The sequence below is a fragment of the Manacus candei genome, unplaced genomic scaffold (assembly GCF_025592945.1).
Source record: "Manacus candei isolate 608988 ecotype Guabito, Panama unplaced genomic scaffold, ASM2559294v1 h1tg000060l, whole genome shotgun sequence".
In the NCBI taxonomy this organism is placed as follows: domain Eukaryota; kingdom Metazoa; phylum Chordata; class Aves; order Passeriformes; family Pipridae; genus Manacus; species Manacus candei.
The window spans coordinates 6,177,753-6,727,831 of record NW_026138108.1 but is presented as its reverse complement, the minus strand read 5'-3'; the positions used below and the strand labels follow the sequence as shown (position 1 = coordinate 6,727,831).

The 550,079-nt window shown below is 40.7% G+C and overlaps 12 protein-coding genes and 2 long non-coding RNA genes across 57 annotated transcripts; 5 read left to right on the top strand and 9 right to left on the bottom strand.

The window, feature by feature from the left end:
• Positions 1–75,537: 75,537 nt before the first annotated feature.
• LOC127478514 (uncharacterized) lies at positions 75,538–99,865 on the bottom strand. Of its 10 annotated transcripts, none has more exons than XR_007907254.1 (8): positions 99,564–99,856; positions 97,208–97,301; positions 96,903–97,092; positions 92,695–92,899; positions 90,996–91,087; positions 80,752–80,842; positions 78,490–78,581; positions 75,538–76,671 (listed from the first exon to the last, which is right to left on the bottom strand). It is a non-coding gene; the product is annotated as an uncharacterized LOC127478514 (long non-coding RNA). The 10 variants fall into 10 exon arrangements; XR_007907250.1 differs by having other exon boundaries at positions 92,695–92,883; positions 99,564–99,855; XR_007907251.1 differs by lacking the exons at positions 90,996–91,087; positions 92,695–92,899 and adding an exon at positions 79,941–80,407 and having other exon boundaries at positions 99,564–99,865.
• On the top strand, positions 89,887–226,329 carry LOC127478513 (ferritin light chain-like). 2 transcript variants are annotated; one of them, XR_007907248.1, is made up of 4 exons: positions 89,887–90,124; positions 92,818–92,964; positions 94,256–95,895; positions 226,320–226,329. XR_007907248.1 is itself a non-coding variant. In XM_051804342.1 (3 exons), the coding sequence occupies exons 1-3, from the start codon at positions 89,942–89,944 to the stop codon at positions 94,757–94,759; spliced, it is 834 nt and encodes a 277-aa protein (XP_051660302.1). In that variant the 5' UTR covers positions 89,887–89,941; the 3' UTR covers positions 94,760–96,060. The 2 variants fall into 2 exon arrangements, 1 of the variants encoding a protein (XP_051660302.1); XM_051804342.1 differs by lacking the exon at positions 226,320–226,329 and having other exon boundaries at positions 94,256–96,060.
• MYOD1 (myogenic differentiation 1) lies at positions 100,012–103,671 on the top strand. The gene is made up of 3 exons (XM_051804341.1): positions 100,012–100,749; positions 102,170–102,248; positions 102,803–103,671. The coding sequence occupies exons 1-3, from the start codon at positions 100,195–100,197 to the stop codon at positions 103,051–103,053; spliced, it is 885 nt and encodes a 294-aa protein (XP_051660301.1). The 5' UTR covers positions 100,012–100,194; the 3' UTR covers positions 103,054–103,671.
• Positions 104,663–120,391, bottom strand: LOC127478515 (uncharacterized). The gene is made up of 3 exons (XR_007907259.1): positions 119,983–120,391; positions 111,499–111,629; positions 104,663–106,293 (listed from the first exon to the last, which is right to left on the bottom strand). It is a non-coding gene; the product is annotated as an uncharacterized LOC127478515 (long non-coding RNA).
• KCNC1 (potassium voltage-gated channel subfamily C member 1) lies at positions 120,989–248,391 on the top strand. 4 transcript variants are annotated; one of them, XM_051804326.1, is made up of 4 exons: positions 120,989–121,906; positions 209,176–210,109; positions 226,421–226,609; positions 246,295–248,391. In XM_051804326.1, exons 1-4 carry the CDS (start codon positions 121,337–121,339, stop codon positions 246,474–246,476), a joined length of 1,875 nt encoding a protein of 624 aa, XP_051660286.1. In that variant the 5' UTR covers positions 120,989–121,336; the 3' UTR covers positions 246,477–248,391. The 4 variants fall into 4 exon arrangements, with proteins under 4 accessions (XP_051660286.1, XP_051660288.1, XP_051660287.1 ...); XM_051804328.1 differs by lacking the exon at positions 246,295–248,391 and adding an exon at positions 229,397–230,553; XM_051804327.1 differs by lacking the exon at positions 246,295–248,391 and adding an exon at positions 228,579–230,553.
• Positions 237,863–387,166, bottom strand: SERGEF (secretion regulating guanine nucleotide exchange factor). Of its 9 annotated transcripts, none has more exons than XR_007907246.1 (12): positions 387,107–387,166; positions 385,341–385,479; positions 384,464–384,619; positions 383,313–383,407; positions 381,307–381,367; positions 379,872–379,985; positions 379,527–379,589; positions 375,999–376,157; positions 355,029–355,189; positions 313,488–313,759; positions 301,726–301,762; positions 239,883–239,954 (listed from the first exon to the last, which is right to left on the bottom strand). XR_007907246.1 is itself a non-coding variant. In XM_051804339.1 (12 exons), coding segments are annotated over exons 1-11 (1,083 nt in total). In that variant the 5' UTR covers positions 387,131–387,166; the 3' UTR covers positions 239,939–239,954; positions 301,726–301,761. The 9 variants fall into 9 exon arrangements, 6 of the variants coding, with proteins under 6 accessions (XP_051660294.1, XP_051660298.1, XP_051660295.1 ...); XR_007907245.1 differs by lacking the exon at positions 313,488–313,759 and adding an exon at positions 291,636–291,743 and having other exon boundaries at positions 239,885–239,954; XR_007907247.1 differs by lacking the exon at positions 313,488–313,759 and adding an exon at positions 330,659–330,950 and having other exon boundaries at positions 239,935–239,954.
• A 128-nt stretch (positions 387,167–387,294) lies between these two features.
• TPH1 (tryptophan hydroxylase 1) lies at positions 387,295–414,474 on the bottom strand. 4 transcript variants are annotated; one of them, XM_051804332.1, is made up of 11 exons: positions 414,411–414,474; positions 397,950–398,087; positions 396,805–396,988; positions 395,322–395,422; positions 394,560–394,627; positions 392,967–393,163; positions 392,370–392,505; positions 391,741–391,867; positions 390,557–390,652; positions 389,869–390,002; positions 387,295–389,590 (listed from the first exon to the last, which is right to left on the bottom strand). In XM_051804332.1, exons 2-11 carry the CDS (start codon positions 398,067–398,069, stop codon positions 389,416–389,418), a joined length of 1,338 nt encoding a protein of 445 aa, XP_051660292.1. In that variant the 5' UTR covers positions 398,070–398,087; positions 414,411–414,474; the 3' UTR covers positions 387,295–389,415. The 4 variants fall into 4 exon arrangements, with proteins under 4 accessions (XP_051660292.1, XP_051660291.1, XP_051660290.1 ...); XM_051804331.1 differs by lacking the exon at positions 414,411–414,474 and adding an exon at positions 405,594–405,748; XM_051804330.1 differs by lacking the exon at positions 414,411–414,474 and adding an exon at positions 402,326–402,411.
• A 2,739-nt stretch (positions 414,475–417,213) lies between these two features.
• Positions 417,214–426,664, bottom strand: SAAL1 (serum amyloid A like 1). The gene is made up of 12 exons (XM_051804389.1): positions 426,486–426,664; positions 426,151–426,264; positions 425,282–425,365; positions 423,764–423,843; positions 423,315–423,374; positions 422,935–423,050; positions 421,670–421,853; positions 421,321–421,403; positions 420,988–421,176; positions 419,991–420,187; positions 419,405–419,497; positions 417,214–418,838 (listed from the first exon to the last, which is right to left on the bottom strand). Exons 1-12 carry the CDS (start codon positions 426,600–426,602, stop codon positions 418,746–418,748), a joined length of 1,410 nt encoding a protein of 469 aa, XP_051660349.1. The 5' UTR covers positions 426,603–426,664; the 3' UTR covers positions 417,214–418,745.
• A 273-nt stretch (positions 426,665–426,937) lies between these two features.
• On the bottom strand, positions 426,938–428,737 carry LOC127478525 (serum amyloid A protein-like). The gene is made up of 4 exons (XM_051804390.1): positions 428,603–428,737; positions 428,159–428,291; positions 427,707–427,845; positions 426,938–427,264 (listed from the first exon to the last, which is right to left on the bottom strand). Exons 1-4 carry the CDS (start codon positions 428,720–428,722, stop codon positions 427,123–427,125), a joined length of 534 nt encoding a protein of 177 aa, XP_051660350.1. The 5' UTR covers positions 428,723–428,737; the 3' UTR covers positions 426,938–427,122.
• Positions 428,738–431,569: 2,832 nt separating this feature from the next.
• Positions 431,570–455,901, bottom strand: HPS5 (HPS5 biogenesis of lysosomal organelles complex 2 subunit 2). 11 transcript variants are annotated; one of them, XM_051804378.1, is made up of 23 exons: positions 455,794–455,901; positions 454,402–454,571; positions 453,873–453,983; positions 452,992–453,056; positions 452,172–452,364; positions 450,547–450,684; positions 449,257–449,468; positions 448,842–448,913; positions 448,520–448,608; positions 447,372–447,550; positions 446,976–447,134; positions 445,689–445,848; positions 443,584–443,701; positions 441,724–441,870; positions 441,103–441,177; positions 439,988–440,595; positions 438,501–438,624; positions 438,149–438,304; positions 437,553–437,672; positions 437,114–437,227; positions 436,682–436,788; positions 435,734–436,019; positions 431,570–435,280 (listed from the first exon to the last, which is right to left on the bottom strand). In XM_051804378.1, the coding sequence occupies exons 2-23, from the start codon at positions 454,507–454,509 to the stop codon at positions 435,220–435,222; spliced, it is 3,402 nt and encodes a 1,133-aa protein (XP_051660338.1). In that variant the 5' UTR covers positions 454,510–454,571; positions 455,794–455,901; the 3' UTR covers positions 431,570–435,219. The 11 variants fall into 11 exon arrangements, 9 of the variants coding, with proteins under 9 accessions (XP_051660338.1, XP_051660335.1, XP_051660336.1 ...); XM_051804375.1 differs by lacking the exon at positions 455,794–455,901 and adding an exon at positions 455,307–455,783; XM_051804376.1 differs by lacking the exon at positions 455,794–455,901 and adding an exon at positions 455,317–455,783.
• A 137-nt stretch (positions 455,902–456,038) lies between these two features.
• Positions 456,039–480,546, top strand: GTF2H1 (general transcription factor IIH subunit 1). 5 transcript variants are annotated; one of them, XM_051804388.1, is made up of 16 exons: positions 456,043–456,539; positions 460,373–460,541; positions 462,357–462,549; positions 464,969–465,131; positions 466,795–466,888; positions 467,344–467,493; positions 468,512–468,591; positions 469,917–470,047; positions 471,215–471,302; positions 472,649–472,737; positions 473,663–473,780; positions 474,616–474,706; positions 476,143–476,258; positions 477,155–477,247; positions 477,818–477,921; positions 479,495–480,546. In XM_051804388.1, exons 2-15 carry the CDS (start codon positions 460,388–460,390, stop codon positions 477,902–477,904), a joined length of 1,647 nt encoding a protein of 548 aa, XP_051660348.1. In that variant the 5' UTR covers positions 456,043–456,539; positions 460,373–460,387; the 3' UTR covers positions 477,905–477,921; positions 479,495–480,546. The 5 variants fall into 5 exon arrangements, 4 of the variants coding, with proteins under 4 accessions (XP_051660348.1, XP_051660347.1, XP_051660344.1 ...); XM_051804387.1 differs by adding an exon at positions 457,400–457,490 and having other exon boundaries at positions 456,044–456,539; positions 477,818–480,546; XR_007907263.1 differs by lacking the exons at positions 477,818–477,921; positions 479,495–480,546 and adding an exon at positions 474,805–474,919 and having other exon boundaries at positions 456,039–456,539.
• A 21,469-nt stretch (positions 480,547–502,015) lies between these two features.
• LOC127478540 (L-lactate dehydrogenase A chain) lies at positions 502,016–508,783 on the top strand. 2 transcript variants are annotated; one of them, XM_051804411.1, is made up of 8 exons: positions 502,016–502,148; positions 503,545–503,679; positions 504,437–504,554; positions 505,248–505,421; positions 506,144–506,317; positions 507,097–507,214; positions 507,644–507,767; positions 507,953–508,783. In XM_051804411.1, exons 2-8 carry the CDS (start codon positions 503,554–503,556, stop codon positions 508,115–508,117), a joined length of 999 nt encoding a protein of 332 aa, XP_051660371.1. In that variant the 5' UTR covers positions 502,016–502,148; positions 503,545–503,553; the 3' UTR covers positions 508,118–508,783. The 2 variants fall into 2 exon arrangements, with proteins under 2 accessions (XP_051660371.1, XP_051660372.1); XM_051804412.1 differs by having other exon boundaries at positions 502,030–502,148; positions 503,548–503,679.
• TSG101 (tumor susceptibility 101) lies at positions 508,608–531,076 on the bottom strand. The gene is made up of 10 exons (XM_051804410.1): positions 530,937–531,076; positions 528,110–528,194; positions 526,186–526,251; positions 525,431–525,594; positions 523,942–524,068; positions 520,994–521,060; positions 519,159–519,253; positions 513,538–513,740; positions 511,862–512,101; positions 508,608–510,729 (listed from the first exon to the last, which is right to left on the bottom strand). The coding sequence occupies exons 1-10, from the start codon at positions 530,976–530,978 to the stop codon at positions 510,640–510,642; spliced, it is 1,179 nt and encodes a 392-aa protein (XP_051660370.1). The 5' UTR covers positions 530,979–531,076; the 3' UTR covers positions 508,608–510,639.
• A 334-nt stretch (positions 531,077–531,410) lies between these two features.
• On the bottom strand, positions 531,411–545,389 carry UEVLD (UEV and lactate/malate dehyrogenase domains). 5 transcript variants are annotated; one of them, XM_051804406.1, is made up of 12 exons: positions 545,295–545,389; positions 543,563–543,647; positions 542,912–542,974; positions 542,025–542,188; positions 540,886–541,021; positions 539,411–539,532; positions 538,815–538,920; positions 536,802–536,972; positions 535,675–535,848; positions 534,994–535,078; positions 534,246–534,369; positions 531,411–532,953 (listed from the first exon to the last, which is right to left on the bottom strand). In XM_051804406.1, exons 1-12 carry the CDS (start codon positions 545,334–545,336, stop codon positions 532,789–532,791), a joined length of 1,437 nt encoding a protein of 478 aa, XP_051660366.1. In that variant the 5' UTR covers positions 545,337–545,389; the 3' UTR covers positions 531,411–532,788. The 5 variants fall into 5 exon arrangements, 4 of the variants coding, with proteins under 4 accessions (XP_051660366.1, XP_051660367.1, XP_051660368.1 ...); XM_051804407.1 differs by lacking the exon at positions 545,295–545,389 and adding an exon at positions 544,990–545,237; XM_051804408.1 differs by lacking the exon at positions 545,295–545,389 and adding an exon at positions 544,052–544,072.
• Positions 545,390–550,079: the final 4,690 nt, after the last annotated feature.

Sequence of the window (550,079 nt, the reverse complement as noted above, 5' to 3'; positions counted from 1 at the left end):
TCAGTAGCACACATTGCAAACTAATGGAGGATTGTGTCCATTACAGAAGACTTCTATCCAAATTATTTGCTTGTCTAAACTGTAAACTTCCAAATTAAATATTTTTACAAGAGAGGGTTATGGGTAAATTGTTCAGGGGGTGGGGTGCTTCCACCATCTCTAGCAAACAATAATGTATGGAGAATTAATGTATGTGCAGCTGAAATGTGTTACTTGCTCTCCAAGGAGGTAAGTTGTAGTGGGAGGGAGGAACAGAAGTAAGTGCCAGCATCTGTGGTCAAGTTAGCCTTGTACTTCCAAGAAACAGGTAACTGAAAACAGGAAAACTGAAAAATAAATTTCAATTATTTGATGTTCTGGTTGTACTTGAAATGTATATACACTATGTATAATCTATGTGTGTATATCATATACATGCATGCAATGATAATGTGGTATTGGTGGCCAATAAACAGCACCCAGTGGTCATGGATGTTTTTTCTCTATACCTGTTGAAGATTCCATTAAAACACCATTCATTTTATGTATGTGTGCTTGTCCAAGTAGGTAAAATCAGATATTACCATCTAATATGTGTAGTAATAGGGTTTTTTATTCAAAACATTGGTTACTAATTGGATTTTCAGTTCACTGACTTGTCACATTGCTGCTGAGTTCAAGATGTTAAGAATATTTTCCAAATGGCCAAATCTCATATTTAAAATTCTAATGTATTTTACATAACATAAGAGGTTTTTAGTACCAGAAAAATTCCATTTTCCTCAGTCCAGTTTCAGGTTCCTAACCTGATTTTCTGGGCTTAATCCTCTTCCTGTTGAAATCAGTAAGTACATTGTAATATAATGATTCACGTTCAAGGTTCAACCATAGAAAATTAAGACTACATGCTGATTTTACTGCCATTGTTGAAAGATGATCTCCTAAAATGTGTAAAAGCACAATAAACTGTTTAACTCTTTCAGTCCTATTTTTCTTTCTTAAGAGAATCTAAACACTTAAAAAATGGATCTTTGGTTTAGACCTAATGAAGACAAAGAGATAAAAGCAGAGAGATGCTATTTAGATAGGAATACCTTTTGTAGTTTCAAATGTGGGTCAGTCACTGGACAATATGGAGCTTGACATAAGATGCCAGGAAAACTGTAGTTTACTTTGTCCACCTTTCTTGATGCTTGGCTGTCATTTTTTATTTGCCATGTGAAAAATGAGGATGCTTTAGAAAACACCAACACTTGCTCTAATATCTGTTGGTGAAAAGACATCCAAGTTGAGATGGTTTTGTTCCTTATTTGCACACAAACTGCAGTCAGTTTAGTAGCACTTATCTTTCCTTAACTAATGAAGGTTAAGACTGAAAGGACGTACAAGTGGAACATATTTTATTGTTTCCAGTCTCATTCAGGCACAGTGATTTCCCCTCAGCTGCTGAAGTCTCATCTCCCTTTCTGGTTTGGATGGAGGAAATGCTACCTTCTTTTCCTTTTTCTTGAAGGAGTGTGAGGGCATTCCATCCCTCTCGTTGCTTTTGAGACCCTGTATGGAAACACAGTTTTCTGGAAATGGGAGTCTGTGCCAACTGTTTGGGGAGCCCTTTCTTGTACAGGAGGACAGGGAGACTGAGGCTGTGACAGAATGAGAGATGTGTTTGCTTCCTCGCACAAAGGCTTGTGGAAAACTGTGGACTGATCAATGAATGTTTCTAGCATGAGCGTAAACGGGAGTGCAGTATCCAGAAAAACTTAGTCTGAAAATATATGGTAAAAAGTAGATTTTTTAGGTGTCCCTATTGATTCCAGTTCAATGTACCCATTATAAGATAAGATACTAGTTTTCTTTTTTTGTGAATTGTCTGATCCACCAGGAAAGGACTCCTGGATTGCAGATCTCTCCTCCCCATACCCAGATGGTGGTTTGTATTAAATCAGTAAGGATTGGACTTTTTTTTTTTTTTTTGGTGGAAAAGCAATGGCTGATCCATGTTAGACCAATGAAACTTCACTGAGGAGAAAAGGGCTTAAAAAGGTAAAAGGCAGAATAGATTCAGCTTGGTCTCCTTGTAGATGTGCTCTGCTGGTAGAAGAATGGAGCTGGCAGTTTTGGCAAAGGTGGTGGGTGTGTGTGCTCCAGGTCAGGAGATACCAGTGTTCCATACTTCCCAGTAAAATGGAAACTTTTACAAAAGAAATGCTAACAGGGCTGGCAGCTCCCAGTGTCTTGGACTTCTCTAAATGCTGAAGTGGAAGCAGTGATGAGAAAAGTTGCAAAATTTTTCTCTAGCTCATATGGATACAAAGGAGTACTTGTACAAATGTGGCTTGGTTTGGTGTTGGTTGTTTTTTGGGGTTTGGTTTGGTTTGGAGTTTTTTTGAGAGACAAAGAAATGATCTGACCTTGTTTTTGGATTAGTTTTTGTAATCTCTCAAGGATTTGTATGTAGCCTACAGACACTGCAGACAACCGCAGATGCTGAGAGGGAGGACTTTGTGGTGAAATGAAAACAGGCTGACAAATCTAATGTCAGAGGCACCACTGACATTTTATTTTCAAATATGCCTTCCAGTTCATAAGTAACTAACCAAAGAGCAGTGGTTTGTGCTTCCTTCTTTAACAGATAGTGATTCTGACTTGTTTGGTAACAGTGGAAGGAAGATTGTTTCAAAGAGATAGTGTTGATACTTTGCTTTCTGGACCAGAGCAAACTGACTTATTTTTAGACTGGTCTTGATGTGGTGTGAGCTGCCAGTATACTTCAGGAATTTGTGTTGCATAGTTTTCCCAGCAATATCTAACCTTTGACTTCTAGAAGTGTAATACAATATACATCCTAGATAAAAGCATCACAGTGATAATGCCACTTGGAATCAGAGTGCAAGTTTTGGAACAAATGGAAACACTTCTTAGAAAGATGCTACAGCTTGTACTTGCAAAAGCTTTGATGAATTATTATGTAGTGATATCCTTACTTTTATTAGATAAGATCTTGAAACTATGAGTTGTATGTAAATAAATCAAAGTTATTCCTACTGAGATTTACGAATGGAGGAGTGGCCTAAAAATTAAATACAAGATTATCTGGCTGTACAAAGTGTTTGGCTCTGCACAGAACAGTCAACATATTGCCAAATCACATTGTGCCATTGAACATGGAGGGTCATGAGTATTTTTATCAGGGCAGCTTATGATTAAGAATGGTGAAATCCACTTCGGATAGCTTTTTTCCATTTGTAAGAAGCTAAGTAGGTTTGGTTCTGTTGGTTTGGGTTTGATTTTGGGTTTTTTTGGGTTTTTTGTGTTTAACAGAATCTGCTATTAAGTTTTACATTGACAGCTGAAATCTGATTTCTGAGTTTGATGAGGATATTGCCAATGTGCCTTCTGCATGTAAAGAATGTCTTCCTAAACATATCCTGTATTTGCCTCTCTGTTGGTATCTATTTACGAGATTCAAGATGTCTTGAAAAAAAAATCTGACTGATTAATATGCATGCTAAGAGGGATGCCTCAGATATGAACTTATGTTCAATTTTGCAGCTTGTAGAAATTTTGGACGACAATTTTGGATCAACCTGGGTGAAAGCTCTAAAAGGTTTTTAGAATTGCCATCAAGCCAGCACTGCCATATGAGGTCAGGGCCTTGGTTTCATGGTGCCTTCTGCCATTTTGGCAGGTCCCCTGCCTGATGCAAATTGATTTAGTACCTTGGAACTGCAGTGAAAGGTAACTGCACCTTGTTGAGTGCTCAGCTATGTGCTGAAGCCTTGAGGTAGCTGGTTAACTGCCAGTGACTAGAGAATGCTTCCATCAGGCCTATTAAACTTGATGAATGGTGTGTTTGGTGGAGCATTGCTGCAGCTGGACAGCAGAGCTTAATGAAACAGTAGTTCTTAAAAATGATTTTGAGGAAGCAGTTACATTTCACATTGGTTTTTACTTGTGTTTTTTTCTTTTATTTGGACACTATGGTCCTTATGGTCCAGGTTTTTGATTCACATGTATTTCCAAACTACTTAATTGGCACCCAGTTGATAAGTTGGAGAATGCATGAGATTTCCAGTTAAGTCCTGTTTGAAGTTAGACTGAAGATACATTTTTTAGTTGCACAAATGTATGCATCATTGATGCTAGAACTCTCGGGGGGGGGGGGGTGTCGCACTAAGTTCCATTTCTATTCTTTTAATTCTTGGTTTATCTTCATTACTTTCAGATAGATGTTTTGTAAAATGAGTGTGTTTGTGCATGTGTTAAATATGTCAGCTTCTCATCTACTGTGGTGCTTTAAATAGAGAAGAACTGTGAGGGGAGTGAGCCAGGACCTTTGCTGTTGAAAATGACCAGGGTTGTTTGCAGTAGCAGAGAATTTGCTGCAGTGTCAAAGTGCAGGAACTGGGTTTAGAGAAGGAGTGAAAAGGTAGTAAATGGATTTCAGACAGAGGGAGGCTGAATGGTTTTACATGAAGCAAATGTAAAAAGCCTCTTTACGTTGAAAATTTTTGTATTAATGGAAAATATAAAATAAAAGTAGAAGACTAAAGATACTGATTTTAAATAACCAGAATGCTGTTATGTCTTGAAGGTCCATATAGCAATGTTTTCATTATTACTTAGATTTGTGAAAAGTTGGTAGTCTCATTGGACCTGTATCAACATCTTTGTCTTTTCCTTTCTGTTGACTGGTTCTTCACCTGATGCTGAACAGCAAGTAGTCAACTAATGATGGTGCTCACTGCCTGCATTTAGATTTATTTCTGTGGCTGTAGTGTTTCTGGAGTGATGCTTACAAATTGAGAGATGGAAATGTTTCTTTAGATTGTCTTTGGTTTTAATGATGCTCCTTCAGTTCTTGTAAATGCCAAGATAATTATACTGAGAGCCAAGACTGATGCTTGGCATAATTACTGTGGAGATTGCTCAATAAGGGTGGTGGAAGGCCTCAGAGAGCTTACTGTAGCAGGATCCAAAAAGGGGAGTGTGGGAAAGGGGGGCTGGAGTCCTCAGTCTCACGTACCTATAGTCCCAAGAGGTGTATGTTGTCCCCTAAGGGCAGGTAACTAGTAGAAGATGTAATTCATGGGGGAAAACTATAAAAGAAGTATTCAAGGAAAAAACCACCTTGTGAGTCCAAATGGATGAACCCTCCAAAAAAATTATTACCAGAAAGAAGTGACTAGTGATATCAAAATTGTCTCCATTACTGAATTTATAAACACTTCTGGTAAATAAGAGGTTAATAACTCTGTTTATAGTAAGAAAAGACCCCTGCCCTAGGATACACACACTTCACTGTACCCAGATAATCCCTGGAGCAAGGAGGTTTAAGGTAATTTGTGGTGCAGCTGTCCTTTTCTGGAACATGAGCAAATTCTCCTGCACATGGTCAGCTGCAAGAACAAATGTCTATAGCAAATGAAAAAACAAGATGTTCAACCACAGCCTTCTGCACTTCCAAGAGGGGCACGTGAGCTGGGCTGTTCCTCCTGCCTGAATCAAACTCCACAGCACGAAAGGGTTTAGTGTGCGGCTTATGGCCAAGTGGAAGCAACGTGTCAGCGGTGAGGGAGGAATGCTGGTGATGGAAACCCAAGTGATTGACATACAGTGGCCATAAAGTCATAGTAAATCTATTGTTTTGCCAGAAGGAAGCAGGATTAGAAAATGTATAATCATTACAATCCCTGCACTATACAGCATCAAGTGACGGTTACTCTCCTAGTGCTGGTGTGGCTCATACTTGGCTTAATCCCAACAAAGTCTGTACTTGGGTGAAATTTTCATATGCTCCATGTGGTTCAAGCCATAGTAATTAGTATATTTTAGCCAAGAAATACTTCTATGGCACTGCAGAATTTAGCTCAGTAGTTTTAAAGAGATACTTTCTCTGTTGAGTTGCTGCAGACACCCACCAGTGGCTAGTTTAAAAATTGTGATCTGGGAACTGATTCTCAATTAAACTATATACAAAAATCTAGCTAATCAAGAGAAGAAGGATCCACATCTCTGGAACAAATATCTTTTATCTACAAAGAAGTAAAAGTAAAAATAGAAAAGAATGTCCTTAACAACTAGAGGCCAAACTTGCTCCTGATCTAACAGAGCTGAAGGAAGAAGTTGCATTTCACAGAAGTCTGAGTGGCCTGAAGATGGTTGAGGGGTAAATAGTATATGCCATCACACCTTCAGTTCCTTACTGACAAACAAAACAGTGGAGATACCCAAGCCTGTTGCATTTTTTAAAAACACCTCTTCAAAAATGCAAAACATCTTCTGTATTTGCATTACGTGTTGCCCTAAGCGTGTTATTTTAGATTTCTGCCATTTCACTTGCCTTGCAGGATAAACTGAGTCTGTTGTACTCTCTTTGCATAGGATGCCCAAACGTCATGCAGAGGTGTTCATCAGCACAAATCACTCTTCTTCCTCCCAAGCAAACACAATGGAGAGAAACCCTCAAAGATTTTCCTATCCAGTCTCTAAATCAGTTTTCCCATGAAATAAATGAAAATATTTGGTGAAATATTAGAGTAGATACATGCTGGATATAATAGAAATTAATGCTTCTCACAGTAGTTCACACTCGCTACGTTGTCATACAGCGTTTGACCTGACCAGTGCCATCCCACCATGACTTCTTGCTGCTGTATCTACTGAAGTTGTCTTGATGATGGGTTTATATTGTAACACAGTGTCTTTTGTGATTAAACTGTGGCCCATTTTCTTTCTGAATGCTGGTAATATTAAGAGGATAGAATATGCCCCTGCACACAGTATTGCTGAGGTGGGAGACTATCTGCGTTATCTGTGTCAGAGAATGGAAATGGAAAGTCCATACTGGCCAAAGTTTGGGTTTTACTTTTGATGCTCAAGAACAGCAAGTGGTCTTTGTTCCTAGGGAGATACAGACTTTATGAAACGATATGACGTGCTTCATCTATTAGTGTTTACAGTAGAGGAGAAAGGAACTTCCTAATTCCTTTCCGGTTTACATTATATTCAGAGCTGAGATAACTGTGAAATGGCATTGGCTACCTAAGGAGTGCACCTACTAGTGTAATAGCTGATGTAGGACTGGCAACTTGCTACTGGAATACAGCCTGCAGCTGCTCAGAGAATGCCTGACAATTATGATTCAATCTTCTTTGCTAAAAAAGGTGGAGAAGTTTGATAAACCACAGGCTTTAGACAAAAAAACCTGGCATATTATATATATGTGGTGAAATTACTTCATAGCTACTTCTTCCTTTTTTTATTTAACAGGAACATTTTTAGCTAGAAGATCAAATCCATAAGTCTCTGGTGTGTGTTTATGGCTACCCTGAGCTGTACATAGGAGGGCTTTCTGTTGAATGTGACCAGTACTTACCCTCTGCATAAGCAAGTTAGGGCTGTCACAGATCCTGTGAAGACTGAAAATACTGTGGTTTTGCATAGGATTTTAAGAGTTTGGAAAATCACACTCAGTTTACAGTGACAAAAAAATTAATTAAACTTTCTGTTAAGGAAAACTTCAAGTTATTAAACCCTTCTGTTTTAGCAAAAAACCTCCAAAATGTTTATATTTGAGTTTACCTTTTTCTATTCATACTGTCTGGATCAGTAACACTGGAAGTTCCCATATACTTCCGAAGTAAAATTAGATATTCCTCCATCTTAGGAAGGTGAAACAAGATATTTTGATGTGAATTAAGTTTAGGCATCTTAACACCATTCTGTGTTGTCAGATTTACTTTTTTTCCCAAAAGCCTTGACTTTAAAATATCCATGAGTTAAAATGGGAGATAGACAAGATGGAGTTTTTTGAATGAATTTTAGCAACAGTTGGGCTTTTTTACTGGAGTGAAAAGCTGATAACATGAACAGTGCATGACGTGGACCTCATGAAGTGATGTATGTGTTGCTTTGGTTTTTTATGGGGTGGGAATACATGTCTTGAAGATAAAGTTGCAATATCTCAGTCACTTGATTTAGGATAGAGCTTGATTTTGCATTAAATGGTTGTGATCACGTATCTTACTTTTTAAGTTTATCTTTCAGTTTTTCTTTGTTTTTCAGTCTGTCATTCACAGTTTGGGATAAGGAACTTCCTTAATATTTACTTCAAGGACACATAGAGCAAATCCTTTGTTTAAACTTGGTTATATTGGATGTATACCAGCATAAATCTGGACATGGGCTTTTGGAGAAGTCACTTGACTTCTCTCCTCCCCTTTGACCTCTCTTTAAAATGGAGTCAGTGTTACCTGCTCCACTAAGAAATTCCAAAATGGCAGGGGCTATTGAGTTCCTTGACTGGGAGGTGGAAGGGAAGAATCAGGCTTTAAATTAATTATTCTGATAGGCACAAAAGCCCTGAACGAGTGAAATGGCAGAAAAGCAGAGAGGGGGAACTGGAAGTAACCATAATTCATCCCTGGGTTTTTCAGGCAGCTAAGCACTGCTGAGGTGACGCCGGGAAGGGTTAACTCAGCAGCAGCTGGCCACCAGCGCTTGGTCCTTATCTCACTCTTATCCTCTGCTATTAACTGGCCACAATTACAGACCATATCGGTTACTGCCATCTGTTTTTTCATGAGGCGTTGGTCGGATTGCAGCCAACAAAGGGGATTAGGGGGAGAAAGGCAGAAATGACAAAACGCCTCTGCGGCGCTGGGGCGCTGCGCTGGGGTCCCGCGTGCGGCTGGTGCCTGCCACCATCCCCGACAGCTGCGCAGAATTAAGCGTAAAGATAAACTGTGAAGGCAGTTTCAAAGCTGCTGCAAAGGAAATGCATTTCTGCCTGCAGTTGTAATGCAGAGGTTGTGCAGGGAGAATTAAAGTGTGAAGCGAAGGTGGTCAGCGGTGGGGTGTGTTTTGGGTGACTTTTAGCTTCTGGTGTGGGTTGATACCGGTGGGGTCAAAGTCCTTCAGCCACAGGCAAACAGCAACTAAAAGATGGATATTGGGTATGTTGAATAAGAGGGGAAAACAGCCTCAGACTGTTGATTGAAATACCTCTTCAACGCTTATTTCTGCAGTAGAAATCACCATCTGGGCTCTCGCTAAAAGCAAAGGCGTGCAAATCGGGGAGTGCTTCAGTTGCCAAAGAGTGTGACCGGGGAAGGCAGCATAATTCAGTCCTGATTACCAATCCTTTTAGAAGAAACAAGACTTATGACAAATATTAATTGACTGCAATGCTATTTTTCTAAACTTCCCAAATGTTAGACCATCCTGCAGTAATGCGAGAAAGGAAAAGTTTTCAGAGTGATACCAGGGATTCAAGAATCATTACAGCTCAACAGCTGTACTTTGATTCCAAATTTTACTAAGACCAGATTAATTAAATTATTCCAAAGTATGATATACTGCCAAAATAAGGCTCTTTGGTTTTTATTATTTTGGGTAAATTAAATTAAGGATAATACAGATTTTAATGTTGGAAAATTAATTCTTAACTAATATTTAATATCCTTTCTTAATTTTTGATTAATACATGATAGTCAATATTCTAAGGATTAACATCAATATAGGAACAAATCTAATTATTTATAACAGACAAGTTAAAGAAATAACTAGAGGTGCCTTGTACTTGGAAAGCTACTCCTTTCCCTCTTTCTGTTCCTGATAAACTTGAGTAACAAATGGAAGAGGGCAAAATCACATTGTTATGCCTTTTGGCTTTTTCATTATTTCAGGTCAGTTGATGCTTTTTGGATCAGTGACTGATGAGGCACTGATGCCCTTAATGTGATCTGTGCTCTAGATTTGGGTGGAGTGGGATAAGTTTTGGTTGTGGGGTTTATTTTCCACTGTAAATGCCTGCAGTTTTATTTACTGTTGGGAATAAGATGCTCATGTATGAAAAGTAAATTTAACCTGATGTTGCAAGTCAGTGGTGTTGAGATGTAACTACCTTCGTGTTCTGTATTTAAGTAAGGATAGATCCCTATTATAATACTATGTATTAGCAAATACTGAGACTTGCCTGCCTGCAATATTTTAAACTGAAGGATGTAATAATCTTCTAGGCCTTCACATCAACTTTCCTTCTTGCTGCTATACTACTCTAGGTAATTGCTGAAATAATGTGTTTATTTTTATGTTGTTGAATTATATTATTACTATATGACCAAATAGGATGTAAAGTAGCTCAACATTCATATAAAAATGTTCAGGTAGGCTGAGAGTAACCTTTTACACCTACGTGCATAAGTGAAAGCCAGTGTTGTTGAACTCTCTGGTCCCTTGAGACTCAAGGTTAATCTGTCAACAGAAGTCATAATGTAATGATAATATTTTCCACCTGTTCAAATCAACTTATTAATTTTAAAACTTTGTACCTTCATTTCTTGACTGTTTATTGAGAAATACTAGTGTGCCCTTCACTTACTAAAAAGCACACAGAGGAATATTGGCACCATATCCCTCTAGCTCCTGGAATACATATGTCTCTATCAGAATTTCTTTCAGCATGATTAAAAGATGTGAAAAAATTTTGCACAGAAAGTTATACTATGTACACAAGCACATGTCTCAGTCTTCTATTGTATCCAAGACTGAAATTCAGACTCTTCAAACATTTTTTTTTTATATTCACCTATTTGATGGTTGCTCTCTTTATATGCCTCCAGCTATGCAAGACCTTGCATTCCAGACCTTTGTTGTACACTGGAAATCTCAAATTCATGAATGCAAGAAAGAACATGACTATGTGATGGTTCATGGTCTGCCTGACAGTAATAAAAAATAAAAGCTGTCTGCTCCTTCAGTTCTTTACTAGAACTTTCACTTGGAAAAGGCAGAAATTAAGAAAAAAATAGTTTGTGGAAAGAGACATGGATATACACTTAGTTGACTCAGTATAAAAAATAAAGTTGAAAAAATTACGTTGAATAATTTTAAGTCCCTTCTTATTTGTGTTTGTATGTCCCGTTAAGTAACCTCTACATAGATTTGGGTAAAGGGTTTAGTACCATTGCAGGTAGTCAGTGAAGACAGCACTTGAAAACTTTTACCTCTTGGAGCTATGTTAGGCACTCTTGGGCCTAAGTTGGCTACCTATGTCACCCAACTTGTCCCCTGTGATCTCCAGGGCTGTGTTTTAATCTTTGTGCCAAATTAAATTTTTTCAGAAACTTAGGGATGAAAAAATATCAATGACTTTTGCCTGAAGCTTGTAATTCTCTCTGTTCATGTTTGCTAAATGCCATGGATTTTGCACCTGTTTAATTTTTTCTTCCCTATGAAAAATAGCACTAGTTTTAACTTCTATGTTATCTTCCAAGTTATGCAAAGAGCTCATACCCAAAACGTTTATATACCCACACCATGGCAAATATCAATTCTATAGATATTTCTTGGCCTTCACTTCGGTCCAGCAAAAATGACAACTCACAGAGAAAATCACAGAATATGCCAGTAATTGGTTTCAGTGCAGCTTGACAGATAGACCTGCTTGGTTTGGGTTTTTGGAAGATGTTTGCTGTTGGAAGGACTTGGTCGTGTTTGTGGTACATTTCTGGAGGGTCAGAGGTGACTGCCTTGGCTGCAGCACAGCTGTCTTTTTGGGGTGTAGGAGTGGACTTCCTTGGCAGATGATGCCCCAGAGTCTTTAGGGTTTACACTGGGGGACACCTGTGGAGCGGGAGAATGGAGGTCGAGTCATGGCAGAGTTGTTTTGGCTGTCAGGATGGCAGGTTTTGCCCTCCCCCCAAGGCAGAGCAGGGTGAATATGAAGATCCAGCATTGTCCAGCGAACTCTTGATGAGCAGGGAATAAAAAGCAGCTGGTGGTCCCTGTCACAGGGAGCCAGGCTGAGCCATCGGTGCTCACTGGGCAGGGGGCAGAACTAATTAATGCCTGCGCTGCTCCGTGGGTGGCAGCATCTCACAGCCGAGAGCTTACAGTTGGCATGGCAGGGTGGAAATGATTTGTGAGTGACTAGAGAGTTCACGGGTGGAAGTGATTTGTGAGTGACTAGAGAGTTCATGGCTATCACTGCTCTCCCTAAAGAGATGTTTTGTAACTTAATGTTGTGTACAGGGGGCTGCAGCTCCTCCAGTGACTCTGCCCAGGGCGAATGATGGCAATGTGTGGAGGAAGTCAATAGTGGTGAATTTGTAGTATGACCTCATTCATTTATTATTTATCTGTTGTGTTCCCCCGGTCCCGTAGCAAGAGAGGAGTAAATTTTCTTGTAGTGAAATCAAACCACGGAACGTGCTATGGACCTGAACACAGTCTGTACTACCATAGCTCATATGAGTGGTGGGGAGAGGTATATTTGGGGGAGGAAAAGGGGAGCTGAAATAATGTTCTTTTTTTACTCTTCCTGGGAAGGCACACAGGGCAACACTGGTCACAGGTGAAACTGTTCTTGCCATCAGCCTTGCGTGGGAGCTGCGACCTTGGAGCGGACAGAGAGTTGGGCAACTGCTGCAGGTCCATGTGGGCCAGAGAGAAGACATCCATGTTTAATAAGGCATTCAGTGTTAGCCAGCCTCCTTTAGGTGTAAGGAGAGGAGTACTTTCACAAGTCATGGACCATGAAATATGATCTCTCCTCACCTCAGTGAAGATACCTGGTTACTCCTCCAGAAGATGACATGGACTGGTGTTGTACTTTGCAATATAGATGGGGCTGAGCATGACTCCCCCTCCCCACCTTCATGAATGTTTAATGCCTCTTGACTAGGGGGAGTCACTTCTCAAATGCAGAAGATGTGTGGTTTTAGGCTGAAACCAATGGATTTATTTCCATTTTATCCTGTAGGCATGGAGGCACTCCAGACTGTGTTTCCTGGTGGTAGGCAAAAGAAACCTCATTTATTTTCTTATCTTTCAAAACACTTTTTCATGATCCTTTTGATATTTAAAGAAATCTTTGATTTAAGAAATACATTTAGTTTGTTTATAAATATTACTACATTGCTAAGGACATCAGACTGCAACATATCTAAAATCTCTCAGTACTGGAAAAATGAATGTACACTTGTGAAACCTAATGGTAAAAATATAGTATAATAGATTAACTTCACCTTAAGTTTTTCTTTTAAAAGTCTTCTCAAATGTTTATAAATGATCTTAAACAACAGAAGCAGCAGTTTGAACTGAATATGAAAGCTGAAACTGGGTTTCAAACTGAGTCTCACTTGGATTCCTTTTTAATCTTCTCTCATAATTGACTTTCCACTTGAGGAAGAAAGTGAATGTTTCTTTATCTCCATTTTTGATTTTTTTCTGAAATACTAATACCAACTAAAATTATGAATATATTTCATAAAACTGACCTCAGCTTGAGACCTGGAAATTATGTGGCTTTTAGGAAATCCCTGCAAAGGTTAAGCAATTTCTTTGGTTAGAAGCTAGTTTTTCTGTTTTGTGATGTGATTTGGTTTGGAGTTCTTTTTTGCTATCATAGTGAACAATAGTGATATGTTAATCACATTGCAATACTAGGCAGTTCCTTCAGATTCAGAGTCAAATGCAGAGATTGTGGAGGGGGACTAATTGGAGGCAGTGTGGAGTCTGCCCTGGACGCTGTATTTGCATGAGTCTGGTTGGGCACGTGAGTGTAAGAATGGACCAGATGCACAAGTAATTCAAGCATTTTATTAATCCCATTTTACAGCTATTTAGATGGTCAAGTTGCTATATAGAAAGAAGAGTAAATCCTTGATGAAATAAAAATAACTCTTAACAGTGAAACCTGAAAAAGAAAGTGTTTTCAATGAGTGTTTACAGCTTCAAGACTTTGAAGTATAAGTTCATCCTCACCCATAACAGAGAAGAGAGTATAAATTAGACTAATCAAATCTGGTGCCCCTTGTTCTGTGGAAAAATTAGCAACTGAAGGCTTTCAATCCAAAAGGATTTAGGTAAATCAAAGCTTAACTCAAAATAAATAAATATTTATATAAAAGAAAAATGCTGTTAGAACCATTGACTTCCAACAGGGCAAAAGGCTTCACCTGTATATCCCTAGTAAATATTGCCAATCAAATAAAAGTAGGCTATGGTTTCTATTCTAGTTGTCAGCAGGGCCTTGCATTATCTTTTGTGGTAAGAGTATCTAAAATTTTGTGACTTCTCCAATTTTCTCATGTTTGTTTTCTGCCTTGTGCTGTATGACTGCAGCATAGGCAACCAGTGGTTTCTGGCACTGATCCTGATCACATAGACTGTATTCAACACTGTTTTTGAGACTACCTGCCTCTGATAATGTAGCACATGGCATTTCTATGTGGTTTATGGGAAATTATATTTGTTAACATGGTGGTGTTTTTTTCACGAACTGACTCATTGCATGCTCTTGGCTTGATGTGCTGGGATGAAGTGATAAAGTTAAGGAGAAGGACAAGGGGTAGTGGTCTTAAACTGAGAGTGATTTCAGACTAGATTTAAAGAAATCTTTTTTTTTACCACAAGAGTGATGAAACACTGGAACTGGTTGCCAGAGAGGTGCTAGATGCCCCATCCCTGGAAACATTCAAGGTCGGGTTGAATGGGGCTCTGAGCAAGCTGATCTAATTGAAAATGTCCCTGCTTATTGCAGTGGTGTTGGGCTAGATGACCTTTAATAGTCCCTTCCAAACAAAATGACTGTATGAGGTAGCAGGTCCAGCATGTGGATGAGAAGAATTCCCTTCACATACTTCATCATATCTTCAAACACTTCTAGGTATTAACAAGAAAACAGACAATGATATGAACCCTGAAACAGTTCCTAACAACTGCCATATTTGTTAAATCCTTGAGAATCCCCTCTGCACTTGCATATTGCATGCTCCATGAATGGTACAGACCAAGGCATTTCGGAAGGTCTGAGCAAAATGAATGTGGCAGTGGTGCTGCATGAGGAGCTGATGACTGACAGGGTGAAGTCTTTGCTCTGGAGCAAGGCTTCACAGTGGAACCTCATGTGTAAGTATGGGGCGAAAAACAATTCATGGCAACCTTCACCCCTTGAAGGAAAGATATCAAACAAGAATGAGAAGCTGCTATTTTTTTTTCTTGAATTAATTAAAACTTCAGATGGTAAAGCTTTCATTACATGTATAAGCCCCCCTGAACAGATCCAAAAAGCTATTGTTCCAGATTTAGCAATTCAAGGAGCAGTTAACACACAACATGTTGAAAACTTTATGTTGTGTATTTTGTTGGAGTTTTTAGCTAAAGTGGTGGTTTATCTCATTCAGCTGCTTGGCATGGATACAGATAAAATAAAATAAAATACAGACTTAAAAGGCACCAAAGATCCTGGTTTTATTGGGCCTATACTACATGTTTGGTTAGAAAAAAAACCTTTGCAGGACCAGAGGAGAAACTGTATAAAACCCATTTGGCTGTAGAGTGCCCTTCTGGTTCATGACAATGCAGCTTCACCCAAGGATTGCTGTAGTGTGCCATTAAGGTGAGTTTTATCCAACTGTGTGTGCTATCAATGTTACTAGGTGCTCCACAGGTGTGTTCTGTGCTTCAGGGCAGTACAGTGATGCCCTAAGGGCCCATAAAGCCTTCACTGAACAAATCTTCCCAGATGGAGAAGATGTGGCTCTTAGCAAAAACATTGTCAAGTTAATATTGCAAATAGTTAAAATGTTATTTATTTCAATTTAGATAATTTCTTAGTTAGACATGCAGCCAAATTGAATATAAGCTAAGCAGGACTCCTTTAAAAGCTTTATCTTCTTCCCATTACCACAGAACTAGTGAACAACAGAGATAGATTCTAAAAGGGTTTTTCACCATTTCCTGGGTTTTTACATCTTGACCTGGTTGTGCTTACAGTGACAAGACTCTAGAGGTTTTCTTATTGGAGTTGGCATAGTAAATTATTTTTATGATCCATTTGCAAGCATGTTATGAAACAAAACACAAGTGGAAAGCTGGGGCATAGCCTTCAGAAGGACAAGGAAATGGTTAAAGAAATCCTACCTCTTAAAGGAGATTGTGCTTCCCTATGTATTCTTGAAAAGCAGAAACTATTTTAAATAAATAAATAAATAAATAAATAAAAAACCCTAGACCAAACAGAATCCAAAATTATGAGCATAAGATTTAGTGGGGCCAGCAGTTGCTCTTTTAAAAGATGTGTGGAGTTGAAGCATTTGCTTGCCCAGACAAGTAAAGTGCTGGGGATCTGCTAGCATTAGATAAGTTGCCACTAATACCATTATTTATAGTGTGGTACAAGCAAAGTGACTTACTCCAACAGACACTGCATAGGTGGGTAATATTTTTACACTCTGATGTTTCAGTGGCAAGTAACCAAAGAGGACTCACATTAGTCATGGTGTGAGCAGCTAAAAAAAAAATCCTTCATCTCTTCCCTCTATTTCATCACTTATATAAGCAACACATTTCTGTGGATAAAGTTATAGTTTTTTCCTTCTAAAGATGTCACATAACTTTCAAAGAACCCAGTGTTCAGCTTAACAGCTGCTCTTGCTTTTTTAAAACAGGGCTTCTTCATTTGTACAAAATGTAAGGGAAATATGTCTATAGCATCTGGCAAAGTAGTCCCCTGACCTCTTGCTGGATAGGTAGGTGCCACCAGTATTTAGGTATACTTTGGAGCTTGTTTTACGCTTTGAAGAAGGGCTTTCTCCTTTGTGATCATTTTGAAGAACACTTATTCATTGTTCCTCCATTAAGTGCTGGAAGTTTGAAAGTCCCAAAAATACGGCACATAGCATCTAGACAGAAAAATGACCAGTTACCCTTGCACCAAACCTTTGCCTTTGGAGCTGTGCACTTGGCTTTTCTGCTGGCAGGATTTTTGCATTTGCCTTTGACACCTGAGCATGGTGTGGAGGGTAAATGCTGGGCATTAGAGGAACGAGGTGCTTGCAGGTTCAGGCTTTGATCACTTACAAGAGGGAAATGGGAGGAAATGGCAAACAAGCCAAAAAGATTTTAAAAGCTCAGCATGATGTGCCACTGCCCTAAACCTGGCTTTAAGTTATGCCTCGGGTGTTATCAGTAAACAGTGACACATGTTGCTATTTTCATGAGTGGGATAGCAAAATACCTCAACTCATTACAGTAATATTTAGAAAAATCCTTTGTCACTGTTTATTGCTTGCATTTCTGCCTTTCTGGATTATGTCCAAGAAGAATACAAGTTTCAAACTGAGATATTTTGAATTTGAACAAGACAGGCCATGTAACATGTGTGTAACAACTTTTTTCACATCTTCATCTTAGCGTGCAAGTATTTTAGCAATGTGTAGTTACAACAGTGCTTTTGTCCTCTGCCACTGACTTTCTGAACAGGTCTTCTGACTCTCTTCAGAGTGTTAGACTAAGCTTTTCAAATGAGAAATAGGCACCCCAGAAAGTGACGTTCCTCATATAATTTTCAGATCTGTTCTTCCACTAGTTCGTAACTCAGGTTCTAAATGGGAGTGAAAGTCTTCTCTGTACAAATATATGGGAGTAGTTTTCCCTCTTATTCTGAATTGTACTTGAACATCTTTGCCAAATACCTGTTGAACCATGGCAATGTCACTGTTTCTTGATGATGTGCCAAAATTTGTCTGGTACACCTTTTTTTTACATATATATATTCATATTTTTAAGATGGGGAATGTTATCATGCAAAGATACAGTTCAGCAAAGTGATCTTTGCATCTTATGGCTGAGGCTGTGCTTGAGAGCAAATGCTCAGCTGGTGTCTTGCTACAGTTTTGCATTTTTCAGTGGATTTCTGACAACTTACCCCAGTGAAGGGCCTGCCCTTTCCTCCACAACTATCGAGTTACATTGACCAAGCATTCCACTCGCAACAGAAAAGTGCAGCAAATTATGATTGGTAACATCAGCTGAATACCAGCTCTGAAAAAAGCCTCAATTATATTTTTATATTACTTATTTACAGTGAATTAGAAATGCTTTTAATCAGGTATTTTACTATACTCATTAAGAAAATTAGTAGGCTAGTGTAAAGCTTGCTTACACTATTAAGCAAGGGCTGAGTGTACCAATAACTCATGACACGGGGAGCTAAAATTATGTATTAAATCAGGAAGAATGATCCAAGAAACTGGAGAAAAGGATCAAGTGTAAAAAATTCCCCCAAACCCAAAATCAGCCAAACAATCAAAATCCAACAAACACACCCAACCTGAATTTTTTGCCTTACTTGAGATAGTGTCTTCCTAAAGCTTGTGGCATAGGCAAAGCATCCAGGAGCTTAGGGCAGAGGTGCCTCTGGCTTTGCACCAGGGAAAAGGGGTCCTTTGGGTGTCTGGACCTTAGTCACCTCCTTTTTGGCTAGCTGTCTCTGCTCTCCAGCCTCTGTGGAAACGTTATTGATGAGGGGGTTAAAAGTCTGTTGTTTTGGGGCACTTGGGTGCTGGGTTTGTCATGATTAAGCAAATAACTTTTTTCTTCTTGGTCCTGGTATGCCTAACCTGGGCTGCTCTTGATTGCACTGTCTGTGGCTTTCTTGGGGAGGGGAAAATTATTAGTGGAGAACTCAACAGATAAAAGCTTTAAGCATTTCATGGTACAGGGTTTTTTCACTGCTTAAGTGGGGTGATGAACATAGCATGAAGAACAATTGTGGATCATATTCTTCCTTTCTCTATGTTTTTAGTGGAGTTTAACTTCTTTAGATGAAATCCTGTATGTTTCAACTTTTGACTAAAGCCAAATCAATGGGAATCCTTGGTCCTAGTTTTTGTACTAGGAAGGGAAGGCCCGTTCTCCTGCAGGTATTTGTGACAGTGCATTTTCTCCTCAGTGTCTCCTCTGCCTTTTATAAACTGGCAGTGCTGTTGACTACCTTCGAGCAAAGATAAAACTGTGTGTGACTGTTGCTGTGTATTTTGTATTTTGTTTCATTTTTTTAATAGGAAGTTGTAAGATACAGAATTTTTACTGACTTACAACGTGAGAACAATTTCCAGAGCTCAGTTTATAAGCCCCTGGGAGGGTTTTGCAATAGCTTTTTTTTTTTCTTAGGGAGGTTTAGGTATTTCAGCTATGATAGGACTGAATTTCATGCTCCTCTAGTATCAGACATTATTACTTAAAATAGTTCCACCCCACTGTGGGCTGAGCCAGCTTCCCGTACCCTGCAGTGGACAGCAGCTCACCGGGAGAAGGGCAGTGCAGAGACATGCCAGAGCTGCTCAGGAAAAATCCACTCGAACAGCCATCTGCAGATGAAAGTTAGGGATTACTCACCGGAAAGATCAGTTGTTTAACCCTTAATAGCAGCTCTGGTGGGGTCTTTGACAGAGAAAGCCCTTTGCTTTCTACCAACCTGTCCTGACTGCTTATTTCTGGCCAAAGCAGCCTCTGATAAGAATTTGCGTTATTCCTTTTAAGTTTTTCCTTAAATACTTCACATTCATCATAGAATGGCTTGGGTTGGAAGGGACCTTAATGATCATCTAGTTCCAGCCCCCCTGCCATGGGCAGGGGCACCTTTTGCCAGACCAAGGTTGCTCAGAGATTCATCCAGCCTGGCCTTGAACACTGCCATGGATGGGGCATCCACAACTTCTCTGGGCAACCTGTTCCAGTGCCTCATAATAACTGAATTGTTTACCTTCGTAGTAAAGGATTTCTTCCCAACATCTAATCTAAACCTACTGTCTTTCAGTTCGAAGCCATTCCCCGCCTTGTCCTGTCACTACATGCTCTTGTAAAAAGTCCCCCTCCATCTTTCCTTACTGGAATTATTTACAAATGGCAGACCTAAGGCTTTACAAGCAGATACAAAACCTGCTCTCTCCCTTCTCTAGAATTATCGGGGAAGGCTTAAGGAGCACGTCCACATTTATGAACTGAGGAAAACTCCATTGCTCTGCCTCTTGAGATAAACATAATGTATAAACAATGTTTGTTAGATTTTTGCAAGACAGTCATGCATTGTGGGAGAAGGTATATCAAACACCTTTGGTATTTCTATACCTTTTAGTATCAAAAAGAAAATAAATAGTCCCAGTCCAAGATCACTTTCAGGCATGGGAACTGAAGTCTCTCAGGAAGTTTTGGAACATTAAAACGTATGAATATAAAAATCCTTCTGAAGAAGGATTATCATAAAAAGCTCACTTTCTGTGGAAGTTGGATAAAGGCAGAGGTTTGCATTTGGCAAAAGTTATCCAGGCTCAGAGCAGTGAATGTGGCAAGCAGTTAAAGGGAATCAACCTGTTTCTACTGATTTCAAGATGACCACTTGCCCAGTGTTGCACATGATGCATCATCCCTTTCTGGGTGGATATATCCTCCTCTTCAGTGGGTATTTTTCCACTAAAACAGACACAGCCCCATCTTATTGTCAAATGAAGACTGAAAAGGATGATGCGTGCTGCCCCAAAGCTAATGCACTCAAGGCAGGAATACAGGCTGGAGCTGGGATAACACCCAGGCTTGTAGCTGGATATGGCCAGGGGTGTGTGGGAAGCTCACTCCTGGCAGTGGCAGCCAGTGATGGGGAGCACCTTGTGATGCCAATGTATACCCAAGCAGTGCACATAGAAAGATAAGACCATTAAAAGAAAATGCAATGTAGCTATAAACCTGCACTGTGAAGAAATCATTGTAGAAAGATTGTATCTGATTTAATTATATATACTTGGTTGGATGAAAATGTCTTAAATATGTAAATCTCCATATAGTTGAGAGTCAAGCTGCAAATACGAATACACTCATTACTGTAAACAGCTACATCTATTTTTTTTTTTTTTTTCACTTTAATGACTCAACTAAAGTTCCAGGTCTGAATTTGCTACAATTTTTTTTCTGCAGAAATGCATAAAAGGATTTAACTTGTTCTTAAATAGAACTTATCTAGTTTTCAGTCTAATATATATGCCTTTTGCTGCTGTAGTCTCTATCAAAGATCATTCCTGTAAATGCTAAAGAGGCAACCTCTTACAGAGGCCTTACCGTGTCAAGGTGGTTGTTGCAAATGAAAGACAGCACACTGTTTCCTCCTTCCCACCAAAACCCCATCCAAGACAATGTACTATTGACAGGTAACTTCAGAGGAGTAAACAAATTGGCTGTTTCACCTGTGCCAGTGCTGATGTCTTAACTGCTGTGAAATGGAGGGGAAGAATAATTTATTTAATTTCAGATATGCCTTTGGTGTTGACTTCAAGTCCCTGCTCCATGATGGAGTATCAGAGGTTTCACACTGACTCTCCATAGCATGCTTTCTGTATTGTGTACTCCTACTTTTGTTAAATGAATCTGCCTCTTGTCTTTGAGAGTCTTGCTTGAGTTTTTAATTTGGTACAAGGGCTGTGAGTTCTATGTTGCTGTTAAAGGAGTTGTTTTTGGAGTATTTAGCCAACCTCAAGTAGAATTAAAATAAGTATTCCAGTGATAGAGTTGGTCTCTTAAGCACAGTGTGCCTGGAACCAAGAATATCAGCTGTGACACTGCTTCTGTCTAATTCTTCATACTGCCCTTTTGACATGTAACTTTTTCTGTACCAGTCTTTGAGGATGGAAAAACAAAGCTTTGTTGTGAAGGTGACTGCACGACCACATAGAGTGGTGGTTTCAGCATGCTCAGCGGCTGGCTGAGCGAAGGGAGAAAACCTTCAAGTAATGTTTGCTGCTGTGGTTGGTGACATTATCAAATTTCCCAGTGCAAATACCTTTGAGAGGAGCAAGCCTTCAGTTTTTCTTCTTAAGATCATTTAATGAGTCATTATTTACTTTTGTCACATAGCAATGTGGGACTTGGTTTCTGGGAAAAAAAGTGTAACTCTGCCAAGATTGTTGGCGAACAGAAGCAGCATATTTACCATAACAAAGTTTCATCTCATCACATGGGAAGTTTCCAGATATAACTTTCATTGTGATTTCATATTTTCCACTACGTTCCTGAGGGACAGCAGCTCCTTTCAGATAAGGTCTGCTCAGTAATGAGCTTGAAAGCTGTTTCTGCTTGGAAAAGGGAAATCCATTAAGAACACAGGAGAAGTACCATAAAAAGTCAAGATGTAAAGCTGGGAGCAATTCGGTTTGGGTTATGACAGCTGGATTTTAGGATGGTCAGATGTACAGTCTGTGCATTGGTGCCCTCCTGCCACAGGGTGGGACACGGTGTGGTCCCAGATTGTGGCTTTGGGTTTTAGTTTCACTACAACCCTTTAAGCCAAGTAGTTTCAAAGGTCTGTGTTGCTGCTGTCCTGATGGGGTTTGGAGAGTAGTGGGGGAAGAAACTTGCTTTTGCGTGCTTTAATCTTCACTGGTCTGTTTCCACACAGGGTGGGTTTTGTTTTGGGGTTTTGGTTTTCGTTTTTTTAAGCTGAATGACAAAGCACATGAGCTAAGCAAGTTTATAAGGTGTTTTCCAGCTTAATGAAAGTAGGGTGGATCATATTGTGCCCAGTCAAGCCCTGGAGTGATAGGGGTCAAATGTTCCTGTTGTCGTAGTCACACCATGCATCAGATCAAAAGGAGACCCATCTATCTTCCCTGGCAAGAGTAATTTCTAACCTTCAGAAGGTGTCCTTGCAAACCTGCACTGCCAGAGCTGTAGGAGAAATAGGCAAAGGAAGAAGCAATAAGTTTTGTCCAGATTAGCCTGGACAGTTTACTACAGTGCTTTAGGAAGAAGTAGGGAACAATTTTTGACACAGGGCTAGTACGTGAGGTTTGCCTCTGCACCCTGCTTGGCCATGAACTTAGTAGGAACTGCATACATCCAAAACAGCTATTTTGCATGACTGCAGTGCCAGGTCCCCATCTGTCATAAATACAGGCAGCTTCAGCAAACCCACTGTGATTTATGCCAGTCAGGGACTTGGCCAAGGTGTCAGGCTAAAGCACTGATAGGAGGAAGTCTCTCTGACTTTTATTTTCAAAGACTCTAATTTCAGCAGCACCACATCCATGTTAGGGCTGCCTCTTTCTTTTTGCCCCTCCCTCCTCTCCTGCTGGCCTTGTACATTTTCGTTTGTGCTTTGCAATTGCATCAAAGTGGATCAAAGCAGAGGTGTTGGGTTTTAGTTTGCTTTGGTTTGGTGGGTTTGCTTAACGTTTGTTTGGTTGGTCAGGGTTTGTTGTTGTTGTTGTTGTTGGTCAGGGGTTTTTTTGTCCCTGACTTTCTTTTCCTTTTGAATGTCAACTGCAGTGGAAATATAAGAAGTTTGGGCTTGACTCCTGAGGTGTGAAGTGGCAAGTAGCCTATTCTTAGGATGTCTTTCTCTTAATCTAAATATATTATAGACACCTTGCAGCACAAGACTACGAGAAACTTGCAGCACCTTTATTTAAAATAGATCTTGTCAAGCAGTCAGCAATCTTGTATGTGCGTCTCCTCAGTTCTCAAACTGCTTGGTTACAAGTTGTGGGTGACCCATGGCATCAGCTCTATTAGCCATTACCATTAGGTCTGTACAAAGCCTTACACTGTCAATATGAATCACTTTTCATGAAGTGAGACTGCTAAAATTTGCAAACAGGAAAGCAAAGAAGGAACTTTGATTCTTGCTATGCTTTAAGAGATGCTTCTCAGGCAAAGACTACCATTCACAGGTGTCATCATAAAATCTTGACTATTTGCCCAAATCCAATTTTCATTCAGGAAGTTTGTGATGAGTAGAGTTAAGCTCTAATCATGCAAAGCATAGGAAAGTATGTGAGAATACCCACCTTTTATGGCATGGCATTTGTTGGCACTATCAGCTTGGTTGTAGCAGACAAGATTAAAGGATTAGTAAGTAAGCCAGATACTGAACTGCTGCTGCTAAAGTCGTAATTTGCCAGTATATTGATTACAGAGGATTTTTAAAGCCTTCAGAACAATGTCCCGTATCCTTATTTCTATGTTAGCTTGTAACTGTATATCTTTAATAAAGTGGAGAGCTTATTTCATAAGAGATGTGAGGTGTCCTATTGCCAAGATGTAATCAGTTTGGTTCATTTCTTTAGCTGTCTATTTGGATTTGGTTATTTTTCTTTTTTTCCTATGAAGTTCGCTGTGAAAGTGAACCAGACTTTTTACAATGTTGATATGAGTAGGGTAGTCCACGCTGAAGTCTGATCTTATACTGGAACAAGAACAAACTTCAGTCTCCTTTGGAGGATGCTGGCCATATAATACTGTATGCCAGCCATCCAATTTCTTTTCTGGAAGACATTTCAGAACAAAACCCTAAGGCTTGTTTTCTAAATCCCTGCTTAATGTATTTCCCCCCCTATGTCAGAATATATTGTAATTACTTCCACAACAGAAGAATTGAGCATTTTTTAAAAATTAGCAATATAAACGTAAGGAATTGAATGTTAAGCTCCTGACTTTGCTTTTTGTGCAAGGCTGCACTCAGAAGGATGCTTTTCCACAAGGCTCTCAGTCTGGGCTGGTTTCGTCATAGCATCAAACTGGTAGGAAATGCTTCTGATTGAGGTAGCATGAAGGTAGACTGGAGTGGGACCCAGGCAAAAAGGAAATCCAGGGAAACTGCTCCATCAAGTGTTGAAAGGTAAAACTGGCACTGCAATACGCTAAAAGGTCTTCCTTGGGCCAGAAGAAAGTTGCTCTACGTGTGTCTTACACAGGTGAAATGTGCAAAATCCCTACTGATCTTCATAGGGACAGATTCCACTTCGGGCTGCATAACATTTTATGGGATGGCCTTCATTTTAACTTGATGTTTACACCCTTAAATATATCCACTGCAGTGACCAGTTGAAGGCTGATCTTTCTTTCTTCCCCAACAGTTCTAATAAAAGCAAATGTTTTGAATATATGAAAATCACATTCAAATGCATGCTTTAAAAGTAAAGCTTTACTTGCTTTCCTTCAAAATGCAACAATAAGACCTGTAAGATTTGTAGGGAGATAAAAGTAAATATTCATTTAATCTTGAATTTTAAGAGTTTATTTAATTATTCTCTTAACTGTTGAAAGATATAAAGGCTGGTCTGCATGTACAAACACCACTGAAATATTTTTTAGGCTTAGATATTGCAGGATTTCTTGCTTTCATCATGGAAATTTGAACCTTCCTGACCCAAACCTATAAATTACTTATTCATTTAGGATATCTGCATTGCTCACTGCTTAGAAGAAGTTTACCATCTACATGTAGACATTGATTCTTATGTTATTTTTTTCCCAAAATGGATCCATTCTTACATAGGTACTTGAATCAAAGGTAGATTTTACCTAAAGTTCTTGGTTTCCAGGGCTTTCTATTGAGAAACTACACTGAAAAGTTATTGAAATCTTGTAAGAGAATAAAAAATTTTTAAAAATCCTCGTTGGAAAAGCCAACTAGGAAGTGCACAGGAATAATGTAATATGACCTGATTTTCATGCAAATGCAGTGCTATGAATAATTGCATTTTTAAAAAAGGAGATAAGAGCTTTTAAATGTCAGGTCTTCAAAATGTCATCACTGTTTAAATTTAAAAGCCATTGCTGACAGAGTTGTTTTTTGTTTTTTTTTCAGATGGGTGACAGAAAATACATAAATGGTTTCTTCTAGTATTTTTACTTAAGACCATTGAGCTTTCACCTGCTCCTGCCCCTTTTCCAGGGCCTGTTCTGGGACTTGTTTCATCAAGTCGTCACTGGTACCTTCAGGAACCCAAAAACTTCATACAATCATGGAGTCATTTAGATTGGAAAAGACCTTAAAGATCAAAGAGTACAACCGTAACTGTACGGATTTATTGCCTCCACCCCCAAACACTGAAGGAGGCTGGGGGAGTGTACAAAAGCTAAAAATTTTCTTGAAAGCCTCAGAAACAGGTGCTTAATATTCACATTGCTGACTGCCCAGCAAAGGATTGGAGCTGAACAGCCCTCTGGCCACGTCCAGTAGCTGCTGCTCATCATTGCTTTGGCTTTTTGGCTAACGACAGAGCTCAGAAAAATGTGCAGTTAGGAAAGAAATATCTTTAATTCTGAATTTAGCTTGGATTATTTAATTAAAAAATGGTGGGTTCTTAAGCTTTGTAATTGACTTAGATGACAGTATGACATTTATCTTGCCTAATGCTAGATACCTACAAACTGCATCTAAGCAAGCTTGTGGTCGGTGGAGAGAAAAAGCATTTTTAGGTGCAGTTCAGGTGGCACATGTTAGTCGCCTGCCTTAGATATTGCTGGGGGCCTGATCTGTGCTGAATAAAAAGCAGGTGCAGACATCTCCCCCTCATGTATATATGTTTATTTTGTAAATGTACAACTCCAGTACAGGCACATCCAGCCCTTCCATGCAAGTCGCTGAGGGGAGTAGGTACAAATCAGAGTGTGCTCCCTCCTCACTCTTGAAACCTATTTGCAAATAATTATGAACAATATATTTTATAAATAATTTTCATGAAAATATTGCCAAATCCAAGCTTTTCTCATAAATATGAGTTAAAACCACTGTATGAAAACAACCCAATCTGAGAAGCACTGTGCATTTCTGTACGTGTTTAAAAAAACCTGTACATGTTTACCAACACCTAAAGTCTTCTCTGAATTTTGAGTTGGCAGGAGAATAATTATTTTATAGAGAAATAAATCACAACCAACCCTACCTTGTTTCAGAAAAGGCTTGGAGGATGAGTTTCCAGTTTAGGACCTACTGCCTTCAGTGAAGTGCAAAAAATGTACACTGGATGGCTTCAGGTGCCTCCCTGAACTGTTTGGGTTTTTGTGGAATTTGCAAACATGACTGAAAAACAGCCTGAAAGAGAGAGTGGTAATTGCTAGAAGACCTGTCAGCAGAGAGTAAAGAAAAGGAGGATGAGTCAGTGCACAGTGATACTGTTTTTCTTCTAAAATCCCGAAAACCCCCTCCACTACTGTGCAGAGGAACAGGTGTAACCACAAGCTTTCCCGGCTCCCTTCCCTAGCCCAAGCTAATTTAGGTTTCTAAGCCTATGGAATGAGTTCAACATGATGGAGCCAAAATTTATGAAAAAATATCCATGTTAATATAGGCTGTAAAATAAATGCAAACGAAAGTTGAAGTAAAACAGCTTTTATTCACATGAAAAAATAAACCTCTTAGCTCTGATAATCAATTAAAATATTATAGAATCAAGCAATCACAGATGTAGAAGCTTATCCTTCTTAAAGTCATTATAAATCACATCCTTTCCTAAATCTCTCTATTCCCTCTTATTGCTTACATTATAATCCCTGTCCGGGTATCATTTTCATTGCTAAACATACTGTTTGCCAGTCAGTTTATTAAGGTTTGTCTTGATAGTGCCAAAACAAATGCTCTTTTTCAAAGATAAAAGGAAGGCTAATATTAAAATAATAACTTCACCTCTTGGCTTGCAGAGCATAATTATTGAAGAAATTGGCACGTGAAATCTCTGAGGTGACAGGGAATTAGTGTGTCAATAGGAACCTGCTTTGAAGTTGACCTACACTGTTCTTGGTGGTGTTGGGTATACCCTGTCTCTTTCAATATGATGTGGGGAAAGAACACTATTTGGGGTGGGAAACAGCTAACAATAAAACTTTTCTTCACTGTTTTTAATTAATTAAAAGCTGTGATAAAAAAAGATGGGACACGTAGGAGATATGACAAGAAAAAGCCGAGAGAAAAGTTGTAGACTTGAGACTGTAGTGACAGGACCAGGGGTAATGGCTTTAAACTGAAAGAGAGTAGGTTAGATAAGATATTAGAAAGAAGTTCTCTACTGTGAGGGTGGTGAGGCACTGGAACAGCTTGCCCAGTGAACCTGTGGATGCCCCATCCCTGGCAGAGTTCAAGGCCAGGTTGGATGGGTCTCTGAGCAACCCGATCTAGTGGAAGGTGTCCCTGCCCATGGCAAAGGTCTTGCAATAAAATGATCTTAAAGGTCCCTTCCAACCCACACCATTCTGTGGTTCTCTGATGACTGATAAGAAGAGCAAAGAAGCTTTAAAGAGCCTGGGACAATTAAAGAAAATTGTAACTATTAGTTTTTTACAGGAGGGGTTGTTCGGTGACATCAGGCAATGATGTCAGTAAAGTGCTCTGAGTACTGAGAGTGCAATAGGGCTGGAAAGCATTGTTTAATACAGCAAGGAGTGCTGTAAGCTACTGCTAAAAAAGCAAACACTTGTATTACGCCCGAAACTGTTTTCAGTTGACTTTAAGCCTGGGGGAAGCATAAACCTAACAGGTTAACAACCCTAAAGATTTGTATGCAAAAGCTACTAAGGGCGACTAAAACATGACCTAAAACAAGTCTGAGAACAGAGGAGATGGAAAGGAAACGTATTTTGTTTTTTTATAGTTTAGTTGGTGGCAGGCAAACCCAGAGCCAAGGAAAGCTGACAAGGATGTAGTCAGCTTCCTGAGTCAGGAGAAAAAACCTTCTATTAAGTGGGAAGGCTTTCAAATCCTGAGCACTCCATACCATTTCAGTTTGAAATTCTCAAGTTTCAAGAGGGTCTGATGAAATAAAATATAACTAACATGTCATCCAAATATGTACTTGATATACATAAGTATACAAAATCTTATTGCAACAAGAACAAGAGAAGCAATGTCCCCTCTTAGAATGGGTAAGACTATTTAAAATAAAAAATAGAAATGAGTCCAGTTCACAGCAAGCAGTTGATGGACCACTATGGCTGGACATGCATGGGTATCAGAAAAAAATGGAAGTCTAGTCTCTAGCAGACCAAAAGATTAAGAATAACAGTGCTTGAGATAAAGAAATAGGTTAAGATGAGGTAGCGTAGGGGAAACGTAAAAAATAAGAAAAATATCTGTGAGTTAAGAGCAGTCACAGAATCACACAGAATCACAGACTATGCTGAGTTGGAAGGGACCCAAAAAGATGATCGAGTCCAACTCTTATCCCTGCACAGGACTATCCCCAAGAGTCACACCATGTGCCTGAGAGTATCATCCAAAAGCTTCTTGAACTCTGTCAGCCTTAGTGCTGTGACCACTTCCCTGGGGAGCCTGTTCCAGTGTCCAGCCACCCTGGGTGAAGAACTCCTTTCTAATATCCAGCCTAAACTGCCCCTGACACAACTTCAGGCCATTCCCTTGGGTTCATCTGATCACTATAGAGAAGAGATCAGTGCCTACCTCCCTCTTCCCCTCACAAGGAAGTTGTAACCACAGTGAGGACTCCCCTCAGTCTCCTGAACAGACCAAGTGACCTCAACCGCTCCTCATACAGCTTCCCCTCAAGGCCCTTCACCATCTTTGTTGTCCTCCTTTGGACACTCTCTAATAGCTTAATATCTTTCTTATATTGCAGTGCCCAAAACTGCACACAATATTCAAGGTGAGGCTGCCACAGTGCAGAGCAGAGCAGGACAATCCGCTCCCTCGACTGGCTGGCGATGTTGTGCCTGATGCCCCCCAGGACATGGTTGGCAGGCAAGTGTCTTCCTATGGAGTTGCATTTCACTTTTCATTATATATGTTCTTTGATGTTCACAACTTCCTTTAAAGATATAGTCAGAAGAAGCAATTGATGGTTCGTAGGTTTGGTCCTGGAATTGTAAAGGTGACCTCAGTGGTGTTATTTCAATTTATAAAAGCTGGTTGTCTGGATATGGAGATAGGTGTCTCCATAACTCTATAAAAATTTACAATAGCTCAGAGAAAGAGCAATATTAAAGTAGAGTGAAAAGGTTGAGCTTATTGTTTGGTGTCATTCTTTCAAATTTGTCTCTAAGAATAAGCTGTCTGTTGGGGTTTATCAGTGGGGAACTATTGATTTTGCTGAGGGAAAGGATTCTTTAATTTAGAAAAATTTATTTTCTTTCCTATGACTGAAAATTGAATTTAAGAGTTATCATCAGATTTGAAAACTTGGGTTTACATTATGGAACTTGGAGAATAATGCAAGATCCTGGATATCAGGAGGAATTTCTTCACTGAAAGGTTGTCTGGCATTGGAATGGGCTGCCCAGGGAGATAGTGGGGTCACCATCCCTGGAGGTATTCAAGAAATGACTGGTGTGGCACTTAGTGCCATGGTCTAGTTGACAAAGTGGTGATCAGCCTAAGATTGGACTTAATGATCTCAGAGGTATTTTCCAAACTGAATGTATCTGTGATTCTGTGATCCCTGTAGTGCTCATCACAGTGTCCCAAGGCTCTCTTTTCCTTTGTAAATGTCACCCAGAAGTGATTGGACACTCTAAACTCAGTGCAGAGGGCTGAGGTTCCTTTTTTTGAGTACTTATCACATTAGTTACATTAAAATCTAATTTTTAAAGAAAAATTAGAGAAGATTTGTTTTCAGATTAATCATCAGATAATTGGTGCAGAGTTATATTTTGTGACTGCTGCTGACGAGTTAACGGCAAGACCAGAGTTTCCCTGACATACTGGTTTGAGTGTTTCTGGCAGTCCTCTTAATAAAACTTGCTTTTTATTAAATTCCTGGTCTCTGAATGTGACAAATTCCTGTGTCAAAGTTGATGGGACTCCAACAACTCCTAACTACAACCCTGTCTTGAGGCAGGAAGTGAGCTATAAATCTTCAGCTACTTCAGGACCAGGATGAATTGGCTCTAAAGTTTTGTATAAAAAGATACCTTAAGTTAGTCCATTTGGTAGTCACAATTCTTCCTGCCTACATGAAGCCACGAGCATCTTGGTGTCCCACGCATTTAATGGAGTCATTGGACAGTGATACTTAAAGCTGTTTCCAAGCTACTTCAGTGTTAAAGTCACAGAATCACAGAATATTCTGGGTTGGAAGGGACCCATAAGGATCATAGAATCTAACTTTTAAGCGAATGGCCCATACAGGGATCAAATCCATGATGCAATAAATCTTTCACAGTACATGTGTAGACCACTATAAAGAGATAAGTGAGCTACTGGTTCTTTTCTTGAAAATATTGACAATGTACTTGCTTACTTGAATTTCTGGAGAAATTAGAAATTAAATTTTTAACATTCTCTTGATCAGAGAAGATTGTGTTCAGATGGATCTAAATTTTGCCTTAAATTTTTAATGTACCTTGATTCAAATGAAATGGTACTCTTGTGTGTGTGTGTATACATAAATATACACCCACTGTCTGGTTTTAAAATCATCCCTCTGCTGTAGAGGGAAGGATATCTGAATTGATAACTCAGTTTGAGATGCTCATGGCAGGGAGGAGTTGGTCTAATGATGAGCACCACGTGCTCAAGATTGAAAATGCTGCTCTGACCTTTTCCTGGAATGCACACTCTGGACAGAAAGATATTTTGACATTTTTAATGTAATATGAAAGGATATGGATATCCTCTTGTGAAATATAATGAACCTATGTGTTTTATGTCACTCTGCTTTGAGACAGCTGGAGCTGAAAATGGACTGTAACTGTAAACACCATTAGTCCTTTTTCTTCCGTCTGTGTGGAGCACAGCCATCCCTCCTCCTGTGCTTTCCGACCCATAAGGACACCAGTCTACTTGCCCCACCTGCACTCAATAGGGACATTGAAAGGTGCCAGGTAAACTGAGACACTGGTGGCTAGTCTTTTGTTGTGCTAATATTTCTTGACCGTGCAAAGAAAATGAGTGTAATTCCTGCTTACACCCTAAGATTTTTATGAAAAGGTAATAAGAGCTCCTTCAGGTTATTTGGAAAAAAAAAAAAAAGGCAAGAAAAGAGTAGGACGTGCTTGCTCTCTCTATTGAGATGTTTTGGATCTAACAGAAACTGTTTCATGAAAGCTCTGAGAAAAGCCTGTGGTTGGCGCTGTCTGGTTCTAACAGGAGCTTAACCTCTAGTGATTAATCTCTGTTGAGCAAAGATGAACTTCAGTTTCTAGTAAGAGTGGTGCAGTGAAGTGTCTTTGCCTTTTAAAATGTGGTGTAACATGAGCTGACATGTAAAGGAACAAGGAGCACCTCCAGGGCAGTGAGGAGAAGATGTGTCCTCAAGAGCCTGTTTGCAGAGGCTGGGATGTCCCTGAGCATCAGGTGCAGTTGGGGGCATGGGAACCATGTTGTGGCCAGGGCTGTGGGACGGGGGATGACCAGTGGGGTGAGGGGTCCATGGTGGTGGAACAGTTTCCTGGGCTTTCATCACATCAGCAGTGAAGGCTGCTGCCTTAATTCAACCACAGTCTGCAAAGCCAGCATTGGAGAACAAGTATGCCAACATTGCTGGCGACCAGCAGGAGGGTGCTGCAACCCATCCAGCTGGATTTTGAGAGCTGCTGGGAGAACTGATGGCTGGTGAAGGGTGTTCAACACAAGTGCACTGTATCCAAATGAGCCCCCAGCACAACAGCCACTTAAAGCTCTCCCCAAACTCCCCCAAAGGAAGGGCAGGGCTCGCCCAAAGGCAGCATCTAAAAGCCTTTTGCAGTCATTAGTGCTGTCCCCTGTGCTGCAAGCTGCCTGCAGTGAGCATGTCGACGTCTCTGCGACGTGCTCAGATTTCAAAGGCGGTCCTCCTAACCAGCTGCATCTCAAGAAATCGAGCAATTTTTTTAATTTTTTTTTTTTTTGAAGATACCATGCCAAGTCTTTTGAAATGAAAGCTGGGGCAAGCCTAGTGGAGATTAATGTAGGAAAAATGCTGCTGGCTTGATAAGCCACAGATGTCTGTGAGATTTGTGGAGACTGTTGACAGCTCGTGATGGCTTGCAGCTTGCGGGGTCCCCCAGCCCCAGGACCAATGTGCTGGATACATGGCTCCTGGTGCAGGGCAGGATTTGGCCCAGTGTGGTGGTTGTGTGAAGGCTTTGAGGAGACCTGGAGGAAAATCTGATCTGGATCCACACTGTAATTGCAGAGTTTCCTTATGTGCTGCACCTTTTTATGCAAAAGAGTGACCTTTTATTTTAATAATGTTGCTACTGGCAACTGTTTTTATAATCCTGTAATGGGGAGATATAAGATGGTGTAATTCTGTGAAAGCATAAGATTGTGGTGGAAGCTCAGTTTATTGCAACAATCTTGGGAGATTGAAAAGGTGACTTATGTTGATGGAATCATTCCTAGTGGGTATATAGGAACTGTGCTTCTGTTAACTCTACATACTTAATAAAAACTATGTAACTTTTTTTAGATAACATTTTCATTGAGTCCTGTTAGGTAGCACCAGTAACAATGAATTGACAGAAACTTGTTGTTCACTTTTTTTAAATTTAAGAATATCTTCTCATCAAACACTGTCACAGAAGCAGTGCAGAGTGGGGCAAAAGGTCCCCCCTCTGCAGCCTGTTAGGAAACAGGCTTTGTTTTTAGGAAGTTAGAGATGATTGCTTACATAAGAATACAAATAAAAATTATAATTTCTTGACATTGTCCACATACATGGACTTCGTTGTTTACAAGATGCTGCCAGTTAGACTGTGAATCAAGCTCTGTTGTCTTCATGATATCAAGGCCAAATACTTCACTGACCTGTGGAGACAATGTACACATGAAGTTATCCTTCTCACACTGTCAGTGACTCTTCATGCAGAAATCCTCTGCATGTATTAAGGTTCTTCTGAAGCTGCATTCTTGCATGCCCTGATATTGTATGGTCAGATTTATTTTAGAAAGAAAATTAAATTAAATATGTTGTTAGTTTTAATTTTGAACTGATGCTTTTTTTCATCAACTTAAAATACTTTTACACACACTGGTGTTTGTATGCAACTTCTTGGTACCAATACTTTCCACATCTGGATAACAGACTTGAATTGATACAACCCCAGTGCCCAACAAGTCTCAGGCAAATGCAGAAAATTGCTTTGCCAAAATATTTTGAAAATAATTTGAACCAAAATAGCCTTTGATTTATTTTTTTTTCCTCAGAAGAACAGGAAGATTTTTTATAAAACCATCATAAATGCTAGGTAAGAAAGTAAATCACTAAGTAGTGACTTAAATGCAAATTTATCCATAATATGAATCTATGCATGTGCTTGTAAATGAATTAGCAAACATTCAGACCTCTCTTGTCATCTTTGTAATACCATCCCTTTTTCCTAGTGGAGTCTCTGTTGCTTACACAGGCTTGTACCATTTGCCTTGTGTGTAATCAACACCTCTTGGTACAATTCATAGGAAATTGATGTTTAGCATATATGCTTTTATTGAAAAAACTTGTATATTAGTAGCTCACACAAGTTGATAGAGGTACAGCACCTTGCACTTTGCCTTGTTGAACTTCACCAGGTTCTTGTGGGCTCACTTCTCAAGTTTGTCCAGGTCCTCCGGGTGGCATCCCTTCCTTCTGCTGTGACACTGCACTGCCCAGCTTCAGGTTATTTTTGAACTTGCTGAGGGTGCACTTGATCTCACTGTCTGTGTCACTGATGAAGATATTGAAGAATAATGGTCCCAAGACAGAGACGTGAGGGACACCACTTTTCACCGTCCTCCACCTGGACATAGAGCCACTGATCACAACTCTCCAGCTGCTTCCATCCAGACAATTCCTTATCCACTGAATAGTCTATCCATGAAATCCATCTGTCTCCAGTTTGGAGATAAGGATGTCATGTTGGGACTCTATAAAAGACATTACAGAAATCTAGGTAGATGTCATCAGTCTGTCTTCCTTTGTCAGCTCCATCACAGAAAGCCACCAGATTGTCAGGCACAATTTGCCCTTAGTGTAGCCATGCTATCTGTCTCAGATCATCTCCTTGCCTTGCATGTGTCTTAGCATTGCTTCCACGAGGATCTGTTCCATGATCTTCCCAGGTCAGAGGTGAGGCTCACTGGTCTGTATTTCACTGGGTCTTCCTTTCTCCCCTTTTTAGAAATAGGAGTGATATTTCCCTTTTTTCGGTCACTGGGTAAGTCTGACCACCATGACTTTTCAAATACGATGGAGAGTGGCTTGGCAACAACATCAGCCAATCCCTCAGGACCCCAGGATGCATCTCATCTGGTCCCATAGACTTGAGGTTATTCTGTTTCATCAGGTCATCTCAAACCCGCTCTTTGTTTACAGAGGGAGAGACTCTGCTCCCCCAACCCCACCTGGAGGTTGAGGGACTTGAGGGATATGGGAAGCCTGACTGCCAGTGAAGACTGAAGCATGGAACTCGTTGAGTACCTCAGCCTTCTCCATGTCTCTTCTCATATTCATCCTGTACACTCTCCTTGACCTTCATTTTTGGACCTATGTACTTATAAAATCCCTTTTTATTATTCTTCACATCCCCTGGCAAGTCCTGTTTGATCTCTGCCTTAGCTTTTCTGATTCCTACACATTCAAACAATGCCTTCAGTTACCCAAAATATTTGGGTATTTGAGGAAGAAAATTGAAATTTTTTTCATTTCAATTCCTCTATAAAATAAAGAGTTTCAAACATTTTCTTTGGAGTAGGTGACAGGGGTGGAGACTGGCTATGTTATATAGCATATTATATATAAAATCAGCTTTAGCCCCTAGATCTTTACAATATTCCATGTTCACAATTTGGAGGTGGGAGGAGAGTGTGGATAAAAAGTGCTGTAGATCAGGCTCATCTGATTCTTTTTGCTCATGAGCACCCAAGAGTCGTATAGCAATAGTAAATATCTGATGCCATCTAGTAGCATCATGATATTAATAAAGGAAACTCTGATATCTACATTTGCAACTGGTGAACAGAGACAATGTTCAAGTGAGCCCTAGAGAATTTTTTTTTTGTCAGCTCTCCTCTTTGTGGCATGTCAGTGCAAAGACATCTTCTGCTCTTGTTCAGTTTGCAGCTCTTCTGGGGCTCTTGGCAAAGCTCCCCCACACTACCATCTAAAGTCCTGTACCTTTGGGTGTCATTTAGACCTTCACTACTCAGAACAATAGTTTTCTTTACCCAGAAGAATAAATGATTAGTTCATCAGCTGTAAATTCATGTGCACCTTTGCAGGAAAATCCAACAGTAATAATGTAAATTCAGCGCTAGGAATTTTGTGATGGGAGCAGGGTAAAAATGTCCCCCCATTTGGGATGGCAATGTGCCTCCCTTCTTCCAGACAGGGTTTCTTTTAGGTAGCTCATCTATTGTGCCAAGCCAGCCGACAGTGGGGATGATTTCAGCATTGTTCATGGCTTTATTGTGTGAGTCTGTAGGGTAAGACATAAGTGCAGTTTAACAAGGCACTAAAAAAAGGAGGTTTGAGTAACCTTGTGTTCACTGAGTTTTCAACAGATTGCTGTGCTATAGCTGAGCTATGACTTCTTAATGCCTTGTTTTCATGCTCTTAATGGTTATGTTATTTAAATTCGTTATTGGGTGGAATGGGTCTGTAATCTGAAAATATCTTAAAGCAGCAGCTATCTGAATAAAATTGGTAGCGAATTTTTTTTGTGGAAATAAGAATATGGAATTTACTATATAAAAATGGCAGTGATACATAAACCCCCTGCAGGACTGGGTGTGTGTCTTTGGGTTTGTTTTGGTTTTTTTTTTTAAGAATAAATAGTAATTTATGCCTGGATAATTAGTGGTGTTTTACCACTGAAATGTACACCACTTGAAGGAATAGTCACTGGAGGCTTTCACACCTGCACAGAGTATGAAATTCCAAACAATTAAAACAATTAATATTTCCTAATGAAAAGAAGTCTATTGTGCCTTAGCAAAAAGCATTTGCAGGAGTGAAAACAAAGGTAGTAAAGCAGAATGTCTGATAAATGGCAAATCTACTAATTAAGATTTTCTGACACATCTTTTCATTTCCCAAAATTAAATACAGAATACCTTTATGAGCAAGTGATACTTGCAAAGATGAATTTATCATATTATTCCTTGTGAAAGGCTTTTGCTTTTCAAGAATGGTAGCAGGGAATTGTGTGGTTTTGCTTGGGTTTTTTTAAACTAAAAAAAAAGTACAGTGCCATTTGGTCTTTTGGCTGAGAATTGAAAACAAGTAGTATAGAGTTAAAAGTCATCTTAAAAGGGAACAACTTTTCTGTATTCCTACTTATCTTCTATCTGAAAGGAACTCTAGAAGAGGGGATATCACACAAGTTTTTATATTAAATATTAGGTCATTTTGTCCTGGCCTTGCTGTGTAGATGCTTACTCTCTCTTTCTTCAAAGGGGAGAGAAGACTGCAGTGTATCAGTCACTTCATTTTTACAACTGTGTGTTCCATGAATGTCATTAAAATTTTACTTGTGACATTGAAAAATATTTATGTGCACCTTAAAAAGTGAATACCTAAAAAGAAGACTCTTAGCTGATAGTTTCAAATGTCACTCCTGAGTGTTTTTGGAATATAATAAAATTATTTCTTTAGAAGAGAAAAGGACTTGAATTGTTTAACAGAAAAAAAATAAAAAGCATTTGACTTTCATTAGTTCGTGTTTTCATGGTCATCTTTGTAGAGAAACACTGGAAAAGCATTTAAGAATATGAAAGCATCTCTGATGCAAAGCAGGAAGAGCCGTCAGCACTCCATGGGCTCTTGGTGCCATCCCTCTCCTGGTTCCTTATTTTTGGAAGGCTCTGTAGAAGGTCAGTGGGAAACATAACTCCTGGCTCCTAAGGCAAAAGCAGCCTGGATTATCATTCATGTGAAACTAAAGACGGGGTGCTAGTAGAGAGCAAATAGTTACTCCTGTTAGTATTTCCTAGATGAATGCAAGCAGCTTAAATTTCAGTTGTTCTAAATTAGTTCCTGAATTAAAAAAAAATATTTAACTCTATTTTGTTTCCCCTTCGTCAATCATTCATTATTTCCATCTAATGCTTGAAATCTAATCACTGTTGCTGAGAAAATATTTCAGGAAACTATCTTGACAAAGAATTTTAACATAAATACTAAGAGAACAGCTTTTTGTCAATTTGATAAGAATAAATCAAATATCATACATTCATAATCAAATACGTGGTTCACTTTTAATGTACAATTTCTGTATTTATATTTGGAAGCAATAAATACTAATATTGATACTTTGTGTTTTATTAGAAATATCAATTGAAGGAAAAAGTTATAGCAAACCACAAGAGAGTTGTTTGGAATAATTCATTTCCCTGATGGTAGTCTTGTATTGAGGCTTTTTGTCTCTGGTAAAAAAAAAAAAGTAGGGAATTGGTATACAGGGGATTGTCAGGGTGAGACACATGGAGACTTTGACTTGGGATTTTGGTCCAGTATACCTGTGGCCAACCTACTCTTTAGCTCCAGCTCTCCAACAAGGATGTTTTCAAGAGTGCAACAGCAGCAGGGAAGGGTTTTGGCTGTCATGGCCAAGTGTGTCCCTCATTGGGATCCGTGGCTTTGTCCCTCTTGTGCCAACCAGTAGCTGTGACTTTCTTGAGGAAACATCAGTACATGCCTTCTCCAAGAAAAGCCGGATTTGCATTGTCTCTTAAAAAAATCTTTTAAATACTACCCAAAATAATTTAATCTTAAAGTATATTTAGAAGCTGCGTTTGAAATTCTAGTCCTTCTGAAGGAAAGAAAGCACCAATTTCTCCATTTCATGAATACCATAAACTGATTTATGCCTTCTTTTGACACTTGGTTATGTGGCAGAGGCAAAGGAGCAGCTGGTAATGCAACCCCTAAAAGTTAAAGAGGAGGAAATGCTATATAACAGGAGCAGAGGGATATTATTAGCTTCTGCACTCTGCTAGAGATGATGCATGGGATGAGAGAATGAGAGATGCTCTTTAGGAGGCCATAGAAATTTCCCTGAGGCTTTCAGCGCTGGTATTTCCCAGTGGGAGCTGGTCTGGACCAGACTGTGCCACACAGATGAAGGGCCAGAGATGCAGAGAAGTGCTGGATAATCACATAACTGAGTCCAACGCTTGCAATGTATTCTTTCTAAGAGGGATTTCTTCAGTGTAACTAAGTGTGCTGGATAAGAGATAAAAACCTCATGAGCTGAGGCAGCTTGGGGAATTAAAATTGAAATTTTTTGTGTGGGTTGCGTTATCAAATTGGGCAGGACCAAGTTGACCCTTCATTTTGCAGATGCCAGGCAGACATTGACAACAGCACATGGATTGCAATGCTTAGAGGATGCCATGTCAGTAACACATGGAAAATCATGGTTCCTGTCCCATAAAAATCTCTGTCATAGGAAACATAGGACAGTCCTCCTAACTTTACCAAGCTCAACCTTAGAGCCTTGAGTCTTGCTCATACATCTCTCCACGAGAAACTGCTCCAGACATTGATTGCTCTGACAGTGCAACCTCCTCCTCCTATTTTACCACCCATGTCCTAAGATAAGCCATCAACCTCTGAGCTCAGTAGGCTGGCAAAGTGTGAAATGCTGTAATGTGTATGAATTTAAATTTTTACAAGAAGTGAAAAGGGAAGAAAAATTAACATTAGTAATATCTAACTTAAAAAAAAAAAAAAAAAAAAAAAAGAAAACCCCACAACCTGCCATCCCAAATTTCTTTAAACGGAAGGACTCTCTTCATGTAGGAAACTACAGAAGGAGCATTTAGAAGAGCAAAGACAGAAGAATTCAAACCCTGGAAAATGTACATGTGATACCAAATGAGGCCAGGTCTGGCTCAAGATGGTTTTCTGTGACCTCTCCCTGCACATATTTCAAAATGAAATTCTCCTTTCCTTAATACTGAGTTGAAACATAGCAACTGAAGGAGGTACTGTTGACACTTGTGTAGTGACATGAATACTCCTCCATGTCTTCTGAGGACTCCTCTAGTGATAGAGTGTAAGAAAGATCACACTGTTTTCGAGTTGGTGCATATTATACACTTGCCTTCTCCTTTGTCTAATCAAGCTCCTCTCTCCTTTCCCTTAAGATTTCTTCAAAAACACTAAATACTTAAATCTAATTCTTTTGAGTAATTTCTCTGAGCTCTACTTTTCAATATTGGCACTGCATTTCTTTTTTTTATCAGCTGGAAGCATCTGCAACCTGAAAAACTTATAATTAATAATTTATGTAGCTTTTTCTGCCTTTCATTTCTGTGTCTGCCAGCCTGGATATATTAAATTTCTTGAGCCTTGCTTCCATCTTAGTTTGCAAGATGGATCAAAGTGATATAAATAATAGCAGTGGGGATATGAGATGATCAAAACTGAGGTCAAGTTCTCATTTAAAGCTGTATCTAGATCATCCTTGATCTGTCTTATCTCTGTGATATAACACTTTTTTCTTTGTTTCCTTGCTCTTCTCCTCTTATTTGTACACAACAGTCTTGTTGCTGTTTGTTCTGAATTACAACTCTTCAGATTTGCAAAAAGTCATTTGTTCAAATTCTGTTCAAAAACAGAATATTTTTTTAATAAATAGGGAGTGGAATATGTTTTCATATATCCTAAACTCTTCTAAATCCACTTTGTACATTTATAAATCAGGTGTTTGTTTGTGTCGTCTTAGAAAATGGGGCATGTTTTATTTCTTAAAAAACTCAAGTGAAACAAAACAAAAAAACAACCAGACAAAAAATCAACTCCCAAACTGCAGATTGAAAATTAGCTTGTCCTTAGCAAGTGAGATGGTTTTGGCAGCAATCACACTAAACAGGGATTTTCCAATCTTGGCTGCTAACATGAGATTCCTTGTTTAGGATCACATTGCTTGTAGATTACAGAATTGGCCACAGAATAGACACACTACTCAAATGACAGATTTGTCCAACCTGTGCTGTGTTACAGGAAACAGGGCCATGTTTTGTAAACCAGAGCTAATATTTTCCATCTGTAACCAAGTACAAGACTGATGAAGGACATAAAGAATATTCTATAATGGAGAACGATTGGAAGAAGGAATCACTAGTCTTAAAAAAAAAATGTATTTTTGTTTGTTTCTCTTTCTTACGATCTTGCAGCCTGTAAGCGTAATATCGGAATATCCATCCCAAGGGAAGAGCCCTGTGTTACAGACTGGGAGCTGAGCTGTGGGGAGATAGATGGACTTGCTCATCAGTGCTCCCAGACTTTGCCTCATGGGGCCCTAATGCCCTTGGTCCCTGTATGATGTGTTACAGAGTCTGTAGTGGATTAGTGGCAGATGACCTTCTGTCTTTGGATAGCTGTTGGGTTGTGGGCCATCTAGTGTTCCTTGTTTCCTTTGAACAAAAGGGGAACAGTGACAATTTGAGATGTTTTAATGATTTGTCCTTGCTTGGCAGGTGCTGTAGCATTTTCAAAATTGGTTTAGAGATGAGAGGAGGCTCTGATTTGGAGGCAGGGTGGTCCTCTGCCAAGAGCTCCCACTGAATTCACCATGTGTGGACCAAGTGTGTATGGACAGGAATTTCCATTTTCTAAGACATATTTTAGAAGATGGGGCCAGAAGGGCCAATGTGAAAGTGAGAGCTGTGTAAGGTTGAAAGAAAAAAATATCATAATGGCTCTCAGTGGATGATAACAGGGTGCAAGAGGGGAGATGCTCACCAGGCTGGGATTTCCAGGTTGCTGAGGTGGAGTACTCAGCAAACGATGCTGGGTTTGTGCAGAACAGATGGCCACAAAAGTTTCACAGTTGTGGAAGGGGATTTCTAAAAGGACAGAATTTGGCTCAAAGTATTTTTCTGAGGTTGTGGTGCCTGCAGCAGTCGTGGGGCTGTGTCTTAACCACAGTGTGAAAAATGCTGCATGTGTAAAGCAAATATTCCTCTGCCCAGTTGTACTCAATAGCAATGACTGCACAAAGCCCATGAGTGGTTAATTTTGGTGTGAGTTGTTTTTTTGGTTTTTTTTCCATAAAGACTGTCACTCCTGTAAACCACATGCTTCCACCCTAATTTCCATCTGCTCAGAGTAGCACATGGCTAAATCTAGGACTGTGGTAGACGTGTACAAATATTTTAAGTGCTCCTAGAAAGTAGGCTTTATGTATAAAGAATAGCAGACTATGAGTGGGAAAAGCAACTCAGTTATGTATTTCAAGACAAATCAAGTAGCAGAGATGGCTTTTTTATTTTTTTACCAGACAATGGACCCAGCTGTAATTTTTTTTATTATATATAGAGATATGATATATAGAGAGACAACTTATTTAACTTCTCAGTGCTTATAAAATACAAATATGCTTTAATTGAAAGTTTAGTATTAAACAAAATGGTTTTCTCACACTGAGTAACAAACTTTTCCAGGAGAAAACAGATTGCAGTGATGTTACAGCCGCAAGTTTCAGTAAGCTATATAAGAGAAATATTTGTACCTTCTCAAATGGAAACAGTATTAGGGTCTGTTACCCAAATGCTTCTTGAACTCAGACAGGCTTGGTGCTGTGACCACTTCTCTGGGGAGCTTGTTCCAGTGCCCAACCATCCTCTAAGTGAAGAACCTTTTCCTGATATCCAATCTAAACCTCCCCTGACTCAGCTTCATGCCATTTCTAGAGGAAACTCTAGTCCTATCACTGGTAATGAGAGTGAAGAGATCAGTACCTTCCCCTCCATTTCCCCTTGAAGACCACAGTGAGGTCTCCCCTCAGTCTCCTCTTCTCCGGGCTGACAAAACTGAGTGTCCTCAGCTGCTCCTCATAAGGCCTCTTCTCCAGACCCTTCACCATCCTTATGGCCCTTCTCTGGACACTCTCTAAAAGCTTAGTGCCTTTTTTATATTGTGATGCCCAAAACTGCACACAGCACTCAAGGTGAGGTCACATCAGTGCAGAGAGTGATTCAAGGAGTTACCAAAGGCTTGATCCACTGGCAGCTAAGAATGGGGGTTAGTGGTGGGACTGCAGACTTGCTTCTGCTCTTTGCCAGGTGTGAGGTTGTCTCGGGACTCATTGTGCAGCAGTGCTTGCTGGTGGTATTAATACCAGATTAAGTAAAGATATGGAACCAGAAGGAATTAAATATCTTATTTCTTCAGTTCTTCCCATTCTGGGAAATTTACTTTTCAGCCTGTGTCCAACTTGCTCCTTTTGTGGATGATATGTGAATCTCTGAGCATAGCTCTGACCCTTTACATTTCTTTTCAATGGTAAATTGTTATTTATAGAAAGGAGTTTGAGAGAGGCTGTGGAATTACTGGCTGTATGTTTTATAAAGCAAGCCAAAAGAGGAACTAAAATAATTTGGATTCAAATTCCTCTAAGTCCAAGCTCTGAATTAGCTCTGCTGCTATTCATGGGATCCATAAAAAAAACAAACAACCCTGCATTAAAGCCTTTCAGATTTGTTCAGTTCTACTTTTATCTGGCAAAAATTTAGACCTTTAACTTAATCAAACCCTGGAAAAATAAAAATTTGATATAGCTGGAAATTTGACAGAAGATGTGGAAGAAGTTGGTGCATAAACTGTTAAATTGCTGCCATGTGAGGACACACACAGGAGGAATATATGTAGCAAAGGGGGACTGTGGTGTCACTGTTTGTTAAAAGCTGTTGTGTTTTGCAAAATGTTTCTCCAGCTTGGGGCATAACCTGGGATGACCTGGAGACATACCTGGGCACCAAGTCAGAGTCATGCACAAACACATGGTGAGGGACTGACTTGCGCTTGGCCCTGACTGTTTGCTTTTCCATTTGCACAGCAAGATACGTCAGCCCCACATATGCAAAGGAAGAGGCTGCCATCTCCCTGTGGCACAACTATGAGCTCCTGAGGCTAGGGAAGTCATTAAGAGGGCAGTAAGATAACCTGTAGCCAGATGGGATTGCAAGCTTTTGGGAAAACACCAGGAAAGTATGGGGGGAAAATTTGTAATATTTGTAAATATTATTATCTGTATCAAACTCTACGTCCCTTGGTGTTGTGAAAAGTTTTGGCAGTGCTTTGCGACGAATTACGTCTGCAGTGAAATGTGAGGAGATGAAAACTGGAAGCAATCATGCTGAACATTCGCGAGGCTGTACCCTTCCAAATGTTTCTGTTTATGTGGTCCCTGTTTTGATCACCTGCTTGCTGCTGAGTATTTTCCCTTTCCTCCCTGGACTTTAAGGGAGCAGCGGACTAATAAAGGACTAGATTTCTCTTCCTCTTCTGTTCTGCTAATACCCTGTTAGGAAGACGAGTTAAATGTCCTGCCAAGCAGATCCAAAACATGTCCTGAGCTTTTGGGAGACCTGATGAGGGTCACTCTGTTGTGTATCCAGCACTCGCAGGAGGCCTGTCAGACTAGAAATGGGAGTTTTGATGTTGCTAAAATGTGAGAAAAATCAGTATTTATTTCCTTTCTTCATAAACACCAAACTTGCTCAGCCCTGCATGATATGCTGGCCTGTGCTCAGGTCCTTGGTGAGCCTGGGTTTTCCCAGTCCATCCCCTATCCCCTAACATATTCACTGTGCAGTTAGAGAGCCTGGGGCTGCACATGTTGAACCAGAAGGTGCTGGGGTGCCATTCTCCCCACCCGCCTGCCCCCCCCTCCCCATGCACATCATTCACACTTTCCTCACCACAGGGGACAGGCTGATATTTTATATCACCACGTTGCCATGACCCTCTATGACAAGGAGAAAATTTTAGTCACTTGCCTCGTTGGGTTGCAAACCTTTATGAATACCGCAACTAATAGCCCGGGTAAGTGGAAGATTAATTTCTATACCACCTGGCGGCAAGCTGTGGATTAGGCTGCTGTCCCTCGTGTGGGTTTAATGTTGGAGGAATGGGGCACTTGAGTACCCAGACAATCAGCCTCTTGTTTAAACAATGAGCTTCTCGGTCTTGTTAGCCAGCGCTCTTAAATTTTCATTTTATTCTGGTATGCAGGCTTGTGTGATGTGGAGAATTGCTTCAGCACAGAGAGACTGCAAACCTGTTCAATTAAAGGAAATGCTCAGATCCAGCTGTTGGAGCCCCATGAATGCCAGTACTCCTCACAGAGTAAGTAAGACCAACGCACTCTGCCCTTGGAACAGATATGACGATTTGTGCCTTAATTCTCCTGAAAAAAGAGCCTTTGTTGGGGAAGGATGGTTGGGGAAAAGAGGAGGAATGCAAAGCGTGGTGCAGAAAATGCCCAGTGAGACCAAGTTTTCTGCAGATAACAGTGAGGTCTCTATAGCATGAGCCCAGTAACGAGGCGCCATAAGAAGCATGTACAGTACAAGCTCCTATTACAGCTATAGAACTGTCTTGTAAATTTTATAAATGCTTTCCTCTCATGAAAAAAGCATATGTTGTGGGGTAACTTACCCTATACTTTCACTTCTAAGAAACAGGCTCACAAGCATAGCCACGGTGTGCATACACTCACTGTGGGTGCGTGACCATACACTGACTGTTGGTGCCTGGTTTTCCAGTTGCCTTGGTTTGGGTGATATGTTTCTGCACCCATTTGTGGGTGACACAGGTGTTGGGGCAGTATTGGATGGTCAGCCAGATGTCTTTTTACAGATCTTTTATAAAAGATCTTTTATATCTTTTATGTATATTTGGTATATCTACACATACCAATATATATAATATATTATCATTTCTCTAGAAATATTATATCTATTTTATGTATGAAAGGCTGTAGCAGTTTCAGTAGGCGCTGAATGCACTGCAACAACAAATGAAGTAGCTGACCTAATGCTTGTGTCTCAAACAGGACCTGAGTACCGAGGACTGGGCATGGGGAAGGAAAACATTGGAATAGGCCAAACCACAGGAAGAAATGATGAGCCATTGACCCAGGATTCAGCTGAGTGGCAAAAGCCATCTCCTCAAAGGTAACGGAGCTGGAATCCTCACCCCAGAGCAGGGGCTGGTAACCTCTTGTTTGACACCAGGAACCACCATATCTCCGAAAAAGCAGCTTTCCCCATTCTTGCTGTCTCTTCCCTCTCAACCCCATTTTGTTCCCCACAATGGGGGCTTTAAAAAGATACTAGGTACAGTTTCAGCTGCTGAGATGGAAATGGGTCACTGGTCCTCAGTAGCAGGTTAGCTGCTGCTGGTCCTTAGGCTGCACACTCATGCCATTTGTCACACAGGCTACAAGAGAAGAGGTTGCATTTTAATTTACTAGCTGGGCCTGTGAGGTGCACAGGATTTCAGTCCAGTGCTGAACTAGAAAATGAAGTGCTTGGTTGTTAATTGGCCACTCCAAGTGTCTTTTTTAGTCAAGTATATGTCCATCTTCATCTGTCTATCTACTCATATACATACAAACATGTAAATATATACGTACTCACATGAGGCTCTGTGTGTGTATACATAAATACCTCTCTTTATATATATCATTTGTGTACATGTTAAAAAAATAAATGCCTGACTTTCCTGACAGGTTACAAAAGGTTACAAAAGGGCTCCAGTGCTTTAAATCCCTGCAGAAGATGCAGCAGCTGTTGGGTCAAATCTTTGCAGCTTTTCTAATGTGTGATGCTTGTTTCAGGCAGCATCTGAGCCCGCAGGCCCTCTGCAAGAAATTTTTCTGTAGAAATCCTCTCTGCACGTGCCTAGGAGCCAAAATCAGCCTTTTCTGGTGGTTGGTGAAACAGTGTAAGACCTTTGAAGGAAATTGTTACCATGTCCTTTGTCTTGCTGTGAGGTATGTAAAGCATCCCTTGCCCCTGTTCCATTTCTTTGTTATTAAAGTGTATTTTAAATACACATTGCTAATAACAAATTGAAAGAGATACTTTTTAAACAAAAAAAATAAATACTTCTAACACTCAGCATGATATGAGGTATATATGGTTTTCTTTCAGGTGAGTTAAAATGCAAAACCAGAGAAAAACTGTGGTCCAGTTTGATGCAGTGGCATAAATCAAGATTTGGAAATATAAAGTGAGTGGGCTGAAAACAAGACCTTAATGCCTCCCTGCACTGTTCCTCTAAGGTTGGGGCAACTGAACACAAGGTAAACAGTCAAAAGCAGATCCAGAGCCCAAGTCCCATTGAATTTTTGGCTCACTGACTAGTGTAGATGCTTGCAAGACTTCTCCCCCAGCTGGTTAAGCAGAGTTACAAAGCCAGATTGTTCCAGTGACAAATGTCTCTAACAATTAACATTGCTTTGGATTTAAGTTTTTGCAGATATGCTTCCTTTAGGATGAAGAGCAGAAGACTTGGCTCCAAGAGCTTCAGTTCTGCCCCACCTCAACTGGACATGTTCCAGCACCCTCAGCATCATTCCTGCTGCAGTGGAGGTGCTTGCATGAGAGCCATCTGCTGTGCCTGCACCTTCACCTTCAGGACTGTGTCTGTTAGGGTGGATCTTGCAGTCACAGAAACCTGCTTCTGTGCACAGAGGTAGTGTTAGACCACCACCTCCCTTGACAGGGCTTCAGCTCACACAGAGCCAGGGCTGTGCTGTGAGGGGAAGTGGGACACACAAAACCCTTCCAGTATTAAACATCATCAGGGCTGCCGGCAGAATCCTGTTGCACAGCAGCCAGACTGGCTGGCACCCCAACAGGGCACTCCATCCCCAGACAGCTGCAGCTGGCCGTGACAACACCCATGCTGGGCAGGAGGGGGATACAACATGTTGGAGCAGGCTGGAGGGCAGCTGTGGGGCAACCTCAGTGGCACCCAGGGGTGCTGCTTCTTGCGCTGCACAAGCCGCTCACGCTGGAGCTGTGAGACACTAACCACTGTGCATGTCCCACAAAACACATCCTCCCCACACATCCTAAAATACATAACACTCACTGGAGACAAACCCACTGCTGCACAGCACTTACACACTGCACACAGGAAAAGCAGAGTAAGTGTATGCTGCAGACATGGGATACAAACCACACTAGCGACACTTGGTGGAGACATGACTTGGATGCTACTTGTGCATTCCCAGTTCAGATTTCCCAGCTACTTTCTTTCTTACACTGGTGGGACTGATAGAAAGCAAAAGCAAAGCACAGCACGTCCCCCTTTGGTATTAGAGCAGAGAAGATAGTATTCATCATCTCCACCCAGATGTATTTCTTCCTCTGCCCATCATCTTTAACTAAACAGCAAATAACCATGTTAATATTTGTCTTAGACCATTTCAGCCTCTACCTTTCCTAAGGCATTCATCCCTGTGACCCTCAGCAATACCAGGATGCGTTCAAGCCTTGCTCAAGGCAATGCTGTAGTTGGTGGTACGCCTGTAAGCCATGTACAGTTGGATAGCATAGGAACAGAAGGCTGCTAGAAGCTGGAGAATGACACTCATTTCCCCCCAACTATTTAATAACAGTGGTTAATTTCAATGTCCATAGCCTACCTGAATCACTCATCTGAAGCCAAATAACCAACACCAATAACAACAAAAAAAAAGGTTTTATACCTTAGCATTGTGGTACAGCAACCATCCCTCTGCAGTGTGGACTTCAAGTTGGTTGATTTAATTCACAACTCTCTGGTGAAAGCTTCATTTTATTTGCCAAGTATATGTACACTATCCCAAGCATTTCATCTAAGCAAGATGGTTATCAACACACCCTCTCTCTCCTTTCAGGAGAATTAGATGCACACTCCAACACCCTCAGCAAACTTTACCTCCACAGAAGCAAGCCAAAGGTAGCCCCCAGGCAACTCTGTCCTTGCTTGTGCTGTGCTATGCTCAGCAGATGCTCAGCTACAAAAGAGTCAGCTTGCTTCCCTGTGTAACCCAACTCCCCAGTGCCACAGCTTGGGTGTTTCAGCTGTGAGTGTGCCTTAGCAGGAATGCTGCAGGACAGTGCTCCTGGCTGCTAAGCATAGTTTTGATGGTCACACAACATCTTCCTGCTCCCTGTGGTGGCACGTGTGCCTAGCAGGCACATACCTGGCTTTCTCACATAACCTCTCCTAGTGCTGTTAACAAATCGAGCATGGTGCAAGAGCTGTATTTTTACTGTGATGGAAGCCTGCACCTTAAAAAATAACAACAATAAAAAGGTGCCGTTAAGCACTATAAGGTGCTGCATATTCTACGTTAGGGTGCAGGTCTAAATTCTGCCGAGCTGGGGAGAACAGGACCCACTCTGCCTTTGCAACGCAGTGCTGTACGTTGCCAGGCACCCTCTGAGCTGCCTATTAGTCAGGCTGGACTCCTGGACTCATCTCTGGACTCCTCTGAGTTTAAGAGCAGTAGACCTGAATGCTTCTCTCCCTTTGTGCACAGCCAGTTTCTGCCTCCAGCATTCCTTTTTGACACCCACATTATAAAAGATTCATGAAACCATTACATTTTCTTATCTAGAATGAGTTTCAGTTACAATACTTTTCCTAAAGTTTGAAGATAATGTACCCATTTGCCAGTCTTGACAGTTAATGTCTGTGCAACACCAGGGAGCACTACCATAAGATACTAGTCAGGTCCATCACAGCCATTCTGGTCCATAAAGTTAAGACAAGCCATTTCCAAATAAGCTGCCACACTAGTTATGATACTAGGATCATTCATCTGGTTACTCATTGTCCCGCACAGGTCCCTTGGTTTGGATTGTTTCTAATTGTTTATTCATTGAGTTAGAAACAGGTAAGTGCGCTCTCCTCCCCTCTGGAGTCCTTCAGCATCTGAGTGCCACTCACTCTGTTCCCCAACAGCCATCCATCAAAAGTCATTCACTCCCAGTTTGAGGCCACCAGCAGCACATGTCCATCAGAGCTCACTGGGGAAGACAACAACTTTACCTGCAGAGTTTATGACATCTGGATGCATTGAACACCTCAGAATTGCCATATAAGGAGTGCTTCTTCCCACTGTTTTTCTGTAGTTCAAATCTGTCTACAAAAGGCCCCCTAGATTTATGTGCATCCATACTTGATCCGTGCTTGTCAGCTACATGATGCACTCTATAAAGTCCTTTGTGAAGTCTGCAGATAAAGCAGTTACAGACAGTCTTAGTTCTAGGGACATCTGCTGTAGTCTTTAAACTTACTCCTTTACTTTGGCAGTTGTATTGCATCTTTTCTTTTCCTCTGATTGAGGCCAAACAGATAATTTCCTTTATTGACCACCCCCTCAGCTTTGGGTGTTATGTTTGCTAGACCCTGTTGTGGATTTAAGTCCAGTGATCCAGAGGAAGGAGCAGCCTCCCCCTTCTCGGTTTAGTGGTCAGAGGAGTCAAGCACCAAACCCCCTGTGGAGTCAGTAATTTTTATCCTGTGACCTAGGAGACATCATTCATGTTGCAACTTGGATGATATTTCTGGAGCAAGACATGAATTAATTACTGGAAGCTGGGCCCGTGGAAAGTATTCCTGTTTGTCACCGAATCCCACGAAGAGCAATGGGGGCTTTATGCGAATGTCTTGGACACAGCCACGTTAGACTGATCAAGTCCAAAGTGACAAATGCACAGAGCATTAGACTTGCCTTTGTGCATCCTGCAGGAAGATGATGGGCATCATCCAATAAAGCCTAACGTGCATGCAGTACACAAGTGTGCCTTTGCATACTTCACAGGTTAAATATTAAGTTGTAGGTTTTTAGGAAACTAGATGGTTTTCCTGCTGCTTAACATGTTTCTGTGACATTTTAATTAGCTGCTTATCTGTCATAATGCAGTCTGGCTGTATTGCTCTAGCACAGGTTTATTCTCTTTCTATCTGGCATAGAGTCATTTTTCCCCAACCTCAAAAACAGTGAGGGCAAAAAGAAAACTGACCTATTGGCCCCATTACCATGTCAGTCATCCTCAAACCATGAGGCTTGTATGCCAATTACAGCACACATCTAAAACCTGCCATCAGTGTTTAATGCCCAACTTCGTTTTCCAGGGGTTTAAAGAAGTTTTGTCAGTCACATTATAGAAGTACCATTTGCTTGGGCCCACTGCCTGAGACCATCTTTAGTCCAGTACTCCACACAGGATGGTTACAGTTAATAAAGGTACTTTTTCTAACCTAGAAATAGTTTTGGACCAACTGCCTTCACTAAAAGAAAGGCCAGAAAGACTTACTTTGCCCTCTTCGTCCCCAGCATGTAGCTATGTAACATGTTCTGGAGACTGAATATTTGAAACAAGAGATAGTCATTTGTCTTTATGGGCTGCATCAAATGGTGGATTTAAAACAGTTGGAAGTATACGGAGCAAGGGTAGGAATGAGGAAACTTGGTTTGCTTCCTTGGCAACAAAATCTACAGCACAGCAGGAGAACAGAGCATGATAATTAGGGAATTACAGCTATTAGTCACAGAAAATATGCTGCAGTTGCAGGTCAGGGACCTGAGGTTGTGGCACAGGAAGGAAAACTGTAATTTAGAGTCTGCAAGGAACTCACTGCATGCATTGGACTTCTTGCTACTTATAGCATCTCTACACCTGTTTTGCAGGGCGGAAGTCAAACAGACAAGAACAGAGATCAGCAACAAGCCACCAAGGAAATAGAGTTTCTCTACAAGTCAGGACAAAAACTATTTTTGTAAGAACTATTTTTAATAAGAAATGGATATTCCACCAACTCTTGTTCACTCCCCCTCCTTCTCAGTTGGCAACCCTCTTTCTAAACAGGACAATCAGAAGTGTAAGCTTTAAGATGAGGGAGATGACAAAACTTGATCCACGTAGTTATTCTGGGAGCAAGCTTAAGAAGCACCAGTTGTTACAAGGGATGTATAATGCGAGTCTCACTGAAACAGGGCTTGGTTTGGAGACTTCTGTGAATTAGCCCAGAGCCTGTATTAGTTTCCTGCAAGGGTAGCTGTTACTGAAGGGAACTGAAGGATACAAAGGGAAATACAAGCCTCGAACTGAAGACGATACCACTTTATTTTCCTAGCCTTCACCTTAAAAATGCCAAACTCTAATCATATGCACAAGAACAAGCCCAACAGTCACTCACAATAACATCATTAAAGCCACTCTGATCATAGTTTGCCCACAAGCCATAAAAAAGAGGACCTATTGGTATAGTTTATGACCAAGACACTCGCCAACCACCTTGTGTGAAATGCTATGCCACCTCCTCTTTTTCCAGTGGAAGCTGGTCCCATCTCTGAGGACTAGGGTGTGCTATAGCTACTGCACACCAAAAACCTTCACTTGACTTCAGCTGTCCCCAAAACTGGGTGAGAGGCTGTCATGACCACACACTTTCAGAGGTGGATTTTTATCTGGACAGAGACCTCATGGCATTTTCCTCCAAGTGAAGTTGTATACAAAGCGACCTGGAAACTGGACTCCCATTTCAGTTGAAAAGAGTGGTTTTCCCAGACCTTGAAGGGTGTAAGTTTCAATATTCTTTCAGCCAGTAAAGCAAATTCATAGAATACAGACACATTCACACTGCACTGACATGCCTGACTCATGGAAAAGCTAATCTATTACTCATGTGCTTTACTGTAACCTTTGATCCAGCTAAATCCCTGTAAGAAGTTCCTCATTGCCATTCCACTCAAGAGGAGAATTTTTATTTACTTCACCAAATCTCCTCCACCTTTTGTTCCACACTCATCATGTCTGGGTTTAGTTTTTAAATAATCTTCCTTTCCAAAAAATTTAGTGTGTGGAAAAGCTTCTTTCTCACTTCTCTGTCCTTAAATTAAGTTGCTTCAGAAACAGAGAGGTGATTATTACAGGTGAGAACTGAAGCATGAGGGAACTTGAGGGAACCTAAACTTGCTGAGGAACAGAAGAAACACCCACCACACCCTGAGGCTGACCAAGAGCTGACAGCCTCATTTCTTCAGACTTGCACTTGTTTTGCCTGACCACACAGCTCAGATTCAGAGGCCAATACCAGGAGACCTCAGGCCATGAGGCTCAAAGTTCTCCATAAGGCATAACAAGCTCATTCAAGTGTTAATAAACAAGACTTCCAGCGTTTGCTTGCTGCACCAGCTAGCAGCTTTGCATCACATCTAAGCCAAACTAATTCTTTCCATGGAAGAGCAGCTATTAATAACTTCCTACTGCCCAGTCCAGCCTGCTGACCAGTAGCCAGGCCTCCCCAGTTCTCCTTGAAGGCTGACAACATGCCATGCAGATCAACCAATTCAAACTATTTCAGACAGGAAGCTATTTCAGTCTAGACCCTCAAACTGTCCTAAGCTAGCCCTCTGTTTCAAGGTGATATCACATGAATTCACTCACTGCTCTCCCTTGAGTGAGGTGTCACAGCAAGAGCTCAGAGGCGAGCAAAGCTCCTTGGCTCTGGGCTAAAACCCTTCCCTCAGTCATCTCCCAGCTGTCTGGATGAGAGTAAGCGCTCTGAGAACCAGTGGGAAACACTTACTCTCAACCAATGGGATAAAATACTTTTATTCTTCTTGGTGAGCTGCCAAACCTAGAACCTGTGCCTCACTCAGAGTTATCTGTCAGCCAGATGGTTTACGCAGTTGGAGGCTGGGGAAGTCATGCCAAATGCTTGATGGAGCCTTCCTTCTTGCCCTGTTTCTGGTTATTAGCAGACTGGCAAAGGCAAGTTGGTTCCCAATCCCTACTCAGAAGACAACCTGTATTCTCCACCTTACTGAAATACAACACATCAAACGAGAAACGTTGATGCCACTTGGGACAGAATCTCTTTAGCTTAAGAAGAAGTGGTAGCTGAAATGCACCTCAGTCCTGTAGCCTTTCCACCAGAACCACTTAACCATAATAATGTAAAATTTGGTTTTAAAACCTTCCAGAGGAAGACTGTAATTTGCATTTTAGAGCCCCATGCACTGACTTGCCCGAAATGTACCTCCACCCACTTGCTGGTATTTGTGCCTTCGTTTCTACAGGGGAGACAAAGATTCACCAGGTCTTGGTGCAATGCACCCAATTCATCTCAGCAAAGTTTTAAGTCCAATTCTAATAGTGCCAAGTGCTTGATGCCATTTTTAGAAAGCAGAATAACTAAGTATTTAAGGACAGATCCTTCCCCAAATAGACAAGAAGAGCCAATCAGCAGCTGTTTCTCTGGAAAGTTTTTGCCAGCACTACAAATGCTCCATATAGAAGCAGAAAGACACTACTTCTGATCATAAATGCATGTTAGATGACACCGCCACTAAATATATCAGGTGACTGCTAGCACAATTGGTTTTATTCCAGTCTGGTTCCCTTCTGGTGTGGGCAGCAAGGGCATCTTAATTGAAACAGCCCCAAGATGAATTTAGTTTAATCACTGAATGTGAAGTAGGGGGCAGGGAAGAAGGAAAGAGAAGCAATATTAAGTGTGGAAACTAATACAAAAAGCTTCTGGGATATTAATAGTGTGCTGAACTAATAAGATGCAGTCAAAGCTATGAAGTTTCTGGAACACCGCAGCAGCTGCTACTGTGAAGTAAGAGACTGGAGTGGATCTGTGTATTTACAGCAGTTATCTGAAAGCTTGAGCATGTAATTCCACTCAGAATCCCCACCAACACAAATACATTAAAAGGAGACTGAAAAAGCTCCTGTAAACCCACTAAGCACAATAGCTAAAGTTTCCAGAAGAAATAATTCATAGCATTAGAGTTATGCTCACAGAGATGGCTAAGACCCTCTCTGGACTGAACATAGAGCAGAAGCTCTTGCTGAGAGGCAGGCTATACTGTAGAAGCCCAAAAACCTTCCAGCCCTCTTGGTTATTTAAAAAGCCTTCTGGGACAGGAACCCGTTACATAAAGAAATCTGTCCCACAGAAGTTGGGCTAGACAGTGATTGTTTAAAAACCTTAGATTCACATTAGAGTTTGTTTGTTTGTTTGGTGTTTGGTTTTCTTTGGTTTTTGGGGGGTTTTTTGCATGCACCTACAGAAAAAGTTGATTTGTCCATGAAGAGATAAGATGAGGCATCCATTTCCTTCAAGAGCTGGAGAACAGGCCCAGTCAAAGACAAATCCCCATCGAGCAAGGGCAAAGCTCACAGCATCCACCACACCAGGAGGGAACTCCCTACGTGAGCTGGTAGATGGCAGCAACTTACAGTTCACTAACAGCTCTGTGGTGCCTTCTGAGCATATTGCCACAGCCTTGCCAAAGGCTGAAGAAGGCTATGTGACTGAGAACCCTCACAAAGCACAGGAAAGGTGGTATTCAGTTAACCCTACAGAAGAAGGAGGGGGAACAACTCAACATACTGTCTGTGTGGCACCAGCCAGGCTAGGGACACACTAGGAAAAGCTGCAACCACAATAGCAGAACAAGTGCTGCTATTGCCCAGAAACACTACAGCTCTGGGTATGGACCAGAATCTTGATATGGAATGAGAAGGTAAGCACATAACATTAATGTACTATGGAACTGAGAGTAGATGAACATGGCATCTACACAAGAAGACACTGCAGTCAAACAAACAGCATCACCACAACCCCCTCGGACTCTTCAAGATAAGCACTAGTCCTAGAGTATCTAAAGCCCTTGCCATGGTTAACTATTCCAGTCAGAGGTCTCTGAAGGCTGAACAGCAGCCTAATGTTAGATATTAAGAGAGGAAAAGCCATTTTGTTAAGGAAGCTTTAGAGAAGAGTTACAGATTTGAAGACTCATTTTAAGCTTTTGTCACTGGCCTGGAATGGGAGAAGTCGGGTTACTTAACTGCTATTATGACAATTATCAAATAGAAGAGACCAGTGACTTGAAGAGAACATTGCAGCTCATAGCAAAATTCCACTATGCTTTTCATTAGGTGTGTCCAATTACTTCCAGTATAAATTAGCTAGACCGTTGAAAGCAGGTTTGCAGAAAATAGGTTTAATGCTGTTAAATGAGTTTAATGTGGAAAAAAAAGAAAAAGAAAACAAGGAAAGATTTGTTTCCCATGAAACAATCAAAAAGTCTGAAGCTACTTTGGAGATCTCTCAGACCCTGCAAAATCTTTCAGACTTCCTATCTGCTTCACTGACAAGATTCAGGACTTCAAGACAGCACTTAATGCTAACTTTGTGCAACAGTTCTAAGAATGAAAAGCAAGAACTTACTAGGGTCAGGTCTAGTAGAGCTGACTTCAAAGGCTGCTGAGCAACTGCAGATGCAGGCAGATGGCCCATAACTATTTTACCAACTTACTCATACATATTGTTGCTAATAGAGTCATGGAAGCAATATTACAAACCCTGTTCCCAGTCATGCTGGGCTCAGTGACCATTCATGCTGCAATCTAACAAGTCAGCTTCAGCATCTTCAATTAAGCCAGAAGACAAGTAGGGAAAAGAAAACAGGAGTGATACCATGCAACTCTACCATTGGTAGTGTGGGTTGCAGTTCACTCTGAAAGTCTGGGCAATCCTGCTGACTCTGACAAGTTTCTTGTAGAAAAACTCATGGTTTTCTATTGTACCGATATGCAGAAAGAGAGCCTCATCCTATTTGTGATACCCAGCTCTGGCAAAAGCAGAGGTACATCTCCCTATCTGCAATAGGGCACTTTAAAAGCAGAACACAGCAAAACCTTGTTGAAAAGATGCTTTAACCACTTCACATATGTCAAAACTACAAAGGCAGTTTATCTGCACTTAAAAACAGAGATAGAGAAGGAGTGCAAGCACAAACCTGAAGACAGAAAGCTTTGAAAAGCCTGGTAACCCTAGGACAGCTCCTCCACAGCAACCCTAAGGCTGAAAAGCACTCCCACCTGAGCCCAGTGCCTGATCACCCCAGCCTTTCCTCCCCTCATCGACCATAAAGGGCCAGCCCCGACAAAGGGAGCTCTTGGGAGTGTTTAACAGGATTACTACACAAGGCAACAAGAGCAGCAGCTCTGTGTTGTAAGGAGACAGGCACACCACCGGCTCCAAGGCACACTGCTCTCCAGTGAGCTGCAAGTTTCCCAGTGACAGTTTATCCACTACGAGTTGCCTGTGCTCCAAATTTGACCACTAACTGCCTGAGCACCACACAAACAATTTAGGACTACTTCCTAGAAGCAGAGCAACTGGGACCTGTTCTTTCACCGTCAGAAAGAGAAGGGGAGGGATTTACACGGAGGGCAAATGAGAGCCCAAAGCTCACCTATCCCTAGTTCCTCTATTGCCTGCATCTTCTCCTTTCCAAGGGGGATTAAGTCTGGAAAAAGTTTGATTATTTGGAACAGTGCTGTGATCCTACACTTTGCCTTTTGGCAGTTGGGTGGAACCAGACTGGGTGCACAGCAGTGCAGGGTGAGCCATGCACACATGACTGAGATAGGAAGAGACATTAATGAAACCTTCAGGGTTTTCTCAGACCATCCTGTCATTCGGTATAAGAATCACAGAGGAAACAACTCCTCCTTACCTGAGCTGGGCATTGAAAATAGTCAGGCTCCAACCTTCAATGAGCACACACTTGCTCAAGCACAAGTTAGTAGTACAGAAGTGGGCTATGTGGCTTTTATGTTAGCACCTGGTTTCAACTAGAAAACAGACAATCAAGAAGAGCCAGTCATGTTTTACAGTGACCAAGATAGAGTTTAAGGATAATTTCACTATGGTACTCCTTTGTTCAAAGCAGAGTTTCAACTGAGAGGCAACAAAGACAAGTTTTTCATGGCAGAAAGTTTGTTCTCCAAAGCAACATCTGTTGCCAGTTACAAAAGCCACATGAATATCCTGAGCATTTACTACAACATACTCATAATACAGAGCTAAAGGTTACTCTCAGGTCTCAGCTACAGCTTGTTATTGCCCCCTATAATTTTTCTCAAAATGCTTTGATGTTTCACTGTTTCCTTGGTGCTGATTATGACTACCTACCCACTGTAGAGCCTCAAGTCTGTGATGGAAGGAGATTAGTTAGCTAGAAGAAGAAGATGGTTTGCACATGAGCTCAGTACCCGCACGCAGAATTTGGCAATTGATTGTCCACTGGCAGTGAAGGCAGCAAACGTGCTTGTTGCAGAAGCAGGTGACCACAGAGTGATAGTCTGCCCCTTTCCTCAAGTTCACAGCTCCTCCCAGCTCCAAAGGGCTCACCCATCAAGACTTTACCACTTGCTCCTTCTACACATTTTTGCCAATGAGGGAGAAGTGAAGAGACAGAAGGGCTGCTTGTTTGGTATTTTTGCTAGCTGATTCCATGGTGCAGTGATATCCCAAACAATACCAACCAAGCTCTACCAGATTTTTGGAAATCTTAATGCAAGAGACCTTGCAACACCCCCGTGCAGTTAAAAAAAGGATATTGGCTCATGCCACCCACCACTGAAACAGACACCCCTAGGCTGGGATGAAGCAGCTGTATGACACCATGCAGCAACACTTCACAGCATTTTAGGGTAGAAAGCAATTAACCTTTGGCTGAATCCCCTTAGCTCCAAGCTACAAAAAGAGTGTTTGTTCTGTTTTCTTCTCTACCCCCCACCTCCCCCAAGTCTGCACAGCTCTGGTGTTCTCATTAGCTCACTGCCTAGGCTGCTCTCTGGACCCTGAAATGGAGAACAACAGTTGTCATCAAATTAATGGGCTGTTTATCCAAATATTAATTTTGTTTTTTCTTGCTTCTGCTCCGGGGTAGTGGCAGCTGATTCCAATAAAATTCAGGTAAGGCTGTAGTGCACTGTCTCTGTTCGGACAATAAATACACTGGAGCTGACACCTACTTGAGATCTCTGATGTACTTTAAAGCAAGTTCAGAGAGTTTGGGCAAGATCCTCTTTACGGGTCTGAAGAGAGTAACTGCTCCAGCTGAGGGAAGACATCTTTCTGCCCTCTACTGTTTCTTTCTAGGTCTGATTGAAATTTAATACTACTTTCTGTACTTACACAGAACCTTCATCTTCAGGTCCTGCCCTAAGACAGAGCTTCCTAGGATCCAAGTCTGCCAGTGACATCACGAAAGCTTAGAAATCCCAGCAAAGTCAGATGTCCCTTAGATTTTTAACTTCTGAATTAAAATCCTGTATAGCATAGGCAAAGAGTGAAAGATTTTAAAAGTCTGAAGGCAGTTAAATGAAGGCTTGAGAATACAATCTGTGTCAGATCCTTCAAGTAGGATTCCTCCAGTTCACCCCAAGCACATATTTCCAACTTCATCTGCCTCATAGGCAGAGAATGGGTTCATCTCAAAGGTTACCATCAATTTAAGACAGGTCTGGTGAATCCTGTCCTTGCAGAACCCTTATTTCCATCATCTAGGCTCACTCTAGTCAACTCCCATACCACAGTAGCATGCATATGCACCTTTATGCATTCAGCACAGCCCTCTGTTTCTGCTGAAGCAAATATCAGGTATGGGTTGTCTCAAAAAACGTATCAAACTCTCCATAGCTGCATGCCAGCTCTGCATTTAAGTCAGAGTAGTTCCCAGTCACATCAAGGAGATGCATTAAATGACCTTGGGGTGACACTACATAGAGAAAAACAGTATGTTAGCAACTTTATCTTTCCAGGTGCTGCTTATCAGCTTCATCCCAATAGTCTTCCACCCTCTTCCATAAAAAAGTATGTTCCTAAACAGACATAATTTGTAACTGTACCACTTCAAGCAGTTAAAGAGACTACTCTGGCACCTTCATGTTGGTGCATGCTTCTAACATGAAGCTTTCCCAGAAATGCTCAGCTCTGAGCCATCAGAAATGGGAAGCTAGAGCAGAGGCTGTGGTCACCTGCAGGAGCTCTGGGCAAGCACAGACAGACCAACAACAGCCTGTAAACAACAGGAGGAGGGTGTAAAGTCAGCCTGAACTGAGGGCAACATACTTGGTGTTCTGGAAAGCACCCTTGGGAGGGGTCTTTCCAGCAAACTTCAGGCACCACTAAGACCAGTTTGGTCATAGGACTTGCAAAGGCACAACTCCTCTAAGTTGGTGGAAGGAACAAGCCCACTGTAATTCCTCAGCCCCAAGCCAAAACCTATTCTGCTACCTTTTGTTTCCATCACCTAAATGACATGAAACCTGTCAACAGCCCTTCCCAGACAAGGAGTGAGCCAGATTTGAGACACATAAAGCTACCTGGGTTTAACTCTCTCTTATTTTGGCTTCAGGTGGTTCCTCATGTAAGCTTGTCAGTCCTAAAATCCAGTTACAGGCAGTGGGGGTCCCTGGGCCATGCTGTGCCTGGCCACCACACCCCCCTTGGACTGCAGAACACCATGGGCTGTACCTGCACCACAGCAGGTTTGGTGCCCAGCCAAGGCAGCAGCAAGAGCACCACTGAACTACCAACGAGCAGATACCACCTTTCCCAGGGGCTATAACAGTAAGTTTGAGAATAACCCGACACCTTCCCACTCCTATTGTAGGTCTGGTGTCATATTCAAACATGAGTGTTACATTCATCTTTTCCAATGTCTGAAGTCTCTTTTGCTTTGGTTATCTACAGCAAAGGCTGCTGTAGGAGCTCCTTCTCCAGGCAAAGAAGAAGTCAGAAAATAAAATCAGGAGTCAAAGCAAAGCAAAGTGCTTTCCCTTAAGTCAGCCTCACTGGAGTGATGCAGGCAGGAAAAGAGCGCCTGCATTAGCAGATACCCTGCTAGTGGGCTTAAAGGGGAAGGAATCCATAAAACCTTCAGGCATTCCAGCAGGCTGGGTACCCAGGATCACTTTCACAGTTTAGGAAACAGTTTCATCTCAACCCCCACAAACTGACCTTGGCAGAACATCGAAGTTTGCACATAACAGCCATGTCTGTGCTATGAGTAATCCAGTCCTCTAAGCTAATGCTCCATTTCGTTGGTGGAACAAAATATCTCATTATCATGTGAATGAGACATGAGAGGAAAAAAGACCTAAATCACATCAAAATGATATTTACGAGAATTTCCTAAATCCATTTAACAAGATCCTTCTACCCATGGAATTTCCCCGTTTTGTGCATCTTCATGTCTTTCCCACATACTTTTCAGTTTTACGCATAATGCATTTTCTCCAATACACCAGAATCAAAGCACACATGCTCAGGCTGAAACAACAAGGTGTTCTGGGCATTAAATGGGGGAGTATCTTCTTCAGAAATAACCCAATGTTAATCTTTTGATTACACGTAGCTCAGTGAAAGAAGAGAAGGTGACTGACTACATTTACAGACAACATCTATAGCCCTATAGTAATATCTTCCTTTTGTTTTTCCATTTGTCAAGCTTATTGCACATGCTCAGAGCTAATCCCATTGATTAGCTCTTCAGGTTAGAGACGCACTGTGCACCTGAACATAACAGGACACTATTGCCTGCTGCTGGCCAGCAAGGGAAGGAACAGCACACTGGGACAGCCAGAAGTGGGAAAGTATTGTTTACACACCTGCTGTCTTACCCAGTCAGCTAGGTCAAAAAATGAGAGTACTGCATTTAGAGGTTTGTAGCTAAAATGCATTTCTGTTTTTCATTCATTTTGTGCTCCAACTTAACTAGTTACAGCAACTCTTCAAAAGAGCCTAAGCTTACACAGAGTTAAGCACGCAAAGAGAAAATTCAGGAGTCTCATCTGTGTCCTATAAATGCTCCAAGATGGCTCATCAATGCTCTGCAAGGCTTACTTTAGTCTCTTAGACAAGAAAGCATCTTCAGTAAGTAATCTATGCCAATTACATGAAAATTAGGTCGGGTACCTTACCTATATTATTCACCTTGTAATCATTTCAGAAGCACTCTGAGATACAGCAGTTTCTGGAAATAAGACCTAATGAATTTGGCCAAATAAGCTGTAACTTGGGGGGTGGGAGCAGTGTGAAATATTTCAAAGCCAGTGAGGACTTTGGTCCAGTGGAAGAGAGATGCCTGCTTTTCTAGTGAGACAAGGTGTCTCCTTCTAGCTCAGCTGGGCTAGGTAACATGAACTGTTATAATTTGCTTATATTTAAAAGTCTGAATCTAGAGCCAGTGACAAGCTGGATTGCCACAGCAAAATGTTGACGGAACCAAAAGCATGAAGGACAGATTTAAGTAGCGGTATGTCTTTGAAGTTCTTGAGCCATTTGGCATTAGAAGGATCTACAGACAAAAGGAGAAATAATGCATTAAGGAGTGTATGACAGCCAAGTTCATATAGCTTCTGGCTTTGCAGGTTCTCACAGAATTAAGCACATTCACATGCATTAAAGGGTGGGTGTATAAATAGACCATACCTTTGGCTGCATTAATACCATGCTGATTTGTACTGGTAATATTTAGGTAACCCATTTCCTCTGCCTCTTCCATACAGACACTGTAACATACTGAACTATATTAAGTAGCTCATAGGTAAAGAGCTGAAGCTTTGCTTTCCAAAACCTCATCCACTCTGCTATGAATTCAGAACTGCAGGACCACCTTGCAAGAGGTGAGTGCTCAGCCTGACAAGGAATTTGGGAGCAATGGACACAAAGACAGGAGCTGATGTGGTGATGAGGAAGCTAAAGGTGACTGATGTTTTCCCAACATCTGAAAGATATCAGCTAAGGACAAGGTCAGCAGTCCTTAGGCAGTGGATACAGCCTAAAACCGTAGCACTGTTTACGTCTGACCAATGCAGACAGAAGAGCAGGTTGTGGTCAGAGGGCTGAGCAGATGAACACAGCACTCTTGCCACCATCTGAAGTTCTGCAGCTTTTAGGTTGACATCATGGAACTGCAGCTTTTCAGTATGGAAGCAGGATGACTCCCTATGGTTACTTATACCTCCATAGTCCAAGTCAACACAAGTAAAAGGGAAAACATCCTCTATTCTAGCTGGCCCTGTCCAAAAAGTGAGTGTAGGCATGGATATATTGCTGAAAGCCGGGGGCTGAATAGCAGCCCATCAAGACTTCCTTCACACCAACTAAAATAATTAGCACAGAGTGAAGATGAGCCACTCCACAGGAAGGGATGTAGAGGCAATAAACTCCTCTGGAGCAGAAAGAAAAGGCACAACTCTGAGGTGTCTGCACAGAGGTTCTCCACAGACTATTCCCAAAACAGTGCAGCAGATGCTATGCACTGCGTTAGCTCCCTGTACACACACACACACACACATAGAGGAGCTTTGAAGCAGTATTCTGCAAGATGGAGGTGAAAGTTTATTCCCAGCTCCCATGCTTACGCTCACAGATCTTTCCAGCCAGTGACTCCCACTATGTCAGTCACACATGCAGCACACAGGCTTCCCCAGCTCTCCCATCCCATGTACATACAGGCTTTTTGCTGTTGCAAAGAGAAAGAGGGAAACAAATTCAGAAGAAATGCACTCAGCTCAGTGTTATCTGACAATGCTGAGTGAGAGAACAAGTATTAAGCAGCTAGTGCAAACCACTGTGCAATAACGAACTGACAAGCTCCTGGAAGCTCTATAAAGTGTCCTTTCATTGTTGCCTGCCCTCAGATAAGCAGGTGCAGGCAGTAAGGCAGGAGTGTAGAAAGAAACCCTTAGCCTTCCAGACAGTATAGTCTCCAAAGCTGATATTATGGTCAAACAGCACAAACAATAAGCCAGCCCTTCCCTGTCTGTCATCGTTCTTGCCGTATTGTCCTGGGCTTTGCTTTGTGTGCTGGGAGCAGGCATGCTCCAGTTCTCAGCCACATGCCAGCAAGCGTGCTGGCGTGCTGCCCACCCTAAGTACCGTGTAGGCAGGATGGCGCCTCCGATATTTAAAACAATATTTAATGTTTTACATCATTGTGGGCCTGTCGATTATTTTCTAAATCCATGAAGCAACAGTGGATCAGCATGTGGTGTGCTAATGCTGCACAAGGAAATAATGCATGAGGGGAAGAGATTAGTGGGGAGCACTTGAAATTACAGTTGCATTAGCTATAGGATTACACGTAACTTGGAATGACCTACTCTTCCCAGTGCATTTAAGGGTGGACTCCAAGAAAGGCACATATGGAAGGAAGCCCTAGCAGCAGACAGTTTCACTTTTCAAGTTCTACCAATGCAAACCTTTGAAGAAAAGCTTCTTTAGGAACTGCTTAGGCAATAGAAATGCTAAATATTGATAGGAACATTGTTTCCAGAAAAGAGGACACAGGTCTAAAGTAAAGACCTCAAATACAAGCCTCCTTCTCATGTACAAGGAAAAAATCAACATGACAGGCATGGAATGACACACTCTGGTTGATGACATACACCACAGACCTCAAAATTATACTTAAAAAGCACCAATGGATCATTCTTTCTGCCACTACTGTTAAAAGTCACATTAAGGACCCAAGCAAACACCATAGCATTGAAGTGTTTAAGATAGTGGTATAAAATGCAAGAGTTCAAGAATGGTACCATAAAGAAAATATTTGACACTTGTTAGTAGGAGAAAGTTGGCTCAAACCACATAAGGATATCTTAACGCTGTCTTCTCAGCTATATTTTTTTGTTCAGTGATCAACTTTGTTATGAAATTAATTTTGCAGGATTAGTGATAAGTCATTTATGGTTGCCTTACATTTGTCACTCATGAGGAGACAGCAAGGAGTATAACTTCATTTCCAGAACAGAAGCCTGAAAATATAAAAAGAATTTGTCCAAGATGAATGGTGAGGTCCACTGACATCAAAGTCAGGAGACACTTAAGGTTCAGATACTGCAGTTCAAAAAGCCACCATTGGCATACTAACTCCCTAGTAGGTATTTAGAGCTGAGACTAAAACACAAAGATGAGGAGCTGAAAAAAGAGGGGTAGCCACTTTGGCACATAAGCAGCCATCTCCAAAATCCAAATGTCTCAGTCCCATTCAAACTCTAATACAAGTACAAGCTGTTCTTGTCATGATGACTACCCCTCTGCTTTTAAGTAGAGTTGCTTCAACAAGATGCTGCAGGTTTAGTGCTGGCTATCAGGTTGCAGTCATTGACCAGAAGTGACCGAGCGCGCCATGGACACGAAGATCCAGCAAAGCATAGCACACAGTCCTTCCCTGGAAGGGAACACTGACAGCAGAGCAGCTCATCTTTATTTTGGTACCAAAAATCTTTAGGACCAGTCTTCAAAGAAAGTGTATGCAAACTTAAATGCATTTCAATTCAACTTAATTACTTAATTACTTATTTAATTTACTCAGCATTTAATTACTTATCTGATCTGACCCTAAACTCAAGTAGTGTTGAGCAAGGTTTAACTAGGAGAGCCTTCTCAGCGTATTTAGGGATTTCCATCCTGCCTCAACCCTATTCCTCCTCCTCAGTGTAAGAAAACAGAAATATTTTTAAGTTACATGTACAGGTAGTGTTCACTATGGTCATTCTTGCTGGATTTTCCACTTCATATCCTCATTCAGCAGTCAGAACTATTTTCGGATACAGAAACTTGAATTCAGACCCTCCTTCTGCTCTGCCTGGCTCACAGGAGAGAGGAGAGCATCAACAGCTTTGTAACTTTATTGCTAACCCTACTGGCCATATGTAAAGAGGTAGAGATGCCCACACTCCCTCCCACCGGTATCTTGGAGCTGTACATGACTTCTGAATTCTACCCTGTTAATTAAAAAATAAAAAAACCCCAACCAACCAACCAAAAGCAAACAAACAAACAAGATTTGAACTCCTCAGATTTCTTACTGTTATTTGGGGGAGGGGGGAAGTTTAAAAATACATGCAATTGAAGTAGTGTCTTGTTCTTGGAACACAATAATGCTTTCTTCATTCTCTGAAAAGTTTGTCTGAACCCAAATAAATTTTCCTTGCCTATACAACCATCAAACTGAAGAAAAATAACCAGTTATTCTCACACCTCAGATTTTCAGCAGGAGTCTGCTGAAAGGAAGCTTCCCCACATATACTTCTCAGCACCGTTCCTCTTCAAAGAGTATTACAGTCGCCTTCTCTGCTTATTTACAGTACTGCAGCAAAACGCATTTATAATGTTACCTCTATCTTAGTAAGTGTCATTACCTCACATGCAGTGCAACTGTTATTCCTTTTACACTGAACTATTCTATTTTACTTAACGGTATTTTCCTATTATTTCTCTTTGGGACTTCCAGTGGTTGCTGGATACAAAAATGCACCTAAACCCGCTGTGTTCCAGAGACGTACACCTCCCCTATGACTCCAAGATTATTTCCTCTAAAATCTGATAGGGAGATGTGAAATACTTTGTAGTATGATCCATTGCAACTGTGTTCCAGCAAGGTAGGTAATCCTACACGGTCCCAGTTTTATAAGAATCCAGGCAATTTGAATTAATAGCATAGAAGTATAGCACTTGCCATAAACATGGAACAGTTGCTTTATTGCACTTGTCAAATGCATTCCTCTCTTTGGTCACAGTTATGGTCAAAGAATTTAACAAAAAAATTAACAAGCCATTCACAATAAAAAAGAACTCAAAAAAAGTCAAAGCTGGAGAAAGCATCACATACCCTACATATTTGAACTCTTATGGTTTTTCCAGCCTGGTTCTCACTCTTAGTTCCACAAATTTGTTATAAGTGCCTTCCCTTGTTCAACACAAACGTGAGTGGAAAGGACACCAGAGAAGTGTCAACTCTGAGAAAAGTGAGCGGATGCTGCACACCGGATGAAGATCTGCCCTATTTGCAAAATAGAAACAGAAACAGTAGCTATGCACAGAAAGGCTGACAGCATTGCCCAGGTCATTAACCCAGATGGCTCATCCTGTGCACAGCCATCTGCCCACAGCTTAGCTCTACATCCCAGGTATCTGAGGGGAGCCTGCAGGCTGCCGTGCCCACACACAGCATGGCTGGAGCAGACAAATCCTGCAGCACTGCTGACCCCACACCCTCACCCTGCTGCCAAGCCCTCAAAGCCTGACCACCAAGCAAACACTTTAAAGTCTAAAAGCTTCTATTTTATAGCAGCAGTCAAAGAACAACAGATCACAGAAAGAAATCTCTAACGTGATATTTAGAAAGCAAACCCCTTCATTTTTAAAGGGCTACAACTGATCTGAAAAATTCATATCTGCTATAGTAGAGGTAAATAGCTTGAGAGACCCACTATAAAACAAACAATTTACCATTTTGATGTGGCACGGTGGCGGTAGAAAGCATAATTTTATCTACTTTTACTGTGCTGACCTCTGAACCTTTGCATTATAATTTGAGAAGCAGCTGTGTATTTAGATTTACAACACCCTGCTCCGTTCCTGTCTGCCAGGCACGGCAAGTGTCACTCTTGGTGATTAGCACAGCCACCGAGGAGGCTGCCACAGGGGAAGACCCAGTGCCCCCTGCCCGAGACAGGTGCACACCCCTGTCACATCCCAAACATGTATCCTTTGGGCTCGTTACCACTGCTGTCATCAAAGCAGACTATCATCGGCAAGTGCAACATCACACAAGAGACTCCCAGTAGTTTGAATTCAAAATCATAGTGATGCTCCTCAAAGGCTTATTTTCTTTCAGAAATATAGCAGGAAGAGTTTAAAGATAAGGGAGTGGGGTCAGAGCAAAAGGTGCTGGAGGAATCTATTTTTGTTGTCAAACAGAAAAATAAAATATTGTCTTAAACAAAACTAATTTGAAGTCAGCAAACAGGGTTTCTTTTCAAGTCTGCCACAGGCCTAGTCAAGAACTATTCTTTGTATGCAAAGTCATAATATAGCAACATCTCGTGAATTTTTTGCTGAAAATGAAAAGTTTAGGAACGTAAGTGTCCAATATTTGCCAGTCACGGGTGTATTTCAGTAATCCTGTAGACCTAGGGGTCCATATGAAGGTCCTGAACACTGCAGTTACTTGAGAAAGGGGACCTCCATCACATTAGCATTTTGGCCCTGACCCAAGAAAGCACTTAAGCATGTGCTTAACTTTAAGCACATGAGTGCTCCCACCCACATAAAAAGACCACTTATTCACTGAAAATTAAGCATCTGCAGAAATACTTTACTGTATCAGCTTCTTCACTGAGTATCTTACAGGATTACACCCTATCAAGTGACTCTCTGGAAAAAAACAAAACAAAACAAAACACTAGAAGTTGACTTCAGGGAGGATTGCCAGTTGCCAGGGGCTGCCTAAGCACATGTGGCACTGAGCTATGGAGGCCCATGTCCTCCCTGGCTCTCGGAACAGCTGCACAGCAGCGAGAAGCCTCTCCCAAGAGCAGTGCATGTTCAGAGCTGCTGTCTCAGCCTTTGCCTTCTGGTTCTAAAAAAAGTCATGTAGAAGCTATCCCCTCTGACCAAAAGCCTGCCTGCTTCACTCAAGGCTGTGATGTAAAAGCACAGACCTGCCACAAGGCATTATATTGCCTAGATAGGCTAAGAGTTGCTGCCAGTTAACATCAACAGGTGTTGGGATGAAAACAGCAATCTACGACAGACTGGTGGCTTTGGATCAGGCGCTAAAGACCTTAAGCTGTAATACAGAAGAAGGTGGTGAGGGGATAAGAGCAGCACAGGAACTAATGTATACCTGCAGAGGGCAAGGCAGTAAAATGCTAAGCAGGTAGTGGAAAAATATTGTGTCCTGTCTCAGACATGCATTTTTGGAAGGTCATTACAATCACAAATGCTAACTATGGTTCATGCTCCCATCACAGAGTAATACTCATCAGTCATCATCATCAGTTACATTTAGAAAAGAGAAATTACTCCCTTAAGAAAAGTCCATGCCCAAACACCCTCAAATCCTTCTGGGATGAAGCTACTTATGTCTCCCTCCTAGGGAAAGAAACATGGGTGTTGAAGACTCAGCCCCAGTAGGAGCAATTGGGGAACTGCAGGCTCAGTTTTGTGTTTCACAAAAACCTCTTGCCTTAACACTACAACTTAAAGGTATCATGACTGTTACAAAGTGTAGAATTGAACCCACCCTCAAGTCAGAGCATAAGCAGTAGTCAGCTCACTTTAATGAAAAGCAAATGTTTCTAATTCTGCACCAAGCTGTACAACAGGCTTCCCCTGAGCAGAGAATTTGAGTCATTTGCACTGCAGTCACAGGCTGGCCACCCACCACGCAGGTTTCCTACCTGCTGCTCCACACCAAGGCACACCCTGCTGCAGGACACCAGCACAGGCACCTGTCAGCCCCGTGATTTGTGACCCATCTGACAAGGGCGGCTGCAGCCACTGTTTACAGCCCGGTGTCACTTTTGGCTGTGTGTGTTCCAGCTGCTGTTGTTGGGAGCATTTTCCTTACTGATTCAGATCAAAGGCTGCACTGACACAAACACATGAGTTTTACAAGTCAGTCAGCTGTGCATTGTAATGAAGGTGTGCCTGGGATGCTCCTTAACATTTGTTTTACTGTGCCCAAAATTGGTATCAGCTTGTGTGAGGATTAAGATCGGGTAGACAGGAACTATCAGCCACAATGTTGGTACCAGGTGATGAGGTGACTTTAAACAAGACTTAGTAAGTGGTTTTGAATGTACATACAAAATTGAGCCATAGTTCTTACTCAGCTTTCTATAGAGGAGCAAATGCAATCCAAATTTTCTTTTACTACTTAATCAGATACACAGACTACTGTATACTACTGTATATACTCAAAGTATCCTCCATCCTTATTTTCTTGTGGCTCCTGGCTTCCAAGTTCTACAGGAAACAAGACAACCATTTCCACATCTGACTATTTAAATTTGAAAGAAATGTATGCTAGGCTTAGCTATTTTCTTTCCATATGTGTCTGGTAGATATATTTATCATCGTGAGATTTTTGTCCTCCTCTTCCCCCCACTTAACAGCTCTTGACTTGTGTGGCCCCTCTATACCAGCATATTGTTTGTGCTTTTTGCAAGACCCTACTTTAAAGTATGACATGTTTATGTAAGAGGCATTGATGGCTAACACAGGCTTCAGCTCAGTAGGGCATTTGGGATGGTGTCAGCGAGGAATGCTCTCCCCTGATTTATGAGCATGTTATAGTTATTCAGGTGGAGTGGCAGGACCTGGCAGTAAGCACCATCATACAGATCAAATGTGTTTTAAGTTCATAGATCAGGCTGAAGCGCTGCCAATCGCCACAGGGTTATGGCAGTGGAAACTAAGCCCTCTGTTTTTCAAAAGAAAGCAGTCTCTGAAGACAGGGAGTTGTGCTCCTCCCTAAGCTTATGAACCAAAATCTTGCACTGTTCTTACAAACCCTGCTCTGCAATTTGATGATGGCATATGTGCAGATTCAGAGACAGATGCTTGGGTTAGCCTACAAGTCTGAGTTACTACACCATTCTTTTTGTAAGGCAAGTCTGATTCACTTGTCTGTTTCCAAATACTTCTTCAACTTCTTGAAAAAAGCTCTTCAATCTTTCCCTTTTAATCTGTTTTATTTATAAAAGGTACAGGTTGAAGTTCTTTTGAGGCATGTGACTGAAGTGCTCATGTTTATAAGCCTACTCACTCTACACTGTGCCACTCTACAAAAACCTGGCTTTGGAGCATCACGTGCTTTCCCAGCAGCCAAACCCCATCCCCAGTGTTTGCCTGCATCCTTTCTACACAGGGTGTTTATTTAATACCATCAGCTCTCTATGAAATAAGTTCCCCTCATTTCCTTCAGCATGAATAGCTTTGCAGTTTGCACTCTTAATTAAGAGGTGTTCAACTTCATTTTTCCCTTGTGCTGTTACACCTTCCTCTGATATTATCAATTTGGCAACACAACTCTGTAAACTTGTTTTTATATGAAAGCCTATGCTGGATTAATAAATCTCCCATGAAGTAACAGGAGTGAAAGTCCTTCAGTTTTGTAAGGAAGAGGGGAAGAAAAGCAGGAAAACACGTTCTCCTCAGCATTTCTCATACTAAATCAATTTGACAGGCTGAGAGAGTTGGGGCTGTTCAGCCTGGAGAAGAGTAGGCTCCAAGAAGACCTTACAGCATCTTTCAGTACCTAAAGGGGTCTTACAGGAGAGTTGGAGAGGCATTTTCACAAGGGCATGTAATGACAGGACCAGGAGGAATGGCTTTAAACTGAAAAAGGGAAGGTTTAGATTAGATATTAAGAAGAAATTCTTCACTGTGAGGGTGGTGAGGCACTGGAACAGGTTGTCCCCAGAAGCTGTGCATGCACCACCCCTTGAAGTGTTAAGGCCAGGTTGGATGGGGCTCTGAGCAACCTTGGTCTAGTGGAAGGTGTCCCTGCCCGTGGCAGGGGGGTTGAAATGAGCTGATCTTTAAGGTCTCTTCCAACCCAGGCCATTCTGTGATACTAGAACTCCTGGAGTTGCTTAAGTGAAGCCATTTAGGATACTACTTTTTTTCTAGGAGAAAGGTATGTATAAAGACTTTACTCCTAAAAGTCAGTTTAATAATTATGTGAGCTTTTTGCTGCTGCTCTCCCAACACTAGTGAAGGTAACTTGGCACACATTATTTCAAGTTGGGGAGTTACTTGTCTCTACAGTGAGAATCCAAGTGATATAACACATCACGAGGACATCTTTGATACTTTTTGCTGTCTTGACCAATTCAAAAGTCCTCTTCTCTTTCAAAGAAGGAAGAACACACACACACATTAAGGTCAATAAACAGGCTCAGAATTCAGCTCAAAAAAATCCAAAAGACCCAGCCAGAAATAGCTTCATGTAGACTTCTGTACACAGCAGTCACATACACTGATAACCAGCCCATGGCTTTAACCATTCCATCCAGGTTGCCAAACAAGCAGTTCATGTTTACACAAATACAGGATGATTAACTTCCAGACAGACATTAGTCTGGCAACAGAGGGAAATACCAACATAGTCAAAACCTGACAGGAGTGAACTATTTTAAACAGACTCATAAAGCGAGACCCAGGAGAAGACCCAAATCTCAGTGCATTGGAACATACCTGACTGCTTTTCTTTCTGCAAGATCTTCATCTGTTATAGATCAGGTTTTGGAAATTACTTTTAACTTCCTTTTCACCAGCTACAAATCCAGAACAATAAGTCAAGCTTCAAGAGTCAGTTACATGCATTATAGGCACAATGAAAGGTACCAGAATCTGTTACCATATTTCCTTACAATCAAAGAACCTCAAACCCACAACCCTCCAAAATAACCGTCCCAGCCATACTGTGATTCTGTCCTTCAGAAATGACCTTGTACTCATTGCTGATTATTTTAGGATGAAAGCACCTTTTAGAGGCTCATTGCTGCTCTGTGAAAAACTCAACATCAGTGGAGATCACCTCAATCAGCACACTTTCTATGAACCTCAGCCTCCCCTACTGCACTTACCAGAAGCCTGCTGTGCCTCTCCCTTTCCCCCACTGCTGTTTACCTTGGCTGCAGCAAACTTGCCCAAGTGTCCCCACCCAGCTTGGCCAGGGCTGCACTCAGGTGCAGTGCTCTTCTACTGCAAAAAACACAACTTAGAGAGCAGCTGTCACCTCTTTGCAAAGAGCACTCAGCCAAATTTCTGTCCCCTCATCTGTCCATTCTCTTTTACAATTATAGTCCCAGACTCACAACTGACTGAGATATGAAACACCCAGTCAGGGACTACCTGGTTTCCAGGTGGAGAAGGTTCAGGTGAACCTAATGTGGAAGAGGAGAATAAAGGGGTCATTTGCAGCTGGGTTAATTGTAAGTAACAACCCCTGCTATGGAACAGGACTGGACTAATTGACTGTTTCTGCTTTCTTTGCTCAGTGCACAATGACCATAGACAATGGAAAAGCCAACAACATAGATTGCTGGATTTGAGGTTTTGTTTAGTCTGCCTAGGACTCTGCACATTAGCTCAGAAAATACAAATCTACATAAAGTTGCTCCTCATTTTTTGAGGCAGTAAGCTCAGAAGTAACAATTTATCAGTTTTGCTACTACTATCGTCCGGCATTGCTATTTTTTGTGCCAGTACTCTCTGTGGTACAACAGTTATTTGAATTAGGAACAACTAATGGTTATTTAAATATAAATAACAACAGTTATTTGACTAGGAAATGGTAAATGTGCAAAATACAAGTTTGCCAAATATCTTAAAATATTCTAGTGGGAATGAGAGATTAACTCTTAATGGCAAATTTTCCTCTTTCTCCCCACCCCCAAAAGAAAAATGTCAAGAGAGGCAAAGCCTAGAAATATATTGGGTTGCAGGGGCTATCCTGCACTGATTGTGCTGGAATGAGTGGAGGCTTCCCTAACTTCATTCTGCTTTTGTTTGATTTGCTAAGATTTGAAATGCAAATGAAAAGCCAAGCTTCAGTCCCTGCAATTGAAGTCTTCTAAGTATTATTTACCAACAAAATGAAAGAGTAATCAAAGATTAGAAAGTAATGAGAGTCTATTTTCTTGAATTCCACTCTTACTTTCATTCTGAGTTTCTTCAAAATAATCATGTTTGGTTACACATTTTTTTCCTTGCAAATTTTTTGTAGTAATTGTAGAAGTCTGAGCTACTGAAAAGAACAACATGAACTGTTTTTGTTAACTACCATTAAAGAGAATCCTTAAAACCAGACAAACAATTTAACTGCAGTTATGATGACATTGAAAAATTAATATGGATTATGCTTGTAGCTGAAATAGGCTTAAAAAATGAAAGTACTGTTAAATACACGTATTTACATTATTGGCACTGCAATTTTTTTTTCATGCCAGTGCATGCCCAAAACTACTCTATGCCAGGTCAACTGCTTACAAAGTAAGCTCCATTAGAAAATTCTCTATTCTCATGGAGTTCAAGGCACTAAAAATTACACTGGGAAAAAATGCCCTCTGCAAATAGTTCCATTTATCTTTTTAATTGAGAACTATTACTGCAGTAATAGTTAGTCAATCAATAGTACAAATTCTGAGCATCTCCGAGGACAGAGAAGCCACCTCCTCTCTAGGTCCCTGTTCCGAAGCCTAGCATGTTCTTTCGGAATATTTTTTCTACCACTTCCTTTGAATTGCCCTTGGGCCTTTTGCCCAAGGTATTTGCTGTCCAACGCAAATGGGACTCTACCTTCCATACACTCTCCAAGCAGACGGCTGTGGACAGAGAGAGCACCTTTCCAGGCTGAACAAGCCCGGTTCCCTACTGGCGTATCACAGGCTACAGCCCCTCACCTTGGTGGCCCATTCCAGTATGACAATGTCTTTGTTGTACAAGGGAGACCAAAGCTGGATACAATGCTTCCGATGCCATCCCATCTCTCAGGCTGCTGTGCAGAGGGGAACAACCACACCCGGTGACCTGCTGCTCCCGCTGGGCATGCTCAGGATGTCACACTGAAGGGAACTGACCGGAAACTATTTGTATGAGCAGTTCTATTTGTAAAAGGGACCTGAGAAAATAGAGTCCACACAAATCATTGTGCTTGAATATTAGGCGATATAATTGGAGAGTACATGTACAATATTACATGGATTACATTTATTTCTAATAATTAATAAGTGTGCAAAATTAATGGGCTTTTTCATGAAATTGTGTCCCCAAACCTGATGTTCATGGAATCGAACAACTCATCTTCCCTTTTAGAAAACATAAGTAGTGATATTCTATTTTTTTCTTACCATTATAATGGTAAGAATATGACACATGCCTGCTGTCTGTGTGGCACATTAGACAGCATCCATTATCAAAATGGCCACCAGGCATTTCTTGGCTAAACGTTGTCAGTGTATTATTCAGGTTACATTACACCAGCATTTAAAGAGATCTAGAAGCTGAATGATTTGGAAAGGCCTGGTGAGCCGGTTCCTCCTGCAGGATTTACAACTCATCTCCACATGTTCCACTCACTTTCACCAGTGGGTGATCGTGTGGTACACAGCCAGGGCATGTAAGCCTGTCTGGCAATCCCATTTTGGGTCCAGGCTGTGGGAAAGGAAATCAAAGTTTCCTTTTTTGATCTACTGAAATGCTTTTAGCTCCTTTCAGATTTGTCATAACAACAATACACTTAAGGAATAATCTAATGCAGGCTTAAACCTGCATTCAGCACAGACTGTTAAAAATGCCTTTCTCAATTTGATATGCTACACTGATGTATTGCACTTTTCTGTATCTGTTTCATTCCCTTATGATGTATGAAATTCAAAGGTATTTTGCAAAGTAACAGCTAGCCCCAAGTGAGGCAGCTAAACCCCCAAATCTGGATGTGCAACGAATATGATGTAGTCAAAGCTAATTAATTGTTCCATATCCATCATCATTCTGCCATTACAAAGTTCCTTTCCCTTTCTCTCAAGGGCTTTTCTCCTTCTCTCTATACCATTTCTGACGTCTTTCCACTGATGTATAAAGCTCTAACGCTCTCTTACAGGAATTTAGGCTTCTTCCCCAGGCCTACTGGCATCATTTCCATGCACGTTTGTCTCAATTTCTTGCAGGTTTTTTCCAAAGGATATTTGAGTTTAGTCCTGAAGATCTGAATTGAACCAAAGTTCTCAGTATCTCCTGGGTGCAGCTCTGTAGATATCTGCTGCTCCTGCTTCACCCTCTGAGTCCTATTCTGAAGTCAGCATACACAGCAGCAGGAGCTGCAACTACCTTCTCTCAGTATCTCCTCTCCTCCTGTTTCAGTGGAGGGAGTAAACTTGAACCTTCCTCAGGCCCCTCTCCTTTCTAAGCAGAGGCCCAGGCACACCCTCAGAGGCACCACACTAACTGGCAGCTGGCACTGTCTGTCTCCCAGCAGCAGGGCATTAATAACCATTAACAAAATGCTATACAGTTCCAACATGATGTCAGTGGTATTAACCTCTGTCATTCCTGTATCAGCACTCATGAATGAATGTTTTTCCTTTTTTTTCCTTTAAAACTTATCTTTTAAATACCCCATAGCGTTACAACCAACAGTGACTACTTAGAATAGCTCTTATTTTCCAATTTTGAAAATGAATTCTCAGTAGTGATTGCACTGAGCAACAGATGAATTTCTCTCATTCGTGTTTTTTTACCAAGCTTTATAAAAAATAAACCAAAGCAAAGCCTTCATACCCTATACACTTTTGAATATTTTTGAGAAGTACTAAGGATTTGCCACCTATCAGAGAAAATAGGTGCAAGAGGTTTGGGAGTTTTCTGGAATGGAAAGTTTATGAGCAGATTACTCCGAACTGGTGTATTACAGCAAATCTGCTATCACTTTCAGGAGCATGAAATATAAGTATCTTTTCTCAATTCAAACTAGTAACCAGAGCAGGAGCAAGTCTTTTTAAATGGTATATTCATAAAAGCCTCTTACAAACTTACACTCTGCATTGTTTCTCAGCTCAAAACAAAATAAAATGCCAACACTATGAACAGAAAAGATAAAGTCTGTAGGAAGAGAGAGTTGGTATCATTTATTACAGTAATAAATACAACTGAACAAGATACAGTTTTCCATGTATCCAACCACATCTAAATTCCTAGATCACTAATAGAAACATCCCTGCTGAATTTTCCTGTGATGATTCAGGATCAATATGCCTTAAGATGATTTGAAACACTGAGAGATCATTAAGACTGTCCTTTTCTTTTTACAGATTAAGAAGGACATATTTCCATTGCTTATATAAATTTCTATTTCCTGGAATACTCCAAGATATGAGAATGCCTAATACCAGCTTAGTTTAAGTGAACCTACATCCTCCTGTCTCCAACAATGACTTAAGATGTCCACTTTATCACAGTGAAATCTCTGGTTCTAGCAAATAGGATGGGGCCACCAGATAAATGTTCACATGGCAAAACTAGTCCTGCCCATCTCCATGTCTACACTCATGCCTAACAGCTATTAATAGGCACAATGAGTGGATGTGCAAGACCAGAGTGGGAATGCTTTGTACTCCCATGCCCTGTATCAGTCACACGATGCAGCTGTTTCTCCAACTTGAGTTCAATGTGTGGGGTTTGATTTTTTTTTTTTTTTGTAGGTTTTGGTTTTGTTGGTTTTAGGTTGGTTTCTGGATTGTGGTTTTGGTTTTTTGGGTTTTTTTTGTTTGTTTGTTTGTTTGTAAAAAATAAAAAAGCTTTACCTCTCAAAAAACCCCAAGAAGTTCATGTGATGTAGACCTTCAATAGCAAATTGAAAGAGGTTATAGGTATTTGCCACTTTTTGTTCCTGCGTGTAGAGCAGCTGGTCCCAGTGGAATAAAGGCAAGGATGAAGTCATCTCTTCTATAAATGATGCAGCAACAAGGGATACTGCCACCAAAAGCAAAGTCTGCTCTGCAGCAGCTCAGTACAAAACATTGCAAGGAGCGTTTTAGGGTCAGTGAGCTGAGAGCACAGCACAGGCACTGCAGTCATGTGGAAGCAGATGACAGGAGTGAAAGGATGAATGTTTGCAGTTCTCCAGCCCAGCTGTAGACTTCCTAAGAAAGCACATGCTTCAGGTTACATCAGGTCTAAGAGACACCCTCTACCAGGCAGTGACCCAGCCAGCAGCACCTCCGTGACAGGCAAATCCGTATCCCTGTGGAAATGGCAGAAGACTGATTAATTTAATCCCACGCCCTTCCTAAGAAAAGATAGTAAGAGATAGCGAGGAGCAAAATTTGTACAAATGTACCAGTGTCTTCCTCCTTCTTTAGCAGAGAAAAGGAGGAGCAGATTCCATATGTCCACCCCTCCCCTAATCACAGCAGTTAGTAGAAGGGGGGGAGAAGGAGTTTTCTGCAAAGCCTGTGCCTTTGAGGCAGCAGAAGGGCAAGAGTTCAGTTTTACGACTCTTGGCCCCAACACAATTTACCATTTACAAACTAATCCTCCTCCGATCGAGAGCACAAGGCCTGCTAAAGCTCTCGTGTCCACTTCTCTGATTCTCCATTGTCCACACTGACAGGGAGAAGCCGAAGACCTAATCGGTGTGTAATTCAATCGCTGTCCAGGCTGTGTCACAGCACAATGCTGTGCTTGTAGTGCCATGGGGTAAGTCAGCCAGCTACTGTTATCCACCACAGCAGGTGTGAAGAATGTCACTTGGTCTGACTGTGTGTTGCCCCTCTGTCAAGGTCTGTTTCTGATACTACGTTCACTCACCACTTCAAGACTAGTTTTCCCTCTGGCAGCAAGCTAATTGTCAGCTCCATGGTAAAAGGGCACTTCCAGTATTTTTGACCCTGAACTGGGAATCCCTGCACAGCATAATATGGGCCTCATACAAAGTAAGCCCCTCTGCTCTCCAGATACTCAAAACATGGAGGCCTGCTAACAGGCTCTTTATTTCCTTAGTCTTAATCCAGCAATTAGTACATTATGACTTACTACACCCAAACTGCTTCACTCTGTTGTTCCTCACCAGACATAACACTGGACATTGCCACACATCTCTTGGGAATGGTTTAAATCCTAAAGCTCCTTGGTACCTAATTACATTTTAATCAGCAAAAGACAGATGCTTCAAAAAATTCTTAGTCACATGTAGGTGGTTAAAAGTACCTGGAAAACCAAATTAAATGTGCTGCCACACTAAAACACTGATCTTGGGCCACTCTGAGAATGGCATTTGGTTTGGTTTTTTAGCAAAAATTTACTACTCCCCAAAGAATAGAAAATTGCATTTTCATTATTCTTGAGTCATACCACAGTGCAAGGAGTCTGAGGAAGAGGAGGACAGAGGCAGGAGGCAGGGCAAACACCTGCCACTTCATCACCAGTGAAGCAGAGTGGGTGCGGGCATCACCCAGCCACACTACCGGGCAGATAAGGAGGCAGCAGGGAACTATTGCTGATACACCCACAGCAGCACCAGGGAGCTGTAATTTACTCACAGGGGCAAACACGTATGGATAGTAACAAGGAGCACATCAGGGGATGTCTTCCCCTCACACAGAGATACATCACACGCTCCTATGTTTCTCTCCATGTTTCTCTCCACGCGTAACAGTGACTTGACAGGGATGTGAGAACAAAATGAGCACAGAAACACCCTATTTCTAATATATCTAATATATCTATTTCCTAAACAGCCTTGAGAATTTCATTCATGTAGAGTTTTGGTGCTATTTCTCCAATTCCTTAATTTTCATGCAGAAGCAAAACAAATAAGAGGAATACCCGATGGAAGAGCTATACTGAGACAGAAATTGTACAGGCCTGTACTGGCAGTAGCTTTTTGTCCAAAAGAACAAACAACTGAAGTCAGCTGGATTACCTGACCAGCCCAAGAAGTGGATAAACCAAAATGGAAACAATTTCCCTGCCACCACATAGATGATCTTAAATCAATATATTTGGCTGTCCAGAGTATTTCTATGTAATTCTATACAAGAGTTATGGTTACCAATCTTACCTAATCCTGTAAAGGGATGAAATACTTCGTCACACTTTCAAATTCTGTGAAGGCAGTGAGCAGATGAAGAAAGATGATCCAGCTTCTTACCACTTGTTACAGAAAAGTTCATAATATTCATTATTCAAAATATGAATTGGACATCTGTATTTACAATGTTTAACAAGTCTTGCTTAGTGCTGAAGCCAAGCTGCTCATTTCACCCATACTCGTCTACTGTCATCATCGACGGCTGATTTCCAAACATGGCCAGACAGCAGTTTTCATGGCAGGGGTCATGAAACATTCTTGCATCCTGAATCAGGATTCAACAATGCCATGTGCCAAGCCTTAGAAGCATGCAGAGCATTTGCAACTGAGCACCTGCGGAAATCCCATTTCCTGACAAAGAGAGGCCTCCAATATTCATGTTTTTCTCCTGCTCTTAGGCCATGCTGTAATGAAATATGGCCTGAATGATCCTTTTATAGCTATACAGGAAAATGTCCTTGCTTAGCATTTACCCCTCCTTATGCAGGGTCAGTGGAGACTTGGTTGAGCAATCAACAAAGACACATAGAGTGAAAAGTCTGGCTGATGGGATATGACCAAAACCACACACAGAGCAGGGATACAAAGTGGACATGCAGGTTATCAGAGAAACTGGATGGACTCTGGTAACTTTATGGAATATAGGTAAGAGGACAGAACCCTGAGGAGTCACATTAAATTAGGCGTAAATGCTGACAGTGACATATGCAGGCACAGCCAGAGTGTGTGCTCATGGAAAGGGAGACCAGGAGTGCTGTTGCCAGCAGCATGTGGATAATCAGAGAGTACAGGACTGCACAGGAACTGCTGCTGGGTCAGTGACAACAGTCAACGGGGAGTAAGTTGAAGGCATGCTGGAAGGGACATGGAAGGGGCTGATTGTGACACTAGTGATGGAAATGACTTTGAACAGGTTCTACTCTGAGTCTCCCTGCTCTGCAAGGCACCCTCCCATTACCTCCTGCTGCAGTTCTGGGTTGCCCTTACTCTAAGGTGCTTTTGTCCCTTTAAAGGCAGTATTCCCTTACTCCAAGAAACCTGCATCCTTGTCCTGCCCCCTTCACTCTAATCCTGGGTTGCTGCTGCTTTACTTCTGACATGGAGCTATCTGTGTCTCCTCCTCAAACTCTGGCTGCTACCTCCCCACCATCACATATCTATATGCCCCCAGGTCGTCCTCTCATCCTCCATCCCCCTGGCACTCCATACCCCAGATTATCTCTGCTTTTGTTTTTTTCCCTCTAGCAGTGTGAGTGTGAATCCCAAGCTGTCACATGTAGCAGACCATTAGCCTGAACACTGTTCATGCCCAATCTCACTTTTTCTGGGCCACTCACTGAAGCTTTAAACCAGTGACTACAGAGACTGAGCAACTGTGAAACACTGCCAGCCCTTAAAATGTCTCACACACCATCACATACCTATTTCATAGCTTCAAGGGACAACACAGGTTTGGCAGTTTGGTGATCAATCATTTGTCATGGCTCTGCTGGTCTTTACTGGTCCGTCAGCCTCATTTTGGGAACCATAATCCATCATGGCACCAGGCAGGCTCAGTGGATGCAGAGTGACAGTGACTATTCCCTATTTCCACAAGGAAATGCTAGAGCAACTTTTGTCTGATGGGTATAAAAATCAGGTCTCCATGGCACGCTCCCTTTTCCTTCCTTCCTGCTGATGAGTCTTTCCTCTGGGTACTTCAGGGGACCTACCCCCTCCTCTTGGCCATGACAGCCTACATTCAAACAGCTGCTAGGGCTGGATGAAGCACCTGCTCTGGGCAACAGCAGCTGGAGTTCATTTTGGGTCCAAAGGGCCGAGGCCAAGCAGGCTGACTGCATGTGCACTAATCCAGTATCATCAACAACTCCACCAGCAACAGGTGCCTCTTTGAAGAGGGAGGGAAAAACTATTTGGGGAGGAATCAGAGCTTTATAAAGGACATTATAGGCCAAGTCCTCAGCTGGTACATGCACAGTTAAAGCATGTACTCTCTTGAAGTTATATGAGTAATGCTCACATATATGAGTAAAATATTTGGCCCACTCTCAGTGCTGCTTCTCTTTTTATTTTCCTAAGGATTTTTCACCTCCTCTCTTTGCTCTGCATTGATCTTACATCAATAAAGAAAAGAAACTTTTCTGTCCCTTGCTTCAGACCAAACAGCTGAAAGTCAGAAGCTACATATACCAGATTTCAACATCCTCCTCTGCATAGGTAACACAATCTTACCGTTGCCTGACAAGATTTGTCCCTCAGTCTTGCTTGAGCTGTGGGGTCCAGATCAGGAGTATGCATCAACTGGAACAAGGGTGATCCCATTCTGGAACAAATCAAACCAAAACCCATCAAGGTCCATTAAGAGAAAACTTTCAGCACAGGCATCATAAGAATTGCCTTGTACTTGCTCAGGCCAGTGGTCCATATAGGCTACTGCGTAATTTCAATATATGACCACTACACGATGACATGGGAAGAGTGCAAAAAAACCCTGACAGAAGCAGCTATTGGCCAAACTGGATCCAAGGAAAGTTTTATTCTTATCTCATTTTGCGGAAAAATTGTTTACCACCCAATACATACTAATCTCTTTTTAAAGTCCCTTTTAATACATTTCTGATAAAGGCCTGTATTAATGAAAGCCTCCATACTTTCTTCTTTTCTGAGTCCTGCCATTCTGAGCTCCAAAGGTCACTTCTGTAAATCTGGTCTTGCTCCTTGCAGTTACTCTTGTGCCTGTTCCTAGAGAACCTGGAAGCATTCTGGAGCCTGAGAATGGAGCTGGATTCACAAAAGTGGCACCACAGAGCACTGCCAAAAGCAACATGAGTAAAAGCAGCCTTTCCAGTGTTGATGCACTATTAGAGGAAAATGTGACCTAACTGCAAGTTGGTCATGTGAACCAGTCACAGCCTTTATAGCTTTGTATTCCAAAAATTATTTTCCTGAACTGTGTATCTTTTAATTCACGACTTTCCAAGATTCAGATTTAAGTCACTTTCCCCTTGAGACTATGTCTCAGCTCGGTTAAATTACAAAAAGAAGCCAAGTGGAGACAGTTGGATGAACAGACCTGGTGGTGAGAAGAGCACAGGCAGAAAAAACAGTCTCCAGTCCATAACAGTTTCTGGCATCTCATCCACAAGCACACACAAGTATAAACTGTACTGTGTTGACTTGACTGTTTAAATAAGACTCCAAGAATTTCCCTTGACAAACACTGCAGTGCAGGCCAGGCAATGCCATTTCCTCACCAGTGATGGGACAGACACACAACCACACAGGAACATCCACTGCTAGAAATTCTAGCGGTATTCTCAGCTGCTGCAGACTCACGGATTCCCTTTGAGGCTTTAACCACAGTTCCAAAGTCAGAAAACACCACAGCATGTACAAACATACACAGAAGGCAATTTTGCACACTTGTGCATCAGGTTTGCCCGCATACATGCCTGAGGGAACCACAGGGCAATCACTCTGCATGCTTAATACTGAGCAGTCAGGATACCTACACATTACTGCCCTTCCCAGCCAAAGCAATAAAACACTGCAAGCATGTGACAGCACAGAGCTCTCCCTAACCCTCTGAATCCTCGCTGCGGTTGCTGTCACTGGGCACATTTCACGCAGGCCAGCTGCACGGGATTTATTCAACCAGTTTTGGAGTATCAAAGCTAACTTTTTTTTTTTTTTTGTCTTTGCCCCAGGCAGGCACTTGGTATGCAGGATTTAAAACAGAGAACAAAATGTGCTGTGAAATTTGTAAATACTCGGCACAGTAATTTCTAAATTCTAAAAAAAGATAGCAACTGCAGTGGTTAAAAAATCAAAAAGTGAAGCATTTCACTATATCACTGTGAGTAATGCCACTGTGACCTAAAGACCAGCCTAAATAACTTCCCAAGATTACTAATTAATGGTGCTGACTGCCTTGATAGGAGCCAAACATATTCCAAGTTTTATCCCATGATTTCAGTGAAATGAGGATAATGTCCAATTCAGCAAGTGCTCTGCATAAAGATACTGAAATTGAAAAAAAAAATTGTTCGAGCCCTGCAAGTTGGCATAAAAGACTTTGCCTGGGACATAGTGCCACAAACAGACTACAATCTAACACGTATCATTACAAGGTTTTTTTAATACATTTAAAGCTATTAAAATGGAATTAGGCAGAAAACTATAGGAAAAGAGACACCCTAGGGAATCACAACACTTACACAATTTAGATGGCCTAGTAGAGGTGCTTTGAGCAGAAAGCAGCAATAAAGGGTCATTTTTGACTGGAACTAGAAGAGGAATTACTTCATTGGAATTTAGCATTGCCTTTAAGGTCTATGACGTTTCAGTGAAATTATCCACTTCTGCTTTGCCTGATTCACCATCATTGACTCCATAGTAATAAAAAATTTAAAACAAACATTTAGCTGATGAATGTTCACATTAAAGTTGCAAATAAAGAACCTTTTGACATTTTTTTTTTCTCAAGCAGTTTCCCTTAAACTTTGAAAGGATTCTTTTTCACAAAAATTGTGGAAAGGGTTCATTTGGGCTTTTTTGGTGACTGCAAAAGCCAAAATATTTAGAGTCATTTCCTCTTCACCTGCAAACATTTCACACTCCTCTTACCACATCTATGGCTTTAATTTCTTTTCCCTCAAGCCAAGTAGCAAGTGGCATTAGTCAAACCAGTTAACTCCCAGGAGTACCTGAACTTCAGAAGCAGGTGCTCTTGGTACTAGCAGGGACTCTATGAACATTGATTATCAGCAGCATAGAGGAGCAATAAATGGTTTCTGCATCTTCATCCCTTACCCACAGTTTATTTCACAGAATTATTTCACAGAATATTCTGAGCTGGAAGGGACCCGAGTCCAGCTCTTCAGTGAATGGCCCATACAGGGCTTGGACCCACAGCCTTGGTTTTATTAGCACCATGCTCTTACCAGCTGAACTAATCTTTTTACTTCTGCTAGCCCAGATATTCCGAGTATGTACAAAGTGCACGCCTTATGCTTACCTCAAAGAGGTAGGTCTAATGCTCCCTCAAGGGCCACCTGGAGCACTTACTGAAGTTTACATTGCCTGGAAGGCATTACCTGCATCACTGATTTCAGATGGCATAGGTTGTGCAAAAAAAAAAAAAAAGCCACTGCCTTTTTCAACATGTCAAGTCTTATTTTCTCATTTGTCCAAGAGTAAGTGCAGATTCTTACCTGAAGCTGTGGAAAGGAAGGTAGAGTAGAAAGGCAAGGTATATAAATTATGACAGACTTTAGGCAGTTTGGCATTGCACAACTCCCTTATGCAACTCATTGCCTAGGGTGAGCCACATGTTTTCAGAAATTCCACAGAACTCCCTTAAATATGCTCTAGTGCTGAGGCTTAGTGGCTTCAACCTGCAATTAGTGACTGGACTTATGATACACCATGGACAGATTGCATGGATGAGCCTTAAGTTTGCTGGCCTATGCTTTTTGAAATGTGACTTGAAATAACAATTGCAGGATCTCAGAGGCAGATGAACCCTGACAATTTATTCAAACTTACACCCAAGCACTGCCTTTTTATAAAAATCAAATGGGTAGTATCAGCCACTACCACTTCAAATGAATAGTCCACTTACAGCTTAAGTATATTTATAAGAGAAAATGGTGACTGAAGGGCCAACACTGCTGGCCAGGCTGGGAGCACAGACAGCCCTCAGGCTCCAGCTCTCCCTGCTGCCTCTGCCCAAGACAAACCATGGGCTTCCTGAGTGGTGGCAGAGGCTGGGCTCCTAAAGACACAGGTGAGCTGAGAAGCTGAGTCTGCACACCCAATGATTTTGTAAATACAAGCAGAAAAGACATGGAGAGAGCAACTCAGTGTAAGTGATTCGTCAACATTGAAAGTTGCACTGGAGAGAGTGATACGTGCTTAAGAGAAAATAGTGACATACAGCTTCTAGACACGAATTAAATAATGGCAACAGCTTAGTTTGACCTGCAGCCCCATCACTAAGAAGCCTACACACATGTAGGCAGTCACACAAACATGGCCACGTGCAATTGGACTTGAGATGGAAAGTGAAAGCTGAAGGTGTCAAATGCAAACCAGGTCAGAGCAGGACAACAGTCACAGCCAGGAGTCTGGCAACGCAGTTTGCTGAAATGCACTTACCTCTTCTAGGCTTGACTGACCACACACACAGACCCCAAACCTGCTTTTGGCATGAAGCTTTCTCAGTGGTCCAGAGAAAGAAGAGTGAAAGCAAAGGGAGAGGACAAGTCTGACTGACCACTGTTGTGACACAAGGTTAAAGATAAGCTTTTCTTGTATTTTAGAAATTCTTACAAGCTAGTCTCCTGTGTTAGCTTTGGACACAGCATAGATATGCCTGTGGGCTATGGGCATATTCTGTTTGAAGGGCAGATTTCAATCAGTACAGTTTCAAAGAATTCTATATATATTCCCTATTTATTTTATATATATATATATGTATATATTACCATGGTTTATATTATACAGCATTTGTAAAGTTCCTTAAGGAAGAACTTCATTGCAAAAGAAGAAAGGCAATGAGCTTCTCAATATATGTGCTATGGAAGCCTATGGAAAGGAACTGCCCGAGATAAAAGCCATATCAGAGGTACAAAGGGTTGCAACTTTATCAGGCTACTGATGCAAAGTGGGAAAACTCAATAAAGACAAAAAGACATGGTGCTTTCCAGTCATAAGAACATCCTTAAGCATCTCATCTGGCTTCAAACACTGCAGTAATCGATATTTTGCAAACACAAAAATATCAATGCGAGGAAAATCTTTGACTATAGAAAAGGAAAGCAATTGAAAACTAAGGTTTGGAGTATTTGAGGTGAGTGCCAAAAGAAGACTTCCAAATTTAAATTTTACTTCCAAAATTACAGTTAATCCAAGTATTTTTCAAATAGTATTTTATTACAGTATTTCATTTTATTAAACTGAATATATACAAAATATGTGTAGATCTGACACTGCATAGTAATTTTCAGTACTATAACCCCAAAAAAATAAGCTTCTATCTGCTCTGTTTGATACCAAGACAGCTCTGACTTCAAAAGGTCTAGGCTTTTACTTTTGGGAAACCCATTTTTTTTATCACTAAAACATGCTGGTTTTAGAGCACTACAACAAACTGGACCTTTCCATTTGCTCATTGACATAGAGACAAAAAGCATTTTCCAGAATGTCCACCTCACAGCCTTGTCATAATACTGTTGCCTCCCAGGGCCATCTCATGTTTTGCTGATGACTACCTTAACCGAGAGACAGTTAAAAGAAGTTATATTGCTATGCCTACTTAAGTAGTAACCTCCCAAATTTCAGGCTTCTTTTTTAACTTTATGAGTCACATGGTGCAAAAAGGCAACAAAACAATTTTTGCCAGAAAAGCCAGAATTCTTGCTGGCTTTTCCTCTGTGGAAAAAGGAAGTAAAAAAGAGTGAGATTGGATAAAATAGTAAGGTGAAGCACCTGTTGAGAACAGAAAAGCATAAGAAAAATGAGTTAAGTGACTTCAAGTCCAATAAAAGCAATTGCAAATTCATGGGTGTTTGTATGAATCATTTTTAATTTCCTGCCAGAGAGCTTTGGTTTCACTTAATTACAAAACAAAGTGATGAATGAAGAAGGCTAATTCACAGGCACACATATCATACATTTATTTGTTTCTTACTTTTTCCCTCTGTTTCCATCATAGCTATTGATGGGCACTGAATGATCACATGAGAGAAAGTCTGGCAACATTACATGGACTATTTGCAAAGCACATGAAAAATCCATCACAGCTAGAAAGAAGCTAACAGATGGTAGCTGGACAAAAGCAACAGCCCCAACTCTTACTACCTGTGGTGAAAGAATAAACAATATCAACTGCAGATTACAAAGTGCAGCCTAAAGAGCCTAACTTTAAATGAGAGATTCAAGGTACAAAAAGGCCAGACACAACTAAATGTTTGCAAGTAGGCTCACGAGAAAGGATATTTTGAGAGGATTGCTAAATCTCACTGACATTAACAGTCCTCTCTGCTGCACACTGCCAAAGAATAAAAAGGAGAGGGGTGGGGAAGGTGTGGGTGTGCATGTAGGAGAGGTTTTTTGCTGGAATTTTAATTGCAGTTTTGTATACCACACTGTGGTGGTTTGGCTTTCCACTCTGCCATGCACTTTCAACACACTTTAAAATGTGTTCTACCAGAATCATGCCAAATCCTAAAAATTAAAATATATCTTTCATCAAGGCATGTGCCAGTCACCAACTCTATTTACAGATGTCATCAACCCTTTCTGCAATGACCTGCACATAACTATCTGTTCTCGCTTTCCCCCAGTCCAGATCACTCAGTGTCCAACCATCTTCACCCCAACATCAGTTCACCAAAGAAATCCATAAAGTACCTTCATATTTCAGGACTTAGAGGGAATAAGACTCTAATACAGATTCACTTGTATCACAGTCACATGTAGACATTGTCACCCCAAGCAGGTAATAACTTCTCTGCAGCACACAGTCTGGGAGAGAGTCACCACCAGGAGAGGTGAGAAAAAAAGCAAACTATCTTAAAAGCAGCCTCACCTGATAGCAGGCAGCTATGCTGTGCTGAAATGTTGTAACTAAGAAACTAAACAAAGTACTTGTTCCCCGGGATACAGCATTTCTTGAAAACTGAGACTTGAGATCACAAGTTTTTTGAAACGGATGATACTTTCCTCAGTCCAGATACAATCAGCATGTGACATCACCTCATCCTACATAGCAAGAATGCCTATATTACTTTGTAATAGAATTTTTCCATAATACATTTGATAACAGCACAAATTATGTGTATTTCCTTTAGTTCTATGAAGCACAAAGCAAAATAAATTGAATGGTGTTCTCATAGAAAGAGGGATTAAGGGATGTATGGAGATTAAGGAATTTTAGTCAGTCTTCAAATCAGCTCCACATATAATAAATGGCCTTAAGCAATGCTTTTGTGTCTTAGCTCTCCATCACTGAAATGGGATAATTTATTACTGTTTTGCAGAGGACTGAAGTCCACTAATATAGACACAAACCTCTATGAGCTGATATGCTCAGAAATTATTGTCATGAACACCCACTTAGCAAAGCACAACTACAAACTTTTCCACAGGGACACGAGCTAACTTGCTTTCTGTTGCAATTTCACACTTCACATTATTCGGACTGGCCAAAGAAAGGAGCTTATCAAGCATTTATTTCCATTGGGATGTCAATGCATACACACACAGGCACCACACTTGCTCTTCCTCTTCTGAGGCAGTCAAAGGATTATTCTGGAATAATAAAACACTAACAACTATTTTAATGGCTAAAACAAGGACAGTTGGAATGGAAAGAGCTAAAAGGTAACTGTTAGAAGTACATCGTCCGTAGGAGTTCCAGTGAAAAAGAGGACCCTTATTGAAAACAAGTGTCTTGTCAATGAATTTGTTGAAAGTAAATGAAACAATTAATTTAGGCACTTACTTTAGCCTTGCAAACATTGCAACATTACGCTCATGCAATTTTATTCAAATGCCTAAAGTAAGCAAATGCTTAAACATGGTTAGGTTTTTTTAAGGGAAACTTCTAATTTAAATACAGCATGAAGAGTGAGAATGAAAAAATGGATAATTACAGTAAACAAAGAGGGCTGAATAGCATATGAGATGGAAGCGCTGAACTGGAATTACTTAAGTTTCTCATGAGCAATGTTCTCACATCTTTACATGACTACTCTCAGATGATGCGTGCTCTGCTCTAGGTAGTCAGATCCAATAACAATTAAAACACGCAATGGAATAACGATTCTGCCCTTAGCATCCTGGGTTTGTGGGGTAATCTGTTAGAAAAATATTCCACAGAACGGCATATAACATTAAGCTTACTAAACAAAGTCACTGAACAGAATGTTAGCAATTTTGAAAGGTGTTGAGATTACTCATATTTCCGCTCCACTATTTTGAATCTATTAAAGGTAAATAAACGCTCAAGCAACAACATGCTGAGCAGCATGCATACGGTAAAGCAGTTGAAGAAGTCAGAAACCTGTATTTTGAAGTTACTGTACAAACCAAGGATTATCAGTTACTAAAATACTGAAGATGGTTTACACTGCCTAGGTAGGACCACATTTTTAGTGCTAAATCAAAAAAGCTACAGAATTTACCCTGTAGTCAAGACAGACATACCACTAATTTCCCAGGATTTTTCAGAGCTTGGTCCCTCCCCAGGACTGCCTCTGCCTGTGTGCTCCCCTCAGCCGCTCCAGCCTCGGCCTGGCCTTGCCGCACTCTCACACGCAGCAGCTGGTACTGGAGGTGCTGAATGCTACCACCCGCAAATGGGCTCAGCTCTTACACTGGAAGAGTTTTATCCATGGCATTGCCGTCCCATAAACAGAATGTATTAGAGACAGGGAGCAAAGGAGAGCCACCACCAGCTTACACTGTTTCGAACACTGGCTCAGGACAGCTCTGATGGTGAGGAGAACAAGAGGCAGCAGCTGTGACTATGCCAAGAACCAAACTGAGGGAGCCACAGCATCTTCATCTGCTGGTTCCCTAAATATGTATGTGCAACACAGCACAGTTTTTGCCTCTTGGATATAACTCTGCATTGGAATACCTGTAACTGTGTATCAAGCAGGCTTGAAGCCTGCCTAAGAGAGGTAAGGAACGAGGATGTGCATTTCTTAAGTTCTGCTTCTGATTGCCTTCCCTGCTTTCATCTATTACCCTGCTTAAATACGAAATAAATTCATTTCACTTATGTTGCTCTGTTTAGGGGGAAAAAAATGAAGAAACGTTAAACACACAAGTTTATGTTTTTCTCTTATATTTTTATGGTATCTTGAAACACTACAAACCTGTGACACATACACGTGCAACCATAAACCATTCAAGAGAAAGTACACGCTGGAATGTTTTATTAAGAACATTCATCACAGGATCTGCATAATCCTTGCTTCCTGAAGTCACTCACTGATGTTTCTGATGACAGGATAGTCAAGATTCAGTGTTTTATAATCAGTTTCTCAGTGCCAGTGTGCGGCATGACTTCAAACAGAGCACAAGTTAATACATCTATTTTGCAGTTAAAGTAAGTATTTTATGTCGATCATTAACTATGTAGGATGTTCACAAATGGGCAGTGGAGCGAGTGGCCCGGCCGGCACCTGCCCGCTCCCGCTCCGCGCCGCATTCGCCGTGAGGGACAGAGCCCCCGCACCGCCTGCCCACGGGCACGCAGGAAATGGCAGCACCCGCCCGGCCCCCCACATCCGCATCCTCCTTCTCCTCCTCCCCCGGCGAGGGCGGGCGGGCTCCGGGGAGCGCGGCGAGGTGTGTCCCAGGTGCCCGGGCTATATGAGGCGGCGCGGCGGGGCGGCGCGGCGGCCCCATGGCGGCGCCGGCCATGGCTGAGCCGCGCTCCAAGCGGCCCCGCGTCACCCTGCCCGCCTGCCCCGCGCACCGCCCGCTGCCCGCCAGCCGCGTCCGCCACGGCTTCCCCGCCGCCGTGGAGGAGGCGCTCTGCGGCGTCACCGGCGCCCAGCTGGAGCTCCACTACTGCCTGCAGGCGCTGGTAAGGGCGGCGGGGCGCGGACGGGCACGGGAGGCGGCCGGGGCCGCGGCGTGGGACCCCCCTCTCGCCCTGGCCGGGCAGCCACCGGCGGCGGGGTGAGAGGGTCTCGGAGTCGGGAAGGGACGGCGGAGCGGTGTCTGTTCCCAGACCCAGGGCATCGGGGGGCTCTCCTGCCAGAGCCGCTGCTGCCCCTGCGCCGACACGGCCACAAAAACAACGACGAAGGTCTGGAACACGCGGGCGACGAAACGAGCGCTCGTGTGTTTTTGGGTAATTCACAGAGAGAGTTTTGCCTGTGGAAAGAGGGACAGGAACAGAGAATGCTAACAGCTCTGGAGTATGACTCTTGAGTGGCTTTTTCCCCCCCAAACTTCGTGTGTAAAATAGTTGTGCGAGGTTAACTGTAGTTTGTGAACGTCGCTGCCGGCTTAGGGTTTTCTGCTCCACAGCATGAACTTTAGACGTGAAATTAAAAAAGTTATCTCTGATACCATGTAACATGCATGCCAAAATTACTTCCGGCTACCTATCAAATGTTAGGGCAACATATATTTTAACACAGCCATTAAAATATAAAAATCAGAATTATCGATGCTATACCTCCTGATGCCAAGCATCCACTGGGAAACAGCACAAACTATACTGAATGTATCCCCAAGAGCCTTCAATTGAGTTTGGTGTCAAATATTAGTTCAATAAAAATTTAAGTAGGCAGTAAAACCTGTACCTGCTAAGCCTGTAGATTAAAAAAAATTCTAGTGATTGACAGTGGGATGGGATGGAGAAAGCTCAGTTAACTATTTAGGATGTTTACATTTCTAGATTTGATTTATCCACAGTCAATTTCTAATTATTGACATAAAAGATTTACCTTAACAGTTAAGCAGACGTGTTGACTTGTGCTCCACTTGAAGTCATGCCTCACACTGAGAAACTGATTATAAAACACTAATCTTGACTATCCTGTCAACAGAAACATCAATGAGTGACTTCAGGAAACAAGGATTATGCAAACTATGGCAGTGAATGTTCTTAATAAAACATTCCAGTGTGTACTTTCTCTTGAAGGGTTTGTGGTCACACATGTGTACATGTGTCACAGGTTTTGGTTGTCTCAAATGGCCATACAAATAGAAGAAATAAACATAAACTTGTGTGTTTAACATTTCTTTTTTTTTTCTAAACAGAGCAACATAACTGAAATAAATATATTTCATATTTAAGCAGGGTAATAGATGAAAGCAGGGAAGGCAATCAGAAGCAGAACTTAAGAAAAGCATGTCCTTGTTCCTTACCCCTCTTAGGCAGGCTTCAAGCCTGCTTGATACACAGTTACAGGTATTCATTCCAGTGCAGACTTATATCCAAGAGGCAAAAGCTGTGCTGTGTTGCACATGCATATTCAGGGAACCAGCAGATGAAGATGCTGTGGCTCCCTCAGTTTGGTTCTTGGCATAGTCACAGCTGCTTGCTCTTGTTCTCCTCACCATCAGAGCCAGTGTTCAAAACAGTGTAAGCTGGTGGCTCTGCTTTGCTCCCTGTCTCTAATACACTCTGTTTATGGGACAGCAATGCCATGGATAAAACTCTTCTAATGTAAGAGCTGATATGTCTGTTAGCACAGTTAAATATGGCAGTGGTTAAAGTTGTTGTTTTCCCATACAGAACAGAACAAGGCCTGCAGTGGGGTTAGGGTTGTAATACTTCTGAAATCATAGAATTGCCTGAGCTGGAAAGGACCTCAAAGATCATCTAGTGCCATGCCAGGGACACCTTCCACTAGACCAGCTTGCTCAGAGCTCCAATCTGACCTTGGACAGATGGGGATGGGGCATCCATAGCTTTCCTGGGCAGTTTGTTCCAGTGCCTCACTACCTTCACAGTAAAGAATTTCTTACTAATATGTAATCTAAAGCTCTCCTTTTTTCAGTTTGAAGCCATTCCTCCTTGTCCTGTCACTACCTGCTCTCTCCATCTTTCTTGTAGGCTATTGGAAGGCAACAGTTAGGTAACCCTGAAGCTTTCTCTTTTCCAGGCTGAACAATCCCAATTCTCTGAGCCTTTTCTCATAGGAAAAATTTTAATCAACTTGGGGGCCCTCCTCTGGACTTGCTCCAACAGGTCAATGTCCTTCCTGACATGCCTTCCTAGGCATGAGCTATGTATAATGAAGGTGTATACAGAACAGTTAAGTAGCAGTATTCATCATTTTGGAATAATATCTATAATGAAGCTGATAAATAGATATGAAGTTATGCTTGTTCTCTTTTTGGTATTTACATCATCTTTCTCATACCTTTGAAAGCTAACTTTTGACTGGAATGCTGACCTGCAGGGATAAATTTTATGTTCCCTGTGCTGCCAGTATGTTTAAAAAACAAATCAAAAACCCTAGACAAAACACAATTACAAAACACACACATGCTAACCATTCATAAATAAAACATTTTGAGGATCTCTGACTGCTACTGAGAGAGTAGCATCAGTACTACAGTTGCCTACCCAGTATTACAGGGCAGGAGTTCTAGTAGAAGTACAGAGATTTTTCATTTCAGGCCATAACTACTTACTTCATTTATTGTAGAAATTTGTAACCTTTGGATTAAGGTTTCCAAAGTTCTAATAAAGCCACGTTCTTCTGCAAGTGAGTCCCATCTCCAGCAAATCTTAACGCTCTTGTTTTGTGTGCTTAGGGTGAATATTTTGATCAGTCACATGTGGCTCTACCAAATATTTCAAAGTTCTTCTTGCATCAAGCTCTGGAAGAGAGAAAAGCTGCAGAGGCATTGATGAAGTATCAGCAAGAAAGAGGAGGCCACTACTGTTCTAAAACCATCCAGGTGGGTAGTAGACAGCAAGCTTTCAAGCAGCTGCAGTCCATTTACCTTATCGAATTACATTGTTGGTACTTCAGATCTCTGCGTTCATCCATTATGAGATTTCCAGATATAATTTACCTGACATATTAGTGTACACGGTTTTGTTCTTGATTGCCATGCTTAGAAACTGTCAGACATACAGTCCTAACACTATGTGGTTGCATTCTAGCCCAAAAGAATATGAACAGTATTCTCCTTTCCTTTTACTCAGCTGGACACTGATGTTTCCAGTGTGCTGTGACGGATTAAGAGACTCCTTAAACTGTACTAAAACAGCCCACTTGTCTCCTTCACACTAAGTAGAAGCCTAGACATGATTAGCACGTAAGAAAGGTGGTAAGGAAGGAGGTAGAAGAAACATCCAGCTTGAGGCAGTAGTTGATTTGCTAAAGCACAGCTCAGGACAGAATGTGAACTACAGATTTAACTTGGGCTTGCACAGGTGCACACTTGCAAAAGAATAACTCAAAGTTTTCAGGGGAAAAAATAACCCACCTCATTTATTTAAGACCAAGGGGCTGATTCTCCTCTACCAAATTAGTTTTCTTTAAATAGTTAATACAGAATGCTCTTTTTTGGTCCATCATAGCAGTTGTTAATCTGTAGAAAGTAAAGGCCATTGTGAAAATCTTTCTAAATTGTCAGTTTGAAATGGGGAAGACCTTAGGGTGGCCTTTCAGTACTTAAAGGACACCTACAGGAAATAGAGGGAGGGACTCTTTCTCAAGGAGTGCAGTGATAGGATTAGGGATAAGAATTTTTAATTGAAAGAGGGTGGATTTAGATTAGGAAGAACCTGTTTACTATGAGGGTGGTGAGACACTGGAACAAGTTGCCCGGAGTAGTGGTGAATGGCCCATCCCTGAGAGTGTTCAAGACCAGGCTGGATGGGGCTTTGAGCAGCCTGGTCAAGTGAAAGGTGTTCCTGCCTACAGCAGGGGATTGGAATGAGATGATTTTTTAAGGTCCCTTCCAACCCCAGCCATTCTGTGATTGGGTTTCCTGGTGTAAGAATGCTCCTCAGACATAGCTGCTGCTATCTAAATCCATTCCTTGAAAAAGTGCTTGGCCCCTGCTACCTGTATGTGTTCACAGCCATGGCACTCTGTAAAAAACAGATGCTCTAAACTAGGGGTTGTTGCAAAATCCTAATACAACTTGTTTGGAGCACCAGATTAAGTTGCAGGAAACCACTGATGAATACAGTAAGATCAACTGTTCTGAATAAATACAATTCTGTCTTTGTTTTTAGAAACCAAACTGTGATTATGCAGTCGGTCTGATGAAAGCCCTGGAATTAGCAATGGTACAGTGGAAAACTATGCTACGATATTTTGAAGAGCTTTATGCCCTGAGTGTTGAAAATGCAGACCCTCATAGTGCAAGCACTATGAAGAAGCAATTTATTGCGCCCAAAATCCGGAAGATCAAGCTAATGGGAGATCTACTCACCAATGCTCGCAGGCTCGACTGTTCCCAAGATGGCAGAAACAGTCTCGGGGATTACTTCATGGACCGGTTGCAGAAAGAGTTCAGAACAAGCATAGAGCCAGAGTCTAGTGATCACTGCAGCCCCTGCCCACCTCTGCAGCAGTGCACAGGAGCTGCAGAAGGTCTGAAGCGACCCCAGAGAGAATCTTCCCAGCACAGAAATGGCATAGGGCCAATATATGCAACTATACACTGCACTACGATGCTGCCACAGTGTAACAATGGGACAGGAGCAAAAGTGAAGCAGGGCAGGGAGGGCCTGTAATGCTGTGGCTGCTACGTGGCAGCTCCTAAGGCAAACCTTTACAGAGGGTGGAGTTGGGACCAGAACTCAGGAGACATGATCCTGTATCACTCCTGCTTTACACCCTGCCCCCTCATCCTCTATTGAGTCAGAATCTAGCCCATACCATTATTTTGTTTAAATGATAGCAAGGTTGCCAGCTACCTAGATTGTCAGCACTAGTCACACTTAATCTATGCAATTCTTCCTAGAAACCAAAAGCTTTTAAGCTTCTTTTCTGTTTTAAATGATTAATAGAATTATTTAGTGCAATTTTTAAACAGTATATATAATTTTTATTAAAAAAAAAAAGAAACCACTGCAGCTTTAGTACAAGGAAACTTTTATGTGGCAGGAAATCCAAATATTTAGTTTTATATTCCTGAATATTTTATATTCCTGAATATATATATATTAGATATTTTACATTACTAACAAGTATACTAGCATAATGAACTTGTTTTTAAAAAGACTTGGTTTAAAACAAAATTTTCTTATTTCTATCATAGTAGCAATTCAAATAAGTAGTCAAAATAATTCGTATCAGGATGAATAATTTACTTCTTCAGGATGAAGGATGCAAACATTTCCTCAACACTGGGAATCAGAAAACATGCTGGAATAAGAAAACAGTTATGTGCCTAGTTGGCATTTCAGATGAGAAATAAATTGGGAGTTTTCATTAGCTGAGATCTTTACAGGTTCTACTGGATATTTTGCAAGTGTCACAAGACACTAGCTCTAGGGCTCTATCCAGACTTAACCTAGGATGGTTGCTTTAGTTTTCATACAGACCTCTATTTCAGCTAGCTCAATTACGGTATTACTATGCTACTCCTGCTATTTCTTGTATTCCCTATTTGGTCCCAAGTAGAGGCATAAGATCCTAGTGAAAAAGCAGCACACTTAACTAGTATTGCATCAGAGAGAGTGACCACTCATTAGTTTTGCCTTTCAGTTGGGGCAGTATTAGCCAGTTTGGTTAAAGTTCAGAGGTGTCCAAATTCTTTTCCTTCGTCTCCTGCAGGAGTGCCTTGCTTTTTGTACCCTGGCTCCCAAGGTCACTTCAGAAGAGCAACTGGCTAGATCAGCTGCCTGCAGCTAGGTTTTTTTTTTTTGTCGCTATACACAATATCTTTTATGCAATTGGGGTTTGATTCATTGAAAGATTGTCTCACACTTTCATGTAAGACTGTAAGTGATACTCCTATTCTTGAAAATAAATTCAGTTCAATGTTACAAATGGTTCTTTGCCTCTCCATTTTATTCCTCAATTCACCAGCCAAGTATGCTGGTATTATTCTCAAAGAGATTTTGCATATGTATACAAAACTTCACCAGTACTTTTCTTCATGCAAGAAAGTTTGATGGAAGAGTATGCCACAGAGTAAAAATAGATGCCGGAAAACTTCATTACTACAAAACCACTGCACAATGAAACATTTTCTGTAAACTCTGCTGTTTATACACAGCTGCAGTTGAATAGCAATTTCTGCAAAGCCCACCTACTTTCTGTTGGTGGTGTAACACGGGACAGACAATTACAATGTAGATGCTTTCCCAATCTTTTTGTTAATGGGATTCAACATTAGTGGAGGGGGGACACACAACCACTTTAAAACAACCCCTGTATTCATCTATAAGAGTACTGCAATGTGCCAGAAGAATGGCTCAAAGCTCTTTTACCAACATGCTGGATTTGCCGATGTTGAGATGGCTGCTCTCTAAAACAGCAGTGGTTTAAAAGCTATTTCCATCTGGGCTAGATTCCATCACCCATTCTCATGCTGAGCATACCTTATTCAACAATTAGTTCCACTGACTGCAACTCAACATGAATAAGAGCAATGGAATCCGTCCCTCTCAGTATTAAAATACAGCTTGCTAAGTGTGAACAGAGCAAAGCTACTAACTGAAGTATAAAACTAGTGCTATATAAAACCCCTTCAAACACTACTGGTAATGTTTGACCTACTCCTACAACAACCTTCTCCTTTAAGAGTTGGTACCTTCTGAAATGTAGGTACAGCCTTCTCGATGGTTTCCTGCACTTAAGACTGTCTTTTACCTTAAGCAAATTCCAACATAACAACCTAACATCGAAATTTTTCAAAGCAAGACTTACCTCTTATTTTTCTGTGAAATACTACCGTGTCCATTTCTCAGGCTTCTCATACTCATCTTCTAGCCAAATGTATTCAGAGATTCTCAGAATTTAGGGCTTTCTCTCTCCCTTTTCCAAAATTCACTTTCTGGGCCCTCTGCCTGAAAAGACAGATAGCCTCACAATCAGCTGTTTTCCCAGTCTCTATCTTCTGAAAAAGAAAAGAGAAATCAGTTACTGTAGATAATAAGCTCTTCTTGTCCACATGCTGCTTCTGCTGAGGGCACATATGCTTGTGAATATGGTCTCAGATTTGTTAATAATACCTGTCTGTTGTGTATAGATAGGGTGAGTCTGTCCACGCTTCTCAGCATAAGTACAATCTGCCTCTGACTTCCCATTTTCCTTTTCAATCACCTCCTGAAAAAAGGAGACGAAGGATGAAATGTGGAACAGGTGTAAGGGGAACAGTGCTTATAGAAACTTTACAAATTCTCCTTCTCTGCTGAATGCTTGTTCATATACACTCTAAATATCTGTACTTCCAAAGCGATGCCCAAACCATCCAAACACACAATCTGGGGAAGCTCTGAATAGCTAGTTCCCTAAAGAGATTCCAAACTGGAATCTCTGGAGAGACCTAATCTTTACTGAAATTAAGAGTTAGAGCCACAGAGGCTTCCAAAGAGGTTTAACAATAGAATATTTGTAATACTTGCCATAAGCACTAGCTATGGTTTCTGACTCTCAGTGAGAAATGCACTTAAAGTCTCCAAGTGGAGATCATGCCGTCCTTCGTCCTCTTCACTATGGCCACATAAAATTAAGAAAAGCATCTCAGGATCTGTTCTTTGCAAGGACTTTTTTTCAGGCCCCATTGTACAAGGCAACATCTTTCTGGACAAACCTGGAAATACTGGAAAGCGGATGTTAGTTCTGGTGGCAGCAGCAGGGAATCACAGAATTGTTAGGGTTGAAGGGACCTCTGGAGGTCATCTGGTCCAACACCAGAGGAAGGTGTCCTCAAGGGCACCTTCACTGGAAGATCACTGCACGGAATTCACCATCTGGTCATGGCCTTCTCCTGACCTTTGCACTTGGGTGAGTTCATGCGCTTAAGTGCATTCATGGGCAAATACTGGCAAACTCCTCAGAGTGCTTGTCAAAGTCTCACCATTTGTTACCACATTGCCCAAGGTAACCGCTATGTGCTCAAGTCCCAGAGTATCTTTTCCTGGGGTTACATACAAGCTAGAATTGAGCAGTGGCAGAATAGGCCACAATACTGACTAAATGTTAGATAAAATTACCTTTTCCATAGATTAAAACAATGGTCTGGAAAGATTTTAAGTGTCTAGAGTGGGTCAGACTGCCAGCACCAAGCCTTGATATCCAAATTTACATGATTAGTTGTTAGAATATGTTACGGCATACAACTATTTCTCATTTATACTTACTTTGCATTATTGTATGCCTTGCACTACTTTGAATACAAATTATTTTTACTTTATTAACTGTTCAATAAAGATTTTAAAATAAATCTGTGTATTCCTTCTGGATCAAAGAACCTGTGTAATAACAGTGAAGTGTTTCCAAAAGTTTGCTACTCTGCCTCTCAGAGACAGCTGGGAGATATATTTCTAAATGTGTAAGGGTGGTCAATAGCCGATCTCCTTGGGACATATCGCTTTTCAGCAGTGGATACAGTGAAAGAGCGGACTTGTACAGAGTCCAAAACATATAGTTTTATCTTTAAATAAAACTTTTATCTTTTGGGGATAATGATAGAAGGTGACTTACAGTTCTTATTGTTGTCTGTACTTGAAAACATTTAAGTAAATAGAAAATGGGGACTGCAGATTAGGAATTTTTGCAAAAAACCAGATCATATAACAACAAAAGAAACCACCATCACGACAGCCCCTACGAGAAGTCATAGGCACAGGGATTGGGGGTTGATCATTGATGGATGTCTTTTACCTTTTCAGATTCTGTGAGTCCTTGGTCCACTGAAGACAGAGCTTTGCCATTGATTTTGAAAGAGTTAAAATTTCAGCAGTATTTATAACTGCAGAACAGAGATTAATTGTAGCTCTTGGTACATTAAAAATATGCGTAACTATTTCAACCATGAAGTCAACGAAATCATATAGTTGAATTACTGAAGTGCCTCTGAAAAGAACCTAATTTCTCATCTCAAACGATATTCCAAAAACAGAGTAAAAACTCTTAGCACCCTTGAGAGGCGTTACCAAAACCCATCCTATTTTTCCAAGCTCCAAACTGCCGCTGCTATCCAACTGCAGTGTGAAACGCCTCTGCACGGGGCGGACTCCACCTCTGCAAAGGTTCCAGAGTAAAGGTAAACAGAGGCTCGAGCTGAAAGAGGAACCTGAAATGCGAATTTACACAAGGACACCTGAATTCCGAGGGAAAGGCCGGCGCACTCCACGGCCCTCGGGCACAGCGGCTTTTCCCGAGGGGAAAAGCCGACACCGCCCCCCACAGGCGGCCCGGCCGCCGTGCGGGACCCGCGGCCACGACCCGCCCGTCGCGCTGCTCCCGCACGGTCCCGGCTCTCCGCGGTGCCTCGGGGCCGTGCGGGGTGGCTCGGTCCCGGCTCTCCGCGGTGTCCCCGGCCCTGGCACCGCCCGCTCTCACGAATGTCTCGGCAGTAGTTACCCTCGTGGCCGCAGAGCCTCGGCCGGCGCGGAGAGACCTGTCCCGGCGCCGGGGGCTTCTTCCCTGGGAGAAGCCAGCGGAGCCGCCGGCAGTGTGCGGTGCCGTGCGGGAGCAGCGGGGCGCGCCGCTGTCCCCCCGGGCGGGCGGGCGGCGGTCCCGGCACCTCCGGGCATCGGGGCACCTCGCTCCCCCTGGCGCGCCGGCGGCGCGGGCTGCTCAGAGCTAAAAGCAGGGGGGAAAAGAGCGCTCTGCGCAGCCGAGCGCCCGGGGCGGCTGGGCTCGGGGCTGCCGCGCTCGGGGCTGCCCCAGCGCCCGCGGAACACCGCGCCCCCCCCCCGCCGCCCCGGTCCCCGACCCGCCCGGCCGCGCCCCCCGACCCGCCCCGTCCCGTCCCGACCCGCCGCGCTGGGGGGCTCGGCCATAAATACGGCCTCGAGTGGCGCTCCAGGACCGGCGCGGCTGGGGAGGGGGCCGGGGCAGCAGGCAGCGCTGGTGGCCTCGCCCGGGAGAGGCTGCGAGGGTCTCTGCTCCGCGCACCCGCCCGGCCACGGAACCGCCCGGTGGAAGCCCCCTCCTTTCTGATCCCCTCGCTCTCCCCTCTGGCCCAGCCGCTGACCCGTCTGCCGCCCCCATGGACTTACTGGGCCCCATGGAGATGACGGAGGGCTCCCTCTGCTCCTTCACGACTGCTGATGACTTCTATGATGACCCGTGCTTCAACACATCGGACATGCACTTCTTTGAGGACCTGGACCCCCGGCTGGTGCACGTGGGGGGTCTTCTGAAGCCCGAGGAGCACCCACACCACCATGGACATCACCATGGGCACGAGGAGGAGCATGTCCGGGCACCCAGTGGGCACCACCAGGCCGGCCGCTGCCTGCTGTGGGCGTGCAAGGCTTGCAAGAGGAAGACCACCAACGCCGACCGCCGCAAGGCCGCCACCATGAGGGAGCGGCGGCGGCTCAGCAAGGTCAACGAGGCCTTCGAGACCCTCAAGCGCTGCACCTCCACCAACCCCAACCAGCGCCTGCCCAAGGTGGAGATCCTGCGCAATGCCATCCGCTACATCGAGAGCCTGCAGGCCCTGCTGCGGGAGCAGGAGGATGCTTATTACCCCGTGCTGGAGCACTACAGCGGGGAATCGGATGCCTCCAGCCCCCGCTCCAACTGCTCTGACGGCATGGTGAGTGCCCCAGGGAGGACTCCCTGCCACCAAGGTGTGCTGGACATTGTCGGTCCAAACCTGAGCAGGGCAAGTCTCCTCTTCCTGCCTTTCCTATAGCAGCTGCCTTCTGTACCTCTCCAGGCAGAAGACAAAGTCCTCTCTCATGCCTTGAACTCCCACGGCAAAGGGAGGTGGGGTTCCCACATCCCACGATCTCAGGGAAAGAAGAAAAATCTCTTACACACTTTTTTCCAGGGATGAGAAGTTAAGCAGGTCCCCCTGTGTCCTGGGGACTTTGGGAAGCTGCCTGGGATGGGTACCTGGGGGCATGGTGAGGTCTGAGCCCTACCTGTGCTCCTGTAGCTCCTGAGGCATCTCTTGTTTCCATCTTCTGCTGTATCATTATCTTTGAATCCTCTACAGATTCAAAGCAGAGAGGAAGGGCCCTCTTGGACATAGTAGTTACATGGGAATCTTGTTTTCTACCATTCATCAGGATAGCAGGAGGAGGGTCTAAGCAACAGGAGTTGTTTTTCTTGATCCGTAAGAAAATTGCTCTCTATTTCTCTTCTCACTCACTTCATCCCCTCCATAGACATTTACCAGCAATAGGAAGGAGAATCCAGGCTTTCAGTGCTGTTTGTACATTATGGGGATGGGAGAAGAAGGGTGGGGGCCAGAGGGGGTGTCTCATCATCACATCTTTAGACTGGGACTATAGGTGCAGACTCTGGTCTGATTCTAGGGTGTGGGACACAGTGACTGGAGTGCAGGACAGATATCTGGATGGGATATCAACAGCATTTTAAAATTGGAGTTTGTTTTCTGTGCTCTGGTGGAAATAATCATTACTGAGTTGAATATCTGTGATTATAAGATAGTTGACAGACTGGAAAAAAGATTTACCCAAATGATCCCTCTTCAAAATACAGCCTCTTTTAACACAAAGAGTAATTTCATTAGGGATTAAAGTAATGGAAACAAACATATTGGTCAATGTTTTCGAGATTTTTCTGAACAAAATGGAAATGGGAAAAGAAACTAAAGGAAATACAAAGGGATGAGGGTAGACAGAAGCTTTTTAAGAGGAACTCATGTTTTGAAAAATCTTCAGAAACTAACTAAAAGATCTCATTGCCCTTTCAGTTTCCATGTTGTAAGCTGAAAATACATGTAGGGCTGTATCTGATCAGAATGCTGGAAAGCCTCATATCATCTGTAAAGCTTCAGCATTTGATGCAATAGTGGTAACTTTCCTGTGGAACAGCTGTGCCACATAAAATATTCTGGGGTGGATCCACTTATCTTTTTCCTCATTCGAAGAAACTACAACTTGACGGCATTTCAGCCAGGACTGGAATGATGGCCTAGACTAAAGATTGAAATACTGGGATTTCTCTAAGTGCAGTGACCTCACTCAGATTTCTCTCCTTTCCAGATGGAGTACAGTGGGCCTCCGTGCAGCTCTCGCCGAAGAAACAGCTATGACAGCAGCTACTACACGGAATCACCAAATGGTGAGTACGTGCCGTAAGGGCAGTGTGGAACATGGAGACAGAGGCAGGCAGTGCAGCAAACTGCCCTGTGCCCGCTCTGTCTCCAGCTGGGCTGAAAGAGGAACCTGCCTTTCCAGCCAGCAAGCTGTTGCTGCCGGGAGAGGCATTGAATTTCCTCTAGATGTATTTGCAAATATGAGGATATCTTATAGCCGCGTTTCCTATTTTGCAAATACAACATTTGGATAAATGTATTTTCCTCTCTGCAACTAAGTTTCTGTGTTTAACCATGTTTTGCATGAAGATTCTTCCTACTCTATGTGTCATTGATCCAAACTGGAGAAATTTCGGATTGATTTCAAATCTTCACTTTCTATGGACTAAGTGAAGCCATGGCCTCAGAGCAGCACATTGTGGTTGGGCCTCTCTTCCATTTTGCAATTACAATCTCTGTTTTCCAATAATTGGCATCCTTCACTAATATTAATTTCCTCTGAATCTTCACATACTCACAAGTGCCTACTAATGTTAAGTACCCACTGGATAATCTGAGCACCTTTTTGTGTGTTTTTTAGATCCAAAGCATGGGAAGAGTTCTGTTGTGTCCAGTCTCGATTGCCTCTCAAGCATTGTAGAGAGGATTTCTACAGATAATTCCACATGTCCTATACTGCCTCCAGTGGAAACTGTTGCTGAAGGGAGTCCCTGTTCCCCCCCAGAAGGAGTGAGTCTGAATGATAGTGGAGCCCAAATTCCTTCCCCCACCAACTGCACCCCACTTCCCCAGGATAACAGCAGCAGCAACCCCATCTACCAAGTGCTGTAAGGGCCAGTCCAGCTGGACTGCACTGAAAACAATTTGCTCCATCTGGCCCTGCTTGAGACCTGCCTTCTAAGATTGAAAAGACTTCTTAAGACTTGTTCCAGTTTTAAAATATCACTCAAAATTCCTTCAAATATATAACTTTTCAAACCTGTATCACTTCAAAATACACATAGTTATTTATTGGTTGTTAAAGTTATTTAATATGACTAGAGATAAAATTGTATACCACGAAATGGCCAATGTTTAATCTGGGCTGTGGGGAATAGGAACCTGGTTGTTGAATGTGGAGGAAAATAGAAATCTAGAACAGCAGTGGCATGAGAGATCCTTCCTATTACTCCTGTTCTGGCCAAAATAAGGTTGTGGACCATTTTTTTTTTAATTTTTTTGTATAATTGTAAATAAGAGTTGCTTTGCAAAAAAAAAAAAAAAAAGGAAAAAAAGGATAAGAAAGAAAAAAAGAAATGAAATCAAAAATTAAAACAAAAAGGGGGAAAATTTAAAAATATTTAATATTGCTTGGTTTGTTGTGTCAAACTTTAACTTTATATATTTATACGATGTGATTGCCAAGAATGTTTTCAACAGTATTCTAAATAAAGACCCTTATTTATAAAATCCGTGGTGTTATCTTGACTTTCATTAGGACTTCTAGAATTACTAGTGCCTTTAGGAGTGGTATTAGATTGCTGCCTTGGCAGGAAGAAGATACAGGCTCTGATTCAGCAAAGAAATCAAGAACATGCTTCAGTTGCACTACTTTCACCTACTTTGCATAAATATGTTGCTGAAAAGGGATCTACTTTCCCCATGTTCTATCTTGGTGATTCCTAAACCAAGACCCGAGCATCATAGGTCATTATTAAAGGTATCAGTAAATAAGCATGTTTCTCCTCCTGCCCCCAGAATTTACAATTATATTATAGGACTTGATCTAGTATTAAAACTAGGGATCACAAAAAATTAGACTCTCCAAATTCCAGTGCAGCTACTGAAACTTAAAGTCATACAACAGTATATCGCAAGACCAAGTACTACCTTTTTGGACAAATGTTCCCATTTTTCATTCAACTTCTAATTTTCAAGTGTTTGTACCACACTCATGTATTCTCAGGTACTAGAAACTAATTGCAAAGGATTTTTTGTCATAAAGTTCAAGTTATAGATCACAGTTTTCCTCAAGTTCAGATTGGAATTTAGGCCAAAGATAGGCAGTTTTAATTTGGATTTGAACTTTATGCATCTCTGGCAGCACTGCTCCAGGGATTTACTTCTTGTTTAGAGCTCTCTAAAAATAACCAGTGGGCTGTGTTTCATTCAGTATATATGTGTAACCTTGAAAGCTTTCCATGCAACTGAAAAATGTTAAGCCCTGAGCAGGTTGTCATTGGAAAGTAACAATCAGAGCACTTCTGTGCATCTGGATAAGAACATCCAGCAGCTACAACCAGTGTGAAACAACCTATGATTTATGGCTTTTGTATAAACATAAGAGTAAAATAAAATGAAAAACACACCGAAAACCAATTTAGATATCGTCATCAGCTCTAAATACTCTGATGACAGATTATCATTGTATTCTCTGTTAAGTCACTATTAAAAAGGGAATTTGTACAATTCTTACCTTTCAAGCAGGAAAAGTAAAGAGGGAACAGCTATTTCCAGGGAATATCTCTGACTCCTTTAATCATGTATGGTCTTGAAGATCAATGTTCTGTGGAGAGGGGCAAGCTGCCCTGTGTTGAGCAGAGCAGCGCAGTTGCTTCTCCTTCCTGAGGCAGAGTCGTGCTTCAAGCTTGCTGTTTCCCTGTCCCAGAGGCACAGAAAAGGTAGCAGCCATGGGGATTTCCTCTACAGCCAGATGCTTGTGCTCATGATTGATGATAAATCAATGTTGAGGTTCAGGACCATTCGGTGGAGCAGGCCAGACTCCCACGGATCGGAGGGGACTCCAAGGCAGGACTGTCCCCTTGGTATCTTCAAAGTCCAACCTCGTAAAGGTCTCCTATTGATTTCACTATGGGCAGGAAACACTCCAGCCCACAAAGATTGAGCTTATCCCTTTCATTTTTCCAGTAAAAATAAAAATCAAATGAATTTGAGAATGTGCTAATTCATACTAGCATGATACAGGAGGGTGTCTACTAAGGTCAGAAAAATGGCCCAGGTTAAGTTGGATGCCTGTATCACTAACTTACAAACACTAAAGAGAGACAGTTGCCTCACAAATCAGGGCCTCACACATCACTAATAACATTTTCATTGCCTTCAGCAAACACCTGATCAGGCCCACAATACAAAAAATGCTTTTGTGAAATATTAAAGATCTTATCGTCCCCATATAATTTGAGGTTGGTAAAAGTATCAATTTTACTGTCATTAAATGGCAACCAAAAAACATTTTGCCAGCTCAGGAACTACAGAGGCTCTGTATATACTGGCAGCACACAGTTTATGCCTGCTTTGCCACAGCACCCCATTATGTGGGACACAACAGGGCGTACCTGGCTGTAAAGCTGGCACGGCAGAGCGGGCACAGGGCGCTTGTGCTCAACAATGTACACGTAGTTCCATGTGAAGTCATGTATATTGCATTTCACTGATTTATTTTAGCACCCAAGTTTCCACATACTGATGTTAATGTTACAACAGAGAACAGGCATTTAGCACATCCCAAAATAGATGGATGGATGATGAAGAAAAAATATTCATAGATTTCCTATGCAGAGCCCACCTTTCTTCCATTGATGTCATTGAGAAAAGTCCACTGGAGTAGGGCCAAAGGCTATCAGTGCTAATAAATACATTTTTGGGTTAAAAATATATTTATTTTGGGACTTCAATAAGGAAAATTGTTCCCTGTATTATTTCTTCCTGTTTCTTTCTGAGGTAATATATTTAAAACAAATGCCTATGGCTTCTCTACTCCCCCTGTGCATCAAGAGGACAGCATGTTACTGACAGAAATATATCCCAGTCTATGACTAGATATTTTGCAGAGCTTGAGTTTAGTTCTGACAGACCTAGGATCAAATGTAAGACTGATTCAACATTTACAAACTTTGTCTTGTAGGATCAGCCCTGAATGCTTATATACATCTTCAGGAGCCCAGTTTAACAATCAAAGTCCAGCCTGTCTTGGTCTACAGAAACACTCCAGCATGGGCTACAAACAAATAGTCTGAAATCTTCAGTTTATGCCACACAGGTTCCAGTCCAATATTCTGCAGGATGCAGAACCTAAAGAAAGACCATCTGAGTTTAAAAAATCTGAATCCCGCAGATTGCACCAACACGCAAAGCCTGGGTGAAACTGGGGGTGACAGCAAACCAGATCATTCCTTACCTCAAGCTGCCTCAACAGGACAGTAAAGAGCCTACCAGAAAGGGGGTTTGGAGCTATTCACTAAAGATATTACAATTATCTGGTGTTTCATATGGAACACTACTTCCCAAGGGAAAGTCATCCAGATACAGTTAAAGGAAAGTAACTGTCTTTGAACATAACAATAAGTGTGTATTTTAGCAATGTTTGATTTAATTTGGTAACTTAGGAAAGCACGGCATGACAAACCTAATATTACTGGTTTGTCTTATTCAAACTATTGCTATGGAAAAAGTGAAGAGGAATAAATTTATACTTCACTTATATATGCTAAATGCTCTGATTTTAGATTTTATCAGGTAATTTGCATAAATGAAAATGAAGATGATCCTTTTTCTACTTTGAATATTTCACAACAAAGTGCAGTAAAGTTGCTGGGTTTTCAAATAGCAATGTTAAACGCCATTTCCTATATTACCATTGAAACTGCTACAGAAATTTTTCACATTCACCTGAAGATGCAATTTTAGGTAAAAGATATATGAACTATTTGTGATACCATTTTTTCCTTTAAAAATATTTTGTCATCTGTATCCAAAAATATTAAAGAAATATTAAGTTGACGGTTGCTTTGCACCAGATGCTGCCCTTCTAAAATGACTTGTCATTTTCAACTCAAGATAAAGACCTTACAAACCCCCATGAATGTAGAAGCAAAAACAGTTTTCATTTTACATTTGATATTCTGCAGATATATTCGAAAGGTTCAAATTATGCAAAGGGTAAAACCTGCTCATTTTACTCATAAAAATAGTATTATCATCTTCAGAAGAACTACATCTCAGAAGACAAGGAAACATTTGTACCTCATACCCCATAAATTTTCATGAGAATAAATTAATATTTCCTATTTCTTTAAAAAATTTTAATTATTTCCTTGAAATCAGTGGCAAAACTTCCAACTTTAGTAGGAATAGTTTCAAACTATTGCACAGAATACTATGCAATACTGTCTGAGATAGTGTTCAGATAGCAGTGCAAAGCCATGACAAACCCATTGTTGTGTCCCTTTGCTCGTGCTCTGGTCACTGACCCGCCTGTATCACAAGGCCTTCAGATCCGCAGATCCCCCGAGCACAACCCTCTGAACAAGATGCCAGACTTTAGTGCTCACCTGATCTTGAAAATACAAACCAGAAACTATCCCCGTAATAGCACTGAAAGCCTACAACAGTTCCAAAATGTGTGGCTGACACGGAGCCTGTGATAGCAGGAGATGGTATGAAGGTCATCGCGCATAACTCGCATGTGGCAATCTTGGCTTCGCAAGCAGTAGGTGGTAAAATGGTCTTTGTACAGTCAGAGTGCAAATCTCTGACAACACGTCCTAGAGATCGTCTTGTGAGGCATATCCAAGTACCTCATTAAGCACTATTTACTAATGCTTATCAGCTCGCCCTCCCCCAGCCTTTCAAATCACTTGTTTTCCAGTAAAACTGTTGAACAGTCTAGACTTCCCCTCATGATCAATGCAGCGTGCTCCCCTCTCAACAGGTTTGTTGCACAACTGGGAATGTCATTAAGTGGAGACCTTTCAATATTTGAGATTTCAGGGCTATTGAGGGAGAGAATGGTCTGTAGCATAATACAGAAAAGCTCCCAGATAGTCCTTTCCCTCTCAGATCCCACCAGGAATTAGGAAAATGTCTGGCATAGAGCCACTTGGATCAGTAAAAGGAGCGCAGAAGTTTCCCTATGGACCCAGAAATCTACCTATTGGATGCACAGACACTTCTGAATACAGACCTTAACATTGTAACTTAATGATGAAAACTGACCTATTCTGTAATCACTGGGTGATAGGAAACCTCAGGGTTTTCCCAACAATACAGTCAGCGTGGCACTGAACTCCAATTTTCTTTCTAAAACATCAGTAACTTTATCTTCTACAAGCATATTAACATCAACAAGTGTGCTATTTTATGTAATAATTAATAACCTCATATTTATCAATAGGGAGGCAAACACTGTAAGTATTTATATAAAAAAGTACTAAAAACTCTGGCAGACAATAACCTAGAAGAGTGAGGGAGATTAATCAGAAGACTGAGGGAGGTTGTAATTTTGGTTGGGGGGGTAGTGGTTTTTTTTTTTGTTTGGAGTCAGATTCACTCCGAGGTCTGTGTCTCAGCACACTTACCTAGTGCTGCATGTCTACGGCAGTAAAAGGGGGTCTCCCAATCTCCACAGTCCTCCCTAACACATCTGAACTCACCTTGAGCCTTTTTTGGTCCAACAGCCACATCTGCTGGGCAAGATGTAAACTGCATTTCTCCCTGAAATTGTCACTTGGTGAATTCCATGTTCTATCATCTTTCTAGAATGGAAAATTTGTTGGTGCAGAAACAGCAAAAATATTTACAGTCTTCAGTCAGCACCTGGAGCCCCCTACACTACGAACAGCAGGAAAAATATATTGGGAAAGCCAAACTCTTCCCTACCACGCACCTTCTACAAAAACACAGAGGAAAAATATGTAGGAATAGTATAATTTGAATTTTTTTTAATAGTGTGCAAATTTGGGGGTATTTTATTTTGTTTTAAGTAAAAAAGAAAGACGAAAGGGAGAGAGAAAATGAAAGGTCTTTGAAGGCGTTGTAAGGCCTGAGCAATTGTCCCGGGGGAGACAATTTGCTTACCAGAAGGCAGGTGGAGCAGATGCACAGGAAGAGGAGATGACAGCAAGACCACACTGCAATCCTCTGGTGACCAAGTCCCTCAGTAGGGCACAAATCATGGCCAGCAGATCGAGGGAGGTGATTCTCCCCCTCTGCTCTGCTCTGCATCCAACTCTGGGCCTCCCAGCACTGGAAGAACATCAACCTGTTCGAATGAGTCCAGGGGAGGGTCACCAAGATGATTAGAGGGATGGAGCACCTCTCCTACGAGGAAAGGCTGAGAGAATTGAGATTGTTCATACTGGAAAAGAGAAGGCTCCAGGGAGATCTAATTGCAGCCTTCCCATACCTGAAGGGAGCCTCCAAGACAGATAGAAAGGGACTATTTTCAAGAGAATGTAGAGACAGGACAAGGTGGAATGGCTTCAAACTGAGAGTAGGTTTGGATTAGATATTAGGAAACAATTCTCCACTTGAGGGTGGTGAGGGACTGGAACAGGCTGCCCAGAGAATCTCTGGATGCTCCATCCCTGAAAGTGTTCAAGGCCAGGTTGGATGGAGCTCTGATCTAGTGGAAGGTGTCCCTCTCCACATCAGAGGGGCTAGAACTAGATGGTCTTTAATGTCCCTTCCAACACCAACCATTCTGTGACTCATTTTATGATTCTGTGAAGTCACATTGGTGTGCACAGTAACCCCCACCCAGCACATAGGTATAGAATAGCACAAGCTGAGAAACAATCCTACCCATTCGGAAAGACCATTTGAAGCCATATAAGGGAAAGGTAAGCAAGTGTAGAGGGGACTACCTAAAGATAACCTACATACTGAAGTATTAACCCAGCATGTTAATTTATTTCTTCCAGAGTTGCCCTGACTGTTGCATTTAACATCTCTCTTGGAAGTGCTTCAAACTAAATTCCTTTCTTTTACATTGATACTTTACTTCTGAATCCTAAACCAAATAAAGCAATACCTTTCTGTTATGAATGTCTTTGCTTCTTTTATGCCACCTGTGGGTTTCCTGAGGCTGGAGCCTACATTGTCCATGTGCCTGTGGTACTAAGAGGTACTTTTGATTGCTGCTGCTTGCTCTAGTGTAAAAGGAAAGTACATTATTACTAACAAGTAGTGTGTAAGCTTTTCTCCAGACCACCGGAGGGCAGCATTTCCATGAAAAAGAGGACTTGGACATCTTTTCTTTAGTGCATACATTTTTATTTTTCCTAAACTTTCATATCTAACTCTTCCTCAGCTCAAGTAGAGAGTATCATTTCACAGCAAGACAACTGAAATTAATGAGCCAAATCTCTACCTAGTGTAAATTCATCAGTCTTATTGGCAGTTGACACATAAGGTTACCCTTATCTGTTGGAATTATCACAGCAAGTACAAACTCATGTTTTGAGTTTGGATGCTCAAAGTTGCATTTTTATGTGAAAAACCATAGGCTTGTTGGAATGAAGACCATCATAAAGCAAAGCTGTTATACAACAGCTTGTAAAGGGAGACCTTCAAACAGGGCATGTAATGCTCTCAATTGCAGACTAATACCATAGAAATACAAATGTATGCAGGGAGGTACACGTGTCACACATGTTCCTCTGCATGGAAAAGGTCATACTTACATACCTTTGTTCCTTTTGGAAAGGAAGCATGGTTATGTGCTAGGCACACATGCTCTACGCTCTCAAAAGCTTCTCTCTACAGAATTACACACTTGAAACAGCTTGCACTTGAAAGCCAGCTGCACAAAATGTAGTCCCAAACATGCTTTTCAAAAGCTTCACAAATCCCAATTACATTAAGCGATATGAAAATAAGCAACAAAGTAATGTGCCTAATTAACAAAGCTAGAGATGGAGCCAGCCATTTAGTTTGAAGTACTTCCAAGAGAGATGTTAAATGCAACGGTCAGGGCAACTCTGGAAGAAATAAATTAACATGCTGGGTTAATACTTCAAGCTCTGTGGGAGTAAAAAGTGTGTGTAGTGAAAGGAAACAAAGGTAAAAATATCACAGGGTGCTAGTTTGTTTGTTTGTTTGCCAAGGACACTTTAGCTTTGGCCATTTATTGTTCTTCATGGTATGCTAGAAATTATGCAAGAAGGCGTGAAAGTATCAGCATTGTGTCACTGGATTTCCTAAATTTATCTTTTCCCTATCTGTTAAGTCTTAGCTCAAGGTCAGGAGAAACAACCATTTTGAGTGAAGGAACTATGAGATAAGACACATTCACGAAAAATACTTTAATGGTGTTCTTTTACCTTTAATACTATCTGCAACCACAGCCTAAAAGATTCCTCTCACCACAGGACTTCTGTGAGCAATTATCTCTGGTGGCTTGTTCAGAGAATACCCTGTACATGTCTTTTGTTCCACAATAGTAGTTGTTTTCTGGTCCCCATAGCTAAGAACTGACTGATTCTAAATCTTAGATACCTGTCATTGGGTAAGCTCAGGCCATCACAAACTCTCAAGTTCCAGCAAGCAGTGTGGCTTGAATCTGTTCCAGTACTCATCTGTTGGCAGCTGTTTCCATCTGCTCCTTCTTGAACCGTTCTGCTCAGTCCCTGGGGAAGTGCAGAAAGATTGTCACGCAATGAACTTGCTTGTTGTGAGGTGGCTGCTCATGTTTTACCCGAATCTGTCATTTCACCTCGTCTGCTCTCTGGCCTTTTTTTGCCATAAGAATTCTGAGTTCTGTTGCGCATCAAAGGGAAAAAAAAAACCCCAACACCTATTCCTAGATGTGGATGACAAAATGTTATTCCTTCTTTAAAGTACAAATAATTATTTTTAAAAAGAGATACAGAAAAGATTGATCAGATCACTTAATCCTCACAGCTGCTAGGTACGTAGTGATTCCTGCATGTATGTTTTGTAGCTAAACATGTCTGACAAATCTTTGCTTTGTAATGAGGGAAGACATATGCCCTTCAAGCACTCCATGACCATTAACTGTGGCCTTGTTTGGTTTTGTGGTTAAACACAAAGTGTAGGAAAAAAAAACAAACCAAAAATGACATTTTCTGTTTTAGACACCAGTGGTTAGGTTTCCAGACTTGCAGCTCAGCCTTTAGGAACTTTGTTTGACTGAGCAAATGTCTATGTGCATAAGGCTCCTCTATTAATTTATCCTATTGCTATTTATGTACTAGTTAACTTGATAGCTACAGACTAATATTAACTGACCAGAGTGAAGCAAAAGGTTTTACTTTTTCTTAACAAAGATAATTAGTTTTATATTTTCATCTCTGAAAGTTTTAATTCATATTTTCATATACCATCTCTAGCCTGATTTCCTACTGGACCAAATTGTCCTCAAATCTCTTGGGCCTCCAAACAGGTATGCCTGAAAACTCAAACTTTAGTGTGCCAAAACATCCTTTTTTATTTTTTTCTTGCAAAGCACATCCCTAAATATAAGCAGCATTCTAAAGATCCTACTCAGTCTTAGACTGGGAGGTGAGAAATACTCCATAAGACAAGCAATACAACACAACATGGAAACAAAGCTGAAGAAAATTCCATTAGTAACCCAAATGCAATCATCTGGATTTTGACCTAACCAGAATTATACATATTTGTGGATACATAGGCGAAAACACCTCCTAAGGACTGTATGAAGCAGACACTCAGGAAAATTGACAGCAATTTCATTGACTTCCCACATCACCTCTTCTGTGGTGCACTGTCCTTTGGAGCATACATCTCTCTGCTTGGACTATGCAGTAGCCAAAATGGGCCACAGAAGTACCACTGTAGTACTTCTACCTTTCCATATAATGAAGGGTTCTTAAGGGGTTTGGCATGATAAAGCAAACAAAAAGCGTCTTTGCCCACATCCTGAATTACTACTGCATGGGCAATCTTTTTCTCCACTTTTTAACAGGCAGGATGACTATAAGCTGGAGAACAATTTTAAAAGAACCTGTAGAAATCTATTTTATTTTTTATTACAGTCTGACTAATTACAAAGAAAAAAAAAGGCCTTTCCTTTGGATTTGAGAACTGGACACCACTTTTCTCTTATTCCTTCATAGGAAAGCCAGTAAACATGTTATTGCAGGCTGTCTTATAGGATGAGAATCCATCCTAGAAAAACAGAAAGGTCCAATTTTGCATGAGAATGGAGCATAACTGAAGGAAGACCCACTTTGATTTCTTGTTGCCAGCTCTGAATATCTTGTCCCATTGTGATCTTCCTCTGCTTTCTTGTTATTCCCCAGTCCCTTCTACTGTCTACCTAGAGGCAAAGACTACAACTGCAGAACGTGGCAGAATCCACAGATGAATCAGACTGAGTCAGTAAACAATGACTAAAATGCAGTCTCATGGGAACAAACATATCACTATGCTTCTTAACCTAAACCATTTAAATACAAGCCTGCTGCAAATCTAATACATTACCAGGAATCCAAGCCACAATCTGGAGGGATGGGACAACTCTTTTGCACTGAGGCTCCTATAGAATGCTTTCCCAGGTCCTGAAAACTCTGGGTAGAGCATCTTCCTGCTTTCTGGAGAACAGAGACCATTCATTATAGTTTATGCCAGCAACAGAAGGCTGAGGACAAGCTGATAGAGGTGCTATCCCTTCACTCTTTCCTTTAATCTAGCTCTCAACACCTCATTTAACTGGAACAAAAGGCTGCTGTTAATGCTGAGCCACAGGCCTAGGCATGAGACAGGATCAGGAAATCTGCATTCCCAGCAGCTGGCCCAAGATTTGTGACAGAAGGTGGATTCTGCTTTCCATTCACTCACACTTATATTGTATAAATCCTGGTTATTGACAAAAGAAATGCAGCAGATTTCATCTCCAGTGCCAATTATTTAACTAGCATCACTGGAACTATTATACTTTATTTCTCTTCATATGCAGCATACAAATAATTACTTCAACAGGATTAAATGTCACATTTCACGGGACTGGCTGTGTAAATATTTACAAAGCTAAAGAACAGCAAAGACATCTCAGAGTTATTGATTTATGTCAAATATTGAGAAGCTGGGTTAATCAAGGGATTTAAGCAATGCTTTAAACTTTGAGTCAGCATTGTTGAGATTTATTTAAACTACTCTTGCCTTTCAACATCTAAAGTTTTACAAATCGTTTATAACAATAAAGATTTACAGGCCATTTTCCCATCTGCTTTTCTGAGAACATTTCAGTTACTATTGTGAACTCAGAGTAGGCTGAAGAAGTAATAACAGCTGTGAAAAGTGAATCATTACACAAAAACAAAGTTCTAATTTCAATTTAAAAAGTGAAGAAAGAAATTTTCTAATTGTTAGAGAAATAGTCAGCTGATGGGCAAGCACATACATTGTATAAAATAGAGAATGTTCCATACTGCTCGGTCAGAAACAGACATTAATATTTATTTTTTTCCTGGTTAAATGAAAAAGATACACTTGCAGCACTGAGAAGTGCATGCTTTTTTCAAGAAAAGACTAGCACCTCCTGTTCTGTATTCTGTATATAGTAGATGTGAAATACATATGTCTGTATCTATGTGTTTGTGTCTGTTGCTATGTTCATGCACCTGCAAATTGGCTGAGCTTTTAAAAACATAATGACAGCATTAGTAGAGTTTTGTTTTCAGAAAAAGCTGCCTAGGTCAGTCTAAAAAACTCAAGGACCTTTTAGGCCTGCCCAAAACAAATAATCTAATAAAATAAAGCCAAATCTCTAGCCCTTTCTGAAACTCTAGCCACAGTACATGTTAGGAGTTAAATAGCTCACACCTATGTGTGCTCTTTCAGAAATGAAGACCCAAGCCCTCAGGATGGCTGCTCTCAGCTCATAGTGACACAACTTTACCAGCTTCCATAAGCATGTTTTGTTATGCGCTGCCACAAAAATTCCAACTGTGTAAGCTGAATTTTCCTGATCACCAGCTGCCTTTTTTTTGCTGGATCACACCTAGATCAGCAGGAAGAAGACAAGAGACAAATCTATACCCTTCCTTTAAGTCCACATTGTAACAAAGTGGTGCATTAGCCAAGCTGTGTGCCTAATTTCAGATACTTAAAATAGACTTTGCAGTGATTTAGCCCCATGATTTCTTGATAAACAATTATTTCTATTTTGGGGAATGCCTCATCAAACACAAATCCTGACAATTTTACTACAGCCCTGACTAGAGGATGTGCTCCAAGAGAAGCACAGTGTCTGACCCATTCCAGCTACATGCTGGATTCAAGCACGTGTTGGGGGTGAGACAGAAAACTCAACAGTTGTTTACAGTGTTCACTGCCCTTTTTGCCAGGAAGAAGCAATCTTCTCTTTCCCTACAGGAAAGACAGTTTGGAAACACCTCTAGTCCTTTAGCAAGCAGCAGAACACTCCTTCCACCACCTTGTCTTGCTCGTGTGCACCATTCCCATCATTTTATCTGCTTGGTTCCGTCTCCCATAAATTTTCAGCAAAACCAAATGAATTCAGGTGGGAGTTTCTCTCAGTTAATGGAGTGAGTAAAGACCAATGATGATCTCTATCATGTCACAATATTACTTCCATTTTTTTCCAGAGCAACTTCCATTTATCTCACAATTTGATATGCACTTTCTGAAGGATCCCAAAGGAATTTGCAGATCAAGAAGAACCTTCACTCGGAAATGTCAGCCCAGTACAAATGGATGAAAAACAAATGCAACTCAGCAGGCAGAGCACAGTAAATACTTCTCAGCTCAAAGCAAAGCCATGCAACAGTTGAAGAACATGGATGAACATGAAGTACATATTCAAGCAAAAGTGAAGTAATTAAGAATGAAAAATCTAGATATAAAAATTCAGGAACTAGCATTTAGCCATCACTTCTGCTGCTCTGGTTACTCTCATTAAAAGCATCAAGACTTCTTTGCATCAGGCTTTGGGCTACACAGCTCTTCAGACATGCAGCACCTCTATGACTCCTGCAGTCAACATTAAGCACCAACCCACAGTTTTCTCCTCCATTCTCATTCTTTCTGTGGAAGGCTTTCATTCAATTAATGACAACTCAAAGGGGCAAATCTAACCTTTCAGGAAAGTAATATCATCTATGCAATTGCAGTTCCTTGATTTTCAAGGACAAAATGACTACATTGCATGCTGAAATGCATCCCAGCTTTCCATTTGAAGACCTCAAACCAAATGATTTACAATGATCAGTGTTAACAGATAGAGCAATTCACAGTATGATGTAATCTAAAACTGATAAAGAACTGCACTGAAATACTGTTGTCATGAATTTAACGCAAGAGAGCACAGGCTGAATTATAGCATTCATATATTGCACAACTGGTGTTCCAGCCCTGGTTGTCTTTTGTTTTGAGTTTATAATTCTTACAAATAACTCTCTCCCTCTCAGCTTCCTCTAGCTTTAAAAGCATTTTGAATGTGCTCTCCAGTTGCATTCATAGTTGTGCACAAAGTCACAGGTTCTCTCAACATCCTTTTTCCCCTCTTCAAATTGTTACAATTGGTACACATTTTTCTCTGAAGATAAAGTGACTGATGAACTCAGAGCTAGGCTTAAATTTTAAGAGTGAGAGCTTCGTTAGCTGTCACTATTGCTGGTATCCTCACCAGGAATATTTATGAAGGAAGAGGCTAAAGAGGTGTTTAGAATCAGGTACTCTTGATACACTAATAAAGCACCAAAGCATACAGCTCCTTACGTGCAACTTTGTGCCTATGCAGTTCTGTCAATCCAGCATCTTCTGTAAGTGGTAAAATGTCTTCATGAAAAATAAAACCAATTTTTAAAAAATTAAAATTTCACTTCAAATATATGAGTTACTAAGTTTAGGAATGCTAGGGAATATATGCTCAGTCATCTCACACATTGAGAAAAAAGCTCCTTTGGAGTTAGAGAGAAATCACTGCAGTTGTCAGCTAAAGCAGTGAGTAGAGAATAGGAGGATTAACAACAGTGAACCCACACTAGCTATTTTTTAGTTTGTAGACATAATTTAGACTTCCGTTTAAAAGACAACCTGCCTTTCATTGTATATGATTACCTGGGGATGCTGAAGTATAGGGCAGCAAAGGTGAACCCAGTACACCAGATACAGAGGTGAAAGAAGGACTCAGTCTTCCTGTGTCATCAGAACACAGGAGAGGTCACAGTGAGGTGACCTAATACGAGTGATAAAATTAGTAAGGGGACTCGCTCTCTTTTTCTGCTACACAGTAGTTTAAAAACTAAATAATATCTATGGCTTGAAGTTATTCTTCCACCGTCACCACTAAATATGTTGATTTAGAAGAACAGCTAAGGTTATAAGTAGACCAAATGACTAAGGACTGCTCAAAATGCATATATACTCTCCTGGGTAGTAGTTGAGCAACTCTGGCCTCTCAGAAGGCTCCCACAAGGAAGGCCTTCAGAGAGACCTTTCTAAACTCTACAGCTTATTTTCTCCACTTATGCCAGGTTTTAGTCAGCCCCAGCTCAGTGTAGATGATCATCAAAATCTCTCACCAGTTATTAAAATGAACTCAGGAAACAAAATGTATTTCCAAGGCTAATAGCTTTTAATACATTTTAAAAAATTCTGATAACACCACCTGCTGCTATACCAGAATCCTTTTCCAAACTGACTGTCAACTATTTGCATAACCTACTAACTCTGTGCCTACAGAGGGCTCCCAGCACTATTAAGTTGGTTTAGTTCTTTTTAACATGCAAAACTTAGTAAGGTTAATTACTAAGTTAACTTAAAATGACAAGTGGTATCACAGAAAAACTAGATAATTCCTGGACTTACACATCCACCTTCACATTAAGTCCTCCTTAAAGATGCTGAACATAAACCAGATGTTTAAACATTTAAAGGTGTCAAACATAAACCAGAACAAAATACAGTTATAATACTGTTATTTTTCAGTGGGACTAGAAGGACAGAAGTGCCACTGTATTGTTTGGGATTAACCAAACTTCCATGGAAGTTTTCTGTCTGCAAATTAGATCTTGGAAAATTAGTTGATTTGTTTTGCCTGTCATAGTCCAAACATTTCTAATTATAGAAAGTTATTTTTTTAAATTAAGCTAGAATTTTATATCATTATATGGCAAGCTTAAAGCAAGACTTTGCTCACAGTACCTGCTAGACTGTCTTAAAACTTTCATTTCATGCAAACCAGCAACCACCTACCTGGTGGTATCAGCTATCACTAATCAAACAAATGCCAATCATGCTATAGTCTACCATGCAAAGCAAAGTCTTTGTGTCTTAATATGCAGTTATTTTGTGCCCCAATCCTTGTTAAATAAAGATATTATTTTCTAATACTTTCCCTCTCAAGCTTCAATATAAGCTTCAAACATGATATCTTTCATCTTCTGCAACAAAGTAATGTATAAACTTCACGTTCCAATTTATATTTCTAAAAGACCTTCCATTTCAGTAGCTATCTTGCTCCAGATCTCACAAGCTCCTGTTCGCCCACCAATCTCTGATTTGGGGTCCTCTCATATGTCTTTTGAAATATCCAACTCTTTTGTCTCTACTAACACTCCTTTTTCAATTACAGCTTTAGTATCTTCAAAGAAACCTTGCAGGTCACTTAAGCGTGGCCTCCTCACCTGAGTCCAGGAAAACTATCTTTAAACAAGCTTTTTAGCTTTTAATATATACTTTCAGATGACTTCTGAGGTTCTGTACCACTCTCTTTCAGTTCCCCAGACAAGAAGGAAAATCCAAGCAACAGAAGCTGCATGATATCCCTTTCATCCCCACAGTCACCTTAGTTTCCAACACTGAAATTCTTAAAGAGAATTCAGGGGGGTAAGGTAACATGGAAGGCAGGAACTAATGAGCTGGGAAAGAGCCTCTGGAGTTGTGGATGTGACCAGAAGGACCCACTAGACTAGGATTTAGAGGCCCTTAACTTCTTTCCTGGATTACCTGCCTTCCTCAGCATTCATAACTCTCAAAATCTACTCTACGGTGCTTTCCCATTGATCCCCAGATCTATTATTATCAAAAGGAGTGCCTTACTATGATTAAAAAATAATTTCCGTGTGTATGATTTCTATCAGTGAGTGAACGTCCTCCTCTCCTTTCTTAAGGCCAGGCTTGGGTTCACAGACATACCCTCTTCTCCCTCTGTGGGCTCAGGCTGGCAATTCTCAAGGACTTTAGAAAGTATTTCTGTACTTGTGATTCTCATATTCTCCCTCTGTCATCAACCTTTCTGCCTCTGTTCAGTCCCAGTGCTCAAGTGGCTGTCTGGCATCTCTTCGTGGAAATTTTGTCATCAGTTTTTGCTAGCTAAAATGCAGAGTTGCCTTGACTTAGCCTCACTTTCCCTTTTCTCTTTCACTGCTGCTGACAACAGTAACATACTCCCATTGCTAGTGTCCCCTCTCCCCTTTCCCAAGAGTCACAAACCAGGTCCCAGGCCTTCCTTCTACCCCATCAGCTTCAAGACCAATCTGTTACCATTTTCACTGATAAACTGCTGGTTAGACCCCTTTGGAATATCCTACCACAACTACTGCAAAGTTTTTCTTCTCTGCATCCCAAACATGCAATGCTCTTTTGCAACCCAAAGAAGTGGTGGGTGGTCAAACACCTCTTCTCACAAACCTGACCACACCGCTAGCTCTTTGACAGCCCTCCACTTGTTCCTCACCTACTGTTCCCACACATCTGAATCTCTGTCCTTCTTCAAAGCTCAACCTAACTGCATTCCTCTAGTCTACACTCTACTGTTAAGCATGGTATTGTCCCTACCACTTCTGCACTCCAGCAGTATTCCTTAACCATGTACCCTTCAACTGTATGTTTCTCCACTCTATCCATTCATCATGACATGACCTCCCATGATCAATCCACAATGGCTCAGCTCTTCAGGCTCTCCCATAAGTCCATTCCTCCTGAGATGCTGGCAGCAAATAAACCAAAACACAGGGGGTGTCTACATACCTCTGTCACTTCCCTTCCACACAACCATCTTCCTGCTGTTCTTCAAGCTCCTCACAAACCAGGAACCGGATTTTTCTTTTAAACGTCCCTTGGCATTCATTGTGAATGAAAGAGAACAAAAAAAGAATAAACAACACAAACCCAAATTGCAACTTCCTACCAACAACAGTGTCAGGAAAGAAACAAGCGAACAGTAGGAAAAGCAGGAGAAAAGATGGAGAAGTGGAGCAGATATGTAGGACCATGTAAAAGCGTGATAAGAAATGACAACCCCTGGGCACCCCCGCTCGTGATATGAGAAATCTATGCCTGGGTTGATCTTGAGTTTTGCCCTTCAGCGAGTCCAGTTCCGGCAGGACGAGCACAACCGTGACTCACTTCAGTGGTGCTTGAGAGGGTCACTCAGAGCGCAGCGCGGGGCAGCACCGCACACGCGAAGGAGACCCCCCAATGGGGACTTCCCGCTGCGGGAAGGAGGCCGGCGACTCGGGAGGTGAGCTGTGGGGGGAGGAGGGCGCTCTCCTTCCAGCCGCGGGCACCGGAGCAGACATCTCGTCCCAGCGGCACGGGTGGGGGAAGCGCGGGACGCGGCGGCCGAGGGGCGGCGGGGCCGGGGGGGCGCGGCCGGCGCTAGGACCGGGCGGGAGCGGCGCCTGCGCGGCGGTGCCCGGCGGGCGGGCGGGCTGCACCGAGCGCTCGGCAGCGGCGGCGGCAGCGGGAGGAGCAGCGGCAGCGCCGCGGGTCCCGCCGCCCGCACCGGCAGCGCTCAACCCGGGCCGGAGGGGCGGAGGCGGGAGCGCGGCGCTGTCCCTTCAGCACCGGCGGCGCCCCCTGCCCCGCACCGCCGGGAGGGGCGCGGGCACAGCCCCGCCGTACCCCCGCGGCGGCTGCAGCCAGCACCGGCCCCCCGCAGCAGCCCCGCGCACCTGTGGGCAGCGCCGGCGCCGCGATTTTCCTCCTTTTTTTTTTCTTTTTTTTTTTTTTTTTCTTTTTTTTTTTTTTTTAGCCTGTGCTTTTGGCCACGTCCAACCAGGGGAGGGCCCTCCCCCTCCGGCACCGCAGCGCCCGCGCTCCCGGAGCATGGCCCCCCCTGCCCCTGCCCCTCCGCCGCGGCTGCAGCTGCCGCGGACCCCGAGCGTCTGACTCCAGACGGAGGCGGCGCATCTCCGGGAGCCTCCGCCACCGGCATCGCCTCGGAGCGGCCCCGGGGGAGCGGGGCTGGCCGGGGCCCCTCGCCCCCGCGGGCCCGGAGCGGGGCTCGGCTTAGGCACCGACTGCCGCCGAGCAGCCTTACGGGCTTGCTGCCTGCCGTGCTTGCTTGGATGAGTCTGCGACATGCCTAATAAGAGACGAGATGGGCCAGGGCGACGAGAGCGACCGCATTGTGATCAACGTGGGAGGGACTAGGCACCAGACTTACCGCAGCACCCTGCGCACCCTGCCCGGCACGCGGCTGGCCTGGATCGCTGAGCCCGATGCCCACAGCCACTTCGACTATGACCCCCGCACGGATGAGTTTTTCTTCGACCGGCACCCGGGCGTCTTCGCCCACATCCTGAATTACTACCGCACTGGCAAGCTGCACTGCCCCGCGGACGTGTGCGGGCCCCTGTATGAGGAGGAGCTGGCCTTCTGGGGCATCGATGAGACTGATGTGGAGCCCTGCTGTTGGATGACCTACCGGCAGCACCGCGACGCCGAAGAGGCTCTGGACAGCTTTGGTGGGGCGCCCCTGGATAGCAGTGCTGAGGACGGAGACATAGATGGCACCGGAGACTCTGGTGATGGTGAAGATGAGCTGGAGATGACAAAACGCCTAGCACTTAGTGACTCCCCAGATGGCAGGTCTGGGGGCTTCTGGAGACGGTGGCAGCCCCGCATCTGGGCGCTCTTTGAGGATCCCTACTCCTCCAGATATGCAAGGGTAAGCTATGCAATCAGCACCCTCATCAAAACACTCGAACCTCCCTGCAGTCCCACTTTCTCCCAGCATCATCAGGGTTATCTCCACTGTCAGAGCAGAGCAGCCATCCATGTGTGTGGCCATACAAAAATCATGCAGGGGCTACGGGGATGTAACCCACGCTCTCAAGCAGGCCTCATGCATGGGGCATGAGTGGACACCAAGGCATGAGCTTGCGTACTCATATGTGGGCTTCCAGAGACCCTTATTTTCTAACAGGCTCCTAAAACTCCACAGCTTGGGGCAGGGTCCCATTCATGGGCCAGGGAGATCTCCATTATACCAGGTAATTTCCCTCTATGCACAGATTTTTACAGTCAGTCATCCCTCAGTAAAGAGAGATACCTTGTCAAGCCCTCTTATGAGCTAATGGCTAATCCCTAATCCCTTTATGAGATGGAGAAATGATCACAGGAGCAGGCAGTCCCTGGGGGCCGGGGGATTTGGAGAGTTTCTCAGCTTGGACTGGAAAGGAAGTCTGTCCCTTTCTCTTATACATACCAAGTTAAATATTTATGATCATGCTTCTCTGCGAATGGGTAATTCAGTTGCCCACTTACCTTCTCACTCTGTCATTTTCCCTTGTGGGAAATGCAAAGTATTAATCAGAGGAGAGGGTTTCATTGATGTTGAAGGGACACTGACAGCTTTCTTGCTTGGTACTGAAGGACAACTCCTCCCCTCGTGGTGCCTGCGGTTGTTTTGGAAAGGGAATGCACACTGGTGCGGTTCACAGCATAGCCGTGGATAAAGATGGTCTGTAACAGCCCGACTCCTTTAAGTAGACACCTTTCACTCTATGACATATGAAGATAATTACATTAATTAGGGCCCGATTCTGCACCTGAAATCAAAAGTAATGAAAACATTTACTTCAGGAGCAGCAGCAGGATTAACCCCCACGATACCCATATTGATTAAGCAGGAAAACAGATGAAGGATAGTGCCTTCACAAAGAAATTGGCTTGCATAGGTTTTATTCCTCCCTTAAATGTACCTTTGTTGCAGCTTAATTGTTGCTAGCCCTCGGTAGGGATGAGTGGTGCTTTGGTGGGGGAGGATGATCAGTGTTCCTGAGGAGGATCAAAGAAGTGAGATCAGATTAGGGAGAAAATTGGATGGATGGAGGAAAGAGAACTGGAAATGCAGGGAGAGGGGAGCTGGTCATGTATGAATGGGTGGTGGAATAGCAGCTGCTGGAGACTTTCCGTCTGAGCAGAGATCTCCAGCAGGGAGACACCAGGTCTGCAAACTGAATGAATGGGGAAATCTGGAGCAGAGCCTGGAGTTACATCTTGCTGCATTTCTAAAGATTCTTGTTTGCATATCCTTTGGAGACTTCTTCCCTGAACAAAGGAGTTCATATTTTAAATTAATTTCTTTAAACAGAGTGGGGGATAAAGCAATAATAAAATATTTACCATAAGAGGAAAAGATGTTGCTGTTGTATTGCAGCTTTCAAAGCCCCGATTTCTGCCAAAGGAACATGGAAACAGAAAGGGAAGGCTGGCGGGTATCCTTCAAAATGCTTGATTTCCATTATTCAAGCCTAGTGTTAGCAGGCGTTGATTTGAATAGCAGATTTCTCTGGTACCCAGGAATCTGTTGGTAAAACACATTTCAAGTCAAAGCTGTGTGCTTGTCCAAGATTTTGTGGAGTGGTTCAAAAGTCAAAGGGATAATGTTGTCCCAAGGAAAAGGATACAGAGGCTAAAACACCCTCTAGCTCGGAGGCATTATGATATCTTAGGTGGAAAGACAAAAATCTATAACCAATATTAGGAGTCTTTGTGATGCACAAACTGGAATTCTAGGAGGATATAGATTCCATTTTCTAATTCTCTAAGGGTATTTTCATTTAGCAGTAGGTGTTTTACAAAATGATTTGGGTTTATTTGTTTGGGGGGGTTTTTTGCAGTGGATTATATACCATTTATTCACAATCACATGTGCATACCTGTTAGAATTTTCAGCTCCTCATTGATCTCTAACTTGTTATTTCCTTAAAGGATTGTTAAACTAGATAAATATTTATTCTGGGTAAAGTGTATACTGAATATTTTGTGAGTTAAATATTATTCTTTAACTTGTATCTATGGAGACGTAGGCCATATGCATTAATATTTTGCATGAAAGAAGATGGCTTTCATCATCAACACATGCACACACTGTCCATTAAGACGACATTATAAGACACTTAACATTTTCTAATAAAAGCCATATGTTATGGTTATGGATGTAAAAAGAGATGGGAGTTTGATTTATTGTCCTGTAACCTAACACAGACATTGCAAAAAGACCTCAAACTCACAAAAGCTAATTTACAGTAAAATAATTGATAGCAGCATTAACAAGTGAATGGTATATTAAAGCAATCATTATTAGAGTCAGGCAACAAATCCACTGTTACCACACTTTTAATGGTGTACGCTACTTTCAATTACAAACTGTATTTCAGTTATGCAAAAATCTAAATTCACATGGTCATTTTGACCACAAAAAAAAAAAAAAAAAATCACAAAAAATTCCCTTCTTAAATGGAATTGATACCTGTACTAAGGATGGTTATTATATACGTTTGGTGTTTACATATGGCACCAAAATGCATGTCAAAATAACATCTTAGTGTAAGCATTAGTTTACATAACCATTATACTGTTACACTTGGGCAAGTAAAAGGAATACAGTCTATGAATATAAAGACTAAATGAAAACCTGCATATCTGTATAAAGCAAGATTTCTCTGTGCTCTGTCTGGTAAGCTAATTCAGTGAATGTTTAGGAACTGTCTATGAAAAGCTCAGCATTTACTCAAATCCAGCCATTCTTGGAGGATTTTGATGGACACTGCTTGCAAATACAAGTACATTTGACTGTTTTGCTTCACCCGGACCTGACTCATACTAAATTACATCTCATCTCATTGTAGACAGCCAGGGAAGACTGGAAGTGCACTTGTGTATGTCAGGCAAAATCAGCTAACTCTGCAAATTTTGTTTATTTCTAAGCTTACTTTGATAAAGCAAAGCTCTCGGTCACTAATCTTTTGTCTTTTGGTGCAACATAGCCAACAGTTTCTTGTTAAAACAATAGGGGCTGATTTTAATTAAATTCTAGTTTTCTACACACTAATTTCTTAAAAAATGTAGTTATTTCGAAAAAAATTGAACACTTCCAAAAAATTGCATCATATTCTATATCTGTAATAAGGAAAGGTAGCTTGTTTCAAATCACAGATTTCCTTAGACACCTACCTTAGTAAGATAAAGGTGTTATACTTCTTGTAAACTTAAAGAATCCACATTTGGGTACCAGAGGCAAAGTCGGGTTCCTGGAGGTCTGAACAGAGTAACAGACAAGGTGATGGAAAAGATCTGAGTGTGTATGTAGATAGGCAGGCATCCAGGAGTATTGTCAAAAGCATCTGATCAGGCAGCTGAATATCACTGCATGTCAGTGGATATTGTGCACCTAAATTGGCGAGACGTTTCTTTAAAGCTCATTAGAACTGTCTTTTTTGCATCATCAGACAACTTTGCAAATTTATTTTTCATAAGTGGCTGCAAAGGGGGAAATAGAGTCCCACAGAAAGCTACGGAAGTACACTAAAGCAGCATATCTGAGAGTTTCATTGTAGTAGAGTTCCTGCCCTCTGCACTTACTAGGCTTCATTGGTCCTAAGTACACAAATGTGTGAAAAATACTTTCTTGTCATCCTCTCTCCTTTATGTCTGTTATGTCTGGTCATGCTATTCTTCCACTAGTGAAGCTCCCACTGACTTCCTGGGGAGTTTGGCAGGCAGGTATCTAACATATTTGTCCCCCTTCCTCCTCCTCCTCCCCAGCAGGATAAGGTTGTGTTTGTGTTAATTCACATTCCTTGGGTTACTCAGTGTTTGGGAATGAGGAGCTTTCAGCTGAGATTCTGCGCTAGTGCTCACATACAAATTGGACAGTTAAACTTCATTAATGAACCCTCAGGAAAGCTTTTGTAGTCCTTCCAAATAAAAATTTTTACTGTTTTTAAATAAAAGCTCGTAGGGGTCCTATGGAAAGTCCTCAACAGCTTGACTTGCTATCCTGGCATATGCTATACCGCTTTGATCTGTAAGAGGAAAAGCAAAACTCTCACTCACCCTTTCCTCATGTTTTCCCTTCACATCCTGCAGAAGAATTTGCTTTCCTCAGTGGGTGATTTTTGAAGGACAAGTTTCTGACACTGAGAAGGAGACAGGCAAAAGTGGTAAAGAGATGAGGAAAAGGTATTTCCCAGGGATTTCTTACTGCTTTCTTTTGTACATTCAAGAGCATTTCAACCATGCTATATTCATTTAAACTGATTTTTCTCTCTATAAACTACAACCCATAGGCATGAGAAAGTTTATGGGATCCTAGTTCCTGAATAACCATACTGTCTTGAGGATTAGAGGCTGGGGTGATTCTGCTCATTCTTTACTCCTGCCCAGGACAGCTAAGCTTAGGAATTGAGGCAAGTATCAGGGAGAGGGAATAGATACTCATCATCCTTCACAAGGGTAGCTTATTCCACAGCCATCTGATGCAGGACACATTTCGCACAGGAGCGTTCCACAGACAGTGGTCTGAGGTCTCCCACCAAAGGTGAGCAGAGAGGGAAAGGACGAGACTTGCCCCACACACTTTCCTCTACCCACAGGACCCCTTCTTCCTCAAGGACAGATCGCATCAAAGGCGCCCTGATGGAGCTGCTCTCCCACCCTGGGCCTTTCTGGAAGGTCTCTCCTGCAGAGGCATATCTAATCCTGCACTGAAGCTGGCTGCAGGAATTCTCACCATATACTTTGACAATTAACGAGACAGCCTAATTTTAACTGCACGCTGCATTACAGCTCTGGAAAAATGAGAATCTTTCAACGTTAAATGAGGTTTCCCTTGCACTTCTAGTATAATGGAATTATAGACATCTATTAACTACCATTCCATCACTCATTATTAATATAGTTCCTAAAATTCCATTTTATTCCTATTTTCTCCCATCAAGGAACATGCTACTGCAAATCCTTACATAACCCATTAGTGAGCATGGTAGTCTTCTCTGCGTCCTGACCAAAGAAGTCTTTGCGATGCCAGTTAGAAAGTGTTCACTGCTCACGCCAGCTCTCACATTCAGTCTCTATCAAATTGGTCAAGGTGGGGGCAGGCACACAATAACTCCTGGGAATTGTCCCTCAGACTTCAGAAGTAATACCTTTTTAAACCAACACACACACAAAATTAAAAAAATATCACAGCAGCCATGCAGAATCATGACTTCAACAGTATGAGTTGATCAGAAACACATAGGAAGATAGGATGTTTGCCCAGAATATCTTACAATCTCTTTGAAGTCACAGTCTCACAGGGAGATGAGAGGGATGATGTGATCCACCTGACAAATCCATGGCTGCCTAGTACAGACTTAACAGTTTTAATTCAAGGACTTTTTTTAATCCATTCGCCTATTTCCAATTTTATTTCTATTATTCTAAAACCTTAAAAAAGAACAGCATCTGTTGCCATTTTAATTTATTTTTTTTAATCTTACTTAATTTTAATGTTTCTAGGTTACAAAATTTACTTGATTTAGCCAAGGCTGTGATTGTATGGATCATACCATCATATGCATACACATATATATGCCTTCCTATCGCTGCCACCTCCCACGATGCTGAGTGGGATTTCCATATGAGGAAGGACTTCAAAATTAAACCATCCCAAAATATTTCTGCAAATGTAACCGTGGTGCCACTGAAATCGATATGAATTTAGTGACTGGGTTCAGAATGATATTTGGTCCCTTCTATCTTTAATCCATCCCTATGTGCCTTCAGTTATTTTCTTTGCCCTTCTCCTGACATTTGCTATTTTGGTTTTGGTTAGGGCAGGAAAAGGCAACAAAATACTGGTATTCTCAGTTGGTATATAACAAAAAAAAGATAAAAAGATTGGTGGATCATTTATAATATTTCTATTGTAGAACTGCTTAAGAAAATGTGATATATTAGACTATACCTAGAAAAACTATTTTTCCATCTTGTTTTTCCCTTCTGTTGTGCACTCTAGTATTTAACAGTATTCATCTTTTTTATTTGTAAAAATATGTGACTGATCTGTGTGTATTTATAGTAGTACTTTAGTAGAGTCTATACATATTGCCTTTCTTAACATAAGGAGAGATGTTAGCAAATCAGCAACAGAGGGCCCAGCCTTACTGTTACTGAAACTCAGTGCCAAAATTATCACCAGCTTCAAGGATAGAATTGAATTTTCCTGCAGTGTGGTTCAGGATAACAAATTAATTGCAGTGTACTGCTTTTTTAATAGATGCATTGCATATTTCCATTCCAAAGCACTGAAGTGCAATAGATCTTAGCAATTTATTAGGAATATGCATATTCAAATATGTATTTTCATAACCTTTTAAAGGCATGAGCATCTTTAGCACACTGCATCAAAACATAGAACTCTGATACTGACAAAGCTCATCACGATCTTACTGGCATTTTTTACTGCACAGGGCTATAGAATACATCCCATCAAACCACATGACTTCAATTAATGTTCAACTAAATCATATCCAAGTTCTGTGTTACATAATAAAAAGGGCAAGCAGGGCTATTTAAATTGAAAAATTGGGCCCTAATTGATAATCAAGTTCATAATTCTTTCTGTACGAATACAGATGGCAAAACTGAGTTTCCATTTTCTATAGGCTTGATTTTGTGAAATTTCAGTGCATTCTTGGGAGGTAAGACTAATAAAACAGCCATTTTGAGATCTTTGCAATTGTCTTACAATTAGCTTCTCAGTTACTATATGCTGAATTTGATCTGAGGAAAGAACAGTTTAGAAGGCTGACTTGGCTTTCTCTACTGAATATTGCATTACATAAATATGTGATTCACTCCAAATGGTACACAGAAGTGTTAGCATCGGATGAAATCAGAGAAATCTATGAATCTATGGAGAACCACCCCCTCCCCCTGGAATATAAACCAAATGCTGTCATTTCTGGAATAATTTTTACATTTCTCTCCTGTGCTCTCTAAGTACCCAGATTTTGCTATATTCACTCCTACTCCTGTAGTGATAGCTTACTCCAGGAATATCCTCGTTTCCTGCAGGCTGAGAACAAGGTACCACCCAACACGGGTAAAGGTGAAAGGACAAGGCCCCAATTGATTTTCATTTCTTTTAGATAAGATTTATAAGATATAACAGGGGTGCTAATAAATCATGCTGTAAAAATTATGAATAAATCTCAGTCCAAGGCTTTTTGCAGTGATTGCTTATGATGTAAGACCTTTAATGACAGTAAGTTAAAATTGCATTGTAATGGCCTTTTGTAAATGCAATAAATCTCAGGTTTCAGTGCACTGCAGACAGCCAGCAATGTGTGTGCTGCACATGAGCTTCCAACACAGGCACACGCTGCTGGCACACACTTACATAATTATGTTGATACTTCAGGAGCGGCAGTAAATCTCAGCACTGCTAGATTTGAGAAAACCTTGGGTCAAGACCACTGTGGTGTTGTGACTACATGAAATGGCTTAAAATATCATACTGACTTTTTACTTGAAAACCTGGGAAAGAATGTCCCTTTTAAAAAGCAGTGAGATGGTTTTAAATAAGAACGGCAAAACCTACTGCTACCGAGTCTTATAATTTTCAGAGACAAATACAAGTTAAAACATACATTTTTGTCTGCACAATCAAACCTAATCCATCTTCTTTTAAAAAATTAAAAATGCACATGGAAATACACTGATAGCATAATAGCTACTTGTTTCCATTGAAGCAGAATTCCTATTCCTGCCCACCTTTGCCCTCAAAAAACACATTCTCAAATACAGAAAGATCCGGTCAGTTCAGGTTGCTTATCACTTGAAACATAACAGAAATTTAGCTGCAGATTTCACTTTGAAAATTCATTCAAATAACCCTGTTCTATTTTTTCAGTTTAGATTCTTGCAGTCTTTATTACACTGGATCAATTGACAGGTATAGATGGTGGAGGCCAGTTTTTTTTAATTTATCCAGTTATTAATTAAATGAAAATGCTTCAAATTTGATAACAGACTTCAAAATTAATAGGGAGATATCTCTAAAATGCTGAGCACCTACAACCTCCAGTGGAGGGGAGGTCATGTCTTATAACAGAAAAGGACACGGGCAAGAAGTTAAGAGACCATCAGTAAAATCCCACCTCACCTTGTGGGGCCACTGCCCTAGCGATCACTGATTTTAGGTGTATCCAGCCAGAGAACCAGGCAGACCTATTTCAGGTAAAATTTTTCAGGACAAGGACAATTGTGTAATTGCCACAACACACAATGCAAAAGGGCTTGCCTTCACAGCAGCCTTTGATCCCTACTCTAAAAACATGACAACATGATATCAGCCACATTGTGCTATTCCCGTTTCTTTTTTTAGCATGGATCTCCCCATCACTTCTAGTGTGGAGTTCTGCAAGAAATCTAGTGACAGTACGTCTTAGCACTTCTTAGGAACGTGTCCCGCATAATGCAGAACTGATTTTAACTCAGGGGTTTTCAGTAAAGCCCTTGTAAGGACAAACCAGGAACAGCCCAACCATGTCGTGATAGCTCAACCAATACCTGAAGCAATCGCTGTGGGGTGGTGCTTGGTTTTCTGGTTTTGGGGCAGTAGCAGATCAACTTAGATCTGAATTTTGCTTAAGCAATATTGAAATTTAGTGTTCTGTTGTTTAGTGTTCAGTTGGTAGGAGTTCGCTGTCTATGGTACCAAGAAGTCCCTAAGGCGCTAGTGATTTTATTAAAAGACCTAATGTAAATTTCAAAACCGTATAGATTACTTGAAATGTTAGTTATGTCTAAGCAGCAGGAAATCAATAGTGCAAAAGTGTATTCACTGTTCTAAAGAAAGCATCTTTTGGAGAACCTGCTTCACTAAGCAAAGAAGCTCAGTTTTCATCGTGTCGGTGGCATGGACTAAAGGCAAATAAAAAGTTTGAAATTCAGTAACAATTCTATAGCATCTTCCACTCCAAACCACAATTTCATCTTTGTATATGTACTACCATCATCTATAGCAACTCCTAAAAATGCACATTTACTGTTCTCAAAGGATTTCTTGGCTAGGGCAGCAGGGTACACCTTTGTTCTTACTAGGTGATTTTTAACATTCATTCAGAACAGTCCACATGTCATCAGGCATATACACAGACCTACATGGTGGGAATTTATTAGAAAGGAAAAAACAAACCCTTAAAAAAGTTCCCACACCTCAGATTTGGACAAAAGATTGCAAGTAATTGAATTATTGCAGTTTATCAAGTGAGCATTTGTTAGTCGATCTCACAAATACCATTATTTGTGCATTCTACTTGCATGCCTATCTTACCTTTGAAGAATCCTCTCGGGGAGCATCTACAGCATGCCAGGAGTATGAAGGCAGGCTGTATACATGTAGCTCAGCAAATGAACATTTGCAATGGCACAAGCACACAAACACCACGTTATATTAGCTCAGTATGCCACATCATCTGGGGATGCTTCAGGCCTTCGAATTTTACTGTGTGTGAAATCATACAAGACATTTAATCTTAGCATGTCATTTTCAAAAGGAAAACAACATTTCTCAGGTTACTTGCTTTGTATTTTTCCCTCTCTCCCTTACTATATGTGTATTACAGTCACTAGCACAATAGGGTTATAATTTCTGTGACACCTCTAATTGCTATTGCTATAAGAACAGTAAGTTGACAGCATCTAAAGGAAGACTTTACACTATACTCAGACGTAATGTTTTCCAAACCAACCTGGACTGAAGCAGAAGGTCATCCAAAGCTATGAGTTTTCAAAAGGTGCAGTATTCTTAGGGGCTGCGACACCCAGTGCACAGGCAGCAGGGCTTCTCCATCACCTTCTTCTCCATCACTCCTGCATCATGGACATCGAGCGGTCACTTCCTACATCTTCACTTCTGAGGGTAGACTCACAAAAGGATGTCGCTATGAGAATTCAGACTTAAAATTCCCAAGACGCTAACCCCGCAGATGTAATTTTTTTAAATGCATACTGGAATTTCCCAGTGCCTACAGTATTGTTTCTGCCTGTGCCCAGAACTGCCTTTCGTACTGTTGGCAACTACCTTGCATCAAAGCCGTGTTAATGCCCATAATTTTTCTTCACTAACAAGAAAAGTCCTTTAAATATATTTGCTGAACACACACGGAATCTAAGCTGTTTTCAAAAACATGCTCAAATGAAAATAGGATATATTTGTAGCGTGAAACAGTCCCCTGGATGCAATAATCCAGTGACTACAGTTTTTTGCTTAGAATGGGAAATTTCAAGTTTAATGTTTTCCTCCAACTGCAGGATTTCAAATTTTCATCTGTCCCTGTTCAAGAGACCTCCCACTTCAGCTGCATAATCCAGGCAGTTAGTGAAACTCATCTAGTTTGCACAGCAGGAGGAATTCACAAACCAGTATATTGGGTACACGGCAAAGCAGAATTTCCCAATAATGTGGAAGTAAGAAGCTGTTCCTGTGTGGTAATTCTGGGCTACTGAATTCAGCAAGATTAGTAGCAGAAAACATATATACATACTGACATTATCAGAGACAGTGTAATGTTAGTGTGTGACAACTGGTCTTTTATTTTCAATCACTCACAATTTGGAAGCCAGTCCCTACTTAGGAAATAACCATGTGTCATCCTCATGCAGCTGAGTCCAGGGTGAGCCGTGTACAATGATTTAGGGATCTCTGTGCAGCCCCTATGGAGAAGGAATGGACAAAATACACGGAAAAGTATGAGCTAACATGCAAAAGTAGATGATATGCAGAATTAGAACTTTTTCACCCCAGAGTCTGAGCAGTTCTGTCATCCTGCAAAGTGAGCTCCCAAGTCAGTGTGAGGACACATCACATAATTTGTTTTGAAAAGACCTATGTTTCCCAGGGCTATCAATCTGTCACCTCTCAGTTGTGCCATGTAAACACAAGCATTCTTAAAATCTCTGAAGGCTGCCTTTTCATCAATATTTTAACATAAATATTCTTTTAATTTAAATGGAAATTGATCACTTACATTTTATTACTTTTTAATAAAAATGCATTATCACCATTAAAGGAAAGCAATCTCAGTTAAACTATTGCCAGCATAAATTTAACTTGGAAAAGCACTAGAACAAGTATTTGCTAAATTAGAGCCTTTTACAGCATGTATGCTTTAGTTCTGGTATTAAAACCAACACAGAAGTGATCAATAGACGTTCTAGCTATTACATTCACTGCCTTCATGATACACATAAAACTAGTTCAAAATCTTACTGGAAACTGTGAAGGGTATATTCTTAAATATCCCTCTCTGCTGTAATTTACCTTATAAAGGAGACTTGCCAGGGGCTCTAATGAAGCAGAGACAGTTTTGCAGTTTTACCATCTGTTATCAAATCTACTCCTGCTATAACAGAAACACAATTGTATCAGAATTTAGGAGTGACAAACATTGAAAAAAAATATTTTCTTTCATTGTTTAAATAGCTTTTCTGGGTAGTCCAAAGAACAAAACGTTTGGACAATAAAAAAAAAAAAACATTTCAAGACTGATTTAATCAAAAACAAGATATAGCAAAAGAATAGTGGTAGAATTGATCTATATAACCACAACACAAGTATAAATAAGAAATCACATTATTTCACAACCTACATATTTAGACCCTAATTCAGGATAGCACGTCCTATTTTCATATAGAAGAAAAAAAAAAATCAACAAATCCCACACATCTGAAATGTGAATGTCATTGAAAATTTTAGAAATGCTACATCTATGCTATCTAATATATTACGACAGGACCAAATTGTAGAGAACTTAGAAACTGAATCCTCCTAACCCTCTTTCCATCCTAAGGAAGGACCTTCAGGGTAAAAACTCCAAAGAACAGTACAGTTTAGCTTCACTTGTGTGCAATGGACTAAAAATGAATACTTAATATTTATGCGAATCATTGTCAGTGTCAAGTAAGATGAAACTTATAAAAATAGATCCAAATCAGGGAATGAGTTTTAAGACTCAGTGGGTAAATGCCTCTTTACGTACGGTATTATTTATAGATATTTTTTAATCTGTTCTGTCATCTTGTCTCTTAAATTATTAGAAAGGAAGAAAGAAGGAACTACGGCAAATGTAGATAAAAGAAAAATCTTACTGGGAACTGTGGCAAGAATATGAGCAAAAGCCAGAAAGTTTAAAGCTTGTGTTCCCAGGCCCCTTGCTTCCTGTATGTTGTGCATGAAAACCGTTCCAGCCTATTTTGCAATTATGTACTTTTTTTTTTTTTACTAACTATGCTGTTACAATAGGAGGAATGCTGTTTTCAAGATTCTGTGTTTGACATCCAAAAGACCTGGTACCACATCTGAAAACAATCTAATCACATGCCAGTTTCAGGTGTTGGGCTGAGTCTTGTCTCCGTGGTCCTGTGAAGCGTTGGACATCCTGCAGTAGCCAAAGTCTCCTTTAGATATAAATGTTGAGCTCACAAAGAAGGCCACAACAGAAATTTCAGCATCAAATCTCAATTTTCATAGCTCCCTTAGAAGTCAATGGCAGCTGCAGATGGTCTCTTCAAATTGATCCCCAAAGATTCTAAGTATTAAAAACCTAAAATGTCAGTTGTGGTAGCTTTGTGCATCTATTTATCATCATCCAATAAGGAAATTGCCAGTACTAATATCTCTCGGCATCAACAAGGTTCTGTGAGTCTGGATCATTTATGGAAATACTTTAACAAACTTCTACAAAAAGGACAAGATATAACCGAAATATGACTAGAATTTGAAACAAGTAATCAATATTGAAGGGCAAAATAATAAAGACAATTGGATGAAGGTCACCTTGTAAGAAAATTCAAAGGAAGGGGGCATATTCATAGAACTTCTGCTGGGTTCTTTGTAAACAAGGGAAAGTTGTTTCACATGTAGGAATCTGGGAAGGTCATCGTTATTTTCCTTCTGCTAGCAGGTGGAGAACTCTCCTTTGAAGCAATTAAAGCTTTTTCTTCCTTTAAACAGAGACTTGCACAATATCTATCAGACAGGAATTAAAACAGGATAAAGCAGGCAGCTACTCTGTTCCCTGTATCTACCTGGTTGTGGAATACATGGGCTTTTGCTTTAACCATTCAATTACCATCTTCATAAGTATCTTTAATACTCTCTTCCTCCAGGTAGGATTTCAAAGTAGCTGTATGTCTGCTGAGAACACCACACAGAGCTGCTCTTTGATTTGAAGGCATTTCTTGCAAATATAAAGTTTTCCTGCTCTTGACTTCAGCAGCAAGGTCTAACTCAGACCAGTGAGAAATTACATCTAATATTTTTGTCCTAATTGTCCTAACTGTATTTTAGAAGTGAAATGTACATGTTTACAGGTGCAAGAATTGTGGTAAATTTAAACAGAGATCCTAGACGTAAATGTTAGAAACAATAGCTTTTCTTTTTTTTTTTTTTTTGTCACAAGGATAGCTGAGCATATTGTTCATCCCAGTAGTTAACCAGGTTTTATTTAACAATGTCAGTCTAACAGATGCAATTTCCACTTACGATAACTGTGGGCACATCAATAATTTTAGCAACTGCAAAACTCATAGTGGAAGTACTTTCCTGTGATATTCCGTGCTCCTCACTTTCACAACTGCAGGGGAAAAGAAAAAAAAAAATTCTACTATGAGCTTGTATATGATTGCCCAGATGAAGCAAGAGTTTGGTCTAAAGACCTTCTTACAAGAGCAGTAATGTAAACGGATGGCAAAGGACTCAGAAATACATCCAGAAATTATGTGTTGGAACTACATTCACGAGTCTCGCACCATGTGTATTGAGAGACTAGAAGCTGTATTTTGAGAGGAATATCAATAAAGACTTAGATACAAATGAAAAAAAATACCTTCTCATTTACTACCTGCACTGCATATGGTGCTACCTGTAATCAAGAAAAATTTCAGGATAACACGAAGCTCTCAAGCTGCATAATTCCTGCTAGCATTCACTGCAGTACTGCTATTAAAATGCCCACAGGCCACAAAAACACTGTTAAGCCAACTCACTAGCCCAAACTGTAACTTCTAGTTAACAAAACTCACCACAGGCTCGGCAGCTTAGGGTAGAATATTTATTTTTTTTTTAAATACACCTACCTTCTTCAAAATGCTAAGTGGTCACTCGTTTTTCAGTCTCCACTGTGCTGAGGCAATGATTTTATTTATTTAAACACACACACACACACACAGAAAGACATGAGCCAAAAGTAAAGTCACCCTGCATGGCACCAGCCCCTCTAACATTTATCACATGGGCTTACTTGTCTTTCAAATCCAGATACTCATAAGGGTTGCAAGGAAGGGAAAAGATTGCTGCATCGATCTTTGTGGGGTTTTGTGTTTTTGAAAGTTTTGCAGATGATGTTTGGGAAGCCTTCTCACAATACACAGACTTTTTGGCTAAGAAACCAGTTTTGAAGTATCAACAGTATTGTATGTATTCCACAGTTTCAGATCCAGAGCTGGAAAAATAAATGTAGATACATTTTGCCAAGAAAAGATGGGTTTTTTCCTCCCATTTCTCTCCTTCCTCTCAAGTAACATTTATTCCAAGTTTTTCCTTTTTCCTCATGAGAAAAAACCCAATGTTTTCTCCCCATCCAGCATTAGTTTCTTTTTCTCTCCTCACACTGACTTAATAAAAAAGAGAAAATGAAAATGGTAGTCAGAAGGAAAGAACAAACCAGCAAAGTTTAAGAGGGAATGACTAGGAGATTAAAAGGAAAGAACTTTCTGCACAATATTTTGCTCAAACCTTTGGATAAGGAAAAAGCCTTGCCAGTTTGAAGTCTGAAGGACAAATATAACAAACTTTATAGAATGTTTTCAAGGAAAAAAAGGATTTTTTTTTTCCAAATTGCTTTTATAATTTCCATTGAGTTATTTAAAAATACACATCACCCACTTGCAGTCCTTTTGCTTGTATGAGGTGAGGGGGGTTGTTTGTTTTTAAATTAGTTGAGAATAAAAACAGGTTTCCACATAGATTAGAAAAAAATTTCTTCTAATGATTCTCAACTTGGCACTGTGTTTTTCTGGCCCTTTCTGGACATGAAACCATTCTCCCCTTTTAGAAGCATGAACATCTTCTTGTCCATCTGATAGTTCCTCTTTCACCCAGAGCCTGTGGCACAGATTCTGGTTTTTAAATGAAGTTTTAATGGTTGTTGAATATCTGCTCTCCCGCTTACGGAGCATGGGGTGCTGTGCAGTGGAGGAACTGCAGTCATCACTGGGCATGAGAAGGACACTCTCCTGAATGGGAACTGCAGAAAACAGTTGCAATGTAAGCAAGGAGAAGGAAAATGCCTGGAGTAGGATGTATCTCCTAGAAATAGGAGATGGAAGGAGGTTTCAGAACTAGAAAAACAAATCACTGTAGGGAGAAGAAGTCTATCCCCCCAATGTTCACTGGACATTGAAGAACAAATAGAGTTAAGACCCTGGAAAGGGAAGATAGGATGACAAATCACCAGCTTACAAGTAGGGAAACAAGACTGTCCAGAGCTTGAAATCTCAGACTGTAGCCACTTACAGCAAATCCTTTTCCAGTACGTGAGAACAACCTAATGAGAATAATTCAGATGAATTAGCAATGTGCACTACCTTCTGCACGAGAGCCCAGGAAGAAGGCAATTTGCAATAAGAGATTTTGTGGTCAAAAGAGCACATTTTGCTCTTGCAAGCTTGCCGAAGAATAAAATAGGGTTAGGCTACACAGTGAAAAGCTTTGTGTATTGTCACCAGTGCTAACACTGGAAAAGCCTTTGCTGTAGGGACACGTGAGGATTTTGGACAGCATGTTCTGATGCATTCATTTTTTTCTGTGGCCTGTGAAGGTCAAACACCTTGATGGCTGGCACAAGAGCTGGGCACTGAAAAAAAAAAATAGAGAAGAGAAAGAAAGAAAGCTCTTCATCTCTAAGAGCTGTAGAGCAAATACTTCAGCTTTCCAACCCAGCCAAACCAACTTCTCCTCTTAGGAGTCCTGCACAAGAATTATGCCCTTCACCACACACAGACTTTTCAGCTGTGATCCAAGACTGAATGGAATTTGAGGAGAAAACAACAACTGGCTTAAATATCTAGGGCACTTGTGAAAGTGAGAGTATGCCATAGGCTTTTGCTCTGTCAGACTAAAAAATGCCATGCTAATTTCAGCAGCAGTTCACATAGGTATTACTCTGGGGGTGATTCTCACTCATCCTTTTGCCCTTGTTTGATTGCATTGATTAAAAAGAAAAAAGTCTGGAATAAATGAGCAACCTTTAGTTGAGAATATTTGCTGTCTAATGAAAAGATGTGGCTTGTTAGTGCATTCTGTTCACTGAGGATTCCAGTGTGATTATACGTGTGAGATTCAGTGGCAGATACAGTGATGGAGCTGAAGCAACAAGGAGATAAGGCAGCAGGCAGAAGTGTTATGATCTTATGTGGGAAGCCTAGAAGTGCACTAACTCTTCTGACTTCAAATGTGACCTCTCTCAAGCCACAGCTTCTTGGTGGTGATTTACATCTCTAATCATGATAATAGAACGTTATTTACCTGGGTATTGCAGAGGGTGTTGTGGAGACTAACAGTTGCACAGAAATTTGGAGATAAATTGGAGATAACTAGATGAATTTTCAGTATCATGTTTACTCTAAGCAGGTGAAGCGAGGACACCTTCTCGACACAGAAAGAACTAAAGTTTGCTCAAAATAAATCAGAGATCAGAAGGCAATCTTATCTTTGCTTCATTCTGATTATTCAGCATTCCTCAGTAAGATTGACAGGAAATGAGAAAACAACGCTTTCATGGATCAGGAAGGTAAAATCTAGTAACATGTAACACTGCATCTACAAAACAACAGTTAAAAATAAAAGTATTTTTGCTCCTTCAGATAAAAAATTTACACAAGACCCACCAACTAGAATGTGCCTAAAAGATTATTTACAGATTTAACAAATTAACTTTTAGTTAAATAATGACAAAATTTAAACATATCTCTCCTCAAATTGACATTTTAAAGTTAAATCACTAACAGACTTAACTATAACTTTCATTTGAAGTGGCCCTACTTTGCGTCAACCTGATGAAGTCAGAAAATATGTTTAAGTGAGTTAACCCCTTGTCCCCATAATCTATATAGTCTGACTAGAGGTTTTGAATTGAAGGAGCAAGTTCAGTATCAGCCCTGAAGTGCCAATAGAATGAACCCTTGATTTTTATCGTGGCTTATTTTGTCAGAAAACACATTGCCTTCCCAGAATAGGCAGACTTACTATGAGCTGAGAGCTGTGTCTAGCAAAGTGGGTTTCTTCCAAGAAGACCAACACCCTACAGAAGAAGATGCCAGAGCAGATGCTGTATATGCTGAAGCCTGACACATGCTGAAGCTCCCTGAGCAATCACAGAAAGGCACAAAGCGTAGTGAGAGCAGTCACCTTTTTCTCAGCTGAGCTGGCTCTATCTCCAGGATCATTGTCATGTTACAAGACCTCTGACACGAAGGCATCAGGCAGATGAGCTGATCACTTCCCAAGGAAACACTCAGCCAGAAGTGACAGAGGTACTATTACAGGTGAGGATGGGAGGCAGAGAAGTCAGGAGAGGATGACGCTTGGACATCTTCTGTCACTGGCAGTGTGTTGGGACAGGGAGTAGCCTAGTTATTGCCCTGAAGAATCAAGGAGCAAGGCAGATGATAAACCAGTTGTACATCTCTCTGAAAATACCCTTTGACTAGGATGCAGACGCACAGAGTGTGTTGGAGACGTGAACAGCACAAGACTCACTAGCTGGTGCCTCTTTCCACTGTAATAGCCTGGTAGTTCTTGCTCTAGATGAACAGAAAATGGCTAGATGCCTTGGGCATTGCCCAGGGGCCATTATGTTCCTCAAAACACTGTACTGCTTTTGAGAGATTAATTCTAGCTCATATTTACCATGGATTTGTTTCTTTATGGCATACAGGAATGGCCTGCTATTGCTTATATCCTCATTGTCTAATTCAAGAGATCATAAGTGTTAAATTTGACCTCCCTGCATTCCTTTTTTCCCCTTGAGTAATTCCTGAAGGGACCAGGAATTACTCCTCTTTCAAACTGAAGAACGAGGGAAAGTTGCTAGAATTTTAACAAAAACAAAACAGAAAACCCCCCTATCCCTTTCTTCCTCAGTGTTCACTGATTATAATTAATGTGAAGTTAATCAAAACTCAAAGCACAACTAGAAAAAAGGTCAAAAAGCAATTATATTAGAAATGTGTTCCCCAGTCAATTGCTTACTTTTGAGACTTTAGCAGTGTTGTAATTTCAGTACTTATGCAACCACCATAGAATTTTCTAGGTCTGAATTTTACTTCAGAAGTAAAAACTTCTCACCAACAACCCCTTCAGGTCCAAGCCCAAGAACGTTTTCCTCATGGAGGTGGGGTGGAGGGGAAGGAATGAGCTTCCTTCACACTCTGAGCCTCCTCAGATGCCACCACTGCATCAGAGAAGAAATTATCACACACCTTCCTGCTCACTGCAGATCAAGTCAAGGACACTTGGAATCATGCGGGAGACACTGCCTCATAGCCCACAGCCCTTGTAGAAAGAAATCCTCCAGGGAAATCAGTTTATGGTAGATTTCATGTTGTGCCAGGTTAACAGTATATGTATCCCTGTCCTTTTAGCACAGGCTGGAAGAAACGGTGTTTGCTAAAGCTGCATAGCCAGAAAGTGTACTTGAAAAACACACACTGTAGTCAGATGTCTGTTTGTAACATTTATGACTTGGCAGATTGACTTGCACATCAGGCACACATTTGATGGTTAATTTTGAGCCCTAATGCAGCAGAGCAGTCTTCTACCTGGCTGGTGTCTATCCTTTTCAAAAGGCAAAGGAGTGCATAAATTATGTTTAAAAAGAGGTAGGCATTTTCTACCCACAGTGTGGAGTCACTGTAGGTGGATTATTATCCAGGAATACCGAAGAGGCAAGAAGTCTGTGATTTAACCCATTCTTTTTAGTCTCCCTGACTGCTACTGTTTCTACTGCAAACAGTCTGCAATTATCTATATGACAGAATTTTTCAGGTAGTTCAGCAGTTCAACAGCTGCATTTTAGACAGTCAGCAGGAGTTGAAGCCCTAAAGCAAGGGCTTTATTCTGAAATTATCCCAGGTAAGTCCTGCAGTAGCATCCAGTTGTCTCTGCTGATGTTGGCAACTATGAGGTTGTTCCAATTTACTCCCTCACCAGTCCTGCTCTACAAATGCTATGTGTTAGCAGAACAGGATGAACTCTCAACCACCTTACAGATGACCAGCAGGATTTTGAAACCTATTTCTTCTACGGTACTCCTGGGAAAATAGAAAGCAACAGCTTTCACACTGCAAACTGAGACATCAGGATACAGGCATGACCTTTAGCTAACACAAACAGGCATAGAGATGTTCAGCTGAACATAGCTACCTCACTTACTCCAGCTGAGAACCTGGTCTTCAACACTGAGCTTAAGGAAAACATTGTGAATTGCAATGAAGAAAAATATACAGCATCAGGGCTGAGCATCCCTAAATTCCAATGATTTGCCTACAAATTGCTGACAGTGAGCATCTTCAGAAATAGGACCTATAAGAATAGCCAAAAAAGAGAAGGATTTATAAATGTATAAGATGAGGTTTAGATTATCTTAGGTATCCCTGTTCTATATTTAATACTTATGCAAAGAGAATAGTATTTTGCTTGTCCATTATGTAATTTCCAGAAATTCAAAATACTTCACAAAAATTACTTAATCCTTTCAGTGAGATATGCAAGTATTCTTTCAATTTTCTCACAAAATCTGTGATCTGAGGCACACAAACATACACACTTTTTTCTTAAGTTACTCAAAAGAAATCATTAACAAAAACAAGAAAGGAATCCTGCCTTCCGCTGCTTAAAAAAAATTTCACCACACTCATCATTGTAAATACGTTTAAACCGGTCAAAGGCAATAATATTAAATCCGGGAGTACCTCTGCAGTGCTTAATTCCAATGGATGCTGCTCTAAAACCTAGAGATTCTTTTACCTGAGAAGGGTAGCAAAGGCTCAGTATTTTCTGTGCAGATTGGCATCTGTTATATCATCTTGGTCTTTTCCCTCCATACCCGTCTTTGTTCTCCAGAAAACGTGTAAATGTCTTAGACTCACTGAGGGCCATGAAGGTGCAGGCAGGGACATGAACTTGTCCCCATCCCTTCCTGACCACTCACAGGGAGGAGGCCAAGAGCTGCTGGCCAGTGCAGCCTTCAAGAGAAAGAGACCATGAAACGTGATCCAGATCCACCTTTTGAGAGGAAAGAGGGGGGATATTTGCAGTGAAAAGAAAAGTTGTACCACGTTAGTCAAGAGAGGTGTTCATTCCTGAGGACACAGATGAGAGAGGAATCCCTCAAGAAGGAAGAGGAGTACAGAAACACTTCTCTCCTTGGCAGCAGGATAGCACCTGCCCTTCGCACCTTCCTCCTTGCCATCCTCTGCAGATGCTTTTCCTCAGTGACTTGGCCATACTGGCTTGCAAGATGCTCAGTTTAAAACCATTGCCAGTAGACTGAAATTCTTTTTTCTGTTCTGCACCACAGGGGTATTGGGCAGAATTTCCATCATGGTCAGACATCTCATACCCCACAACAAAGAATACTAAAATGTACCAGAACTCCTTCACCTTCTTTCAGCAGCCTGTGTGTGGGATAGTGTAAGGGTTCCATTTTAAATCCCAAACATGTGGGATCCCTTCATGCTCCTGTGTTTTCTTATAGCAATACTTCAGGTAAACAAAAATCTGGGCAATGACTTTCTGACTACCTTGAACTCCTAAGACAGGTCTCTTAAATAAAGCACTGCTCAGCTCTTCTCTTGGAGTTCCTGAGTAGTTGTTTTATTTTGCTTGATAGTTGACCCCTATACTTACTTGTATAGCTGAGCTGAAGTTCTTATCTGTGATCTTGTCAGGGCTGAAATTTTTATTTTGCAACTATTTCCACTTTTTACCCACAAAAAAAAAATTTAAAAAGTGAATATAAAGAAAAAAAAGATTTTTTTCTCTGATCTTTTGTAATACAGATTGTCGGGAATACTTTTAAGGTAACATATGAATTAAGAGCACCATCAGCATAATTTTAAATTCTGTTTCAAGACTGCCAAATCTGCTGCTCAGGAACAGATATAGAGATTTCCAAAAATAACATTTCTACCATGAAAAATTCACAGAAAATTCCCCAAAAAAAACCCAAAAATATTTTGAAATCATACTACAGCCTTTATTACTTTATCATCCTGAATGTTATTTAGTATTTTCTTGGAAGAGGACTCAGGGGGCCCAGTACAGAAGAAGACAATGCTGTGATAGCTCATTTAAGTAGGGAGACTGAGATAGTTTTCAGTGATAATTAATACAAGCAGAAGAACCTCAGTTTATCCAGATACCTACATCCACATATATATGTAAACTCTGAGAAATATTTCCTTCTTTTCTACAAATGTGGAGCCTGGCTGGAGACTGAAAAAGACATCTTGCTACAGAAAATAGACATCCTGTCCCAAAATTAACCTCTGGGATCTCAAGTCATTTCATTTTTAAATATAGAAAAGTTACTGTCATTTTTTAATAAGTTTTCATACTCTTCTTGATCCCTGAAAATATGAACTGATAACAATCTGTTTCTATAGGTGTGAATTATGAATAATTAAATAATCCCTACACATTTGTGAATACTTCTAAAGCATTCATAAAATAGTTTCTGACATACTCCAGAGACAGCCATACGTGACAAGGCCTTTGGCCTCCTATATCAGAGTTCACCAATCAACCCAGTTTTCCCTTTGCATATTCCTAAGGTTGTGACCCTCTGTAAGGAAAGGATAACACCAGTGGAAACAGGAATTTAAATGCTATCTCTCATTATCTGTGGCTTTTTCTCAGCAGAATAATTTCCTATCATAGGAAGACAGAAACTAAGGCATTATGTTAACACCCATGCATCCAATTTTAAATCCTGTGTTACTCCAACACATTAAAATCAGTTTTCCCAAGGAGAAGGATACTTTCCCCAAGGGTAGCTGTCATCTTGGATCTCATCGGCTTTCACATCTCTTACTGACCGTTTTTTTAATAACAGTGTAATTATTACTTTTTGAAATCATCTTTGGTCAAGGACCAAAAGGAAAAACAGATTGAGAAGCTACTGATTTAGGAAACTGAAACAGAAGGGGTTGGAGCTTGCTAAGGCATCTGATGCATTCAGGCACATGCTGCAATGTACTACACTATTTGTACAGAAGAATTAGGTGCCACATCACTTATACAGTGCACACAGATACTGTGACTTTCTCAGGGGACTGACTTCACACACCCCTCATTCGTGCAGCCTGCACTAAGGGAAGTGAATGGGGAAGCACAGCTTTAGGGTTTATCTGACTAGAGCAGGACACATTGGCAGACACAGTACTGAGAGAGCCAGCACAGCAGCCTGGATGTTACCCGTCTAATTTCAGTATCTAATCTCTCTAGACACCTATAATCTAACACTCACTGGTGTGCTCCATCTTAGCTGATAGTGAAGTCATTTAATACAAGTGGGTAGCAAGGTAGGTGACAAGCTGATTGATGGCAATATCTTCATTTAAAGCTATATAACACTACCAGACAGAGGTCTAGAGCAGCTCAGGAGTAGAGTTCTGCCTAAATTAGTTGGTATCCGTGCAAGTTTATCATACCAAAGTGTGGCTTATACAATCTACTAAATCATTCTTCTAAAAAGAATTTGAGCTACCTCAAGCCCATTTCTTAGAGCAAAGAGTGTCAGCACCTTACAGGATACTCAACAGTGAGACTACGGTGAAAATCATCATTTCTCCCTCCTGACAGTGAGAATCTGCTTTTCCAGTACCTTACAGTAACCAAAAGGAATACTGACTCCTTCCTTGAAGCTACCTCTGCTTCAACTGTGACCTCTAATGCCCCAGCAGCAAAGCTGGTGCTGACAACAAGCACATACATGCACCGACACTGCTCATGGTCAGGGTCATGACTCTGTCCTGCACATTGTGCAAGTGACAATCAGACAGACCCTTTGAAGCAAATTTGGTGTCCACCATTTGCTACAAATAGATGAGGGAAGCCAGTAAGCACAAATACAGAGATTCTCCTGCATATAGAGAACGGTTCCTGCATATTAATACACATAATTAAAGTGTGGGAAAGCCTTTTCCCCTTTATTTCTTCATGGAACTCCTGCTTGGAGAGCCCAGGAGGGCACACTGGATCCTACTGTGAATGCCATAAAAGGCACATTCTGGATGAGTCTCCAGTCAAAGCCCAAAGGCAGGGTCATGTAAAGGAAAAAAGGGCTATACTGAGTTTAGGGAGCAGAAAGGTCTGTTTCTTTCCTTTCTTAAGGGCCTTGAGCACATTGGGTAAATAATCCATGCCTGCTTCTCTCCATTTCTTAAGCCCAGCTGCTTCTAGGTAAAGCAATGGCAGAAGAACCCCTGTCCACCCCTGTATTACCATAGATACACAACCTGACTACAACCTCTGCTGCCAGAAGTTACCTCAAATCCAATGGGTCTGTAGCAAACCTTTTGTTCTGCCTTAAGGAAAAAGATAAGGGCAAATTAGGTTCTTTTTCACCTCCACCAGCACTTTCATGGAAACTGAGTCCAATCAGTCTCAAACTCACTGTTCAGACCTGCACAAGAGCTTCTGAATGCATTTTTATACAGCTCCTGTGGAAAAAAATCAAAACACATTCCTCTTAATTCATTAAAGAATACTAGGGGTAGTGGCTAATTCCACCCTACATCATAGGGCTGTTTCCAATCCAACAGCAGCACAAAGACGAGCTTTCAGTACAACCTGCATTGTCCAAAGTGTTCAAATGGACATAACTAACAGCATTTCCCTCTTGAAGGGCTGAATCTGCGTTATTTGTGATGAGACTGTGAGATACCAGCATTTTACACCCTTGGAACAGCAGGGATAAAATGAAGAGAATTTTTATGCCAGCGATCGTCTTTCTTAATGAAGGAGCTTTGTCTCCCAGTGCCATGTGTTGTTGCAGTTTCTGTGGTAACAACTAATTGCAGAGAGAAAGAAGTGGCAGCTCAGAAGTCAGTGTAAATTGCTGGCATGTAAACAAGGGCTACCTTGGGGTCTGCTTTATATATACTTTTTCTGACTTGGTTTATGGTCAATTTCTGTAAGGTAATTGTTAATGTCTACAATATTTATTAATTGCATTTTGGAAGCTATTGAGTAAATGTCCTATATGCCATACTCTGCCATATGCAAATGCAACTTCTAATTTAGGTTAAAACCCATTTGATTTTTGTCCACGTAGACAAAATTTATTCTGTAGTCCATCTAAAAAAATCAGATGTGAGCTTTCTTAATGAAAATCACAAAACAGAAAACATAAAATTATAGAGTATAAAATATACACATATATACGAGCAAACCAAAGCAAATAAAAGATGACATGATATGAAAGAAAAGAGCAGGTAAAGCTTTTTTCTATTCTGCTTTCATGGAAGAAGTTGTTGGGTATTAATCTCAGGGAGCAAAGAATTTCAAGTGACTGAAATGAAGCAACAAAGATATCTAGGCTTAATAGTTTTCATTTTAAAAGGCAATTCATATTCACAGTTAAGGTTTCAGTAACCATACGTAAAACCTTTAAAATAACTCAGAAAATGCCTTCAGAAATCAAGACTGCAATGGCTGGTGCCATTTTTTTCACTACCCACATCTACTCACACCCTACTTCTCTAGAAACACATTCTCAAAATGGAAGCAGCTTCTCAAGCCCCAAGTTGTGTTTCTGGTTTACTGAATTCCCACAGAGTACTGAAGTTTCATTGAGTAGAAACTAAGGCATCCAGACAAATTTGTTTAGTCATGAAAGTAACAGAAGAATGGAAGACAAACAAGTTGCAAGAATGGAAACTCCTGAACTAGTTTTCTACCAGCTTCTCACAATCCACATATGTTTTATGAAATGTGTTTGTGTTGACTAGGATATAGGACTAGCTCCTTAAAAAAAATGGGGCACAGTCATTCATTTCTCTCAGTCCAGCTCTGAACAATGCTGTTTAACACAAAGGTTTCAGACTACCATAATCACATCATTCTCAACTAAACTACTTTCTTACCTGAGGGGCAAAAGCGATAACAAATATTCTGTAGAAATATGTTGATGAATACCAATCACTTTGCAGGCCAAATCCTACTGCAGTCAATAACAGATTTATACTAGCAGAAGCAAGATGGAGATGTTTCTGGAAGTTGCTTGATGTACCGGTTACATGGCTGAAAATAAACAGCCCCAGAACCGTATATTGTGCTCAAAACCCCAGTTGTTCTGCTGTTAGATCTGACCATGGCAAAGCTGACTTCACTTGGCTGTGGTACCCATGAGCCAGGGAAATGGAGGTTTCCAGCTCATCCTTGAGCACTCAGGCTCAGCAGTGCTACAGCTGCATTTCCAGCTGTTACAGCACATTCTTTAATATTACATTACTTCAGTTTCCGAGTGGAGGTGGACCTCAAGTTGCTCCCCACGAGGGAGTTCTTCTGGGCAGTGCTGCTCTTTGGCTTTCAGTATTTCCTTTCACAACAGGCAAGAGCTGTTCCCGTCACCTCCTGGCTGTTTGTCATTGCTCTCCAACATCATATCAGGCTGTCACACCAGGACAGCTACAGAGCTGCAGGCATATTGAGTCAGCACAGCTTCACAGTGATGGGGGCGGCCTTTAAAAGGCAGGAGGGCACCCTCCCCTCCCAGCACAACAGCTGCTCCAATGGGGACAGCCTCGGGTCACCCAGAGCTGCTCTCACACCACAGGCTCCAAGGCTGCCCAGTACAATCACATAGGCAAAAAGAAAAAAGCCAAATCCTAAAGGCCACACTAAAGATGTCCCCCGTGGATTAGCTTTGTTTTAATCAATTAAAATGACACATCTGCCATGTGTCAACAGAGCCTTCATTTCTCCTTGCTGTAGCCTCTCCTTCATCTCTCAGTACTATCATATGATCTCCTCAGTCAGGTTCAGATGGTCAAATCTGGATGCAATCCACTTTCAGTTTGGGCCTGTTCCTGCCCAGGACTTTTAGATAACCCCATGTTTAAAGGCACCTAGGATCCAATCCATGACCTTGGAAAAGGATGATCAGCAGCTTGTCTATCCAAAGGCCTGATTCTGAATGAAGAATTCAGTGCTCAGTTCAGGCACCCATTTTCATGAAACGTTATTGTCTGGTGGATGCTGAAAGGCAACACTTAAGGCACCTGATGGATACAGAAGGAGAGTTTTAAACCATCCTAAAAGTACTCTGAGCTTAACTTTCACAAACTTAAGTAATGAAGAATTATGTCAAGAGGAATTAGTACCTAAATTAACAAATCCCATTACAGATTTTTCCTTTTGAGAAAGGATTCTCTAGTTATGTTTTTTTTAATTGCAGTACAACTTCATAAGTTGATATTTTCTAAACAAAGGAGAGATATGAACATTAATTATTTCACAAATGGCTGTCTCTTATTCTAATGAAATTAACAGCTTTTTAAAAAGAGAAACTAATGTAATTTACAAATTTACAGGTTCTTACCTGTAAAAACCTGTAAGAACAGGGTAAGAACTCCCTGTTCTTACCTAGTTACAAGGGACATATATCTCATTGCTTCAGTACATAAACCATCACTTACCCTTTGCTTTAGGAGATAAATGTTTTTAAAATATGATTGGCTAATATTTATCTTAGAATTAAAACAGTGATATTATCTATTCCATCCCTCAGACTTAAATTATAATACCACTAGCCCAATGCAAACAGAAAGGAGAAGCAAGGTATGAGCAAAACAATCAGACATTTCAAGATACTAATTAATATTTCAAGATGCCATGGGTTTAAACATTTCCCCAGATATTAATTACACTGCCCTTGGAGATCAGCAGGCATTTCATTATTGACTAAAATGGGAAGAGAACCTCACCTGTATTCTGTTCTCCATACTTAACCAAACAATTCATCTGGTATTGACAGATGTCTGAGACAGCAGGACTTTTATGCTGCACTGATGCTAAATACAGCAATTGGCAGCATTGTCTCTGGCCAAGTGAATTTAGGCCATCAGAGAAAGTGTTTCTGTAACTATTCCTGATAGGAAGAATTAATTTTTAAATTATTTTTCCCAGGATTTTAAAACCTGTATTAATAATTTGTGTGCTTCTAAACCGAATGATAAATTGATGTCAGTGTTTACTTATGGTCTTGTCAGAATCCCTTAACAGTCTAACTTCCTTAAAACATAGATATTCTTTCCTGTGATTTATGAAGGTGACAACATGTCATCTTCATAACATTCCCAAAGCCTTTCATCTCGTCTCCCTCCTTTATATGATCAGAGTGCCATAAGGAGGAAAGGTCCTCAGACCTGTGCTGCCCCAACTACCATAATCTCTTTTAGCTGACCATCCCTTTCTCACGTGCTCAGAAAGTCAGAAAGCGACCATCAGAAAGGGAGACAGCTTCGGGCTGCTGCTGACCACTGACCACACCCCACCATGGAGCAATGTCAGGGCACACAGGGCACCCCATGTTCTTATGGGCAGGTCAGTAAGAAACAAACACCTTTTCTGCCCATGTGGATGGACACTGATCACAGCACCGTCTTACCCGGTGCTTCTGGCTTAGGCAACTATTTCTTTCTGAGAACAAAGATGTTCAGTAGAACAATTCATTAATGACCAAAGTTTCCCGTTTTTGTTTATCTAGGAGGGTTCTGGCTACAAACAAGCCTTGGATGCCAATGTATCTCTATAAAGAACACGGCCTTAGTGATTAGGTCCTAGGATGTGGCATGCAAAACAAAACTAAACAAATGAGCAAGAAACAAAGATGTAGATTTATGATCCAAACCAAGAAGCCAAGAGTACTTGTGGAGATTCCTATAGCGAAGGAAGAGGAATGAGTGAGAACACAAAGTACTACAAAAACTGTCAGGTATTTAAGGCAGAACTGGTAAAAATGAATTGGAAAGTTTCCAAAGAATGCCTTTTTGCTTTATTATTTATAATGGCAACTGCTTTGTATAAACTACCTTACACAATTGTTTTTGCCTTCACCCTGATTTATCTTACTTTCCTTGACAGATTCTGCCAGAACTGTTTAAATAATAATTTGATGAGCTACATGCAGATTTTCCTGTCTACCCTCCGCCCTCACACGCACACAACCCAGCAGTCTCGCTGCAAATCACAGAGGGATCCGCCATGCAGTTTCTCTACATAAAAGATGTTGCTTTGCTTTCAGACAGAATAGGTTTGACTTTCTTGAATGTCATCCAGAGACACAAGAAATTAAGGGGGGAAAAAGATACATTACCACTATGCTGCTTAAAGACAATTTATCTCCTTAGGGATACTCTACACTCCCCTTTCATATTCTCTGCTTTATCTGCATGCAGAGCTTTCAGAGACATCAGAAAAGAGCCAGACTGGGAGAACAGAACTGAGAAATGGAAAACTGGCAAACAAAGTTTTTTGCTTTTTGAGCACATTGTCCACTTAAGAAAATAAAAAAAAAAATTCATGGACTCATTTGTTAATGTTTTCTAAAATGGTTGGCAGTGTTTGAAAAGTACCAAAACCCAAAGAGATTGAGAAGGAATGTAAACAAATATAAATTCAGTTATATAAATATTTATATTTATATATAAATATATTTATATAAATATAAATATTAGTTCAAATTCAATCTGGAGTTAGAAATCAGAAAAGTAAATACACAGAAGAGGATACAAATGACAGGAGCTGCAGGAGCTGATAGCAATGGATGGTGTGGAACAGCTGACACTTAAGTCCACTTTAGGGCAACAAGAACAGGTGTGGTCATAGACTTTGCTGGACAGGTTGGAGTAAGACATGAGACAATCTGCAACATGCCAGCAATAAGAAAAGATCATAACTGAATTTGTTTGTATTTTTGCTGCAATTGAGAGTAATAGAAAACCACAAGCTGGTTCTTTTAAACAGGGTGGGTACAAAAGGGCATGCCCAAATGTTACATGCAATTTTTCAGTTGCGTGTTTAAGTCACACATACTTCCTTTCCCAGTTAATTAAATTAAATTGGTTGGTCAGGGTTTTCATTTTCCCAGAGAGTAATGCCCAGGCTAGGTATGTGATTTTTGCATGTTTTTTGGGTTTTGGTTTGGGTTTTTTTCTTATACACACCAAATTAAGATTTTCTAGGATGGAAGGAAGGAAAAGAGATGCCAGATCTCCATGTGGCACTAACTCGAGTAGCACAACAATGGTGCTTTGGTATACCACCTGCTAACTAAAGTCACTCAAATTTATGGTTAAGAGTATGGTTTGACTGTTAACTTGTGTGGTGCTTTACCACAGGAAGCTTTCTTCCCTGTGTCCCCTCTGTGAAGCCAAGACTTGCACACACCTGTAAAGTTCATCCAACCAAAGGCTAAGAGCTTGGAGCATACTCAAGACCACAGCACACTTGAAAGGTCATTATTTATTACCCTTCATAAAACAGGGAGCAATTAATTTTTAATGGAAAAATCAAGTCAATACATCAAGGGGTTTTTTTTTTGACATGCCACAGCTTTATGAACTGCTGGGAGAAAATGAGGTAGCCTGTAGGGAAGCAGGAAACCTTTCATTTATTACTGAGGAGAATCCTAACAAGTCTCTCTTGTGTTGTGGTATGGAAAGTAAAAGACAGCCAGATACTAAAGCAATATTTAAAATCACATAGCTCAAATATTTCCCTCTCTCACACAGCCTGGTTTCCTTCTTTCCAAATATTTGCACTGAGAGTTCATTTTCCCTCCTGCTTACCCTCTCACTGAACAAAAATAATGCTAGCAAAAACACACTGCACACAACCAAAATGGAAAAACAGCTAACAAATATAAAGCAGTCAGAATGAACCAGGCTGCTTTAATCTCATTCGGATTTAATAAGGTTGTTTTGTTTAACAATTGTTCTACTTCCTTTGGAAAAACAAAACGAAACCAGAGAGAAACAGTGCAACCACACTGCTTCTAACTAGTAATTTATTTACACAAATCTTCTCTGAATAGTATGAGAGCAAGAGACTTGTAGTCTCTCCCCTCTTAGGATATTCCTTTCTAGATCAAGTGCTTTCAGAGAGATGCTAACCTGGAACATAGCCACAAAGTCCTCAGGCCTCGAAGTCATTAATGCCTCTGGAAAGATCTCTCTAGAAAGATTGTGTTTGTATCAGCTGCACTTCAGATAGCCCCTGCAACTCACTGGGGGGACAGGGAGAGTAGAAGAAAGAAGAAAATCCTTTTGTTTATTGGGATATCACAGCTGTTGTTGCAGATGTAAAGGGACCCTGGCAGCTCAGGGACTGCCTGATGTGGGGGTAGTCTTATGCAGCACGTGCCAAGCAAAGGAGATGGACAGTCAAATGTTCCACAAATGCTGGAGATACTCCAAACTCTGCTGATGCTCCTCCAAGACATAGAGTGAAAAGCACATTCCTGCAAAGTGGAAATCACATTCCTGATTCCTCCTGGCTGGAGAAGGAGGGGAATACTGCACACAAAGTAAGGTAGCTTTTTGTCTCCTAAAACATCTCTAAAATATCAGAAACTGTACTATAATAGAAAGTCATTGAATCTCCTCTTACCAGTCACTGAGGAGCTGTGGAACCTGGGTCTGGCAGCCATCCAAGAGGGCAGATGGATACAAACAGAAAGGATGAGTCTAGCAGACACCTGAGACCGTAAGACAAAGATTCAGAAGCCAGAGCCATGGCCCAGCAGTGGACAACCACACTCTAGAAGCAGGCACGAATTGACATCTGCAAGTGGGCACAGATATTATTAGTTGTAATGGAAGAAAGTGTTCCCTTCTGCATCCCCCAGATACTGCTTTCCTACCATCTTTGCCACTTCTTACACGTCTGTCTCCCCTGAACAACTATTGCTGGGATGGGACAGAAAAAACATGATACTATATTTTCTAGCCTGAAGGATAAAAAGGATGGAGAACTTAGATTAATTCTCACCAGGATCACTTAACAAAATACAACAGCAAAAAAACATTTCTTAGTCCTTCTGCATGTGTTGCAGAGAACATGTAAGTTGGGGGCTATGGTAACTGGGCTTAGGGTTGACCATTTTGCCACAGATATCATAGAACAATTTTTTTTCAGAACTTGCTTAGTGAAGGGACAAAATCCTGAAAATACATTAGTGATGACTTTTTATTCCACACAAAAGGAGAAGAAATTAATTAGGAGCAAGACTTATCTTGATTTGAATCTAACAGGACGTGATGTTTTGGGAATAAAAAAGTAGAAAGTAATTCCACTGCCACCAATATATTGTCTTTATTTTACAATTGCCACTCTGCAGTATTGCATGGATCCTCTGAATACTAAAAGCAGGTGGAGAGACAGGTAGGCAGACAAGTATAGATGAGTGATTACTAATGGTGTTGGCTGGACCAGCTGGATATGAACCACAACTGAAAATGCATTTCACAGTGTTTTCAGCAAACACCACCATCTCAGCCCTTCTGTAGTGACTGGAATTAGAAGTTAATGGATCCAAGTATGTTCTCACACCACTATTACCGTGGTCACTGCATTGATTTCATATTATTGCCTTACTGATTTACAGTGAGTCCCAACAGATCAAAACCAAACCACTGATCTCCCTGCTACTTCCCTTCCTATATCTTACTGCCAGAGAATCCATAACAACTAGTCAGATTTAACCCTTCCATAATTCTAACTAAATTTTACCAGAAAGCTCTAGTGTAACATGAAATTTGGTCTTGTTTACTGTATTTAAAGTTCTAAAGAGATTATTCTAAGCTTAGTATAAATCACTACGGAAAAAAGTCTGCACCCAAGAGTAGGGATTTACAGACCACTTAATGACTTATCTGTACTCTGTTTTATTCTAATGAAATAACTGAAGTGCTCTGACCCTATGAAATATCTTCAGTACCAACAAATCATTATTAAAGACACATAACTGTGATGTTACAAAGAACCCAACCCCAACCCTGTGTCCCTTATCTTCAGTTCAATATAGTCCATAAGCATCACAAAGTATTGAAAGTCCGCCGATGTCCACAGGAAGATTAGTACTAATTGGTAGTGATCTTCAAAAAGAAATCCATCCAGAAACGTTAAAAGAAAAATATAAAGTGGCAACTAAGTCATGGGAAATATCTTTGCTAAGCAGTTGTAATAATTAGAGAGAGGGGAACAAAAAAAATATGACCCCAATCTAGCAAAGGGCTCAAATAACTTAAACCCATATGAACTGGGCATCAAAGTTATTCACTCTTCAGAATTAAACACATAGCTCTTGCTTAGCTGGACTAGGGCCCAGAAATAGGAGACAACATATCTCTCCCTTTCATCTGGAAAACTGCTTTAATTATATAGTGGCGATCCAAGTAAGGCTTAATCCTCAGCTCTTTGGAAACAGCCTTCATTTTTGCAATTCTCAGTTTTCCCACTTTTGGACCCATAGTACAAAACATTTGCCTGGTACTTGCTAGCATAGATGGCCCAGGTGCCGAGTGCAGCATGGCATGGCATTGCAAACTCTTGGCATCTGCCTCCTCCCTCCCAAGAGCTGAGTGCTTCAAGCCATCAGCCTGTCCCTGACCCTCACCAGCAATCAAACAAAACTTTGAAGTCTTCTAGCCCACCTCTGGCAGGAGCACACCTCATCTAGTATGGGGCATCTGTCCTCCCACCTGCACCCCATAGCTGGGTCTTCCCAACTGTGCCCATCTGCCTTGCCAGCCTCACAGGAATCCAACCTGTTTCCTGTAATTCTTCTGCCTTACAACTAACCTTTTTCAGAGCTTCTGAAATATGTGGCTGTTCTTGGGCACCATTATGTCAGTTAAAGACCAAAGGCCTGGGATGGGCCCCTTCTCCCCATTAAAGAGATAGTGATTGGCATTTACAGAGATTTTCTGATCCCAGTAAGAAAAGAAGATACTCAACTGTTTTGAAAAACTGGTCCATTTTTAGCCAGATACCAGCATGCATCCCTAAGAGCCCTAAAAGCCAAATTAAAGGAAATGTTCCCTAAAGTGGCATCCTATTCTGCACTCTTGATTTTAAAGGAAGGTATTCAAGATCCTACAGTTCACTGTATCCTGTTGTCGTTTGGCAGTTAAGAGAGGATTTTTTCCACTATGTTCATTGTATCAACTATTTTTCTCCTTTCAGAAGGCCTCCAGTGAAAGGCAGGTTTCACTGAAGTCAATGACAGCACTCAATGATTTGAAGCTGGGTCAGTATTTCAATTCACCTCTTCTCTTGGGGCTGATTTCTAAATTAGCGTAAGGAATGCATAAAGATTGCATGATGGTGTGGTTCCTTTTTAAGAATGTGAAAATTCAAGGCTAGCAACAGGCCTGAAACTCTGGTTCTACCCTGGTAAATATTTCCATGCAAAATGCACACTTCATTCTCATCTCTAGCACAGGAATATGGCCAGCACCACTTATCTGCTTATTTTTAAGCACATGAATATTGGTGTTCTTGGGTGTTCCTATGAGAAGATTTCAGTATATTATAACAATGTAAAAATCACTGAAATGCAATAACATTGTTGCACATTTATTGCTTTTAACCAACTATAAAAACTAAAATGTAAGCTTTGTTTCCCTCCAATGGTTTTGGGAGAAAGCCAATCCTCACTCCACAGTGTTATTTGCAAAATGCTCCTACCTTGCCAAACCATTAGATGTAAACCTTTTTAAACAGTGTACAGGATATCATAAACCCTAGATAGGCTTTGAATGACTCTCCATCTCCATTCTTTCCCTTTGGAGTCATACAAGTGCTATTTAAACATGATACATGTTTTAATACACCATTGTTACTTCATATCTTTACTCAATTACTTCCCAAGCACAACCAAAGTGATCCATTTTGCTTGGCATTAAGGACTTGGAGACAAGGCTGTTAAAAAGGAAGAAGAACTGCCTTAAGAATAGCCCAAGATTTTCTAGATACCACCAGAGGAGGGATGAGGTGAGGAGTGGGGTCTACAACTCAATTAAACCACTTGAAATCCACAGTGTTACATTAATTCTAATGTTTTGTTACTGTGCATGAACTGGATTGGCCTAAGCAATCATCTTTTACTTATGAGGTATTTTTGCTTCATCACTTTAATGAAAAAAAGAAAGGAAAGGAGGAAAACCTCAAGTCCAAATGATTTAACTTTTAAAGAAGCTTGACATTTAGTTCCAAATTAAAATCCATAACCAATATAATTTTGCTTCCAGGTTCCACAGTTAAAGCTGCAAGGAAGCACACCTTCTTTTATTGAAGAATCTAAGATTTATGCTTATTTATGCAGAGCCCTAACACACAAAACATAGCTGGTAGCATTTTAATTTCTATCAAATTCAAATCGCAAAAAGTCTAGCATCAGTACCAGGACATACTTTGAACCCATCAGGACTCTAGAATTAACAAAAGCATCTGGTAGGAAACTTGAAAACCCTGCCATTCAAAAGGTAAGAAAAATCCTACTCAATTCCAGGAAGATTAGGAGAAATATCTTCTCAGGAGCATTTTCCTGGCTTTCAAAGAGAACACTTTCCACTTGAAATCCATTCACTTGGCAGACAAGAATTGCCTAGATGCAGTTCTCTACTGCATAAACTTTACATTTTCAGTCTCTTTTAATTACTTTGATTTAGACAAAATGAAGTCACTTAAGACCTGGCAGAAAATAACCCAATTAATATTTCCCTTCTCATCAAGTCAAAAGATTAATTATGCATTCTAATAAAGGCTTAAGGACTTGTTTCTAACAGCTGCTGACCATTTTCATCTTAAACCAAGAACACCTTTAAACACATGCTTAATTTAATTGGCTAAAATATCCTTTCAGAGTAAATGGTTCTATTGATGGTCCTAAGAAGTTAAGCAGAGGAGGAGATGGCCAGAACCTGAGTTTAGAACCTGGCAGGAAAAAACCAAACAAACTTGAAAAAAAAAAAAAAAAGAGATGAAATGATCTAACTGAAAAACTTAGTAAAGCAGGCAATAATTCATATTTCTCAATGCATTATAGTATAAAACAAAAAATCAGCAAATTAATATATTTGTGTTGATACCGAGAGTAAAATAAATTAGCTTGTGGAAATTAGGATAATGACAGACCAACCAACACCAAGTATTGATAAAGACATGAGATTTGCAAAAGGATTAGATAAACTAAAATGTAAAACTTCTCAATTGTATAAACATCAGTTGAGTGAGCCTGACACTTCCTTTAATCTTAATCTTGTCAGCCACAAGAGTATATACAGTCTTCCATCTAATTTCAACAAAATGAGGACAAGCATATGATGTCCTGCTCAGCCAAGAATTCAGGGATTGTATTTCAAGTCCAAAGATTAATTAAGTACTCTTATATGCTCTTACAAAAGAATTAATTGGTTAAGAATAAAGTAAAAAAATAAACCACAACACAAAGCCCACAACTTCTGGCAAATGTAGTTTTGCGTGAGCTTTTGGTAGGTTGGTAGTAGCTGTAATACTGACTATGACTGCCTTCAGATCTCTTAAGCAAATTGTTTAGAAGTGATCCAAATCAGAAATATGGGGCATTTTCATTTTTGTCCTTTGATTTCCATGCTACAAAATGAGGAAAATTAATCCCTGTAACTTCCCCATTATTAGAGAAGCTAAGGCTTTTAAGCACTTTAAATATTAAACAATTTCTGTTTATTTAGGTGATGGCAAGGATTTTACCAGTGTAGTTCTGTGGCATCCTTAGCCAAGTATGGGAAAGCAGCAGCCTCACAGTGCTACAAGCAACATCACCATAAGGTGTGCTCTGCCTCCCCCTCCCTCCCTCCTAGATAAAGACAGTGAAAACCCTGTGTGTTTTTAAAAAACAATTAAAAGGAAAGCAGAAACAAGATTACCAGGTGTGTGATTTCACAGAATAGTTGGTCTGATTTAACTACCTTCAGGAATTGATATGAACCTTCCTGAAATCAAGGAAGCTGGTTACACCAAGCATCATGACAGCTCTGCTAGGTATGTGCATTAATAACAGCTATTTTCTGGAAGAACTCTGCACCTCTGTTTGCTAAAGGTATCTGAAAAAGATCTGTTGGTAGAAAACATGACACAGTGAATGCTCAAAAAAAACCCCAAACCCCACAAAAACAATAAAAAAATCCCCCATTCAAAAAACGTCCCCAAAACGCAACCAAGCCACTAAACACCACAAATAGAATCCTCAATTTCTATTTTTTACTTTTCAAGGTGAGAAATAGTTGGTTATTGCTCAGGGAGAAGAGTCTTGGTAGAAGCCCAGGATTATCTAATAACTGCTCACTACAAGCTCCAGTACAGCTAATGCCTTGATAAAGCCAGAAAAAAACAAAGTAACTTGAAATTTGATTTCCAAACCCTGCCAATGTAATCAAACAAAACCATTATTCAAGAAATATTTTGTAGTTTCTTGATCCACCCTTACGCTCTCAGTGTTTGCAACGCATTTCTTTTTAATTAGGGAGAAAACAGCTTTTCTTCCTCACTCTGCTACATTGGATTAACTCACTGTGGTTCAACATGGCATGAGCTAAAACAAGGATCTTAGTTTATGCCCTGGTATTTCTGTTTACTATGAAGCCACTGTTGTTGTTTTTGCAGCGTGTTCCAAAGACTGCTCATGGGATGCAACCTAAATGGAAAAGAGCAAGAGATATAATAGTGGAAATTCACATGGACACTTAAAAGGGAAAAAAGCATTCTGCACTGCTCTTGTTAGTTGTTCTTTAGGGACCCTAAAACTGATAGGAGCCCTTTTGGTTTATGCTAAGACAATATACTATCCACTGCTCTTAGAAATAGCTGAAGATCTGCTAAAATTCTTCAGGAGAATGTTGCCAGATAAGAGTTTCTGTCAGAAAGCTCAGTACCAGTTTTGAACTCCTGAAATTCAGCAGTGTTCAGATATGAAGGCTTAACTTAGGACCCATATGAAAATGAGGTGTGGGACACAGTACCCAAATTTCCTTTCTAAGGAATCTAAATTGTAAGAATGACAAACCAGACTTGGCATCTCCACACCCATCTCTAACTGGAAAAGTTTTCACAGGGATAAAATTATTCTGTCACATGACTGGATGCCATCTAAACTACTTTCTTTGGTTATAGAAAATAAAACATACACAGGAATGGAAAATCATCTGAATTCACTGCAATGACTGAGTCTGGGCTGAGTTCCAGTCTCATTAAAATCAGAAAACTATGGACCAATCCAATATATTGGCAGAGACACATTAGCAATAGAGACGTTCCTCCCTGCTTTCCTTATCTTGACATTCATGTACAAGGGCAAGGATGAGTGTCAGTATTGCCCCACCTAAAAACTTGGTGAAAAGGACAGTACAAATAAGTTGGCATAAAGATTTGTAATTGATGGTCAAAGAAAACAGCAGGCAGCTCTTCTCCAGGTGTCTGTAGTTAAAGGGTAGCTTTGGCTTGGCAGTTTGCTATTCTGGAGAGGCACTCTGTCCTATCAATGTGCACAGCTTCAGCCTTCTGGAAATCAGGGGTTTGGGGTTGGATTCTGGGTGGTTTTGGGTTTTTTTTGTTTGGTTGGTTGGTTTTGTTTGGTTTGGGTTTCTTTGTTTTGTTTTGGTTTTTTGTTTTCGTTTTTGTTGTTGTTTTGGTTTGTTTGTTTGTTTTTCCATTTAGACAACTAGGATACAGTGGAGGAACATGGGCAGTGTGACTTTGAGGAAAACATGAGCCTCTGAGGAGGCTTGCTTTCTCAGCTCAGCTCAGGGAGAGGCAGCCACCTGGCCTCTGGGCTATTTGCAATTAATAGTATTCTGGAACGGAGGACATTTTCATCCCATTTGTATGGTAATAAATGAACTTCAAATTAATGTGATCAAGCAATCAATAGCAGTTTTTCATCCACAAATACCACTGATCTTAAAAGACAGTTGCTTCTGTAGTGCACTGCACTGAGAAAAGGTATCAGCATAAGAAAGTTGAGTATGTTTTGTGCTGTTCTTAACATCATCGCTCCTCTCTGAGTGGACGTCCCTGTTGAATTAGAGCTAGTGATTTCTGAGAGAGAAATAATGCTACTGTGACTTGTCTGGTTGTGAAGCTGCTGTGGAATATCATCACTTCAAAGAATCTAATATAATTATTATTACTATCCTAATTCACTTTCTTTTGATGAAGATTTGTAATGGAGATTTTGATAATTGATCCTTAACTAATGTCAAGAAAAAACTGGTTTGCTTTGTCCTTCAAGCAGCTCCTCCTTTCATCTAACATTCAGAGCCATTCTCCAACTGGAAACAATTCTTTATAAAAAATAAAATTAAGATGTCAAAGACAGTTTCTGATACAAGTGAAAAGATCCTTTGAAAGGCAATCCTTACAGATGTACCCTGCACCGAGCACTTGTCATTAATAACATCATAAACTTGCAGCTGAAATTAGAAGCAGTTTTAACATGCAAAAGGAATCCATAGATCAAACACGACAAAGGAGGAGAACACAATGTAGCTTTCAAACAGATGTAGATGGAATTGACAGGGGAGAGGTTGACTTGGCTTAGAAACACAAACTGAGGGGAAAAAAGATCAGGCCATGGAACTCACGGGGTTTTTTGTTAATTTCTTTACCTGGGCCTTCTCTCAGTGATTCTTTTCATTTAGATGCTTTCACTTTGACATTTCTGTCCTCTAAAAATGCTGATGTTGTAAAAAAAGAGAGGAGGGTAGGAGGGGGAAAAGTATTGGTTGTATGAACAAAATCTTTGATAAAACTCAATATATGCAAAATCATTCAGCTGAAATGCCAAAATTATTTTCAAACATTTAAATAAGTGATTAGAGCCTTTGAGGCTAATAAGAGATATTGCACCAATTTTACTAAAGGGAGTATACAGCTTGGTTGAAACTTAGTGGCAGAATTGAGATTAGAGGAACAACCTCTCTTGGGACCAGGGGAGCCAGTAAAAATCACTGGTGTGTCAACAACACTTGGCTTTAATCTTCCTTTGGGAAAGGAGAAATGTCCAAGAGCTGTTCTCATTCTGCTCTCCAAATCAGATAATTTCTAAGTTGTGTTGCAATTTTTACCTTTAAGGTCTGGGAAAGAATATCCCCAATTCTCATTTTCTTCAGAAATTAGATATCTCTCATAGGAATTCCAAATCTTTAGCCTAAATGTTCCAAAGTGCTCTTTTCTTTCTGGAGTGGAACTTTTACCATGTTTACAAGATCTGGATAGCACCAACCCTGAAAACAGTCTACCTGTTGTCAAGATTTCCCTTTGACTAATCCTGCAATCCAGAAGCAGCTTTAGCAATCAGAGGGTGGGGGCCCATCTTGATCCACACCAATTGCAATATTTCTCCATGCAGAAAAGCAAGAACAGGGGCTAAAGCATCAAGGTGAAAAAGAACAGTAAGGTGAGAAGTAGTTATAAACTTATCTAAGGGAAAAAAAGACAAGCACTTATGGGAGAAATAGATACATTCTCTATTCCTGTAAAATGGCTTAAATCCTGAATTTACAGAGACACTTCAGCTCAGCTCCTGTGTTGTTAGCTCCATAAGAATGCTGAAACTGCTAGACTTGGGTGACATTAATGGAACTTCTAACCCAATAAAATACAGCTATTTCTGAGGATTTTAGGAGGCACCCTTTACTGGTAAGCTGTGGAATATATTGCATGCTGTTAAGTTTAACACTGGGTTTTAACTGAATTTCCTTGATGCCAGCTGAGTGAGTCAAATTCGTTCTCAATGCCTTGTGCAACACTCACTTTGTAGCTCAACCTGGGAGCATAAACAGCCAGACAAAGTAAAGAGAAAAGTAGAAAAATGATGTAAAAATAATAGATAACTACAAATTGAAAGTAACATCAAAATACTACACAAATAACGGTACGGGTCTTTTCAATAAAACTTGCTCAGTAATTACCCACTTCACCAAAGTTTTCAGTGGTGTCTTTTCTTCAAAACAGCTGTGCAGAATCTCACTCTCCACCTATTTGCAGGCTGGTTGTTGGCTGTGTCACAACTCATGGCAGCAAACCCACTCACCATGTGCCAACAGCTGTGGTTTGTGTGCTGCCATGGCCAGTCCATCTGCCACCAACCCGTGCCAGTACAAAGGGCATCATTATAGAGCACTGAATAAAAAGCCAGAGGAAGGAAATACCTCTGGCAGCAAAACATTCCTGCTTTCAGAGCTTCTCTTTGCTTCCTCCTTTTCTTCAGTGCTCAGTTCTCCATCTGGTCTCCAGGAGTGCTATGGCAAACACCAGTAAAAATGAACACAGTGCAACATGAGGGAAACCACCACCAAAAAGGCATTCTTGGGTCATTTCTAATCTTACCCTGAGGGAGGAAGGCGAGTAGATGTATCATTAGTCTGATGTTTAAGGTCTAAATGAAGGTACACTGCAAGAAATGTGTGGAGGGTTTGAGGCATGTCCTAATCTCCCAGAATCCAAAGAAGGGCAGCTTTATCAAAGCTGCAACACAGCAATTTTTCTCTGCCCCAAATTGAGAGAAAGAGGGTACTAATATGTATTACATCAGCTCATGGAACAGCTTGATAAAGAGGGGCTGTTGTGTAATGTGGCAGACAACACAAGCTCTCTAAGTAGACTGCACAAGCAAGAGTCAAATGAAACACCAGTAGAATTCCCACCAAGAACTGAACTACCATATAAAGTCTAATTAATTTTCAACAGATCAGAAGTGCTAGACTTCAATTGTTGTTTCTTTGAGAGAAGATTAAAATATTTCAACAGAATAGAAATTTTCAGGGGTAATACAAGGGGGAATAAAAATGAGATTTTCCAGAATATGCAAAATTAATTAACTGAAATCTATTTCAATGGAAAATTCCTGAGTGTTGCCATCTAGTCTGGAACAATAGACACAAACCCTCCACTTGTGCCACTATCGAGCTCCTGTCAACTACATTTTGTGCACAGGGGTGTAGGAAGCAATAGTCCCTGTCAAACTCTGCTTTCCACTTTCCAGGACTGTCTCCAAGGCTCAGAGGTAGGGAGCCAAATCTTTCTTTCCCTCTCCCATGTCTTACCTCAGGATAGGACTGTGCAGCAGGACATGGAAAGAAATTGTCATCTAACTCTCAGCTGACTGTCCTGAGCAACAGCAAATCCCTACTTCTAAGACTGCTAATCCATAGTCTCCCTAACAAAAATACTATTTTGACTCCTCCATTAGTATGACTAGCGTAGGTCAACAACGCATTCTCTTTTTAAGAAAGTCATGACAAATGTAATTTCATCTTTATGTTGCAGATTGCCCCATTTTGTGAAACTAGCTTTGTTTTTAAGCTAACTGAAATGAAACATCAACATTTCCCTTGGAAACCAAGCCTCCCTCGCCATTGCTGGAGTGAAGCAAATAGGGATTGAGATACAAGCTTAAAGCTTCACAAATCACCTCAGTACCTGACAGTTAAGAAATCTAGAGCTGAGGACAATAGAGCACAGTCAGCTGAAAATTGAAAAACTAGGAAGCTTTTGCAGTTTATAATGATTAAGGATCTGACTCATTGATTCCAGTTCTTCTTTTCCTCTCACTAATGGAAAGACAGAAGTCTTCTTATGAAAACAAAGCAAAATGAAAGAAATGGACCCGTAGTTTTTGGTAAATACCAATCCCTTCTTCTCTACATGCACTGTTTGAAGTACTGCAAGGCAGCAGTCATGAAATGAATTCTTTTTGCAGTTACAGCTGGATAAATTCAATGCTTGGGATAAATTGGCCTCGAGCAAACTTAAAAAAAAAACCCACTTCCTTGCTAAGTGATCCCAGGAGACATATGTCTCTATAAAGTTAAAGGGAAGCTGCTGACTTGCACTCAATGGGTTCAACAATTTGAAAATTATTAATTTTGTTTTAAATCTTACAGATCCACTTACATAACAGACAGCAAGGAAAGAATTTATTTTTTTTAAACACTTCCTATTTGGAAGATTAAGAGATGGAGTCAGTGGTACATTACTATGAAATTTTAATTATCAGAAGTTTGGCACTGGGATAAATTTCACTGCGTTGCTTTGACAGTGCACTCTGTCTTCCAGAGACCCATCTTAACACCCAGCCAGAGCTCTAGTTCATTCAGTTTGGAGCTTGCCTCTCTACAAGGTGCTCTGTTTTGGAACTGCTGAGAGAGGAAACAAACATTTCCCACTGCAAAAGACCTCCTGGTAGCTTTCCCAGTACAGCTATGTCGGCCCTCCTGTAGCTGCAGGGGAGAGTGACTTGTGTGCCTCAGGAGCATGAAGTGAGATCTACAGCAGGCTCTCTATCCTGACAGAGGACTGGCATCACATGCACCCTCACTCTCCTCTACATGGAAAAGCAGTGGGACAGCTAGTGCAGCAAACAGCTCCAACAGCTCTGTGCCAGCACACAGCTCCTTTTTGCCAACTGAATTCCCAGATGGCCATTAGCACCCAGCTATTTGACTTGTATACTTTCAAAGGCTCAGAGAGCAGCGTCTGCACTCAGGCCAGATCCCTACAGGGTAACTGCAACAACACCATGATCACTTCAGCTCTTCCAGCAGGTTTGTTGAGACGTGGATCAAACTTAAGAATTTTCAGCTCTTAATTACAGTAGCCAAACATATGCCATGTTCATTTCATTTGATGAGAAAACTCACTTGTGTATGTATTTTTTACATACATATGTTGTATATGGTTTTTATATTTATTAGGGGAGGATTCTCAATTGAGATAATCCAGAGTAGGTTTAGAAGTTCTCTGATTTATGGCAAAAAAAATTCTCTTTAGGATAAAACGTGGCGCAGTAGGGACAGGCATTCTTATCTGTCTCTGGTTTAGCCAGAAGTAAAAGAAAATTATGTGGAAGCAATTCAGGAGAAAACACTGCTTTAATAGTAAGGGCTAGAGATTAAGTATACTATTAACCACAAATTCTCTGCGTGTTCTTTCAGCGCCTACTGTGCTACTCATAGTCACTCTGTCTATTTAGGACAAAGCTCTCCCTGGGGACTTCACTCAAAAGTAAATAGAGTTCTTTCAAAAATTAACCGCAATTAATAAACTGCTAGAGGTATATAACACTTTATGGGAATTGCAATTTTCCCTCAGGTACGAATTAGAGAGACAAAGCCAAGGGTAGAAGTAGGAGTGGGGCTGGAAAGGGGCTGACCATGGAGCAGGTAGGATACCAAAACCATTGTGTCTGGAGTAGTTTTTCCTCCAGACCATCTCTAGGGCTCCTGGACTGAACATCAGGTCAAGTGGATGTCTGGGGACAGAGACAAAGCAGAAAGCTGATTTTGGAGTGATGAAAGGGGGCTGCCAACCCTGCTATTAAAAATTGGGTTTAGTTAAGATAACTTGAATGGAAGGATAAAAAACTGAATACTCCCTCTTAGGGCATTCCAGAAAGAATAACCTGTAGAAAGGATATGGGTAGAATTTGATCTGGAAGGAAGGTACAACTTTCTGCATCTAAGCAGAGCTGAGGAAATTCATGTACTCTTCCTGGATTTTGGGGAGTGAAGAAAAATAGCCTCTTATATTACTAAGGGAATACAAGTAACCAGAGGGACTTTGAGAATCACACCCACTCACCTGCAAGGAAGGGCATTTTCATACTAAAGCAGGAACTAAATACAATTGTTGTTGACCTCCATAAGAGCTGGAAATAGAATAAGTCAAGTGGATCTGATTGTAGCTTTACAATCTGTATAAAGAGAAGCCAATTTTTCTTTGAATAACATGCTTATATTTAGGATCCTTAATCTGTATTTGGAAACTTAAGGAACTGACCTGATTTTCTGAAGTGTTCAGCACCCAGTGAATGAGTGGAAAACATTTTTAAGTGGCTTCTGTAGGAACTGCTGGATTCAAGAGCTTTGGATGGGGAGAAGGACATCAAAAGTTTAATTCTATTTCTTAACTTTGGGCTTACAAATCTAAGACTTACATTTTCAGAATTCATCACTCTGCAGCAATATCTGGTTTTGCTTTAACTAGTGTACTGCTAGAACTACTAAGTGTCTGTATTTTAAAAAAGCTTTCAGACTCTTTCACTATGATTTAAATAAGGATATTTAGCACAGAGTAAACACAGACCCACTTTGCTGCCATGCTAGTTTGAAATCTGAATAAAATAATCCCTGCAGCTAAGGAAAGCTGTAAAAAAAAACCCATGGCAAAGCCATATGAAAGCCAGGAGCAAACTACATTTGGGAATCCTCATATTATGTAAAAGGTAAATTTCTAGTATCTCAGCTGAGGAAAAAAGAAGAACTCTAGCAATTTAGTTAAAGGGGAGGCCTAAATTTCCCTGAAAATGGCTTCTTCTCAGCTGATGCTAAACTCTTTTGGAGGTCATTCTGTTCAGTGTCTTAGAAGGGCACTAGTATCAGTCTCCCTTCCATTCAGAAATTTTCTCATATCCTCTCAAGGCCACAAGACTGTATACACCTATTTGGAAAAGAGGTTGTTTAAACCTATGGTCTAACCAATCCATATCAAAACATGAGGATGTATCACGAATTACTGTTGTAGTATTTCTTCTAATGGCATGATAGCATGAAAATCTCAGAGTTTGCTCTACACAATATTTACAACTGCAAACATTTTTAAAGCGTTACTGCCTTTGTTCAGAATTTCCAAAAATTGAGAGAAGAAAAATATATTCTCATTTCACCATGACCATTTCAAGGTTTTAGTGTAATTCGTATTTTAATTAAGATTTGGGAATCTCACCAAGAAATTCTGAATACAGTCCTCTGTACTTGCCCTTCACAGAACATTGGGATCTAAAATCTCATAAACCTGCCTGATAAATGAGTTGTACATTAAAAGTACACACTCTAAATTAGGCACCTTTCTGCAGAGATAAGTTTTACAATTTAGTGTACTCTTCATAATATAAAATACTCACACACACAAGATACCAATATCAGCAGTCGTGAAGCAAAGCTCATTAAAAAAGATGACAATTGGAGTCTTACTTTTCTCAATGCAGAAATGCAACTACCCAGAACAAGAAAAATGTCAAGACTATTATTTTCACCATAGAAATGTCTACAGGCCCCAAAAGCAATGTTGGTAACCCTTTATGATAGGCTCTGCACAAATACCAGCTAGAGGTGGTCATTACCAGCAGTCATTACATTTGTAAATGGACAGACAAAAGGCAAGAAGTAGAGCAGAAGAGAGATGGCCCATGAGGTGAGACCAGGGAGGAATTAAACAGAGCCTCTAGTCACTCTTCCTGCAACATCAGCAATTTTTAACAGGCCAAATCTATCCCCCGCCCAAATATGTTTGTGTCCTTTCTGCATTTTCCATAAGTGAGTGTGTGTATGTGAAGTGCTTTCAACAACTGTAACAAAAGAGAAGAAACAACTGATTTTTCTACCCCAAAGCCCTTAAGTCTTATCACCTGCTTCCAAATTCCTTATTGACCATGGATTGCCACTATGCCCAGGCAAACAATTTTCCAGACTCTTCTATAATTCAGTGGCATATCAGCAGCAAATTCAGGCTCTCTGCTGTCTGAAAGCTTTTCTGTCACTCTGGGGCTGAATTTCAAGGCAAGATTTTCAAAGCACTGCAAGGAATATAATCACTTTGTGTTATTTTCACTGGAAAGCACATGAATCAATGCCTGCAACCCCTCAAAGAGCTCAGGCCAGGCTGTCCTTCCAATCCTGACCAATGCTTACTTGTACAGAATCTTTGAGAAAACTTGTCAAACCCTAATCTACACCAAATTACTGTTCATAATAATGTGCAAAAAACCCAGATGACTTGTAAAAAAAATTAAGAACTTTTTTTATTTAGTCAATACAGTTTTCCCTTAAAACAGCACTAGAAGAAATATATGATCATGATATCTACAGATCAGTTTATTTATAAGACCTATTTTTCAGGGAAGACATAGAACAAAAATGCACATTGTAGGGCATGTGATATACCCAAACATACACCGTTTGGACAGCACAATTACCTTGCAATTGTAAAGCTGCTTAAGAGGGTGATACTTCCAATACTATAACTTTCAGGCAGTGTAAAGCACTAGTTTAATAGAAAAGCTGGCTATTAACAAACTTAATAGTCTTAAGACAGACACCAAGTTTCACCATTAGAATTAAGGTCCCGGTTGGGACTGAAAATTTCTTCCCTGGGAACCATTCAGCTCATAATTCAGCAGTGACTGCAGTTTCTGCAAGCAGGCAAATAGCTCCACTCTATTGCCTCCTGCTCCTCACAGCAGAGGAGAGCTCTGCTGCAGTCCCACAGACAGCTGAATGCTTTGTCCATCCCTAAAATTGGTGCAGAAGTGAGCACTCCATAGCAGACCACATCAACCCTGAGGGGCGGATGCATCTCCAGATGTCTGAGAGCACTGGAGGGGAGCCTTGAAAGAAAGGGAGAGGAATAAGAAGGAAGCTTAAAATCCTTGATTTTAAGGCATTTCCTACTGCCATCCCCACAGCTCAAACCACTTCTGTCTCCAGGATTAACAGAATGCACTGCAGAAAAGAAGTGGTCTTGTGGAAGTCAATAAGTCACACACACAAAGCCCAGAGGAAATGCATCAGAAATGGACTGCTGCTTACAGAGCCTATGCAGTACTGATTTGTCCACTGAAATGCAGCAAAATTTTCCATTACATTAATCACTGATCTAGAAAGGAACCTACTAGAAAGGAAGTGGATTTTGCTGTTCAAAGGTGCAAAAGTTAAATGACAACACTGCATAACTGCAGAAACAAGTGGATTAGAGTCCACAGCAATGCCCAGAGCTAACCATCTTTCATTCCAACTCTCACATAAAATATCAAGTGAAAGATATGGAAATAACCTCTTTATAATCAGAAACCCAGTGAAACAATAATGATCTAGATTTCAAGTGTCAGCTGCCTGTAATTTTCCTTCATATTGTACGTCAACTATTTCTGAACTCAAGACCACAAATCTGAGTACAGGAAGAGGACTAGAATGATCTCCAGAGACAAAGTTCCCCACAGCTGGTAACAAGCCATAGAGCTTAATATTCTCTACACTGCAAAGAGGTACTTTGTGGTGCTTAAAATGGTTCATTAAGTCACAGTGTTTCAGATTGAATGTTTGAATCAAAGGGAATTTCTCTCAGGAAAAACTGCCATAGGATTAAGATCTGCCTGACTGAGGCAACAGCCTTCCTTCTCTCTTGGTGGCACAGAATTCCAGTGTAAGGAGAACAAGATGACACACACAGTGATTTCCTCCTAAAGCGACTCCAATACTATGAAAGAGAAGTTGCAAAATAGGCAGCCAAGTTCTGTTTTCTGCTGGGGTATGTCTGCTCAGCCAGTTCTTTGGGATACAAATATGATTGGCAAAATCTATGGAGGAACAGCTGACAAGACATTACTCAGGGGAATGCACAGATGTTACAAACACCTACGCCTTATTCCAAAATTAACTTTTTTATTAGCAAACATTCAACAGTCTCAGGTCTGCCTTAGAACAACAGTCTGCTTTTGAATGCTCATCAGGAAAATGTTACCTATTAGTTCAGGTAATTTGATCTTGGAAGATGCACATATAATATTAACTGGAACCAATGGGTAGAGGAGAAAAGAAAGCGCTATTTAACTGTGTACTCAGTACCACTAATTACTTCTCTCTTGCTTACTACTTGATCAAAGTCATTTATTGCACATGGTATTGTGTCCTGGATGATTCTGGTAGATAATTATGGCAATAAAGCCACCTCTGATGAAATTCTGAAGGTAGTTTTCCTGCTAGATTTAGTATTAACTTATGATCTCAAGGTTTAGGCTTTCCTATGCTGATCTTCCATATGCATTGCACTGTCTTTCCGGGACATTTGGTCAGACTCTCATCTGATGTAAGTGAACCTGGCAGCACTGCAGGGAAGAGAATGATTTCCTTTTCCACCAGCTGAGTGTCTGGCACATACTTTCTTCTAATTAGTATTCATCTTTAGATCTGTTGAATTTATGGGAGGGAATTAGCTGCCTATGGAAGTTCTAATTGTTTAGAAGCTCAGTTTCTGTTGTAGTCTGCAACTCTCACTGAAAGTACCTTAATTATTAAAAAAAAATGAGACTATTATATCAATTGCCCTCAGTAAACTGACACCCACTATACAAACTAACATTGATCTAAATGGATGTTTGTGGTGCCCTTCACCCTCTCACTTCACACAGTTTAACAGCTAAAGAAAAAAAAACTACTGTGAATGAAATATTTTGACATCATCTTTGAATGTGCATATATTTAAGGTGCCTCGGTTTGAGTAGCAGAGGTGCCACACAGTCCTATTGATTCCAGGTAGAGTCATCAGCACTTCCTAGCAAATATGTTTATGCAAACAGTTCTCTAGACATCACCAACTGGAAAATGTTGATAGTATCTATAGAACCCCCAGCCCTCTGCTCGTTTAGCAGTTTAAGAAAAAGTGAAACTTGTCTTATACATTTTGCCTTGAAGTCAAACCGACCTTTTTCAAAAGCATATATTGGTTACAAAGTTCATGGAAATGCATTGGCCCATGGCCTTGAAAGTGCCATTACATGCACCCAATACAATACCTGAAAACTTACATGAGAAGAAAAAGTAGAACACAACTCTCCAAGAAAATACAGATCTAGATGGCTGATGGGACTAGAAAATCCTCTACATGTACAGGTGCTGCGTTACTGAGTTATGGTTCAAAGGAGTTCATCAAGCTAGATATATTGCCTAATAAGAATTAGAACTCTATGCAGGAAAGAAAGAAATAGTTAAAGAAATCACTGAGGTACTTCTCAATTATGCTTTTACACTCCAAAAGTCTAAACAAATTGCCAAGGCAGGAACTGAGGGGATAGAAATCCACTCAGTGCCTGATGCCCAGAAACATTTATAAATGAAAACAGAATCACCTAAATAAAACATAACTTCTACATAATTCAGTCATTTCCAGGTCCTAGAAAATTCCAACCATATTTAGGTAGAAAATTTTTATTTCATTCCCTAGAAGAAATCTGTGGGGAAATTATGGTAACCTGGTAAACAGAAAAGTAAAGAGTTCCATAAAGATTTATAATGTTTTCTATAAGCATTGAAATAATGGAAGAGTCAAAGTCGAATTATTAAGAAGTGACAGACCTCTAATCCCACAGATGTTCAGAGAAATATAGCCTAGTCTTTAAATTGCTGTTGGATTCCTGAGTCACTTGGGTGCATTTGACATTTTTAAACCAGATAAACACACACAAAATACTGTAAACTTTCAGAATCACAGGGGGAAACCATTCATGAATGAAGAAGAATTATGTAAACACTCAGCAATTCTGTCTGCTCTCTCCCATCTCCTACATTGTCATGTAGGACCTAATCTGTAAAAATATTCTACATTTTCATTCTTTATTCCATAGGTCATATATTTTTCTTCCCAAGGAAATACTTGTTCCAACTTCCATTTCTTTTAAGTCATCATTTTCCCTGCCTTTTCCTCTTTCTTTTCTCATTTTTCTCCTTTTAGCTTCTCCCATTAGAAGAAAAATAATTCAAAGCCCAAGGACAAAGTCAGGTCATGTACAACTTGGGTGACTTGCACAGGTGCCAGGCACAAGCACTGACTCCAATAAACCGCTCAGAGTCAACACAGCTGGAATTGCTACCAGGTTCTTGAGGCTTGGTACTAGATTGTAGACACTCAGCTGTGACTTTGTTCTCTTTCCTCTCCCTTTTCCAGCATTTTATCTACTGTGAAATTTGAGCAAGACCTTTATTTTTAATTACCCTTCCAAAGGAAGCCACTGAGGCAACAGGGTACAAATTTCAGAACAAAGTTCCACTGAATGGACTGCCAACACAATTTCTAGCACTAAGGCACACCTATATATAATGGAAGAATTTTTATTGTATACAAGTGGGCTTTAGAAGGCAACCAGAGTTTCAAAAAGGTAGATCTGCAGCTCAGTCCGAATGAATGCATTGGATACCTCTGCAAAATAGCACTGATTTTCAAGGTCTTTGAAAAAAAAAATAAATTCACTGTGCAACGCTGAGAAGAGCCTGGCTCCATCTTCTTTGTATCTTCCCTTCAGTTATTCATATACATTAATAACATTGCCCCCAAGTCTCTTCCCCAGGCTAAACAGTCCCATTTCTCTCAACCTTTACTCCAATAAGAGATTAACTACTTCAGGGATGAGCAAGGAAGAACACAAATTCTCCAGAAGAGAGTTCCTTAAAAGAACCCTGCAACAAATAATCACAGTTTGCACGTTTATTTCCCACACATACACATTTAAAAGAGAACTTCTAAGCAGAAGGCTTATACAATTTCTTAAATCTATGTTTTGGATATTTGCAATTAAACTATGAGGATATATTTTTCATCAGAGAAAAATTATTTTAATAGCCATAATCAACACAATCAAATATAATCAGTCTGTCAAGATAATAACATTTTAGAATCATTTAAAATAATTTTCTACCTTGCCAGCTCACATTTATATGAAGATGATTACACCTGGAAAAGATGTGAGACTTTAAAGGTTTCTACCTCTGTTCCAATACTGATTTATGTGATGTATTTTCATTTTTGTTCTTCTGTATCCTCACCCTCCCTTTCCCACTCTGTTTTAACTTTGAGAGTTTCATTCTTGGTCTTTTCCTTCACTATCTACATTCTCCTCCTTTTTATGCAGATCCATATTTTGTGCAAATAATTAGGATAATACATGGAAATTTTCTAATTTAAGCATCATAAACCTCATCAAAAGTGAGCGAAACAGGTTTGCTTCACATTATTTTGGATTTTCCCTAAATTTGTGCACCGGCATTCCCCATTTATCTCCAACTATGCCCAAGACATATCCTGCTGTGTTGCCCAACTTACCTGTTTTCATTTTATTCCAAACACCCCTCCAGTGCTCTTACTCTGAATCTGTGATAACATGGATAGCATCTCTTATTTCCTAACCTTCATCTCCTCAGTCTCCCATTGAATTCTGCTCCTCTCTCTCACTGTCATTTTCACTGCACTCTTCTAATCTGGATTCTTATTTCCTCAAGAAGTCTTATTCTACTGCTTCAGTCCCCATACTCCTACTCTGCACATAAGGCTGCCTTTGGTTTCCACTGGGAAGTAGCAACACTAAATTCAAGCTTACTTTTCTTTCTCAAGTCTCTTATTTTGAGCCCACTCACACTCTACAGAGGCTTTCCTGACCGTGGCTCAGACCTTTGCCTGTTCTCAGTTTATCCTACGCTCCTCATCTTTGCTCCTGACATCCTGTAAGTCTTTTTTTCTCCCTCTGCCCTACTCCTCTTTTTTTCCTTTTCTCTCTCTCTTTTTTTTTTTTTTTTTAACTAGAACAGCTTGTATTTCCTTGGTCAAGAAGCACTCCCCTCTTTCTTCTTCAAAATAATTTTTTTAAATCCTGTTGGGAACCCTTCCTTAGCTTTTTAACATAAAGAGTGCTCTTAGAGGCAAAATATTCCAAGGAGGCACAATTTCTTACCACCTCCTGTTCACAGGGCATTTCCCAGACTCAGATAAGTTTCCATGAACAGATGGTTTTTCTAAGCAAAAAACCCGAACTCTCAACTTTTTTTAGCAGTGTGCTGGAATTCCTCTACATCAGGACAGAGTCCTGATTGCTACTGTTGCCAAAAATCTATGTTTTACACTCCTTTCTTTAACAAAATTGATAATTTATGATAGTCCTCATACATCTTATAAAATCCTGATTTAATTAGCAGCAAAAACTATCTGTTTACAGCCGTAGGTGAAGAAGAAGACTAAGACACTACAAAATACAAGATACATTTGTCTCCCCTTGGAACCACTAGATTTACTTCAAGAACCAAATAAGGAGCTTAGTCTTCAGGCCAGCAGTGTATCTGGGTACTCGGTAGCTTTCATAACAGAAAGTTAAGGAGAAAAAGCCACTTGCTCTTCTTTAAATGATCATGATTGCTGAAGAAAGCTGCAGGAAGCTGGTCTTCTGTCTTTACTGCAGGCTGCAGATATTCAGCAAAACATGTAGCTGTTTGCCTCACCTTCTGAAGAAAACAATTCTATTCAAAACCATCAGATATAGAGTCATGGCAGGGTATTTTCATACTAAGATCACAAGCACTACAGAAAAGGGAAGAGACAGGAAGAAAGCAAGAGTATTCTAAACCTATGCTGAAGACCACTGTAGTTCTTCTTGAAGGGAACACCACCATGTTTGTGACTTATGTGTTTGATCTACTTCTTATGGACATATAATTTCACTAAACTGTTAGACTTATGGAAAAGTCACAGGTCACTCTCAGACCCATATTGTGCTATCCTTTTATTATTTTTTTAAAATATAGAGCTCCTAGAAGCAGTTCAAAAAACATGGGCAGTTTTATGGGGATGTTTATTATTCTTTAGGCCTTCTTTCCCAGCCATTCAATATGCAAAAAAAAATCCTTAAAATGCTTGCAAACACTAACACATATTGACTATTATTGATTTTCCCCTATGGTGAATGGGATAGTATCACAGAAACTGCCTGGATATAAAAAATGATGACAGCAGTTATAAGTCTTGGCTATAGTTCCTTTTTTTGCTAGAAGGAGTGATCCTTACGAAACCCCGTTGCCAAGAGCAGACCTAAGCATTTCTTTTCAACTGATTTTAATTTGCAAGAGCACTGTACTTAAAGTTCAAAACATTGAAAGCCAGAAAGATCTGAACTATGATTTTGAGGGCTATTGCTAACCCATCATGGAAGCGTAACAAAGATGTAAAAGACTTCTCAGTATGTGAATCACTTCCAGCCACAAGTAGAAAATCCTTTCCCCAGCTCCCTGCCTGTGCCTTCCTCCTTTGCCATCAACCCTGTTAATGATACGAACCTATTCCTCTGCCAACATGACTTTACTGCAATTAGCTGCTGCATTTATTACAGACAGTGTCTTCTCCAGACAGATGATCAATGCATTTATAAGCATAGCAAGACATGAGATATGGACTATGTCTAGTTTAAGGTCTGGTTAGGCCTGTCGAAAGGTAAGAAAAACAGGAGTAGTTTGAATCACATTTTACCAATGAGTACTGAAAAAGACCAAGACACTGATAGAAGGAAGTTTGTTGCAGAGCTATGAAAAAGCCTTTCCATCATTTGACTCTTGGCCCAGCACTTTGACTGTACTTACTTCATTAGAGGCTTTTGTGGGGAGAAGGATTCTGAAGTGAGGAAGAGGACATTATGCATTGTTTCTTGGACCCTAAACAAAGGTAATTTACAACAGCATTACCTAATGAGTTTTTCGGGAATTTTTTTGAGTGGGTGGTTAGTTGGGTTTTTTTCTTATTTATTTGGAAACTTTTTTTAAGAGACACAAAAAGTAACAAGTAGATATTACAGTACTCAAGGACCCTCAAAGGTATACAGTAGCCAGTCACAGCCCTAAGAGTTCCTTTGAACAGGACAGCACAGTAACAAGCCTGGGTTGTATTCCTTGTAAAATAAATCTGTTTCATGTATAGAAAGAGATGGAGGTTTTGTTTGTTTGTTTTTTTTTTAAAGCCACAGGGATCTGGGTCTCTCAGACATTTTTGAGACTCAGGACAACCTCAACGCAGTAGCAGAGATTCACATTCCAGACACGGTTGGATTTGGAATATATCTGTGTTTCTAAGCTATATAGAAACAAATGCACAGACAGAAATATAAATACATCTCTACCTGCTTTAAGAAATCAAGATCTTGTCACTAAATTACAAAGCCAAGAATCAAAAGATCTGTCTTTAGTTCCACTTAATTAATTTCAGTTCATTTACTTACAGCTGTCTTTAGAGTTCTATCTTTAGATGTCTAAAAACCTGTCTCTGGAAAAAGTACTTTCCTTGTGCCTCAGTTTCTTCCTTGAGCCAAGTAATCCATGGGAAGAAGGTGAGGGATGACTTCAAGTTTGTTTCCTTGTTTAAAGAACTCATTTCCATTGTTCTAGGGAGGTTCATGACTCAGGTCATTGCAGTCATCTTGGAGACAAAACAAGTAATTAACTTGTATGTCCTCAGCCTGGCCAAATGGTTTGTCATAAATAACTCGTCAAAACACAGTGTATCTCTAAGTATATTAACAGTGACATTCACATAAGGACTTTCAAATATAATTCTGAACTATAAGAATTGAACCTGCCAGCTAAGATGGAAGTTATCAATCCTAGCTTGAATTCTTAATATTGCTCTAGAATACAAGACTGCAATCATCTGAAATTTGAAAGTCAAGTGTTCATTTTGAAGCTCATTCTCTGCTGTCACCTAGACTGCCCAATGTAGCACCTGGCCAGCACCAGTTTTACATTGCATGTCCTGAAACGTTTAGCAGAGTATTAACTAGGTGTTGCAAGCCAGGTGAAATCACAGCAGTACTAAACCTCTTATTGAGCAGCAGCACTTTCTCAAAGCAGCTGGCAGGCAGGAAAGCCCGACTGGGAACAGAGAGGGAAAGCAATGTTATGATCAGCATACCCAGACTGGCATAAAAAAAACAGAGGGAACCCAAGAAAGCATAAGGAAGGAAAGAGGATAACAAATACAAGGTAAGATATGCTGACCTCTATATATTTATCAAAGTCCAAAATTCTAGAACAAAAAGAGGCAGCAGGGGGAACAATCATTTCTACCCTACTCATTGGACACTGCAAAAATAGAAGAGCTCAACTGAGGATGAGATTTTACTAGAAGTCTTCATGGTACTGAATCAGGTCATCAGCCAGGATAAGTCAATGCAATGGAGCTTCACTAACACACACACAAAAAATTCCAAAACCATGACAAATAATGCACTCCCTTCACACTCCACCCACATCTTAGATTATGAACTCCTCAAATCTGTTTCAAAATCTTTCCTCTCTGAGCAATTTCACTATGAAGGTGCATTGGTGTCACTTAGAGATGCTCCTGTGCACTCTGTCAGTATTAAAATGGCCATTCGAGGCTGCTTAAAAATTAGGCAAACATAATAAGAAGAACGGCTTTGGTCAGAAAAATACTTTCATGTATTTGGTTTCATGGTAAAAGAACCATCCTAATTTTCTGTGTGAGTAACATGCTTTTCAGTAAAAACTTCAATGCAGGCTTCAATTTTTAAAAAGCTTTAAAAAAATATGTTTTCTGAAGTTAAAAAAAGAGCTTTGAATTTTCAAAATATAACCTGCTTTTTAAGAAAACCAACCTGTTCTTGGTTGAATACTCTAGAGTATATCTGTGCATTTATTAGTATCATGGAAGTAGACACACCATTGCCAGGGAGGATGGCTTCACAATATGAATCGTGAATTTAAACCAGCACTAAAATGTAATTATATTTAAAATTACTTGCACTGGTCTCTAATTTGCATACTGAAGTGAAGTACAATGTTTCTGCTTTATTAACAGCAGAAACATTTTGGCCAAATGCTGCAAAATTCCTTGCTTGTTGTGTATACCCAGCATGACAATCCAAAGCAAGGTGAACCTGGAATTTTTGCAAGTTCTGTACATATTCCTCCTGTCAGTTGGGTGCCTCATCTTGCTGTATGCAAAATCCAGTTCACAGGTCTTGGTCTTGTACCACAGCAGTTTTATAAATGGGTTTCTACTTCGTGATCATTTTGTTGGAAGTGGAAGAGCTATGTCCAACACTACAGGTCAATTTTCAATGAAGCCTCTATGGTTGGCAACAATGTCTTTTAAAGAGAGAAAATTAGGTTTGGTTCCTTAGCTTTAATGTGTCTTCATTATAGTTTTAATGCATCAGACTCATTTTTCATGTAAAAATAATATCTGTGCTTGCTTGGGAGCTGAGAATGCAAAAGGATAGCTGAACACGTAAGTCCTTGCATTGCCTGAGCAGATATCAGTTTTGGGAAAGCAACTGAATGTTCACATTACCCTGCAAGAGTTTTAGGCAACTGAATATGAAAATCTGCTGCTAAAATGAAACAGATCTGCTAATTTTGTGAAAAGAGTTACTATAAATACTGGAAAGAAGAAGAATGTAAGTCCAAAATGTGTTCAGGAGATAAGGAATTGCTCAGTTCTGCCCTTTATCAATCTAAGAAAGCTTTTAATACTGAGATGGAATACCAGAGGAGATTAGGTAGAACAGAGATAAACTTGAAGCTAATTAGAAATCATGCTTCATGTTATTCTTCTAGTAGGAGCTGTTTTAAAATATTGCTATAGGGATGATCCCACTGCAATACTGGCTTTTGAAAGCCTTCCAAATCCTGTAAAATGTATTAATTTGTGACATTCACATGAATTGCACAGACAAACGAAAGCAATTACTTTCTCCTCTTTGTTCTGATTCTTTGTTATCTTGGTTTGATGTGGATAGCCTATGCCAAAAATCTATCTGTGATACTTCTATGATTTGATTTAGGATTTATTTACTTTAAATTATATAATCTATTTTGGGGCTTCAGCTAATGGAAAACTGAAGACAACAACTTCACTACATAGGAAGGAAATATAACTTTCTTCCTTCATTTATCCTTCAGGAACCCCAGATTTGGAGGTTTTTGTTAAGGTAGTAGTTGGAATAAAAAAAAAAAAGTAATAGGGATGGGAAAGAAAAGGGAGGAAAGATGTTTTTTCTGAAGTAATGCAAAATCTGCTACCATAGGCAATCTGTACAAAAGTCAGAGTAGAAAGAGAAAATGCTACATATTATAATTGAGATAGGTTTGTAGAAATGGTTAGGAGAACTGCAGCAGCGAGGCTGGCTGCAGAATTCCTGAGCCAGTCTAGAGGATATCCTGCCTACTTTGTTTTTTCTTACAATGATTCAATGCAATTAAGAAAAAAGAGGCTCTTCTTTCTATCCTGAAGATGCAACATGAACAGTAGCAGTGCTTGGATGTGGGGAGATGAGGGAGAGCGTCACCACAGACAGCTCCTGCTGCTCTACAACAGGAGGATGCTCTCAGATATTTTAAAACCATGGCCAACCTCAGGCTGCCCCACAGCACACATTGCTACAGCTCTGCTAAAGCTTATAGGGGATGTTTGAACTTCCCAGGAGCCCTCCTAATGTAACCCTATTCCCTAAGGATATTAGCAAGCTCTGCCATGCCATCCCTGCAGGGCTGGGGAGGAGACACAAATTAACTTCATGCAGGCTGCCCCAGAGGCCGCTAATCTGAGATCTGGGTTTGGCTTCCCACGCCAGAGCAACAAGATCTCTCTTCTTTCGAAAGTACCTAGAAAAGCTTGAGAAAGGTCACTGGCCATCTTTTGAAATAATAGAAAAAAAAGAACCATTTCTTAATAAGCAAACCTGTAAGGAGTTGAGAAGAGAGGACTGCAATAAGGAAGGACTTAGAAGAAGTCACAGGAAAAGCAAACTCAGAGTTAGCTGTCAGAAGCCTCAGAGCCTAAAGGCTCCTGACTCTTGATCCTTTTTTTTTTTTTCATCCTTCCAAAGCAGCCACAGTGACCTGGCTGTAATTTGGAGGCTAATTTTTTTCTCTCAACATACAATTTGTTAAGGAAGAGGAAGGGACAAAACGTTTTGTTTAAAAAGCCTTCTGCCTGCATTCCCCTTGAGAAAGCCAATACGCCTGAGAGATTACTGCCATCACAGCTACATGGACTAGTACTTCATAAATACAAATAAAGCAGTGACCTGAAGCCACACTTGCTCAGCAGAGTCCCAAGCCTTGCTGCCAGTTTTTAAAACAGAAAGATTTGATCCAAAAGCCCAAATGGCTTTGGATCATACCCTAAGCCTGCAGCATTATCTTCTGTCCCTGGCACTTTGAAACGACATGTGAGGGGCAAGGCTTCCAACCGCCCTGGATCAAAACTCAAACAAATGGCAGAAAGGGAAGGGGCAGTCCAGGACAGGAAAATCTGACAGATGCAAGCCAGTTGGGAGTGCTGTTCTCCATGGACACAGCCAAGAGGACAGGAAAGAAGGAGGCACAAGCAAGGGGAAGAGAGGAGGGCATGCCGGCATTAAAAATAAATAGTTGTGTTGCATATTGTGTGTAAGGCTTAAAGATGAGTGTTTGCTGCTGACAGAGGTTTTATGGAGGGATTTTGTTGTGGCTTTTTTTTTTTTACCCTTTTAATGCATACATCACATTACCCCAAAGTGACAACTCTAGTCAACCATTCTGCCAGAGCAGCAACCCTGCAGATCCCCTTCTGTGTATTCTGCTTGCCTGGGCAACCTGACACTTCCTTTGTGACAGCTCTGGAGACCTTAGGACATGCTCTTTCTCTAATGCATGCATAAGCTCCAAGTAATGGGGATCATCAGCTACCCAGGCAAATCAAGCTTCCCTCATACCCTTCTTTTTTTGTGTGTGTGTGTCCACAGCAGGTATCCTTTCATGGGAAATTGGAATCCCATGTTGTTAAACCACCCAGTCTTTCACTACACGCTGGAGACGGCATCTGATGTATCTTTCTGCTGGTGCTATTCCTGGCCCAGTTTTCTCACAGAAACTTTAAGAAATGACATCCAAGAAGTAGCTGTTCATAGTCTGCCACAGAAGGCAAGAGCAGATATAGAGGAATGAAATGCATGACTGGATTCTCACATTAGATTCCAGTTTTCCGTTACTTCAAAACACCTGAATGCATCTATTCATATTTTGCAAAGTTAGACAGAGTCAGATTTTGCAAGGAATCTTCAGAAATCCCACACATCCTCCCATTTACCTGTGAGGAGTGCTGGATTCCTAATTCACTTAGATTCCCTTACAAAAATCCCAGCTAACACCCTCAAATCTTTTAATCTATTTCCAGGGCTGTCATCACCTGTAAATTTGGACAAAACCAGAATTTTCTGAATGACTCATCCCTAACAACAGGGAGCAGTAAAAACCCAGCTTCCATTGCAGGAGAAAAGCTAAGAGTACCCCCTAGTGTTCTGGGTGCAACCTGAAAGTTTATCCAGAGTCTGAAAACAGAAACAAGCTCATTTTGGAATATAGCCTTTAGTTTCTTGGCATCCCTCTGGAAAAGGACACATATTGCAGGGTGATTATCTGAAGGTGCCTCCAAAGCATCGTGTTACCACAGCTTGGTGTGTTGCCACTGGCAAGTAGAGTAATTAATAACTACCTTTATGATTTAAATATACTCAAGTGGATTGACACCAATGAACCCCTCTTTGCATCTGCAATTGGTTAAGGGTGCTCCCAGTAACCTAGAGCTGCTCAGATGACATGCAAAATCACTAGGGTTTTGGTAACTCAACAGTTTTTGATGCTCTTTGGATCTCCTTTGAGAGTCGTATGTCTTAATTAATCTGTCAAGTGCTTCAATATCCACAGAGAGAAGGTGCAGTATAATGCAAGAAAAGGTTATTTATAACTCTCCCTCCTTTCTGCACACAAAGCCATATTACCTCACATTAAATCCTATTTTAATGACAGCAAAGTTAAAAAAATAGTGCAACTTCTGTCAACTGAATCCATTCCAGAAACCTGCTTCTTGCCCTGCCAGGTCAGGAGACCAGCAGGTTCTGCCATTAACCTCCTGCTGTGTGAGCACAGCAAATATTTTCACTTTTCTGGGCTTCTCTTCCAACTCATCTCTCTAGAGATGTCTTCCTGTCAGGGCGTATCACCATGTGCATTTACTAAGTAGTAGTAATTATTTTGTCAATAACAAAGGAAATCTGCTGTTAATTGTAACCACAGTCTTAATATACTTTGTCTTCTTTGCTTTTCTGGAATAACAACTACTGGAAGACAAGTTTAATTTAAATCCAGGGAGACACATGTGGAGTGCAGCACCCAACAGTATGTATGCAGATAATAACATGCTTGAGCAGCCTGGCCAATACAGTACTTGCAGTAGCCCATCCGTCAAGACTTAAGTTATAGCAGATAATGCAAATTTAACGATTAGGTTTAAAAGCTTAAAAGTCAGCTAGTAGCAGCATCTTATGAGGGGGGTAGTCATGAAAGCCTGTCACCTAAACTTAATCTTACACTGGAAATGTATCTTCCTGGAGAAAGGCAAGCACATTAATAATGCAGCAGTGCCAGCTGAGGGGAACGGCTGGTTTGTAAAAGCAATTCTGACCGTAAGGGTCCAGGAAATGGAAGCTCAACAGAATAAGCCACACTTACAAGCTCCCGCTAAGACAGTTCCTTTAGCAAGCCAGAAAATAACTTACAAACAGGTCACAGTTTGCACTTCGGTAGCACACTTAATACAGGCTCAAAGTGCCCAGTCTGGAGGGAAATACACTGTAATTATAGAGACAGTGTAACTCATGCAGGCCAGGCCACCAAACGCCCCCTGTGGGTCCTTCAGAGCTTCTTCTAGTTTTGCAGGGCATGACTTTAACACAAAGCTCAGAGTGATTTTTATTGCAGGCCCTGTAAGGCACACATTCAGCACTTTCTGTGATTTTTGTGATTACTGATTTCTGGGATGTTTATTTTTTCCAAGAGATTGCTTTGCAATTTTTCTATGATTTTAATTGGTCCAAAATGCTTTGCTATTGAGTTATCTAGTTGCCTGTACTTAGACTCTTAAGTGCAGCTCTGTGGTGTTAAAACCAGGAGCTGAAATGAAATACAAGGCTGTCTGAAGCAACAGAAGATGAGCTGGATTCTCTTAATTTTCCCTTAATCCAGGGTTCAGTGTTGCCCCTCACCTGCTTCCTTTTCCTGGTCTGTCACATAAGGTCACAGTTGTTATCCAGCCATCTCAGAAGTAAACTGTAAGGAACAGTTTGTCAACACTCACTTAAATACACATTAATTGTTTTGAGAATAGGAAGCACTGCTGGGGTACCCAGTTGGACCCTTACTATGTCTTGCTAATATATAAAGAAGCAGACAAGATGGAAAGCTCTGTTGTCCTGTCATTTGTTTTGTTGTGGGTTTTTTTAATGGACTGCATAAGGATTGTTCTCAACACACAAAAGCTCTTGGAAAAATAAAGTCTCTATCCCTAAACATCCTGAAGTATAACTTACCACTCCACAGTACATAAATGCTCTGCTGTGGGTGCTCCCCACTAAAATTAAATACAGGAAAGTGAGGAGGAAGGGAAAATCAGTACATACACAGGAGGCTTCTCTTCAGAGTTACTAGTTGGCAACATCTTTACTGTAGATTTCTCTGGAAAGCCAGATAATTCTCATTTTAACTGACCTGTTCCCTGCTTTAACACACATGAAGAGGGTTGGGTTTAATGTATTGCTGCACACGCTCTAGCTTAGCAGCACAGAACAGCTTTTCAAGGAATAATGTGAGCGTGTTCCATGGGTCACCAGGTGCACATACCAGAGTGCTTGAATGTGTATGTCACTGCTCAGAATTACACAGCCCCGAGCAAAACACAACCCAGTCACGGTTTGTTTTCCTGTCAGAAAGCTGAACTGAGAACAAAGAGGAGACTCACATAAAAAGATAATGCACCTTTTCTAGTCATAATAAAAACAAACAAGGAAATGGAGCATGTCCCCCCACTTCTTTACACTCCAATTCCCTTGCGTATGCCCCCTGCTCCAGAGGACATTCATAGGTAGCCCACCCTTCTCTGCTGCTTCCCTGCCACATACTGCACAGAAATCACCACTTCAATTCCACACTGAGCTCCTCTGGCTCTTAGTGACTCCTGTGCCAAACTACACACTGCTGGGAATTCTGCTGTGGTTTCAAGGAACATTAAGGAAAGAACATTTTTCTCAAATGAAGTCACACAACAATTTATCCAATGCAGAACTTCTCACATTGCTGTGTGACATCAATTTGCTCTGACAATATCTGCAAATATGCAGGATGCTGGGAGAACGTAGAAGGTGTCAGGCAAACGGCATTTGAAATTAGAAGTTGTGAATCAGGGGTAGCTGTTTGAACCTGTGTTGAGAAGTCTGAGGACTTCTGAGGGGTTGCTGCTTTCACTGTCAAATATTAATTTTTGTGCATAAAATTGCAGCAGTTCTGGTCCTGTTTCAGTGACCCCTCCTCTCCACACCGTCACCAATTCCAATTTAACATGGATCAACAAGGGTACAACAGGCTGTGAAAACACAGGACTTCTCCAGGTAGCAGCTAGGAGGGTTGACCTACCTCAGACTCAGTGGAAGATCAGTACAGATTGTTCCTCTGATGCTTCATTAATGAAAAGGGATAGATGAGATCAGGAAGAGCTATGACGCTTAGATATTTCTCTTAGTTTATCGAAATGGTTGGTACACAGGCAAAGCATTAGCTATGAAATTTCTGCCTTCTGGTACCTGCTGTCAAGTGCCCTAGTTTGGCTAGTGTAAAACTGATGCCAGCTGTAACCTAATAAAGAAGAAGGCCTTGGACTTTACATGCATATCCAAAACCTGAATGACACTATAAACCTGCTGCTACGACATTTGTTCTCTCAAGGGTATTATAGTTCATCATAAAATGGAGGACAACAGAGGAAGATACCTGTACCTTTGTTTCACAGACCTATAAACACATGAAATTGAGTATTTTGAAGATGAAGTCAACAATGCCAACTTGCTATGTGAATTGTCAAGTGGGGATTGGTCAGTGAATACTGTAAATGCATCTTTGCTTTAACTCTGCCTCTCTCTCTCCCTGCAAAAAATCAGTAACGGCCAACTCCTTGCCTCCCTCCCACCAGGAACTGGCTGCTTTCCTCCATCACTGACACTACCCAGTCCTGAGTGTGCCCAGGAATTGCACTGCCTGCCTCACTGATGGTATTTCTCGGCAGTCCCTCATAAATATGGGACATCATGTTCTGCCGTCGTGAGACCCACAGCATGAGAGTGAGGAATCGAGTTTAAAAGGATAGGTATGCCCTGACCATGAAGAGCCAGTATTTCTGGCTATATGAAGTTGACTGCATATTCCCTGGCAAAATAAGGCAGTGGACAGGGGATGAAACCAGGACTGATATGATATTCCTGTCCTCAGTCCTGATAAAACCAAATATTTGATAGTTACTCCTTAGAAGGAAGTGAACTAATGAAGTTGCTAAGTTTGAGTAGTGGCTTAGAAGGCTACCTCTGTAGCCTTTTGCTGTCCTACCAAAAAGAATGACAAATGGCATCCACTAGTTCTGTTCTCATAGGATACCAAATTTCCATTTCAACAGTTAAATGTGGGGTTTCCAGAGGTCCCTGCCACACTTGGCAGATACAAGATCTTTGTCTTTATTACTGAGCACAGGTTTATCCCAGATGAGTTGCCTAACATTTTCAGCCATCACCAACAGGTCCCCAAGGCATTATAAAAAGCTGTCTCTCCATCTCCCCAGCAACTCTCATTTTTGGGATCACCTCAACAGATGCTTCAAGATGTAGTTAATCGATTACAGGTAGAAGGGTTAAATTTTCCATGCACTGCAAACTCAATGTGAAACACATAAAAAGAAACTGAGAAAGGGAAAAGCTATAGACGGAGGGTTTATGAGTGAGTCTGGCTCAATAATGAAAGGTTCACAACTGTTCTAATGACTGCAAACAGCTTTGGACAGAGAACACAATTCACTGCTCCACGGACCTCACAAGTTGAATTTTCTACCCACTGAAACAAGCCACAAATTATCTACCCATTTCCAAAACGGCATGATTGTGGTCTAGGTGGATGTTTTCTCTGAAAAGGGGAAAATATGACAAGAATAATAGTCTTGCAGCTAAAGCACTGAGCTCCAAGGACTTGCATATCACTCCTGAGTCTTCAAGAAACTTCTTATTTCACTCAGGCAAGTCACTTCATAGTAAAGTCATCTACCCAGGATGAGGCTAAAAATATGTATATACTGATAAACTGTAAAAGTCATTATATATATGGGTTTCTTACTCTTCCGTGTGAATAGGAATAAAATGACCACAAAAGAAAACATTCCTTAAATTGTCTGTGTATGCATTTAACCACGTAGTCCTGAGCAATCAGCAGACTCGCTATTTTTTCTTTGGTCACTTTAGAAGGAACACCTTACTTCTTTTCCCAGGTTAAAAATAACAAAGCATGCACACTGCTTTGTAAATACAACCCTCTGTGACAAAGAAGTCTATTATGAATATCTTGATGCCCAAGTTAAAAGGACAGTCTGACAAGAAAATTGTGATCATCCAGTTTGCAAAGTCTTTAACTATTTCCAAAAGTTCTACTCTGTACACCAGCAAAACTTGATTTTTTCCAGAATAAAGCCAGTGAGCAAACTTGCAAACGCAGCCCGTGCACGTACACATTGTCCTTGCTCTCCCACCAGTCTTGCCACTCATTATTAACTACTGGGGAATTGATTTCCTATGGGACTAAATTACCTTCTCTTGTGATATTCCTGTTATCTTACCACCTCCTTTGTTGCCATAATTTGGTCTGATGTGGACATTGGGAAGATAAAACATACCATACATAATTTTAAGGTCACAGTTGAGAGCTGTGCTCTGATTGCAGTCTTAAACACAAAGTGCTTTTCTGAGATCTGCTAATTTTAGGATCATAATGGGAATAAAAAAACAAAGCTATGTCTTGACCCACTTCATTGGACAACAGTGCCTTTTAAATAGGTTACAAGTCTACACGTGAAATTATGATATGAAGCCTGTATCTTTTACCAGTCTCACCAGTTTTTCAAATAACGAGTCAAGCTAAAATAAGGCAGCAAGCCTATTCTTTTTATGGAGACATGACATCCTTGGAGGTGCATAAGAGTGTTCTTGTTCCAGTTTTAAACCAGCATGAAACGGACTACAGAACTTCGTTTTCTGAATGACCCTAGACGTAAAACATGTCTAACAGGCTAAAGGTACTAAAGACTGATGTTTGCATTTTCTTTCACTGTTCCATTAAGCTGTACCATTAATGCAGCAAATGAATAGAGGGATCATAAGCCACAGTGCTCTGTTATTTGGAAGTTGGCTGGCTCCTGACCCATTTACTAGTTCTATCTTAACAGAATTTCCAAAGAAACAGACTTAATGATTCATGTTTAGTCATGCCTGAATGCTCACTAACATTGTAGCTTAAAGGCAATACCTGCTCTCAAGGGACATTTTTGCCATATTACGTTCCACACAATGTTCTGGGTTGTATTTATTTATTTCCTAGAAGCACATACACTTCACTAGTGAACAAATACAATTTCATCTCTGCTGCTCAGTCCTCCCCATCCACAAAAGGTGAATTAATGCTAGCCTATCTCTTTTGTAAATCATTTTGAGATATGCTCATGGGAAATGCTGTTTAACACAACAGTATTAATCTTTGCCACTGATTTCTAGGGAAAAAGGAGTAGAACATTGTCTTTTTCTTCTCCCCTCCAACTACCTGCCATTCTCCCCCTGAAATTAGGTAAAAAACCTACAAGTAGTCAAGTACAAAAAGTTAATAGTTGAAACTGAAAGGACAGTTCTGCAATTTGACTCAACGCTGTAGAAATAAGTTCCACTGGTCCGAGCTGGGTGTGAGCAGATCAGAACCTACCTAATAGTGTGTGAGACGAGAGACAAAGTAATAGGCCTCATTTATATAACTCAATACCGTGGAACTTTCAGACACAGTGTCTCAAGCTGGGCTTTTATTCAGGAAGCCCACTGCTTCATTACCCCTTGCTCCAGGCACAGAACCCAACAGCCATAAAGTCATCTACAGTGCCAAGGGTCCAGAAGCATGAAACCCAGCAGAATTGCTTCTACTACACCTGCTGCCAATGTGGCCTTACAACTGAAAAACCAATCTCCAGAGAAGAACACTGAATGCCAAAACCAAACACTGGTCTACAGATCTTTCAAGAATGCTTTGCTTTCCTCACTAGTGCATTGGTTTCCAACCCCAAAGAGTTTTTTCTTTAACTTAGCACAGTTTGGTTGCCTTTGGTGTTCTTTGCACACAACCGTACCCCTACCCTGCACACTTTTTTCTTTTCTTTAAAGCAAGAAAGCCCATCATAATGGATGAAAGAAGACACTAGTTTCTGACAGCAGGCAGCCTCATACATTCGATATTCTGCAAAGCATTAATATCAAAAATTGCCAAAAGCATGCCTCGCGCAGTAGGGATGAAAATTAACACGTCACTTACAAATAGTAAATAGTAAAGGTGTAAAACTAATTCCGTGGCACAAGGAACACTTGGATCTGCTGAAGTTGTGAAAGGAGAGCCACCCACATCTTTAACTGGGGTATCACAGGGGATGTGGTCTGAGGATCAGCTCAGTGCATTCCAGTAAGCAAGGCAGATACCATAGGGCACAAGCCTGGCTGCAGGGAGTCTCTGTAATCCCCTGTAAGTCTCAGTGGCATGTTCTAGATGATTATGTGAAATGGTGGTGAAGATTTTATTTTAATGCTCTTTCTACTTTGACAATCTCTCATTTCAAGCAAGTTATACCTAAAATAATTATATTTAATTTTCCATTCTTTTCCCAGTGCCACAGAGCACCTGGTCATTTCTAGTCTGACTTTGCTGATTTCAGAGAGAAGAAATATGACAGATTTTTCCTCTTTTAGACTTATCTGAAAGCTCTGCAAAGGGCTTTTTCTGACCAAGGTGCATAAGAATACAGATTTGCCCAATTAATTTTACTGGAAAAATGAAAATAAAACAAGAAAACAAATAAGGTTGGATATCCAAAGACAAGCAAAATTATCATGCTAATGAAGTAATGTCTAGACATCTCCATCATTCTGGAAAGGAAAACCACATCTCATGACACCTTCACCTTGTGTTCAATGTACAAGACTTAGTATACTATGAGCATACACTATTTGGAAGATATATGTTATCAAAGAAAATATGACGGGATAGGCAAAAATCTCACCCAGATCCTTATTCTTCCATTTATGAGTCTAAGAAAAGAGTAAGGAGAAGAGGATAGATTTTTTAAAAAAACTGTGTTGAATCCTAACTCAGTTCAGCTACCTTCTTTTCCTTTCAGTCTCACTCCTGTTGCTCTCAAGTAGTATTTAGTTGTTGCCAAGCAGCAGAGACCTAATTAGTGCAATGTCATGTTTCCTTGTTTTCATCTCCTGCTCCTTCCCACTTACATGCACACTGCTTCTCAGCTGTACAGGATGAATTCCCAGAATAAAGAGAAATTGGCTTCAAAAAGCAAGAGAATTGAAAGCATAGTTTTACACTCAACCTATATAAACACCCCCTCCCTCAAAGCACTTGCTCTTACTTGTAAAAATCACCCCTTAAGCTTTGGTCATAGAACACATCTCTAGCCAAGCAGCTGGCAGGCTTGGGCTGTGCTGCCAACCTACCCCCACACCAGCCAGCTGAAATACAGCAGGTATTCCCACAGGAAATATGGTCACTGCAGTACTGGTGAGGCTCCTGTTGAGGATAATTTAGAGAATTTAGTATTTGTGCTGCAATGCACATTGAAAAAAAAACCAAACCAAAACAAAAAAAAATGTAAGAAAAACTTAACAACAGCTTCTGTCAGTTCATTTGCTAGGATGAAAGAGATGCCTCATTTTAAAGTTATCCACTGTAAACCATTTAGGCATACCACCTTCTGCCCATTTTGTATTTCTTTGCTTTCTCACGATAATAATCTTTTTCCAACTGGTGGAGAGGAAAAGATTTTGTCTTCCAAGCTACAGACTAGCTTTGTATCAGCACTCTTTTTTTAAGCCAACAATACGTGTCCCTATTAGCTTAAGAAGAATTTACTCCCTTCTCAGAAGGCTCCAGTCTGTTTCTGTATTTGAAATAGCAGAAGGTCCTAAGAACAACTACTGCTCTCCTTTCATACACGACAGACAAGAAAGGGATCCAGAATGCAGAAACTGACTGCACATAAAAATCTAAAGAGAAGGGGCTTAGAGGGTCAAAATAAGGCAGACAAGGCAATGCCAAGCAGAGACTGCCTGCATTGGAGACTGAGATCATCTGCTTAGAGCACATCAAGTAAGGTGGTTGTCCAGCTCTCACAGCCACCATTCTTCACCATTAGTCAAGACACTTAAGTTCTCCACATTGTTTTCCACCTCAGAACTTTTGCCAAATGCCAGAAGGTTATGATAAACCAGAGGCTTTATCTGAATTTTTGCTTACAAGACTGTGGCTTAAGAGTCAGCCTAACAGCCATTTATAACTTAGAAAATTCCACAGTTATGAAATTCACTGTGTCCATTGTGAAAGCAAACTCCAGTGCTGCCTTTCAGCAGAAGATCAGCAGTTAGCCTCTCTTTTCTATATCTGCTGACATACCACCTTCTACTACATGAAGGGTTTTTTTAAAAATACAAAGGCAGGTGTTACAAAATAAGACCTCTCCACTTCCCCATCTTTGACCCAATTGCCTTCTATTTTAGGTCTAGCTTTAACAACCACATCACATCCAGGGTCCTGGCCCATGGGATTAATGAAATCAAGCCACTCTCCAAACATCTCCTGAGGAAAGTTCAGACACGTGGCTACCATTAAACCTTAGTGAGAGCTGGGAGGAGAAACTCTCCAGTCAATGTTCAAAATATTTAATCCCAGAGAGCCAGTCAGAGATTCAAGTCCACTTGTAGGAGCATGACACTGTAATAAATGCATTGCATTATGTTTCTTGCATTTGTGAGCCACTGAGTCAGTCTAGATATCCTTTATGTTCAGGCACCTCGACTATCCTGGTACAGTTCCCTGTCTGGCAGGCAAGAGGAGGGCTGGGTAAGTGCAGCATATCTGTCAGTTGCAGTAGACAAGAACATCTTGTACTTGAGCTGCTTGATGAGTAGGTTTGAAAGGCAGACAAACCAGCAGACTAATTAGATTTTTTTTTTTTAACTGTGGTATTGAGAAGTCAAATCCTTATAATGTGCTATCAATTTAAACAGGTATGAGCAGGATATCTAATTATCTCCATCAATAAGAACAATAATATTTAAGGGTTAATATTCAAAAATAAAAACACTCCTGTCTAAACGGAGTTTTGAAGAGATCCCAGCATTCTCCATCCTCATTTTTTAGGTAATCATCACTTAAAACAAAAGATGCTTCTGCAGGCTAGAATAACATACTGAGACTGAACTAACTCATTATACCCATCTCTGCTAAGCAGCTGACTAAAGAAGTAAAAAGTAGTTTGTAACAATCTGAAGGGCACTTTGACCGAGGAGGAAAAAGTTAAGCAAAATAAAGCAGCATGTAAATAGGAATAATGGAATGAAAGAATGATGAGACTAAAAAAAAATTAAAAAAAAAAAATTTCACTGTGGAATTCTCCTTTAACAAAAGACAAGTTCATCCCTTATAATATCCTGAATAACCCTGGAAAGGCCTCCCAGTTGCAGCAAGATGTACAAAAATACACTTTTTAGCATTTTTCACTTCCAAGATTTGTAAGACTGATGTCACATCATATGCCAAAAACCTAGGGGAAAGCAACACTTATTAACTCCGCTTTGCTCATCTTTAATACTAATGTGAGTTGTGTGTGCATGTAAAGAATTAATGGGATTTCCTGAGCAAGTGGCAAAGAGAACAACTCATGCTAATGGTCATTACACTAGAACACAGAGAGAACTGTAACATCACGCTCATGAGCAAGCCTATGTTGTTCAGGGAAAATAAGCACCTTTAAAATCCAATGGCTGTGTTAAATCCCATGACACCTAAGTATCTAGCAGTTTTTAAAGGCAGCTTCTTAACCTTGCCAGTCTTACAGCATTGCTGACACCACTACTCAAAATAAACAGATCTGAGAGAACTTTCTACAACTCAGCTTTTCAGTAACTCAGACTCTTACTTGCTTTCAGACTGCAAGCTTTGCATAACTATTGAAAAATCATGACTATAGGCACAAGACATGATTGGAGCAAGCACTGCATATTTCTGAAGAGCTAGGTTTTGCCTCCCTCCCAGTGATTTGCCTGCCGCACGTCCCTGAATGAGTCATCTGTGCAGGGGAAATACCTCCAAATTAGCAGATTAGGAATGGCAGATCATATGGAGCTGAGCACAGTGTCACAGCTACACTCCTGCCAGATCCAAGCTCTCTCTGCACATGCAGCTCTGATGATCTTGGACTGCATGGTCCTATCTGTACATCCTCCTTCCAGCATCAAGCAGCGCAGTCTCAGCACCAACGCTCCTCCTGGACAGCAAAGAGTTCTTCTACAAGGGTCTACTTTTCCTTGGGCACACAAGGCAGCGGCAAAGTGGGGAGTACAGATGGGGAAGAGGAAAACGAAGGCACGCAGTGGTGGTGCACCCACCCAAGAGGCAGGTCCTGGCCTTCACGAGGGTGTAAACCTATCACATAACTTACACTAAATTATGCAATCTTTAAGTGTTCCTTAACAAGCAGAGGCTACCAAAAATTACTAGTGAAAACAATCTAATAAAGGAAAATCCTGAATAAACATGACCTATTTTAATAATAGGCAAACCAGTCTTTTGGGCCAAGAAATTTTGCATATTAGCCCAGGAATAAAAGTTACTGAGCTATAAAAAGTAAGAGATCCACTACTAGTATTAGAAAAGACAAAACTAGGAATACTCTTGTTTGCATAAGTCGCAGTTGATCTTACTTGGTAAGACTGTAAGTGTCCTAATCTGGTTTTAAAAGTAAAATCAATTGTAAATTTATTTAGACCAATTTACCTGCCTGCCTGTTGTATATCACTGGGCTTGTATTGATTGTTTGAGATGGAACTCATTTCAAATTGTATTGATTTAATTCATTAGCAAATATTTAGCAAACCATATTTTGTTTTTTTCAGGGCAGAAGTACATAAAGCTCCATTTAGAGGCTGCAGGACTGGAGCAGGGGTGGGGGGGAGAGAACTAGAGTTTCTCCAATGAGTAAGATTTACAACCAGCAGTAACATGAATCATCTGTTTCAGATAGAAGAACCATTTTCTAAACAATAAATAAGAAAAACTAGGAGTGGGAAAAGCCTAGATACATTGATAGTGGAAAAAAATGCAGTTGGTGAAATAAGAATGGGGTGAATAATTCATAAACAGCACAGTGTATTGGTCGTTTTAACAGACATTTTGATTTATAGATTTAAGTGCCTAAAATAGCTCAACAATTTATAAATAATCTCAAAATCAACAGATCATGAGTAGATTTGTCTGGTTTTACAGTGAGGCAGTTGAGCTGCATTTGTTACCCTGGCAACTGAAGGTACCTCAGTTACCATGGCTACAGCTCCTTTAAAATATGGTTGGCAATTCCTCCCTCCTCAACTTTTATGACTATTTTGAAAAGGAATTTTAAAAAAATAAAATCCTAGTACTCTGTTAACACTTGCATTTGAGACAAGAGGCCTGCAAAATGCAAATTTGCAACCCACAAGGCCAGGCTAAGGTTAAGCTAATTTTTCTGCTGCAAATGTTTAGCTCACTGAGAGACTGTTTTATGAAGAGCTTGGATCTGGGAATCCATAATCTTGGATTATGAAGAGCTTGGTCCTCACATAGTCAGCGCAACACTTCACATCCAAACCCAGCTCTGCTGCTCACTGGAAGAAGCAGTGCAGAAATGGACTCCTACCACCCTGTGTATCAAGGTTCCCCACAGCCAGGCAGCTGCCTGGATTCCTTAATGAGACATAGCAAAAACAGTCAGAAATCCTGGGATCTTGTTTCTGAGGCAAATGAGGTGGCAACAGGGAATGCATTCACCTTCGCAGCCTCCAGTCTGGAAAAGCCAGTTCTATGGAGGAAGCCATTTACTGCACTCAAATCACTGTCCTCTGAATTATCCTGAGGTTAGAGTGGCATTTATGTTGCTAAACTGCAAGTAATCCATTTAGGGAAGTTGCTTGCACTGAATACATCAAGATGAGAAAAGGTTTTTCCAGCTTTCTGGAAAATTATGCACCTTAATCTGAAGCACAGAGCATTCAAGGAAGAGGTCACAATGAGAAGCTGTCTCTTTCACCTTATTGAGGTTATATTGTGAGTTAAATTTAAAAACAGTTCAAGCTCTGATTGAGAAATAAATAACAATTTTTTAAAAAATAATCACAAACTTTTATTTTGGCAGCTTTAAATTCCCAACTAGCTCTATGGTTTAAAAACACCTTTGATTTTTCCTGCCTGGGAAACAGTTTCTCATGCTCTCCTACAACATTAATTTGCACATAGTTCATGCTCTAAGCAGGCTTATGGCAGCACACACTTGCCAGAAATCACTCAGGAATTAGAAATGGAGTGAGTGAAAATAATCCCTCTGGGGAAAATGCTATTTTTCATCCTTGGTCGCTAACAAAATACCTGGCTTGAACACAAGTCCTGCCTTTCTCCTCTGTTCTCCCACTTCATCCCCAGTCCCCTCTCCTCCATCTCTGTGTTTTCTGTAGCTGGTTGTATTCACCTTACTTATTACCTACAAGTCTATGAATTGCTTTTTTCAACCAAGTCAGCATTATGAACCACTCCTTATTTTTAAAGGCCTTATTTCTAAGTAGACTTTTAGAAGTAACCATTTGCTGAAGCTCTTCTTAAAGCCAGAAGGGCATGCTGCAGAAAGGACATGGGACAGCAGCCTGTCTCACACTCAGGAGAGAAAATACAATTTATCCAGACATTCTCAGACAGAAATTATGTTCTTAAAATCAATGCGCATCTGATGTCAGTTCATTTCACTGCTTCCCTTTAATTTTTATGCAGTTTGGTGCCTATTATAGGGATACTTGCTAGGGAAGATTTCCAAAAGTGATTAGTGATTTCCGGTGATTCACAGTTAATGAGTCTCCAAAGCAAAACCTTTTTAGGGGCCAGATTTTGATAAAACAGCAATCTGATCGTGTTAAAATATCTGATAAGAAATCTTAGTGTTGAGGACTTCAGAGTCTCCTGAGAAAGTATTGAAGACACCAGAAAGGGCAGTGGAAATGTTTCCACCCTTTTCTAACCCATTTCTAAAGGCATTGATGTCACAGAGTTGCACAAAAAGCAAAACTCTCAGAGCCTACACAAATCTAAGCACTGTCCCCCCAGTTTTTTATACACACCCACCCCACATTTGCTCTGTGTTGGGACTTGCTGCACTCCAGGGTTAAAAGGAAGAGCATGGCTGAAAGACTGAGCTGAGGTTTCACAACAGATGGCTTTGAACTCTGCAAACACAAGTTCTGGGGGCTTATCTTGGCCAACAGAAACAGTACCCTAACAACAGCCCAGCACTCCAAATTTCACAGTTTATCTGTCCCTATGGAAGTTTGGATATTAAGACACAGGTTTTGAACAGTATCCCCTAACTTTGCCCCAGTCTAAAATCTCGATACTGGTAGTTGTGTAGTCAAAGTTAAAACATGCTTGAGAAATACAGCTTCTAACCTCTCAGCCTCAAAATCACCTTGTCTATGGGACAGAAGTAGTACCTACATGTTTTGCCTTAGAAAACAGTTGCAGAGATTGATACCTGTATTAACATTTCAACAGCACTTCTAAGACATGGAGTTCCACACTGTTAAATGCTATGCAATGTTCCAGGTTCTTTGTAGTGCCGGTAGACGGATAAAATGCAAACAAATCTATTTCAAATGAAAGATATTTCCTTTATATTGGAGATTACAATTCAGAAAGTGAGTTGATTCTTTAACAACAGTTCACATCATACCTGCATGTGCACTTGAATAAACCTAAGAAATGAAAATATGCCACAGATGATACAGACAGATTACAGCAAACAATAATAAATGAGAGGATCCTATGATCCCACAAGATGTTGAGTGTACTGCAGGACACAAGCTAAACGCAGTTGCATAATATTGCCAGCAAACCTCTTAAAATACTGTAAATTCCTTTCTTCTTAAGCAGAAAACAAACTTTCTTTAGGTTCAGGCTATGACTTACCTTGCAATCCTTTCCTAATATGTCCATCTTTCTTTTAACCTTGACTGTACAAGAGGTTGGTTTTAAAAGTGTTGATTGTTGCATATGCAATACACCTCACAGTAGGTGTTCAAAGTGCTCCTCCTGAGCCTTTTGTAGCCCTGACCAGAGAGGTACTTAGTGCATCTCTCCAGCACCAGGTAGCTCTCACAGTACCCACCTGCAAAGGGCTGTGGGGAGCCCTTTTGACAGTGCCAAGCAATCAACCGTGCAGCAATACAATACACCTGGAAATCCTCTCGCTGCAGGAGCTCCACAGCTGCTTACACTGAGCTGGCTTGTGGGAGGGATGGTCACTACATTAACTGATAGCAGGGTGAGTGTCACAGTGTGATACTATATGTGACTATATGTGGCTATAATTTGGCCTTAAATACATAACAGTGAGGACAAGTTTTTTTTCATGGTTCTCCTCCATATAAGCACAGAATTTTTGCATGTCTGTAGGTATGCACTAGTGTAGCTAGACTGGGTACAGTGAATATATGCTGTGGGAGAAAATATTTTACCAGGGAATGAAAGGATGATACAACCCCCTCATTTTATATAGTGCTGTCATCAAGGGAATGGGAATGTGCACTAACTGCCCTGTACTACAGACCATGATGGGTGCGCATGCAATGGCAAGTGCCCTCATGAGTTTGGGTTGTAGCTGTCCTCTCTCTTCCTGAGGTTTTCTATGGTCATGGTTTGCTTTGTAATGACTGAAAGTCCTGGGCAGGCACATGATTTGCCACAGTATTTCCAAGGTACTTTCATGGACAAACAAAGTACGAACTGGAGTTTCTGTGCAAAGTTCAATATGATTCTTTTTACGCAGGGAAACTCAAACTCTGGAAGGCATCTTTGAAATGTAAAGTGCTGTCTAAGTTTAAAAGAGTTACTAGAGCATCCTAGAAAATAGGATACCTAATTAGTGTTATCAAGGTCCACAGCAAAAGGACATTTTCCTTGTTTTTCACACATGAGTGCAATAATTCCTTCAGGCAAAAATATAGACAGTATTCAAAGAGTTTAAGGAGACACCTAAGATACAACAAAGGTGCTCACACCTTGAGAAAAAAATTCTCAAGGTGCTTCCTTGAGAAAGAAATGGCTTTCAATAAATTATCATATATATACTTGCCCACAAAACAGTGGGATCTCACCACAAAGAAAATGGGCCATTTCCCAGGAGATGTAAGAAAAAAAAGAATAATCAGAAAAGCAAAGTGCACGACCATCTGAGCAGGAGACTGGCACAAAGTGGCCACCTTATGGCTCCTCTTCCTTACTGCTGACACATTTATGAGTGGAGCCATGGAAACAAAAAAGTAAATATTTTCCTCTTCAGAGAAACAGTAGAAACCAATGTTTAAAAAAGAGGGTGACGAAATACCAGATATCGCCACCATACCCCCTTCATTCACTGGCATGGTAAATCTGGAAACACAGCAGAGAAGGGATCTGTGGGTAGGAGACTATAGCAATTATAAATCTTGTACCTGTGAAAAGTGAAGTAGAACTCCACAAAGGGAAATTATTAGCAGTAAAAGCTGAGGCATGAATTTGCTCTGCAGAGGGCTTGTGTTTGGCTTTTGGAATAGGAATCAGAGTGTGTCTGGTGTAGCAGCACCACACATGGTTCTTCTTGATCCAAGGCCACCCCTAGTAATGGGAGCCACCCTGGCAGGTGCACAAAAGAGAGCAGGCCTCTTTGCCAGTTCTGCATCCCCACAGTCCTTGAGAAAGGTATTAGATACCTAATATATAAATATTTTTTCACATATACCATATTTCTGTGAGTAATTTATTATATTATAGCTTTTATATATATAAGTGTATGATGTATTACTGTAGCTATATTTTTACATATATTATTGCAGATATTATTACATTATGACACTGTATGTAATGTATAATATATACAATTTTGTATTGTAATAGAGTACAGTATAACTAATACTCAAATATATGTGTGTCTATATTTATAATTATATTTATATATTAACCTTATTCTATACATATGTATACACAAAAGGTTGGTTCTCTTTTTTCCATACATCTTCATATATACTTAGGCTTTATTTATTGAACGGGTATTTGCAGCCACTCTGCCAAAGCTAGTGAATTTTTAAACTCTTCAGATGACTGTGGGACTAGCACTGGGAAAAAAGTACCATGAGTATATGGAGTACCATTCCTACGTCAAGAGATCCTGTGTTGTAAGCAATATGACACTTTACTGAGAACTTGGCTCTTGAAAAAACAGTCAGCACTCACTGAGTCCAATACCATCAATCTTTTTGGTCTCAGCCAAGATGGACTATATAGAATGATAGAATCTTTTCAGTTGGATGGGATCGTTAAAGATGATCTGGTCCAACACCTTGCAGTGAGCAGTGCCATCTTCAACTAGATCAGATTGCTCAGACCTCTGTCTATCCTGGCCCTGAATGTTTCCAGGGATGGGACATTTACCACCTCTCTGGGCAACTTGTTCCTGTGTTTCATCACCCTCATAATAAGAAAACTTCTTCCTTATATCTAAATCTAAATCAACCCTCTTTTAGTTCAAAACCATTATGTCTTATGCAACTGCAACAGGCCCTGCTCAAATGTCTGTCCCCATCTTTCTTATATGACAAAGGCTATCTTGGAAGTTGACTAAAAAGCTACCAACACAGTTTTATAAGCTATTTTGTCACTAATTTGGATATCTAAAATGGCTCACAGCCAGTGATTGCTGTCAGTGGAAATTTAGTATGCTCCCTTCCTGTGCCTTGTCCTTGCTCTAATTAAGCTGTGCAATAGACTCTGCCTAACTAGGGAATGAAAACATTCTTTGCTTCTCAAAATATTTTCTCATTTCTTTAATAGTTGCTAGAATTTCTTCATGTTTTATAATAGTTATAATTCTAAACTATTTGGATATAATTTTGTATAATTACATAATAATATTGATATTTGATATTTAGGTTTTGTAGAGCAAAGGCACAAAAAGGTCTCAACAGTTTGTAATATATTTAGGCCATCTAGGATTTTAACAAGGCTTTTGTGCTCCACACTGCACAATGGTAGGGACGAACTGTGGCCATAATGTTTTAAAAACACAAACTGGTAGCAATCACTTAAGCTAAGCAAACAATATGGGAGGAAAAGTGTCTACAACACATTGCTAGTCATAACCTGGACAACAAAAGACTTAATGAATTAAAAACAGTTTCTCTGAATAACGTGAAATTATCTAAAATGAAGCAGTCATTGACATGCCTGGGGCTTATTTTTAGCCACCTTGTTAAGAACTCAGGCTTTTCAGGGACTACATCATCTGTGCCATCCATCCACATAAAGTGCAGTGAAAACAGGAAATCCTGAGCTCAACATTTACCGGCACCAAAGGGATCCCAGGGCTTCCAGTTTTCCAGAGTGATGAGTTATTTTGAGTGCCTCAGTTCTGAGGCGCTGAGCTCAACTGTCAGAGGGTAAACACTCAGCTGCTCCCAGAATTTAAAACTCTTTGGAACATCTCCCGCAGAGTCAGAAACTGAGGTTTCAACATCCATGGTCAAATATGAAATAAGGTGGTTTGTACCTCCAAAGAGGAATTCTATCATAATTACTTTTGCTGCAATATTGCTTTGAGAGAAAAATTGGATTAAGGACCCCACCATCGCAGGCACTGCAGACCCAAATTGCTCACCCCTGGGGGCTGATCTTCCCCTTTGTCCTAGGTAGGAGCTGCCAGCACCCTATTGCCTGACATATCCCACCAGCTCCTGGTGAGTGTGTGTGGAAGGTTGACAGACAGACCTCACACCCTGTCTGAGCCTGGTTATGTAGCCAGCCTACCCACATTTGGAACTACTAAAGATTTGACAGGTACTTATCTTCATTTGTCTTGAAGCAGAAGCATTATTGTCTGAATACAAACATGATCTGGAACACACTCCAAATATCTTGGCTTAAAAACCACGTGGAGGAAAATCAGCCTTGTATGTTAGGTTAAGGGGCTCTACATTCAAGACAGCCCTGCTGTGTGTCAGGTGTTTCCTGTACTTTCACACATTGGAGGGTTTCCTCTTGCAAAAAAGATAAGCAAGCAGGGCGTGCTCTTTCTAAGGGAGGTGGAGATCACTGAGCACCCTCTGCCTCCTTCATACCTGTAAATTTCATTCCTCGGGGGCTGGTGTGCAGCTGAGGTTGGTAAATCTAACCTCACTGCTGGGGGACTCTGAATGGCTTCAGAAATGTCTCCTGCTCTGTGAAAGGCTTCTAGCACTACTCCAAAAGTAGGTTTGAGAGAAGCTGTATGCCATATAAGCATAAGCATGTGAATTAAGCCACCTTTGGGCAAGTCACAGTGCAGAAGCTGTAACAAGAAGGGAAAAAAAATAGACTGGCAGCAAGTTAGAGAGGAAGGAAGTGTGATTTTCTCAGGAGATAAAATAGCATCCAGAACAAAGGTGGTGAGGTGAGATCCTGAAAATCCTAACACATGACACTACCACCAGTCATTGCTACAAAACTCTCCTTTTCAGTTTAGAATAGAAACTGCAGGGTTCAAAAAAATGTTACCTACTGCCTAAGAGAAAGAGCCTGAAAACCCTAGCATTAATGGGCAATTAAAGTTCCATGGCTTCATTTGTCATGTGTTCGTTTATGCTCTGTGTATGAGATGTTACATGACTTTCTCAGTTTCTTTAATTCTGGAGCTTTTGACAGAACTGACAGCATAAAAGCATGTGGCATCATCTGAAAATGAGATTAATAATTACATTGAGTTTATGCAGCAAAAGCATGAGCATATGAAAACAGGAGTCTAGGACTTGTGGAACATTTGAATGTCTAGTGGTTCTTAGCTTACAAAAGAAGAAAAACATCTGCAAATTTCTAAATGCTCAGCTGTCTATGATGGATATAACAAAAGTGAACAAGCCTAAGATGTAGCAAAGATTATTCAGAGTATAGAAAGAAAAAATATAGATAAAATATGGTGAAGTACTGGAATAAATTTCCTGCTGAATTTCTACCATATTCACCATTGGAGGTCCTTAACAACAGTCAATGTAGCTGTCAGTTGGGAGTGAGCAAAGATTGTGTTTTGGGACAGTGAAATTTTGGAGGTCCTTACAGTTTCTGCAGCCCCTCAAAGAGATGGAAGGCTTACTTTCACACTTACAGCTCCTCTGCAGTGTCCTATATACCTAGCTACAGAAGCCTTGAGGCCCTTTTGGATCAGGAATCTACATATGTTAAGAATTTCCCATTGAGCTGTTGCTGAGCAATATGAACATTTCTTAGTCCCACCACACTGTCTCCATACAGTTCTCACTACCAGACTAGGAAATGTCTAACTCTGTGTCAATGTTCCTATTAAATCACAAGACTTAATCTGTCCTAGATGAAACTGGAAAACTTGCCTGTGACCTACAATCAGCCATTCCAGCCTTTGCTTGGTGACCACCTGGCTGGCCATGTGGCCACTGCGAAACACTGTACATACCACAGTTCCGACACAGTCTGGCTTATCCCAGTAACTACCTTGTCAAACAAAGCACATGGCTGCCTGCTAGGACTAACATTTGAGAGATCAGCCTCTAATTTAGTTATTGCAATGTCAACACTGAATAACTTAAGCATATTTTCCACAGATGACTACACACTTTTTTTAACACGCTGTTTCATGTCTGTGTACCACTAAGCATTCCAAGATTTTTTTGCAAGCTGTCATATATTTTTTCGGCATTACATAATCATTTTATCCATAAGCTGCTAGTGGACTTTTTATGTGACTCCAGAGCAAGCTCTGTCTATCTGCAAGCCTCCTTCTTCCATTTGTCTCAGCTACAAAACATGAATTTAAATATCTTGTGAGTGAACTAGCATGTTTGATGATATGAGGTTCTCTGTCAATTGTCTTATCATCTCACTGAGAAGCACTTGGTAGTAACATCTGATTGGGCTTTCATATACTTACATCACATCTACAAAAGAAGAACTGGATTTTTTCCCTTGCAAATAATTTCATTTTCATAATCATTGCTCAAAGGATCTTGAAACATCTCCCAGTAGGATTCCTAATGAAATATTGCAGAGGTTGCTTTCTGACAGAGTCCTAGCTTTTGCTCACTTCCACAGTATTATCTTGTTGCTACTATCATGTGCCTACATTTAGTCATCTGATCAGTCATACAGATTCAGTATTACTTTCAAAAATCCAGCAGAATTACTTGCACGTTAAAAATGAGTCATTTGTTTGAATCAGGGTCCATATCTCTAAGAACACCTAGAAAATCAGTCTTGACATAAAACAGCTTTCATTTAACCCATACTTTGGCTAAGTTGCGGCAAAAAGATTTATCTAATTGTTAAATATTTTGGTGATACATGGACTAAATTAAATTAATTTTAAATTAAGAGTGGTTAAGGTACTGTTTTCAGATTAAGATAAAAACTAGGCAAAGCTTTGTGATTCAAGTCACAGATAAGCAAATGTTGGCATTTTCATGCAGGTGTAGTAGTTTTCAGTAGTTTTCATCAAGCAGATGAACTATTGTAAAAGCAAGTTGGTAAAGTATTTGAAGAGATACCTTGTGAATGGAAATCAAGGGGCTTTATGCAGGTCTAGCAAAAAGCACAGGTCCCTGGGTGTATTTGAATTCCTGATATTTTGTAGAAAACCAACTCGTGTTGCCAGCAGCGATGTGAAACTCTTCTGAGCCCAACTTGTTCCTGCAAGTATTTCCCAGTAATAGACTTTGGGGAAAATTACTAGACATGGGATTTTTTTATTATTTTGCCCACCCACACCCCCAGTCCTCTCCCACTCCCCCCAAACAAACAACAAAACACCAAAACAAACTAACCCCAGAATACTGAATCTCACTAGAGTCACAATACGCTTTCCTGGAAGCTCCACAGCACTAATAGCTCCCTTGTTTCTCCTTCGGAGACAAAGTTGTGTGGTGAGATGTATGTTCTCATCTCCAATTTCAGTCTTGGCAAGCCCTGGGTTCACTTATGAGAGAGGCGGCAAATCTCCTGCTGCTCAGAGGCCCTGCTCATACAGACTGAGATGACAACTGCTTAGCTCGTGTTCTTTGCTGGTTCAACAAGACCAGGAGGGTTATTATGTAGTGATTTAAATATTTTTGTCATCAAACCCCAAACTCACTAGAATAGATCAGTAGAAAGAGAGGGTGCCACTTACACAGATGTAGTTCAATCAAGATGCCACCTTTCTCTGCTTTTCATCCAGAGGTTCAGGGAAGGGTAGAATTTCCTGAATTTCCCTGTAAAAGGACAGGGAATTTTAAAATATTTCTGATAACAGCTGGAAAGAGAAAGGCTGACAAATCTTCTCTGAGTGTGATGTGTTTCTTTTCTCCCATCTATCTTGAGTCAGGGCTCTTAAATTACTCTGAGCAGTATCAAAGAAGAAGAGCACACGTCTGTGGCGTGCAGCTGCTACTAACTCATTCTGAAAGTGTGATCTGGAATGAATTATGAATAGTGTGTCATGTAGACCGCCATTTCCTAGAAAACAAACTCTGAAGTCACTGAAACTTGACTTCCAAAAGCCCTGCTGCTTCCACTGCCACCACCCACTTTTCTTGTCTATGGTCCAAAAGTGCTGTCTCTCTTAGCAAAGACTCAGCCAAGGTCTCCCTTCCCAGGTCCCCACTCCAGACATACATTGATCTGAATAGTGAGCAGATGTAAATTGGCAGACATTCCCAAGCCCCAGAAAATTTACTATCTCAATTAAATAATAAAAAAAAATAAACAAAGGATGATGCAAAAGATGTGGACACATATGCTTGAAAACTAAGAATGTGTCAATGGTTGGAAAAGAGCCTCAGTATCTGATTTCTGTCCTGGTACTTTCATCACTAGCCTTCACTGCCCATCTACACTGAAGTCTGGATATTCCAGGCACCATATGAATGAATTCTAGCGGGTTACCCAACATATCTGTTTAATACTAAGCATGAAAAAGTTTCTTATCTCCGAGACCAGACCTATCTCAGAAATGCAAGGTAAAGTGCTGTTTTAAAAACTGATTCCCAGAAGTAAACAGAAAAACCTGTGTATTTAATACTGTCTGGCCCAATTCTCAGACCCTTTTTTGAAGTGAGCAGAGCTTCCTAATCCTCATGTATTAGAAGATCTGTTTGGGTTTTCAAGGCTCTTGGGCTTTTGTTTTCTTTCCACACTAAGTGGAAAGTTGCTGGCTAATTATTCATGAGTGGCTACATCTGATTCCATTACCTTGTTCCTTTTACAGTTATGCAAAGCCCATGTAAATACTAGTATTCTGAATTAATTGGTACTTCATATTCCTACTGCACTGGCAAAAATGGCTGGGTTAGACATAGGGCAGTGGAGAAACAGAGAGAAGCAAGCACTTGAGACATAGACAGATAGATAGATAGATAGATAGATAGATTAGATAGATAGATACATAGATACATAGATACATAGATAGATTTAATCAGAGCCAATATAAATTAGATTATTAAATTCTCCACTTATGGGCATGACATCTTCTAGACTCTCTCCAAATAAACTTAATAAAATATATCCACTATTAACAGAAATTATGCAGGAGTGCAATTTCTTCTCTCTCCAAAATGAAGACATTTTAATGTAAATTATATTCTAATCAAAACCTCCTCCTTTAAAATCTCATCTCTGTCTTCTCTTATGGCCTCTGCGGTTTTGGACAATTTGTGATTTTTCTTTGCTGGTATTAGAGCCAGGAAAAAAAAAAAAAGGTGATGACAACAGCATCTCTAGTGTAATAGAAATCATTCATGTGTCCAAGCAGAAAAAAAAATTTTTATCACTTTAAACACTTTACCTAGGTATTTTCTTTAATTATACAAAATTTTGGATGCCATTATGTAATTCAACAGGACATAACATCACTTCCTAAAATCCTCACTCCTTTCCCCCAGTCCATTCAGATCCTAGGAAGAAGATAAATTCTGCTATAAAATGTAAGTAGAAAGAAGATTAAGAACCACTAAATTATACAAGATTAATCCATTGGTTTGATTAGTTTTCAGACCATTATTAGTGAAATAAAAAGAGACAGACTTATTTTCAAAGACAATAGAACATGTGTGAGTCCCATAGTCTTCACTAGATTTTATTAGCATTGCCCATCTCTGGATTTGACAAGTTATCATGTTGGGCATGATAGGTGATCTCTGTTGGCCTCTGATGTGTGTGCCAGAGAGAACTCTTTTTTTTGATGCCTTTGGTAAGAATTAATGCTGGTCTACCTAGAAAAGCATACTCGCTGATTTTTGTGCTATTAGATTTTGCTTACAGTTTGCTAAATCTCATATCAGATAATTAACAAAGAAAAACATTCAGAAGAAAAAAGGGGTGGGGGCAATATGAATTGGGTATCACAAATATAATCTATGCCAATGATATATTACCATTCATTTACAGTAAACTGCTACATTTCTGTGTACCAAGCAGCTGCTGCTGATAAATCTATCAGAGATGGGTGTCAGTGTATGAATCATCAGGCATGATTCTCAGGCATTTCTGCACTTCTTTGGATCAGCCAAGAGACTGAGGAACTGTAATGAGACCTTTATTAAAAGGATGCTCTCCACAGTCTTCTCCTTTCAGCCTGTGCAGTCATTCCTCTAAAACAATAAACAAGGGCCTTTCAATATTGAAGCACGGAATGACTAAGGAGCATTTTTACTTCCAAAATATAACATAGGTTTTAGGACTAGATAGTAATTCAACAGAGATAAACAAAATTAAATTGGAGAAGAAATACTGTGATTCTTCCTGTCAACACCATTACTCAGACATAGTTTTATGAAATCTTGAAAGCAGACTCCCACTTTCAAAGCTGCAAAGCATACAAGAACATGCCCATCCTGGGAAAGGGTTCTAGATGCTGTTAAGTACCAATAGAAGGAAGCAAAGGCTTCACATTCATTTAGGAGGTGCTTCCTGCTCTGCTGAATTATGGACTAAAATCTCTCAATTTCCCTCTGAAGCCACAGTGTACCTACACAAGGGCTAACAAGAGAGATCATGGGCGTGATGTTCTCTGCTGATAACACTGTTATCATGTACCACTGCAGGGAACTCAAATGCCCTGTCAGAATTGGTTATTTGTTCCCTTTCATACAGCAAAACATCACGTTTCAAGATACTTGTTGTGCAAGGTCAGCCTGAAGGTTGTCCTAAGCAGGAAAAACTCACTCGGGAGATATATTCAATATACACCAAGAGGAGAATTGCATTTTGAGTCAGCATAAAGAAAGGGGCCATCTTCACAGACCCCTTAAAGTGCAAAATGGTTTTATTCCCCTCTCTGCTTCTTATCTGTGAGTGCTACCTGACCTAAAGAAGCGTCAGCATTTCCTTCTGCCACCTGAATTCTCAGGGCTCTACAGCTACGTAAAAAGCTGCCCCAGGCTGAAATAAAGCAGACATGCTAAGGCTCCTAGGAATATTTTCCTGACTTCTTGGTTCAAGATGCTTTTGTTTCTCTTTTTACTCATACACAGACAATTAAGCTCCAAGTGTCACCAATATCATACACAAAATTACTTTGACCACTTAAAAGACTCTTCACCTTATTTTTCAGGCAAATTGTTGATATATTAAAGTCAGTAACATTTAGATAAAAGCATGTAGAACCTGTACACATTTATATAGGATCACAAAGCACAAGACCAACACCAGCTGGTATTTTTTTAACCTCTTTTACAGATGAAGAAACTCTGCATGGAGAAATTTCCCTGTTTAACAGGAGAATGTCATAAAAAGATAGCTATAGTCCTGCTTCTCCATTTCTCTAATCTTCATATTGTTTATCTCCCAAATATATTAGGCATTGATTTTAGCACATATCAGCATGTATAGTGCTGTGAGAACCTGAAGCATTTAAGGGAAGGTACCGTTTATGTTTTTTTTTTAAATCTGTGACAATGGTTCTGATCTCTTTGGCAACAAAAATGAATTTGAAAAGCAGAAGAGCCTGTTTGCTTCTGTATCCTTCCAAGCTTATTTGCTCTTACTGGGCAAACACTGGCACGGGCTGCCCAGAGAGGCTGTGGGATCTCCAGCCTTGGAGATACTCAGACCTGGACCAGGCAAGAGCGTCCTGATCCAAATTTGAAGTTGTACCAAACAACCTCCAGAGGGCCCTTCCAACCTAAATAGTCTTGTGATTTCATTCTCTTCCAGTTTCTCTGTATTCTATTAAATGGTTCTCCTCAAACTATGGCAAATCCATGCTTTTGACTTTGTTTGCTAATACAGAAGGCCAAGTGTAATTCTGCACTAGGTCTACCCAGGAAAACAGACAGAAGGAACTTCCTGATTGCAGGAATGCTTAGGCAGATTGAAGCATAGGTTATTTTTATCAGGTCTGTTCCTTTGGCAGCAATTTTGGTTAGATTGTTGCAGTGCATTCACTGGCAACAAACAATTAGAAGAAACTAGTCCTTTTTAACCACTATTCCAGCTAAGCCGCTGAAAAGGGGACACTATGAATAACAGGACATTAGAAGATTACTTGAATAATATTTTAATTATCACAGTTGCTTATGCTCATGAAGACAGTGAAATATATGATATCTCTTGTCAAGGTGACACACAAAACAAACAAGAAAATAACAGATGCAGGGAATGAAATGGGAAAAGGCATTACCATTACCGTTCCACTCCAACACAAAAATAGACTTAGATATATGCAAATTACTTAATTGATTAAAGGAGGATGGAGCAGAGGAACTGTAGTCACCTGTGAATTTTGGCCTAGTTGTACTGACTGTACCCTTCAATTATTGTGGAATACAACAAAGAGATCTCCTTTAGGCTGAGGAAAGACTACAAAAAGCTGAGAAAGCTGGAGTTGTTCAACCTGGAGAAGAGAAGGCTCCAGAGAGACTTTATTGCAGCCTGTCAATAAGGGGAATTGTAAGAAAGGGGGCTTATAAGAAAGATGGGGACAGACTTTTTAGTAGGGCCTGTTGTTATAGGACCAGGGGTAATGGTTTTAGACTGAAAGAGAGAAGATTCATACTAGATGTAAGGAAGAGGGTTTTTTACAATGAAGGTGGTGAAACACAAGCACAGGTTGCCTAGAGAGGTGGAAGATGCCCCCTCCTTGAACACATTCAAGGCCAGGCTGGATGGGGCTCTGTGCAAACTGGTCTAGTTGAAGATGTCGCTGCTCACGGCAGGAGGGTTAGACTAGACCATTTTTAAAGGTTCCTTCCAATACAAACCATTCTATGATTCTCTGAAAAGCAGGAACTGAAACAGAAGAAAATGCTCATAAGATAACCACTCATTGACTTTGGGGGCTGCTACCACCTTCACTGTAACTTGATGAACCAAATTGTAATCCAGCATCCTTCAAAATAAGGATTCATGTAGTTCTGATACAAGTCTCATCTTGTGATGAGAATCTCTTCAAGAAAACCATGTCTGGTAAAAGCCAACAGATCCATCTCCTTTGGGATCAGCTGACAGGCTTACCTGAAACCTCTTTCTCACCCAAAACCTCTTTCTTACCCTCCCTGTCCCCCTCTCCCAAAAGATCTGGAGAAGGGAACTGAGAAAAGAGGTGTTTACTTTGGGAAAGATCAGTTTGGTATGTGACTGTTCTCAACCTGCCCCTAGGACTTGGCAAGAAAGTCTAATGATGCCAAACAGGGCTCTACTCCTTGCTGTAGAGACCACTTGAGACTGCCCCTAGTATTTACTAGCCCCTTGCTGAGATCTGAAATACCACGACTGACACTCAGCTGGGAAGAGGAGGCAGCCACTGACACAATGCTGCAAAAGGTCTTGCATGGCAATTGTCCCAGAAGCTGTGCTCTGTCTTTAAGACAAGGAAGTAAGAGAAGACCAAGTTCAGGAAAGTAGAATTTCAATGTGTTCTTAACCTTAAATCCCAAACAAAGCTCTAAGATTGAAATGCTTGCTTCAAGTTACACTCACAGTAAGGTGCTATCTGTATAGGAATGGATTTTAGCATGTACTTATGTACTTCTCTCCCTCCCAGTTTGAATGTTAGGCTGTCTTTCTAGGTGAGCCTTGGCATCTTAAGCCCACAGGCTTGGCCTTATCTTTAGTTTTAATACAGCCCACGAATATCCCTAATGTTTCAGAATCAAAGCCCCTGTACTAAACCTACTGTTTAACGTTTCTCTCATATCTTTCTTTCCACAGTATGTGGCATTTGCCTCCTTGTTCTTCATTCTGGTCTCCATCACCACCTTCTGCCTCGAGACCCATGAGAGATTTAACCCCATTGTGAACAAGACAGAAACTGAATTCATCGGGAATGACACCCAGGTGCGGCACTACAGGGAAGCAGAGACTGAAGCCTTTCTCACCTACATCGAAGGTGTCTGTGTGGTCTGGTTTACATTTGAGTTCTTGATGAGAGTCACTTTCTGCCCAAACAAGGTGGAATTTATCAAAAACTCTTTGAACATCATTGACTTTGTGGCCATACTGCCTTTCTATCTAGAGGTTGGACTCAGTGGCCTGTCTTCCAAAGCTGCTAAGGATGTCCTGGGCTTCCTCCGCGTAGTCCGTTTCGTGCGAATCCTGCGAATTTTCAAGCTGACCCGCCACTTCGTTGGGTTGCGGGTCTTGGGACACACCCTCCGTGCCAGCACAAATGAATTCTTGCTGCTCATCATATTTTTGGCATTGGGCGTCTTAATCTTTGCCACGATGATCTATTATGCCGAGAGAATAGGTGCTAAACCAAATGACCCTAGTGCCAGTGAACACACACACTTTAAAAATATCCCCATCGGCTTTTGGTGGGCTGTTGTCACCATGACGACCCTGGGCTACGGAGACATGTATCCTCAGACTTGGTCAGGCATGCTGGTGGGGGCCCTCTGTGCTCTCGCTGGTGTGCTGACCATTGCCATGCCTGTCCCTGTCATTGTGAACAATTTCGGAATGTATTACTCCTTAGCTATGGCTAAGCAGAAGCTACCAAAGAAAAAAAAGAAGCATATCCCGAGGCCACCCCAGCTGGGATCCCCCAATTATTGTAAATCTGTCGTAAACTCTCCACACCACAGTACTCAGAGCGACACTTGCCCACTGGCCCAAGAAGAAATTTTAGAAATTAACAGAGCAGGTAGGAAACCTCTTAGAGGAATGTCCATCTGACCGTTAACCTCCATCCTGCGTAGTGATTTAAGATTCAGCCAGACTGCTTTCTTAGAGCAATGGGTAGCACATTTATCCATTCTAGTCCCACCATCACACAATGAATAATATGTGTGAAGTCTAGGTTGCAGGGACAAATGGTACAGTGGAGGCTGATCAGCAAAACTAAAGATGAGAGCACGCTCTAGGAGCCCAAACTTTGGTCCTGGTTAAGGGCATACAAGTCTCAAGATATTTTGAAAAGCTGTTACATCTAGTGGAAGAATTTTGAGAGTTCTACAGCTGTGTTGCTGGACTGTAATGCATTTCAGAGGCTCCTGAGAGCTGAATGCTTCATAGAGCAGAGTAGGAGCCAAGTACTCAGCAATTACAGAGTTTCCTGACAAAACAGGGCTGGAATTCGAAACAGCCAGATGCTTTCTCATTTGTTCCCATTTGGGATCTTTCAGCTGTTTTAAATGGCAGATATTGTACATCTCATTACAGAAACTAGGTGCCTAGTAAGTTGAAGGGACAACTATACCATCATGCATATTCATGAGACAATCCCGTCTCTTTCTGATGATTAACTGCAAAGTAGAACAACAGCTCAAATTCTTGACACTAATGCAAAATGACTCACTGAGACAAGACTAGACGTAAGGATGTTTATTCCATGGCATGCAAATCAAGCTATTCTATAATATTCCACTAGAATTTAGCATTTAGAACTATGAAGAATTTTGAACCACATTTCCTAAAACATGCTCCTTTTGCAAGTGTGGGTTGGTGAGTTACAGCTCTTTCAACCTTCTAGCAGCAAAGGCCAACTGGAAAAGGTCTGACTGGTCATTACTGGCTGGTTTGGCCCAAACAGTAATCGCCTCATGATATGGTATTCTTATTTTTAATTATACTGATTCATGTTAGCAATAGGTGAAATCAGAGTAAAATTAACCATACTAATTCTACTGGGAGGGGGGAGGGAAATGGAAAAAATACTAGTCACCATGGAATATATTATAATATCCCATGGCTAGTGGTTAATTATGGGAATATCTCAGTTTTATGAGACTCCTCCTATAGCACACAAAATTACGGGGCTCCGATTTGATTATTTAAACCCCATAATCTACCTCTACCCATGGAATACCACTATTTATTCTATGGCGTAATTTGAAAGTAGATAACCATGTTGAAAAAAAAAGCCAACTTCATTTTTGGCAGATGTTCCAGCCAAGTAGACATCCTTCAGCCTATTCAGAACATCCCCTGTGTTGTATTAGACAGAACAGATCGCCAGCCAAATGATCTTAACTGACATGTAGTTCAAACGAGGTGTTTTGAAAGAGTTAGCATATACCTATGATGGTCTTGTGTTATCATTTTTTTGCTTTGAAGAAAATTCTAATTTGTTACTCATTGTGAGTGAGGTATTCTCTCGTCATCTCATAGCCATGCATGTTGATGTCATTGTGAGAAGCACAAAGAAAGTGAGACTTTCCTTTGTGTGTGACTTCACCAATGCCAATGCTAATTTTGGAGGGGAAGAGCTGGTGGGAATCTTTCTCTTCTTTTCTATTCTCTTTTCTCTTCTTTTGTTATTTCTTTTCCCTTTTGTGCAACTATGTAAAATCCATTCAGAAGGTTAATAGCTTTCATTTTGTTTTTGTTAAAGGCTATTCCATTGCAACAGGCCAATCACAATTCACGTGACTGATAGACTGTACCAATCGTATCTTTGGCGCCTAAGTGATGGTTTTATCATCCATTCCCCTCAGGTTGCAAATGCTTATCACAACTCATGTCCAAGCAGCAAACTTCCTCATAAGTAGATGTCTTTGTGGCATCACACATGAAGAGGGAAAGAAGGCACAACACTGTTGCGTGTCTCCTACTGTGAGCAATATGCCAACTACCCAATTGTAATTTGCAAGAGATGCCAGACTCTGGAGTACTTTAGCAGTTAGCTACAGAGTGACTGCTCAGAAATCCCTTAAAGTTCCTTCCATTACCTACCTTGGTCCTCTCTGGGAACTAGAGGACTAAGAACTCTACGAGTTCAGTGCAATTCCACACTGGTATCCTGAGAATACGTGTAATATTGGTTCAATGTGGAACTGTTTTGCCACCACCAGGGCTCTAAAATCAGCTGTTACCACAATATCTATGAAGTATTGATAGTAACAGCATCTTATCTATTTCTGCAATAATTAAGAGAGATTATTTTTATATACATATACAAGCATATATATTTTAAGAAGTAACGAAGCACACTTATACTTCAGCTAACAAAATGGTAACACTGTAGCTGGAGATCTGTTTCTGAAAATTGTTATGCACCATTAGCAGCAAAAAATATTGTCTGCATCTTTTAGCTTCCTGATAGGAAAAGGTCTATATGTGTCCAGGAGAAAAATTAAAAATAATAAGTAAGATCAGAACCAAACTGTTAAAACAAGATCTGCATTGCCTTGGATGTTGAGTTTCACTTCTGTAATATGAAGCATTCATAGGCATTGACTTGTTCCTGAAACCACCACCTGCACATTATATGAAAACAGAGACTTGCAAGCAGTGTTTCCCATACTGTAAAATACTTGGATTTGTTAACAGCACCTAACTGTAAACAAAAAGTTAAGATTGCACTAAGAACACAAATGGGTGCCTAACATTTCTAAAATAATGCCTGAGTTGTCCAAGAGATTTCTTGTAATTTTTAACTGTAAAGCTTCAGTGTGACAGTGTCTAGGTCACATAAGATCATGTGATTTGTATCTAATACATTATTTAAAAAAAAAAAAAAAAAGCTGCTTAGCTGTTCAGGTGTAAAGGACATTACATGAAGTTATTAATTCCATATATTATTTGTGGGGGAGTGATTAAACACTTCACAAAACAGGGATGAGTATGAAGTAGTTCCATATATGACTATCTCTCTGTAGCCCTTTCATGCCCCAAGTCAGCAGTTCACATCTGTTCTTGGTCTGTGCACGCAGGGCCAAGGGGGCTCTACATGAGCTCTGCACAGCCACAGCCTGGTGCCTCCTCCCAGGCTAAGGAGCACTTTCCTGGCACAGACATAAAAACAGCAGAACTGTGCCCACAGGCTGCACAGCTGCTTCCAATGATGCTATGGTCATTTGCAGGCAAAGCAAAGATGCTTTGAATTTAAATTCTGTTGAATTAATTTTTTTTATTGTCCCCAACACTCTCAGCAGCTCAGTCCTGAGCTAATCTACACCTGGCAGGAGGGTATCTTTAATTAACAGCACTTGATTTTAACTTGATATAAAGGATGTCAGAGTTTCATTCTACCATACCTTCCTGCAGCAACCATTCCTGCTTTCAATCCTATCTGATCCCACCAATGGGTGGCTGGGAAAGCAGCAGAGGGGAGGAAAGGCACTTCAGAGTAGAGAATAGCAGAGCTACTGCTGCAAGCAGGCCTTCACAAGCAGCACTAAGAAAGTAGAGATTTCCTCTATACAAAACATTGTCTTCAAGGCAGTTTTTACACCCGTAAATCCTTAAGATACTGCTTATATAGTGCCTGGAGGAACTGGGTCTGATGCAAAGCAGCAGATTTCACCTGACCAATCTGACTAAAACTCCTTGACCTGGGGATATCTCAGACTATAGAGGACCATGTGTCCCCTCATTTAACATAAACAACCAAGTTCTACCATCTCCATGTCAAACTATTAACTTTGTCTTATTGAAGTGTTGTTTACAGGCCCTGTTCGAGATCAGGGCTTCATTTTGGCAGCATTTGATGCTTGTCAACCACTATACTACAATCAAATACCCAACAAACTAAGTCAACAGCAAAGAGAAAATGGAAGTAATCTCCAGTATTTTCATTTGACACAGGGCTTAACTTAACTGACCAGTACTACTTGAAAGGTCTGTGACAAGGCTGCTAGTGGAATATAACTAAATAAGCATATAACTAAATCAAGCATAGTCTGCTGTGCTGCAGTGTCTTTTATCTAAAGGCTTCTGAGTATTTTAAACAGTCAGTATCATAACAGAAGTAAAAAAACCCAACAACAAACAAATAAACAAACAAAAAAATCAACCCCCCAAAAAAACCCAAGTGAAACAAAATTTCCTTCAAACAGAAGCAAGACAGAAAAAGACAGTTTCAAGCACTTAAATTTGGCTGATTTCTGTCCCAAACCCCACACCGTCCTACAGATATAAGTAATTTAATTCAGTACATAGTGAAATATTTTAAGGTGCAAGTTTGTAAGAAAACCTCAGAACATGCAAAACAAATAAGGAAAGCTCTCAATTTCATTTTAAAAGTGTTGCTCAGCTCCTCAGTCACTCTGCTGTGAGCTGTCTGCTTACCTGCAGGATGGGTTGACTGCAGGTTACATTTTAAAGTTGTCATTGGATGAAGCAGTGAATGTGATTTTCCAACACTGTAAAAGAAATTTAGAATATGAATGGAATTTATAACTTCATTTGATGCCTACAGTACTGTCTGGTGCCACAGAGCAATGGTCTTAAGAATACATCCATAGTACGTAAGCCCAAGTGATTGATTATTTGGGGTTTGTTCAGAGATCTACCCCAGCCTTTTATTCTTTGTATATATATATATTTATAACACCAGCACACACAGTGTTTATATTGACTTTAATATGGCCAAAATAACAATTTCTGACCTCTTTGATCCCCTCTGCATGCAGCTTCACTTGAGCTATACTCCAAGGATATTGTATCATCATATGAAAATATTGTAGCCTCTTTCACAGTGCATTATTCATTGCATAGCTGTAAAATATGGGGGAAAATTACTAGAATTCAGGCAACTAAGAAGAGAGGGAAAATGTTTGTCATTACTAATACAGACTAGCTTCAGAAAAAAAAATGTGTGGTTGTTTTACTTATCTGCCCCAAACCTAATTTTCAATAACCCACTCCTAGACTATCCCTATGTCTGAATACTAACAGTAAATCCAAGACTATCACTGACAGAGGGAAACTACATAGTTGCAGTGACTCCAATGTACTCCATGGTCAGATGAACTGGAACAAGCTGTGATGTTAGGAACCTATTATTTCAATGCAATTTCCTGAGAGAGAGCTGATCTCCTTTTAAAGAAATAGTGTGCAATTACTCATTCCAGCTTTATCACTTATGCTTTCTGAAGGAGCTGCTCTTTTCTCAGGGCTTCATTTTTCATCCCTTCTGTCACCATAACCTAAATAACCTGTATTCCTTGTGCAACACACCAGTTCTAACGTCAGAAGTGTGCTGAGCTCTGTAATTCTAGTGCCAATGCTCAGTGGGAGCTGGGAACTCTGGCAGTTCTTGTCAGAGGCCCATTATGCTGCCTAACATTTCCCTGTGGTTTGTGAACCTCAGTGGCTTTTATGGATAGCAAAGAATTGTTAAAGCCACAGGTATGTAGTCACTGTGGTGGTCCTTCAAACCACAGGGAAGCAGATCCTCTGATCAAATGTCTTTGAACATTATAAAAAAAATTTCATCTAATTTTAGTGTCATAAAACCTTTGACCCTCTTGTAAGATGAACAGTAGGCAGCAAAGTAACTGCTAAGAGTTTAGGTCTGTTTCAGCTCCAAAAACTCTGATGTTTAAATGTGTTGGACATAAAAAATACAAAAAGGCAGTGGAAATGGTAATAGGGAGGTGTTTTTTCTTTGCTCACTATACTTAGCCTTCCTAGCCTTTAAAAATCCAAAACTCCTCACTTCAAAATAGCAAATGAGGTAATGATTACATCTTGATATCACTGACGATGGAGTCCTTGGGATTTATTGGAGAAAGTGCTAACAGCTCAAAATAAAAGGAATAACACTCAGTTCCTCTTATCTAACTTAAGTTGCATTTGCTTGAGGTCCCCCTTAAACTGGAAGAAGAATCAGGCAGCCTCATGTGGCATTTCTGCAATCTCATACCTGTGGGTCACATGCAAAGCAGAACTTATAAGTAACATAATGTAATACTTTGTTGTGCAATTATTCATCTGTCATTTCCTGTAGGGATACAACTGGTGGGTGTCACTTGTACTCTGGTGCTTGTTTACTTTAGAATTTGAGTAAAAGATAACATCCTCTATACCAAGTAATTTTAAAGCAAAAAGGAGGATTTATGAATTCAAGGACAGTGGTTTGTATTTCCTGATTTTCTCTGGCACTAGGTGAGATGTGAAAAAAAAATTTAAAAATTAGAAAATCTTCCCACACAGACCCTGTGGGCCAGAGCCAGGGCTGAATGTGTGGGGAGACAGGAATACACTATGCTGAAAAACAATTGCAGAAATAAATAATAAAATTTAAGACTTTTCATGCCTAACTTAATGAGCACGAGACACTTTTGGTCATGGGAAAACACAGATACAAGCAGTGCAGCAAAATAAGGCCAACCTATGCCAATCCTCCAGCACAAAGCAGATGTAAATATGGTAAATCCTCTTTCTCAAGCACATGCCTGCCACTGCAGCTCCCATGCTATCCGGTGCAGAATGCATTCCTGGAACACAAAAGATGTACTCTTGGCATCTCTTCCTTCTGCTTGACAAGTATGACTGGTGTTTGCAGGACAGATACAAGAAAAGGCACTTCTGTGCAACAAGTACATCTCTGCTGCATTAAAATTAAACAGACTAGATGACTTACCTGTTACTACAAAAGGCCAGGGGCAAAAGAGTGTAGGGTATGAGGTGCCAATTCTGTGCCTAGTCCACTTGCTTATATCCCTCTTAGATTGTACTTGCTGGAAATTTTCTTCAAGCCATTTGGCTACTTGCTTGTCTGTTTATAGGCATAAAGTGAAATAACAAGCAATGTACCATTCCTGCTGTCATTGTTCTTTGTTATCATCCATATTCCATGTCTCAGACACCTTCCATACTGTACAGATCATCATACTGTATTCCTCAGTCAGAGCAGTAATATAAGATTGTAACATGACTCACCTGACTGCATTTTCCTGCAACCTCTACCTGATCTGTCAATAACCCTCTGCACTCTACAGAATATGGTGTTAGTGAGACTCCCAGAAGTTCAGGACAGGTATAAGTGAAACCCCAGAAGGGTCAGGATAAAACTAGGAAGGATCTTCCAGAGCTGTTTGCAATGCAGCATTTCCAGGAGCAACAGTTCTCAGCGCAGCATTAAGCACATATCCAATAATGCCTGTAATAGCAAGATGCACTGGATCTACTTTACTAGAGCTCCTGTAATTCTCTAGCAGTACCAATAGGTAGGCAGCCAACATATTGTCACCTCACTTCAAGAAGTAGTACCTCTCAAGGGTGATATTCTCTGGGAGTGATGTTACTATGTTGGCCAAGTTAGTACTGGGAGAGACGGTCACCACCGTCACTGGAGTGCCTTTCCTGGGGGACACGGCTTCCTGGAGGGACCCAGGTCAACACGGTGGTGAGTAAATGTTGAAGAGGTAGGTTGGGTTGGAAGGATTCTGTGTTCTTCATGTAGCATACCAAATTCTGCTCTCGTGCCAGTGTAAAGTCCATCAGTGTGATATCTACTCAGAAGAGCTTCATAGCAACATTCAAAATATGTAGTAATATAAAAATCAGGAAACTAATAAAGATACCTAGATAAAGATATTTATTTTAATGGCCTTAGAATATTGGGGTAACTAAAACTGAGTTGTTATGTAGGAATCTTAATTCTTTTACATGTTCTTCACATTTTCTCTCTTTTTTCTCTTTCTCTCTTTCGCTCTGTTTGTTAACATTTACTTGTTATTATTGTACGTTGCTTGCGACTTGTGTATGTTACAGAGTGTCACATTTTATTCTGTGAAGTTTTTCTCCAATTCCCATCAACCTGAGCTCCATGTTGGGCAGCCGAGGAGATTACAATACAGTTCTTTAATGCAAAGAACAAGGAATGTCACAGACTATAGGTAACTTCACTGAGCTTGTGACACAAAACCTGATGCGAGGTATTAATGCAAAGAGTAAGTACTTGGTATGAAAATAGAGCTACTTAGTTAAATTACTTTCTTTTTTTTTCAGATAGTCTGCATGAGAAAAATTAATTTTCATTACTCTCCAGCAGAAAAAGCTCCCAAACCTACCAATTCAGGATTTTTGTCACTGTCATTTTGAAAACCAGTGGTGCCCATGCTGACACATAATTGTTCGTTTTCAAAGGCTTAAACCCATGTTTTCTATGCTGTTCTTCTCTATGCTATACTTCCTTCCATACACTCCAAGTCATAATTTCATAATTTCATCATCCTTTGTCTGTGGTTTAATATATCTTCTCCATAATTCTTTTTCTAATTTAATATAGTTATATCCCTTTCACTCTAAGGACCTGATTTAACAACAACGAAAATAAGCCCCTACCCATGGGATCCACATTTCTTAATCCTGCATGAGGCTCTGGAGCCTATAAAAATTGATTTCTGTAGCCAAAGATGGTTTGGCACAGAAGCATAATTTTTACTTTGCTGAATGATGTACTGAGCAAAGTATTTTGTTTACAATCTCTCCCATTTACCCCCCAAAACTATGTTAAAATAACAATAAAAAATAGCTGATGGGCATTTCTGAACATTTTCTAGAGAGATAGCATGGACTTTATTTCTTACTTTTAATTCTCAGAAAATTTAATATTAACTCAGAAATCACTATAGCCATGTACCAACTCAAGAAAAGCATATTTTTCTCAGTGTGAAGTTCCTTTACTATCTGATTTGTTATTATGCTCTGACCCTCTCTTAAATCAGTGAAGAAGCACAGCAGAGTTTAGATGGAGTCTATCATAAAATTGAGTGATTTAGAGTGATGCAATTGATGATTGGCCAATGAATATTAATGGGCAGCAAATACTACCTAGGCAACTAAAACAGAAACAACTTGCTAACAGGAGTGAAATTTGAATTAAAGAGACTCAAGAGAGTTGGGAATTTAACTGTAAATATTTCCTTTCCAAGCAACATCTCAGAGAGAAATCACTGAATCACAGAATCATGTAGGTTGGAAAAGACCTTCAATATCATCAAATCCAACCATCAGCCCAACACTGCCAAGTCCACCACTAAACTATGGCCCTCAGTGCCACATCTACATGGCTTTTAAATATCACCAGGGATGGAGATTCATCTACTTCCCTGGACAGCCTGTTTCAATACTGGACAACCCTTTTGGTGAAGAAATATTTCCCAATATCTAACCTAAATCTCCCCTGGCACACACTTGAGGCCTTTTCCTTGTGTCCTATTGCTTGTTGATTGTTACCTGTCTACAACCTGCTTTCGGGTGTTTTTAGATATTAACAAGGCCTCCTCTGAGCCTCCTTTTCTCCAGGCTAAACACCCTCAGCTCCCTCAGCTGCTTCTCACCAGATCTGTGCTCCAGACCCTTCCCCAGCTTTGTTGTCCTTCTCTGGACACACTTCAGCACCTCAATGTCTTTGTTGTCGTGAGGGGCCCAGAACTGGGCACAGGACTCAAGGTGTGGCCTCACCAGTGCTGAGTACAAGTGGTCCTGCTGGCCACACTATTCCTGATACAAGCCAAGATGCCATTGGTCTTCTTGGCCACCTGGGCACACTGGTGGCTCATGTTCAGCCAGCTGTCAACCAGCATCCCCAGGTCCTTTTTCACCAGGCAGCTTTCCAGTCACTCTTCCTGCAGCCTGTGGCACTGCCTGGGGTTGTTGTGACCCAAGGGCAGGACCCAGCAGGCCTTGTTGAACCTCATCCAATTGGCCTTGGCCCATCAATCCAGCCTGTCCAGATCCCTCTGCAGAGTCATCCTACCCTCCAGCAGATCAGCACTTCAGTTTGATGTTGTCTGCAGACTAACTGAGGATGCCCTTGGTCCCTCATCCAGATCATTGATAAAGATATTGAACAGGACTGGCCCCAACACTGAGCGCTGGTAAACACCACCAGTGACCAGCCACCAACTGGATATAACTCCATTAACCACCACTTTCTGGGCCAGGCCATTCAGCTAGATTTTTACCCAGCAAAGACTGCACCTGTCCAAGTCACGAGCAGCCAGTTTCTCTAGGAGAACACTGTGGAAAACCTCTGCCTCCTCCACTAAGTGAGTCACCTTGTCATAGAAGGAGATGAGGTTGGTCAATCAGTATCTACCCTTCCTAAGCCCATACTGGCTCAGCCTGATCCCCTGGTTGTCTTGCACGTGCCACAACATGATGGCACTCAGGGATGATCTGCTCCATGACCTTCCTGGGCACTGAGGTCAGGCTGACAGGCCTGTAATTCCCCGGATCTTTCTTCTGGCCATTCTTATAGTTAGGAATCACATTTTACAACTTCTAGTGAGCCAGGACTGATGACAAATGATGGAAAGTGGGCCAGTGAGCACTTCCATGAGCTCCCTCAGTACCCTTGGTTGGATCCCACACAGCCCCACAGACTTGTGTGAGTCTAAGTAGTGTACCATTTCCCCTTGCAATATGGGGGCTTCATTCTACTCCGTCTTCCAGCTCACGGACTGGTACTCGGAGAACAACTGGTCTTACTATTAAAGACTGAGGCAAAGGCAGCATTATGTAGCTCATCCTTTGTCACTATGTTTCTCCCCCCACCTAATAAAGGAGTCTCCTTAGCCTTTCTTTTGTTGCTAGTGTATTTATAGGAAATATTTTTTATTGTCTTTTATGGCACTGGCCAGATTAAGTTCTAGTTGGGCTTTTGCCCTTCTATTTTTCTCCCTGCACAACCTCACAACATCCCTGTAGTCCTCCTGAGCTGCCTGCCCCTTCTTCCAAAGGTGATAAACTCACATTTCTTTCCTGAGTTCCAGCCAAAGCTCTCTGTTCAGCCAGGTTGGTCTTCTTTCACCAGCTCCTCTCTTGGCACTTGGGGACAGCCTGCTCCTGCACCTTTAGGATTTCCTTAATGACTTCTTTGCCCTTCAGGATTGCCTGCCAAGGCACTCAGTCAACCAGTCTCCTAAACAGGCCAAAGTCTGGTGCTGTAAGTCCAAGGTAGCACCAGGTCAGCACCAAGTTCTGCTGACCCTCCTTCTTACTCTCCAAGAATCAAAAACTCTTATCATTTTGTGACTGCTATGCCCAAGATGGCCTCCAACCATCACATCACCCACAAGTTTTTCTCTGTTCACAAACAACAGGTCCAGTGGGGTAACTTCCCTAGTTGGCTGACTAGGAAGGTGAAATCTAGGGATATAAAGTCAATGGATATTTTCAGATGACAAGCAGCTCTTAACTTCTCCACAAATCAAAGTTAAATATCTTTAAATACTTGGATTCCTACTCAAACTTCATAATGGCTTAGCACAAGAGGTATTAGGCAAAAGTGATGCTGCAAAACTAGGATGCAAAAAGAAATGTAAAATCCTTGCTTTTTTTTTTTTTTTTTTAGAATAAAGGCATATGAAAAATCTGTTCTTCAGCAGCCTCAGTGCTGCTCAACTTCCCACTTCCAGCTAATAGGCTTGTAGCTAAGAAAAGCTAGAGCACACCTCTGCTCCTATAGCTTTCTGTCACTAGCCCTAGAGCCAGGGAAAGCCATCATACCAAAAAGAATTTCCCATTGCCAGCATAATATGACACAGTACCAGCCCTTTTACACCACCAGAAAGCGTGAGAGGACTGAAAAACAGAAGAGTAATTAACTCAGTGGACAACATACCAATTCTTTCTTTAGAGATCCAGTTGGATTAAAGGTCTCTGTTGTTAGGGACCTTGTGGAGATCCTTCTTCATAAGACATTTCAGGCAGCTACTGTGTGTGCTAGGGTTAGCAACAGGTTTAAAACGAGCAAATGAAAATGACCCTCAAGTTCTGAATGAGAGCCAAAGGACACTCTCAACTGATCAGGAGTGGCACTAGCCACAGACAGTAATCCTAGGTTTGGGATCAGGACTATAAGAGCACAGCTGAGATCTAGACAAGCTTAATTTTTAGGTGTACATGGAGTTGTGGTGTGGAACGTAACTTTACTCAGACGAGGTTTCCCCAGTAGCAACATCTTCATCTCTCAAGCAACTTACCTTCTCAGTTCTGGCCCTTCTTTGCATTCAGTTGCTCCTGCCTCCTTCCTGCCAGTCAACCCCTTACCTTTTAACAGGGCTGCAGAGCCCTGAAGTCACTTGAGCCTTTGTGGAATGGCAAATGGCTGCTCAGGGAAGCTGTAGGTACTCAAGCTGTGTCCTTGTCTCTTTCAATCTTTAAACAGGGGTAGTTGGGAGGAAGATAGTCTCTGTTCTTCTGGAGGAGATTGTCAGTGACCTAATGTAACCAAAAAAACAGTACTGTGTCTCTTAATTGCTATGTTTCTGATCTAGGGCTGAGAAGACCTCATCTTCTTTAGCATAATGTGAAAGAATCTGTCACGGCCCATGTAGTCTGACACTGACTCATAGGTAACTATACATGGGTACCATGCTATGAACTGTGGGGTTTCTCTCAGCCCTGTTTCAGTCAAACCTGCAACCCCCAAGAGGAAGCAGTGTGAATTGCGACCATCCCTGGCCCACACCTCATTTCTGAAGGTATCTGAAGTGAGAAGGGTAGACCAGGAACTTGTTTCTTAGCAGCAGTTGGAGAATGGCAGTGTCTGCTTAAGGGAAGAGGACTGGGGTGACTTTCCCAGTGCAAGAGCCATTTCTGTACTAGTGCCACATTTCCAAGCATAGATTGAGGTAATAAGTATATCATTGATACTCTGAACATAAGATGCAGTTCAAATAGCTGGAGATTCAGGGCCAGACCCTAGCTTATAATCAAAACTAGCAACACTGGTAAAGCCACTATGACAGTTTGCAACCAATTGCAAAAAATTTGCAAAAAAACTACAAGAGAGATGAGCCATGCAGCAGCAGGTACCCAGGCAGTCTCTACTGTGCTTCTCCACAATCAGCAAAGTATACTAATGCCAAATCCAGCAGTTCTCCTAAGTTTTGCTTGGAAACACCCAAGGTATTTGGGTGTGCAGACAGATAGAGATAGCAGATGGAGATGGATGAGACAGGAAAAAAAAAAACAAGCAGAAGCCACACTGACAAGGTAGTTGAGAAACAAACTACTCACCTGGGAAATATGCTGACTACTTTCTTTAGCCTCTCAGCCAAATCTCTGCAGGAGAATGTTTAAAGTTGGTGCAGTTAACTAGGTATTCACAGATAGGACAATTAGGGAGATAAGGTGCCAAGCTGAGAGTCAGAAAATTTTGTTGTAAATAACCTCTTACATAGCAGTAGGTAAGTCACTTCACTATATGGTAGTTTTACCCATCTGTAAAACAGAGGTGATAATATTGACTTTCTTCATGGAACAGAACCTAAAGAACAAAAAATGCTGTACAAGCCTAATTCAGATTCAGCTAGGGGGGATGGCAAGACTCGTGTGAATTTGGCAGGCCAGAATGAAGCCTTAGAATCTTTAAGCACCTAGAAGCAGTTGTCATTAGTATAACTAGACTGGTAGCCACCAGACAGCAATCGTTGCAGTAGGTTTGCTTCAACTGGAGTTCTCTCAAAGACAAAGTCAGTCGGAAAAAACAAACATGCAAATGGAAACTTGAGAAATCAAACTAAAATAACATAATTCCATTCAATCTTTATACCTTCTTCCTAAAGTTCAGCTCGTAGATCTGCTAATGAAAACAATGAGGACTTCTCATTGGATTGATGACATCAGAGATGTTTTCTTTATTCCCATAACAGACTAATCACATATTAAATACCAAGTGATTGTTGTGTCCTGTCTCCAGGGAATTAGGTGCTGCAGCCAGTGGTTTGGAACACAGCCACTCTAATTAACACTTACTTATATACACCAGCAATAGATGCAGTCTTCTGTGCTGGCAACTTCTCTACTTCCTAAATATTTAGCCAAATTGTCATTATGGATTAGCATTGTTATCCAGAATGTGAATCCTAAGGCATGGCCCATGCATGTAATGTTCAAGGGACATTAGTAGAATAGTTCAGCAATTTTTCCGCATCTCCAGCTACTCTGTTCTCTTCCTCTTGAATAGAAATAAAATAACAAAGCTGTGGATTTTTAACAAGCATAGAGAAAAATTCATCAATGTGAAGGGACCCTGAGGGGGCTGCAAGAGCAAGTTCCAGCTCAAGTTGCTAGAGATTTATAATGCAATTTAAGAAATTAATTCAAAGAAGGTCAATATTCTTGCCACTCAAGCACAACAGAGCCTGCAAGCTGCTTCCAAAAGGACCAATGGCTGTTACCAGTGAGCAGCCTGACCCACAACCACTCTGCTCAGAAAGGTTTTGAGCTCCTGAAATGGACCAATTCCCCCTGCAGCACTAACAATTTAGTTTGCAAACCTGGGCTCAGGAGTAGCAGTGGGTGTCTCAGAGATTTCAGTGTAGAGCTCTGCTGACACAGCTGCCTCCCTCATTTCAGGATTAGAGCCATGAGCTTGTAGCAGTAGAGGCTTATGAAGCAGCCCAGTTCTTTGCTCATCCCCAAGAGGACTGCGGCTCTCCCCAAACACAGTTAAGTGATTTTTAAATCAACGGCTCAGTACCTGCAATGTCACGGTTACTATGGCAGCTGTACCAAGTTTTTGTGCAGAGTGGTATTAAATAGCAGTGAGTATTATAAACAGAAAGGAATTGCAGCTCAGTGGAACCTCACAACTTTAGAATCATATTGAAATTAGTGTCCACAAGTATTAAAATGCACCTATAGCTTTCGTCTTTTTTTTTTAACGTATTGAGAGACCTAATTATTTCGTTGCTCACAAAACATCACTACCTCCCTCTCTGGGGAAATAACTGGCTGATTCTGCATAGAGGAAAAAAAGAGGCAGAGGTGAGATCTGCAGAAAAGGCTGTTAACGTTGTGACAAGCCAGTGACATTTAAATAGAAGAAAAATAAAGGCATAGAATGCAATTACTAGTGTGTGATATACATGTGTGTGTGTGAGTGTGCGTGTCTGTGTGCGAAGCAACAAATATAACTTGAAAACACTTTTGCCTTCTACTCATGTATGTTGTCCATCAGAAGATCAGAATCATCTCTCCAAACCCTACCTAATGTTTTTTTTTCCCTTGGGCTTGTTTTATTACTTGGCTTCGAAATAATTGAAAAATAAATGAAAGTATTATGTAGCACTCAGAACAAGCTAGTATGTGAATCTAGAAGTGGCACTGAAATTAAGTCTATCTGTTAAGTTTGTCTTTCCTTAAAGACTTGCAGAATCACCCATTGCCTTACAGTGTCTAGGTAATAAGCATTGTGCAACCGAGGTGTAGGATGCTGCCAGTACCACTCAGTTAACATATCTCAGCATTTGTGAAGCTTCAGAAAGCACATTTTGACTGTTTTTCCTCCCTTCAACCAAAATACTCATATCGAGCTGTGCCATATTTCGAGTATATTCTCAATACACTAATTTGCACTTTAAAGCCCTAAAACAAATACTCCACTAAACAGCACTTTGTGTTATAAATGTAAAATCAGTCACACAGAGAAAACATATGATTCTCAGTCTATCCTCATGGGAATGCGTGGAGCAAGGTGGGAAAATCTGACAACTCATTTTTATCACTTACAGCCAAGAGTAAATTTTACTCTATCTAGTTTCCAAATTCATGGCCTGCTGTAGTGTTTTCTGTATGTAGTGTCCTGTGCTGGCATTGCAAATACTGTACGTGTTTCAGAGGAGAACATCAGAAAATGGATTGTTTTTTCTTAAATCCACGTTCTGCTGTTGTATTTCCATATGTAACATACTCTGTGTGTCTAAAATGTGTAGAGCCATTCTGCATGACTGATACTGGAAATGCTATAGAACCATCTCGGTAAATTTTGGGGAGGGGAAGAGCAGGAATTTCCCCCTCAGTAATACTGCACACGGGCATAAATCAGCACAAACAGAATATACTCAAATTCTAACACACAACTCACAGTCCACTGCCTCTCCAGAGTTCTGAGTGACAGTAGGCTCCATGACAAACCAGTCATTCATGCACCATCTGACGTCATGCGAAAACATAATCTGATTTCTAACCGCAGTCTTCTGCTCGCAGGACTAGGAACCAATGCACGCCCGTTTCTGAAAGTGCCCCTCTGTGCGGATGTACAGGTGGCTGCTGTTACCCCTAACGTGATCACTTTTTGTTTCTCCTCCCACTTTAACAGACTTTATTTTATTTTGGTGCAGTGCACACGAACGCAGTGTCTAGGACAGATGTGCTACCTTTTATAGTGTCGCTATAGAAGTCTTTAGCTGTGAACCCTTAATTTGCAGCTGGAACTCTAATAAACAGTGCATAGTGTTTCAATAGCCTTCTGCTTATATGTTTGAAGATTCGAAACTGAATGGTGAGGTGGCCAAGGCGGCGCTGGCAAACGAAGACTGTCCCCACATAGACCAGGCTATTACGCCTGATGAGGGCCTGCCCTTTACGCGCTCTGGCACTCGGGAGAGATATGGACCCTGCTTCCTCTTATCAACCGGGGAATATCCCTGCCCGCCTGATGGAGGAATAAGAAAGGGTATGTAGCTGGGGTCCTGTGACCATGTAGTTAGCAACCATTTTAAATAAATAAGAGAAAGTCAGCTGTAGCTGTAGCACGCGATAGTGCGCTTGCTGTAGAGATGCACGTTTGGGCTGGAAACCACCACCTGATGTCTGCATTTGGAGTTTCTAACCTATTTCTTTCAGAAAGAAAAGCCTGAGGAGCTGTAACTACCCCATGCAGCTATGCTAGGCAGTCAAGTCTTCCACCCCAGCTGGTGCAGTAAGCTTTAGTGGAGGATGCTCTACTATGCCCTTAAATTAGCCCGTCCTCTAAGGAGAGACCAATTAACATTTCATAGCAATGAAGGTTTGCCACTTGGAAAGCTCACAAATCTTACCAAACTCTGAGGAGCACAGACTTGGAGGTGGCTGACAGAAGAGATAAAACACAAAAGCAAAACATCCTCAAGAAATGTGAAATGATTATTCAGCTACCTTAACAGAGCACTAAAACAAAGTATTTGGGTATTCATAACTGCTTAGTTCAACAGAGAGAGGAAAGCATGAACATCTGTTGGCACAGGTGTCTTACAATTGGAAAATAATCCATCTAAAATCCTTTCATAAATAAATCATTATTAGTTTCTCAGACTTCTGACAGCTACAAAAATCTCAGAAGTAACTTCATTTTAGTTTGCTAATGGTCAGAATAATCTATTTAGCAACAGAAGTCAAATCATAAGAAAAAACCCTTCCCTTCTTAAAATAGGCTGTTGTGTTTAAATAATGTAAAGTGAGGAAACCATGCAAACCAAAATTAGAGTTACATCTATATGCATCAAAGTTGATAAGGAACAGGAAATTTGGAAAAGAAATTTCTCTCTTCAAATCAGTGTTTACCACTGGTGTACTGTACATAGTATATGATATAGTCAATATTTTAAAACCGCAAAGATTGTATGACGTAACCATACACTGAGTATGGAGTATAGAATTCCCATGTGCCATTTTATGATGGGCAATAGTTATAGTAAATGCCAGTTATAGATAGTGTATGTATTTATAAGTTTAAAGCTCATCATCAACAGATATAGTAGGACCACAAGACTTTCATATGAAAGTATATCCTCTAAAATTTACCTTTGTAGCAAAGCATTTTACTTGATTCTGTATTGGATAAGCATTGGCCGTGTTCATTCAGCCTGGGCGAGTTCAGGTGGTTCCAGTGGATCAGGGGAACACTCCAAATGGCACATCCTTTGGGATGGGGAATGTATGGTTTTCACGATGCACTGCAACCGCCTCTCGTTACTGAATGAAACAGAGGCTGGTTGGCTAAAGAGTAATATACGTCAGCATATTGTTGGCCTGTTTGAAACACGTTGAGAGCATCTTAATTGTTGTTCCAACAGAATTTCATCCATAGTTTGTGCAACTCTCTGTACACTTGCTGAGCTGTTTACGTGCACGTCTGAAAAAGAAGCGGGGGGGGGAGGGAGGGAGGGAAACAATGCATGCAATTTTGGGTTTATTTTTCTTTTTTTTTTTTAATGCTGAGAACAAAGGAGTAGTATCTCTATAGCAACAAAATAAATTCTATGCTGCCTTTTCCCCCTCCTGCCCCCAAAGATGCCAGAAACCTTAATTTTGCCTGAAGTAAAAATGCATGAAGTGGAAGGGAGAAGTATGTGTGAGTGTATGATGGAGACATAGAAAATCCCTCCCACTGACTCTTCTGTTTTTTAGGGTACAACCATGTTGCTGCCTATAGGACCAATTACATAGCCTGACCATCCTTGAGAAATGATGATTTTTTTTTTAAATATATATATTTTAAACTTGTTCCGTATTTCAACGGCCTTCTGAGTCACGTTGCAAGCGATACTACTCTCGGCATGTCTGTGCATGCAGATGCTATTGAACTGGCTACAATGTTGACCTCATTCTTAGTCCATTCTGTCATTGATCCAATGCTGTACTTTGCATTTTTCTTTTAAATGAAGGTTACGAAATGTCACGGAGCCTTAACAGCATAGCTGGCATAAGTGGAAAAGCGATAGGATTATCCTCAGTGTCTGCGCCCTACAGCTCTCCTAGTCCAGTGAGACGTTCTTGGTCTCCCATCCCATCTATTTTGTAGCATGGATCAGTAGCAGAGAATGGTCTAAAAAGCTTTATTTTCAATTAGCCTATGCCATGTTGCATATAGTCCAGGTGACTAAGTCTGAAGATGCAATGTCTCACAGTAGCACCTGCTGGAAACGGTGTTACTACTGATGCTAGGTGACAACACTCCTAAATAGCACTCAGATGACATAGGCAGGCATTGGCGTAGTACTGGTGGGCCATACGTGCTGCATGGTATCAGTACATAGGATGAAGGGTAGATGCACCAGATAGCTTCCTTCCTGGTGCATCCTGCTAGTATGTGCTTATTTTGGCTAATGGTGGATCTACTGGCTCTGTATGGAATGGGTTAGGCATTTAGTCGATGCTGAAACATGCCAACGATGGAAGATTTTGCTTTTCTCAGGATATTTTTGAGCCATAGGAACCCTGCAGGAGTTTGAGCAAACAAGCACAGTAGGATGAAACTTTGCATGGGCACCTATTTTAAGCTGAAAGCAATACTCAGACACACTGTAGAGAGGTCTCAGTCTGGCTGACTGCATGGAAAAAAAAATCCTGTTGAAGAAGAATATGGCTGCCTCTGCATGTAGCTATCTCACCTTTTCCTCCTTCCTTTAAAACTAAGATGCCGAGCTTGATGTGAAAAGCACAGGGAAGAAGCTCAAGTACTGATTGTATTCTTTACATGCAGATCTTTGCAAAGAAAGTCCAGTCATTGCTAAATATATGCCAACAGAGGCAGTCAGAGTGACCTGACAAGGCAAGATGGAGATGAACATTGATGGCTAATAAACATCTGTGTGGAACTGTGCAGGCATAGAAGACCTTCTCATTTGGACAAAGTTAACTCGCTCCATGCAGGTTTTATGGATGATTCTTCATGGTTCTGGAGTTGTACTAGAGATGCAGGCTTTTTCTACGGCCAAAATGTAACAAAACTGTAGAAGATCTTTTTTTTTTTTAATCTATTTTTTTGTTCCATAGCATGAATTGCATGAAGACAAAAAATGAAAATGAAAAAAAAAAACCAACAAAAAACCAAAACAAACAAAAAACCCCAAAACAACACACACGCAAGAAACACTGCAAATGTATGATTAAGAAGAAAAAAAAAAAAAGCAAAGTTATATATTTTCTTTCAAAGCTCTTTACTTTTACATACATTGTTGTAGCCAAAATGTAAAACATTATAAAACTGTACATTTCTTTGCTATGGATCGCTTCTTTTTGTATACAAGATACAGAGTAATGGTTTTAAAAAGTGCAATCAGGCAGTCATCGGTCATATTGACCACGCCTTCACAGTTCATCACACCGACATGGAAATCAAGAACTTTTAATCCAACTAGAAGTGTATAAAAATAAGAAAAACTTTTTCCTGTCTGTTTTTGTTGGCATGCTTGTGACACATGGGACCTTCCTTCGGACCTGACAGTAACAGCTGGGTAATTTTCCAGCTCTGGTTATGTTGTATTTTATTGATGTATAGATCCGTAAAGACCCTTCATAAATTGTTCATATTAAGTAACCAGTATGAATTTTAAACAAAAGAGGTGTTATTTTAAAACTGGGACTTATAGTACAAAATCAGGAAAATACTCAAGTATAAATGGTCTCAAAGTTTAAGAAACAAGACAACAGCATTGTATGCAATTTAGTACTGAGTAAAATGCATGCACAATGTTATGCAAAACAATTCTAGCATGAAAATAAATTTTGTATCATGGTTTCAGTGCCTGCTGTATAGTGTAAAGGGGAATCCTTTTCTGAAGCAATCAGGGGTTTCCAGAGACTTGCTTCTAAAATCTTGAATAAATACAGTGTTCTCAACAGAAATGTAGGAGAAAAGCTTGGTATTGCTTTGGTTCTACAATGCTAATTTTGATTAGTAGATAATAAATGAAGCCTGCAAACACTTGATACAACCGATGTCTAAAGAATTCGCACCATTAGTAATTTTACAAGGGAAGAGTAAAAAACCCTATAATTATCTAGGTATCTTCCTTTTCCCTCCCCAACAATAATAAATGTTTGTCTTTTTAGCTGATTAAATGAATTCAGTTTTTCTTACTTCTTTGGGCCCCGTCCTTCACTTGTTCTTCACTGAGCCACAACAGTCCAGCTGACACAAAACTGAAAGAAATCCAGGTGTCTGAGTTGCACTTGATTTGCCACACAAAACATGCACCAGTAAGAACTGAGAAACACAATGGGATTAAATTTCATTTTAGATGCTACAAATGACAACTATGGACTACATATCAGCAGTGTTCTAGTTGGTTGAGCATTTTTGGTACAGTACTTCTGTGAAGGAAGGATACACACCTTTATCCTCATGTGAGGAACTTCAGAAGAGCTGACAACCTTCTAGGCAAGCCACAGCATCTGCAACTGCTGATGAGATTGGGAACGTAAAGGAATAGTATTCCTACGGTCTGGAGGAAGTAGAGATTAAACGTACAAAAACCCAGAAGAAACACTCATGGCTCTGGTAAGTGCTAAATTATAAACAACAAAATCAACTGCAGCTGGATCTTGTCTTCACAAAATTCTACTCCAAAAGAAAAAACAAGCAAGACCTCAAGTTGTATTTTAGGAATAGAAGAAAGGCTGATAATCTGAATTTGTACATAATTAGAACAGTCCTTTGTAGTCCTTGATAATGTATTATGTACTTGATTTCTACTTCAGTTTCTCCCAAGAACTACTTTTTTCACACTGTTACTATGCTGTCGTTCTCAGAAGATAAATTTCTTACCTCCAGAGGTAGATCCAGGTTCATCCAGGATTTGCCTAATGAACATCTTTTCCTCTTACAATGTATTAAGAATCCAGAAATAGATTTATCTGCCCCATTTTTTTATTTAACACTAGCTCAAGGGCCCAGTGTTTAGGTAGCTCAATTCTGCATTACTATAAGGAATACTAACAATTCAGTCCTGTAAATCCCATGTAGGTCTTCTCCTTCCACTGCACTTTGCATATACCTGAGCCTTAGCTAACAGGTTGGGTACAACTGTCATTCTGTGCTGCTTTTTACATCTACCAGTCCTGTTTTCATCTAGGTACATTTAGGTCCTATCTGCTCATTCTGATTTGAGGTAACCGTGTCTTTTGGAGGACTTTTATAAACCACTCACAAACAGAACAGCACTTACCATCCACTGTCCTTCAGGAGACGCCCTAAAGCTTAAGGTCTGTCTAACCCCAGAGTTCCCCTTGCACAACAGTGGCAGCTCTGACAAACACAGGGAAAGAGGGAGACAAGAAAACTGGAAAATATCAGAAGCTATTGCATTGAATCCACATCATCCCAGATGCTTCACAGTTAAGGAGCTTTTGCTGGGGTATTATTAAAACATTAATTCCTTCAAGCCTGTCCCCTTCCCCGACAGGACATACATATCTTTATTAAAGCATTAAAACTATACATGGGGGTAGATTCTGACTACAGGCTTTCAATAATGCCACCAACTACTTCTGACTTCACGCCACTGTTAAGTAAGAACAGAAGTATGTTCTGCAGTTCAGTTACACTCTGTTTCCTGCTGGAAATGAAATCTGTGTTTCCTTCTCTGTAAACTCAGCTTTCGGCAATGAACTCCCAGCTATAAGACCCAATGCTGGTCCCTCATCTGAACCCACTGGCAATTAGTGGTTTATCACTTGCTAACATTGAAAGCACGGTTCAACCACACCTTCTATACATACAGCTTTCCTCTGAGTACACGAAGACTCTCTTTTTCTGGACCAACCTGGTGTGTCTCCACAATTACAATTTCAGATAGAATAAATTTCTGAGGGTTCTGTTCTCTCAAAAAAAAAAAAATCTAGCTAATACCGCTGTGATAACAGTCAGTGCAGCAGTCATTAATCTGGATAAAGTGATTTTTCACCTAAATTGCCTTCTCTCTTCTTAAAGTTTCAGCGCCAGAAAGAAAATACTTCACTGAAACAAATGGCTGCTAGGACAAATGAGCAGACTGAAATACAGAAGAGAGCAAGCAGGGCTAAGGCAAGGGCATTCAGAAAGGAAATGAGCACAGAGCTGCTTACAAAAAAAGATGTCCTGAAGAAAAAGACAAGTGCAGTTATTACCCTGCCAGTTTGCATATCCCTTTCCTAGTTTCAAAACAAGGCAGCCTACCTCTCTGCTTTCCATATATATCCTGGAAGGAACTTTGTCTCTGAGCTCACACACAAACTACCTTCTCTTCATGAAAACATGCTTAAATTATGCAGGCTATTTTTGGGTCACTCACTTACTTGAGTTTGGGCATGAAATATCTATCTGCTCAGAAGTCCCAAAGCCTCTGCATTCATCTAGGACTGCAGGGTGCTCCATTTTTCTCTTAGGGAAATACAAATGTTTATTTGCAATCAAGAACAATATTTGAATTCAAATTGAACTTCAAGTTAGAAAAGGGATCCAGAACTGCACCTCTTGACTTTCTTTATCTGACAAAGCAAATGCTTTAAAACTAAGCAGATTCACAAGCCCCCATGGAAAGACATATTCCCTGGCTCAAGCTGGCAGAGTCAGGTTTTCAACCCTCAGCGTTCACTTGAACATTGAAAAAACTTTATGCAAAAGTATAGAGGTCCAAACATCTCCAGGTACCAAATATTAAGAGCGTGTGCTCCAAGGCTTCCACTGTTTTTTCTGCTGCCCATGAAGCACAGGTTAGAGATTCATTAGGCAGCAAAAGGCAAAGTCTTGCAGTTGTATTAGCTCAGCTGTCACTCTAAGGTACCTGCACAGCTTCTAGATCCCAAAGGGCTTAGCAGGGACGACACAGTCTGTGCAGAGGCTGCTGACTGTGAGTCACACCAGCACAACAGGAGACATGGCTTAAGCCCAAGCAAAGCAGCTCCGCTGGAGCCACGCTTTGCCACGGTGGTGTCAGTGTAAGTGGGTGGCTGGAGAAGAGGCGGCAGTAGCAGAAGCGGGAAATGAGGAGGACACAGGATGGGTTTGGAAAATGGGTTATGCAAGTAGGAGTGATGGAAACAGCAATCAGTAGTGAGGGGGGAAGAAGAGCAAGGAGAGGAGGAAAGAGTGGCAAAAAAATCATCAAAAAGCACTAGCTGAGAAGGTAAAACTTTGGGCTGGGACTCAGGAAATGGGAATTTCATTCTTGACTCCACTGTGGACATGCTGGATTACCTTGGTTGGGGCAATTCAATCTTTTGTGCCTCAGCTTCTGTTTCTATGACATTATCCTTTTTTTAAAGTGTTCTGATGTCAAAAGAGGAAAGGTAGTATTTAAAAAGGAATAGTTATTATAATCTATCTGCTCAGAATTAAGGCACCAGAGGAGAGAAGCATCTCTCCATTATTTGAAAGATGCCATGTTTCCTTGTCTGCAGAAGAGCACAATACTCCTATAGTAATCCCTTTTCTTCTGTGCTTTAAAGCAGAGGATTATTATGGAAAATTATTAAGCACCCACACAGTTAAAATGACAGAGCATTTTCATTACTGATTGGCAACTCCTCTGCTGCCCTAATTTAGGTACCACATGTCTTTATGCATTCAAATCAGTAAAAAACAAAACAAAAGCTAAACTCGCTTGACATTTGCAGCCAAAAACTAAAGGCACGTCAGAACATTAAAAGTCTCCCAATTCTTGGCCTGTCTTCTAAATACAAAAAAAAAAAAAAAAAGGTAAACCCAGAGTCTTATAGCAAAATGTTCACATACACTTAAAAGATTATGATGATCAGGGAGTATTTGAATAATACTGAATTGAAATTCTGCAATTTCGAATCTTGATCCCAAAACCCGCAGACAGAACTCCCCCAAAGACTGCATAGCATCTGAATAACAAGGTGGCCCACAGGCAAAGCAAGCTGCAAACAGATTACAAAGATGGAAATGAATTGAGGGAGAGGCTGGCCAACATGGGAACTGGACTTAGACATGACTCCCTCCCAACCTGCAAAGGCTCATCTGAAAATGAGACGAAATCCAACATCTCACAAAAAAGCCCGAGGAAATTTTGCAAAACAAACGTCACCCCTGCATTTTCTCATCCCCCAGCCAGCTTTTATTCAGGAATAATTACTTTGTTGCTCTTGTTTCCAACCAAGCTGAAAAATATGTTTTCCCAATACTCTAAATTTATGCTTCCTCAGTCTCCCACAAGGAAACGTGGTTCATCCAGGCCATGATTCAAACACAGAGACTGTTTTCACTGTTGCATATTTTCAGTCACATACTCTATTTTGATGTTCTACAGAGGCACTGATGAGTAAAAACTGTCTCTGCATTAAAAACAGGTGAATGCTGAGACAACTGACAGATGAACCTGAATGAAATGCACAAATAGCTCAAGAACGTGCCTGACTTCAGTCCTTCAACATCTAAAGGGGTTACAAAGTAACAATGGCTTTATGCATGCAGTTTCTTCAAATTAACTTCAAAGGTACATATGATAAAGACCTCCATTTTCAGTTATATTCATCCAACAGGCCATTTCTATAAAACCAAAACATTTTAATTCAAGGCTATTGAATAATTCTTTCTAACGTGAAGGAAACCAAGTAAGATCAGCACTTATCAGGAAATAAGAATAGAACAAAAGCTAAAAGAAAAAAACAAAGCATGTACTACCACTTTTTTGCATATGTACCAAGATATAAATATGTGAAAAGTTAAAATGTACAAATTATTTTTGTGTTAGCTGGACTTTTCAGCGAATTTGGTGTAAACACCACTTTTCCACTGTGCGCATTTTGAAGTGCAATCAAAACCACACAAGGTGATTCTCTAACCCCAGACTCCACCCATTCCAAGCCTTTGGGAAGCAAGACTTTTGCCTTCTGCTTCAGTATTTTCTTTTTACCTTTACAGGATTTTCACCTGCTCTGAACTATAAGCTGGTAGTAAATAGCAGAAGCATGACTCAACTACTGATGAAAAATTCTGGAGTACTTTTCAAGAAAATATCTAGCTAAAAGAAAAAGTACAAGATTTGATAAGAGAACACGGGACTTTTTGGTGAAAACATGATATTGCAATTTCAGTGACAAAGATCTGTCATCATCTTGATTTTTAATACAGGAGAAAAGGAACTGGAAGTCCCAAAATTACTTAAGTCTTGTTTAAATCAGATCCAGAGTTCATGAAATTGAATAGAAAAAATAGTAAGTATTTGATTAAATGCTGGACTAGATCACAGGTCTGATCAAAAAATTTCTGAGACTGGAAGGTGAGGACAAATGTTGCTGTTTCACCTGAGGAGAACTGGAAATTTCAAGATGTGCTATGAAAGAGGAAAAAAACCACCACAATTGCATGGCAATAATTCACATTATTATTAATAAACAGTGGAAGAGGGGGAACAATAACATCCAAGAAACAGAATAGTTTGTCTCTCATCTCACTCCCACCACACTGACAGGCTGGAATGCTGCTACACCTGTGAGATTACTCAGTCTTCAGGACCTGTATCTTGACTCTGTCTTCCCCTTCCTTTTCCCTATTTTAGCTGACTGTGTCAGGCTCTCTATTGACATTCATTTAAATATTTTTCCCGGTCACCTTTCTCCTGTACATTCAAACTGATCTCCTTCATCTGTTTTCCATCTTCATCTCTAAGTCTTATAACTCAAAACATGACATAAAGCACAATGAAATCTTCCCATCCCCCCCAATTTCTCTGTGCTCAAAACATGTAGCTGAACAAAATCTCCTGTCACTCATGCAGAAGTGACCTTTATGATGGTTGCAGATGGCAAGAACTAGTTACACACTAACAGGACTGACAATATGCAGAGAGAAAAGGGAAGTCAGCGTCATATAAGAAGTGGTGACTGGGCAAACCAGAAGAAAGGCAGGATTCAATTCTTCTTTCAAATGAACACAGTTTGAATACAGGGTTTCTAAGCACAAAAGCATCAAGTCACTCAGGCATTCTACACAAAGTCAAATAACATCAGTGACCATCAGGTAGGTCAAAAAATCCTCCAAGATACAGAAACTTCTGTCCAAGTTTCACAACACACATCATCCTACTGACTTTCTTTAAAATGGAACAGGAGGGTCTTGCGCAGGCGCCCATGGAGGCTGCATGAGTAACAGCCACAGAACTCCCAGGATTTCAAATAACAGAAGAGCTCACAACAGCTTTCTTCTCCCCCCTCCAGCCCAAGAGCCTGAAAGTTCTCTGGACTGAAGGTCAAAAGCTTACAACTTGTTCTCTGTCAAGAATGTCAGCTCACGGGGGGGTTTGCTCATCTTCGAAAAAGTGAGGGGAGAGCAACTGCACAGACACTTTCTTACCTTGTTTCAGTGTCTTTTTATAAATACATATGTTATAAACCTTGTCAGTTCATTTGCATCTGAACCTGAGCACAGAATGCTTATATAAAAAGTTTGCTTTGTTTATCACAGAAGAGCTGCTCAAAGAACTCTGTTTGAACTGCAGAAGCATGGGCATAGCACACTGGCTCTGCATTTTGCCTTGCAGAGACTGACCTTCTCCATCAGGACATCAACAGGTAGCAGTCGTAAGCTCTGGACACCAGCAAAGAAAGCTTTTTTTCCCACTTGATTAGGAGCTTTTCACTATGTGCTCCCTTCCTTACAGAGAAGGCCTTAACTGATTTTGTACAGTGCTTTATTCTGCAAACAAAGCTACTGATATACTAAACAGGGCAGTAATTTCTGAAAGAATGAGCAACAACATGGTTTTGACACTCAACCATGTCCCTTCTAAAAAGAATTCTCTTCACTCTTCATACTACAGCAGCATCTAGAAGTCCTGACCAACAGAGCATTCAGTACTTCCCAAAATTTTCCATCTACATAGGCAGAACAAAGGAGAGAAAATGAAGTTCTTGCCTTTCAAAGATGAAGATCAGATGTGGGTCAGCACAAGGAACAAACCGAAGTACTTCTTTCTTTCGTCACCTTATCACCCCAAATCATCCATTGTGTTCCAAAAGTGAGTTCATGTTACAGGTTTGAAAAACTGAAAAGCATTTAAAATAACCAACTCACATTTATTTGTTACATAATCTGTTGGACTCCTCTGAAATGAACTGCAGCAACAGCACACTCAGTCGAAACACATCCAGCCCAGTAACCCCGATGTAGTGCACGCATACTAGCTGTGATTAATGAAGGAACAGGATTGTTTAGAGGACATGATTACTGAAATGAGGGAACATGTTTATTTGGTACACAGGTTTTGGAGAAAAACAGAAGTAGAAACCTCAGACAGGACTGCCGAAAAAAGCATGAGAAACTGTTCAGTGCATATAGTAGAGATGTTCTGGTATTCTGAAAATGGCACTGTGGACAGTCAATAAATACCAGCTTAGATAAGTAAAAGTACAAGAAGTCACAGCCTCAAACAATATATTGCCGTGAAGGACCACAACCAATACATGGGTTAAAAAACCCACCTTACAAAACAAGTCTCGATTTTACACTTTTTGCAGAGGATCCATTTGGTTATTCTTACCAATTCTTTTGGTATCTATAATAGCTAAAATCCACTTCACAGTCTGTTCAAGTTTCTCATCCATCAAATGGAAAAATAAAATACCTTTGAAAATGAGGCCATGAACTCTAACTGCTGTAAAACCAAGGGCGAAAAAACCCTTGCAGCTCGTATTATCACCTTAATTCCTTCCCCTTCATGTGTAAACTGACACATCATTAGAAAGTCTTCCTGTCCTATTTCCCAAGAGCCTTTCTCTGAGTATTTTTTAATTCTGAAAGGTTTCTTCCCTGGCAAGCCTGCTTTAAAAAGTAAACCAGTGTTTAGCAACAGTAGGTCTCCTTAAAAGGTGCATTTACCACACAGTAGAACTCTCTATATTTAGAACTTGAAATACATTGAGTACCACAGCAAATGTAAGTATTGTGGGTGGTAAACACCCAGTTTAATAGCATCCAATGTATCTGAGTGAAAAAACCAGTTTTATAAATAGCTTCCAAAATTTTGCTCAGCATAGGCAGCTAATAATATCTGAAGATATTTTATTTTATACTTTTTCATTTCTCCTACCAAAACAAGTGTTAGGCCTACGTTCTCTGTCAAGCACTCACCTGAACAAGTACTGTGGGCATGCCATGAACAGTAACTCAGCTGGGCTGTGATACGAAGTGAGAACTAACCTGAAACCATCAGGATTATTTTGGTGTGCCTTTTAGGCTGGAGAACTTGTAAAATCTTTCTGGTTAGATTTTGATGTCTTCCTATTCAAAGGCAGCTGGAAATACAGGAGTTACGTCCGATCAAACTGCTGTTGACAGCTACAACCGACTTAGGTCCTTTGATAAGAATTTTTAGATTGTTTCCAAGAGCTCTTAAAATTTTTTCTTCCCTAAGCAGTAGCTTCGGAAACTTCAGGTTTGGTTTGCAAGTTAATGATAATTCACACAGATTTGCATCCCTGTAAATCTATAATAAACTGATGCCTGGCACAGAACATCAGAAATACTGCTCCTTTCACAGTTTAATCAAGATAAAGCTAGTTCAAAAGGGTCTCATTTCCCCCTTTTACCAGCCTTCTAAACTATATCACCATTTTTTTTTATCCTAATCTTCTGTTTAAACTGTGTGCATGCATCTATTTATGTTCACTGGTATTTCTTTGTGATACAAACAATTTTCTGAGCTGCTGGGAGCTCACAACTCCAGCAGAAGTTGGCAGGTGCAACATATGCTTATAGTGATGTAAAGATACAATAACAAAAGACCACCTTCTCAGACCATTTCCTCAGACTGAATTTATACACCAATGATAAGTGATTAACAAGTTGGTTTCTTCCCCAAAGACTTCTCAGAAGAATAAGAAGTAAATCTGTCTTCAGTTGTTTTGCTTCGAGGCAAAATGTTTGTAATTCTATCTATGGGTAAGAAAGTCAATTCCTGTGACAAGAACCCATGAAACAATTTTTAAAGTATTACAGTTTTTTATCCATAGTTGTTCCTTTCAGACTTAGAAGAAACATCTGCACTTTCCAACTGTTGTGTTAATCGTGGGCAATTCTCTTGTAGCTCTTCTGAGCTACACAACCCAAAGATGTCCACACACATCCATGATGTTATGATTCCAGGTGTGCTAAGTCTAATGTGGAGTTTGACAAAGAGCCATGGAGTGTCCTGCCCCACATCCAATTAATTTTGCATAACTGAGAGCTCTGACTGGCTTCGGGACACAAATATTTGCTTCTGTGCCATCACCGCACATCCCATGTTCGTTCCATCCCCAGGAGAAGCATTGGCCACCTAAAAGAGAAGACAGAAAATACAGAATAAACACCAAAGAAATGTAACAGCTTTGGTTAGTTCTGAGGAGCAGATTAGTCAATTTGTCCTACTTAGGTTCTAAGAAATTCTGCTAAGGTGGGGAAAAATGTTCTGGTTCTCTTGAAAATATAAATAAACACAAATGAATTATTCTCCATCCTGTTCCATATTGTTAACAAAACAAGAGAGATTAAAATAACAAAGGCATTTGAAAATCCCTTAGTAAATACATGGTTCAGTATTTTTGCAGAGCCCACAGAAATCTCTCCACATTTTAAGAACCCCCCCTGAAATGATGTGAAATGCCTGTCTTTCAAGTTCCCTCTAGTAAGCAAAAGTATCATAAATCAAGCACACTGACTTTAATAATTCACAGCGTGATCTGCAGGGCTGGGGAACACAGAGTCACAGAGCAGCCAAATTAAATTTCATTCCTAGTTTCAAGTTCACATGTCACCTTTTTCCTTTAAATGCAAGTCTTTGACAGCCTGCCTTACTCTTAATCATCCTACCTCTTATGCTTGCTTTGACATCATTTCACTGCTTTTATTATTCTTATTTTCACTCATTATTATTTATTTTTGTAACATCTACTCTTTTATATCCCAAATAACGAGTCATGTATTATTATTACCCATAGTACTCTTTCTTGAAGCAAAATATGCAGATTTTGTTCTATAAATGGCTGGCATAATAAAAAAAATCCACCAAAGCCCCTTATTCTGAACTACAAGAGCTATTTCTTCCCTATTTTCTATTCTTTATTTGGCTGACAGAGACTGTGTCTGTGACTTTTTGTAATAAAAAAGAAAGCCATCCTGCCATATAATCATTTTTCTGATGCCACTGGCATTTTTGAAAAACAGCAGGTATTAACAGTGTGAAGTATCATTCTGGATTCCAAATAACGAGAAGAAAAGTGATGAAATTCAAAAATCCAATCCCAGTCATAATTTTACTTTTCAGAATTCAGAAACAGATTATTGCAAAGCTAGCAGGACCATCTTTCCTGCAACTCCAGTAATATTTCACTGTCATCTGCTCTCTTTACATTATTAGTATATTGAAGTTCTTCTCTCCTGTAATTAAGTGTAAACATTACTGAAGTCAGATGTAATTAAACAATGGCATTTCATTTTCCTGATGTAATTAAGCAATGACATTTTATTTTCCTGACAATCTTTAAGTCAACGGAACACAACAAAACACCACTAGAACATCCCAGTAGCCTAGACACATCTCACCTAATACAGCAGCTCTGTTATTCCTATCTCAGAAGGCACCAGATGTTCCCATGGCTATGCATGCACAATACTGACAACCCAGCCTATGTCCCAAATGCACGTACACGTGCTGCTGAAAAATACCAGAAACTGAATGTGCAACATATACCATTTAAATATCAACAGAACATCCTACAAGTTAATGGGATTTTTTAATTTTTTTTTGTAAGGTTCTAGGTAAAAATGTTTATGTAAATATTAAAAAGCAGGAGAAAGACACCCCAAACCCATACTAGGGACACATCACAAACCAATTATTCAAGGAAGCTGAGAAAAGGCAATTTTTTTTGCACAGTTAATATGTGAACCCTGCAGACTAAGTCCATTTAAGAGTGGGGGAACTTCCAATGGAAAGGGAATATAACATGCCCTTGCATTAATAAGATGAATGTGGTATACTTTTTGTTAATAGATTACCAGCAATTAGTACAAGAACTTATATGCTTTTATGGAGACTCACTACATCTGACTAAAGGATTTTTTATTTCTTTTTTCATCCTGTCCCATCAGGACAAGAGAGAGGAGACCAAAAAGTTTCTGATCACTTTGTATTACAAACTGCTCCATGAAACATTAATGGTACAATAAATATTCAAAGAAACAGTGCAGTATTAACCTCTCAAATTGATAAAGATATCAAGTGAAGTATCTTTTGAAAAAAAGATTATAGAAACATTTACAAGCTAAGAAGCCTCCAGACAAGAACATCTCCCCTAAAATAAGGATCATGGAGTCTTTTTCAGCCTTTACTTCTCCAAGTAGGTAAAGAGGCCACCAAAATAGGTTTTTCTGTGTGATTCCAGTGAGCTCCAAGGTTACTGAAATGGGATGAGAGTGAAAACTGGCAAAAGAAAAATTAACTAGGGTTTATGTATGAATGGTCTTATTCAAAAATGCCTCATACATCTATGGAGAGCCAGGAAGAAATAAGAAGAGATGAAAGGACAGCTGACAGATATGGAATAACAGGCCACAAAAATGTTTCTCATCACCACCAAGTCAGAATCAGGAAAGTTAAAAGGCAGAAAATTTTTATTGTGAAAATAAAAGGCGTACTGTACTACATCTGCATGTAGAAGATTTAGCCAAAAGTTTGTCCATACAGATGCTTGATTCATGTGAGAGAAAACAGAATTTTCAGGAAACATATCAAGTCCATTTTTTGGCAATAATATATTAACAAAATTTGGAGGAGGGTTGGGCAAAATGACTGCAGTGAAAACGGTCAGGAGGGAACAAGCAGCTCTGTGAACCACTGGCACAGAAACTGAAGTCAACGAAGATCAAAGGTAATGAGGCATCTATTTAAAAAATTACATGGAAGGAATATCTGCAGAGTTAAAGAAAGACCCTAAGGAGAACTAATGGCTAGCCTCCGGAAAAAGGACACCATTCCATGTCAATTTTTTTCTTTTTTTTTTTTTCTTTTTTCTTGCTTGTTTTCTTTTTGGTTGCTTCTATTCACAGTTTATTGCTGATAAAAACCTCAACACAGACCAAGCAGCCCTACATGTTTTCACAAGAAAATTCAATTTCTATGTCTGTGCCAGACCTTCCCAGGATGAAAGACCATTAAAATGATGTGTATTAATGCAGTTACAAACTGCCTCTAACAAAATTTAGCACAAGCACTGTAGCATGTTCTCAAACAAAATGGTTTGTGTTTGGTGAGGTGAGGGAAGGTTGCTCTATGTCACTGTTTAAGTGAAACCACATAAGACATCACACTCACCTTTTCCCATTTAAAACATAAATAGTCAAGGTACAAATGAAAACCACAGAACTCACATGGATGATCCCAAGGGAATTTCAGTGCATTCACAGTCACACTAATCGAAGTTTAGAGCAATGCTATGCAGAACTTTCCCCCAAACATTAAATATACAAAACATAGGGAGAAAAAGGTCCTTAACAAATCTGTTTTGGTCAAACAACACAAGAAGGGGCTAGTGCCCTCCTTCTGTCTGCAATAATTATCCAGGCTTTTTTCAAGGTAACTGAAGTGACAATGACAATATACAAGTTTATCAGTTTATAAAGTATTTCTAGGAAAAATAAAGCTGCATCATAGTGAACAGGATTCTGGAGAAAGTAGAGGATTTAGGGTTGCTCCTCATTGCTGAGCTCTTTGTTCTTCAGATGGAAGAATCAAGGTTAGCAAATAAAGATGCTCTGGGTGAGATTCACTGCACTTAACTTCAGCCATCTAAAAATCAAGCAACTTAGCTACAGATCATTATCCTCTAGTTTTCCATGAGAGCCAATGGGGACATCTACATGTCTCCAACAGGCAATTCATCTTATTCAAACACTGGTGTTAAAATCAAATCTATCTCACTTCAGTGACTATAAAGAGAGACCAAGTGATTGTCCTAGCCTAGGCATATCAGTTTTATGCAGCTGAAGACAGGTTATGTTAAATCATACGCTTACAATCAGTCTGAAGGCAAAGCAAGGAAAACTGGAAACAAGGAAGCTGCAAATATCACTGCAACCTAGCTTCAGGCTACAAACAGTCTGCTTCTAAACCAGCCTGTGCCCTGGAGGCTTATCACTGGAGTCTTCAAAAGACTCTCTTTTCTGTTTCTCCTCTCCTGCTCTTTCAACCACAAAAGCAGAAGTTCGCCTTAAAGACAAGCCAAGTATCTTAAGGCCAAGCCATTCAAGAGAGAGTTTCACATTTTAGGGATCTGTTAAAATGTTTTAGTACAGCTCTATTACATTGGCTCTGTGCTCTTAGCAGTGCTTCACAATACCTCAAATTATTATTTCTCTTTAATCTTAAATTAGTGCCACTCTACAGATGGTTATAGACGAAGTTACAGTAGGCAGGAGATCAGCTCAGAGCAAGTCAAAAAACTTTAAACAGCATCAGGGCTGGACCACAGACAAAATTCAGGTGTCTCACCTATCCTCCCTTGACTATTTGAAAGCATTCAGAACCTCACAAAGAACAATGTCACACTACACAGAAGGAGAGATTTAGACCATATTTCTCCCAAGGAGTTGTAAAACACAAATGAATAAATTTGCTTTTTTTTTTTTTTTTAAAGGCCATCTAGTGGTTCAGAGTGTCAGGTAAAATAAAAGGAAAGAAATATCCCTCTAAACTTTTGTGGTTTTGATAGCAACAACTCTGTCATTAGTGCAAAAGATCTGCAGATTCTTAGAATATTAGAAACAGGATTGATATCAATTGTTTTCTGAAGAAAAAATATGGAAACGTATTAGTAACTAAAAGGGAAGTCTAAGCATTCTGCAAAATCTTATTAAAGGCAAAGCTTGGTAAGTGGAATGTATGATGACATCATCTCAAGACACTATATGGTACCTCCAAAACTCAAAAATAACTATGAGATTCATATAGTCGATTTTTATTATGGAGCCACATTTTCAAGGAGCAAGCTGTTATGTGCTCTAGGCAGCCCATCGAGTTGCTGGTGGAGTTGTTCAGGACCAAAACTCTCAGGAATGTGTGTCTGGCTTTAAATTGAGTAAGCTTGATAAAAATCAGATGCATTGCAGTGCTAACACAACACATAGATAAGAAAAACCACACATTTTTGATATTACGTACAAAGTTATGGTTCTAAAGACATGCTGATTTCAAAGTTAGCCGCTGGTCAACAATCTGCCCTCACTCTACATGAGTAGCTTCTCCCCAGGCAGTGGACGTAGACCACTCAGTCCCCTCCACAGCTGTCATTTTACACAGGTGAAAAATCACATGACTGTGGTTCATCCTGGTATCTGGAAAGAACAACTTTCAACGTCCTCAAACAGCTAATCATAAGAAATGTACGAAGCTTGCACTACATGGAGGCCTCTGACTTGGTGCTCTAAACTAATATCTTATGTCAATTATTATTTTTTCCCTGCAGAAGCACTGTTTTGTTAGTTGGACTTTCTCTCTGCCTATACTTGTATCTTGTGTAATACAGCAGGGACTTCAAACTGGGTCAGGGCCTCAAGGCCAACTGTCAAAATATCCAATTATAATCCATAACTACCTATTGAAGAGAGTCAGAAAATCGACTTGAGAATACAAGATGCCTCGTATGGCTTAGGCATGTGCAGTACTTCAAAATGGAGCAACAAGGCTATACATATCCTTTGCAATTACTTTCAGTTGGGAAAGTCTAATTTCTAGTTTGTTCTTCAATATCAGTGTCTATCCCACAAACTGCAAACAGAAGAGCAGCACAGAGCACATCTAATCTCTTCTGTTCTCATTTCCATAGCTGAGAATAGCTGAGAGTTACAAAATGGGAAGGGGAAGGAATCGTGTGTATTATAAGATAATTTCCAAGCGCACAGCGAAGGGCCATGTAGCACATCTGGCACAGCCTGAAAGCTGTATATGGAGGAGTCCCACATAAGCAATGCAGAGAATTAGAGGAAGATGCAGTAAGAATGGCACTTAGCAAAAAAAGCCATAACAGATTCGTGCAAACATGCTGAGCATTTTCCTGTGCACTGTTTTAAGCACTGGGCAAATAACTGAGCCCATCCCTAGGGGAAGCGCTATCTTGCCAATTTATAATGACAACAGAAATTTTGTTCTGTTCTCACAGGGCACTTCAAAGCAGGAGCTGAATTGCTCACTGCACAAATTAATATGAATCTATTTGAAAGAATCATTCCGCATCAAATAAGCCATGGTTTAGGTTACCACTCAGGTTAGCTTATGATGGATTTTATTTTTTCCTTCTCTGTTATGCATTGTCATTTTGAAGCCAAAAACAGAGGAAGAAATTCACAAAACTATATCCTATGATGTAAAAATGAGACTTGCAACTACAGATTTCTTGGGCTGCTGCACCTTCGTAGCTTCTGTGGTGACACTGAAGCCCTGTAAGATGGAGATGATTGCTTTGCTGTGTGTAGGTAGCAAGGAGAGAAATCTACTGCAAGGATTATCTGTTCACATTTCTGTTTCCACAGGGAAACACAAATAGTACTATGTCTAATGCTCACAGGGGCTGCAAAGGTTTTCCTTTTGGTTTTACTCAACCATGTCAATTCCTTCCCAACAGGAAAGCATCTCCAGCTCAACACAGAACAAAACCTGGGCTCACGACTTTGTGCAAGACTGAACGTAACTGGTCCGCTGACAATACATGAGGATTATATCATACACGAAGCAGCTGCAGTGCAGAGAGGATTAAGCATTAAAGATGCTTTTTTTTACACCTGTAGAAGACAAGAAAATCTTTAAATTTTGCTTGCTTAAGTACAGGACAAGAACAGATGACAGAAATTAGCTAATGGAGAGATTTGTCTTGAGGCTCTGACCGTGGCACAAATGTCTGTTCCATCAGAATATCAGGCATGGCAGAGTGTGAAATTCATTCAGAACTTACATCCCTGCCTCTCACAGTGACAGGCATTAAACGTGTCACAGTGCTTTAACTTTGTGTGACCAGAACTAGACAATCACAATCTCATCACAGAGCCAGAGACTGCAGTCTCATGACCTTCTGTATGATGTGAAATGGAATATACAGAAAATACCTTAGACTAAGTGCTTAGTAAGAGGTCATCCACACAAAGCAGTATGTCAGAGCACATCTAGAAGAGTGCAAGTCATTCAAGTGTCCCATGGGACCACATGGTGCCATGGTCATTTATGCCCATGTATTTTGGGTATTAAAGCATTACCATTTCAAATTTACATGCACTTTAAACTTATGTAAATGATTATACAAAGAAAAGGAGGGGACGGCTGCGATTTACCTGACCTACAACGTTATATCCAAGACCTGGAACTGATGGTCATCTTCAGCACAGGCCTGGGAAAAGTAACAGATGAACACAGAAGCAAGAATCTGAGAACCCCCTCAAACTGCATTCCAGTATTACATGTAGCTTTCAAAGCACTAAGTAAATCATAGAGTAGGAGAAAGTACAGTCAGCAAGATGAGCAGCAGCACGCAGGTGAAATGGCACTTCCTCCTACTTCATCGGCTGAGGTCAGAAACAAGAGACCCCACTGGGCTCTCAGGAACTCTCTCCTCAAGAAAGAACAGCTAGGTTGGAAAAAGATATTTTGGAAATGCTTTGGTGCTTAACATGTGTCATAAGACAAGCCTTTGTAGAACTGGTCTATTTACAAGCATGAGCTTTAAGGCCATCACACAGACCAGGCTATAGATGACTGTCAGTCCTTGGCAGCTTATAAAAAATACTGATATAACAGAAGCTAAAAAAATATTCCATATGGCCACATTTACCTTCTTCTTATCTGACTGCTGTTCTCTTCCCATGAAGGGCTGTTTGCACTGAACAAAAGTGAGCATTCTAGGGTTTATCTATAAAGGTGTCCTTTTCTGCAGAATACAATTCTCTAACTCAGAACCAAGAATTGAAATGTGTAAACCTTCCATACAGACATCTTAATGTAAAATAGCTTTGTGTTTAAATGGGCTTTAGTTTGAACTTTTCCCCTTTCATTTTCCCTTAGCAATTGCAAGGCTGCATTTGGTCAAGTTTCAAGATACATGATATGAATGTGCATTACTGTCAAGTGAAGTCTAAAAAAACCTGCTTGTTGATATTAAACAAGTGAGAGCTTTTCTTCCCCATGCTTAACAAGTAATCTGAGATGAATTCCAGCAGTCATAAGCAAAAGTGTTAGAAATGCAAAGAGAAAAATCAAGGAAACAAGTGGTCACTGAGTTTCTCAGTTTCCATCATACTGATTGAACTAGTAGATTTTCTCACAGCTACGCAGTTGCCACAGAACAAAAGTAGTTGCAGCTCAGCAATGACGTTATTGGGATGCCTTATTTTGCAAACTTTCAAGTCGTAATCTTAGCATATCGCAATGGCTCAGATGATGGCTCCCCTGCAAGTGTCACAGTGCAGTTGTAACAGTGGCAGCACCCTAGGACGTGTGCCCAAGAGCTTTAAAATACTGAGCTTGATACAAGCTATAGCATAGCTGTAGTCCGAGAGAGTTCCGGGTGAACTAAACCTCCTTTCAGGGCAGGATTTGTGGATTACAAGTTTCCTCTGTGCTGCAACTGTTGTACTTGAGTTAACCCACTTGTATCTGGTTCAAGTGTGCCTATACCACACTGTACTGTAGTGCAAGCGCACATCTATCTAATAAAACTCCTATGGCTCATGTGCCTTGTCTGTCTGTCTCAGTTTGTGCCTGTTGTTACAGGGACTCCTATACTTGCCACTGTTTTGGGGTCTAAATGGGGTAAGTTTAGATCTACACAGATATAACGAGGGTTGGGTCATTTGAGCAGCTAGAAAAAGAGTAAAAAATGAACACGTTGGTAATATCCCCACGCTAACACTGATGGCACATACAGCCACCATTCCCCTCCATCTCCTACAACATAGTTCTGTGAATGGGATCCCTTCCAAAGAAGAAATTAGAGATAGTTGACAGAGCTGTGACAAAAGATGAAAGAAAGTAAAAAAAAAAAAAAAAATATCCCACGATTCAGACTTCAAACATAAACCTTAAGGAGGTTTACTTCAAGTTTGTGCACCAAAGGCAAGCCACATTTGCTCAGAAGGGCTGATGAAACACAGTGCTTTTACCTGAGATTGGCTGTGCAGAGCTGGACTGGTGTTAACTTTCTATCGCAAGTTAAACAGTAGCTGAATACTGAAAAAAAAAATTTAAAAAACAAACCCACAACAAAACCCCAAACAAACTGCAAACAGTTTTTGACATACTTCCCTTCTGGTGCAGAACAGATTCTGGGCAAGACGTAAAGCAAAGCTTGCTAACTTTTACCTATTTATATCTGCACGGATTAATTTTACATTATTATCCTTTACTTTTATTCACTGAACTATTTAATTACAAATCCATAATTGTTGATGAAAAAAAAAAAAGCTGTTGAATTTCAATACCAAGCTGGCAAAACCTGAGCATTTTAAGCAACACACAGGGCTAAAGAAACCCCAGCCTTGGAGTGGCACAGAGTACATATGGGTGTGTGCTAACACCTTTTACAAACTCAGGCCGGTTAGTCTGGGAATAACCCTGCCACAGCACAGCTTCTTCACATTTCTACCTTCATCCTCCTTCGTGAGGATGTCCATACACTTACTCTTCACACCACTCTTAACTAATCTTCCCTAGAAGGGCACAAGACTAGGAAAGAAACGCTGGTAGAATTCAAGATGCCACTGGGTACCAAGTGACACCATTTGAGTTGTTCTTATTAGGAAAGGCAAGCACCACCTCTGCCACATGAGGTTCAAGGTACATTTTGGGGACACCTCACCACTTTGCCTCCATCAGTATAAGTAAGATACATCTAAATTCTGAATTGGGGTTAGCTCCTTAAGTTGAGGAAATAGATCAAGTCATTCCCTGGAAGAAGCCACGCACAAAAAGTGTCCTGAGATGAAAATCTCCTTCAATCAATACTGCAAGATGTTTTCTGAAAGTTTCTACTCTACTACATTTTTTTTGGATGCTGGTAAAATCATCATCACGGCTAGGCTTCGCGAACGAAGGTTTGGGAAGGCTCTATGCTGGTAAAATAGCTATAGTGAAAACAGCATTCATACATCAGGTGCAGGGATCTGAGGCTGGAAAGTAAAATCTCTCTTTGGCACAGTGACAGGAAGAGCAGCTGATGGGCAGAGGGATTCAGAGGCGCCATGCCAGCTCCAGAAGGTCGGAGACCAGAATGGACAATGCAAGCTGGGTCCCTGAGATGCTGTTTGGCACTATCCCATCTGATCCTCTGCATAACCTCAGGGAGAAGAGGAAACCAGCTGGAATGAAGACAGGAATATCTGACACCATTTTGGAAAGACTGTATCTGCCAGAAACCAGGGATAACAAAGTATTCTTCAGAATAAAAAAGACAAAACAAATATCTCTACCTCTGAAAGAATATATGGCCAAATTAAGAATTCAAGAGTTTTGTTCTCCTCACTTTGAAGGAAGCAGGAACACTGGAAATATGGGGTCTCTGTGTATTGGCCTTACTATTCTTTCCTGTGTCCACGCAGAAAGCCAGTTTCTTCCATTTTATATTTGGCTCTAGACTAATTACAGAGCAGGAGCAGCTATAGAAAGCAACCTAGAAAAAAAAGCTAGACAGAAAAGAATTACTTGGAATGTAAGGCCACACTTGGCCCTATGACAAATATTTATCATTACTCTAAAGAAAAAGTAATAGTATAAAAACCTTTTAAGTTATGGGTAATATTATAATATGAGAACTCAGAAAATAGCGCAAAAGAGTAAAACCAAATCAGCCCAAACTTCTGGTAAAACAGAAAGTTTCGATATGCAGTGAGAAAAGCAATACATGGCATGCATGTATGTCCACAGGACTACGTATATAACATACAAACAGATGAACACTATACAAAGTAGTTCTCACTAACCTGCAACAGGAATGTGAGAGAAGCTGAATTTATACTTTACACCACTGGAAAACAGAACAACCAAACATGAAGATGACAAAGTCAGACAATGTTGAGATGTTTCCTTAAATAACTTTAAAAGTGTTTTTCTTTGATTTAGTGATAACTGAATACCAATCATGAAAATATTTCTTGTTCAGTAAAGCCAAAAGATCTTTACTCTTTAAGCTCACTTATTAATAGAACTGTCTCTATTCATGGGTGAACCAAAATGCCATTGATTCTAGAGGTTTCTTAATGTACTCAGGAATAGACAAAGCAAAAATTAGAATTTTAAGTGTCCCATCAACTTTGCAGAAGTGACTTGTTCCCAATTCATTCAAAGACTTAAAAATGCTAACAATCCCCAAATAAGAGCCTTTTTTATTTTGTCTTTTTTTTAGGGGGTAGGGGAAGGGTTGGATGCTTAGCAGCATTTTAAAGCTCTCTGTATAACTTCTGATACAGAAAGGTTAAAAATAAAGACCATAATCTTTAGCCACCCAGCCCAACCTGCTTTACAAATTTGCTGTCAGAAAAAATTGAGCCTTCTGAAAAATCAGATATTTCACAGGCAAAAATCAGAAACCCACTGAGATTTCAATTGCCCAGAAAAGCTTTAAACAATTTTGAACATACTGATGTAAACTAATCTTCCAAAACGTCTTCTGTGCACAGACAACTCAAAATGTTGTGCAGTTAACAAAACCTTCTACAGCAAGATGGTGAGCTCTGCATTAGATGCCACTTCAGTAAGCACCATGTTCTATTTTCATAGTTTCGCTGCATCTTTGGTATCTAGTTCATCCAAATATACATGAATACATACTTATACATGTATACATACTTAATTGAGTTTCCTGAGGGATAAGTTTGTTACCAATTTCTGCATGAGAATGCCTATTCTTATGGAGAAAAACTTCACACTTGAATAATTGTTAGGATATAGAACTAATTTTTATGTCTAAGTAGTAGCTATTATTTAGAACATCTTAAAATCTCTGTGATGAAATATGGTTCAAATAATTTCGGTTGCTCTAATTTTCAACACCTTCTCTCCTAGTCAACCTGTCTTGCTGACAGGTTGTTCATGGAACTGTTTACTTTCCAGCATGAAAGGTTATCTTTTTCAGAAATTTCTTAGGAGATCTTTCTAATTAATTAGTCTACAATTCCCACACCACTTTATTTATTTTTTTTTTTTTTAATTAGGTGTTGTGGGTTTTTTGGTTTGGTTGGGGTTTTTTATTTGTTTTAGAAAGCTGCCAAAGCTCTAGCAGGCACAAATGCTTCTTTCTCTCTCTGTAAGGGATGCTTTTTGGATGCTTTTGCTGCTGTGAAATTTTTCGCCTCTCCAGGGGACAATTAAACAATGACAACACTGTATTCACCCCAAAGCATAATTCTATTTTTGAAGATTTCATTTGACTAACATAATACTGACCACAACTTTTCATCTGCAAGTCAAGTTCAGCCACATGTCAGCGTGCACTGGCTTGACCCAAGTCTCAGGAGATGCAAAAATTACTTAGCTGGCAATGTGATTAGGTAACCAGGCTGACTACATGGATGGATTCAAAGCTGCTTCTCCAACCGGTAATCAAGAAAGGTCTTAACAGGATTTAAGAAGTGAAGGCAAGCCTTGATGGGAATGAGAAAAGAAGCCATGAGGAAAACAGTTTGACTCCAGTTGAAAGCAAAATCCTAAGTCATGACTAATTCCTTCATTTCCAGCTATCGGTCTCCGTTACTAAGGCTTTGCTCCTTTCGGCCACGTGACTCAAAACTTTCTCATTATAGAGGGGGAATTACCCTGCACAAAGCAAAAATATAATCCTCCTTTCTGAGCTCTGAAGGGATCTGGTCAGACCTTCCCTCTGAAAAAATGGCAGAAATCATCACAAGAAGCAGCAGACAGCAGCGGACTAAACCTCTGAGTGCTGCCTGCATTACTGACTAAAGTCTACTCACTGACTCCACTATTTCTACATTTTTCCACCTCATTTTGACTACTTTTGCTATTTATATTGCTATGTCCTTGGGCCAGGGGTCATCTTTCACTGCCTCCTCTGCTACATCGTCTGACCTCACCTTGAGCCCACGGATGTTTGGAATGAAAATAAGTAATGAAAAAACTGTAAAAATCTCTGTTTTATTTAATCATCCATAGGATTAGATTCACACTGCTTTGTAAATCTGGAATTTAAGAAAAAAGTGAATAAAAACTCTGCAGTGAAGGTGTTACTTGGTCCTAGAATCTTGGTTCCTCTGTGTATTTAGAATATACTTGAAAAATTAACATTAAAATTTAACATAAGATGAGACATCACGCCCTTTCTTAACTGTCCTTTCTCACATGGTGACTGATGTGAACTAAACCCATATTACTTTATTCAGTCATAAAAGGAACTCAAGAAAGGGAATAATGAAGGTAAAGGCCTGCTTTACAGAGTGATTCCATAGGAAAACACTTCTCAGTGCTTCTGTTTACCCATCCACAGATCAGGGACATTAGTCTTTCCCAGGGAAGTTTACAGTTTACAGCAGTAAGTCATATGAACTCCTTAAATTAATGGCCATATAGAAAAGAGAAAAGAATACACAGTGAAAGCAGAATTCAGTTAAGTAAGTTCAGCGTAGAGAAGCCATGCTAAAAGCCATTTTAGGGCTCCTGAATGCATAGGAGATCTGTTGAGACAAAAAGCCTAAGAGTCAGTGTTGATTTCAACATTTGGTCTGTACAGACCCTGAGGATTAAGTTAAGCACTGAATTCTGGAGTCAGAACAGCAGCATTCTGTGAGTGTGACATTCCTGCCTCCATGGAGGGCTACAACTCAGAGGGCTTTAAAAGGTAACTTAGTCCCTCTTTTCCTGGAGCAAAGATAATCTATGAACTGAGATTATTTTTAATTCATTTTGGAACTTATTTCTTATCTTCCATTTTCTGGGTCCAGCACCTTTTTTCCCCCATAAAAAGATATCTTTTGTGCCCTTTCCATGCTGTCCTCATCCATACAGCATTTCTGCTGATCTCCACGTGAAGACAGCATTAGCTGCAAGGATATCAGTGCAATGTAGAATTTGCTCTGTACCTGCACACCAGTGGTGTCTCTTTCAATCTTTCTCTGCCAATAAAGGATTTTAGGGGATTGCAGGTGGTTTATTTTCTGTGCAGAAGGCTCAGAGCTGCATCATGTAACTATAGCGACAACTACTGTGAAAGCTCTTGATTTTTATTGACATGCCTCAAATCACCTCACTAGAAAAATTTATACAAATGGAGAAATAGAAAATTAAACACCCTAAAGGCCAAAGGAAAATATTGTGGTGATCTTCATCTTTATGCATTGCTTAAATACTTCCCTATGGTAATTTGCTTCTTTTACTGTACACTGGTAACATTAAAATAGCATTTCAAAACTCGTAGTTTAAACAGTAATTTAAGCCTCCACAATGCCAAAGCAAAGACACACGTGCAATCAGCTCAGAAAACACTGTAGCACATTGCTGCATTTGACAAAGATTCAGCACTGGAAAACTGACACTACATAAGAAGAATAGGGTGGACACATTTTTTCACAGAGAATAACAAAACATTTGCATAGGGATATACTGAATTATTCATCTCTTACAGACAAGACAAAAGATGCATCTTTCTAAAAGATATTTCCCTATCCAAAGGATATGTTTTTAAAAGGATTTTCCCATGTTCACGGTAGCTGAGAACTGTGTGAAAATGATACTGAGATGCTCTGTCCCAGTCTTCAAGTTCTACAACTTGATAGACAAGTTTGACATTCCAAATCCAACAAAACAGTTTCAAGCTCACAGCAAAATATGAATATGCTGCAGTCTGAAACGGCCTCAAGTATCCTGGAAAGTTACCAAATCGCTTACGTTGAGCTTGAAAATGCCACCTCTAAATGTGCTTCCAAGGCCATGAACCACAGTGCTGGAAAATTGATCCTTGCTAATGGCCACCATTTATAGCCTTAACCTTTACTACATTACTTCAATTCTCTCCAACAGCTCAAACGATATGAATCAAAAACATTTCCAAAGATTTTAACAATTACCACCAGAGCAAGAACTATACCTGCAAAAACCTTGACCTTATTGACAAAGTGGATTTGCATGGTCACAGGTTTTGCAGTCAAGGAATCAGACCAAAATACTTTACCCCAGTTGCCTGTTATTTCTCATTTTCAGCTCTGCTGCCATGATTTATTCTCTAAAAAGGCACAATAATCACAATCACTTTTTTTATTCTACTCATCATCCAAAACAAAAACATTTAATAGCAAGGTTTAGGGAAAACTACTGAGCTGTTAATATAGCTCTTCTGAATCTAATACTCTTGCAGTACACAATGCAATCTAGGCTGCCTGGAAAGGATGAAAATGATGTGTTGCTATGGAAACAGGAAGGCACATGTTTAGGTTGCTCATCCCTTAAGAGCTACTCCACCAATATTTTTAAAGTCTGCTAATAAAATTTTAATCAGTGATTAGAATAAAATGAATTTCACCTCCTGTTGGACACCAGAATCTTGGTTCAGACAATGTCAAGCTCTTTTAATATTCCTTGCATCCAACTATGCCCTACAACATTAAGAATGAATTTATGCAGAAACAGAATGTCAACATGCACTTTTCTAGCTCAGCTACTTAAAATCATTATTCCGCACTGCAATAGATACCAGCTTCCCAATTTAAAATCTTGTTCATGTAGATTGTGTTTTTTAATTTATTAATTGATGTGCCATACCTCCCCTTCAAAAAAACTCATACCAACTCAACAAATAAACTCTTCAGTTATTACTGGCTTAAGACTGTAAACCAGGGATATGCCCATTGAGAATGTGCCAATTAGCCCATCTCCTGGTGTTATCACTCACTAGATCCCCTAAACATCTGATATTTCCTAGAAATTACAGTTGCCATCTTATCATGATATACCTGCAGACAGATCTTTCAAAACACTGGGGCTTACAAAGTAAAAATGCCTTTCCAGACACCAAACAGAAAACAGGTCAAGTTATTTGCTGGCAAAACTCCACTTGTTTCACTACTATCATAGCAGTGAATCTGGCTCCAAATACGCAGCCATTAATTATCTGTACAGGTAACTATGTCAGTACACTTATTTATTATCACATTGGAAGATCAATAAGCAGGATTTGGTTGATGCTATTACTAACCTATCACCTCATTCTTGACAAATAACTAAGTACAGTGCTAAGAGTATCGGAGTATGGTAATAAACGGTTAACAAGCTTTGTATTTTGGAGCACAAAACAGTAAAGCAAAGCTGAAAAGACAAGAAATCCATACTGTGAACAAACAGGTGCACTCTTCTTTAACACAGTTGTGGTTTAACTCAGCAGGCAGCAAAACACCTCACAGCCATTCCCTCACTGCCCCCCAGTGGGATGGGACAGTGCGTCGGAAAAAGGTAAAACTCCTGGGTTTGAGATAAAGACAGTTTAATAAGACAGAAAAGGAGTGGAAAATAATGATGATAAAGAAACACACAAAAGTAAGTGATGCACAATGCAACTGCTCACCACCCCCCAGTTGATGCCCAGCCAGTCCCTGAGCAGCAGCAGCCCCCTTCCCAAGTTTTTTCTTCAGCATGATGCCATATGGTCTGGAAAATCCTTTTGGCCAGTTTGGGTTGGCTGTCCTGGCTGTGTCCCCTCCCAGCTCCTTTGTCCCCTGCTACCCTACTCACAACAACTAAATCAGCGTGTCATCAATATTATTCACATCCAAAAATCCAAAACACAGCCCTGTACCAACTACTAGAAAGGAAATTTACTATCTCAGCTGAAGCTAGGACAGCAGTCATACATTGTAAATTATAATCTTAAAAATTCAATTAATTTTCATTAATGTATACAATATTTCTCTGTTTCAGTATTCCTGGCAGAAGGATTTCAGTGGTCCATTCAGACAGGAAAGAAACCAACTCCCAGACCTACCAACCATGAATCTTTACCGCATTGAGATCTTGAACCAGAGTGTTAGAAGTGCCAATGTCAGAAGAGATATGTGACAACAGGAACAATATGTCCTTTAAAGAGGACATACTTATCTGGTTTCAGCTTCAGAGATATAGAGTAGGGGTGATTTTCCACACTCTGCTCCCAGAACACACCAGCACTTTCAAAAACATGTCAGCCTCTCTATCCACTGTTATATATAGGATTGAAGTTTTGTAGAAAAACCCTGACACTAATCTCCTGATCAACCGTACCAAGATTTTTAACGTATTAGTTTTTTTTAAATTAAACTTGAAATACACTGATTTCCTCCAACAACACTCCCATTTCCTTTTCCTGGCTTTGTAATTAATAAGAAGACATAATAATTGCAGGCACAACCTTCCTCCAAACCAGGATCCCACTGTGTAGGCATTACGCAGGAGCTATATTTTTTCCTCCCCTAAGGTATCCACTGTGATATTTTAAAAGATTTATTTGCTTACAGCTAAACTCACATTACAAAACTCCTGTCATACAACACCAGCATTTTTTAACCACCTTCTCTTAGGAGACATACCAGGGACAGCAGGTCAGGACAGTCACACAGTCTGGAAAGGCTCACACAAAGTACACGCATAGTGTTCCTTTTCCAACCATGTAAAAATAACCTGAGAACAATCATTATCCAGTTCTATCAGTAGGATAATTTACAACCAAATCTCTGAGTATTTTGCTAAATAAATATGTTAATTTACCCCTTCAACAGTAAAAAACAGGATCTTAGCAATACAGTTCCCCTTGGCTCAGAAGGTCAATAGGACAGTGTTTCATTCCTGTTACTTTTTAAGGGCTTGGTTGCTGCCTGGGCATCCGCACTGGCTACCAAACTATTTTCAAATGTCCTTCCATCCAGGCCTCTCTCTTGTGAGCATCAGTCACAGTAAGGAATTACAAAATAAATGCTTCAGATGCAACAGCACTAGCTCTGGCTTTCAACAGAAAACTTTGGAGACAAACAGCTTAAGGAAAACGGAGAATGACAGTGACATTTGGAGTACAGTGTCCCCAGCCTCCCTTCCTCAGGAAGGCTTCCTTTTAGTCATGATACTTTAGCTAATTTATATGACTTTTATTGCCTAAAAGCCAGTGTGTGGTTATACTAATCTCCTTTTTATCGTGTCTGTATTTTAAACCCAAGTTATCATTGAGAACTTTCATGGATCCCAGGCAAAAACCAGCGTCAGGACATGGAATAATTTATTCGGGACCTCTGGAAATCACCTGCGTAAGCCCTCTGCTTGAGGGCTTACCACTACTCTATTCCTATGCCTTGACATTTCTGCACTGTCTGTTACACTTTGCACCAGGCACAGTATGCAGAGAGGCTGCTGGATGCAACTGGTACTCTGAGGAAGCTTAACATTTGCTTATCTAAACCAAATTTCCCACTTTTCCAAAATCATAGGATCTTGCTTTTCCTCCATCAGGACTTCTCTCCAGACAACAATCCTCATTCTTTGCTGAGAAACTCAATGTGACTCTGCAAAAAATCCCAAGCTCTAGCCAGCTCCCAAATTGTATAATTTTCAAAAAGGGTTGGGTTTTCACCTCCTGTTGGACACCAGAATCTTTCTTTTTTAATTTAAAATGCACATATGAAGCTAATTTCTGCAGATGGAGTAAAATGTACCACGTGAATGAGGCAGATTGGCTTTTTCATTGGACACTGAAGGGTTGCTATGATTCAGACATGCTTTAATATTTAAATTTCCACAAGCTGCAGATATACTGATATAAGAACAAACGTCAGAAGGCTGATCTATTCTGAGATCCATCTCAGAAAAAGGTCGACAACACACTTTGAAATCAAGTTCTGTTTCTGTCTATTGGAATTTGACAGATTTCAGTCACTGGAGTAAGAAAGGATTGCCAAAGACGAATCCAGCAGTATGGTGCAGCTTTCAAACCATCATGAGGAGACACTATACTGTCATTTCCTTTGTCCTTAGTGGAAGATGTAAGAAATAATAAATTGCTTTATTTATATATATTGGGCCCCTTGGTCCTTGTTTTTATTTTCAAAGTACTCTTTTTACACAGATTAGTATTTACTGCTTGAACTTTGCAACAGTGCCATACCACTTAACTCCACCTGGGAAACCTGGCAAACTGCGATTTGACAAGCTCCCTATAGCTCAGGGCATCAGAACCACAAGGTCTTAGTGTGATTGGGTTTGGTTTGAGGGTGGTTATTTTTCCTTTCTTTCTTAATGACAGAAACCTTTATGCTGATTCCAGTCTTAAATACTGCATCCTGAACAGTGCGACGACTGGGGAAAACAAGATCTACAGTGTCAGCCACTTACATGTGTTCTCACGTAGTCACCATCTGTTTGATAGTCCCAGAAGTCAGCAGCTCGTATCACAAAAAGCACTGTCATATTAAACATCCTGCTGACACAGAGACCATGGAATGAGGGACCGAGCTTGCTGAGCCATCAGGTTACGGCCTCAAAATGTACCAGCACAGAAGCACTAAATGATAGTCCTTCAAGGTCTTTTCACCCTCTTCCTTTCCCCAACTACAGGCTTTCCACTGATGATGAAACTGCTGCAGCTTACCTTGTATAAATTTGCTAAATAATTGCAGTTTTACAAACTTGCAACTCCACAAATGTCTTTTATTGTATGTGTTTGCAAGAATGAGTTTATGCTGAAAGAAAGGAAAAAAAGAGGTTGAAACAAAGGTTACAAAGGTTCCAGTCCTTGTCAAAATAAGGCATTTGCCCTCCATTCAGTAAAGTGACTAATGCTTAAGTGAGTTAAGTAGGACTAGGGAACCACTTTGAATGGCCAAAAGGATTGTCTCCTGGGCTCTTATGAAGGAATGATCCAAAACTCCGCTGTATGGTAGGATGCAGTTTGCTTTCCCCAGTTTAACTAGTCTATGTACGTGTAGGGGGGAAGCTCTGGCCTTGGTAGCCTGTCCATTCCCAAGGGCTTAAACAACACAGTGGGCTCTTCATGAGTGTATTGCTTAAGCTCTGATCCTAAGAGGCCCAACCTGCCAGTACATAATCACAATATATGTAGTCCCAGTGAAGGACTTGGGACTGTCACTGCAAAACACAGCAACAAAAATTTCTGTCATCTGAAACAAAAGGAGCAAGCTCAAAAGCAGTAACCTCCATATATACACACGTATATAAAACATGTATGTACAGGTTTAAATCAAAATATGGATATATTGAGCCATTACTCCTTGGTATAGCATCTTATTTACCTTAAAAGAAGCTACAAATTCTTCACATCTGTGTTATTTGTGAGATTTTAGGTTTAATCTTATTGTGTCAATTTGTTTCCCAGGAACAAGTGGTCCTGACAACCTCCAGTTTCATGCTTGAGTTGATCTTGCCAAAAGAGATGATGATGTAGCATTTACATTCCATAATTCCTTTCAGCAGATAAGCAGATTTCTGTTTTTAGAGAAATACACCAATTATTTTTATGCTATGTATACATATGCATTTTTTCTAAGGCTAGTTCTGGAACACTTAAATCTGCTCATAAATGTTGAAGGAAAATTTTCTTAGGCATGCAGTTCCTTTTCTAGCAACTACTATTTGACAGTTGAACTGTGAAGTCTTACTCTTCCCTTTTCCCTTTCCAGCCTTGTAGAAAGAGCCTACTAGAAGACTCTGCTCATGGAGGTATCACTGAATCTGTTTCAGTAACAAGATCCTTGTTTCCCAGAAAAAGTAGCCCAGCAACAGAAGCGTCGGCATGGAGATATATGCAGAGGATCCTGGAAAAGCCTCCAAGATTTTCTGCCAACTTATACATTTTGATCACTGAGCTCTCAGGTCCCAAGACAACCATGAGAGCAGACACTTCATGCAGTCCCCATCTATTGTGACCTAAAGGTCATATCAGAACAGTACTAATAGTATTTCTCTTTTGGTAGTATCAAAAGGGACCCTGACAGGAATACCAGACACTCTCCTGCCCCGTGTTCCCAATGCCCTATTATTCAATACTTTGAATAACAATGTCAAAAGCTGATAATTAGTAAGTGAGAATCACTTTTGTGATAATAAAGCAAGAAAGCCAGTGCACTTCACATTGACACAAGATTTGGGTTGCCAGGGGGCTCAGACCAGGTGGAACCCACCACAGGAACAGTGTCATGTTTCTCCAGAGAGCAGCCCTTTGACACAAGATCTGTCACTGCCTCGAGCACTGACCTGCCCTCCACGCATTGCTGCATTCTCCTAAGGTAAAACTTGCCTTGTTCTTACAACTGCTTTCTGAGCTACACAAAGAGCACAAAGAAACATAATCAGAGACTGCCAAACCCCAAGGAGATGAGACAACCCAAGGGTAGGCAGACAACCATGGACACTGCAGTATTAGGGGCAGAGCAGCGTCACAATTACACCTCCCTGGCTGGGGACAGATACCCACAGGACTGACTAGGAGCAAGAGGAAGTTTAACAACATAGTATCAGCTCAGAGCAGCAGCAGGAGATGAACAGGCTTCCTTCACACTGCAGGGGATCGGAGATAATTCAGAAAACTGAGATCCAATTTAATATAGAAAATTAAAAGGAAATCAAGAGAAAAATTTGGGTCAATCTGGTGTGCACATGGCGTTCTCACTGATGAACAAGTAGAAAACAAGATTTTTACATTTCAGAGGTCTCCAGAAATGAGCAGCACCCAGAAGCTCAGCAGATGGCCTTGAAAAAATGGCCTGTTCACTTCAGAGCCCCACTGGGAGCTGAGCCCTTTCAAAATAACTGGAACAGTCTCGAGATATCAAGCAACTACCAGCAAAGGAGGTGATTTTGCTTTCACAGCATTTCCCCTGGTTCATTCCAAGTTTTCCATGCTCATTTGTGTATTTTCAGTTAAAATACTGTTCTTATTTTCCTAACTGGTCTTGCAGTTAGCAGCAGGGGAGGAAACTAGTAGAAACAAAAGCACTCAGTAAAACAGCCTGAGAAATTCATCTGAATTTGCAGCCCCAGGACTCTGATACAGCAGCACTGGGCAAGCTTGCTGCTTCCCCTGACGTTCCAAGGACAGTGGGGTACATCAGTCTGTGCATTTGTATTCCCTGCCACTGCCTCGGCCTGGCCTTTCTCCTCGCTCCCCCAAGCACAGACATCATCTCATCATTGGAGAGATGACCTGTGAGCAAACTGCACTGCAGCCTGCACTGCCTGGGCACTGAGCCCAAGGTGAGGGAAACAACATGTAACAAAGCTACGCAAAACAACAGATATGTACAGTTCATGACATGCCTGGCTGTCAAGACATACATTCTCTCTGTTGCACTAAGGACTCACTAACAGACGTATAATGTTGCTGCAGTCTCCAGAAACACCCTTTGTCTCTGCTGTATATGTAGAACCAGAGTCCAGGCTCATTTACTTTAAAAAAAAAAAAAAAAAAAAAGGGAAGAAAGAATGGATGTATTGGTAGCAAAATATTTTCCTGTGCCTACTGCAAACCCGGTATCTCCCACTGACCACAAATACAAAAAAAGAAAGTATCTGTGAGAGGGAAGATAAGGCTTTGCTAACAGTCTAATTTTCAGTTGCAGGTGAAGGGAGCCCTAGTCGAGAAAAAAGGCAGAGGAGATAAAAATCAGAGATGGTGAAAGCGCATTCATAAAGGGCAAGAGGGAAAAGGGGGAGGAAATCAATCACAAGTACAGACAAGATCAAACCACAGCACACCAGTAACAGCCGTATTTCCTTGGGAAAAAAAGCTGCAGGATGAAGAGGCAGCACAGCACCATGCTGTGAGGAGTGCTGCTCTCCGCACCCACTGCATAGGAGAGAGTTGTTCTTTCTCCATAGCAACAAGATACTTAAAAGCCAACCTGGAGACTGAAGACCAGCTCAAAAACAAAACACAACATGTATCGATTTATTATCTCTATTTTAAGCCTCAGCTGGGAAGTACACAGGATAGCGTTTGTTTAGCCTGAGGAAGCATCTTCATGGAAAGCTCTCTCCTCCCATTATACCTCCCTGTCTCAGAAGCAACCCTCAGTGTGAAGCAAACTGTGGCACTTGCACATGTCCCCTACTCTTAGGTAATGCCAAATACATTAGGCACAAACACAGCCCGAGGTGCTCATAGCTGAAGCCTATCCACTGTTGCCTTTTGCAGGGACTGCAGGGAGGCATTGATACCTCCAAACTCTTGTCACAGGACTCTGGGAGTGGAGGGGGGGGAGTCGTAGCCTTTTGCTGCAAAAAGAAAATACGTAAAATATCAATAATCATAATCTTAATAAGAAACAAACAAAACTCCCAAACTTGCTGTTTAGTAGATACCAGCTCAAGTCATTGTTTGCAAGGGCTCAGGATTTGCTCATATCCTGTCCTTGAAGCCTTCCTATACCTGCTTGGAAACAGCTCTGCTCAGGTACCTGAATGACTTCAATAAAGCCATTATGCTGACTGCATTGGCAGAGCTCTGGTAACATTACAGACCTCATCTCCTCCTCAAAGGCACCGGTGGAGCCTGCACAGCACATTCCAGAATGCATCAGGATTATTTAAGAAGCTCGTCAAGTTTTGGGTGAATGGACTGTACTGAAAAAGCTGCAGAGCAGCTAAGGTTTTAGTCCTGGCCTTCGTTTAGCTTAGCTGCTGAGATTGGCTTCCTCTACTCTTTTCCTGCAAAGAACAAGCATGCAGCATCATCAGAGTTATCCAGAACAAGCACAGCTGAACATGGCACAGAGCAGCACTGTCTGTACTCAGCCCCAAGTGCTTTACAAATAGCTGGACAGACAAGGGTAGTGCAAACAAGGCCACTTTGGTGCAGCTAGTGTCCCTCGGGGTACGATGGCATTGCAGGCTGTTGAGGACAGGGTAGTGCAGAGAGGTAAAGTGTTTACACAGCACCTAAGCAAGGGAGGCTTTTGTCCAGTGGAAAAACAAAAACATGCTGAGGGCTGGGAAACGCAAGCTAAAACTGGCACTGAGTTCTGAAGAACTACTGGGAACTGGGTATGAGGTGGCAAACACAGTAAATGCAGAAAGTTGTTGATTATGTACAAGGCATGCCAAAAATATGGTACAGTGTGCCAGTTTTGTTTATTCCAAAGTTTCCTTCACTGCAAAATGTTACTGTATTTGAATGACCATAGAACATGAAGGAGGAAAGAAAAGACTGGTTTAAGATTATCCAAAGACATATTTCCAGCATCTGCCATGAAAGCCATAGTTTGAATTTCACATTAGTATTAAACATAGATTTAGTTTTGATTCACTCATGAGTCATAAGTTTAAAAAAAAAAAAAAGTACTGTACTCAGCAACTTTGCCTTGGCTCAGCACTATTATCTTACAGACTTCATCTGTACATCTGCTAAATCAAGAACTCCAGAAAAAAAATCCAATCCACAAACACTAAACATCCATCTGTCTAACCATTTTTTCTATGGCTAATGTATTTGAATGAATATTTTGAATGTAAAACACAGAAATCGGCCAATCCTTAACCACTATATTCATTATGGGTCTTGGTTTTTCATTTCCTTGTGCAACATTTTATTCAATAATAAGATATTAATTTTTAAGCCACTGACTCAATTTACCATTACTTTTGAAAAAAATTACTTTATCCTACTACAAAATATTTCTAAAGGAGCTTCATGGAAAGGATAAGAGTAATATTCATCTGCATAGATTATGAAGTAGAAAGAAAAGCATGAATCAGCTTGTCCTCATAAAAACACATTTGCTAGCCAAAGTCTGTACCCCACACAATTAGTTACAAGTGCGGAAATATTTAATAAGTGGTTTCAAAGGTTGCCAGGAGCAAATCTCTGTGGAATGCATACAAAGTTGTTCTGGTTTTTTTCTGCGTAGGTTACCTCACTGAACTCAAAATGGAGGAGCTTTTTAGGAGCCCAGGGAGCAACACAGCTAAAATATATGGCACTTTTTCTTTCTTTTTTTTTTTTTTCTGACAACTAAAGTGGAAAATAAAACTATTTATGAGTCTTTAGCTTAGAGCTTACAGTAGCTCCAGAAAAGCACAGTTTCCCATGCAGCCAAGTTTTACTCTAGCTATGGAAAATTCTCTTGCGTCAGAGAGAATGGATGCTCACCCTGGGCCACATTCCTATGTTTTAAAGCACTCTCCTAACCCAAACAGGCACGAAGATAACATTTAACCCCTCAAATCCACTTCAAAATGCTGTGGGGCTGCAATGCAGAGAGCAGCAGGTAACTCTGGAGAGTTGCCCTGGAAGGGGCTGTCAGCAGCCAGCAGTGGCCAGTTCCACACCTGCTACATCCCACCATTGGTGTTACAGCTGACAGGGGACAAGGACATTCACGGCAGGGCAGCCTCCTCACCAGCTGGGGTAGTCAGAGGATATTGTCCCTGGGTGCTCCTGGACAAAATCACTATTGGAACCCCATAACACAGCTAATTTCACACCAAAGTCCCAGTCAAACCTTGGAGCATATTCTCAATAAAAAGAATCTGCAAGACTCTTCAGGATGCTCTCCCCTGCCTTGCAAGGTTTCAACCCCACGTCTCTCCCACCAGTGATCCAGGTTGGTGGTCACACTGTGACCAGACGTGTCATTTTGCAGTGTGCCCTCTCAAGGCTGATGTCACCCTCTCACGGGGATCCAGCACAGAACAAAAAAGAAAAAAAAAAAATCACAAGGCACAGGCTGTAAATCACAAGGGCTTAGTTGTTCCATCTTAGGAAGTTAATTATCCCGATGATGTTATCTTAATTAAATGGTAGCTAATCTAAGTTTATATTTAAGCCTGAAATGTGAATATATTTTAAAAACTCTTGATGATAGCAAATCTGAAGAGACAGAGGAAGGAAAGGAAAAATACCAGAGAAAGCAGGGATGGTTGAAATTTTCAAGCAACTTTATTTCTATATACAGGCAATTATGGCTCAGGTATTTCCTCATTTAGGGTTGTGTAAGGGAATCAGATTTCTAAGTGGGAAATGTGAGGGTCTCCAAACAAAATTTGAAAGCAGATAAGCAAAATATAAAAGTGATGGTATGAAAAAAAAAAAAAACAATCTGTCAAGTCAGAGGTTAGCAGAGAAACTTTGAAGAGTCCTGCTGTGTGCACAGTTATTTACACTTTTCTGGCTCACTGAAAACAGTGGTTGTCTTGTAAAAAATTTACAGCAATCTAGCAAGGTGCCATGCATAAAAGCCAGCAGCTGCTTGAGAAAGTTAATGGGCAATGATAACCTTTCCAAAGAAGAAAGAAAAAAAGTTGCTAGGCATTTAAGAAATTGTTCTTTCAAGGGCAAGGAAAATTTAACACGGCCAGCACAGAGAAAAACTGAAAACCAGGAATTACAGCTGTGATTGAATAGAGAGGACTCTACTAAATACTGATACCAACATCTCAGCATCTGAACAGTGAGAGACACTAGATGTCCTAGTCCTTCAACTTCACCTCACCCTACCAACAGCTGGGATCCTCTCTGGGATTCCGGAGCACAAACTTGAATTCTGAGGACCTTCAGAAAAAAAAAGAAACAAACAAAAACACAGGAAGAAAAGGCATTGACAGTGTTTGGGCATTTCTTTTGTCATTCTACACCTCATCCTGACAATGCTTTTAAAACACTGGTATGGGGCATACCAGGACAGCTTTCTGCCCTTGCCTGCTCATCAGACAGCACCTGGAACACAGGCTCTGCCCTGTGACCTTCATGCTGCACAGCAGGTAACAAGATCTGTGTGGAAGCACACCTTCCCCTGCCTTGCAGTGGAAGCAGAGGCCTCATTCCTGAGTCCCACCTGTAAGTAGCACTGCTCTGGAGAGAGCACACAATCAACACTGGCTGAAAAGGTAACATAATCTGCTCATCTACCCCGACCCCTACACGAAAATGCCCCACTACCGGGTCTCACACTGCCCTCTCAGCAGCCAATGTGCAGGAGTGGGAAGGATTTCCATATTCCTTCATCACCATTCCCTTTTGTTTCCTGCCCGAGTCCATTAAAATTGAGAGATCTTTTGTCCTTTATATCGGAAGGTTTTAGCCAAAGCAATTACCATAAAATATTATGGTAAGGTGTGGTAAACAACAATCACACTGCCCCTTTCCTGACAAGCTGATTTCTACCCAAACACCTACATTTTGCAACAAACATGCTTAACTTTGATTCCCCTTTGATAGGCAGGTGGGTTGTTCATTGTCTCCTTTCCACCTGAGCAGAGCTGGGAAGACCCCATACCCTCACACGCCTATCAGTAATCTGCACTGAGAGTTTTGCAAGGTCACATCCTGCATCACTCTAAATTGAATTCCAGCTTTCCAATCAGAGAAGCAAATGCACCTATAACCTCTGCAGGCAATTAAATCTACTGCCCTTGCTAACTTTGGTGATTTCTCCAATAGCTGAATCTCAAGAATTCAGTAATTACTTCTGTTAGCCTTTGTTCTGCCATGAGCTTGAGACAGTGAGTTTCACTTTCAATGTGTGTCAGAATCAGTTATCAAAAAAGAAGTCTTTTTTTAAAAAGAGATTCAATAAAAATAATCACACTCCTGCTTTTCCCTTTTGGCAGTACAGAAAAACCTTTACAAAACTAAGATCTGGCTTCTGTGACCTCCACACTCATTGATCCTTCTGTCAATCTTGTTTGCTAGCTTCCTTATTCTCACTTTAGACAGGTCTGAGTTTGCCTTTGGATATTAAGGAATTTAAGAAAAGTATTTCTTTACATACAAAGATGATTTTCAAGTGGAAAATTTGATCCTTGAATGTAGACAAAAAGTAATTCTGCAATACTCCAGAACATCTTATCTACTCAGAGCTGTTACACACACACATCACCGTGATGAGGCCTACAGACAGTGGGCAAGATAACAAGGGACATATTTTGCCTTGGTATAAACTGTTTTGAATCTGAGCTAGAAGAAGTTAGACTTCACACTAAAGTACCCGAAGAAGTGCACTTAACTTTTATACAAACCCTGCAAACAAAGTTGGCAACCAAGGGTTTGCAAACACAAGTATCATTCCAAAATGAAAACCAGAAAAGGGAGATTCAAATCATGAATGTTATCTCTTTATGGGCCACGTAAAATATTAACTTACCATTAAATACACCAATGACATTAGTCCATGAAACTTAATGAAACAGTAAAGAAGAAAAGCTATTGTCCTCCAGGTGTATCCTACTAGTAAGCAAGCCACACTGGGACTGGAAAACATGCAATTTATAAAACAGAAGGACAAGCCTCTATCTTCACTAGTGTCTTTGAAAACAGAAATACCCTAACTAAACACAGGAATGGGAACTAGAATACAGGATGCTACAAATGCTTAATAAATAAGTCCATCTGTATGACAAAGTGTGATGGTTCAGTGGTCTACGTGCATACAGAGCTATGACTTGTGGTGACCCACATGTGTGCATGAAGGACAGTACAGAAATAAAAGTCTAAATTGAGTTCAGAATTAGATGTAGCCAGGGTCAAGTGAGCATTCAAAAAAGTAGCAAGTTATTCTTGGTGAGACTCATTAAAAGATTACAGCTTTAGGACAGGCCCCTCCTGCCCTCTGAAATCAGGTATCTTCATTGCCCATTATTAAAACTCTTGTAACCAAAAACTGAGAGATCCCCAGAACTGTTAGTCACTTATGGGAACAATGACCTGATGAAGGAATAAAACAAGCCAAATGCAGCTTGTAAATAGGGAGCTCCTCTTAATGTTAGTGTTATTATTTTGTCTTACTATTCTCATCTGAAAAACATTATCTTCAATGAAAGAGGCATATTTGGTCTTGGAGATACAGCAACATTCAGTCATCTTAGATAACAACTTGAGATCTAAAAAAACCTTGGAGGTTTCTCTAGGAGCTTGCATTGGATTCCTGGACCATTAACTTGCTGTATGAACACAACAGAAGCTGTCCAAGAAGGTGCAATACAACAAGAGAGAAAAGGCAAGTCCCAATCAAACGGTGATGATCAATATGCTGTGGCCACTACTGTCCCAAGAGGCTGTGTGTGAAGAGTAAGAAATGCCACTAAGTTTCAGATCAAGATTTGTTGGAAAATGAAGTGATACAGCTAAAATATTTAGGTTCACATAAAGAAAATCAATGGCAAGACTGAGTGCAATTACCAAGCAGACACTCATTGTCAATGCCCTGCAAGCACTAACTTGGGATATTTCATTATTACTGTTCTGTGCTGTATCTCAGACATGGAGCTTTCGTCAATTCAAAGACATGTTGCTTATTTCAGCTGACTTGAAGGCAATTTTCATGTTTGCCTCCTTTCTCCTCCATACACTTGCAGGACAGAGTGAAAAGCAACACTGTGTTAAATCTTCATTATCTATTTCTAATTGGTCTTGGCAGTAACTATTTCACTTAATCATGCTGATCGCATAGTAGAGGGATCGGCTCCTGTTCTTAAGTGAGGTATTTCTCTGTTCTGACCCCTGAGTGGCATCTGTTGTGCTCCCAAACAAAACTTTGTTAGTACTGGCTGGTTGCTGCTAACACATCTGCAGCACCCTGAACAGGAATTTACACATTAACAGGATACTTCATGAAAATTCCATGGGAAACTATAACTTATGCATTTGAAAGAGTGCTGCAGGTCCAGCTTAAAAATTAAAAGCATGTAAGAGGTCAGAGTTTTAACTGTTACCACAGTGGAGATTCAACACAATGATGAATGTATGAAGTCCAAAACGAGCATAGAATGAGTGGACTTTCACACTGGGGACACACCTTCTTTGGCCTACTTAAAGTTTCCAAACAAACTTCTTACAGATTTTAAACCTGGATGTAGAGATGCAGAGACTCACACAACTGGTGACCAAGAGGAGACATGTTTAATAGTATAGTCTAATTTTTCATGGTATACTTCTTTTTGACACCCTACAATTTTAACAATTAAAAATCTAAGGTAATTTTAGGTAATAGTCTCAACTCCTCCTTTTCTTCCTCCCTTTGGTCCTCCTATCACTCTACATGAATTCCCTAGATGAAGCAAGCTCTGCCCTGAGCTTTGGGAACACAAGATCAGAGTTGTCTCCATTCTGGGCTCACCACTGAGCACCACTGGCTGCAATCCAGCCCTCCTGGAGCAGTCAGCATGTGGCTTGTGTGTTCCTATCTGCCTACAGAAGAGAGAGATCCTTTTGTCTGCAGTTTTCCTGGAAAGAAATCCAGTAACAGCAGCACAAAACTATTATAACACGTAGCTTGCCCAGGAACTTCAACAAAGGAAAAGAAAGAGGAGTAGAAATAGCAGTTCTTTCTGAAATGTATCATTTAAAACATGGAGCAGGGGATTTAGTTTTTTTTCCTTGAGTTTCAAAATAAGGGGTACCAACTTATTTTGGAGTGTAAGAACACAGTTCACAGCAAAAACTTCAATTAAAAAAAAAACCAACAAACAAAACGTGATAAATCTGACTTACCTCCTACAAACACAAAGCAAAGTTACCCCTCTATGCACAGGAACTGAAGTCAAGCCCAGTCTCTCTCTCCTTTTTTCACACAGGATTAGGTGGTAAGTTATCCATAAACAATCCAGAAGAGCTCCAAAACTATTCCTTATATGGCAGATATTTTTGAAGACTCCATTCTGTCACTGATTTTGGCAGTTGTGAAGAGAATCTGTCCCATTTTTCCATACCATCTTTTTCCTTACAGTACTCTGACTTGGAGGGAGTGCAGCTCTCCTAACATCATAACAAACCTTGGAAGCTGAGGCATTATGCCAAGGCTTACAACTTTACCATTTCTGCAGTTTCCCTAGTATGATGATATTAAGAAATAAAAGCCTCATTAGCAGTCAAAAATTACAGACAGCTTCCAAATGAATAAATATTAAAAAACAAACTGACATAAAAACTTACTCAACAGGAGGCAACATGTATGTAGTGACATGCTGAAGTTGCAGTGAAGAGGAGGAAATAACTAAACTTCTGCTATCCTTGGTGCTGACTCACCACATTTCAGCTGCAGGATACAACACCCTTAAGATGCTCAAGTTTCTCGAGATGTCCCTAATGTGGTCAAGTGCCTCACTGCACAAATACATTGCCTAGAACTGAGAAAAAGTCTGTGTTCTTGAATCCTTAAGAAGGTGGCTGATACTCTTCAGGGGGTCAAGACAGCTATTAGGAGAAGAGTGGAAAATAATAAGCACTTAACAGGGCTTTTTATTGCTATAAGGGCAAGTGAGGTCATATCAAAACTGAGCTACAGAAAATGATGGATTTGTCCAACTTTCTCATCTTCTGTCTTCCCTGGACTGAAAGCCACGTTCTCTTGATAATATCCTTCCCCTTCACACCAAACCAGCAATCAAAGACTTCTCAGCAAACAAACAGCCAGAGGCCTGGGTAACGGAGGCAGCAGCTAGGGAACAGGAGGGACATCTGCCCCTTGCTGCCACGTTCCAGCATTGCTCCAAGCCAGAGGCATCAAGGGGTAACAGGGAAGGAAGATCTCAACTCAGGTTATACAGAGAAAAGACAGTCAGGAACAGCAGAGTATTCATCTATAGTGAAGCCAAGTGAATATTAACAACAACATAAAAACCCCCATCTCATGAATTTGAGCCTTCTTTATAGTATATGCATGCATGCATCTGTGTCTGTAGGTTATATGCACACACAGAGACACATTCATGAACAGGTTAAACATGTTCCCCAAAAGAAGATTTTACATTTCCAGCCTTAATCCTCTCACCCAGAACAGACCAATTTTCACAGATTTCAAGGCCAACTGCTCGGCTCATCTGCTGAAACGAACTTTTCGTGATAAGTTTATTTGCTGGGAGGACAATACTGTTTTGATTCAAACTTATCCTGATTAGCCCTAGGCCAGTGAAAGTCATTCCTGTGTTTGTTCAAATTAGTATCCCTCTTAAATTATGGAGTGAAGGTCACTTAACAGATCCTGGAGCAGGATGAGCTCTGAACAAAAATAGGATGGCACTGTCACTGCATTTATCAGCTATGTTCAGATCAGTGTCATCCTTAATGTCTTTGCTATATTTTGCTATCTAAGTACATGATTACCAAGGTAAAGCTGAAAAAAAGTTACAAATACAACAAATCATCACATGACTTTAGAAACAAAGCAATATACAAATCTCACCTTTTCCAGTTCAGAGTTTATTCTTCTGCATAATAAACTATCCATAGACATCATATACACACCAATAATCACATTTCACTTGAGAGCTCTGTCCACAGTCAGTATCCACAGAGTGACTGACAGAGAACGGTTATTGCAATTTTGGACAGCAGGTGTAAATAAGAGTTTGACATTACGGATATGTATCAGTAGGGTAAAAGAAGAGGGAAAAAAAGAAACATATAAGAGGGATCATGAGAGATCAGTAATTACAACTTGCTGGTATTGAACAGGACCAAGCCAGCTAGCAGGAAAAATGCTTCCTACCCAGGTTCTGCTCATCACGTCCATATGTTTATAGGAGGGTAAGAGTCACCCCATTCACTCTCTCCTCACAAGACCTTTTTTTTGTATGACATAGTCAGAGATTATTCTCACAGAAAACACATGAAGTAATATTGGAAGTGTCAGAGCCCACAGGCAAGAACAGATTTGTCAAAATATCACGGTAGCCTTTTCTGCCACAAAGCCAACTTGGGGATTCACCCACTCCATCTGCTACACAATTACAGGATCAGAGGTCAGCATTAAGCCAAAACTGAGGGAGAGAGAAGGGATGACATAGTCCTCATTCTGCAGTCTTTAACAGCTCTGACTTCTACTTGCAGACACAAAACCTGAAGGTGTGGGCTAAGAAAGAAAAGGAAGAACATGAGAATTTCCCTTCTCACTTCTAGAAGCAGATTTTAAAATTAATTTAATTCCTATTAGCTATATCAAACACCACTGTTCTTATGGAACCTGGGCCCACAGAGAGTCTGCAGCCCTCTGGCTAGAAGGGCCAGCAAGGCCATTGATGTTCTGCTGAACTGCCTTCCAGGAGATGCACCATTACCTGGAACATTATCCTTAGCTGCAGACAACAGTGGTATTATACGCTTCTTGAAGAGCTTCTTCTCCATGCAGCTAAAAGCATAAAGACCCTTGAAGAGAGGAGTGTTTGCAGACCATACTGTTTGCAAGCTGTCCAGGAAATGAGTCTTTCCTATAAAAAACAGTGTTCAAACTACAAGGCAAGATGTTCAGGATCTCTCCTAAGTATTTTTGATTTCTTACAAATGTTAATTATCCTTACCTCTCACTGATCTGCATATCCAGACCTCTCATTCTACAAATGCAGTCACAATGGTTTTTGTATGTTGAGTGCTCTATATGCATCTAAAATGTTTCAGAAGTAAGACTCTGCCTCATTCTTCATCATCTAATTAAAATATATGCTTTCTAGTTCCATAATACTATTCTGAAAAACATAACATGGAACATGGCATATACTGCAATAAGAAGAAACCTTCTGGTGTTCGTCATGAGCACATGCAGACAAAATCTAAGGTATTACAGCCTAAGTGAATTTTTCCACAGTTTGTAAAACCACAGTATGAAAAATATCTATATAAAAAGGGAAGGGTTGAGCCTCCCTACCATTTTCATGTATTTAATTTTGGATGATAAGACCATCCCTAGGAAAAGCTCATCCAGTAATGAAATCTGAAATGAAAAATGACCACCCAGAAGTAAAAGTAGTCATACACAATTAATGAATTCATTCAGCCATCCAATAAATCAAACAGCAAGCCAGACTCTCTTAATCATGCAGAAAAACATTTTTCAGTGCTTCTTATATTGTACTTTGCTCAAGGCCTACATTACCAATTGCTTGTTTCTTTAATTCTTAACCATTTACAATATAATGTTATTTTAAATTTAAGTGTCATCCAAGAATACTGTTTAAGAACATATCGTTCTTTCCAGATTTCTAATTCTCAATGCAATTAGTATCAGAAGATTTACTTTATGGGTCAAAAAAAACTTGTGAGGATTCAGCAGGTTATTAGTGCATAGATAACTTTAACTTTCCAGTAAAGGTCCTAGCTCTTCCCTTTCTGGGTCAAACTTCATACAAACAGATATACAGAAAGTTGTCACTGCCTCAAGCTTTCATTCTTTCTTTCTATCAGGGACTCAAGGGGTTTACCCTTGAGTTACATACCAGGATACCTTCTTAAAGTCTTGTCAAAGACATTTTGAAATTTTTCACTTACTATTCAACTTTCTGTGCAACAATGGACTAAATTAAACAGTAACTCTGGAAAAGCTCAAAGCAAGCGACTATTGAGAAAAGAAACAGTAGCTTGACTGAAGCCTGAAAAACCAAGTGAAACTTCCTTTGCCTTTCAGTTGCATGTGTCTCTTTCCCCAAGGCTCATCTACTACCCTCCAATAGTTCTCTCATCTTTCTCCAGTTTTCACATAAAAATTAGGAACATCCAGATAGTGCTTCCGCTGAACTTTGCGAATGAACAGTTCAGTGTCAGAGCTACATATGCTCTTCACAGAAACCCATCATCAAATTTATGTAAAAGAGGCAAAAGCCAAGATTGTTCTCCTACTAAGACTGGATTCTTTGCAAACTCTAACTGATGCTCCCAAACTTCTGCTTCAAAACTTTTGAAATCTAAAGGACCACTGAAGGACAAAGGCCTGATACTTTCTGCTGTTCTCACTTCTACCACACTCCTTCACACTGAAATCATGTTTATTGGTTTGCTTTTTTCCCTTTGGATACAACTTCCACACACCTGTGACCTCAACTGGCACCAACTGAGCACAAAGGACTGTGCTGATTCTTCAGGCTTTTTCCAACAGCAGGGTCTAGATAGTGCCAATTTCTACTGCCAGCTTGGTAATGAAAGGTCACACAAATTCCTATCTTCCAGATTTCCACTTTCTCAAGGAGGGCAGTGAGGACAGCCCCAACAAGGTGACTCATGATCAAAACCCTGCCTCCAATTACAATTATTGCAGCTATGATTCCTGAGTGAACTTATTAATTGAAGTCTCTGCACAGTAAGATCTTTAATTTTACATAAATCCTTTCAAGTCACCTCCAAACCTGGGAATAAAACCAATTTTTCTCCTCCCAAATAGTTTTAGCAATAGCCAAGACCTGCCCTGCATGCAGCAAAATGCACATGTACTCTCAGTTGTAACTGAGAGTTTCTGAGCCAAATTTTAAAAAGGTGGTTTCCACCTGCCTGCACACACTGCTTGCCATCAAGCCGTTGGTCCACACTTGCCCAGCATTTACCAGTACTGCATGCCAGCACCTACAAACCCAAACACAAATGTGGACTCTACCACATTAGGCCCTGTACAAATACAGGAAAATAAATGTGTGCTCTCTGCCCCAAGAAGCCCATAAATATGAACTGAGCTATAAAGGGGATACATGAGCAAAAAATCACGTGTGTCAGATACACTCAGGAGTATGTGAATTTGAGCACCAAGTGAGCAAAAACATGTCTAAATGCAAACATAGCACACTGATACATCTTTAAAAATCTTGCCTGTGATATTACTGACATGGATTTTGGCCTGAAGACATACAAATAGATTTTGAAACAAAACAGGTAAGTCAACATATCCACAACAAAAAGTTAACTACAGACAAGTTAACTCCCAGAAGTTAACTCCGCACATGAAATAGCAGCAGAGCAACTTCACATCCTCTGGACAAACCCCTGATATTTGTCAATTAAGATGAAACAAAATAGTTTCTCCCTTTTCTAATTCAAACTTCTCCTGGGAGGATGGTGAACAACAGCTTGGAGAGCTGTGCCTGGTTGCTGCTAGCTCTGTTTGGCCCTGCAGAACAGCAGGACAGTAGGCAGGAGAGCAGGAAGAGGCCAGTAAAGGACACAGTATTGCTTTTGCACAAAAAAAAAAAAAAAGCCCTAATATCCCCAATTCACCTGGCCCTGCAGCAGAACAGTGGGAACTAAATGTGATGAAACAGAACAAGGCGGGGGGAGGAGAGAAACCTCCAACAGTGATTATTTTATCAAACACTTTATATTAAGCAAGTCAGAAAGCTTGCTGTGCCAGTGGAATTTGTCCTATATGTTTTGACCCCAGCAATGGCAGCACATTTGCAGACACCCTGCTCCCCCACACAGTGAGTAGAGACAGTGACCTGCTCTTCATCCAGAGGCTGTTGTTCTCCAAAATGCCTCAAGTATAAGCAAATCCACCTGCATCTGCCTTGCAGTTCACCACAGAATTTCTTAGCTCAAGTACAGCAAAAAACAAGTTATAAGGGTCCTCTCAGAACACTGTGACTTTGCTGGGAGGACACAGTCGGCTGCCCCTTGCAGCCACACAGTGCTGGTCGCCTGCTTCTTACACAAGCTGCCTCCTTAGGCAATACACCTAGGAGTGACACGCAACACCAGAAACACTTATTTGCAGGCATTGCTTTGCCTCGTGAAGAGACAGAGCCTAAAGGAAGAACAGAGATACATTTTGTACCTTCCAGCTAGCATATTAATTTTGCAGGTCCTGTCACGCTACTAGCAATGCTCAGAATCCATTGCTTTTGCCACATAGTGGGGCTCTGCTTCCTCTCTCTTCTGACAAGCCATCCCGTGACCACACTAACGATGGAGAGGGCAAGGACAGGGGGATCCCAGTACACACAGACAGTCCCTACAGAAAACAGCTGAAAAAGCACCAAATACAGGAGAGGTAGGGGGACAAGAATTATCTGTGACTTGACCTAAAACTCAGAGATGGTTTTTACTCCTGACATTCCTGCTGAACTTCCAGTGGGTAACACAGGCAGATCTCATCCTCTTTCTGTGCCTCAGTTTCATCAATGCTCAAATATGTGTGCATGCATATAAACCAAGAAGGAAAATGGACTACTGAAGTATTAACTGGCTTTGGACATACCTAGTGCAAAAATCCCATGTTTTCCACCTCTGGATTACAACTATATTTTTCAAACAAATTCTGGAGCTACTTCTTCTGAGAAGTCTTTGAGCTGAAAGAGGCCTCGGATTTTTAGAGTGATGACAAAAGTTAGTTTTTCGCTCTCAGGTTTTTTGGCTGTAAATACATCTAGTACACAAAAAGCCAGGATTCTGGCAGCACACAGTCAGACCAAACCACATGTCTCCTTTTCTATCCCTCCAGGCCAAAGTCAATCCAGAAATTTCCCACTAAAACCTTACTTCGAAAAGATAAGATGAAAAGTCTAGAGATGATGAATATATATCATTGCCCCTGAAGCTTTCATGGTGATCATGTATCATCATGCTCATTTTTCAAATGAAAAAACGGAGGAACATATGATGGAGGCAACTTGCCTTGTGTCAACTAAAACACTAGTGACAGCAGCAGGAGCAGGATCTGCTTCTCCTGTATCACAGCAGAGTGGTTATTTTTTTCATAACTACCATTCTAAAGATCCACATAATTCCACTGCACAGCCCATACTGTTAGCAAGGAGTGAGGGACATTGTGTGAGGAAGGCAACCAGGGGATGGAGAATGAGAGGTGAGTGGAGCTTGGACCAAAGGAGCAGGGATCCCCCTCCCGCCACCCGGCAAGGTGTGAGGTGGAAAGGGACCATTCAGGTTGGCCACAGCACCACTCCCCATCATCCTGCACTGCCCCAGGGAAAGCAGCTGGGAATGAGGGAGCCTGAGGTAAAAACGGGTGGGGGGCAGATGGTTTAATTTTTGCCTTTGTTTCTCACCATCTGACTCTATTTTAATTGGCAATAAATTACAACAATTTTCCCTAAGGCAAGTCTGTTCTGCCCATGACAGTAATCGGCAAGTGATCTCCCCATCTTTATCTCAACCCAAGAGATCTTCATCTTACTTTCTCCACCATTCTGCTGAGGAAGGGGAGGTAGAGAGCAGCTGGGTGGGCAGCTGGCACCCAGCCTGGGTCAACCCACCACACCAGTTTAGCCTGCTTTGCAGGCAGGTATCTCAGGATTAAAGAAAAACACAAAAAACCCCACCTCTGTCAAGACAGTCCTTTTATATTGAGCACAAAAAGCCCACTGCATTGGCCACTTGTGTTTCTCACGTACAGGAACCACAAGGCCAAGGAGACAATCCTAAATTTAAAGCTCTACTTACACCTACCTGTCTGTAAGGCAGAAAGAAGCTGCAGTTACTCATAATCTGAAGAGACATGGAGCATTGTCACAGAATCACTGGTGACTTTCCCACCAGACCTTATACTGTCACTGTCAGATACTGCAGTTCACGTCTCCCTGCCAGTCTCACGCCCCCACAATAAGCATAAAATAAATGCTGGAGCAAGGCACTGTAACACACTGCACACAAACAGACCAGTGACACCTAAACTAAACAAGATTTCACAGCAGAGAAAGGAAGCCATCTTCCCAGCTTAGCGTTTTGGTACGAAGTGGTTTTTGATTCAGTCATGCTGAGAAAACACAAGGAAATAAAAAAACCCAAGAGTTTTCATAAATTAATTAAAGTAAATTAGTTTCCAATGGACAGCAAGAGTTCCCCTCTAAATTTAAAACCAACATTAAATGCTGATAACAAAAGGATGGGCACAATTAACTTTTGAGTGCAAGTTTTCTGCTTTATGGTATTTAAGGAACAGAGCATAGCACACGAGATATTGGACAGGCCAGTAATCTATAGGGTGGGTGAAGATGGGGAGGGTGGACTACAGTATTCCAAACTCCTGAGAAACTGGGAATATTTGTGTATTTCTCCCCTTGCATGCCTAATAAATGAGCTCCTGGCTCGGTGCGCTCTGTTCACCCAAAATGACTCACATGAGTGCAGTGAACAGGCTGTGAACTGTCATGAAATTCCAGCTCCCACGATGACTAGGGTGGACAGAAACACCAAATGATTGAGTTTATATTCAATGATATTGTCAACTTTCTTTTGCAAAACCAGGTTAAAAAGAATAAAAAAAATCACTGGCCTATTCTGTATAAAGGAAAGTGCAGGACAGTGTATTCTTACTATAAGATGTCCCTCAGAAGCACATCAAATTACATCAATTATGGAACATGATCAAAAGCCCCCTCAAGTTTTTTGAAATGTTGCTGAGAATATCTCCACTGTATTGATCCCACTGGAAGCCTTTTTTTTCCCCATTGCTCTTTATTGACTATCTGAGATATACAGTGTTTATTTGCAATACAGAAACTGATCTTCTCTGTAGAAAAACACAGATGTTGGAAATGTGATTTACTTAGCAGTTTATTAGCATTTTTATATATTAGAGGATGACTCACAATAGCTTGCAATCTTAAAAAAATTCAAAAGGCCACGGACAGTCTGACTTTACAATTTTTACACCAGCAATGTTTAGCTTACTTTCCTTTTAAATATGATATCAAAGTGATATTATCCAAGGACTTTTAAGCACTATAAAAACCGTGCTAGATGGTACTTCATCATAGTCCTAACCAGACATGTCAGAAAATTAAACACATTTTACTAGAAGGGGATATAAAACAAAGGAAACTTTAAGGGCACCTCTCCCCCATGGCATACAACCATATCTATGCTTCACAGCACAGCTCAGGGCAGGAATGGGCAAATGAGCACCAGCACAGGCATGTACATCCACACAACATTAAGCAGCCCCGGGGGAGGTATCTGCTTAGTTCCAAAGCGGGAGAACTGGGCATCCCAATGCATCTCACCAGCCTCATTAGGGCTCATTACCTCCTAGAGAGAGCTTCAGCAACAGCCTGAGCATCCCACAATTGTACTTTGTTACATATTGTGACACGCTGATACCGATTCAGCCACAGCCAAGAGTGGAGATCACTTGCATCCTGCTAACGATTCTTTTTCCAGGGTAAAAAAAAAAAAAAAAAAAAGAAGCTTTACGGCCAAAGCTAGTGTTTTTCTGCTGTTTATATGGTATGAACACACACTGAGCCATGACTAACGCTTATAGGGTTTTGTCACACTGCTAATTAACAACAGGATAGTTTATAATGGCACAAACTGCCAAGATGTGCTTTCCAAGTTTGCTCTGAACTGTAATTTCAAAGAAACTAAAGGAGTGTGGAAATGCAAAGGTCAAGTAACATAATACTAAAAAGAGACAGTGTCATAAGAACCGGCTGAACAGATTCTTTGGAAGCTTCCTTCAAGAGCCCAGAGACTCAAAGGAACAGAATAAAGCCATGCTTCATCTTTGCCATCCTAAGAGGAAGATGGTAGCACTCATCTGCATTAATCACTGAAAAAGCAAACTGATAACAGAAGCAAGCAAAAAAAAGCACAGAACAACAGCTAGCAGAGTGGAAAGAAAAAAGACAGCTAGAACTAGTCACATGGACAAGACTGCAAACATAAGACCTCCAGCAGTGCTAAGACCAACTTAGAGCAATGGCTTCAAAACACCCTGCTCCCTAGTTGGTTTTGCCTTCCATGAGTCCCTAAGCAAACTAATTACTTATATTCTTCCTTCACTAAAATTTAGCACTTTTCCTATGATTGCTTCACAAAAAAACCCATTCTAACACTAATCACGTGACAGTATTGAATCTCATTTCCCCCACCACAAAGCTTCGACACTGGAGAACAAAAACATGCCCCACAAGTGAATGGGAAGACTGTTCATTTATCAGTCTGCACTACCACATCCCCTGACCTATTTTATTACTAAAAATAGTCCCTCTTAGGTCACTGCTGCAAATTGAATTCTGCTGCTTCATTGCCCACTGCAATCCCACAGAACTGCATGCTGCCTACACACAAAACACTAAGTAGGTTAACTTATTCACTGCCAGGGATGGAGCCAGTCTTATGCAGACAAAAAGACACAAATAATTTTTCCTCAAATGAGTGAAATGTTTCTTGCAATGCAGTTTAAGTCTGAACCCAATTATTTATGTTGCATCATGAATATAAACACTTGGTTTCCAATTTGCCCATACTTACAATATGTTTTTCAATATTATTCTTGCAAAATATGTTTTCAAAGGCATTCAAATTTACAAGTGATACAATAGCAGCCCTAATGACCTCTACTGACACAACACCTAACAGGAACAGTAGACAAGTCTTTCTCCTTAAGCCCCCTCACTAAATCTAGGAAAGGAGAATCAGTCAAAATGCTGCAAGTTAAAAAGACACCACCTTCTTTCAAAAGGCCAAGACCCTGTATTTGTAATTCACGATTCAGAGAACCTCATGATTATCACACCATGAAGCCAGCTGGCAAGTTTAGACCTAACAGACACAAGACTACTTAGAAGAGAGAGGAAGAGGAAGGCATGAATTTGACATAGCAAGAACTTATTACAGGATATTAAGAAGGAGACTGAAATAGGTATTATTGATTATTTCATGCTTAACAGTGAACAGACATACAGAATATGCTATGTCCTTGCTATTTAATTTGAGCTAGACAGAATAAGACTAGCATTAGCATATTTCCCTGGGCTATTACTGCATCTTCATTTCATTACTTCAATAGCTTCCCAATCTTGAACAAACACACCCCAAAACCAAAGAAAGATCAAAGACAACTGACTCCATGTCAACTTTTTGCTTAAATCACTGCAAATTCTTTGGGGAATTTTTTTAGTATGCAGCAGATGCACACAGACCCAAATCATTCAAATGATTCATGGCCTCATTAACCTAACTTTATTGTTATTTAGTTATGAAACCAAGTTTCTCACTTCCTGCTATTCTAAGAATAACATCTGCCAAATCTAGGCTTTCTTGACAGAGGGAAAATCCAATGTCTTTAGGGAACAAAACAGCCTCAGCTCTGCCTGAGTTCCAGCCAGTGTCATTTACTGAGACCCTGGAGGCACTGTAGGTTACAACTTGTGTGAAAAATCCATTGCCTTCCCAGCTGATAAAGATGAGCCCAAATACATCACTACAAGGGGAACCATACAGTCTCTTTCAAGGATATATGAAGTGTACTCACAGAAAGAAGAAGGAACTGGCCTTGCCAGCCAAGGTGCAATTTCCCATGCATTGAAAAGTCACAGAACATACACTGCAAACCAGCCTGAGTCTGTATTTCTGATCATCCTGAGCTCTAGATTTGCACCATCTTGCTAGGGTTTGACTATGGATATTAAAAAAGACACCATATTTCTAGCCAGTAGGTCAAGGTAAAGTTGGTCTGTTGATATATATTTTTCAAAGGGATATTACCCACTTCAGTATCATCATGTCACAGGGCACAAGTGACACACAAGAGATGCCTGGCATATGTGGACAGTTGTTCTTAAATGAACATGTTATTTTCTGAAAGGCCTGTTAGTCATCTGAATGCAGGAAAGATGAGTATTAAGTTCTTAGGTAATGAAGACAAGGAGTCCTCTTTACTTTTTATAAGAATAAGCATGTTTCACAGTTTTAAACTGCATAACTAATGAGTCCTCTCAACAGGATGTCCTTTTAGCCCTTATTTTCTCTGAGATGTTACAGCACTAACTGCCTTTTTATTTCTTAGGAGATCAAGAGAGTGTTATGTTGGAACACTTTTAACGCAGTCACTGCACTTCAAAGACACGCTACTTCATTCTCTTTTTGAACTTCCTCACTAATATTTCTCCTTAATAACACCTTCCCCTATTAGAAATCCTATTTATATGTGTATGTCTATACTGATTTCCAGAGATATGATCAAAATAATCCGAGGTCATACGACAGATTATTCAATAGGTCAGGTAACTAGCTGGAATGCCAGTTAAGTTAGTATTAGCAAGATAATTAACACTACTAAAGCAATGATGCTCAGTACAAGTGAAAATAAACTACTTTTCTACAATCATCACACATGAAACCAAGAGATAATTTGCATAAGTATTTAACTACCTAATTAACACTATGGTCACAAGTGTGAAAATATCTGTACTCTCTTGACTATAGTTAATATCACACTTTAAAAGTCAAAATTTAGTCTAAGTTTGCAGACCAACTTGCCAAAACAAAAATCCAAATGATATTTCTGAAGCTCTAAAGTCTTCCAAGACCCAGGTAAACTGTTCTTTATGCATACAGTGTATGCAGCTTTCCAAGTGCCTGGATCCACTAAGGTGGATTTAAAAGTGCAGTGAAAACATACAGGCACTATTGCTACAGAATTTCTGGGGAAAGAGTAGGAAATACGTAATGCATTTGGGGCTAAAGGTCAAAGACAAAATGAAACTAAACAAGATTTTTTCAAAATATATTTCAGTCCCAAACCACAGAATTTACCATTTAAAACTTAAACTGGTTCACCATTGAGGTTCGATTCTGCATGTCGCTGTCTTCCAGTTGTCTTCCAGTTGCAAAATCAAGTCTTTTATGTTTCAGCATCTAAGAAAAATTAGGACTTTTTCCAACCATCTATTAAGGTCACACCAGTAGTACTAATTAAATGCACTGCCATATCTTAACTGGTATCCCAGCAAACTATAAATCACAGAAATACCGGCACAAAGACAAAAGAGGCACTTTGAGGTCTGAACAAGGTTAGGTGAAGTGGCAGGTTGGTAAGTCAGTAAGGAATTTTAACACTCATACTCCACGGTGCCTTCCATGCCTGGTCACTTTTGCAAGTGGTGGGCACCTAAGTTCTGCTGCCTGAACACCCATGTCAAATCAGGTACAGGTCACTGCAGCACTTGTGTATTCTGCAGTTTGATCTTCAAATCTGATCTGTGAAGCTGGTTTGGAAACAGGGGGCAAGGCTCGGAAGAACAGAAGTTGCTCCTCATGGTCAAAAAGTCACACTACCTTCTCTTCCAGGAAAGAAAAATCCTCGAGGCTGAGGACCCCCTGGAACTTCCACTGCTCAGAATATACAGGAGTGCACGAGGCTGTCAGCTCATGTTCACACTTGGTGAAAAAAAGAATTAGCTGCTATCTCACACTCCATTTTTAACATCTGCAAACAAATGCTAAATCAGCAGGATACCTCCTTCTGCTCACAGTGTTTTGCCTCATGCTCTCTCTCTCTCTTCTCTCTCTTTTTCCAGAAGTGCTACTTCAGTGAAGAGACCCCTTGGAAACCCCCACATTCCCTAACACCTATGAAAACACTTGTAAAGTAGCCTTGTGATATAGGTGCCAAATCATCAGTTGCAAATCTGCCTCATTTGCCTTAGTCTCCAGCAGCTGCAAAATTAAAAATAGCTGTCATAGGCAAACCACAACTGAAGATGAGAACATTTGTTCATTTATTTCAGGCTGATAATGGCGTCACTGTTGACATGTTTGGGCTCTGAAAGGAGCACTAATGAGGAAATGGACAAAATTATTAAGGCAGAACAAGGAACACTCTAAAATAGAAATAGGAAAATTACCCTCCTTTTAAATTTACATGGAAAATTTGACTAGCCACGACAAAATTATATGCTTATTTGGCTCTTTAGGATGAATTTCTTGTTAACTACAAGAGCAATCATTTAAAGTAGCATTTTCAGCTCTTAAAATTCATTCTCACTCTGGCCAAATAAGACTATTTCATCAGGTATTAAAATTACATGCCATCACTACCTCCTCACGACTTGAGAAAGACATGGTCAATGAGGAATGAAATAGTATTACTGTAAAATGTACTGTCCAGCTTTTGGCCACTTCCTGGCAAAACCCAACATTCACAGAATACTTTCAATGCACAGAAAAGGAGCCTTCTGCAAGAATGAGAAATTACATCTCCCCTAGTGTAGCAGCATTATTACCTATGTGCTGTGCATGCTTTTGCTGTTATGTTGTCTACAAAACCACTGAAATATAATTCTCATTTTGTAAGTGAAATGCAGGGTGGGGAGTCTGCACAAAGACTGCTGGAATCCGCTTGCTTCATTCACAAAATAGCAGTAGTTGCTACACGGCTAAATGTTGCAAGGGAGCTATTTTGGGAAGGAGAAGGTGTTCCTTTCATTAGATGAATCCCTGTGCAGTCCTCAGGTATTTGTCAGATTTCCTCTATTACTAATTAGCCATAAGGTCAAACCTTGGGTAATGCAAGGTCAGTCCTGCCTCTTGAGGCCTCTTTATCCTTGGCAGGGTAAAGACCCATCAGTGCGACTTAAATTTCCAAGTCATTTCCCAGCTACAGCTTTCCCACCACCACCCACCGTGCCATGGGGAACAGATACCTCTGAAAGGAAAGGGCCAGGTTCACTGAAAGGCTACCTGACATCCAGGAGCAGGAAAACTGCCAGCTTTCAATTATCTGCGTCCAACCATGAAAGGCATCTCTGGAGGCCTTTGGATAAAACATACTTCTGAAATATACAGAATTAAATGCTGCTAAACAGAAAAGCATCAGGCATAGTTTAAGTTGATCTACACACTCACAAATACATTTAATGATCTCATGAGGCATTACACCATGGCAGTGGCTATTGACAATGTACCCCTTCAAATGGGATCCCTGCCTGGTCTATAAAGAGCCCAGGCACAGATATGGCCATGGATTGTGGAGGGGAAATTCTCCCCCTGCCCTGCAGCCAGCAATGGCAGCCCTCAGGGCTGCATTAGAGAGGCCATGCTCTCTGTTCAGGGAGCAAACCCAGTGCAAGATTTGCACTCAGGTTCAATTTTAACTGAAACCATAAATATAAACCCTAAATATGAAACTACACTGGGTTTTTTGGACATTGCTACATCCCAGGATAACCCCAGAACTTGCTCTTAGGGTAACACAGATGATTAAATAAAAACTTGCCACTGAATCATTTTTTCAGTCACTTCTGAGAGGATGTTCTTTTTAGTTTCATTATTGTACCTGAATTGCATTTGGAGAGCAGATATAATTCTAAAACAGGTCAGAAATAAGCAAGATTATCACTGAGACCCACTAACTATGCATTCAGAGTCGCAGGAAAACCTTGGTTTAAGATGAGAAGTCCTTTAGGATACTAAACTTTTGGTCTAGTCTCTGTCACTCCTTTGTTAATTACATTTGGGCATTGCTGTCCCAGAAACAAGAAGCTATGTAAAAATGAATTTTAAGAGCTTTATGGAGAATAACCAAGATTTGCATACACTGCCTAAGCGCTCCTATAAATGTTCCTCGTTCTCAGGATTATAAACTGCAAGCTGGCAGAGGGGCTATGTCACTTCAGCTATTTGTCTTGAATCAGGCAAAGACAAAGTATCTGCCTCTTGGAAATTACATATCCCACTTCTCTACCCAAAACAAAGTGCTGTGTTTTCAACTATCACACCAGGTTTTTACATGTTTAGAGACAAAGCCAATATATTTCCCTCTTCTTGGTCATTCTTTATAATGCCTGTTTCAACCTCCTGTAATAAAGATAGAAGGCTAAGCAAATTTGGCAGGAGCATTCTCAGAGGAGAAATGTCTTGCATATTTATCAACAAAGTGAAGCACTTTTTGTGCTTTTCACAAACCTGTTTCCCCTTCTCCTTTGTTGCAGCTGCTCTGAACCAACCCAGCGGTGAAGACGGAGGATTTGCGCATTCTGGAGGGTTGGAGTCGTTTACTTATTTACAGACCACTGCTCCCTTTGTGCAATGCAGCTTGCAGTACTCTGAAGGAACATTCACTGCTCTGAACAATTACAGACTCCATCCTCTTTCTGTTGAGTGTTGCCTTGCACAAGGTAGAGTTGTTCCAGTTTGATTACCATGAAGAACAGTAGCACCAGTGCACCAGTGTACTACAGGAAAGCTGAGACTACCCTTAAGATGACTTTGTTTTATCAGAACAACAGTATGGTTAAATATTCTATGCAAGTGTCAGTCTAAGACTAAAGAGAAACCACATATCCTGAACAGCAAGAGATGCTGAGCTTTAAGAAGGCATTCAGTCAATGTTAATATAAAACTGAAGCACTTTTGGGAAAACACAAATAAGGACACTGAAAAGAAGACACCAAATTCACAAGGGTCAGACTAGATGAGTTTTAAAGGAATGCCTGATTACTATTACCCTAACAAAAATATTAGAGAAATTAACTGCTTAGCATTCAGATCAAAGGCTCAGCTTTACTTTTACTGAAATTATTAAATGGGCCATCTTATACCCTCCGTAAAAGCATTTATCAAACCTCAGACTGTTCCTTGTGCCCTGCAAAGAAATCTGTTCCCTTTCTGTTCAGAAGTGATCCATCTTACTGCAACTCATCTGTCACTGAGTGGTTTCATACAAACAGCAGCATCAACTTGCCTGTCACTCTGACTGTCCAAAATACACAGAACAATGCACCTGAAATTTTCAACAGTGAATGACACTGACAAAACTTGGAAGATCATCAAATTCAGCTAACACTCATGATTTTTTGGTGAGCAGGGTGGATAAGTGCTGCAGAGACTACAGAGCACAGGAAGGTCGAAGTTATTTAGCAGTTCCCTTGGAACCCCACATTAAAAAGGCTTTGAGAATCTCTCTTATTTTGATCCCTCAGATTCTTCTGAAAAAAGCAATAGGGAGTGAGACATCTAAAAGCTATTTATCCCCTCCTTAAAATGACTACAAATTGGTAGAACCTAAGAACCAGATGCAGAAATACTTAAAAATATTTTCTATTATATTCTAGACTAGCAACCTAGCCTTCTATTGAAAGGGGAACTAACATGATTTCAATTTAAGTATTAATATTTAAAATTATTGTGGTATGAAGAGAAAAAAGCCTAAGTTACTGCACTGTAGTCCTGGAACATGAATGAAAGAGACAAATGACATCTAAAAGTTATTCCTGTACAACTGTTTTTACATCTTTGAGACATATCAATGTGTACGTAAATGGTCCACAAATCTGGGCCAAGACATCACGTGTATCTACAAAACAATCCAGTTCCTTCCTCTAAGGGTTAAAGTACTAAATGCCTGTGTCTGCCTGGTTCTGACATTAGAATTTACAGCTGTGTAATGAAGAGGCTGCAATCTGGATGGAAAGTAAGAAGCAACTGAAGATATCATATAATCATTCTGCATCACCAGAATATGAAAACAGTAAAAATTTGAAAAGGAATACTCAAAGACAGTGATCAATCTGATAGACCATAAAGAGCCCGATTCTCATCCCCTGTGATGCCTTATGACCTCAAGAAGCTGGGCCCCCAAAGACATGTGTGAACAAAAAAATGAATAAAGTTAAAATAACTCTAAATATCTTGGCTGAAATCACTCAAATTCCATGCAAGTGTCATGTATCTCATTTACCAGAAACATTCCAGAGCAGTAAGATGACACAGATTCACTAGTTCTGAAAGAGATCAGAGCCTTAAAGTTACACATACAGTTATGAATTGATGGCAGCTGACCAGAAGTGAATGAAGTTAATTTCCAGAAAAACTTACTTGAACTCCAGCTCTTCTGAGCCATGGAACAGCTTTTAAAAAAAAAAAAAAAAAAAAAAAAAACACCTAAAAAAAAAAATGCCAAGACAGATGGATCATTGCACCATGCAATCCAAACTTAACTTTCCCACTGTATACTAATGTATCACATGGTTTTCCACCGTTTGTCAGGAATTTCCTTCAGCATAGTTTCTCTATATTTAGGGACAGAGTATGTACCTATTAGAGCCGCGTCAAGCTGAGGGGGAAAAATATAATTAGTTGGAAGCAACTTCTCCTTAGCATTTGCTTGCTTAAATTAATGGAACAAAAAAATGTTTTTTTAACTTCTGCATCTAGAAACACCTTTCATTTTTGCACATCATGTACAGATACCAAATGGAGGTGTATTATACTATAGAAAGCATTTATTTACCAAGTTACAGCTTTGCAGCACTGCAGCATCACCAACATTTTACTGTCTTGGCCAGGCACTTAACAGCTCAAAACATGATTCAAATCTGATTTCAAGCTTCATTCTTCTAGCCAACACTGATGCAGCTTAGTATTTTACAGTGCTATATAACAGACTGGAAATCACCTCATCATGGGATAAAACACTTGCTCTGTGCCTTGTGCTTTTTTGAGGAGCCAGTACACGAGAAAACAAGTCATCCCACTGGATAAAGCAGAGAAACTGGACTTCAGACAAGTTGTATCTACACAGTTCTCACCTACATAGTCCCTTTCATACCTGTCCTACACTTTTTTAAGGAGATCACAAAATTCCGACTTAAAATTTTTGCTTAGGTTTTAGGGTTGAGGAGGGAAGCACATATCCCAGGACTTGATACTGGACAGTAAGGCAAGCTTTCAGCCAGCCAAGGATTGAGGATTTAGAAAATCCTGTTAGCAGAAGAAATGAAAAGCATCAAATTCACGGCCGCATGGACCCCAACAAATACGTGATGAGGGTAAATTGGAGTGCCCAAAGCAGCAGAGAGTGAGGCATGATGAAACAAGCAAGACCTCATGATTTTAGTTCCCTTGAGCATTCAGCACTCTCAGCTGTGGAGCCTGCAGACTCCGCACCTCCAGCAAAGTCCTGTTGATTTCTGCTGCCCTTACCCCAAAGAGCCAACCGAATTCCAGCTATTAAGAAAGCATAGGCACATTTACTATTCTTATTTTGTAGGTGACTGCACAGCCATACTTTGGTGTATCAAGCTGAACTATCAAAAACAGTCCTGATGTTCTCTAATCCTTAACTCTCCTGGGCAGAGATCACCAGCTGTGAACACATCCTCCCTAAGGGTGAAACTCGGCACGCTCATTTCTAGAGAAGACAATTACCAGGTTGGAGCTCCAGCCCTAGGGACTTAAATGAATGCACAAAGTCCCTGTAATAAGTTTATTGTTCTTAGTCTTTAGCTGCTCACATTGAATTTGCAAGTCAGCATCAGGCAGGTGCAACCACAAGATCTTTGCAGAGGGAAACAATGCTCAAAGTCAGAAAGCAACAGCTTCACAAAGCACAAGAAAGCTAATAACTGGAAACGCAGTTTCTGGAAATACAGAAATACGCAGTCTCTGAAGCGAGATATTTCAAAATAAGGTACATTTTGTACTTCATAAGACTTACAGAGCATCCATTGCAATTATAATGCTTCGCTGGTAGCTACCCTAATTACCTAGAGAGGAAGAAAACCACCAGCCCCACTCTCGTTCGATTTCTGGCATTTAATTTGCTTGCTGGGGAATCTCTTTGCTTAATAGGTATTTATGCTACTTTCCTTGCAGAGAACATGTTGCCATGGAGCAGTGATCACAGGCACTAGTAAGTGATTCTGCCTTTTTGAACTGCACAGTCTTCACTTAAGGGACTGTATCCTACTACGTGTCAGCCTTAACCAGGTAGAGAGGGCAAAACTATGGTGAGCAGTGATTATATTTGTTTTGATTTTAGTGAATAGTCTCATCCAGTAGCTGCTCTTAAAAGTCTTCCCCATTTTTCACTGGCACTTTGCTTTGACAGAATGGAGTTTCCTTTCCTTAGAGTGAGAGGGAGCAGATGGGAGAAGGAGGAGGATCCAAGCAGACAGAGAAGTATTGCACAAGACACATGCTGAACTTGTCAACAGAACAAGATTTCTTTACTACAGTGCTTAAAAAAATTAAAGTGGCTGCTTCTTTATTCAGCAAATCTACAAGAGTTATACAATAGCATTCAGGATTTTTTTATTTTAGGGTATCCAGAATTTACCTAGGAAGAATCTTGCCTTGCAGTTAACTTGATCAACAGTGTAGTAGTGAGACTGAGGAGTCTGAGTGACATCTGAGTGACAGCAAACCATCATACTACTCCTGCTATAAATGGCAGGCAACACAAGGCTTGGATGTAAGCAGAATACATTTGGATTCCTGCCTCCTTTCATTAGGAGGTTGCAAGATGAGTCTCAGGTCCAAAAAAAAAAAAAAAAAGGTTTAAAAATACGGTGAGTGGTCTTAGAACAGCAAGGATATCAAAACCTGATACTTTTAACATTTTTTCTCTTTTGGGCCTACAGAAAAAAAATTCATGTGAGCATTAAGGTTATGACTGGCGAGATGCTCCCAAAAAAAGCAGCACAGACTAGCAACCCTGACCCTGTTTCCAATCTGGTATAGGGAGATTCGCAGCTGCCTTCTTCCTGCCTGGCATTTCTCTATGGGAGAGGAATAGAACTGCACTACTGGGATTAAAGGAAGACTCCAGTTTAAATAAACATATCTAGAAGTTGCCTCTGGTATGAAAACTTTCACTGCCCACCAAGAATTCCTGTAGTAGAAGAGACTAAAGGCATGTTTAGTTACCACAAACCAGATGGTGAGAGGCCTGTCCAACAACTCATGGTAGAGCACAGAGACTAGTGAGACTTTCCCCTCCTCTGTACAGAAGTAGCACAAATAAAGTACTTTTATTGCCTAAGCAAAAATCTGCTTCTCAGAAAAGGCCAGGATCACCCATGCAAAGGGTCTGCATCATAGAGAACTACATATACATATACATAGAGTGCTACAAATATTTCATACATAACACATCCTCCTGCATGTTCAATGTAAAGCACATGTTAACAGGATGAACTCGTATGCAACTAATATTTCTAAAGTAATCCCATTTGGAGGCCTAAGTTATAGAACTTCCCTTGAAGTAAAAGTCCCATATTTGATCTACTATATTATATCAGCAGGAAACAGTAACAAATTATGAATTATTCCTATCAAAACTAGGGAATAATTTATTTTACAGGAGTTGCAAGTAAGCATTTATTAAATCAATATCACAAAAAAATACACATGGTGGCAAACGTAACAGCTCCCAGGATGCTGTTAACACAACGAAATTCAGCAGGTTACACTGGAAAACAGTCTTTGAGCATACATACATCTTTCACCACTGACACATCACACACCAAGTGTCCCATGTGCTCATTTAGTAGCACATTGTGTTTCAGGGCTTTAACAGACACACATTTAATCTCATTCAATTTTAAAAGACCTTGAAATGTTCAGAACTCAAAAACCAAAACAAAATAAATAAAAACAAACAAACAAAAAAAACACACACAAAAAAACCCCCACCAAAACAAACTTCCCCCCCCCAGCAAAACAGTACAGGAGAAAGCACACAAGAGGAAGTAGTTCAGGGGGAAAAATACGAAGTTTGAAAGCCAAAGCAAACATACCTTTCAAGTCAAATGAGCTCCCTACTCAAAATTATATGGATTAGGGTAGCTTGTCATCCCGCCCATTTTCTGAGATGTCTCAACTCAGCAAGATAGCAGCTGGTGGCACTGAAAATCAAAGGCATAGGGAAGCCAACCTCCAGTTTAATATCTTAGACATTCACAGCAATGCATCTGCTTACTTGTTCAGTCTCTTGGCAACTGAGATTTGTCACCAAGGTCATGACAGATTAAATATTTTAAGAAATGAATGTCGAAATGCCTAAAGGAGGGGAAGTGGAGGTGATTAATGATGTATTCTGATAGAATAATTTTCCCATCTTTGGTTGAACTGTTGTTTTCAGCATCATCCACAAGGAAAACAAAACAAAACAAAACAAAACAAAAAAACCAAACAACCAAACAAACAAAAAAAAAAACCAAAAAAACCCAAAAACTCATCAAGTTCAGAATCCTTTCTATTCAAAATTCTTAACTGACAGAAATTCTTTCCTACTGAGAAAAGTGGAAACCGAAATCTTCTACCCATGTATGTCCTTCACTCATCATAAAAGGATTGTGTCTTGCATTACAGAAAGCATCACTGGCAGTGGCACTCTGGAGGATTCACAACAGCCTGATTCTCTCTCACAAGGTGAATGAGAGGAGATCAGTGAACAGCTGATAGATTTTTAAGTCACTAGCACTGCAGGTCACAAAATATCAAAACTGAGATTCTGCTACATTTTGTGAAATTACACAGAGGAACTCGGGTCTGGGAGGACCAAAGGAAGGGCCATAAAGAACATTGGAGGTCACTCTCATAGCTGGTATAAGCATCAGAAATTTCACTGTGATACAGCATTACATGAGCTGGTTGAAGGTATTTCAGAAAAAAGGTGTACAAAAGAGCAAATATGGATGCCAGGCTCCCTGTGTGTAACCTCACACTCACAGAAATAGCCCACATAAAAAACAAAGAGTAAGTGAATATTACCCATGTGTAAGAACAGAGTTAAAATTGGATTTCATGTTCTCTTTATTGGCTGATTTCGAAGTTTCATCTCTTCCACCTATGGCCTTGGACTAGTCCTCCCCATCATAATCACTTCATAGTAATCCAGTAATTTGTTCCAATACAAGGCTACAGAGCAAGGATATAATAAGATGCTAAATCTGCACAAGAGGGAGAGAGAAGGGAGCTAAGCCTATAACACAAATTCCTGGCATCATATAAAGGTCTTCCTAGACAACATTTAATTTAGCAAATCAGTGCAAGAATATATACAAACAAAGTTTATGCCAGAATCAATACATCATATATTATCTTCTCAACAGTAATTATCCCATTACATTTGTGGAGGGGAGAAGTATGTAGGCCAGAACTAAACTAAGCAAAATGTCACTATCTCATCTGAAAAATCTACCAAGAAGGACTCACCATACTGTTTTTCAAAATCACTAGTTTGGGGGTGAGTGTTGTTGCTGTTTGTGGTGGTTGTGTTTCTTTGGTTTCAAGAACACTGACAGGTGTGCTACCATCTTCAGCAAATTTAGAGCAATCACGATCAAATACACAGGTAATACAGGCATTTTGCTCCTAAAAGACTGATGGGTACCAAGACTTTTATATGTAGGAGCAGTCTCTCACTTCATTCACCTTGCTGCTAAGAACAGTCATGTTTGAAACTGTGCCATAAACAAGTATAATATGCTTGACCCAATTCCTGTTTGATTTACTTGATCACCACGAATATATTAACCCTTCTCACTGCTCCACAAGAAATGTTAAATGTGCTGTGCTAAACGTCTCTTAAAACCCTGTTTGTACAGCTTTCAGTCCTTCTCGCTTTCTCACTGTTCAAATAAGCCCAAAAATCTAAAAATAAAATTATGTGAAGACATTTTTCAGAAATAATAAAAGTCCCAGTTTAGCCTGGTTGCTCCTCAGAGACTCCACAAATGCACAGGAAAAAGCACAATAGTGAAATGAGTCTCAAAAGCATTTTTTACTTTAATTACTTTGTTACCTCCCTTCCATAAAGAAGCACTTGAGTGAAACAAGATCAAAAAGCAAGGACAAGTGAAGGGCAATTTTTACAAATATGCCAACTTTTAATCTGTGGTTTGACTTTTTTTCCTGTAATATTTTTTTTTTTAAATGCTTATCCCTCTAAAGCCAATGATTTTTAATAAACTGCTTTATTTTGACCCTGAAAGTTTGCTCTAGGCTTGCAAGCTTGAACGGCTTCTACTTTGTTATTAGTAAGTAAAATAATCTTGCTTGCCAGCTAATGCCTCCAGATTTTCTCTTCCAAAATTTCCACTACCTTCAAGTTCAAAGTCCTAATTCCTAAAGCGGGAAAAGAGGATCTGCCCTTATGGAAAGGCAGAGAAACAATTCCCCATCCACCTTGGTTTACAAAAGCTTCAGGAAGCCTGCTTTAATGTGTGCATTTAGTCCTGTGCAATCACAGCCATAGAAAGCGTATCTGTGTTGTCCCAGAAGTGTCCTTGTCTCATCAGCAGCCTTGCAATATTTCACATGTCTCCCTACAACATCATCTCTCAGACCTATGTCACTATCATCATTTAAGACAGTGTTAACAAGACACACACACAAAATATCGGAAGAAAAAAGCTTCAGAGATTATTCCCTAACAGCCAGGTCACAGATACTTACTTGTGCACTGACAGGAAAATTTCTTAGGGCTCCATAAAGGATCTGGATAGTGACAACACACAAGCACGTAGGTGTCAACCCGAGGTTCTATAGCAAGATATTCCCTCCTGGAGAGCCACAAACCCCACAGCACTGTCAGGGCACTCCTCACACCAGCTTTCTAAATATAAACCACCTTTCCCTCCTGTCAGCCATTTAACTGCAAACTTTCTACTCCATGATAACACTTAGAAGTTTAAGTGTTGAGGTCATTGCATGTAGAGAACCCAGAATTACCAGCACAGCTTACTTCAATGCTGCTCAGTAGGATGGTGCTGAAGCCTTAATTTGTTGCCCTTCCAAGTGCTTTCAGCTGCTTTGCTGGCCTTGTGCTTTCACTTGGGTGAGCATCTCTCCTCCATGCTCTGGATGACTCTCTGAAGCCCAATATTTGTCCTTCCTTTTATTTCATTTTACAGCTAACAAACACTTCATCTCTCTTTGGTGAGCAAGGGTGCCTATTTTTGTTACTTCTGTTTGCTTTTTAGAAAATTCAGATAAATATGCCTTAGATATATTGAATATATTTTTCTTCTGCTTTAAAGTAATTGCTCCGCTTAAAGCCTGCGAGTAAACAAATATGATAAAATCTAATTTGTTTTCTAAATACTTAGTATCCATCCAGTGAACCCTCTGACAAAGGGCTGCATGCATCAGTACTGCAGCCCCCACTCTGAAGAGTGTTCTCATCTTCCTCCGTTTTCTAAAACCAGGTGGAATGACTTTTCACCAATACCTGCAAGGTATTCTCCACTCATTCCGCTTCAAGCAATTCTTGTTTGGTGGCATTTGCTGATGGTTTGCTGGCTTTCTATGACAATTATCTCCTCTAACTGCCACTCACAGTTCCAGCTGGATGGTTTTAGCTGTCACCAGAGGTTAATACCGCACGTTCGCCTCTTCCCCATCTTCTGGAGGGTTCTTGACGCAGCAGATTTATCCCGGTAGATGTGATGCAGTGTCTCGGAGGAAACAGAATGACAGCGCACCAGAGCTCAACTCTAGACAAACTCTAAGCTGACACCCCGGTGACATGAAAAGTTCAGTTAAAAATTTTGCAAGAACTATGAGCTTTTTATATAGAAAAATAACAGCTTTTATCCTCAGAGCCTAAACAGCTCTGTATTTGGTAACAGCAGGAAACCACACTGTAAACAACATGACAAGCACTGCATTATTACCTGTTTATATGCTAAATGATATAAATTAAGATAGAGACACACACACATCAAAATTAATTATATTTCAAAATTGCCTCTCTGAGGGGAAGGGAAGGGAAGTGATTGCAACTATTATTAGTTGTAATGCAGTATTTAAAAAAAAAAATCAGATCCCATTACTCTGTGCAATTCTAAAACACACTCAGAGGAAGGTTTTATTCCAAAGATTTCACAATCTAAATCAATAAGCCATACAGAGCAAAGAGGAAGCTGAACAAAGCATTCTGGATAGTCAAATCACCCAAACCATGCATCAATACAGGGACAAATCCTGGAAGACAATGTAGCTGTAAAACTTCATTTCAGTCACAGAAGATGCAGTTCAGCCAGATATTATCCTAAACTCTGGAGTTTCTTTCTTGTCAATGCAATCCCATTTTTTCTTGTGGATCTAATTAGCTTTTCACAGCAAAATATCCTTATTTCTTGTAGCCAGCAGCCACTGGCTTCAGACAATTCAGTTGATACAAAGCTATTTTTAGCCCCATCAGAAGGCTTTTCCAAACGCTCAAATTAGCATTTCCTCATTTCTCTCCTGATCACCTTACACCTACAAATTCACAAGATACTTGAAAGCTTGCTTTTCGTTAGCCCTTGGAAAAGAAACTCTAAGAGATCAGAGGATCAGATTTTGTGAGTATAACTTGCTGAAAATAACAAAAAAATCAGACATCTGAAACTCATTTTCAGCTTCTATCTTACCAGAGGAACAATTAGTTTGCCTGGAGCATGAAACAGTCTACAGAAAAGAAACATAAAGCGAGAAGACATTTGAACAACACTGTTAGGGCTCACTGTATCTAAACACAACAGGAAAACTGTGATGTCAGATCTGTATCCAGTTTTGTAAAAAGCACTCAGACAGGTGCTCAGGTAATGATATGAGCAAGACTGCTTTTTTACAATGAATATAACCAAAGCAGCTTATAGTTTGAAGAGCTATTTTAACAGTCAAAGCCACATTACGAGCTAAATGACATACCAAATGGCTCTGCCAGGGAATAAATTTAGAAGGTCGACATATAACCCACATGAAAATGACAACAGTGATGGTTACTCGAAGTCCTGCCAGGTGCCCTTTAATAAGCAGAGAATGTGATTAGTGCTGCAATGCAAAGAGACAGCGTGCTGCAACATGACTCCATGCTGGTCTGCCAGGAAACCTTTACAATAGAGACCCTGGCTGCACTGGGATTTTTCATGCATAATAAATAAAGCAACAGACTAGCAGATTCAAGCTCCTTGCTGAACACCAGTGCCCTCCACCGTGTATGCTGAAGATTCCTCCAAATACTACAGCAACAGAGAGAATTTATGATTTTTCTCTTCATGACAGACTGCTGAGTCCCCCGGGACCAAATGTCAGACACATGACTACATCTGCCGGCTTCGTGGGGCTGCCGCGAACATCTAAATAATACTGTCAGCATAACGCAGAGATCCGTCCATCAGCCTGCACTGCCTCCTCTCCCCATTGGTGCTCACTCTGCCATAGAAATATATCTTTCATAATCCGTTACAGTACTTTCCCGGCTGATGCTTTATACAATAATTCAGTTGGAATCGTGGAACTTTACTAAGAGAATGTAACTCGTTAATTAAGAGGCAGTGGCTCCCACGTAGGAACCCTTCAGCTTCCTTATTACAAAATGTGGAACCAAAGTGTTTGGGATGCCATTAACACCACTACCACCTCAGGATGTGTATCACCAGCTCCCTAAGTTTTGATCACTTCGATCACATTTGTTTTTTGACTCATAATTGCTATGTCCTACCAGCGTAAGAATATAAAAACCAAATTTTAACAGATCATGAAATAACAACCCTTTTGCTGCCTCTCTAGCACTATTGCACACTTTAATTCAGACCATTTGAAGCATGACCTGCCATTTGAGCAGAGGGATATTTTATCCTAATTTCCTCTACAAAGGCTACTTCCATTAAATTTATTATTGCTGTTTACTCTCCAGTTGGATGAATTCCAGCTTCAAAAGGATGCAAATGCCCGTGTCATGATACTTACAGCTGCAATTGCAAAAAAACCACAGAGAAGACAGAATCTTGAAGCTCGTTCTAAAATACAGCAAACAAAAAAGGCAGTGGGAGACAAACTAACCCTCTTCTGGTAGGGCCTATGATTAGCAGAAATGTTGAGAAGTGATTTTAAAAATGTTTCATGATAATGCTGTTGTATTGAACATTCTGAAATGGTGCTTAATGTGATCAGTCAGGACCTTATCTCCTCACATGTCACTTGTGCTTCCATGTTAAAAAAATAATTCATGATTGGGTGGCCACCTTGGCATTTGGGGTTGGTTAATTAACATTAATTAATGGTGCCCTCTCCCCTACCATTAGTCACGTGAAAAGCATTGCTAAGTAGGTAACCTAAAAAGAAAAAAAAGCTGAAGAAGGCAGAGACAAGTATCAAATGAGTAACTGCACAACAAAAATAATCACAAAGCCCCCAGTTTCTTCCTGTGAACACTCATGCACCACCATCACCCGCTCTGTCAATGGTGTGGGATGCTACACAGAGGTACCCAAGACTGGATTTGTTGACTACCTCACTGAAGGACATCTTAAATCCTCCATGCAAGAAACTAACATAGCCCTGAGAAGTCAGAATTCACCACACTGACTATGAAAGTGCAAGGAAAACCCATTTGCACTATCTGAAGTAACCACATGTCCGAACACTTAACATTTTCTGGTATGGTGTTTTGAAGAGGGTAAACTTGAAACATCCTCATCTCTCTCTTCCAGACACACAAATTCCCCTTTGAAGGCTGCTTTAAAGCTGAACTTCAACTGAAACTAATTAGCTTTTAAAACTGTTTCTAAAACAGCCACTTTTCCCTACACATCCTCCAGTACCTTTTGTTTAGAAGATTTTTATTGGTTTATACAGGTTGAGAAAAGTACTAAAAGCAAGAGCAAAGGAGATATTATGCATTACTAAGGTTCTGGGGAGCCAGACTACAGAATTGTCATCCTTGTAATGATTTTTTTTTATTTAACTACTTCAAAGAAGCTTGAATAAAATTTCAGTATTTCATTTTAATAAAAATAAGACATTTGCATTTGGAGGTTCTTCAAGGCATTCTATCTCATGTCCTGTGGTTGAAGCATAGTCAAGGCATTGTTGCATTTTATAGCATCTCTACTTCTGCATAGTTAATACTGCTTGATTATTTAAGTTGTAGCATTACATGAGCTGCATGTGGTATGCTAAGTGTTCTCTTAGAAGACAACTATTCTCTTTTACAAAAAAGGAGGGTCAAAGAGCCTTCTCCATAAATACCGTTTCTAAACACATGCGTTTTAGGGTAACAATCAAACCTCCTTACTTCTTCAGTGTTGAAAACACTATAGACTCACAAACCTGGAAAAGCTCAACTTTGTCACAGTGATTTAGTTTCACCGTGTGCTGCAGGCATTCAAAGATTCTGTCTTAGTATCATGAAGTTCAGCACTAACATTGCAGTACCATACTCAGGTAGAAAAGCCGCTCAGTAAATGCACACACAGTTTTCAGTGCTGGAAGATGCTTTTCTGGTATGTTATATAAAACTTTTATTAAATAAATTTCCTTCTCTTTCAGTCAAAAATAGGCTGGCTCCCATCATGATTAATCCTCGATTGAGGTGAAAAGTGCAAGGTCTTTTCTTACGAGGCCAGAACTTTTGTTCTCAAGTGAAAAGTCACACAAACATGAAAAGATATTACAATACTTAAAAATTTGAGAATTAATATCACAGGACAACACCAAAACAAAACAAAAATTTGTTTTTGCCAGGGGCTAGAACTGAAGAAGTTTACACTTTTTCATGTACTAATATCAACTTTTAACTCACTGAGTTCAAAAAAGTAGGTAAATTTTGAGACAACCCATATCTCATTATCCTTCCTATCAAACATTTATCTCATGATCACATAAAACTGAAATTCTACCAATTTTGCCACAAAAAAACAAGGGAGTAAGGGCCATCACAGTGAAGAGAACAGACAAATTTTGCGCTGACTTCATTAGAATAAAGCAAGAAAAGAGAATTCAAATAACTGAACCATACAAATGGATGCAGACTACATAAAGTAACATGACAAAACGCAACTGCTTGCTAGCCCTACAAATCAAACAGCTTGCATCCCTGGCAAGATGATTGGAACACTACTTCAGCATTTGTGGAATGAATCATAAATCTAGCTTCTGTCTTAAAAATGTTTCTATTTAAAAAATGATGCAACAAAAAAAACACCAACGCATTTGTATATACAGCCAGAAATAGCGACTTGAATATACTGTTAAAGGCTTTTCAGTTTACCCTTCATATCAAATCTGAGTTATTTCAGTTTAGAAGTAAATCATTCGAGGATTTACTAATTAATAAAAACATTGATGATATCATTGATCTAAACAAACTCTGCTTGAATGATAAGTTATTAGAAAATTGTGCAATCGAGTAGACACAGTCATGGAAATCCATGTGATATCTTTAAGGGCTATAACAGCTGACAGCTTTGAACTAGGAGTGACCAGTGATGAGAAAAATCCTACCACAGAATGTTCTAAAATGTCAACCTTTTAAAAGCATATGTAAAAATTCATTTAGGGGATAAATTGTATCACAGTTCTTCAGCTCAAAAAATTTGCAACATCACATTTCTGTTGTCCTTAAAATAAAATTGACTAGCTTCCAGCACTGATAATTTCCCCATTGAATTCAATGAGCGTAGCACACAGCTTAGAAAGGCATATGATGTTCTTTACATATGCAAAGTTTTTAGTTTATTGTAACTTTCTTCTAGAATTTCTTTCCCCTACCCATTTTTTCCAGAGATTTCTGCCTAGAAGGCAGAAAGCTTAAAAGGAGAGAGAAGGTTGTTCAAACTCAATGCTTTGCTTTCATGCACACTGGAAGGATCTGCCAACAGTACACTTTTACTTCATCAATTCAGCAAGAAACAAGATTGCTCTTCAGTCGACATTCAGAAGCACCAGCCTGACAATTAATACAGGCATGTGACTCTGAACAAATAGGAAGAAGGAAAGGGAAAATCTTTTCTTAAATCCAGCCATAAGCTAAGCAGAACTTAACAAGTTCACTACAAGGTTTAACTGAAGAAGGATAATTGGAAAATATTCTACATCATATATGGAAATACACTATATATACAGAATGCCACCTCTGTGCCCACTTAATGAAACCTAAACAATTAGAGCATGGAATGCAGGCTGGATACCATAGAGCTGCTTTCTCTGCATCTGTCATACCACACTTAAAAAAAATTAAGGAAATTATTTACTTAATACTCAATACATCAGTCATGGCAAACAAAAATATCTATGTGGATAGAGTGCTGAACTGAAACTTAGAAGACTGTTTCATTTCCAGCTATGATTGGCATAGAATTCCTTTCTTCATCTGTCTTGCCCTGACTATTAATGGGGATAATTATGCTGACCTCCCTTTTTAAAGCACTTGAAAATCTACAGTTAAAAATTTTCTTAAACAAATAATTCTAAATAATAGCAAACATGTCTCAGACTTCAGTTATCAACTCATCACACGAAAGCAAGGATCTGATTGTTCCTGGAATTAGTACACAAAATTCAGTTTCTCCACTGACGTTAGCTTTCTAGTACTTTAATCACTATTACAACAGCTGCATTTTATACTAAAACGCACTAAAAAACCTGACTACCGTTGATTGACATTTTGAAGATTTTCCAAGTTTCGAGCTACAAAAGGCCCAGGATTTTTTTTTTGTCACTGAAAATTTCCATGTTAATAAGTTTAGTCTTATTAAACAAAGATACTTTTGACCAGCTTCAGCTTAGATGCTATTCTGAATCTCCAGCTTGAATTGTTGCAATGGCTCCAATCTCAACGAGGTTGTATTACTTTACAAATGTATTTTGCTGTTACATCCATCAGCCTCTCTCTCCTTACAGGGGCTGGCCTATAAGGACACATTTTCATCATCACCACTTATGTCACTGGATTCTCTCCTTCCTTCCTCTATATCTATATGTTACTTTCCTCCTTTCAGCTGCACACAATGCCCTTAATCACTCAGTATGTTTGATGTGCACGTTTTTCTTTCATCTTGTGCTACTAAAAGTGAAAAAAGGTGAGAGGATTTGTTATAAAATTAAGCTACTTACCAACTACTGCCAGATTATGCTCTGAGCCACATGCAATCTGAAAAAGAAATACATATGACTAAATGAGAACCTGCTCACCAGTAGGAAAACAGCCACAATTATGATAGGAAATTAAAAATTAACCTGAAACAAACAACTACACTTTGTAGGATGCAAAATCAAGGTTGAAGATCTGTCACTCTTAAATGAAATTTCATTTCTAACCTCACTTAGGGGCTCAGTGGCAGGAGTGTATGTTTGTTTTGTTAATAGAGGCATTTTCTTTTCCAAATGCAGTCACCATCACCACTGACATTTCAATCCTCTGAAGTAAGACTGGTCACAATTCTACAAAAACATCACACCCTTGAAAACATTCACTGGATCCAACAAGAGGCATAAAGCAAAAGCAGATTAAGCCTTTGCAAGCTCAGAGCCATAGAGACAGATGTGATTCAAAAGGGCGATGAAGATCTCCATTTCTCTTATCCACAGTTTTTCCAGCTGATCCCTGGAGAACTGCTCAAAGTACACAGGCTCAGTGTGCTTAACCTGAAGTAATATGATCCCTTTGGCCATTTGACTAACATGGAGAAGAGCTACCATAGAACTCAACTCTTCTATTAGGTCATTAATGATGGAAATCAGTTATTAACTTCTTTTCAAAGCAAACTCATAGTCAATGTATTTGTCTTTCTTTGCAGCTGCTGTGAACATGTCTGATGTTTAAACTCCTTTAGCACATATCATGTAGTATCACTGAGGTTTTTTAAGTTTTTCACAGATGATGGTAACACAAGCACCAAGAGCAGCCCACTGTCCTACTGCAAGGGCTTGTCTTTCCCATTGAATTCTTTCTCAATCTCACTGCTGGTATAATTGTCTTATGCAATACAGGCATCACTTTACACAAGGTTACTCTGCTGAGTGTCCTCAAGTTTTTAATTGAAATAAAAGCAACCCTCTCAAAATTCTGTATCCCGTTCACTGTCTTGCACCTACTTGCCCATTACACCTACTACTGAGCTGGAGAAAATTAATAGGCACATTCTCCTTGAAGTGTATTTACAATGGTAAAATATAATACAGAAGTATATGCTCAATTATATTGAAAAACAGAAGTCCACACCATCAAAATTTTATATGATTTTGTGCATGCATAACTTTATAGTTTTTACGGCCAGAGAAACAGCTATAATCACCTCAATGGCTGCAGAACATAAAACCACAGAAGTTAATAAAACAGATCTTGTACTCAGCTTACTGTGCTTGAGTATTTTTTGGAGAAGAAACACCCAAAGACTGACACACAGACTAGTTTGAGCACTTGTGTTACAAATGAACACCTCAATCACTACTGCTCATAACGCACCCGCATCACAAATGTGACATGGAAATATCTGGGCAATGCCATCCCCACAAAATACTGGCAGGGAAGACAAAAAAGACTCTTTAGGACAGGGGTGCTTAGCCAGCACAGTAAAGCATTTGCTAAAACAGAAAAAATAATTCAAGACACAGGACACGAGGCCTCATCTTCAGAAAAATCAAGACAGAGCAGCAGGAAAAGCAACATAATGCAAGAGCACTAGCAGGATTGCATCAAGTCTTTTATCCCACAATACTGCAGACAGGAGAAACTCTAAATCCTGACTGTTAAATGCATAAATCATCAGCATATCCAAGATCACTATCCTCACCACAAGACAGAACCCTACACAGGAGCTGGGCTGGTTCCTAATGCCTATTTACTAGCTAATGCTCTCACCTGTACTTCTCAAGCTTAAAAGCTGATGCCATGGAAACAAGATCCACACATGGAAACACATGAAAAGCCTTTCTAGCAAAAGAGCAAATTCTCATCTTCACCAAGTGCTGAAAACTGGATATACTGGAGCTGCCACTAATAAAATAAATAAATTTTATCTGAGGTGTGTATAATCCTGTCTTGGCTACTTCCCTGGGAAATACATTAACACAGGCACAGATTCAAAAGCATCGGCACAAAAGAACTGCTCAGGCTGGTGACTGATGCTGCCAGGACCTGCTTCAGAAACACTACATTAAAAAAGAAAAAAAGAAAGCCCCACACAAACAAGGTGTTATTTAGATTGTAAAAAACATTCCCTGACGAAGAAGCATTTTCTTCCTACATCTAATAGAGGCATTTACAGAGCCTGCAAGCCAGATAAAAGAACGCTGGTGATCTCAAACAGCTTTGCACGCTATTCATGCAGCTGTTACTCTGCCCACTGTTCAGAGCCACCCAATAGCCAGCTATCAGGTTGTAAGGGAGTCAATCAATCCAGTCCAGGAATTCCTGCATCATACAGACTGGGCAGTGCTGGGGGGCTGCCCCCATGGCAGCCACTCATGGCCAATGCACTGTGCAAACACACTAGCTACAGCTCTGGGGCTGATGGGGTACAAGCTACTGCAAAGCATCAGTGAGTAGTGCTCCCTCACCCCTTTTGGGTGGGTAAAAGCCACTTCACTGGAAGTGCCAGCTTTGCTAAAAATTATTGAAGTCAAACAAAATCACTGCTGAAAGCAGTGGATTCACCTTCAATGGCCCAGAGGAAGGACATCACACGCCATGTACCAGCAGCAGTTCTATGCTCTAGAGAAGAATTTGCTAGATTGAGAGCACAAGGTTCACTACAACTCTGCCTTATCTCAGGGTTTCACCAACTGACAACACAGACTGACTTTGGAGGAACCCCCAAATAAAAAAACACCCTCAGGGGACTCTAAAGTTAGCTTTCTGGAACACCTTATTAACCATCCATGCTGCTTATTACAAGCTACACCATCCACTCACAAGATTTCTGCTGGCCAGCACACCTATGACTCCAGAGCTCAGGAGGGACCACACCACACCACAGAGGGAAAACCAGGTTGCCACTGCTTAATGAACAGCACTGCCTTGCAGGTATTTCACGACATCTTTTTTACAATAAGCTTTAGAATGTGACACCCTCTTTTCCCCTCATGACTCCCCACAGTAGGCAACAATCAGCTAAGAATGACAGATTTGCTGATACAAAGACAAACCAGCCAGAGACCAGCATTGCTGAACAGATGTTTTATGCTTACATTAGATGTAATAAGCTCTGTAGCCAGTGCAGGTCCTTGGGAAAAGCCTGGTATTTACTGCAGCAACCATAATTTTCTGGCTACTTCTCTTTGGTCCCCACCCCCAAAGTGCTGCAGAGAAATTAAATTCCAACAGACATCTGCACGCTTCCAGTGGATAAGTACATTCAGGGATACTTATAAACACATAATAATGCTTTCTAATTGGGCAATAATTTTGCATTATGTTTTCATTGAAAAAAAAAAAATCACTAATCTTAAAGACAAATCAGAGAGACTGCTGCTGAGTGAAGCATTCTGTGAGCTTAAGAAACATGACCCTCTACACAAAAACAATTCATACTAAAGTTCTCAGTTTGGAGGGAAATCTCAGAAGAGTTGTGAAGAATACTGTGATCTCTATATAAACGGTCTCAAAGCATTTGATAAACACCTATAAGGCTAGTAAAAAATGCTTAGGGACCATTTTACTCAGAACTTATTTACCTTATTATCTGTGCTCTTTCAACCACACATAAATTGTTTGTTTCTTCGCTTAAATTGTGTGCTTTCAAGCTGTCTTCTACCTAGCAATGGTTGTGGTTCAGATCCATCCATCCATCCAGATTAAATACATGTGGTACAAGCAGCCAAGGGACCAGCATTTTATTAATCATAAATAGTATGATAAATAGCACAATGACAGACATAAGCTGCATGGACAGTGAGGAAAGATCTTAGCACAGCAACCACGAACTCTGGGCAAAACACCAGCATCTTTCTGCAGCCTGCCTATATGCTTATGGCCCAGTCCAAACAAATATTAATTGACTGAATGTAAAATCAGTGGGTTATTCAAAATAGGGAAAATATTTAAGAGTAAAAAAATTTTCTATCTTAAAAACACTATATGAAGTAATAAAATAATAACATTTAGTATATATTATATAACTGTTCCCATATATATGTGTGTATGTATATAAATATATAAAAGAAAATACATGTTAGGAAGAGAAGGTTATCTACTAAAGATGTTTATCAGGGATGAAGGTTCAGAGGAGAGAGGAAGGTAAATACAGAGCACCTCCCTCTTCTATCTGGGATAGAGATCTTTCTGAAGAAGAGTTATCCCTCGTTTTGCTTCCCCCCCAGTCCTATGAGGTAAGACGCTATTGCTCTCACCTTTGGAGACAGCAAGCAAACACACACAGGATAAAACTCATGTGGATATTTAGACATAGTCTCCTATTGATTTCAAACGGTAATTAAGAGACAAAAATACCTTTTGTCAGCCGTCCCCTAAGGGACTTTGGAACACTATAACAAAACAAGTCTGACAAAATGTATAAAAATCCAAGTTTCAAGTTAGTACCTTGACCACAAGGCTATTCTTTCTTTTCTTTCTGTACTCCCAGGGCTCCAACTGAGGATCTGTTGTGCAACCCATCAGGAAAGAGATGGGAGTCAGAACTGCAGGCTAAGTCAGTCCCACGTTGCAGCAGAGGGGAAAGGAAAGTATGGGGAGGGGGGTGCAAGGAAGAGGCACAGGGAGCTGCACTCACAACAGGGATTGCAGAATCAAAAATCACAAGCATCCAAACATCAGAGTGCTTAGCTAGAACAACAAAAGGACCTCAGTGCCATTTATTTTTGTTTCATTGCCCTGTGAGTGCACAGTAATTCCCTTCAGTTGCAATTATTTCCCAAAACATGAAAGGCTACAGAGGCTTCCATGACCTTGTAGAGATGAAGAGTACAATGTACAAAAATGATTTTTAAGGATGAATGAAGATAGGACATTTAAGTTTTATCCAGATTCTAGTCACTACCATTTCTAACTTTCTAATTGCACCAAAGCATAGCTCTTCTGGGGGCAAGGAAAGGGAAGGAAACTTGCTAAAGAGTGAACATGTAAGTACTTTTATCCAGGACTTTAGCCACAGTATCTCAAATCTTTTGACACATATCACTGTAAGGAAATTGGTAGGGCCAGAAGATGGTAAATTTTATTCATTCTGAGATCAGAGTCCTAATGGAAGGAGACGAGGTGACCCAGAGACTTCAGATCAAAACTTACATAAGACAGGGGAATCTTCTTTCTCAGAGTTGTTCTTCCATGCCCTTGATTAATGTATCGTAACAACAATTTGTACTGTTTGACATACTCAGTCTGACTACATTTGTATGCAGAATTCTATTGATGTGAAAAAATAAAATAAAATAAAGTAAAAGGAATCTAATTAGCAAAGCTGTCCTGCTTCCAATGATCCTTTACTAGGAACTCTGTGTTCCTCTTCTGGATCATTTGACTCCTGATTGATAAGAAAGCAGCTTGCTAACCTATTCACATTCCTTGGCGAGCACAAGACTAAGTTTAGTTTAATGCAAAACATGTTCCTAGCTGTTGGCTGTAGCAGGTGAAAAGTAAGAGGGCAAGTGTCCTTATAGCTCATAAGACATTTTCAATTTTTCATCAATCTAATAACCTAATCTTTTACTTAAGGCAGATTTTTTTGATGTTGTGTAATTTGCTTTTTAGTTTGTATACAATTTGACTTCCACTCCAACAAGAAAATTCACAACAGATTTTAAACTGAAGCCTGTGCACTAAGTTCTGGAACAGAACATTCCTTTTTAAGACACACCCGACCGAAAGCTAATGTGCCATGTAAGTGGACCTTAGCAAGCATGGAGGAAGAGAAGAAGCATTAAGACATTGCCAGGATGCAGTAAGCTCTCAAAGAAAGATTTTATAGCATTCTATAGCTTCCAGAGTTATGATCTATGCCCTCCCTGCCTGAAACAAATTCCAAGCCTGCGTCACTTGCAGCACGAGGCACAAAATACTTTCTCCCCATGCAGCATTTCCCTTGTTTCTCCACCCACCATTTCACAGTCCTGTCTCCCATGACTCAGTTTCCTGTCCTGTCAATTGGCCAACCCCAAGAGCTTGCCTCTACACTCTCCATGCCACAAGTGATGTATATATATCTATATCTATGTAAGTCTCTGCACACATTCCTACTCTATGACGCCAACCACACAATGCTATCTATGACACTGCTCTGCTATCCACTGACTCACTGAGCACTACACTTCCAGGAACAGCTTTTTGTGGCTAACAGGGTGAAGTTGCACTTCTGTGATTTAGTTGGTGCAGCTTGGGTCTCAAGTGCTTGCAGAAGATGGAAACAGTTGTTAGGCCAAAGCAAAAAAAAAAAAAAACCAAACAAAAAACCACAAAACCAAACCAAACCACACAAAACTCCCTATAAACAACAACACAGGAAAAAACCAAACCACCAACCAACCACCAATTAAAACAAAACAAAACAAAACCTCACAAACAAACAAAACACTCCAACCAGCCAAAACAAAACCACACGCCAAAAAACAATTAATCTTTAGTATCAGGTAGGAAACACCACAATCTCAAAAGAGATCAGAAATGGCAGATGAAAACAAAAGAAGGAAAGAAAAGCTAGTTGTTAAAGCAGTCAGCATTTTCATGGAAGGTTTACATCACAGTAACCCACATGAACCCACTAAATCTGCTTGAAGGCAAGTGTGGTGACATTGAAAAACTGGACACACTGTGGTCACATTGAAAAAATGAAATATGTACTGTTTACCTCAGACTGAGGATGGATGGATTGAGATGTCAACATGAAGTAAGACCTGTGTCCACCAACAAAAAAAACCCTCATCTTTAGATGACTCCAGGACAATACAAAAGTTGCTAAGATCTCAGTAAGAACACTCAGTGGTATTAGGTTTTAGTAGAATGACCAGAATATAGCCAAGACAAGAGTGATAAAAATCTTCACAAGTTAGCAAGGTCAGCTTGCTCTTCTCCATTGCCTGAAGATTTTCCAATTAGTTCTTGTATCCTTCTTCAGGCAGTTCTCTTACTTCCTTGGGGTTCAGAAAGCATTAGCATCTCTCATTCCAGGAAAATCAAGCTCTGCCACTTTTATATATCACTCAGCCTCCCCTGTCTGTAAAAATTTTCCAGTTTTGTAATCAAGACCTCAGTCCCAAACCAATTTTTGTCTGTCATTTTGAAAATGATGAAACGGTCATTCAATTCCAGTTTCTTTCCTGTAACAAGATGTCCATTCAGTCTTTATTATGTTGTGAAAATTAAGACTAAGTATCCCTTCTGATTGATAAAGACATCATTCATCACAGAAGCCCTGACTGGTAATGTGTTCATACTCCTAACCCCATGACTGTGCGGTGCAAATCCCACAAGGCCAAAATCCTCACTAACATTACAGATCTCTCTATCCACATCCAAATCTGAACTAGCGGAATGTGGTCTGCAGCAGATGCACAGCTTTACTCAAGGGAACTTCTTCACCATTTTTCTCAGAATTATTTTTATTTAGACTGTTTCATGCACAATTCCCAGCTCCTTGCAGTCCCAGTGCCTATCTCTCCTAAGTTGAATGAGAGGCACTAAGATGAATACCTTACAATCTATTTAGGTTTCCTCTGAGGACTTCAGCTAGTTTGCTCTTTATCTGAGGCCACAAACACCATTTTGACAGAAGAAATTAAACAAACCAAGACCATAGAAACACAAAGTTTCAAAATCTCTTCATACAGTGATTTGACTGTACCATCAACACACACATCCTTATGATTATTCTGATGTTTTCAGGTCAAGAACTGTAGCTTGTAGCTTGCAAAAAACTCACTTGGTATCTGTCTTTTCTTTCTACGTTTTTGTACATGCAAACAGCAAAAAGACAAAAGTTCACTATAGCATATAAATGTCATCATTACCTATCTGAATGTGCTAATTTCTAGTACTCTGAACTTAATGAAATGGTTCTGTTAAACAATGATTGCAGACAAACATTCTGTCTAAGTACACATTATCAATCATTTTATAGGCTTGGAATAAAATCATGACAGCAAGTATTATCTGGCGGCAAAACACTGAATTCCATTTAAACAACTACTTCCAAGCTCCTTTTGTGGACACATAACTGCTTTTTTAAGCTTTTCAACAGAATCTGGGTTTCAAATCTCTTTCCTTATGGCAAAACAGACCATCACTTTTAATGCATTTGGAATATTTTCTGTAATATTCAGTGAAGCTGGGGAGAATCAGAGAGCAATCAAATGTGCATATCGTGGGAACTCAGCTCTCCCCAGGAACTCAGCTCTCCCCTAACTGTGCTGTTACTGCAAGCGATGTCGCTACAGTTCCTCTCCATAACAAACATACTGCAGTGAACTCAGGATACACAGCCTGCAAGATTACACAATAGCACAAAGCCTTCCTTTTTTTTTTTTTTTTGAACTCAAAAGAAAAATAGCACTTCTTGTAAAATTCATACCCTCAAACAACTGACTGTCGGGGTATTCTAACTGCATGCTGTGAAGAGGCAGACAGTGTCCCCAGAAGACCCTCTTAAAGGAGATAAGTGCTGGCAGTGTGGCCATGGCTGAGGCCATCCTACCTCAGGACAACAGCCACCACTTCATTAGCCCTGTCCAGCCGTGCTGCCCAGAGGGAACTTGGTCCCATTGACGTCAGGTCTGATGTCGCTGACCCTCCATAACCCTTCTTTTTCAACCATGGGCAGGTTTTTTGAACCTCCTTATGGTATTTTCTTCTTTTACATGGTTTTCACCCACACTATCCTTCATTAAAAATTGCATCCCAAACGCCTGACAGTATTATCAAAAGATTAGCACCATTGATGTCATTATGGAATCCTTCTCTTATTTTACAGCACAGAGGCTTTTTTGCTTCTGCAATAAAGCAGTAAATCCAAACTTATGATACAATTTCAAACATCTCAGTTCTTCAACTCTCAACACTGGGATGTGGGAAGACTAATTTTCAGAGAAATTACTAAATGTTCAAGGAAGCTCTCAAGCACAGTTGGATTGACTGCTCATTTCTCTGCTAGCCCTGCTGACTTTAGTGCATACTGCTGCTTGCATAAACTAGTAGTACATATATCAGTACATATTTCAGTGACACTGAAAAAAACCTACTTAATTTCCAAAATATTTTATGTTATTTGAAAGGAATAAGCAGGTTATTCAAAGTATACAACTACTACTGTGTAATATCTTTAGAAGTGTCCCTCATTGGACCCAATGCCACTGGGAAATATTAAGATAACCATCAGCAAGAATGCAAATCTTTGCCTGATTTCCAGCATGACACTCACTGACCTCTCCCTCCCCCACATACGTGCATGTAAAAATCAAAATGTTATCAACTTAACTCGTAGTCAAAAAAACCCCACTAGCACATTAAGAACTTCTCCTAAAATATGACAAAATAAACAACAGAGGAAAACAAAAACATTTTTCATACACCAACTACCTCAACTTGAGGACAGAATTTTCTTGGTTCATTTACTCTCCAGAAGAGCTGCAGGCATGCAGTTTCCATAGTCTTGTACAAAAACATAAAGCCATTAATTTTGCTGACTGTCTGCTCCTTTACCTCTCCAAATAAATGGTGTTTATGCCTTTAGGGTATCATGTAACTCTGCTCTTCAGTGTTGGATTCTCTGTTTCTGTAGCACTTATTAACAGCACAGCTCCCTACAGCAAGCTTGCTGGAAATAAATAAAATGTGAACTTGCTAAGAGTCCAATGGAAAAATGAATAGAAAAGCTCTTTTGAATAAATAGGGACACAATTTGCAAGGACTCAAACAGAGACTGAGCCTTAAAGCTAGACACAAAGGAAGAATTAGGGGGGGGAAAAGTGTCTGAAGTGACTCTACATAGCTGATAAAAAAGGCATTTTTATTGAACAGATGAATTATAGAATCATAGAATCATTTAGTTTGGACAAGATGTTTGAGAACATTGAGTCCAACCGTTAATCCAGCACTGCCAAGTCCACCACTAAAACATGTCCCTAAGTGCCACATCTACACAGTTTTTACATACATCCAAGAATGGCAACTCAGCCACTTCCGAGGTAGCCTATTCCCATGCTTGACAATCCCTTCGGTGAAGAATTTCTTCCTAATATCCAATCTAAACCCCCCCCGATGCAACTTGAGGCCATTTCTTCTCATTTTTTCACTTGAGATATGGCAGAAGAGACCAACCCACACCTCATTACAACCCCCCTTCAGGTAGTTGTAGAGAGCAAAAAGGTCCCCCCTGAGCCTCCTTTTCTCCAGGCTAAACAAGCCCAGCTCCCTCGGCCGCTCCTCACTGGACTTATTCTTCTGTCCTTTCACAGTTTCGTTGCCCTTCTCTGGACTCGCTCCAGAGAACGTCCTCAAAGTCTTTTTTGCAGTGAGGGGCCCAAAACTGAACACGGGATTCAAGGTGCAGCCTCACCGGTGCCAAGTACAGCAGGATGATCACTGCCCTAGTCCTGCTGGCCACAAGATTGCTGATACAGGTCAAGATATCATTGGCCTTGGCCACATGGGCACACTGCTGACTCATGTTCAGCTAGCTGTTTATCAGCAACCCCAGGTCCTTTTCCACCAGGCAGCTTTCCATCCACTCTTACCCAAGCCTGTACTCTTGTATGGGGTTGTTGTGACCCGAGGGCAGCAACTAAGCCCTATTGAACCCTCATCCAATTGGCCTTGGCCCATCAATCAAGCCTGTCCAGGTACCTCTGCACAGCCTTCCCAGCCTCCAGCTGATCAACACTCCCATCCAACTTGTTGTCTGCAAATTGACCTCAATCTCTTTGTCCAGGTCATTGATAAAGACACTGAACAGGACTGGTTCCAGTACTGAGCCCTGGGGAACACCACTTGGGACTGGCCACCAGCTGGATTCAGTTCCCTTTCCTGCCACTCTCTGGACCCAACCATCCAGACAGTTTTTTACCCAACAGAGAGCACACCTGTCCAAGCCACGGTCTGCCAGCTGCTCCAGGAGAACATTGTGAGAAACTGTGTCAAAGGCTTTACTAGTCTAGGTGGACAACATGTACAGCCTTTCCCTCATCCACAAAGCAGATCACTTTTTCATAGAAGGGGATCAGGCAGGTGAAGCAGGACCAGCCTTTTATTAACCCATTCCTGATCCCCTGGTTGTCCTGTACATGCCATGTGATGGCACTCAGGGATGATCTGCTCCATGACTTTCCTGGGCACTGAGGTCAGGTTGACAGGCCTGTAGTTAACTGGATCCTTCTTCCAACCACTCTTGTAGCTCAGCATCACATTTGCCAACCTCCAGTCAACCGGGGCCTCCCCGGTGAGCTAGGACTGATGATAAATGATGGAAAGTGGGTCGATGAGCACTTCCATGAGCTCCCTCAGTACCCTTGGTTGGATCCCACACAGCCCCATAGATTTGTGTGTGTCTAAGTGGTGTAGCAGGCCACTGACCATTTCCCCCTGGATTATGGGAGTTTCGTTCTGCTCCCTATCTTCCAGCTCACGGACTGGCACTCGGAGAACAACTGGTCTTACTATTAAAGATTGTGGCAAAGAAGGCATTATGTAGCTCAGCCTTTTCCTCATCCTTTGTCACTATGTTTCCCCCCCCATCCAATAAAGGATGGAGATTCTCCTTAGCCCTCCTTTTGTTGCTAATGTATTTACAGAAAGATTTTTTTACTGCCTTTCATGGCACTGGCCAGGTTCTAGCTGGGCTTTGGCCCTTCTATTTTTCTCCCTGTATAACCTCATAACATCCCTGTAGTCCTCCCGAGATGCCTGCCCCTTCTTCCAGAGGTGATAAACTCACCTTTTTTTCCTGAATTCCAGCTAAAGCTCTCTGTTCAGCCAGGCTGAGCTTCTTTCACCAGCTCGTCTTTCAGCATAGAGGGACAGCCTGCCCCTGCACCTTTAGGATTTCCTTATCGAACAGTGTCCAGCCTTTTTGACTCCTCTGCCCTTCAGGACTGCCTCTCAAGGGACAGTGTCAACCAGGTTCCTAAACAGGCAAATGTCTGCCCTCTGGAAGATCAGAAATAGCAGTTCTGTTGTCCCCTCTCCTTACTTCTCTTACTTCATTTCCTGTAAAGAAAACAGGATGGATAGCAAAGGTTCTAAATGAATCTACATTGCAGAGTTCTTGAATCAAAACTCCAGAAGAAGCTAATAAAAACTGATAAATGGGCAAGACTGAGACAGACAAAATTTACCGTGGTCAGGTACAGCATAATAAATCTTTCTGCATACCAAAAAGAATCATTTACCGTTCACATATACAGACAGATTCTAAATTAGTCAGAACATCTCAGGGGAACTGTCTAGCATCACTGTAGATGGTCCACCAGAAATATCCATTCAACATGTAACAGCAACCCCAAAAGCAAGAAATTAGACTAGTTTAGTCCTAAAGTAGACAAACAGTCCAGATAATTTTTTTTAATACTAGTGGTTTCACTAGAAAGACATATATTTCATAAAGACTTCAATTTACAGTGATATTTCTAGGACCTTTCACAGTCAGTTTGTAATTTCTAATGGCTTTTTCATTTTTTTAGTTGTTGTTATTGTAATTATGTATTTATATAATTTCCTGATCAGAATGCCACACACTGTCTAGGCAACTGCCCAACAAAAAATTCAAGTATATTACAGCTATATTTGACATTGACACATTTATCAACCTTTTATCTCATAAAAAATAGGTATTGCATTAGTCTGACAAGATATATTTTCCATAGTCACATACTCACTGCAAGCAACTATATCATCATCCTTTAAACCTTTATTGATCAAAATTCATGTTAGCCACACCATTATTTGGCTAAGGCAAATACCAGGCTGACAGGCCTAAAATTATTTGAGTCATTTTGTTGAGTCCTTTAAAATACTGGCAGGGCATTGTCTTTCAACCAATCTTCTGAAACTTACAGCACTTGGGTCATCTCTCCTAAAACTCTGAAAAGGCATCAGCCTTGATTTTTAAAATTCTACCTCTAGATGCTGCAAAAACACTGGTATGGAAAAGGGAATCTCATCACTTTATGATGAGATTTTTGCTTTTTCCCCCAAATTCAAAATAGAAAATATTACTAACATAAAATTTGCCTTGCCAGGGTTGGATGTTTTGCCAATAGACATATTTAAGAAGTTTTAGTATTGACAGTACATAATCTCCTCTATTTGTTTGAGAGCAAACTCACATACAGTATCACAGCTCTTTTCCTATCCCTATTAGATGAAGCTGGTCATTCTGTGTTGTGGTGACTGCACCCAGTGCCTTATATTATGTTTTGTTTCAGGAGAGCAGAGAGGATTTCCCATCTGTTGGATACCCCTTAAGACCTCTTATTTCCAACTTGTTAATGACTGATAAACAGTTTTTTAACATAAAATGCCCCTTTTAATCCTATGAGTCTACTTGATTCTTCCTAAATAAAGCTTAACAATGGACATTGATATTGCAATCATAACTTTTCCCATAAGGTTTCATTCTGAAATATTTTGTTGCATCATGACTTAAAGGAGAGCATTTTATTCTTTGATATAGACTACAAGGCTAACCTAACCAAGGTGAGGAAGGCAGAGATATTGTCAGTGACTTCCTGCATTAATTCATCTATCTTCTTGCTGCTCAGAAAGATTACAACATTCCCACATGCAAGGAAGTCAGGCTCCCATCCTCCTACTGTTAAAGCATATTTTTCTTTTTGCTCTCACAGGGTGGCTCTGTAACAGCACACAGGAATCATCAAGACAGACAAGACAATTTTTCAAATAACATTTTATGAACAGTACCATATACTCATTGCAAAAAGGAATCAATACTTTAAAATAATTCCTGGAGACGGGAACACATTCTTAAATACATCTAGGGAGTCACTGTAAAATATAGTGATCAGAAATCCCTTCACAATTCCTTTAAATTTATAAAATATTAGTTAAATAATACATGGTTTTAAAATTCCAGCTTCATCTGATACAACAGCCTATGCCACTAGATAGAATACAAAATATAGAAATTCTGAAGAATGGAGTTTTAACATCTTTTATTAAAGTAGCAGCATTTTTGCAACAGATGAAAAGTACTACAGGTTATATCAAAGTCAGAAGTCCACCAGACTTCACCACTAATTACAAAACATACCCATCTCCTGTGCATTTGTAATTCCACATGGCATCCCTCTTTAGCCAAGTCAAGAAGCAGCACTTCTCCCTAATTCAGAACCTTCCAGACATCTGGTGACCTCATTTAACCTATAGCAAAACATGCAGCCCCATGCACCTCCTGTGAAGGAGGTGAACTGTAGGTTCTCATTCCTATACACAATGCTTACACATTGGCAAATACCAACTCCAGTGCTGGAGCCTGCCAGTAGCCAAAGTTTTTGCCATTCTGACTTGAAGCACTCTCTGGCTCTCTTCCAAGTCTGCTGATGTACGTGGGTTTTAACATTTACTCCTTTGACCAGCCTCTCCAGTATCCACCCTAAATAAAAGCTACATCCTCTTAATGGAGGTGGCATCTGCACAGCACGGCTGCTATTACAATTGCAAATAACAATGGGAGTTGAAGCACATCATTTCCAATTACTCTAAACTCATTTAACCACTGCAGACAGAAAAAAAAAAAAAAGACCAGTATCTGATTTTCCAACTATTTCAATATATTGGATTATCAGCTTCTCTAGCAGATTTCACCTCAAAAATATCTGAAGTGTTCCAAAGAACAAAGTAGCACTTCCTTCCTAACTACTTGGCCAAAAAAAGCCTGGACTGGCAGTTTTAAGCAACTTGCCTTTTCAACCTAGTGCCGAAACACTGCATATTTGCTGGACAGGAAAGAGGTTGGTGAGCCATGATACTCAACCTGAAAAATATTTGGATTCATTAGCTCACTCTTATTTTGAATGTTCTATTATCCAAGAAAAGACTTTTGACCTGTGAGGAGATTCCTGTTACAGTTCATATCTTTTTGAATCACTACATCTTTGCCACATTTACACAAGGCATCCAACCACTCTTATTACAAAATGCCTGAAAAACTTCTTTTTGTTGTTGTTTTTTAAGAGTTCCATCTCTCCAGTTGCTTAAGGAGTGTTTTGCAGTACTGCTAGAGATGGATGTAACACATTGCTGAGCTCAGAGGATCAAAATATTCTGTAATTCAACCGTTGAGCACCATTTTACACGCTTTGGACAATTCTGGTCATTCATTCATTGCTGAATTCTTCACATCACTTGTGTGAGATGAAGCAAAGCACCTGCAAATGTCATACAGACTTCTTTTTCTGGACTACTTTTCCTTTTCTTATTCATTCTCTCTTTTCACCACTGCAGTCTCCTACTTTCTCCTCTTTCTGTGCACACATATAGGCATTCTCACAAAAAAAGGCATCCTACATTCCTTGGTAAGCATTGCAAATCACAAGTAAAAGAATTACTGAGTTAAGCTATTGGGGGAAAAGAGCTAATAAATGAGCAAATGGTGTGTGTATGTGTTTGAGATTACTTGTAAGTGAAAACAAGGCAGTAAAATATTCTGCAGATTTTCCTGGTTGAGTTCACTCTGTAGTCTGCAAGGGTAGAACAACCTCCTAAAACTGAAAGGGAAACGGACTGAAAGTAAAGAGGAGTGCAAAGTATCTCTTTTCCCCTCCTGCCTTGGAAAATTATCAGACTTTTTAAAATTACACATATATTGTTACCCCATTTTTTCTTTCCTTACCCCTCAACTCCTCATCGAAGAGCAACCCATCTAGTATGCAAGAGAAAAAAGACTACTACTGCTAATGTACCCATAAATATGTACAACATATTTAGCATATCCTTAAATTTATCATTATTATGAACATATATAAGCCCATACTTAGAAGCTAAGTTTCTATTTTAGACCTTCCTGAGAACAGAAGGCACTGCTAATTTTAAAACAAACAGAAATAAGAACAAGCTCAAAACTATGTTGCACTTTTAAAAAGAATAAATTCAGTATAAGACTATGATCTACATAATGCAAAAATTTTGCTTCTTAAAATAATTTTTAAAGGAATGATTTTTCACATGCTTTCTTACACAGACTTCCTCCTGACTAAAAGGGAGGTAAGAAACACCAAAAGCTAAATTGTTCGTGAGACTGTCTGAAGTAAAAGGTTCTTTCAGGTCAGCATGAAGGGTAATAACATTCACCTCAGCCTCAGCAATTAAGAAAATTGTTTCCATCCCTACAGGCATCAGTCTCTTGAAAACTGAAGGAACAATGTATTCAACACAAACATGAATGAAATGTTGACCAGACAGAAAAAGAGACTAAAAATATACTTGGATAACAAGAGACTCTTTTGGAGGGGGGGAAAAAAATGAGTAGCTAGGCAATGCATTAAAATTATTTCCCTGGCTTCCATTCAGATGCTGTCCAAGCACAGTTTCATTGTTTGGCATGTCGCTTGCATCTCCTCACGTCACCTTCATTCTCTCACTCAGATAACCTACAGATAAAAATATACGGAGCCCTATTCTAGGATTCAGCAATATTAACCCAATAGCCAGTAGCAAAAACTGGGGCTCTGTTGATTCATAAAGAATTTTTAAAGCCCTTGTGAACTACAGAGCGTAGGGAGGGTGAAAGCTTACATCAAACTGAAGCATAGGACTCTTTCAGGTTCACTTACAAAGCAGGACGTGCTCGTTATCCCTGGTGAGAGGGGCTTGCCAGCCTACTGCGTCTGCATGTTCCCACACAAAGACAGTGCAAGTGAGGAAAGGGAATGCTGAATCTGAAATTCATTTCATCAGCCTAATACATTTTAGATTAATTACAGAAAATTATTTCCCATTTCACTTCGACATCAACGGGTTTTTTTGCTTCTCAAGCCTCTTCAATGCACAATATTAGTCCCCTTCAGTCATCTGCCACTAAAACAGAGCCAGCACAGAATAGGACTGCACAGACACCTAACTGTTCTGCAGAATATATATGAGGTAAGAAAAAAAAGAATTATCCAGGTGAAACTGCAGAAGGTGATTCTGGTTGATGCCCCCCCCCCCCCCCCCAGCACCCTCTCAAAGTAGCAGAAACTGCACCATCAAGCAGATGGGGATATCACCATCATCATTACTATTATTTTGCTTTAAGAAAATGCTGACATTTTATGGTTACAAATCAGGAATAGCCAGCTCACTGCCCAGAGAGCATGAATTAGGGCTCCTGCTGATACGAATTGTCTTTTCAGCCCACCTTCCTGGCATCCCTTGTGTGCTCCTTTTCACTCCTCCACTGTGCAGCACACATCTTTTCTCCAGTCTTCTTCCACTGCTCATCACTGCCGCCTCCCTGTCACAGACAAAAGGCTCCTCTCCCTCTGCAGAGCAAGAAACGGGACATACCCTGCCCTACTGCTATGTTGCTGCCAGCCCCTGCAAATCATCCTGGATTATCACTATGGAGCAACACAGAGACCGAGCTGCTCCAAGACATCAGCAGCCCTTCCATTTTCAGCATGGTTCTGTCTTATTAGGCAATATTCCTAAACTAGTAGTGAACTAAAAGGAAAATAGAAATGATGAGTTTGATAAGGGAGGCCTTATCAGCCTTTGCTGCCGTCAAACCTACCAGATATGGAGGAAGGGAGGCACTTTCAAAGGCAGTGCTTTTCCACACTGCAGTATCTCAGAGCCAGACTCCGCTGAGCACACACAGCACACACAATAGACACAGTTACCCTGGAAACAGCATCACAGGGAGATTTTCAGTAAAGCTTCTCGCTTTTTACCAAGGTTACTTTCAAATTATCACTTAGCACAGAGATCTGTATGGATCAGACAACATCTTGCATCTGTCTTGAACACGCCTTGAACAGGGAAAGATGCGATGGCCACACCACAGGGAAGAACAAGGCACTCCACAAGTAAAGCAAGGAACTGGGCTCTTAAACTACCCAGCACATCATCTGACAGCAACAGCTTGCAATCTAATATATTGTCACCTCACGACAGACTAAAAGTGTGATCAGTTGTAATGGAATATGCTTTAATCTTTTGTTTGTTTTCTTAAAAATTACTCTAAATAAAGATCTATGGCACGTTTCTGCAACAAGAGACTTATATTTCTAATACTGATTACCACCACAAAAAATATTCCCAAGAAGAATTAAAAAAACAAAACCAGAGCACATCTAAGCTGCTCATTTTCACACAAACTTTTATCCTTCCACTAACGCTATTAAAAGGTAGCGAAAATATATGCTGCAGCATGTCTTGAGAAAAAATTGGTCACCGAAAAGACCACTTGAGTAATTTGCAAGCCTAAGCTACACCAGTGAATTATTTACCTTGTTTCATTTGGTCCCCCTCGTTTTTCAGATAAACAAAAACATATCAATCTTTTCCCCCTGAGATGCAAGAATTTTTTTCTCGCACAAACATTTAAGCTGTGATCAACTGTCGCTCCCAAAAAATAAAAAATAAGGACTCATTTAAAACATAAAACAAACACCACTTGAGAAAACACTTCCTCAGCAGTTTTTTCTGCTTAAAGGAGGAACAAGTTTTAAACTTTGGCATTTCCAAGTTGCATGCAATCTCTTGACCGGAAAGTTGCAAAAGTAACCCCCTCACACAATCAAACTCCACGACAGAACTGTTTTGTACCTTGCTCACAGGATACAAACATTCAACAAGGCTCCAAGTTGGCAAAGAATCAAAACTAATCAAATTAAGTAGGACTGTTCCTAAATTTATGTCTTGCTCTCTTTAAAGATAACAGTGTGTTCTTGAAATACATCTTTATGACAAACAACAGATAATTTCAGCATCAATTGTGTATATATAGTTCCAACCAAATGGCTGTCACACCATACCACAGAGTTTCATTAGAAAAGTCGCTTCAGGCTCCACTAGAAGACAGGCAGTTCAGAAACTGTCTGCTACCAAGAGCTGCAGAGCCTCAATTATATATCCAAGTCTTGACAGTTTGGGGAAAAGGATCATGTTAGCTCTGATGAGTTGTAGAAAACCTTCAGATTTCCTTGCCCTCTGATAATAAAGGATATTGCACAGCTTTACCTCTGGAAGAACAGGTAAGAAAAAGACATAAGAAGCTACTGCAACAATTTAAACAAGCTGAGGAGTCCACCATATGAAGCCAATGGGCACCTATATTGGGTTTCTGTGGCCAGGTTTTGGAATTGGGGGGCTACAGGGGTGGCTTCTGTGAGAAGATGCTAAAAGCTTTCCTCATGTCCTCTAGAGTCGATGCCAGTTGGCTCCAAGATGAACCTCCCGCTGGCCAAAGCCGAGCTAAGCAGGAATGATAGTAATACCTCTGTGATAATATATTTAAGAAGGAACAAAAAATTTTTTTGTGCAGATGAAAATTGCAGCCAGAGAAGAGCGGAGTGAGAACACAAGAACAACTCTGCAGACACCAAGAACAGTGGAGAAGGAGGGGGAGCAGGTGCTCCAGAGATGTAGCTTTTTGCTTTTCCTGCTGTCCTTCAAAGTGGGTTCTGCAAGAGATACCCAGTCCTCAGAGATGCATAACAAAACTTATTCAAGACTCTCCTGGAGTAAATCAGACAGGTGTCTATACACTGTAAAGATCATTTCTCACTTCAAACCAGCTTTCTTGGGATGCTACAAATCAAAAGGAGCAAAGAGTCATGGAAAAGGGAAGGATGATGCAACAAAAAATTCCTGGGACTGCAATTCTAAAGAACCAAGCCCTACTCCCTCTAGTCCCAGATCAACCAGTGCCCAGTATTAGCTCAGCAAGCCAAGTGAGTTGTGCCTCCACACTGTGTCTGTGGAATGTCAGCAGCACTACTTAAGCATTTTCATCCAAGGCACTTGGACAATGTCACTACAATCACCTATACAGATCAGGAGCAATTAATTCCTAAACATGCAAAAAACCAAAAATTTTTTTATGTCTTCAGCTATAAGACAGAGATAGAGGTGATATCTATACCTTATCACCTCTATCTATCTAAGTTTAATGAAGACTCCTTCATTACCCTTTAAGAATACAGTGCTCATTTTCAAAACTGCCAATGGATTTAATCAAGGCCTTAAAATTCACTTGCAGTTCCCAGTCTACATCAAGGGCAGAACCTTCCACAACCCTTTTTCCAAAGTGTCTTCTCATAATCACCACCTTCCCCCACCTCACAAGCTACTCCAACTCAAAATGTTCCACCAGGAAAAGACAATACCAACCAAGCCCAACCCATAAGCTGTAGAACAAATTTTAAACGAGCTATTTGCAATATCAAAAACTGAAACATGGTTATTAATAGCCCTTTGTTAAAACTATTATGTTTCCACTTCTCTGCTCATCTGATAGTTTTTGTGCATCATCAAAAATGAGCCCAGTATGAAATCAAATACAAAGCTTCAGGATAGCAAAAAGTACCAGAGGAAATTGCTGTTAAGGAAGCAGAACACAGCTAAGTACTAAGCTTGGTTTGTTTCTGTTGCTGTTTTAAAAATCACAGGCACTGCATTTTGAATCACTATGGAAAATAAAACCTACCTCTTTCAGTGGAAGACATCTTCAATGAATAAAACTGGAGGGAGACAAAACAAAAACTATGGAGGCAGAAGCTAACTCTTAGCAGGGCTGGGAGAAAGGGAAGAAGGTAGCCTTTTTGTTATGTATGTCTGGGAGTATGGGAAAAATATAAGTGGGAGAGGTCAAAAAATCACATCATCTCTTATCATTAATACATCTGCAGAAAAAGCTCCATTTGAAAAGAAGACTGTTGTGACTTCCAATTAGAAGAACAGGAATAGTCTCACCTTATTTCAAATATAGTAGAATATTAACAGTAAATGCAAAATCATGGAAGCAGGAATTTGCGTATAAGGTTATCTACTGCATTTAAACCCGGGTATATTAGAAATTCTTTGCTTGATTCCCCTTCTCCTCACTGAACTTCTCACCAAGGTTTAGGACTGTCTGGAAGTCTTTTGCCTCTAACTGAAATAAGACAGTGTTCCTCATCACTCACACATCCTAAAAGCAAAATACAAGGAAGAGAAATGTTAGCTTATAGCAGAAGTCTGCCACTCCTACTCACATATTTATAGCACCAGAGTTGAGTGTTGTAGAATTTAAAGTAACGATAAGGATATTAAGGACTCTGAAGACAAGTAATCATAAGCAGTAGCAAAAGAGGCACAAGAAAAATGTAGTCTAACAGTGCAACTATCCCACTGTGAAAGCTGTCTACACATTAATAAGTACATCAAGTACTGATGATACAGCTTAATACAGCAGTTTTGAAAAGCTCCCATCCGAAACCAGAGGAGAAAGAGTTGTACATTAGTTATGGGAAAAATTCCAAGCCCATATGGCCTGAACTTGGGAATTACATTAGAATTTGTAATTGGTCATACAACTTTCCAAAAAGACTATTTTAGTTGCAAGGTCAGAAACACCAAATATAGAACTCCTGAAGCACTGGGAACACCATCATCTCCACCAGTAACTAAAGTTACATTATTTTAAGATATTCTTGGCCAACACAGTGTTATGGTAAATGTTCTTATGACAAGTTTCTGCTGAGAGCAAGGATTTGCACATCTGAATTCAAACTTGGAAGAGCTCCTTGAGGAAATTCTTGGTTCTAATATGAATTTTTCAAGTTTTTGACTCAATCTTTAAAGACAAAGGTTAGAAAAATGGTATTTATTTTTTAAAAGATCTAAAAATAAGTAAATTTTGTGAAAAGCCCCCAGCTTTTACTAAAATAAGAAAAGCAAGGGAAAAAAAATTTGCATAATTCAGCTTGGAAGCACAATTGAAAACTAAAAGCCAATTGCAAACTCAGAAATTAAGCAGTGAAATTTCCAAAATCAGATATTAGAGGTACTATTTTATTTTTTCTCTAAGATTAAATGAATCTGAAAACTTAGTTCCATAAGCAAGTTCAAGAATTCATTCTGAAGGAATATTGAGAGTACTTCTCTCAGCCATTAGAAGGGTGTATCCACACATTCATTCTTACATTCACACGTGTACTACATGATCTGTGTCCCACCAACCCCAGACTGCACATCTTATAGACCAGACTTTTCACAAGTGCTGATAGCAGGGCCTTGGAAGACCCTGATGCAGTGACAGGCATGTCATGCAGCTTTAACTTCAGCTCAGGAAGTACAGCTTTGCTGCAGGTTGCCAAAAGGAAAGCCAGAGAACAGGTCAGCCTCTCTCCTTACAGGAACAGCTGAAAAGAATGAACACACTGTTCACCTCCATGGCAAGCCTGAAGAGCCTCATTTAAAAAAAAAAAAAAAAAAAAAAGAGGGAAAAAGAAAAAAGTGACAAAAATCCTTGCATTTCCTCAAAAGATGCAGAGTTCTGAAGAACCTCTCTACAGGTCTGCCTGCAGTATTGTCAAAGGATTTAGTCATTCCAGAGGGAGAGCCAAAGATTTTATAATTTTTTAAAACGAGATCTGATTAAAATTTAACACAGTTAAATAACATATCTAGGAGCTTAAATACTCTACTTCTAAAAATGATGGCAAGTGGAAATTGCAAGAAAAGCAGGATCTTTAAAAATCAGCTGCTTTAGATGTCTAAAACAGCAGAGTATGATCTAAGTCAGAGCTTTAAAACTTTGGGCTACACCTGCTCATTCCTATCCAGACTGTCACAATGCACAGCAGAAGTGTGATGGGGTTTGGGTGTCTTTTCATTATAACAGTCTTATTTTGAAACAAAACTTCTGTTCAAAAGAGTTTGATCCAAAATAGTTACACCACAGAGTGCTGTGCAGCCCTTCAGAAGGATCTCAACAGGTTGGAGAGATGGGCACAGTAGAACTGGTTGAAACTCAATAAAGGCAAATGCAGGGTCCTGCACCTGGGGAGGAATAACCCCAGGCACCAGTAAAGGCTGGGGACCAACCTGATGGAAAGCAGCTTTGTGGACAAGGACCTCGGGGTCCCGTTGGACAACAGGCTGCCCATGAGCCAGCAGTGTGACCTTGTGACCAAGAAGGTCAAGGGTACCCTGGGGTGCACTACAAAAAGCATTGCCAGCAGGTCAAAGGAGGTGATCCTGCCCCTCTGCTCAGTCCTGCTGAGGCCTCACCTGTACTGCTGTGTTCAGTTCTGGGCTTCTCAGTACAAGAGTGACATGGAGCTCCTGGAGCGAGTCCAAAAGCTGAAAGGCTATGGAGATGATGAGGGGATTGGACTTTTCACTTGCAAGAAAAGGCTGAGGGAGCTGGGCCTGTCTAGCTTCAGGAAGAGACGACTGAGAGGGAACCTCATCAATATATATAAATATCTGAAGGGAGAGTGCCAGGAGGAAGGAGCCACGCTCTTCCTGCTGGTGCCAAGCAATAGGACAAGGGGCAACAGGCAGAAACTGGTACACAGGAACTTCTACCTGAACATGAGGAAGAACTTCTTTACTGTGCAGGTGACTGAATGCTGGAACAGGCTGTGCAGAGAGATTGTGGAGTCTCCTTCTCTACAGGCATTCAAAAGCTGTTTGAACACAATCCTGATTAATGTGCTCTAGGAGACCCAGCTTGAGCAGGGAGGTTGGACTAGATCTCCGGTGATCCTTTCCAACCTTAACCATGCTGTGATTCTGCTCAGGAGAAACTCTACTTAACAACTGCAGGCCTAAAACAAGGCAGTACAAGCAGTCCAAGTGCAGAGAGTGAGCAAAGACCACACACAGTTTTACCTTCTCCTTTGGTTATCACATTAACTGCATATTCAAAATTAAAAACAAAACAAAAGAGGAACTAGGAAGAAAAGCCTTGATAGCTTAGCAACACATTTACTTGGTATTTAGACATAAACAGCACATAAGACACTATGTGATCTTGTCCACAGCCTGTGGTACACACTGTAAATTGTCTTTTAGAAGCTGAAGTAATTTCCATTTGCAGTGAAAGTCGGGGAATGCTGTCATTGCTACTGTTAGCATGCATTTGAGTACCCCTCTGTGCTTATGTTCACTGTTTCAAGGCTTGTGAGCTGGAACAGCTTACAGCACTATATAAATGCAGAATTGGATAGGTTAGATAATCTGTTTAATGCAATATGTGAAGGCAGGGTAGAACGTGAACCATGAGATGTTCAGTGAACTCCCAGAGCAGTTGATTCTGAGAAGCAGCAGTGACACAGAGCATTGCCCATTTCATTAGCCTGCACTGGGAAATTCACAGGATTTATCTGCAATAACCATAGTAGAGAAGAAAGTTCTTTTTTGTTTTGATTACTCTGCTGAATTATCACAGTAAAACTGCTCCCAGGTTTAAACATAAAACTAATGCTGCTAGCATCCATGAATTTTAATGTATTCAGTTCCCTAAACTGTCTATGCCACTATAGCAACTGAAGGTGTCTCAGTCTGAGGCATTTATTCTCCTGTCTTTGAAATGTTATTAATGTTATCATTCATTTATTACACAGTCTGAAAACTACAATACTAAGGGTGACTGTTTTTTCAAGTATCCAAGTTGCTTATAAGCCAAAGCCTTGTTTTCAAAGGCATTTTTTTCAGTATCATTCCATATGCATCACAAAATAAAACAGAAGACTCTTCAGTGGTCTGAGCACTCCACACAACTGATTTCCCTACAGTAAGAATGGGAAGGAGTTACCTGCAGAATAGTCATCTGCCCTGTCTTCATGCTGTACCAACCAGTGTGGATGTTATGTTCTGCATAACAACTCAAGCCAAGATTAATGAAAGCAGACTGAAGACACATGATCATGCTCTCTGCATTGCCCTGCTTTTATTGGCAAAGAATGGCTGTAAGTGTCCCATCTCCTGCTCTCATCATGCCTCTGAGATCCAAAGCTTAAGACAGGATAGCAAGTATTAAGCTATCTTCTTTCTCCTTCAGTTTTTATTTTAAGTTATTCTATGGCAACCCTTCTGCATATGTTAACAAATGTCTGGACTTCCACCATTTACCAGTGCAGTGGAAGGTGAGAACACCTTTGGCACCTAAAGTCTGAAGGCCTTTGAACCAAATCCTCTACCTTTTTCTGGATTAATAATGGATTCATACTCGCAAAGATTTCTGAAAAATGTTCCCTTTTAGTATGGAACTTTCCCAATTGAAAAACAGAGAACTACCTTTCTGTCTTACCTTCCTACTCTTAGGTCTCAAATATCAAGTAAATCTCTGTAATAAAACGAAAGGCATTCCTTTACACATAAATGAAGTATAATTAAAACAACTATGTCTAAAGATAAAAATTCATGAAGTTTTTTAGGCAATCAATGTCTCCTCCCTCAGATCTCCTCTTATGGTCAGGACATAGATGAGCCATATAGTAAAACAAAAGACTCATAAAAGGAACTATTTTGAGCCACAGCAATTAAGCTCCACAGTGACTAAGGCAGACAGCAGAGGAAACAAGAACTTCAAAATTATATTTATTGGTTCCTTACACCATTTCCTCTTACACTTGAGCAAAAATTCTCATAGTGGCTCTTCTGGGATTTTTTCCCCCTTTCCTTCTGTGTTTATCATTCAATCTTTGTAGTTTCCACTTCTCGGGTAATTTTGGCATATCCCACTGGTTGCTTAGAGATGCTTCTGTTTTTATTGCTCCTTTTCTGTTTGCACTGTAATTTCATTCTGAATGTCACCTCCAGCAAGACTAGATTTGCAAGTGAAGCAAGGTATGCTCAGAAAAGCCTTTTTAAACAACCACAACAAGGTCTATGGAGCAGCATAGTACATTTCTTTTTCTCTCCAACACCCAAAAAGTGTAGGAAAGAATCCTCAGCAACATTCAGCGCTGTCTCACACCAAACAGCAAGCATGTCTCTAGCAGTCTGTCTTACAGGACAGGACGTTTTAGACCTCTGGCAATGAAAGAATGTCTTTATGGACATTTTTGTGCAAAGAAAATAAAAAACAGAATGGGCAGTGTTAAGACCACCCAGCAAAACAAGTAGGGGAGAGAAGGGAGGATAAAAGCAGCAGCATCACTAGCTCCCAGACATGCCCACTATCTTAACCACTTCCTCAGCCTGCCTCCTCCGCGATGTTTTGTAAGACAGTGCCATGCTGTGGACACACAGCTCCGCTGCCGCTGCACTCTGCAGTCTCTGCAGGTACAGTAGGCCTGTTTCCTGACCCACTTTCCTCACCAATCTCTATTTAGCTCTACGCTAGTGATGCTCCTGGCATGACAATCAGATACTGCAGCCTGCAGTGCAGTTCGTTACAACACACTCACAAGCTCCGACTAAATTCAGTGGAAAAGTACTGTATCAACGAAGCCTAATTAAACTGAAGTCATTTTCATAAACTTACGTCAAATGCAACAACAACAAAAAAAGTGTTCAAGAGATTTATAAGATGCCTTTTTATTTTAAAGCTACTAAATCTGCTAGGCATAAAGTAAATCCGAAAGATCTTTTCTACTCAAGGGCTGCAAAAGGAAAAAGCTATTAGAGCTAGTACCTTCTCTCTGGATTACCTCATCAATCTTATAACTTGTGCCTCTTAAAACCTACTGTAATTCCTTCCAGTGTCATTTATTTTTAACTAGAGGACTCTACAGCTTAATGTCTAGTGAAACTATAAACTTAATCTCACTACAGCTATTAAAATTATCTTCTTACATGCACTAGAACCAAACTCCTCCTTCAAACACAGCCACTTGCAATTAACTTCAGATTTCACTTGCACTTGCAATTAACTTCGGATTTTACTTGCATGTACATGTGTGAGGGTAACATTTGTTTTGGAACATCCATGATTATACCAGACAGCTAGGACTGTTCTGGCTCCAAAGTTAGGGTCTTAATATGTGAATACCTCTGAGATCAAGAAATCGGAGTTTAGTCATATTCCATTTATCTGCAAAAAAACCCTAGGCATCTCCCTTCCTTTAAAGGAAAATACTGTTACTTCCTTTATAGGGAAATGGCCATAACCTGGGCCTCAGTTAAGAAATCCAATTGCCAAGCCATAGATAATATGGTAGTACTTCACTCTGCTACAAATCTCTACTTTGTTCCTGGGCACTGAAGTTAACTGTAGAGTTCTGCAGTGAACGCAACGCAGGCACACCACATGCACGTGAAGTGTGTTGCTAATGTTTTGGACAGAGTAGTCACTAATACATGAAATATGCAAGGGTCTTACCAACTCTCTCTTTGGTAAGACACTGTTTCTATTCAGTGGAATATTTTTGTACGTACAAAACTCAGATCCCTACCAAAAACAAGTTTTGAGAGTTATTCAGAATCATTACACCAGAGTATTTTAAATTACTTAAGAGTAGGAACACTGAATTTGAAACACCAAAAACAGCACAAACTTATGTTTAGCACTGATGATAAATAAAAGCAGCAGCAGAAAATTAAGTATGGCAACATATACTCTTGGGCAATGAGTGCCTTACAGGTGTGGATCATTTGTAAAGGATATTATGTATGTGAGGGAACACGAAGAACAATTATTCACAAAGCAGTCCCAGCGTACACTAGGAACAACCATAAATTGAATTGTTTGCAGGAGTTTATTCATGTGCAATATGACCAGTTTTGCTGAGGAGCAAGAACTATTACTAAAAAGTTCTTGTAGCTTGGCAGATGCCACACAAACTGACGAGGGGGGGGGGTTTGCATTTGCACTACCATAATCACACTAATTTACTGAATAAACTCAAGATTCCCAAAAATGGACCCCAAAGTACTTATGTAAAATCTCTGCAACAAGAAGGCCTATTATCCATTAAGTGGGGTGATACCAGCCAACAGCAAGAGAAAACAAAATTAAACATCCATCAGAATGTGCAATTCATCCAAATTTCATACCACAGTATATGAGTCATTATTATAATGTACAAGGTAATTATATTTCATCACTCATTATCTTGACCCAAGGAAGACCTCTCATCTTCAGACAGAAGATGCAACCCAGACCTGCATTTTTATGACTAAGGAACCCTGCAAGAAGCATAGCTTACATAAAGCAGCACCCTTAGAGTAGCAGCTCTGTAGACACAGAAGAAATCCAACATCAAAAAACTACTGTAGACTTTACCTTTTACCCACCAGTGATCTACAGCACCACCAAGCACCCTACTTCTTACACTAGAATTCTCAGCCTTGGGCTGGATAACGTGCTCTTCACACACAGCAAGTATTTCACATTTAAACCCAAGATCAGCAGACAGAATTCAAACGCTTCAGGAAGGACACAGTTAGGACAGTTGTTACTGACAGATCTACCATAACTCACAGACACCTGACAAACAAAGAAGGTATTTAGAAGTACCCACAGTACACAGCTTCTTTGTTCCTACCTATGGATGAAATCAACAACACCACTAGGGGATTATTTTGCTGCCTTGTTATTTATGGAAGATAAGATCACCCTCAGGGCAGTCCCAGGGCAAAGATTCTGGCAAAGCAGAGATGCTCTTGACAGCTTTTCCCTAGGACTAAATTTTACATCTCATTCAATTTTAGCTTACCAAGCTGTGGACCACAAAACTAACTCCAGACCTTTGCAAGTTGTTTCTCTAACCTCACATCTACTCAATTCAAGTAGAGAATACATAGTGAGCCCTGGTAGTTTAGGAAGAGCAGATGAATTACTATACTGGATCAGCCCACTCCAGTGACAGTTGTTTCACAAGCACATAAGAGAAGCCCTCACTAGACCGTTACACGATAACATACAAACTCCATTTTTAGGTCCATAAAAGTTTATATCCTTTCAAGAGATGATAGAGACTTTTGTTTGCTTTTTCTACATGAACTTGGAAATTCTCAATATTGGCATCCAAACGTCCATTGAGCCCTGCTGCAATATATTTCCCCCACTCCAAAGCATTTGTTATTGTTTTTAATCAAACAAACGCTCTCTAGGAATCCAAGGCTCTAATGTGAATTCTTACTGCTTGAACATCTGTTAAAAAAATTCTGGCTGTAAAAGCAGAACAGATTCTGGTTTACACGGAAAACTACATAAGTAATAAATACCTGGCAAATCAAGATGCACTTTAGGGGATATAATCCAAGATACAATCATTAAACTGTTTCTTGGTCCCGGAGTATGGAGTCAGAGTAAGAGAAAAACCACAAAATAAACATTGGTTTTGATGGTTACTTTCAATGTTACTGGGCTTAGTAGGCTGATTCTTGGTTGATTTGCAAATCCACACATGCCCATGGGAGTGGGATCTCAGATCACTTAGCATCATGGCAGGTTTCCAGTTCTTGGCAGGAGGGTTGTTTTTCTCCATGAATCAGCAACTGTCCATCACATTACAATCTGTGAAGTGAAAAACCCACCTCATCAGCATAAATTAAATGCATGTATGTTTGTCTACATCATAGAGGAGTTTTTGGTCTCTCTCTATACAGCCCACATGTGAGGATTGTCACTTGCACAGACAAGCACACACATACTTCTGAAAGCCAACCGCATAACAAAGTGACTTATCTCACCTTCTCCAGTCTTACAATGCTTTAATAAGGCAGCACATCATCTGCATTGTGAGACTTTAAACATTATGGTAAAGGACACAAACAACAACCCATCCTATTTACTGCTTTCTCCCAATCAACCAGGTAGCTCCAGAATCGACCCCACCATGTCAACTGCAGAACAGCTGACTGTGCCTGCTGCTGAAGAGCAAACTACATTTTTATTGTCAGATAATGCTTACCAGCAAACGCATTCTAAACACCCATCAGCAAGGAAAACAAGAGCAAATAAGTTACATTTGAAACATCTTCCTGAAACATGCTCCAGAATTTTAACAGCTCTCTATAATACAGATAATACTTCTAAAAAATGATAGCGAATGAGATGAATGCTGACCCAGTAAACTGAACTTATTCTCAGAAATACTCTGACAAGCAAATCATGTGCTTTGGAAATGTATTACAGAAAAGTATGTACTAATAATTCCTCATTTTGTTCCTTCTGTCTCTGTCTCTCCCTGATACATGAGAGATTGCAGTATTATTATTGTATGGCATCACTGTGCTAATATCAAATAACAACATGCTGGCTCAAAAATGCCATTTTTTAAAGCAGGCAAGGAAAAAAACTACTATGATGAGAAATTCACTGTTAAAATTCAGGAATCAGCCACCCCCAACCTCCATGACTGACAGTGTGAACCCTTAGCAAAATTATAACCTGATCCACTGGATGAAGCAGTTCAGCAGAATGTCTGGGTCTCTTCCCTCTCTTTGAATTATATGTCCAGAGCATTGCAAAAGTTACCCAAATTTTATCATAAAACCTACACCTCATGGATATAGATTCACAATTTGAGATTAAACATAAATTCACTCAGTAATCTGGTTTTGTTTCTTGCAGTAATAATTTGCACAAGAACTGAAGATCATTGAATACAGAACAGCCAAGTTATCAAACTGCAGCAACACTGTTGAAATGAAAGCTTTTTTTTTTAAATGCAAACATGTATTTTACTATTAGCTGCATAAGGGTGATCTATGTTTACACAGCTCAGAGCTGGATTTAAAACCAATTTTAACAGCCAACTGTTTCAACTTGCATGTAAACAAACATACTGCATTTCTTCATTAGCTGGAATTTGCTGCAGTCTGTCAGCCATCTGTACTGTCTTGCATTCTGTTCTCTATTCAGAGCACCGCTATCAAATGTTGGTGATATAGTATTGCTCTCTTTGGAGACATCATGACTACACTATAAATAGTTTAGAGACATAAACCACTATTTCTAACAGTTGTCTTAATATCTGCTTTCTCAGAATGCATTACGTTGTTCTATTTCTCATCCAATTTTGGTTCTCTGTAGCTTGTTTTGTGAATACGAGGAAAAGAGATTTTATTTTGGCTTTCTCAGAAGTGCAGAGCAAAAACTGCAGCCCAAGCAAAACTTTATTCAACTTCTGCACCCCCCAAATCCTGGATGCAGAGGCCAACCCCCAGAACATAGCTCTGCAAATATCTGCAGTGCAGTCACAGGGGTAGCTGCATAGTGCACAAGAGCCAGGCTGTCGTTAAACCAACTAGTTTGGGTGCTAGACCCAGTCACAGTGCACAGAGAGGAGCAGACTCACCCACGCTCCCCTGAACCCACATTGAAATCACACTTCAACTAAACCCAGCCTGGAAACTTGTACTGTGTTGGTGCAGCTCCATACAGGAGCCTTGAAGAGCCCTGGCTCACCTCCAGCTAGCTCAAACTGCTTGGTGCCACTTCTCCCCATCCTTTTCCCAGGGTCACAGTGCACGTAGACATACCCTAGAGCAGCCTTACATTCCCCTGAGCTTTGCATGTCAGGGGTTTTCCCGATGGCAGCACTGTCCTCTGTACCCTAGACCCTGGGGCTGTAAAGAGTCTCCCAGAAGCCAGTGCTGGTACCACCAGTCCCCTCCAGCCTGCAGTCAGACCCAGGGCTACTGGGCTGCTCTGAACTGCTCCAGCTCTCTCAGACAGTTCCAAGGGGACTGCAGCACAGCTGAGGACACCATCCAGACAGTTCAGCTACTGACTGTGCAGTGTGCACTAGTTTCAAACTTCAGAGGACAGGTAATAGTATCTTTAGAAGAACGTAGCTCAAAAATCCAATCACCTAATAAGGGGCTTTTGTAGGTTGTTAAGTCATCCTTTCTTTTAGGAAGTGAGGAAAAACGGCAGTGAGACAGGAAAGCTCACAGACACCTTAAACTCCAATTTTCTGTCTTCTAGGGACAGCATATCACTAGAATGTTACTTGTATAACCAATACCACTTGACAAGTGATGCAACTACAAACCACAAGATTACCCGATATCCATGTTAGTTTTTCAAAGCAAAAGCTGCCTATTCAAATATGCCTTTTTAGTTCACCCAGTGGATGAGTTTAAAACTTTTCAGGAAGAACTTGATGCTCTGCCTTCAAATTGTTTCCCAGACTTACGTCACACTTTTGGTTTCAGAACTGCAGTGCTATAAACCCGCCTTCCTACAACAGAACAAATTTGCTGCCCTCCAGGAACAGACTCATAGCATATTTGTGCAATGCAACAGAGCTGCCCCTGATCAGGGGTGTCAGAATTCTGAAAGCTGAGTTCGGGGGTAAAAATCACTCATCAAGAAGTGAATGTGCCTTATTCTTAGAGCTCTGTTTCAGTTTCATTTCTCAGTTTCTGACTGAGGAGAGCAGGGTGAAACATTGTTTAATTTTACTACCCTGTCAGCCATATACAATGGAGATCAGGACTCACTGACAATCAAACTATAACAGTGAAAGCTTGCTATCCAGTACTCCCTGACAAAAACAGATACTTAACCTGCAACTCAGCAGAAAAGTTCTGCAGATTTCTAAAGGCATCCATTTGGATAAATCTGGGGTTTTTTTCAGAGCCACAGCATCTAATGAATCTGTCGCTGGAAATCTTTTCCTTTTCCCAGCTTGTGGCTCTTTTTCTGGAACAGCAGCAACAGAAATGCCTTCACCCCTGTGTCCAGATCATTTTCAGCAGAATTGTTGGTGTAGAATTAAATGAGCCAAGTTGCAGGCATGAAAGCCAGCTGCCAGAGAGGCTCGCAGCCACAGCATGTTCCTACAGAGCTGCAGTACCACTGTTCCAACATGAGGAAAATTAACTCAGACATGCAAGCATTTAGAGGGACAGGATACAAAACACTTCTTTCAACAGGGGTTTTTTTTCCCTTTTCGATGTCTACACTTATCAGGCAGTAGGCTCAAAGCAGGGCTGGGAGGATAAGAAAATACAGGTCTGTTCCCTTCTGTGCCTGAAAGAATGAAAAAAATGCAGGAGCACTGTCAAAATTTTCCAGCTCTATTTTGGCACAACATCTCTCAAAACCAGCCTAATCTAAAAATTTCAAGCATGTTTAACTCAAGAGCCCTTGACAACATCTAATGCACAGGCTATTTATCATAAATTGAGGTGCTTATTTTTGGACTTCACCTTGAAACATCAAAGAATGACTGTTTTGCCAGCATCACGAAAGTTTATAAATCCTGCCAAATGTACTGATATTATGTATTTCAACGTACTTTACACATACTGAAGAGATATCCACAATTCTCTGCAGAGTTCATTAAGTGTTAGAGATATGCACACTTTGAACTCAATGTGAAATCGGGTCACGTTGGGAGCCACTATGACTTGTCCTCTCTACAAGAACAATTACTGGATTTAGCACTTTTAAGTAACTAGTGTGATTTCTAATGTACTTTTAACATAAAAAAAAAAATTAACTTATTTGTAATGTTTCCCCTTTGCCCATCCCACAATTCTTCCACACACAGTGATATCACTAACTGCATTAATCCTCTGGAGCTTCAACAACCACAGAGAATTTTAAGAAGTTTGCAAACCTGCAAGAGACATCCTTCGTAGTACTACATTTTGTGTATAAAAAGACACTATTTTGCACTTTACCACTTCCCCTGAACTTGTGCATTGCTGTTATACAGAAATTCAAATTCATAGGTATCATGGGGAATTATTCATAGGTGCAATGGCAAGCTGCATTCATAACAGCCCTTTTACACTGCCTTTGCCTTTTAACCATCTCAAACTTTTTCAAGCACTTCAGAAAAATCTCAGTCCACCATGGCACCCTTTCAATGCCTTCAACTAAATTGATAAGGTTTGGACTGTCCACACGTGGAAGTTGTGCTGACCCTGCTATGTCACTCCAGGAAAGCCTTCAATAAAGCAGTTTCCCTAGTCAAAACCACAGGATGGTATCTTCAATAGCAGTGAGCCACCCCCTCAATACTTTGCCACTTGCTCTACACACACAGTAGACTCTTCTTCTACCCATCCCACCCATTCTACCTACCAAAACACATTTGCAAAAGGTTCCCAAGCGCCCCCACAAAAGTGTCATGAAAAACTACAAAGTGCTCTTCCATTCCTTATCCTCTCCTGCAGGTAGAAACTACAAGGAAGTAAATATCTGCTATACACCATGCATTAAGCCTTGAAAAGCCAAGGCAGCTTGCAGCAAGACTAATGATTTCATTGATTTGGAAACATCCAGGCCTTCAAACCCCAGTGATTTCATCATGCCAAAACCAGACCCACAAGCAACACGGTTTATAAGAACAGAAGCATTGCTGCTCTTGCAAAGAACTGAAAAGGTTCCTCTAGTTGTCTTGCAGATTTCAAAATCTTGGGCTCTATGCTGTTTTTCCACAAAATTGACTGTGAGGCCTTTAATTCAAACTCAAAGTAGAAAGTCCAGGTATGCGTAGAAAATAAATAAATGAAAAACAAAAGCCTATTTCTAGCACAGTTATTTGTGGAACAAGCTGACCTACCATCTCAAGAGTAATTGAGGTGAAAAAGTTGGCTTTGTGTTTAAAGGTTCACGTACCACTCTGAGAAAGAATAAAAATAAAGGTAACTTCTTCAGACAAGCAAAGATCCTTAAAAAGAACTGCAGACAGCATACATGATTCTAGATGACTAATACTGCAACTCAGAAGAAACACTCAAATAAAAAAGATTCTCATGAATCAGGACAGTCTTTTCCAAGAAACACTTTAATGATGACAAAGTCACAGCTGTGTCACCTCTAAACAACTCTGTCTCCTTTTCTGTTTACCCTTGCAGAAGAACACAACATTGCAGACATCAGGGTTTTTAATTTTCTGAAGAGCAGAGACTGTTTTTAGTGGATTAATTTCAATAGCCTATCTGTCACACAGACTGTGCCTCCATTACTACTCAAAAGAAAACAGAGGACATTGAGAAGGGCATAAAACTAAACTTATTCTTATAAATTTAACTGTCAGCGTAAACCAATACCATTTAATTTCATATGACCAAAGAGCAACTTATGCTAGAAAATGGCACATAACTAGACAAACTGCAGAAGAAACCCTGAAAATCAAAGTCAACATTTTAAGCCTTCAGATTAAGGGCTCTGATTTTCAGTGTATTGATAGCTAAAGTGCAGAGTAGCTTCTCAACACATTTTCTACTTTGCAAACTTTGGAGTACAAGGAAAATAAGAACAAAGAGGAGAGGACAGCTAATTTTAGTGCTTCTGGGCTAAAACAAAATAACAACAAAGAACTACTGAACCATGAAGCAGTTTTTTCCAAGCTGCTATTTCAGTTACAGTCTTCCTTTCCCCAAGCCAGTGCTGGAAATAAGATGCCAGCTTCTACCCTATCAGAGTAATACAAGCACCTTATTTTATCCTGAGGGGCACATTGAGAGCTTTGTACTGCTTGCATAATGATTCTGTACATTTTGCTGCACCCAAAATGTGTATTATAGCTGACAGGAAAAAACAGCATGATTTCTTTAGTTTCCTTCTCTCTCATTTGTTGTCCCTGGTAAGAAGCATCACTTCTGTAAAGTGAACTCGATTTGAGTTTTGCCCAGTACATTTGAACAAATAACCTGAAAACTCATCCCTCTGACAACTTATTATTACAGCACTAGACTAAAGCTTCATAATTCTGAATTTCAAACGTGTGGAAAGAGTTTTGAGGAGAAAAACAAGATCTCAGGATCACAGGATTATTCAGGTTCTAAAGGACCTCAGGAGGTTCCTATCCAATCTCCTGCTCCCAGCCAAATCAGCCATGAGATCTGACCACATTGCGTGGCCTTTATCCAGATGAGTCTTCCTCCATTCCATAAGGCTCAAATGGTACAGCTTCCCCAGGCAGCCTGTTCAGCTGCTTGATTGTCCTCATGGTGAAAAAGGTTTTCCTTACATAAAGTCCAAACCTCACAGTTTTATTTCTGTCCTTTGCTTCTCCATCTTCATCTTCTCGATGAGACTCCTTGTAGGTACTGGCAGGCTGCTACTATGTGCCATTGAAACTTTCTCTTCTCCATGCTGAATAAGCCTACTAAGATTTTAATCACAAGATTTTCATCTATAAATTTCAGTTAACAGTAAACAAGGTATAGAGACAGTTACCCCCCCAACAATAAACCCAAACTTTCAGGTCTTAAAACAAATTGGTGATCTTCAAAGAAACTGTAATCACCTCACATGACTGGATTTTTGAACTCTGATCTTTCTGAGGTTTTCTCTGCAAGTATTTACTCAGAATAACCCATTTTACATTTCTAGCACCATCAGTACTATTCAAGAGCTGAGAAAGTCTCCTACAATTTAAGGATGAATGGGTTGCTTTTAGTCATTGTTTCAAAATAAAGCAAATTGAGAATAGAGGACAAACAGAGAGGTTTCTCTCCCGAGTGGCAAATGACTAATAAATTTGGGCAACCAAACAGAAAGCTAGAACAGAAAATGCTATGCTGCCTTCATACACAGCAGCTACAGCAGTGTTAAAATATACTGGGTTAGGTTCATAATATTGCTGTTAAAGTTCGCTCTTCTCTAAGGAGCTATGTGCTATTACTTTGCAAACCTTCACAAGAATAAATTATGCTTTCCAAGCATTAAAGACACATTAACATGACATAGGTCATGGAAAATTCAAAATTCAAATACTTACTGAATCCAATAGATCAGAAACTAAATCAGTATTAGAACAAAGAGGGCTACATTAACTAAAATAAAGCTCTCTGAAATAATTAAGTGATTTTTCAGCCACTATGATAACACATATTACAATGGCTTAGATAGTCATCTAGACACAATTTCACTTTTAGTCATTTACTGGAACTCATAACCCTCTGGCCCAATTCCAGCAGATTTCTCAAATCCAATACAAAAAAATTCCAAGTTAGCCTGAGCAGCCACTAAAAACCTACACCATGCCACATGAACTACAAGCTGCTACAAGACAGATGCAGCCATACAGCAGCACATTTTAAAACTGTCTTCACTTTTCAGTGCTCTTCAATTACATTAAAAAAAAAGACTCGACAACTAACATTTACTTCTCTCACCATTTCACTGACTACGTTATTAGCCAGTTCATTCACTTGTCTCCCTAAGAGACAAAGTCAGTATGCATATTTTTGCTCATAAATAAATGTTTAATTTCTTAAAAAATTTCCATGGAGCTAAAATCTGTTACACTTAATCATCTCCAGCTTTACCTTACTTCTCAAATCAATAGGCCTAATTAAGCACTCTCTGCATAGCTGAATGTAAAACTGAATGTTTGTTAAATGACAACCAAAACATTGTTGTCCAAAAACATTTTAGAAACCCAGTTGAAGCTACAACAGTATTGTGAAGCTAGATTAAAAACGAGATTTTTTTTTTATAGACATGAGGCTGCAATCTGGTTACTTATTAAAACCTGAAGTTTAACATTTTCAGGATTTTTTAAAAACGAGCTTTCAACTTTTTTAAAACTCACCACAATTACCACAAGACTTTCAAGAAAAGCTTAACACACACAGCTTCTCACACATGATCACTCTTATCACTACCTTAAATGAATCATAGATATACCTTTTATATCATTAGTTTTTATGGCAGCCACCAGAAACTGGGTGATCTTATGGCTTTATAACATGGTGGACAACTCCACTGCATACTGCAGAGCTCCACTGACTTGACTGCACCTCTCTACATCAACATTGGACTTGAACCAGAAACTCCTGATGCATTTCAGGTCTCCTGTCAAGAGTACAATCGAGCTGTGTTGTCTGCAAACAAATATTAATGGATTCTATACAGGAGATTTACTATACATAGGAGTTATACTATATAGTTATACTATACATAGGAATGCTTCCTGGGTTTCACCCCTGCCTTTTATTCTCCTCTGTCCATCAGAGGCCTAAGCACTCTATTTAACCATGTGGGTTTTACCCCTCTTTCTTTTGCAACTGTTTTCTTAAGATAAGCTATGAATTATGCTGCTGTTCCAAGCCAGCTCAGCTGCAAAGGTTGTTTGAGAACCCTGCCCACTGGGACATGACTCCAAGCAGAAGGCAGGTACATAATGCTTTCTGGTTTCAGCATGGCAATGAGAAGAGCAGCAGTACAAACAGTACTTTGCAACTTTTAGATGGGAAGATGCAGTTGGGCTTACTGCACACTCTGCTAACTAAATGATTTTATAGTCATTTAAAACCACTGGTGCATTCCTTCTGTGCTCCCAGGATGATGCAGTTTGCCCTGTTATGATTGGCATTGTGCTGGTCTTCAAGTCTTCACACATCTCCATCTAGTAATGGCAGGTTTGAAGTGTCTCACAAAGACAAAAAGATAGGAGAGAAACATTTGGGGATTTTTCTACATGTAGCACTTCTTATGCTTTAAGAGGTGCAGAATGCAACTACTGACCACTAAGTCTTTTATTCATTTCAGCAACTCTGGTGGCAGAAAGTGCCAAGGGGAGAATGGGGGAAATTTACATTGCCAGAGGAAGAAAAACATAATTTAAAGATAAGGCAGGCCACCTCTAAAACTCAACTGAAAAGTTTTACTCTGATCCAAGGGAAACAAAGTGCTACTGCATCTCACCTTGATGTACTGCCCTCAGTTGAAAAAAAAGAATGAGTAAGTAGCCATATCTTCAGGTTTCTACAGTATAGAAGCTCCTACTTTCCAAAAGCAGAAGGATGTATAGTATACAGATAAAAAGTGCCCTTAAAATAGCGACTGGCAGGCCTGAATGCCCAAAAGGTCCAAATTCACTGGAGACCTTGAAGACTTTCAAATGCCAAGGACACCTGCTTACAGCTGCTTGAACTTTGGAGAAAGCCTTTAAGAAACAATGCACTGAAGTAGCCAGAAGTTTATGGCCAAACATGCATTATAAAAAGAGGTAAAAAAGTTGTCTCTGCAGGCCATCTCTCACAGCTGCAGGTCCAGCACTGTGACAAATGTGAGTAGTGTGACAGGCTTGTTTAGGTGTGCAGCTCTGGCTTCCCAGCAGGCACACCAGATGGCTCTCAGTAGGTCTACACAGCAACAACTCTCTTGGGCAAGAGAAAGAAACAGAGGAAAATACACAGCAGCAAAATACCTCTGGAGGAAGCTTAAGCTAAGGCATGTGTAATGATTATGGTCCTGCATGAGAGATCTTTGTTAAATAAATTACAAGTGCAAGCAAATTACCTCAACTGTTGGGAGGTGCAACTTCGACAAATGTAACGACCATGGGCTTTCTAATACCAGTTCCTTAAAATCAATCTCCTTCAACTATAACTACGTATATGTAAACTATATGTAACAACACAACACTTGCATTTTTACTCCTTCTGACATCTCTGTCTTACTATGAATTTAATTAAAAATTACTAAGTAAATGACAACAAAATACCCTCAACTGAAGAGCAAAACTAGAATTCATAGATTCATTTTTGCTAGCTCAAACATAAAACTAATTTAGCATCACCGTTCCAAGTGTTTTAATGTTTTTGATCCCTTTTCTCCCTGAATATCAGCCAACACACAGCACTGAATACCAGAGAAAATAAGAAAGTTAAATGGAATCCAAGTATGAGTGCTACTTGGCATATTAAGCATTTTTCTCACTAAATGTATAAGCATACAATACAAAGGCATCTCAATTAATCACATTTATCTTACATGAATAAAACCATTTCAGATTTTGGTCCTGATTCCTCAAACTACAAAAATAGACTGCTTAGCCCCATAATTACAAAAGAAGAGTAAGCAAAATGTTTCTCTTTCAGCCACAGGGGAGTCAATGAGAACGTACATGCAGTCTCACTGAATGGGAAGAGATGTTTCTGAACATGTCACCTGTTGCCAAAAAGATAATCAACAGCAGTATAATTTGAAATCCCTATAGTAACACAGGTTATCTAACAGAAGTTGCCAGTAAATAAAGCATAAGGGGGAGAGTACAGTCAAAAAAATAAGCTAAAAGAGCAACCTGGAACATATATTTAATTTCAGCAGTGGAGCATCAGTAGTCCCTCACATACTTAGCATTGCTAAATTTGAAGTCCTCAGATAAAATGACGTTATTAGAATTCTCTCTGGCATGTCATGCTGAGCACAAACTCAACATAAGCAAATAAATACTCCTTTCTCACTGGCTTTCTGCCAGTCAGACTGCAAACAGAGGCCTCACACAAAAAACCAGTCATCCCTGAAGACCCTGAACACTGTCAGTGCACTCCTAACTTACTGGACCACAAGACATTGTAGAGGTCTCCATGTACCATGCAGAAAAGCAAAACAGGATACTGCTCTGTCCTCATTTGTTTGAAAGATGGGGATTGGGCACATTATCTCTCAAACATGAAAGACATTAAAACCACATCAAATCCTATTTCATATTTCTGAACAGCTTGTCAGCTAAGTTAAAACATTTGTATCTTAAGATTATTAAATGCCATCACCATAATTCACAAATACCATCTTAATCTTTCTAAATAAAAAGACATGAGCATTTTGATTTTCACGCCTTCCAAGCAGTCTGCCTTTCAAACTTGCTGTGGCAAGGAAAACCAGAGACAGCAAATTAATCCTGTAAGACTTAATGGAAACTGCTGAATCAAGAGAGCCTTCTATTACTCTCTTCCAAGCATTTTCTCGTTCTCTGAAGTTGCAAATCTCAATATTATGTTTTCTTTAGGAGATTTAGGTCTAACATGAAAAGTGAACAAAAAAAATTCTGGAGAAAGTTGGACCACGTAAATGCATTCCTACAAGTCTCTACACTTTTCTTAGCCTCAACTCTGTGTGACAGAGGTCCCAGATACAAATACCGAGTAGAATCAGCAGTATTAAAAAGGAAGAAGTCATAGAAATATGCAGTAAAACTTAAAAAGTGACTGTCAAAAGATTTCCATTTTCTCATTTATTTAAGGTTACTTATACAGTAACCACGAAATAATATTTTGTATTTTTTCAAAAGAGAAGAATCAAATCACAACAGGTGCCATGAAACAGCAAAAGAGAAGATTATGAATTTTTGTTTTCTGAAGACTGACAACATCCCCTCCCACCACAACCTGTGACTTGCATTCCCAGTGAAAACATTAGACTTACTGTGAAGCAAAAAAAAAAAACCACCAATCTCTGTGTTCTAAAGAAACTGGCATACAGTTTCAAAGTAATCCTTTCAAACATTGCAAATTTAAATTTTCAAGAGACAAGCTGACACCTACAAGCTCAAGATAAGATCATTAGTAATAAAACTTATGCTCTCAAATACCCATATTTCCAACACTGATAAGAACTGTTTTAATAAATTGTTTTTCTCCTTGTCCGACAATCCATTCAAGAAGATGAAAAAAAGGGTAGGATCAAATAGAGGCTTCAGACTTGAATCAGTTCCTCATACAAGTGCTCAAGATGGACCACTAAAGGTGAAAAGATTGCCTTTTGCCAAGATGCTGAGAAAGAGATTTGCCTAACAAATCTACAGCAGAATCCCTAATAGATACTTGTACACTGTATTAAGCAAGGTGGTATAAGAGCAACCAATGGCACAGTGCATGAAATGTGCATTTGACCAAGCTGCCAGCAGCCAACATGTAATGCTCTCCACACATCAATTCAGGAACAATTCCACCGCTTCTACCCCACAGGCCCCACAGCACCTTCACTAGCTATGACTGTATGCTAAACTGCAAATTGGACTAGACTTCTAAGATGCTTTTTCAGAGCTTTAATATATAACAACCACAAAGAATCAAGATGATACCTCTGTTCTCCAGAAAACAACAAATTCATTACACTGGTATTTCTCATCCTCTGAGTTTTCAAGGTGCTCTGATAGCATGAAAGCATTACAAAGCGTTGCTCACCAGTCTGAGGTGTTGAACTTACCACCACAGGTACAACAGCTGAGCCCAAAAGTATTGTTTTCCCACCAAGAAAAGGCTAATAGCAGGACTTAAAAGTTGCCATAATGCACAAACATTGCTTGAGTTCAGGAGGCTTGTATGCATCCAGGTGAAAAATTTCTACTCACGTGGTATCACAGTAGCCTACAGAGCATCCAAAGGAGGGCAATGAGGATGGTGAAGAGCCTTGAGGGGAAGCCATATGAGGAGTCACTTGGTCTGTTCAGCCTGGAGAAGAGGAGACTGAGGGGAGACCTCATCACAGTTTACAAGTTTCTCATGAGAGGAAGAGGAGGAACAGACACTGATCTCTTCTCTGTGGTGACCAGCGACAGGACCTGAGGGAATGGTCTGAAGTTGTGTCAGGGGAAGTTTAGTTTGGATACTAGGAAAAGGTTCTTCACCCAGAGGGTGGTTGGGTATTGGAACAGGGTCCCCAAGAAAGCAGTCACAGCACCAAGCCTGACAGAGTTCAAGAAGCATTTGGATGGTACTCTCGGGCACATGGTGTGACTCTTGGGGATGGTCCTGTGCAGGGCCAGGAGTTGGACTTGATGATCCTTGTGGGTCCCTTCCAACTTGGCATATTCTGTGATCTAATCCACTGCACAAACTGGGAAGACTTCAGTGACACACGTTAGAGAAGAGCCATCTCCCTACATGGTTTTTGTGGCAAGGAAGAAATACATTTAAGCCAAGAATTTTGGATATTCACATAATTAAAAACATTTTAATGCTTTTTATCTCACTTCCTGTCCTTATTTTCTCACAAATTTCTGAAAAAAATCTTGTGACTGTACTCCCAAAAGTCACTTTTTTTTTTAATAATTGTAAACCAATTATTGTTTAAATTTTATACAGAGCTATTTACTCCAAAAGTAGGTGCCCCTTCCTCATTTTAACTGTATTACCACAGCAAGTAATGAATCTTTAGAAAAATCAGAATGCCTTTATCTCTTCTTTGTAGTGGCTAAATACTAAAAAGGGAGCAGTAGCAGATCAAGAAGTCAAAGAAAATAAAAATCAATTCACTGTTTTCTATTTCTGGAATTTATTTTTGTGCATTTAAGTCACAAATCCTTTCCCAAAAGTACTGACGAAAAAGGATTTTCTTCCATCCAGACATGAAACAAAAAACCAAAAACCTCACACCACAAAACCATGAGAAATCAAACTAGGGACCCAAACAGAGAAGGCATGAGAAGGGAATAAGAATCAAGAAGAAAAAGTCTTATCCTATGATTGCATTTGTATGGAGAATGAAGAACTTACAAACACAAAGTATATCACCTTGGCATATACAAAAGCAATAAAGGAATTGCACAGTTATATACACCTGTTATATGTACCTTGTCGTAGCAATTAATCACATGTCAGACACCATAATATCATCAACTGTATTAAAGTGGCTGAGATCTCTTAGACATTGTTAAATGGCTTTCATCCCTTTCCCCCAGTAATCTCTTGTGAGGTCCAGCAGAGCCTGGCTTCTTTTTTTTTCTTTTTTTAATTTTTATTTTTCTTGCTTTAGAAATAAACCAATGACTCAGATTTCCAAGGCTTTGAATGGGTTCACACTTTCAAAATCAACTAACAGTGGAGGCTGCAGGAAAACTCTGGCAATTTAAATAAAGCTGGATAGAAGGGATTTCCACCAAAGCAACTACCATTAAGAAATCTGGCTATTTAATACTTGATAATTTAACACTTAAGAGCACAACATTATGCCAGACAATGTTGTGGAGAAACAAACAATTCCTAAGAACTCCTTACTGCATCCTGATGCACTTGTTACCAAGGAAGGGATTGAGGGATTGTTTATATTAGCTTTACACCTGGGGAAGAAAGAATGAGGAAAACGGGAGCTAAAGTTGCAAAGTATAGAAGGTGGTGTTTTTGAAACCATGTCTCTAAGGAACTGTCAAATTTTTTCTGACAATGAAATACAAAAATTTCTTTATAAGGTTTTTATTTGCTTTCTCTATGATAAAAAAACCTGCAAGGCATCAACGAGAGCATAGCTTTTTGCAATCTTTGCTGGCATCTGGCAATCTCTGCTGGTAAAATGCAGTGAATTTATAGAGACCTCAGCAATCAACTGCCAGAAGACTAAGAATAAACCCTTAGGCAAGTTTTAAAACAGGAGATAGTTTAGCATTTTTGTTCTCACAGGATTAGATACACCACTTTTACTTTTTCTTCCCCCTCCTCCTTTCACAAACAAGTTCTGTTGGTGGATTGCTGGTGCAAAGGCATGGGCTATAGTAGACCATGTAAAAAACACAGAGTTCAGAAGTAGCTTCTGCTTTTGACAAATTCAGCTTTACTTAGAGGAAGTCAGCCAACAGGCAAAGGAGATGAGCCACTAGGTGGGAGGACACACAGGTATCTGTTATTTAGCTGGCAACCCAGTAAAACAGTCTTGGAAACTCGTTGCGTGCCACAGCATAGCAATAACTTCAGCATCACAGCAGAAACACAAGTTTCTCTTTTCTGAATCTTCCACTAAACAGTAGCTCTACAATAACCTACAACATAAGCACAAAGGCCAGAAAGATTGGCAGGGCCCACAGCTTAAATGACTCATTGATAAGTGAAAGCTGGAAACATCAGACAAATGAAAACAAACACCATCACTAGCATAAAAGTACAAAGCATAACCCAGGTTCAAACTAAATCCAGAATCCCTAAAGCAGGGAGAAGCAGTCTGTGTGCTGGCACTGCCTCGGTGAGTTTATGGCTGCACAGTGACAAATGAGTTTGAAAGGACCAATGTTAAAATGCAATAAACAGGCAGAGCTGGCGCCACTAAGATTTCTCCCATCACATTCACCTACCACTAATATCTCTCCAGTCTCATTCACCTGTAGTACACTACCCAGTAGTCCAGTATATTCTCTACCTTCTTAATGCATCCTACCTATTAAGGGATAACTTCTCAGAAGTAACACTTTTCTTAAGAAAAGGAGACAGAAAAACAATGAACAACTAACCAAGTCACTTCTACTAATACAAAGAAGAAAACTATTAAAGAGAGTGTTCCATCAAATTCCTATGAGGGTAACTTAAATGATATATTTCTCCTTGACTATTTTTCCCTAAGATTCCACTGTTATAGAACTTGCCAATAAAATTCATCAACATATAAGTAGCATTCACACCAGAAGTTTCTTGACCTAAAGTTCTGGGGTCAGCCAGGTAAAAAACAATTACTCCAACCTGAAATCATTGTTTTGGCACTGTTTTCCCATCCATAAAAGGAGGTATGGATGAGATTTCTTTGCAGAGAACGTTGTAAATTGTTAGCTTTGTTCCAGTTCACTACAGTTTCTTATTGATTTTCTCTCGTTTTAGCCTGCATTGATTTGTTAATCCCTTCTCTGTAACAGTTCTAATGACAAACTGAAAATGAAAAACTGCATGCTTTAGGGCCTTTTCCACCAACTCCTTGCTTCAAACCATATTTTCACTTGGATTTGGAACATGTCCATGCACATACCCTGGGTTAGATCTGATTCACCTTAAACTAGGTTGGGTGCATTTTACATTGAAACCTTTCTGTTTAGGCTCCTCATGGATAAACAAGGCAAGCAAAATCATGTCAGTGAGGCAGAACTGGATTTCTGCACTAACAGTCGTCACCTTCCAAGGTTGTTGCTTGCAAAGACTTTGTCTTAAAACCAAGCACATTTTTTTAAAGTAATTTTGCGGCACTGCCCACGGTTAATTAGCAGGCATTAACCGCATCGTGCATGTGAATGGCACTACTGAACATTTGTGGCATTTGTTGGTGTGAAGAAATCCTTCAGAGGAGCAATGAGCTGGATCACAGGTTATCTCTGAGCTCAAAGCTGTGCACTGTTACTAGAACAATCTATGCAGAGAGATGGGACCCACTCAGTATTTTTAAATTATGGAACATTCTATGAGCATATGGAGATCAGAGAGTTACAACAAGGCAACTTAGATTAGTCATTTTGCTGCTAACAGGCTCATTAAATACAGCTGCCAATTTGGTCTCATTGTTAGGGCCTCACAACTGACAGCTGATGCATGTCTGCACAAGCCATGGCTACCACTGCAAATAGTTTTAGTCTCTTTTCATTTTCCCGATACTTTCAGAGATCTCCAAGTGAGGTATTCATTTGGAATTCTAACTGCAACACACCATCAAATGGAAAATTAATTTATGAATTATGAAGATTAAGGCTTGCCCACACTCACATTTGTAACACCTGTCATCACATGCTGGGTGGGTCTCCACCTTCTGACTTCATCCCATGTTAGTCCTGTCCTACACCACCCCATCTGTCAGCAAATCAACCTTTCCTGGTCTCCCATACAAAGCAGCATTACCTCTGGCTGCTACTTCAGTGCTACAGTACAACCCTAGCAGAGCAATTTTGGTCATTTTAAACCAACCCTCATAAGCAAAAGTGATAATTTGAAAACCTCTAGTTTGTACTCACACAGCATACACACTCTGGCACACAAAAGGTAGTGCAGGAATTCTCCCTAGCCATTCACTTGGTGTGACTTTGATTTCCTGCCTCCCTTTCTGCAATTCCAGCTGCAGAGAAATTGGTATGGATGACAGAAAGCACCTGCTGGGAACCAGTATCATCTCCTCTTTGCTTTCCAAAATGTACAGACCCAGAGTTGGTGAACTAGCCTCTCCTTATAACACACTGCTATTCTTAACTTCCAGAAATGACTTTGCTATGAATGTTAAATGTCTCTCTACCCAGGCCATAAGATATTCTTTACAAACCACAGCCATGTCTTAATGGGATAAGAAAAGCACAGAATAAGTGGGATGGCTATCTAGCCAAAAACTTGCATCTGGATTTCAGCAGTTTGGTACTGCTCTCAATTTCCTACTAGAGGGAACCAACTGACCTAAGAAATAAATCCCATTTCCTCATTTCCTGTGACATAACTGTAAACTCTCAATGTTCTTGCAGCATTGCCAAGATTAGTGTTACTCTCCTACACAGGGCATGCGGAGCACACAAACACACCTAATCAAACACAGACTCACTGTATTTTGTATGCAGACTGTAGTTTCAATCTTTTGATACATCCTGTTTGGTTTTTTCCCTCCTAATAATAATTTCAACAATTTGGTCTCTTTTTTTCATCCTTAATTGCAATTTATCATTTGCACAGTGAGTTGTACTCAGAACCCACTTCTCTATGACCTTTATTTTCCTTTATTGTCACTTAAAATGAATTGATAAGACAAGAATTCAATACAAGAATATTAAAGGGATCATCCCTATGTTACAATTTTCATCATTGCATCTCCAAAACAGCATAACAAAATCAATCAAGGAAGATTCAACAATGCCATTTCTCAAAGGACATGGACCAAGACCAACTTGTAAAAGACACCAATTTATGACTATTAAAAAAAAAATCGAATAAACAAACAAAAAAACCTCACCACAATACACAAAAACATACTACTTGCTTACCAAGTGAGAAACTCCACATCACTTCAACTTTTTTGCCTCCTTCCCTACCACCCAAAGCGGGTTTTTTTAAGGGGCTTATTGGATCAGTTACTACACATATATTCTCAAACTCCGACCAGTAAAATCTGGTTTAGGAAAGCTCAACTTGTTGTTTCTCTCCCACAAAAATATAAACCTCTTGTTTTGAACATTCAAAATAAAGAAATTTACAGTAGCCAGTCAAACAACTAAATATTCAAAACCCACACACACAGCACAGAGATAATATGTAATACTATCAGGCTATTTCTTTTAATACCCTTTAAAGTCTCAACTAGAGCTTCACTTACAAAAAGGCCTCTAACAATTTTCCCTGTGAAGCCAAAAAATTACAAAAACAGTTTCAGGGGTTTTTTAAACAAAAAGTTCCATCAATATCATTGTGACTACATGTTAAGGTAATAACTATGCTTATTTGTTAACCTATCAGTTATATAATAAACAATTAATTGCCATCATAGCAGATAGATTAGATTTCTTTTGTAGGCAGTTGCTTAATATTTTGCAACATGAATGGGGAAAAGGAAAAAACCAAGAACATACTAAAACCAAAGTTACCTTTCAAACACAAACAAAAATGACATCCTACTGCAACTCCACTGAAAAGAACAGCAGTAAACTTTGACTGCAAAGGGCCATGAGAATGTGGGTATTCATGATGCCATTCTCTGAAAAAAAGGAACCATATAGTGGATCCAAAGCAATCTGTATAGCACGGGATGAACACACACTGAGAGGAACATACACACTGGAACTATGGATCACAGTAGGATCAGGATAAACACAGTAGGCATGGGTTGCCACAAGTTTATCAATTATTTTCATTCCCTGACACAACCAGTGCCTACATCCACCATCAAGATTCAAGTTGAGTGACGGTTATTTTTCAATTTCAGAGATCCCTCCTCAGAAACCTGTGATTTAACACAGCTTGCTTTAAGTAGAAAAGGATATGATGAAAACATGGCTCCATGTGAAGCCATGCACATCCAAAATAACTGCAGCCCTTCCTTCCATCCAGCTTAGCAAGAAACATTCAGCACTGCACAGAGACTCTTCGCTTCTTTATTGCTGCAGCAAATGTTTGCTGCAATGTGAATGACACGCTGAACATACCACAAACAGTAGAACGACAGCTATTACAGCCCCAAAAATATCAAACAGACTGGAAAAGCATTTGGACAAGGAGGAAACATTAAACCAGGTCTTTGTAGCATCTGCTAAATAGAGAGACTCATCATATTTCGGGCCGTTTGTATTTAATTGTCCTTTCATCTGAAGAGCAGTGGATGTGAATGCGCATCAGGCGGCAGATGAGTCAGATGTTCTGAAGAGGTCCAATCAAGGACGCCCCGCAACACAAGAGCACTGCATGCATAATGTCTCACACAGCCTCTTCTCAGTGCCTTGGCCTATTCCATGGTGGATATGCACCAAAGCACTGAGAAGAAAATAGTAAATAGACCTGCAGTCACAACATGCAAAAACTTTAAACACATTTAACACCAGGAACCTCCACGCACTCTTAAAACTGCCAAAAAACCATACTCAGATTAGTGGATAATTAGCTAAAACTCAGACTTTTGTTCTTCTTTTGTTTCAGAATAAAGAAAAAAGTGCTCATATTTTTCAAGGTCAGTGTTTTCAAATGAGTTTCTCAGATGAAGTCAAACTCACAATGGAATAGGTCACTGACAATACTTCAAAAATCAGGTTTTGAAGCGGCAGACACAGACACTATAACAATTTCAGTTCAAAGAAAGGAGAATCCCTGGTCTTTGGTGGAGAAAATAGGTAAGCCATGGGCACAGAGACAAGGAGCAACATAGGAGGTTAAATTTCCTGCACTGTCCTTGAGGTAAACTAGTGCGTCTTTCATCCTGTCCTCTAATCCTTAGATTAGTTTCTCCACTTTGGCTTTAACAATATTAACTGAAGTGCAGAAGCAATCAGCAGACCAGAGCTTTGCCAAAAATTCAGTTGAATCATTAGAACTGATTTATAAAAACAGACCATGGATAAAAATCTTTAGTTGTAATCCTCAACTGTTAAACTGTCTCTCTGCATTAAACACAAAAATTGGAATTGCTGATTCAAGGTAAGCATGAAAAACAACTAATTTCTCTATATGTCTTTTAATTCAGTTCTCAAATCCAACCCTGTCTCCATATGACAAGAAATGGAAAAAGGGATAACTTTTGTGTTAACAAAAAACAGCTCACTCTACATAGTCTACATACTGCAATTTAATGCATTTTCAAGTATAAATTCTTGCTTTGGCACTATTTTTTAATCTTGAAGTGAAACAATTTAGGCTCTTACTATCTGTTTTTTTAATTTTCTCATCAACACAACTCCTCCTAGGGTACAAATGATGCTCTTAAATCATCTTCGTGCTGTTATCTCTGCAAAGAATGATGTCTGCTCCAGAACACTGCCATCACTAATCACTCAAATCAGGTCTCTCACAGGTCTGTAAGGAGGAACAGCGCTGAGGGCAGCAGAATAAGGATGAGATTGTTGTTTCTCTTTCTTTTCAAGGAATGTACCTGAACGCATCCCTTCACTTTCATGGATCACTCGTCCTGCCAAGCTCAAGTTCCCCTGTGCAAAAGCTACAACTACCTTGGCTTTGTATTGTTTGAGAAATGACAGAACTAAGTTCTTGAGACACTGCACAAAGCACAGATGAAAAACAGTGTGAAATAGTTGTCTACGGATAACTAATGACAAAAAAGTAGGGACACCCATATCAAAATGAGTAAGAAAGCTGTCTGAGACCCAGTGGACTCAACAATGACTAAACAAATTACTCATTAGTGCAGCATCATGGGCTCTGAAGCTCCAGTTCACCTCTGAGAGTGCACACATCCACAGAACACTGATGATGGGAAAGAGAAGAGGTCAACTCTTCTAACCAAAGTCTTGCCATGGGAGACTACCAGGAGGCAGAGATGCAGTACCGACAGTGCAGCTGAAGCTGTCAACCTGTACTTTTGTACCCTGTGAATTTTGACAGCCAGCTACCCCACAGGGAAATGCACACCTTTCGACTGGTTGTCTGCCCAGACGGAACCTGCACATTGCCTGACAATAGGTCAATTGCCATATCACAGAATCATAGAATGGGTAAGATCAGGGGACCACAGCAGGTCATGTAGTCCAACCTCCCTGCCCAAGCAGGGTCATCCTTGAGCACATTGCACAGGATTGTGTCAAGCAGCTTCTGGAATATCTCCAGTGAGGGAGACTCCACAACCTCTCTGGCCAGTCTGTTCCAGTTCACAGTTATCTGCACAGCAAAGAAGTTCTTCCTCATATTCAGGTGAAACTTCCTGTGCATTGGTTTTTGCCTGTTGCCTCTTGTCCTATTGCTTGGCACCACTGAGCAGAGCCTGGCTCCATCCTCCTGATATTCTCCCTTCAGAGACTTATAGACATGGATAAGGTCCCCTCTCAGACATCTCTTCTTGAGAACAGGTCCAGTTCTCCCCCTCTCCTTGTAAGAGAGATGCTCCAGTCCCCTCACCATCTTTGTCACCCTCCACTGGACCCACTCCAGGAGCTCCATGTCTCTCTTGTCCTGAGGAGCCCAGAACTGGTCAAAGCACTCCAGATGCAGCCTCACTAGGCCTCAGTACAGGGGTAGGATCACCTACCTTGACCTGCTGGCAATGCTCTTCCTAATGAAACTCATACACTGCCTCTCAGACTCTAAAAGGACAAGAAAATGGTTTGCATGCAGTCTAAGTTGCATGTGGTGTCACACTACAGCAAACAACTTGAGTCAGGTTTTCTTTCTGATCATCTTTATGCTTGAGGATAAATTATTCTGTAATCAAATTAGCCACATGAAAAGAAAACCTCCAAAGCCACTCAAGGATGTTATAAGGTAAAGAAATATTCATTATATGCTTATACAGCCTGAGCTAAAGCTGTAGCATTATTATTTATAGGTTGGAGAAAGGCCATTGGCTAAACCATTACAAAGACCTTCACAGAATGGTTTGAGTTGGAAGTGACCTTTAAAGGTCATACAGTCCAAACCTCCTACAATAAGCAGGGACATCTTCAACTAGATCAGGTTGCTCAGGGCCCTAACCAATCTGACCTTGAATGTTTCCAGGGATGGGGCATCCTCCACCTCCCTGGAGCAACCTCTTTCACCACCCTCAACATAAAAAATTTTTTCCTTTTATCTACCCTCTTTTAGTTTAAAACTATTATCCCTTGTCCTGTGGCTACAGGCCCTACTAAAAAGTCTGTCCCCATCTTTCTTAAAAGCCCCCTTTAGGTATGGAAGGTGCTATAAGGTCACCCCAGAGCCTTCTCTTCTCCAGGACGAATCACCCCAACTCTCACAGCCTGTCTTCATAAGAGAGGTGCTCCAGCTGTTTGATCATATCTGTGACCCTCCTCTGGACTCATTCCAATAGGTCCACCTCTTTCTTACGCTGAGGGTCCCAGAGCTGGATGCAGCACTCCAGATGGGGTCTCACAAGAGCCGAGCAGAGGGGCAGAATCACCTCCCTTGACCTGCTGGCCACACTGCTTGTGATGCAGCCCAAGATGTTGTTGGCTTTCTGGGCTGAAAATGCACATGGCCGGTGACTGCCAAGCTTCTCATCCACCAACATCCCCAAGTCCATCTCCTCAGGGCTGCTCTCAATCCATGCTCCACCCAGCCTGTGTTTGCGCTTGGATTGCCCCAAACCACGTGCAGGACCTTGCACTTGGCCTTGTTGAACTTCATGAGGTTCACATGGGCCCACTTCTCCAGGCTGTCAAGGTCCCTCTGATGGTATCCCTTCCTTGCAGCATATTGACCACACCATAGATGGTATTGTTGGCAAGCTTGCTGAGAGGGCACTTGATCATACTGTCCCTGTCACTGGCAAACAGTGCTGGTCCCAATACCAACCTCTAGGGAACACCATTCCTCACTGGTCTCCAGTCTGACATCAAGCTATTGACATCACTTCTTTGACTGTAAAGATCCAGCCAATTCCTTATCTACTAAGTGGTCCATCAAATCCATGTCTCTCCAGTTTATATACAGAATGTTGAGTGGGACAGTGCCAAATGCTTTGCACAAGTCCAGGCAGATGATGTCTGGATACTGGCTTATCCAATTCCTCTGCCAGTTCCCTCAGGACCCACAGATGTATCACACCAGATCCCACGGACTTGTGCACTGTCAAGTTCCTTAAATGGTCTCAAACCTGGTCTTCTCCTATAGCAGGCAATGCTTCATTTTCCCTATCCCTGCCTTCGCCTTTGGCAACTTGGGACTGTGTGGCTGGAGCACTTTTTGGTTGGTTTTAATTCTTCAGCCTTTTTGAGAACAAGGCTGTTCTTCTGAAGCTTTACAGGTTTTCTTTAACCCGTTGCTAAAGTTTAGTGCCCTAGATAACTATACTCTGAGAGTGGCACCTGGACAGATCAGTAATCCAATATTAAGCCAACAAGGCTGCACTTTGAACAAAGTCCATCTTCTATCACCTGTTTTCCCATCTCTGCTTTCCTGACGGTCTCCCCTTCTTCACTTACCCTACACCTCAAACTGTAGATTTATCAAGCATCATAACAGATTAAGAGTAAGCATACTGGGCAGAAGACCTGGATCAGCCATGAACCACATGTCTCAATCACACCACAACATTTTGTTCCTACCCACACAGTACTGGGAATTTCCACTCTTCTAAGCTGCAGTAAAACCCAGCAGAACTGTTTATATGGCTGTGCAAGTCTCTCCCCTGGCTCAGAGGGACCACCATTTGTGATTTGTAGGGTGCTGCTTTTTGGAGTTACAGACAAAAGTAGGGTTGCAACAGGACAGAGTCCCACCTCATCTGTTACACTGTGTTGCAGGTGCAACTGTCTCCTGCACACACATATCCTCCTGATATTAGAGAACTTGGCATCTTTTGCTACTGGTAATTCTGATTCCACCAAGGAAAAAATCAGTTTCTGAATGCAAAATCCTTTTAAAATATTTGAAATAATTGAATCATATTAACTTCTGAGCTTACAGGAAGAGCAGCAAGGGCTTGTGCTGCAGCATTTGAAAAGGTTCTATTAGGAAATTGTTCTGATTATTTTAATGCACCAAAAAGAAAGGTGGGGAGAATGATAATTTTCTTCTTTACCTGAGATGCTCCATTTAGGCAAGGCACTGAAACAGGGATGTTACACAACAGCTCCAAGCATTGTTCAGATGCTGTGCACAACTCTTGCCCGTCGGGAACCACTGCATGCCTTCCAAGTTGCCCATAGTCCGCTCTGCCCCAGGTGAAAACCTTGCCAGTTTCTAAACAGAAAACACAATTCAAGATTACTTATTCACTAAGTTTCTGGAACATGTGGATACCAATTCAAAACTAGAACTTCTTAATGCATTTTACCTACAGCTTCAAAAGCCTAGTGAAAACTTATTTCTGGGAGCAGAAGAAAAAAAACATTAATTACTAGCTCAAGATATTATGATATACTTCTATTAACTTGTTTTCTATCAGAATAACATCTGTATGGTGGCCTGGGCTATAAATAAAACCATGTCAGTAAAGCTGCATAACCTGGATATTGTGAATACAGTATATACACTTTGGTTATACAGAGGACATATTTTAGGTTAACAGAAGCACACATAAAACAGTTTATTCTGATACATAAAAGACATTTCTTTTCTATTCCCAGTCCTTACCATAGGGACATCCATTGCATGACCTGTATTTAATACAGTTGATGTCTTCCTGATAGAAGTTACCTTCTGTCACTACTATTGTTAGCAGAGTAACAGCCCTCAGGACAGCAGCTGGTTAGTTAGAACATCACCACAACTGTCATTAAACACTGGAAAAGCACTGGTTTGTTTTCACAGGAATCACATGCTGACCAAGGAAACACAACTTCAAAGGAAATCAGCAGTATATGGCTCACCTTTCTCTCCACATATTATACCACTGCTGCAGAACTGACACCAAAATGCCATTCTCCAGTATGGATAACATCCTTAAAGCAATGCTTTTAGCTTTGGTTCCCAGAATTAAGAAAAAAAAAATCATACTAAGTGACAGCTTTATTTTCTTAATGAAGTAACTAGATCTCTGCAGGTAAGTCATAAAAAGCTATCCCTCCTGGGCTTCCAATTAAAAAAGTTATATACACACAGCATAAGTTAAAGTTCTCAACTTGGTTTTAAGGAGAAGCAGCAACCCACATTCCAGCCCAGACAGAAACCTGCAATGACCTTGAGTTATGTACACACTTCAGCAAAGCCTCAAACTGCTCTCCAGAGTTGAACTCCAGTCATCAAGTTTATCAGTCAAATTACATGGATTTGGGGAAAATACCACCCAGTCAAGCCAGTCTGCTTAAACACAGGCTCTTCTCCCTGTCAGTCAGTACCTACATTCCCCACAGAGGGGTTGGGCACAGGGGGTACTGGTCACCAAAGATGACAACTGAAGGGTTTCTAAACAGATGCCAAAACACCAATCTTCAGAAATCTAAACAACTCCCTTTTCCTTTGGATGCTGTTAAACTCACTTGACAGGGACACAGATTGGCACTCCTGGTTTGGGGAGTTTAAGGTGATAATGTATTTTGTAAATAAACTGGAAACCTCAGTTTATATACACAACAAGTATATGCATTTTCCTTACAAATCTGCTAGCAGTGGTATTTCTTCGCCAATCATCACAAGTTTTTCAGATGCATTCTCTGTGTTCACTGATAATGTTTCTCCTGAAATAATTAAGTGATAAAATTAGTTGTCCTTTTCTCTCAAGGGCAGAAGAAATTTCTTCCTTCACAGCTTCCCAGCAGTTCAGGGAAAAGCTGAAACCAGTCACATACTACTTTCAGTACAAGTGAGGTCTCTTAACACAGTAGCTACATTTTGTTAGGTTAAAGGATTAAAATAAGTTTCATTAAGAGAACTACTAATATACCTTACAGAGATAAGGAATACAGTTTGAGGTTTAAAAAACATGCTTGCTCCAAAGTTAGCATATTTACTTCGTAATTTATATAGATCCCTCCTAAAAACATCTGCAATTGCAAAAACTGCAAAACTCCTACATCAGCATGTACACAGTAAATTTAAATGTAGACTAACCTTCTGGTTTTTACATCAGACCAGGTTGCTGCACCTATCTAGAACCCTCTTAGTGGACTAGGAAATGTTAGGCAGGCCGCTCTATTTTGCAGCAACTACAGGAACTGAAACTGAGTTTTATGAAATCTAAAGCCAGAAAGAATTTCTGTAACATATAGTTAGATGACCAATATACCACAGGCTCTCAAGCCCTACCCAGACATTGCTGTATTGACCCCTAGGACCACAGCTGAATTAAAACATTTCAGCTCTCAGAAGCCAAAAGCATCAAGTGCCATAGGCAAAAACATCAGCAACCTGCAAGGCCTCTGAAAAGGCCAGTAGTGTATTGATAATACAGACCCACATCCTCACAGACAGTCCATAACACTATCCTGTACACAGAGGTAGTAAAAGTTTCTCTCAACTCTACTTTTTGGGGAAAAAAAATTCTTTCCCCAACCAAATCTGGTTCTCTGTCTGGACCCAAGAAGAACAACAAGAAACACCAGCCACTCATATAAGGAAAATCATCCTTTGCATCATCACATCAGGGTACTGCTAGAGTGGAACTGAAGACTGCAGCATGTATGAAGGATTAAAACAGAAATAATGCTTAGCTATAATAAAACACCTTCCATCCACAGATTTTATTTTCTTTCACTGGACAAGCAAGCAAAGAATTACTTACACATGCAAAATCAAACAGAACTTTTAGGAGAATGTAAACGGTTTCTGATTACCGACAGAAATCATTGCAATTATCTTTTTCCTTTTTGCCACTATAAGGGAAAAAAGTTTCACGTGGTTGTTAGAAGGAAAAAATGGAGAACATCTATTAAAAAAAAATTAAAGCCAGATAAATTAATTTTTGCTTTTAGGACAAATTTCTTGAATGCCTAAAGATTAGGTAACAACCAGTTCCTTCTCAGTACTCATCAATTCAGTTATCACTTCTTATTGAGAGATATTCCTTCCCCAGATTTATTCCTGTTTAGTGAGCATTCCCCCTCCCATGCACAGTCTCCTGCTAATAGACAATTGTTTCCATTTTTCAGCCAAAAACATCTGCCTAGGGATCCTTTACAAAAAAAATAGAAGGAAGTACATAAATCTGAGTTTTCTGTGCAAGTAACAGAAGTCGATTTAGATGTGCCTTCTCTATGAAATACTGATTATACTTTCAGCAAACAAACAGAACAAAATAAAAAAACAGTCTCAAGTGGAAATTTCAGGCTGAGGCAAACACCAGTGCATGGAAAATTCCGCCAAAGGTTAAAGTCTTGTCAAAATCCTAAGCAAAAGAAAGCACTGAGCTATGACAGAAAGTGTTAAGCAATTGTAATGAGAGGTATTGCTACTGTGCTACTTATAATATAGATGGTATTTTAAAATGTTCTAAGAATATTTAAGAAAAAGACATTAGTCATACAGAGTATGGAGGTTGCAGGATGAATTACTTAAGAATGAAGGGTGATATAACAAGGACTGATGGTCTAATATTAGACTAGAACAGATTTTAATTAGAAGTCAAGAAAACATACACAATGATGAGTCAACTGGACAGAGTACATCAGCCATGGAAGTGGCTGAGGCATCAGAAAAAAGGAAAAAAAAAAAATCAAAAAAAGATATTTCATACCAGACTCTATACAATAAGAGGGCATACAAAAGGCAGGAGTTATTTCTACAACTTTCGTGAAAGAAAAAAGCATAGCACACAACGTTAGAAAGCTTTTCAAGTTCTTCTAAGATACTAACAAAGCTTCCTAAGACGTAGTTCTTGTCATGTTCTGAGCATGGAGGCTCCAATTCCAAAAGACACTTCAACTCCTCTACTGTGAACATCTACATTGTCCCAGAGGACTTTATTGCAACTGCTCATTTTTTCAGGAGCAAATGCTACATCACCTAAAGGCTAGAGCATTCCAAACACTATTTGGAATTAGGGAGTAATAGACATAATTCATGCATCCTGTGTCATTCCAGTGTACAGTCTGAATGAACCATACAGTACAGCAGTTCAGAAAGCTAAAAAAAGACAGGGGGAGAAGATTTTTAAGAAAAACTTCCCAACAGTTCCCTAAGTAAACAGTACATACAACAGTATTTTACACTGTTTGAAATTCTAAGTGATCATACAGATCTAGTTTCCTCGTGCTCTTTGAACTGTAAACACAGCATTTTGCATCAGTGTACACACAGCACCAAATCATCCAAAACACACACTCGTGTCCCTCACAGAATACAAATGAAGGTACATACATATTCAAGTGCTCCAAGCACTACACTAGCAAACCACTACCAGAAGGGCCCTTCTGCATTTGCTTCACATCATCCTTCTGTCCAAAGCACAGACAGTTGAGAATGGCCTCAAAATTACAAGTTCGCAGCCTTCGGAGTATTGCAAATCCAGCAACATTGCATAAAGCACTTCTGGTTGCTTCCTGCCTGACACTATAGCTCTTCCTGCTGCTGAGGCTGTAGAGTATGTCATTTTTCCCTGTTAGCACCTTCTTAATCAATCTGCTCAGCCACATAAGTATTTGGAGAGAATTAGCAATAAGAAAATAAGTATCTTAGTTTTAAAAATAGGTTGGTTTCTCAGTAGAACACAACAGACAAACAGGCACATTAAAATTTACTTATTTTCACTAGATTAAGATTTATCTTTGTATCAATTTTCCTGTTTAAAGATAATATCACGATTGCATTAGTGTTATCTCCTTGAAGTCTCTATTTGGTATCCAGGCAAGCTTTGAACTATCTTTCATAAATACTAGATGAAAGAGTTCATCTAGGCTATCTCAATTCACAGTTGCTTTAACGATTACTTTTCAAATGAACTCTGGATATTCACACTGAATGTTTAATTTCAGACTTGAAATACGAAGTTCTATATAAAATCCCTAATGCCTCCTTTCACATGAAAATTCACAGGGGCAGGCATTAAAAATTGACATTTAGAAGTTGCCTCTTGCCTCCTCCCTGCCCCACACAGAGCAACACTTCTCCCACATCTACAGATCTCTGCTGTCCTTCAGGAAAATCACTAATGTCCTTCAATCTTTCTGAGAAACTTCCTCATCTACCTAGAAACAGCCTTTGTGCAGTGCAACCTTACAGAAAAACATTAATCTATCCATCCTTAATTCCTTCTTGGCTGAAGACAGCTTTAATTCAGCAACTGGAAACCAGGCATCACTACCATCCCTGCAGAATAACACCTGTACTTGTGCATGGTTTCAGTACAAGGGTTTAAATGGCCCTTGATCCTCTTACACAGGAGTTCAGTGTACCAGAGTTGTCCACATCTCTTCACACATCTTCTTTCTATGACCTCCTTACAAACTTCTGCAACTTCATATAATAAGGCACACTCCTGAGTTTTTTCCATATTCATTCATAACAGCTATTAAAAATGTATCACTAAAACACAAATCTATGCATGGTATTGAGGTCATGCCTCATCAGGGAAGTTCAAACAAGGCAGCAAAAGCATTTCAGAGATGACAGCAACAGAAAACCAGAGATATTTCAATTGCCACTTCCAGCCTTCTGCAGTCAGAGGCTGCAATACACAGCTGGTTCAGAATAGTCCCCAGAGCATCCACACAACGTGCTGCAGTTCCCAAGGTTTTCCAAGCACCCTGTAAATAGGTTTAAACCTTCAACAAAAGGCCACAGGTGTCACAGAAAGAGAACCAGTCCTCCTGCAATAGGTATGGATTTGTCATTTAAAACTCCTATAATCTTCAAGTGGGACAAAAATTTCTGCCATTCTGAGCCACATCAGATGTCCCCAAATCTGGTGATCAATTTAACCACAGGCATGTGGGCAAGACAGGGGATTTCACACCACTTGACTTAGAGGCTCATCTGTGATCCAGCAAACAACTGGCTTCTCACTGTGATCCATTCCTCCTGCTAAGAAAAAAAAAAAAAAGAAATAAAAGGAGAAATCATACAATCTCTCTTCAAAGACTCCTGGAGATATCAAGACATTGAACATCCAAGGACTTGTATGACAATGTGATATAATGAAACATACTCAGCCAGGCAGGTAAAGCCACAAGGATGTGTGAGACTCACCAAGAGAAGACACCAAGACCGTGACATCCTTTCAACACAGACTAAAATATTCAAAGCACAGACTGAGAATTCCTTAGGCACCTTACATGGAGACAGCCTGAGAAACTTTGGATCCAAAGAATAGTTGTTCTCCCCACTAGGCCACCACCCTTCATCGTGCTTGAACTCTTTGTGACAGAGAAGGTAAACCAAGCCAAGGAATTGATCTGGTTGAAAAATGGCCTTGGGAAATGGGAGCTTGGGCACAGCAAATATTGCTAAAGGCAGTGTATCAAGTCAATTTAATATTCCCTATGACAGACTAGAAACCTGTAGTTTCCATGACATGCTAAGTTTGTCATGCACTTTACCAACAGATCCACCTTTACCAGGACTGTGGACATCATGAAACATCTAAAGACCTTTGACCTCCATTCATTAAAAACCACATATGCTCTTTCTTTTTTGCTTCCATAGTCAACACCAAGTTAAGTCTCAGGACAGGCAATGCCTGTTCAATAGGATTATTCACATAGTTAACAGAATGCTTCACTGCTCTGAAAGACTGAACAAAAATAACTTTTGAGTACGGCAAATTCCAAGACTCTCCAGATACCTTGGAAGTCCTGTCTCTGGGTTTGGGTTTCAGATGGGATAAATGCCATTTTTCTTTTAGAGGAGAGATTGGAAATATGAAGTACCATACAAAGCTCTGAATGAAGCAAAAGAAAAATTAAAATATAAGAATTCAAATGCTTGTGAACTTGTGTTCATACTGCTGATATCAAACAGACATATGATCTTGACTGAAAAAATGAAAATGGGGGGAAAGTCATGAAGTCAATGCAATCATGAAATAAAGCTGGGAAAGGGGGCTGGGGGCAAGGGTAGAATTTAAAGCACCTATCAGACTTTGCACTCATCCTGCAAGATGAGAAAATTCCCTTCTCATTTCCCTCCACTCATGATTAGAGTCATGACTGCCTCACCAGCTGTGCCTCTGGCTCATTTTAAATTCAAACTACGATACATATCTCACTTTTAGACTTTTAATAGCAATGCCTTAAAATGCAGATTGCTGGCTAAATTTAGTTACATGATTAAAAACAAATCTAACTCATCTCTACCCAGCAAACAGAACGGCTGCATTCAAGGTTCAATAGAGGACTTAACTCTTCATCTAAAAACAAAGTCCTAACAAAAAGAAGGGGGGAAAAAAATAAAAGCACAATTTGGTGATGCCTCCAAAAAAGCAGGATGCATAAAACATTAACCAGCTATGGAAAACTATCTGCAAATGCATCATAGTATACCATAGGGTTTTTGTTCTGTACTTCTGCAACTAAATTCTGCACTATGCTACTACAGCAGTATGAGTCATACACTTTTACTGACATTCTATATTTATATCTCCATGCCCTTCTGCACTGTTATATGCTTTCTTCCATACAGGCCTCCCTAACCTGGAATTTCCTTCCTTCTGCAGCTGAGCACCTCTTCCTCTAACATTCCCCAGAAAACTGAATAGATATTCCTTTCTAAGTAGTTATTCAATTCTTTCTGGAAAAGCAACACCCTTGAACTATTAAAATACAAGGTACCTGCTTTTATGTGTTCACAATTATTTTCTTGTGTCTGATTTCCTACTCTCTTGTCTGTAAACGGACTGCTTAGAAGTTTATCCCCTTTGAGGCAAAGGTTCAGGTCTTGTTCCATTAGACTTAACACAGTACAGTGCTACAGAAAATCTTATTCAGAGATTACAAATTGCAATATATGCATGTTTTCTAAATCATCCTATGGAAAGCATTAACCTGTGCTTACCTCCAGGTCCACTGCTGCAAACATTTGTGAATCTGCCTAACTTGGGGTATGCAAGCAATCCTGCTACTCTCAATATCCCATTGCCATCTGAACCAATCTAAGAAGGAACAGGCATCTGTCTACAAGAGATAAACAAAGTGAAGGTAATTAAGTTCCCAGTGCTAATATTTACCCTGTCAAAAGACTCGAGGGCGTGCTGTGAAAAGGCAGACACAAAAATAGCAAAAGAAATGCTCTGGAATGGCAGCCTGAAGAACTGGGCTTTTTCCACTGTTGTCCACGAGATGCATTCCCAGGAACAAATAATCAGAGACCATTTTGCACAAGAGATTTCACTAGATAACAAGCCTCAGACATGCATGATTCTGAAGAATCACAATACCAACAAAGAAATAGAAAGCATTATAAAAATAAAGTGTTAGGTGATTTGCTAAGTGGCTTTAACTTCCTCAAGTCACTCCAGAAACAGTAGAGTTCTACACACAATGGAGTTCAACCTTAACTATGTGCTGTTCTTAAGAAAAAAAGAACAAAGAACAGAACAGTACCACAAACCCAACAATGGCACCTCCAGAGCCTCCCAGGAGATCATCCCCCTTGTTCAGACTCAGAACCATTAGAACAGCAAACACAATTGACTAAGACAGAGTGGGCTGTTCACCTCAAATAATGAGGAGCGTTCTCACTGACAGGAGGAACAAAACAGTCTAAAAGAGGATGGGAAGGAAAAATTCATGCCCTTTGAAGTCAAGAGATAAATAATGAGCAATAAGGTGACATATTCCCTCGGGAATATCACCCCTATTTCTCCCTCTACCCCCAAGAAAGGTTAAGGGCAGGTGGGGGGGATAAAAACAACACAAAATTCCACTTTGAATTGTGCATGGGCAAGATACTTATTATCAAGGAGACTGCAGGGACCGAGTGGGCAAAAGTGTAAATGGTTGCATAAGGGTGGAAATATCCAAATGCCATTTATGGTCTGAAAAAATTCCATCATATACAGAAGCATGCTATCCAGCTAGCAGAGTTCCCTTTGACTCCTGCCTTCTTGTTCCAGCTCAGACCTCTAACTCATTAGAATTCACATTTTAGGAGACTGACTGTGAGATATTTTCAGCATTTCAGAGCTACAGGCACAGAGCAGGAGGCAAGTCTAAAAATTTAGAAAAATCTTAGGAATGTTACTAATTAATGCAAGTCCACCCTGTAAAAAAAAGCCTGAAATTCTATGCCAAGAGGGAATTATGCTAGTGAGATTTACTTCTGATATCTACCCAATGAAGCAGTAGCTGTCTACAACTACCTCTATATAACTATAACATCTGTATTTGGTTGCAGTGCCAGTACATCTGTGTTTAAAGATTACCTAAGGATGTATATTAACAGGGCTGTAATACAAGCATTGATGTGCTATGCTGCCTGTTAATTAATAAGAGGGGTTTAGGTTTGAAAGTGAGAGAGAGAAGAAACAAGAACTTTTCTCCTTAGGAGTAAGGAGGGAACAGCAATGAAGAACAAAAAGCTCCTGCTTTTTCAAGCCCTTCTTTTCCCTGACATTAAAACAGATACTTATCAAAAGAAGCACTACCCTCCTATTCATGCTTCACAGAATACAAGACAGGACAGCTTCTAGAGGAACCACCGGTTTTCTCCTGCACTAAAACAGGTGACCAGGTTTTGATGAACTTTGCTTCAACACAGCTCTGGTGAATTAGAGGAATTTTAAATAACTTCCCGAGATTTTTAAATTAGACACATCAGCATTGTTCATTACATTTCAACCATCAGCTTCTACCTGTCTGCATGCCCAGGTGTTTTGGGTTTGTTTGTGTTGTTTGCTTTATTTATCTCTAGCAAAGTGAGCAAGCAAGAGGAGACAAAAGCATTTAACGACTACGTGACTTGTCAGGATGATTCTTCGACCCCAATGCACTTCCAGTAATCCACACTGCCACCCTTATACTGTCTCCACAGCCTGACCTTCACTTCTCGATGTTTTATTGTCCATATTCTCTTAAATGAACTGTTTTGGCTCCAGGTCGCTGTGTCACTAGCAGGCACAAGCCTGAAAAAATACATTTGTGTACAGGCAAATTCCTACCAATGATCAGCTGTTACAAGGTCCAAAACCCAAGATGAGAAATGCCAAAACGAAAGGACAAGTAGGAAAACATACTCCTAAAGGTGTTTCTGTATCTATATTTTGGGCAGTTTTAAAAAGGTAAGTTTTTAGAAATTCTAGAAAGAAAGGATTTCCTATACTCATGATAAAAAGATCTTACCAAAACTGACATAAAGCACTGTCCCTGAATAGATCTTTCACTTCACAACGCTGTTTAGAATTTTTCTTTTAGTTAAATGATACTGAGTAAAAGTGAGCATGAGTCACCTCAGGAAATCCCACCCCTCCTAGGGTTTCTCTTCTGCATGAATCAGATGCTAACACCTTCTTATCATCCAGGTCTTTGTCCCCAAAAATTAAACTATTGTGATTATTTTATTCTTATCACATACTGTGGGCCCCATAATACCAGACAGAGAAGAAAGCAGACCTGAACCACATAAGTTCTTAAATCCAGCAGAACATCCCAAAAACCTAAAGTGTATCCTAAGCAACACAGAAAATGTAATTCTGCTTCACCTGCAGAGCTCCATCTCAGTCGTTTGGAATCAACACAGAATATATGCAGATACACTGAAAGACAGTGAAGTCCAAATAGGAACTACAAAAACAGAGGGAGTTCAGCTGGAGTTTCAACTACCACACCACAAACTGGGCTTGAAATAGCTCTTTCTCTTTCTATACAAAAGAGGACTTAAAAAACAAGTGTGCAAAAAAGCTCGCAAACTCCCCTTCAGAATTTTCCCTGGAGTAGGAATGATCTGTTTGTTCTTCAGTGCCATTGAGACTGAGCCTCACTTACCAAGAGGAGCTTGCTGCAGGGCCTCTGGGTTGTGCCTCTCTGAGCAGACAGATCCAGCATGTACTGACATCTGTTCCTATTCCCTGGACTTAAAAGTTTGTTGGCTTGGCCCTCTTTAGCTTTTGGTTGCAAGTCTCTCAAGCTACCAGATTAATCCTGGGTGTTAGTGCCCTCACAGTCTGCATTTCCATGCATATAATTATAAAAGAAAATTAGTATCCAAAATATATTGACAGAGTAAAAACTGGAGATCAACACCAACATAATTCAAAGTTAAACAAAACCAGTATACATTCCTACAATATAGGAGAAATTAATCATATGGTTTGGATTTCAACAATATTTATAAGTAAAGCGATATTTTTTCATGCACTGTATTAAAAAGTCATCCATCTTTACGGAAATTAAGTCACAGAACAGCACAGAAAAAAAACAACCTGATTTTGCTTAAAAAAATAAATACAACAAATACTAAAGAATATCAGTTGCTAACCACACCTGTGTATGTACTAGACTAAAAGGGGTAAAACAGACATCATGGTCGGCCATGGCATTTTCAGAGCACTCAAAAATCCAGCCAAGTCAGGTGAATGCTTACAAATGCACAAAAATTATAACCTCGTGTCCTATTAAATACCCTATTGCACATAGTTTTTAAGACAGGGATAAAACTTTGTGTTATAGTATCACAGAGCCATTCCTAGCACTCGAACAACTTACACTCTTATGTAAGAAATACATATGGCCAACCGAAATTTTTCAGTGCAGATTTGTTAGATCTTTCTATGGCTCCTCACAACTGGAATAATTTAAAGAATCAAAGGTACCAGTCTAGCTACCAAATAAAAATCGAGTGGATACACTGTCCTGGCAGATCTCATTATACTTCCCAAGTATCAGAGAAGGGGAAAAAGAGTCATTCTATAAGACTACAGATCTGGTACTCGAAATTCACAGCTGCTGATATATCTCATGTATCCTATAGTATCTTAACTCAAATTCATTATTTGAAAATTACTTCAAGGTAACCATGAATAGAACAAGCCAGATAGGTTTTGTAGGGGTTTTTTCCCCCATTTATTTTTAGTTTCTTAAAAAAAAAGTCCCAAAAAGCACTGTTTTTCAGAAGTACTCAATTGCCACTAAGCTCTTAAGAAGCACATTACCTATGTTCAAATAGTAAGATTCATTAGTGAGCATTAAGCCTGAATAATTAATTACTAAGCAGGAAACGTCATTTAAAGATTATGAAAACAAGTATTTAATGGCCTTAAAATGCTATTAAGGTTAAATAAGATCAATGCACTTACATGCATAGATTGTGCATACATATACAGCTTCTTTCAGAAGTTAAGCTTAGTAATGCTTAGCTTAGTAAATGCTGCTGAGAGCTCAAACAAAATCCTTTTGGCAGAAAGAGTTCCCATATATGGTCCACACATCATAACCAGGCAGATATTTTTGTTTTCCAATTTGAATGGTAGGGTTACAGGCAACTTGTATTGACTGTAATACTGTCAGACAAATAATTATCTCTTTGTGATCAGCTAAGCTGGTCTTCAAATGGCTAGAGATCGGGGGTTTCCCTTTTAGCTTTTCTACTCTTCCATAAATTCAAACTAATCTACACTTCTTAGCATCCTTCATAGCTTAGTACTGACCCTCTGGTGCCAGCAAGGTCCCATCAGAACTTTCACACCCATAACCTTCCAATCTTCCATATACTTGCTAATGTATCTGACCTTGTTTATTATATTTGCTAAATATATGGCTAGCCATAAAATGCAGCAATCCAACCACAGAAACCAAAGAAAACAAACAAAAAGGGAGTAAAAAAAAAAATTAGACAAAGTAATGAATCCCTTATCTCACACACTAATGACCTGAACAAGATCTATACCACATCCACATTTTAAAGGTTCATTTTTTCTGAAAGCTTTTTAAGGATCAAAGTTCTGTTGAGTTAGGACAGTCAGTCACATTACTTAGGTCCACAAAAATAATTTTTTTCCAACAGCAAAAAACCAAAACCAAAAACAAACAAAAACAAACAAACAAACAAACAAAAAACAGAGAGAGACAGAGAAATTCAATATAACACAGTCTCTCTTTCCACATGTGTGATCTATGTGATCTAAAGCCCCAGAACATAATGTTGAATGATGACTGAGTCATTTTCCAAACTCCTCCAATCATGGAGTACTTAGTAAAATACATCTGGAGAGGACCAAGCAAGCATTAATCACAGAATCATTAAGGTTGGAAAAGACTTGTAAGATCATCAAGTCCAACTGTCGATCAAGCAGCACCACCATGTTTCATCTCTAAACCATGTCCTCAAGTGCTGTATCCTCATTTTTGAACACTTCCAGGATGGCAACTCCACCACTTCCCTGGGCAGCCTGTCCCAAGGAAGGAACAGACTTCCTTCCATGAAAGGAAGTCATAGCCAGAAGAACCTGGACAGACTAGCCTTGTGCACTGTATGTTCCTCTTCTACTGTGGGAGAGGCATTCTCTAGGCTGCTCCACACAAAAAAGGAGCAGAAAAGACCTTAAAAAATTTTTGATCACTGTTTTCCTCCTGTTTTACAATTCTTGCTAAAAACATTCATGAGCTAAATTTAACAAAAATCCGTTTAAATCCTACTCTTCCCAGACCACCTGAATCTCCATTTGCCAATATACTAACAGCATAGCTTACAAGGGGAATTTCAAATAAATATTGAGATAAGTTTCTCTGTCCCTAATGCCAATCACTCATGTTTCTATTTTACAATGAGTACCTTCAATCAAAATTAGTGACAGTTTAGCATCTTCCTGACACCTCTTCTCACACACAAGTGACATTTGACATGCCCAGCTATTTACTTTCCAACTGGAAGGTACTAAGAATAAGGAGAGGCAAAAGAGGGATAGTGACCAAAGAAACAACTCAATTACTTAGAAGATGTTGTTATCAAGCTTCTGTGACAAATCTTTGCATATGAACAACTCTGAACACTTGATACTAAACCTTTCAGAATGTACCTTCAGTTCACACTGATCCCAGCCTCCTTCTCAGCAATCAAGCCACTGAATGAATTTCTTCAATACTTTTACCAAAGTCATGTAAAAGTAACTCCCAGCAGGGAGCAGCAGGAATAGGAGTGCAGAATCACAAAACAACATACAGACACACACACTCTTAACTTTGTAAGAGCCAAGGAATGATGTCAGCCCAAGAAGCCAGAAACATGCCAACATCTTCTAGCTATTTACAGCTATCTAGAACACAATTTAAAAATAATTACCGTGAAAGCTGAAACACGAATGTGTGATGGAACAAGGAGACAGCTTTGAAGACAATACAGAAAACGATTTTGCATATGTAAATTTCCATATGCATCTATAATCTTTAGTCCTGTTATTGCACACTGAATTTCCCACAGCTCCCACCTTTCATTGGGAGCTGAATTTTGGTCCCCAAGCTTGTGCATCTTTTTCTCTCTCCTTGCCATGCTCTACCCTTCATAATCCAATACAAGACCTTCAAGACAGGCCCTGAAGTTTTAAAATTTATCCCCAAGGCAAATGGACAACAGTTTTTCTTTCTTAAGCACTCATTTTGCAGGTTCTGCTTCAAAGGGGTTCAGGGGTTCCTATCAATTTGCAGGTTTTGATTTAGCTAATTTCTACTATTTCACCTACTTTCCCAAAAGCCAGCATCCTACCACATGAAATATAGTTACCTCACATGGGGATCCAATTTCAAACTGTTTGACTGTCGGCTACAGTGCCAAAAAAGAGACAAGCATCAAAATATATAAACACACACACAAATTAATATTTGCTGTCCTAGGGAGCAGCTGAACAATTCAAGGCAGAGAAAGTTTGCTTTCCAGAAGAAGGCTGCAGAGCCTGGATTCAAGAGCAAAGTGGAAAGGACCTCTAGTGGGCTGAGGCTGTGCTGCTCGGGTGCCAGAGCCACGTCCTTCCCCTTCACCTCCCTGCAGCTACACAGCTCACCAGCCAAGCTCAATAGCTTTACCTTGTGACTGCCGTCAGAGCAGGCACGTAGAAGCGCAACTGCAGCAGTAATCCTCCTTTTCAGGACAGATAATTAGAAACATTCTCTCGGTCTATTCAGGGTGTTTGGAGGGACACGTTGTCATTTGCTTCGGGGGAAAAAAAAAAAAACAACAGGAGATGGGTTCTACTTTATTGTGTAGGTCACTAACATGTCAGATCATTTCAGAGTGGTTTTACACAGCCTAAATGACACGATGACATCAAGGAATGTTCAAAGACGCACAAATTCAGATGCACATTTGGAATGAGGATTCAAAATATTACTCAGACTATGTCAAGGCATTTTGATCTTCCAAGACTGCTGTAGGCAGTTTTGCACAGGCAGCAGAAATACCATTATAACTGCATTTTTGAGGTAACTCCTTTTGAGTGAAAGAGCTTGGAATTCTTTATCTGAGCTTAAACAAAGCATAATTTCATGTGATGCTATGTGGAAAATAGATTAGTGAACATATTCAGCAGAATACACAGATCATAAAACAGGCCAGATTAAGGAAGGTTATTTATCGGGCATCCCAGTTAAGAAGAAAATAACTTGTTTTGAATGGAAGTTGATGATTCACTTTTAAGTCCTTAAAATACCTCTCTTGTTATATTTAGGTTTGCCTTCAAGTCAGATAGGTTCTATCTTTCCCAAAGTAGACTAATTTACATCTTCAGCATTATAGGCCACAACTTAGCTCTCTTTTAAATGATCTAAGCAATAACCTCTCTTTCAGTAGTTATCCTCAAAGTGTTTGTATTAACTTGAGAAAGACCACAAATTAAAGTTGACTTTGTTAAGCAGAGCAATGCATGACAGCTGCTAATTATTATGCAGAAATAATATCACCCATAATGTAATGGTGCTCCTTATGCCATTAAGCAGAGTGCTGGAAAGGAAGCAAATCATTTTACAGAGTGGTTGTCTGAAGAGACTAATACTTGCACTTGGAGTCCAAGGCCAGAAGAACGCACCTGGTCTGCCTTCACATGGAGCAGTAACAGTACTGCCCTATCACCACTGAAAAGCAGGCTGAGAGTCACCTGATACAAGCATTCACGCAGAAAATAATAACTAAACCAAAGATATTAACAAGTTCATATCTTATCATCAGAGACCTGATCAAAAGAGCAACCAGGGCCTCTCAACCTCCATCCTTCTGGACCAACCATCATCAACTAGGACCATTGTTAGTAGCAGAGTAATAGCACTTATTATGAAAGAGTACCAGTGATGCCACAAAGCCTAATTGTGCTTCTCTCCTCTATAGGAATCAATAATTGAAGCAGGAAAAAAGCAGTTGTCTGTCTTGAAGGATTCTGTGAGTTATTTTACAGTAAGAGTGTGTACAATGGAAATAGTCCCAAAAGATACCTCTATGATAAAAAGAATAAAGAATTGGAGCCAATGGGCATCAGTTAAAGGTAAGGATTAAAAACACAACATCTCATGAAAACATTCTTTAACATCTCTAAGTCAAGCAATTAATTTCTCAAGAATTAATATCTTAAATCCAAACTGCTTTATGATAGAAACAACAGCAAATGAAAAGAGTTGATCAAACTCTAAAGAGAAATGACAGAAAATAGGACTCTCAAAACTGTTGCTGAATGAGGTAGAACATAAGATATAAAAGAAATGTGGGTATTAAAGTGATTTCAGGTACAATTAAAATCCCTTGTAAAGACAGGATGGGGAAGAAATGAAAAGAAGTTGTGTGTTTTGCTTTATGTTACAGTACAAAGTTTTGCCAACAGCATGGAGGAAAAACAAAGCAATCTTAGAACAGGCTAGTTAAGAGGGAAAGCTTAACACAGAAGACGAAAATATTTATGTTGTGGTCCTTCTCTTCTGATAAAGTTGGTAACTTGCCTGGCACTTTAAAACACTTTGAAAGTGTCAAACCACTGCAACCATGAAACTGCACACCATTCCTCCAGATGGTTGCTTTTAACAACATCACTGACTCATTTACTTTTCACTGTTCCATTAGTTCTGCAGTCAAACACTGCTCACCTGGCAGATAAAGATCAAAATGTCATTTTGAACTGGCAGAATTTGTGAATTTACACATGAACAGTGTCCAGTTTCTTCCTGTGTCTTTTCAGTGAGAAGAGGTTTTAGTTACTGTCAAGACAGCTGCACTTATGAGTTTTTATTACTACACTGACCAGGATTAACATTCTGGGAAAAAAAATTTAAACAGAACTCTAAGCATTTGTAATGGCCTCTTAAAATTCAACTATCTTCTGTAAGTTTTGCCTCATGGTGAGATTATTAATTAGAAAAAAAACTTACTCATTCTTTCATGCAGCAAAATCCCTATACACTGCAATGCCTTTCCAAAACAAAGTATGTTCCTACCTTCCACAATGAAGAGAGAAGCATCATACTACATATCTCTTCCTTCTATTTTCTCACATCCAAAAATCACACTATTTTGCTTCCTTTCCACTAATTGTGGAACTCTCCAGAGTAAAGTGAGCAAGAATCATTTATATCAGTAGTCTCAAAAGTGGAGTTTATCCAGCCCTGGGTATGCACAAGACAATCCACTGCAGGGCAAGAAAAAAATTATACATAAATATATTTATTAATAAATTATTGTAATAGATTAGTAGCAGTAACGTAATTTACTCATCAAATTAGTAGCAGTAAAGTAATTTACTCATTCAATAGTATTGCATGTTACATTTCTATATATATATTATTGTAATCAATGTTCTGTTAAGGCCGGAAAGACTGTGAATTGCAGAATGGGTAATTAACCTGTCAGTACTATAAGCTGATAGTCCTGCAGCTGCAGTTCTTAAGCTGACAAAACAAGTTATTATGCCTTACTGAATAAGTCTTTTGTATATTGTCTAAATGTGTACGCCTAAAGTAACGAAGGGAAGGACAAGGATCAAAGGGTCAAGTACGAAGACGATAAAAAGGATCCAAGATGGACATCTGGAGAGACTCACACAGTAGGCCTCAAGGATGAAAAATTACCTAAAACTATGGAAAGGGAAGTACCTGGCAACTGAAAGCGAGCTTGCAAAAGAACCAACCAGAACCAGACTTGCGAACTCGAATCCAACAGAAGGATAACAAGTGACTATGGGAAGGGAGTTGACAATGGTATAAAGAATACTGGTTTTGCCCACTGCTTTGCTGGCTGTGAGTGGAGCAGGGGTCTCCCTGGCAGCCCAGCGCGTTGTTTTGCTTATTTGCATTTTATATAAATCTTTAATAAATTTTTGCTGCTATATTTCAGCATAAGTTTCATTTACTTATAACATTATTAATGTTTTAAATTTAGTTTAAAAAGCAATATTTTAAGAAGTGTTTATCTCATCATTTTTAAAATTTCTATTGTGCGTGTTTTATAGTTTGCATAACATACTACAGCAGTATATGTCTACAATTTATAAATAAATAAGTATAAATACATTGGGGCCTGTATGCTCAAAAAAATTTTACTGATGAATAATGTTTGGAGATCACTGGTTTGACTTCAGCACCAGGAAACTGAAGCAGCATTTCCCCCTTTGCTAGAAGGAGGTAAAAATACTGGAGAAGAAACTGCATGCAGGGAAGAGTTTTCATCGGGGCTGCATTTTTCAGTTATTTAGCTGCAAGTTTAATGTAGCAAATGATTTTTCAGAAACAGTTAAGTGCTTAGCTCACACTAGATCTAGTAGTTGAACAACTCTTGAATTCCCATGAGATTCTGATTGGTATCTAGAGGCTGCCAAAGGCCATTCAAAACCTTATTCCAGATGATTTAGGTTCAGGTCCACTGCTTTTCAAAGACATTTAAAATTCTAAATACACAAAATACAGTTTCAGCAATAACTTATGCCACTAACATCACTTGGCCAGGTTTCTAATGCAGATGCAAAAAGTCAGCCAATTTTTATTTAAATTCCTTTCAAACATTCACAAACAAAATAACTCTGCTAGTCACTTGATATACTATTTTTGGTTTTGTAGAAATACTGAAATACTCCATCTCTGTAATGGCTACAGACAAGTATTGACTAGGTGAAACACTGAAGGCACTAGAACTTTGGGGAAGTTTTACTTGGTAGGTATTAAGAAACAGCGAAGCAAGCAAACCATTTTGGCAAGACTCTCTAAAAATTAGGTTACCCTGAATAATGTCTTTTTTCTACCCTTTCTATTCCAGTGAGAATGACAGCACTTTATTCAAGAACTACAGATTAAGATAAATTCCTTTACTTCCCCTAAAAAGTTTCCAAGCAGCATGTAGCATTGATTACAGCTCTGAAATCTTCAGTATAGCATCCTCTAAAAATCAAAGTTCAAACCTTTCTCTTAAATAGCTAAGAGAGCAGCCAGAGTAATGCACATTTTTACATGACATTTCTCGCATATACTTTGATGTCAAACAATGAATGCTATGAAACAGAAAACAACCAATTTGTTTTTCTAGTCATGTGTCACATCCCTCCAAATTCTAGCACCAAGACTTCACAGCATACAGTCATTAAAACAGAAATTTTTCTCACAGAGCAAGGGACATTACTGTGCAACCATTGCAGGATTTGCAGCACCAATTTAATAGAACACTTAAGCTCTTGCTGACCTTTTGGTAGGCAAGAACTCCATTTAAATAAAACTACTCATGCTGAAGGCTAAGCACTCCTTGAACCACTACCCATAATCACAGAATCCAGAAAACATCAGTAACACATGTGGTCCCTTCTGCAGTTTTCCTAACAAACAGGTTGTGTCCTGCCAGTTCAACAGGCTCTTCAGTCTTCAATGAGACTCATTCTTGCTCTTCAGTTCCTCCCCTGGCAGTTTATTGAAGGCAAAAGCAGAAATGCACACATGCTAACCCTGCTAACATAGCTCTGGCTGCTCCTTTTGCTCTATGGAAGACTTCCATCCCCCTGTTAGCCTTAACTATCACACCACACTACAAGAGGAGAAGCAAACAGCACAGCCTATTCACACATGAGCACCACAAAAGTTTCAGATGTCTGTCTTACCTTTCCATCTCATCTATGTTTCTCTCCTGCCTTTGCGTTTCACAACGGAGCAACAATACAAATGCACTCAAGTGAGCTTCATCAGATCAACCACCCCTTTACACATGACTATCAGTGTTATATAACCTTTCTCTTATCTCTTCCTATGAAAGAATCTAATCCTACAGTCCTTCACATGTAGTAAGCTTTCACACTACCCTCACTGGAAAGGTTACCAGGAAGATACAGCTTCAACATTGAATCTCACTTCATTTCATCTTCAGGGGATGCTCTTCAAGTCTAACAATGCCTCTTTTTGCCTGTCTTTCCCAAACATTTTCTGGATTTGACCACAAACACACGCACAGGCCAGCTTGTTTTAGTTTATTGATTTTCTTCTGAACACATTATTTTATTTGTCCTTAAAACTCTACTAAAAGATCAGCCACACAAAAAGCCAGACTCATTCTTCAAGCACAGAAAGGTTAGTACAGTGCTGCAAAGCCATGTAATTTATTTCACTTACTGCAATGAGACCATGTCTTTTCAGTTGAGATGGCAGAAACAGAGGGTTCTTGGCTATGCCTGTTCCTAAGAGTTTCAGCTAACACTCAGAGAACCTGGGAACAGTATATATCTATGCCCCCACACCTTTCAGCCAGACACTTGCTCAAGATTATCTTCCCCTCTCCCTAATTCCTGTTCCCTGAGAGTTTTGCCCATATCTTCCTGTCAAATAGTCACACATGTCAGAAGCTGCAGCCATATTTTCCTATCTTACTCTTTTTTGAAGCAAGTTTTCCACCAAATGCTTTTCTCTCCAAAGCTGTCACAACTCACCCAGCAGAATGATCTTTAGAAGCTCATATATATTCTGGTATACCAGCAACCTGATGATGCAGAGAGGCTGCATCTCTCTAGTGTGTACATGCAGATGCTGCAGCATTTCTAAAGATGCCAGGCAGGCACCAGCATCCACCCCATCTTCAGGGACAGAAGCCAAAGGATGTCTGTCCTCATCACTTTTCAAGAGACAACTGCTGCTCAGGTGAAACTGCAAAACTCTGCATCCAGCCACTACCAGCAAGAAAGAACAACTATTGTCTGCAAGAAAGACAATTTACTGTTTTGGTGCCATTTGTTACTGGCTTTTAGATACTCTACCTGTTTGTGCCACCAAGTGGGTCCAGCCGCTCCAAACTGCTGCAATCTTTTCATGTGAGAAAAACTGAGTCTCAATCTTCTTGGGCTCAGCAATGAAGATCTCTTTGCTCACTAACTGTCCATGTTTGTTGCTGCCCCAGACATACAGGTGTCCTTCATCTACAACAGACAGAGAAGTAAGAGAGATATACATATAATACCACCAGATACAGTCTTTGTCTCAATTCAGTAATGCTGAGGAAAGAACGTTTCGTTCAATTTGTGTTTTCCTTACCCTTTCTTTACCCTTCTTTACCACACTGTAACTAGGATATCAGAAATATTTGCAAGAGCCTTATGATAGCCTGTTTTCTGAGGGCTATATGGAGCCCCTGAAGCCACCAGAGCTTTCAGGTCAAACTGCCTAGACCTCATCTCTACTGTGAGCCTCTCAAAGATGAATTAAAGATGTTTATAAAAAACATTATTTCTTATTAAAAAACTAAACACAGTAGTCAACTTCTCTGAGGGGAAAAAAAAAAAATCAAACCACCTTGGAGACACTCACTGAGCAGTGCCTATTGGTCCACTCTGTCTTTGCCGACCAGCTTCTATCTCCATTCCAAAGCTTTGATTCAGTCCAGCAAATAACTTCCTGGATTGCAGCAAATAATTTAAGTCCCCTCCAGCACAGGGGATTCTTCAAAGTCTGGCTGGCTGCTCCTAATGCTTCAGTCTCCCAGCCTCTTACAAGAGCTAGACTCATATGAGGGTGCTTATAACAAGTCTGCCTTCTTCAGCTTGAGCAAATTCAGTACGTCCACCAAAGCAGGGACAGTCTAAGGCTCCTTGTCTCACCTTGCACAATCAGTTCCTGAAGGAACTGGACACATGGCTACACACACAACTAAAGCAGGCACCACCCATCACAAGGCAAAATTAAAATATTATCATGCCCCAAAACAATGCCAGACAACTACTGAGAGACTTTGTCAGTAACCACTTGTCTTTCCCACCCCTTTTTTAGAACAAGCATTTCTGTAAGTGCACATTCCAGGACTCCAACCATAGGGATAGTTCTGTTTACAGAAATGCCCACAATACTTTATAGCAATGCAAGCTGGAGCTACTCACAGCCTAAGGATCAATGGACACTAACACTGTTCAGATGAGTCCTTCTGCAGATATTACATATCATTAGTTCCATCTTTTCAGCACAGAACCATTCCTCCCAGGTTCTAGGCCTCCATGGTCAAAAAATACAATCCACAAAAAACACTTAAGAGAACAGGACCTGTGTCAGACCTCTCTTGAAGTCCTTGCCAGCCTGCACAAGCTGCAAGCATAAAAAATAAATCTTGCAGACATGAAATACATTATCATGGGCCCAGGAAGACTGGAAGCCATATAATTTCCAACATGGAATTGTTTAGAGCACACATTCACAACACTTAAGGCAGGAGTCTCTGGTCAGCACTGAACTATTTACAAGCAGCATGGCAGAAGTAAATCGTTCAGAGGCAAAAGAAAAAGTAGTAAGACTTAAGCTACAATATATTTAATTATCTCCCTTTGGTAACAGTTAACAGGAAGACTAAGCCAGGAGAATTCTACTTTACTACTGTTGGTGAAAAACAGGCAAGGAGTGGGAGTGGGGGGAGAAGTCAGTACTTGTCAAATTACAGATTACTGACAGTCATCTGCAGGACTTCCCAAGTCCCTCATTAAAACAACACAACTAAGTGAAAAGGAAAACAAGTCAAGCAATTGTTTCATTCAAATTCTCCCCTAAAATTGATAAATTCCTTCACAGCGTGAAGTACATACACCTTCTGGAGAGAAAAAGAAAAGGGGGTGACAGAAACAACTTGTTTCAACATAGGAAAAACATTATGGCCAGTCATGTTCCACAAGTAACACATACTGCCTCGGTCACCTCCTTTTCTTCTCCAGAAGGTGCATTTGCTTTATCCTGGGAAACATCACGTGCTCAACCCTTATCTCATTTCCTGAGTAGGTCTTAACAAAAGCTCAAGCACTAAGACTTAGGACCATAGTCTAACCACTGGAGGGTTCAGGCCAGTTTGGATACAAGTAGACTTTACCATCCTTTTCTCAAAGGAACCACCATTCCCATTTGCAACAACCCACTTCAACAGTTGTGTCCCAAACTGGCCTGACTGCAAGTGTTTGGTATCCTACTCGCAGGTGATTCATGGAACAGAGCCAAAGAAAACTGCATCACAGTGCAAGACATTCCTAGAAAAAAAATGTTTATTTGAATACTACACCCTGCAGTAGTATCTTTACTATACCAAGTATCTCTAAAATACAAAGTATAATATCTTGCAGGACAATATCTTGCAGGACAAAGGGCAGCAACAGCATCACATTACAAAAGTCTTTGGCACTTATGGTGTCAATCTTGGTGCCCCTGCTGCCAAATAGACCGCTCTCTTAAATAAAAAGCAAAAGAATGAAAGAATAATCTGTTAGCTCTAAATACAGAGTGCTAATTATCCAATGTAGATTTCATTTGTTCTTAGAGCTCTTCTTCGCTAATCGTGCATACACTTTGCGTCTCAGAATTCAACATAATTTACATCTTGGAACATTTCCATACAACTAAATCTCTATAGATCTGCATAAGCAAATACTCCAGTGCTCCTTTAATCATGACAGAGGTACCAGATGGCTGCAGATTTGTTAAGAATTTGTTCCTATAAAGTTTGGCAAAGACTTGTCTTCATACGGCTCAATATATTTTACACACTTCAAAACTGTAAGATTACAGCATGAAAAGCTATTCTGTTTCCCCTTCTCCCAATCTGTCAAAATAAAAGAAGAATCTTTATTAGACTTACATTACTGGATACTTAATACTCCAGCATGGGAGCACTGCCCAAAGATCAAAGAACAAATGGAAGACATTATGGAAGTGCCTGATTAAAGCAACTTCCTACTTTTTAAATGAGCTTTGTGCTCTCACATCACCTCGCACAGCTCTGCAGAGCCACCTAAGGCAGAGCCAGACCATCTCACACCCCTGCACAGCACTGCCCCACACAGAGGCACTAGCTCACACTGCTGTGGATAGACAGCTTCTGCTGTCTTTCTTGGGACAACCACCAAGCAACCACCAACCTTTCTCCATGGGCAAAGGGTTGCACTGGTTCCAGCAGTCAACCATCTAGAGCCATCCAACGGAGCATCCTGCTACAGCTCCAGAGACTTACCCACCCACATGAACAAATCCTTCCAGAGCTTCTAACCATTAAGTAAAGAGCCCAGACTCTTAATTAGTTAAGGGCTATGTCACACCTGACCCCAAGGAAATACACACAAAATTCAGAGAATTCAAAACATGAATCCAGCTCTTAAAAAAAAAAAAAAAGGAAATTTCTCAAAATCCAAAACTATAACAAAATAATTAACCAGCACTAACTAGGACAAATCAAATTTCAACAGTTTAAGCAAAATTGACAACCATTTCAAAAGCAGAGAAACCTTTATAGGTTGAGAGCTTTCACTTCTGTACCTAAGGCCTACCTGTGAGGGACACTGAATGATAGGAGCTTGCAGCAACTGTCTTCACCTTTACATCTTCCAGGCCTAGAGAAAAATCAGTTTCATAAAATGTGTACAGCAGGTACCATTCCACACAAGTGTGACAGGATGATGATGCATTTTGTAACAGAAGTCTCTGCTTTTGGGTCACAGACATTGCAAGACTCGCTGTCATTTTCCCCCACTGATTATGACCATTCTATCCTTCAGGTACTCCACTACATGTTTGTAACACCAAGCAGCTTTATACATCGGATGGTACGTATCACTCCAAACTATATTTCTGCTCTATCCACCTTTAAAAAAGGAAGCAGACTCCTGGATTACCTGTCACTTCACAGGGTTCCTTTGCTGTTAAGAACAGGGGGAGAGTTTTTCCTTGGTTTGCACGCTTTGCCCGAGTTGCCATGCCAGTTCCCCACTGAAGAACCAGACCACTGTCTTGTCGGAGTAAACACAGATAAAAGATTAAAACACATCAACCACCAACAAAATCACTTAACTAATTAATCAAAGGTACATTCAATTCATTTTCACTGATTCAAAATACACTTTCAAAGGCCTTTATGCCAAAAACCATACAGATAACCCTGGTGAGGTCAACATGCAACACAATGATAGTCTCATTATACAGGTAAGAAAACTAAGAAGGCACGAGGCAACCTGACTCAGCTCTCAGGGCTGTATTAGGACATTACTGAGGACTCAGTAACAGAAGTCCCATAGCTGTAGTACCTCAGTTCATAGGACTTTCTCTTCACTTTTCTTCTCTCATTTGTGCAGTCCAGCACAACTGAGAGAAGGAAGTCACTTGTCTTCTCCTCAAGAGCTTTCAGAAACTTGAGTTAGATCTGCATCAAGACGTTCACTGACCACAGAGCTCAGGGAAGCTTAATTCCCATTATTCATACAAGCATCAGAGATTCCATTATTCTTCTAAGCATCTCCTTTGCACCTTCAGCTAGACTCCACTACTTGGAATCTATACTGAAATTCCTGCAAAACTAAACCAAACAGAAGAGCAGGTGTAGTTTGTTGTTCCTCAATTTTAACACAACCATGCCAAATGGAAGGTTTTGATTTCTACAGCTATACCATAAACTCTAATACCAGCAGGAGAAATATTAAGGCCTTATGACCCTCCCAAGTACACACGTAGCAGACTGTGCAAGAGAGTCAGGAACAGATTTTTGAAGGTGTGAGAGTGAAATTAATTGAGCAGATCCTTTCTGTGCCCCCTGAAAAATGTCAGGTTTCATTCTTCTGACTTTTCCAGGTGTCAGTTTCAATTACATTATTAAAAAAGCCACATTTTATGTGTAGTTTCATTTTGAAACATCGTATACAAACTTAAATTATTCTGCATATTATAATGAATTCAAATCCTAAGAAGATATTTTGATTGATCAGAAATCTTTTCTCCTGAAAAAATTCCTTTCATGTTTTGTTTCAGAACAGGAGAAATCAGTAAGTTTTCCACCCATCAGAAAATTAGCTTATTAATATACTATCACTCTGGGTTCTTGGAGGACAGCCCTTCATCACTATTTTGCAGAAATGTGTTTCTAGTATGTTTACTATTCCAGTTAATTTGTATCAAAATCTTACTGTGTATGACTTTCAGGTGTATTTTCTCTGTGACATTTAAAACACGGGGCAACTAAAATAAACTCAATTTTCTTTCCCTCCCTCTCCCCCTCCAAGCCATTAAAACTCCCTTTCATTTGTTACTGAAAAGATATTAAAACTATGACATATTTACCTGTAGCAGCAAGGGCATGTCTCAGTCCTGCAGCGACATTCACCACCTTCTCTTTGAGAGACTACTCAAATTAAAAAAAAGAAAAAAAATGTATTTTAGTTGTTTTTTTGCATTCAGTGCCTCTAAAAACAAAACAGGTCAAACTGAAGTGGAACACTATGAAAATAGCTCTTGCAATTCCAGTCTGCATGTCACAATGCATATCAACACTCTGTATCACAAGGAAAGAAAATTCTGGCCAATAAAAATCAGTGTGAACTTCTTCAGTCTCACCATGTCCTGCAATCATCAACAATACCACTGACAGTGCCACCTACACCACTGAAGGTTGCCCAACATGATCACGCAAAAGAAGACTACAAGTCATGTCTGCATTAAATTAGTGAGCTCAGTTTGCACAAGGTACACCAATTCTGGCACTTCTCCACTCCCAAGTACTCTACAGATTTATTATTCTTCTCACAGATGTAACACTATTTAAAACAGATGGCATTAAGCCCAAGCATTAACAGGATAGCAACCAAAAGAGCAAACATTCCACGAAAATGTATGGTGTGTGTGGTCAGGGAGGAGAGAGATTCAGATTAGCATTGTCAATACTACCAAATTTCCAGGCACCATACTGGAATGAATGCTGCCAGGAAACATCGAGGGCACAGAAACATCAGGCAAATTAAAGTCTACTCATGAGAGGTTACTCCTCCCAAAATAAAAAAAGTAAAGGAGTATCTGGAATGAGCCATGAGGCTAAATTTCTTGTCTGAGGATCCTTCCTCCTCTGAAGTTACTGCTTGCATTAGATATGAGAGGTTGTGTGGATGGGAAAGTTTCAATACTGTTGTCCAAATAAGAGACTACAGTGTAAACTGGAATTCCTGTGAGAAATTTATTGAAAATGTTAGGCTTACAGCCAAAAACAGGAAAGCTTTTCTGACGTTACAGAAGTCTCAGTGTCTGTTAATTAAAACATTATAAAGCAATTAATTTGGAGCTGTTCTGAGCTCCCTGCTCACACTCAGCAGCACGTCACCTACAAATGTCACCATGGACTTCCACATGGAACAGCATGAGTTACAGTCCAGCATTTATCACTGAAGATACTGGACAGCAGAGAAATTATTATCTAATTTTTCCATTCTTCTTCCTTGGAAGCTATTATTGTGTGGTAAATACTGGAGGTTAGAAAAGAAGCAAGTCAATGTACTTGTCGGTTCATTTACATGCAAAAGTAAAAATCATTTTAATCTCAAGTGATAAAATCAAAGTTTATTCTCACACCTCTAGTTTTCCTGCAGTTACATACTTTATCACACTACTATTATTTTGGGGGTGACCAAGCTTATTTTTATCTTACTGTTTCTACAGCCAAGAAATAATAGTACAGTCCTCACTTTGGGGGAAGAAATTCTGACAGTTACACACTCAAAAAAACAACATATACTTAAAAAACAGAACTGTTGCACAACATGCACAAGAGCAACAGATCGAAAGAAATGGCATAGCCAAGTTTGTTGAACTCCATAATGCAATTTGTTTTTATCAGGGGTGGTTTACTGTAGGTTTGGTTTGGTTTGAAGTATTTGCACAAACCTGCAACAAAGTACAGTGAAGGCACAAGCCCTTCACATAGCAAAAGGTATCCAGCACCTTACAAACTTGAGGCACATATTCAGTTGGAGTAAATTTGCACAGTTTCACTACCTTTAGCATCACTTTACATCATCTGAGCAGATGGCTCATTCTGCAGACGTTGAAATGTTACAATCCCTAATGAAAGGGACAACTTTCTGTTAGAAGGGGGCAACTTCTTCATACAACAAGAAAAGCAGCCTTAGCTTTCATTTCTGGGTCAATGACCATGTTTGGGCCTTTACTTTGTAAGCTTGCTGTAACAGATAGATGTATAAAAAAATAGTTGAAGAGTCTGGCTTAGAGCCCACTTAGGTCAGATGACCTCTGTAAGTTACTGGAAGCAATATAAACTACAATCCTTTTTAAATCTTTACCTCAATCTTTTGTGGAATCAAGCATGGACCTGAAATTTGAGGAACTCCTAATTGTCCAAAAGAGTTTGACCCACAGGACAGAACTAGGCCCGATCCTGCAAAAAAATGAAGTGTTAGAGCGAGATCAGTGAATTCGTGAGCAAAAGCAAAGCAGCGTAACATTCTAACCATCAAAATAACACAGCCAAGTAGCTCAAAAACTGACCTAACATGTCCCATTCAAAAGTCCTTGAGGCCATAGGCTTCTGGTCTTACACATCATGTTCAGTAAGGGTCTGAAGTTCACTGGGACACAAGGAACATGGACTAATTTAGCTTGCAAGGCAAGTAGCTTAAAACCTGTGAGTGCCAGCACATAGAGTCATAGAATGGTTTGCGTTGGGAGTGGCCTTGACTTCTACAATTATACCATCAACTCTAAAAACAGCAGGAGAAATATTTTGGCCTTATGACCCTCCCAAGTACACACATTGCAGACTGTGTGAAAGAGAGTCAGGAACAGAACTGTAAGAACTAGATTTTCATCTAGTTTCAACCCACCTGCCATGGGCAGGGACACCTTCCACTAGACCAGGTTGCTCAGAGCCCCATCCATCCTGGCCTTGAACACTTCCAGGGAAGGGGCATCCACAAGTTCTCTGGGCAACGTGTTCCAGTGTCTCACCACCCTCACAGTATTCTTCCTCATAACTAACCTAAATATGCTCTTTTTCAGTTTAAAGCTGTCACCCCTTGTCCTGTCACTACATTCCCTTGTAAAAAGTTCCTCTTCAGCTTTCTTGTAGCCCCTTTCAGGTACTGAAAGGCCACAATAAGGTCACCCCAGAGCCTTCTCTACTCCAGGCTGAACAGACCCAACTCTCTCAGCCTTTTCTCACAGGAGAGGTGCTCCAGCCCTCTATCATCTCAATGGCCCTCCTCTGGACTCGTTGTAACAGGTCCTTCCTGTGCTGATGACCCCCCAAAGCTGGATGTAGCACTCCAGGTGGGGTCTCACTAGGGTGGAGTGGAGGGGCACAATTCCCCTCCCTCGACCTGCTGGCCACGCTACTTTTGATGCAGCCCAGGATACAACTGGCTTTCTGGGCTGTGAGCACACATTGCCAGCTCATGTCCAGCCTCTCATTCACCAGATGGAGAGACAGATTTACCTACTAATATGATTGTAAAATCCCAGCCACATGCAACTTGTTTTACACAAAAGCCAGACAGGGCAGTGCACAAGGTAAAGTGCAGCACATCCTCTGTGTGATTCAATCCCAACTGCCCATCTTTGTTATGGCCACATACAAAGAGTTGTCCTCCACCTGGAAGAAAAACAAACAAAACAAATTGGGTTCCACTTCACGGACTAAAAAGAGAAACATACATCCATGAGATCCTGTGACAAATAAGGACAGTGATTATGTGTCACTTTAGGCACTACATTCAAGCAAAAAATAACAGAAACAGGTGTTTCTGATACATCTAAAATCTCTGAATAACTACAGCTATGGAGAGCTGGGTTTGTCAAGGAAGACAATCCATATGGTAAGACAGGCACCTCTTCGGATAAGATACACGATGAACTTTTTTATCACATTCACATCTGTCTGTATTCCTTCTTTCCCATAATTAGCTGTGGCACACAACAGAACCTTTCAAAGACGAGATGTTATCTTCTGCTCCTTACCTTAATATTTCTCAAGACTGAATAACCTCTCACTTCACTCCTCCCTCCCACTCCCCTATCCATAATAGAGAAAAATTGGCTTCCTGGTATGAAAAGCTGTTACATAAAACAGATGAAGAAACAAACCTCACAAGATACAAAGTAACCACACAATATATGAAAAAGAGAATTTCCCCAATTTCCAAAATATTTCCCAAAAATACTGAGTTAACTGAAGGGAGGGAACCTGTTTTGCAACTGAGGATTGTACTTGCTCAGAAACAGCAGCCACAGAGAGGTGGCAGCACCAAACCACCAGGGAAACAAAAAAAGCATGATTAGAAGCCATATATTCCATGCAACAGCAATGTTTTTACCAGTGATAACTGCAGAATGTCCCCCTCCTCCAGCAATGCTTGCAATGTCTTGACATTTGCAGGAAACATCTTTCAGTGCCTGAGGTACTAGCACATCCTCTTTATGACCAAGACCAAGTTGTCCATAGCTGTTTGCACCCTTCAAATGCACACAGAAAAATAACACATTTTTTTTAAAGCTAACAAAAATGGCACACATCTGCTCCCAAGAACAAACAAACTTATTGGGGATATGCCACAGGTTGACCTGCCAGTATTTGCTCCTGAAAATCCCCTAATATATCAATCTCTGCTCTTTCTACTGTCACAGGATTTCCAGAATTACAGGCCAGGACTGTCCTAACTTTGATGTCATTAAGTTTGCCATTGCAACCCCAGTATTTCAAGAAACATTCTGGAACATAACTTGTTAAAACTTCAACTGTGGGCTAACAGTTACCAAGGAGGAAAGCCTAGCTATCAGGATGTATTTAATTTTAATGCTAATGATTCCCACTCATCATTAAGATCTTATTCATACCACTGCTTCTTGGCAGTCCACCTCAAAATAAGATCAGAAAGACATGCTACCTACTTCTAGAACTTAAATCAGAAACATTTACCCTTCTTTAACAAAGTCTTTTAACTCTAACTGGTCCAAATGAAAATATATCAATTATAGCTAGTATTAATTTATGAGTACAGAATTATAGCTACTAGTCCCATCACAGAAAGCAACAATTGCAAACATGGTAACAAGAGATGAAATTATTTTTAGCCAATTAAATTATATGTCCAACAGTTGGAGCAGCAACTTTCATTCATGAAAAGAGATATCATAACCTTCCCAGCACACACACTGCAGTAAAACACTCCATACCCACCATACTCCCAGCTGGTGATCCCCAGGGGAGATTTTCCCTACCTCACCTGTGCTCCCCCTGCCCATCCGCCATCCATTTTACCCTCCACCCCCCAAAGATGCAGCACCTGGTGAATGTTAAAAGGACACATTTAACAATAAACATTTTGTACCTAGAGAAACAGAGACCCTGCTGCTTGCCTCAGCCCACGGCTAACAGGTGGGTGAGATGTCAGGATTCGAGCTCAACAGGCAGATAAAGTTGTTGTCTCACAGTCTCACTACCACAGGCAAACAGCTTTGGAGTGTGTTACTACTTAACAGACGTAGTTCTTTTTAGAAGGTGTGTCACAAGCTCCCATTGTAGGCTATAACTCGCAATGAATTTTCAAGCCTTCAAGAACAGGCGAGCTGAGATACGGTGCAGAAAGGAAACAGGAGCCTGAGGAACCGGGAGCCGTACGCGTGTATGGCCACGCCGACAACACACCGCTCATGGTGTGCCCTGCCCAGACTGATGGGCTTGTGCCAAGCACGGCTGCGGCGGGGCAAACAGAGCTGACAAGGGGCAGAGATGCCCCTTCAGTGGCTCTTACACCTACTGTGCTCAGCACGCAAAAGCGCAGCGTTGTTTTCCTTCGGGGAGGGGACACCTCGGCCCCCTTTTCCCAGGGAAGGGAGCGCGGCGAGGGACAGCGGCAGCGTCCACGGTCCCGGCTGCCGAGCCCCGCAGCATCCCCGGGCGAGCGAGCGCATCCCGGAGGGGGCGAGCGCATCCCGGGGCGAGCGAGCGCATCCCGGAGGGGGCGAGCGAATCCCGGGGAGGGTGGGGGGGGGGGGGTCGAGTATCCGGCCCCGCGTCCCTCCCGTCGCCCCGGGCTGCGGGGAAGGAGGAGTTCCCGGCTCTTCCCGAGCTCCCACTCACCCATGCGAAGAGCTCCATCTCCATGGGGCCGGCGCTTCCCGCCGCCCGCAGGCCGGGCAGGAAGAGGCGGACCGGGGGCAGGCTCACGGGCGTGGAATATCTGAACCACACCATTAAAAGGCATAAACCCCGAGCCACGAGCGAACGCGTTGTGTTTATTGCTACAGCGCTGGAATAAAAGTCGCTTTACCTCTGATAATTACCAGCAAGTCATTTATTTCGTTCACATTTAAAGCCTCCACAACAGTTTAAAATGTTTAAATTATTACTGTGCTATATAGCCATGAGGTTTGGATGGGTGAAGCCAAACATACACGTGGTTAATGCCATAGAAATGCATCTTCTCTGTATTATTGTTAGCAGGCTTTTTTTTCTCTACACAAGTGCAAATAAAAGATACAACTGCTGTTTTTACAGAGTATTTGAAAGTAGGTGCTAATTTAACAAGTATAAGGATTCCTAATTGAAATGTATACATAGTTCAGACAAGGTTTGAAGTAACACAGACCTATGTATATTTCCACAACGTAATAATCCCAGTGTTGTTAAAACTGCACTTGAATATTAAGTATTATCACAGAAGCAGGCAAAATAGATCCTCCGTCACTACTCACTTAAAAGGTTTCTTTTTTAGAAAGACAGAATTTCTAAAATCTATTTTTAGATGAAGTGCAATGTAGGCCATAAATATTGTAGACCATAATTCTACATCTTAAATGTTATTTAAAAAAAAAGTTATAGTGGGTTAATAGCCACAGAAAAAAAGTGATCTAGACTTAATTTAAACTGTGAATCTACTTGGAAAGGTTGGGCCAGCAATTGCTTTTGGAGCACATGTGGCCTATGAAAGCATATGAAACTGAAGCTGCTTTTCAAGCACAGAGGTTCACAAAAGTCCTTTAAAGTTCTCAAAATCCTGAACAACCATCTCCAGTGTATTTAAGATTTCAGTTCATTCTTCCACCGTACTTTCTGGATTTCCTGATAAGCTCTACCTATGAAAAACCAGTGCTGACAGTGCTATTAAATACACCCTGCACATCAGAGATCCCCATTCAAACCTGTCACCTCCTGTCCATTTCATCAGCAGAGCTTGCAGAAGCAGCAGCCAGCACAGCTTTGCACAACTGGGCAGGATGCTTGAAACTATGGGGCCCTGAAATCAGGCAAGTTGGCTACTGTGAAATACAGGCAATTCATCAGGACACTGCTTCCCACCACTTGCAAAGTGCTCCTTGGAGTTAGATATACCTTACAGTACAAGGTAGTTTATTGCCTTCATGACCACAGAATTCCTATTAAATGCTTGGGCCTTTCAGTTATCGATTGATAGGGAGTGAAGGTGTTCAAGCCAAGTAAAGAGGAAGCTAAACGTATCTTTGTGCAACTGGTCAATAAAGTGACTGAGCAATCATCAACAGGATATTTATTTTTATAAAAACCACACTAAACTATGAACTTTGGCTATTATTTTAAACTTTTGAATATTAAATTGTACTTTGGAAATAGTTCTAGGCTTTCTGCTAAGGCAGTACACTTGATGTCTTGCTATACTTTTGCTAAATTATTTCAATGAGGAAAAAGGCAAATGGTATCTCTGTAAGGAAAGGTCTTCCCTCACGTGGAATATCAAGGACAGCAATACAAATCCTGACTCTTAGGCAATAGCACATCTCTTAAAATTAGGATGCATGCAACAGCTGTATCTCTGCCTTATACTAGAAGCATGCCAGACAGCACATTTGCAATTCTTTGTGGACAAGAATAATCCCTCTGAAAGATTTGACCCCTCCCTCCATTTTATCATGTTGAACCTCCAGCTATTTGTGTCCTGATGTGTGCATTGTAATCATTCAAGTTTTAAACTTAGTAGTACAGACTTAGAAGCACTGATTATCACAGCTTCTACATTATCAAGTCTTCAATGCTGTAAAATCAGTAGCAAAGACTACTGGAGTCAGTAATGGGCAGAAATGGTGAATCATTCCATTATTGCCTCATAAGCCACTTTCTGGGGCATTTGATCCCAGCCCTGATCCAAAGACCACACTTCTTCTCCATTCTAGCACTTTCTCTACTCCCCTATCAGCTTCTAAAAGGCAGCTCTGGACCTTTTTTATCTAAGGGGGATAGAGAAATACATTATGTAAGGGATTTTACAGAGAGAAACAAGATGACATTATTCTTATGAGCCATTCACTCTTCCATTTGTAAAGGAATGAGTTCAGCCTACAACACATTATAAGCCTATGAAAGAAATCAGTAAGGAAAAGAAAAGAATTGGATTGCACCACACTGCTGACAGGGTGTTAAACTTCCAGCTGCTTGCCCATCTTGCTGAGGGCATCGCTGACAATGTCCAGCTCATGCCGTAGCTCATTCACCACGCTGGCAATGCTTTTCGTGTCTTTCAGGATCTGCACACTCTGTGTATATGGATTGTACTTCACACCAAATGGACGCTTGATGGTTTTCGCAAACTCTCTATAGAAGTGAAAAAAAAAAAAAAACACAGCCAAAAACCACCAGTGCATCCTCTGTGTGCAGCCAGTATAAATAACCACTTTTCAAAACTACTTAAAAATAGTTCTTCATCTCTCCCACCCACCACATGGAAGATAAAGTAAATACCAATCTTGACTTTTCAATCCCATAAAAAAATAATTACTAAACTGTGATAAGAATAAAAGGATTTGAAGCTGCTACGGAGAGATGTACAAAGTGAAATCTGCGTCTATAAAAGAGGAGGGGAAAATTCGTACCTCATCTTTTCCTTTGCTTCTTCAAAACTCTCAGAAACAAAGTAAACCTCCTGGAAAGTTGTAATGAGACATTCTTGCTTGCAGGTGACCTTTGGATCAAAAGGCTTGACCTTGGCACTGTCAGAGAGCGAGTGCTGGTGGTGTGTTATCATGGGTCAGAGGAGCATCACCATCCAAAGAATCCATGAGGAACATGACACGTAGTAAAATGAATAAAAAAGATTGAGACGATATTTAGTGCATTGCATCTTAAAATTTTTATCTGCAGATAAACAGCATTTAAAGCTTAACAGACTGAATTACTCTGAATGGTCATATTCTGCCAGTCTGTGTCAAAAATGGGATTCCACAGACATGAGGCTCATGTGTAAACAAGAGCAATATTTTCTGAATTTGGTTAAGCCAACAGAGCTTTAATCTAAAAGAAGATGCTTGGACCCAAATGTTAAGAAATGCCAGTCATCTACTGCTTCCTGCAAAAGACAGGGGATCTGCTCAGCATATATCCAAAAGCAGCAACCACTGCCCATAATTATTGCCACAGTGAATTTTCTTAAAGCCTGGTAGGTATTTAAGAGTTTTCAAAAGAAAGATTTTTAGAATTATACTTTATAAAAAGCAGGGCAAAATAGTGGCAATAATAACCAGGTACAAAGAAAAGAGTTAAATAAGCAGCAGACATTCTTACCTTGAGCTCACTAATCGAAGAGAGCAAGCCAGCCCCATAAACTCGTAGTTGTCCCTCTTGCTTGCACAGGCCAAACTCTACAGTGAAGAAGTAGCACTGAAACAAAGAAGAAAGTAAAATAATTCAGCCTTCATCAAAGATGCTGTGGTGAAGTAGATGTGAGCATTTCTATTTGCAGGTAGCATCAAATAGTGGTAAACATCAGACAGTCATCCCTCAGTTGTCCTCAGATATTTAAAGAGGGAATCCAGAATGAAAGGGGGTAAAGAACCACAAGATTACATGATTCTCATGGGAAAGGTGGATGTTATAGATCACCCATCGAGGCTAGAAGCTGCTAATGTTAGTGGGAACAGTGAGATGTAAATCTGTTTCGAGAAATATTGATGTGAAATGACAGCCTCAGCTTAAAAGAAACTGGATGGAGAGGGCGTCTGAGTGAGTGAAAACAGCCCACTACAGTTTGTTTCTCATTTGCTTAGTGTCCTGTAAAATTGAAGATTTTCAGTTTGGTGGATTTCAGGATTTCTGCAGGTATACAGGAAGAAACATTATTTTCTTAGATGGCTTAATTCTGCTCCCACTGAAGGTAGTAGAAATTTTACCACTAACTACACAAGGTGGGGAAAAAAAGTTACTAAACCAATTCTTTCATAACTGGCATCAATTATTTTTCATCTAAATTTAATTTTAATCTCAAAATATTTTTGCCAGAAATGGATGTCCAGAAAATTAGATTAATTTATATTATTTTACTTTCTTGGCTGAAGACTACCTAATGCTAGCACTCACCACATTGAATATCATTTCAATTCCTTCTACACATTAAAGAAATAGATTACTTTTAAAATCCTTGAATCATGTTCCCGTTAGTAAGAAAAGTTTTGTTTGGAAGAAATAGATCAGAGAATTTCAGTCTGGAAAAAGCGACCTACCAGCAGAAGCTGAGCCGTTACTTGACAGTCAAGTGAAGAAAAATACCAGTCATCTCAACTTTAAAGTGTATTTTTTTCCTAGCATGGAAAATTTTTGTATGCCCCAAAACCAGGGACCAGTGAAACACATATATCTTACAGCTGTTCTGGCTAATGTTAACATGAAGCCCAAAATTTATTCGATGGAGTGGGATCAACCTAGTAGAGCACAAAGCTTTTGATAGAATCACTGGGCACTCAAGCACTCACTGTTGCCAGTTTTTGGACAGCCTCATCTGAGGCCCCAAGTGATGCAAGACCAATTTCCTGGGAGAACTGAGCAAAACTGGGTTCAGCCAAAAGAGGGACATGGCCTAGGAGCTCATGGCAGGTATCACTGGAAAAAGAAACAAAACAAGAAATCTCATTATTTGTCTTTGTGGCAAAGTGAAAAAGCAGCCCCCCTGAACAGATACAATGTCTTGCATTAAGCTTTAATATCCAAAAGACAGAAAAATGTCACTCACTTATCTGAAAGCAACTGGGCAGGTCATACCAACTCTCCATAAATACCTAAATGCATATTTTCAAATGAAGTTGTCTAAAATTAAGATCTGAACTCCACATTTATGAGGCAACTGAATATTAAACTAACTGCACACAGTGACATCAGTAAGAGATCTCCAGTAACATGTTGTACTTTTGAAAATCCTGTACTTATAAAGGTAGGACTTCAGCATGCTAAAACTCCATTATATTCAGTGAAGGCTGAGTCTTCAGCACCTTAAAAGTAAGTTTTATGATGGCGTTCTTGAACAGCTTTTAAGTAGCTTGGCTCTGAACAGCAAGAATCAAAACTTTCTCTCTCTCAAATTCTACCACAAGATTAAATGACTCACGGCTCTGGTGTATAGAGAGGGTCCGAGCTGTGTCTAACATATTGAGTGCAGTGAAAAACTCTGAATGCTAATCCTGCCAAGAAGTCTCTGGGAGACAGATATCCAGCAACAGGGCGAATGGTGAAACCTGTACGCTCTGAAAATGAACAGAGAAACTGTACATTAGTTTTGTGTAGAATGCACAACGTTGACAGCTTTCCTGCTGCAACTGGGGTGAAAACCACAGCACTACCTTGCCTCAAGAGCATGTGGGAAAATCAGACAGATTTTAGCCTAATTAGAAAAATTAGGCCTAAACCTGAGAATGACCAACATTTATTAAAAATGTCCCTATCTCTGTGTCAGTGGATTTCCTGTGATTCCATGCCTAGAGTCAACATTACAGCTACATATCTCTTTAGCCAAGCCCAAGGTATCATTGTCCCTCAAATGTCACTGTTTTTATATGTTCAAGACACAATACTTTAAAACACAGATGGCCAAAAGGCTTCTTAAAGGACCAGAACAAATACAAGCAAAAGTGACCAAGAATGTTCCCTTGTGCCAACAAAATAGTGTGGGCCTTAGTCTTTTCATGTAAGAAAATTAGCACATTACCTTTCAGGAAGCGGGACACATCTTCCAGCTGGGGGATATTGTCTTCCCTGTAGCCACAGTATTTGGTGAGCAAGGGTAAGTTTTTAAGGTACTCTCTGCAGGCATGAGTTGGGTAAAGGTTGTTGAGCTCTCGGTACACAGTCCCCCAAGTCTTGATCTCCTCCTCAGTGAATTCAATCTTCGGAATTGGTTCACCACTACAAGGAGAGGAGGAAGAAAGGATGTTCCTCAGTAAATGCTTAATAACAGGTGACTCATTTACCTACTATTGCTGTTTAACATCCATATGGCTGTGACACCTGGCCAGGGTGCATTAGACACTGTCAAATGCACAGTGAGATCTGGTCTATGCCCTGGAGAGCTTTTAGTCTAAGGGTTTGCTCTTTTTTCCACCTAAACCAATTGTCAGGAATCTTTGCATTGACGTCACCAGAGCCTGAAAGCTTTGGTTCCGTAAACAGTTTCTTAGGTGTTCAATTCTGAGAGTAAGATTAAAAATACTTGCATAACCTCTTTACAGCTTCAGGATCTGAGAACGCATCCTTTTCCCAGTTGAACTTCCATGTCTACAATTACTTTCCATTACCCTTTTGATTTGTTTTAGGAAAAGAGAATTCCCTAAATTAGCAGCACAAAGCAGATACATCTGGTAAAAATCACACTTCTATGCAGAAGAGGCAAGCACCTGTCTGAACATATTAATTGTAGTCTGTCTCTCCTATTTAGTCCTCAGGAGCTTGATTAAAATGGATTACAGCAATGGTAGTGTTACACTGAGCTTCCACTGCCAGTCAGGTAACCAGCATGGCAATTTTTTTCCCAAGGGAATCTCTGTCAACAACACATTAACAGTAATCAGCTCTGTGCTGTAGTAACAGTTGCTTTCTTGGTCATTTTCAATTGAGGAACTTGACACCTAAATTCGGTCAGGCAACATCAACATGAAAAATCGCATTTAGAAAGAATTCACAGCACTGAGTTGTGAAACTCTTACTGCTTTAAGAGCTCCTCCCCCAAGCAGCATCTCTAAAGACAGAAGTGCTTCGAATTTCTTTTCACAGAAATCTTCTTATCTACACATCACATGCATTAGTTTGAACCCGGAAAGAAAATTCAAGTATTAGCATTTGCCCAGAGAGTTTACACTCTGTGGTCAATGGGCTATACTGGGGTTTGCCTCCCTTCCCTCTCCTTTGCAAAGAAGACTCATCTGCCCAGATGGCCAGTAAGTCCTGGCACAGGCAGCTGAGCAATGTGCATTGTCTTTCTTCCTTCGTTGCTGCACCCATTTCCAGGGAAGTGGGGAAGAACTGCAGAGTCCAAATGCACCACACTGGCATTGCTGCCCATCTGAGGACCAGCACTACTGCAGATGCCATAATGGCCAAGCAGACTGACCAGAGCTGCAAAATAAGCTAGATCTACCTGTTAATCTTCTCTTATATCTCCCTTAATTTTACCCCCTTGGCTCTGACTCCTGAGCCAAGCATATCTCAGCCTGATCCAAGCCCAGGGAAGGTGAGATCCTCACAGTCCACTCTGCTATTATTTCAAAGCACCCAGAAGTCTTACTCTGGAAGAATTCAAGCTTACTGTTTGTAGTTCATAGCCAGGTCTGCAAAATACTTTCGCCTCTTGCGATAGACATTGTCTTTGAAACCCTGGTAGGGGAAAGGAAGACAACAAAGTTAAATAAGTTTCTAACCTGTAATAAATAAATTAATTTAAAACAAGACGCATGACACTTCAGTTGGGAAATACAAAACTATGCTGTGTAAGAATGAGAGGACAGGAACCTCATAGCTATAGTCTGAAATGTTCAATAATCAGGAAGTAAGCAAATACTCCAAAGTAAGAACGAGCTGTTTTATGTATACAACTATATATTCAGTAGACAAGGATTAATTTTAATCATATCAGTATTTATACAAACTTTGTAACTTGCTGGATTATTCTAAATTACAGAACAAATTGCTCATTTGCACTGCCCAAATAGTAATTTGGTTGCTCCAGTAAGGAAGAAAGAAGGAGGAGGAACAAAGCCTGCGTTCTTTTTTTTGTTGTTTGTTTTTTGTTTTGTTTTGTTTTGTTTTTTCTTTTTTAATTTGTATGCAACCATTCAGGGCCCAGACCTGGAGTTCTCACACAAGTAAGCTTGCAGAAAGGCACAGGAGTTGAATTCAATCTTGCCTGAATTAAGAAAGAGACATGAAATCCCCAAGAGAAGGTGCTCAGACCCACAGAGGCACCATTGGGGGAGAGGAGAGGGAGGAAGAAAAGCTGCAATTTTTTAAAGTCAGCTCCACAAAGTATTTTTTCACTACAGAATGGGTGTAGGGAGGAAAAAGTACTTACTGGATGGTCAGCATCCAATTCGGACCCATACATCAGCACTCGGTTCGCACACTTATCCAAATCTGAGATCTTCTTTGGAAACCAGGGAACATTCTCCATGTCTGGGGAACACATGGAATCCACAAGGTTATTAATAACACCGAGCATGCTGAGGGAGGAAACGCTGCTTTCAAGAATGGCTATGGCGGTTACAGCTAAATCTATAAATTAAAAGGGCATGAATAAGACAAGAGACTCCTCTGCCTATCTGGCACCAGCCTACAGCTCACACTTCCTCCTCGGTCACTGCCACAGTCTGCCTACAGAGCACAGCCAGCTCCAAAGCCTCTGGGAAGGAAACAGTTAACATGGGTTTTCTCTGGCCCTTAAGTGTTGTTAGAGTAGATCCAGAGGCTCCCAAAGAGACAAGGTCTCCTTGTGTGCACTGCTGGGAATCTTGTAGTGCACGAAGTGTACAAAGGAGTACAGAAGTGATTTGCCTGTGGTCCCTGGGCAGAATGGGAGCAGGTTAGAGTTCTCCCATCCTGCTTTACTGACCACAGGAAATAGATGTTTCTCTATGGTTATGTACCTCAGATGCATCCAGCTTTGCCTTTTGAGGAGTTTGTGGGGGAAAAGGAATAGGAGGCCCTGCAACCTTAGAGAGGGGCATCATTACAGTCTTGCTACCAACTACTTTGGGGTTATTTTTAGCCTAAGAGGGTTCTTCACCAAGCTCTTGGCAGAGCAGTTAATACACTGTTTTTCTGCCTCAATGCTCTTCAGTTTACTTAGAAAGGTCAGGGCACTGTTTGGATTGAATTTCACTTTACTTAGAGCTAAAGTAAGCTGTTTTATCCAAGAGCACCAGATCTGTCCTTCACAAGCACAATGGCTGAGAAATACATGGGACCAGCTTCCTACTACCCTGAACTTAGGGCATCTCTTTAGCTAGAAGTAAAGGTAAACAGGATGTGAAGCATCCTAAGGTTAAAAGGCACCTCTTTCCCACTATTATAAGGGATCAGTTACATTGAAAAGTGGTTAAAAAATAAGGAAATCAAGAACTACATGAGGACATTGCAGAATCCATCTTGCACTCTCTCCAATGTCTGAACTGAACTGGGATATGCCAGTGTTACACCTCCATCATGATGGTGTTCTCAAGCCCTGCATTCAGGCTTTGCCTACAGGCCAGCCTCCGGTGACCTGCATGGATGCAGAACTCTCACTGGTGCCAGCTGGGCTGTGCTGCTGAGGGACAGGAGCACAGACAGCAGATACACAACTGGCAGCAGCTTGAAGCAGCCTGTACTGCCAGGTGGCACCAGCCAGCACAGCCCTGCTCATGTCAACCAGACTACACTCAGTCTCAACACAGAAGCACGCACCTGGTAACTGGTGACTGAAGACACTACACAAATGCAGATGTGGACACCGTAAAAAGATTTCAAACCAACACAGTCAGAAGGGCATTTTCCTCAGAAATGCCTTTTGTACTTACCATATTCGTGGACATTGAAATGCTCCGCTGGGCTCACAGAGACAATGTTGACGTGGGATTTCAGGAGCTGGAAGATCTCGTTCAGTTGTTCCCTGTTACTGTCACAGTCCACAAAGATCTCAAACTCAGAATTTCGTCTCTTGGACTTCCGTGACTCAATGTGTACCAGATTTACATGCTTCTCCTGTTTTGTAAGAAGTAATGTTTTCAAACAGGTAGACCAAAACCTAAAATTTGTTTTTCAAACTAATGTTTTACTACCATGGACAATTTACTATCTTTATGAAGCTATTTTAGTTAACTGGATCTCTTGATAGCAATTTGCTTTTTGGAGGGGGGGAAATTTTTTGATTTTCCATTCAGAAGAAAACGAAAGAGAACTTGTGTTCTTTCAGTTTTATTTACATGCAGGAAGCACACAGAAACAGTCAGGAAGTTTAAATTCACAGACCTTTTTCTTTCATCCTTCCCATAGGAAGCTGATTAGCAACTGGGTCTGGGGAGGTTCACCAAAATACTGATCAATTCACCATATAATTATTTAACAACCAAGCAAGAAATTTTAAAAGTAGTAGTTTTCAGGGCATAAATTTCACTTCTTCTTTATTTGAAAAATTATTTAATCCTGTTTTTTATATTAGGATCATTGAGAAAACCCCAGGCTAAGACATGCAGAGCCACATGACAGAGCACAGTGGCACTGCTGCATATATTCCTTACACAATACCTGCCCAGCAGCTGTGCAATTGCAGTTCCTCTGCCACCCAGAGTCTGGACACACAGGGTGACAAGGGCACTGGACTCAGCACAGCACCCCAAATATCTACCTGCCATCAGCAGGAGCTTCAGACCCACCTCTTATACTCTGCAAAAACTAGTCCCAATCCTCTTTTCATAAGGGGAAAAGACAAACCTCCCTCAGTATTTAGTCCGTGCAGATGAGAATTTTTGTGAACATTTTTAGCCAACCATCATCTAATTTCTGAGGAATAAATTTGCCTTTCTGGGTAATTTTGCGTGCAAAGTGGGAGCCAGGTGAAGAATCATATTCTTAACAAATGGATGTAATTAATTCTAGTGTGTTCCAAAAATATCCTTACAATTTCAAAATACAGAGCAGCTGTAGCAATATGATTATAATGTACCTGAAAGAGTTTTAATGCTTTTACAAGTCCTCCGACTTCATTCTTCAAGGAAAAAATGATGGCTGTCCTTCCTCTCTCAGATGCATTGCCTTCATTCTCTTTATTATCTTCAATCATCATGTAAGTTGACTTATTTAACTAAATTCAGACAAATAAAAAGGTTTTTTGAGCAGGAAGTAGTGCAAAAAGTGTGAACTTTTACATTTCAGTTTGTCTTGGGGTAATGCTGTGCTTTGACTGGTCAACCACAAAAGGAAAATTATGAACTAAATCATTACACAATAACAGGCTTAAGGTTAAGGGACACTTGGAATCTGTGAGATCTGAGAACGAAATACCAAGATATCTTTTTTTTTTAGTTGAATGGTTTTATAGACATCTTTAGTCATTCCCAAGGATGCAGAAAATGTTTTCAATGTGTAGTTTATAACTAGCATTGTTACCATGAGGAAGGGGAACTATAAGGTGTCAGCAGAAATAGTATGTTGAACAAAACACTTCATTAGCAAGCTCAACAAATGTTAGTAAAGAGAATAATCCACATCCCACTGGATGTAAATAGGAAAAGATGGAACAGGATTCAGTAGACCAGAACTGAAAAATCATTTGCCTTTCTCTCATTACATAACTGTAAAGTACTGTCTCCATTGAGCAAGGAGACAAATATAAGGAGTTAAAATGTTATGCTGACCAGAACCTGTTGACTAGAGAGACAATCCCACTCTGATCAGCCCCAGCCAAGCTACTCCATCTGCCAGGTTCCCCAGTTCTTATGTCAAACCCTTGGCATAATCACCCAAATCACACAGTAAAAATTCAGACTTCAAACACTATCGGACTGTGTGATTTTGTACCTTACTAGTGATCACACTCCTGGCTGTGTTGATATCAAAGACCTTAGCTACAGGTAGCCAGGCCATAAACAGAGATAATATTGAAACAGTTAAGAATGTGGAAAATGCAAAGTTAAGAAAAAATATAAGGCTTAGAAGAAGAGGCCGTGTCTCACGTGTCTTCAAACCTTGCAAAAGTAGAAAGAAAAAAGGTGAGGTTTCTGAATTAGTCAGCAAGACAGAAAAGGAAAAATGAAGGCACTCTATTGCTATTTGGAATTATTTTTTGATCTGACACAGCTTTTAAAGATATGACTATCTGGAGACATTTTCAGAAATGGAAAGAGCAAACCAAAAATGCAATCAAAACACACCAGTTCCACTGACTCCCTTCTACAGTCTCTCCAACTTTAAACCTCTTTAAAATTGATAATACTGAACAGCTAATTGTTTCTATCTGTAACTGAGTGGTTTAAAAATAAAAACCCCCTATTTTACCTTTCTTCTATCAAAATGTTCTGATTTACTTTTCAGATGAAGAAGGCAATTTGCCTCACAAAATAATGAAATTAGTTTCGTCTTAAATTGAGTGGTTTACAATGAGGCAGGTATTTGATCATGCTCTAAGAAAAGTTTCAAGAGGGTTACTGTATGTGAGCATTTTAGGGTGGCAAGGTGGTATCCCATAGAAGAGGTCCAAGCCCGCTGATGCTAATGAAAATATGTAGATTTCTGATATTTTCTGATATATAGGTCCCCATCTCTAATGAGTTTTCACTATATGACAAGCCTGAACAACAGTGTCAGACCTTCACACTGTTTCTGATTCAGAAAAGTCACCAATCTCCATCAGCTGGAGTCCAGACATCAAATTCTCTGCTGAAAGTGTGTGACAGGGCCCAGTCCAGGTTCAGCTGAGCAGCTTGCAGGTTCAGAGTTTGCTTCAGTGTCCAGATCATGATCACAAGAGCCAGGAAGAGGCACTGAGCAAAGGTACTTCAGGTAGAAAAGGAATATCTACTGACTCCACAATTCCATATAGGCTATTGGCTGTTTTCTCAAGTGCAAAGACGGCCATTTGTGTGAGCCAAATCCTATTCAGATTGTACTGCTGTAGAAGAAACTGGATGCAAAGAAGTCTCCACTACAAATAGAATTAGATAGTGGTCTTTGAAGGCAATAACTGATGGGCTGCTTTATATATATGACTAATATGCAGCATGTTGGCTTCATTCCATATTCAGGATCATGACTGAAGACCAGATCACCTTATGAGATTTGGCACAGTTACATGCAATATTATAAGGTGCACAGCTAGAACAGAATACAGGCATCAAAGAGTTCTTATTTTGTATTTCGCTGCTGCAACTAACTGTGTCTAGTGATACCTTAAGCCCCTAATGGTTTTTTATTTTTCTAATAGTTATAAGACTTGTAAATTTTATAGGTAGGTTTTAAAAGCAGAAACCCCTCTGTCCCTTGTTCCTTTCCCTTGTTTATACATTCCCTAACCCTTTTACCCCATTCTATGCCTTCTATATCAACCTACCCCTGAATCCAGTAGCAGTGTTTAGTCTTTTGTCAAGGTAAAGGCCCAGACTGTTTGGAGAACAGCGTATCAGGGCCTAAACCACAGAGTACGGTCAAAAACTAGGTGACAATATACCCTTTGTACTCTGATGAAGCTGAAGATGATGAAGTAGGTGGTCCCAAAAAGACCCCAGACCCAATTCTCAGGGGGAGGGCCCGGGGCGGTCCAGAGGAAGGGCCAAAGGGTGGACACATCTGGGATTGGATGGATAATGCTATAAAATGTAACCTCTCGGGCACGGCCGGTGCGCGCGTCTATATCACCTATTGCCTTGGCAAATAAACCCTTTCTTATCTCACCCCTAATTAACTGCTCCGGAGATTTTTTTCAGAACCAAAATACACCGGCAACACTAGAATCAGGTGACAACATTTATAAAGTTATAGGTTTAAGAGACTGATGAAGAAAATACAACAAAATGCAGTATGTTCTTATATTAAGTTCTAGAAATGACTTCTAACTTGTAAATTAGAAGAAGTTGCAGAAGAGAAATTCAGATGCCTACAATGCCAAACGCACACCAATTACATCTTTAACCCTACACTAATGCTGATCTTTCACTTTCAATCAGAATCTGGACTGTAGACAAGTCTGCATTAATGCAGCAACCATTTGGGTGCAAGGCAACAAGAGAAAATGGTAATGCAAAACAATTCCTCTCCTCCAATGGCTGCACCTTCACATTCATTTTTTATTCTGTATCAGTAACTAAACTGTAATAAAATCAGACACTTTTCCTTTGCACGGTAACACATTCAAGCCTTTTGGAGGGTGAGGGGGAATTAATATTGCATTGATGTTTTTTATGAGTGATGTAAATCATGAACTGATTTTCCATCAACCTGACTCTGTCTTGATGAAAATATGCAAACAGAAGCCTAAAGCCTTTATTTAGATCAATAACTAGGTGTTGGGAGGTTAAAGATTATTCTTTTGGAGCTCATAGCAATTACCTTTCCTTTCTCCTCCTCCCCAAAGAATATTCTGTGTGAGATAGATATTTGAGGGTGCATGTTTTGTGATTTAATTCATTATACTAATGGATGACCAGGATTTAAAATTATCCAAACATATTCATCTAAAGGAAATTACATTTTAGAGCCATACATTGAAGACAAAAAAATATTTTTAAAAAAATATTTGATACGGATTGACATTAATCATGCTTGATAAAAAGTCTCAATGGACATTTTATAACCTCCTCCCTCTAAGTAGCTGCTTACTTTGTCGCTGTCCTTTTGACACACTTCTTAGTAGGGAAGGGTGAAGACATGATATTACAAGTGACCACGACTAGATGTCACTTTACATGTACATTTTCCAGCCACACCAAAGGTCTTCTTTAGATTTAGTTCTCAGTCACCAAACCAAAAGCTGTGCTGAACACCTTATTTGGCTTCCAAACATCCGAGGGCTACAGCAAACCAACATTTTTGTGAAACTTTTCTCCATTACAGCATTCTTGTTTTCACAAGGAATTTTACAGACTTTATCAGTAACTGCAGCCAGCACATAAGCTCTGATTTTATCTGATCTTCTCTGACACATTGAGCATATTCCCACTGTAACGGGAAATAACCTAGGAGTGAGTTTTTCTGGGCTATATCACACCCTGTGTCTCCTAAGCAACGATGCACCAAAAGTTACTTTTATTCTACCTTAATTTCATGCGCCCGCATTTGTGTCTTACTACTTTTTTCCCCCCCACTTCTGACCAGAAGCAGCATAACCAGTCCCATCCCAATCCCAGCGATGAAACGCTCCCACCGATACCAGAGGAGCCGCATCCCAGGGCAATTAACCGCTCTCCAAGTAACCGGGACCAGGAAGCTGCGCTTTCCCCCAAATCCCCGCTCCGAGAACCGCGACTTCAGAGAAGCAGCGTTTTCCCCCCAAAGCTGTCCCCGGCGCCGGTTCCGCTCCCCTCCCTGTGCCCATCCCGCTCCCCTCACCTGTCCGGCGGGATCCCGGCTCGGCGCCGCTTCCAGGGATGCTCCGCGGCGGGGCGCGGGGTGCATGGCCGGGCGGGCACAGGGCAGCGCCGGGACCGGCCGGCTTTATGGAGGGGCGAGAGCCGCCCCTGGCCGGGGGAGGGATGGAGAGAGGGAGGGAGGAAGGCGGGGGGAAGCGCTGCCCGTCCCAGCTGGGGAAGGGCCTCGATGACCCTCTCCATCGCACCCGCTGGAGGCTGTTTGTTCAGAGTTCGCAGAGCAGCGATGCTCAGATGCAGCCACCGCGCACCCACCATCGCTGCACCCCGGAATAACCCGCGTAAGAAGAGCCGTTTTCCCTCCTGAGTTACACCTCCTCAGTCACCCGTACAAGGTCATTTAATAGGGGTCAGAGAAGACTGACTTTTTATGGGTAACTCTGTGAGGTTCGCATTAACACCGACTTGCACCCCACGGGGTTGAGGGGAGCAAGTGTTTGGATGGAGGGGATCTGTCTTCCTCCACCGTGTCCACACAGCCACTTCCAAACATTTGTCTGTTCGCTGTAAAGTGTTCTTTATGCTGCCTGTGGGAAAGGGAAGGCAAACTTCATCAGAAATGAGAAGCGGTGAGGGCTGGGCCGGTAGCAGAGGGGCTCTAAGCAAAGTTAGCCCCAAGGTGACAGCTCAGCTATGGGGAATCAGCAGTGAGGGACTCCTCTAAGTGCTCGACAGCACGTAGTACAGGTTGTAGTCTCAAAGGGAAACATGGCAGGTAGATGTATTGACCCCTTCACTAAAAATAACAGTGCATTTTCTGCTGTGAAAATAAATTGCAGCATATTACTTCTTTTCTCAAAACATTCTGCGCATACAGGAAGAATAATTACATTTCTGTTAGCAGGAAACTATGTATTTTCATATCATATATGTTGTCATTCATTTTCTGCGTACGTCTAGACGTATGTTTATATTTTAAAAATTCATGGTTTTTAAACTCCAATAATCCCAGTCCTCACTGTCTCCTCTCAGGTCAGACTTGGCAACATTAAGATAAGGGGATTTGTGGTCCACAGCAGAAGCCAAAACGTTCCCCAGGAACATAATCTCTTGGAAGCTTTAAGAGTCTGGAGGAGGAGAGATTGATATTTTTTTTTTACATTGCTTTCAAACCTACCTTTCAAAGAAATACTCAAAATCAGCAGCAATTAGTTTTACCCTAATATATTCAAGTGTCTGAAAAATCTCCTGTATTTTTCTCTTCAGCGCCTAAAATATTGAAACCTTGATTCCAGCTAGATCTCTTAGACACTGGTGTAATGTCCATGATAAATTATACTGATGAAGCCAATATGTGGGCAAACACCTAACTCAGGCAGGCACAGTCACACCTGCACCAGCATCTCCAGTGATGTCGCTGTCTTCCTTCTTCCCAGAAGATATTAAACTTCAAACAATCCTCTTTCTAAGAGGACCAAGGGTGGCTGGCTCTACTCCAGCACAAGAGTGAAAGAGAACGGCTGTAAGTGATGACATAGCTGGAAAAGCCATTATTTTTTCCAGTTTGCTAATTGAAAGTATTTAGTGATGAGATGCTTCAATTTTCCGTTCATAAAGAAAATGCAGTATTTATTCATATGTCTTAACTTTATAACAGACATGTCACTTCCTTCTTACAGAACAGATCTCCTAATCAAACAAGCTGACTCAAAAAGCAAACAATTCGTAGGATCTTTACCCAGAATCCTAAGTGTATGAGAGCCTGATATTAATGATAAATATGTAAACATGGCTACAGTAAGACATTTATAATAGAATATGACTAATCTGTCAATTTTTCCTAGCTCAAATGCAGCAATAAGAAGAACTAACGTCATTCTGCATAAATTTTTTTTTTTAATTACTGACTAGGTAGCCTTCCAGAAGCCTTTCCATTGCAGGTAAGCATCTTTTATTTGGAAATCTGGGCTACTTCCCCCAAAGCAGCCAGGATGAAATTCCCATGCTTTCCTTTCTGTCAAGATGTTGTGCTCACCCTTGGTAAAATGTGAAAGAAAACACAAAATACAATTCTCAGTCACATTTTCCTCAGGCATCAGAAGACAGCTGAGTTCAGGTCATTTTAACTGTGAATGAAGGAATTTTTTTAAATTCTTTTTTTTACTTTAACTCAGATCTATCTTTCCTTCAAGGGCTATAAGCTTTCAAAAGATACATTGGGAAAGCCAGTTTACTCTTGGTGTGCACATATGGGTTATTCTAGTGTTAAGGGACACCAATGTCCTCCCCTACAGGTCAGACCTGTAAAGATGCTCAAGAAAGAGCCAGTCCACCCAACCACTTCTAAGCAGCAGCTTTGTTTCCTCTCTCCCCAGGAGACAGCAGAAGCAGTGGTTTGGTCACCATCTACAGGTACCTGAAGACACGAAGCACAGGGAAGGGCACAGGACAGTCCGAGGGGCCACATCAAGTCACAAATGGTGAAGCTGAGCTCAGCAGAAGTACATGAGCTTCACAGCACATGAGCCATGGAGAGGATATAAACTGAGCTGCCAGCTATGCCAGAGTTAAGGGCACTTCCTACCTCTGAGGGCCCAGTCTGATAAACAGACAGGAGCATCCTTGCCTCCCATCCTCGCCCTGTCATTTCCAATTTGAGCAGGAACTTTCTGGGACACTGGTCATCCCTCTCCTCATACTCTCCAGAGCCCACAAGCAGCTTGGCCTAGAGCTGCTGAAACACTGTGAACAGGTCAGTAATGGCCAAGGAAATTTAACCTAATATGAAATTAATTAGTTTCATAAGGAAACAACTGGGGTGCCTAGAGTTTTGGGGACCAGATTGAAGCTGATTCACTGGTTTAGTAAGAAGTGCTTGTTCACCACAGCCCATGCCCCCGTAGTCTGAAAGGGCAGAACCACAAAGCATGAACAGACTCGATTACAGCCTGTTTTCACTGGGTGCTCACTGGACCCTACTCTGCTCCTCTCTGCACAGGCTTTCCAATTCCTGGGAACCTGTGGATGATTTTATAGGAGAATTACTTAAAAGTAATGAAGCGATACAGTGATTAATTTTTCTTTAAAGCCCACAGGAGATTTCTCACATATAGCCTCTCGTACAGACAAAGCCCTCCAGACAGATAATCAGCACCTGAGGATCCAACACAGGTTTGACCCTGCTCAAAAGTGGGTCAAGCTGATCACAGGTTTTGCAGGACAGGGCTTTACCATGTGCGGCTGCCACAAAACCTGTCACGTTGGCACAGAGCAACCGTGACAGCACTCACCATGAAGGCTACGAGACCAGCTTTCAATTACATTATTCCTTCATAATTCCTCATTAAATGAATTCTCCTCTTCTCAGCAGCATCTAGATCCAAGTGAGAGGGTGGTGTTAGACTGAAGTTCTGTATTTTCTGGGTCCTTTGTTAGAGTAGCTCCAGGAACATCAAGCGACTCCAGAACACCACAACTCATTCCTCTTTCTCAGCTGCTAACTTACAGCTGTCTCTTCTCCTCTAGTTTTTGGAGAGTTTCTGTTTTGTTCTTCAAAGCAGGAACTTGACAGCAGGGCTTGCCATCAGCCAGTGGTTCTGACACTTGGGGGTACATGTTTGTAGAAAAATGATCTGGGAATTTTTAGGCTGAAAAGTAGTAAAAACAAACTGTCACACCTCCAAATCATCCATTCCCTAGAAAGCCATGCAGCACAGGGACCCACTTTTTGCTGTCTGTGAAACACAACAACATAAACCTTCTGCCCTACCTCTCCTCTTTCTCCTACTCTGAGAAAGTTTGCTCTCCATGGGTCACGGGTCAAACACGAAGGGACTCAATTAACCTGGCACATCTTTCCAGACTGAGCACAAGCCTGATATTCACCAACACTCTGAAGAAGGTGGTCTGTGGGGGGGGGGGAAAAAAGACGGAAAAAAGAAAAATCAGTGTAGTACAGGGGCTCCCACTGGGGGAGAGATAGAGTCAGAAGGTGATTTTGTTCAACTGTTGAAGCAAGAACCATGGAAGGGCAGATTGGGAATGATCTGTAAGGATATTAATCTGCTGCTGAAAGATAAGATTATCTACCTGAATACAGCAAGACTGAAGGAGAGAATCAGTCAGCCCTAAAGTCTTCTCAATCCCATCGAGGTCATCAGTGGGAATTACCCCTTCTCCCCACGTGATAGGAGAAAGTGCTCTAATCTCCAGTAGGGCAATTTCACAATATCACTTCTGGGGTATAAACCTCCTCAGCCATCCCTTGGACTTCATGTGGCCCAGCCATCTGCCTTTCCAACCAGGAGTGTTTGCCTGAGGCAAAATGGCCACTTGAAGCTTTTCCAGAAAAGGGTATGAAGTGTTAAATCCCTGAACAAAACTGGTTTAATACAACTTAATACCAAGGCTGCTCTAATTACTTTCTCCAGAATTACTGAAAATTCTAATCACAGCCCCCTGCCTTTCTGTTAATTAACTGCTGCAGACAAGTCATGCCTTTAAGAATCTCATAGCACTTAGGCAAGCACTACAGAAGTTGCAGGGAAGAGTGAAGATGAACATCACGCAGCCCTCTGAAACACTGTTTTTCCCCAATATAGGTTTTACAGATCTTCCTCATGTTCTGATTGAATTTTATTGATGCCCTCATATAATGATGCCCAAAAACTGCTGGTCTGAAAATCTGACTCATTTTCTTCCGCTGATTTTTAATATTTATAAAGCATTTATTGTCGGAACACCCAAGCAACATTTGCTCCCATTCACTTTCTAATCTTCATTCTGCCAAGTTTTGACTTCTCCCATTCCAAGGAGGTAACCTATCATTGTGGCTTAGGTCATTTACCTAAATGCTGGGAATTAAAAAGCTTCAAATCCAAAGCTTTTCAAATTTTCTAAGAAATGTATGGGTCTGAAATCCCAAATCCCTGGCTTTCTACAGGGAATACTTCCATTTGCTCCCTTCTGTGAACCCCCAGTTCTTCCAAAAAACGCTTCCCAGAGCATTTCACCAGCACGAGGCTACGACAGTGTCACGCACTGAACTCACAGTAATCACCAAGAAACGTCTAGAACTCTCAGTGTGATAACTCATCCCCTGAGAAGGGAACCACATCCCCATGAGGGTGGTTTGGCAATCAGTTAACTCTTGATGCTACTGAATAGTTGTTGAATAATAAAGCATTTCATTCTTAAGCAGTTAATATGTAACAAAAGAAAAAGGGAAATTTAGGTTCCACAGTGATTTAAAACATTTACAAATATCTTTTTGCAATGAAAAGTGCAAGAACCAATGAGGCAAATTACCCACTTGGTGTGACTCAGCCAGCTGTAGTATCAACAGCCTTTAAGCGTGCTTAGTTTGAAAAGCCAGAGCTGCTGTGTAAATCTACTGAAGCACATACAGCCAACAGACCAGTCACTGTTTGTATATTTGTTTTGGACTGTTTAAAGAAGTAATATTAGCCCTTTCATCTGAGTCAGGAAATATTTTTCATTTCATAAAAGCTAAATAAAATCACGAGTGACATGAGTTACTTTCTGGTCTGAGCAAACAAGGTGTAGTTTTTCCTAACATCACCTTTGCAAGCTTTTTGCAAAGGTTTAGTTTACATGCTGCTGGGACAAGGGAGAAACCAGGCTCTAATTTGTATTCACTATTGAATATCATACCACAAACTTAATATCAATCAGCTACATTTAAAACAAAACTACTGTCTGACTATGAACCAAAGTCCTGAAAGGACTCTTTGCTCCAATTACTCTGGAGTTTGTGGGTATAGAAGTGCCAATTACAACCTTCTTTTTTTTTCTTATCTGCTCAGTGTTGGCCAAGTCACCTCAAGTTAAACCTGCAGGAAGCAACAGAGCTCTGGTCCTGCACCAGTCAGCAAAGATTCCCTGTGTTGGTAGAGTAAACAGAATTTAGACCAGTCAGAACCATCAGCCAGGGGTGGGGAAAGCCAAGTGGAAAGCTGGACAAACTGATCTGCATGCTGTCTGGAAATGCAGTGCAGCCTAGAGAGGACAAGGAAATAATACATTTCCATCAGTACTACCTGAGCCTGACAAATACTGCTCTGCTCGGGCTTGCACCCCAATCCTGCCCTCTTGGGGGCAGGTGGGCAGTGCCACTGCACCCGGGCAAGGGGAGCAGGGCAGCCCGGAGATGGCACCCAGGTTCAGCCAAGAGGTCTCCAGACAAGTCCATAGTGGCAAGCAGTTCTGAGATCGAGCTGGGAAGTCACATCGTCAAGCTGGGATCAGCAAGAGCCGTGACCAAGCACAGTTTACCTGCTGTGTAGCTCAGGGTGAAGGGGGGGCTCACAGCTGCTCTCACAGTGGTGTGAGCTGAGGCCACACATCTGCACCACACCAACCCTGGCCATCAACCCTAGAGCCCTGGCAAGGGGAGGGAGGCTGAGAAGCTGCTTGGTGCTGAGGGCTCTGGCACCAGAGTGCAAAACACCTAATCTGAGAATGAAAGACAAAGCTTCCAAAAAGAGCCTTCCAAAGCATCTCAGAGCCTTAGGCAACCTCAACCACCAGCACTGAAAACAGCCACTCATAGCATTTAGGGATTACTTCTGACCAGGTCCTGATACTACTCCATCCCATATAGTACAAGTGGACTCCATTCATGGAGGAACCACCCTGGTAACATTATTTCTACTGCATTATAATTTTTATTTAAAACTTCAGGAATTATCCAGTTCTTTCACATCACAGACAAACAGAAAGCAAAATAGTCAAATGCATAAATAAGCCTGCTGATAAGAGCAGTCACTGAGTGTTTGTTAACCTCAGCCTGTTGGCCTAATTAGTAGAACAGCAGCATATTGTGTATTCAAAGTGAGGTGGAGAGCGAACAAAGGAGAAAGCTTTGTACTTGCTAATGATATGAGTAAGCAGAGCTCAGAAAGCGATTCAGCAGACTTTGATCCACTCAGGAAAGAGACTGAGAGCTCTTCAGGTACTCCTGAAAACACAGCCTCACCCTGAGTGTGCGTTAGTTACCAAGCCTCTACCATATTCATCTTCATTTAGGAATTTTATCCAACATTAGACTTGTTGAATGTAAGAAGCAGAAAGACTGTATTCCATATGCTTTGTATATCTTAAACACAGCAGGGCCAAGGGTAGTCAAGAGCTAACTCTAAGGTCCAAAAGATCACAGAAGACATTAGGTCTGTTCAGCCTGGAGAAGAGGAGACTGAGGGGAGACCTCATTGGAGTCTGGAACTGCCTCGTGAGGGGAAGAGATGGGGCAGGCACTGATCTCTTCTCTGTGGTGACCGGTGATAGATCCTTAGGGAATGGCCTGAAGTTGTGTCGGGGAGGTTTAGGTTGGATATTAGAAAAAGGTTCTTCGTCCAGAGGATGGTTGGGTGCTGGAACAGGCTCCCCAGGGAAGTGGTCACAGCACAAGCCTGACAGAGTTCAAGAAGCGTTTGGACAATACTCTCGGGCACATGGTGTGACTCTTGGGGATGGTCCTGTGCAGGGCCAAGAGTTGGATTTGACAATCCATGTGAGTCCCTTCCAACTTGGCATATTCTGTGATTCTGTGGGTCTGCCTGTTACAGCAGGTTTTTGGTGCCTGTTTCACCTCCATGCTGTAAATGCTTGGCCTTTCTGAAACAGAGGATGTGTCCAGATTTTTCATTTCTAAATCTCTTATGTTCTTTCAGAGTTTCAAAATGAAACGAGCTCAGAGGACCATTATCAGTCCACAGACTTCAGACACCCCCCAATCCACTGAAATCGCGGTGTTCATACAGCGAAACAGATGACTGAGGGCAGCGGCTGGTCTAAGCACTGACCACTGGCCAGCATGAACAATATAAATTAGATCACAGTCACTGTCTGCTGTAAGGATGAAAACCAGCAATGTAAACCCATCAATTCACAGCGGCAACTTAAAACACACTGGCAATTGTGAAATATCCAGCCTCGGAGCTGTGAAACACATCATCATTTCCAAGACTGGCAAAAGCTATTCATCTCACTCTGCTCTCATGACAGAGTTTTTTCCCCTCTGAGTTTCTTTTATCTTATTAGATTTTAGCTCCATTTATAGATAGGACAATTTTGCATTGGGGCAAAATCAATTAGTTTGCATCAAAGGAAGGCTCCTTAAAATGTAACACTAATGAGTTTCATCTGCCTGATTAGAGGGCTTTGCTTTTAGGAACACTTAGTGCAAAATTTTATTTCAGAGAAATACAACATTATAAGAATATTTAAGGCTAAAATCATTAGCTAAACAGTAACCATGATCATGGATAAAAGATTAGGGTGGTAAACTGAGAGCAGACATACAACTGAGAAGAGGAAGCAAGTGTAGATCAGAGCAGGCTAATGAAAATTTGTCAAAGATATGTTTGTGAAGCAGAGCTCGGTACAATTCACAACAATATATTTAGTGAAGTAACACTGTTCCTGCCATCTATTCACAATGCTTTTAGGGACTGAATGAAAAAGAGTTAGGGAGAAAAGAGAGTACTAATTTTTAGAAAGAAAAGATGGGAAAAAAATTCATTCTGGATGAGTCAAATTAATTTTTAGTATCTGACAAACTACCTGGATTTGCTTATTTTTAAATCTGTTTTTAGTCAAGAACAAATTGTGTTTAATCAACTTCGGTTTGATTGATGTAAGACTTGCTCCAGAGGACAAAGAGGATTAAATAGATTGGGTATTTTTCACTTTTAAGCTTCTTCACCCACTTTCTCTTACCCATTAGTAAAAACAATTGAAAAAAAAAATATAGTCTAGAATTAACTTCCTGAAAGATGGGTGTAATTTCACCTGAAAAATTACATGATAATAGTTATCAGAGATTTGCTGGTAAATTTGGCATAGCACACCGTAAATGACATCTGCAAAGCCCCTTACTGGGTCATTTGTGAACAACAAACACATGACATCAGCACATGTAGTAGAATATAAGGGAACTGTCTTGTGATGTGATTACATCTCCCTTCACAAACCTCTCCAGCACAGACACTAGAAATGAAGAACTAGAAATGAAGGTGAGGTGTTAGGAGAGGGCAGGCCCAAGCTGCCAACAGACACAGCTCCATTCAAGAGGAAGCAGAAAACCTACATTTGGACAAGGATGTGCTTTTACATGATGCTCTCTGTCTGTGGCCAGACAAAGAAACCACTGTAAATCTCTGACTGTGCTCTCAAAACCAAACAGGCAGACACAGAGCAGTACAACTGCACAGGCTGGTGGAAAACAACCTGAATCTGCTGCAGAATCACATCCCAAGGCACCGAGGGGTTATGCAGCTTAAGGCAGTTACATACAAAAAGCCTTTGGATAAACAGAACTGAATTCAAAACTCTTTTATCTCTTTCCTCTGCTTTGATAAGGTTTCAACTTGAACATTACCCCTTTTTGTCAAAACTATCTTGACCTGAGACAGGCAACACCAAACCCTTGACGTTTTTATCCTTTTGCCAATCTAACACAGGAATTTAAATTTTAAAAAACTCATTTCAAACACCCATGTGTCCTCTTCTTCTGATGCCATGCACATACTGCACCTGTGCATAATCTTCCTCCTGCCAGCCTTCTGCATCAGGTCAACAACAACAACAAAGACAACTGAAGCTGCTATTCATAAGCTTTTTGTTATCTCAAGGAAGAAGCAAAAGGGCTCAGAGCATGTGTGAGAAGGAAAAACCTTTGTTTAATTTAATTATGTTTACTTCTTTCAAGTCTAAGTAAACTCAGGGATCAGCAGAACAACCGGTTAATTAAATCATGACAGTGGTTCCTTAACTCTGAATGGGCAATCACATCATGCTGTGTCGCATTCAGCTTCCAAAAAAGTACACTCAACCTTTACACTGTGGACCAAAAATAAGTCTACCTTTTATACTGCAGTATAAAAGCTCTTCTAATGCAAGATGACAGTTATGGAGTAGCACTGTGATTATTTTCAATACTTCCATCTTGAGGGTTGACTCCAGATCCATTGGTGAAAGTTACTGATAACACTGCAATAAAAGATCTGGTTCTGATCCTCAAGTTCATCACTGAGAGCACTGGTCAAGAGGGAAGCAAGCAGGGTGGGCTCAAAAGCACACGTGCACAGATGCTACCCTGACTCACTGCTGGATGGTGTCCCTGCCCATCTGCTCTGGTGTCCAGAAAGGCTGGAGAAGTGGGAAGGCAGCAAGAAGTTTGCCTCTTGGGGCTGCACCTGGCTGCTCCTGCTGGGTTTGTCCCTTGTACCACAGACAACTCCAGCCCCACCCCAGAGCAACCCCATGCCAGTATATTGTGCATCTATCTCCCACTACCTTTTAGGAGTCGTGAGAACTTCTCCAAGAGAAGGAGAATGAAAATGACAAATCTCCCCTTCCTTTGGGCTTGGGACTTTCCTACGTGGACAGCTCACATTGCACAGCGCCAATACATTTAGGTCCCTTGAGGACTTTCCTTGGACTTACATCATTTGTCAACTCTTAGGCAACTTCCTGTGTTTCTTTTTGTCTCCTCATAGATGTCTTCCATCTACAGACTCTTTCCTTGCTCTTCCCTTGCTCTTCCATGCTTTCACCATTCATTTTTCCCTTTCCTATTATTCCAGACTTTTCTATCCACTACTGCTCTTCCTTCCATTCAGCCAATTCTAATGGCTTCATCACAAATGACAAAATGGAGTTATTGTGCAGTTTTGTTTATTCCCACCCAAGGTGAAGTGTTTCTCCTTCTTTTCTATTCTCTTAAGTCACTAGATCAAAATCTTTACTAGTCAGGCTGGCATAAGCTCAAAATGTCTTCCCATGGTTCCTCTGTCCAGCCTTCCCACCTGACTAATGAGGAAACTCTCTGATGTTGAATAAAAGAGTTTGTGCACTACAAAGACTTTTTAATGAAAAATAAAACCTTCTGACATCACTGGCTACAACATCGTGGCTGTATTTCAGAGCAGGATAAAACTGTGCCTCTATTTTCCTGTATGGTTCAATATCCTCCTATTGACAGAAGATAGGGTGATTGGTCTACAACTGGAGACCAGGAAATGATTTTTCTGATTTCATTAGAGTAATTGACAAAAGCATTTCCTTTCTGTGTAAGGTTAACAGATGGCTTGTTAAAGTTACAACGTCTTTAAACAGAGACGTCACAAAAAATTATATGCATGACAACAAAAATAATATTGATACAAGCTCATCGCACAATTAAAATGAAGTTTGCATAACCTGAAGCACAGAATAATTAACTGCCACCATTGCAACACATCTGCTTTTCTAAGATTTTCTTGGAACCTGGATGAAGGGACATAAATGGGGCAAGTGCTGACACGGGATTTAAGTTACCAGAGGCACAAACATGCAGTTGGTTACTGTGCCTACTCCACATGTACAAAGAAACTACCATGGAGGTACAAGTAGGTTACATCAAGGCTTGGATATTAACCCCAGTAGTAACAGAGTATATTAATCGCACAGATTTTTTAATTTTGGGTAAAAAATGTTTTCATGCAGAAAGACTGAAATCAAATTCAAGATTGTAGGTTCCTACTCATGCCAACAGCTGTTACAGACCTAGCAGGATTGAGTTTTCCAGGCAGGCATCAAGCAGGCCCCTTCCTCTCGTACCTACCCACCTATCAGCCCAGGAGTACACTGCAGTCTGCTGTGCTCATCCCACGCCAATGTGCAACACAAGCATCAACCCTGCAGGACTCTGCTTCCACACCTCACCTCTGGCAGGTTCAAGATCTGTGCCAGGCAAGCATTTGCAACACCTGAAACTGCCTCACGTCCATCCTGATTTGGCTCCCTGAGCCTCACCCTACCAGCAAAACACAAGGGGAGTGGGTGGGTTAATTAAAAAAAATAAATAAATCCAGCAATACTAGTTTGCCCACCTGTAGTTTTTACGACCTCACATTCATCTTAAAGGTGTCTCATTTCCATAAAAGCAAGAAAACTGCAAAGGAGATTCAGCTTTGAAAATAGAAAACTTAATTGATGTTAGATCTTTGATAGGTGAAGCACATTAGCCATCCCACCTGGACAGATCTAGAATGCTAACATAGTTACTCATATTTAATACCTTTCTCCTTCAACATCACACTTACTATTTATGTTCTTTACTGTAATTCTTCCAGGTTTTTCCCTGTCCTCTTTTCAGTATGCCTTCATCTCTTTTCTTTCTCTAGTATTTCTGCCTTATTTCTCTTCACAGCATCCTACCACTTACCTTTTCAAGCATGCTCTTTTGCAGTAGTCTGTATAAATTTCAGCTGTCAAACTTTACTAAGACATCGTTAAGACATGCAGCTAACTCCCAGTGACCCAGGAGAAAGAAAGAAAATGGAACCCCAGTGGATTTTCCCTGCATTTGTTCATTTTCTTCACAGTAACAGCTCAGAAGCAAACCTGTTCCATTACCAATTTTAGATGTCAGCTCCTTGGGTTATATAACCATTTTTTTGAAAAAGAGGTAAATAATTGAATCAGGGAGGCAAGTAAAAGGACGAATAGGAGCAGTATTTCCCATTGCAAAGCCTCTGTTGATAGCTATTGGAAATAACCTGGTTTGTTTTACCAGCCTGGTGATGTCAGGTTCACTCAGCTCACACCTCGTCGGCTCTGACTGAGGGGCTTCGCTCACTGCGGGGCTGACGGGGAGCAAAGCAGAGCCCCTCGCTGCTTCTGCTTGCCTTCACATGAAGGATCTTTGGGAAATTGTATAACCATACAGCAGACTGGTCCTTGCCCCAGGTGTAGCAGGTTCTTCCTTTCTCACTGACTTTGGCAGAGCACATGAATTTCATCGTCATCTCCGACAAAATGAACAGCAAGCATTATAAAGGGAAAAAAAAAGGTATTTAATTTTGAGGGGGAAATAAAGGGAACTCCTGTCACCAAGAGATTCTGCTCTAGGAAAAAAAAGGCAAATTCCTCAGTGAAAAATATAACAGAGATACTGCAGCTTTTGTAACTCCCAGTAGCAGCCAAAATAAGGGTAGTGGAAAAGAACAGAGATTTTCAAAGCAAGCAAAGCCACATTACTACATCCATACCTTTTAATGCCAGTATAATAAACTGTGAAGATACTTCACTTACAAATAAGGATTGTATTTTATTCTTTTGCATTCAACTTAGTTTCAGTGAAAGGTGGTTATAATAGGTCAGTTGTAAAAACACATAGTCTTACAGAAAAAGGAATCACCATTACAGTTACAAAAAATATTAACTAAAAAAGTAGTGACAGAAAATTAAGAAAGCAGAGTGACATGGATATGGAGAAGAGTAGAAAAGAACTTTCCAGCATCTCAGGTTTCATGGTTTAGTCTGCCAGAAAGGACAGGTTTGCAATATGAGTATCAACAGCAGCAACCATCCCCTTGCACTGCCAAGGGAGCAGATGAAGCATTCTAACAATCATTGCTTTTTTCCACACATTCCAAATTTATTTGGTTTTATGGTGCTTTGTCCCACCAGGAAAAAGTTACTATGAGGGATAAAGATGCCAAATGTACATAAAAGGTGAGTCAAAAGAATCCTTTGAATGAAAATATTATATAGGTCTATTAAAACTAATTTAAATAAGGCCTTCCAATCTGCTTTCTGCCTCAATTTTCCAGGTGTTCTCATGCCACAGGTCACATCCAGCTCTGTCCAAGAGGACTGAGTTCCTCCTACTTTAATTCAATGCTTCAGATACCCACTTCAGTTCAGAGTTCTGCACAAAGCATTGACAAGTACTTCTCCTTTTTCCCCAAAGGAAGATGTTACAGAGTTAACCAGATCTTTGATCTGAAAGAAAGCTGCTCACCTGCTTGTAGATAAATATCCATCTGCTCTCAATCAACTGGCCCAGACAGGTCTGGCTTGCCAGTCGGTGTCAAAGCACAGCTAGGAGAGGGAATCAAAAGAAGAACAAACCCAAAAACCAAACACCTCCCCAAGCCTCCTTGAACCCCCCGAAAAACTCCAACCCCACCAAAAACGCCGACGCACGATGGTCACGAAGCACAGGCCAAGGGAGGTCCCTGCTGGCAGGATGATGAAATGCACATGCACCATTTCCAAACATGTCATCCACCTGCTCCCACAAATAGTTCCTTCTCCATTTGAACCCCAAAACTTGGCACAGTTACCTTGCATTCACCTTGGCATCAGCCTTTTGCTCCCAAGGGCAGTGCTGCCCCACTCATGCATCACCCACCGCACAAGTGCTGCTGCTTGGTGGGGCAGAGGGGGAATCCAGTCTCCGTGTCACCATGTTTATCAAGGATAAAAATTCCCAGCATACTTGAATTATCGTTCTGCTGGAGTAAGGCTGACCATTCCTACAGTTTCTTCTATTGCAGACGAGCAGGAAGATGGGACCCACCTGGTTTCCCACATGATATCAGTCATTTTTTCTACTGCTCGAGGGACATCAGATATCAATAATTATATTGCAGAAATTAGTGATACCACATTTAAGAATTCATCAGCAAACACTGGATCTTAGTGCATTGAAAAGGAACAAAATAAAACAACAGATCTTGTCTCAGCTTTTTTGTATATTACATTTACACAGCTGCTGCAAAATTTCAACGGCAATGAATTTCACAAGATGGAAACCAGAAATAATTCTTCACTATACTGGACCATCATAAAGACACTTATGACACATCTGGGGATAAACTAAGCTCAAAAAAATGTTAATTACTGGATGAGACACATATTAACCTCCAGATATAAAAGTGACTATGCAAAGAAAGCAACAGAGAGTTAAAATAAATATCCAGTGAAGGCCAACACAGACATTATGAAGAGGTTCAATTTTCCCCTTACAATTGACACACTTGAGAGTAATAGACATTTCCAGTGGCTCAGAAAACAAATATAATTGACACTAGAATGAAGGAAAGCGTACAGGGGAGGTTTTAAAAAAAGAAACTTTATTACAAATCTGTAGGTTTAAGAAAATATCCAAAAACTGTCAAAGTAGTATGAAAAATGCTGTCATCCATTTCACAGCCACCAGTTCGCTCCAACAAACACAGCATACAAAAACTGATAGAAACCATGGCAATTCTTTTTGGTGACACAAGTCAGATATTTGTAATTTCAAATCCTCTGCTGACAGCTGAGATGCTGCTGGCAGACCAGGGGAATGATTAAATTGCACTGGTTTTGAAAACTGGAAGTTGGGATGAACAGGTTATATACATATACACATACTGTATTGTACCATGTGTCCAGGTAACTCAGGGCAAACAAAACATGGCCCAGCACAATACCTAAAGTCTGTAAAAACCTGGAGAGACAGGGAATGTGTGTATATGGCATTAAGGTATTCTCTGTGCTCTGGTTCCCATTTTCTTTAACATCTCAAACCTAATAAAGACCAATTGTTTTCCACTCTCATTTACGGAAACACTGAAGCTGATGTGCTGCTGTACTGTCTTTTCAGACTCAAAACATTTTAGCTGCACTGGAGGCAGGCACAGGCTCTAAAAATGCAATGCAGTTAAAACATCATGTAATTAAAAGTGGGATTTCTAGAAGATTGTAGACTGAATTTCCTGCAAGTAACCTAACACCTTAAGCTCCCCTAAAAAACATGGCATTTCTTGTGTCATTCAGAGATAATTTATACAATAAATGAATGAGGAAAGAACCAATATATGTTACATTTCTAAACTGAAGCACAGACTGCAGTAAAAAAGCAGAAAGTCTGCAAGTATGCCAGAGATTAAATCCAAAACTGCCCTAAAACTCTTAACTCTTAACTGACTGCAATGGCTGGAAGCTGCAGCACAGACCATTGGTAACAATATTCTCAAATCCTTTGAACTGCACAGGACTGAGACACAACAGCTCAGAGCTGCAGTGTAGAAGAGGCTTCAGTGGAAGCAGTGTGAAGATTTTAAAGAAGCAGGATGAAACACTTCTGTTACAATACCTGCTCAAGGTACTGATATGATCTAAAAAAAAAAAACAAAAAACTCTGTATAACTTAACTCTGTTTTTATCAGGTCCTCAAAGGAGATTTTTTACTGAACAACCCTCCTTTTGCCAACAGCAACTTGAAAGAAACTAGGACCATGGTAAAAAACGACTAGGTGCATTTCATTCATTTTGCTGTTTCAACTTAAAGTTGAAAAGCACAGAATTGACAGTTACTCAAAGAAAACTACTCTGCAGGAGAGCAATTAGAAATCAACAGTCTCTCATTACCAGAGCAAACAGGATGGAAGATGCAGGACTGAATTTACAGCAATTTCCTTCCCCATGCAGGCCAGATTAACCCTAGGTTGATCAGAGCTACCTGCAACATTTCTTAAAAGCCACTTGCTGATAAAGAGGTTGCCTCATTCTCCTGCATTTACTGAAAACTTGATTTATGAAATGCTGTAATGAAACAGTCAAAAATCTTCATTCCAAAGAAGGAAAATATTCCATGTACATTCTTAGGTGTGAACCTTCAGGCTTGGGAAACGTTTTTCTAGATTGTCAGCAAGTGTCTGGTCAGCCTCACGCAGGACTTCAAGGAAACTCTCCACCTAGAAATAAAAAACACGCACAGAAAGAAAAAAAACCAATTTGCATGGAACACAGAATTCTTATATTGGTACAGCAGGTCTTTCCATTTCTGTACCTTCCCAGCAAGAGAGCAGCCAGCAGCAGCCACTGCAATGAATAATGGAAAATGCTCCACAGTAGCTACCTTCCTCCTACACCACACATTTTCAGTCAGTCTAAATCTTGAAACATTACCACCCTCCTCAAGCTCTTGCTTTCTTGTTTAAAAGTACACAAAGAAAAGCTCCCTATAAAAATATTTGGAATAATTCTTCTACAAAAATGTACAGGACACATTTTCAGCTAGCATAAATTTTCAGACGTCCGTTCACGTCAGCGCAGTTTGACCCTTGCATCAGCTGATGGTCTTGGCAAAGCTTTGGCTAAAGGAAGGCAAAAGAGACAGAGGGGCAGGACTGTCTGGAACTGGAATGGTGTGGCACCTGTGCCTGAGCAATTCTGCCCTGCTTGTACATGGGATTTGGAAAGGTCTTGCCACCCAAGCAGTATTTTATCAGCTCTGCCACAGACCTTGTCATATACTCACCGATGCAAAATACAGAGGTAAGAGGTTCTGAAATGCACAGGAACACGTCTGTTCATTCAAATGTCCCTGGTGCAGTCCTTCTAATGTATTTTCCTGCAAAATAAAGTGAGAACAAGCATGTCATCAGCAGTTGTTGGAAGAACAAACTCAGAACTGTGCACAGTACGTGCTTCATTCTTAAAAATGGGTAAAACAACCAGAACTTACAGCTCTCAAAGAAAGCCAGACATAGCTGACACAAAAAGGTGTGAAAGCTCACACATCACAAGTCTCTTAACCTGAACGCTTCCATAATAAAAAGTGTCCAGCTCAGAAGGAGAGTTTGATAGTATTTCCTTCTCTTAAAATAAATTGACTTTCATTCAAAACAAATGGCAACATACACCTAGAAAATTTATCATACAGAATCCTGGCCCTGAAAACCTGTGTCCCTGCCATCTCACACACTTGTTGTTACTTACCTTCTGACTGATTCTCTAAGAAATTCCCAGTATGCAATTGCACTTGCACAGAAAAATGCCCACATTAACATCTTTTTTCTTACCTAACCTGCAGATATCCCTCTGAAAATTTTGTTTATTCTTACCTTGGTTAGTTCTTGAAGCATATTGGAAAGTAATTCACAGCAAATATCCTTCAAAATTTTTAAATGGAAATCTTCCTCATTTATTTCAGTCCTTCCAGTCTCTTCTTGCTTGGACTCCTTGGAGTTATCAACAGCTCTCTTCCCACAGCCCTCCATGTATTGTAAGATACGAATCAAGCTCCCAATCAGAGGCATATCTTAATATAAAGTAACAAGAAAATTGAACTTCAACACTGAAAATTCTTCCCCATCCTTTCAAGGCATTAGAATTTTCAAACACACCACCAGATTTTACACAAAAGCTATAGGAATGTATATTCTGACAGTGCTGTGTTTTTTTACTCAAAGATCATTCTAAAGAAGCAAGGGGAAATGCAGTAGAAAACCCCAACCATTTTTCCTGCAAGTTAATCTGTATCTATAAAAACTATATGCCAGTGGTAAGGAGTACAAGAAGAAAAAGGTCTTTAGTAGTAACCCAGTGAGGGTAGTATGTTCAATTTACATCCAGATCATCCTATCTGACAAGCCAAACACACAATGTCTTTCTGCTGCAAATGACCCTGACTCACATTCCCAAGATAGGCTTTTAATTCTAAAGACTTATCCATGAATTGAAAAGTAACAAGGGATAGATGGATTTAAGTAAGTGCAGAATATCCCCCTACTAAAAACAAAAAACAAACAACAAACAAACAAACAAAAAACCATTACTTTTAAGTCCTCATATTTTAGCAAAGATAAATTCTGTAATTTTCATTAAGTTACCAAACAGAGAAAACTGAGCAGAATTTGTAGATTCTGGCACTGTAACTCTTCAGAGACATCCAGTAACTGAACTTTGGGCTAGGTGTGATTTTGAGTCACCAGTAAAGAGTCTAACTGTATTCAAGTATGTCAATGAATTGAACCACCTTTCACCCCACATAAAGTCAATTGTGAACATAACTTTAAATGAAGGAAAAAAGAAAAAAGAACAGAAAAAAGCACAACTTGCTTTTCCTCATCCTGGTGTATTCTTGCTCTGTCTGTGAAGCAAACATTGCAGACAGCACGGACAAAATAGAGGCCAATACAGTCTTCTGCTCCTGCACAATGATTGGTGGATCATCTGGCTGGCAAAGTTCCTGGCAAACGAGGTCATAAAGCAAACTCCAAGTCTCTTTTCCTCCATCAGGAGCCTGCACTTGAGAAAGAAAGAAAGAGAACCCACCAACCCAACAAATTTAATCTAGGTAGGTGAATTACAATTCTCCCCATTAAATATCCGACGATCCAGAAGTTCTGGACACTCTGGGTCCCATCACACAGAGCAATTCAAGTGTCTTACCAATAGCCTGGATCCCCTCATCCACTGTAGTCAGGAGCTGCAGGATATGCATATAAACATCAAGTCCTTCTGGGTTATCTGATCTACACAGAACAAGCAAAAAGCAAAGACATGTTAAAGACATGTTACTGACTTTATATCCTGTGTGTTTTGGACACGGAGAAGCCTGTCAGCAGTCACTGCCATTCTCTTTGCTAACAAACTACTTGACTCATTTCAAATTGTAAGTACAGGAAAATGTATTCTAGTGATCCATCAAACTGTGCTGCTCCCACTAAAATCAAGATGTTCAGACACAAGGTTTTAATGAACCTCCCCAGCCATGAAACTGAAAAGAAATCTCACATACCGGACTTGTTTGGCTGCTTCAAGTATACAAGGCACAATCTTAAAATCTGGAAGTTCTTCAGGGGAATCATCTACAGATGGTCCCACAGACTGGCAAGTGCCATTTTTAATCCAGTTTAACATCAGCTCTTCATCGAGATCGAAGAGTTTGTCCACCACTTCACCCACTTTTACCAACAAGTCAACTGCACAAGAGAGAATGTAAAAATTTCATGAAGGGCAAAAATCAGCTCACAAAACATTAATATACATGTGAATTCAGAGTAAATTCAGTACTGAAATATATTAATTTTCTTCATGACCTACTATGGGTTGCTATGTTTAATTCCTTTATGTGGCACAAACCAAGTGAAGATAAATAGGAATTGTTGGAAAGCCCACTGATGTCTCCAACCTTGTCTTGCCATATGCAAAGCAAGAACTTTATTCTGCAAAGAGACTTCACATTCCTGAAAAGTCCTAACTTCTGCTTCTGAAGAAAAACTTTCCAAGATTTGTCCCTAGATATGCAGTTTGATGCCAGTCTTCCACCTGCCAATCTGCATTTTACTTAGGTAGATCTGTGATTTCAGTTGGATAAGCAGGATTTCGGAGCACTGTTATTAATAATAATAATAACAAAAAACCTGAAAAAGCTAAATTATTAGGACTCCTTGACAAATCATAACTGCTGTTACAAATTAGTTGGATATGAAACATAAATGCTATTCAAAGTATTTCCATTTTTAGGAGTTTGGTGTGGTTTTTAATAAATTAGTTCTAAGAGAGATTTGCACACTACTGACTGTATACCCAAAGCTTGTACAGTATTCAGCTGCCACTCAGAGCAACTGAATCACTCCTCCAGTCACCATTCCACAAGTATGGCAGTTTTAAAAACAGTAAATACATATAACTGATTTGAAAAAAAACTAATTAAATGAGGTCTTGTTTTAAGGTTAAAAAATTACACATGTATATCCCTGAACAAAGACCATGTCCTTTCCTTTCTTGTTGAAAATAACAATTTCTTCTGTTACACTTATTTTGATTCCCCACAGAGCTTTCTTCTTCCTTTGTGCCTGCTTTTTTGATTGGTTTTATATATATTTATAAACCTGCAAGGGCAGGATGAGTTTGTTTTGGTGTCCTTTAAATTTATAAGGTTCCCTTTATTTTCAAGAAATTCCCCCAACTGAAAATACTTGTCTTTGAAACTGCAAACTTCAGTTCTTATTTTTTCTTCTGCAAAAACCCACTAATTCCCAACTTGTTTTGGCAACTTACCATTTGTAGAGCTGGACATGATAAAGCAAACACAGTCATACACGGAAGGGTTTTCTCGGATTCTCTCAACCCAGACATTGGCCACCTCAGGCTGGGACAGGCAAGTTAACAACAGCCTAGACAAGAATTCCTCATTTAATAAATTAGAAGCCAATTCAGTTCATTTCAGCTGTACAAGTGTAAATCCAAAATAATGAGAATGATGTGATAGAAACAGGAATCTACCTCACAGGAACTGATTCCAGGACAATGCAGAAACAATAAAAGATGAGGGGATGAGAGGATAATAAAACAGTGAGCCCATCTGTCAGTTTTCTTTCCAGGCCTCAGAACACAGTAGAAACCACACTAACAATGCATTAATTTCTGAGATGTCCTACCTGCTTGTTTCCAGAAGAGTTGGGGAGTCTGAATCACACAAACGCTGCAGTAGCACTTGGCTTTAATGAGAAAATGCAAGGAAAAAAAGTTAACAAAATCTATCCTTGTTTAAAAAAACAGGTATAAAAAGATAATTTCAGCTGCAGCCATGTTCTGAGATTAAAACCAGCTTTTTCTAACTACTCATGCATTTTAAGTGTTTCAAGATTGCCAAACTTAAAAATCAAACATTCAAGAATTTCACTGGTGATTAAAAAAGAAATAAATCAGTGGTCTGTATTCTTTTTTCCTTCACTGAACACTTCCCACACAAAAAAAGGTCAGCCAAAACGGTGTGAATGAAGATGAGGCATGGCAGGCAAACTTAGATCCTTTTACAACATGGACTTCATGACTGTGAGTCCAGAAAAGCAGTACTCGTGCATGTATGAAGCACATATACACTTACCCAAGATTCTCATCTTTACTAATGGACATGCATATGTCCTGGAAACAGGCCATATTTCCTAATATTCCCACGCAGATTTCCTGAAAAGTCAAAACACAGTATAATGAGGCAACTGCAATGTAGTCCAGGATTTCACTTCCAGAGCAGTAAGACAAAAGTAAGAGAGGTTCAAAGAGGGTGGGAGCACCCCTTGGATAACATGTTTCAGAAAGGGAAAAAGCTGTTGCATGACAGCAACTGCAGCTGAAGGGAGAAGTGAGAATATGGGAGAGAAACAGCCCTGCAGGCACCAAGGTCAGTGCAGAAGGAGGGGGAGGAGGTGCTCCAGGTGCCAGAGCTGAGGTTCCCCTGCAGCCCATGGTGCAGATCATGGTGAGGCAGCTGTGCCCCTGCAGCCCATGGAGGTCTGTGGGGAATGCAGAGATCCACCTGCAGCCTGTGGAGGACCCCACACTGGAGCAGGTGGATGCCTGAAGGAAGGCTGTGAGCCCATAGGAAGCCTGTGCTGGAGCAGGATCCTGACAGGACCTGTGGCCCCATGGAGAGAGGAGCCCATGCTGGAGCAGGTTTGCTGGCAGGACTTGTGACCCTGGGGGGGACCCACACTGGAGCACTCTGGGAAGAACTGTAACTGTGGGAATGACTGACGCTGGAGAAGTTCATGGAGAACTGTCTCCTATGGGAGGGACTCTATGCTGGAGCAGGGGAAGAAAATGAGGAGTCTTCCCCCTAAAGAGGAAGGAGCAGCAGACATGACGTGTGATGAACTGACCCTAACTCCCATTCCCTATTTCCCTGTGCTACTCAGGGGAAGAGGGAAAGAATCAGGAACGAAGTCGAGCCTTGGGAGAAGGGAGGGGTGGGGGAAAGGTGTTTTTGAAATTTGATTTTATTTCTCATTATCCTGCTCTGATTTGATTGGTAATAAATTAAAGTATTTCCTCAAATTGAGTCTGTTTTGCCTGTGAGAGTAACTGGTGAGTGATCTCTCCCATTCTTATCACAACCCATGAGCCTTTTGTTATATTTTCTCTTCCCTGTCCAGTTAAGGAGGGGGAGTGACAAAGCAGCTTTAGTGGGCACCTGATGTCCAGCCAGGGTCATCCTGCCACACTTTTGCAGGTCTGACTAAACAAGTCCATGACCATTTCTGTTCAGTAATCATAAAACAAGTAATCATAAAACAAGTAATGAGAAAAACCAGGCTACTGGTTTTTATAACAAGTCTTGTAACTAGGATTGATTAACTCAGTCCCTCATCAGTTTACATGGGTGAGGATATGTGAGCAGACTTGTTTCAGCTTCAACATCACTGAAATACTTATTGATTACATTACTGATACCACATTAAAAACACTGCAAAAAAGCATTCTAAAATTTGATTTTGCATTTTCTCATGCTTCCCCTAATACATTCAAACATGCAGTGGAAGGAGAAGGAAGATGAGAGTAAATGCATGTACAGAACTATCTACTATTGTTATTAACACACGACAGCTTTTTGACAGCCCATACTTACAGTAAGGCGAGGGCATTTTGATTTGGCAAAAACTCCCATGAATATATCGGGGGCGTTGAACTCCTGAAGGAATAAAGCAACATCCTGTGGAGAAAGTGAATGGAGAAGTAAATGGACTTCTACAATTTTCAAGAGCAAAATCAAACCCTTTCTCACGGCACAAGGACTGGATCAAAGAGATGACAAACTCGCTACAAAAATTTTGTTATTTGCTAACAGTGAATACCAATAATCCTTGCTTTTCAATGAGACAAGATCAGGAACTCAAGCCCTTCTGGTGATTCAGGATGCCAATGAGACAAAAAGTCACACTGGCAAGGAAAGGTTCTTTTGTTCCTTATCCCAACAGAGGGTCAGAGACACTAAGTAAGAATCCAGTAAACACCATGTTTTAAGACAAGATATCACCCCAACTTATAAAAAGACATAAATGAAGGCATTGCCATTAGCACCTGATCAGACTATACAAAAGAAATTTCCTCCTCATTTTACCACATTAAAACACAAGATGAGTTCTCTATTTGGGAGTAAAGGATACATATTCCATGTTTATTTAAAAAATCTCAACAAGCCAGCAAATAAAATAATTTTATATACTTATACATATATATATTAAAAACTTGAGAATTTCTTCCAGCATTTGAGAATGTTGAGAAAAATACCAAAAAGCTGTGCTACGTTGCCACTGCAAGTCTGTAGTCAAACTTTGAAAGGCTGTTTATCTATCAGAGAAAACTATGCTTTACCAGTAGGGCGCACTACAATTGCTAGAGGGAAATAAGCCTATTTCGAGAGCTGACCGAGCTCGCATGACTCTGTGCCTTCTGCCACGTCCAGGAGGATTCTGCGGGGCAGAACATCGCTCCTACCTCGTCCATCGACATGTCCCACACCTTGCAGATGTCATTCTCCATCTCCTCGTCCAGCTCCGTCCGGGCTCCCTCGGGGCTGGCGGCAGGATCCGACTCCGCGGGGGCGATGACCTGGGACACGTCGGGGTGTGGGGGTGAGGGGAACACGACCCGAGTTAACCCCCCGCACCGCTCGGAAGCCGCTGTGTCCCCGGGTGTCCCCGGGTGTCCCCCGGGTGTGTCTCCGGGTGTGACCCCGGGTGTCCCCCCGGCCCCCGGAACGATCGCGCCGCACCCGCCCGGCGCTGACCGACACCGGCCCGCCGGCCCCCTCCCTCCCGGCGCCGCCGCACCTCGATGAGGCGGGTGAGGACGCTGAAGAGCCAGTGCTTGCTGTACACCGTGTTCCCCACCGCGTCCCCCTCCTCCTCCTCCGCATCGCTGCACGGCGGCGACGGGTTGCGGTCCATGGCGGCCCCACAGCCGCGCGGGCACAGCGAGGCGGCGGCGCGGCCGGAGCGGCACCCGCGGCCCCACAGCGCCCCCTGGGCACCGGCGGCCGCTGCCGCCCCAGCGGCCGTGCCAAGGCCGTGCCAAGGCCGTGCCAAGGCCGTGCCAAGGCCGTGCCAAGGCCGTGCCAAGGCCGTGCCGGGATGGCGCCGGGATCGCACCGGCACCGTTCCGGGATCCGCCTGCCCCTACCCCTTGGCAGCCCCCGTGATGCCCCGACACCGCCCCGCTGCCCCCGCCCCAGCGCCGTCCCCCAGTCCCGCGGCCCAGGAGGACGGATGCTCGCAGACGAGGGTACAGTTTTCAGAAGGATTTCTTTATTCGGCTGTACAAAGGCTAAAAAAGACTTTTTAGTCACCAGCGCGCTTGTAGCAAATGTGGGTAGAGCCCTTCCCAAATCTTCGTTCGCGAAGCCTAGCCATGATGATGATGATGATGTACAAAGGCAAAGGGAGGTGTTAGAGCAGCAGGGGGACAGCCCTAGTACTTGCTGGGCAGCCCCTTGGGGCGGTAGCGGTTCGGGTTCCCGCCGCTCCGCCCCCACCTGTTCGCCTCCTGGTCCGCCCGGGTGTCCTCGGCGCCTCTGCCGCTCACGCTGCTCTGCCATCCCTCCCGGGCATTACTGCGGGGAAGGAGGAAAGTCACCCGAACCGACCGCATGAGCTCAGCCTCGTGTGGATCTCCTCACTCACATAAAGCAAGCACGCTTTCCCTCAGTGCTTCTCAAGGTGAGATGCAAGCACATACTGATCCTTGTCTGAGAGCCCGCATGGAACCCATAACTGTTACGTCGGGAAACGAACCAGCAAGGAAAGAGAGTTTTTTATGACCAGAAATGCAGAGGAAGGAGTCTGCCTTCTCGGGAGGACAAGAAGAAAGGCCTCACACTCATGTGGGAGGAGAGCCACCATTCCTATAGAGACGGGCTGTCCAGACAAGAACTGCATCCCCTCCCCTCTGCTGTCCTTCTGGGTGAAAAGCTGAGTACGAGTCAAAAAGGACTTCAACTGGAATGACTGGATCTCTAGTAACTTGCTGTTAACAAGCCAAGCACACTCTCTTACCTGATCACTCTCGCTGCCCAGGCACCACCAGGTCCTCTCCGGGCAGCGTCGTAATTCCCACGAGCATGGAAGTATTTGTCGGCACCTCTATAATTTGCCTCACGCATGTCCCGGTATGCTCTGTACATATCCCATGTTCCTGAAGAAAGTGGAGAAACAGAAATGATGTTGACTTGAAAAAGTCACACCATAAATAGTTCAGTACCATTTCAGCCAGGAGCTGAAAGGCCAAAGGAGCTGAATGGCCAAAGGAACAGTAACACAGAGAGGCACATCTCTACATCAGTCTTTGCACAGGGCTTTGCCCACAGAAAGCACCTGTGGGGGCTGATCAAGGCCCTCTGCCAGCAGCAGAAACCAGCTGTGGATCTCCCAGCTCCAGGGGCTGCATCCATTGGTAACCCTTGGGGAGCGGGTTCCTAAGAGGAGGGTCTATGGTAAGAGCAGCTTACCTCCCGCTGCATCCCGGACAAAGTGTCCAGCTCTGCGCAGTCCAAATCTGTCAGCACTTACACACAGAACAACGGAGAGCAACATGAGGCAGACACAGAGCCTCATGGTTACTTGCCCAAGTCTGAGACAGAGCTGTGAGACAGAGAGATGAACAGTTCTGGAGCACCTTTGAGAGACTGCTGGCATAGCATCCACGACACCCACAGCTGTGTCAGGGCAGCTGCCCAGGGCCCCCTTCTACCCCTATGAGGAGTGGTATCCTCTGTGAGACCACAAGCTCAGCTAAGGACTCCACAACAGAGACAGATGCACATGAGGAACTTGCATTCTAGCATTCTCTGCTGCTCTTGTCAGAGAAGCCCCACATGCTAAAGCATTAGTCCTGTTCCCAAGTACCAGCTCCAAACATTGCATATAGCTCACAAATTCAGAATGTCACTCACCACTGCAGAAAGGCAAAGCCAAAGGAAGTGGAGATGGTCTCGTGTGCTCTCAGACTCAAAGAGGGTATTTATAAGCAATTCAAATCCTTCAAAAGAGGAAACTATAAAGGATACACCCATGGCTAGGAATTCCCCACTACTCCCCCACTTTAAAAACAGAAATCGTTATTGGAAACCTGCCCTTGTCCTTACTGAAAGTTCATAGCTCCTATTACACAATTTTTTAGACAGTATGTGGTGCTTCTTCAGCTGTCCATGGGACTATTTGCTCCTCATAACAAGCAGACTGAGAAACTGCCTTGAAGACTGAAGTGTTCTGTGTGCTTGAAATGTTACACTTGACTTAAAGATGACACTTCTTTTGGCCCTTGTGCTGGACAGAGCTTGCAAGGGAAGGTGCCTGGTTGTCTGCATGAAGCACAAGGGCAGGTCTGTGTCTGTGCACAAGCAACAGTCAGCTGCGTTTCCAGAAGGGCTGCAGGAACTGCTAAGTGAAATTCTCATGCATGCTGGGATGACCACATGAATCCCAGAGTTGATGGAATGGAAAATGAGAAGTGTTGCTCTTAACTCCATTGCTAAGCAAACCACATACACCTGTGTCCCTGCTGATAATGCTCTAAGATAGCACAGACACACACACCATAAAGAGGCTCTGAATGGTTCATCCTGCCTTGGCTTGCTTTTGCAGATCCTTCCCAAGGGACTTCCAGCCATCCTGCTGCAACGACAGCTCACTGGGGCTTAGGTGGGCTTAAACTAAGCAGAGTTTTTGATGCAGCAGTAAACATTTTACCTAAGGGGAAGTTCAGATCCATACAGCAACAACTCTGCTAGATTTTAAAATTCATATATTAACTGTCAGGCCCTAGTGACATGGTTCAGAGTTTGAGTACCCACTGTGCTCTCCCTGCTCAGGAGCCTGCTTGCTTCTCTTGGTTAACTAGCAGAAAGCTCCAGGTTTGAGTGCAGTTGCACTGTAGAGAGAGGGTGCAGAAAGTCTCCCCTTTGTGTGGTCTCACACATGATTTAACAGGTCTAAGAGAGCATTTTACCTTCTCCTCAGAAGAGTTACAGGTTCACAACTTTGTCACTTTAAACAATTTGCTGCTGGACCTGCAGAGCAGAAGCATGAGGTGAAAGAGGTGCAATAGAGCTAATAAAGTACCATCAGGCAACTTTCCTTGGGCATCGTTGGACTTCAGCCAAGAGTTTAGCTTAAGAGGATACATTTTGCACAGACCGGCCTGGAGCGGTAGAACTCTATAGTACTCTGTATCTCTGAATGGAACAATGGGCAATGAGAATCTAAAGTTCAACCCAATGGACAAGTGAACCTTGCAAAAAGCAGGGAGCAGACACATAATTTTTGTCCCCTGCCATCCATGAGCCCAGTGCTTCCCTCTGTAACAACAGCTCAGTTACTGCAGGAACTATGTTTTGCTGCAACCTCTGTTCACATCCTAGTCTCAACTTATGTTGCAACCTATGTTCTTACAGTACAGAGTTGCTCAAATTTCTTCTCTACTGGCTGCAAGTGGCCCTGTCACCTTTTCAGTTAAAAAAAAACAAAACTGGAAAATTACTTGGGTAAGGTGGGGTACAGGCATGTGCCATTTTGCTCTGGGACCTAGAACAGAGCATTGCCTTCAAAACTGACTGACGGTATTTTTTCCTACAAGAGCTCAGGCATTTTGGACTATTGAGGATATTTCTGAATCTTATGCCATGTTTCACATTTGCCCCAAACAAACATTTTCTGCAAAGAGCAAAACATAAGAATAATTCCCAGATGGTAGGTACTGGAGGGGATCTTTAGAAGATCTGGCAGTGTATCCCCTGGACTCCTCTCCAACAAGGACAGCAGTAGTGACAACAATGTGGGAGCTCCCTATGGTAACCAAGATAAAGCTCTAGCTTTGTGCTCCAGCAGGGAATAGCCAGAGCTCTGCTTTCCCGTATCCTCTTGGACTGCACTCCAGGTCACAACCCCTAGCTCACAGAAACAAGCTGCAAGCTGCTTGCGCAACAGAAACAGACAAAGCTGCCTCTGAGCATGGAGAAGGGGCTGAACAAAGTATTTCTTTCTGGCCCAGCAAGAAAACTCTGGCTGTGTGTGCACACTGGGGAAACAACATACTGAAGGGTGCCCAGAGACTGTTTCCTGAGTTTGTACATTCTGATGTAATTAAGATAAAAAGCAACCCCACACTGGTTGCCCTTTAATTCTAAATATCTATAAATGTAAGCTACATTCTACAAACATTCCACAATTTTGCAATCTGAGAAAGTCAGATTGAGAAATCAGATAAGGTGAATTCCCAGCTGAGGCACAATCATAGATGCAGTTATTCTGGGAAGGAACAGTACATTATTTTAGTTTACATGTGCAATGATGCACCTCAGGAGTTTTGCCATGCTCCTGTATAGAATATTTACTAGCACTGACCTCAGGTTTATAGACATGTAGAACAACTGCAAACTTGGCTCCTTTCAAGAAACAGATAGAAAATGCAGATATTTATCTGAAATAAAATTTATTTCTCCAGAGGTTTTGATGATGATTCTAATAATGAAATAATGTTTGAGGAGGGTACGATGCTTTTTTCTTTCAAAAAAAAGAAAACAAACACCACCACCACAGTTTCTATTTAAAGCTGCTCCAGGCAAAGCCCCCTTTATTCACCTCTGCTTTTTAAGGCCTTCTTCCACCATCAGTGACCCACAAAAGCCAAGGATGAGCTGCAGCTCATCTGCTCCAGTGCAGACTGGCTCAAGCCATCAGTGGTGTGTGCACAGCTGTCTGACAGGAGCTGGTTTAGGGGCCACAGCTTCAGCATGAGAGCCTTGCTCTCTGCAGCTGCAGCTTCTGAACAGAAGACCATTTTATTTCAGTCCCTTCACCTTACCCCTCTGAGATGAAAACAAACTCATCCAGAATAGGAAACAGTGATTTTCCAACTCTTCTTTGGAAAGTAAACTCTTACTCTTTATTGACAGCTGAGTTAGTTGAAATCATCAACACAAGTTCACTTTACACATGAAATCTGAACAAACACTTCCCCTTATGTTACCTATATGACCACTCTGACACTAAAAAAGGCTCTGACCAGAAAGTATTCATTTATTGTAAAAAAACCAGAAAAGCCCAACCCATACTCAAAGTTAACCAAGTGTATAAAACCTCCACAGAAGTAAGCAAGAGACTGATGTGTACACAAAATACAAGGAGCAAATGGAACCATTACATAGATAAGCCAGGTACATTCTCAGAAAGCCAGAAATTCCTCCAAGGAAGGCAACAGGAGCACTCAGCTACAGCTGTATGAACTGTTGTTAAGTAAACAGGACAGGCACTGAGACAGCAGCACCTCACCTGGCAGGGAGGAGAACAGTCACCAATAGCATCTGGCAGGTGCTTCCATTCCAAGTCTTACTGTAAGAGCATGGGGTGTTTCTGATGGCACAGATCCTTCTATTTCCAGTGTCAGAGTCTAAACTCCAAAAGATTTAAAGGTTTCTTTATGAGAAATAGTTCTGAATTGGCTTTTCACAAGCAACACTATTAATGGATGAAAACCTGACACTAATTGGCTCCCTGTAACTTTTTCTAGTGAAGTAACCTACCCTCCACACTGAAGTCTTTATTGACATCAAGATGGAATAATCAGACTGCATCTCTCAAAAAGCTGAAAGCTGTATTACTAACTCCTATTTTGATGAAAAGCATTATAAAGATGTTTTATAAAGAAATACTTTCATAACAATATTATCAATTTTAATAAAATTTAGTTCCAATGAATGTATTAACTTTTTCCTTAAATGACATTTGTGAAAATCAAATACTGACCAGATGCCGTTTGCCCTCTGCTAAAAATGTGAGTCTGGCAGTGATGAGAGTCAAAACTAGAAGCCTAAAAAGAAACTTATTCAAAGATGCATTAAATGCAGAGTGCTGGTACAAGGCATAGTTCTGTAAATGAGATATAAAATCCAAGTAATTTTATTAATCTTCATATTCTACCAGGTATGTAAAAAGACTTCCTTCTTGACAGCATCCATCTAAAAATACTCATCTAAACCTTCAGCTTTTAAAAATATTAAAAGAAGACACGTGGTCCTCTCATTTTCCAAAATGTCAGAATTAATTGTTGAATTACCAAAGTTGACCTGGACTTCAGTAAAACCTTTTGACACAGTTTCCCACAGTGTTCTCCTGGAAAAATTGGCTGTTCATGGTTTGGACAGGTGCACTGTTCACTGGACAAAAAATTGGCTGGATGGTTGGGCCCAGAGAGTGGCAGGAAATGGAGTTAAATCCAGCTGGTGGCCAGTCCCAAGTGGTGTTCCCCAGGGCTCAGTACTGGAGTCAGTCCTATTTAATGTCTTTATCAATGACCTGGACAAGGGGATCAAGGGTACCCTCAGTCAGTTTGCAGATGACAACAAGTTGGGTGGGAGTGTTGATCAGCTGGAGGGCAGGAAGGCTCTGCAGAGGGATCTGGACAGGCTGGATCGATGGGTTGAGGCCAACTGGATGAGGTTCAACAAGGCCAAGTGCTGGGTCCTGCCCTTGGGTCACAACAACCCCACATGGCACTACAGGCTGCATACAGAGCAGCCAGAAAGCTGCCTGGCAGCAACGGACCTGGGGATGCCAGTTGACACCCAGCTGAACATGAGCCAGCAGTGTGCCCAGGCCAATGGCATCGATGCCTTAAAATACATATTATATGGATTTTAGTATAGCTTTTTAGCACTTTTGGTATGGTTTGCTAGTGCCTTTGGCCTGTTAGTACCTTTGTACAAGACTTCTAAAAATGTTGTTTAATATTTCTTGCCAAGAATTCCAATGGACAAAGATTGTAACAAGGGAAAGAACATTTTATCTGTAGAAAATGTACTCAGAAAACAGATGTAACAAGCACATTGCTTGATATAAACGAGTCAAAGCTGTTCAGAAGCCTTGAAACTATTCCAGATGGCATGCTACTGTGCCAAAGACCAAGGAACAAGATGAGGAAGAGAAAGACAAGATGAAGATAAAGGGTCATCATCAGGAATGGTGCCTAAGGTAGGACGAGGGAGATCTGATGGGATGGACGGTTTTGGGAAGCGGGAGAAACAGATGTTGTAATGTTAGATATAATAGTATAAAACTATAGCACCTCTCTAACTCGGTGTGTGTACTGTGGAAACGATTCCTACACACCCAGGATGCTGTAAATAAAGACTGGCTTTGCTTTCTAATACTCAAAAAGGAGTGGCAGAGGGTTCTTTCCAGCCATTTAAGGCATCAGCATCCTGGACTGTATCAGGAACAGTGTGGCCAGCAGGACTAGGGCACTGATTGTCCCCCTGTACTCGGCCCTGGTGAGGTCACACCTCGAGTGCTGTGACCAGTTCTGGGCCCCTCACTACAAGAAAAACACTGAGGTGCTGGAGCAAGGCCAGAGAAGGGCAACAGAGCTGATGAAGGATTTGGAGCACAAGTCCTATAAAGAGTAGTTGAGGGAGGTGGAGTTGTTCGGCCTGGAGAAAAGGAGGCTCAGAGAAGACCTCATCACTCTCTGTGACTATCTGAAACGAGGCTGTAGCCAGGTGGGGGTAAGTTCCTTTTTCCCTAGTAAAAAGTGATAGGACAAGAGGAAATGGCCTCAAATTGCACCAGAAGACATTTCGTTTGGATATCAGGAAACATTTCTGCACCAAAAGGGTTGTCAGGTACTGGAACAGACTGCCAGGTTCAATCACCATCCCTGTGGAGGCATTTAAAGGTTGTGTAGATGTGGCACTTACGGACATGGTTTAGTGGTGAACTTGGCAGTGTTAGGCTAACAGTTGGATCTTTAGGGTCTTTTCCAACTTAAATGACTCTGATTCTAATTCCACTGGTCTGAGGTTTGTTGGAATATCACAACTGATGTCTGTAGTCATACTGCACAAACAGATATGGGGAATATAGAAATATTGTGCTTGTAGTTTAACAGTGAGCTCATTTAACAAGTTTTTCTGTTCATCAGCACTTTTAACCATTAATTGACTACGAAAAGTATTTCCCTCCCATTTTAAGACTTGGCTCAATTAATGTATTTCAAATAGATCTATCTGTATAATTTAAGAGGGAGAAAAAAACCAAAGGCTACCGTAACAAACACTTCTACAGCAACAGTAAAGGTCAATGCAATTTACAGGAAAGCTAAACAAGTATGGGCTTAGATATTTCCCAGGAATGGTTTCTCATGTTTGCAAACAAAGAAACAAAAAAATTTTATATACCATAATTTAATACTTAGGGGCTCCTATCCCTAAACACTTAAGTCATAGACTCAGAAAATAAATTCAGGAATTTTTGTCTTGGAAATCTGTGACCTCAATTTCAAGATAAATACTGTATTGTTTTAATTTAAGTTCTACAGTTCAAAACTCATCTCCAAAGGAATAAAGAAGAACTGTCAAGAGTTCCTGGTCAGATACCTGCCAGATGAAGACTTGCTCAATATAACTGAACTTTTAGACAGGAGTTTGTTTCCTTAAGGGCCTGTGAAGTTTAAGAGGCACTTTAATTTACAATCATTACATTAAAAAACATTCCCAGAGTTTTCCAAAGTTGTTTACTATGCTTGCTGAGACCACAAAAACCGGTCACACCTTTCCAACATAGACTGAATCAGCGCTCTGCAATTAAAACAAAGGAGAAAAATAAAGGTTAAACAGTAAAAAAAGCTAACAACAGAAAGAACAACGGTTTTGGTTTGCTTTTTAAAGAAAAGTTTGTAAAAAATGTGACTGCATTTCAGAAGTAGCAACCTGATCACTATGCATGCCTTCTCTGAAAGGAATAGGTGAGATCAGAGTCTGTGCGGGACTCAGCAGGACACATCTCCTTCAGAGAATCTCCTTTACATATTCTTTAATGTATGATTGATTTCCTGTTTCCTTATTTCCAATTTTAAAATGCCTACACTGCAAAACACATAGTTCTTAAATAATAGGAAAGCTTTCACCTCAGCCTAAAATCCAAGGCAAAAATGTGAAGCACTTCATGTTCTTGTTAACTGAAAAGAAAGTTTAAAGCACAGAGGAGATCCAAAACAAATAGTGTGGATCTTCTGCTGACACATCTCTTACCTCTGCCTCTTCTCAGCAATTCTCAGTATCTCACAGACACCAGTAAATCTCTCAGACAACTCCGGTGTCAAGCCACACTCCTGCAAGAGAGGCAAAGCACGATTGGGGCCGATGGCCCTGGCCAGCAGTAGAGCCACATTTTCCACAGTGATGCAGTCTGGGCAGCTCGTGCCACCATTGCTGACGGCATTCCCGTTCTGTTGGCCATGGTGGTGCAAGGCTGTGCTGTGGTTTTGTGCAAGATGCAGAAGAAACTTCCACTCTTCTATGGTCTCTGGAATGCAACCTAGATGTAAAATGAGTTTGTTATGTTATTTGTAAACCAAGGATTACTCTAAGCCTGCTATTTTAACTATATCTGTTGTAAAAGGGAGGTTAAATATTCTGGTTTACTCTGGGAAGATTTAAGAAAACCAAGCATTATCGACAAGCAAATTGTGCACAGATATGTACTGCTTTGACTGACCCAGTGTAAAGATTTAGTGGTGAACACACAAAGCTTCACAATAATTCAGTATTTAAGGCTTTGGATTAAGTCAAGAGTCAAAGATTTGTCCATCTTAGGGGTACAGGGAATTTTCTTCTAAGTTCTGCCCTGTAATGCAATGCTTTGCTCACCCTAACTTTGGGTGCCTGCACATGTAGTGTGGGAGTTTTGTGCTGTGCAGGAAGGCTTGCTATTCTTCTATCTACAACAACAAGTTTGCCTTTTACTCCCAACTGATACACAACTCTATATTCTTGAACTTATTAGCATTTTCTAGCACAACTGATTTCACAAAGCACAGTGACTGTGCTTTGTGAATACAGGACTGTAACACCCATTCAAATATAGTTAGGGCTACCTAAACAAAAAAATACAATTTCAACTCAGCTTTGTGGGCAAATCATTATACACAGGCAGTTCCTATATTACAAGTATATTTATACAGCTTAAGAATCACTAACCATCTTCTCCATTCAACAGGCTCAAATCATCCAAATGAGCAATATTAGTAAAGGCTTCTATTCTTCTATCCAGCTCCAGACAGAGAAAAAGATATCCAGGCCAAAATCTTGAATAAGAGAGTAAAGATTTCCAGGAATCAAATACTCAGTTTAAACCAAAGTCAAGAACAACTACATGCTCATTTAAGTAAAGATAGGAGCAACTACATTTCTTGAATGCCAGAAATAGAGTGGGGACATGGTGAATACCTCTCAACCAGAAGGGGTGTTTAGTACATTAAACTGGACACTCAATATTCATTCTCAAAAAATGAAAGGTTTTTAAATAAACACTGTCAAATTAAGAAGCAGACAGGTCACTTTCATTTGTATCTTTTTGGAGTCAGAATACCAACTTACCAAGCATCAAGAACAACCAAGTCTTCTCCTTACCCGTGTAACTTACAGATGTGAGCCATCTTCTCTTTTGTAGCAAAATCAGCTGGGAGTTTAATCAAAAGCAGAATGAGCTGGCTGTAGCCCCAAGTAAACAAATGTGATCGTGGCCTAGAAGATGAGAAATTCAGTTTTAAAGCACTACTGATTTTCTTCAGAACATTATGGCAGGTATATGAAAAGAGAGGAGGAAAAATGAATGAAACACCATGTGCAGTCACTCTGAAAAGCTTATAGATAAGTTATTCAACCCTCTGGTTGTCTCCTCTGCTGAAATCTGCAACATGCTCCAAGGAGACAGTGACATCTGAATATTTTGTCCATCTTAGGGGTACAGGGAATTTTCATATTTTGTCATACAAAATCTAAGCCAAAAGACTGCAAATCTCTTAAAGCTTTCTGTTGCACTCAGGACCTTGGGTGAAACCCACCTTACCTGGGATTTCCTTCTGCATCCACAGTATTTGCTCTTTGTGGAGCATCATGAGAAACTGCCAAGCACAACCAATCCAACCGCAGAGATTCGGGCTGCAGAAGAGATCTAAGGAGAGACGGCCTAGAAAAAGCACACAGAAAAAGTCCTACCAGTTTTAAATATACCAGATATGGAGAAGCAGAGTGTGTATGGACAAACAACAACAACAACAAAAAAGATGTAAAATTAAATACAGAGAGGCGTAAAATGGTTTATGTTTCTGCAAACTGAGGGGACCACAAAAAACCATCAAGTTTATTTTTTTTTTTTAAAATGGTGTCTAACATTGGTATATTAAACTGCAGACAGGAACAAAAAGTCAGTTTCATTAAAAGTATTGCTTAGGAAAATCCTTTGAAAACTAGAATCTAATCTAACAAAAACTCCAATCTGATACCAACTAAAACTGGTAAATTAACTCGAACCTAATGCTAAAGAACATCAAGTAGACAGATAAAGAAACACTAAAAAAAAAACCAACAGCCAAAACCAAAAAAACCCACACAATTACATGATGAAGAGAGCAGACAACAAAAAAGATTCTGTATTCCCTTTACCTTTTATCCTCTGGCTTTGATTTCACCAGACTATCTAAATATGCTAAGAAGTGAGCTGGATCATTCCTGCAAAGCTGTTTAATATCAGAAGGCAAAATAGAGGGGTAGAATTTGATCAAGGGCCGAAGAGCCGTTTCCCCAAATTTTTCATAAAGCCTGGAAAGAGAGGATAAAAACTATTTTCAGAACCAAACAGCAAAATAATCACTTTTCCAAGATGTCTTGCAAGTTCAAGACAGTACTGAAAGGTGATCTCTCTTAGAGATTCCCAGAAATCTTCATGAAATGTTAAGTGAACCGATTCCTGTTTGCAAGTTAACCACTCTGAGGAAGAGAAGATTTGGGTACAAACCTTTGAGCATGTACCAGTAACAGTGGGCTGTCATCCCATGGCCCCAGGTCATGTAGCAGCTTCAGTACTTTCAACATATCTTCACTCTCCATTGCTAAAGCCACTGGACTGTGACAAGTTAGTTCTGAAATAAATCAGTGCACAAGTTACAAGATATGGGCAAGGGTTTTTTTCCTTAACACATACACCCCCCCCCTTTTTGTCCTTACACTGAACAACAGCTATCATTGCCTTCATGGAACTCTCCAACTAACAGTAGTAACAAGTGAGCAGATCCTACTTGTTCATTTACAGAAATCAACATCACTGATCTGTGCTTGCAACAAATTACAGTTATAAAGCAATTTGGTAATTCTTGATACAATTAAGGCATGGAATAACACTCTTGATGTATTTTCCTCTTCTTTAGACTTCTGAGGAGGTAATCTTTCCTCTCATGTGAGAAAAGATAGCCCACAGCAGGATGGATGTCTTGCTGAATACAATACAGATCTGCATCAGTTCTCACATATTACAATTTTCTCCTATTAATAAATAAAAACTGCAGCTTGAACACTGACTTAATAGAACACAGAATTCAACACAAACCTCAATCCTGATGAAATGCAGATATTAATCCACAGGCACAAGTGCAGTCCAACTAAGGACAACTGGGAATGCATACATTACTTTCACTTCTAAGGCTCTCAGAATCCAAACAGTGAAGAGATTCCCAGAAACCCGAATACCAAGATACTAACCCTCAAAGCAAGATTCTGTTGTTTAAATACTCCCTGTTGGAGCCAAATCAATACCAAGACTTTAATGCACTCTTAAATATATACAGCAGAGGCTGAATGCAGAGAACAGAAAAGTTCTGGTTTCCAATATAATCATGAAGCTCTGGTTCAATAAGATTAAACAGGCATCAAAAAGATCAGAAAGTATTTCTGTGGAACAAGGAAGTCTGAAGTGATCACAAGCCACTCATTTGCATGAAACCATTCACTCCATTCAGTTTTGTTTCACATTAACCACATTCCTCTACAAGTTCAATCTTTCAGTGCAAATGATGAAGACCCTCCCCTCACTTTTGCCTTGTTTTTACAGACATGATTCTAATTAAGATGCTTTTGCTCTTTGAAGCAGGTATATTTGTTTGTAAATAGATCTAGGCTGTGATCACTCTAGAGTTCAATCAACAAGCTCCACACAAACTAAAAATTTCAAAATTGCAAAGTAGGGGCAGAGGAGAACAGCCTCTCCAAGGAGCCAGCAGTTCTTCCTAAATTAGTCTTGGGGGGAAAAACAATCAACCAAACAACCCAAAACCAGAACAAACACTCCCACACACCAACCATCCTCCCCCTCCCACACTACACACCCACCTTCTGCACACCTGCAGAAGGAGTATTTGCAGACACAAATTTGGGTGTCTTCAAGCTTTTTTTGTTTTTTCTCCCAGTCTTACTTTCAGATTAAGAAGTAATACAATTTTCATTAGTTACCTTTCAACCCTGCGATGTACGTTTCCCATACATTAGGACTGGTTGCATATGTGGTTATAATACACTGCTTTACTCTTTTCAAATCCAAAAGAAAGAAGTATCTTCGCATAAACCTACAAGCCAAGGTCCACACAGCTGCCAGTGGCAGACTTCCATCAGAGCCCTCCTCAGCATCACCACTTCCCCAAGGAAAGACACGCAGCTCAAAACACAGTGTTGTCAAGTCCACGAGATCTTTCTGAACATCCGGTTCTAAGACACACAGGGGAGACACTTGAAAGCCGCAGTCCAAAGGTCCCCTCAAATCAGTACTATTTTCACACATGGTTTTGCTTACACAAGTTTCATCAGTATTTCCCTTTTCAATGCAGCCTTCCACAACACTACTCTGTTCCTTGTCCACTGGGTCTCCGTCAGCTGGACCCAGTCGCAGGTTTTCCTCCACGACTGCCCTCTGTTCTTCAGCACACACAGCCTTGCTTTTCTTAGAGGACAAAGGAGAATGGTCTTTGCTGCTGAATTTTTCTTCCAGATAGACAAGCCATTCCTGTAAAACCCTTCTCATACACTGAGGTTCTAATAAAATCTGGGGATCCTGGAGTTTGGCTCTGCAGCATAAAAAAGAGGTTTTCCATGTTTAACAGTAGTAAAATGCCGCAAGTGAAGCATCATAAGCACTCCGTGTAACCCAAAGTATACTCCTGCACTTGATTAGTGTCAGTGGTTGCTATTTTTGGGGTTTGAGTGCATCAAACAGAATTTAGGCTACTTATTGCTGTCTGCGTTTGATCTCAGTACATTTTGAGTTCCCCAAGACTTCCTTCAGAATGGATTTTTGTTGGGTGGCTTTGATTTTTTTAAACTGTGCTTGTAGTTAGGACAAAAGAATAATAATGCTAGAGTACCTAAATAAGCTTTTAGTGGGTTTTGCTTAGTTTTAAAAAGAAGAATCAAATCATTCATCATATTAGATCCTTTCAGGTTATGTTAATAGACATTTAGAGCATTACTCTAACATGCATGTAATGAATGAAAAAATCCAGAATTTTAAAAAAACGGTAATTTTTTCTACCAAAGCCTAATATATCTATACTCTAAAAAGTTTTCCTGCTTACAAAGCTTCTGCTGTTGCAGCCTTGAGATCTCTTAGACGGTCCTCCTCAGGAAGCTGGCAGCTCTGTGGTTCTAACCTAGAAAAACACAATCATTTCAGTCTTATCTGAAGTATTATCTTTAATAATTTAAGTGAGGACTTCCTCACAAATTTCCTCATTATTTCCACATTAATTTCTTTATTAAATACAAAGCTTTAATTTCTAAAGAAGGAACAACTCAACAGAAATTATGGATAAAGTAAGCATGAAGAACAACAGGAAATATGCTTTCAGAGAGCTAAAAGTGCTTACTCGCCACTCAGAAAGGACAGGAAACGAACTGATGGACTCATGTCCAATGAGCATCACAGATCTGTTCTATGAGAATACACTATGTTCATGTTCTTGAGTCATTGCAGCACTGTGCAGACTGCATGATTCAACACTCAGCAGTGTTCACTGACTCATCAACTTCTAGGAAAAGAGTCAGGGAGAACCAGTGAAACCCACCATAGTAATGAAGGCAGCTCAAAAAATCTAATGCTGAGTTCCTCATCCTGCTTGAAATAGTTTTTCCCTAGGTTGCTATCCCCGGGACATTCAGCAAATGCAATTGCTAAGAAAACGCGATTTTGCACTCACTCTTTCTCTTCCTGGGGAGATGCTACCAGATTAGCAGTCAGCTCTGGCAGCTGCTCATCATCCTTGGCTTCTTGTCTTCCTTTAGTATCAGGACTTATATGAAGTGTGCCTATCTTCTCCGTAGTTTTGCGTACAAAGCTGGAAACACTGGGAATCAGAAGTTCAAACATTTAAAACTGGAAGTTCAAAGGCGAACAAACCAAGCACTTTCTGTTCATTCAAATCATCATTTCAGAAAACTTTATAATCTGAAGAACTCTTGAAAAAAGGATGAAAGCAGTGATGTCCAATAGGAATAAATCTCATTAAGAATCTGCTCAAAATTCATATTTTAGTCATGATTCATGCTTTCAGCTCTGAAGTATTTTTTCAGCTGGAGAAACAGGCTCATGTACTAAGATTAGTGTATACATTTTGACATGTATTTGTATGTCAATAAATGCAGACTGACTTCACTGAACTTTAAAGCTTATAAACAGAAAGCACCATTAGGAAATTATGTCCCTCTTGGTGGTAAGAAACCATTTTACAATACTTAAAATTAATTCTTCAGATTACAAAGCTCATAAAAAATGTCCTTTTCACATCATCCAGTTCCAACCCTTTAGGTATTTTATTGAAGAGAAAGCTCAATGAACATACCAGAACACAATTATTTCTACCACTGCCATGAAGAGAACTATCTCATCAAGATTTGAACACAAAAATTAGCTTCCTGCTTTCTGGTCCAGAACTAGTTTGAAAGCATCAAAAAAAAAAAAAAAAAAAAGGCATCTTTTACTATAACATGGTATAGCAAAAGCCAAAGGTTGCTGCAGAAGACAGAAAGGATTCAAAGGTAGCAAAACAACTGGACCTTAATGTCTAAAAGGATTAAAGGTGAATTTTTAAAAATTAACTGTAAATATGATACTAGTTTATTTAATTATAAATTGAATGCAGTGAATACTCGAAAACTTAGTTGTCATTATAAGTAGAAACACTTATTACTAGTGAAGTCCTAAAAACTGCTTACGGTTTGGAAAGAATTCAAAACATTGCATGTATTTGTGATAGTTATTCTGAAATCTTCACACTGTTGATATCAGCTACCAATTTTTGTTTCAGGATACAATTCACATACCAAAGTGATCAAGAGAGGACTATGCAATTTTTTAGATCACCACTGTGGTGATCTGAGACATTTTAGCTCAGTAATTAACATACAGCACTTCGATCAAAATTATGTATTTAACACCATATCCTTTATATATGTACACACCTCCCATTTTTGTGAGTTTTAACATAGCAAATTGATTTCTGCATGAAAGGGACACTACCAGATTTACTTGTAGCAGGTATAATCTACCATTATCCCTTAAATATCTGGGGAATTGATTAGATTCACTGAAGAGTGCATGGGAGAAATTATAGACTACTTTGCAAGTGTGTTTTAGCAATATCTAACAGATTTGAATATTTTAATGTTTGCCCGCAAGCAACATAGGGAGTCTTCACTCATTCTTTAGAAATCTAAGTCCCAGGAAAGCAAGATCCCAAAAAGAAGTATTCAGTAAGTTTCCTTTGAATACAACCCACAGCCACAGTTTACAGGATAATGTAAAACATTCTTAGATATTTAACAATTATTAACTACTTAAAAACCGAGGTTTAAATCTTGGCTCCACTGAAGTCAACAGCAGCACTGTGAATCTTCATCAGAGCCAAGATGCAAGATTTAAATTGCCTGGCAAATCTGACTGCATGTCCAGTGTTACGTGTTTGCACAGCAGAACATGAACTAAACCACAAAATGTTAAAAATTCAGAGGACAGAAAAGGGAAAGATGCAATGGATGAATGAACCTGCTGCATGCTTTACCTTTCTTTGACAGCTTGGACGAGAGGAGATGGGGAACGAAATGACAAAGGAATACTGAATGGGAGAAATGTCTCATTCCGGTCAGCCTCAACCACCACTGATGCATGACATACGTTGTCTAACAAATGGAATTGAAATAAAAAGTCATGAAACAGTGGCCTAGCAAAAAATGGAACAGTGAAATGAACTGCAAGGAACTAATTCATTAATGGATAATCTGCATGCAATACTTTTCTACTTAATATTCCAGAATGTGGGGAGCCAGGTTTCAAGGGTCATTTTACTGCTGACTTTGAACCTAGTAAGTCTACTTTATTAAGATTGTTTTGGCTCTGTAGCAAGACAAATTATAATCAACAACTGTATGAAAAATATCTTCTAAAACTAGACTTACAGTCCATTTAAGGGACAAAATCTAGATATAATCCACTGACATTTATACATATAGGAAAATTAAGTATTGTGGCATATACCAATTCACGTTGCATGATTTCCAAAATCTAAATCACATATGAACAGAGAGAGACACATATGCCATGGTTAAGGCATAAATCACCCTCTTATTTGAATGGACTTAAAAATATAAAGTGAGTCCACAGCTCTCTGCCTTTTGATAAGAATCAGAGGAAATACAGAACCACTATTTCCTCTTCACTCTTATATCCCTAACAGCATCTACGATGTGTTTTTTAATCATTTCCTGGTACAAACACACACTGTATCTCAGTGGTGTAAATAAAAAAATGACCATTTTAAGCAAGGATGACACTGCATTTTGCAACAGTCAGCAGTAACCACGGTGTTGAGAGGAAAAGACACTGTGCTGTTACGGAAATCCTACCATCAGAATCCACAGTCCCTCTTGACAGTGGCTAAAGGTCAAAACTGATTTTACAATTGCTTGCAAATAAAGCTGCTTTTGTTCTTTATGCAGACTAGAAACCTAAAAACTTATGACTTCTTGCGTCAATGCAAGCGGGGAAAACACTAAGTCCATTTCTTTAAAATACCAAATCAAGTACATGTGTTTCAATAAGCATCTAAAACATCTCTACTTGGAAATCATCCACAATTTGTTATCTCTTGTGGAACACACAGAACTTTTCTATCTTCTGACAGTCAAAAACTAAGTCCCTTCATTTGCAAGTTTTAATATCGGAAATTATACATTCCCAGGTTTTCTCACTTGTTTGTCTGGTGATGTAGGTAAAGAGGCACATGTAAACCTAAGTGCTACAAACTGTGTAGCTTAGTCAGCAGGAAAACACTAATGACAAGTAGGGGAATAAATACCAATTTCTATATTCTCCCTACCCGCTGTGTATTTTTGCCACAAAGCATCCAAATTCTCTCCATCCTCCACTGCCATCTACTCTCTGCAAAAGCTAAAAAGCAGCCTTTTAATTGGAAAGTCTGCCTACCATATGTGGAACTAAGCCAGCTCCTCATCATCCTAAATTTCTGCACCCCCTCCCAATCCCAGTCAGAAGAGAGAACTCTTTACTCTCACTCCAGCTTTAGTCCAGTGACAGACATTTGTAGGAAATAAAAAAAGCTCCCTGGATGGGTTACACTAATGTTTGCATGTGTAAGAGATGATCCCCTGTACAAACGAAACCCTGTCAGCAAGTTAAGAACACTTATCAGAAGCCTATTGCTTTCCCTGAAGAAATATAAAGCCAGAGTCAAGACTAAGAAATTCTTTCCTGGGACAAATATTATGGAAGGATATCAGCTGCAAACAAATCTTCTTTGAAGCTCAATTAACACTAGCATAGACAGCTGAAGGAATCTTAGCATTAATGCTGAATTACATATGGAAGGGGGGGAAGCTGGAGTGAATTCCTAGCCTGGTAAAAGTCCTCTGGACCTTCTGCTTTGTTTGCTTTTAAGCTTGGATTTCTGTGGAGTCAGCTTTTCAGCCCAATGTTTCAAGAAGGATTTTGACTGGAAGGTGGGGTGACTGTTCCCATTGGTCAAATTAGAGGACTTAATAATGAATAACTTGATAGTGGAAAATAAGAGCACAGAGCCAACCCAATTGAATTCTCATAGAACAAATAAAAATCACATCCAAACCCCATATTTTCATTAAGAAACAGTACCAAGGTCTACTTGCTCATCTTCCTGGTGTGCAGGAAATTCTTTAAGTCTCTCATCTTCTGAGAACGTTTGACTGTGGAGAGAACATGAATCTTCATCTGACTGACTGCCTCTCCGACTGATAACACGGTATATTCCGGAGTCCAAGACACTGAAGCTTTCCTGTCAGACAAGGCAGAGGAGTTAAGACACTGTGTGAGTTGTACTTCCGTGTTAACATCTTGCAATGAACTCATCCAACCATACCCACACAAGTAGCATCACAGCACTTCATGATTCAGTGTCTGCAAAATCCTTAACAATGTATTTTTTACATATCCAGAATGGAAAAAGACACAGATGCCAAGAAGAGTGCAGTTCAGTGACTTGAAAAAGATGTGGATGCTGCAATTGCTTTTAGGAAGGCAGCCTGTGAAAGAACTGGTGTGCTCAGTACAAGGCAAAAACCATCTCAGCTTTAGTCCTGCAGCTGAGACAGTCACTTCACCCCTTCTTGCCTGCATGCCCAAGAGTCCGTGTTCTTTTTGCTGGTTAGCCACACCCAGATAGCACAATTACAGACCCTGCAGAACTGTCCAGTTCCAGGACACACTCACATTCTTTTGCTCATGGTCAGCCTACGGAATTTACTTTCCCATCAGCTAATTTAAAAATATCACATCAAGATGGTATTTACATTCCTTGGCTTTTTAAACTTCACTTTTTAAACATTTTTAAAGCAAAAGCAGCAGCTGATACTGTATTAACTAGGAAGTATTTCCCTTTTTTTGAAAAGCTGCTGGGAAGCCAAGACAGTACAAAGCAGCTGTACATGTAAACGAATATTACAAATACGCTGTGTAAGAGTATTAGAAATATGTTTTGACTTTTTTCCTTAGAACTTTCTGCTTAAGTTTCATAAAGTAAGATAATTTTTTCAATAGGGCTAAGATAGTTCTAAGCATTCAGATATTCAGTTTTCCCCACATAAAACTACAGTTACAACCAAGATGATCTTCACTGAAGCATGTTAAGACACTAAACTCAGCTGTGGAGAAAGCCCCCTTCATACCAATCTTTTTTTGCATCTCAACCACTAGCCCCAAAATAATACTGAAAAGAGGCAGATGTCTGAGAGCTTACAGAATGCAAGTAATGGTATTTCCCACCTAATTTTAGAAGGTAGCACTATAAGCTCTAGTAGACATGGTAAAAATGAAAGCCTCATCTTCAAAGAGAACAACATGGTGATTTTAAGCCATAAAGATAAAACCTGTAGACAACATTTTTAGCCCTACCAATACACATACATGAGATGAAATACTGCTTCTTCTACTGCTGCATGCGGAATCTAGAGGTTCCAACTTGGAAATCAGTTCTTCCAGTTGCATAGTGAGATCTTGTTGGGTTGAGGCATCCAGCTGAGACTTCAAGTGCTCTAGCTTGTCTAGAGGCAAATTTTTTCTTGCCTAGAAGTACACAGTGAAACAGAAGCATTATTATTTCTAATACACATATGAAAAGCACATATGAAAAAGCAAAAAGTGCCATATGTGCAGGCTAATATTCAACCTAAAAGTATAACATTTAGATGACTTTTTAAAAACTCCAACAAAATGATTCTCCATAACCCATGAAACTTAATGGAAGGGGGACAGAAAGACAGTGAAGTTGCACTGAACATTTACATAGAGATGTTTACTTACTCTGCAAGAAATAATTGAATTTTGGAAGAGACAAGAGACCCTGGCAGCAAGGGTCCAAAACCCTCTTCTCATCAGACGCTCTACGCAGCGGTCGACCAGCAGAAGGGAGAGGTGCACAACTTTTCCATTTGTATGCAGACAGAACAACTCACTCTTGTAAACTGCAATATCCTGAATATCTGCAAAACCAGATGCACAGAAATATCTAAACGACTGAAATTGTTAGCCAACATTCCTTTCTGTTCCTGAAAGAAGGTGAAAGTGTATTTTTCATCTGACTGCAAATGAGTGCAAAAGCCTAATACACCATAGCACGAGTGGCATGGGGAAAACAAACACTGAACAGTGCTGACCTAGCATCCAAAGTATCAAAACTTTCCAGAGTTGCATGTCTAGAAAACATTCAAAAAGTACACTGAAGTTACCAAAAAGTTTCCTTTTGCTCAGACGGGAGGCAAAAAACTAAAGCCTGATAAAGATGAGAAATACATCATTGTTAGCTTTGAAACACAAGGAAAACATCTATTGGTAGAAAACCACTTTGAGCACTTTTCAAATGCAATAGTTATGCTGTATGCAAACACTCCATGACAAAGGCATTGGAGACTTAACACCAAAACGGAGGGAGAGACAGGGAAGGAAAAGACTGACTGATACAGACTGACTGCTGTAGGACTGTGCTTATAACCATATACACAACCGTTTATGAGGGTTCACTCATTTGCCAAATAAATATATTCCCTGGATGCAATTTAGACAGATGTTAATAAAAAACAGGTTTTAAGCTTTCAGCGGTCAGATTATCCTTCACGGGACACCTGACGATGAACCTGAATAAAGAGAAAAGAGGAAAAGATACTGGAAGTTAATCACTTGTATTTCAATTACTGTATTTTCAGGTTCACTCTACATCACATTTTGTTTCTCAACAAGCATGTTCTCAGAAATACGGAGGGAGGGGTTGGCTGGAAGAGGCAGGGAAAGGGTTAATATTCAAGGATATACCTGAGATAACAAGGAAAGTTTTCTGATAAATGTTCTGCAATCCAGCTGCAGAAAGTGAGCTTGAAAAGGCTCCACGCTAGACAAGGACTTCAAAAGTGACCAGTGTAACAGACAATATTACAGAGCAGTTTTGTAACATTTACCTTTCACTTCACTCCAAAGTAAGACTTGAACGCTTTGGGGAAGAAAAATATAAATGCCTCTTTCTGTCCAGGTCACCACACAGTGCTCACTGCAAGCAAAGCAGATGTTAATGGAGCAAGTTGATTGTGGTAAAATTAAAAAAAATAAAATATGCAGGGATGGCATTGGCTTAAGTACAGCAAGCAAAAAGTGAGACAGTTGTTTAGCATGGCACTTGGACAATTCTCACAAAAGAAGCCAAAGCCAGTAATATAAATTAGGAAATTATACAATTTTTTAAAGTCTACTTTATCATAGGAAGCTATGTTGTCAAATACTCACGTCAAATACAGCAGTTTGGGGAAAGATAAAGATTGTGGAGAGCAGCTGGAACCAGTGTAATGAGGATCCTGCCTGTAAAGTAAAATCATTATTCATTACAAGCATAACTACAATAACATCAGTTCCTTTGTACAATATTCTTAACCCTGTAAATACATGGCTCGTTTAAACAAATACACTCTTAGGACAGCAGCATTCACTGGGGTCACACAGACACACCTGCAGAATCAATGTTTTGGCATTTTTGATAACTCACCTACTGGCTTCAGTTATTAAAGAAGAATGTATTAAGATGACAAGTAGGATTAACATTTGACTGCAGTAGGACTTTAATTTTCTCAGCATTAATGCAGTTCTTTCCAGTTCATCTGGAAGTCCCAAGCAAGTTTATCTGTGATAACACTCATGTTTCTACCTGAGAGTAACCACAGGAAGAGGTGGTGATGAGAGTAGCTGCTTGAACTGATGTGTGCTTTGCACTTCCCCATCAAAGTTCACCTCCCACATCCTTGAGCCAGGTCGAGCACAGTATATTAATGGCTGCTGATTCCCACTGTTTTTTCCAACAGGGAAGAAACACGCTCCAAATTCTCCATCTCTCTCTTTATTACCAATTTTCCAAAACTTCTCTCTGCGGAAAAACAACATACTTGTTAAGGCAGCATTAAAAAAGGTTCTAATTAATTTTATGTTTTTCTTCAAGAGCAAAACTATTAAGTCCCAGTTGTTGAATTGCTTTTGGTGCTTAAAAAAAAAAATATCTGTAATGACTATTATAAAGTCTGCATGAAGTCTGTACAAGACAGGGTGCAGAAATATTCATTAGTTTAAATGAATGCTTAGACTACAAAGGTGGGTTTTTTTCAGCAGAACCAGTCAGTCAACCTGGTGATGGGAAAGTAATGATGCAAATGTTCCCAGAAACCATTTCCAATTACATGAAAGATAAGATGGTGATTATGAATAGTCAGTATGAATTTATAAAAGGGAAATCATGTTAATAGCCCTGTACAACAGAACAACTGGCTTGACAGATTAGAGGAGAGCAGTGGATGTTGTTTATCTTTACTTGACTAAGGCTTTTGACACTGCCCCTGCCAACATCTCCACAGACAAACTGAGGGAGCATGGGCTAAGTAAACAGACATCAAGGAATGCAGTGTCCTGCCCTTGGGAAGGAATAACCCTAGACACCAGCAGAGGCCAGCTGGCTCACCAGTACAAGAGACAGCAATGCACTGGAGCAAGCCCAGCAATGGGCCACAAAGCCGACTACGGGATGCAGCACCTGCCTTGTAAGAGGCTGGGAGAGCTGGGCTGGTCAGAGGGAACTCATCTGATCCCATATGTACAAATACCTGATGGGGAAGTAAAGGAGACAGAGCCAGGCTGCTCTCAGTGATGCCCAGTGAACGGACAACAGGCAACAGGCAAAAATGGAAATCCAGGAAATCTCATTTCAGCGTAAGAGGATTCTCTTTTTTTCCCATTCTCTGTTATTGTGAGGGTGGTGAAATGCTGGCAAAGGTTGCCCACGGAGCTTGTGCAGTTTCCAACCTCAAAACCTAACCAGATATAGTCCCACAAAATTCACCCTACCTGACTCTGCTTTGAGCAGGAAAACTGGACTGGATAATTTCCAGATGTCATTTCAGAAATTGTATGTGACTCTGTAAAGTCCAGTATTTCACAAATAAAATACAACTTGCCTCTCAGTATCACACAAATAAGTGCGCGTAAGTGAAGATATGAGCAGTCTTCCATCCAAATAATCAAGCTGAACAACCCGAGAATCTACAGTGGTTATAATCTGAACAGGAAACATGACAAAAGTAGCAGCAGCCTAAAGTTAAAAAGAAAAAAAAAGAAAGAACACATACTGGTCTTCAGTTCAAAGTAAAGACTATTTCATTCAGTTAAAATTGCAGAATTCAGAAAAGAATCATGTATGCTATGAATTCACAGCATAAGCACTTCCTTTCTGCTCTGTCCTTTACAAAACAAGGCTTCAATACTCAGAAGCACAAAACTCTAAATCCTTCTTTTCCCAAAACCTTTACTGAAGACTTAAGAAAAAAAAATCATATTCCTGTAGCATCCTGACATTTCTTTACAGTGTTTTTTTCTGTAACATAAGGAAAGATTTTTTTATTCTTGCTATTCTAGGTTTTATGCTTTTTCTCCAATTCTTCCCATATGTACTTCGAGCCAGCAAACAGTTTTATGGAAACAGACCTGAGGGCTTAATTGATACAAAAAACCCAACTTCTATTGGATTTAGGTTGTTTATATTAAACTCACCTTCTATATTACCCTGCAGCAAATTACCCCAATGCTATTTATCACACAACTGTCCCAGTTTGCATGGGTGGTAAACACTCTCAAACTTCTTACAAATAAGAAACTACTGGGAACTGCACTCAAGTTTTCTAGAAGCCATTTGCCATTTTTGCCAGCTGAAAGTTGTTGTCCTTGTTAGGAATGTGACAAAGTGAATTACAGGAGAGAATCAACAATGCCATTCCTTTAACAGGCATGACCAGACACATTTCTGTGGGCCTTGCCCTTCTCTCCTCTCCCCTTCTCTCTTTTCACAGCTGATTTTTTTCCCTCTTTCTGTAAATACAATGAACAGTATTGCTACTTTTAAGTCAATTTTCTATCAAAATCTTCCACGAGGGCTAGAAAGGACCTGAAAGAGCACAATGATTTCTAGGTTCTGCTCCTCTTTACAGACTAAAATGAGAAGGAAAGGACCCAGTAGCGGTAAAAAACCTAAAGAACACTCAAGGGCTAGAAATCAGGCTGCTATCATTAACGTGTTTGCCCTTTGCACAAAATGTAATGGATGTGGGCTTGATGTCCACCCACCATTTGTTTTATCTAATCCATATCTTCAAGAATGAGAGTATCCAGACAAAGCCAAGCAAAATCAGAGTCTGGGACTGCCCTTTCTCAGACCAACAGCTGAGCTGAGGACTAAAACAAACAGCTGAACCTGCAGCTGGACTCTAAGGAATCCAACAGGCTCAGAAACACCAAGACTTGGATACTTGTAAATTACAAGAAGCAGCAGCTCATCCAGTTTTTAATTCTGAACACTTGAAAGCATTTTCCTGTTGCATTACTAAAACAGAAGGAGAGTGGGGCAAGTTCATGGGTCAGGATTTCTACTGTTGTCTCAAGAGACTAGTTCTTCATCCCAATAGTTAAAGCTACCAGAACATCAGCTGGCAAGTCCTGCCCAGTTCTACTTTACTAAAATAAACAAAAAGATTCCACACATCACATCCTGTGGATTAATCTCAATCAAAGTATGCAACATTTTACCTTCCCTTGCTTCGATGTGTTAATCTTGATGGCTGATACTTTTCCCACATGATCTCCTACAAAAACTCGCAGGGCAGCAGTATCCCAACACAGAGCTGTGACTTTTCTGCCCTTATGCTCAGAGGAAACATAAATCCGTTCTGGCTTCCCACGACGTTCCTGATTCAGCTCCCAGACTACTACAAGACCTTGGCTACAACAATTTAAAAAAGAAAGTGCAATTTGAGAATAAGTCTTCTAATGACTTATCAGTGATAAAGTTGCATTTTTCCAAAGAAACAGAAAACCCAAGGGAAGCAGCACACCTCAGGGCTGGCTCTGTTGGAGGCTGCATGCTTTCAAGAAGCGTCTCACACTTAATTCTGAAGAAGTGTCCTTCATTGCATTACAATGCTTCAGCAGCTTTGGAAGGCTAATCTCACATTTACTAGAATTGCCAGTGAGGATGAGAAAAAATACTTAAGTTCAAATGGATTTTAAGCAATGTAAGTGGCATTAACTACCAATGTCTCTCTGCCAAGTTAATGAAGATGCTTCTTTTGATGCTGAAAGGTCTCAGAGAGACATTTATCATCATAACTTCACATGTATGAGCTCTCCCATAAATGTTCCGTTACAGAAATAATACTTACTCTGGAACAATTATTCCAGGAAAAAAAAAAAATTAAGTAAACTGTCTGTGCAGAGAAATCATTCTGTAGGGCCCTCTACCACTTAATTCCCTGGCCCCTCCCAGTTCTCAGCAGGCATCCAAGTCTGAAACTCAGAAGCTACTTAAAAATATTTATCCAGCACTCAAGTTTGCAGGTGCATCACTCACCTGGTGGCAACAGCAACATAGTCTTCATCATGCAAACAACAGGCCACCCGGGAAATGGCACCTTCCTGAAAGGAGGTATGGGAGTGAGCACAGGTAAAAGCTGCTCCTATACTGCCTTTACCACTATGCAACTTAATTATCTTTAAGACATAAACCAGCAGATGCCACCACTCTCTTGTGATGTGGTTGGGTTTTTTTGGTCTGGGTTTTGTTTGCAAGCACTGAGCTTACTCCAAAAGGATGCAGCAGCCAACAACATGGGAACATCAAGTGCAATAACTGCAGTGCATTCTCCAATTTGTAAAACACAGAAGCATCAGTCTCCTGTCCTTGCACCTTTGGGATTTGTTTTGCCAGAACTGAGATGCTCCCAACCTTAAAAAAATGTCTGCATTCATGTTACACTGGAAGCACCAGTGGCTCCCAGGAAACAGCATCTACTGTAGAAGCAGCAATCCCTGTTCCATCATCTCTTCCAGCAAAAGCAAGTCAGCCTATCTTTTCTTCACTTATCCTGGTATATCGTGGTTTGGACATTCAAACATTGGGAGTTATCTACACGTGAGTTTTTCTGGTTTCATGTTCAAAGTTTTCTTCTGATTCTTAAGTATTCAGGTGACTTTGTTGCTGCTATTAAAAATAAGCATTTGAAAAACAAATGTCTTAGGTAATTTCTTTCACACCTAATGAAATCTATTACACCACACACTCTGGGAATACACTCCAGAACCGCAGCCTATTTTAAACACAGCAGTCCAAAACTTCACCTTATTTGCACAATTAGCAAGCTGAAGATTCCTCTTAATAAAGATTAACTTGAAATAATGTCTCTTTCCCAGCCCCATTTTCATAAATCTTCATTTAGCATTCTTTACTCTTACCTTATGAGTGAGAAAGAGTCTTTGCTTCCAACCATCTTTCTGGATAAGGTTCAGTCCTCCTCCCGAACTACCCAGAGCCAGCCATCTCTTCGACACATCTATACACGTGCACTGAAGGAATAAAAATCATAATGCACAACCTGGCTGCTGGTAAGTTCTAATCACAGTATTTTTTTTCTTGCATTATTAATTTTTTAAAGGCTTCATTGTTTGCCAGCTGTGTGCACCCCTCCTGAAACACTGGCAGCAGAGATATTAGAACAGCACACTCTGCAACTGGAGCAAACAGTGTAAGGCAGCAACCATGTCAGGCTGTGTCATGTACCCCACAGCTGCATCAGAAAACCACAGAGTAACAGGATCCTTTGTCTTCACTCTTTCTTAGAAAGTGTTCCCTCCCATAAGCTAGAATGCACACCCCGAAAAACAATGAGATGAATCCTATGGTTTAATCAAATAATTAACAAAATAAGGTTATTTTGAATTAAAAAACCCAACCCAAACAAAACAGCAAACACCACAAACTCACCTTCAGACGACTGGAATCCAGCCTGAGTGCAGAAAGCAATGGATCCAAACATTCCAACTCTGCCAACACATGGTTGTAAGAGTCTGGAATTACTGGCACAGAGGCCATTGATATACACGACTAGTGCTGCTCACTCATGAGTATGTTACAACTTCAGTTTTTAGCTGTACCTGCCAAAAATTAAGTTCTTGATTAGTTAATTTTTATAGTATTATATCTGGTTTTCTGTATTTAAAGAAATACAATGTTTTCCCACTCAAAAATTATCAGGTTTCAGTTTGCCAAAAAGGCCCAAGGGCTGCAAAATTAGATTTCTGCTTCATTTATGAGAAGTTTTTGTTCATTTCAGATACCCATCTTCAAAATACTGAAATTGTATTTATATCCACCAGTGAAACAAGTTCTGCCTAACTATGGAAAAAGTCGTGTTTTATAGAAAAACACACTTCCCCTCACAGCATGTACCCTTGATTTGAAACTAATTTTCTCAAGGAAAACATTCAGCATTTGCATTTTACACCTACATCATCTTCTCCCTCAAAACTAAATTTAATAAGTATTATCCTCAAGTAATACCAAATTTAGAATTACCTGCATTTGTGCATTTTGATAAAACTATAAACTATTCTCTCCATGGTCCCTCTTTTCCATCCCACAGGAGAGGTAATGCAGAGTGAAAACTGGTGACTAAACACCTATCAAAGCTGCAACCTCATATATTCTTTATAAAGGGTACATACTTTAAAAGAATCTCTTGTTGAGCTTTTAAGTTGTGCGTTGCTTAACAAAACCCCAAACTTGTTACACCGCATACTCAAGCCCCTGAATTTCTAAGTAGCGTTTAGTGTGCAGTCCCACAAATTAAGTAACTCCCTCCCAGAAAAGCCGGTCATGTGGAACCTTACGTTTCCTTACAAGAAAAGTGAACGTTCTCACCAGGAACTAGGAAAAGGGAACAGACGCATTTAGCCAGAGAAATTGAAAGTTACTTCTTCAAAATTCTCAAGACGTCTTAAAAGCCTTAATTGTCACTTTTACCCTCCCGATTATCTCCCCTACTCCGCTGCTGGGGAGGGCTGAGTGGCCACGAGTTGCCGGCTGGAGTTGAACCACGACACGGCGTCACTTTCTCTCCGACACACGGAGCGAGGCGAAGCACCGCAAAAGCTGAGGGAACCCCCCAGCTCCTCCGGGAACCGCAGGCAGGGCAGGGGTGGGAGCCGAGAGCCCCGACGGGGCCGCGGCACAGACCCCCTGACCCTGTAACGCGCGGGGCGGCGCCGGCCCGGGGAGACGTTCAGCCAGGAAGCACTGCTCGCCCCTGGTCCGGTCCCTCACCCGCGGTCCGCTCTCTCCCGGTCCCTCACCGCTCTCTCTCTCCCGGTCCCTCACCGCTCTCTCTCTCCCTCTCCAGTTCCCTCTCCCGATGCCGCTCCCGCCGCCACCTCCAGGCTCCGCAGTCACGTGACGCGCGGGAGGGCGGGGCGGGGCAGGGGCGCGCGCCCGCTCGGCGCTGCGTCACCCGGAGCGCGCGGGAGGAGGAGGAGGGGGAGGAGGAGGAAGACGCGTCAGGCGCGCGCCCGCCCCTGCCCCCCCGGCCACGTGACGCCATGACGCGCGCGCCACCCCCTCCCTCCCTCCCTCCCTCCCGCCGCGCGGGCCGGGGCCGAGGGGACGCCCCTCCCCCGCAGCGCGGCCGCGCCGCCGCCGACCCGAGAGCGGAGCAGGAGCGGGCCGCCGGGGCTCGATGGCCAGGGACGAGCGGGACGACGGGTGACGGCGGGGAATGGGCCGGGCGCGGACGCGGGCGCGGCGGGGAAGAGGAGGGGGGATGGCGACGGTGCCCCTTTTGCCGCCTCGTCACTGCCCCCTCCGCCCGCCGCCGCCATGGCGACGGGGGGAGCGGCTGCCACGTGACCGGGGCGGGGGGCCGGGAGGGGCGCGCGCCCCACGTGACCGTCGGGCCCATGCGGTGACGGCGCCGCTCCCGTGTCACGTGGTGCAGGCCCCGCCCCCGGCGCCCCGCGGCCCGTTCCGGTCACGTGCCCGCCCCGCCCGCCCCATGGCCCCGGCGGCGGCCGCGGCCCGACCCCCGTAGCGCCGCTGCCGCCCGGAGCAGCCCCGGCACCGCCCGCACGGTAAGAGCCGCCGCCGCGGGGCGAAGGGGAACGCGGCGGCCGGGGGGAAGGCGGTGCCCGATCCGCCTCCCGGCCGCGCCATCCCGGCTCCTCCGAGTCCGTCCCCGGGGGCGGCGGGGCCGCGCCGCGGTGGTGCCGCGGCGGCCTTTGGCCTCCCGCGCTTCGTCCGTGCCCGGCGAGCGTGTAGCGGAGCCGCGGCTGCCGTGAGGGGAGGGACGAGCGGGGCGGCGGCGCGGCCGGTGTGCGCTCCCCGGGGCCGGGGGCCGGCGGGGAGGTGGCAGCCCCGCGGCGGCGGCACCGCGGGCACCGGGCTTTGCCCCGGGACTTGGCCCCGGGGGCGGGCGGCGCACAGAGAGGTGCCCTGGCCGGTTGCCGGGGCACCGGGGCCAGGCAGCCCCCAGCGGGGCCATGCGGGTGCCCGGGTCCCTCATCTCGGGCTGACATCCCACCCGGAGCGTGGGGATGCGGGTCGGGTAAGGCCGGCCTGGCCCTTAGGCGGGCTCACGACCGCGGTTCCCCCCGCCATGACCGGGACAAGCGGCACTGCTGACATCCCCTGTCCAGCTGGGCTGTGTCCTGCTGACAGGGCCCTGCTGCCCCTCGGGTGCTGCTGAGCTGCTCTCGGCCCCGCACAGAGGCCCCTGGGCTGTCCCCGGGCCCGGCTGCATTCATCCATCCCTGCCTGTGTCAGACTGTGCCATTGGCGCAGATATTCCATGATTCTGCGGTTCCCTATGGGGAGCAGAAACCCAGCAGCAAGGTCTGCATCAGATCTGCCAGAGCTCACCTGTCAGCCCATGCCCACCCTGACCAAGTCGGGGTTATTAAAATGTATAAACATTTCCTTTATCTCTGCTCAGAACTCGGCAAAACCACATGAGAAGAGACTGCAATGAAATGCTGGTAATGGAGAGCGTTCAGAACAGGTGTTGTAACGAACAGAGATGAGAGGTACCTAGTTATTAAAGTGGTCAGGAAGAGTCACTCTGATAGAGGAAGGATAGCTATTGGAATTTGACAGTTTTTCTAGGAGCTGTGTTTGCTCCCACAGAGCTAAGAGGGGAAGGCTTATAGGTGGGTAAGCAAACAGAACCTTTTTTTTCAGTCTGTGCCAACACTAAGCTTCCTGATACACTTTGCCAATTGTAAACTGCAACTAATGTCCTCAAGACAGGCTCAATGATGAGCCACACCTCATGGGTTAGGGCTGCTGATTGATCCAAGTGCTTTTAGAACTATTGACCATCAGTTGAAAAGGTCTGCTGCTGAAGAATTTAAAATAACCTGTCTGACCTCTCCATTCTGGAAGGTACTTGAACCAGAGAAAGGTCTGTCTGTAATGCTGCAGCAGATTAAAATTATCACTTCAAGCTGTTAAATAACAGCATTTCTCTGCACGCATGTTGCAGTCCTTGCCCCTCTGAGCAGCAGTGTCATCATCCGCAGTCCTAATTCCTGGAAACCTGTGTTGATAAATGTAGGGGTTATGAGATTTGGGCAGGCACAAGTAGAGCATTGATGGCTCTCACCCTGCTGCATAGTAAGCCTTATATGTCCAAAAAAAAAAAAGGAAAACGAGTTGTGCACTGTGTGTGCTTAGCGAGGACTTAGCCTTCCCTGTAGGAGACCATTCTCATGCAAGATCTCTATTTTAGAATTTAGTACTTCTTGTAACAAGAAGCCATTTTGTTTTCATTAGTGACAGACGGTAACCTTCCTAAATCCTGCTTATTAATAGGGGTTTTTTTGTTCTTTCTGATGTACTGTTCGAAAGACAGCTCGGGGTTTTCTCCATTTTGGGTAATGCTTGCTGTGCTCAGGAGTTGTATCATCCCACTTCCACTGTAAATGACTGCAGGAAAAAGAAAGCACAGCAAAGATAGAAAGAACAGCAGTGAGCCAGCGTGCTCACCCTCCGAGAAGGTGGAATGAGCCAGTTGTGGGATAATTGTGTGCTCACAGATTGCACACTGTGGGGTACTGTGCTAGAATGGCTGTAAAGGAGAAGTTGGTAGCTGCTGATCCTTTGCTTCTGTAGTTGAAAGACTGGTTGTAGGTGGGTGAAATGGCATGGTAGGAAAGCAAAGCAACTGGCAATCAGAATGAGCCTGACTATGGGAATGCTTTCCTTTTGCTTGCTGTTCAGTGCAGGTTTAATTCCTTTTGCATTCTGTGGCTTTGGCTCCACTGCATTGGATAATAATGACCTTAAAGGACTGTAAAGTAACAAAGGGAGAAAAATGTCAAAATCCCTAGTCTTGCATATGTTGAGGTATCCAGTCTCTTAGAGTCTGTGGCCAGCTACCCTTTTCCAGTAAGGATAAGATGCAGATGAGAGACTGCAGACCTGCAACAGGAAACTACACAAAAGGGTTGTGTGAATAGCACTGAAAGGGAATAATGCTGCTGGGGAGACTGTAATGGATAATGCTACGGAACACTCCTGAAATCATGCCATGCAGTTTTCTTTGAGAAAGAAGTATTAGCAGGGCTGCTCTGAATGTGGCACAGCGCGTTCTAGTGACTGCTGCAGTGGTGCTGATGTGAAACCCCACAATGAGCTCAGCATCACTGAACCCTTTGGCAAAGCTTTGGATGGCTGGAATGGTGAAGAAGTAAAGCTTAAGTGCAGAGCCCTTTTGCCATGAAGTCTTTCCATTCAGTATTTTACATAAATCATTGGGATGTCGGCTTGTAAGACTTCTGCTGAAGAGAGTGCTACTGTCCAGATTGTCAGAGTAAAATATCCCAGCTTGCTGCTGGCATGTTTTTAAAGACAATTAGAAGCATGTGAACTTAAATGCTTAGAATTATCATTTTGTGATATCTACTAGTAGTGTGATAGCTGATGCAGGTTGCAATCTCAAGTTTGGTGTGGGCCCCAGCAAATACTACAGGTATTCTAAAACACATGAAACATGCATATCAGCATTGGCAAATACTACTTTGCATATCAGTAGTAAAGTATGTGATACACAAAATACAGCAACTGGACATAGTAAACATTTTCAGCAAACTTACCAAAGATGTAAGTTTTTGACAGGTGTACAACAGTATGTTGACAGAGTACAGTTATACTTGCAGTGTCCTTAATCTCCTGAGAAATTTAAGGCTGTAGGTTGAACCTGGAGAGAGCAGTGATAGTGACTGCTGGGGAGAACAACGCAGCAAGTATCAAAAGGCTTGTGAAAAATTATCATTGTGCTGTAGTATTTATAACATTAGTCCCTCAGACTTTGGGGGAGAGGGATAGGAAACTAGCCAGCTGCAGTCAAATGTGCAAAACATTGTCCAAGCTTTGGGCAAAACCCACCACAATAAGAACAGCAGTGTCACTGGGCTGCCTGGTCTTTAGCACAGCGACCTGAAAATCCATGATTTTTCACATCCCTTGTATCTTTCCACATTCTGAAATGACTTAGCATCTGCCATTCCCATTGAAGAAAGGAATTGCTGCCAATACCAGAAGAGATTTGGAATTTATGAATTTGCTTAGCTTCAGTATTCTTCTGAACTTGAAAAACCAGTAAAGGAACATTAAACCTGGAAAATTGAGTTATCAGTTTAAATGTAAGATTCATGGGCCTTTTATTGGAGCAAAAGCAGTATCGGCATATAATTGCATACATTATTTAGTTAGCTGGGAGTATTTTGTTTGAATAAATTTGCTGATTGTACTGACAGAGGGAAGCATGTTTATCTGAAATGTTTCCAAAATTTGAATGCATGAACAAGTAAATGTGGACTGTAATACTTCAACATGCATAGGAGTAGTGAAAGACTTACAGTAAAAATAATTATAAATAATCAGCTCAACTATATGTTTCTAATAGCTCATTGCAGCCACAATGGCAACATCATCTGAAGAAGTGTTACTGATTGTAAAGAAGGTACGTCAGAAGAAGCAGGATGGAGCTCTGTACCTCATGGCTGAACGGATAGCATGGGCACCTGAAGGCAAAGACCGCTTCACAGTCAGCCATATGTATGCAGACATAAAATGTAAGTCAACACTTCTCCTGTTCCAGCTTCAGTAAGCAGGATTTTGACAAATATTTAAAGATAACCCAAAGCTCATATGCCATATGGCACTAGATATAGGTGAGGAAGGTTGCAGAGTAGCTTTGACCGGGCTACTCTGTGAAGCAGCAGAGATCAGGACTGTGGTGAAGTATCACCAGTCTAAGGATGCTACTGCAGAACTTCTGTAGTCTTCAAATGTTTAACTTATACTCCATTTAATATTAACTTTTGATAGACTTCTGCAATAAATTGAACAGAAAAATAATCTATGCCATATGCTTGTGGAGGGAAGGGTGGGAGGAGGGTTGAGGAAGCGTATAGGATTTTCAGAGTCTTAACACAGAAAGTATCTGGCATGTCATCTGTTAAACTCAGCATCTAAAGCTGTTTCAATTTTCATATAAAATGAACTCTCAGTTTTATTTTCATCCAGCAGACCATAGCTTCAGAAGTGTCAGCTTCTGTAGTTTGGCCTAGCTAGTAACATTCTGAATAAGCATTTGCTGTTGCAATAGCAGAGTACTTGCAAGTCAAAACTAAACAGTAAATGTCTATAGCATGCTGCCTTTTTGGCTCCAATTAGTTCTCATATTTTATGTGCTGTAATGCCAAAGAAGGAATAAAAAGTAAGTTGTGTGCGTCACTTGGTGGTTTAGTGATTATTGCTGTTTAAAGTCACATCAGAGTACTGCAACATGATCAAAAATGTGTGATGAATCAGAACTAAGATGCTATTTTCTTAAAGTTGAATGTAATAAGGAGTTTAAAAACCCTGTTCACCTATAATAATCAACTTTGCAAAGGTTTTATTTAGCTATTAACTTACACTTAAGCAGCTTATATTTTAAATACTTACATGTATAGGCACTGAAGTATTCTTAACTTAGATGAAAGATGCTCTTTTTGTCATCTAAAATAAAAAAAAAAGGTGGAACTTATTTGTAAATTTGTAATAGAGAAGATGATTTAGTGTTGACATCTGGTTCCTGTCTCCCACTTGCACTGGAGAAAGGGATAATATTAAAAGTTAGGTTAGTGCCATTTGCAGAGCTACACTGAAGTCAGTATAGCATAAGACTCTATAAGCATAGCTGTCCCAGCCTCTGCTCCCTCTGGTTATGAGGATGGAAGCAGGAATTAAGTTTTTCTTATGAGTCATGAGGGTGTAGTAGTACCTTGGAGGCATTGGTGATCAGCTTGGGAAATAATAGTGGCTAACTGCACTTACCTCACCTCTGGAAACTGGGATCCAGGCATGCTGCTACTCACCCTGTCTCTGCTTTCCTACCACTGTCCTTCTGTGGAAGCTGGTCCAGCTGGAAAAACAAAAGGGGGTACTTTTCAGTGTATCAGTTTCTTTGGTTCAGCTTGCTACACAAACACAGCCATATAAGAAAGGCAGCAGGAAGAAGTGGAAAGGGGGAATGAGGTTGTCACCTTTCAGCAGCAGTCTGGATTGGCTCCAGGTCGAGGTGTCCAGGTGATGACAGCTGCATTTGTGGCAGTTTCCTAATGGAGGTTGTGGGGAATGCAAAGATGAATCAGGGCTCCTGGGCAGGAATTGAAGGATACTGAGCAACAAGCTGCTGCTGTCTGTGTCTTGTGTTTTACCGTGAACAAGATGCAGGGTTCAAAGTAATTCAGGGGGAAGACTGACTGTTCCACTTTCATGGCTGGAATTCACATTCAGGATAATGGTATTTAATTGGATGATGAGGATAACTGCTTATAAGCAAATACTCTAGGGAAGACAGTTTCTTGTATAAGCTTACTGTCTGTCTCTCTGCAATCTAGGCCAGAAAATCAGTCCAGAAGGTAAAGCAAAAATTCAGCTTCAGCTGGTATTGCATGCAGGGGACACGACCAACTTCCACTTCTCCAATGAAAGCACAGCAGTGAAGGAGCGAGATGCAGTAAAGGATCTTCTTCAACAACTGTTGCCTAAGTTCAAAAGGAAAGCTAATAAAGAACTTGAGGAGAAGAACAGGTAAAGGGAAAGGAACCTAAACTTTGTTGGATTTTTTTTCTTCTAATTGTTAGCTACCTATCACGTATTTCTGTCAACAGTTGTTGTTTCAACATCATGAGTGATACAGCATTTGTTTCCCTAGTAAAAATCTCCCTGCTTTAAATTTAGAGGCAGTTCCTTGGACTTGCGTAACTGTCACATGTTGAGACTATACTTGTATTCTTAGTGACACGTTCTTGAGGTGTAAATGCAGCCAATCTGCTTTTTTTCTTTCTTTCACATGGCTATGAGAGCACCCAACTTGCAGTCTCTCTCTTTTAGTCCTCTTAAATATACATGTATCAGTTAGAAAAGCTGCTTGAAAGATTTTTTTTTCCTTTTCCAGAAGTTTTCTGGAGCTTTGTGATTTTTTTTTTCCTCCCTGTATAGCCTCTTCCCCCTCAAATCTTCTTTTCTGCTGTTTTATAGACTTCTAAATTGTTAAGTATTTTCATGTCTCTCACTTGAGATGCAGAATGTAATTTGGCATACAGGATGTTTATTCTAAAAAATGTTTTGAGATGATGTTGAGGATCTACATCCTTTTCCCAAAAGGGCTAAGATACATTTCCGTTCCTTTAAACTGTTTGTGTTAAACCAGTCCTTGTGGCCATAGAGCTCCCTTCTCTGAACTCCTCAAATGAGTTTCACCTCATTCTAGTGTCTGCTGTGAATCCTGTATCTACAAGCTTCCATTTCCAAAGACTATTCTAGCTTTGAACTTAGATAAGTTAAAGCTAGATTTTTCAAAACATGGGAGCATTGCCTCATGGGGCAGACTGGATCTTTAAAGGGAGAATTCCCAGCAGAAGGACCAGAGCCCTAGTGCTGAAGCCGTGACACATCCAGGATTAACTGGTTCCAGTACTGCAGCAACCACTAGGGTCTGCAGCAGAGCAGCCTGCTTTGGCACTATTCCCATACTCATTTCTTTATGCTACGTGCCTCATTTCTAACAGTATTGGTATTTAGAACATGGGCAGTCTGAGCCCTGAATCCTTGCATCCTTAAATGGAGTTTTACGGCATCACACCATGAGGCATCAGGAGCTTTTCTAGTTACTGAAAAACCAGAAGCTCTGCACATACTCAGCCATAGTGTGTTCTCTTGAGGATTAGAAATCCAAGTCTAGTGATGGGGCTTCATTAGCTTAATTTGCAACAGATAAGGCAAAAAAGTTTCAACCTGGAAGGATACTGCATCTAGAGTCTCTGCAGCACTGCCTTCATTTGTTGATATGTGGGAGTTGGGTATGTACCAAAATTCCAAGCTGTAATGAAATAATTAGAATAACAGACTGCTTTGTGCTGCACTAATTTGTAAGAACTGCCACTAATCCGTATCTGTACCAACAAGAAAAAAATGGAGAAACCTTAGTGGTTAAAACATAATAGGGATGTGCTGCCACAAAGCTTTCACTTCCACCTCGTCCTACTTCATCCTTGCAGCAGCTACAGACTTTCATTCTGTCCAGATAACACTTTATCCATATTCTTCCCTAGACCATGTACTATGTATTCATAAGATTTCTGATTTTTTTTTTTGTTATTTGCAATCGATCAAGACCCTGAGGTACACGTTAAAGATTGGTGAGGTTATTGGCTGATTCCCCAAAAATAGCCCAGTGGGTTTCATATAAGGTACACAGCTGTATGCAAAGCTGCTTAAATGTGATTTTACTGAAGATTCTAATGCATATACAGTCTTTGCATTTTGGGTAGTAAGGGTGATACTTGATATTTGGATGATAACTTTTGTAAACATTGCACCCTGGTGGAAGTAGTGACACTGACTGTGTCTGTAGCACTTGTGCTGCGTGTGATAGTTCAGTGATAAAGATCCTGCTGTCACCCCAGAAACATAAATGAACAAACAACTCAGATTAATGTGTGTTTCAAGGTATCTTATTCCATGCATATTTTGTAATCTATACTCTTGCACTTAAACAGAGATATGTAACTACTGAATTTTAAGATCTTAAACCAAGAATTGGACAGTGCTGAAATCTCTTTTTTTCCATCCATCATACTTTTCTTATGGAAGATCAAGAAAATTCCTTGTGCTTTTACAGTTCAGGAGACTCAGTCCTGGATGTGCAAAGACACAAGAGCATCAGGATATTTAGGACAAGACGTTAATCCCACGTTAACTTTTTCTTAGGCATTACTGTTTTCTAACATTCAGTGCTATTCCTTAAACATTTTTTTAGTCCTTTCATAAGTCTTTTGAGACAAGTGCTGCTATTGAGGTTGGTTGTTTACACAGTCTTGTTAAGAAATGCACAACGTTTTGAAAGAGAAGTTGGTTTCTGTTCCTTTTGTGGACTCATGTTAGTTGTGGAAATAGCAGTGGTTTATTCTGCAGCGTTTCAATTCTATTCAATACATTCTTTTACCAGAATGCTGCAAGAAGATCCTGTTTTGTTTCAGCTCTATAAAGACCTTGTTGTGAGCCAAGTAATCAGTGCTGAAGAATTCTGGGCCAACCGTTTAAGCCTGAATGCAGGGGATAATTCTGCAGCACCTAGTAAGCAGGATGTGGGCATCTCTGCAGCATTCCTGGTACGTTGAACCTCTAACTTAAAGGATTTTAGAGCAAACAAATTTGGGAAAGTGAGGGTTCTGCTTATGTACTTTATTCCCATACACCTCAGTGTTGTTCTTTCTGGGTTCCACAGCCTAACATCTCTCTGCATAATAGGCTATTGCAAGTGTAAAGGAGAAAAAAAAGTAAAAGTTTTATGCAAATCTGCAACCTCAAAATTTTGTCAGTTTAAGATGCCCAGTTTGACCTTTAAATTGCCTGTAGGCAGATGTTGTTTGTGCTGCTGCTCTGCCTTCCATGAAACAGGAGTATTGTTTCATATAGAGTCACTAGATTACAGTGTATTAGCTCAATAAATTAGAAAGTGTATCTGTAGCAGCATTGACATGCATAAATGAATGTTTCTGCCCGAGGGTTTTATTCCCTCCCCAATTTTTTAAACTGGTACATGCTTTCAGCTACTTGAAGAACAACTTGTATATCTGAAAGCTCATTTTCTCTCCTCTTTCCCTAACCATCAGTTATTTTACCCATTTGTAGAAGCCATGCTTCAGTAATCCCAGTGCAGTTTAAAAGTAATCTACGTACAACTTCAGATTCCTCACTCAGAGACATGTTTCTACTTCTGCAACACAACTCATTGATATGAATCTTTAGCTGGAATCCCACTTCCACTTTGTAATGCACACAATGGGTTTAAGAGGGAAAGAGGAGGTAGGAATTGTTTTACACTTCAGCTGCTGTACAAACATTTGTGTTTCTCCCCCTGGAAATACCTGAATCAGTTACCAAATGAATTTGATTGCTCTGATTTCCTGTCTCCTGTTATTTTTATGCCTTAACATCAATTAAAAAAAAATCACAACCAAAAAAAAAAAACCACCAAACCTTCAAAACTGAATCTTTCTTAAAATAACTGGTTGTTTTTATGTTCTCTGCATTTGCGAAGAAGAAAACTTAAGGTATTTGTGTGTCCTAGTTCAAGTTAAAGTTACTATCTGGCTCTGCTCAGAATGAGTGTTTCCCTAGGAAGAAGAGGGACTTTAGGTGCACAGGAAAAGGAGGAAAAGGTGGCAGCATGTGCAATCATGTACTTTTCCTGTTACTCATAATTGGATGGAGCACTTGCTTGCTCCAGAGCTTCCTGAAGAGATCATTGAGATCTAAGTTGAAAGTTCTGACTAACGCTAACTCTGCATTTTTAAATTCAGTGTTATTTATCAACTACACTAAAATGCTTGTAATATATAAGGAAATAAGGTGTAAGAGCCATATATCCTTTTTTGTCGCATCATTATTGTTACTGACTATTCACTGAATTGTTGAGTGAACAATAACAGATGAGGCATATACAGTAAAGATACCTATTTTTACTTTAGAAGGAAGATATGTTAAATTAAGCACACCTTCTTTTGACCAGTGGAGTTCTCTTTGCTTTCTAAAGCCTGCAGTCTACTTGTTGAATTTTCCTTTAAGTGGCAAGTATAATAAAGTAATAAATGCATGCTCTTTCAGTTCTCATTCTAAAATACCTATTACGATTACATTATGGATTATTGGAGGAAGATTATTTTCTCTGCAGCAGAGCTTGTTTGCAAGATGTCAGCTTTTTTTCCTTTTCCAATTACAGAAGGCATCCAGACATGACTGGGTTTTTTTTCCCTCTGTGTTTTTTCTTAGGCTGATGTACGGCCTCAGACAGATGGCTGCAATGGTCTGAGGTACAATTTGACTTCAGATATTATTGAGTCCATATTTCGAACATACCCTGCAGGTAAGAACTATACCAAACACATGCATTTAAGAATTGGGTTTTTACTGTCTTAATAGGGAAAGACTAAATGTTAGTCTGCACCTGGAAGTATAAGGGACCATATTTTCAGTCTTCTGGATGATTTTTCCTGCCTTGTTAGAGGGATGGGAAGAAGCATATTCATATGTTTCTGAAAATGACTGGTACTCTGGCAAATCAAACTTCTTGTGTGGAGGCAATTCAGGAGTGTTCAGGCCACTGTTATGTGCACTTCTTTTCAAAGCATCAGTAAGCATTGCAGGGCATAAAGGAGTACCTGTTGCTCATGCCTAACTACTGCAGTCCCTTCCATTTAACGGGCATGAATAGAGGCAGCATTACCCAGAGAGCAAGCAAGCCAGCAAGGAAATGTTAACATAAAATGGTGTATAAACTTTTGTGGAACAGTTTGTAATTGTTCTTGGTTTTGTTCACAGTGAAAATGAAATATGCAGAAAATGTTCCACACAACATGACTGAGAGGGAATTCTGGACACGATTTTTTCAGTCTCATTATTTTCATCGGGACAGGCTCAATACAGGCTCAAAAGACCTCTTTGCAGAATGTGCCAAACTGGATGAAAAAGGTGAGCTGTTTGTTTCTGCAGTAGCTGCTACACTCATGGAGCACAGCACTGGAGAGGTGTATCTAGTAAACCTACCAATGCTGAGGTCAACAGTTTCCTTGTGTTCATAGACATCCTGTTTGGTGAACTGGAAAGTGAAAGCCATTGCAAGTTAGCTACAGCTTTGCTATTCTGAGCATGTTTCATAGTAAGTGCATTTCTTGAAACAAATTACCCTTTGGAAAGTGGCAGCACTAGAAATAAGCTATATTACAACTTATACAATAGTAGAGTCAGTGGTAAATTCCATAATTTGCCATCCTACTAGATTGATTATGCTGTAGCATCAGTTACTATGGAATAATTTTCTGTACATAGTCTTTGTTTTGTGGTATGTGCACAATTTATGACAGGTACAGCTTTTTGTTATAGATGGGGATTTAGTAAACAAGACCTATATTTGTCCAGATTGTCCAGAGGAGTTGCCATCCCTGTTCTCTGTCAGTCTTTTTAATGTGAAATCCTAAAATAATATCTGACTTGAGTTTTTACTGAGCTTTTGAGATAGATTTGTGATGATACAGAAATGTGGAGAGTAGGGATCACTTAACACCGTTCCTTAGTATGTATTCTGGCTAAGGAAACCATTCTGTTAGGAATGCAAAACCTTTCACCTGTCACCAGATATAAATTGTCATTTTACCTAGGCAGGGCAGAGAAACAGTGCCAAAATTAGAGGAAACACAATTGAGGCTTCCCAGTAACTGCATATCAATTTATCTTTTTTAATCAAACAGTCTTCAGTAATGTGTAGAAGTTGGTGAAAACTGGGCAAATTAGTAGGAAGATCTTTTACAGTAACTTCCCACAACTATTCCTTATTTTAAAAGAACTTGGAAAAGGGTTTAAAGTTTTAGTCTCAGTGTTACTTGGGCTTCTGCAGAACCTTTGTCTTTTCCTTTTAAATATTAAATATAATACAGTAATCCCACAATTATTTCTATTTGTTTAGATGCCTTTTTTTCTTTGTTTCACACAGGGTTAAAAGCAATGGTGTCTCAAGGAGTGAAAAACCCCCTGATAGATTTAACAGCTTTGGAAGATAAATCCTTAGATGAAGTAAGTATAAGTAGTTGGGGGAAAAAACATAAAACAAACAAAAGCTCCAAAGAAAACCATGCCCCCTCCTTAGTTTCATTTAAGGAGTAAATGGGTCCTTCTTTTAAAATATCTACAAATGCTAATTCTAAACCAAGTCACTTATTAGGCCATTGCATTGGTTGGGTACTCAACAACCCTGCTGTTGTATGTGTGTAAAGAAATGGACACTGTGCCCATGAACTTGTGTGCCTCATGTCTGGCTTGGTGTGCAGGGTGCAAATGGAGAATTACTCTTCTACTTAGCTTTTTCATCTAGTGTACTCTTTGATTTTGTTGTACCTTTTAGAAGCTGTGACAATGTACAGAAGAGTAGCACAAAAAAGGAAAAAGTCTTTGATTTGTTCTCACTTTGAACACTGCTATTAGTTTTGGCCTAATGTTAAGGACACTTTATACAGTTTTCTTAGTTTAGCCCTAAATACTTTTTTTGATAAAAACATGATTTAACTTGAACTATTACCTGCCTCCAAGTACAAGTTAAAACAATTTATATCAATGGTGTACCATGATGTGAAATAACTTAAAGATCTGCTTTTCTGCAGCTGATTTAACTGAAACTTTAAGTTGTAATTAATAATGTCACTGCAGTAGTTTTTTTGGTTGTTTGGTGTTTTTTTTCTTTTTTCTTTTCTTTTGTATGAGACTTGTCCAAAGCTAACAGTCTGAAACCATGAGTTTAGGATGGGTGTGTTTGAAGTGCTCTGCAAACTGCCCTGGTTTGCTTTTGAGGCAGATTAACTGCAAGCATGAAACTGCCCATGGGGTAAAGTGAGTTGCCTTCAGCCACCTGGTAACTGAGGAACTCTGCCAACAGTAAGGCTTGAGGTTTCCTGAATTCCTGGTGGTATTACATCCTCCTGACAGATGTCATTTAGCCTATGGGCTGCTGCTGTCCCACTAGGTGTTGAAAAGAGGTCAGTAAAACAATTGCTAGCTCTTCCTTGCCTGTGTTTTGTACAGGTGATCCTTAATTTTTTTTTAAGCTAGTTCTGTTTTTACTTATAACAGGTCACAGTCTTATGAAATGATCTGTTTATCTTTTTTGTTTTTTCTCTCTGACACCTCTAAATTGCCAAGCACTAAGAGAACAAAACAGTCACTGGAAATTTTTCCAAGTACATAAGGTGATGGTGGGGCAAAGGTAGGAAAATGATGCTTCAGACGCTGATGCAGTATCACTGAGTGGAGTGCAGAGGAGGTGGCACCCAGACTTCCTGACTCAAGGGAAGACAGAATTGTCCTTCTCTGGGGGCAGAAGGTAATTAATGTTGTTCTCTTTGTAGGGCTATGGTGTTGCTTCTGTGGCCTCTACATCAAATGCCTCAAAGTCTGCTAGAGAAAGCAGCAATGCTGCCATCATAAAACGCTTTAATCATCATAGTGCCATGGTCCTTGCAGCTGGCCTCAGGAAACAGTAAGTTTCAGGGTTGTGTAAAAGCTTTTTTGTTACAAAGTTTAAGGAATTTCCAAAACAAAATTATGTCTTCCACAACTCATCCAACTTTCTCTTTTAATATTTATGAATTAATTATTTCTATCTAGAGACGAAAATACCTTTAGGTTCCATTTTACTTTACAGAAGTTTTTCAGAGCTGTTTGAAGTGACGAATGCTATTGTTAGCCATGTTAGCATATAAAGCAGATTAGAAAGCAAAGAATGTTTCCCCCTTAGATCTCTAGCCCTGGTGAACAGAATTAGTTTTCTGTTCACTGTGTGCAGGTGAGGGCTGGTGCAGGGAGTTCCTATTGCCGGCCAGCAGCGGGTCTACTGGGGCTTCCTGTGGCAGGGTGCAGGGATGTAAGTAAATGAGGAAGCAAAAGAACAGTGTGGCACAGGTGGATCCAATGAAAGATTCCTCTGGTGCAGTACCCTGCCCCAACCAAAAACGTGTTAAGTGGTTACATATGTTTACAGTGAACTTCGCAAATGAAACTTCTTAACAGAGGTACAAGATGGGTTTGATGTGATCTGCTCTGCAACTGGTTTATGGGCAACCGGCAGGGCATTCATTACTGCTCTACCCAAATCCTACAGACCTTAACTGTGAGAGATCTTAGTTAATACTTCCTTCTGGTAGCTGGGCTCCCTCATATTGTTTTTCTGTCTTGCACAGACCAAACACTGGGCCTTAAACAATCTCTTCTGGGCAGTATGTGTTTCTATTTCTCAGTTCAGAAAGGGACAAAAGGATAACTATCCTCCTGGAACAGTAGTATCTCAGGACTCCCAGAGCTCTGCTAATACCTGGTTGCATAAGAGTGTATACAAAGTGTTTCTAATCTAGCCATGATTTTGCTGTGTCCCACATGCACTGCTGGCATGCTACTATTTCTGAAGAGAGGGAGAAGCACTTTCCCCTGCTACTGAATTTCCCTTGTGACAATCAGGGTTAATTTGAGGAATTGGTTCCTTCTATCTACATCAACTGCTAGAAACAAAGGTATAAGGGGAAAAAGTTGACATACAGTATGTGAACGTGTATATAAAGTTTTTGAAACAGATGTATTTACTTTGTCTCTAGCTTGTATCTTAAGTTTCCTGTGAGGTGAATTCTTCTTAATGCTGTTTCTCTATTTTAAGAGAAGCACAAAATGACCATTACAGTGAGACCAGCAGTACGGATGGAAACTCCAGGGATTCAGATTTCTTTCAGCCACCACTGAAAAAGGTATTAAGTCAGCTAATGCAATTCTGATTGAATGGAACTGGAAACTCTGTGTCTCAAAAGATTGCTCAAAGTTCCTTACTTGTTTTATGACATATCTGAAGTGAAACCTCTTTAGCCCTGTTTAGAAGTATATAGAGTAAGAACCTGACAGCCTTTACCTCTGCTAGTACCTCTGTACCTAACAGAGGCTTGTACCGCTGTTAGTAAACACAAATAAATTACACCTTGAAGTATTGCTCTGTTAATCTCTTCATTAGTGCCCAGTGAAAGTAAAAAAATCCAACATGGTTCTGATTGGACCCAGAAATCTAGTTATTTCTATTTGCTGCAGTTCTATTTTTGGCCTGCTCCCTTTTTTTTTTCCCCCCTCAAATGCCTTAAAACTTCTAGAGAACATCCATCAGAAAGGGATATTGGTGTTCAAGCATCAATATTAGCCTGTCAAGCATGTTGTTTGTAGATGCTAAACTGGATGATTAAACTGGAGCATGGCAGGCTTCATCCTAAAGTCAGAAGCTGAAGTGAAGTTGAACTGAAAGTGTAGTTGATGCCTGGTGTACTGAAATACAGGGCAACAGCCTGGCTTAGACTAACTATAGCAGCTCATAAAGTGGAAGAGAGTACTGTAATTGCTACAAAATTGAAATGAACACTCCCTGGAGTTGACAGCCTAAACAGAAAATGCCAAAAGGACTCCAAACTTTGCTATATTGTGAGAAAATGTTGTAGAATACAGTATGTTGTTAAATGTTGGGATAGTCAACCGCTTTGCCTTTCCCCAAAAGCTGCAGTTTTTACTGAGCACAAAAATGATATACCAGAACTAGAATAAACGTGATGAAAAGGGGAGTGAAAGAGTAGCAGGAGAGCAGGAGATTTCAAAAGCTGTTTTCTCACTGTACAAAGTCCGATATTGCTGTGCAGTTACCTCTCACCATTAATGCTCTGCCCTGCTGTCACTGGGTAGCTTTGGTAATTGCTGTGGTTTTAGTCTGACACTCTTGTACAACAGCTATTAAATCATTACTATTTCTGCTAATCTGGAGTTAGATGGACATAAATATCAGAAATAATTATCTATATAGCAGAACACTTTTTGGAAGTGGCAGGGACTGACAAGTTTTGGCCAGAATCTGCAGAAAAGCAGTAGTGCCAAGACATCCAAATGGCACAATCTAAACAATATTGTGTTCTCTCTGGATGGTAGATATGAGTCATTCCACACTCTGGTTTTCTTTAAGATTTTAGTAACCGTTCTGCTCAAACTCAGTGAACTGGAAGAAAGCAGTAGATGTATGGAATTCTGTCTTCATTTGTAATGTGTATAATTTTTTGGCTTGTTTTAGGTGAAACTGCAGGAGGCCATTGAATATGAAGATTTATCAAAGAATAATGGCGTTAAAACTATTGCACTAAACTTAAAGAAGTCTGATAGGTGAGTTAAAATATGCACAGTTATTTCGGCATGGTTAGTCTAGCAGGTCTCTCATCACAGCCTGCACACAACCAGCTGATTTAGTCTCTACTTTACCAGCCTTAAGCGTGTTTAGGCTAAGTTTAGAAACCTAATATGAGCTCTTGCATAAACCAGTTTCCAAGTAATTCCCTTTTAAATTTGTATTTTCATTTCACAGAGTGGTTGGGGTTCAAAGGGACCTCCTGAGATCACGTAGTCCCAACCCTTCTGCTCAATTCCATCTTGCTTTTCAGAGTGTTGAGTCTCTGTAAGCCTCCCTGAATGCCTTTGACATGTAATTTCGTTGGAAGTCTAACAGACCTCCGTTCACAGTTCAGCACTTTGCTACAGCTTTCAATGGAAAAATGTATGTGTTACATGTGAAAATATATACGATTCCAGGGAAATTCCACTCCCGGGCAAAAAAGCGCAATCAGGATAGTTTGGACTGCTCACTGGTCTTGGATTTTTCTAGTAGTAGTCCTCTTGTTTCCTAAACAAGAGTCTGAGAAGCAAGATGTAACTTCAGAAACGGAGTGATACTACAGGAAAGAGAACAGTTCCAAATGTGCACCTAACTTCATTTAGCTCAGTGTCAGTTGTAAGTGATGTGAATTGCTGCACTTTAAGGATATTCCCAGAATTAGGTGGCACAGGTAGATTTTCATTAGCAAAATGATGATCACAGATTCAACAATGGAAGCTCTTATTTTCCTGCCATACCATCTCTAACCCAACCTCTCTCCACATGGCAATGTATTGTACTTTGACAGTACTATCTAAACCTTATTTACTGACAACAGTTACAAAGTATCTAAAATTAGAAACATTAGAAGAACTGAGTTTGGCCTCTTGCTTTACCAACACTCTTATTAATGCACTTTTTCCTTTTCTCACCACACAGGTATTATCATGGTCCAACTCCAATTCAATCACAGCAATATGCAACCAGTCAGGATATAATTAATTCTTTTAATAGTATTAGACAAGAAATGGAAGCATATGTCCCTAAACTAACTCAGGTATGGAAGAATACAAAAAAAAATTTCCCTGTTGATGTTGGCATCTTGCTTTCTGTATAGGTTTGTGTCTCACGTGTACTGGAATTCTAATTTTTCAGGGTAAACTTAAATTATCTCCAGTAGTTTTATGTTACCTGATTTAGTTTACAACTTTAGGCAATACCTTTTGAGCTATCATGTTTAAGATCTACGCAGTAGGAAACTGAGTCATTGCTGATGCTCAGTTATATTCTACTGTTCCTGCTTTCTTTTGAGGAAATGACAAAGATATGAGGTAGTAAAGCAGGACAGTCATGCACAGGCCAGTGTATTGATCCCACCCTCTGAAGTTTAGGATGTAATAGTCTTAGAAGGTTATAGTGAGCAGGTTTGTAAGTGAACTGGTTGCTTGCTCCTAAATGCACTTGGTAGGCTATTGATCTCACCATGGGCTGCACAGAAGCTGTGTCCTGGCACCTGGAGGGCAGCACAGCCCTGTGGCCACTCTCCCCAGCCAGTGTCTGAACTACCTCCATTAGTAAAGCAGCCACAACTGTGAATGTGTCACCCTTCTGTACAGTAACTCTCTGTCTCACCTCAAAGTAGCTGCACAGCCTGTTCCAGTCCTAGGTAAAGAAAGGGTTTGTTTTTTTCATAATTAATTGGAGAGCTTTCACTGCAAATGAGTATAGCACTTAAAGGCACTGTGACTAATTCTGGAGAAGAGCTGACTGTTTGCCTGAGCTTCCACTGCATCTGTTCAACCAATCTTGGCCATTGGGGTTCAAATAGAACTTAGTTAAAAAAGATTTTTTTGGAAAACATGAGCTGAAATATTTGTTCCCTCTCCCTTCAGGTTCTTTCAAGTGGTGATGCTGCCAGCACTATTGCAGTCCTGTCACCTGGAGGAGCACTTATGCAGGGTGGAACACAGCAAGCCATAAACCGTAAGGATTTAGGATGTCTAATACTTTAATAGTATCTTATTGCATTGCACAGCAGTAGCTGGCTTGCTGTTTCATCTCTCTCTTGGAATGTGTTACAGTGATAAAGGAAATTATGGAAATGTGTAGCTGGAGTAGTACCGGGTTACAACAAAAAAAGGAAAGCAACAACCCAGCCAACACCATGAGGGTGGTACTGGCTACACCAGTGCTGAGGCAAGTGAGCAAGAGGAAAATTTTACAGAGCAAGTAATGAAGGATGCATTTGATAGATACTAAGTCCTCTTACAGATACTGGGTTTTACTTGTTCAGCATTTCTTTTCTGATATTTTTTTTTTCTGGATTGTAGAAGATGCAGGCATACCCTGAAAGCTCTAAGGAAGCAAGGTCTAGATCATTGTCTGAAACTAGGTTTTTTGCAATCTGATTTTAAGATCCACACCTTGCTGTGAAAAAGGCAACTTGAAGACTGCAAGGGCAAATCAGATAACCTCTCCTTCTCACACCTCCATGCAAGCACCCCTTTCCCTGTTGTCACATTCCTGCCAGTTTGAGTTCCTGTCTCTGTAGTCTGACAGCAGATGAAACTCTGTTCTCAAGATTTATAATAGTTTTCCAGTTTATCTTGTGTTACTTGCTCTGAAAGGCAACAGAAACTAAATCGGACAGCTGAAAAAGCAAGTATGAGTTCTTTATGGTAGTGAAAGAAAAGGAATCAGCAAGCAGTGGTGAGGCTTTCTGCCCATCCCAGTTGACATTCCAGGTGCTACACTTCACTTTGAGCCTGACCACCACTTTTTTTTTTTTTTAAAACAACCTCATCCTAGAGTTTGCTCTTCACTGTTCAGTTCAGTGTGCTTCTCCTCATCCTCAGTGATTGCTTGTGCTTTTTGTTTGGGTCTTCATGGTTGTGGTTCCTTCCTTGTTCTTGAACCCTGTCGCCCTTTCTTCTTTAAGAGTACCTGGGATACAGTTCCTTTTTCCTGTCTGGATTTTTCATTTTCCACACACTGTGACCATATTCTCATTGCCAATGTAAGACAGAGGGAAAAATTTGCTGTATGCACCGCACAGTGCTGTGAGCACAAGGTGCTGGTCCTGGAAGCAGTACTGCCACACTGTTAGAACAATACAAATATACTACTTCTAATCCTGGGTTAAGGTTTGGTGTCCATTCTTTGCCTGGCATGGATCTCCCTGTGTAGCACACAAGCTTCCAAGTATAGAGCCATAATAATAGCAGCTGAACCTGATCTAATAACTGCCAGTAGTCCTGATCTAAGAGCTGCTGAGGGATGAGGCACCTCGGTGTTCCCTGCTGGCCAGCCTTTCTGTGATTCTAGTGGGAACATACATTGCTGACCTCCTTCATTAGCCTTAATTCTCACTTTTCATAAGACAGTTTGAGTGATGTAACAAAACCTTTTTCCTGTTGCAGAGATGGTGCCAAATGACATTCAGTCTGAACTAAAACACTTGTACGTGGCAGTAGGGGAACTGCTACGACACTTCTGGTCCTGCTTCCCTGTTAACACGCCATTCCTAGAAGAAAAGGTAAGGCGGAGCTTCCTAGCGTGGCCCTGGTTAGGACGTGGCCAGATCATGGTTTAGAATGACTGTCATTATTGAAATATAGAATTAATACATGTGCCTTAAATCAGTGCAGCTTTTACTCATCCCTAAAACTGAAGGTCACAAAACAGTGCAAAACATTAAGTTTTTCAGTAATTCTGCTGATGCTGTTTAGTTAAAATCACCCTTGTTCCTGCCTCCCTGTTAGCTGCCTTTGGAGCAGTTGCTGTAAGCCAGTTTCAAGCAGATTGGTCAGCTCTGTTGCAGCTGCAGCGTTCTCATTCCAGTTTAAAACACAGAAACAAAAGCCTCTCTCCCCCAAGGCCAAGAAATAACCTTTGTAGTGACAGTTACAAGCAAGTTTTCCTTATTCTTCTATCCATTGCAAAACTCACTGTCATACCTTCAGAACACACACTGCTTTTCAGAACTAAGGTGCAGACAAGAAGAGATGTCTGTCTACAGCCAGGTATATATGTATTCTTTCTTTTGACCTCACATGGAAAAAACAAAGATAAAAATTTGCATTCAGGTATTTTTGTATGTCTGCTGCAAAACGTGGCCTGAAAATCCATGCTACAGTCTTTACTTGAAGCAAAAAAAGATGTTTTTATGAATAGCTTTATCTATATTTAGTGTTAACTGATGGAGTAACAATCAGAGTGCCACACTGCACTTGCCTCAAAAATAGATATGCACTCAAGAAGTGTTAGAGACTGATATTTGAATAACTGTTCTTTCTTAAATTACTCATACCTGAATTAGCCCCCTAAATTAGTTACAAGGTGTTCTGTTGGAGAACAATCTGTTAAAGGAAATGAAACTTATGTGTTGTTACAATACTTCTGTATTATGATACTGGTTTCTGTCTTTCTCAGGTTGTGAAAATGAGGAGCAACTTGGAAAGATTTCAGGTTACAAAGCTCTGCCCATTCCAAGAAAAGATTCGGAGACAGTATTTAAGCACAAATGTAAGGGGAAAGTACTGTTTAATTATGTGGGTGCATACTAATAATTTCAATCTTAACTATTAGCTTTGTTATTTTCTATTCTAGGGCATTCTGAGTTTTTTGTTAACTAGGAGATCGGCAGAGGGAAATTAGGTACACAGTTAAGCATGTTGTCTCTCCCCATCTAACTTGCTGAGTGATGCCAGCAAGTGTCAAGAACTATAAGGTGAAATTACTCAAGTGAGACAACAAAGGGGAAGCAATGTTTCATTTTCCACTTCCACCATGAAGTAGAACTTGAGCAACTTCAGACTGTCTCCCACCATGTCAGACATGAAGTGGTTGCAGACTAAATAGTGGAACAGACAGCATAATCAGGTGGCACTTCCCTGTGACCTTATCAGCTTAGCAGCTCTCTGCACTGCTCCCCCTGTGGATACTTTGCAATAGAGCCTTTCTCTGACGCACCTCTGATTTTAGTGAGGCTACTTGTAGTGAATAAAAGAAGAATCCAACTGATTAGCAAAGGAAGGGGAGGGGATCTGTTTTTCCAGTAGCTAGGACAATTTCTCTCCCTCTTAAATGTTTCAGTTGGTAGGCCATATAGAGGAGATGCTGCAGACGGCCTACAACAAGTTCCACACGTGGCAGTCCCGGCGCATGCTGAAGAAGACGTGAAGGCGCACGCTGTACAGGTCTGAGAGCAAAGCCTGCAATAGGGTAGGAGTACAGCCTAGGTATGTCCAGATCAACTTAGAGTTCTTGCAGGAAGACCTGCAAGCTGTGGACTTCTGGAAACGATGCTAACTGAACTTGCACATTTTTGAAAAAGAACTGAAAAAAAACTTGAAAACTAGGGAGAAAAACAAGGAAGAACCAAAACAGAAGAGCTGAGGCGCAAAAATATTTAAAAGACACTGTTTACTGCAGTTACTCAGGAACTGCTTTTGATTTGCATAAAGAGCTGCTTTCAGAAATAAAAAATTTAAAGAGGGTGTATTAATAAAATTTGTTTTACTGTCTAATTTTTTTTTTAAGAAGTGTATGGCACAGGGTAGATCTCAAAAGTTTTTCTTCACTGGATTCTGACATTTTATTGAATTGTTTGTACTTTCTGCAACAGTTTAACAATGGTATCTTAAAACATAGCTGAGACTGTTTTTGCTTTAAACATCTGGGAGAGTATAGCTGTCAGAAGACAAGTTCCTGCCATATGTTTCCCCACCAATTGGAAGCAAGAGGCATTGCACTGAAAGTTGTTCATGGTCTGGGGTCCCTAAAGGTACATGGGTGCAAACTTTTGCCTGAAGTCTTGGATTTTTATGCAGAATTTTTTCAGCCATCAGTTTTGCATGTTTTCCTTTGAGTGCAAGTGTGTGCTACTGCAATCCTTTTTTTTTAAATGGTGGCATTTGTTCTGAGGAGAGAATGCATTTTTAAAAATGACGTTAAATAAAGTTTCTTACAAAAGAAGTCATTTATTTTCAATTCTTAGGCAATTTTTATTTCTTCTCCTAAATCTGTTTTCCTTCATTCTTCCCTTTTGACTATTATACTGTTTTTGGCGAATTGATAATCATTGCAAAGAGAAAAATGTGTTATCACAATGTCCATAGATGTTGGGAATCTGTGCCATACTTTGTTCCAAATAGAATCAGTTCACAGTTTCAGACCAACTTGTCTTGTATTAAATGTGACTTAAATGCAAAGTAACCCCCTTTTCTAGAATATATGCAGTTTAATGCCATCCTTGTATTTTTTTTGTCACCTTGACTGTACTAAAGCCCAGTATGGGCTACTGAACTTTTTTACTTAAGACTAAACGTGACTGTTAAAAATGCATCTACTACAAAGACAAATCAGAGCGACAATATGTATTCAAAGCAAGCACAGCAGTGTTCAGTACAGCAGAAGAAATTCCCATTAGCCTGCATGATGGCTTAATGGCTATGTTTTGGTATGATGCTAAAATATGATAGTACGATGTTGGGTGGATAATTCTTGCAAATTCCTACAGAAGATGTGTTGGTGTAGCCAAGTTGGTGCTTGTTCTGTGCTGCTGCTCCATTTATGCAAGAGGGGTTTTTTCTTTCACTGGTGTGTGGAAGTCAGCAGCTTCTTTTTACCCTTTTTTGCTTTCAGATTTTTGTATTATGCTATAATATTTTGGTAAAAGCTGAGTTTCAGTTAAATGCCACTGTCTGCACCAAAGTTCTGTTTGGAAATGTGTGCATATTGTTCAGCCTAGTTCCCTGTCTGCCTTTGCAGATTGATGCATGTTCCCTGCTCTGTGCTGTTGATGTGGTTCTGCTACAAGAAATGACTGGACTCAACATGAGGTGCCCCTTGTTCTTGACAGGGTGGAAATGTCACTAGGAACAAACAGATGTACGTACAACATTTGGGGGATGAGGTGCACATCTTATCAAGAGTTACCTCTCGTGATAACTAAACTATTTCTCTAAAATTTAGGCTTAGGGGTATGGCTTTATTAAGCCAAATCCTCTTAGGTGCAGGCAGCTCCAGAAAGAAAGGGTAGTTTGTTCTCCCCCGATCCAAAGCATTTGATCTAGGAATTCTGTGGCCAAATTTCAGCTGTTTTGTGAAAGCTAACACACCTTTCATCATATCAGAGGGCTAGGGTCAAGAAAACCTAAAATGTCTGATTTAAATTCTAACTGTGCCTGAAGCTATGAACAACGCATTTAAGTATTAGACTGCACTGAGACTTCACTAAAAAATGTATGGGACAGTTTTGAACATGGAACTAATTCACCTTTAATTGGAGTCAGTATTTAGTGTTCCTGGAAAGACTGGGCAAAATGGTTAGCATGGTGGAAAAGTTTCAGTGCATCACAAGAACATTTTACAGTCCAGAGGACTGTCGTTCATAACCATTTCGGGGATGGTGTTGCAATAGCTTTAAGTTACTGTAGTGATATCAGGCTATCAAAATGTACCTTAATTAACAGAACTAGGGGGGAAGAGGACTATGATACAACAGTTTTGCCTAGAGACTGTACAGGCAAGGCTGCTATGCACTTCATATTGCTTTTTCAGGTATTGTGGCAATAAGGCACAGGCCCCTCCTCAAGTAAAGGGAGGTAAACTAAATATTCTTTCTACGTTATGTTCCCCTTTTCTGTAGCATGGTCCAAAACACAGATTAATTCCTTGAGTTTTGAAACTGAATCATCATGCATTATATTACTATTGGAATCTTTATACTGACTTGTATTTTTAATGAGAATTCATAAAACTTGTATCATTGGCATTGATCTAAGATTTGTAGAATAAACCCTACTGAATTCTAAAGTGAAGTCTTCTCTAATGCTTAGGCTGTGTTTTCTGATGTTGAATTAAATCCCAAACAGGCTCCACTCAGGTCTAAATTGAGAGAACTGTGTATAAATAGCTCAGCTGTCCCTTCATGCTGGTAGAAGCAGTCAGGAGCAAAAGGGTTACATTACAATTACTGTCAAATTGTTTCATTTTTAAGGGTTGAGAATTTCTTCTGCCACACAAGGAATCTGTACCATTACCAGTGCTACTGTCCCTCTGTTCCTCATCATACAAAATCCAGTCTAAGTCTCCAGGGATTACTATTCTGCCTGTTCCATATATTGATGTAGCAGCTGCTGGTTCAGGAGAGCTGCACAGGAGCATTGTCAGCCATTTTAATCCAAGGTTCACTAGTAATGGAGAAAGGATAATGTAAAGCAGACAGCGGCCTTGCTTATTTGTAGCCTGTGAATTTCAGCAGATGAAAATCCTTAGGTGCACCACAAAAAATGCTAGGCTAGTCACCTCTCAAGAGCTCTGCCCCAGTCAGGGATAGGAGGCAGCAGCCTTTCACTGCAGTCACTTCTACAAGTAGTTTCTTACATGCTCACAGAGTAGCCCTCTAGACTAAGATCTGCAGCTTCCTAATGTGACAAAACTGTGGCCAAGGCCCTGCTGTGCTTTCCCAAATTGATAACTTTCCCCAGCACTCCTTTGTTTAAGATGCCTTTTTTACAGCTACAACTATTTTCCTTATTTATACTGTAACTACATCCTTACAACTTCTATCATGACATGTTATTAGCTAGAAACCTTCCTTTATCCTTGCCAAAACTCCTATCAAACAGCTGCTTTGTCCAGAAAGTCACTTGTGTGAGCAGGGGAGGTGACAAGAAGAAAGCTTAAGACACGGTTTTCCATTATCCTTAAGGGAAGAGCCTACCCAAGCATCCCTGCAGCTTTGCAGACATTGTATTGCAAGACCGTTTCAGAGTGTGAGCCATGACATTCTGAACTTGTTTCTCTGCTCTCCCTTGCCCTGCAGCAAGAGCTGGAGCTCAATCCAAATGGAACACAGTAACTTCGGTATGAATAGTGATCAGGCATCACCAGGATCTAATGCTGATCCTGCATAAACCCTCTTAGCCAGAGACAGCTGTGCTCCTGCAGCACAGCTCCAAAGCCTGAGGAACTACTAAATTACCTAACCCAATCTCCCACATCTTTTTCAGGACAGTGCATTTTCCCTCAGTTCTCTGAACACACCTCCCCAAAAGATGGGTAAACCCTTGTCCTAATTTGTTAACATCCCAGATGGAGGGTACTGTATCAGGGCTCCTTTGGGCTGGAAGGAACCAGACCCTAAGGTGTGAGTGCGGCTGACTTGGCTGAAGGAGTGTTGTGGCCGAGGGCATTGTGCCTGCCAGAGGTCACGGACCAGAGCTCAGCCCCTCCCTGTGCCCAGCACTGTGCAGAGAGCACCCCATGGGCACCCCAGCACACTCACCCAGGGAGCTCCCTACACTTGCACCCTGCTTCCCTCCAGCCCACACGGTGCCAGCTCACCTTTGTTCTGCTCTCCAGGCAGCTTTAGGATCGCAGCCGGGTGGCAGAGTGTCACCACGGTGATGTGAAACGCACCTTCAGGAACGCAGCTGGAGCTCCTTGCTAGCAGTTTCCCAGCCCACATGCCCTCAGCTGCCGTGTTTCCTCCACAAGGAACATTTCCATCCCCTGCAAAACCTGGCAGCCCTCTGGTCTTCTTCCCCCAATAAAAGTCCATATGCTCTTCATCGTGAAAAAGCCAAACTACTACAGTGGTTCAGGTGCCAGCATATCCCCAAGGAAAACCTGTCCTGGACTTAGACCCTATCCTCCCTGCATGCTAAGGTCCTGTTGCTTTATTGTCTCACCCACAGCCCTCACAAACCACAAGTTAAATCTGAACCTTTGGAAGGCAGCCTCCACCCTCCCCCCAGACCTTGACACAGTTTTGTTCTCTGGAGTGTCACCATCCACACAGCCTCACTCCATTCCCTTCCAACCCAAGTTCACTCACAGGCACATCATGGCAAACCATCACTTTATTAGAATTACTGCACCCAGCAGGAGCAGCCACAAGCACTGCTGGCACTTCCTTGCACCACCCTCCTTGAGCGAGCTCCTGCCCTTAGCGGTCACTCACAGGACTGCCCATCACCTCTTTGCACAATGCTGTCTCCTCCACACTTGGACACCCTGCCCAAACAACTCATAGCCTGGGAATTCCAGATCCCTTCTGTATAACCTCCCCAGGACTCAGCTGCCCACACAATCTACGTGGACTCACAGCTGTTCATTTCATACCCTAAATCCTAAGGGAAGATGTTGTCCTGCTCTTGTCAGCACTCTCATCCTCCCCTTCCTACCCTGCAACTACCTGTCTCTATCACCTCAGCAGGACCCCAATTGCAAGTTCCAGAGAAAAGAGGGAAGCATTGGAGCATACCCAAGCTTAAGCTTTTGTTAAAAAGACATGACCCAAGCACTTTGGAAGTTGGCCAGAGGTGACCAGACATTCCAGGGCAGGGACTGCCTCTCTCCAGGTACTGCACAGGGAATGTTGGCCTCAGGTGGGACTTCCAGCCTGTCGTGTGAATCGCCAGTAGTACATTCACTTCCTCCTTATCTCTCACCTGCAGCCTCTCCACCTACAGGTGACAGGCTGATCCAGATAAAAGAGCGTTGATAATAAATTTGACGTATCACATGTCCTGTGATCGGAATTGACAACCAGATGCAACAGCCCCACGGTAGCCACTTCCCTGTAAGCACTGCCCCCGTTTCTACGTTTGCCCTACTCTGCAGATAGTACATTAAGGAAATAAATGCCGAGTTGTAAAGCCACGTGCTTCCTAAGTGACAACCCCTGAGCACCGGCACGGCTCCCCAGCCTGTACCTGTGCAGGCACCACGCTCCCCTCAGCTTCCGGCCACGAGCTGGTCATGAAGGGAAAGAGCAGCAGTGAGGGACACAGAGGAACGCTGGCATCAGGCTGGCTGGCTCTGCCAGGTGTGACTCAGCAGGGCAAAGACTGCCCGGCCAGAACCAGTCAGATATCGCTGCTGGTCAGCACCAACCAGCCTGTTCTGCACAAACAGGCCACACGAGTCACATCGCTATGAAAACTGCTCCACAGCAGCACAGCACGGGCACCTGGGGGCCCTCGGCGAGCTGTGTAGGGAGATGTTATGGCACCAAAAGGAGAATACTTCCCTTGGCCCTGCAGCACTCAGGAAATTACACCCTCACAGATTTTCTACCTTACTCACCCTTCAGACAGACAAACCTCCATAAAACCTGGCTTGTGCAGGCAGGGTGTCCTGCCATGATTCCAAAACAACAGGAATTTCTGGAGTATGCTGTTAACCTAACACATCAAATATTGTAACTTGAATACAAGGAACCAGCTGACTACTTGAAAATGGTGGAATTAAGATGACTGAGATCTCGTTAATAATTTAAGGAGTCACAGCAAAGGCCAACTACCAAACTAGGAGTGCCCACTGAAGACCACCTATAAGGAATAAACCCACTCAAACTCCCAGGCTCGTCTGTCTCACTAGCATCTCTTCTATCTAAGAGGAAAAGGAAACCTCCAGTTTTACATGCCGAGTACCTGAGCCTGACACTCTTCTGTATGGGACAGATGTGGACAGCAAGGGGGCAGTTATGGGGAAAGAGAGGACAGGGACAGAAAAGAAGAAGTTCAGCTGGACTCCAAAAGCACTTTAGGGGTCCTGCCATAATTTAGAATTTACAGTGATCAAAACACACTGGGAGCTATGGAAAACTCAAGAGAGATCAGATACTCTTTCCAGCCTAACTCCAGGCTCAGTCCAGTTCACCAAAACGCCATTTTTGCCTCCATCAAATCCTGTCACTAGCTCCCAAACTGGCTTATGCTGTTTTACAGCAGAGAGTGGAGTGGTTCTTTAGGGACTTTGGTTTTGGACAGGGATCCTGGGTGCTGCAGCAATGGAATAGCTTTTCTCAATAGCTTGCCACTCCCTTGGGCACAGCTCCTCAACAACAAAACAAAAGCAAACAACAGTCCAAAGATGAACACAGAGGCTACTAACAGATTTTGGGATGGCCATTCTGAGGTGATAACTGCTGCTTTATGCTGAGCTAACACAAACGTTGGCATAGTAAACCAGAACAAGAACCACTGTCAGAGCTGTGAACCAGCCCTATCCAGCTAAAGTATTCAGGATTGCTATCCAGCCATCTAAGATCCTTTTTACCCAGGGGCAGCAATTTTCCCTGGGGGGGGAAGGAAATCCCTCTTCTTCATCATGCCCCTACCAGTAAGCCCTTCATGTCACAATTTCTAGATCTCACATCACAAGACTGACAATCCTTTTTAGTTCTAGAAAGGGGGATGATCCCAGGTCACAGCCAGGCCAAGGTATTCCTATCTGGAAAGCAGACAGATTGCCATCAGTTTCATGGGTGCTGATCTCTCTCTCTCATGTGGAGAGACTCCCACGACAGCAGCTTCAAACCTCACTCTGCAGCCACATCACTGAGAGCCTGACTTGGTGCCAAGCATGTTGGGAGCAGAAAACAAACCACCCCCTGAAAAACAGTGTCCGTTCCCTTACCAGCTCCAAATTCACCAGTGCTAGCCATTTGCAGCCCCTGGTTGGACAAGTACTGTGGCAGACATCTAGGCAGGGACATCTAGTTCTTGCTCTGCTCTATCAGTAAAGGTAAATAGCTGCTTTGTTAACCCTCTGCTCCCCCTCTCACCTCCCTTCACCTCATCCTGCAGAAGCAGCTGCCTTTTGTGGGACAGAGATGGGAACATGGCCTCAGAGCTATCAGCCGTGGAGGAACCACAAGGCTGGACAAGTGCCTTGGCAGCATGGCTGGCAGAGCCTGGTCTTGATCCCTAACTCCCACTCCTGCTTAGTGTGGGCAGCCTGGTTTGAGGCCACTTTCCCACACAGACTTGCACTCTCCCTGAGAGCTTCCTGTTATGCCCAAGCTGGGTGAGAGACAGGACAGCCAATCCCCAGACTCCATATCTTGATGTACAAAGCCTGGGAGGAGACACAGAAGAGAGAGTGAGTTTCCCCGCTACCTGGGATGGAGGCGGAGGTGACCTAAAGGCACAGCCCAGTGTCCATGGGGGTCAGTAGCCATTTCACTATGTTTTGAGACCAGCCAGAGGAAACCCCCTCAGTGCACAGAGCTACTTCTCGGGAAGTTTACTGCATCACACCATCTGAGCGTGAAACCAGGTCCCTTCATCCTGCAGCTGTTTGCTGTATCCAAGTGCAGAATGACACAGGGTTATGAAGCACTATCCTACATTCAGAAATAGCAGATTCCTAGGGAGACAAGGGAGACAGGCACGCAGGCAGAAAGAGTGCACGACACTGCCCTGGCATGCAGTCCCTGGGAGCTCTGCGGCACAGACACTCACAAACACACAGCCCCCGCCTGGGGGCAACATGGGCAGTGAGACAAGGCAGCACGTCACAGCACCTTTTGCAGCCCGTTATCAATTTGGACTTGGCTCCACAAAGGCTTGGTGCTCTCCTCAAGACACAGGCTGCAGCTGGCATCAGGGAGCCAGAACCAGGTCCCTGCCAACAGGTGTGAGGGCTCTGACTTGTCCCCTTGAACAAATAAATCTTAGTCCACAGAAGCATTCACTGTGTCAGTGTTAACAGCAGTAAACCTGACCAGCCCAGGAAATCTTCCGCTAGAAGTAGCGGGTAGAGAACCTTCATGTTACAATACAGTGGCTGATTTCTGCCAACTTGGTTCATTCCATGGTTAAACCGTGGCTCACAGGAAAGGAGGAGCATCATGATTCATGTCTAAGACTACCCAAAGCTTTCCCCACCACAGGAAAACTCACAGACACGAGGGGGGGAAAAGCTCACAAAAATGAGCAGATGCAGTTTTTTTTCTGTCCTAGTCAGACTCCTGTTTAATCCTACAGGACACAACACAGCCATGCCCAGAAACCCTACACTGAAATGTTGACATTTCATGCTCTGCCCCTGCAAGAACGCCTCTCCCCTACAGCCCTGACTCACAGCCGGCGCTTCCCTTTATGCAACACCGCTCCATTTCCTGCATAGCCGGCGATCCTCGGCGCCAGCAAGAGCTGCGGCCACATCGGTGCCCAGGCTGCAGACAGCCTGCGAGCAGGGCACCGCTGCTGCTCCTGCACTTGCACTTCTGCCTCAGGTCAAGATACATTATTACATTATTGCTGTCCCCCAAACATCCCCCCTCCCTTTAAAATAGTAAATATCGAGCTGTATGAAATCAGAATCCCATGCTATAATTAGACACCCCTAAAGCACACATTGCTCTGTTACACAACACGGCTCAGAGCTCCTGGGTACCGGCTGAAGCGACGTTTGCATTTTATTCACATCATGAATGTGCTCTTAAAGCAAGATCTCATGAGTGTTCTTGGTGACTGAGCTTTGGTTCAGATGACAAAGCAGTCTGAGAGAATGCAAACAGATTTCCCTGGTCTGAAACTAAACAAGAGGTGAACTCCAGTCACTAGTGGGTGTCACTCCACAGGATTAGACTAGAGTTAGCCAGAAGTAAAACCTCCAGCACACATACAAAGTGGATGTCAGGACCTCAGTACCAACTGTTTGTCAGTATCTGACCCCCCTTATTGCACACAGGTTGTTACTGCAGACACAGCTGCTCACAGTTCCGTGCAAATCTCAGTGCCAGGCACTACTACCAGACCAAGAAATGTCTTTAATTCACTTAAAGGATAAGCTCAAAACAAAAGCCAGGCTCCAAACTCCAAGGCTTCACATCTCAGCCACATTTCTGCTTTCTCTTTCCCACAGCAACAGGGCAAGATCCTGCCCAACTTTGACCATATAGCTGCACCAGGAAGCACTGGACTAGCTGTGGTAACTCACACTAACAAACTAGATAAATAGTTCACATTACTCAGTTTCAGCTAACTAACACAGTGATAGCTCTGTCCTTTTTAAAGGACTGGGTGTAAGGAAATGCCATGCTGCAGCAACACATGGTACTTGCAGGAGCCCTACAGATCCCGGTACAGCAAGAGCCATAAGGTGTCTCCAGACAGCAGTTCTGTGAGCCAGAGCTCCAAGCTCCGTATGCAGCTTCCCCACCTATCTGGTACAATATAACCTTTGCACATCTAACTCCCACTGGATGCAGCAGGATTAAAATTCTTACTGGATATTTAAAAATCCAACCCTAGAGCCATCCCTGCTGACATTGTTTGGCAAGGGGGATAGCTGGGTGGCACAAGGCCCAAACCTTGCCAGCTGAGTGCCCGACCTGTACAGCTGTTTTGGAATCTGTGTCTGCCAAACAACATCATGAGGAAAAAAAAAACAACCAGGGTCAACATTTAAGTTGTGTCATTTTCCAAGGTTACCATCAACTGTTCATACAATCAAAAGGCAGTACCGGTAATCAAAGACAGCTCTTCAGCTGGCCCTCATCAGCATCAAACTTCCTAAAAAAAAAAACCATTACCTAATTCAACCTCAAAGTGAGAGCATTCTCCCAACCCCAAGTTTCCTGTGTTATCTGTAAGATGGGATCTAAATAATTCAAAACTTCACTGCATCTAGGTCACTGACAGAGGTTTGTTTTTCAGCAAGATGTCCCAGAGGAACTGGTTATTTTTTTTTTTAAATTGTTCCCATCTTCCAACATCGTACATAATGATACCCGATATCAGATGGAGTGGATGAGATGAGAAGCAGGAAGGATACTGACAAAGGCTAACTTCAGCTTGTCAAAGCCGGGCTCTTTCTCACTCTCAGAGAACACAAAACTGTGGCTGCAGCACAGTTGTGCCTGTGACTGCTGGAGATCCGCAGGTTGATTGCAAGAGATGTGAAAGAAGACTCAGGCAAAGCAAGCTTCCATTTGCAAGGATCCACACATATCTCCAATGGTCTCCCAACCACAGTGGTTGAAAACCCATCTAAGGAGAAGAGAGACCAGTTTCAGCTCCTCCAGAGGATCAATCCATGAAATGGACTTCTCTTGGTCGATTATGGAAGGAGCACTAGTGGAAGTGCCACTACATGGACAGTAACCTTTCTGAGCATCTCCCAATCCAGCCCTCAGGCTCTTTAGGTCTATACAGTTCATAGAAGAATTGCAGAGGCAAATCTTTAACCCTGAAGTACTTTTTACATGTTTGCAGCAGTCCAAAGTCCACTGGTTGACCTTACGAATTTCAGATATGTTGGTTTTTCCCTCCCCTTTATTTGCATGTAATAACAGCAAGTTACATAAAGTCAGGAAATGGGATCAGCCCAAAGTTCAAACCTATTAGAGGCCTTGCACAACCATTTTTACAGCAGGCTTTTAATGACATCTTTAGTCCATTTACAAGGTTGAGATTACAGGCATTTTCAGGTAACTTGGGCAGGTCATCAATACTTTCTGGAAAACAAGTTTTGTTTTTCATATTTATTTGTCAAAAGCAGATAGCACTGATCAGGCTCATTTCAGAGGAACTAGAGGGTTCTATATCCTCCCTCAAAAGGACACAAATCCTGTGAAAAGTGACTTGTCTTCACTTTACAAATAAACATTTTCTCAAAGCCGCTTTATCACAAGCAAGCTACTTGCACCCTAAGTACTAGAAATGTAACAAAGTATTTAATATATTGGCCAATATTAAGCATTTACCAACTTTATCACACATGCACATTCAAGATTTCTTATGAAATAAAGAGTTTATCACACTGTTGAAGGTTTCCAGACAGATTAAGTCAATCTTGGGACAATGAACTTCAGAGAAACTGTGCAACAGCTTAAAAAGGCTGTATTTAGAGGAAGTACTGGCTGTCCAGACATGAAGTATCCAACTAACAAGAACCTGATCTCTGCAGAATACATGAAACTGCACACAAGAACTGAGATATTAATATATGCTACATTTTAAAATCCTAACATTTCATTCCTCACTCTCCAAATTCCATTTCATATGTTCAGCAGAAAAGCATGGGAAAGGATGAGAGATTTTAAATTAGAATCATCCTATTTTTATTAATCAAGCAGCTCCAGCCTTATGGATCTTGTGGAGAACTCTGTGGGCCAAATTCATCTCATGTTGTCATATCAATGTCTCTAGAGGTTTATTTATTTTTTTTTAGTGCCCTGACTTTAATGGGTGTTTTGCACCAGTACTTTCTGCAGAATTAGACCTTCAATGCATTAGATATCTAATGTCTTAAGTGGTTAAAAATTTCAGTTTGGAATCAGAAGTCAGTGTAGCCACTGGCCCTATCAAAATCATTATCAGCAAGGTAATGATTTCTTTCTCTCTAAACTTCCTGTTTCTTTTCCATCTAAAACCAGATCATAGGAGCAGAGTTCTGAACTTTAGAATGTTGATTTTTACTTTTTTTTTTAACCTATTTAACAACCTATATTGCTTGCATGCCTCTCCCAGTGGTCCAGTAATTACCTCGTGATTTGATTGCTGTGCTCACCATGAGCCAAGTATTTGTAACACGCAATTCCCTGGGATATGCAGCCATGTCAACCTGCTCCAGCAGAAGCCAAACAATGGAGACACTGTTTCAGCCTTGCCTCCTGGCTCACCTTCTCAGTGCAGGTTTTTGCCTCTCTGCTTCCTTTCACTGATACTACATCTGAGCAAATGCTGCAACTTTCCTTACAGCTCCACTTTCTGGAGTCCTGGGACTTTGTTAAAAAAACAAACAGTTCTTCACTTATAAAACAGAAGCTTGGAAATGGGAATTCAGGTTTCGGAGGACATAAGGACAATTACAAGTACACCAGATGGTAAATTCAGAATTTTTAAGGAAGTCATGTCACTGAGAGCCTAAAGGAGGGGGTTGGGGAGAAGAGGTGATTTAGGTATATATTTGTGTATATATAGAGAGAGATACATTATATCTATCTCTATATATACACTGTGTATATATATACATACTGTATCAGAGAAGTATGTAGAAAAAGCCTCCTCTTAACCTGCAAACAAATTATGATGGGTGCTCTTTGGATCATGCCGTTGCAGACACAGACTCCTCTGTGTTAGGGTGAGCCTGCTTCATTGTGCACCATCCTCCTCCTCCTCCGTCAGCTCCCCACAAGCTGGCCCAGCCCTGCAGCTCTGGCGCTGCCAACCATCTGCTCCAGCAGCCCTCCCACGCACAGGCTGGCAAGGCAGACTCTTCCTAGTGCAGAGCTGATCCAAAGCCGCTCACTGCGCGGCTCAGCGCTCTCCTCTCGCTCACTCACAATCAGCTGTCTCTCCTGTGGGATGAGAAATGCTGTGATCATCCCGTCCCGCCTCCTGCACTGAAACCAAACAGCAGATCTGGGGAGCAACTTGGCCACCCTCCTCCTCACTGCCGTGAAGAAGGACTGCACAGAGGATGCCCATGCACAGCAAAGCCGCCGCAATGTCCAGAGCTGGTCTCACAGAGACGAGCAACCCGCCCATGGCAGCACACTGTGTTGGGGCATTGCCAAGCTCTGGACAATCACCACAGAACACCCTTGCCAGAGGGCACCGCACAGTGGGAACAAACCGGGATCCCCACGTGGCTCAAAGGCACCTGCCAGGCCTGTCTCTGACACAGCTCAAGGCTTGCTATGCCTTGCTTTTTCCACAGCTCTCATCTGCCAAGGAATGGTTTCTGGAGGTTCATTTCCTGCCTGTCTTCATTCTTGTGGAGTCTGTGGCCACCCAGTTAGCTCTGCTCTGCGCTGGGGAACATGTGAAATCATGTCATGCCTCCAGGATTTAATGGTTTAGGTCTGCATTTGCCGATGCTCATTCTTTTGGAACACTTCTTAGAGCATTCGCCTCTTTTTGGGAAATGTTTGTGACCTGTGTTGTTAACAAAGAGGGGTGCTAAAAATCTCTTCTAATGTAAGTCTCTCAAAGGAACAGAGCACCATTATCTGAGAAAAGAAGCTGGCACACAAGACTGAATTAGGCACTGTGGCTTGGCACTTCCTGGCACAAGTGAAATGGAAGCATCATCTGACATTCAATTGATCCTGAGACAGGATGAGAGGGTTAGAGAAGCTGGGTTACATATAAACTCCCTGCAGCTTTGTCACTTGGTTTAGAAAGGTTTGGTTTTGAGCATTTGGGTAAGTTCACCTCAAAATACAGAATGCAGACACAGACCTACATCCTTCTGAATTTGCCATGCTCCCAAAATCACTCAACTCACTGCACTTAATTCTCGCATCAAGACTTATCCTATTCTGCTAAGGCTGACCAGATCCAGACCTCAGAACAAGCAATTTTGCATGTTTTATGAACAGTTTCAGCTGTAAGCTTTGGGTTTAGACACTGGCTACAGAAGAGCTTTCGACCTCAGCCTCCCAGTCGAGTATTGCTCATTATGGTTGGAGATAAGAGCTTTTCCAAGGAATTCATCCATATGAAGAACCTAAGCACCTAATCTAAGCACGTTCAGAGCTTAACTCCAGGACCACAGGACTTAAAGGAAACTTGGATGCACCAGCACAGAGGCCAGTAGTGCTGTGCCTGTCTGTGCTGGCTCCCTGCTTTTCATAGCTGCATTGACTTTGGCGGGTCCGTCTGTGCTATTTTCCTGTGGCTTTCAGCCATGTGCCCAGGGGGATGAGTGCAGCAAGAATTAAAGGCTGTGTGAGTGCCCAGAATCATGCAGAACACCTTGCTCTGTATGTGTGTGTGTGCACAGGCACATTATCTCCCCTGCTGCCAAATTAACTACAGCACTCCAGGCTCGTGTCAGGCAGAGTGTGCTCCTCCAGGGACATCAGCCACTCCCTCCCAGGGGATCATAGCTGAAAGGGACTGCTGGGTGGGTGCTGGGGGCGGGAGCTGTTGCCCACAGATACCACACCAATGCCTCCAGGTTGAACGCAGAGACAGGCTCCCCTTCACTGTCCTTCGGCACATGGCCTGGGATAAGAGACCATGCATGTCAGCGAATGTGACAGGTCACAGAGACATGCCACAGCTCTAAGGCACCCTGCTGGGATCTCGGGAATGCTGCCAAAGTGAGGCTTTCATTTCTGAAGCATCCTCTACCCACTCTTGCTTTCTGCATGCCTTTCTCCTCCTTCCCTTCCTCCATTTGTAGCAACACTGCATTCTGTATGCTCCCTGAGAGAAATAGGGCAAACATAACCTGATTAACCAGAGGATTGGGGCAGGAAGGGGTGGGGGAGGGAGATTAATACGCAGAGAAACACAGTGCCTTTCCCTCTCACGTTAGCTCTTGCCTATTCAATAATTAAAGCATTCTGCGGTGACTGACTTTGGGATTTGCTATAAAAGCTTCTCGTAAACTCTGTCTCAGCATGCAGATATCAGACCGAAAAGAACATTCGGTCTGACAAGCTGAAATTTCTTTTAGACTCCAGAGTCAGTCAGAAGCTTAAAATTAAAATCACTTGGATGTAAGCCTATGGCTTCATTTTAAAACATAAGGGTCCCTCTTGCTGTTGTTCACCTATTGAACAAACTGAATCCAGCCTTTATTCAGCTACTCTGCCTTTGAAGCATGGTTTAGCAGTTAATGCAGGCTTTCTCCATTTCATGTATGGAAAAATCTCCAAGGCTGGCAGCAGCTTGTACAGGCTCCTATGAAATAGGAACATGTTACACAGGCTCTGGCTGCCCTCCAAGCCCATTTTGATGTTATATATTCTTTCTATCCATTCTTTCTTGCATATAAATGCCTGCATAAGGCATATAAACGTTCCAGGACAGAAATGCAAAGCTTTTCACTTGCAGAAAAGATACCTTCCCTGACCTTCAAGGAGCTATTTTTGGCTGCTCTTATATGCCTGAGAACTCTTACATGGGTCATGCACTGAACAAACTGACCCTCAGTAACTTTTGCCTATGAGATATGAAATGTTGCAGAGATTATTTTTAATTTATTTTAATTCTTTCTATAACCTAACACATTACTGACTCCAAATCTCCAGATATTGTTGCAAAGGAGTGTATTTCAAAACAGGATGCAAGCCTGAGATTATTACCCAAGGAAGGTATGTTCAACACTACAGCTAAACATACAAATAGAATAATGACATATCCTTAATCCAGAATTTTCCAAAATTTATTGAGCACCTTCAGCCTTCAATGGCCTTCACTTTTCAAGACCAAACCTGGAGACAGAAATACCTACTCAGCTCCAGAAGTTTCAGAGTGAAACAGATTTCTATTCCTTACTATGCCCCTATGGAGGCACAAACAGTTGATGAGATTAAAAATGAAGGGACACCGGGTTAGCAGCCAAACACATGCACAGAATGATACTCCATAAAGACAGCAACAACAAACCCAGCTCCTTCTGTCAGAACATGTGAATACACTATATCACATCCCAGCAGTCAGAGGCCCCGGCTCCGGTCTGTCCCATGTCTCACCAATTCTAACACTGACATTCTTCCACCAAACTGGCACTGCCCAGTCTGCAAACATTTCAGTCCAGAGGCTGAGAGTGAAGCCATGGGTGAGTGCCACTGCCCCAGCAGGCAGCCCAAAGGCTCCTTGTGTGGCAAGGAGACAGCACTTCCCTGCTGGCACTCCAAACATTGTTCGCCCTCACACAGTGAGCAAAAGATAAAGCGAACTGGTATCTTTTTCCTTCTGACTTCACAGCATCAAATATCAAAGATCCTCAACAAACACACAATGAATCCTACACACACTATGGAATGTATAAAGCAGAAGTGCTGTACAACTAGCAAAAAGCATATAGAGAATATGTGGGGGCTGAACTGTTCAGAAGACCCAGCCTGCAGAAATCCAGCTCTCATGACATGCACACACACACACGATACATGACACTATCTCCCAGCATCTCACATTTTTATCACATTGGCATCTTTTAAAGGGTTCTTGCACTGAGATATTGCCTCCTAAGAACAGAACTGCATAAGGTCTGGGAATACAACTGAATCTGGACAAAGCCACGAGAAAAACAACACAAGGTTGGAGTTGGCCAGCGAGAAATTATGTACCTTGCATTTACCACCCAGGACACAGGCATGCTGCTCCTCTTATAAGGCCCAAGTTAGAGAACCACCAGATTCTGCAAGTATCAGCATTTCCCTCATAGGAGCTAAAAGTCAGATGCTTTGGTAACGTCCATGTCCTTATACAAGACTCACCACAGTTTGCAAAACAATAAGGCCGTGCCCTGCAAATATTTGCTAAACATTTGTGCAATTTCATCCAAACACAGAACAGAGGGGCAGAGTCTGAAATTCCAACATTCCAACACTGTGAAAACAATTCATTGGCAGTTCATAGGCAAGCAGCAACCTTTCATTTTCTGTTTAAAACTTCATTATAAATAAAAAACCTGAATTAATTGACAGAGATAAGGTTCAGTATTTGTGTTCTTGAAAACACAGCAAACCAAGCACCCTATTTGGCAATCATTCTGCTTTACTCTGCTTCCACTTTCACTTCCCTGGTTTGTTCCGCCTCTTTAGCTGAGGAGAGCTGCTCTGTGCCTGTATGATGCTCGCACTGTGAAGCTCTGCTCCTGACAGAGATATTTAGCTTGGTACCTGCTTGAAGTATATTAATGATCTCACTATGGCTGCATAATGAAGCTGAGTCAAAAGACATGGTAGCAATGGAGGCTGCACCTCTGTCTCTCCACCTTTATTTTCCTCTGGAATCTCTGCCATAGTTCAGACCTTTAGTACTGAGTCATGGTGCAGCATATCACATTTCAATTAAGGAACAGAGGCACTGAAAATTAAAAAGGAGTGGAAGAAAATTAAGGCCACAAAAAATTCTTTCCTGAAAAGGATTAGAAATCAGTCTCCTCTTCCTGCCAAGCCACGCTTTGAACCTACATGTGATGGCAGGGCTCACATCTAGCTTTGCTGGGAGTAGGATGAGGTGGCCAGCACCAACCCACAAGCCTGGGAAATGTGCAGGACGGGCCACTGAAAGCCCACAGTGGCCAACTAACACAGAGCTACAGCACATGGTGTAAGTCCCCTACAGTGCAAGCTAGGAGAGCTTGTCATTGAGAAAATGGTGTGTGTCTTTCTTTGCATTAGCTACGTTCTGCTTATAAAGTCAAACAGAACAAAATTAAAAACCTCAGGGAGCAGAGATAAGGCAACAGCTTTCTGCTGGGAGAAGCTCCATGTCCACTCCAGTAGTATGCTCTGCTGGCAGTACACAGGATATAAAGTGTATTTAAAACTCAGCCTGGTAACCCCTCTGGTACCTGCCTTTCACAGTCCTGTCCTCCACCAAGGGCTCTGTGTTCACCCACAGAGCTGCAAACAACCACCACCACAAAAACAAAGATCTAAATGAATACCTTGTGCAGAAACAGTCAAGTTGTTTTTCCCATCTGAGAAGAGCAGAAGAGTTGAGGTTTGTAACACAAGCCGAAATCACCACTCAGGACTCCACCTTAGGGCTAAAGCAGCCCAGCTGCAGGTCTTTTAAAGCCTCAGGGATGGCCCAAGTGTGGGAACTAAAATGAAAGCAGCTGGTTGCCTGCTTCCATTCTATTGCTGCATTTGTTGAACTGCAAGTTAAACTTCATCTTCCTTCTCCAAGGAAGGGGTAATCATTTTGTCGTCTGTAGGCACACACATTTTCTATATTCACTGGGCATTATCAAACACTGACATGTGGGACAGACTATGAGGCTGTTGTGGCTTCCAGGCTCTAAAAGGAGACTGCAAAACCAAAATGTGATTTTCTCAGTGTCTGGTCTTCCATGCACTCCAGGGACAGAACTGGTTTTGTTCACCAGGACACACAAAGAGCTACAGAAGCCAACCTGTATGTTACAAGCTCCAGAAAATGTCACCAGCAGTAAAAGTATCACTTTATAGCACTTGTATCTTCAGGGATAGCTTTAAAAAGCAGTGTCCTGCATGTCGAAGTGTGGTCTTCGTGAAAACACAGACCCAGCTATTTTCAATGTCTAGGACTTCCCTGTCCCTGCAACTTTGTGCTGTTAAAGTGATAGCTTCCTCTTGCAGGGTCCTGGCTGGGACACTGCCATCTCCTAAATGGATAAAAGAGACAAAGGGATGAATTCACATCTTTCTTGAGCACTATTTCTGTTGAGCAGGTAGGGTATGAAGTTCCTTCATCAAATCTGTGTGTCTGCAATGTTGATATGTACTCTCAGCTTTCTGCAGTGGTTTGTATGGCCCAGCAACTTCTTAACCATAGGCTGCTGACTTTCCAGCAATGTAACCTGGAATTTTGGTTCACAGAAATGAAAGTTTGGACCCAGTGATTTTTGTATAGGAGAGAATGCATAATCTGCTATCACATGGAGAGTCAACCAGATATATAAGGTCTGAAATGCTAGAAAAGTATCTCCCTCCAAAAGGGAGGCAGCATTGTGTCATTAAGTGTACTGTGTCCCAAAAGGCTTGAATCAATAACAATTTACCTTTGCAGGACTCTGTAGCTCTTTATCCAGAGCTAACCAGCTTGTTGGCATATGATGTGCTAAGAATGGATCCTGGGGGAATCAGAACTGACAGCTGCAGAATGAATATGATTATTAAAACAAGGGCAAGGAGGTTTCTGCTCCAGATGGAGTGCAGGGGACCTTTTGCTGCTGAACCTGCCTGCCTTTCGAACTGGCAAGTAGCAGTGGCAGCAGCCCACAGCCCTCCTCTCACATCCCTCTAGCTCCTTACTGTAATTTATAGAAAATCTCCACTTCCTGTACCCTGCCAGGCACTCAGGAACAAGTTGGATGACAATGACAGTAACAGTAATAGTTGTGCTGCCACCAGTTTAGAAGGCAGCAGCCAGGGTGCATTAATGACTTACACTCCTCCAGACTGTCAACAGGAGGCAGCTGCTGAGCTGGCTGAGGTAGCGGCCCAGTCCATGGGAGTGCCTTTCCATCTCTCTCTGAGCATGTGATTTCTCAGATCATCCCATTTCCTGCAGTTCCTATGTAAATGAGTAAGATTTCAGAGCTGCATCGAGGGAATGGGTTTGGCTTGGAATCCTGCACAGTGACTCATGCTCTCACCACTAAATTCATTTCCTTAGAGAAGCAAGACAAAATTACACATTCTACTTAGTCCAGCTATGTAGAGTGTTGATTTAGAAAGCTATTGTAAAAAATAGTTTTATCTAGCTTTATACTGAATGCATAATTCACTGCTGCTGTGCTTGCAAACATTGCTAACCTTTTAAGGGGAAAAGAAAAACCTGGAAATTCTGGGTGTTAAAACATGTCAGCTAGAAACCAGTTTGCAATGAAAAACATACAAGTGACAAAAGAGCTTTGTGGAAGTCCTAAGCACATTTAAAAATAGGTTGTAGAAACAGCCGTAAACACTAGGAAATGAGAATTGCATCAGCTAGCTCCTCCCACTCCCCACAATGACAGTGCAAAGAAAGTGAGGGTTTGAAGCAGGAAAAGCTCCAGATCTTTGTAACCTCAGCATCCTTACCATAACACATCCGTGGAAGAAGCCGAGGAGAGGGATTCAGAGATGTATGGACCATGGTTAATCAGTTATGTGCAGAGATACTTCTTAGTGCAAGCCGAGGTGAAACTCATCCTTTGGCTTTTAGTTTTCTTAGGAGATCAGTTCAAATGATTTCATGTGGCTATACTGACCAAATTGGAAGAACACAAAATATGGATTTTTATGGAGCATGAACCAACTTCCTGTATCTTACCCTGCTAGGTATTTCAAAATTGGAGAGTTCTGGCTCTGGGAATTTTCTGATGTTGACAATTTATCAGAGAACACAAAACTTTGGTGCCAAGCTCCATTTTGGAGTCTGGGCCTCTCTGGTTTTGGAGAAGACCCTTCATAATTTACATGTTTCTTTATGAAGACGAAAGGTTTCATAATTAGCAAATCCCTGCAGTACCACCATCGGGTTGGTAGATAAAAATATCCTTCACATTTTATGAAGAAAAAATGAAGCCATTAAAGCTGAAGGAAATTGTTTAGGCCTCAGAATAAATCAAATGGGAAGCAGGACTGGAATGTGACATAGCTATATGTAGTGCCAGGTCTTTCCTTCACACAGTGACATCATATGAAAGCAAAGCTGTTGATGATGTCAGAGCAAAAGCAGGACTAATCATGCCTAAAATAACAATTAGGATTTTTAAGGGCAAATTAAACCTCAAGTCTCAGGTGGAGCAGAGAGATTCCACAGACCTTTTTGAGTCCCCTCAGTGTCCACAATAACTTTGAATTACTGCTGACCTCCCAGCTGATCTGTAGCTCACACAGCACACATGTGCAGGTTCTGGTTTGCTGTCATTATTCAACCCAGCAGCACCATCAAATTTGACTTGGTCTGTCACAAGGCAGGACCTGAGCAAATGGAGAGGGGAGTAATTAAATGTACAACCTCTTGTGTATTGGCAAAACAGATAAAAATTTACTAACACTTTCTAAGTGTTTTATTGAAAATGGCAAGATGTACACATTGACCTCGCCCTGTATAACTGTCTCTGGGCTTTATTTTTGTGATAAAGGTCTAATCTGTTTCTCCTGGTTTAAAGTCAAGCACATTGTTTAAGAAGAACATGGCATCGCTTCCATCTGTTATTGCTCAAAGCCTGATCAAATGCCACTCGTGGCCAGTGGAAAGGCTTTGCTTGTAATTCCTAGACTAAAATATAAATTTTGCCACATTCAGCACCTTCTGTTGCTTTAGTTTTCATACTTAATCTGTGAAAGCCTACATTGAAAAGAGGGCAAGCAGGCTGAGGAAGGGCCAAGCTTCCCCATAGAGACACTGTCACATTTCTGGCATTCCCATCACTCCATCAATGGCACCTCCCCCTGCCGTGATAAAAGGCAGCAGTGGAAAATGAACAGGGAGAACAAAACTCCTTATGTACACAAGTGAGAAAAGTCAGTCCCATCCCTACAATCAAAGTTAATCACTTAAAGGAAATCAAAACAGACCTGGCCTCCACCTTCCCAGTGCAAGAAAAATGCCCTTAATTTGCTCACCCTCTTCTGTTTGTGTTGTTCTGAGCCTCCTCTGATTGAAGCTCTCTGAGGCACAAAATCAATGTCAATCATGCCAGATGACTGCTTTCCTCTTGAGCATCTACTACTGATATTAAGATCACAAAGGCCACGTGGAGAAAATTTGGCTGTCGCAGCTGCCTTATCATTTCTGTAACCTAAGTGAATTAACACTGGCATATTAAAAGCTGACATTGTTTTTAATCAAAAAAAAAAAAAAAGGCTTCTGATCTGGTTATCATCATAGAGGACGTGCTGGGACCAGGATGGTTTTGAAACATCCTAGTTGGCTTGCTTTGCCCCACTCTGTCTCTGGTATCTGAACAGGCACCAGACTGACAAAGGCAACCTGATGTCTTATGTTACAGAGAACAGAGATTTGGTCTTGGTTCTGTTCTCAGTAATGAGAAGCACAAACACAAGCAAGTGGAGATATCTTTGGAACTTATACCCTGAAAACCATGTCCGATTTTATTTTGTCTGAGCCACAGGATAAGAAGAATCTTACAATACCAACATTCTCTTAGGAGCCCTAATCTCACCGTGAGTCATAAAATACCCCTTGCTCTATATTAGTTACACGTTTTTTAAATGTTCATTATCAATCCAGCCAGTCTTATCTTAGAAGCTGCTTATCTTACATTTAAATTCTTCAGGAGTAACAATTTTTATAGGGAAAAAATATTTTTTTAATCTTCATTCATGTCAAGTGTTTATTTTCTGTCTCACCAGCTGTCTGTAACCTAAACGCTGGATGAGATGTTCAGTCTCATTCATATAAAGCCACTGTAAATACAGATTCCTGGGATGCAGAACTAAATTTCCTAATCCATCCTTGAGGCTTCTGATAGAACAAGATGCCCAGTGAACCCAGAATAATGCAGAATGACATAACTATGTTTCCTTTTATCCTGCATTCATGTGGCTTTAGGCCAGCTCAGCATCTACCCACGCTTTCCTTCCTTAGTGACCAGTCTCCTCTGACACGGCACATCTCACAGGCATTGCTCCTTCCTCCAGCAGCAGCAAGGAACAAAGCACATCTAGTTCAGCAACCAATAGGCCATTATATTTAACCTCCATACCAACAAAAATCAAACATCGCAGAGGCACCGTAACTACAAGAAATTTTTTTTTAAAAAAAAGGGGGGGAAGAAAAAGGATCACTGTAAAACAAGGATGGGAAAACGAAGGTAACCCAGCTACTCACACAAGATTCAGTGAATGCTTTCCTGATTTTCAGTAAGGATGAACATGTTAATCCATGAGGTAAAGACAGGAGGCCTAAGAGAAGAGGCAGAAGGCAGAAATGGGTACCAGATGATAGATGAGCATATCCAGACAACAAGCAAAACTCACTGAGTCTGCTGTGTTCCACCTGAAGGATCAAGGCATTCTTAGTCCCTGAATTCTGATGCACAGTAAACCAAAGATCCAGATGCAAAGATTTTAACTAAATTTACCTATTTGAAGGCATTACCACAGGACCAGAAAAGAGCAAGTATTCAGAAGTGAGCCATGGTGGAAGCAGTTTGGGCCTGTGCTTTTGATGTCTGTGCAATTCTTCAGGGAAAACTTACAAAGGAGAATTTAACTACAAATGTGAAATTCAATGAATAAAGGGATAAAAAGTAGCATGGGTTTACTAAAAGCCAGTTTTATGGGATGACCTACAAAATGGTATAGTATAAAACTGAAACTTCAGTCATTCAGGAAATATTTTTTTTGTCTTTTTGTTAGACTCCTGGCAAGAAATAAATGAAAAGAACAAGGACTTTTAACTTTACTAACCAACCACGGGGTGATAGGGAGCTGACAGCGTGGTGTGACTGTGAAAAAGACAAGTGTGAGTCCAGTCATGGAATTTCCGGTCACTTCAGGAAAACATTAGTGTTGTGCTTCAGGCATCGCTGTCTAAAACAGTCCATGCAGTAGCCTCTCTCAGGAGAAAAAGCATTCAAACAGAGAGTACCGCAGGAAGGACATCCCAATGACCAGGGCAAAGCTTGCACGGTGCAGGGCTGAAAAGGCTTGGCTTATGTAACCTGACACGAAAAATGCGTGGGAATTGGACATATAAATATATGGAAAGGGGAAGTAAGCAAAACCCCCAAACATTTATTGATTTAGGTGGAAACTAGAAGCAGGTTTCCAGCCACTGGACAAGACGCTCCACCCGGAAGGGGCGCACAGGGGTGGAAAACGAGGGCAGGAACGCTTAAAATTCCCCTCAGCTCTCCAGAGCCGGAGAGTTTGCTCTCATTCATCCCGGCTAATAATCGGAAGAGGGGAATCTTCCCCGACGACAGCCTTGAGACGAGCCTTGAGGGGCTGCGCGGCTGAGCCGCTCAGTGCCCGCCCCAGCTCCTCTCGGCGCCGGCCGCTCGCCTCGCTTCACCCTTTCGGCAACTTCCCCGCTCCTTCCCTCTCCTCCTTCCCCCTCCCCTCTCTCCACCCCGACGTGTCTGCGGGCACGTCCCCACCATCGCAGCCCGCCCGGCCCACGTCAGCCGCCCGGCCCCTATTTAAGGCGGCGGCCGCCTCCCCCCCCGCCTTGTCGCCACCGCCGCGCTTGTGTGAGGACGCTCGGTAGGTGCGATCGCCGTGGCGGGTTGGGACGGGTGTGGGAAGGCGGAATGCAGGAAGAGGGGGTGCAGGCGGTGTTGTCCCCTCGTCCCGGCCGAGGAGGTATCGGGCACAGCCTTGGATTTGAGCCAATCCGGCGTGATTTCCACTCACAACCCCCCCCATGCGCTCCCCTCCCTCCATCCCCTTGAACATCCGTGGATTAACTTGCTTCCCTTAATCGGTGCGCGTGGCCCCAGGGAGCGAGATGGAAAAGGGACGTCAGGATGGGCTCAGGGCTGCGTTCGAAATACAGCGTTAATATACCACCTATTACTCCCCTGACCTGCTTCTTTCAGGGGAACGGCACTTTAAAAGCAAACATTTTTGAGCATTAAGTGTAACAGAAATGCTTGAGTGGATGCCTTTCATCAGCCCTGCACATTAAAGTGCTTATAGTGCGACGGGAGGACTTGGCACATGGAGAGTGTGCACTACAGTGGCCACGCTTCAGGAGGCTTCTGCAAATGAATACTGACGTAGCTCGGTTGATTTTAACTAAATATGGGCACTGCTGGCTTCCTGTCCCTTCCCCCAGCCTCAAAACGCACAGTCCTTCCCTGCTCTGCTTGGCTTTTCCCGCTCTGAACGAGTTGCCGCCTGTTCAGTACTAACTTGAGAGTCGCGTTGTGTCCGTACTCGCACCCGTCTGTGAGTCTGCTCCTGCCCTGGGCTCTTCAGGCTGCTCCCAGTGCAGCACCATTTCCTATGAAAGCGTGGTGCCGCTCTGCAGGGAGCCGGCCGTCGTCACTGTGCCATTTCGGCACACCCGTGACTCTCAGAACCCGTGTAACCAGGCTGCTGTGATTGCGTGGGGGAGAGATGGTAACACCAGACTCCAGCCATCTTAATTCAAAACCGTGCAGTTTCACTTTAAAGCAAATTCATAAAGTTGAATTCAAGAATCATGCTGTGCTGAAGAAAGGCTTGCCTAAGTGTTGCACAACTTCAGTTCTGGAAAGGCTTCAGGGCACAGAATACCAGTTTTTCAGGGCAGTAGAACAGAGTGCCAGACCATGCTGTGCTTAGAAGTACTAAAATGGCTTCCTCTACTTCAGTGTAATATGGATGGCCATTTAGAACATCCTACTGCTGCTGCTGGAGTGCCACCAGCTATACAATCAGCGGGTCTCAGGCTGTATTTGAGGGAAAGCTATAGTGAGCTTAAACAGAGGATTGCCATCAATAATTAATTTTTGCAATAATTTTGTGGTGAACAGGCAGTATTGCTGGATGTTTTAGGCATGTGTTTTATATCTATTTTCTTACCATCCTGGAATAAAGTCTGTCTTGATAAAAATATTCTGGTGTCAGTAAAAGCTCCAAAGCTTGGAGAAATAATCTGTTGCTTTCCTTTCAGCAGTGCACCATGTCTCTCAAGGATCAGCTCATCCACAGTCTCCACAAAGAGGAGCACAGTCATGCCCAAAATAAGATTAGTGTGGTTGGTGTGGGTGCAGTTGGAATGGCCTGTGCTATCAGCATCCTGATGAAGGTAAGTGTCAAGCTTGGATGAAGCAGCAGAAGAACCTGAGACCTAAAAGGGGGGCCAAAAAATAATCTCCCTTATTAGACTAAGCACACAAGATGAATTTCTGGTTATACGTTCCTTTGGGCCCAAACAAAGTGAAGCAGCAGTTTTCAGGCTATTGACACAGAACAAATAGCTGCAGTTTGCCACAGTACCAGATAGAATGTAGTTTATGTATAATTTTAAGAGCTGCATATACCTTTGAGGGACTTCCAGACTCCCTTCCAAGTAGGAGTTCTCTAACACTCCAAAATACAAAAAGATTAAGAACCGAGGAGTCATTTTGTCTTAAGCAGAGTGGACAGTGGAATAATTCTCTGTAGTGTGGTCTGGAAAAATTGGTCCTTGACACTCGGAATGATTTGTACTCTGTAGTCCATTATCATATTGAAAATGCTGTGGTTAATACCAGGCTTGCTTTTCTTAACTGTCAAATGGGTTGCTTATGAACTGCTATTAAATTATTCTTCATTATTGTCCTGCTAAATTGTACAACTATTTCCACACAGAATGTGGTTATGAAAAGTATGAAACGAACTCAAAAAAATGGATATCCCAGGAGACTAATTTAAGGACTCTGGGAAAGAGTAAAGTGTTACAGATAAGCAAAACTGCTTAAGCAGATCATGGCTTTCAAAATAATTGTAACTTCACAGTTTACAAACTGGGGGTTTTGCTCAAAGAGGCAGTAAACTTACCATTAAAATTTGGTCTCTTGCAGGACTTGGCTGATGAACTTGCCCTTGTTGACGTTGTGGAGGACAAACTCAGAGGAGAGATGCTGGATCTCCAGCATGGCAGCCTCTTCCTTAAAACACCGAAGATTGTCTCTGGCAAAGGCAAGTAGTTTGCTCTAATGTGCTCATTATCTCCAAATGGAGAGAGTCACTTCAGGTCTCTCACTGGTCATCCAAGCCTGTTACCCTAAGTGTTAGGAGGAAAGCTCACGGAAATAGTACTCAGCTGACATTGTTTCATGTACCTTGTTACAGCCAGTCCAGCTAGGAATTACCTGCCAGAGTTCATTACTTGGTACAGCAAGGTGAAAGTACATCTGCACCTCTGAGAACTTTATTTCATAGCCAGTTAACTCCCTGAATACATTACTCCTTACTTCATGGCTAAAAATATCTGATGGATTTAGGTTTAGCGGCAGCCTTGAGTAGGGCAAAGGCTTAACGAGCTTTAGTTACTGTGTAACATATTAGTTACTGGGCGGCTACAGTGCCCACAGGTGGCAGGTTACGAGGGCAGAACATTCTTCCTCTTCTATGCAGCACTTGCACTGAATGCTATCCCTGTTCCCATCTGTGCCTGAGAAGCATGGACTATCACTGCCCACATCTGCACGCTAAGTTGTTGACGTACCTCGAGGTTGCTGCTTGCAGCAAAGTCTAGGGTAACAATTATTGGGAGAATTACTGCACCTTCAAACTTCAGAATTTTAGATCTCAATATGAAAAGGAACTGAGAATTCATGTTCTGAACCATGTGTAGAAAGAGGTTGTGTTTGACACCACTTTTGTGTGCAGATTACAGCGTGACTGCACACTCCAAGCTGGTCATTGTCACTGCTGGTGCCCGTCAGCAGGAAGGAGAGAGCCGCCTTAACTTGGTCCAGCGCAACGTCAACATCTTCAAATTCATCATTCCCAACGTCGTTAAATACAGTCCTGACTGCAAGCTGCTTATTGTCTCAAACCCAGGTTTGTCTTGTGTTGCCTTAAGAGGATTTGGCTTAGAGAATAGTGTTTCTTCAGTACCGTGGAATTAGTGTACTAACATGACCAGCACAGGCTTTTAGAAAGTACTTATACTGGGGAAGAAAAGGCTCAAGGGAGACCTTGGAGGTAGTGATAGGGCAAGGGGTAATGGCTTAAACTGAAAGAGGTAGATTTAGATTAGATATAAGGAAGAAATTCTTTATTGTGAAGGTGGTGAGACATGGGAACAGGTGGCCCAGACAAGTTGTGGATGCCCCATCCCTGGAAGTGTTCAAGGCCAGGCTGGATGGGGCTTTGAGCAACGTGGTCTAGTGGAAGGTGTCCCTACCCATGGCAGTGGGTTGGAATGAGATGGTCTTAAAGGTCCCTTCCAACACAAACTGTTCTGTCATATCCACATAGCAAAAAGTGTCATCTTCCTTCCATGCTCAGCAGTCTGTTCTTATAAAAAGACATTTCCTCTAACCTGGGTTTTCAGTCCAAGTGATCCTTAGCACATGACACAGTAAGGGACATTGGTAATTGCATGCAGAGCTGAGAGGCTGTTTAATAAAAATGGTTATATTGGCCCACTGCAGAGCCTGGCCACTGGCATGGCTTTACGCTCTGCTTCATGCAACTAACATGCAGATAAAACACAGATGAGTGGAAGGTACCATCCTAGTTATCAAACTGCTCATGAGTGGCACTTGCTCTGTTTACAGTGGATATTTTGACCTATGTGGCCTGGAAGATCAGTGGTTTTCCTAAACATCGTGTTATTGGTAGTGGCTGCAATCTGGACTCCGCCCGTTTCCGCCACCTCATGGGAGAAAGGCTGGGCATCCATCCTCTCAGCTGCCATGGATGGATTGTTGGAGAGCATGGAGATTCCAGTGGTAAGAGTGAAATCTGACTGGTTGTTACACGAAACTTTCTGATACTTTGTTTGCAAGAAACACCTCGAAAAGCTACAGCAAAACTGCTCAAAAACCTTTGCACTGCAGCACCTTAAAAATGCAACTCTTGGTTTAAGTCTTTAGCTGCACAGAGTAGTAACCCTAGATGATCTATATTTGACCTGTGTGACTGCTTGGAAAGGTCATTACTGTAATCTGAGGTGGCTAAACATTTCTAGGCTAAGTTGTTCCCGTAACTCCTCAAAAAACCCAAACTGAAGCAGCAAGAGGATAAAGTTCTCTGCAAGGGACTCTCCTACTGGTAGTCACTCAGTTGCCTTTACTGGCATCTGTTAGTCACTATATATAGGAACTGAAATGCAGAGGCAAGTCTGGAGGACAGGAGAAAGAGCAACTTTCTCCTTGCTTAACCTGTAGTTTTCCAAGCAGCACCAAAGCAGTACTGTCTGCTTCCTGGCACTTGGGAGGAAGCATTTGGAATCAATTCTTACTTTGAGAAGGCTTTGCAAAATACAGTTACTGTCATTTTTAGTTCATGTTGCCCAGGTGCTTTAATGCTGTGGCATCATATGTTTATATGCTCCTAGGTTCTCAGCCTGCAATTTAGATTGGCCTTGTAGGTCACACTATATTTAAAGTCATATCTAAATCAGAAGTGATATGTTGCAGATGAATCCAGCTAGATCTTATGTTAACTGTTAGTTTGAGGACAAAGCTAAATATTCTTGTGAGATAATTAATCTATGTGCAACTCTCAGTACCTGTTTGGAGTGGAGTGAATGTTGCTGGTGTCTCCCTGAAGACTCTTCATCCAGACTTGGGAACTGATGCAGACAAGGAACACTGGAAGGAGGTCCATAAGCAGGTCGTGGACAGGTAAATACTGCTTTGACTTTTTTTACTGCAACATGAGAACAAATCATAAAGAGCTAAAACATCTCTGAACTGCTGTACCCAGATGTGGTTTCATACATACCAGAGTAGGCCAAAACAAATGTCAGGATAAAAACATAATAGAACTTGAAAGTATTTTAAGCATTAACGTAGATCTAGCAGAGTTAAGTTTTCATGATTAGTAAACTTTAAATTAGGGAAGTCCTTTGGCTTCCAGTATAACTGGGGGGAGTAGTGTAAAATGCAAACAGAACTACTCACTGCTGAGTTTATTTCAGTCCTGCCAACAAATCAGTGAAGCAGCTTCTGATGCCTCCAAGTTGCTTAAGCCCCTCCAAAAGCCCTTCTTACAAGCTTTAAGCACTTCAGTTGACAGTATTTGTTTTTTAATGAGTGTCTCTGTCTCTGCAGTGCCTACGAGGTGATCAAACTGAAGGGGTACACGTCATGGGCTATTGGCCTTTCTGTGGGAGATCTAGCTGAAACTATTATGAAGAATTTGAGAAGAGTGCACCCGGTCTCTACAATTGTTAAGGTGAGGAGCCCCTTTTTGCTAACTTCTGTCTTACTGAGAACTAAAAAACTTGGGAACTCTAAAGAACACTGATCACTTTCTAGTTTAATTTCAGCTAAATTTAGTTGTGTTTTCCTCATAAGATATTCTGTGAAATATGCAGACACGCACAAATTCTAGCCTAATAATCCTTACCTACTTTTCAGGGCTTACATGGAATAAAAGAGGATGTCTTCCTAAGTGTTCCTTGCGTACTGGGCAATAATGGCATCACTGATGTAGTAAAGATGATCCTAAAACCTGAGGAAGAAGACAAATTAAGGAAGAGTGCAGATACACTCTGGGCAATCCAGAAGGAACTACAGTTTTAATTCTGCCCAAGCAGTTCTTTGGCTCTTTGCAGTTTAACGGGTTTAGTGGTTTGTCTTACGTTGCACTTTTCAAGTAAGTCAAATCTTTCAATGTATGTATCTCGACTAGAACACACAAAAAGCTCAGATCTGAACAAATGAGTTTCCTGAAGATACTATTAGGAAACTATTCTACGGTTTTCCCTGCTCACAGACACCCATGTTCTTAGCCAGAGCTAGATAACCTAGTCAGTCTTGTTCAGTGAAGTGGTACAACAGAAATCCAGCATTCAAAGCAGCACTGCCTAAAAAACCCTTTGCCTTTTCCTCATCTTGTTTCATGTTGGCTCAGAAGAATAACTAACTAATTGCTACACAGTGTGAAACCAAAGACTATTTTCTTGCAGTTAAGGGATTGTCAAGCCAATTGACCAACCTTCTCTGCCAGCTGAATAGCTTAAATATTTCACTGTTGATAGGTCCAAGTGTATTTTCCTAACACTGCTTTGGAATTTTTGTGGATACTTTTTTTTAGAGAACCTTATTTTTGTGTACTATATCAGTCTAGTTGTAAGTTCTGTCTCCTGAGCATGTTTAAAAAAAAATGTTATGGTTTCTCTGTGCAACAAGACAGTGACTGTCCAACTGTAGTACCAGCTCCAACACAAAATAAACCACAAACTGTTATTTCTGTCTCCTTGTTTTTCTTTCTAGGGCTCGGTCTCCAAAACAACTCTGCTTGCACTCATCTAAGTCAAACAATATTATTTCTCAAGTCACACTAACAAAAATAGCACCTGTATAATAATATGGGCAGCTAATCTGTTGTAGGCTCCAGATATTTATGTAGTGAACTTTCTTACAGTCTCAAGATAGGAATGAAAAAACAGTAATAGAAGTATTTAAATACTCAGAACTTCAGATGGAAATCAAGTTTGATGCACAGAAACAGGCTCAATTGCCATGATGTGAGGGGAGTGGAGAAACATGCATTACTTTGTCGCATTATAAAGAAAAAAACCCTCTCTGCATCAAATACTTGGGATCCATAAAAAGTCAGCTTGCTGCTAAGCATAACAAAGCATCTCCTCTGGAAAAGCAGCCATGGATAGAAACAATGACCAAGTTACTCCTACAACTCCATAGTTAGAGCAGGAAGAATGAATCACCTTACTGGTCAGTAACATTTCAAAACACCGCATGACAGAGAGGAGGGAAAGGCCTTACTCTGAGCTTTTTCTAACAGCAGGACATGGCATAGGATAAGAATGGATCACCTCATTCAGCCCAGAGTAGATTTTTACTATGTACTACAGCTGGTGCTACTTCTTGAAGCAAAATATTTTACAATAAGCTGAAAGTGTTCATGAAGCAACTTAATCAAGCTGTAGGCACTGTACCACTTTCCCTAACATCCAAGTGACCAAAATAGCACCCAGAGAGAGCACTTAAACATGACTACTTACAGTCACTATTGCTATGTAGATGACAGGAAGATGGTATGAAGCCACTTTCAAAGCTTTCAGAAGATCCACAGGACTTAATGTAAAAACTGTAAGCCTCATTCAGCTTTTTAAAACTCCAAACTCTTCAGACCCAACAGTAACATGAAAAGCCTTAAGACAAAGGCTGGTTACTGTGCTGAGACCAAGAAACTTCAGTGTTCAACCCAGTTTTGCTGGGGCAGCTACAAAAGGCAGTGGAGGACTGCAGCATGCTGCTGGGAGGAGGCAAGAGCAGCACCATGGATCTCTACAGCACTCCAGCCTGGGAGGTGCTTCGTACAATGCACCCTCTTATGCAGGCAGTGCAGTGTTAGAGCACCAGGCTTGTCACTGAGCTCTGTTAAACCACCAGCTTTGTCACTGAGCTGTCCCAGCTCAAGCAGCCAGAACCCAAGTTCCTGTGGCACTCTGGTGTGTTCCTGGCTTGGCAGGGAGCACAACACCAAATGCAGCAGCAGCCTTCCTTCTGCCTAGTATTTTCAAGTGGAAAAATGCAATATACATGACGTGTGCTCCAGTAGGGCCAGAACCCGATGGTAGAATAGGTGAGTCAATATTTATCTGTTACTAAGCTCATTTAAGAAAAGTATCCTTGGATGTCAACAGCTGTGTCAAACAACAGGGCCTTGAAATTCTGATTGTTCAGTTTTCAGTGGTTATAATAAACGTGGATTTGTCCAATTTGGGACAACTGAAACGTCTTCCCAATCTCAGAAGTAAAGTGAAAGTATGGTTAAGCTGCCACTGCATAAGCCAGGCCCTGCTTGTAAAGAAAGCTCATCATACACAGTTCTGTAGAGGAAGAAAATATGCAACAAGTTTTATTCAGCGTTAAGTCCACCAGCACAAAGAATACAGGAGATAGAAAGTGCATTAATAAAAGCTAGTCTTTACCAAAAAGAAAATATATTATTGATTCAAAATATCTTACACTTGAATGATGTAATAACTTATTCTGGGCACCTACTGATTAAGAGAAATATCAAGAAAATGGCTGCTTCATAAGGAAATCTAACTTCCCAGGTAAAGTCTGAGAATTCAGTAGAGATCACTGAGTCCAGCAGTCTTCCTTGCTTTCTGCATTAGTGCTCTCAGCTGGAACTGCTTGCGAGACAGAAGACGTACATGCTGCAGAAAGAAAGAGTAAGAGCAGCTGACTATTGGGAAAGTTTTGATATAAACTTAATTATATTGCAATACAAATTTTCAAAGTCCAAAACATTCCATGACCCAAACACGATGCTTTTGGAAACACTAAATGCATTATTCTACCACATGGCATTTTCTTGGCTTAAAATGACTGGCAGGTGGCTAACAAATACAATCACTACAGTATATTTTTTGTGATTTTAATTAGTAACTTTACATGTATTCTATCAAAGTAGTAATATGTACTCCAGGGTGAAATCAGACTAATGCACTTCCCGTGGGGCAGACAACAGTTCTTCTAACAGTAGCTGAACAGAACTAACAAGCCATACAAGAATGAAATAATACATCTCTGTATAGTGCAGTGCACACAGGGTGTTGGAAGCAAAGCCTAAGTGGTACCTTTGGGGGGAACCTCAATTGTTAGAAAAAGGAAGGACTGGTAACTCTTGCTAGCCAGTGGCCCCAGTACAGACTAATCTTTCCAGATCCAATGGCAACATAAGTTACTGACGTACACATTTTGTGTTGTTTTATTCCACGTTAAAAAGTGGCTTTAATCTTTTCAAAATAACAACAGATCTATTTCCTGTGCTATCACCATGCACATAAGTTCAAAATAAAGGAAGGTTTTCAGATCAGACATCATGAACTTTCAGCATTAAAGAGAGGAAAGAAAGGGAGCAAACTGTCTAAAAAGGTCTCTGCTAGAGATGCAAAACTAGCTTGGGTTTTTTTGCTTTTTTTCCTAGGGTTCTAACATTTTACCAGCTGCCTCAGCAAAGGCATCCATAGACTGCAAGTCAAAAGCTGTCTGAATACTCCAGTCACCCTTAAAGTTAGTTGCTCCAGCATTAGGATGCAAGCCCAGTGGAAAGATCACGTTGACACTTGCATTGCCTAATGATAAATGACTTCATATCTATAATACTTATACAACTTATCATAATTCTGAAATTACTTTCTAAAACTTATGCTTCAACATGTAAGTATTCGTGTTCCTACACAATCCTCTTCAGTGAAGAAATCACAAACATTAATAAGCTGAACAAAAGAGTTCAAAGTAAATGCATTTAAAATGCACATCTTAAAAACATCCCAAGAAACCTACCTTTAAAAAGACATCCAAATCTATCACTCCACGTCTCAGTGCTTCCCCTAGGTAGAAGATGGTGTCTTCAATTGCATTTTCCTCTGCATATAAGTTCAGGATCTGCTTGTAAAGTGGTGCTGTAGGAATAATAACTTCATCTATGTCATTATTTTCTGACTGACTTTCCATTTTCTCTAAGGCCGAACTGAGCTCCTCATCCTTCTTTTTGAGAAGTTCAATGTTCTTGTCAACTTCAGCCTAAAAACAATTAAGATGTATATTTACTTCTTAGGTCTCGAGAGCCGAATGTCTTCTTGTGATATAATTGTCTAGATGAAAGATTTTTAGACATACCACTTGATTCTTTACTTCTTTGCTTATCTCTACTATGATTTTTACAAAAGAAAGAGCTATCAGTGTATATATTTCAGACTTTCCTTTTAAAAAAGTAACGTCTGGTTTAGATAATGTCAATCCATTATCAATTTATAACTGTAGAGAAGACATGCTAGCAGTCTTTAAGTATTTTCAAGTTGCCACATAAGGAAAGATAACCATTTAAACTAGCTAAAGATAATAAAAACAAAGCCAAAGTATTTTCTTTGGAATGTGTCTCCTGAAGTAAGCTCTTATACAAGCTTGTTGAGCACGGATCAAACACTTATCTCTACTGACAGGACATAAAACGTGCTGGCTTTACCCACTAAAGGGAACTATAATTAACCTCCATCTGTGTGAGATGTACCTCCTTTTGCTACTCTTGAATTTACCTCCTGATATTTTTCATGTCCCGCTGGAACAGACTGTACACCACTGTGCTTCTCCTCATATCACTCAAAACCATGCAGACTACGACCATATTCCACTCTTTCTGTCCCCCACTTTTTTCCCAGACTTTAGTCTTACCACACTTAGTCATGTTCTATATGGAAGCTGTCTGATACTGCTGGATCATCCTTCTTGCCTTTGCATCAAACATCTGCAGTTCTATTATGTCCTTCCTTCCAAGATAGGAAAGACTAGAACTACACACTACATTTAAAGTAGGCACATCACAGATTCACATGGTGACATAACAGTATCCTCTGTTCTCTAGTCCTGATTAATAATTTCTAATTATTTTTTAACCATATCTGAACACTAAACTCATTTCAGAAACTGTTCATCAATCCCAAAATCTTACTCCCAAGCACCAGTGCAAGGAGCAGATGGACTAAGCAGAAGATGCCTTAATGAAAAACCGCAGGAATTTCTGAGCATACTGTGAGTAGAAGAGAGTCCTCTGGGAAAGAAAAAGTCTGCAGGTTATACAAGGAGGCTGTGACCAAAATCAGTATTCTCTGCACTAAGACACAGACATGTTCTCCAGTGCTGCTGTTGCACATTATTATCAAGAAAGTTATACCCAAGTATGACATAATCTCACAGCACTAACAGTTTTCAGGAAAGCTGGGGGAAAATTATACTGTTCCTCTACTACTAAGCAGTGACATTTGTAATATACAGGCAGGACACTGCATCTTATGGACACTGCTATTTCTGATTTGCTTTCATCTGAGCACATGCGCCCCAACTGTGAAAGAAAAAACACTGGAAACTTTGCTATTTCTATCACGCTTAATAATTAATTAATTACATGCCTCTGTTCACTACTAGGAACGCTCAGGTAGGAGCAGTGGTCCATCTCAGCTTACCACTTCTTGATCCAGGCGTGTTACCATCTCTTCCAGTTTCTGGTGCCCTTTCTTCAGGTCCTCCTCTGTCCTTTTCAAGGCATTGAGTTCAGCTTGTGCACGATCCATTTCTTCTTTCATCCGCCATCTCAGTTTGTCACTGACCGCCGAAATAAGGGAGGCTCGAATGGTGTCCTCACTGATGGTTCCATCTCTGCTGGGTCCTGCACAAGAAAATTTCACAGGCATAAGACTAGCTGTGCTGCAGTGGCTTCAGTATAAAGCCAGTTGGAATAAAAAGTGGCCAACTTGCTGTTGTACTTCAGCAACGTGAGACAGTAAAATAAACTGCTTTCCCTAACAATTTTCAGAAGCAGTGAAGAAACTGCAGTGAGATAAAATACATTCAAAGAAACACAAGTAAATTTAAGAGTATACATCCATTCATTCAGTTTACTATTTTGGTTTTTTGTTTGGTTTTTTTTTCAGGATTACCTGGCCTGGTAAGGAGAGCTTTTAACTAGGAAAGACAGAGAGAGAGTTATAGAGACCATCCATGCAGCCTGACTGGGGAAGGGAATGCAGCTCAGAAAGTGATTATGAAGTATCCTCTTGCACCCCTCCTGGGAAACAGACATCCTTGAATACCTCACTGGAGGGCCTGTACACCAATATAGGCAGTGTGGGAAACAAAGAGGAGGATTTGGAGATCTGTGTGCAGTCGCAAGGCTTTGGTCCCACTGCAATTACAGAGACATGGTGGGATACCTTGCATGATTGGAATGTTAACAGGAATGGCTACATACTTTTTAGGAAAGACAGGCCAGGAAGGCAAAGTGGTGGAGTTACCCTTTATGCAGAAGAATACATGGAATGTATGCAGCTCTGTCTCTGGGAGGATGGTGAGTTGAGGGTTTATGGGTTAGGATTAAAGGGCAGACTAGGCAACGGTGACATTATTGAGGAGGAAATAGATGAGGCCTTTTATAGACAACTGGAAGCAGCCTCACAGTCTCAGGCCTTGGTTCTCATGGAGAACTACAACCACCCTGACACCTGCTGGAGGGACAACCCAGCTGGGCACAACAATCCAAGAGGCTCCTGGAAAGAGGTGGTGATAACTTTCTGTTACAAAGGAAAGGTGTGCCAGGACCTTATTTAACTAACAAGGAAGGTCTGGTTAGAGATGTGAAGGTTGGGGCAGCCTCAGCTGCATCGACCATGACCACAGAGTTCTCCTGCAAGGAGACAGCAAGGCAATGAATAAGATCACAACCCTGTACTTCAGGAGCGCTAACTGGCCTCTTCAGGCAGCCTCCTGGAAGAATTCCATTGGAATGTATGCTAGAGGAAAGAGGGGTCCAAGAGAGTTGGGGAATATTCAAGGATCACTTCCTCCAGGTTCAAGAACAGTGCACCCCCATGGGTAAGAAAGTGAGCAAATGGGGCAGGAGAACTGAATATTGCTTTTGCAAATCAGCCTTTCAAGGATAATTTCAAGAGTCTGTCACTAACACCTTTTGAAACAGAAAGGTAAGTGCTTTGTGTCTGTCACAGAAAGTGCCATGTATCTGCAGACCAGGAAACTCAGAGTGCTCTAGAGAATGTAAAGTGGCTACTGGTGCTATTTATCACAAACCACATCAACTGTTCCTCTGTGGGGAAAACTGGAGTAGCAGCTTTTGTGCCTAAACTTTACAACCCTTATGAGTGAAATGCAGAGAGGTTTGAAGCTCAAAAAAAAATCTGCAAAAAGAATTTTTACCAGAGTATCTTCTTATACAGAGACAAGGCTATCAAACCCCTGAAACTGTTACAGTGTTATGTACATCATGTTTCCCCAGACCCTAGGTTTCAAAAAATTACAAAGTGAAAAAATATTCATCACGGTTCCCATGAATCTGGTATAATTGAAGACAAGAGTCTTCAGCATATCTTTTGGTTTTCTTCCCAGAAGTTCAGAAAAGTGTCTCAAGTCAGCTGAAATCCAATAAACCTCTTCATCTTTCTTAATAATCACAGGCCTTCAGAAAAAGGCAAAAGAAGATAAGCAACACAAAGCATACATTAGTTTTGCCATTTAGACAAAATAGTTCAAAGACTGGCATTTTTAGAGTAAATCACACTAAGGTAACCAGTGATAAATATATTTTTGAATATGTTATTGACAGTACTCTAACTGAACTACTATTAGCTAGAAATAAGATTACAATAATTTCACTAGTTATTCAAGAAAAAGGTGGGATCTTTAGTGACAGTGTTCTTGGGGTAGGCTGGATATCTTCCTGAGAATCAGCAACAATCCAGAACAGTTTAAAAATCTGGAACAGTTTAAAAATCTTAACTCTGCCTTTAGAAAACTGTATCTGAATGGAAAGATTAAAAATTTACTGTTAAGGTATCAACATAGCATAAAAAAAATTGTTATTTGGAGTGTCTTGGCATTGTTATACTAACAAATGCAAACTGCTGTTGACAGGACTACACATCTTTGTATCCTTAAAACATCCTGAGGATTTTCTGGACTTCTGCTAACAAAACAAGACTGCATAAATTTGTATCTCTTCCCTTACTCTTTTTACTCTGCTCCAGTCCACAAAACCTACACCAAGCCAGATATGCAGAAAAATAAAGTTATGCAAATAAATCACAGGAACTATGGGAAGATGCACATCATGCTTACTAATCCATCAGAGCCCTCTAAAATTAAGAACACATATAGATTTTGATCACTACAAACATGAGCACTTTACTTACATACAAGTTGCACCAGAATATGTGCAATTTTTTAAAAAAACAAGCTAATTACTACTGAAAAATAAAGAGATTGAATTATTAATCAAATGGTGCAAAGATAGCCTCAGGAAAATATGAATGTCCCAACACTTGATCTGATTTACCAGTAAACAAGGTAATTTGCAATATTTGGTTAACTATTAGAACCAGCAATAGAAGTTGTCAAAAAGCATCATATACACAAACCACGAATCCACCAATGCTGCTGCTTATGACAAGGAGAAAGAACAGCACTTTCTACATTGAAAAGTAAAACCTAGACCAAGTCAGTGAAACTATCTAGGACAAGGATTTCAGGACTTTCTGTTTTAGGCAGACAATTGTTTCAAGTCAAAAAGGCCTGATTTCCCTTCAAAAACAACATTAGCATGATTTCAGTTACTGTTTACTTTACATAGTGAATTATTCTCTAACACAAAGTCAGAATCTGCCAGAACCAACATCAATAGAACTGATGTTTACTTTCTTTTTCCCTGATATCCCTCACTCAGGGAGATTTTATACAAGGCTCACTTTAACAGTAAAGTAGGACAGAAAAAATAAAATCACAATACACCCAACACAATGAAAGTTCACACAGAAATGCCAACAGATAGGAAAGAGGTCTTTGAACATGTAAAGCATTATTTTATACAGCTCAAGTAGATTTTATGTATCTTCTTAAAGAGCATGAACCCGTAGCATTTTCTGCCACTTCCATAATTAGCCCAGCCTGGGGAAGATTTTATGGCACATGGTCAATAAATTCATAGAGCACTTGAGACCTTTACCCTTTACCAGGCAGAGTCTGGTTTCAGAAGTAACCTTACAGAACCATCGAAGTAGGAACTGCATCAGAAAGGTAATTAATGGCAGATGATTGAACAGAAAGAAAAAGCCTGAAGGACTATTTGAAAAACCATCAATTATTAAAAACTTAAGTTACTCTGAAGGAGCATTTTCATTCAACTCAAACTAAGCTCACTATAAGAAACACCACCACCACCTGCCCACAAAACTCTGAAGCTGTAGCACCTGATATGCTCCTAAATAAACTATCACAATAAACCACAGACAAATAAACAAACTCTACAGGAAATAAACATTTTCAGTTGAAAGGAAAAAAAATACTGTATTGTCAAAAAACCCCAACAAAATACACACACCAACAAAAAACACCCACAGTACTGTAAATATAATGGATGATTAAAGAGACATGTTTACATTTCATTTGGCACAAGAGATAAACCAGGTATAACAGATGTAGGACTTTTACCAAGCTGCATCAAATGAATCAGTCTAATGTAAAATTGCCACTACAAAACCTGGCATTACAACATGGTCTCACATGATCTAACTCAGGACTTGAAGAGCCTTCTATCTCTGGCAGATATTCCACCTCTGTTCCTCTTCAGTGGGGATGAAAACGAGGGAAAGAAATGAAACAGAACATACCTACATTTTAAATTAACTCTCTACTATATAAAAGCAAAACTGGATTTGTTTGAGAAAGACAGTGCAGACAGCCAACATTCCCTGGAAAGGTTACCAGCTCCCTACATGAGAGCAGTGGAGATCATTCATTCTTCCAGAATCCAACTGCAGCCCCACAACACTGAGCACTATTTCAGGCACTTGAGTGCCTGCAGTGTGTGTGGCAGACACATATCACCTCAGAGTGACCTCAGGGGACCAACTGAGGCAGCCAAGGAGCTTCAAGAAAGACTTTTTTAATTCAGAAGGCTGAAAGAACTTGGACACAAAGGATGGGATCAGGCACAAAGAGAATACAACACACAAGCTACTGTTGTTTCCAAACTCTGTAATAAAAGAACTCCTCAAATATTTTATTAAGAGTAAAGTAGAAGCATCTTTCTTCTCTTGCCAAGCCATGAACTTGCTTTGTATCCATGTAAGCGACGGAAAATCTGGAAATACAGAGAGTTCTGGAGAGAAGAGACATTATATGATTCTAACCCAGGCCATTCTATAAATAACTGGGAGGTGTCACGTATCAAATGAAGAACCTATGGATGCACTTTGAAATTATGGTGCAAAATAGACTACAATGGACCGATAATGTGAACAACATTACAAGAGTCTACATCATCACCATTTAACTGTGCCCAAAGGATTACCAACCAACTGCAAAGTTACTGCACCAACTTCCTACTTAACTAGATGACATTAAGCACTGATTCCCAGTCTCCTACACACACACTAAAAGTGAGGTTCAGAATGGAAACAAAGCTTGTATTGTGTCAGCAAAGGGCTACAGAGCAGTAGACAGGGAAAAGAACACAAGTCAATACCCCAGATCCTGCTGCTGAAGGGAAGAAAGGAGGAAATGACAAGTAGGGACCAATAAGAAGCAACAGAGAAGAGGCCGGAGAAGAAACTCAGTAAAAAGGAAGCTCATTCCAAACACACTGGAAACCTCTGCTTTAGATAGCTACTACTTTTGGAGTAAAAAAAGTATAAATGAAGAGTAAATAAAGCAAGTCCAGGAGACGTTTAAATGATGACAAAAGTCTTTTTCTAAACCACAGACAGAGCAATGCAGGCAATCAAAAGTCACCACCAGTTAAAGGGTGAGAAAAAATAGGTAGTTACATCCTGTGTTCTTCAAAATATTCATAGAGCACACATTGCATCACCCAAGAATTTATCAAATTCCTAAGTGAATAGAATACAAGAAACAAGACGTGTGATATATTTTATTCTTCCTTTGAATAACTTTCCTAATTAAAGATTATTACTTCAGAAGCTCAGAATAAGAACAACACATTCCCTTTCCATTTTATTTCTTTACATATCAGTTACAGAGGGAAGCCTCAGTTCAGAGAAATCCTTTCCAAGGTACTCACCAACAGTGGTCACAGGAGGAGGAGAAGGGTAGTATTGAACACTAGTGGTTGCTGGAAATGGAACACCACCTGGATAAGGATAGCTTGAGAAGCCACTTTGACAAAGAAAGATATGCTAATGTTATGTAACTATTTGGAAAACATCATCCATGTATATTATCTTTATGTCACCACATTAAACATTTGTTTATATAATAAAATGTTTAAATTGCAGATCAAGTTATACTTTTTCTCTTTTTCAGTTCACTTTTTCAGAAGCTAAGACATCTTTCACAATTTATACTTCTGATATAATTTCAGATACCATTTAATCTGAAACTTTATGTAGTTATTGCCTTTACATTATTACAAATTACAAATTCTGTTCAATTTCTTAATCTTGCTATACGAAACCCCAAAAGTATTCACATGAAATTATTCTAGCTACAAACCCATGATCAGTAATCCCAATTTAATAATTTTTAATAAGAATAGTTAACACGATGACTGCTGAGCTGCTAAACCTAAAAATAAACATAAAAATGTGGTTCCAAGTATGGCTGAGGTGAAATAAAACTCCTCCAGAAATTCTCAGCCCTGCTCTGAAGGATATAGAAAAGCAAAAGTATTAATTTGCTGACAGAAGCAATTGTGAGATGGCATAAAACATGACAGTTAGAACACCTTTCTAAAATACATTTACTATCAACTGAAACAAGGACTCAAAGTAGTCAGTGCTAGACTGACAAACACCTGCATGCAGCAGAGTATCAAATGTACATACAAGTAAACAAAATGGTCCAAGAAAACATGTAAAATATAGAATAAGCATATTCTGTCTCTCTCTAGGTAACTGAAAACTTAATAGGTCTTAAAACCTTTCTGTTCATTCATAAATTATTTTAAAATTAGTTCTTCTATTAATCACTTTTGTACAAACATTAAGAGCACTTTAAATAAATGTATGTAGGAAGAAAAAAACATGCCATAAGAACTTATAAAAATCCCTACTTTTTGCCTCTTAAAACATAACACTTCCCCTTCCCAATCCTTGCAGGGGTTTAAAAGTTTTTATTAAAAAAAAAAAAAGAAGAAAAAAACCCCCTAATATACTACAACAACAACTCTTCAACTCTTCATATGCTCCTAACACAAATTCAAGACACAAGGATATTAATAACAAAACAATTAATTATGATGTAAAAAAATGTAGGCATACACTAGGAGGCAGTAATCAACATCTTGCTATTTACTAAGACAGAACTGGAAGTTTTCTGGAAAAGCTTTATTCCAAACTATTATATAACACACTTAGAGGACAAAAATCTTGGTTTACATTAATAAAAAGCTTTTAAAGTAATTTTGTGTCCTTCAAATTCACTTAAGAGAGCCCTGAATTCAGCCCACATTTATGCTGGAGTCAAGGTTTGTATTAACCCAGCAATGTTTTGGTCAATTTTTGAGTTGCTAATTACCCAAAACAAGATTAACAATGCTAAGAAAACCCCCAACTTGTAGAAGCTCATTTCTTTCTATGTCATGTAAACATATCAACATTATAAAAACTAATCTGATATAAAAACAAAGCAAGATAACAGCTGGGAGTTAGGTAATAATTTCCAAAATGTATTTATCACCTGAGTATATTGTATTTGAAGCAACATCAAGAAAGCTAAACTTTCCTCCAACTTTATTTTGGCTGTTGACAAAAATTCAGCCTTCACTTTTAAAAAACCCTGCTAACATGAAAAATTATACAACCAATATGTCATAAGAAAATATAACTAAGACTAGATACTATTCACTGAAACTCTCTACCTTGTAAATAGTTGATGTTGGTTTAAAGGGATTATTACCTTGGGTTTGGAGTGTTTGGTGCTGGATAGGGAGATATTCCACCTGGAATTCCTGGCACATAGGAAGCTAAATAAAACAAGGATTTTGCATATTTTTACATTTCAGAAGTTTAAGACATACCATGATATGTCAAGCTGCAGTAAGATGCTTTTCAAAATTTATTGAACAATGAATTCAATATAACACAATGAAAAATGAGTAAAGAGAAGTCATTCAGTGGCCAAACTCCCTCAAAACCACACACCCTGCATCCCCCTAACACTACTCCTTTCCACAACAATCCCAGATGTTTCCCTGGCTGCTCTCCTGGAGCTCAGCAAGAGGCAAACGTGCAGATATTTGGTATGTCCACTGACCAAGGCAGCTGCTCCCTCTCTAAACACAGAAAGGACTAAACTGCAGCAGACCTTCCCACCATGCACTGACCAGTTAGAATTTCATTTGTGTAACTAAGCACATTTTAACAAAACAGAGGCAAATTTTGCATTTCTGAAGATCCTACCTCTACCTATCAACTGTGGTTAAAGTATTTTCAAGAGTATTTCAAGAGTTTGGAGGGAGACTGTGAGAACTGTAATTGAATTCAATTAGACATTCCTTAGAACAGCTAGCTAGGACACCTCTCACTGTGTTATTTCCCAGAATCACAGAATTGTTAGGGTTGGAAGGGACCTCTGGAGATCATCCAGTCCAACCCCTCTGCCAAGGTCACCTACAGCAGGTGACACAAGAACATGTACAGCTGGGTTTTGAATGTCTCCAGAGGGGAAGACTCCATGACCTCCCTGAACAGCCTGTTCCAATGCTCTGCCACCTCCAATGTAAACAAGTTCTTCCTTATACATAAATATAACCTTATTAATATATTGATTTTTTTCTTAATCGTTACTTTTAACTAAGTACTGTGCGGATAAAAATAGATACCGATTTAAAAAATGCACAAGAAGTTGATGTACCAAGTAAAATGTGAATACAAAAAAAAAAAGATCTCCAGCCAAGGAACTTAAAAAAAAAAAAAGTCATGGTATTAAAGATGACACCTGAGGAGCTTTCTTATATAATAGCTGAAAAAATAAGACGACCTTTCTAATGTAGCCAGTGTTTTTTACTCACTAAATAATGAGTACATAATTTGAGTACTTCAGAGTTGCTGAATTTCAAAACAGCTGATTAACTGCTTAACAATCCAACCATGTTCCTACCCAGCAATTTCTGCTATTTAGAAGTTATACTTTAAAAATCAGTTATCAGCACATATAAATGTCCAAGGTTTTAACAGTCTCCACAATTTTAAGTTTCTTCTTGAAAAGCTGACAAAAATCATGTTTTAGACATACTTATTCCACATTTCCAGCAATTTTAGGAATATTACATTAAATAGCTTTTTTTTAAGAGTCGAGCTATTTTCACCCTTGAATGCTTTCAAATGATTACAGTTTTTGTAAAAGGGCTTAATTTCTTCTTACACAATGTCTGTAGAACTTGAAAAAACCCAAATCTTAAATGTCTGTAAAATAAGGAAAGTCTGACTACACTAGGAAAATTAAGTAGCTATTAACAATTTAAAAGACCTGAAACATTTCCACTAAAATTACTTCAACTATGAAGTAATTCATAGTACTTCAGTTCAATTCAATTCAAAACAGTAATTCAAAGTACTTCAGCTTTGAATGACTACAAGAGTAATCAAGTGTGTTTCAACTGATGGTCTGTCCTTAAAGCACAAGTCACAGTCTCTACTAAAACTACACTTACACTGACACCCACTGTTCAGGACAACACAACCACCTAGTGCTCTTACAGGCAGGCTAGTGCTGGACAAGCAAAAAAAGCTTGAAACACCTGCCTTTATCTGACTGTTCCTAATGGTTCCATTTATATTTGCTACCCCTTTTCTCACAGGTTAAGAGCCTAAGACCTTGTTAAAAATGGTTTTTGCTGGAAATGGCAATGAATAGCACTTCAGCATTTCATATGTAACACTAGGATCAGGTAAAAGCCATATTTTGATACAAAAGTATACAGCCTTAAAAATACAGCAAAAATAAATAACCCCAAATACAGCTACTCTACCATTAAGTTAAAGTAGAACTCTTATAACATCATTAAAGAATCTCCAGCTAACTTGAACCCCCTCCCCTCCTGCCCCAGTCCTTGGCTTGAGTAGGTCCACTCCACCCAATGCAGTCTCCTCTTGGGGGAATTTCTTGGATTTTCTGTTTCCTCCTTTCCCTTTTTGCCCCACCCATCTATCCCCAGTCTTTAAAATAAGATGCCTCCACAAGTTTAAATAAATACAAGATGTAAAAGGTCTTGAGAATTTTTGCAAGGAAATAACAATGGGTACCAAGTCAGAGCACCAAGTCAACAGAGAAGAATAAAAAAAAAAATCACAAGGCAGGTTTTTTTTTTCTTATTCAGCCAGCATGTTTTAAGAATAAAAATAAACCTCACAAAGCAGGAGCATGGGCATAGGAAACACATGCAATAAGCATGCCTTTGTTTATGAAATCAACGGTTGCAGGAAACTTAACAGAGGGATGTGTATTATCAGAATAAATAAGATTAAAATAACAGTTACCTGACTAATCTCTTTTAAAGGCTATCTCAGAATACTGAGGGGATACTGCTTGTTTTGTGGAGCTTGGGGGAATGTTCTGTTTGTATGTTCTGGTTTTGTTTGGGTTTTTTTTAATACAAACTTGGTTTTTCCCTTCCAAAACCCTAAAAAACACACACATCCTTTGACTCATAGAATCTTTTAGGTTGTAAACGACCTTTAAGATCATCAAGTCCAACCAGGCCAAGTACAGCACAGATTAATTCATTAGTCAGCAATACACAAAGTCATTCTACTGTAAAATGTGTAATCTGTTGAAAAACTATGCAGGGTAACAACCACTGTGGAATATTAATATGATTATTTGCAGAAATAATGAGCACTTACTAGTTGGAGGGCCTGTTGCCTGGTATGGTGGGTAGCTCGACGAAGCAGTGGGCCGAGAAAAGACTGGAGGTTCCTCTCCAAACACAACAATCATGACCTGAATCAGCTCTAGCAAGTCTGACTGGGGCTGGGAGGGAAAGCAAATCAGAAGTTGTTCAGTTTTCTAACAGAGAGTTTAACTGAATACAGCAACAACAGGATACCTACAGCCCTCAAAAACATTCCTTTTATTGTGGGTTTAAATATTTAAAATATATATATGTGTATATATGTGCATATTTAACTCCCTTTCTGGATTTTTTTACAGATGCCAAACCCAGCTAGGTGGTATTTAAAATACTATGCCAAAATACAGCTTCAGCCACATCTACACCCAGAATAAACTGGGTAATACACAGTTCCCTATCAACTCCAGGAAAATAAATGACTGAAGATGACTGTCCAATGGTGGATTATAATAATATTTTACAAATTTAAATTCACTTTCCAACTTGAAAAAAGTGCAGGTCACTAAGTTTTCAGACCTTTCAATTTCACATATCATAGCTTATTCTCTGGTGCAGAATGTCTCAATGGAAAAAATATTCTAACCCACTAAGGAGTGGCAAAAACCTCCTCTAAATATAGCTAAACTAGGCTTTTCTGTTTATAACTACACTTAATATAGACATGATTCCATTTTGCCAAAATAAGAACAAGCATCATGAATGTAGTACCAGATGAAATATCCCATTTCCAAATTTTCTCAGCTCCATAATCCACTTACTTATTTTTACCAGCCTCTCAAACTGAAAGAATTACGTATCCCCTGTACCTTGGATGATCCTCTTGCTAGTGGGAGACCTGTATCCTGATCTGGGCAGCTTTTTTCCATTATTATCATGCAAGTGCTGACCTACCACCCATCCTTAATAAATTTTTTGCTGTTCCCTTTTGATGAACTGTGCGCTTTGTACCATTCTTCTAACCTCGTCAGCACAGGTTATCTTCTTTACAAGTCCACGTTTTGGTCACAACTTCTACGAGGCCTGCACTGCTCAACACCTCTATTCATTGGAAAAGCAAATATATCCACATACTCGAGGCATAAGGAATGACTATATAAAGTCCAAGTGCTCACACAAGTGCATTTTAGTCACAGAGGTTAAATTCAGCACAGAGATGTTTTAAGAGAATTTATAATTTCCCTTCTGTAAATATTCTTATCTTACAAGTCTTCACAACAGTGTTCTGCCACAGAAGGATGCCTTTATGCTGCACTGTTTAATCAGACAAACTGCAACTAAAGATGCAACTACATTAAATTACAGGGACCCAGAATGAAACATCCTGAACTTTAAGATATTACAAATAATAAGCAGTTGTCTTCATTTTAAAAATGGTCTAGGATCTCAAATTGAAGGGATAATGTCTTTTGTTTAAAATGATTCAACTATCTCAAGGAATGCAGAACTGAGCAATTTGAGAATTTCAGGTTCCCTGTACTTACATATTTCCACTCATGCAGATAAGGAAGGTATATCTTTCCATTTGCATCAACATGCTTCCCAGTTTTTATTGTCATAGAGCTAGTGGGTTTAACAAAACAAATTGGGGGGTTGAAAGGGTAGGTGTCCAGCAGCCACAGGCAAATTGGGATATTGTATGTGTTACCTAGAAAAGATGTTTTGAAAGATTTTAAAAGTTATTCCAACTCTTCAACTGTCCTCTTGTATCCAGATTTATAAAAAAATGCCTAAACCCATCAAACTCAACTGCACAGTTAGAAGCTGAAGCCAAAATCTACTAATAACATTCAATGAATAGCTGATGTTATGGCCACCAACTCAACATTTTCAGAACAATTTAACTGTGATCTACAACTGTCATTTGCAACTAATACATTATCTCATTTGTTCTACAATGCAACATTACTAGATCCTACTCTGAATTATCATTAGCTGCAGCAGTACATAGTTTGCATTATTGCTCATTCAATTGACAAGCTTGAAAAATGTGCAGTACCGAAAGAAAAAAGATGTTACAGAGCTGTACAAGACTGAAGAAGTAATGCTCAACATTCAAATTTTATTCTGCAGCAAAAATAGGGAACAATTTCTTTAAAATATTTTGCTCTGGGCAAGTAAAGAATTTCAGAAAAATAGTGATCACCAAAGCAGTGAAGTTGAACCAAGACAAATCTAAATAATTTTTCATGTAATTTGGGAAAATAAAGGGGTGATGACAATTATAATAAATGCATACCTCTGTAAGGCACAGGAATGGTTCCACTGAGGCTCATCAACTCCCTAGATGAACCATCGTTAAAAACTGAAATGGAACAAACACACACATTTGCTATGTTAATCTTTACTCAGGTTATACCTCTTATATTTATTGGCATAAGTTTTCAAAGTTACATCCATATAAACTCAGCTTGAAAGGTTCTGCTCTTACACATTTATGGACTAGCAAATGACTGTCTACAGTCAGGTAACTTCTTATGAATAACACATTTCTGAGAAATGAATGACTAATTATTGTCAAACTACCTTCACTGCAAATAAAACTGTTTCCTCATTCAGAGAGCAAGTAAAACATGTTGGAACCTCACAAACTGCAAATCATGCAAATTGCTGCAAAGATAATCTGAACTCAAACTTAATTTTAGAAAACAGCTGTCATCTGAGGATTGCAAAGAATTTCTTATGCTTTCACCAAACAAACAGATCAGCAAGAGTACTGAAAATTACTGGGCCACAGGCATTTATTACAGAGTCAGTAAAGGTAATTTAACCAAACAATAACACACTGAAGAGGAAAAAATGAGTAGCACTTGACTGACTGCCAAATCTGTTTTAGTTCACAAACCACACAAGAACTCTGACCTACATTTACTGAGTTGCTGTATTTAGTTTTCTCTTACTTTTAATCCAATACAGTATTCTTGGCTGAATAAATCAGCTTCTGCTGAGAAAGCTCTTGTCTTCCTAATTTCACCTGAAAGTTTCTAGTCATACTTCAAACATAGCTTACTGTGTACAATTGTTGTGGTGCTAAAGTTCTGCAAAGGCTGGTAGGACATGTTGGGACTTAGATGGGGGCATATATTTCATTATTAATATCAAGTTGAAAATTATCTCAAAAGCAATGTAATCATTTTCTTGTCACTTATGTCACTGCCACAAATAATATGGATTATCTGTAAGTGATTCTGTGCTTAGCCTCTCCCAGGCAGCTTAGAAAGCATTAGGTAACACAAATGGCTACAGCTCAAAGCTATCTGGAATTCTGATCACATCCTCAAACTTGTGAAGCTGTTCCAGCCACAGTCCTTTCCCTCTTGTTTTGTTTCTCCAGTCACTGTGTGAATTTTTATTTCTGTGACAGCTGCTGGCTTGCAGCTATTCAAGTTAGAACTAATTTATCTTTTACTTGTCCATGCCCCTTCTTAATATTTCTGAATTCAAATTTACAATATTAAAAACAGAAGGCTTTAAAATCTGTGGTGATGTATTGGTAACATAAATTAACTCACAGAGGAATCCCACAGCTGACAGTTAAAAAAGGTGATCATAAGGAGGTTGACCTCAGCAGCTATGCTGGCTCACTGTATGCTGTGAAACCATGCCCTCATGGAGCTAACTCTAGACACCATCTTCACTTAACACATTTAAATTAAAATTTACTTAGAGCCTTTAAAATAGCTAACAAACAGTGACTGCCATCAGTAATTTACATTACAAAACCCTCATGACAATTTTCTATATTGACTATGTGTTCTGCATACTCTTATGGACTGCCACAATTATTTTTAATGAAGCATTTGCTCATTAATTTACAGTTCTTTCTAAACAGAATTCTAAAAATATCTTTATATGGCAGCACAGCTGAATTTGTAAGACACCAGCAATCTCAGGACACCAACAGATATGACATCACCGAGTGATTAAAAGCTAAACTGTGAAAAATGCATCACTTCTTGGCATATCAGACAGACCAAGAAATACAGAAAGGTTACTTTAGAAAATAACTTTGCCTCTAAAGAAGTACTGATGTCAAAGACCAAAAAGAGAAACTTAAATTATGTTTTCTGATTTTAATCTCTTTTTTCCCCCCATAAAAACTACCAAATGCATCTAAAGCATCAACAATTCAATAACAAAAATTTTCTCATGCAGTGACTAACCATATGAATCCATGACAGGTTTGAGGTCCTTGTATTGAGTAATAACACTGGTTGTCTCCTGTATAGTTAGGTCTCTATACTTATACTGAAAAACAAAAGAGATAGAAATTACTTCAGAGACTACACTTCCAGAGTAATTTAATTCTATTTTACCCAATAGACTGCATCTGTGAGAGTTTACACCGATATATGGATATTCTTCTCCATTCTTAGTTTGGAATAAGAATTTAATTGTCCATTAACTGAACACTATTACTGGCATTGCCATTATTAACTTGTCACTGTCATTATTGTATCTGTCATTATTAGCTTGACACTGCCTATACAACTTACCAAACTTTAACAAAGTGTTAAGATGTTTTCAGTCTTAAATAATGGTCCACACATAAGTTATTTGGGAAAAGCTACTCCATTTTCTTTCGTGTTCTACTCTAAGCAGCAGGATTTGAGAGATACGTGTGTATTTTGAGAAAGAAGAAAAATAAGGCATCTCCAGAAAAATATAGTGATGTTTTGAACATTCCTGATAAAAACTTATCTAGGATCTGACTCCCACAGGTATCTTTCACAGCACTTTTCAAAGCAACACAGTATTTAAGCATCATTGATTAGTATTTTCATGTATTTTATTGGCTAGAAAGCAGACATATCAAGGCAAAATATTACCAGTAATAATACTGATTTCATCCCCTTCCTTTTATCAGGAGCAGAGAGTAGCTCAGAGCACAGATGACCTGTAAACCACAGACACACTGCAACAGAATGTAGCAGTCTCAGAACTATAACCCCGAGACAGCAAAGGAGAAGCTCCTGGGTAGCAAAAGGTTGGTTCACCACATAGTGCAGCTTTTTAGCCTTGTGGCCATTCCTCCCAATAAATACTATTAAAAAGAAAAGCCAGCAATGTGGTCCCTGGACAATGTTTTCACTGTAACACAATTAAAAAAACCTGCAATCTTCAGATGTCTTAAGGAACACAGACATGCCTTCAGGAAGACAAAGGGCCCAGAACAACGAAATGCCTGATATCCAAAGCTCTCAAATGTTAACAACATCTGAACAAATTAATTCAGACATGATCCAAGAGCAAACTGTGGTGCCACAGCTAAAGGTCACCTTGCATCTGACAAACATTTATGAGTTGTGAAAATCAGAAATTAACTCTTCTTCCTGTTACCTACAGAGACTGACAGGGATGCTCCTCCTGGGCATGACCACTTGTATTTACTGAGCAGAGCTGAAGGCACCACGCCGCTTCCCATAATGCCACCTCAGCCTGCAGAGTGATGCTGTGGTGAACCTTGGGTGATGCTGTGACTTATCTGCCTGAAATGACCAGGGACAAAACAGCCACACGGTCTCTCTGCAAGATGCTGGTCTGTGGGAGAGAAAGCAACCCTTCCAGTAGGGATGCCTGTGTGTGCAGGGAGGCACCAGCATGGAGATCAGTCAACCCCTGGGTGCTGATTTGATGGGAGGGTTGCAACAAAGCATCTCAGCCTCCTTTGGAAAAGTAATATTGTTGCAAATAGTTTTTACACAGAGGGTGATGAATCATGAGTAGAGAGACACTTCTAAGATTTCAGCTACTGCCACAAGCAAAAATTAAGTGGTACCTGAGCTGTTAATTCCCATACTTAGATCCATTTCCAAGACATGTCAAGATCTTTTTGGAAAATAATCATTACTACAAAGGTGACTAAAACTGATTAATTTGAATTCCTAATTTCTAGAATATTTTTCCTCCTCCACTCTCAGATGGTAAATGCATCCCCCTCGTTTTACATATCAGGTAACAGATCACAGAAGGATGAAGCTTTTTAAGATCACACAGCAGCTAAATACCTGAAGGTAAATTAAGTGCTTACATTTACCAGAACTAGGGGTCTTTTGTTATCTCACACACTGAACTATTTAATATGGGAAATATCACTGAACTTTTCTCTGTAGAACAGGAAGTGTAATTATTTTAGAAAAATAAACATAAGGTAGCGAGTGAAACACCATCTTCATTGTTCATCAGCTATCAAGCACATTTCACTTTGAACTGACTTGCAGAAAGTTAGATGGGAGTATAAAATGGGCAAGTGTGAGGAAATGAGGACAGTGGACTAATTTAGAAAAGACAAGTATATACAAATACATACACGATGTCACTTGCTGACACTGACTAAGCATTCAACACTCATTTTCAAGCTGAATAAAAGAATCTGCTTATGAGTCCATGCAGGTGAAAGACCCTTTAATAACGTTTCTTCTGTTTTGATCAGATTCTCAACTACTGTATTTCATTCTAAAACTGTGCAAATAAAATAACTAAATGTTGCTAAAAAATTCCCCCAAACAAACCCATAACCTCCCCCTAAATATTCAGCCTTAGGGGATTTCATTTCAACCCATAACTCCCCGTGTGTTCAGCCTTTGGAGTTTTCATTTCAGGCTGCTGGACAAAGCCCAGTTTTCACCTGAAGAGCGGCATACGTGGCTCTGTATGATTCATGATGTGATTAATGATTTGCCTTCCAAGAGCTGTTCTCGTTTCCTTGAACACCGGCGATAATAAAACCCACCCATCCCAGGGAACGATGCTGACCCTGCCTTCCCCCTCCATGAGTGAGCACCAGTGACACTGCACAGCCCCACGACCCACACCGTGCTCCGACCCCCGACGGCGCCTGGCAGTGTCCCAGCCCAGCACTGCAGTCTCGCAGGGCTATTCTGCCATCGGCGCGCCATTCCTCCCTTAACTCCATCCACAGTCTCCCGGTGCCTGGGCCCCGCTCCCCCCCCCCAACACCTCGCCGAGCCCGCCCGGCCGCGGCAGCACCTTGGTGAGCATCTTCTTGAGCTGGCTCTCGGACACCGCCATGGCGGCCGCCCCTCTGCCGGTGCCGCTCCCGGTGCCGCCGGCCCGACCCTACATAAACACAGGAAGCGGCCGCGCGCCCGCTTCCGGCAGCGGCGCCGCTTCCGCGCGTCACGGGGCGGGCGCGGGGCGGCCCCGCCTCCTCCGCCACGGGCACCGCACGGGGCGCCCGGGCGGCTCTGGCGGGGCAGCTTGTTGTTGAAAAGCCTTTCCGTGAGTTCATTCTCCCCCGATAAAGCCAAGTGCCCTGCCCACTGCGCCGCCCAAAGGAGCTGCGGTCCTTTGGTTCTTGTTCACGGGAACGCGACACAAACACAAGATCAGGAGCATTAATGTACGAAACATACCCGTGAGAGTTGGCAGCTTAAGATATATAAAACAACACCTTGACTGTTCGCATGAAAAAAAAATGCTTAACAGATGAGAAGCGACACCTTGAAGAACAACGTAAAACCTTAATTTCATAGTGTTTTTTCCAAAGTAAGTGGGAAACAACCCAGAAAAGTGCAGCCATTGCGTTACGTGGTTTTTAAAAATACAGCAGCAAATTTGGTTACTTGCAGCCATCACTAATTTTGTCCCACCACTGACCACCACGATAAAGGAAATTTGAGTTTTCCACAAAAAAAAAGTCTGAATCACTGAAGGTTTTTTTCTATTTTTATCTCAGTTCTGAGATCAATATACACCCAGAACTCCTTGCAACTCTGGTTCTTTGTGAGATATAAGCAGAAGGCACAAAGGAACAGATCTTTGGCTCTGCCACAGACCTTACTTTTGCTTAGAAAGCTTCATCAATACTTCATATACATTCGTTAAAACCAGACTCCCCTCAAAGCATAAACATGGAATGACATTCCTAAGCTGCATACAGCAGGAGTGGAGCCCACATCTCCTCTGCCTGCAATGTGATGCTGAGGCACAACCAGGATGAATACAGTCTTTTACAGTACAGCAAATCAAGAAGTTAGAAACCCCCAAAAATCTCAAAAAACATCTGCTTTTTGACTTATCTAAAAACGCACATCCAGCTTTTTCATCCCACCCTTGGCCTGTAAGGAGGTGGGTTACAGGTTCTGTTGCCTTCTCAAGCAGCTGTATGTTCCTCAGCCTGATGTAAAGCTCACTGCCCTCAGCTGGCTTTGGAGCGAGGTCTGAATGCACAGATACTTCTGCATTCCTTAACTGCTGGGCTTTATCCTTTATTTGAATCCCATTCAGGAAGAGCACCTGTTGCAGTGCTGCATGTGTGTACTGAGAACTGTAGATGCCTTAGTGCTCTGAATGTCTTTACGAAATAAAAGCAAAACAAGTCATGACCAGAATATTCCCAACAGCATTAAGCATGCCACACAAATCCATATCCAATACTTCAGCTCTGAAGGGTATTGCTAACACTGTGCTCCCCTTAGCAGGATTAGTAGGAGGTAATTAGCAATTCATTGACATAAGAGCATCAGCGATAGCCATGAAAGATGGAGCTATGGAATGAGGTGCAAAGAGCTAAGATTAACCCAAGAATCAGGCTATAATCAGCAACCAAAAACCAGAGGAGAATGTCACCTGAATTCAGGTAAAACATTCTTGCATATTACCCTCCCCATTTTGGCTACCAAAAGTGCACTTTTCGAAGAAGACATTACTGTACAGAGCAGTATTACATAATTTAAACCAAAACTGAGAAAGCACTTTGGGAAAATAAAGTAACAAAACTTCCTGTTTTATATAGAAATCCATATATACGAAGCAACCTCTTCTGCCTTGCAAATCTCCAACTTGTGTGAGCAGACACAGAGACCTCCCTTGTGCTTCCTTACAGCTTCAGCTGCTGCTGAAGGTCATGAATTGACCCTGCGCTGCTTTGCAGTTTCTCTTGCACCAGTGGGTCTTCTTCCAGTTTGACCATTTCCAGCACTCCCTTGGTTCCAAGAATACATGGGAGACTTAAGAACACTTCACTGTTTATATTGCAGCATCCCTGAAACAACACACAAAGAACACTGTCACACGGTTACTTGTACATGCCACCTGGAGCGTGTACGTACACAAAAGAATTGATTATTTTAATTAACCAAGGATATTCCATCATATGGCGTTTGGATGGGTCAAATTCCAGTTATTTTACATACTCTGCAGTGGGTTACTGTATAGAAACTGGAAAAGATTACGGTGCAGATAAAAATTTGTGAACCATGCCACACTTGGAGGAGTTTTCCAATATAGATATATCATATCTCTATAACACAGGCAAAGTTTATACTATTAACACCCATTCCTTAGGTAGAACAAGCAGGGACACTTGATAGTACGGTATCATTAGTTCTTTTAAGACTGACCAAAATAAAGTAAAAAATATAGCCAAAGAGAGGTATCTGGGGAACGTTTTTCAAATACTGATCCCATATTTACTTTGTGAGAGAATTCATCCAACTTATATCCCTATAATTCAAGTTTACACTGTAGACTGCATTTATTTTTAGGATCTGTATGGGAAATCTTAAACTGGAGAGTAACTACAGAATGTAAAAGACTTGTCACCCCTCTGTATCTGAATTTAGTTCATAAACTATTAAAAACTTTATTTGAAACATAATGATGAAATTAGGTATGTGTTTGTACTCGAAAGAATAAGCAGCAGCTTCCCTGCACTGGGACATGCAAATCACCCTTTTGAAGGCTGTAAATTGAAGGGACAAGTACATGTTTCTACACGGGTTTTCTCATCATACGAAGTGACTTAATGCTTCAATGAAGCCTCTTAGGATAAGCTTTAAACAAAGTTCAGTCTATAATTTTAAGTTAACTAAAGCTTCATAACTTTTGCCTCTAATTCAAGTATCAAGGAGTAAAAAGGCAGCTGTTTCAAACCTGGTCAAATAAAATAATGGCAGAAATGCATTTTGTACTTTCATAAAAGATACTGAACAGCCTCTAAAAAAATCTACATTCAATACTAAACACTCAGGAACTGCAATTCACACATTTCATTTGCCAAATCCAGCTATTGCAGGGGTGCTGGTCAGCAACCTTGAATGTATTTCCCTTTTGGACATGTATTTTTGGGAGAATAATCCACTTTTAATATTGGTTTCAGATTAAAGCATTAACTGACTTTTACTCATTTTTGGACTATATTTGAAAGCTGTGGTTGGAAGAAAGCAACAGCAGTAGCATTGCTTCAGACATGCCTGTCTGCTAAAATTAATGGTCATATCCAGCATAAATAATATAATTACACTGCCAACCAAAAGATATTAATAACACATTTACCTTTGCCAGAGTGGATATAGAATGAACCTTTCTTCTGTCTTTCAGAATGCTGTCAGTCAAATCAGCAACTGAGAGCCCAACAGACCAAGATCTCTGACCTTTTCCCTTCAGAACTTCCATAGCTCTATATATAAACCAGGAAAAGAAGAAAAACATGATGTTTAGATTTTAATTATTCCTATTTTGGTTTATTTGTAAAACCCAGAAGACAGATTAAGTGCACCATATCAGGTATAGTATACTATAAAAGTATGATTCTCTGTTTTGGAAAACAACAGAATGGAATAAAGAATTGCTTTAAAAAATTTCTTTACAATACTTTTTACCTGCAGTAGTAACAATTCTCTTTTCTGTCAAGAGGTGTAACTAATAAGTAGCTAATGAAATCAGGTAAATTCACCCAAAGCTGTGCTTTGCTTTGAAGCTTCCAACACAAGCTCTGAGAAAAGTGTGTCAGAAAGCTTGTCTATTATTTTTTCTTTAACACACAGCCGAACTGGCAGCCTCTGATATTCTGGTGTCTTCTCCTTAGATTGCCACAGGCACAACTTTATTAAGAACTTCAGAAAAACAGTGACCATACACACTGACCAAAGGAGAATGACAACACGACCTACAGTCTGCTATAAACTCAATGTATGAACATTTTAGAGCAAAGTTCACCCAATTCATAAAGAGAAAAAGGAGAAACTCTGCAAACATCAAGTACCTGAGCATGAAGAAAAGGAAAGGGTTACAATGGTGTTACCTGTTGGCCACCTTTTGCCTTGAGTTACGAGCAGCCATTCCTTCTGTTTGATTTGCAGCTAAATTATAACTGGTCCACGATGATACTAAATAGAAAAAAATCAATGCTTAAATGCATATCTAAACAGTGACTAACATAGGTACCAGATAAGGTGAGGAGAAGAAAAACAAAAAGAAAAATTCAGGCTTTCCAAACTTTCCTTCCTCCACAACAACCCACATGTAGATGACAACTTTTTAATGAAATAAACTCTGTAGTAGCACCTTGCCAGAGACACTTCCTTAAAGATGATTGAAGTAATGTGTAATAATTGTTACAGCAGCAGTAACCTGCCATATGTTATACCACATTTCCTTCCTCTTTCAGTACCTCTAACCTGTATTCTTATTATATTGTTAAAGCCAAAAAGAAAACCAGCATGCGGTTGGTTGGGGGTTTTTTGTGGGTTTGTAATTTTGGGTTTTTTTACTGTGACAAATGTCAAATACTTCTGCTATCACTCCAGGTCTACTGACTTTGGTACACACAAAAACTGTCTTACTTAGAATCATTATGAAAATCTACCACTCATTACTTTTCTTATTACCTTCATTATTTTTCTCAATTATTCTTTCAATATTCAATTACTTAAGCATCGCCAGGACATCATCTGCTCATAGTTATAAGAAAGTATCACTTTACCTTTGTCTTCCCCTTGTTCACCAATAACCCAGGCATCTTTTGCCAGCACCTCTGCTTTCAAAAGGTTTGTCAGTATGTACTGAAATCTCTCCGAGTCAAGATTGGCACCTACTCCAATCACTCTGCTTTTGGGAAACGAGCTCAGCTTCCACGCCACATATGTCATTACTTCAACTAAATGTGAAAGGAAAGGATGTTGCCAATGAAGGACCACTCACACAATTCAACACAACTGCAAACTCTGAATCACAATTACGAAAAACTCTGGACCAAGTTGTTTACTTTAGAAAATACATAAGCACGTAAGAACATACTGGTAGGTTATTTCAACCTAAAATACCAAGTCAGGTGGGGAGGAGGTGAAAAAAATTCACAGCCCAAGTAAAGTTTTAAGAGAAATCAAGTGAAACTTCAGAATAAGCCACCACACTTCCCTATACCAAAAATCTCACAGGCTTGTACATTTAATTCAGCCAGTGTTTAATTTATTTTCATTTGGCAAGCACTCTCTGCTCCATCTCCACAGCTCAAAAATGGTAGGAAGGTAAGAGTCATTTGAGAAATATACACAAGGGCTGTCTTCAATGCATTTACAGGACAGAGGCTCACACTTACTTCTTTCCCTTTAAAGTAGTGATCTTGCTTTGTCTTAGTTCACAGTATCCCTGACCCAACAGATTTAAACCTTTCACCAAAATATAGCTGCAATATTTACTATGAACACTATACTTTGTATATTAGTAGCCTGTGAGTGTGATCATATGGCACATAACACACATGCATCTGTCCTTTCTGCACAGGGGAAACGTGTACATAAAAATCACAACTGACAAGACAACAGCCAATGGATGTGAATCTTGTAGACACAGTCAGGTCAAAACTACATACAGAAACATACTGAAATACATACCTTTTATACAAAACAAAGTATACTATTTTCTTTTATCTTGGTAACAGTAAAGAAAAAACCCTCAAAGAGTGTCCTGCTCAAAGCTGAAAAGGAAAACATCTTTCAGAGTGGTAAGAAGTTCTGACTATGTGGGTGTATTCAGCAGTAACATATTTTTAAAACAGGCCAAAGAAAAAGCCATGTAAGGGACAGAACATTTTGCAAAGTACCAACATACCTGGATGAGAAGCAACAAGGAGAACAGCATTCTGACTGTAGTGTGATATTGCTGGAATAATTCCTTTGAACAAATCCACATTGCTTTGTATGACATCGAGGTAAGTCTGAGCATTACCCAGAGAATTAACGGTAACTACCACAACTTTTGAATCAGCAGAAGCAGAAAAATCTGAAAATACAAAGAAAAGAGGTTTTTAAAATTTATGTCATTCTATTGAGTCTTGGATGCAACACAAAGAGCCATTCTAAAGGCTAAACTGCAGCATCCAGCTTAATTAGGGATTCTTAACCTCCTGTCCCTCCCAATTTCCCCAGTGTGGAATTTGGGGCACTTCCACAGCACCTGTAAGACACTGCTCTCCCATAGAACTACTTTCCTGTTTTACAGTTGCCAAACACAGAAGGCAGATTGCAATTTGTCCAAGGTTACACAGTAGGGACCAGAAAAAAATGTAGATAGTGTTGACAGATAAACTTTTCAAAGTTTTCTTGGCAAGAGAGGAAAAAAAATACATCTCTGAAAATGCTCCTTCATTTTTATTCCAATTGTTAAAGAAGGGGAAAAATTTTACTCCTAATTTTTGATCTTATACCTCACTCAAGGACATGTAGACAATCACAAAAAGCACTTCAAGTCTGTTTATTAACTCCAGTAAAAACCCATGTATTTATTAGCCCAAGGAAACACGCAACCACGTTTGCTGCAGGAATATGTAAGTCAAAGCTGCCTTGAGCAGGTAACTTTAAATATCTGAGTACCACACAGGTGATCAGCTTGGGCATGGCAACAAGGTGATTTGACTGTTGTACCACTTCTGGAACCAGCTGAAGCCAAAGCAGAGGCCTAATGCACTGACAAACTGGAAGCATACTAAGTAGGATATAATTAATACCAGCTTGCCCTAAACCTAGATATAAGCATACTAAAATAACAGGTGACAGTGTACAAACATTTTGTAATACTGTAACACTACTAAGAGCACAGCCAGCAACAACATACAAGCTTTTTGTACCACAGCTAAATGTAAACATATAATAGGCGACCACAAAGGCACAGACAGATTTGTGATACAGTTGCACAACCAGGGTTCAGGAAAAAAAGTGTGCTAGCAGTAAAACCTGCAAGATAAGATCAAAGAATGTACAGCAAGCAATGCCAGCTGCAGAACAAGCAACAAAGACGCCTGGTGGAAGCAGAACAAGTCCCTGTCCTGAAAGTAAGATCAATTACAACAGAAGCACAAGAAAGCCCCTCATTTCCTCTTGCAGAGGGTGCAAGGAACATGCAAACATGACACACAAGCAAGGAAGAATGGGGAAGTTGCTCATTTCAGTTTCAGTTTCCTCTGTGGAAGAGCTTCCGAGTTGCACTGCCCCAAGCTCTGCAACCCAGACCAAAGACTGTGGCCATCCTCACTAATTACAGAGACATGGCATCGACTCTGTTGAATTGCACACTCACAGTTAACTGAGGACAAGATTTTTAAGAACTCATTGTTTGAATATGCAGTGATACTGATTAAAAACTAACTATTGGCATGTTTAATGAACATCAATTTAGAAAAGCAGAACTTTGAAAAATTCCTTTATTTATCAGCCTTTTTAACACTGGTCTCACAGCTCTCTCCAATTCCCTAACATACATATATTTTTCCCTCTTCTTTCCCTCTCTCTGCTTCTGACACTGAAGTATCAGCTTGGCTTCTATGTATTTCTGCATGAGTCCAATCTCAGCATTAGCCTCTTATCCTGGAAGTACAGACTAACATACCTCTACCTCTATAAACAATGGAAAAAGCCTGAAATAAAAGCTTTCAAGCTTTGCTGAACCTTCCTTTCCAATTTTACTCCGAAGAGACAGAGGAAAGCAAGAAGCTATGAAAAGAATACATCTTTCACAAATGACAGCCTGTATGCCTCTCTGTCTCCCCAAGTGTCCTGCTCTCATTAGAACAAGCACAAGCACACACAGTACAGCACTTGCTCCCATTCCAGAAACAACATCCAATACCTCTGCTGATCTCCACATTTGGCAGAGCAAAGATCTCCAAGTCCATAGTCCCTCCTTTTGCTGCACCTTCAGAAAGATCCAAAAGAATCACCTTGTCTGCAACACCCTGTATGAATAAAAATAACACAGATCAACAAGAAAACAAACTGAAACTTGTTGGAGTAAGGAATAAAACCCAAAATTCCTCCAATTCCAGTGTTTGTTGCACTGTGTACAAACCAAACAAAATTACTGACCAAGATTACAGCCAAATCACAAGAAAAAGAATTTAGTTTAGAAAGACACTCCTTTTTCAGGGGACTAGGAGATCCCAATTGTAAGAGGCCACCACTCAGGCAAGAACCCTCTAAGTAAGGATTTTCAAAGTAAGTGAATTCAATATTCAATCCTTTGACTTAAAAAAAGCTGACTGAGAAAGCAGGGCAGAAGTTAACACTTCTGCATGTCTGTAAGTTAACTAAAGAGGCAAATGACTTAAACAGTGACAGAGCTGTTAAAACTGCTGAGGTATTTTTAGTGTCAGACACTAAGAACTAGACTGGAAGCCTCTCTATTAATCAGGTTTGCTATTTTTATACTATTTTATAATTATGTACCTTTGCTGCGACTGCTAGCACACATGCAATGCCAAGATCTCCAGCTCCAACAACAGTAATTTTATTAAAACATCCTTCATTTTTGCCTCCAATTTTACTCCTTGATTTCATGTCAGTCTCTCCTACAAGTAAAAGGAAATCACAAATTTAGGTGCTAATCCACACTGTATTAATACAAGTATTGCTGCTTCATAAAGGATCATGGTTGTGCCAGAGTTAAATCAAATTACACAAACCTTTTCAAAACAGTGGTCAAGCCTGACTGCAGAAAATTCATCACAACCTGCAAGGTTGTAAAACACAAATACTCCTCTTTAGATAGGAATGTTTTTTCACTAAGTAGAAACATATGAGCAACAATAGCAAGAAGCTAGACACTAATATCACACAAACAATGCTCCCTTTGCTACTGTTACAGATGTGAATACATATCATGGTCAAAAAATTTGTAAAAGATATCATATTTTGAAAAGACATGCAAAATGGAATTTGATTAAAATACAAGAACCTGAGGTTGCTTAGCCAATGCTACTGGCAACACAGTGATTCTCATTCTGAGTATAATGCAGAGAGATTCGTAACCGAAACATTTAAGATTGATTGTCTAGAAATGTGTATCATGTGCACACCACGTTTGAGCTCACAAGCAGTTTGGGTACACAATTACCAGAAGAAACAGTAGAAAAGGGTTAAAGGGAAAGGTTTGCACAAGCTGCCACAGATCACCATCTGTGATTGCACTAAATAAAGGAAGAAGAAAAGACTGACCTGAAGAAAATGTATCAGGGTGAAGAGTAACAGGACTGGAGCCATAAAACACTCAAGTATGGAAAACCTGGGAACTGTGAAATTCAGGAATTTTGCCCAAGACTTAAAATGGGTGAGATAAAGCAATGAGGCAAAATGCCAAATTGCATCCACTCCTGAAGGGTATAAAAGACAAGTCCCAAAATCAGCTTGTCAGCACTGAACAAGGAGAACTCAAGACACACGAAATGAACTCCACAGCCAGCGTTCCTTGTTCTCAGCGCTGCACAGCAGTGACTGGGGTCAGCTGGGTCTCAGGGCTTGTGACTGAGTGTGAGAGTGTGAGTGAGTGAGATCTGAGACAATGCATGACTAGGATTGGGTAAAATCAACTTGTTCAGAATAAAATCGCATCTCCCTTCCATAAAATCTCAGACTGGGTTTTCCTGCAGTGATTTCCAAAAAATTAGTAGTATCAAGTCTACAGTAGTTTTCAGTAGGCTTAAACGCAAACATCCAAAACGAGCTGCTTACTAAATAAAGAGAATCTGAGCTCTCTGTTCAAAGAGATACTTTTGACTACACAGAGAAAACACAAAACACTGTGGACAGGCAAACTCCAAAAATTCAGATATTAAAACTGTGTAGTGTTCTTTGTGATATCAACTAAAAACAAGAAATTAATATATCAGAGAACATTAGAAACAAGTTCATGAAAACATCCACACCTTCTGTAATCTTTGCAATGTAGGACAGAAGTTCTGATTGCCTGGCTGCATCAGAGGATGACAGTGAATACAAAGGGAGCTCTTCCTCAAACTTTGCAATCATTTCCTTGATTAATCCAATGACAGTCGATTTAGGCTGAAATATAGCAATACAGAAGACAAAACAGCTGACTAGCTATATCATATAGTGATAGCAGCTGTGAACTCCCATAGTTATACACAGTTTAATCAAATCATAAATATTGACACCCTTAGTATTTACACGAACATTTAAGGGAAAGAAAAGCATCACTTTTTTAAAAGATACTTTCCAAACAGGAGTATGGAGTAAAAGGAATTTAACAAAAAGGAATTCTAAAATTGAAATTGGCAGTGCAATTAATTTTTGAATGCATCCATGAACATATGGAAACCTTTGATATAGCCACATCCAGTATCATAAAAGGGACAAATCCTAGCTAAAGGAAAGATAGTTCAGTCTTCTCAGATGAGTATTACTGTCCAGAGTTCTTGCAATTCAGCCCTTCTTCAGGCAAAATACACAGTGAAGTCAGTAAAAGTTCTCATAGGAATGTCTATATCAATAAAGTAAAATATAGTCCATCCATTTCAGAAAGCTGGAATTCATTAAATCATTTTTACTGGCCTGGCAGTCCTATTTAAGTGAGTAATTTAACACAGTGTACAGAATCATTTTGCAACAGCATTGGCTCTAGAATCTCTGTGCTGTTTCAGAGTTCTGCCAACAGAGACATGCCCAAAAGGTAGAACCTTCCATTGAACTTTCCTAGGGATACTCAATTGGTCTAGTACTATAACTCACTATTAACAGCAACGAAGTATCATGAGGCTTACACTGCTTTGGAACAAACTCGGTCCCTTTTCTTCAGCTTAAAATAATTTTCCTTCAAATCACTTACAACTTCCTTTACAATGGCTTTGAACTGCCTGAAAGCTGTAATTTCAAGAGACATAACATTCTGCTTCTCTTTGCGTAACTATTGCATATCTAAAATTAACAAAAAAAAAATGCAGGAAACAAAAAGCCCTGAACCCTACTCACTCCACTCCACGGATCTCAATATGATACCATGCATTATTCCCAAGTACTTCCCCCCTTCAGCCACTCCACCTCTTACATGGCTCCAGTTCTGCAGGTAAGGCAGATAAATCCTGCCATGAGCATCAACATGCTTTCCCACTGAAATGCCCATGTTTGCAGTTGGCTTCAAGAAGCAAATGGGGGGAGCAAAGGGATGAGAATCCAGAATCCACAGCTGAATAGGTATGTTATAGGAATTACCTGTTCAACGCAAAATAAAAGCCATTAGTAACTTCTGCATTGGGAAGAGGCACTAAAAGCCAGTCATGTGTGTGATGTGATTTACACTTCATAATAGCAAAGAAAAAAAGCCTGAGAGATCGCTTTCCAGATTCACACAGAGTATTTATGTTACTTAGGCTAGTTAACAAACACAGGCTTGTCTGGATCGACTTGAAGTGCTACTGATCGTGTCTTTCTTAATATAAAGCTCTGTGGTTGTTTTGCTTCCCAAGGTCCTCTTATCAGCCAACATGTCCTCTTTTCCCAGCAAAGAAATCACTTAAAGGTACCATTTCATATTTATTTTAGGACTTAACAACTAGTGCAAAGAGGCAGCTATTAAGAGCTTTACCAAAGGCTTCAAGTTAAAAATAAAAAATTACCTACTGGTTATTTTTGGACACTGCCTATACAAGCATAGGGCTTGTATATATAGAGTTCACACAACCTCCATTAGAACCAAAGAGTTTGCCTACACAGTCTCCAACTACATGACTTTTTAATAGTTAATTTACCTATATAATTAATAATTTTTAATTTCAGCATCTGTTTTTGCATCTGCTTTTGCAGAAGTGGCTTCTGCCAATTCATGCAAAATGCTTTCTAGCCCTCTTTAAAGAAGCTGCACTACTGCTAAGAGACAGCACCCAACACATTTCACAATTAGATTCATAACTGGTAAGAAAATTTGATTTATCTTACCATATTTCACTGGAACAGTACCACTAAAATTCAGGAGGTCCTTCTGGGATCCATCCTTGAAGGCTGAAATTAAAAATGTGATTTTAAAAAATAATAAATGCTTTCAAGTCTGTGATGGTAGTCCCATCCACAACTACCAATATACCACACCGATTTTTCTTTAGAAATCAACCACACTGCCCCTGAAAGAGCCAAGACTAGAATGCTACAAAGGTCCCACCTCCCCTTTTCAGTATTTCCTTAATGGAATCTTAATGAAAATTGCATCTTTAGTCTGAAAATCCCTTGTCCTGGGTAATTCTGATGTTGCAGGAATTTTCAGTCAGGCTGAGGGACGCTGGAAGTACACTCTATAAGATACAAATAGCAAAATGCTTTCAATACAATCGTGAAAAATGGGGAAAATGGTGTTACATATAAAGATTTTAAAACATCAATCTTCTATAATTACTGACAAGCTGAAATAAAATGAAGTGAATAAGTCATCAAGGTTTTTATAGTTTTTATATTTATGCACTCTTAGAAGAGTCAAAGTAAAGACAGGAACACAACTGAAGGATATTCACACTATTTAGGTTCTGTTATACACAGCCTGAATTAGTTCAAAGTACACAGCCACAATTAGTTCAAAGTAATTGTATCACTTCTTACTGTATGTGTTCATGGAGAACGTGAAGTTTGGGTATGTCTTGCTAACATTCTTCAGCTCTTCTATGGTCAGGTCTCTGAACTTATACTGGGAAGGGGGAGAAAAAAAAAATCAGGAAAAAAAGTTTCACTTCAAAGGCTTCTTTCTTTACCAGAGATAGCAAAAAGGATATGAGACAAAGCAGAAACACAAGAAGGGGAATGTAATAATTACTTGTGGTGTTATAAGTAGTTTTGATGTGAAATATATTATCAAAAAGAATTGATTACAAAAAGGCTTTAAAGGTATCACAGGTCTGCTGTTGCTGCATAAGAACTCAAATTCTGAACATTACTCCTTACATACCGTTTCTTTCCATTCATAGCTGTGTGAGCAGAGGTTTAGTAAAGTTTAGTCTCCTCTGCACACAATAACTAAAAACAATATAAAAACATAAACCTCTTAGAAAAAGGAGATTATTTTATTGCTGACACGGTAAAACTCAGATCCACCTCCACATATTTTAGAAGAGTTTCATAAGATGTTGATTGCCACAAACATACTAAATGTGTAAGTGATTAGCCTCTGGGATTTTTTTCCCATTTTTATGCTGTCTTTGAGAGCTAAGAAGATGAATCACTGCTGCTTGAGACTGTCCCCAGCCAGACCAATACCTGAGGACGCAAGAGATTTGCATCCTCCCACATCCCAAAGTTATGAAGAATATTTTCCATTTCCTAGATTAAGGCCTCTGCTTCTCATTTAGGAAACCTGGAGTTGTTTTGCAACCCTTGCCTAAGCAAACACAACTACAGCCTGACAGTGGCTTAAAGAGCTTATCACTGCCCTGGAATACTTGTCACACAGTAGTAGCTTAAACCAAATTTGTCTTCAGTCTGGTACCCCACCAGCAATGCTACAGCTATGGGGATATTTTCCATTTTGTACAAGAAAACACAGAGCTGATGAAAAGAAACACCTTTTAGTCTCAGCTTCTCCCCATTCAGTCTTACAGGATACTGCAAAGTCAGGCAAGAAAAAAAAAATTAAAAAATCAAATCTGCCCAAATTAGGAATGTCTGCACAACTTAGATTTAACACATTTTTGGAAGCATTGATTCATCTGGTTGTGAAACCAAAGCCATCTTTCCCCAGCTGGACCCCTTCTATTCGTAATGCAAAACGAGGCATTATTCCTATCAAATAGTTTGTCCTGTTCTAAAGATCAGAGGATTTATGAGGTGAGTCAGACGCAGACCTCGCTCATTCCGCACCTGAAATTATCTGGCATGCCCAAAATTTAAATACGCCCACCTCAGTTTCTCACATGGAAATTAAAACGCTCAGAAGGATGCTACAACAACACGCCTGTGTTCCCAGGGAGCGGAGGTGCTAACGCAGGGAACGCCACCAAAAAAAAAGAAAAAAAAGGAAGGAAAAAAAAAGTTACCAATTCCCCGGTGGATTGATAACTCCGAGTGAACAGTAAGGTTGCAGCCGGGAGGCACGTCCCGAGTCACGGGAATAAATTCACGCGCAACTTAAAGCTCGGCTGCGGACAGGGCAGGGACGGGACGGGGCGCGACGGGACGGGAGTCCTTCACCAGCCACCACCACGAAACTTCCTCCCTTCCCTCCCAGCGGCCGTTCTGGACCTGCAGGACCTTTCCATTCCCGCCGCCCTCATTCCTTCCTCCCCCCCCCTCAGCGCGGGGTCCCCCGCGCGCCCCCTCCCCTCGCCTGCCGCGCGCGCACCTTCCCCAGCTGCCGCCTCAGCGCCTCCTCCGCCACCGCCATGGCGGTGCGCGCCGCGTCCCGGCGGCCCCTGCGGCATCCACCGCCCTCAGGGAGGCGGGATGGGCCCGGGCGCGGCGGCGGTTCCGTTCGTGCGGGGAAACGTGGAAAAAGGAAAACAAACCCGTCATTTTAATTCTCCTTCCGACGCACGTGAACGCTTCAGTACGCGACCGTGGCAAAGAGCTCTGGGCTGAGTGCCATTTCCAGCCGCCATGGTGTTGCAAAATGTGGAATAGGTGGAGATTATCTGAAATCAGGATATTTGTAAGATGTTTGCATACTTTCAAGCCTAATCAGCAAGAAAGGAGACCTAGTCAGTGTAGGAGCAGGCAGCACCCAGCGTCCCCTAGACAAGGACATCCAGGAACTACCAAGCTTTAAGGATGCAGTAAATCAGCATGTTGTTTATAGAATCATAGGACATCCTGAGATGGAAGGGACCCATCAGGATCATCAAGTCCAACTCCTGGCCCTGCACAGGACACCCTAAGAATCACACCGTGTGCCTGGAAGCACTGTCCAAATGCTTCTCAAACTCAGACAGGCTTGGTGCTGTGACCACTCCCCTGGAAACCTGTTCCAGCGACCAACCTAAAGAACCTTTTCCTGATATCCAACCTAAACCTCACTCAGCTTTATGCCATTTCTTCCAGTCCTGTCACTGGTCATGAGAGTGAAGAGATCAGTACCTGCCCCTCCACTCCCCCTCATGAGGATATTGAAGACCACAAAGACCCTCAGTCTCCTCCAGGCTGAACAGACCAAGTGACCTCATCTCCTCCTCATAAGGCTTCCCCTCCAGACCCTACACCATCCTCATGGCCCTTCTTTAGACACTCTCTAATAGCTTAATGTCTTTTTTATATTGTGGTGCTCAAAACTGCACACAGTACTCAAAGTGAGAACAGATAGCAGTTAGAACTCCTTAATCAAGGACATTCTGGAACTAACAAGCTTTAAGGATGTAGTAAATCAAGATGATGGTGTATGTATGCTTTGCTAACTTGGCAAAATACTCAAGGTCCATGTACCCTATAGCTGAACTATTTTCACTATAATACTAAAAATCACACCTAGAGGTCAGAAAGACCCCTGCCAAGGTGAAGACCTTTCCCCTGAGCATGTGTAGAAGTTAGCTGGGGTTACATAACTTTTATGGAAATTACTAACCAATCGTAATGGGGGGGGGCATACTTGGAAAACTACTAGTTCTGAATTTCTGTGTATAAATAATGGTGTGGAAATTCCAGTGGAAAAAAAATAATCTCTCCAGGAGCCCACTTAGACACATTCTTTACAACAACAGGCAAGGGTATGCCAATACAGAACAGAAGTTTTGCAGGTTCCCCGCATGCTACTCCTGAGGCAACTCCTTGTCAGGTGCGCATCCATGAGAATGCCTGCCACTTCCTGCATTAGGAAAATGAAATCTGCAGGAAAACATGACAGAGCCCCTATGGGAAATACAGATGTTCCTCCAGCAGGTCTCTTCTAGCATGTGATGGCTCCAGGCAGTTCTCAGCTACTGCCTTCCTCCCCTCTGTATTTCTTCTCTCACTAAGTTAACACAAATTTGAAATCTGGCTGAGCACAATAACAGAGAAGTAATCTCTGTAAATAAGACCATACATAGATATTATAGGGATGTGGGAATTTCTTCCCTCTGTGTTGATAGTATCAAAACTTATTTGTATCTTTATGGAGTTACAAGTATGTAAATACAAACCTAGCATGAACTTCTTTCCCTACATAAATCTACCTCTTATTTTTTAAGCCTCCCTACCACACAGCAGAAATACCAGAAAACTGCCTTTTGCAAAGTGGGCCACATAAGATTGATGTCCAATTCAGAGGGAATCACAGTAGGTTCAGCTAGGTAAATGGTGAGAAATGCCAGTTCTGTCCCTATAACTACAGAAAACTGACAGATTGTAGCAGAACAGACCAAGAATGACAGTAGCACATTTCTACAGGGAGTAAGATCTCAAGAAAGCTCATATAATTTTTTCTTCCTCACTGATGTGAGGCCTGAGGCAGATATTAACCAAGAGCAGAGATTGTTGGTACAGCCATAGCAGTAAATAATTAGTTGTAGAACAACCTTTATCAAGCTTTTCCATCATATGTATTGTTTACTGATACTGATTCTGTTTCTGTGCTGAAATCGTTGTATGTGATGTAATGAACAATGTTGCAGTTTCAGTGTTCAGTTTGGAAAGTAGCAGAGCCACAAAAAGAAAAGAAAAAAAGGAAAGCCACAAAACTGGGCTGCTCAAGATCAGTCCTTCAGGAACTGGCACTGCAGATTCCAGCAAGTGCTGCACATTGTTTGCCCAGCAAGCACAGTACATCTTCGGTCATGAAGTTCTGCAAACAACTGATAGTCATTACCTTTGGGATGTTGTTTTGTGAGTAACACTGAAGGAGAAGTACTGTGAGGCAAGTTCCAAATAAATCTGCCTCTCTGTAAGTGTTAGCTGTTTCATGCAAAAGAAGGTCACAATACCATCAGCAGAACTCCTAAAAGAATTATTTTTAGATTTTAAGCTGTTGCTGCATACTCCACTAACAAGGTAGAACTTGAGATATGCTTTTTTCAAGCACAGGCTTTCTGCCAGAATAAGTTGCTGTAGTTCAGCAGAGGTTATAGCAACTTACACACACTGAGAATCTGCTTTCCACCCCTCTGAGCTTTCCCAGTCAATCAGCATCTGATTATTTTAAAATATTACTTTTAAGACACGATGTTCTCCAGCTCAGAAGTAGATATATAATTTAGAGCAGATACTTTAGCTGCCAGCTGTCCACATTCAATATAACTGAGTTTCAGAAGGGAGATACAGACAGACAGTTCAGAGAAGATAGGCTGATCTTACCTTTTCCTGCAGCAGGATGCTGGGACCGTTACATATTGATCTTTCCTGCACTGCAGAATCCCAGCTACCTGGATTTACAGCAGCATCTTGTATCTGGGGTTGTGAAAGCCCATCTGGAAGCAGAAACCATAGCTTGGCATTAAGGAGGACAATGCCCCATGGCTGCAGCAGCAGTGGGAGTGGTGCAAATAGCCAGACTGGTGCTCAGCCCCTAGCAAGTGACAGGTGGGGCTTTATGAACCCCACGGTGAGGGGGAAGGAGGACCTCTGGAATGGGCAAGACATAGGGTAGGATGCCAAACTCACCACGGACTGGCTCTCTGTGAACAGTGAGGGCCAATTTTCCTCCTTCCTGGTGGTCTCACTTTTCCTTGGTCCTTTCCTTGAGGCCCATATTTGTGCAGAACTGCTGGTACCTCCAGGAGAGGGTTTGCAAGGCAGGATGCACGAAAGGGCAGCAATGACCTGGCATGACACCTCCAAGCCCCCAGCCCTACTCTGCACTGTATGTGCGAGGCCAGCAGCGTCCCAGGTGCTGTGTCCCTCACTCCACCTGCCCAGAGAGGCTCCTGCCCTGAGGAAGGGAGGATGGAAGTTTGTCTCAGGGACTACCACCAGTGTAACCTTGCACACTGCGCTCTCCAGGGTGGTGGGCGCTGTGACAGAGACCCTCAGTAAACAAGGGGAAGTATTCTGGGCAATCTGGGTTTTGTGGTAGAAGGAACAGTAAAATAAATCTTTACTGGGACCTCGAGAGTGCTGGTCTGGGACACAGGCAAAGGCAGCTGCCTTCACCTCAGCCTCCTACAGACCCTGTGGCTACATGCTTTTTTGGAGCTAGCAAAACCTATGTTACACTGTTACAGAATGATCAGCTCGAACATTTATCTAAACCCTTTTAAGAGATCATTTTGTTTCACAAAGGTCCTAGCAGACTAATCTTTGAGAATACAGTTTTCCTTTTAAATTTTTAATCTCAAGCATTTAAACTTCAAATTTCTCCCTATTTCATGGTAAAAAAGTTAGGAAAACCTGATAGACATTTACACTTACTAGCAGGTTTGATGTTTGGAAACATTTTTAAAATCTGTGTGCACACATAAACAAAATAATCATAGAAACCAGAACAGTGACCACATCCCCTTGGCCGTGATTTACCACTACTTTCTCAAGAACACAGTGGTGATACCATTTCTGTTCAAGGCTTAGAGGTCACCCTTGACTAAGCTTATATCCAAACTACAGATGTAAATTTCTTAGTACTCACTGTTCAAACTCCCCTTTAAATTCAGAGCTGGGTGGGTCTGTGCCCTCTGACTCAAAATTTTCTCTCATGTCATTTGCAATGAATAACTCTGCATTTTATTAACAGATCCTAATGCCAGCTAATCTCTAGGCTAATGATCTGCCCACACAGAACACAGCCTTGCTACCCCACATACCTCCCTGTACCAGTCCTCTGATGCCGTAGAATTTTTAAGACTTATAGCAAATGTGGATTTTTAGTATGGCTGTAAAGTTCCTCACACAAAACCAAAACTGCCTTTAGCCCCAGAAATATCATGACCTAGAGCACTATTTTTCCTCAGTGTTCACTTTTGTTCTGAACAAGCAGTAAGTCAGCTGTGTGTGTGTGTGAACTACACTGTGACCATTTTATATGCCATAACTATCACTTTGAAAGCACAAACCAACCAAGGCTGGATTTAAACCAGCAGCTATGAGGTACCTCAGACCTCACTGCCAACTGCATAGGGCAGCAAAGAGGCTTCCACACATAATTAAAATTTTCCTGCAAGTTTCAGCATCTCTCACGCAGCTTGTAAACAGGGCTCCTCACAGCCCTAGGCCACATCACATCCCATAT

Coding starts and splice junctions, on each gene's coding strand:
- HPS5 (XM_051804378.1), bottom strand. CDS start 454,509: ATGGCCTCTGTGCCAGTAATTCCAGACTCTTACAACCATGTGTTGGCA. Junction 448,914..449,256: donor CTTCCTGTGGTTACTCTCAG/GTAGAAACATGA, acceptor TTTACTTTACAG/GCAGGATCCTCATTACACTG. Junction 447,551..448,519: donor ACTTTGGAGTGAAGTGAAAG/GTAAATGTTACA, acceptor CTGGTTTTGCAG/ATATTCAGGATATTGCAGTT.
- LOC127478540 (XM_051804411.1), top strand. CDS start 503,554: ATGTCTCTCAAGGATCAGCTCATCCACAGTCTCCACAAAGAGGAGCAC. Junction 503,680..504,436: donor CTATCAGCATCCTGATGAAG/GTAAGTGTCAAG, acceptor GGTCTCTTGCAG/GACTTGGCTGATGAACTTGC. Junction 507,768..507,952: donor CGGTCTCTACAATTGTTAAG/GTGAGGAGCCCC, acceptor CCTACTTTTCAG/GGCTTACATGGAATAAAAGA.
- UEVLD (XM_051804406.1), bottom strand. CDS start 545,336: ATGGCGGTGGCGGAGGAGGCGCTGAGGCGGCAGCTGGGGAAG. Junction 538,921..539,410: donor TGCTAGCAGTCGCAGCAAAG/GTACATAATTAT, acceptor TTATTCATACAG/GGTGTTGCAGACAAGGTGAT. Junction 536,973..538,814: donor AAATGTGGAGATCAGCAGAG/GTATTGGATGTT, acceptor TTGTATTTTCAG/ATTTTTCTGCTTCTGCTGAT.
- SERGEF (XM_051804334.1), bottom strand. CDS start 387,130: ATGGAGATGGAGCTCTTCGCATGG. Junction 384,620..385,340: donor ACATTCTGCAGTTATCACTG/GTAAAAACATTG, acceptor TTTTTCTTCCAG/GTGGAGGACAACTCTTTGTA. Junction 239,955..301,725: donor GCATAATCTGGCAGTAGTTG/GTAAGTAGCTTA, acceptor CTTCTCTTTTAG/GTGGCCAATGCTTCTCCTGG.
- MYOD1 (XM_051804341.1), top strand. CDS start 100,195: ATGGACTTACTGGGCCCCATGGAGATGACGGAGGGCTCCCTCTGCTCC. Junction 100,750..102,169: donor CCAACTGCTCTGACGGCATG/GTGAGTGCCCCA, acceptor TCTCCTTTCCAG/ATGGAGTACAGTGGGCCTCC. Junction 102,249..102,802: donor CTACACGGAATCACCAAATG/GTGAGTACGTGC, acceptor TGTGTTTTTTAG/ATCCAAAGCATGGGAAGAGT.
- TSG101 (XM_051804410.1), bottom strand. CDS start 530,978: ATGGCGGTGTCCGAGAGCCAGCTCAAGAAGATGCTCACCAAG. Junction 521,061..523,941: donor GGCAACAGGCCCTCCAACTA/GTAAGTGCTCAT, acceptor TGTTTTATTTAG/CTTCCTATGTGCCAGGAATT. Junction 519,254..520,993: donor CCAAACACTCCAAACCCAAG/GTAATAATCCCT, acceptor TCTTTGTCAAAG/TGGCTTCTCAAGCTATCCTT.
- TPH1 (XM_051804330.1), bottom strand. CDS start 402,391: ATGCACCCCGCGCCCCGCCGCGGAGCATCCCTGGAAGCGGCGCCGAGC. Junction 398,088..402,325: donor GCCGGGATCCCGCCGGACAG/GTGAGGGGAGCG, acceptor GTCTGAATTTAG/TTAAATAAGTCAACTTACAT. Junction 389,591..389,868: donor GAAGCAAAGGAAAAGATGAG/GTACGAATTTTC, acceptor TCACTTCTATAG/AGAGTTTGCGAAAACCATCA.
- GTF2H1 (XM_051804388.1), top strand. CDS start 460,388: ATGGCAACATCATCTGAAGAAGTGTTACTGATTGTAAAGAAGGTACGT. Junction 467,494..468,511: donor TGCCAAACTGGATGAAAAAG/GTGAGCTGTTTG, acceptor TGTTTCACACAG/GGTTAAAAGCAATGGTGTCT. Junction 473,781..474,615: donor ATGTCCCTAAACTAACTCAG/GTATGGAAGAAT, acceptor CTCTCCCTTCAG/GTTCTTTCAAGTGGTGATGC.
- LOC127478525 (XM_051804390.1), bottom strand. CDS start 428,722: ATGGGTGTATCCTTTATAGTTTCCTCTTTTGAAGGATTTGAATTGCTT. Junction 427,846..428,158: donor TGTCCGGGATGCAGCGGGAG/GTAAGCTGCTCT, acceptor CACTTTCTTCAG/GAACATGGGATATGTACAGA. Junction 427,265..427,706: donor TGGGCAGCGAGAGTGATCAG/GTAAGAGAGTGT, acceptor CCTTCCCCGCAG/TAATGCCCGGGAGGGATGGC.
- SAAL1 (XM_051804389.1), bottom strand. CDS start 426,602: ATGGACCGCAACCCGTCGCCGCCGTGCAGCGATGCGGAGGAGGAGGAG. Junction 426,265..426,485: donor TCCTCACCCGCCTCATCGAG/GTGCGGCGGCGC, acceptor GACGTGTCCCAG/GTCATCGCCCCCGCGGAGTC. Junction 420,188..420,987: donor ATACACCAGGATGAGGAAAA/GCAAGTTGTGCT, acceptor CTTTATATTAAG/ATATGCCTCTGATTGGGAGC.
- LOC127478513 (XM_051804342.1), top strand. CDS start 89,942: ATGGCGGCGCCGGCCATGGCTGAGCCGCGCTCCAAGCGGCCCCGCGTC. Junction 90,125..92,817: donor ACTACTGCCTGCAGGCGCTG/GTAAGGGCGGCG, acceptor TTGTGTGCTTAG/GGTGAATATTTTGATCAGTC. Junction 92,965..94,255: donor ACTGTTCTAAAACCATCCAG/GTGGGTAGTAGA, acceptor CTTTGTTTTTAG/AAACCAAACTGTGATTATGC.
- KCNC1 (XM_051804326.1), top strand. CDS start 121,337: ATGGGCCAGGGCGACGAGAGCGACCGCATTGTGATCAACGTGGGAGGG. Junction 121,907..209,175: donor ACTCCTCCAGATATGCAAGG/GTAAGCTATGCA, acceptor TTCTTTCCACAG/TATGTGGCATTTGCCTCCTT. Junction 226,610..246,294: donor TGATGGAGGAATAAGAAAGG/GTATGTAGCTGG, acceptor CCTTCCCAACAG/GAAAGCATCTCCAGCTCAAC.